The sequence below is a fragment of the Elgaria multicarinata genome, chromosome 6 (assembly GCF_023053635.1).
Source record: "Elgaria multicarinata webbii isolate HBS135686 ecotype San Diego chromosome 6, rElgMul1.1.pri, whole genome shotgun sequence".
Taxonomy (NCBI): domain Eukaryota; kingdom Metazoa; phylum Chordata; class Lepidosauria; order Squamata; family Anguidae; genus Elgaria; species Elgaria multicarinata.
The window spans coordinates 115,181,517-115,758,232 of record NC_086176.1 but is presented as its reverse complement, the minus strand read 5'-3'; positions in this window follow the sequence as shown (position 1 = coordinate 115,758,232).

Here is a 576,716-nt window from a genome sequence, read left to right as displayed (position 1 = left end):
CAAGGCAGTCTCAGAATTTTCCTCTAACACCACAGTTCAAAAGCATCTATCTTCCTTCACTCAGCTTTCCTTATGGTCCAGCTCTCGCAGCCATAGGTTACTATGGGGAATACCATTGCTTTAACTATGCAGACCTTTGTTGTCAGTGTGGTGTCTCTGCTCTTAACTATTTTATCAAGATCAGTAGCCACCCTTTGGCAGAGAAGCCATCTTTAACCCTCGGCACATTACATTCATCAGAGAGATGAAATCTCTCCCTGGGTCTATCACAGTTGACCTGAATAAGATTTAGAATCAAATCGAAAAATCACCTGCAAAGTGTGTAGGGATGTATGAGAAGTATGTTTGAGTTCATTTTTTAAAATAAATAAATAAATCAGGATTTACCCACTGTACACTTTCTGGACCAAACCTAGAATTGGATGCAATCTGCAGTCCAAGTCTGTACATTTCTACACTTGAATTGTGATTCATGTTTGAAGAAGAAGAAAAATCAGCATACATACATTTTGAAAATCTGCATGAAAAATGTGTACTTTTAAAATATGCACATGGATATGTTTTAATCAATGGGGGAAAGCATACATTGCAAAAATGCACACGATTGATGCCAACATTTGAGGAAATGCAAATGGAAATACGCATGAGGTTTCAGAAAAAAATGTAAATGTAAGAAAAGAAAAGAAGAAGCTTGCAATCTGTTATGGGCTTGAGTCGGAACGAGCTCCAAAATGGAATCTGAGAACGTCCCGAGCTCAGCTTCTGTTGATTCACACATACCTAAAAGTGGGGGTTTTTGCCAATGGGCTGTGTCCCTTTCCCATGTAATTTGCATGAGAGTTACAGTATGTGCACATTAGCTGACCTACTTTATAGAGATTTATATGTGCATGACCCAGCTCAGAGTAAAAGGTCAGTCATAGGGTGGACAATATGAGGCCTGGCCCTTACATCTTGCTGATGTGGACTGAGTTTTGTGCTGTACAATGGGCATAACACATTCACTCTCAAGTCCTCTTCACATGTTCTCCTGAATGCATGAGATTAAAAATTGTTGATGGGGACAGGCAGCGTTTTCATGGTTCCCCCTTCTCCGCTTTATCCTCGGAACAACAACCCTGTGAGGTAGGTTGGGCTGAGGGTCTGTGGCTGGCCCAAAGTCACCCAGTGAGCTTCCATGGCTGAGTGGGGACTAGAACCCAGATCGCTCGACTCCCAGTCCAATGCTCTAACCACCACACCACACTGGCTTTCAAGTTTCTGAACAGTTTTCAAAGGCAGCCCCATGTAGAGTGTGATACAGTAGTCCAAACTAAAAAAAATTCAAGCTTCTGCACCACCACTTAGAAGGCCCTGAAGTCGTTGTTCAAGACATCTAATCATACTTTCACCTCCCACTCCACGCCCACCCTCAGCCAACTTCATGTGTGGTGAAAAACACTGATATCAAGACATTCACTCAAGTCTAGGGCTGGCCCTCCCATGAAGCTGGGTGAATCCCTATCCTCAGGCGGCCAAGAAGGAGTGGCAAATTACACCCCATCACAGCAGTTTTATTAGCAAATCAATATGTGATGTTTCACCATAACAGGGGCTGTCTACATCTGCAGAGGTTGGGTTGCCCTCATTTCCCATCCTCTCAAAAAGACAGGAGGAATATTATTTTTTAATCAATTGAGCAAGTTTTGTCAAGTCACCACAAAACAGTGTCCTTCCATTAGTACTTCTTCTGTAGCGGATCTGACTTTTCTCAGTTTATTTTGCAAGCACAGGAGTAGTGAGAATGTGCAGCGTCTACAGAAAATACCATCTGCAATGGAACTTCCATCTATAAAGAGCATCCTACAGATTGCGGTAGACCAGCGTGGTTAGGAAGGACCATATCCTGGAACTTTTAAAGGCTCTTGTTTAAAAATATATATCTGTCTTAAAACCCCTCCAAGTACAGAGGGATAGATTGCTTTTAGCTGAAGAGGAAGCCAACCTCTGTAACCTCCTGCTAATGAATGTGGAGAGCCTCAACAAACCCACAGAACCTGAATAGCTATTCAAGGATGACAAGAATAGCATCCAATAAATTTAATCTTGCAGGGAATAGACATGTTGTGGGGTGAGATGGCAGGCTTAATCTGAGACAAAGTTTAGCCTGGAAACTTTTTCTCCCAATAAGAGCAGCCATTCTGAATAAGACCATGGCTCCATCTGGTCCACCATCTTGTTTCTTTCAGTGGTAAGCCTGGACATTTCCCCCCCCCCCCCGGCTGCTGATTTGTGCCAGAGATGGATGCCTCTAAATATGGTCAAATAAACATAGCATCTCCAATAGCAAACTGGCTGGTGGCAAGCTCAGGTGTGACCATTGTCAAGGGGCTTACTATGACACAGGGATGTTTGAGAAATTTTGTTCAGCTCAGTTTTGATCAGGATTTACTCAGTTCACATCTTCCAGACCAAACACGGAGTATTAGCAGCTGGATTAGCCCGTTAGTTTCATTTTAGCAAGATCGTGATCAGGGAAATCTAGAGCAGACAAGAAGGAAGACAAAGAGCTCAGGGCAGCAACAGTGTCAGGAAATGGAACATGACGGGCAAAGCAAGGAAAAGCCTGTTCTACGCCCAGCAGGAACGGCTTGGGCGGCGGGCGGCTTTTGCGGGCGGGGAGGAGGCAGAAAGAAACGCTGCTCGAGCAGCGCGTGCTGCCTCGTGAGGTGGGGGCGGAGCCGAGGCCTTAAAGGCTCACCCCTACGAGGCACTTAGCCTCTTTCGTTTTTGGCCCCACCCTCCCTCCCAATAAACCAGTGTAGGAATAACCAGTCGTCTTCTTTGCAGAAGGGGCTGAGTAGGAATTTTCCCTGCCATTTAGGATGTGCAAGTTTTCGCCTACTCTATACTGGAGCTTATTATTAGATTTGGAGGTTAACTAGGTGGATTATAATGGCAGGGTTGTGCAGGAATTTGGGTAGACAGGATAGGGACGGTGAGCACTCGGGCACCTTTATTGTGACTGGCAAGGCAGAGGCCTGCTCCTCGTGAACTGTGCAGCTCACGTGTCAGGATATGGTTTCCCTTTGGGGACCTTCCTGTCTCATCTACTCGCCTGTGCAGCCCGAGTGGAGATGATGCAGGTGGGTCTCTCCAAACACACAAGTGTGGTGGGAAAAAGGGGGCTGGATTATCCGACCCCCTGTTTCAGCAGAGTGGCTCGCCCTGGGGGTCAGGCTAGTTGCCTGAAGATTTAAGATTAATTCCCGCACGGTCACGCTCAGATCCATGGAGGGGAGAATCTCCATGCATAAGAGGCCCTATTTAATCCCATACTCTGTTGTCTGTGTGTTTATTTCTGTAACTTCCTTCTCCGTTCACAAACACAGGGCTAAAAAGATAAAGCTTCAGAGTGGCTAAGGATGCATGGATATTTTCCGTTCTGTTCCTTTTCTTGTTCTCTGGATAATTTCTGTTCAGTTTCACTCCTCCTGAATTGTATTTTAACAAGAGTTCTATTTAAGACGAGAACAACAGTCCAGTTGGGGGCTTGTTGTTCAGTAGGTTTTCTCTCGCTCAGCCCCCCGAACCCCAGTCCATGGATCCCCATGCTTGCACGACTCAGCACACACTGAGTTGGACAAGTGCAGGAATCCCGATTACCTGCGAGCCACCACGTTGTGGAAAATTGCAGGTATTTATGTAAATCACCATCTTGTGCAAATGGTGGCCATAACTTGTGGCCTTTATTCAAAATTACAGGTATAAATGGCCTAATTTTGCGCAAAATGGTGCCCGCCACAGCAGCGCAATGCCACGTGCTGTGCGCCAGGCACTATGGAGTGTTTATTGTCTCACCATGCCACAAACAGGGTCAAACGGCTGGTGAGGGTCCATCAAGCGGCACCCGAGGTGGGCAAAAGTGAGTTTGCTTCTGTTAGTTAATGCACTTAGTATATTTCTCTGACATCCTCCCCATGTGGCATTTTTGTATATGTGAAAACACCTGTAAGAGGGAGCCCTATTTACACCGGGCTCCCTTCTATAATTGTCCATGCCATGTGCACAAATACCATGGGGGGATTTGCAATGTGCACCATATCAGGGGACAGAACTTTATGGTGCAGCTCCAGTGAACGGGTAAAAATAATAATATTTGAATGCTCAAATTGGGCTTAGGAGAATTTTCAAAGTTAAATCCAGGAGTTGGAGCCTGCATAGCTTGCCAGTGATACTACTTCCTTCCCTTCACTTGAATTTCCCACAGTGAGGTAAGACATGTGCCAATTCCACACGGATAAAACTCTAAAAAAACACACACCAAACTTGGTATAATCATTGTTCAGGATTCTTTTTGTGTGGTGTTTTGCTGTCATGCTCAGTTGCCATGAGACCATATAAAAGGACTCCTTATATGGCTATGTGGACTGTTTTCCACCACCCTCTAATCATTGGATTAAAGACTTAGGCCTTAGCTAGACCTAAGATTTATCCCGGGATCATCCCTGCCTGCTCCCGGTGTTAGGGACATAAATGTGTCCATTTATCTGTCCCTAACACCGGGATACCCTGTGTGTCATTTACATGAATAGGGATGACCCCGGGATGATCCCGGGATAAACCTTAGGTCTAGCTAAGGCCTTAGAAGCTCAGGGTACCATGAAGGTCATGAAGACCAACGCTCTGTTCAATGCAAGATCTACAAGGTAGGATGCAACTACAACATCCACGTTAGATGGCCATGCACATCAATGAAACACTGCACCAAAGGAATTTTTGATGCACTCATGTCTAGAATCACATCAAGATTTGTGGGAGCAGTGCCTTTTCAATGCAATGTTAATTTGGAAGGGGGAAGATGTGAAGGGACTGAAAAGTGAGGCTAATTGTGAATCTACAGTGCTCTGTACAAAATGTGGAGACTAAAGTGTGGAACAATGGAGGACTTATAGGATGGGATCCAATTAGTTCCTTCTGCTGATGGAACAGCTTCTGTCAGTGAAACAGGGAGGGGGCAATTCTCACTCTACCACACACACACACACACACACACACACACTCAAAATTGCTCTGTTGGTTTGGCAGATGCTCTGGAGCAGATTTTGGGTGGGAGCTGGTGGATGCAGGGATGAAGAGAGTGGAAGAACATTGGAATGCCTGAACAGAAGTCCATACAAGCAATGTTGGCTCCTCTCCACACCTCAATGAGCTGAATCTACTTCAGAAACCAGAGCAGGCAATTCAAAATGGTAGAATCCATGGTAAAATCTGAATGAGGAGAATTCCAGAAGCAGCCCCAAGAAAGGCAGAGCTTGGGATAAGACAGGTTTAGGGCATGTGTGCCTTCTTCAGTTTGGGGTTTGCATAACACGAATGCATAAAAAATGGTACAAAAAGCCTCCACTTCTATTTATTTCTGAATGCATCAATATGAAATTATTGGATTTGCATTGGCCAACTTGATATACATAGACATCTTTATAATAGATTTAAATAACAAGAAAACATATAATATTTGTGGGTACTGATGCCTTTTTCCTTGTTTACACTGCACCATCCTTGCACAAACGTGATTTGCGCTGTGACTTTCATCCTTGTTAGTCTTGACCATAAAACGTTCGCTTTTTGTTTAACGGTACGAAATTCCCTGTTATTTCTGGAATAATGGCTACATAAAAGGTGTATAAATTTTTAATGACCCCAGACGACCAAAGGTGGAAGAAATACATAAGTGGAGACGTGATATGGCCTTCTCCATATTACCGGCCCACACCTCAGTCTTCATTATTTAATGGTGAAAGAATTTGTTACAAAACTCAATCTCCATGGAATTGTGGAGCTGCTGAAGTGATTCTATAGTTAAGTTTATTAAAGAAAGAAAACACTTGCTCTGAGTCACAACTAAAAGACTGGCTGATTTTACTTTAAGAGCCTTGGATTTGTAGGCTAAAGTCCACTCTGATGGATGGTGAAATGAAGTGAACATCAAGCTTATAATCAGGACAGTCCTTTGAATTTTAAATGGAAGTACCTCGGTGGATTCTTTATCATAAAGCTATACACCTCTGTTTCATCTATCATTATTTTGAGAAAAGAATCTGCTGTTCCTGCTGAGTGGGGCTGGTCCTGCCATTAAGAAAAGTGTGGCAGCCACCTCACGCGACAAATGCTGAGGTACAGCACTGAATAACACAACCCTCCTTCCTGCTCCCTCTCCCTCCATGTTCATTGATGCTACTATAGAAATAAACATGATAATGTTGAGAAAGATAGCAAATAATCATGATAATGGAGTGTGAGCACTGCCTCGGTCAAGAACCCCAAATCTGAGTCGAAGCAGGCCGATTCGTCCCACCTTGACCTAAATCTGAGTCAGGACTGGAATGGGCCACCTTTAGTTGGATGTTCTTTTGGCCAATTATCACAATTTTCTAGCTGCCATAGTTTTCAACAGTAGCTCTACAGCAGGCCAGAGTCGCTATCTTCCTGCCGGTGTGAGCGGAGGCTTCAGGTATGCCCCATGGGAGGATGGGCAGGTGGGGGGGGGCAGCAGCTTGTCGAGTTCTGGGGGCAAGCAGGAGGGGCAGGCGGCAGGCTCATCACAGTTCATCATAGAGTAGACAAGCCATCAGGAATGATGTTGAAATCCAGCATTAACTAGATTTTGGGATCAGAACACTGGTCATAGGAAGCTGCATTGGTCCAACTACTGAGTATTGTTGACAGAGTGACTGGCAGCAGACCTCCGAATCTTCAGGAAATGTGGAAATGCAAGAGATTGAACCTGGGACATTTTTCATGCAAACGTGTAGTCTATGACTGAGCTATGACCCTGCTCCTGCCTAAAGCTTTGTGCTTTTTTTCCTTAAAAAAGAAAAGAAAAAGAAAAGAGGCTGTAATCTCATTTCTGGGTAGACATGCATACTATTGCACTGTAAGTAATGAAAAACAAAACCAAAAAGGAGAGCATCCCAGTCAGGTCAGAGAAAAGGAGAAACAAATTCTTAGGCTGCCAACGTTCGTATCCCGAGAATTTCTTTCTCCTTTTTTCTGAACTGTAAGTAATTCCACACATCATTAGGGATACGTCCGAGAAAACCGGAAACAAAAGAGTTTGATTTCTATGAATCCATCTCAGGGATGGATTCCTGTATTGAGCAGGGGGTTGGACTTGATGGCCTTGTAGGCCCCTTCCAACTCTGTATTCTGTGATTCTATGATTTCCCAAGTTGCATGGATTCCATGGACATGTGGACCACTTTTTTAAAAAAACCTTTCCAGAATTTTATGCACATTTATTCACAGAAAAAAATATATATGGAGATTTCTCCCATAGGCTAAAGCATGAAAATGCACATTTTGGGGAAGGGGGATTACACATTGTGGGGGAGGGGGTTGTGCAAAGTTGTGCAAGTGCTAATTTGTGCAAATTCAGGATATGTGAAAAATCAATTCCGTAAATGAGCAGATGGTATAACAAAAGGTACCTAACAATCCTCAAAATGCCAACAGAACAGATTTTGCAAAATCCATAGAACCCTACTAATTAATGGTGGCTTGAGCAAAACGCTGCTGGAAAGGTGGGATGCAAATGACATAAATAAATTTTGAATGAATTACTAGTGTGCAAGGAGAACTAAAAGTAGAATAGGTAGACTGCATCTCTTGACCTTTCCTTTCTCTCTCTCTCTCTCTCTCTCTCTCTCTCTCTTTTTTTTTTGTCTGATATTTATATGATTTATTTGACCTCTCTACCCAATTCTTGTCTGTTCCCAGTAGTTTTTATGCTGGGATGAGGATTACCCCAAACTAGGAAGGATTACCCCAAATAGCAATCCACTCTATGCTTTTGGTCTACATCTCAACTCAACGCCCAGATTCAAGTTGGGCACTCAGAGGCCAAACTCCTCCATCTTTCACTGTCTGAGCAGGTCTGTTCTCTACTAGCCAAGGAAATACTTCCTATATTTTTTGGGAAAGTTTGAGGTTAATTGGACAAGGTGCCTCAGAGATGTGAGAAACTGAAAAAGGAGGTGTTTCTTCTTCTTTCTCTTGTAAAAAAAAAGGGGGGGGGAGATTGCTGTTGGGTAGAACATGGATTCTTGAAAGTGGCTTGGCCTACACATGCCAAATTCATTTCATTCAAGCGCCCTCAAGCAGAACTAGTGGCTTTGGGAACCGGAGATTGCTGGGTCATATTATTCCCTGAAGAATATCTGCCTTTCGAAAAACCCATTAAGCTACCTGCTGAGTCTATAATTACCGACACCAATCCTGGGAGAAGCTAGATTAGAATGTCCCCATGTGCCCATTTAGGCTAGTGCCCATGAGTTTTCATCAAAGGGATCCTAATCAAGTGAGGTTGGATGGTTGGCAACATTTTCAGACTTGGGTGGCTAAGGTTAAAAAGTGATAACCACATTTGGGTTGGAATTTGCAAATGAAAGTGGAATTCCCCATTGCCCAGACCTATCAAGCCTCTTACATTTTGGGCCAAATAAAATGCCAGACACAAATGGTAGCCTGCTGTGCTTTATATAAATCGGAGCTGCAAACAACTGTTGTTATGTGGAGTCTTCTTCTTCTTCTTCTTCTTCTTCTTCTTCTTCTTCTTCTTCTTCTTCTTCTTCTTCTTCTTCTTCTTCTTTTCTTCTTCTTCTTCTCCTCCTCCTCCTCCTCCTCCTCCTCCTCCTCCTCCTCCTCCTCCTCCTCCTTCTTCTTCTTCTTCTTCTTCTTCTTCCTCCTCTTCTTCTGGATTCCAGCCAGCCAGCTGAGCCCTTTCCTGGACACTCAATTCCATTCCCCTTCCCTCTGGTTTTTCATTTTCTTTTCCGAGCAGTCAGGCCATAGCTAGACCTAAGGTTTATCCCAGAATCATCCCGGGTTCGTCCCTGCCTGAGCGCTGGATGCCCTGTGTGGCATTAAGATGAACAGGTTTGACCCCAGGACAATCCTGGGATAAACCTTAGGTCTAGCTACGGCCTCAGTCAATATCTCATAGTCACTTAGCCTGCCCAGTCCTCATTGGGCCGTTTGAGAGTTATTTACCTCTTAAGATTCCTCCATCTTGTGCATGAATGTTGTTTTGGCTGTATAGAATTGAATCACACACACACACAATAGATCTACTTAGATCTATTAAATTGAATAGGACTTAAGTTAGACTAACATTGGATAGGATGTTAGCACAACAGTGTTTAACACTTTCCCTGCCTGGTGTTTTTAAACACCCCTCCCCCTCTTTTCAATGTTACAAATCACTGTGTGCCATTTCCCCAAGTAAAGTGAGGACACTGCAGGCAGGCGAAAGGCTATGCAATGCATGCCTTCTCCCTTCACTTCTGTTGGGGGAGGGTAAAAATGGTAGACAGTTGTGCATAACTTCCCCCAGTGCTTCTCAACTCCCCTGTCTGAAATATAAAATCGGGTTACTGAACCACTGAAAGTTCTTTGTCGATGCTAGAACATGATTTTCTAAAGGCCTAGACACCAAATGTCTGTCAGAAATAAACTGCAAACATTATCCCGGCAGGGGGTAATAAACCCTTGTATACATAAACAAAGAAAATTATCAACTGACCTTGAGGATCAGCAACCATTCAATTCTACCCGGTGAAGGCTTTAATGCAATTCCAATACCTGCATTCACTGTGAATGCTTCTTACCATGGAAGGTGATCCTAAAAGATGTCACCCTGCCTATTTCATCATTCTTATTCTCCAGGGCTGAGCTGAAAATGACTGTCCCTTCCCTAATAAAGACAAAATATAGTATACAACTATGGCCATAAGCTGTCACATTATAGACTGAAATAATAGCTGTTGGAGGGAGGTGTGACTTATAGGGAATAGGGTCTTCTGCTGCCCTTGGTTAGTCAAGTTTGCAGCTCGTCCATACTCCTAAGACCAATTATGGGAGCTGGAGATTGTGGTAATCAATAGAAGCACCTCTCATCAAATCTGGTTGCCATGTAATGAGTGCCATGTTTGTATTCCAAATAGCTGTGACTGGAAAACATGGGGAAATATAATATTATTCTCACAACAACACTGTTCGGTAGCTTAATCTGCTAATGGTTGATCCAAAGTCATCCACGGAGCTTCAGAGGTGACTAGACATGTCCCATGTCCACCTCCAACACTCTAGGAAGAACAACACAATTGTGTGCTACTTGAGTTGGTGGCCAGTGTTAAGCATGTTAGTAGTCATGTTGCTAAATCTTGCAATTCCTGTCTTGTGATATAAAGCCTTATTGGGCTTCCAGCACTCACCTTAATTCTGAACCGGAAATGACTTCTTCTCTCCTTTCACCTCTTGGGGAGGACCTCCCTCTACCCAGCTATAATACTGTGAGGACTCTCTCTTTTCCTTTTGCCCCCCACCCCCCGCCGCTTGATGACTTTTCTCCAGGTGTGTTGAGTGGGAGAGAAGGAGGAACAAAAAGCAGATGCTTCCCCGACCCCACAGGGGTGCTGTGCAGCACGCGAAGTACAAGTACGCACCAAGGTTACAGACATCTGGAGTAGCCCTTGGTAAAACTACATTTCCTAAGGGGTGATTGTGCCTGGCACTGGAGACAGAGAACTCCTGGGGCTGCTATCACCACTGCAGTCAGCAATCACATGGGTAAAAGAAGAGGGGGTTCAGCTTGTGGTGGGATAGAGGGAGGCAGAAGGAGTGTGTGTGGGAGTGGGGCAGGGGAGGAGCTTGTGGGCTCAAGAGGGGTGTGTTAGGGATACTACTACTACTACTACTACTACTACTACTACTATATTTATTTCTTACCCGCCTCTCCCTCTGGATCAAGGTGGGGTACAACACAAATGCAAACACCATAAAATACATATAACTAATACATATAAATTATATACGTATAAATTATATAAATTGTATTTACATTATAAATACATATAACCAGGATCTCTTCTCGATCCTCCCAGAGTGCAGGATACAGAATAATGGGCTCAAGTTAAAGGAAGCCAGATTCCAGCTGGACATCAGGAAAAACTTCCTGACTGTTAGAGCAGTACGACAATGGAATCAGTTACCTAGGGAAGTTGTGGGCTCTCCCACACTAGAGGCCTTTAAGAGGCAGCTGGACAACCACCTGTCAGGGATGCTTTAGGGTGGATTCCTGCACTGAGCAGGGGGTTGGGCTCGATGGCCTTGTAGGCCCCTTCCAACTCTGCTATTCTATGATTCTATGACTCTATGAAACATTTAAAACTAATACATTATTAAAGGCAGCACATTATTTAAAAAAGGCATCTTAAAATTCAACTGGGTAGGCCTGCCGGAAGAGATCAGCCTTTATGGCTTTCTTAAATTCTGGAAGACAGTTAAGTTGACGACTCTCTCCCAGCAAGCCATTCCACAAACTGGGAGTGGCAGAAGGAAAGGTCCTCTGGGTAATGGTTGTCAGCCTTGTTTTTGTTGGCTGGAGTAAATTCTTCCCAGACGACCTGAGTATGCAAGGCGGATTGTTCGGTAAAAGGCGATCCTGCAGGTATCCTGGACCCAAACCATGTAGGGCTTTAAAGATGATAACCAACACTTTATAGTTCACCCGGAAACTAATTGGTCGCCATTGAAGAGGTTTTCAAACTGGATTGAATTGGCTCAGAATAAGCCAAGCAAATTTCTGGAAATGTTGGAGGAAATTATTTGGAATATTCCAAGCCAACTAGATCCTAGGGTAGCCACCTGTATTTATCTGATATGTGTCTGGGGGTGGTGAACAGCCATTATTTATTTAATTTATTATTTATTATTTATTAATTACATTTCTATACCGCCCAATGGCCGGAGCTCTCTGGGCGGTTCACAAAAATTAAAAACATTCAAAGTATAAAACAACAGTATAAAACCATACTATAAAATACAATATAAAAGCTCAACCAGATAAAAACAGCAGCAATGCAAAATTACAAATTTTAAACACCAAGTTAAAATTAATTTATAGACTGTTAAAATGCTGGGAGAATAAAAAGGTCTTCACCTGGCGTCTGAAAGAATATAGTGTGTGTGCCAGGCGAACCTCCTTAGGGAGCTCATTCCACAGCCGGGGTGCCACAGCAGAGAAGGCCCTCCTCCTGGTAGCCACCTGCCTCACTTCCTTTGGCAGGGGCTCGCGGAGAAGGACCCGTGAGGATGACCTTAGGGTCCAGGCAGGTACTTACAGGAGGAGGCGTTCCTTCAGATATATGAATGGCATACTTGCATGCCATTCATATTTATTGATATGTGAGAAACTCATTTCAGTTCATTTTGACCAGAATTTACCCAGTTTGCAGCTCCTGACATCATATGCAGACCCAAACTCATTCAGTCCTCATCGCAAGCACTTTTCAGCTTGCGGTGAGATTTGGGAACAAAAAGTGCATAAAAATGTGTTTATTTGAAAAAAAAATGTGTTTGGAAGAATGAGTACTTAATGTTCACTTCTAGAACAGTTAGTACCTCAGAAACCTGGAGTCAATTACAATATAAATAAAAATGTTTATAAGGGTTTTAGGAAGGGCTATTCTGAAAGTTTACAAACCAAACTGTGTTTGTTTGTTTGTTTGTAATTACAAATAAGTAATTACACAAAGGACAAAAAATATCCCAGAATGCCCTCATGCCATTTGGGGGGAGCAATTTTCATCACCATCATTTCTGTGATTTGCTACTAAATAGGCACAATTTTCTTCCCATTTAATAGTGCTGCTTCTTTCTCTTTGGACTGGGGAGGTCCAGGTTCTAGTCTCCACTCAGCCATGGAAGCTCACTGGGTGACTTTGGGCATTTCACTTACTCTCAGGTCAACCTAACTCACAGGGCTGTTGTTGTGAGGATAAAATAGAGGGAAGGGTGGTTCTGTATGCTGCCTTGGGTTCTTTGAAGGACAAAAGTTGGGATATAAATGCAATTAATATAAATAAAATAATCAGGGACCCCACAGCACAGCTTTGCCAATCCGACAAATTAAACCGATTGCTTTGTCCTCGTTCATAAACCACATTGCGGGGAAGGGGAATATCATGTTGCATTCACAGCCAGTTTTTCTACATGTTTTGCTAAATTACAGCAGCATCAATATAATGTAGAAAACCTTGCGTTCCATAAACATGTTCCTTCTCTTTCAAGTCCCTTTCCCACCCAGAATTTACCCAAAGAGCACAGAAAAGTTCCCTTACTCCAGTTCGGCTCAGATCTAATTATCTGTCTCGTTTTCATTTTTAATTTCAGCAGGGGTAATCTTAATGAGTAAGTAAGTTCATAACACCTTTTGTATGTGTGTGTGTGTGTGTGTGAGTGTGTGTTGAGTTTAATTTAGTGGATAGTCTTTGGCAACTTGGGGGGAAAACGACTTTCCTGGGATTTGAAAGAGATCTCAGGTGAGCTAAATTTGTCTGCTTTTCTTTCCCCCACCTTGAACAAGAGAAATGGAGTCTAAGCTTAATAAGGTTTGACAAGACCTGGCTTGGGAGGCAGGTGCCAAAGAATTCAACTAGTCGAAAGCATTAGAGACACCGTGGGCACCAGAGGATAGAGATGTTGCCATGGGAACAGAGTGAAAGGTGGCTGGTTAGGAGACTGGAGTTCTTGCTGAAGACAGACCCAGGCAGCTGCAGCTGCGCTATCAGCCTGGCACTTTAGCAACAGTAGGTAAATCCACCCTCCCTCCTGTCTTCACCGAGAGCGGAGGAATTTAATCCCCGTCCTTTGTACGGCGAGAACAAGAGGGCTGCCGGCGTACTTCCTGAAAGTATTTGCAAAGATGAGGCCAAGTTGGCTGTGGATGTTGTGGGGCGGGGGGGGGGGGAGAGGGTGCTCAGGGGTGTCGCTGGCATTTTTATAGAGATGACGAGGGGGCTTTTTTTAAAGTTACAAAGCCCTAATAATCCCTTCCCTTACACAATCCTTTCTATTCGCGAGGCCGTAAATGCACACAGTTTGCTCCCGAGGCGCAAAGCCGTCCCAAGCCGAGCTTCTTAGGGGAAAAAAAGAAAGAATGAAAAAGAAATCAAAATTGCTCCGAGAAAGGATTTGTATTAAAAAGGAGCATTGTCCTTTCTCTGGGACAATAACAAGATCCCCCCCACCCATTTCTCCTGATTCAATTATTATAGTAACCAATTTCCATTTTCTTTTTCATTCTGCTCTTGAGCCTTAGAAATGTGGCCGTTAAACTTCATGTGCTGGGCTGAGACAAACCTCACCACTTTAATTTGTATGCAATGGTAAGTGCCTTAACCTGCAGTCGGCATGCCTGACCCTGGTGGTATTGGGATGTCGGGTGTGGAGATGAATGAAGGAATGTGCTGGCACGCCCCAGCATTAGTGGGGCTTTGTCGGCCACTGGCTGTAGGAAGGGCTTACCAGGCAATATACAATCATAGAATCATAGAATAGAAGAGTTGGAAGGGGCCTAGGGGGCCATTGAGTCCAACCCCCTGCTCAATGCAGGAATCCACCTGAAAGCATTCCTGACCGATGGTTGTCCAGATGCCTCTTGAAGGCCTCTAGTGTAGGAAAGCCCACAACCTTCCTAGATCATTGGTTCCATTGTCATACTGCTCTAACAGTCACAAAGTTTTTTTCCCCCTGATGTCCAGACATTATCTGGCTTCATATAACTTGAGCCCATTGTTCTGTGTCCTTCACTCTGGGATGATCGAGAAGAGATCCTGGCCCTCCTCTGTATGACAACCTTTCAAGTATTTGTGGACAGCTATCATGTCTCCCTTCAGTCTTCTCTTCTCCAGACTAAACATGCCCAGTTCTTTTAGTCTCTTCTCATAGGGATTTGTTTCAAGACCCCTTGCCCTCCTCTGAACCCCCTCCAGCTTGTCTGCATCCTTCTTGAAGTGTGGTGCCCAGAACTGGACACAATACTCAGGATGAGGCCTGGAATCATAGAATTATAAAATCATAGAACAGTAGAGTTGGAAGGGGCCTATAAGTCCATTGAGTCCAACCCCCTGCTCAGTGCAGGGATCCACCTGAAATTATCCCTGACAGATGGTTGTCCAGCTGCCTGTTGATGGCCTCTACTGTGGGAGAGCCCATGACCTCCCTAGAACATTGACTAGATAGACCAATATTCTGACTCATAGCATCATAGAAAAGTAGAGTTGGAAGGGGCCTGTAAGGCCATTGAGTCCCAAAATCTTTCAGCCCTTCTTTCACTCCCACCATCTTCACAAGTGCGCTTGGTGGCAACATGGGAGAGGGCGTTTTTGGTGGCTGCTCCAGTGCTCTGGAACTCTCTTCCCGGGGAAGCTAGGCTGGCTCCCTCTTTGATGGGCTTTCGGAGGCAGGCTAAAACTTGTTTGTTCCAGCAGGCGTTTGGAGAATAATCTGGCCCTCCATCTATGTTAATGACTTATAATTTTGTTGTGTATTTTAAACGTTTATGTTTTATTATTGGTGGTTGTTTTGTACATTAATTTTCCTAGGTTTTACAATGTATGTTTTAAACTTTGTAAGGCCACCTTGAGGCCCAGTATTGGGGAAAAGGTGGGATAATAATAATAATAATAATAATAATAATAATTCCAACCCCCTGTTCAATGCAGGAATCCACCTGAAAGCATCCCTGTCAGATGGCTGTCCTGCTGACTCTTGAAGGCCTCTAGGGTGGGAGAGCCCAAGACCTCCCTAGGTCATTGGTTCCATTGCTGTACTGTTCTAACAGTCAGGAAGCTTTTATTATGACCCCATGGAGCCCTCTTCATGGCCTCTTTGAGGCATGGATGTCTCCCTCCCTCCCTGTAGGCAGTGTGAGATTTACTCTTTTGAGGGCCGAGCAAGAATTTTGAGCACACAGCCTGATTGGCTCGCTGTGTGTCTTTCTGCTTGCTTCACACTGTAAGTGGGGTGAGGGACTTTGAGGTGGATTGGTGGATTTTCTTTCAGTTCCGTTGGTCATTTTCTCTTAGTTAGGCTGGTGAGGTTGGGTTGTGTTTCTCTGGGTAGGGGTAGTGATCATTTGAGGCATTGTTGGTGGTGACAGGTGATGCCTGAGGCCTCCCACTAAGGGTTTTGTGGCCCCATTGGGGTGGGTGGGTTAAAGATTGCCTGTGTTGCGATCTCCTGGTATTTTTCAACCTGGGTGAATGTGATGGGATGTCCCCCATTTCTCCAAATGGGGAAATCCTGGGTGTGCTGATTCTATAATGGACATCCAGCAGGCCAGTAATGTTTTGCCTGATTACATTGACCAGCTAGTGGAAAATCTGCCCAGGGATCCCCCTTTGTGGATCAGATTTAATTAATGTGGCCCAATTTTCAATCCATACAGCTGTGTCGTCTCTTTATTGCCTCACCTTCTTCACTCACAACACCATGGGCTTTGCTAGATCTGCCGGCTTACGCCGGCAGGGAGGCAGGGCCAAGGCGCGCTAATGTTAGCGCGCCTCGCCCAGGCTTCCAGACAGTGGAGTCGCAGGGAGGACGCAAGCCCTGTGGCGTCCGCCATTTTTGTTGTTGTTTAAAGGGGCCGCGGGTGGCCCAAAGACTGCGGCAAGGTAAGGGGTGTTTTTTAAAAAACCGGGGGGGGGGGAAGGATGGCAGGGTGGGTGGCAAGGGGGGAGGGCGGGTGACAGAGGGAGTGCCGCGTGCTGCCGCTGCCCGAGCAAGCAGGCGAGCGGCGCTTGCCCGGGCGGCGGCGGCGTGCGGTGCTCCCTCTGTCACCCGCCCTTGCCACCCCCCCTGCCATCCTTCCCCCTCCCCTCTCTTTCCCCCCCACCCCTGGGCCGATGGGTACAGCACTCATACGAGCGTTGTGCCAGGCAGGTCCGCGGCTTTTCACGGCTACTCGCGAGTAAGCGAGCCTCAAAAAGCCGCGGAAGTGGCTAGACGTTCCCCGGCCTGAGGCCGGTGCTGGGGAAAAAGCGCGCCATAAGCAAATTCGCTTATGGCGCGTTGGAGGAGGCCTCATTGCGGCCTGCCGCCGGATTCCCCTGTGCGTCATCTGGATGCACAGCAGGGAAACCGGGTTGGAAGGTGCACTAAGGCCTCGTCTAGCGACGCCCCATGACCCCAGGGTGTGTTTGTTGTGTGCACAAGTGATGGGGGAGCCCCTCCAGCTTTGAACCAAATACACTTGCTAACCCCCATTGATAAAACCCCAGAAAATAGTTCAATTTATTCTGTGCCCCAGAATTGATCTAGAACCCAATGTTTCTCCGATGATCCATGAAGATAAGCTCCAATACCAACTTCCCTTCATTATACATATTTAATGGAGAAGGCTAGCTTGGCCATAGTGGTAAAGTAACCTCAAGACTAGATTACTGCAATGTGCTCCATTTGGGACTGCCCTCAAGGCTGCTCCAGAAGCTGGGGCCAGTGTAGAATGGAGCAGTTCAGTTGTTATCTGGAGCTGCCCCTTTCCAGCATGCAACGCCTTTGGTACAGGAAATGCACTAGCTGTCTATTCACAACCAGGCCAGGTACTAGTGTACAAAGCCCTAAATAACTCAGGACCAGGACATCTGAGAGAATGGCTTCTCTCTTACCAACCTGTCTGGTCACTAAGGTCCTGAGAGGACATACTCCTGGTGGTCCCACATGGACCTGATTGGAGTCCAGCAGGAGAAGAGCCTTCAGTGTGGTGGCCCCTTCTCTTTGGAACTCCCTGCCCTTGGAGGTCAGGCAGGCACCAACACTGTGTTGCTTCTGGCACCTCCTATAAATAACTGTTTTCAAGGAAGCTTTCCTCAAGTGATCAGCCACCATTTTTATTGGTACATTGTTTTAAATTGAACAATTTTAATTTTCAGTTTTGATATTTTTACTATTTTATTCCTGTGTTTTAGATATGGAGGGGTATATAATAATAATAGTAGTAATAGTAATAGTAATAATAATAATAATAATAATAATAATAATAATAATAATAATACCCTCCTTTGTACTCCTGCCACCATCAGAGCAGCAACTGTGGAAGTGGGTGGAAAGGAAAGGAAGGTAATTGGGGTCTAGGAGGAATTGAGGTTAGGGTGGGAGGAAGGCATTGGAATGAGAGTGGGGCAACCCTAATATGGAGCTCCATGAATGGGGGCAGACCAGGATAACTGTACTGTAGTCCAGGCCTGCTGCTTGTGGAACATCAAGGAATTGTCCTTCCACCATGACCTGCCTTCCTCCTATTACTCCATACTCCAGATCTGGGCCTGGGCATTCTTGCTTTGGTCCAGTATAGGAGCTTCATCAGAATTGGATGCAGTCCTGTCATGACACAGGCCTCACACACCAGGCCTTGACGCACACAAACCCTCCTGAAACCAAGCGCCATCACTTGAACAACCTGAGGGTAGGGTAAAACACAATCTTTCCCTCATATGAAAGAGTAAAGGCTAGAATCTGAAAAGGCTTTGCTGTGTATGTAATAAGCTGAAGGTTATATATAAGATGTTCATGGTAGTAACTGTAGAGCAGGTGTTAAATCCAAGCAGACACGTGCTTTGAGGTAACAAAACAAAATAAAATGTTTATTTTTTTAACAGATCTTAGTTACTTCAAATTAAAGTTAACCTGCTTAATCTACTAGTTTTAATAGAAACAGTAATCTTGTCTCTTAATATCGTATCTCCTTTCACTCTCCACACCACTGACAATCCTAACTGACACTCCCCACTCCCAACCCACTAACCAACGAACCCCAAGCTCTAGACTCCCCCCATTTATGCTCCTCCCCCTTTCACTGCATCATCAGCCACACCCACTCAGTCCAACATTCTGCACTCACTAGACATACAAAGCCAGACATACCTAAGCGAACAGAACTGTGGGGTCACGCCACAAGTCCCCTACTGCCTGGGAGGTCTTTCCCCACTGCATGACTATGACATGCCTGCCCATGGGTGTGTGAAAAGGATCTCTCACTTCTTTCCAGACACTACAAAACACAGAAGCAACATGCTTAGAAGGACGATACTTATTGTAGCATCTGGGATGGAGTAGTTCCTGAAAGACAAAGGCAGATAGCTGTCTGTTATGATAGTTGCAAAAAAGAGAGAAGAGGAAAAGGTGCGGAGTCTCTTCATGGCAATCGCTCTTGTACAGAACACTTTCACCTGTTGCCTTTCTGTCCAGGAGAAAGTGGGCAGGTGTTGATTGGCAATTCTGTAGGGCCTGCATGTGGGTTGGGAAGTCCCATCGTGTTGTGGTAGAAGCGAGGACACAATTTGCAGGCAAAGGATCCCCAAGTTCAGTCACCAGCATCTCCAGCCTGAAACCCTCCAAGGGATGTCCAATCACACTCTAAAAGAACTGGGAGCTTTTTGAAATCTCTTCAAGAAATTTGAGAGCATTATCTGATGGCTTGAAAACGTGAAAATGATATGGTGATAAGCCTTGGTGGGTTCCACTCTAAATGTATAGCCACGGCTCCTTTTGTGAACCAGTTGCGTCCTACTGACGAAGAATTCTCGAAACAGGACTTGTACCGGACTACTGTTTATTAGAAGCTTTATGAAATTGTTTATTAGACACATATTTATGAGATTATTGATTCTTGTCATGAATATTTAATGGATGCCAACATATTGTAGGCTTCATTATGAATGTTTGATGAACACCTTGTAAATGTTATCTATATGCTTGTCTTTTGTACATTTGTGGTATCTTTTGAACTATTCGTCTATAAAACTTTCTTAGTACCTTTGTGGTTGAGTGTTCTCACTCATTTTGTACTACAATCACCAGGAAATCCAGCCTTTTTGTGGCTCACTGGATTTCCATGACTTTTTCATGAAATCCAGGAACTATTTTTTAGCTTATTTCATTGCAGTTGAAATTTGTGCAGATTACACAATGACGGCCAAAATACATGCAAATGGCAGGTGCAATTTGTGCAAACGTCTGTTTCTACTGCTACTACTACTAATAATAATAACAGTAAATCAGCAAAGACAGCATGACTTGGCTATCATGTCCACCTAGAAAAACCACCACGAGCAAAAGAAAAGAGATGATGATGATGATGATGATGATGATGATGATGATGATGATGGAAAATCTCCTAGGTGATCTGACTCACTGTGAACTGAGTTGGGCTAATTCTCAGAAGATGAGCTGAAGGCTGGGGTAGGGGTGATGAAAGTTTGTTGAACTTCACCCACAATTGGATTTCTCTGCTATCCTTAAAACCTGCAAAAGGCAAAAGAAAAAGGGAGAGAGACTCTCATGGTAAAACTGATAACAAAAAAAGGACCTAATAAGCGACTGAAGAACACAAATATAATCCCTTTCAGGGGATGCAGTTGTGAGTGCAGAATTTTGAACAAGCAATTGGTTTGATAGAACGCAAATGTAACAGCTTTCAGAGAATGCAGTTACAATTTTAACCAAGGTGGTTGTTGGTTTGAGAATACAATTGCAAGTGTTCCATCTTTGACAAGCAGTTGCTAATTTTTAAAATTGTAATAAAGTTACAATTGTAATCAAGTTTATTCTCCCCGCATTTTAACAGTCTATAATTTTTTTTTAACTTGGTGTTTTAAATTTGTAATTTTTCATTGCTGCTGTTTTTTTATCTGGTTGAGCTTTTATATTGAATTTTAGATTATGGTTTTATACTGTTGTTTTATACTTTGAATGTTTTTAATTTTTGTGAACTGCCCAGAGAGCTCCGGTTATTGGGCGGTATAGAAATGTAATAAATAAATAAATAAATAAATAAATAAATAAAATTTAACATACAATTGCTAGATTTAACAAGCAATAGTGAATCTTTGATAGACAGTTGCTTTCTCTGACATGCAATTGCTGATGTATTTTTGTGAACACAGTTGCTCTTTTTAAACATGCAATTGCTAATAAATTTTAATGCCATCCTTAAAACCCAGTCAGCTGCTTCTAGTCAGTGTAAACTGAGGTAGATGGACCAAGGGTCTGAGTCAGTATGAAGCAGCTTCCTACGTTCTGAAAGGGGAATGGGCAAATTAATTGAAGATAAGTCTATCAGTGGCTAGTAGTCTACAGGATATCTGCTACTGTGTCCTGTCACACACCGACACCCACACCAGTGATTGGCATAGAGCTGATCTTGATAGGCTGGAGCGCTGGGCTGAAAACAACGGAATGAAATTTAATTGGGATAAATGTTCTACACCTAGGAAATAGAAACTAAATGCACAGTTACAAGATGGGGGATACTTGGCTCAGCAACACTACAAACGAGAAGGATCTTGGAATTGTTGTAGATCGCAAGCTGAATATGAGCCAACAGTGCGATATGGCTGCAAGAAAGACAAATGCTATTTTGGGCTGCATTAATAGAAGTATAGCTTCCAAATCACGTGAGGTACTGGTTCCTCTCTATTCGGCCCTGGTTAGGCCTCATCTAGAGTATTGCGTCCAGTTCTGGGCTCCACAATTCAAGAAGGATGCAGACAAGCTGGAGCGTGTTCAGAGGAGGGCAACCAGGATGATCAGGGGTCTGGAAACAAAGCCCTATGAAGAGAGACTGAAAGAACTGGGCATGTTCAGCCTGGAGAAGAGAAGACTGAGGGGAGACATGATAGCACTCTTCAAATACTTAAAAGGTTGTCACACAGAGGAGGGCCAGGATCTCTTCTCGATCCTCCCAGAGTGCAGGACAAGGAATAACGGGCTCAAGTTAAAGGAAGCCAGATTCCAGCTGGACATCAGGAAAAGCTTCCTGACTGTTAGAGCAGTACGACAATGGAACCAGTTACCTAGGGAGGTTGTGATCTCTCCCACACTAGAGGCCTTCTAGAGGCAGCTGGACAACCATCTGTCAGGGATGCTTTAGGGTGGATTTCTGCATTGAGCAGGGCGTTGGACTCGATGGCCTTGTAGGCCCCTTCCAACTCTGCTATTCTATGATTCTATGATTCTATGAATGCTGGGTCTTCTGCTCATGTCCAGATGTGCCACTCCTGCCTCTTACTGCCTATGCCATTTTGTGGCACCTATTTGCAATGATCAAAGGGAGCCCTGGTCTTCTAAAAGTTGTGAAAAATATTTCCGATTGCTCGAATTCAACTCCGCTGCCATCTCTCCCGCCACCTGTCTTAGCCTGCCGGCATCAACTGCTGAATCACAAGATGGAATCTTTTAACATGGGCTTGCTAATTTCATTCATAGCCTTGGCAGTGATGAAAAAGGCTTCTGAGCACTTAACTAGACTAAATTGTACATTTCACATTCAAGACTGAAAATTATTACAATAACATCTTCAATTGAAATTTGGGAGCCAAATCTGTCAGGTAAAGAGAAAGAGAAATTACTTAATGGATCCTCCTTCCCCCCCAAAAAAGGCTTCTCTCCACTCGCTTTTCCAAATTATTATTTTTTTAAAAAAAAAAATGTATTAATTTGTTTATTCCCTACTGTTTCTAAAAGCTTCTTGAGGGAAAATGGTAGAGCTCTCTAATGGTTTATTCTATTATGTGCTTTTATTCCAGGTTGGAAAACAGTATTTTTCCCCATCTTCTGTTCATTATATGACAAGAAAATAAACTTTAAAAGAACAAAAAAGTGTGTTTTATCGGCAAAATTCAAAAGTATAGAAGGACCCAATGGCACACTCCAACTAGCACTATTAACAGTGCACAAGTGCAAACCAACACTTGCACAATGTAACTTGTGCAACAAGACAAAGTGGCAATTTGCCTTTTTTCCTAGCACACTAGTTAAGTTGTGCAAATGTTGGTTTACACTAGTGCAAAATCAATAGCGCTAGCAGTGGCACACTGTTGGAAACTGCTCTATGCTCTTATTTTAATAACTTACACAGTATCTGCACTACAGACCTTTATCAGTATCATACCATCTATCCAACTAGAGCTAAGACATCAGAAAGGAAGGAAAAAAGATTGGTATTAGTTCTCCTCTATTCAGTACTGGATAATAATAATAATAATACGGTAATAAATGTATTTCTTGCCCGCCTCTCCATTTTGATCAAGGCGGGTAACAACAATAAATGATAAAATACATAATACTAGGGTGACCTTATGAAAAGGAGGACAGGGCTCCTGTATCTTTAATAGTTGTATTGAAAAGGGAATTTCAGCAGGTGTCATTTGTATATATGGGGAACCTGGTAAAATTTCCTCTTCATCACAACAGTTAAAGCTGCAGGTGCCCTGCCCTCTTTTAAAGCTGGTCACTCTATAGCTCCTGCAGTTTTAACTGTGGTGATAAAGAGAGAATTTCACCAGGTTCCCCATATATACAAATGACACCTGCTGAAATTCCCTTTTCTGTGCAACTCTTAAAGATACAGGAGCCCTGTCCTCCTTTTCATAGGGTCACCCTACATAATACTCAATTAAAACATAATAGACATTGTTAAAAACATCCTTAAAAACCCTAAAAACATTTTTTAAAACATATTGGTTTTAAACATCAAAGTTATTTAAATTTCTAGGCTGTAAACCAATTTCCTACAGGAACTCATGCAAGCAGAAAATTCTAACTTTCCGTTCTCTTCTAGAAGGTTTCTGTCATAGCGTTTTGAAAGAGAGTCTGAACTTTATAGGCCTCTGATGTGGAAAGAGGAGCCATTGTTGTCTCCAATCTGTTGTCGGGAGCCCCAGGAAAACAACAGAGTGACTCCAGTTGGCTGGCCAGTTGTACAACACCTTCATAGTTCTGGTCTGCACCAAAGCTCCCCACCCCTATCTCCGCAAGTGGGACTTTGGAAGGATTTTTCAACATGTTCTCTCCTGGGACTATGTGTGGTTCTGCACAGCACCTTAAATGATCACACCTGTGGTCTCAGTCTCATGATGATCTACTCTCCCAGCAGCCAACTTGAAAAATCAGGAGACCTTCCCACATCCAATGTCCACCATCTATCTCACCTTGAGTACTGCATCCAGTTCCGGGCACCACACTTCAAGAAGGATGCAGATGAGCTGGAGGGGTTTCAGAGGTGGGCAATGAGGATGATCTGGAATCTGGAAACAAAGCCCTATGAGGAGAGACTGAAAGAACTGGACATGTTTAGCCTTGAAAAGAGCAGTCTGAGGGGAGACATAACAGTGCTGTTCAAGTACTTGAATAGTTGTCACACAGAGGAGGGCCAGAATCTCTTCTCGATCCTCCCAGAGTGCAGGACACGGAATAATGGGCTCAAGTTCAGGAATCCAGATTCTGGCTGGACATCAGGAAAAACTTCCTGACTGTTAAAGCAGTACAGCAATGGAACCAATGACCTAGGGAGGTGGTGGGCTCTCCTACACTAGAGGCATTCTACAGGCAGCTGGACAAACATCTGTCATGGATTATTTAAGGTGGATTCCTGTATTGAGCTGGACTCAGTGGCCTTATAGATCCCGTCCAACCTTACTATTCTATGGAGGAAGGAAGGAAGGAAGGAAGGAAGGAAGGAAGGAAAGGAGTGGATTTTCCCACCCTTGCTAACAAGTTAGGAACTGAACCTTGGATCTGCTGAATCTAAAACACACACAGATGCAAACCCTTTTCATGGGATGGGACAAAAATCCATTTGGTTCACATTTTGACACAAACTTACCTTGCACTTTCAACCCAATCCATGAACCAAAACCCAGTGATGCTTCAAAATTTCTATTGATTTGATTTTTGCAATGGAGTTGTCCAAATTTTTTTCAAAAAAGAATTGTACAAAAATACATACATTAAAGAAAGGGGCCCATACAATATGCATATTATTGAATGTAATATTGTAGCAGAAGAATTGCTTGCACAAAAATTGTTAGAGAAAATGGAGTACCAAATGCAAAATTCAGATGCTGAAATTGGACATCTAATCAAATGCTTAATATGTGTGACCATTCATTCAATTCTAATGAGGACACAGATTTTGGAGGCATGATGGGAAACAATATTACTGAACATAAAGATGAGGAGTTACTTAGGAAGAGACAGAAGAAGGGTTAACAAACAAGAATTGCTTATTGTATCGCCAGTTGAAAGCAATAATTACAGTTTACCCTCCTAATAGAGGAATGACGTAAACTGACACATTGGATGGACAGATAGATTGGGTTCCATCAAGAAGATTGGCAACAATGAAAATGCTCCATGTTATCATGGTGATGATTATTTCCACATGCTGCAAATAGTGTTTGTCTTGAGCGTGTGTGCCGCCGCCGCCGCCCCCCACCCCCTGCACGAATGGAAGCGTCACTGCTACAATCATTGAAGCTCTCCATAATGGAAAAGCCAATTAGATTTCACTCATTTGTTTTCCTAGGGAACAATAATATACTAAATTACATTCCTCCCTCTTCACTAAAGAGATGCTGGGATTTGATATTGATGTGTCAAAAGTTTCTGGGAACAAGGGCTGAAACTTGATTTTCTTTATTCCCACACACTCTCTTGCCTTTCAGAACCCATGAAGCCATGCCTGTGTCGGACTGCAGGCTCAGTAGAAGGGAGGAAGTAAAGAGACGAGACCAGTATGTATGGTTTCAGATTTGGGCCACATTTATTAAGATCTGCAAAGGAAGCACTGGACGGGCCCTAACTACATCTGCAGGCATTTTAATGGGTGAAATATTCTATACTTGTTGAGTGGTGTCTGCTTGATCGCCATTCACAGGCCTACCCCTTTTGGGGAGGGGAGGCCTTCCTGTGTCACTCCCCCCCCCCGGATCCAAGCTATTGGGTGGAGTGAGGTGAGTTGGCCTCACAGGTAACCCTTATCCCCCCGCCAGGGCCCGCAAGCACCCTCAGTGGAAGGCCTCAGGCATCACCTGTCACCACTTAATGGTGCCACAGAATGTTCACCGGCACTGTCCTCTAAATGTGCCCACCCCTAACAGCCTAAGCCGAATGTGACCAATTGGTAAACCCAACTGCTAAGACACTTTCTCCAGACTTACAGTATGAAGTAGGCGAAAAACACATAGCCCATGCCGATCAGGCTATGTGAAAAAATTCCTACTCGGCCCCCAAACAAGTGACCAGATAACCCACACTGCATACTGGGAGGGAGGGAGGGAAGGAGCCGTGTTCCAACAGAGGCTGAGGGCTGGGTGCGGCTGCCATATATAGGTGCTTCTGCCACACCCCCAACCTGTGGCGCCATGGATCCTCCTCAATAGTGAGGAGGCACGTCTCTTTCTGCCCCCTGCCGTCCGCAATAGCCTCCCCGTGGCCACGAGAACGGGACGCGGGGGATGGGCACATGTGCTTGCAATGGGCATGCTAGTTGTCTCTGAAAATGCACTGGACCCCAAACTTTGAACCTGGTCTTCAAATCAGATGAACAGCAATCAGGAGGTGGACAAATTTCTTGATTTTGATTTCTCCCTCCCTATCTTTTTCTTTCCAATTTTTAGTTCAGTTTCAGAACTTTGAATGTATATTTTTCCTAATCTTAAGTTTGGCTTATTCTGAATTTTGAAGGATAATAATAATAATAATAATAATAATAATAATAATAATAATCTTTAAATGAAAATGCATATGTCATATGGTGTGCTTGTCTCCAAATACAATTGATATGCACATTTTTCACATACATTTTTCCTAAGATGATGTATTTTAATGTTATTTTCACTAAGATTTACCCACTCAGCCAGTCCCTCTCTGGCTGCTTTTGGACTCGATGACCTTCTAGGCCCCTTCCAACTCTACTGTTCTATGATTGTATGATTTGCTGTGCTGAATTTTTTGTTGCTTTAATACTAGAAATTAATAGCAGAGTTTACTTTATTATCTTTTATTGGGGGTAGCAATAGTTGTGAATTAGTAGAGCACTTTTTTGTTATTGTTTTTCTTGTGATTTTATATAAGGTAAGAGCTATCTGATGATATTGTGTAAAGGTGTGGTTTGAAGAACCCCCAGACCCTTGGAAGCTTTCTGGGGATTGTGCAATGAAAAGTTCAGTAGGGTAAACAAGTCTTCCTGATTGAAAGAGAAGGGGCTATTTTGTGGGTCACACCACAGGGTATTTCTGCAGGGTAACTGAAGGGGTATATCTTAGGGTGACCAACTGTCAGGATTTCCCTGGATTTGTCCTGGTTTTTGTTCTTTCCATGGTGTCAGGGGGGATTTTCTATAATTTTCAATAATGTCCTGGAATGACACACCTTCCTCTTTAAGGCTGCCATTAGCATGGCAGGAGGGAGTGACATGCTTTTTTGAGGCACATCATTCCCCCACTCCGAGCTCCAATTGAGGTCTTAAAGGGGAAAGTGGGTCATTCGTGGACATTATAGAAAAGGCCCAAATTGGAGTGGATGGTGGTGGTGCAGAATGAAATCCTCTCCCCTCCTCCACTCCAATCGGGTTCTTTAAGGTGGCGGGGGAATAACGTACTTTCTGCAGGACTCAGAAAGCTGCTTCCCCCACACACACACACACACTAGGTGTCCTCTTTTTTGGTTTCCCAAATATGGTCACCCTAGTATATCTTAATGGTAGAACACATGCTTTGCACCTCTATGCAGGGATGGGGAAAATGCATTAGTCAGTATCATCAACACTGGGCCAGGTGGACCAATGATTTGACTCAGAATAAGTTAGCTTCCTATGATACTACCTTCCTGACAATGAAGCCTAACCAAGGTGATCCATTATCACAAAGTTTTTGTTTTTCATTTGTCCCATTCGTATTCCAGGCTTCCTGCAAAGAGCTTGTTTGTAACTTTGGCACACCATATTTTCCAGAACTGACTTACAATGCATAAAGACAAATCAATACAAGCATAACCTTATCAGCATCATAGAATCATAGAGTTGGAAGGGGCCTACAAGGCCATCGAGTCCAATCCCCTGCTCAGTGCAGGAATCAATGTACATGGGGTTCCCAGGTAGTCACTCTTCCAGAAACTGACCAGGCCTAGACCTGCTTAGCTTCATCGAAGTTGCAGCCTCCCATGCCATCACACCAGATAGGCTGGCATAATATAAAAGATAATAGATTAGAATAATACAAAAGACTACATGAAACCAATTTCACCAGGACCAAATGTTGTTACAGGGCATCAGGAAATACAACGTTTTCACCTGGCCCCAAAGGGATACCAGGTGAACCAGGGGAAGGCATTTTGGAAATATAAAAATCCTGCTTTTACTGAGATTTCCTTCCATCCATTGCAACATCTTGCCTGGTGCAGAAATCAAAAGATCTTAAAAAACGCTCACATTTTTAAAGAGACACGCAAACAAGGCCAAAGTCTGGTTGTTGTTCAAGCCTATCTGGAAACACTTGTAGCCAGGGCAATTCAGGATGAAACTGTGGGCTACCTGTGAGATTGATATTAGCTGGAAGGAACAATATTGTCCCATTTCCTCCACTCTTTGTTCTTTTTTGTGGCTACCAAAACCCGGGGTCATCCCATGAAACTGATTGGTGGGAGAACCAGGACAAATAAAAGGAACTACTTCTTCACACAGCACAGAGTTAAATTATGGAACTCACTACCACAAAATGTAGTGATGGCCACCAATCTGGATGGCTTCAAATGGGGGTTGGATAAATTCCTACTAGCCCTGATGGATGTGTGCTATCTCCAGTATTTGAGGCATTAAGCCTGTGTGCACCAGTTGCTGGGGAACATGGGTGGGAGGGTGCCGTTGCACCATGTCCTGCTTGTTTGTCCCTGGCCGACGGCTGGTTGGCCACTGTGTGAACAGAGTGCTGGACTAGATAGACCTTGGTCTGATCCAGCCTCAGGGCAGTTCTTATGTTCTTATGAGAACAGGACACTCCTCGTTGTCAAGGGACTGATGTGGTCATTGGTCGATTTTTAGCACTTCATGTACTCTGGTCCTTTCTGGTGAGGATTGCTTATATTTATTTCTCAACTGGACGGCTATACTGGATGATGTTTGATCCCTTCTAACTTACATTATGTGTGTGAGAGAGAAAGAGAATGAGAGACAACACAAGCTGGTGAAAGCGATGTGGGTATCTCCGATGCACTTAAGTCTAGGCCCACACGACATTCCATGCCCTTGGCTTTAAGATAAAAAACATTGTCATTCACATCTTCTTGAGTCATTAAACTTCTCCCAGTTTTATGACAAAATGGAATTAGCAGCAAGTTCGTGATGCCACGAGTAGCCCGAGGGTGGCTCTAGCCATTGCAGTGACACGACTCTAATAACAAAAGACTGAGAACGGTGTGTCATTAAGACTGTCAATGCTGACTCTGAGTTATGGCAAGTCTTCCATTTTGTGGAAGATATAACACTTGCTGTAAGTTACATCCTCCGGCTATATATTTCTGTCCCTACATATACTAAGAGACAATATGTAACATACTCTTCAATATTGTTTAGGTAGAATCACTATGTGTGTTCTTTGAGGGGGAGGAGGATGTTCGGGATGGACAGAACATATCTGAGGAATTTACCTCATCTGAGCAAAACTTTTTGTTGTTGTTCAGTGGGGTAGTGGTAAATTTTGAAGTGCAGATAGGAGAGAGAGAACACACCTGTGTCCGCCCCATCAGACGCTTGGCCTGTTGCCACCATCCTTCCGGACATGAGTTTCTTCTGAGGCTCAGCTTGGTCTCACAAGCACTCGGAAGCCGTCTGCCCCCTGCTAAAATTGTGCATTTCCCCAATGGAATCAATTGGACCTTTACGGTCACCATTAATGCAATGGGGGACATGCACAATTTCTGGAGCCTCCATTATGCACATAGTTTAATAATAATGCAAATGGTAGAAACTGGGGGAGGAACATATTCCCCCAGAATCCACCCATAAATACCCAATGCAGACTTCCCTCTCTTAGCTGAATGGAAACAATGTGGCATTCCATCAGGCTTAAATGGATTGGATTCTCCAGTGTCAGACATCTGTAATGAGCACAGTCGCCATTCCATACAGTCTATGCGTTTTCAACCCTATTGCCGCTCATTTTTATTGGTAGATTTTAATTGTTTTTTAAGAAATGGTTAAGAATGGTTTTACATTGTATTTCTTTAATTTGTTCCTATTGTAAACCATTTTGGGAACCATTATGATCAAAGAGTGTCTGAGCAGTATAATAATTCCATGAATAAGTAATGTAGAACCCCCTTTAGATGATTTGCTAGCATTACTAATGATATTTTGGCCTTCCCACAGATATTTGACCCGAGAAGAAGCCTCCAAGGTTTTTCCGTCCCACCCCCCGTAGCCAAAATCCCAAAGGCAACTAACTGTATTTGTGTGGGGGGCAAGGAGTAGAAATGAGGAAGATGGGGAAATTTCCATACCAGTAATGTTTCATTCAAGAACAGTTTCTGGAAGTAACTTTACACCATTTTCATTTTGATTGCAGACTTTTGAGGCTGAGGTGCTCTTAACCAATTTCTTCCTGTTCCACCTCATTGCAACAACTTGAACTATATACTTCAAACTAGAAGTACAATGGGGGGGAAAACCAAATACTTAAGGTTCTTCACAAGATGTAGTGAAACAAGTAAACTCCAACATTCTAATTGTCAGAGCATTTACAGATTCCTATTTCTGTTTCCCCTTCAGCTTTCGATAGTCAAGATGAAGGTTGACAAGGCTTCTAATATGACAGCTATTACTTCTAGTAGTTTCTAAACAATATCATTCATTTTCGCCCTTCTGCATTCAATAAAAATTATAGGTTTCTTTATTTTTTTATGAAACAATGGCTCTCGTCTCCGCACGTCGCATTTTCCCCCAGCGACTTTCAGAAACGACCGCTTCGTCTCGCCATTAATGCAATTATCGCTATTGACGTCAAAGGAGGTGTCGGGTGTGCCAACATCTCAATTCGAGCTGGCATCTGCGAACACGGCATGATAAACACTTGCTGGATTGTTTAGCCACTCTTTAATATATATATATATATATATATATATATATATATATATGCGCACACACACATACAGACACACACACACAAATCGGAGAGCGAACAAAATACAATGAAATAAAATAAGCTGCTAATTCCAAATGCATCTCGATAAATAAAAGCAATATTTATTGAAATGCATGGGTGGGAGATCAGCTGCAAATGTGAATGAGGTGCTGATAAATTCTCATTACCTGCTTCGGGCTGACAACTGAAATGGTCAGCTAAGCATCTGCTGGAAATTCAATCAACTACCTGCAAATAGCAGACATTTTATGCAAAAAAAAAAAAAAGGAAAGAAAAGCAGTCAACAACAGGTACCATAAATATAAAGTTTTGCTTAATATTTAAGGGCCTCGCCACTTGCTGCTTTCAAATGGCTTCTCTGGAGAGGTGGGTTGTCAAGAATCACAAGACATATAGTAGCCTGCTGTTCCTCCAAAACTGTTCCTCCCAAGATGTCAAGCCAAATTCAGCGTATTTGCCATTTCCCCTTTCTGGACCATTTCTAGGGATGTCAGAAAATCTGCAGCAGAACCAAATGAGTTTGGATTTTTATGAATCTGACCAAAGGATTCTGCAGGGAATGGGTTTCTCCCCTGCCAGGTGGATTCCACAGACTTGTGAAATGGTGTTTCAACCTTCAGGAATTTTGCACAAATTTTGTCATAGAGAAATACGCCAAACTAATAATATTTTTTTAAAAAAAATATATATATGGCCAAAGATGCACAAAGTGAGAAAATTCACGTTTTGTGGGAATTTGTACAAATTTGCATAAATCCGGATTTGCACAAATTTGGAAACCAAATAAATTGCTTCCAGGAGATGTGCAGACGATGGAGCAAAAGGCTCCTGATAAACTGTGGGCATGTCTAGACCTAGGGAGGGGAGGGGGAGGATCTTGCGATATGGTGATCGAGAGATCCTCCCCCTCAATCGACACATGGTGTGTGACGTCCCAGGAGGAAAAAGACATTGCGCCTGTCATTTTGGTTTTTTAAAAAATCAAAAATGAGTGCATGAGTGCTCCATCAATAACGTAAGTTTTTTATTTTTTAAAAAAGATCCTTCTCCCCCCCCCCCCATCGCCAATGGACATGGAGCTCCTGAAGAGCTCTGTGCCCCACACCCAGTTCCCAGCTCCTTGCATTTACTCGCAAGGAGCCAGGAAGAAACCGGGACAGCTGCCCACACATCCAGAAGTCTCGGGATGATCCTGAGACCATGGGAAAAGTCAGGATTAAAGCCGTCCCTGCTATTCCGGGGACAGGGAGGGATCATCCCTCCCTGCCCCCAGGATCCCCTGTGCGTCATGTGTACACACAGGGATGTTCCCGGGGCAATCCTCGTGATATCGCTCCACCTAGCCATGCCCTATAAACCACAGACAGAATTGATTCCACAGAATCTGTACATTCTTAGCCAGCTATAAGTTCAGGATAGCAAATGCAGGATCAATTGGAGGAAAACTCTGAATTGGGTTACCATGTTTGCAACACTTCACACATGCCTGTACACCAGTACATCACTTTTTTTTATTTCAACTCCTGATTCACAGCTGAATGTGTGAATGGATTGTATGGAACTCATGGTGTTTGAGATGGTAGGGGGTAATATAATCTGTCTGTCTGTCTGTCTGTCTATCTATCTATCTGCTAATGTTCTGCCCAGCATTATTTGCAAACACAAATTATTGCTTGTTGCTGGGGCTATCGAACGACATACCTGGATATATGAAAAATGTTGATTTCCACCATCTCTTTCCCAATGGACAGACTGAAACAGCATTGGCTGCTTAGGCAGTTCACTAAAAGCTATTAGGAGGAGAGCATCAGGAAGTAGGGACAGAGTTATGGGGGTTCCTACATCCGCAACACAGAGCCACATGGCTGCAGAGCGGTTAGTAACATCCAGTGTAGGTCATTGCTGTTGGGAATATTTCAACCTTGCCTGCAAGTTACAGGAAGGAGACAGTTAATGCATGGGAAATTGGGGGCATATCTCCATAAACTAGACTGTAGTTTCCTGCTCCTCCTGTTCCATTCCTTTCTTCTCTCTCTCTCTCTCTTTCATAGAATCATAGAATAGTAGAGATGGAAGGGGCCTATAAAAGGAGCTTCAGCTCTTTGGCATATAAAAATGCAATAAATAAATAAATAAATAAATAAATAAATAAATAAAAAGGCCATCAAGTCCAACCCCCTGCTCCATGCAGGAATACGCCTTAAAGCATGCTTCTCTGACCTTCCATCATTGCTGGGAAGCAATGGTGGGTGGTGTTATGGAACACCTGTCGGTGTTATAGAAGAAAGAAATGGACAGAACACACGACGTTTGAAATTCTACATTGTCCCTGCATTTTTATGCAAGGAACTGTGAGTCAATCATTCTACTTTTCATCTCATTTTTTTTTTAAACTAAGATAGCCTTATGTGGATGTGGGACTGGTAAACACCCATTCTACTCTGCTTTCCCCCCCTTTGCCTTCTAATTTGCCTTTCTAACAGGAGGCATGAGTACTACATAACCCCATCAATTGGTGTCATGATAAAGGGGGGCATTCCTCCTCCCCCCAAGAAGAAGCCTATGCTCCTGTAAAACTAACTTCCCTGCCAGCATTGATTAAGCAGGCAATATGGATGGCAATCATTCAGATGATGTAGTAAAAGCACAGGGTGAGGTGGTCACCTCAGGCAGCAGATGCCAGGAGGTGGCAGAAATGTGTTGGAGGAAAGAGGTGTGGGCTGTACGACCTGAAGTGTGCCCTCCTAAGATAGCCTGCTGCCATCAGGTTTAGTGAAATAATATAATATAATAATAATTTATTTATTAGTTACCCGCCTCTCCCTCTGGATCGGGGGGGGGAACACAAATAAAAACACATACAACTAATTCAAATGTTTTAAACCAGTGCATCATTAAAAGCAGCACACCATTAAAAAAGGCATCTTAAAATTCAGCTGGGTAGGCCTGCCGGAAGAGATCAGTCTTTACGGCTTTCTTAAATTCTGGAAGACTGGTAAGTTGACAAATCTCTCCCAGCAAGCCATTCCACGAACTGGGAGCGGCAGAAGAAAAGGTCCTCTGGGTAACAGTTGTCAGCCTTGTTTTTGTTGGCTGAAGGAAGTTCTTCCCAGAGGACCTGAGTGTGCAGGGCAGATTGTACAGGAGAAGGCGATCCCGCAGGTAGCCTGGACCGAAACCATGTAGGGCTTTAAAGGTGATAACCAACACTTTATACTTCTCCCAGGAACTAATTGGCAGCCAGTGAAGAGATTTTAAGACTGGTGTAATGTGGTCACCCGTAGGTGCAGGGCTGGTGCCAGACTTTGTGCCCTAGGCAAGGTGAACTACTTGCACACACACACACACACACACACAGCCCAAATTGCACAGAAGTCCGAACGTGTGCGCCGAGTGGAGAGCTGGGACTAGCTCACTTCGATTTGGGACTGAGCCGTCTGGAATTCACTGGGACTTACTTCCATGTGAACGTAACCCGCTATGCATCCTGGCGTCCTGATCCCCTCCGCATGTTTACTCAGGGGAATAAGGCTTCCGAGTAAGGAGGCATAGGCGGATCGGGCCGCACTGGTGCCTCCCAGTGCAACGCTTTCTCGGATGCAAGTCCTGTTGATCCACGCACGCAGGATCGGGAAGCAGGAGAGTTTGCCTTGCGAGGAGTCCACAAGTCCCTCGCTTTCCTGCGCGAAGGGAGAGGGAGTCCCGCTTGCCCGCCTGCCTGGGTATCGCAGCCTGTTTGAGGAGAGAGGCGAGGCGACCTGGTGCCCTTTCCTCGAGAGTAAGGCAGAGGCTGGCTTGGGCCAGGGTCGAGCTTGCCACGTGCTTTTTCTTCTTCTGGCGGCAGCAGCCTCCCGGCTCTGGGAGAGTGGCTTCCAGGCAGCTAGAGCGGCTCTGGGAGGGCAGCTTCCAGGTGGAAGTCTGAACGTGGAGCCGCCCCACCCCCCACCCCAGCATCCCTGGGTTCACTTTGGCTGGGCGGGCACAGGGCGCCATCTTGCCCGCCCAGACCCTGCTGAATCCTCAGGCTCAGCTGGGCCGGCTCACAGAGAACAACGCACGTGAGTGCCGTGCGGTGCCCAGCGCCCCTCTTACCTTGGCGCTCTAGGCGGCCGCCTGAGTGGCCTCTATGGTAGCACCGGCCCTGCCTAGGTGTACCAGTGACAAAGATTCAATTGCCCATCCAGCCGCTGTTGTCCACAGAATGGGAGGAGTCACCATCTTTTCTTTCATGTACAGTAGCAAAATGTATTGGGTGAACATGGAGTATCCAGGGCAGCATGTTGGACTTCCACAAACTCTAGCTCTTGAAAGGTTCTCTTAGAGCGAATCCGCCCTCATGGAAAAGCCACCACAAAGTGATGATCCCCTGATAGTTGACGTGACAAAATGATCCAAAATGGTGAATGTGCTTATTAACCTATGAACTCCATGAACTGAATTTCTGCGTGCCAGGAAGTGCTCACATTACACCAGAGCCCTGCCGCCTCCCAAAATGTTAGCAACTCCATTTTACATTTTTTTTTTCAAAAAAGCCAAATGATTAAAGAATGAATGGCAGAGAGGACAGGGAGACAAATCAGCAAAGGGACAATGAAATCACTCAAGGATAAATTGTTCTGAGCTCCTTTCCACAATGTTGGACTCGCCCTTTTCTGACAAGGTCTTGGGGGAAAGATGTAGTTTATGAGGGCACCTCAAGTATAATAAAGAAGCTGCAAGTGCAGAACACAAAGGCTTTTGGGTGCCCTTCAAGAGTGGATGAGCTTGAGTGCTCTGGGAGGATTGATGATATTAATTTGAATGATGATGATGATGATGACGATTAGCCCTTATACATCACAATGGGGAAAGGGGGAGGGGGAGGAACCCTTACCAGGAGCTAAATTAAAATGCAACCTTTATCTCCAAGGAAGCCCTATGAAGAGAGACTGAAAGAACTGGGCACGTTTAGCCTGAAGAAGAGAAGATTGAGGGGAGGCATGAGAGCACTCTTCAAATACTTAAAAGGTTGTCACACAGAGGAGGGCCAGGATCTCTTCTCGATCATCCCATAGTGCAGGACACAGAATAATGGGCTCAAGTTAAAGGAAGCCAGATTCCAGCTGGACAGCAGGAAAAACTTCCTGACTGTTAGAGGAGTACAATAATATAATCAGTTACCTAGGGTGGTTGTGAGCTCTCCCACACTAGAGGCCTTCAAGAGGCAGGTGGACAAGCATCTGTCAGGGATGCTTTAGGGTGGATTCCTGCATTGAGCAGGGGGTTGGACTCGATGGCCTTGTAGGCCCCTTCCAACTCTGCTATTCTATGATTCTACGATTCTATGAAGTACCTAAAAGAAAAAGAAAAGCAACATGAGCAAGAAGTGAGAATTCTCCTCAAAACGATGTCCGGTGTTCTCATAATATCCAAACGTTGTGAAGGACTCCCCCTGCTTTGATATCCTGTGGTATTTAATGCCACTCTTTGACATTTGAAAGCATTCAGGTAATTGTAGGTATGTAGGTATTGAAAACGTTTCTTGGCTGCCTTTCAAGGCAGAAGCCCTCCGAATGCAGCTTATGGCAATAAAATATATAAAAACAGTAAAGGTATTAAACGTGGTAAAAAAAAACAAAAAACATAAATACAATAAAATAGCAGTAAAGCCAACAATAAAACCAGCAACTCCAAGAGTCATATCAAGAGAAGGCCACGATAAAATCATTCTTAAAAGCCTACAACGCTGGGACATGGCAGACATTCAATGGCAGCTTGTTTCAAAGGTGGTAATGCTACTGACAGTTTTTAACAGATGACATGCAATGGTGTTTGTACTTAATAGTGTGTAGTGACTTATCAGCTGTCCGATTTGATGCCTGCTAGGAGAGGCCAACAAGGCTATAATAAGCAAATTTGGAGGTAAACATTCAAATTCAAAATGTGGTCAGGAAATGGGCGGGTGATTCAGTTGAAAAGGGGAGGAACCAGCCTTAAACACACACACCCTGTGGGCCAAATAAGGATGTTGCAGAAATTTTCAGTGGATTAAAATGAGTTCAGATTCCAAGGAATCTGACCTGTGGATTCTGTAAAAGACTGTTCCCCCCCCCCCCACCCAAGTTGCATAGATTTTGCAGCCTTGTGGGCCAAGGTGTTTTGGTTTTTTGTTTTTGTTTTTGTAAAAAAAATGTTTTAGGTGGACTTGCACAATTATGCATTTGTGCAAGAACACAGTTCTACAAATGCACATCAGCGACTGAGAACTTGCATGCTGGAATGAAATTCCCAGTCAGAAATCCAAATCTGTCTATGAGCAAGCAACAGAACAAAAGACACCTGATAATCTGTGCAACACAGATGGAATTAATTTTAAGAATCAGCATGTCCCCATAGGCATGTGCACTACATTTCATTAGGTGTGCACCCAGGGATCATAGAATCATATCATAGAATAGTAGAGTTGGAAGGGGCCTAAAAGGCCATCGAGTCCAACCCCTGCTCAAAGCAGGAATCCACCCTAAAGCATCCCTGACAGATGATTGTCCAGCTGCCTCTTGAAGGCCTTTAGTGTGGGAGAGCCCATGACCTCCCTAGGTAACTGATTCCATTGTCGTACTGCTCTAACAGTCAGGAAGTTGTTCCTGATGTCCAGCTGGAGTCTGGCTTCCTGTCACTTGAGCCCGTTATTCCGTGTCCTGCACTCTGGGAGGATCGAGGAGAGATCCTGGCCCTCCTCTGTGTTGAAGGATCTTTGTTGAAGGCAAAGATTTATTGAATACTCAATCATAAAGGACATTATTTTTATTCATTTATTAAACATTGTAGACATGGATGCCCTACCCCCGGCAGAAAGATTCCTTTTCATTCCTGCAACAAGGAGCACTTGTGCTCTCTCAGAGGTCGTCATTCTCCCACATGGCAGCAGAACATCTGGAAAGCCGTTCCCTCTGCATCTGGATCCCCCTCTGGATCCCTACTCTACGGCCCCCTCAATTTGGTGCATATTGCTTGAGACATTAGGGTGTGCCTGGGCACACCCAGTACACCCCTTTCGCACACCTATGCATATCCCTAGGGCCAAATGACCACTAGTTGCATAGCTGCCAACTATGAAGCAAAATGAATCATGTGCAAAACAGGGGGTTGTGGCGGGATGAGCTCCCACTTGACCCCATGGCTGTGTCTATCCTGCTCCTAAATTGCAGAGGAAGCCAGTTGTAAAGTTAGGGGTGTGCAGAGTGGGTCTGCTCCTCCCTGAAATTTGGGGTGGAGCTCTGATGGGGTGATTAGCCACCCCTAAACCCTGTCTCCCTACACCACTGGATTACTTGTCAGAAAACTGCTCCATTTTCGGAGAACAATGCTATTATTGTCAATGGGAATTAACAAAAATGCACACACCTCTGTCATTTTTAAAACTAAAGATATGAAAATTGGCACCCTGTTAGCTCTTAAGTAGGGCTTTAACCATGCCAAGTTTAAATCACAACCCTTCATGCCTTGATTTTTAGATTTTTTAAAAAAGCCCCCCTCAACACCTCCCCCTCCCCCTCCCCATACACGCACACCCGAAACTGCACAGGACCTTTTATCCTTTACTTTGCTGATACACAGTTGTACATCTTCAGTTTATAAAATAGAGATGTGGCTCCAAACAGATTATCCCGGAGAGAATGCACCCCTTGACATACACATACACAAGCTTCTTCACCCTGGTGTGAAACTAGCCCTTACCTCATGCAACATCTCTGCAAGGATGGAGCCAAACCACAGCCAATCCTTCACCTGGAAGAAGGAGATGGAGTCATTTCCTGGTCTTCACACTCAACCTACTCTGGCCACCAAAAGACCTCCTCCATTGTCAGGTCCTGTTCCTGCCAATAGCAATAGCATGGAGTGATACACATAGGCCTTAGCTAGACCAGGCTATATCCCGAGGCAAACCCCGGGATCATCCCTGTGCATCCAGATGATGCACAGGGGATCCCGGGATCAGGGAGGGATCATCCCTCCCTTGCCCTGGGATACAACCCTATACTTTGGGCCCGGTTTTCCACGGTCTCAGGATGAGCCTGAGACTGCAGAGCATGAGGCCTGTTTCTGCATGTTTACCCGGTTCTGCATGAGCTGGGAGCTGCACACAGGGCACAGCATTCCTCAGGACTGCTGTGCCCATCAGGGGTAGGGGGGAGTGGGGAAAGTAGTTAAAAAAAAAAAAAACCTTAATTTTGCACATGAGCATTCGTGTGCTCCGTCCCCTTTTTTAAAAAAAAATGGGCACGACGCCTCTCTTCCTGAGGTCGTCGCACCTTATGTGTAAACGAGGGTGAGATCTCGCATTAATCGCAATGTGAGGTCTCCCCTCCTCTTCCCCGGACTTTCAAGTAGGTTTAGCTAAGGCCGTAGACACAGCCCATTACAGCCCTGATCACTGTACAAAAGGCTGGTATAGTTCTACATATACAAACTATAAGTGCGTCTTATCAGAATGCACTTGCTTGTTGCACCTTTGTATGAGGTGCATACGTATGCATAAGTACTGGTTCCTCTCTATTTGGCCCTGGTTAGGCCTCATCTAGAGAATTGCGTCCAGTTCTGGGCTCCACAATTCAAGAAGGATGCAGACAAGCTGGAGCGTGTTCAGAGGAGGGCAACCAGGATGATCAGGGGTCTGGAAACAAAGCCCTATGAAGAGAGACTGAAAGAACTGGGCATGTTTAGCCTGGAGAAGAGAAGATTGAGGGGAGACATGATAGCATTCTTCAAATACTTAAAAGGTTGTCACACAGAGGAGGGCCAGGATCTCTTCTTGATCCTCCCAGAGTGCAGGACACGGAATAACAGGCTCAAGTTACAAGAAGCCAGATTCCCACTGGACATCAGGAAAATCTTCCTGACTGTTAGAGCAGTATGGCAATGGAACCAGTTACCTAGGGAGGTTGTGGGCTCTCCCACACTAGAGGCCTTCAAGAGGCAGCTGGACAACCATCTGTCAGGGATGCTTTATGGTGGATTCCTGCATTGCGCAGAGGGTTGGACTCGATGGCCTTGTAGGCCCCTTCCAACTCTGCTATTCTATGATTCTATGATTTTATGATTCTATGAAGATCGTACACATCTGCCTTCAACTGAATTTGACCATTGGCCCATCTAGCCCAGTCTCGTTGACTGCGGCAGTGGCTCTCTGTACCCTCAGGCAGGGCTGGCATCAAGGGTAGCCATGTTTGGGCACCTGTTGAGGGACCACACCCCAGCAGACCCACTGATAAAAGCCCCTTAGATATGTTCATCCCCTTCACCAGTGTGACCTGTCTGTTCACCTGTCTCTTCCTCTGGCTCAGACAATGGTGGTGGTGAGGAGATGGTGGAGAAGGAGACACCACAGCCCCCTTGCTCACTGGCTTTCTGCCTGCCAGGAAGCAAGGGCTAACAATGATGACAAAGAAGATGAGGACCAACAGCAGCTGATGAAGATGGTGATGAGAAGATAGATTCACTGAGGCAGGGGAGCATTTGAGGTGTCTTGCCCAGGGGTCATCTAAAACCTGGAAAGGGCTCTGGCTTGTGGCAGAAAATATTGCTGAGCCCTTAAATCTGAGGTCATCTATCTATCTATATCTTGAGAGAACCTTCTGCATGTAAACCACGTGTTCTACCTTCAAGCTATGGCCTGTTATTAAAGTTGCAACCTTCCTGGCCCACCCACCCTGCTAAAGTTGCAACAGGATGGAAACTCATTTCCTCTGCAGTGCTCCAGCTTCCTCCTCTTCCTGCATTAATTCAAGAGAGGAAAATATCAAATAGCACCTACAGAGAAATTAGGGGAAGGTGTGCAGGATCGTGCTTAGATACAACTGTATAAACTCTTTCAGCAAGAGAAGTAAAAGAGATGAGATCGGGGGGTGTGGGGGGAATGGCTTAGGAGGTTCTGCCAATCCCTAGTAGTAGGGTGACCATATGAAAAGGAGGACTGGGCTCCTGTCTGTTTAGCAGTTGTATAAAAAAGGGGATTTTAACAGGTGTCATTTGTTATACATGCAGCACCTGGAGAAATTCCCTCTTCATCACAACAGTTAAAGCTGCAGGAGCTATACTAGAGTGACCAGATGTAAAAGAGAGCAGGGCTCCTGCAGCTTTAACTGTGGTGATGAAGAGGGAATTTCATCAAGTTCCCCATATATACAAATGTCACCTGCTGAAATTCCCTTTTCTATGCAACTGTTAAAGATACAGGAGCCCTGTCCTCCTTTCCATATGGCCACCCTACCTAGTAGTGATATGGTGGTGGTGGTGGGGAGATTAGTATTATTTCCAATGGGAAATGCACCAGGAAACACTGATGTTAAGCAACAAGCTCTATACATCTCGCATTCCAAGATGGACCCCTATTAGCCTGGTTTTCCACTCTGCATGTGTGGTCACCCGAAAGCCTGAATTTATGCACCCATTTCTATGAAAATCAATGTTTCCCACACGTCTAAACAAGCAGCGATCTGAATCAATCGTTCAAAGCTGAAGAGGGTTAAATATTTAACCAAGCTATGTATTGAAATGCATTTTTAATGTCGTGGAGTCATTCTGATGAAAGACCGCTCAAGAGCCGTCATTATTGAGAGGAAAGAGGGAACGTGGCATTGTCTGAACAGATGGAGCAGCTGTGTTCCTGCTTCCTCCTCCTCCTTTACCCCCTGTAGGGTAAATTCAAGTGACACTCCTCTACAGAAGTCATGTACCATCAGCCAACGGGCTCAAATGGAAGGCTTACTGGCTGTCTCTATCACCCCATTCCCGAAATGGATCCTCCTTAAGGAGTCAAACGCTGTTCGCAATCTCCTCTTTTTAGACGCTTTAATTTTGGGGATAGAGGTTGGGAGGAAAGAAAAAACATTTGGCGCGAATGAGCTTTGATTCCCTGTGACTTAAATTGCGACGATTATGTGGTGTCATTATGCCATCTGCAATTGCCTAGGCTAATTTCAAGGTGGCAATTTCTTTCTTCTTCTTCTATTTTCCCTCGCTCTCCACCTCCTGTACATTATTGGGGCGGGGGGGGGGGATGTTGGGGGTTGGGGAGTGGCGTTGAGGTTGAGGGGAGGGGAATCATCAAGGCATGTTGATGGCTATAAATTAAAACGGACAAAGGGAAAACAAGGACAAGTTAGGGCTGTCAGGCTGCAAGGCAGGAGTGGAGGTTGATGCTTGATGTTTCTGCAGCTGTGGTGTGGAGAAGCCACATGCTGTGTGAAGTCATGGCTTGGCTTGTGTGACTAATTTTTTCTGCATATGCATTGCCGAAATGGAAAGGCAGAGTTGAAAGGAATCTAGCAGGTCGCGAGACCTAACTGAGGAACACATGGTAAACCCCTAGGGATATTTGCTAGGCTTCTTGGAACTCTTTTTGCTTCTTAAGATCTCTCTCCTGATGGGGGGAGCTTCCAAATTCACTTTGAATCTCTCTGTAGACCAACTCCAGTAATGTTCTAGGGATGTGAGGAAACGCCCTGGAGAAAATCCCCCTGGTCATCTTGAAACTCTTTTGACACTCCTCAGATGTTTCGCCTGAGGAACAACCACCAATCAGTTTTGAATTGAAGGAAGGACAGGAAACTCTCGTGTAAGCACTTGAGTCATTGCTGACTCCGAGAGGGACGCCTGCTTTCGCTGATGTTTTCTTGGCAGACTTTGTAGCGAGGTAGTTTGCCATTGCCTTCCCCAGTCGCGGTTACCTTTCCCCCAGCTAGCTGGGTACTTATTTTACTGACCTCGGAAGGATGGAGGGCTGAGTCGACCTGAGCTGGCTGCCTGAGAACCAGCTTCCGCTGGGATCGAACTCAGGCCATGGGGAGAGTTTTGGCTGCAGTAACTGCCGCTTACCACTTTGTGCCACACGAAGCTATTTGAACTTAACCATTATTATGGTGGAAACTCCAGCAAGCCCTTGCTGCTGGAGAGGACGGGTGTGGCCTAAATCACCCCCAACAGATGTTTATCCAATTAGGCCTTAAAGACCTTCAGTAATATATATTGAATCCTGTGCTATTGTTATGTTGATTGGACAGGATGTCCTCAAAATGTTTGAATTGAATCTACATATCTACAGCTTAATCACTGCACTATTCTCAGTTCATATGCCTCTAGGGTGACCATGTGTCCTACTTCGACAGTCTCCGATTTGAAAGGCTGTGAGAGAGAACAGTCCTCTTTTTTTAAAGAGACTTGTATTTGAAGGGCTGTCTGCTTTCTTTAAAGATACAGAAACGTAAGAAGGGAGAGCAGCAGTTGTCATAAGCATTTGGCTACTGGAGAGTTGACCAAGCAGGCACACAGGCCAAATGGTCAGCTGGACCGTATTTCCATTTAAATTATAGCCATTATTTCTAAATGTGCAGCTATACCTAGGGTGACCCTATGAAAAGGAGGACAGGGCTCCTGTATCTTTAACAGTTGTATTGAAAAGGGAATTTCAGCAGGTGGCATTTGTATATATGGGGAACCTGGTGAAATCCCCTCTTCATCACCACAGTTAAAGCTGCAGCTTTAACTAGTGATGAAGAGGGAATTTCACCAGGTTCTCCGTATATACAAATGACTCCTGCTGAAATTCCCTTTTCTATGCAACTGTTAAACATACAGGAGCCCTGTCCTCATTTTCATAGGGTCTCCCTACTGTAAGGCTGGTTGAAGAAGTCAGTTGGGTGTGATGCGGTGTGGGTGGGATGATATGGGATGGGATGGGGCAAATATTTCCACCTCTTAGCAGTGGAAAAGGCCACAGGACTGAACGAGTAAAAAGGAACAGTTCATTGATGGTCTGTAACATAGTCACATAAGAAACCAGACATTATACAGGGGAATAATCAAATTAAGATGTGAGAATGCTGTAAAATAATGAGACATCCTTTTGTTCATTGGTTCTTTGAAGTTCAAATGGAGACACCTCTAAGAACAGTCTTTAATTTGAGCCAAAGGGTTTGCTCAAGGGATCAGGCATATCAAAGTCTAGAGGAAATGGGGGGAACTGACATGTGCTCTCACAATCTGCAAAATTGTCAGCAGCTGAGAACTTTCGCTCCCTATAGTCACCAACAAGCCTTACTTATTGGGAGTCCTTTAAAGAAAAAGAAATGCAAACCGCAAACAAAAGCAGGAACCGTTTCACCTGTTTATTTCCTCCAATCTGGGCTTTGTTTATGGGGGTTTAGTAAACAAAAAAGCTTCTTGTAATTCCTTCCCTGTAGTTTTAATTTTTACAGATTTGTCAGTGCATCATGGGGAAGAGAAGAAACTTGAGGCACTTGGCAAATGTTTAGCCACGGAGGTTCTTCTTGAATTGTTCCTCACTAAGGCCTCAGCTAGACTTACCAGGTCTAGCGCGACGGAGAGGTGATGATCACACAATATTTTTATCGTGAGATTTCCCCCCTCTGTTTACACACGCCGCATGACGACCTCGGAGAGAGAGGACGTGACGCCCGCCATTTTGTGGTGGTTTTTTTTTTGGTTAAAGAAGAGCGCACAAATGCTTGTGAGCAAAAGGTAAGGTTTCTTATTTTAAATCATTTTTCCTGCTCCCCCTACCCCACCCCTGATGGGCGCTGAGCTCCTAAGGAGCTCTGCATCCCGTGCGCGGGTCCCAGCTCCTTGTGAGTAACCGCAAGGAGCCGGGACAAACCATGATGCCAACACACACGTTTCGTGGTCTCGGGATCAGCCCAAGACCGTGGAAAAAGTGGGCTCAAAGGCTAGGGTGAGATCCCGGGGCAAGTGATGGAACATCCCTCCCTGCTCCCGGGATCCCCTGCGCGTCATGTGGACACACAGGGACCATCCCGGGTATCACCCAGGGATATCGCCCTGTCACACCTAAGATTTAATATCCAATGAGAGATTTTTTCCTAAATCAAGCTACCAAGGGGGATGGGAATCAGGGACTATAGTGCTTACTGGACTCTGCCAAATCAGTAATAAAGTTGTTAGAAGATGGAATGGTCCCCAGCCCATTAAAAATATTTGAGAATATGGAAATCTACTCCCAGTTCTGCTGAATATGTGACACCTCAAGCTAAAGGCAGGCTACCAGTGGTTCTATCTTGGGACCTCCATATGGCAAAAAAATTAGGTTTTATTGCACGTTGTTGCTGTTTAAACAATACGTACTGAGTTAACATATATTCCAAGAGAAATGATTTAAGCCACATAAGGCTCACAAGTCATCTCAACTTTTTCATATGTATCTAGGGTGACCATATGGAAAGGACTCAAAGGAGGCCAGGGCACCTGTATCTTTAACAGTTGTTCTGAAAAGCAAAATTCAGCAGGTGTCATTTGTATTCATGCAGCACCTGGGCAAATCCCCTCTTCATCATAACAGCTAAAGCTGAGGAACCCTGCTGTCTTTTGCATCTGGTCAAGAGGGCAGGGCTCCTGCAGCTTTAACTGTTGTAATGAAGAAGGGATTTCACCAGGTGCTGCATGGCTACCAATGGCACCTGCTGAAATTCCCTTTTCTCTACAACTGTTAAAGATACAGGAGCCTTGACCTCCTTTTCATAGGGTCACCCTACATATATATCCCTTTCCTTCTTAGCTTGCTTTCCCTCACATGCTCCCACCTCACTTCTTTTCGAAGTGTCTGACTGGTGCCTGATCCCCAGACAGATTCCCCTTCTTCTTCCAGTTTATATCATTCATCATCATTATCATCTATTGCATTTTGTATACCGCCCCATAGCCGAAGCTCTCTAATATCATTGCACTCTGGACTGACTTGATTTCATTTCCTTGTTCCTTCATTTTGGTTCTCACTCCCCACTTCCGTCTTTCCCCATTAGGACCCACCCAGCCGGATGTCACCGTGCACATCTTGTCCTGTTCCTGTTTAGCGCTGGTTAGAATTTCTCATCCGGACAGTGGCATTCACATCTTTTCTGGGGTTCTCTTCAGTATTTGGTGCTGATGGATCTCCTAGCATTTCACAAAATCTAGCAACATTTATCCAGTCTCTGGCCGTTGCTAAACGAGGACTTAGCCCAGTGTGAGGCCCGGGCTTCCTGCTGTGCATGCAGACGACGCACAGGGGATCCCAGGGTCAGGCTGGGCTAAGTCCTCCTTTGACCCAGGATAACCAGATCCACTTATGGCCCTGATCCACTTATGGTCTAGCTACTTCTGTGGCTTTTCCCGGCTGCTCGCTTACTTGCGAGTAGCTGGGAGAAGCCGCGCATTGGGCACAGCACTCCATAAGAGCGCTGTGCCAATCGGGCTGAGGGGGGAAATCACGGGGGGGGGAGATGGGGGCCTGGTGAAAGAGCAGACCCAGCAGGAGAGATGGGGGGAAGAGCGGAGCCAGGGTGAGGAGATCACGGATGGGGGGCACGGAGGGGGCATTGGACATGGCAGGTGGGTGATCGGGTGGGCATGGCAAGTGGGCTGGCGAGCGGGCAGGGGGGGCATCAGACATGGCAGACAGGGAGGAAGAAGAACAGGGATGGGCGAGTGAGCAGGGGGCGGGCATGGCGAGCGGGGATGGGCGAGCGAGCAGGGGGCGGGCATGGTGAGTGGGGACGGGCGAGCGAGCGGGGGTGGGCATGGTGAGCGGGGGGGCGGGCGGGTAGGGGGGCATCAGACATTGGGGGGGAAATCAAGGGCAGGGGGAGCGACCTACTTTTCCGTTGCTGCGTTCCTGCGCACATGGCCCCTTTAAGATAAAAAAAAATGGAGGACGCGACGGGGCTTTCCCTTACCCCGTCGTGTGTTACGTCTAGCTAGGGGCGACAGCCCGCACTAGCTGTAGTGCGGCCTCGCCCCGACTCCCCACCGGATTATCAGGTAGGTCTATCAAAGCCCTCTGTCTGCAGCACATTTGTAAATGGCCACTTGCCTCCATAATCGGAAATGTGCAACTCTACCAATGAATGAAGTAGGAGGCTCACATTTCAGTGTAATGACTGGGCAAGTTAAAGGTCTATGCTTTGGCCATGAAAAGATATGGAAGGAACAGCATTGGGCAGAAAGAAAGCCCACTCGTTGCTAGATAAAGCATCCGGCACTTTGTTTACATTCGGTATCATCTGAATGCAATTTGAGAGGTTCACTTCTAATCTAGTTTAGGCTGTGATGATAACGGCTTCAATTTATACAATCCAGGCTCAGTGCCGAGAGACATTGCATTCCCCTACATCAAAGGTAATTATTATTTTTATAGTTCAATTAGCAAACATTACATTTCTGTTTTCCTCGCTAAGATGGCACTACCTAATTTAACAATGGCACACTTATCCCCGCTCCCGTACCAGGGACATGATGTTATGATAATGGGCTCCATAAGACCTATTGATTCTTTCAGAACAGCTACGCTTCCAGAGTTCGTTCTGCTCAATCCCATTTTAAAAGCATTTCCCAGCTAGATGATTCGCCACACAAGAGCCCACTACCTAATCATATGGAAATATAGAAATGTACTAGAGACCAGCAGGAAAAGATTTAGATCATTATTTTGAATCAACATGAGCGATAGAGCAAATGTGGACTTGGTGGACTTTAGAATACAAAACCTATTTTGAGCTGGAAGCAAGAACTTCCGAATTAGGAATGGGAGAACCTGTGCTGTTCGATATCACCCAGGTTCTCTGAAAATCATTTTGAAACTTGTTTTCATTCGCTGACATTGTAATTTTTCAATTTTTTTGAACAGGGAAAGTGTGCATTTTAAAAAGTCCATGTTTCTATGCATTCCCCCCCAACCAAAGGGTATGTCTTGCCCCCTTTGACTAAAACATAAAAATGTGTGCCTTTTGAGAAATGTGCATTTCAAAACGTGCATTTTAAAAGCAATAACACATTCTTTGAGTGCAATTGCAAATTCAGGAATTCCCAAATACTTCTCGAAGAAAACGTGAGCCTGCTCATATCTGCATTTGGGATTGTCAGTGGGATATGTTTGTGTGATTGACTAATACACAGCTTGGGACCACAATACCTGACAGAACGCCTCTCCCGACATGAACCTACTAGGGATGTACTCCGCTTCTAATCGGACCGGAGAAGCAGTAGCGAAGCGGGGGGCTTCGCCTGCCCTTAAGGTGGAGGCGAAGAGGATTGGGGGGCCGGCGGAGTGTGGCGAAGAGGATCGAGGTGAAGGCGGATCCTTCGCCTCGATCCGGAGCTCCGCCGGAAAGGTAAGTGGGGTTTACCGGGCCCTGCCTCTGTCGCTGTCGCCCATGCAGCGACAGCAGCAGGGCCCGGTAATGCCCCCCGCCCTCCTCTCCCTTACCTGTCTCCGTCCGCGGTCCGTCAGCATCTCCAATTGAGCCCGTGGTTCCAGCAGGAAGTCTGGGCCGCACTTGCGGCCCAGACTTCCTGGTGGAACCACGGGCTCAATTGAAGACGGCGACTGACCACGGACGGAGGCAGGTAAGGCCCCCGTCCTCCTTACCGGGCTCTGCCTCCGTTGCCGCATGGGCGGCGATGGCGGCAGGGCCCGGTAACCCCCCCTATGGGGGGGGACCGGAGCTCCGATCCGGATCCAGAGCTCCGAGCGGAGCGGAGTGGGCACAGGCGGAGTGGGGGCGGGGCAGAGCGGGCCGATCCGAAAATGGCGGATCTTAAAGTGAAGCGGAGTGGGGGGTCCGTGCATACCCCTAGAACCTACCCGTCCACTGTGCTCAACATCCAAGGTCCTCCTCCGGGTGCTTACTCCGAGGGAAGCTCAGAGGATGGCAACAAGGGAGAGGGCCTTTTCAGTGGTGGCCCCCCAATTGTGGAACAATCTCCCTGACAAGGCCTGCCTGGCGCAGACATTGTTATCTTTTCTGCACCAGGTCAAGACTTTTCTCTTCTCCCAGGCATTTAGCAATATGTAATTAGCCTGCGTTTGGTTTTGTATGTTTTTGTGGTTTTAAATTGTATGTTTTTGTGATTTAAAATTTTTGTATATTGTTTCTAAGTGTTTTTTTTTTATCCTATGTAAACTGCCCAGAGAGCCTCAGCTATGGGGCGGTATACAAATCATCATCATCATCATCATCATCATCATCATCATCATCATCTCAGTCCTCCCTACTCCCAATTTTGTGCACTACTCTTAATGGAGTTCAACCTGCTCCCAGACTATTATTATATTTATTTGTATCCTGCCTTTTGCCGAATGCTGGGCCTCAAGGCGGCCTTACAAAGTTTAAAACATACATTGGGGCGGGGGGAACAAAACCATAAACGTTTAAAATACACAACAAAATTATAAGAGAGGTCCGCCTGGCGCCTACACTGTACAGCTGAAGACCTTTTCATTCACTCAGTATTTTAACACTTAATTTTAACTTAAATTTAAATTTTACTGTTTTAACTCCGTATTTTAATCTTATATCAACTTTGCTGTGTGGTTTTATCCTGGTTGCGCTTTTTATACTGTATTTCGTAATTGTGTTTTAACCTGTTGGGTGTTTTACTGTGGTTTTAATTTTTGTGAACCGCCCAGAGAGCTTCGGCTATTGGGCGGTATAAAAATGTAATAAATAAATAAATAAATAAATAAATAAGACATTAACATAGGTGGAGGGCCAGATTATTCTCTAAAGTTCTGCTGGAACAAAAAAGTTTTTGCCTGCTTCCGAAAGCCCATCAAGGGGGGAGCCAGCCTAGCTTCCCCAGGAAGAGAGTTCCAGAGCACTGGAGCAGTCACCGAGAAGGCCCTCTCCCAGGTTCCCACCAAGCGTGCCTGTGAAGATGGTGGGACTGAAAGAAGGGCTTCCCCAGAAGATCTCAAAGCATGGGCAGGCTCATAAGAGAGAATACATTCTACCCTGACAGTCTGTCCTTACAAACAAATTTACTCTTCTTACGGAGTGGAAGAATTGCTGGCTTTCTAATGGAGCCAAGTGAGGGTTTGCAGGCCTCTTCTCCACCGGGATAGTCACTCTTGCATTGAGCAACCTCAGGAATCTTGTTTCCAGCATTTGGTGTCCATGGAGTTTGTAGTTGTCTATGTGTCCTGATTAAAAGAGCCAGTCTGGTGTGGTGGCTAAAGTGTCAGACTGGGAGTCGGGAGATCCAGGTTCTAGTCCCCACTCGGCCATGGAAACCCACTGGATGACTTTCGGCCAGGCACGGACTCTCAGCCCAACCTACCTCACAGGGTTGTTGTTGTGAGGATAAAATGCAGAGGAGAAGGATTATGTATGCTGCCTTGGGTTCTTTGGAGGAAAAACGGCAGGATATAAATGCAATAATAAATAAATAAAATAGTGCATTGTCCTGCCTAATGAAGGAGGATACTTCTTGCAGGTTCCTGCTCTTACGGGTTCCTGCATCTTTTCACAAGGATAAGATTGTTTACAAGAAGGTAGGGATGGGCAACAGAAGCATGAATAGAAACTGAAGTGCAAGTATTTTTATTTTTTCATTTATTGCATTTTTATTTATTTATTACATTTTTATACCGCCCAATAGCTGAAGTACCCAGTAACATGTAAGAAAAATTAGCAAGGCAGCAGTCTGGGTGTACCTCTCATGGTTTCTGATGTCTATATACCAATGCTCAGTGTATGGGAAATAAATAGGTTGAATTCAAAAGCTGAATACAGGAAGGCAGATATGATTTAACCGGCACTACTGAAATATTTTAAGATGACACACATGATTGGAATGCAGGAATTGAAGGGTATTAGTTATTCAAAAGGAATAGGCAAAACAGGAGGTGGGGGAAGTAGCAATATATGTTACAAATGTATATCCATGCAAGGAAATCCATGAATCTGAACATGGGAAGTCGATTGATAACATCTGGGTAAAAATGAAAGGAGAGAGAAATAATAGCAATGTCATTTAGATAGGAATATTCCGTTTCACTAATGCAGAATGGGTGACTCTTGCTTTGACAGCTGTACCTGTAAAAAGGTCCAAGGTAGGGTGACCATATGGAAAGGAGGTCAAGGCTCTTGTATCTTTAACAGTTGTATAGTAAAGGATTTTCCACCAGGTGTCTTTTGTATGTATGCAGCATCTGGTGAAATTCTTACTTCGTCACAACAGTTAAAACTGCAGGAGCCCTGCCCTCTTGACCAGATTCAAAAGACATTTTTCTCCCTCTCCCAAAATACTAGAATCCAGGGTCATCCCATGAAGTTGATAGGTGGGGGATTCAGGACAGATAGAAGGAAGTACTTCTTTACACAGCACATAGTTAAACTGTGGAATTCACTACTACAGGATGTAGTGACGGCCACCAATTTGGATGGCTTTAAAAGGGGGTTGGATAAATTCCCGGAGGAGAAGGCTATCAATGGCTACTAGCCCTGATGGTTGTGTGCTACCTCCAGTATTCAAGGCAGTAAGCCTGTGTGCTCCAGTTGCTGGGGAACATGGGTGGGAGGGTGCTGTTGTACCATGTCCTGCTTTGTTAGTCCCTGGCTGACGGCTGGTTGGCCCCTGTGTGAACAGACTGCTGGACTAGATGGACCCTTGGTCTGTTCCAGCATGGTGCTTCTTATGTTCTTAGCTTGCAATATTGTGCTGACAATGAAGCTGGCTTCTGCACACCTGTTGCTCACTGGCTCAGGAGCCACAGCATAAACTATGCCAACCAGATGGACCAAACAAGGCTTTCCCAAGCATGCAGGAGGCTGCGCGAACCTCCTGAGGCCTCTGCAAAGTGTGTTTTCCAGGGACTCCAAAAAGCGCATTATTCTCCCAGCCACACCATTAGCTTGTCCGGGGGAATTGTGCACTTTCCGGAGGCACCAGAAAACACATTTTGCCACCCCACCCCCTACACCAATCAGAGCCTTTTTCCCAAGACTGGCAAAATTGTGTATTTCCACCATCCACTCTAATGGCACCACAATGGAAGGAAAAAATACGCAATTTCCCCTGCTGTGTTAATGGCAGCCAACATTAACGCAGCAGGGGAAAATGGTCAAAGAAAGGGCATCAGCACTCAGGCGAGGGTCCCCTCTTGTGCAAGGTGGGTCTGCCTGGGCCTGTGAGGGCCAGATACAGGATCGTCCACTGCCCTCACAGGCCCAGTCTGATTTTCACAACAACGCTATCTGCTAATTCCAGTAGCAGAGGCAGTAAGCCTAAATACATGTTACTGGGGGATATGGGCAGGAGAGTGCCGTTGCACCCATGTCCTGCTTGTGGGTCCATGGTTGACAGCTGGTTGGCCACTGTGCGAAGAGAGTGCTGGACTTGATGGACCCATAGTCTGATCCAGCATGGCTCTGCTTATGTTCTTTCCTTGTTTGAGACTCACCCATTCCACTTACCAGTCCTTGATTCCAAGCCTGCCATCTTCTCTTTGGTACGGACCTTCAATGCACAAAACAGAAGGAATAGTTCATTTACTTTCCCCAACCAAGTATCTGCAGAGGTAATAGCTTTCAAGGCTGGGAACACCTCTCCTGGTTTAACTTTGTAAGTAATATATTGTCCTAACAGCATAATGCAGTTATCTATACTGATCCAATTTGGTACTAGTCTTCAATGTACAGGCAATGTTTAACTTTATAAGTAATGCATTCTTCTAACAGCATAACAGGGTTACCTATACTGATTCAGTTTGATATTAGTCCTCTGTGCACACAACAGAAGCTTGATAAAAGGGTCAGCAATGTATCAAACTACAGGGGAATGTTTGGATTGCTCTCTGTTAAAACAATGTAATATGCAATGCTACCTACTTTCAATGGCCATGGTCCTATCAAAAGTAAGCCATTTTATGTCCCATTGATTTCACTGCAAGAGAGTTAAGCAGACGCTTGGCTTTCAATTTGCAATCAAAGGGACTTAAGAGTATTTACTTCTGTCTGAATTGCACCCAATCTGTCTAGCGGTTTTGATATTTTATTATTATTATTATTATTATTATTATTATTATTATTATTATATATAGAGAGAGAGAGAGAGAGAGAGAGAGAGAGAGAGAGAGAGAGAGATGATCTTATTTAATTTTCATTATATTCTCTCTCTCTCTCTCTCTCTCTCTCTCTCTCTCTCTCTCTTGTGTTTTTGAGTTTCCCTACAAAGAAGTCAAAATGCAGACAGTATTTCTGTGTGACGCATGAGCAAACACAGACGCAAGTGCCACAAACCGGAAACGGTCTGATTCATCCATCCCTGTTCTGAAGGCAAATCTTCAGATAGCGAAAAACCCATTTTCAGTCATCAACATTACATTTAGTAAACAGAACTGAGGTCCAGAATTCATCACAAAATGTCAATACTGCCAGGTCTCAGCTTTGGAGATTCGCAATGCGATAACCATAGCTACAGGCTCCACACTAGCACTGGCATATCCGCGGGTTGCATGTTGTGAGTGACAGAGCAGCCTTGCTGTGAAATGGACCTGTTCTGGAGACCCCAGGCCACCATAAAGTACATCATAGAATAATAGAATAGTAGAGTTGGAAGGGGCCTATAAGGCCATCGAGTCCAACCCCCTGCTCAATGCAATTATCCACCCTAAGGCATCCCTGACAGATGGTTGTCCAGCTGCCTCTTGAAGGCCTCTAGTGTGGGAGAGCCCACAACCTCCCTAGGTCACTGGTTCCATTGTCGTACTGCTCTAACAGTCAGGAAGTTTTTTCCTGATGTCCAGCTGGAATCTGGCTTCCTTTAACTTGAGCCCGTTATTCCATGTCCTGCACTCTGGGAGGATCGAGAAGAGATCCTGGCCCTCCTCTGTGTGACAACCTTTCAAGTATTTGAAGAGTGCTATCATGTCTTCCCTCAATCTTCTCTTCTCAGGACTAAACATGCCCAGTCTCTCTTCATAGGGCTTTGTTTCCAGACCCCTGATAATCCTCGTTGCTCTCCTCTGAAAACCTTCCAGATTGTCTGCATCCTTCTCAAAGTGTGGTGACCAGAACTGGACACAATACTCAAGATCAGGCCTAACCAGTGCCGAATAGAGGGGAATCTGTACCTCGCTCGATTTGGAAGCTATACTTCTATGAATGCAGCCCCAAATAACATTTGCCTTTCTTGCTGCCACATCGCACTGTTGACTCATATTCAGCTTGTGATCTACAACAATTCCAAGATCCTTCTTGTTCGTAGTATTGCTGAGCCAAGTATCCCCCATACTAACAAGATACTAATGGCCTGCACCATCCCTTCTGTAGACATTGTTAGCATTTGGCTAGAGGGATGTATGAGAATTTCATTTCAGTTTGCAAATCATTCGAATGTGCCCTGTTTGAAACCCCAAACCAAAGAGGAGAGCAGTTGAACAGAAACAAAAAAAAAAAAGCAATGCTAAAGAGCCTACAACTGTATGAAACATGTTATAGTACAAGTCAGATTGTTTTATACAATCAGATTACAGGCATCAGGTTTTTGTCCTGTTTCATCATATGTTTTGACTTCGTCAGAAAAACAGTTCCGTTATCTGTAAAGACCGATCAAATCATGTGAGTTGCAAGAGCCAATAGGGTTAAAGAGCAGCATGGGCAAATGAGGGCAGCAGCAGTGATGGCAAAGAAATGACAGCAGCAGGTGTTAGATTATCCCAAGGTACAGAGGTATGGAAAATGTGTTTCAGTTCATTTTTATCACAGTTTATACAGTTTGCTCCTTCAGTATGAAACGCTAACTCTGATGCAATCTGTGCTCGATGTCAGTACATTTCTCAGTTTGTAGTGTGACTTGCATATCCCTCCCCACCAAAAAATAAATAAAAATGTGTTCAGCAGCATGCATACATTTTTTTTGGGGGGGGGGGAATGTGTGCAAATATGCTTTAAGCAATGGGGAAAGGATGCATAATTTCAAAGAGGTGCACAACTGATTTGTACATTTGGGGAAAATATGCATGAAAATACGAACAGATTTTCATGTGAAAAAATCCCCGAACAAAGGGCGTTACTAGATGGGGCTCTAGCGCGCGTTACCTTCCGCAGTCACGTTGAGGCTTCCAGATGACGTTCACCAGGATCCGCCATTATCCTGCGGTGAAGCCTCTTTCTCCCAACTTTAAAAAAGTGAGTTTTAGTGCGCCTTTTCCTGCCGTCCCGCGGTAATTTGGAGTACGTGTGGGAGGATGTGAGGTCACTGCGGTCCGCACTGGGCAGGAAAAGGCGTGCTAAGGGGGAGTGGTCAGCGGCTTCGGTCAAGCTGCCTCCGCCATTTGCGCGCAGTCCGCCAGCTGGGGCAGCGCGGCGGAGCGGCTTTTTTTTTTTATTCCCCCAGTGACAGTTTGCGCAGGAACGGAGGAACGGAAAAGTGGCTGGTGACTCCTTGCGGTGGGCAGCTACCGTGGCCGCATAATGGCGGTGCTGTACGCTGCCTGTTAGTGTGGGTACCAGGCTGGCAGAGGGCAGAGCTGTTTGTGGGCTGCTGCCATGGCTACGGCCAGATGTGGGTTGGCTCCTTGGGATGGGGCACAGGGCACAGAGGCGGTCATCGCCGCCGACACCTCAGAGGCATGATGGGAGATGTAGGCACAGAGTGCCCATGCAGACCATTGACCTCGGGTCATATTACACCCGCCACGACCCCTATCAGGAAGTGAGCGCATCAATGTTGACCCTCAACAGCACCAGCAGCACTTCAGCTGGCACTGGCACTGCCGCCGCCGGCTCCGCCGCCGCCGCAGCCGGAGCCGGCGGCGGCATCGCTGACGGCTGCGCAAGTTTGCGGTCTTTCGGACTTGCGCAAACCGTGCAGCGAGCGAAAAAAAAGGCGCAGCAATCAGGCCGGTGTGGCTGCGCAACTGTGCTTGCGGCGGCAGCAGCACAACTGGCGCAAACTTCCGCCACAAATCGAAGGCAGGTGTGGATGATGAGGCGTCACGGCTGAACGGGAAAATCCGCTTTCACCGCTCCTCAACGACGGAACACCCGGTAGGTCTAGCAAAGCCCAAAGAAACAAAAAGCCAAAGCTGGCAAACTGATCTCAAGTCAAGTTGGAATGAGATTTGAGATGGCGGTTCATAGAATCATAGAATAGTAGAATTCGAAGAGGCCTATAAGGCCATTGAGTCCAACCCCCTGCTTAATGCAGGAATCCACCTTCAGAGAACATCTCCATCTGAGTGGTACTGAACTGTTGCTAAAGAACATGAATATTAGTTTAGTTTAGTAGTGCCCACCATAAGCCCACCTTATTTGCTCAGATCCATTAAATGTGATGGTTTCAAAGTGGATATCAAAATAAAATACGGTCTGTGTGTGTGTGTGTGTGTGTGTGTTTGGATGCAGATCTACTGTATGGACTGAGCATTTTGTGACATTCTTAATTCTCTCTAGTGGGCTCCCAAGATTATACATAGCCATGTGCTTTGAGCAAAGACACACACATACTCATGCACACACAGAGAGCTATCTCAAAGATTCTCATATCTTCTGTGTGCACCTCTGACAGTGATAAACAGGTTGCCACTAGGAACAATCTTATTGGTAATAAATCACCTGGGGGTGGGGACAGTAGTATCACATGACTCAGGGATGTACTTGTGCATAATCAATGCAAAAAAAGAGAGAGCTAGAGGTAGGCTAGAAAGATACTTACTCAGAAAGACTCATATGAAAGCTAACTCAGTCCTTAATCTATCAGAACATGCAATATATTGCAAGTGTCATAGAATCATAGAATCATAGAATAGCAGAGTTGGAAGGGGCCTAGAAGGCCATCGAGTCCAACCCCCTGCTCAATGCAGGAATCCACCCTACAGCATCCCTGACAGATGGTTGTCCAGCTGCCTCTTGGATGCCTCTAGTGTGGGAGAGCCCACCACCTCCCTAGGGAACTGGTTCCATTGTCGTACTGCTCTAACAGTCATAATGGAGAGGCAGAAGGTGTTGGCATACAATGACAAGGCAGCACGTAAAAATAAAATAAATAGATTGTGTAGCCCAAGGAATCTATTGCTATAATTCCATAAACGTTCCACCGTCTTCTGGAACAAATGAGTATACTTAAGTACTATTTACCGGTATCATGAATTATGGTCAATCCCCCAGAAGCAGAATGAGACGTTTCAAAGTAGCCTGGTAATGTGGTGTGCTTTATTTTATTTTTGTCCCGGTCAGCAATGCAAAAGTTACATTAAAATTTAAAGGTTTCATTCTAAAGGTTTCTAGCAAATGCTGAGCCATATGATGAGCCAAATTTTTGCCCTTAAACGTTTTTGAAGCAAAAAGTGTGAAAGGAAGCTTACTCCCTACTTTTTCCCACTCTTATTCTTGTCTTCTTTACCATCGTTGTCTGATGGCCAACAATGCACACGCTGATTTCTGCTTACACAGTTGATCTTGCTTGCCTTACCATCTGTCCTGAAGCTGTTTATGCTGTGGCGTTACCCACATTTCTATTCCCTTAGGTATGTCTGAGGCTGTTGCTAGATGAGGAGTTAGCCTGGTGTGAGGCCCGGTCTCCCTCCTGTGCATCCAGATGATGCACAGAGGGTCCCGGGGTCAGGCTGGGCTAAGTCCTCGCTTGAACCAGGATAAGTGGATGCGCTTATGGCCCGGCTTTTCCGCAGCCCCGGGCTGAGGCCAGGGCTGCCGAAGGTCTAGCAGGGTCCATGGCTTTTCCCGGCTGCTTGCTTACTCGCGAGTAACCGGGAGAAGCCACGGACTGGGCACAGCACTCCATAGGAGTGCTGTGCCCATCAGGCCGGGGGTGTGTGAAATCATGGACGGGGGTGTGCAGAGGGGGCATCGGACACGACGAGCGGGCAGGGGGTGGGCATGGCGAGCGAGGACATGATGAGCAGGCAGGGGGGAAGAAGGACAGGAACAGGGCCTGGCGGACGGGGACAGGGCCTGGTGGATGGGGGGCGGGGAAGAAGGACGGGGACAGGCATGGCGGACAGGCTAGCTGCAGCGCGGCATCGCCCCTACTCCTGACTGGATTATATGGTAGGTCTAGCAAGGCCCTGAGTGTGTTATGTCTACAGAGTGCTGAATGTTGGACTGTGTGGGTGTGGCTGGTGATGCGGTGGAAAGGGGGAGGAGTCTATATATGGGGGGGCTGAGTGGTTCTGTGGTGCTCGGTTGGTGGTTGGGTTTTGGAGGGTAGATGTGTTTAGCTGAGTGATTTCTTTTCAGGAGTTGTATGAGGAGTGAGTGAAAATAAGATCATAGGGACTAAGGATTGTTATTATTAGATTGGTTACTACCAGTATTATTAAGAATAGGCAGGATTGGAATACAATTCGAAGGAACTAAGAACTGTAAACAACAATAAACATTTTCTTTATTTTGCTACCATAAAACCACGTTTCAGTTTGGCTGTGTCTCCCGCTCTATTAGTTCATAATTAAATACATTACATTAAACCTTCAGCCTGCTATATTTACAGAAAAGCCTTTACCAAAACCCCATACCTTTCCCCTCTGCTATCAGGGAAAGGTTATACTTTTCTTTTTACTCTTCCTCAGGTATTTAAGTGGTGGTGCTTAGCCTGAGGGAGGTGTGCGCATCAAAGCCTTGTGGGTGAGGTGTTGGTGTCGCACATGAAATCTGCTCTGGAGGAATACCCAGCTCCCTCCCCCTGAGTGGATTTCAGGACAGGCGGAAGTGTGGGATGTGGTGGTATAGTCCTCTCCACCAGCAGATTCTATCCCTTCAGCACATGAACACACTTCGATTTCAACCACTTCCCCCTGACTTGCAGATGCCTTAGTGCTATTTTAAATCAATCAATCAAACAAACATAAACATTAACAGGTTTTATTTCTTGTCCACTATATGATCACAGGGAATCGGAAATGGCATCATGGAAGTGCATGGCCAATTGGATTTAACTGCATAATTATTTAGGGAAGGCAAATAAAGCATTCCACATGTTGTCCTGTTTCAAGTACCCACATAATCCACCAATAAGGGAAAAATGAAAGTGTTCATAAACTCCCCGCCCCCCAATACAAAGAGAGAATTTCATTTCATTCATACATTAATACAAATGTGGCTAATTACTAGGGATGTGCTCCGCTCCGATTAGGAGCGTAGAAGCAGTAGCGGATTGGCCTGCTCCGCCTTACCCAGAGGCGGAGTAGGAGCGGACCGCGGACCCCCTAGAAGCAAGGCGAAGAGAAGCGGCCATTTTTCGGAGCTCCTAGTTCAGGCGGAGCGCTCCGGTCGCCATCTTGAAAACATTTCGCCATAGGATTGCATTGCGGCAAATAATCGCGCATAACTACGTTGTTTTTGAAGCTATCATTCTGAAAATTCTTGTGCACAGAGAGTCGTGGATGGGGGTCATTTTGAGACCACTCTCACCTCTCTGCGTTGTCTGGGTCGCGTGCTATATTTTTGTGAAAATAGGGTCAACCGCGCGGCTCAAACGGCGTTTTCGGCTTTTCGCCCATAGGATTGCATTGAGGGAAAGAATCGGGGATAACTGGGGGGGGGGGTTTAAGCTATCATTCTGAAAATTCTTGTGCACAGAGAGTCGTGGATGGGGGTCATTTTGAGACCACTCTCACCTCTCTGCGTTGTCTGGGTCGCGGGCTATATTTTTGTGAAAATCGGGTCAACCGCGCGGCTCAAACGGCGTTTCGCCCATAGGATTGCATTGAGGGAAAGAATCGGGGATAACTGGGGGGGGTTAAGCTATCATTCTGAAAATTCTTGTGCACAGAGAGTCGTGGATGGGGGTCATTTTGAGACCACTCTCAACTTTCTGCATCGTACGGGTCGTGGGCTATAAGTTTTTAAAAAATCGGCGGGAAAAATACCTTTTTCAAAGGGCTGAGGGGCAGAGTCAGCTCCCGGTCATGATGATCCCAAAGTTGGAGGAGGGCATAGGCAAAACAGGTAACTTGGGATTCTGGGAAACTTCTCTTTCTTCATCTGAACGGGCTTTTCCCCGTGTTTTTTAACACAGTAGCCCCACCAAATGCACAAACACAACCTGAAATCATATACTAAGCCAAGAATAAGAGATAGAAACACAGCACTGCTCCCCACCCTAACCTTGGTGAACAACTGAATCGATGTGGTGCAAGGGGATGAGCTCCCCTAGGGCATCTCATCGTGGACGTGCCCCCACTCTCTCCTGCACTGGAAGGCCATTAGAGCCTTCCAAAGAGAGTAAAACGGTGGAGCAATGCCTATCATGAGTTGAAGTGAATGGTCACTTTTCAGTGGTGGAGCAATGCCTGTTATGAGTCGAAGTGAGCGTTTTACTTCTTCTCAGAGCTGTTGGTGGCTGTCAGTGTCTTGAACTGGCAGCTACTTCCCCCTCCCCCGGGCACGTCCCCCTATTGCTGGTAAAAGACAGATATAGCCTTTTTTTAAAAATTCTTCTTGCTGTTTATTGAGCAACACTGCTGCTTTTAATTCCACCCCTCCTTTGTTTATTGATTGATTTATTCCATTTTATATGCATTACTGGCTTATCCTTGGCTCACTTCCTTACGCCCCCAGAAATGCCAGCTGCATGCCTGCCTGCCTTCCCTCCCTCCTCCCCTGCCCACCTCGCAGGGATGTTGTGTGTGGGGTGCCCGATTTTCAAAAATTCGCCAAAAATCAGGGGATGATGGGATTGCTTTGAAACTTGGCGTGCGTGTGTATATCCCCATGAGGTGTCATGGTGCCAAACATGAGGTTTCTAACTTGAACAGAAAAAAAGTTGTATAATTTTTTAGCTTTCAATGCAAGCCTATGGGGGGGGAAAACGGAGCTCCGGATCCGGATCCGGAGCTCCGGGCGGAGCGGAGCGGAAGTGGGCGGAGCGGGGGCGGGGCGGAGCGGCCCGATCCGGAAAATGGCGGATCTGCAAGTGAAGCGGAGCGGGGGGTCCGTGCACACCCCTATTAATTACACTCTTTCTAATCAGTACATGGACCAAAAGACATTTAGGGCCTTCCTAGACAAGGGTTTAGCCCGGTGGGAGGCCTGGGCTCCCTGCTGTGCGTGCAGATGATGTACAGGGGATCCTGGTGTCAGGCCGGGCTAAACCCTCTCTTGGCCCGGGATAACTGGATCCACTTTTGTGCCAGTTTTTCCGCAGCCCCGGGCTGAGAATGGGGCTGCGGAAAGTCTAGCAGTTCCATGGCTTTCCCCGGCTGCTCACTTACTCATGAGTAGCCGGGAGAAGCCGCGCACTGGGCACAGCACTCCATAGGAGCACTGTGCCCATTGGGCAGGGGGCGAGGGAATCACGGAGGGGGAGTGATGGGGGCCAGGGAGGGGGAAAGTGGACCCGGCAGGAGAGATGGGGGGGAGAGTGGAGCCAGGATGGGGAGATTGAGGCCAGGGTGGTGGTGGAGGGGGTATCAGACCTGGCGAGTGGGCAAGCGAGCGGGCGAGGCGAGCAGGTGAGGTGAGCGGGCGAGCAAGCGGGTGGGGAAGCGGGCAAGGAGGGCGAGCGGGCGGGCGAGGGGACGAGCGGGGGTGGACTGGTGAGCAGGGGGCGGACTGGCAAGCAGGGGGGCATCAGACATTTTTGGGGGAAAATCAGGGGCAGGGGGGAACGGGGAACCCTTTATTTTTTATAAAAAAAACCCACTTACCTTTTCGGTGGTGTGCTCCTGCGCATATGGCCCCTTTAAGATTTTTTTTAAAATGGGTGACGCAACAGGGCTTTCCTTTCCCTGTCGTGTCTGACATGCTAATTTTAGCACGGGCTCGCCGCGTCTGCAGGCCAGATTCAAAGGTAGGTCTAGCAAGGCCCTTAGTCTCCAAAATTTGTGCTCCTTCAAACTTTGCAGTGAAATTCTCCAGTCAATGAGTGTCCACAAAAATGCATATGTTAGAAAATTAATTGTCAAAATGCATTTTATAAGGAAAATTGCTGGGCAAAATATGTAGTTTAGGAAAAAACGTATACATAAACAAATGCAAAAGTGTGCATTTCATGTTCATGCAAACTGGGGAAGGGAAATCAAAGTTCAAGGTGAACTGAATTTAAGATTGAATTTATTTAAATGCATCTTCTCTGAAAATATACATTTTCTAAATCTGTTTTGATCTGGTTTTATTATTATTATTATTTATTTATTTATTTATTTATTTATTTATATAGCACCATCTATGTACATGGTGCTGAGCTAAGAATAGTGCCACGATACCAGGACACTTGGGCAGTGTGAAACCCAGATGATAAATAAGCTCTGATTTACACAGTAGTTCAGAAGGTGTGGATCAGGTCAGTTCATCTTGGAACTCACCAAGACCAAATTCCTCAAGCATCCCTCCTTCAAAGTGGGACAAAGTGGGATGAATGGGAGGTTTTGCAATTTGTCACATTCTTCTCTCAGCTCTACTTGGATGCCTCTATTCAGCTGCGATTTTAAAAGTTCTCCTTTCCCCTTGTGATGGCTGCTCAATGATCTCCTTGCATCGCCTTGCTGGTCTCAGTCCATTGAACACGGCTCAGATCAGAAAACTGGCACTAATTGGCACCTTCGTTGGCAGCCTCAGCAGAGAGGCTGAAGACCAAATGAGCTTCAAGATTGACTGACCTTGGTACCCTCAGGAACGATTCCTCCGGAGCATCCAGTTTTCGTGCAGGTGGCGTCGGGGAGGGAGATGTGAGCTTTAGCCACTTATCTTCATCATGTCTGTCTAATATGTGGAAAATGTTGAGATGAACTTCAGCCCCACCAGGAGGCTGTAGTATGTTGGACTCCGAATCCTTAACATTCTAGCTAGCTAAGAGATGGGATTGAGGCACTTGGTAGGCTGGCTTTCCCATTCTGCCACTCAGACACCCTGTCAAAGTAATGTCTATCTTATTGGGGAGGAAATTCTGCTGGGAATTCTCCCAGGTCCTGCAGACATCAAATTCACCTGTTATCAGGATATTGCCCCTCGGATCCTGGTATCTGCTTCCAAATACTTGCAGACTGATGTTAAATGCCCCCAACCCAGTCCAACCAATAGTTTGTCCAGTACGGACCACAAGTTAGAACTCTGCTTAAAATATCGCTGTGAGTTAACAGCCTAGGAGGGCCAGTGGACTTGAGCAGGCAATTATGAGATGATGGTTTCTGGATGCAGAGATGTCTAAGGAATGTTTAGAATGGGGAAGTCATCAGAGCTTGGGGCAGGCAAAACTTTCACAGCTAGCTAAAAGAAGGGGGTCTGAGTAATGCGTATGTTTGGTGTAGATAAAGAGAGGCAGAAGCAGAGAAAGTGGATAGAGGGAGGGACAAAGCTGCCAAGTTCAGATTTCCTCAGTTTCTCATTGTTCCAATTTGAAGTTCAGTTTGTTCCAAACTTTCACTTTTTAAAAGTTTGCATGAACATTCGCAAGCATGACCATGCATTTTTCCCCAGTGCTTGCATTTTGTATACATTTTGCTTTATACAGAGCCTTTCTAATTCAATGCTTTTTGCCCTAATATTTCTATTTATTTATTTTTTACAGATTTTGGGGGAGCGGGGGGGGCAGGAACAGGTGAACTCGACAGCAAAATCCAGAAAAGTGTGCATTTGTAATGATAGCTGAGTTCTGGTTCACATAATGGTTCAAAAGTGCAAAACAATAGGGCTGTACACGGACCCCCCCCCAATCCACTTCGTGGCCCAATCTGGAAAATCTGGATTGCGCCCAATCCTCTTCGCACCGCGCTGCCCGTCCCCCATTCCGCGGAGTGAGATCCGGCTTCGCCGTCGTCGCCGCATGGACGGTACTGCCAGGTAAGCCACACACCCCACCCCCTTACCTGTGCCTGTCATTGCGGGCTTCAATTGAGGCCCCAGCTTGAAGCCAGAAGAGGCCTCGGCCTTCACTTCCAGCTTCAACCAGGGCTTCAATTGAAGCCTGCGACGGACCGCAATGGACGCAGGTAAGCCTCCCTCCTCCCTGCCCCCTTACCTGGCTCCACCGCCACCATCACCGCAGGGACTGTGGCACCGCCACCAAAAGATTAGTCCCCCCCCCACTTACCTGCATCCGGAGCTCTGGATTGAGACGATCCTTTTCGCCTCGATCCGCAGCTCCCCCCCCCCCCGGACTCTCTTCGCCTCTGCCTTTTCCGGAGGCGAATCAGGCCGCCTCACTACTGCTTCTCCGAACCGAAGAGAAGCGGAGCACAGCCCTACAAAACAAACAAAGTTCGTATTGAAATGCAAACTGAATTTATGTCTCCCATATCTCAAGGATGGGGGCGGGGGAGAGAGGGAGACAGCACTGATTGCTGAAGGCTGGAAACATCTTGGGGTTGAAGAAGGCCTCTCTCTCTAGAGATCTCATGTAGGGTAGTAGATACGCTGCCTGGTAGGAGCACATGTTGCTTGCTGCTGTGTATGCTCTACCCATGTATTTGTAATTAAAGCACATATTACAAAAGCACTATAAGCCTTCAGTGTTCCTTCCTCTAAAGTAACCCCAATGCCAGTTAACTAATTAATTCACATTGAAATTCAACCTGCTAGAAAGCCACCAAGGCTGTGCACTGCCCCTAGAACTAGTTACGACTTACAGACGAGGGAACTGCATCAGAGATGGGCAAACCCAAATTTACCTCTGCCATGCACTACTCCCGAGATCCCTGCTGGCCTCCCAACCCTGCTTGCTGCATGCCTGTCAACCCCTCCTGCTCTCCTTGTGAGGAAGAAGAGCTTGAGGGCATTCTGGGCCATGGAAAATTGCAAGAGGGTCTGGGGGTCTGAGCTGGTGATTTCTCGCAGGGCTTCGAGACCCAAATGGATGGCTTCAACATCCCTAGGACAATAGTTAACGGTATTGTCAACAGAGCCCCTCCACCACTTCCATAATGTCCTTACTGTGTTATTCCTTAGCATATTGTCACTCCAAGTCTGTGATCTGTACTCAAAAGGCATACAAAGCACTGGTCACCACACCTAAGGAGAAAGGCTAGGGAGTGAACATCTTTATGGAAAATAGCTCAATATGTATCATTGTTTCTAACCACACATTTGTATTGAATTCTTCATTTTAGGTTTATATCCCATTTTCCAGCTAAAAGCTGTCCATTGCATGCATTAACATAAACTTAATTTAGTTTATACATTTAATACTTACACCATAAGCATATACAGTAGGGATGTGCTACGCTTCTAATCGGACCGGCGAATTAGAAGCGGAGCGGGGTGCTTTGCCTCCCCTTAAAGCAGAGGCGAAGAGGATTGGGGGGCCGGCGGAGCGTTGCGAAGAGGATCGAGGTGAAGGCGGATCCTTCACCTAGATCCGAAGCTCCGCAAGAAAGGTAAGTGGGGTTTACCAGGCCCTGCCGCTGTCGCCCATGCGGCAACAGCGGCATGGCCCGGTAAACCCCCCTCCCTCCTCTCCCTTACCTGCGTCTGTCCACGGTCCCTCGGCTTCTTCAATTGAGCCCACAGCTCAACCAGGAAGTCTAGGCCGCACTTGCGGCCTAGATTTCCTGGTTGAGCCACGGGCTCAATTGAAGAAGCCGAGGGACTGCGGATGGACGCAGGTAAGGCCCCCTGCCCCCTTGGTCCCTTACCGGGCTCTGCAGGTAAGGGAGAGGAAGGAGGGGGCCTTACCTGGCGCCACTCCCCTCCACTGCGGAGCTCCGATTCGGAGCCGGAACTCCGCGGCGAAGAGGAGCGGACTATGGGCGGAGCACCATGGGCCTGATCCGAAATTTTTGGATCGGCCCGCGGGGCGGATCGGGGGGTCCATGCACACCCCTAATATACAGCCATTCTATTTATTTGCTTGAGGTGAGAAAGAAAGAAAGAAAGAAAGAAAGAAAGAAAGAAAGAAAGAAAGAAAGAAAGAAAGAAAGAAAAGAGAAAGCTGTGGACAAATGACCTCTTGAAATTTGGACCAAAAAATGGTTTTGGGGCACTTCATGAGGGCATGCCTACACCTTAAGGGTGTAGAGGGAGGGAGAGGAGGATTACAGACTTACCTGCTTCTGCGAACCTCCCACAGCATCCAAATGGCAGTGCGATGTCCTGGAAGGGAAGATGGACATCGCAGCTGCCAGTTTATTTTATTTTTAAACAGGGGAGATGGAGCGCAATAGTGCTCCACCACAAAAGTAAGGTGTTTTTTTTAAAAAAAAAACTGAACCCCCCTCCACCCCCACCCCCCATGGGCACGGAGCCTCCCTGTACAGCTCCATACCTATTTTCAGAGCCCTGCTACTTGCAGGAAGGAAAGGAAGAAGAAGGGGATGTGGTGGCCACACTGCCCCATGGTTCACAGAATGCTCCTGGGACCATGGGAAACATTGGGTTTTCCATGGTTCTCGATACCCCACAGAAAGCCCGCGGCTGTCCCTGCTTGCCCTTGGGATTCCCTGTGTGTCATATGGACCCACACGAGACCAGCCCGGATTTAACGGCTGGTGTAGACGTGCCCTGAGTTTCTCTGATGGGGGGAGTCTTGAATAGCACTGGCAGTAGCACAGCTTTTACTTTCTTTTTTTTACTAATGGTTTTATTGGGTGCCACTGTACAACCCACCCCACACCCTAAATATAATGGTGGAGAATATGTGGAGAAAAGTCTACTGAGTGGCCTTCTTTTCCTAGAGGGTGAGTAAATAAGAAATCTCAGAGATTTTTCTCATGACAATGTCTTCTGAGAAATGTTGGCTGAGCTCTAAAAGAATGTCACTTAGGTAGGGATGTTGGTGTGATCCATCCGGGAAGGAGAAGGCACTGAACTCACCCACCAGGATTTCATCATGTTTCTCTATGAGCTGGCTTGATTCAATGTAGATCAATTTGGGCCAGTTGATGGTTGATCTTTCTTTCTTTCTTTCTTTCTAGTATTTATATACCACTAACCATTCAAAATGTTGGATTGGCGTACAAGATAAATAAATAAATAAATGAAAAGAGAGTAATTTACTCATGAGTTACTCACGAGTTATCGGAATCCATGCAAGTTCTCAAGAAATAGAAATAGGTGACTTAGTCATGAGCTCGCAATGCATCCAGGCATTCAAGATGCAGCTGGACAGCCATCTCTTGGGTATGCTTTAAGGTGGATTCCTGCACTGAGCAGTGGGATTGAACTTGATGGCCTTATAGGACCCTTCCAACTCTACTATTCTATGATTCTATGAAATAAAAGAATGAAACACCTTATAATGGATTTTTAAAAGAAGCAAAACGAAAAGTGAAAATTCTTTCTTTATTTTTAAGTGTAAAAAAGTCATTTCCCCAAATTGCAGCCATTATTTGCATGACTAACACAATTTCCGGTCGTAGTTTGCATAACTTCCACAAACTGCTGCCCCAAAGTTATAAAAATGGCAGCTGCAATTTGCACATTTTTAAGCAAATAAAACATCGAACAAACGGGGGAGGGGAATCCACGATTTCAGGAATAGCCTTGCAACACAGCCCTCAAATGTGATCTGTGTCAGGTGCTCAGTGGGAGTGGGTCCTGCCCCCAATGGGCTGGGTTTACACTGTAATCCTTTTTCTGTACAGCACTCCTCTTTATTTAGACAAGAGATCCATGAATAGTTGAATTAAAAATTCTTTCATGTGTCCTCACAGCTGACAGCTCTGCCAGATTTCCATGTGCACAAGTCATTACGAGTGCTCATATTTCATCAGAGGTTTCTGATGTGTCACACAGTCTTCATATGTCACTCTCATTCTCATTTAATTTTCCTGATGAAGGAAGGAAATGAAGAATCTAACAGTAAGTCTATAGAGAACTCTTCGCCTTCCCCCTTACCTTTTTGCTACAAGTAAGGAGAACTTTAGGTAGACTCGTATGGCGCAGAGCGGTAAAGCAGCAGCTTCTGCAGCTGAAACTCTCCCCACGGCCTGAGTTCGATCCCAGAAGAAGCTGGTTTCAGGCAGCTGGCTCAGGTTGATTCAGCCTTCCATCCTCCGGAGGTTGGTAAAATGAGTACCCAGTTAGCTGGGGGAAAGGTAATAACGGCCGGGGAAGGCAACGGCAAACCACCCCGCTATAAGGCCTGCCAAGAAAATGACAGCAAAAGCTGGCGTCCCTCCAAGAGTCAGTAATGACTCAGTGCTTGCACGAGAGTTCCTTTCCTTTCAAGGAGAACTTTGCATCACAGGATGTGCAGGATATGACACAGCCAGATGGGCTAACTGAAATGAAAATCATTTTGATGAGGATATATTTCTTGGGAACTTTGAAGCAGACAGATTCAGATGCTATCTGAAAGATCCTCAGAGAAGAGTTATGTTGGTATGATGGGTGAGTCCAAAAATATTTCACAAGCACTAGAATTTCCATTGGTAATTCTGGGATATTGGGTTGTATATGCTTATCATTGCTTTTATTAGAGCTGTGAGCAAATGGCCTCTCAAATTTCACCACCCTATTTGTGGATAGAGAAAATGGGGGGACAATTTCACCAAATACCTCCAGGGGGAAGAGAAATTCTCCAACAATTGCTCACAGGTAGGCATCACCATTGGCAAAGGTTGTAGAACAGCTTCTTCATCTCTTTGGCCTTAGCTAGACCTACCTGAAAGTCCGGGGGAGAGGAGGGGAGACCTCGCATTGTGATTAATGCAAGATCTCGCCCTTGTTTACCCATAAGGCGTGACGACCTCAGGAAGAGAGGCGTCGCGCCCGCCATTTTTTATTTTTTAAAAGGACGGAGTGCATGAATGCTTGTGTGCAAAGGTAAGGTTTTTTTAATTTTAACTACTTCCCCTGCTCTCCCCACCCTACTGGACACAGCGCTCTTGAGGAGCGCTGTGCCCTGTGCGCGGTTCTCGCCTTCGCTTGAGTAATCGCACGGAGCCGAGTAAAACCTGTGGAAATGGGCTCCACGGTCTTGGGGTCAGCCCGAAACTGCAGAAAAACCAGGCCCAAAAGGGAGGGCTGTATCCCAGGGCAAGGGAGGGATGATCCCTCCCTGATCCCAGGATCCCCTGTGTGTCACAGGGACGATCCCAAGGTTTGCGCCGGGATATAGCCTGGTCTAGCTAAGGCCTTTCTCTCCCCCCATCCCAAGGTTTTGAGTTTCTTTGAATTGCCACTGAAAGTAGCAACAGCATGGTTGATGTCTGGATTTGATAGTTTGCTGTAGTTAGTTTAACAGGTGTGTCTGCTCTACCTGTTAAAAACAGAAATGTTAGCCTCACCTATACATTCTGCATCTGAGTCTTTATAGTAAGCTATTTTGAACAGACTGGAAAAGCAGTGTATCAATTACTAAATAAAGAAATGTCTCTCAGGTGTCCCTGATTGTCAGGAACATGCCTAATTGGAACCTAAGTTGTCTCTCATTATCGGTGAAATGTCTGTGATTTTGGCCATATGTTTCTCTTCTTTCGGATTTACCTGCAATCACTTCTAATGGCTGTGAGACACCGTTGTGGTATTTGCCGAATTAGTGGAGAAAAACTTTTGATGCAGCTTGTAATGAGAAAGGTAGGCAAGCAAACCAGCTAAGGTAACCCCTCATTGCTTCACACCACTTCCTACCACCATGCCCTCACCAGAACGGATTTGTTTCCCAGTAGGGAGTGCAAACCAGCAAAACCTGGGCTCACTGAAACTCTCGAACAGCTACCTCAAAGCTCGGTCCAACTCAGTCCATATCAGATTGTGAGCTTTGTGTTTGTTCATTTGTTTGTTGCAGGATGTGTGTGTGTGTGTGTGTGTGTGTGTGTGTGTGTGTGTATGAAAAGCTGCATGTATTTTCCAAATGTATGCATTATGTGTGTGCATCTTTGAAATGTATGCATTCTTCAGAATCCAATATAAACTTCTCCTGTTAACCTTCAAAGCTTTTCACGGCCTAGCTCCTTCCTATCTCTCCTCTCTCATCTCACACTATTGCCCCGCTCGTGCTCTTCGCTCCTCTGATGCCATGCTTCTCGCCTGCCCAAGGACCTCTACTTCCCTTCCTCGGCTTCGTCCATTTTCTTCTGCTGCCCCTTACGCCTGGAACGCTCTTCCAGAACATTTGAAAACTACAAGTTCAATCGCAGCTTTTAAAGCTCAACTAAAAACTTTTCTTTTTCCTAAAGCTTTTAAAACTTGATGTTGTGCAGACTTTATACTGTTAGTTTTACCCTACCCTGTGCCTGCTTACCCTACCCTGTGCCTGTTTGCCTTCTCTTCCCCTCCTTATTGTTTTATTATGATTTTATTAGAATGTAAGCCTATGCGGCAGAGTCTTGCTATTTACTGTTTTACTCTGTACAGCACCATGTACATTGATGGTGCTATATAAATAAATAAATAAATAATAATAATAATAATAATAATAATAATAATTCTTCATTACGTAAAGCATATTTGTGCACATTTTTCAACAAAAGTACTCATTTCCCCATGCCCTTGAACTCACATATTGGTCCACACATCACATGGCAAGCTCAGAAATGTATGGGCTTTGACCGCAGATTGCATCTGAGTCCATGTTCAGTCCAGAAGGTGCAAACTGGGTAAAACCTGATCAAAAATGAACTGAAATTATTTTTTATACATCCATATTCCCTGGCTCCCTTTACTAGAAAGCCTCCTCCTCCTCCTCCTCCTCCCTTTACTGTTAAAAAGGCCCCAATCTGGTGACAGTGGTGTGACACTCTTTTCTGACACTTTCTATTGGCTGCAGTTTCTGGATATGTTCAGAGGAGGGCAACCAGGATGATCAGGGGTCTGGAAACAAAGCCCTATGAAGAGAGACTGAAAGAACTGGGCATGTTTAGCCTGGAGAAGAGAAGATGGAGGGGAGACATGATAGCACTCTTCAAATACTGAAAAGGTTGTCACACAGAGGAGGGCCAGGATCTCTTCTCGATCCTCCCAGAGTGCAGGACATGGAATAAAGGGCTCAAGTTAAAGGAAGCCAGATTCCAGCTGGACATCAGGAAAAACTTCCTGAATGCTCGAGCAGTACGGCAATGGAATCAGTTACCTAGGGAGGTGGTGGGCTCTCCCACACTAAAGGCCTTCAAGAGGCAGCTGGACAACCATCTGTCAGGGATGCTTTAAGGTGGATTCCTGCATTGAGCAGGGGGTTGGACTCGATGGCCTTGTAGGCCCCTTCCAACTCTGCTATTCTATGATTCTATGATTCTATGGTTGCCTTCATAGTCACATCACTCTTCAAGCCTACCAGAAAGTGCAGCTGGTGCAGGGTGATGGAGAGACCTTTGCTCCACTGTGAGCAATCTCACAAAACAACAACAACAACAATACTCTTGGCCACCTTGTAAGGTTAAGGTGGCAATTCATTTGCTAGGATTTTCAGAGAAATTTAGTTCCCCTCTCCCGTGATCTCAGTGGAGCACCCAAATGACGGAAAAAGAGTTGAAAAAAGAGCTGACCCCCATCCCCAATTTTTTTTGTCGACATCAGTTATTGGCAGAGTTGGGCCCATACTGGGCCCATACTGCTGTAGCCTCCAACCCTTGTTGGCAAGGGTAGCAACACCAATGCTATTCACACTCTCCCTTGTTTGCCTGGCATTTGGGCCGACCCAACTCCATCTGTGGGATAGTATTGGCAGGTTGGTGGCAGATAGCCATGTACAGCAGGTCCTGATAAAAGGAACCTGACCTACTGGAAGAAAAAGATAGAGGTGTTTCAAGTCCTTCAGCCACGGTAATCACTGTAGGTGTAGGATTGATATTCACCATTATTCCAGAAACTCCACTGAAGCATTTACCTCATTTCAACGTATTTCCCGTCCACCTTTGCCCCAAAATGAGAAAGCTGCTTCTATGGGCTGTAACTCCACATTGCAAGGGAGGGTAAATGAACCAATCACAAGGCCTGAACCATCCACACACAGACAAGTTGGCATCCCCCCAGCTGACAGGACACAGATCAAGTGAAAACATCCTGGTCACTTGGTGACAACCGGATGGCCAATAGATTCCCACATATTGCCCAATGGTGGAAGCACATCCTGTATCTCTGGATGTATTTGTGAAAAAGGCTTGGGCAGTCTTCTCTTTGGATGGATGTTTCTATCCCATTTAGAGAGATGAACACGCTCCATTTAGGAGCGTGTTCAGAGGAGGGCAACCAGGATGATCAGGGGTCTGGAAACAAAGCCCTATGAAGAGAGACTGAAAGAACTGGACATGTTTAGCCTGGAGAAGAGAAGATGGAGGGGAGACATGATAGCACTCTTCAAATCCTTAAAAGGTTGTCACACAGAGGAGGGCCAGGATCTCTTCTCGATCCTCCCAGAGTGCAGGACACAGAATAATGGACTCAAGTTAAAGGAAGCCAGATTCCAGCTGGACATCTGGAAAAATTTCCTGACTGTTAGAGCAGTGCGACAATGGAATCAGTTACCTAGGGAGGTTGTGGGCTCTCCCACACTAGAGGCCTTCAAGAGGCAGCTGGACAAGCATCTGTCGGGGATGCTTTAGGGTGGATTCCTGCATTGAGCAGGGGGTTGGACTCGATGGCCTTGTAGGCCCCTTCCAACTCTGCTATTCTATGATTCTATGATTCTATGACTTTACCCTCTTATTTTAAAGTTTAGAGGCTATTAAAAAAATATTGTTCTTCTGAAATATCCCCTTAAACTTTCGGAAATGGAGTCAAGTTTTCTTTCAACATTTTGCAAAGAATTGCAGAACATTTTGGGGTGTTTTATTATTATTATTATTGGAAGCTTATTGCAATGGAGACGTATCCTCCTCTACACACACACACACACACATCTATTCTCTTTCTTTTGAGCCAACAAGGTTCTTTCATTTCGTCTCTGGTTTTAAAGCTAGGTTATAAATGTGAACTCACTCTTAAATCAGAAGGCTGACAGCTGGTCAGCTGTGTAAGGGCTTCACAAGTTAACTGATTAAATTAGAGTTCTCCAATTTAAAATGTTATTATCTAGGACCAGCACCCAGAGTGAATAAAGCATTGTTGGTACAATGTAGATGTGGTTTTTTATAGCATTGGGGACCATACAGAGGGAGTGATATAAGGTGCCCATTACTTACTCTGGGAAGGACAATCTATTGCCAATAATAGCTGTAACTCAGGAAACTGATATTACTTGCCTCGTATACCTGGAACAGAATCCCCTGAATTCCAAAGCACAGAGACAAAGGAGGAAAAGGAAGATTAAAAGGTGAGTTTTAACATTACCATGGATTTCATGTTTGGTGTAATTAATAGCCATGTTGCAATACCTCAAATGCCTGTACTTCAAAAAAGAGTGATAAGTCCTATGATGAATCATATACCCATTGATGAAGTGATAGAGTTGCCTGCATATTAAAGCTGCAGTAAATATACATCAATTCAAGTGTGTGGACCGACTAAGGAGATGGAAACAAGCAATCCACAAGTATGGATGTTGGAACAATCTGTTTGAGGGGGGACAGCCTGGCAGGTTTTTGCCAGATCAGCCCCCAGACACTCGCTCAAACACACACACCCCAGCTGGCCATCCTACAGTTCCCCACCTCTTTAAATTTGCCCAAATTTGTAAACTTTTGTAAACCATCCAGAGAGCTTCAGCTATGGGGTAGTATATAAATTAGGGCTGTGCACGGACCCCCTGATCCGCTCTGCTCCAGATGAGCAAATTGCGGATCAGGCCCGCTCTGCCCTGCCTCGATCCGCCTAGGGTCCGCTCTGCTGCAGACCTCCAGCTCCGAATCGGAGCTCCGCAGCGGCGGGGGGAGGTGCCAGGTAAAGCCCCCTCCCCCTTACCTGCGTCTCTCCCGGCCCGTCGGAAGCTTCACTAGAGCCCATGGCTCAACCAGGAACTGTAGGCCCCGCTTTCAGCCTACACTTCCGGGTTGAGCCGTGGGCTCTAGTGAAGCTGGCGACAGACCATGATGCAGGTAAGACCCCCCTCCCCCTTGCCTCCTTACCTGGCTCTGCCACCATCGCCACACAGACGGCGGCAGTGGCAGGGCCAGGTAAACCCCCCTCCCTCCTCCCCCTTACCTGCATCTGTCCCAGCCCGTCGCCAGCTTCACTAGAGCCTGCAGCTCAACCAGGAACTGTAGGCCCCCCTTGCAGCCTACACTTACGGGGTGAGCCGCGGACTCTAGTGAAGCTGGCGATGGGCTGCAACAGACCAGGTAAGACTCCCCTCCCCCCTGCCCCCTTACCTGGCTTTGCCGCCATTGCCACACGGGCGGCGGTGGCAGCAGGGCCAAGTAAACCCCCATTACCTTTTTTGTGGAGCTCCGAATGGAGGCAAAGGATCCGCCTTCACCTCGATCCGCTCTGCAACGCTCCGCTGTTCCCCCGATCCTCTTCGCCTCTGCCTTAAGGGGAAGCGAAGCACCTTGATTCGCTTCTGCTTCTCTGGTCTGAGGAGAAGTGGAGCACAGCCCTAATATAAATGTAATAAATAAATAAATAAATAAATAAATAAATAAATAAATTACAATTTGTGCAAAATTATGGGTGCAAATATTACAGAAATTGCAATTTGCACAAAATAGCAGCTGTAAATCACATGATTTGCACAACCTTGTGGCCGTAAATAGTCTACTTGGAGCATTTATGGCCGCAATTTTGCACAAATTGTGCTATTTATGCCTGCAGAGTTGTGTACATTGTGATTTTCACAAATATTTTCACCCACGATTTTGCACAAATTGTGGCTTGTGGATATATATGACAACATCCCCAAGTTTCGGGAACTGGCCCTCTGCTGGGCTTGCAAATTTGGGGGTGCCAGAAGGATCCCTTGAACCAAAAACAAGCAGGATTCCCCAGTGACAGACAACTCTAGTCACAAGATCAGGAATATGCAAGCATTGCCCCACAAAATGGAATTTACATTCACGGGTGTGAAGAAAAAACCTCTGATATTAAATGAATGGAAACACATATTTTTGACAACCCCTGTTTTTTTACAAGATGATTGTGGAGTAGACGGGGGTGATATGGACTGCAGCGAAAACCCAAAGGGTTAGATAACCGGATAACGCCCTTTAGCACTTTATGATCCTGCTTTTTGCTCCTTCTTCCTTTGCTTGCTTAAGAGAAGTTCTTCCATTGGTTTTCTTGCATTTTGTGTCACTTGGGTGTAGAAAATATTGGCAACGCTTTATAATAAGTAGCAAATCATTATTACGTGCTCCGGTGTTCATTGTAATACCATTAATCATCATAAATTCACTGTGGTATATTCACGTGGATGTAATAGCTAATTCTAGAGACAGTTTTATTCACAAACCCACTCCATTTATTATTGTACTCTCACCTTTAAGGGCATGGGAAAATATATTGTACAATAATTATTAGTGAGTCAGCATTACTAGCTATACAGACCAGAGGGGAAATGGTCTTGATGGTGAAGGAATCATAGAATCATAGAATAGCTGAGTTGGAAGGGGCCTACAAGGCCATCGAGTCCAACCCCCTGCTCAATGCAGGAATCCACCCTAAAGCATCCCTGACAGATGGTTGTCCAGGTGCCTCTTGAAGGCCTCTAGTGTGGGACAGCCCACAACCTCCCTAGGTAACTGGTTCCATTGTTGTACTGCTCTAACAGTCAGGAAGTTTTTCCGGATGTCCAGCCGGAATCTGACTTCCTTTTACTTGAGCCCGTTATTCCGTGTCCTGCACTCTGGGAGGATCGAGAAGAGATCCTGGCCCTCCTCTGTGTGACAACCTTTTAAGTATTTGAAGAGTGCTCTCATGTCTGCCCTAAATCTTCTCTTCTCCAGGCTAAGCATGCCCAGTTCTTTCAGTCTCTCTTCATAGGGCTTTGTTTCCAGACCCCTGATCATCCTGGTTGCCCTCCTCTGAACACGCTCCAGCTTGTCTGCGTCCTTCTTGAATTGTGGAGCCCAGAACTGGACACAATACTCTAGATGAGGCCTAACCAGGGCTGAATAGAGAAGAAGCAGTACCTCACGTGATTTGGAAGCTATACTTCTATTAATGCAGCCGAAAATAGCATTTGCCTTTCTTGCAGCCATATCACACTGTTGGCTCATATTCAGCTTGCGATCTACAACAATTCCAAGATCCTTCTCGTTTGTAGTATTGCTGAGCTAAGTATCCCCCATCTTGTAACTGTGCATTTGGTACTCTAAGCCAGGAAAAGTGCCCTGGTTTGGGAGCAGATGCAAAACACTTATGATATTTATAAGCCATTGTTAGGGGAGCCAGAGAGCAAATGAAATAATTGGCTTTATGGAATACCCTCATTACATGTCTGCTTAAAAAATGAGGAAAGATGGGACATTGTGGCCACAATTCAGCATTGCTAAATGTGCTAAAGCCCATTAAAATGAATGGACATTCAAATTATGCTTTCGATATCAGATTCCTCACTGTGTATAATGATTAGTTCTGTGCCACACACTTCTCCCACATTTTTATTTCAACTGTTCTCATCCAATTTGATAGCTGTGTCAAAACATGAAAAATGCGGGGTCAGCAGTGGCAACACGACCCCCACCTCCCCCCTTGAAAAAAAAAAGGGGGGGAAGAGAGAGAATTGAAATTTGGTGAGATGACCCTCTCAGTTTCCCTGTCCACAAATAGGGTGCAGAATTTCAAGATGTCACTGAAATAATCATTGGCCTAGAAAGGAGTCAAACAAGGGACTCAAAGCTTTGGGTGATCCTCCCAGAGTGCAGGACACGGAATAACGGGCTCAAGTTAAAGGAAGCCGGATTCCAGCTGGACATCAGGAAAAACTTCCTGGCTGTTAGAGCAGTATGACAATGGAATCAGTTACCTAGGGAGGTTGTGGGCTCTCCCACCGTTACAGAAATTTCACAACAAAATATTTTTGGGGGTATGTGTGTCTTTCTTCACCTATTTCTCTCAAATAGGGCTAGTATCCAATTTGCCATTATGATGTTGCATTCACATAAACAATTCCATACGCAGTGCCAATACGGGCAAGACAGTTTTCCCCAGAAAACCGGTCATGCCAGCAAACACTAAAAGTTCCTTGAGCAATGTAATTTTCTACATTAGCACAGTGCCAATTTGGATGCTTCCCAAAGTCCAAGATTCACATTTCCCAAAGTATAGATTCACATTTCTAAATATAACCACGATGTCTCTGTTGTTGCATTGAGCTTATTATAATAGCATCATATAATCCGAACAAGCAAGTCACTGAATGACTACATTGTAGGTCTACTCCTGTGTAAATTCTGTAATGAAAAGTGCTGTGGAAAACTGTTATTCACTTCCTGAATGAATATTAGAAGCTCTCCTAAGCCTCAGCTAGACCTACGTGTCTAGCACAATGGAGGGGTGAGGATCTCGTGATATTTTTTACGACGAGATCTCTCTACACATGGTGAGCGACAACCTTGGAGCAAGAGGACGTTGCAGCCGCCATAATTTTTGTTGTTGTTAAAAATGAAGAGCGCACAAACAGTCATGCGCAAAAAGTGAGGTTTTTTTTATTTTAAATTAATTTCCCCGCTCCCCCCCACACCTCCTCGATGGGCACAGAGCTCCTTGCGAGGAACCAGGACAAACCCTGATGCCCACACACATGTTCCACAGTCTTGGGAACATCCCGAGACCATGGAAAAAGTGGGCTCAAAGGGGGAGGGGGGAGATCCTGGGGCAAGGGAGGGGTTATCCTTCCCTGCTCCCAGGATCCCCTGTGCATCATGTGGACACACAGGGATGAATCCGGGGATCATCCCGGGATTTCGCCCTGTCTAGCTATGGCCCTAGTTAAGCTGGAATTCATCAAGAATGGGATACAGGGCAGAGTGAACCAACGTGACAATATATGGGCTGAATGGGAGATAACTTCTAGCATCCCTTATGAGACCCCATTCAAGGGTTTGATTAACCTCTTCTTTTGGCTGCTTTTCTGGGACTGCAGAACATGCATGTTACCAAGCAATGATATGTGACTTATCAGGCACCTTCTGCTTGGTGGCTCACAACTTGTGAAGATCCTCCCAGAGTGCAGGACACGGAATAACAGGCTCAAGTTAAAGGAAGCCAGATTCCAGCTGGACATCAGGAAAAAACTTCCTGACTGTTAGAGCAGTACGACAATGGAACCAGTTCCCTAGGGAGGTTGTGGGCTCTCCCACACTAGAGGCCTTCAAGAGGCAGCTGGACAACCATCTGTCAGGGATGCTTTAGGGTGGATTCCTGCATTGAGCAGGGGGTTGGACTCGATGGCCTTGTAGGCCCCTTCCAACTCTGATATTCTATGATTCTATGATTCTGTGATAAGGTTGTGAAGTTGAGGTCAACTTTGGCTGGGGCGTTTTTGCTTGAAAGTGACCATAGTTTGCAGTTCAGTGATCATCTGCCTCTGAAACTTAGATTCAGCCTCATGAATAACAGGTATGATGCTATCTCTCTCTCTCTCTCTCTCTCACACACACACACACACACACAGCCCTAGAGGGCGTCAATCTTTACCTCTTTTTTGCTTCATTGGGTTTGGTACGTGCATTCCATCCATGTTTACTTTGTTAAACAGAAGAGGGTGCCAGCAAAGGGAATATGTTAAGATTCAAGCAGCTTCCAGTGTGTTATTGATTATCATAAGAAAAGTCATTAGCATTATCGAATCTCCTTTGTTATGACAGTAATCAGTAGCTCCTTCCTGGATTACTTGAAGCGTTTTTGAAAGGTTTATGGCTTATTCCTGATGTAGATAAATGTTTTTAGAATCTGTGCTTTTGCCTTTCATGAATAAAAAGGTGATTGAACAAAGACTGCATTCATCATTCTGTTTATCGCCCCGAAACAACAAGTGTAATTTATAAACCAATAATACATTTTTTGCAGCATGGTACATATGTTCGAAAAGAATGGATCAAATTAATGTAAGGCTGAAAACAACAACAGACTAATACATCCAACCCCCTAAGGAAGTTCAAAGGAGTCCAACCGTCATGAAGACTTTGATACGTCTCTCCCCCTCAATCAAACAAACAATCCCTCTATTGTAGTAATATAGAAACACAGTTAATGTTAGCTAAGAGTAAGCAAAAAAAGCCATCTTACTAACATCCTTTTAAAGCACTATTCTGGTGCAAAACTCATCTGGCTATTTCAAAGGATTGTCCTTCCCGGCCACTGGATGCACAGATTAAAACACCCTCCATATCAGTTCCTTGGGATGGCCTTTGATTTCCTACCATGGTTGTAGGGCACTTTTTATATGCCTATGCCCTATTTGGTCTACCATCACTTTTTCCCTTCCTGTTTGCTGTATTGTTATATCTACCATCTTGTTTTTGTCTTCTGTGAGAAGTGGAGAGAACATCTATGGTGGAATAAAGGGACAACCATGGCCATTGCTAGACGAGGGTTCAGCCCGGTGCAAGGCCCGGGCTCCTCACTGTGCATGCAGATGACGCACAAGGGATCCCGTGGTCAGGCCGGGCTAAACCCTCCCTTGACCCGGGATAAAAGGATCAGCTTGTGGCCCGGGGCTGCAGAATGTCTAGCTAGTTCCGTGGCTTTTCCCGGCTGCTCGCTTACTCGCGAGTAGCTGGAAGAAGCCACACACTGGGCACAGCGCTCTGGGCACAGAGCACAGCCTACTGGGCACAGCCATAGGAGCGCTGTGCCCATCGGGCTGGGGGGGACATCATGGATGGGGGGGCGGAGGGGGCATCGGACATGGTGAGTGGGCAAGGTGGACATGGCGAGCGGGGGGGTGGACATGGCGAGTGGGGGGTGGACATGGCGACCGAGCGAGGGGGGCGGGCAAGCGAGGGGGGCGAGCAAGGGGATGGGCGAGCGAGCAGACGGGGCGAGCGGACGGGCAAGGGGGCGAGCGAGCAAACAGGCAAGCGGGGGGCATCAGGAATTGGGGGGAAATCAGGGGTAGGTGGGAGCAGGGAAGCCTTTTTTTAAAAAAAATACCTACCGTCTTGTTGGTGCGCTCCTGCGCACATGGCCCTTTAATTAAAATATATATAGAGGACGCGGCAGGGCTTTCCTTTACGCCATCCCGTGTTACGTCTAGCTAGGGGCGATGGCCCGTGCTAGCTGCAGTGCGGTGGCGCCCCTACTTCCCACCAGATTATCAGGTAGGTCTAGCAAGGCCCCATATCGCCTTAGAGAATGGAAGTTCCACACAATACTTACCTTTGAGAGCCTATCAATAGCTCAATATCATAGAATCATACAATAGTAGAGTTAGAAGGGGCCTATAAGTCTACTGAGTCCAACCCCCACTTCAATGCAGGAATCCACCCTAAAGCATCCCTGACAGATGGTTGTCCAGCTGCCTCTTGAATGCTTCTAGGGTGGGGGAGCAAAGAACCAACCTAGGTAACTGGCTCCATTGTCATACTGCTCCAACCGTCAGGAAGTAGTAGAGCCCATGGTTTGGATGAAGGCTAAGTTGTACCATATCCGATTTTGAAGAAGGATTTGGTAGGAGGTGATGGAAAAGTTATCTGCTAGAGACTTTGCAGAGCTTCTGCTAGTCAGGTAGATAAAACTGGGTGAAATGCACCAATGGTATGACTCAGGCCCATTTGAGATGTATCCTTCCTGGTCAAGCATATTATGGTTTGTTGGACTGGGAATGAGTAACGAGCTCAAGCAGTCCCTCTGGTTTGGGCAAAAGTATTGCTGGAAATTTATTCCCAACAAACTGTAGGAAAGTTGAGGGATATTTTGGGTGGGTGGGTGGGTCATTTAACATTGGGGTTGGGTAATTAATCAACTACTTATAGTAGTTGGCTCTCCAAGGACATTGTATCAGTTTCTCCATTTTAATAGTTTTCTTAAATATAACTGCTAATGCTATATGTGGGAAAGATGCTACAGGAAAAAAAAGACAGCTGCCCCCAAATTGCCTAATGAGGTCCAAACTGAGAAACTGTGGTTTAAACTCTCCCTACAAACATGGGTAGCAAACTGTGGAATCCTGCTTTGCAGGAAGCACTTAAACCATAATAGAGTAGTATATACATCATTGAGAAACTGTGTTTTAACCAATCAGGGAATCACTCAGTAGCCACGGATTTGGAAAGATGAGAAGAAAACGAAACAGGGAGCATTCAGTTTTGTCACTCCTCCCACACAAAGTATATTTGAGTATATTCCGAATCTAGGAATTCAGAATTGTGATGGAAGTATCTGTCTGTTTAATTTTCTCCTTCATTCTAATTTCCAAAGTCTCAAGTTCTTTCCACTGCAACTATGGAGAAATTTATGAGTTTTGGTAAATCTTTACCACAACTGAAACAAAATTATCTGCATTGATCAAATTCTGTAGGTAGAGCTATTCCCCTTGTGGAAAGAACTACGTTGTACCTGCCCACCCTGTAGCTGTTAAAGATGAGGAATCTTGTCAGAAAAGAATGGGAAGCAACTCTAATTCAGCACTAACATTGGTTAATACAAAGAGTCTGAATGGTAGACTTTTAAGAGCTAAGCACTCAAATTTCAGGGCCTGGCTAGATGAATCTGTCCACTTTGATTTCTCCCACAATCAAACATTTTTAATCTCAGGTCTTTCCATCATGAATATGATGAATTTGCGAATTTTGATAAAGTCTTAGAACACCCCCTCCTCCTCTCTGTCACGCACAAACACAGAAACAATTGAAATTAAATCCTCGCCCAGTCCTACTCAAGAGAACCCTCAAGGGAAGCCCCAAGTGTAAGAAGAAATGGCAGAAGTTCAATTTGTTGGTGCCTTATATGTCAGTGTATGGCAGACGTGGTCTGATCCAGCAAAAGTCTTCTTATAATGAAGTGCAAAATTCCAATGTGTTTTGAGCAAAGTAAAGTAGCTTCTTAGTTTGTGAGAAAAACTGCTGTAGTGTCTCTAGCAAGTCCGGTGTATTATATCAATAACAGCATATTCACACATGCCTGACTTCCACCCAGCTGGCACAGGTTGGGTGGGAGGCATTTTATGTGCGCAGGAAGGACCCAGATGGATGCTGCACATGTGCTCTTCACACATGCGGTGTGAGGCATGGGTGCAGCCGAGCCTATAAAGGATGGCCCTGCATTGTTTTCGGGCTCATTCTGCTTCCGGCTCCCACCCTCACTCCCTCATCGCCAGGATGGGATTAGCTAGTCGCTTCCTTTGGAGGGAAGAATTTTGCTGGGTAGGAATTTTGCCCGCCTCGTATTGACAATTGTGTACAGGGTTTTTGATTTGTTTTTTGCCTACTCCATACCGGAATTCATCATTAGCAGAGGGTGAGTAAATACATCAATTTGATGGATGTCAGGGTTGTGCAGGAATTTTATGAGATCAAAATAGGGATTGGTGAGCACCTCTGCAACCTTTATGGTGATTGGCAAGTTTGGAAGACCTGCTCCTCAGGGGCTGTGCAGCTCTGGTATGCTCTACGGTAGATTCCTGCATTGAGCAGGGGGTTGGACTCGATGGCCTTTCAACTCTGCTATTCTATGATTCTATGGTAAGGTTTGCCTTTGGGGATCTTTCTGTCTCACCTACTCAGAGCTGTGCAGCATTGGCGGAGGGGAGATGCAGAGTGGTCTCCCCATACACTGAAGTGTAACATGAAAAAGGGGCCGGGTTCACCTTCCAGTTGACCGGTTCACCCATAATGGCAGGCTAGTTGCCTGGACAAAGGACTTATTCAGATTCTCACACTTTCATGTGCAGATCTAGGGAGGGATGAATTTCTCTAATTAAATAAAGAGGCCCTAGCTTATCCCAAGCTCTGGTGTCCGTGTCTGCATTTCATGGGTTCATTCTCTGCTCGCAAGCACATCATCATTTTATATTGGAAGGTATTTCATAATGAACATGCATGTCTGAACTAGTGATAATGCAGGCTCGTGATTGTGTCCATAGTTTGCAGCATGTATGCTTTTTGAACAACAGCAAATTGAAAAAGATGATGGTGATGATTGATGATGATGATGATGATGATGTGAGCCTCAGACACTAAAGAGTAATTTACTCAAAACAGAGAAAATGGTCTGACCAAGATCAAAACAGGAGAGCCTTTAAAAATCTGTTTGATCAGCTCAAGAAATGCATAGTTGATTTGGATATCTGTATATCTCGTCCATTGCAGTAACCCGGTTGAAATGTCCTTCACAATTTTATAATTGTAATGATAAAAAAGATAAACATGCCCAAACGATTTGAAATTCAAATGTGCAGAAAGAAGTGGAATTTGTTTGAAATGGTGAAAGTGCCTTATACAAGGTCTGCCAGAGTCAGCGACAAGACTGATTACAGGTGGAACAGAAGAGATAAATGCTGATAAATGAGCAAGAATGAGCACGTGGGGATGGACGTTAAGTCAGTGGAAGTAGATGTGACCCCGTTCCCCCACACCCAGTAGAACAGGCATGAAACACAGCATTGGGGTATGGCCACAATGTAATTAACCTTTTGCAGATGAGACCTGCAGTGGACTCTGTAGAGTGGCCAAACCCTTGGGCAGAGGTAGAAGCTCCTGCCTTCTATCTGTGGGGGAGCTTGACCCAGGCTCAGAGTCTGAGGAGCAGCTCCTTTGGAGCTTCTACCTCTTAGCCGCCATGCTCCGAGTTGCATTGAGAGAGACTTGCCCACATCAGTGGCCCCTGAGTACAAAGCATTATGTGTGTGTGTGTGTGTGTGTGATGCAAATGAACCACTGAGATTTCTGTTCCCCTCTAAAAAGATCTCAAAGCCCTGAGTTACACACCTAAGTAGTCTCATTTCAACTACTCAGTGCCTCCAAGTGTTCTGCAATGAAGATTATCTCCTATCTTTTCTCACTCGATCCTGCCTGTTGTGAGGAGTGACACCTAACTTATATTCTGGGCTCAGATCTGGGTGTTGAGAACTCCTAGAATTATGGTTCTCCATTTCCATGCTAAGGCCATCAGATCTGGGAAGGCTCATGTGGAGCCGCTGCCGGAACGCGACGAACGCAGGTAAGGGGGGAGGAGGGAGGGGGCCTTACCTGGTGCCGCCGCTGCTACCACAGTGTGTGCGGCAACGGTGGCAGAGCCAGGTAAGGGGGCAGGGGGGAAGGGTCTTACCTGCGTCCACACACGGTCTGGCGATGGCTTCAACTGATCCCAAGGACTCAAACAGGAAGACCAGGCCCTGGTCTTCCTGTTTGAGTCCTCGGGCTCACCTGAAGCTGCCACCGGACCATGGATGGACGCAGGTAAGGGGGGAGGAGGGAGGGGGCCTTACCTGCTGCCGCCGCTGCGGAACTCCAATTTGGATCCAGAGTTCCGCAGCGGAGTGGACCGTAGGTGGATCGATGCGGGGTGGAGTAGGCCTGATCCGCAATTTGTGGATCGGGGGGTCCATGCACAGCCCTACTCCCAGATGCAAGCAAATGATTGCCCCAATGGTGGAAGAACTCTCTCACACACCCTGAAAATGCTACGATCTTTATCCAGTCTTACTTAGGACCACATTCATTCTCCGTCCCCAAATGTGGTGACTTGCCAGTCCTTGAAACCCCGATTTTCATATCAAATGAAAACATCGACGACACATGATCCGCCACTGTGGGGCAGAGGGCTGCTTTGGTTTGTGCCTCTGGCTGATTACGGTGACGAGACAAAGGGGAGAATTTCTCAGGAGAGCTGCCAAGTGCCAAGCAGAATGTCTCGGCCTCTGGCAACAGGAGTAGTATTGTACTTATAATCAGAGTGGCATGCTGAGAGAGCCGATTAAGGAGCAGGAAACCCAGCTGTGGCAGTAACATAAGGAGGAACGGCTTTGCACCGGAGCCATCCACAGATGTTCGCAGGTGTTTCGGCTTCTTCTCCCTGCTGCATCTTCCAGGTCCCCATCTCTGTAGAGACAGGCTAACAAAAGGAAGGATCAATACTGCTCGGCCCAGTGTGGTGCATCCCCTTGTATTTCATAAAGCCATTTAGCTCCTGCCTGTCTCTCGTCATTTGAAAACAGTCGTGCCAGAGGTTGGTAGACCCTACAGTAAATTAGGGCTCTCCATTAACGCTGAGCTGGAATAATAAAGTAGAGGGCCAGTTGCAGGGTTAGACGGTATAAAGCTAATGTCAAACTTATGTTGGCATGAAAATATGGGAGGGAGAGGCGTCTCTAGACACGAGGTATAAATATCGGCTGGCAAGATAAACTGGGGAATAGTGACCTCAATGAAGGTGTGCATTAGAAAGACAGATCACGGAGAGGCAGCTGGCTATGGAAACTTTTGTGTACAGATGTCCCTGCTGTCCATCCCCACCTTGATTTGGACTTGTCAATTAAGGAAGTGGAAATACCCCCGAGAAAGCTTGCTATTGGTGCTTAAAGCCTCTTAACTTGCTGAGAAGAAGCCTCCCAAACTTAACAGATGTTTTGACTGAGTGGCACTGAGGTGGCAACTCCAATGAGATCCCCACTTCCTGCACTGTCCCAGGATAGATGGGACCTGGAGTTTTTGTGTTCTCTGTGATGGTACATAAAGGACTTTGAAACGTCCATGCCATAAATATTAAATTATGAGATCGGAAATGGGTGAATCTGTCAGTTTCACTAGCTCCTGCAGTTGTTGTTCTCGTTGTTTAATCTTACATTCCTTTCTCTCCCAAATTTGGACTTCATGAATTTTGGTAAATTTTGGCAAATTATAAAAAACGAACTGAACTGAAATTGCCAATATACAGAAGCCAAATTCTGTTTTATTTATTTATTTATTGCATTTCTATACCACCCAATAGCCGGAGCACTCTGGGCAGTTCACAAAAATTAAAAACATTCAAAGTATAAAACAACAGTATAAAACCATAATATAAAATACAATATAAAAGCTCAACCAGATAAAAACAGCAGCTAAACAGCAGCAGCTTTTTATCAGATAAAAAGTTGCCTTGCTGTACCTCCCACTCATATGGCTCTTAAAGAGGAGGACCCTTTAACAACAACAAATCAGTTGGCGATCCAGATTAAGTATGAACATTGTTGAATACCCAGGGGTTCAAACGAGGGCTGTGGAAGCCTTGGCTTCGGATTTGTATTTCCGAAGCTGAGACAGCCATTTTATGACAAATTGGCCATTCAGTGCACAGCCCTAGTCCAAAGCAGGAAAAGAGATTACAACTCCCAGCATGCATTGCTAGGGTAGGAGTGTTGTATCCGAGTCCAGGAATGGTGGGTAATCATGGCCTCACTGCAATCATCCACCTTACATTTATATCCCACTTTATTCCCTCCAAGGAACCCAAGGCGGCGTACATAATCCTCCTCCTCTTCTCCATTTTATCCTCACAACAACAACCCTGTGAGGTAGGTTGGGCTGAGAGTCTGTGACTGGCCCAAAGTCACCCAGTGGGTTTCCATGGCCGAGTGGGGACTAGGACCTGAATCTCCCAAATCCCAGTCCAACACCTTAGCCACTACACCACACTGGCTCTATTGCTGCCCACCCATGTGACCCAAGTTGTGCAAGTCCCTGGTCTCCACAAGTTCTGTGAGAGCTCTGCATCTGCCTGCTTCCGCAGAGAGATGCCCACTTCTCCTCACTGCTAGTAAAGTTTGGGCTCCCAAAAGCGGGTGGCTGACCACAAGAAAGACACTCGGCAATCTGGAAAACACAGATATTTTACAAACTCCAGACATCTCCTGCCTAGATGATAATCCACCATCCTTATCGGGAGAGAAGGGAGGAGGATTTGACCGGGTAATTCCTTTATCCTTTGTTTTATGTTTCACCTGCCATCCACCTTACTGCTCAAGTTACCTGGACTACATATTTCAATCTTTCTTTCTTTTCATTTGACATTTTAATAGGCATGTGGTAAACCAAATGGTAGGTCTTTGATGCACGGCACCGTAAGGGATATTCTAATGTGAAGGACATCTTGATGGCTTTTAAAGACCCTTTAAAGACTTCAAAGGCAAAGTTGCAGCTTCAAAGGCAGCTGCAACAAGCTTATGGTGTGTGGGGGTGGGCGGGGGAGAAACTGTGCTTTGCAGCAGCAGCTATTTGAGAATATGGGTGAGGATGGTGGCCAGCAGGGGCTGTGATGGGCAGCTGAATGTGGTGCTGAAATTCTGGAGTGTCCTGATCAGAGAAGTTGTGGGAGGATTGCTAAATGGATGTCTGACCAGTAATGGCGTTATCCTAGAGATCATAGAATCATAGAATAGCAGAGTAGGAAGGGGCCTACAAGGCCATTGAGTCCAACCCCCTGCTCAATGCAGGAATCCCTATAGCATCCCTGACAGATGGTTGTCCAGCTGCCTCTTGAAGGCCTCTAGGGTGGGAGAGCCCACAACCTCCCTAGGTCACTGATTCCATTGTCGTACTGCTCTAACAGTCAGGAAGTTTTTCCTGATGTCCAGCTGGAATCTGGCTTCCTTGAACTTGAGCCCGTTATTCCGTGTCCTGCACTCTGGGAGGATCGAGAAGAGATCCTGCCCCTCCTCTGTGTGACAACCTTTTAAGTCTTTGAAGAGTGCTATCATGTCTCCCTTCAATCTTCTCTTCTCCAGGCTAAACATGCCCAGTTCTTTCAGTCTCTCTTCATAGGGCTTTGTTTCCAGACCCCTGATCATCCTGGTTGCCCTCCCCTGAACACACTTTATGATGTTAAGAACAGCTGAGAAAAACTCATGCTCACTTTTAGATTTGTTTTGATCTTCACAACTTACTGAAATGTCCCCCTAGGTGTCAGGGAAAGCAGGAAACGATGTTTGACTCATTAACAGCCCAATTTCTCTTTTCCCGGGCATTTAACATCAATTGACAACGCTAAGTTTGTTTGTTTTTTAACGGACCCCAGAACTGTTGTTTTTTAAATGGATGCCGTTGTTTTTTATACTGTTTATGTTTTTGATGGTTTTCAATTTTGGATACTTTTCAATGTTCCCTGTTTTTAACTTTTGTAAACTGCCCAGAGAGCTTCGGCTATGGGGCGGTATATAAATGTAATAAATCAAATCAAATCAAATTATTTTTTTTTGGGGGGGGGGGGTGTCACTGGATCCAGGTATCGCTGGAGATGTAAATCTATATCTGGGCTGTACCACTTTCAACTGCAGGTCAGAGGGCCCTATGTGTGATGGCTGCTCCATGCAGAAATTGCACATAGGCGACCAGAGGCCATGTGCAATCATATTTCATGGAGGAGCCCTCAGTCATGGAAACCCTTACCTGTTGTGCTGGGAATATGTGTGTTCTGTGAACTTTAGCCATATGCAAACAACCAAAGTGTGAATGGCATGGCATGGAACAGGGATGCATGCTGAAGCCCCATCCAAGGATGCACATGGATTCCTGACCTGTTGCATGGATTCCATGGGTTCTGTGGACTTGCTGGCCTATTTGTTTGGTTTTGTGCAAATGTGCACATGCTCTAATGCACATTAGTGCAAACCCACACTTACATAAGTGGAAGGAGATGCTCGCACATTCCAAAATAAATAAATCAGATTGGACTTGATGGCCTTACAGGCCGCTTCCAACTCTACTATTCTATGAAAGACATCTGACAATCCAGCAGAGAGAGACGGAAAAGGTTTAACAAAGTCCACACATCCATAACAACATAGAGATGTTGTTAGGAGCTAGGTCTGGTGGTCTCCCCTGCGTCTGCCCCCCTGGACCCAGTTCAGCACTCCCAACATGAAGACGGACTCCCGCCTGAGGGCTTCTGAGACCCCGGTGAGCGCTTGGGAGCTGGTCACCCATTCGCCAAAATCATGCACTTCCCCTTGCTGTGTCAATGGCGGCTGTACATTGAGTACTCCCCCCTGCCACGACACAGGCTCTGAACACCAGACCCGGCCGCGGCTACTCCCTGCTCAAGCCAAGCACCACCGCTTGATACGCCTGAGGCGAGGGATGAAAACCACCTTCCTCCAAACTATGTGGAGAAACGGGTTTAAAATGGAGAATGGATTTTAATATATATAATGATGCGCTGTGAGTTATATCTGCTTAGGTGAATGATTGTCAGAGTGGGTGTTATATGTGTAAACTTAAGATGATAAATGCCAAACAGACACGTGGGATTTTTGTGGTAGTTTAAAAACAAAACAAAATTTATTTTTAAAAGTTCATGTTTCAAATAACAACATTTAAAAACCTTTTTGAAACCTTTCATACAATCCTGTCACTCTCACATTCACGCTTTCCTTTTTCTCACACAATCACTCTTGAACTTTCTTTATTATCAGTATTAATATACTTCCACTACGTGCACACCACACTCTAAAGACACCACTCACTACACTGACCCTCATATTTCCCAGAACTTAAGTACCATAAATAGAGAGCACTACAGACTCTAAGAGTCCCTAACAAGTCCCCCTGAAAAGGTTTCCTGAAAAGAACAAGAACAAGAACTCTCAATCCCCTCCGTCCTTCCATTATATATCCCTCCTCCCCCCTCCCAAGACATTCTAACTCCGCCCACTCAGGCCAACATTCTAAAAACCACAGACTTACAAACTGCAGACATACCTTTGGAATTGACTTGTGGGGTGTAACGCCACACACACCCCACTCATCAATGCTGCCTTTAAAGGCCCATTGATGCAAGGGTAAAAGGCAAATGCTCCTTTAAGGCTGCCACTGGTGCTGGATTGAGGGAAGTGCACAATTTACGGAGTCTCCCAAAATCACACAAGTCCCCTCGTTGCATTATTGATATCCGCCATTGATGCAGAAGGGGGGAAGTGGGTGATTTCGGTGCATGGGTGGGTGGGTGGCTGCTGAGGACTTGCTGGGCCAAGCCAAGGATCAGAAGAGGCTCGCATGGCCCAATGAATGGGGTTGGGCAGCGGCACCACTGGGGCATTTGCTAAGATCATAGAATCATAGAATAGCAGAGCTGGAAGGGGCCTATAAGGCCATCAAATCCAACCCCCTGCTCAATGCAGGAATCCACCCTAAAGCATCCCTGACAGATGGTTGTCCAGCTGCCTCTTGAAGGCCTCTAGTGTGGGAGAGCCCACAACCTCACCAGGTAACTGGTTCCATTGTCGTACTGCTCTAACAGTCAGGAAGTTTTTCCTGATGTCCTGCTGGAATCTGGCTTCCTTTAACTTGAGCCCATTATTCTGTGTCCTGCACTCTGGGAGGATCGAGAAGAGATCCTGGCCTTCCTCTGTGTGACCCCTCCTTTTCAGGTACTTCAAGCCTCCAGTTTGCTGCAGTTTGCAACTTGAAGAGGAGAAGCAACTTAGCTCTCTGAGAAGCCATTGAGCAACATTGACTAACTGCGATTGGTCTGTTTGAATTGCAGCTTCTACTCCTCCCCCCTCCTTTTCAGGTACTTCAAGCCTCCAGTTTGCTGCAGTTTGCAGTTTGCAACTTGAAGAGGAGAAGCAATTTAGCTCTCTGAGAAGCCATTGAGCAACATTGACTAACTGCCATTGTTCTGTTTGAATTGCAGCTTCTGCTCCTCCCCCCTCCTTTTCAGGTACTTCAGGCCTCCAGTTTGCTGGAGGCGCGAGCCTTCGGCGCGAGCACAAGGGCTCTCGGCCTGTGGCTCTCAGCCGTGGGGGCGAAGCCGGTCAAGCGGATCCTCTACTCTGGAGGAAAAACCCCAGCCACGGTCCGGTCGCTGCCACTTTCTGATTCAGGTCACGATCTTCTCATTGTCTCCTCTCAGTTCTTTTCTCCTCATATCTGTTCCTTATGGCTCGTTCCAATCTCGTCTCTCCTAACTTAGTTCCTATCCGGTGTCTCCCCTCTTCTCAGCTGCCTTTTTCGTGTTCCTTATGGAACTGTCGCTCTGTTGCTTCTAAGGCCCCTGTCATCCAGGACTTGTTTATCTCTAGGTCTCTCCACCTCCTTGCTCTTACTGAAACCTGGCTTCCTGCCCACGATACCGCCATCTCTGCTGCCCTCTCTCTTGGAGGACTCTCTTTCTCTCACACTAGTCGCCCAGAGGGTCGGGGTGGTGGTGTGGGTCTTTTATTATCTAGTTTGTGCCAGTTCTAGCCTCTTTCCATTCCACCTTCACATTGCTTCTCCTCCTTTGAGGCACATGTGGTGAGGCTCTTCGCTCCACTGCGACTGCGGGTTGCAGTTCTGTACCGCCCCCCAGGCTCGTCCTCAAAATTTATCTCTGATTTTGATTCGTGGCTGTCCTTTTTCCTCTCTGACAACTGTCCTACTCTTATCCTGGGTGATTTCAACATTCATGTGGGTGACCCTCAAGATGCTGCAGCTCTACGATTTCGCTCATTATCTTCCTCTTATGATCTTAAGCTTTGATCTGATGCACCCACACATTCCCTTGGACATTGTCTGGATCTTGTTCTCACTCGGAATTGCTCTGTCTTGGACTTTTCTACTGCTCACTTTCCGCTGTCAGATCATCACCTAGTTTCTTTCAATATTACTCATAATCCTCCTCCTTCACGTCCCGCTTCTCGCTCTTGTCGTGACTTGCAATCTATCAATTATGAGGCTTTTTCCCAGTCTCTAGCCTCCTCCCTTCCTTCTGTCTGTTCGGCTGTCTCCTTGGACTCAGCTGTCTCCTTCTTTAATTCCTCCTTATCTTCAACTCTTGATAATCTTGCTCCATCTACAACTCGGATAGCTCGCCCTTCTCAACCCCAACCGTGGCTCACCTCTTCCCTCCGCTACCTTCGCTCTTGTTCCCGGGCAGCTGAACGCCTTTGGTGTAAGACCAGGGACCGGGCGGACTTTGTCCATTACAAATTTGTACTCTCCTCTTTCTCTTCTGCCATCTCACTGGCCAAACAGCAGTACTACTCAACGCTGATCCAATCAAATGCTAGGCATCCTCAGCGGCTCTTTGCGTCCTTCAATTCTCTTCTGAAGCCTAATCCGCCATCTCTCCCCGCCTCTCTGTCTGCTAATAACTTTGCCTCTTTTTTCAATGCTAAAATCCAAACTATCCGCTCTGATCTGGCCAGCTCCGCTCCTCTTCCAGTTCCTGTTCCTCATCTGTCAGCTCCTCCTGCAAATTTCTCTGCGTTTTCTTCGGTCTCTGCGGATGAACTGTCTACAATACTGCGCTCTTCGAAGCCTTCCACTTGTTCTCGTGATCCGATTCCTTCTCGTGTCTTTATTAATCTTATTCCTGCTATCCTCCCTTCCTTGCTACATATTATTAATCTTTCTCTGTCCTCTGGTTCATTTCCTTCTGCTTTTAAACATGCTACAGTCTCTCCCATTCTCAAGAAACCTACTCTTGATAGGCTATCTCTGTCTAACTACCGACCTGTCTCTTTGTTGCCGTTTGTTTCAAAGATCCTGGAGCGTGCGGTCTACTCTCGCTGTCTTGACTTTCTTTCTAGTAACTCTGCTTTGGATCCATTTCAATCTGGATTCCGTCCTCTGCATTCCACCGAAACAGCCCTTACTAAGATCACCAATGATCTCCTTACTGCCAAGTCTAAAGGCCATTATTCCGTTCTTATTCTCCTTGATCTAACTGCAGCCTTTGACACGGTTGATCATGATCTTCTCTTAGATTCCCTTCATGACCTTGGATTTTGTGGCTCTGTCTATAACTGGTTTGCCTCCTATCTAGCGGGTCGCTCTTTCAGCGTGTTGGCTAATGGCAGCTCGTCTTCCTCCTTTCCCCTTTCAGTAGGGGTTCCGCAAGGCTCGGTGCTTGGCCCGTTGTTGTTTTCCTTATACATGTTGCCCTTGGGCAAGCTTATTCAATCTCATGGCCTCCAATATCATCTGTACGCCGATGATACACAACTATATCTGTCATCTCCGGAACTTTCTCCTGATGTTCACGATCGTATCTCGGCATGTCTTTCAGATATCTCAGCTTGGCTGCTTCATCGTCGCTTGAAGCTTAACATGGCAAAGACTGAATTGCTTGTTTTTCCTCCTAAACCTTCTCCTCATCTCTCATTCTCTCTTACTGTCAATGATGTTACGCTTACTCCGGTCAAGGAAGCTCGTAGCCTTGGCTTTATCTTCGACTCCTCGCTCTCCTTTATTCCTCATATTGAGGCAGTAGCTAAATCTTGTCGATTTTTCCTGTATAATATTGCCAGGATTCGATCATTTTTGTCTGTCTCTTCTGCCAAGACGCTTGTTCATGCACTGGTTATTTCACGGTTGGACTACTGCAACCTTCTTCTCTCTGGCCTTCCTTCTTCTCACATCAGTCCGTTGGTTTCTGTTCACCACTCTGCCGCAAAGATCATCTTCTTGGCTCGCCGCTCCGACCATGTTACTCCACTTCTGAAATCTCTTCATTGGCTTCCAATTCACTTCAGAATCCAATATAAACTTCTCCTGTTAACCTTCAAAGCTTTTCACGGTCTAGCTCCTTCCTATCTCTCCTCTCTCATCTCACACTATTGCCCCGCTCGTGCTCTTCGCTCCTCTGATGCCATGTTTCTCGCCTGCCCAAGGGCCTCTACTTCCCTTGCTCGGCTTCGTCCATTTTCGTCTGCTGCCCCTTACGCCTGGAACGCTCTTCCAGAACATTTGAGAACTACAAGTTCAACCACAGCTTTTAAAGCTCAACTAAAAACTTTTCTTTTTCCTAAAGCTTTTAAAACTTGATGTTGTGCAGACTTCTACTGTTACTTTCTACTGTTAGTTTTTCCCTACCCTGTGCCTGCTTACCCTACCCTGTACCTGTTTGCATTCTCTTCCCCTCCTTATTGTTTTACTATGATTTTATTAGATTGTAAGCCTATGCGGCAGGGTCTTGCTGTTTTACTCTGTACAGCACCATGTACATTGATGGTGCTTTATAAATAAATAATAATAATAATAATAACAACCTTTTAAGTATTTGAAGAGTGCTCTCATGTCTCCCCTCAATCTTCTCTTCTCCAGGCTAAACATGCCTAGTTCTTTCAGTCTCTCTTCATAGGGCTTTGTTTCCAAACCCCTGATCATCCTGGCTGCCCTCCTCTGAACACGCTCCAGCTTGTCTGCATCCTTCTTTGAGTGTGGAGCCTAGATGAGGCCTAACCAGGGCCGAATAGAGAGGAACCAGGACCTCCCGTGATTTGGAAGCTATACTTCTATTAATGCAGCCCAAAATAGCATTTGCCTTTCTTGCAACCATATCGCACTGTTGGCTCATATTCAGCTTGCGATCTACAACAATTCCAAGATCCTTCTCGTTTTTAGTATTGCTGAGCCAAGTATCCCCCATCTTGTAACCAAATGGCATGATGGTTACTGCTCAGAGGGGTACCCAGCAAATCACAAGAAATATCAAACCACTTCACAACACCCCTCAGACTCAAAGACCTGATGACGATGATGATGATGATGATGATTTCACACAGAGTGATAATCCCATCCTTGTCACCAGTGCTGTGTCCACAGACCTGGGACCCTTGGAAATAGGAATCTGGTTCCACACTAGACTTAGGTGGCCGTCATTTATTTCCGGGTTCCTTCTTTGCAGGCAGCCACAGGCAGACTGGCCTTTGCCTTGCCGGTCTGGTACAAAACCTGGGATGGATTATTTGTACTTAATGTAGGCCATTCAGAAATCCTGGCCTGGCTCAAGGGATGGACGTATCACAAACACTACACTATGCTGTTGGAGATAATGGCTGGAATCCTCCTTAATAATGATGCTATTGTCCCAGCAAGGAACTACAGGCAATTGAGCTCTCCCACACTAGAGGCCTTCAAGAGGCAGCTGGACAACCTTCTGTCAGGGATGCTTTAGGGTGGATTCCTGCACTGAGCAGGGGGTTGGACACAATGGCCTTTTAGGCCCCTTCCAACTCTACTATTCTATGATTCTATGAATTTAAGAAGGCTGGTAGGGTCAGGAGCTTTGGAATCCCATGGCTCCTTGAAGAGTGCTATCATGTCTCCCTCAATCATCTCTTCTCTAGGCTAAACATGCCCAGTTGTTTCAGTCTCTTTTCAAAGGGCTTTGTTTCCAGACTCCTGATCATCCTGGTTGCCCTCGCCCTGGTTAGGCCTCATCTTGAGTATTGCTTCCAGTTCTGGGCACCACACTTCAAGAAGGACGCAGACAAGTTGGAGCATGTACGACGCTCCAGCTTGTTTGTGTCCTTCTTGAAGTGTGGTACCCAGAACTGGAAGCAATACCCAAGATGAGGCCTAAACAGGGCGAGTTCACCCACCCCTACTAGCAACGCCACTTCCACTTGTAGCCTACCCATGTTTACTGGGAAGGTCTGGAAAGGAAATATTACCATTTTGGTGAACACAGTTAGAGAGCTCCTTGACATTGTGAACCCTGATAATGAGATTACATTTCCCTCTCAGGCTTTCCTGGTCAGCATAGGCCATGGCTAGACCAGGCCTGTATCCCAGGATTGTCCCAGGATCATCCCTGTGCATCCAAATGACACACAGGGGATCCCAGGAAAAGGCAGGGAAGACTCCTCCATTGGCCTAGGATAATCCTTAGGTCTAGCTAAGGCCATAGTTGGGTCTTCAGTGCAAAGATCAGAACCATACCAAATGTCCGTATTCCCTTCTGGGTTTATAAATTTGGGTCACCTGCATCAGGCTATAGGCTGTACAATTGTCTTCAAGTCTTCCTACACAGGCATAATCCAGTAGCTTGAGCACTCATAAGAGGGTGTGAATTCAGTTTATAGATTAGTGTGGCTTCTGAATAGAAAGAGTGGGCCAGTTGCAATGCAAGCAATGGCATCTTGGCATGCCAAAACACCTACCCGAATAGCTTCATTCCAGGGGAACTAAGAAGTATGTTTATTTATTTATATTTATTTATTTAAACATTTTTATGCTGCCATTCAGCCAAAAAAGGCTCTCACGGCAGCTTACAAAAGCATTTCTTGACAGTCCCTGGCCACAGGCTTACAATCTAAAAGACATGACACAAAAGGAAAGGGGATTGGGAGGGAGGAGGAGGAGGAGGGGAAAAAGGAAAGCAAATTCAGGCACTACAATCTTAGTTGCAATGTTCAGCAGTGACAGTTGGTAGCAGGAGGGAGGGGGCTCTCAGCTGGAGCTGGAGCTGGACCCAGGCACGATGGAGAGGTGCCTGGCTGCTGCTTTCTCCCTCACTGGTGGCCTCTGCAGTGATGGTAGCAGGAGGGAGGGGGATCTCAGCTGGAGCTGGACCCAGGCACGATGGAGAGGTGCCTGGCTGCTGTTTCCTCCCTCCCTGAAGTATGTTCTCGATGGTGTGGGGTTGGCACATGCAGTATTGGAATTTCCTTTGTTACAATAGCTGCCTATAATTTTAATACAGGTTGGAAGATTTGTCATAATCAGTTGCAGAAACCAGGGGTCAGCATAGTTGTTGGCCGGCCGTGATCCCTAGCTGCTGTACACCTCTCCCCTGGGAAATATGAGTTCAACAGAAGTGACCTAGGGTGGCAAATAATTGTGCTCTATCTTAGATTAAGGTAAAAGGGTAAACACATTAGGCAAAAGGGTAAGCAGAATTCTTAAGAGCTCGTTTCCACCATATATCTTAATATTTCTTTCTTAATCCTCATGTTGAACGATGCTTTTTCATCTGCCTGAAACAGCAGGTCTCTCTCCGTCTGCGCCCCTTTTCCTCCGGCTCCGTCATCTTCTTCTTTCTTGAAAAATAATGCTGAAGGGATTGTTTTGTGGTTGAAAATTAATGTAACCCATTATGTCTGGGAAATTTCTTCAATATATTACTTGCCAAGCCCGTGGCCCTCACGAAGAAAATAATTTTAATTTATCTCATTTTTCAAAGCTCAGCCAATGATTGTTTAACCTAGAATGCCATCATGACTAAGTGCTGAAATACGGAGGTCCTTGGCCATTTCAAGTGGTGATCGGCTATTAAATCCACCGACTACTGCAAACTTGAAACCCCAGAAAGCAGATATGTCAAACGGAATGCTTGTGTATTAAAGTGTTTGAGTTATCCGTATTGGCTTTTTATACCTCCAGGATGGTTCAGAAAAGTCTGGGTTGCTTCCAGTTTTACTCTGCCCATTTTCCTTCATAGAGTCTTTGGATATGCATAGGAGGTAGGGAAGAGGAGGTGACACAGTGGATGGCAGGAGGCAGCTGCTCTTCCTTGTAATGTTCACAATAGAGACGGGGAGAAATTTGTTCTGTTCTCATATTAATGCAAACATACCTAATTTCTCTTTCTTTCTTTTTTAACCGCTATGGCAAACCAAACCTCATTTAACCTTCAAATTGTGCATCTTTCTGAATTTTGCAATGGAGTTCTCTAATAAAAATGCATCAATCAGGGGAAATAACATTGAAAAATGTGTGGTATTAGGAAAATTGCTTGCCCAAAATGTGTACTTTCTGCAAAAATGCATTAAAAATGCATGCATTGGGAGAAAGGTGCAGAATAATATGGATGAATTTTCATGCAAACACACACACACACACACGAGTTTGGATGAACTGAACAAAACTGGAGAAATGCTCAAAATCGAACAGAGCAAATTTAAGATTGTGAAAACCCTAAATTGCGAAAACCCTAAATTAACAAATTCATTCATTCTTGTTCACAACAGCAGCATTAGAAACACAAATCAGTCCAGCTTTTTGGATTTGAAAATAAGCTAAAAAGTTTCTTGTAGGAGAATTAGAGATAGAGAAATTAGGCTATTTCAGTTCCATGTTAGTTTCACATGTATTTGGAGTAGGGTGTCAATGAGATCCACAATGGATTCAAATGAGTTCAGGTTTTTTTTGTGACCTGTAGATTCAGTGATGGACCAGCTTTTTCCAAGTCATAAGGATTGTTGTTTTGTTTTAATACTTTCTGGATGTATTTCTTCTAATGCACCTTTGCACAATTGAGACAAATTGTACATCCCCCCAAAACAAACAAACAAAACAAATCAAAGCAAAAAACAAAACATCTGATTCTATGAATAAGTTGATGAAGGAATAAAAGACTCTCGATAATCTGCAAAATGCAGATGGAAGTAAGTTTACAAAATCTGTATATTCCTAATTTGGAAATGAATCCATTCCTTCCAATTTCTGAATCACTCTGTGCTGATGTTAGCAGTGGCTGACCAGGAAAGAGATTTTGGGGTTGTGGTGGACAACTCGATGAACATGTCAATCCAGTGTGTGGCCAATGTAAAGAAGGCAAACTCCATGTTAGGTATGATTAGAAAAGGAATTGTGAATAAAACTGCCAATATCATACTGCCTTTAAACTTGGCTCAGCAATACTACAAACGAGAAGGATCTTGGAATTGTTGTAGATCGCAAGCTGAATATGAGCCAACAGTGCGATATGGCTGCAAGAAAGGCAAATGCTATTTTGGGCTGCATTAATAGAAGTATAGCTTCCAAATCGCGTGAGGTACTGGTTCCTCCCTATTCGGCCCTGGTTAGGCCTCATCTAGAGTACTGCATCCAGTTCTGGGCTCCACAATTCAAGAAGGATGCAGACAAGCTGGAGCGTGTTCAGAGGAGGGCAACCAGGATAATCTGGGGTCTGGAAACAAAGCCCTATGAAGAGAGACTAAAAGAACTGGGCATGTTTAGCCTGGAGAGGAGAAGATTGAGGGGAGACATGATAGCACTCTTCAAATAATTAAAAGGTTGTCACACAGAGGAGGGCCAGGATCTCTTCTCGATCCTCCCAGAGTGCAGGACACGGAATAACAGGCTCAAGTTAAAGGAAGCCAGATTCCAGCTAGACATCAGGAAAAAACTTCCTGACTGTTAGAGCAGTACGACAATGGAATCAGTTACCTAGGGAGGTGGTGGCCTCTCCCACAATAGAGGCATTCATGAAGCAGCTGGACAACCATCTGTCAGGGATGCTTTAGGGTGGATTCCTGCATTGAGCAGGGGGTTGGACTTGATGGCCTTGTAGGTCCCTTCCAACTCTGCTATGCTATGATTCTATGGTGTGACCACACTTAGAATAGTGTGTTCCATTCTCGTCACCACAACTAAAAAGGGCAACTAAAATTATCAGGGACTGGAGCAACAGGGACTTATTACAACATCTGGATTGTTTAGCTTGGAAAAAATGTGTGTAAGGGGGGGACATGGTAGAGGTGTATAAAAGTATGCAAGGTGTGGAGAAAGTAATTAGGGGACATTTTTCTCCCTCTCTGATAAAGCTAGAACCCAATGGAATCATCCCATGATGCCGATTGGTGGGAGATTCAGGACAGATAATAGGAAGTACTTCTTCTCACAGCACACAGTTAAGCTATGGAATTCACTTCCACAATTCATAGTGATGGCGACTAAACGGATGGCTTTCAAGGTGAGTTGGGCAAATTGATGGAAGAGAATACTATCAATGGCTTCTACTCCTGATGGCTACATGCTACCTACACTATTAGAGGCAGTAGTCTATGTATACCAGTTGCTGGGAAACATGGGTGGGAGGGTGCTGTTGCAGTCACATCCTGGTTGTGAGTTTCCCGTGAGCAGTTGGTTGGCCTAGTCAACAGAATGCTGGACAAGGTGGACTCTTGCTCTGATCCAGCATGGCTTTTATGCCTTTCTTATGTCCTCATCTTGTCGTGCTGGTTTTTAAAAGAATTCACGGAAATGCACATATATTTTGAAACACAATTTCTCCTAACATGTGTATCTTATATGCAATTTCCCCATAATATAAACTTTGATTTTTTCGTATTCACTTTCCCAGAACATATGCTTTTGTGTATACAGTTTTTAAGAGAAGAAGGAAGGGAGGAAAGGAACCTCTCATGCAAGCAGTGAGTCATTACTGACTCTTGGAGGGATGCCAGCTTTCGCTGACGTTTTCTTGGCAGGCCTTATAGCAGGGTGGTTTGCCGTTGTCTTCCCCGGCCGTTATTACCTTTCCCCCAGCTAACTGGGTACTAATTTTACCGACCTCAGAAGGATGGAAGGCTGAGTCGACCCGAGCCGGCTGCCTGAAACCAGCTTCCGCTGGGATCGAGCTCAGGCCGTGGGGAGAGTTTCGGCTGCAGAAACTGCTGCTTTACTGCTCTGCGCCACACGAGGCTGTTTAAGAGAAGAACTACATTGCAAATTTGGAGACGTGTGCATTCTGAAGGATAACTGTGTTCCAGCGAATCAACCTGTAAATTAGGTTGATACACTTATAAATGAAACATATATATTCCCATCCTTAAGGAGAACTCATTCTGAATCCAGAGAAGAGGATCTCACTTATGACTAATTTCTGCTTCCTAGTTTTAAAACCCTTGAAAACAGTCTTCTTTTTTTTAACATTCCGAAGAAGAAACTATATCACAAAGCTTGGTTTCTAACTAGGATGAATCTTAATAGGTGCCAGTCTAAAGTATGAAAGAGTCTGGAATTGCAAATGAAGTTGAAGCTTGGGGAAATCTTTGATTAAACAAATGCATTACTCAGATCCTGACTCAGATTATAGCGATCAGTTCTGGTCATCACATTACAACATGAAATGTTGAAACACTTGACAAGGTAAAGAGAGTGTTTGATCTTAAGCTGTGATTATATTGTATTAATGACTTCCTATCATATCACTGACTTTTCCATCTTATTACCAAAAACACAATTTATTAATGTAATATAAGAAAGTGCTTAGAAAGAACAGACCTGTCTTTACTATTTTAAGGGTGGGGTTTTTTTTTAGTAGTAGTTTGTCACTGTTCTAAAATGCACATAAAAGATTGACCCCTATTATCTTTTGGGAGTTTGTTGACCAGTTTGTTTTAGCTGTACATGCAGAGGTGAAAAAATGTTGAAAAGGAAGAGAAAAAGTGACAAAAATATACATAACTGGCTATTGAAGTTAAAGAACTATGGCAACAGGGAAAGGTCACAATTATTCTGTTAGTCACATCAGTCACTGGCATCACATATATAAAAAAAACTATACAGAAAACCTTCAGAAATTGGACCTACCAAAATACATCCACACCATCATCCAGAAAGCAGTCATACTTAAAACATGCACAACTGTCAGGAAATTCTTGAATCAGTAAAAGATAGCATGACCTGGCAAAGCCTGTCATGTTCATCTAGAAAAATACACCACAAGTGAGAAAAGAGATGATGATGATGATGATATGACATCATATCACTTCAATTCTGAGTTTCAATTCTCTCGTAATTACTGCAAATTCTAATTCCCATCCAGTTTTGAACAGCCCGCTCGTAAAAGATTTCACTACAAGATCTGAGCAATGTGAATACTACAATTTCCATCATAATCTGATGCACAAGATTTTGCTGTAAAACCTGAGGTCTAGAATGTTTTAAATATCAATCAAAAACAAAATAAAGAAAAATGTTCACTGTGCCGGGAAATATCAGAAAACAGATTCAGAATTACAAATTATGAGAGAATTTTTGACACAGCTTTCACCAGTATTACCTAAATGATAACAAGAAACCGATATTTTAATTTTGTATACTCTATGCAGATGGCACGGACACATCAGCACAAATGAGGAGTACAAATAATGGATTAGAATTTGTCCTCAAAGCATTAATCAGTGTGATTAATAGGTAAATTCATTAATCTCAGATTAAAAATGCAGATCCTAAATTGGATTTTAATCACGCTGGACTACTAAAAGAGGTTTTTAACAGCAATGCCTCTGTTGTAAACAGGGCTGTGTTTTTCGGTTTGCAAACTTGTGGATGGTGTGCAAGCAGTAAATGATTTGGCTGTGACACCTAGTTGAAGAAGAAAGAGAGGAAGGAAGGAAGGAAAAAAACACAGAAGAATGCATCAGCTCTATTGATAGCAGAAATAGTTTATGAAATCCCGTGCATGCATACTCAGAAGTAAATGCCAGCAAGCTCAATGGGAATTATTCCATGATTATTCCCATGCAAGTGTGTACACACTTGCAGTTATTATGAGTTATTTCTGACAGTCTAATTATTAGGGATGTGCTCCGCTTCTAATTGGACCGGAGAAGCAGGAGCGGAGCGGGGGGCTTCGCCTGCCCTTAAGGCGGAGGCGAAGAGGATTGGGGGGCCGGCGGAGCATGGCGAAGAGGATTGAGGTGAAGGCGGATCCTTCGCATCGATCCGGAGCTCCGCCGGAAAGGTAAGTGGGGTTTACCGGGCCCTGCCGCTGTCGCTGTCACCCATGCGGCAACAGCGGCAGGGCCCGGTAACCCTCCGCCCCTCTCTCCCTTACCTGCCTCCGTCCGTGGTCCGTCAGCGTCTTCAATTGAGCCCGCGGTTCAAACAGGAAGTCTGGGCCGCTGCGGCCCAGACTTCCTGGTTGAACCGCGGGCTCAATTGAAGACTGCGACGGACCACGGACGGAGGCAGGTAAGGCCCCCCTCTTCCTTGGTCCCTTACTGGGCTCTGCCGCCATCGCCACATGGGCGGCGACAGCGGCAGGGCCCGGAAACCCCCCCATCTCTCCCTTACCTGCCTCTGTTCGCGGTCCGTCGGCATCTTCAATTGAGCCCGTGGTTCAACCAGGAAGTCTGGGCCGCTTGCGGCCCAGAATTCCTGGTTGAACCGCGGGCTCAATTGAAGACGGCGACGGACCACGGATGGAGGCAGGTAAGGCCCCTCTCTCCTTTGGTTCCTTACTGGGCTCTGCTGCAGTTGCCGCACGGGCGGCGATGGTGGCAGGGCCCGGTAACCCCCCCGCCCTCCTCTCCCGGCCTTACCTGGCGCCACTCCCCTCCACTGTGGAGCTCCAATTCAGAGCCGGAGCTCTGCGGTGAAGAGGAGCGGAGTATAGGCAGAGCGGGGGGGTTTTCAGATCAGCCCGTGGGGCGGAGCGGGGGGTCCGTGCACACCCCTACTAATTATGTCTCTCTAATTTAGGGTGACCATATTTTGGAAACCAAAAAGGAGGACAACATGGCCACCCCCCAAGGGGGTGAGCCCACCAACATGTTCAGACCCCAAGGGGCCTCTGGAAATGTAGCCTGAAAGCCCCTCCCACTTGGTGATCCAGGACTTTTCTTGGCCAGCAACATTGCACCGGCCAAGAAAAGGCCCCGGATGGCCTTGCAGGAGCTGGGATGGCCTTGCAGGACATGTTTCCAGCAGGGCAGAAATGCAGCCTACAAGCCCCTGCCGCGTGGTGATCCGGGTCTCCTCTTGGCTGGTGTACCGGCCAAGAAAAGCTCTGGACCACCATGCCTTATGGGCAGGGAGGCTGAGATTTTCCAGATGTTTTTTGGGGGGAAATGGGAATTCCCCCCCGGACCATGGTCTCCCCCCATTTTGTGGACCTGTCTGAGGGAAACTGGACCACATAGTCACCCTAATCTAATTTATCTGTTTGAGTCAATCCTGCAATGAAGCTCAAGTTATTTATTGTATTTATTTATTACATTTATATCCCACCTTTCCTCCTAGGAGCCCAAGACTGCATACACTAATTCCTGTTGTCGTTAAAAGGACTTTTAATAACAATAAAGCAAAACAAACAAACAGGCCTCCCTTAGCTTTCAGACACTCAGCAAACAGCAGCACAGGGAAAACCCAAAGGAGAAAGTCTTGGCTAAATCCTCTAGCAGGCTTTCCAAGAAGCTCATGGTACTTTCAAATTGGCTGCAAGGACAGAACAGGGAGAAACGGTAAAAGAAAGAGCCCTCACGTTGGTTTCCTACACACTTGATCTTCCAAGATTCTATATCATTGCGGGATTCCAAACAAGTAGAGAAGAGTCTGTGCAGAAGTTCCCTTCCCAATATATGGAAAGCAACGAAGTCAGCAATGAGCCATTACCACACTGTGTAGTAATCTGTATTGCCCCCTCTGGTAGCCTGGTAGGATGCATCCTTGACTATTCCTCTGTATTATAGGGGGGTAGTGAATTTGCAGGATAGGGACTTAATCAACAATGGTGTAAGATAAAATAGATACAAGACTGGAGTGAGAAAAAAACAGGTATAACTTTGAAGGATATTATTATTATTATTATTATTATTATTATTATTATTTATTTATATAGCACCATCAATGTAATACTCACATGCATTGACTATAATTTGACACAATGAAATACACATAGAACTCCCACACCCTGAACAACAGCTTCTGTGGGTTTAGCAGCGATTTACATATCATGGGCTTGATGCATACACAGGTGTGTAAAACTGGGCTGATGGAAGCAGACTTCACCATAAGAACATAAGAAGTGACATGCTGGATCAGTCAGACCAAGGGTCCATCTAGTCCAGCACTCTGTGTCCACCATCTGCTCCTCCTTACAGTAGCTCCTCTAGCTTCCTGAAAATGCTATTCAGAGGATTGGGAACTCTGCACAATTGGGTGAGTTGTGGTGTATGTGAGAGTGGATCTTTGAAATTCAGGTAGAGGCACCTTCACTTCAGGAAGGCAGATCCTAGATCCAACCTAATGCAACAAAGCCCTATGAGGAGAGACTGAAAGGACGGGGCATGTTTAGCCTGGAGAAGAAAAGATTGAGGGGAGACATGATAGTACTCTTCAAATACTTAAAAGGTTGTCACGCAGAGGAGGGCCAGGATCTCTTCTCAATCCTCCCAGAGTGCAGGACACAGAATAATGGGCTCAAGTTACAGGAAGCCAGATTCCAGCTAGACAGCAGGAAAGACTGCCTGACTATTAGAGCAGTACGACAATGGAACCAGTTACCTAGGGAGGTTGTGGGCTCTCCCACACTACAGGCATTCGAGAGGCAGCTGGCAGGGATGCCTTAAGGTGGATTCCTGCATTGAACAGGGGGTTGGACTCAATGGCCTCATGGACCCCTATAAGAATTCTACTATTCTATGATTCTACAATTCTATGAAATGTGGAGTTCCATTTCGGGCGTCATCTGAGTAAGACTGGGCTGAAGCATTTTGGTGCAAAACAGTGATTATTGAGTGTAAAATGCCCCTGTCTGAACTATCTCCTCCCACTCAAGAAAACAATGACACCTTTTCTACTTTTCTTCTGGGGCTTTTTGCAGCCAACATGATCCATTTGCATGAGGCAGCTTCCTTAGTTTCTGACCCTGTCTTGCAGCCTGCCAGGGATGTACCTCCTCCCTCCTGCCCATGCAATGGGTGGATTTTGAACCCCCTTGAAGGACTAATGAGAGGGGAGGGGGATCTCATAGTCTATGTATGAGGTCTGAGAAGTTTCAAAGGGTGTTTCAACTCAGCCTCCTTGACCTGTTGTCTTTGCATCGTGCTTCCTTTTCCCATTGCTCTTTCCCTCCACCTATTCAGAGAATCATGGATGCTGTGGACTTAAAAAGATCAAGATTTAATTCACATGTAGAGGGACACTGAAATATTCAACTGAACATAATAAAAAGGTGAAATATAATAACGCAAACCAACCCCAGAAGAATTAATATCCCAGAGACCAGCCCCCAAGGTTACCTGCTTTAACCATTTTCTACTTTATTGTCAATCATTTGAATCTTTTAGAGAGAAGGCCGACATTTTTATTGTGCTGCTTTCTGCTTAGCATTGGACATCCAAAGTGGCGCGGCAGAAAGGAATGCACATTTTTTCCCCTGCTATAAATTGTGTTTTGCAAAAGTGGAAGAGCTGAATAGTAATGAATGATAGAAAAAGAAGACGCCCCCCCCCCTTTTCCTATTTTCATTTTTCTTCTTTACCCAAGGAAGGCCCAAATCATTCTGAAAAACACATTAAGAGTCAATGACAAAGTAATAGAAAACAGTGGCATTTGGAAATATCTTTCAGAGAGAGTTTCCTAAGTGTTACTTTTCAAAATCCATTCTCTCGATGTAGATAAAGTTGAAGGCAGATGGACCAAGGCAGCTCATATGTCCTTCTGCTGAATGCCAAATCTAACTTATCTTCCTTATGTCCTAGTCCTACGAGTGGCTTTGTGGATAAATAAAGGCCATTTCGGATGCTTCTTCTCCCTACTTGCATCTTTAAAGGCCTTTCCAGGTAATCAGTTTACAGCACAAGAATTGTACCCTTGGTACTCATTCCTTGCATGCAATCCAGATGTCTTCCCTTAAGGAATGTAAGGACTGAAAATGTGTACAATCTGCCTGGGAAATTCCATACATCTTATGAAACCGCTTTTTGATTCCTTCCAAATTTTTCTTTTCTTTTACTTTCCCAAAGCAGGCACATTTTGATTTGCCTTGAAAGGTTCCTTTAGGAAAGATTTGGTGGTGATTCTAGACCAGGTCCTATAAAAAAAAACTTCTATGCCAGAAAAAAGGCTCCCACCCCATGCTTCAAAGGAGCAAGTGAAAACCATGTTGCAGATAAGACAACATGCATGACTCTAGGTAAAGATGGCCACCCTGAAAAATGTTGTTCATTTTGTCAAATTTCTTTTTCTTTCTTTCTTTATTACATTTATATACCGCCCCATAGCCGAAGCTCTCTGGGCAGTTTACAAAAGTTAAAACAGTGAACATTAAAAAGTATACAAATTTAAAACCATCAAAAATATAAAAACAACAGTATACAGTATCCATTTCAAACAACAACAGTTCTGGGGTACATTAAAAAACAAACAAATTCAGCATATGTTGTTATATACTGTTAAATGCCTGGGAGAAGAGAAAAGTCTTGACCTGGTTCCGAAAAGATAACTATGTTGGTGCCAGGTGAGCCTCATCAGAGAGATCATTCCATAATTGGGGGGCCACCACTGAAAAGGCCCTCTCCCTTGTTGCCATCCTCCAACCTTCCCTCAGAGTAGGCACTCAGTGGAGGACATTAGATGTTGAGCGCAGTGTACGAGTAGGTTCATGTTGGGAGATGTGTTGCATCAGGTATTGTGGTCCCAAGCCGTGTAAGGCTTTATAGGTCAAAACCAGCACCTTGAATTGGGCTCGGAAACATACAGGCAGCCAATGCAAGCGGGCCAGAATTGGTGTTATATGTTCAAACCTTCTGCTTCCAGTTATCAATCTGGCCGCTGCATTTTGCACAAGCTGCAGCTTCCAAACCATCTTCAAAGGCTGCCCCACATAGAGGGCATTGCAGTAGTCTAATTTGGAGGTTACCAGAGCATGGATGACTGAAGCTAGGTTATCCGTGTCCAGATAGGGGAGTAGCTGGGCTACCAAACGGACTTGGTAGAAGGCACTCCATGCCACCGAGGCCACCTGGACCTCAAGTGACAGAGATGGTTGTAGGAGAACCCCCAAGCTATGAACCTGCTCCTTCAGGGGGAGTGCAACCCCATTCAGAACAGGTTGAACACCCACCATCTCTTTTAGCTGCCCTCAAATTAATTTAGATGAACCTCCAGACTTATTTTATTTTACAAATAAAGCCTGCCTTTTAACTCAATAAGAGAACAATCATATGGTCTCTAAGGAGGGTGTCCCAGGGACCATAGGGTATGTCAGATCCCAATCCCTGATCCACCCCACACCATAGACACATCCAAGCACTTGTGAGGTTCCAACCAAGGGATTCCCTCACCCCTTCCCAGTTGTGCAATGTCTCCTCATCCAAAGTATTGGTTTCAATCTCAGAAGAGGGATAAAAAGGAAGAAAATGGGACATGATCATGAGTGGGGTGAGAAGGGAAAAAGAGAGACCTGGATCGCTAACACTAACCCATAAAAAATAAGGAAGTTAGAAGGATTGAGATGCCCATCTAGCTCAAAAAGGGGGATGTAATCAAATTAGTCAAAATGAAAAAATGGGTCAATGATTTCTCAATCATTCATCATACCATGCCTGGCTCTTGTTGGCAGGACTTTGGATGGGTGGAAGTCTCTGACCTCAGAGCCTTCATCTGAAGAGCATCAATCCCATAGGATTGCTCTCAATGTCTGTGTCCTGTTTCAAGACCAGCAACTGTCCTGGTCCAGGATCAGATACTAGTCTCAGGTATAAACAAAGAGAGGAGCCTGTTACAATTATTATTATTATTATTTATTTATTTATTTATTTATTTATATAGCACCATCAATGTACATGGTGCTGTACAGAGTAAAACAGTAAATAGCAGGACCCTGCCGCATAGGCTTACATTCTAATAAAATCATAATAAAACAATAAGGAGGGGAAGAGAATGCAAACAGGCACAGGGTAGGGTAAACAGGCACTGGGTAGGGAAAACTAACAGTATAAAGTCAGAACAAAATCAAGTTTTAAAAGCTTTAGGAAAAAGAAAAGTTTTTAGCTGAGCTTTAAAAGCTGCGGTTGAACTTGTAGTTCTCAAATGTTCTGGAAGAGCGTTCCAGGCGTAAGGGGCAGCAGAAGAAAATGGACGAAACCGAGCAAGGGAAGTAGAGACCCTTGGGCAGGCGAGAAACATGGCATCAGAGGAGCGAAGAGCACGAGCGGGGCAATAGTGTGAGATGAGAGAGGAGAGAGGTAGCTTCTGTGAGCAGCACTGATTCCATTTTGAAACAACCCAAAACCCCACCTACAGACTGAGAGCATTCACAAAAGGCCTAGGTCAAGTAACCATTTCCTGATAGACTTCTTCAAATACATTCTCCAGAGACAAAAGTAGGGGTAAAACTAAGCAGAATATGAATGCTAGATAGCAAAAGTCATACCTGGTCATATACATGCTAATGCAGCCCTGTTGCTGAACTCCAAGCTGCATCAAGTACAGCCATCATCCCAAATCACCCTCTTTTGTTCCCATAGCAAACCCTCAAGTTGGAGGGAAGAAGCAGGCTAGGGGCAGATCCACACACAGGCTTCGGGATGCCCTGAAGGCGCTTTAGGGCGCCCCGAAATCAATGATGTAGACCCTACCTTAATCGTTCCAAGAAGAGGTGGAGGAGGAGGAGGCGGCCCCGCATCGCCCCTCGCGGGGACGGGATGAAGAGTTGCTTCGCCGGGGAATCAGCTGCCGCCCACCTACCCGCCGGCCTCCTTTTGCCGGCGAAAGAGCCACCCGGGCCCACCCGGGTCGGAGAGCTCAGCAGAAGAAGCTTCCGCCCGGGTCATAGAGCTCGGCGGAAGCCGGCGGCGGCTTCTTCCACCAAGCTCTCCGGCCCAGGTGGCTCATTCGCCAGCAAAAGGAGACCGGCAGGTAGGTGGGCGGCAGCTGATTCCCCAGCGAAGCCGCCTGGCGCGGCAACTCTTCATCCCGTCCCCGCGAGGGGCGATGCGGGGCCTGGGCCTCCTCCGCCTCTTCTTGGAACGGTTAAGGTAGGGTGTACATCATCGATTTCGGGGCGCCCTAAAGCGCATTCAGGGCGTCCCGAAGCCTTGTGTGGATCTGGCCTAGCTCTCTCTCTCTCTCTCCCTTTTGAACCAAAAACACAGAGCATACTACACATTCCAGCTTGCGAGAGCAAGCTGCCATGAGTGAGTGCTTTGCCTGGCTGTATTCTTTTCCTCTTCACCTAAGACCAAGAGTTGCAATGCTCCCCAGTTCTGCTCTAGAGGAAAGGGCTGCAGCCCAAGGAAAAGTATATTGCCTTTAAAGATTCCCTCTCCTCTTTCCCCTGCTGTCTCTGTGTGTATGCTCTTAAGTCTAAAAAAAAACCTTTTTTTTTCAGTCTTGAAACTGCTTGTAAGCCTCTACTTGCTCAGCTAATTTCCCCAAAACTAGCTTGTGCCTTTGTATTTGTTTCAACCTCAATAAATGTGCCATTGTGGCGTTATCCCCTGCAGTGCTGTAAGTTTCATAAGTAAGAATTGCCTTACTTAGCCACAGACGCTCTATTGCCAATGTCAAAAGATTCCTTATAAGCGGGTGTAAGTCTCATTGGAACGTGTGCAAGTTTGTACACGGGTCTAATGAGAGCACATCACATAACAAGCCAGTCTAGTCTAAGATCATACACAGGAATCCAAATAGCGTAGTAAGAGAAGGCAGGGGCAAGGACAAAAGAAGTCCAGAGGTCAACAGAAGCCAGTTGTGTCAAGCATCAAAGCTAGTCAAGGTGTGTCCAGGAGGGTGGTCCAGGAATCAGCAAGGCCCAGAGAAGCAAGGCAACACACTGAGATTAACTTGCAGTTGTCTGCAGCAAAGATCTGATCCTGGCTGTGCTGATTTATAGCTGTCGTTAATCAGTAAAGTTGGCCAATGTTGCTTTTAATTCTCCGGTGAAGGAATTCAAAAGCAAAGGCACTACAATATAAAAGGCCCGATTTCTGCGCTCCACTTATCTAACCTCCAAAGGTGGGGCACTGAGATAAATTCAGGAGATGATTTCAAAGTGCAGAAAAGCTCATATTGAAGAAGATGACATTTGACAGTTTGCTTTATTGTCATTTTAAATGTTTATATGTTTTAATACTGGAACCTTTTTTTTTAATTTCAGTATATTTGTATTTATAGGTCTAAAATGTGTATGTTTTAAATCTTGTAATGCCACCTTGAGGCCCAGTACTTGGCAAAAGGCGGGATATAAATAAATACTTTGATAATAATTCCACAATGGAGATTTAAAGAACGACTGAAATCCTATACCACTTATTCTGGATTAAGATAGATTGGACTCAATGGGACTTACTTGACAGTAGACATGTCCACCAGGCCTATAATAGAAATTTTAAAAAAAGTCTGTCTGTCCATCTCTCAGCACTACAGTTCCAAAGCCATAAAGACACTTGAAGCTTGGCATACTTACTCAGAAGCGCTATGGATGTGCACTTCAAATGTTATTTTATTTTTTAAAAGGCATTAGTTAATTTTGATTAATTTAAATTTGTTCATGTGTTTCCAGCCTGCAGTCCCCTCTATAGTCACTAGGTGGCAGATGCCAACCCAGTTTGAAGCCAGAGGGAGTAGCCCTAGGGATGTAATTAAATGCTTCCCTTCCCCTGCTATGGATAATCCCCTTCTCAGGTGAACAGAGTAGACAGACTCCTTGTAATGATCCGAGGCATGGGCAGCCAGACTCTAGGGCTAGGCCGCCAGGACCTGGGAGAACATAACAGAGCCCCATACAAGACAAGTAGTCTGGAAAGGTCTTACTTTAATAATACTAGCAAGGTATGGCAGAGCCAGAGGCAAAAGCAAAGTCCCAGCATGAGCAGGATTCAGAGTCCAGGCATACATAAAGTCCAAGCAGGTGAGAGGCAAAAGCAGAGTCTAGGAATAGCAGGGTTCTGAGGCCAAAGGTACACAAAGTCCAAGCAGGGCCAGAGGCAGAGGCAAAGTCCAGAAAAAAGCAGGTTTCAGAGGCCAAAGGCAAACCTGAGTTCAAGCAGGGGTCTGAGTCCAAGAACAGCAGGGTTCCAGCAGGGCCAGTGGCAAGGGATGTGGTCACAACAAAACAAAGGTTCAGGCAAGGCAGGGTCTGGAGTCACAAGCACAGGCTACAGCAGATCTAAGAGATTGTGTTGCTGCAGCAAAGGTTAGAGCAGAAATGCTGGTCTTCTATAGCCCTTACCCTAGCTGCTCCCAGCTGATCCACATCAGCCCCCATGGAGTACTGCTGGCAAAGGGCCTGAGTCCAGCGAGCACTCTACAGCAGAACCGCTCCTGACAATGGACCTGGGTCCTGCGAATACTCTGCACTAGCACAGATCCTGACACTCCTCACTCAGGGAGCTATAGGGGTGTAACATGGCAGGGCCATGCCTAGGGCTTCACGGCTTCAGCAACAAGGCTTCACTCAGATGAGGTGGGCATAATGTGCCCAACTCTGTTGGTTGTCAATGAAATGAATGAATGAGTTGTGTAACACCGCTTGAAAGCAGGGATGGGGGAAATTTGGTGAGTGCTTGTCCCATTGCTGCTAGGCCGCATTCACCAACTACCCACCCTGGCTTCCCACCCCCTCCCTTGTGTTACTGGCAGCCATCGTTAATGTAGCAGGGGGAAGAGTGTGATTTCTGGAGGTTCCTGGACCCAGTTGGGTGCTCACCATAACCCTACTTGAAGGCCTCACTATAGCAAACTGAGGGCTATTACTCATCCTGCTAGATTTATTGCCTTGCTGATATTCATGGAGAAAGGCATGGAGCTATGTAAGGCACCAACGATCTGGCCACTGAAAATCCCAATAAGCTCAACTGTGGTCCTGGGTCTTTAAACAGACATTAACACTACCACTTTGAAACATATGCAGTCATAAAGTCTAGAAATGTATTTAAACACAAACACACATACACAGATCTCTTCTCGATCCTCCCAGAGTGCAGGACATGGAATAACGGGCTCAAGTTCAAGGAAGCCAGATTCCAGCTGGACATCAAGAAAAACTTCCTGACTGTTAGAGCAGTACGACAATGGAATCAGTTCCCTAGGGAGCTTGTGGGCTCTCCCATACTAGAGGCCTTCAAGAGGCAGCTGGACAACCATCTGTCAGGGATGCTTTAGGGTGGATTCCTGCATTGAGCAGGGGGTTGGACTCGATGGCCTTGTAGGCCCCTTCCAACTCTGCTATTCTATGATTCTATGATTCCTAAGTTGCTGGAAAAGCATTAAACTCTGCCTACACTAAACTCGCTTCTGGGTTTGGAATTTTGATCAGCCATCGCCCACAACTATACATGGCAAACATATTTTCACATCCATAAGGGATGGAAGTGTGGGTGTTCCCCATGCTCAGAATGTTGAATTCTCTCACCCAATATGAAATTCTTCATTTTTTCTTGCAGCCAGGAATATATACAGTCTTAACCACAATGCTGGCCAGTGCAGAGGGTGGGTGGGAGCATATGTTTCTGGATAACCCTTCCAGGAAGCACTTCCTCCTGTTGAGGTGCTTGATATTTGCACCCTAATAAATCTGCAGTATTCAACATACAAATCAGCCCTGCCCACCCCCAGCATCTCGCAACACCCATGCAAGGCTGCAAAAAATAATGTCCACACCTTCTGCTTGATTTTGGCTCAGTCGCATTGTCTCTGCTCTTGAAACAGTGAAACTCCGCTATTCCCCTGAGCTACGCTCTAAGCCCTCTTTGCCCCTATTACTACTTGATCTTGTATGTGGTTATCCTGCTCAGAATTATACTAAGTAATTAAGGAAGGAGACTTTAATCCCTTTCCTTTGTAAGTGTACAATCTATTTATTCAGGGAGCGCCTACAGTATATTGCAATTTTTTGCACAGCATACAGAGCTCAGAATGATTGAACTAATTTCGTTTCGGGATGAAAATAAATCCTTCACCAGCCGAAGCTCTGGAACTTTCATGTCAACTTCAAACTGAATCCCATTATGAACTTCTTCACCTGTTCCATGGGCTTTCATTAACTTCCCAATGATCTCTTTCTCCTAAAGGTAATTTGAACTAGTTTGGACTGCTGATCTTCAACCCTTCCAGATCCAGAATGCACTTTATAGCCACACCCAGCAGTGGAAGAATCACTCTTAATTTCTGTAAGCTTTTATATTTCTTGCCTTTACTGTCTCTAGTTATATAGCTACATTGACTCTTTCCTCTGCCCTTTTGAATCTCTCTGTAGCAATATAGCTAGACGGGCCGACATCCTGGTGTTTGCCCTGGGGTCTTCCCTGTGTATCCAAATGATGCACAGGGCATTCTGGGAGCAGGGAGGAATGATGCCTCCCTTGGCCTGGGATATTGTCCTACAGTTGTTGCCTGCTTTTTCCACGGTCATGGGATGATCCCGAGATGGCGGAATGTGTGGCCCAGCGTCGCGGTTTGTCCCAGCTCCTGGTGAGTAACCGCGAGGAGCCAGGAGCCAGGCATGGGGCACAGGGTTCCTCAGGATGGAGGGAGCGGGGAAAAATATATATTTTTAAAAAATACTTATTATTTGCGCACATGTGCTCGTGCACTCTGTCCCCTTTAATAAACAAACAAACAAAATGGCAGCCATGATGTTGCGCACCACGAGTGAACCAGGGCAACGATCTTGTGATCATGTGACTCTCCAACCCCCCCCCCCCCCTCATCTAGCTGAGTCCTTAGTGTCATGTGTATGTTCAGATACAGTATGTGGCCATTGCTGGTTAGAAGAGAGGTCATCCAAAATGGCAGGTTGTTGTCAGAGATATGCAAATCAGCAAAACTCAAGTTCTTTGAGGTTCTCCCAATTCTACTTGGATGTTCATTTTGACTTATGCTCATATTAGGTCAGGGGCTCTTCACTGTTGTTCTTCACACAAATGTCTGTGCATATATAGTTTTTTTCCAAATGTGCGCAAAAATTGTGTACATCTTGAATTGTATGCATTCTTCTCCCCTTAATTAAAGTATGTTTCTGCATACTCTTCAAAATTACAGATATTTATTTATTTATTAAAAACATTTGTATCCCTCCCTATTATCACTGGAAACTCAAGGCGGTGGACATATTTTTCATGCACTTTTTTGAAAAATGCTGGCTCTGGTTTCTTTCGGATATAATGTTGCATAAATGGAAGCTGTAATGTGAATGCTAGTGTGTGATCCCTGAAAATGGTAGCAAATTGCCAAACTTGTGTTTGCGTTTGCAAAACGTGCACTTAAAAACAGCGCCGCCCCCCCACACCACAGTTTAAATTATGCATGTTCTCATTCTTTAGCTAAAAGGGGGGAGTGTGGAATGCATTCTTTTTTTTTTAATTCACAATTTAAAATGTGCCTCTTTTTAAATGCATACTTTTAAAATGCATACTCCTTTATATATGCCTGCCCAAGACTTGAGATCTGTTGGAGGAGCCCTTCTCTGCATCCCACCAGTGCAACACATATGCTATGATGGGACATGGGAAAGGGCTTTCTCTGTGGTGGCACCCCGACTGCGGAATGCCCTCCCCTTGGAGGCCCGACTGGCACCAACACTGATTTCATTTTGATGCCAAGTAAAAACATGGCTTTTTAACAAAGTCTTTAATGGTTAAATTCACTAAGATGACACATTGTTTTAACTGTTTAATTGTTTTTACTGCTTTTAAATTATATATTGTTTTAACTTGGTTCATGGTTTAATTTGTTTTTAGCTGTGTATATTTATTGTTTTTTACTGTATGCTTTTATCTGTATACCACCCTGAGATCCTAATGATATAGGGAGGGATAGAAATTTAAATAAATAAATAAAATTAACATTTTCACACTTTAGGCAATGGAGAGAAAGTGTGCACTCCAATTCAAAATACACACTTCCCCCATTTGAACAAACCAAATAGTAGTAGTTGTAATAATAATAATAATAATAATAATAATAATAATAATAATAATATACAAAATCCCAAGCGAGAACTGGTATGAGCTGAAATGAGTTTTGAAGAAAAGTTTTGAGAGTTTTGGTAATCTTGAGCATCCCTGGTTCTCCCAACCCTACGTCTTCAGCCTGTACTGCATTCGGCCTGTACATTCATCCTACCCTGAGAAAGAATCTACAGGTTGGAAACTGTAGATGTGCATTCACTGTTTATGCTGAAAACACAGGGATGAGGAGCAAAGCACATGTGCACAATGTCCTGTGCACATGTCCTGCACAGTGACGGTAACACATGTAACATCACACAACGCATTCTCAAAGTGTCCATATGAATTGATTCCCCAACTCCATGAACCAGAGGGCATCTACACGTCATACTGAAGGCACTTGCGTGCGCCTCCAGTACACCCCCAAAACGATTGTGTAGATCCTGCAGAAGAGACGGAGGAAGAGGCGGAGGAGGCGGCGGCAGCAGCCCCGCATTGCCCCTCGCGAGGAGGAACAGCTCCAAGTGATTGACATCGTTGGGGCCTAGAGCGTCCTTGCCGCTGCCGCCCACCTCCTCGCCGGCCTCCTGCTGCCGACGAAAGAGCCACCCGGGGCAGAAGAAGGCAGGGCGGTGGCTTCTTCCGCAGAGCTCTCCGCCCCGGGTGGCTCTTTCGCCGGCAGCAGGAGGCTGGCGGGGAGGTGGGCGGCAGTGCCAAGGATGCTCTAGGCCCCAACGATGTCAATCACTCGGAGCCGTTCCTCCTCACGAGGGGCGAAATGGGGCCACTGCCGCCTCCTCCTCCGCCTCTTCCTCTGTCTCTTCTGTAGGATCTACACAATCGTTTTGGGGGCGCACTGGAGGCGCACGCAAGCGCCTTCAGTACGACGTGTAGATCCACTCATGGTCTTGATGGTTTTGAAGAAGCCAGAACTCCAAGCTCTGGATGACCAATTTCGATTTTTAGATCCCCTTTGGAAGGTTTAGTTTGGTACCTAACACCACTTAAATTAAATCAAATCGAGAAGAAATATTCAATATTATGTTGGAGAGGATGTCAGGAGGTGGGCACTTATGTTTATATGTGGTGGGCATGTAAATGTGTACAAAAATTCTGGCAATCGTTGTATAAAGAGATAAAAGAGATAACTGGAATAAGTTTAGAGTTATCCCCGAGCGTAGCACAGTTGTCAATATACGAAGGGGTGAACTGCATACAACCTATTAAGGATTTGATTACGAACTTATTAACAGCAGCAAGATTAATAATAGCTAGGAAATGGAAGATACAAAGTGAATATCAGATTGAGGAATGGTATAAAGAAGTATGGGATGCAGCTATCAATGATAAATTAACATGTAATATTAAAATAGTAAAAAGGAAGGTGCAATGAATTATAATGAATTTGAGACTATATGGAAAGTTTTTGGAATTTGTTTTGTTAAGAGGGAAAGGATGTACACCTGTACAAGAAATATTACAATTTTGGGGAAAGGGATGAAGGTGTAGTTGGTCCCGGTGATGGGTGCACTGTTTTATTTTAATGTAATGTAACAACAACAACAACAACAACAATAATAATAATAATAATAATAATAATAGAAAAAATGGAAGGTTTAGTCTGTTATGCTGTTTTGGGGTGGGTGGGTGGGGTGCTGGGGGAATGTAGACACACACATGAAAGGACATTCTGGGCCTTCAATGATCAAGTGTACTCGGATCCATCAGGATGAAACATACCATTGAAATGGAAGAGGGTATTCTAATAATTTGTTCCTTCCCGGAGCAGTAAAAAACCTCCACTTTCATCTTCAAGCATAAGAGCAGGGTGCCTTTTCTTTTCTTTCAGTTTCAGTAACAACAAGGCGTGAGTGTGCCACTCAAAACTCAGTGCTGGAGCAGGGGTGAGTTTGGGACAGAATAAACCAAGAAAAAAACTGAGCAAGTTTTTACTCAAAGGCTCTGAAATTGCATTAAAGTTTACTACCGAAGTCAGTTTTCCCTTGAGGCTAAGTTGCCATTTAAGTTAAGTTTCTTACTTCCTCAGTATAATTCTACTAATATGGGATTAAAGGTCAGCAGGCGCCATCGAAAAGAAGACGAAAAAAGAAGCTTCAACCCAGATGTCATTTCCAGTTTTTATCAAGACAAACTCTCCTCCCCCTTTTAAACACTTTCCTCCCCTATTATTAAAGAACACTTGGCTTTAAAACTGGAAATTTGAAATACATACAGGGCTGGGACAGACATTTATTTATTTAGGGCACAAATTCTATGCATGTTGAAACAGAAAAAAAGTCCTGCAACTCCAAGCATTTCCCAGCCTGCTTTGCCAGGCGTGCTTTCCTTCTAAATATGCATAGGATTGTGCCTTCAGGGAATTTTTGTCCTGCTCCTCAGCCCCCCCCCCCAAAAAAAAGGCTTCCAGTGCATCTTACAACTAATTGGTAAAAGAAAACAGTCCCTGATCACACACTGACAATCTAAAAGGACATGACAGTCAAGGAAAAAAGAATAGGCAGGGAAGAGGAAAAGGGGGGGAAAGAGCGGTGGAGAAGAAAACATTGAATGTACTCTTCCTAAATTTCTGGAAAAAAGAAAAAAAAAGAATTCTACCTGATTTAGAAATCTGTTTAAGAGGGGGGGCCAACTGTCAGGATTTCCCCGGATTTGTCCTGGTTTTTGTTCTTTCCATGGTGTCAGGGGGGATTTTCTATAATTTTCAATAATGTCCTGGAATGACACACCTTCCCCTTTAAGGCTGCCATTAGCATGGCAGGAGGGAGTGACATGCTTTCTTGAGGCACATCATTCCCCCACCCCGAGCTCCAATTGGGGTCTTAAAGGGGAAAGTGGGTCATTCGTGGACATTATAGAAAAGGCCCCAATTGGAGTGGATGGTGGTGGTGCAGAATGAAATCCTTTCCCCCCCTCCACTCCAATCGGGTTCTTTAAGGTGGCGGGGGAATAACGTACTTTCTGCAGGACTCAGGAAGCTGCTTCCCCACACACACACTAGGTGTCCTCTTTTTTGGTTTCCCAAATATGGTCACCCTACCCAATGACCTAAGAAGCAGTTAACTGGCAGGGGGAATGGAGTGAGGGGGCAGGAGGAATCTTCCTCACTGGAGTTTTTCAAGCAGAAGTTCAACTGCTAACGGTAGGTGTTTGCTGCAGCTCTAAATGTCCAACATTAAGCATAGGGTTGGACCCCATGTGCCCTTTCCAACTCTGATTCTAAGTAACCCTCCAAAAAACATGTCAATTTTTTTAAGTAGGGTGGCCACTTATGCATCACCTATAAAAGAATAAAAGAGGGTACAAAGTTCACTAAAATCTCCATCTTCTAATTCATAGGCGTAGACGTATATTTGGAAAGAATCGCTGTGATTTAAACAGAAATGCAATATATCTCACCAGAATAGGGAAAACAGTGACCCAACGACCTCTGTGCCTGCTCAGACTGTTGTCCAGTTGCTAACTATTGATGGGCAACTCTGAGCCCCACCACTTTTTCATTCAAACAGAGAACCGTCCATTGTAAATAAGACCCTAATTTCAACTGTTCCTTGTAAAGGCTCCCCAAATCCTTAATACTCATTTTCAAGTGTGCAGATGATTCTGTGGGCTCAACAGCACCAAGCAGGATATTGCAGTATGAAAGTGGTATATAAAAGGCAGGAGCCACACTACTGCTTTATAGTGGGAGAGCCAGTGTGGTGTAGTGGCTAAAGTGTTGGACTTGGAGTCGGGAGATCCGGGTTCTAGTCCCCACTCGGCCATGGAAACCCACTGGGTGACTTTGGGCAATGCACAGACTCTTAGCCCAACCTACCTCACAGGGTTGTTGTGAGGATAAAATGGAGAAGAGGAGGAGAATTATGTACGCTGCCTTGGGTTCCTTGGAGGAAAAAAGGTGGGATATAAATGCAATAAATAAATAAAATTAAATAAATAAATAGCGGTATTGAAGTGCACTGACAACTGTTGGGGCCCATTGACACAGACCATATACCACTTTCATAGTGCTATACTCTGCTTGGTGTAGATGAGGCCTGTGTTGCATCAAGTAAAGCAAAGAAACACTAGGACCATGGGTAGTGCATGTTGGCAAGAGATTTATTTTGATTTCTCCTCATTATTCCACTGGCATGGCACCAGCTCCCATAACGTTTGGCAGACAGGTGTGGACAAAGTTACCTCAAACAGACGCACATCTTCATCAGCAGGCTGATAAGGCAAAACTTGCAATGAACCAGTAGCCTGACCAGGGTCCTTGAGCCGGAGCAGGGCCATTCAAAGAGGGGGCCAAGGTGATGGTTAAGAATCTCCAACCTGGAAACAAACTTTCAATACCTTTCTGTCCTGCACCATATCAAATCACAACGATAAATCATAGAATCATAGAATAGCAGAGTTGGAAGGGGCCTACAAGGCCATCGAGTCCAACCCCCTGCTCAATGCAGGAATCCACCCTAAAGCATCCCTGACAGATGGTTGTCCAGCTGCCTCTTGAAGGCCTCTAGTGTGGGAGAGCCCACCACCTCCCTAGGTAACTGGTTCCATTGTCATACTGCTCTAACAGTCAGGAAGTTTTTCCTAATGTCCAGCTGGAATCTGGCTTCCTGTAAGTTGAGCCCGTTATTCTGTGTCCTGCACTCTGGGAGGATCGAGAAGAGATCCTGGCCCTCCTCTGTGTGACAACCTTTTAAGTATTTGAAGAGTGCTATCGTGTCTCCCCTCCATCTTCTCTTCTCCAGGCTAAACATGCCCAGTTCTTTCAGTCTCTCCTCATAGGGCTTTGTTTCCAGACCCCTGATCATCCTGGTTGCCCTCCTCTGAACACGCTCCAGCTTGTCTGCATCCTTCTTGAATTGTGGAGCCCACACCTGGACACAATACTCTAGATGAGGCCTAACCAGGGCCGAATAGAGAGGAACCAGTACCTCACGTGATTTGGAAGCTATACTTCTATTAATGCAGCCCAAAATAGCATTTGCCTTTCTTGCAGCCATATCGCACTGTTGGCTCATATTCAGCTTACGATCTACAACAATTCCAAGATCCTTCTCGTTTTTAGTATTGCTGAGCCAAGTGTCCCCCATCTTGTAACCAAATGGCATGATGGTTACTGCTCAGAGGGGTACCCAGCAAATCACAAGGAATATCAAACCACTTCACAACACCCCTCAGACTCAAAGACCTGATGACGACGATGATGATGATGATGATTTCACACAGAGTGATAATCCCATCCTTGTTACCAGTGCTGTGTCCACAGACCTGGGACCCTTGGAAATAGGAATCTGGTTCCACACTAGACTTAGGTGGCCGTCATTTATTTCTGGGTTCCTTCTTTGCAGGCAGCCACAGGCAGACTGGCCTTTGCCTTGCCGGTCTGGTACAAAACCTGGGATGGATTATTTGTACTTAATGTAGGCCATTCAGAAATCCTGGCCTGGCTCAAGGGATGGACGTATCACAAACACTACACTATGCTGTTGGAGATAATGGCTGGAATCCTCCTTAATAATGATGCTATTGTCCCAGCAAGGAACTACAGGCAATTGAGCTCTCCCACACTAGAGGCCTTCAAGAGGCAGCTGGACAACCTTCTGTCAGGGATGCTTTAGGGTGGATTCCTGCACTGAGCAGGGGGTTGGACTCAATGGCCTTTTAGGCCCCTTCCAACTCTACTATTCTATGATTCTATGAATTTAAGAAGGCTGGTAGGGTCAGGAGCTTTAGAATCCCATGGCTATTACTGTACCCTCATGCTCCTGCATGGCTGTGGAATAAGGGAAGCTGTGGGGAAGTCATCTTTGGAGCCTGTAGTGCAGAGGAAGTGTGTGTCCTCAGGCTCAGAAGTAGGGCAGTGCAAGATTCGGCCTTGGCTTTGGAATTCCACAGTATTGATGGCCATTCTACAGAGAACCTGCCATGTTGTGCACAGCCCTTGTGTCCAGTGAAGAAAAGGCCTACATGCCTTGTCAGGGAGGGACAGACTTACCAGGGTCTGGGAGTGATGGGTGCTCATGTCCTTGTCGCTGATGATCCTGGTGGATCACCCACCTGGCTGCCCGATCAGAGCCATGGGAGAGCCTGCATGGCTCATTGCAGGGTCCACGAGTGCCCCAAAGCCACCCGTGTCCCCTGAGAGCTACCAACTTCCCTCTGCTCTCACCGACGTTGGGCCCTGAAAGTGCACAGAAACGATCTGGCACACAATGGCCATACACCAAATATCCAGTTTTGCAAGATCAGAGGGACCTTGTGAAACTGGTTGTTTGGTTTACTCAGAAGGTGTATGAGGGAGAATATCAAAGATTTTCCCCAAAGTGGGGTGATTAGTGGCCCAGATTCTGAGTCTTCCTCAGCGTGATGCTGACCCTCTGAACCTGAAAAAGCAGAATTACTTCAGGCATAGCTACCCACCTTTTCCTGCCACAACCCCCCGCCCCACATACAAATATTCTTCAAGCAAAAGAGATAACAGGTGAGGAGAAGTCACAGGTGCTGGTGAGCTCACTTCCCTGAGTAGAGGCTCCATGGACTTTATTTCATGCTGGGGATCATGCTGCCTCCCCAGGGAGAGTAGGGTAGTGACCCAGGTGGGATGAAACCTTAATTTTAGGCAGGACTCACACAAGGGGTTGGATCCCATTTGAAATGGGCCCAGAATTTTTGAGGGACAGACATCTCATTTCAGGCTAGCCACATTCAAAGTCTCGTGCCATCATTACCCAGAAATACAATCTGAAATGTCAACTATTATTTTTTTTAAAAGCTTGCATTTTGCATCAAATTGTGTGAACAGGAAATGGTCAGGGTTTCTGGTCAATATCGTGTGAATGAGTGTGTGTGTTCAGATACAGACTGAGGTAATAGCAAGAGGGAAAAGGTTAAAGCTAGGCATATTCAATTCTATAATGAATTGAAATGAATTCATTATAGATCATAGAATCATACAATAGCAGAGTTGGAAGGGGCCTCTAAGTCCATAGAGTCCAACGCCCTGCTCAGTGCAGGAATCCACATTAAAGCATCCCTGACAGATGGTTGTCCAGCTGCCTCTTGAATGCCTCTAGTGTGGGAGAGCCCACAACCTCCCTAGGTCATTGGTTCCACTACTCTAATAGTTAGGAAGTTTTTCCTGAAGCCAATGGAATCTGGCTTCCTGTAACTTAAGCCCATTATTCTATGTCCTGCACTCTGGGATGACCGAGAAGAGAACCTGGTGTTTCTCTGTGTAACAAACTTTCAAGTACTTGAAGAGTGCTATCATGTCTCCCCTCAATCTTCTCTTCTCCAGGCTAAACATGCCCAGTTCTTTCATTCTCTCCTCATAGGGCTTTGTTTCCAGACCCCTGATCATCCTCACTCCCCTCCTCTGAACCCCCTCCAACTTGTCTTGATCCTTCCTGAAGTGTGCCCAGAACTGAACACAGTACTCAAGATGAGGCCTAACAATTGCCAAAAAGAGGGGAACCTGTACCTCATGTGATTTGGAAGCTATGCTTCTATGAATGCAACCCAAAATTGCATTTGCTTTTTTTGCAGCCATATCACACCGTTGATATGGTTGGTGATCTACAATAATTCCAAGGTCCTTCTCACTTGTGGGATTGCTGAGCCAAGTATCCCCCCATCTTGTAAATCAGGATGCTTTAGGGTGGATTCCTGCATTGAGCAGGGGGTTGGACTCGATGGCCTTATAGGCCCCTTCCAACTCTGCTATTCTATGATTCTATGATTTACCCAGTTTGCACCTTCTGGACTAAAGATTGGACTTGGACAAAATCTTCAGAAGATGCAATCTACATTTGAAGTCTGTAGACTTTCAGGCTTTCAATGTTCTTGATAACATGCATACATTTGAAAAATGTGCATGAAAATATCATACCTTGGGGGGGAGGAATGCTCGTAAACACAGTTTAATTAATGGGAGAAGAATGCATACCTTTCAAAGATACACCAAACTGTTGCATACCTCTGGAAAAATACCTCAAAAATGCACACAAATTTACATGTGAAAAGAAAAGAAAAACTAAGTTCCCAATATGTTATGGACTCGAATCAGAAGAAGCTTCAAGATGGAATTCAGAGACCTTTGGTGAGCTCAGGTTGTGCTGACTTGCACGTTCCCTAACCCCTGCTTGCATCTTGACCTGGATTGGGTCCTCTGAATTTACTCTAGAGTAAAGATGACAAAAGCAACATCATTAAAGCAATATCTGTTTTGGCCCTTTTCTAGCAGTATACGGTCAGAGTTTCTGTTTGTGTGTGTCTCTCTCTGCCTCTGTCTCTCTGTCTGTCATCACTACAGACTCAGAATAGATAGTGTATGAGATGTGGGTTTGTCTGTATTGTGTCATGTTTGTTCATTGTGAGTATCTTTTAGAAAGATATATGGATGCTATTTTTGTAGCTGAGATCTTTTTTCTTTTTCTTTTTGTATAGTTGTTTCAATAAATTCAGTATATCAAAAGTGAGGGTAATTCACAGCTTGCTGCTGTTTCCAGAACATTTGACTCCACTAAGTTTTAGCAAAGTTTAAATGTGTTCAAAGGAGGCAGAGTTGTAAGGAGCTCTGATTTGTTCTAACAGTTCAAAAATCCAGATGACACTTCTAGGCTGAATTATTCAGCAGAGTTTTTGTTTGTTTCTTGAGGGGGTGGGGGTAAGTTGGCCCGAGAGACATACCAAATAATGGTATTATTTTCAGGAATTTGCAGTTTGGGAGTGGGTAAATCTGCACCCAACGGAAAATCTCAAGTTTTTTCCATCCTGAATATGAAGATTTTTTGAGTTTTGGTAAATTCTCATCAAAACCAAACTGAAACAAAGTTCTCAAATGTGAACTACCTGCTATGGCCAAATTCAATAGGGACAACTTTTTCCAACACTGAGGCTGTAGCTATACCTAAGGTTTATCCCAGGATCATTCTGGGTTTGTCCCTGACTGAGCACTGGATGCCCTGTGTGGCACTTAGATGAACAGGTTTGACCCCAGGACAATCCTGGGATAAACCTTAGGTCTAGCTACAGCCTGAGAGCCCCATGTTATACCTGGCTGTCATATAACTATCAAACATGAGGTGCCTGCTAGAAAAAGAGGTGACTGGCAACCCTAATTCAGAACTAAGATGGTTGAATACCCAGGGATACACAACAAGAAGTAAGCACTCAATGCCCAGGTCCTGGGTGGACAAATCTATCAACAAGAACAAGAACAAAACTCCCATTCTTCCTGTCCTGAATATGATGAAATTTGCAAATTCTGGCAGATCCTCATCAAAAATGATCTGAAAAGCAATTCTCTGCCATCCCCAAATGCAGACCCAGCCACTGGTGAAAGAGAGGAATTTGCAGGACACATGAGGTTGGGCAAGAGAAACCAGCATGTTCCTTTACACAACAGCTTCATTGTCACTGTGTCATAAGAACTTTGCATTTCACCAGCAATACCCTTAACGGTCCATTCTTAACTCCCTCCCTCAATGCCAGGTCATAGGAGTTGGTGGGGGCGGAGGAAGACCAGAAATCTGCTCCAGGAGCAGAAATTGGTTGATGCAGATGACACTGACCAGTTCCTCTGCATGAACCCCAAAATAATCTGTGCTGCTCTTTTCAGAAGACTTTGTTTTACACAGGGTTTTTAAAGACCAGCATCCCAGGAGGTCAAAATGCTGACCCTTTGAAATGAAATGATTAACATTTTTATCGATTCGAAGTGAAGACTTAGGCTGTTTCCACCGAAGCATGAGGAATTCTATCTTGTGGAGAGTTGGGTGGTGTTTTTTTTTTTGTTTGTTTCTTGTTGATTTTTTATTTTATTTTTTTTAAAAAAAGATGCCCTATTTTCCCCCTTCACAACAAATAAGGTTTATGGATTGCAAAAAAGGAGTCTGTCCCATTAAACTAAGTCTTTTCCAATCTTTAAGTCGCCTGCAGACCCATCCACAAAAACTCTGAGTCATGGGTTTTTCAATTTAGTTTGTTAATAGCTTGCCTTTCATAAAAGCATCAGGACCAATAACAGAAATACCTAAATCAATACGATGATGCAGCCATGCTTCGCAGAAATGATAGTTTTGAAATAAATATATACTGTTCAGCCAGGTCTGCATGACATCAAATTTATATACTCAATAAGAAAGCATAATTAATGCCCCCAAACCGTGTTTCCCTTCTGCTGTTTCAGATATCAAAGAAACCCAGAATATATTCCATTCTTAAGTGGAGCAATCTGCCCTGCAAAAAGAATAAAAAAATAAAAAAATAAAATAGCTTTCCCATCATCACTATCTCCCAGCCATTTTTTTTCCTAATGGGTTTTATTAAGAAACAACATTGTGTAGTCTGCTGGCTTTGTAATAAGATGAGTAGTCCAGTGATGCAGGGCATTCTGCTCCACTTAGGATGAATGAGAATTCTGTTTCAGTTCACCAATCTTTAAAACTTGCCCCCATTTACAGCCCCAGCTGTGAATTTATTTCCCTGAAAAAGCTCACACATCCCCAAACTTGTTGTGATCCTATTTGAAAAAAGTGTATTTCCCATTCAAAGTGTGCATTTCTCCCATTCAAATAGGGTGACCATATGAAAAGGAGGACAGGGCTTGTTGGGAATCTCAACGTAGCAGAGTTTAGAAAGACTTTGTTCAAAGAAATACTCGCACCGGAGTTTCTCACTTTAGTACAATCTTTAGTGAGGTATAAAACAGCGTTCTACAGTACATTCAGGGCGTTACTAGATGAGGCAGTAGTGCGCGTTACCTTCGGCAGTCGCATCAAGGCTTCCAGATGACGTTCACGACGATCCGTCGTTATCCTGGGGTGAAGCCTCTTTATCCCGACTTTAAAAAAGGGAGTTCAAGTGCGCCTTTTCCTGCCAGCCCGCGGTAATTCGGAGAACGTGTAGGAGGATGTGAGGTCACTGCGGTCCGCACTGGTCAGGAAAACACGTGCTAAGGGGAGTGGCCAGCGGCTTCGGTCAAGCCGCCTCCACCATTTGTGCCCAGGCTGCCAGCTGGGGCAGCGCGGCGGAGCAGCTTTTTAAAAATTATTTCCACAGTGACAGTTAGCGCAGGAACGGAGGACCGGAAAAGTGGCTGGTGCGCTGCTGGGGATGGCTGGGGCATGTGCGCCTGTTTTTTCTACTGCAACCTCTGCGTGGGTCAGTTTTCGGAAAGCCGGGCATCCCACAGTCCGCCTTCATGGGGAGTTGGTGACTCTTCGCGGTGGGCAGCCACCGTGGCTGCATAATGGCAGTGCTGTACGCTGCCTGTTGGTGTGGGTACCAGGCTGGCAGAGGGCAGAGCTGTTTGTGGGCTGCTGCCATGGCTACGGCCAGATGTGGGTTGGCTCCTTGGGATGGGGGAGAGGGCACAGAGGCGGTCATCGGCGGCGACACCTCAGAGGCATGATGGGAGATGAAGGCACAGAGTGCCCATGCAGACGATTGACCTCGGGTCATATTACACCCGCCACGACCCCCATCAGGAAGTGACCGCATCAATGTTGACCCTCAACAGCACCAGTAGCACTTCAGCTGGCACTGGCACTGCCGCCGGCTCCGGCTCCGCCACCGCCGGGGCCGGCGGCGGCATCGCTGACGGCTGCGCAAGTTTGCGGTCTCTTGGACTTGCGCAAACCGTGCGGCGAGTGGAAAAAAAAGCCGCGGCAATCAGGCCGGTGTGGCTGCGCAACCGTGCTCGCAGTGGCAGCAGCACAACCGGCGCAAACTTCTGCCACAAATCGAAGGCAGGTGTGGATGATGAGGCGTCACGGCTGAACGGGAAAAGCCACTTTCACCGCTCCTCAACGACGGAACACCCGGTAGGTCTAGCAAAACCCTCAGTTTCTTCATACACAACACAGCATATCATGACACGTACATCTCCGAGTTCAGACATGATTAAAATTACAACTCTTTATATGCACTTTCATATCTACATGACTCATGCAATTGCCCAATTATTAAATTAGCAGAATCTTCATTTATCTGTGACCTTTCCAGATTCTTCATGAGTCAACAGCACCTGTCATGGCTTTATGCCAAGTCCAAGTCCACCAGGGCTGTAACTAATCTGTGGATAAATTTTGGACCTCAACAGGGCTCCTGTATCTTTAACAGTTGCATAGGAAAGGGAATTTCGGCAGGTATCATTTGTATATATGGAGAACCTGGTGAAATTCCCTCTTCATCGCAACAGTTAAAGCTGCAGGAGCTATACTGGAGTGACCAGATTTAAAAGAGGGCAGGGCACCTGCAGCTTTAACTGTTTATTCATTTATTTTATTTTTATTTATTTAGAATATTTATATACTGCTCCCCATTGAAAAAATTCGGAGCGCTGTTGTACAAGATAAAATGAAAATAAAAACAGAATAAAACACTTAAAACAAATTTTAAAAGAAGCAAATACAGAGAGTCAAGGCTGCATATTAAGGAAAGGCTTCTTGGAATAAAGATATTTTCAGGAGGCACCGAAAGGAGTACAAAGTTGCCACCTGCCTGACATCCAGAGGCATGGAATTCCACAGGAGGGGCGCCACCACGCTGAGGGCTCTTCCCCTGGTGGACTCTAATCAGAAGATGTATCTATGTGGAACCACCAGGAGCAGACCCTCAGATGACCTCAGTGACCGGGCAGGTTGGTAGGGGAGAAGGCACTTTCTCAGGCCATCTAATGGGGGTGTGCACGGACCCACCGCTCCGCTTCACTTGCAGATCTGCGATTTTTGGAGCGGGCCGCTTCGCCCCGCCCTCGCTCCACCCACTTCCGCTCCACTCCGCTCGGAGCTCCGGATCCGGATCGGAGCTCCGTTTTTTCCCCCCATAGGGATGCATTGAAAGCTAAAAAATTATACAACTTTTTTTCTGTTAAAGTTAGAAACCTCACGTTTGGCACCATGACACCTCATGGACGTATACACATGCACGCCAAGTTTCAAGGCAATCCCATCATCCCCTGATTTTTGGTGCAGCTCTAACCTCTAACGCACCACCCATAACCCCCCTTTCGATAACTCCGTCAACTTGCACGTTAGAAACCTCAAACTCAGCACCATGATAGCTTATCCATGTGTCCACATGCACGCCAAGTTTCAAGGCAATCCCATCATCCCCTGATTTTTGGGGAATTTTTGAAAATAAGGCACCCCATTCACACCCCTTGGGATAGCTCCGTCAATTTGCATGTTAGAAACCTCAAACTCAGCACCATGACAGCTTATCCATGTGACCACATGGACGCCCACACTCAAAGCAGTCCCATCATCCCCTGATTTTTTGGGAATTTATGAAAGTCCAACACCCCTTTCCATAGCTCCGTCAATTTTGCACGTTAAAAAAACCCCTCAAACTCACCACCATGAAAGCTTATCCAGGGATACATATGCACGCCGAGACTCAAGGCAGTCCCATCATCCCCTGTTTTTTGGAGGGGCTTAAACCTGCAAGATTTGGAACTTCCAAAACTCCAAGTGAGCGCAGGAAGGACTTCTCCCCTGAGTCAAAGCCACACACACACAGCATCCCTGCGAGGTGGGCAGGGGAGGAGGGAGGGAAGGCAGGCAGGCATGCAGCTGGCATTTCTGGGGGCATAAGGAAGTGAGCCAAGGATAAGCCAGTAATGCATATAAAATGGAATAAATAAATAAATAAATAAATAAACAAAGGAGGGGTGGAATTAAAAGCAGCAGTGTTGCTGAATAAACAACAAGAAGAACTTTTTAAAAAAGGCTATATCTGTCTTTTACCAGTAATAGGGGGACGTGCCCGGGGGAGGAGGAAGCAGCTGCCAATTTGACTGGTCCTAGTGACCAGTCTTTTAAGAAGCATCATTGTCAGTTCAACTCATGAAAGACATTGCTCCACCACTAAGAAGTAAACGCTCACTTCAACTCATGATAGGCATTGCTCCACCGGGTTACTCTCTTTGGAAGGCTCTGATGGCCTTCCAGTACAGGAGAGAGTGGGGGCACATCCACAATGAGATGCCCTAGGGGAGCTCATCCCCTTGCATCACATCTTTTCAGTTGTTCCCCAAAGTTAGGGTGGGTAGCAGTGCTGTGTTTCTATCTCTTATTATTGGCTTAGTATATGATTTCAGGTTGTGTTTGTGCATTTGGTGGGGCTACTGTGTTAAAAAACACTGGGAAAAGTCCGTTCAGATTAAGAAAGAGAAGTTTCCCAGAATCCCAAGTTACCCGTTTTGCCTATCCCCTCCTCCAACTTTGGGATCATCATGACCGGGAGCTGACTCTGCCCCTCAGCCCGCCGATTTTTAAAAAAATTCTAGCGCGCAACCTGCATCATGCAGAGAGGTGAGAGTAGTCTCAAAATGACCCCCATCCATGACTCTCTGTGCACAAGAATTTTCAGAACGATAGCTTAAAAAACAACCCAGTTATCCCCAATTCTTTTCCTCAATGCAATCCTATGGGCGAAAACCGCCGTTTGACCCGCGCTGTCCATTTGTTTACCTGATTTTTAAAAATTCTAGCACGCAACCCACACGACGCAGAGAGGTGAGAGTAGTCTCAAAATGACCCCCATCCACGACTCTCTGAGCACAAGAATTTTCAGAACGATAGCTTCAAAAACAACCCAGTTATCCGCGATTATTTCCCGCAATGCAATCCTATGGGCGAAATGTTTTCAAGATGGCGATTGGAGCGCTCCGCCTGAAATAGGAGCTCCGAAAAATGGTCACTTCTCTTCGCCTTGCTTCTAGGGGTCCGCGGTCCGCTTCTACTCCGCCTCTGGATAAGGCGGAGCAGGCCAATTCGCTACTGCTTCTCCGCTCCTAATCGGAGCGGAGCACATGCCTATCGTCTAATAATGAAGAGGAAATTTCATCAGGTTCTCCATATATACAAATGACACCTGCTGAAATTCCCTTTTCTATGCAACTGTTAAAGATACAGGAGCCCTGTCCTCCTTTTCATTGGGTCACCCTAATTCAAACGAAAAGGAAAACAGGATGTAAATGAAAAGCTTTGAAGTGCCATTCGGAGAATGTCAGAAACCTCAAACATCATCAGAAGAGGAGTTTTAGTATTGCCTCTCCTGTATATAAGCCGGTACTCAGGCTGAAATAGGGATAACAGAGGTGCCTGACTAAATTTGGGACTTCAACAGACATCCCTGCATCCATCCCACCAGACGCAGCATGCTTGCAGACCTTCTCGCCAAGTGCCTGGGAGGCCTGATGAGATCTTGGAATGTGTCCACCCTCATCCAGAGCCCTCATTGTGCACCACAATGGAGTCTCTGGAAACTACATATTTTCCCAATTGTGTAAATAGGAATCATAAAGGCCCCATTTATGCAACTGAGGAATTGTGCAACTTCCAGAGCCCCTGTTACGGCACTCAGCGCTCCGTTTGTGTTATTAATCTTGTATAAATGAAGCCTTCATGGCCGCCATTTATGCAATGGGGGACATGAGTAATTTACGGAGTGAGGGTGGACAGCCACTGACACTCTTCAGAGTTCACCCATCCCTAGGCAGAAGAGCCTTTGCTGAGAATGTCATGGGGCCTTGCTAGACCTACCTTAGAATCCATGTGGGAGGAGGGGCCAAGCCACGCTAGAAGTAGAGGGAAGCCCTGTCGCGTCCGCCATTTTTGCTCTAGTTAAAGTGGCCGCATGCGCAGGAGCACCAACGGCCAAGGTAAGGGTGTGGGTTTTTTTTTGTTTTTTTTAAAGTAGGGACCCCTGCCCCCGATTCCCCCCATGACTTCCCTTGCCCCCGATTCCCCCCCCATGACTTCCCCTGGCCTCCGATCCCCCCCCATCCCTACCTGCTGTGTCCTGCTGCCGCCGATGTCCCCAGCTGCCCTGTCCCGCTGCTGCCGCTGCCGCCACTGTCCCCAGCCGGCTTTTCCTGTTGTTGCCATGTCTGGCCTGTGATGCCTGTGATCACAGCCCAGACATGGCGACAGGGATCGCCATGTCCTGCAGGCCGGACATGGTGACAACAGGAAAAGCTGGCTGGGGACAGTGGCGTCAGCAGCGGCAGCGGGACAAGGCGGCTGGGGACACCGGTGGCAGCAGCGGCAGCAGAGGACACAGCAGGTGGGGACAAGGGGGGGTGGCGAGACATGCACGTGGGGACAGGGAGGGATCAGAGGCCAGGGGAGGTCGTGGGGGGGTAATTGGGGGCAGGAGGGCAGGAGCGCTGCAGCCCGTCCACTGCTTTTCCCAGCTACTCACGCGTAAGTGCAGTAGCCGGAAAAAGCGGCAGAACGGTCCACACGCCCGCGGTCCAGACCTCAGCCCGACCTGAGGCCGGGACCACGGGAAGAACCGCGCTACAAGCGGTTCCTGTTAGCGTGGTGCCAGGGCGGCTCAAGTCCTGGCTGAGGCCAGGATCCCCTGTGCGTCATCTGGATGCACAGTGATGAGCTCAGGCCTCGCACCGCGCTAATCCATGGTCTAGCAACGGCCTTAAAGTCCCAAAATATTTTCTTACTTGGACTTGTCATGAATCTTGGACTCTTGTCTGCCTTGGTCCCTGTACAATTAAGCCTTTGTCTGTCGATGTATTGCCGGACGTTGGACTACGGACTTGGCTCTGTGTGACTTCTAGTCTTGGGACTTCTTTTTTGATCAAAGCAATGTGCTGATAGCCCTTTGCCTATGCTGTCTGTTTTATGGGTGAACTCTGCCACAAACCTGATCTCCTGCAATAAAGGGTTTTGTTGCAATGAACGATATGTGCTGACTTCCCAGAGGGTGGGTCTTTGTCAAAATATGTTCAGAATCATGTATTTATTTATTTATTTATTTTTAATTGCAGATTAAAGAATGGGGCAGATTTAGGAATGAGCATGTATGAAAATGATATGGATTGTAAATGGACTGGAAATGGACTTATCTAGTCATCCCTACTTCTTAGAATTCACAAAATAATTACTCTATAAATAATAATTTAGAGATGGAAGGAGGGAGGCAACCAAGAGGCAGGTGGAGCAGAAGAGCTGAGGGTTACAAGGGACAAATGCAATGATTAGCACTGTTTGCTGCCCTGTATCTGAGGAATAGAAAATCCGAGTTTACTTTAAACTTAGCTCTCTCTTCTCCCCATCGGCTGTGCCCCAGGAGCAGTTTAATTAGAAGGAGAGATTTCTTTATACACAGTCACCTTTAGCACTCACAAATTGCAAAGAGTGTGGGGAAGGGAGTGTGTACTCTGAAGGATATATGCAGCTTCATTTACAAAGAGCGCCTTGCAAATGTATGAGGCAGCTTGGGGATTTTGTTTGTTTGTAAATTTCTGTGCCAAAGTCTCGTCCAAGGAGCTGAATTAAAGTTTTTCATCATCTAATTGTCTGTCTGGTGTGTCTCAGTGACAAATGCAAAAGTCTCCAGGAGCCAGGCAATTTGCAGGATGCAACAGGATGTGAAGGGATAAGGGATTGTTTGCTGCTTTTGGAAGCTAAATAAAATAACCCCGCCACCATTGCTTCACACACACACACACACACACACACACACTGCATCCCCATTCATCCCTTTTGGAACACTCCCTGTCACCAGCCTCCTTTTCAGCGAATCCTAAGATCAAAGCCAACACACACATGGACTCAGTAGATGCTGCCAGACAGGCCAGACCTAATTTACTGCTTAGGTTTCGGGCAGAGTCACTCTCGTGACATGACCGCATTCGGAGGTAAATCACAAAAGGGAAGCAAAAAGGTTTGTTTGGTTTTTTGGAAAAGACTGAAAAAATTCACAAGCGAGCTCCATACAACTCCCCCCCACCAACACACACACTTAGGATGCTGCAAAATACTACTACTAATAATAACAACAACAACAACAATAATAAAGGTTATTCATCAAACTGTGCTGGGGATTTCATTGTTGTCTCATCAGCAGCAGAGTGCACGTTGGGAGCCCAGGGCCGTTGCTAGACGAGACCTTAGCGCGGTGTGAGGCCCAGTCTCCCTCCTGTGCATCCAGATGATGCACAGGGGATTCCGGGGTCAGGCTGGGCTAACGCCTCCCTTAACCCGGGATAAGCAGATTCGCTTATGGCCCGGCTTTTCTAGCAGGGTCTGTGGCTTTTCCCAGCTGCTCGCTTACTCGCGAGTAGCCGGGAGAAGCCACGGACTGGGCACAACGCTCATAGGAGTGCTGTGCCCATCAGGCCGGGAAGGGATCATGGGGGGGAAGATGGGGGCCGAGGGAAAGACCGGATCCGGCAGGAGAGAGGGGGGGAGAAGAGCGGGGACAAGGCATCGGAGACGGGGGGAAGAAGGATGGGGGACAGCATCGGGGATGGGGGGGAAAGAAGGACGGGGGACAGGGCATCGGGGATGGGGGGAAAGAAGGACGGGGGACAGGGCATCGGGGATGGGGGAAAGAAGGATGGGGGACAGAGCATCGGTGATGGGGGGAGGATGGGCAAGCAGGCAGGGGGGCAATATAGGGGGACCCTATATTTATTTTTTATAAAACCTACCTTTTCTGGCGGTGTGCTCCTGTGCACATGGCCCTTTAAGATTTTAAAAAAATGGCGGACGCAATGGGGCTTCCCCTTGCCCCGTCACGTGTTACACCTGGAAAAGACGGCGCACGCTAGCTGTAGCGCGCCATCGCCCCGACTCCCGGCCGGATTATCTGCTAGGTCTAGCAAGGCCCCAGCAGGACTGGTAAAGAAATGCTTTGTGGGAGATGCACTCATTGGTGGTAGAGCACAGGGGATTACTTCCAGATTTAGTCATATTGAAATATGGATTTTATTGGTCATGATAACAAACTTAATTACCATTGGTTTTAATGGGTCTGCTCTAAGCATAACTAAATCTGGATCCAAGCCCAGTTTGGCATGCAAAAGGGCCCAGGTTCAATCCTTGGCATGTCTATTTTATTTATTTATGTATTTATTTACTTACTTTATGCATTTATAGTATTTTTATCCCACTCCTCAGCCAAAGTAAGGTCCCTGGAGTGATTTACAATCAATCAGCAAAGAAGACATCCCCTGCCCTCATGCTACGACCTAAAAAAGACACAAAATGCAAGGAATTCCAGCATTGAGCTGGGGGTTGGACTCAATGGCCTTAGAGGCCCCTTCCAACTCTACTATTCTATGATTCTATGAAAGGGAATGTGTAGGGAAGAGAAAGAAAAGGGGGGAAATAAGGATACTGTCACCAGGGCTGTTGGGATGGCCTTATTCCCCCCCACTGGTCATCTCCTGAAGGAGGGACAGTCCAACTGGAGCAGGACCTCATGTTCCCTTAGCTTGCTCCGGTCTCCTTACTCCTTCTTTTTCCCCACATGGTCGTGAAGTCAGTTAACCCTATGGGTGGGGTGAGTCCAACTGGAGAAGGTCATGATGTCCCTTTATCAGGTCCGGGCCTGATTCAAAGTGCTGGAATTAACATTTAAAGCCCTAAACGGTTTGGGGCCAGGCTATCTGAAGGAACGCCTCCTCCCATATATACCTGCCTGGACCCTAAGATCATCCTCAGGGGTCCTTTTCTGTGAGCCCCTGCCAAAAGAAGTGAGGCAGGTGGCTACCAGGAGGAGGGCCTTCTCTGCTGTGGCACCCCGGCTGTGGAATGAGCTCCCTAAGGAGGTTCGCTTGGCACCTACATTATATGCTTTTAGACGCCAGCTGAAGACCTTTTTATTAGGGATGTGCACGGACCCCCCAATCCGCTTCGTGGCCCAATCCGGAAAATCCAGATCGGGCCCGATCCTCTTCACGCCGCTCCGCCCGTCTCCCGCTCCGCTCCGTGGCTTCGGCGCCGTCACTATATGGACGGCGGCGGCGGCGGCGCAAAATAAGCCACCCACCCACCCCACCTCCTTACCTTCCTCCATCGCGGGCTTCAATTGAGGCCCCGGTTGAAGCCAGAAGAGGCACTTCCAGCTTCAACCGGGGCCTCAATTGAAGCCTGCGATGGAGGAAGGTAAGCGTCCCTCCTCCCTGTTCCCTTACCTGGTGCCGCTGCCGCCGCCGCATGGATGGCAGCGCCGGCAGTGCCAGATTAGTCCCCCTCCCCCCCCACTTACCTGAAGGCGAAGCTCCGGATTGAGGCGATCCTCTTTGCCTCGATCCGCAGCCCCCCTGACTCTCTTCGCCTCCACCTTTTTCGGAGGCGAATTAGGCCGCCTCGCTCCTGCTTCTCTGAACCGAAGAGAAGCGGAGCACATCCCTACTTTTTATTCTCCCAGCATTTTAACAGTATTAATAAATTTTAATTTGGTGTTTTAAATTTGTAATTTTGCATTGCTGCTGTTTTTATCTGGTTGAGCTTTTGTATTGTATTTTATAGTATGGTTTTATACTGTTGTTTTATACTTTGAATGTTTTTAATTTTTGTGAACCGCCCAGAGAGCTCCGGCTACTGGGCGGTATAGAAATGTAATAAATAAATAAATAAAGAGTTGAAAGGATCAGATAGTAGGTGGTGGAAAAGGCCTGAGCCTGAGACTATAATAACCCAATGCAGGAGGCAGCAGTTTAAAATATCAAACAAGAATGATGCATATTGTGGAGCCTCTGCCTCCTCAACCATTGCAACATCTGATCCGTGGCCAACCCCTCAGGGACTGGTGTTCTGGTAGCACCCACCTCCAAAGCTGTCCAACAATATGCAATAGCTAGCCAAGTTTTGTTTTGGATCTGCTTGTTAGTCAGGCAATCTTTACCTGTTTTCTTGGCTTGTTGTATTTCTCAAAAGAATCAAAATGACATCTAGGATCTGGACTCTCCTCATTCTCTGATGATGTTACAGCTAGTGAGGGACATTTGGCAGGGGGGTCAGGAGCCTTACCCTTGTTCATCTTGCCCCTCTTCCTTTGTGAGGTCTATCCCACAACTGTCCCCCATCTTTTCTGACTATGGCCTCAGCTAGACCTACAGGTCTGCCGCAACGGAGGGGTGAGCATCTCATGATATTTTTATTGCGAGATCTCCCCATCTGTTTGCATGTGGCGTGCGATGACCTCAGAGAGAGAGTATGTCATGGCCGCCATTTTTTTTTTAAGAAGAGTGCACAAACGGTTGTGCACAAAAGGTGAGTTTTTTTTAAAAAATAATTAATTTCCCCACTCCCCACCCCACCCTCGATGGGTGCAGAGCTCCCCTGTGTGCGGGTTCTGGCTCCTTGCGAGGAACCGTGACAAACCATGACGTCCACACACACGTTCTGCAATTTTGGGATCATCCCAAGACCATGGAAAAAGTGGGCTCGATGGGGAGGACAAGATCCCGGGGCAAGGGAGGGATCATCCTTCCCTGCTCCCAGGATCCCCTGTGCGTCATTGCCCCAGGATTTTGGCCCATCTAGCTATGGCCTAAGTCTGAAAAGAGAGCACCCCCTTCTGTCCCCCACAGGCAGGCCTTTGGAATAGTACTGTATCCCAGAGGGGCTAGGGTTACTTATCCCCATGGAGACAGAGGGATACACCCCTCTGGGCCATGTGTCCAAAGCGCCAGGCCCAACCAGCTATACACTGCTGGCCATTGCTGTCCACATGGTGCACCACCTATGTGGCAGGAAATGAGAAGATAGAGTGTTAGATGGCATGCTACTGGGTCACATGAATGAGGGGCTACCCATCCTACTTCATGCCTCCTCCAGGAACTATGATCAACAAATGTGAATCTCCAGATGGACACAGGCAACCCCTCCAGACATCAACCAAATTAGGCCTGGATTCTCATTCTCTTCATCCAATCTGCTCTCCACAGCCTCCGGGATTAAGAAAGATCTCAAGGTCCAAGTGGAGTGCACTTGAATACCCCATCTAGTCCCAATCCCCTGAGTGTTGTCAGTACAGGTGTCACTAGTTTGTCCCTTGCTGAAGTCCTCCTACTCAGGTGGGGGAATGACAATGAGGAAGCAGAAATACTGACTTCAAGTCAGTGAAAACCTCTTTTCTTCAGAATATGGTATCGAGACTATATATATATATATATGATGCTGTGCTATAATATGAATCCCTAAGCCCTTCTATAATCACATAACAAGAGTAATTCAACATAACAATCAACCTAATCTGGCATTTAGTAGAATCAACAGAAAGATTAAGGATCCAATTTATACATCTTCCTCCTTGCACATGTACCACCTACCTTCTTGAATGCTTAGAAACTGCTTTGTGCACCAGCAGTGCCCTGAAATCCTTTAAAATCCATGGACCTCCAAATCAATGATGCCCTCCTATACTACAGTGAAAGCTCACGTAGAAGTTTACTTTGCTCCATGGATCGAGAGGCATTAAATAGACCAAAAGGGACAGAAAGAAAATAAAGAGTTTAGAATTCAAGAAGTTATGCACTGGTTTCTGACAATCTTAAGGGTGGGTTTTTTCCCCTTCTTCTCAGAACTTACATGAAGGATCAGACCAAAGGGCCATCTACCCTAGGTCCTTCCACCCAAGTCATCAATTGCCAGACAGACATTACTGGGATGTTTTCAAGTAAGCCAGGATGGAGAAAGCGATCCTCTTCTGTTTGTCTCCCACATCTGGTATTCAAAGGTAGGGATATACAAAATCCATCTATGTCCAGTCCAAGTCAGCTTCACATCAATCCATCATATGCCAGTTCTATTATTATTATTATTATTATTATTATTATTATTATTTATTTATATAGCACCATCAATGGTGCTATCCAATTTCCACTATCCAATTTCCACTTTATTCTGGGTAGAACTGTTGTCCAATGCAACCCTGTCTTGCGCAAGTGCTCGTGTATTCCACTTTTGCAGCCATTGTGCAACAGGCTGCACATAATGGTTATGCAACCCATTGTGGGCATACTGGGTGACCGCTTGTGCAATGGAAAGATTTGGCAGAGCTCTGCTAGGACTAATTGAGTTTGAGGAATTACACTGTTAGGGCATGTCTAGACCAGGGGGGGTGGAGGGGGAGGAGCTTGCAATATGGTGTTAGCGAGATCCTCTCCCTCAGTCTACACGTGGCATGCGACATCCCGGGAGGACAGAGGACGTCACACCTGCCATTTTTTTTAAAAAAAATGAGTGCTTGAGCGCTCCAGTGAAATATATCCCCACCCCACTTCTGATGGCACAGAGCTCCTAAGAAGCTCTGTGCCCCATGCCCAGTTCCCGGCTCCTTCCAGTTACTCTCGAGGACCCGGGATGAAACTGGGATGGTGGCCCACACCTCCTGTGGACTTGGAATCATCTCAAGATTACGGGGGAAAATGGGGTAGAAGTGTAGGGCCATATCCTGGGGAAAGGGAGGGATCCCCTGTGCATCATGTGGACACACAGGGATGATGCCCAGGATATCGCCCCGTCTAGACATGCCATTTGATACTACCCTCAGGGAAGCAGCTGCATAGCTACAAATCTACTTTCCGTTGGTCCCAGGCAGGGAATGATGTGTAGAAAGAAGGGATAGGAAAATTAGGGATGTTTGAGCTCTTTGAAATTCTCCATGTCGGCTTGCCTTTCTCCTCTTTTCATTTTCATCTTACTTTTCTTTTCGTTGAAATGGGGGAAATGTATATTTTGAATAGGAAAAGTGAGATCCTTTTTTAAAAAGTCTGCACTCTTCCCCCATTGACCAAGATGTGAAAAACCGTATTTTGAAACATGTGTATATTACAGTGCTCACATTTTAAAACACGCATTTCTTGAATGTGATCAAAAGTTCAGGAAAGTGCAAGCATTCCACCCTCACCCGCCCCAAAACACTCCTGTTCATGTTCAGGATTGTGAACTGGCACGTTCCGATGATTTGTGAACTGAAATGACATTCTAGAACATCTCTGGCAGAACCTCCAAGAATAATTTCACTTACCGTGTCTGTATCATTTGTGTGTGTGTGTGTGTGTCCCTTGAAATTTACAGGTCACTTTGTTTGGAGGTCTCTGGCTTCACCTGCCAGGGACCTCCAAAGTTGCCTCTGAATTTTTATGCAAGAGAAATTTGAGGGCCAGTCAACTTTCCAGCTTGAATGCAATTTGGGTTTCTCATACATAATCAAAGGGCTCAGTACCTTGATCCCATTACTGCTTGTATTAGAGATAACTCCTCCCTAAACAAAACTATATTTTTACTAGCTGGGACATATTATTTTGTGACATAACACACTGCTACATTTGTTAATTTTAATTGATTTAATATTTTAAAGTTAGAAGTCAGTTGTTGGTGGTTTGTAACATCATTACTTATTTGCCTATTATATCTAGTTTAGTTTTCTTGTAAATTGGCATTTTGTATCTTTCTTGTTTGATGTACATGCAGAAGACAAGTTGGCTATTGCACAATGAACTGAACTGATGTATCAAATCCTTGAGTATTATATGGAATATTGCTTATTCTTTTGGCTAAGATGCCATAGGTTCACCCTTTTCCCATTGCTGGTGTCTTCCATTTCAAGATTGCTACACTTACTTCCACACCGCCCTACACACACACATACACACACTTGAGTGCTTTCCACGAGTAAATATTGGTTTATGAAATGCCCTTGCCAAACCCATTTTGCATAAGTATATGTTGATAAATAAGGTAGTTGGAGTATGCATTACACATAAGGCATCTGTTTTCTTCCTTTTTTAAAAAGAAGGTTTTGGATTTTATAGACTGTAAAATATGGATATTGCTCTATTTATCTTACTCTAGCTTTCCGCAAAGTTGACGGCGAGGAATAGAAAACTATGGTTCACACTGGAATATCTGAATAAGGTTAACTTTCATCCCTTCCCCCACAATATAACTGGTAGGGGGGGGGGGTGGATAACAAAAGCCAGATTAAATCAAAACCAAGGCACAGGTTGATTTGCATCTTAAGAATATATTGATTATTTTGACTTATATTATATACATTTCAGCAGCATAGCCTTGTTCGTCTCTGATAGCAAAACCACCTTTTCATCAAAGTCATCTCCAGCCCAAAAAGGTTTGCCACAATAAATTTCATGTAGCATGATCCTAAGCACGTTTACTCAGAAGTAAGTATCCCAAGTACGTGTGTCTAATTGCTCAAGCCCACAATCTTATTCACATTGACTAGGGTGAAATTTCCATCAAATGAAGTCAAACCAGGGGCATGGCTAGACAAGGGAAGTTGAGCAGGTTGATCTCACAATTTTATGATCGCAAGATCATCCCTCTCATCTACACATGGCACGTGACGTCCCAGGAGGAAGAGGATGTCACACCCGCCATTTTGGTGTTGTTGTGTGTGTTGTTGTCCCTCCCTTAGCCCAGGATATCACCCTAACCTTACATTCAATTTTTTCCCGTGGTCTCGGGGTGATCCCGAGACTGCAGGTCGTGTGGCCCGCCATCATGGTTTTGTCTTGGCTCCTCGCAAGTAAACGCGAGGAGCCAGGAACTGGGCACGGGGCTCTTGAGGAGCTCTGTGCCCATCAGGGGTGGGGTGGGGGAGAGCAAGGGGTTGTTAAAAAAGAAAAACCTACAATTTTGGTCAAGCACTCATGTGCTCATTTCCCTTTAAAAGAAATCCAAAATGGCAGGTGCAACATCCTCTTCCTCCTGGGACATCACATGCCACGTGTAGATGAGGGAGACGATCTCGCAATCATAAAATCGCTAGATCATCCCCCTCACCCCCCTCGTCCAGCCATGCCCTTGGTAATTCCTAATAATAATAATAATAATAATAATAATAATAATAATAATAATAATAATAATAATATAGAAGGTTTGGCCTGTGTTTTTCCCAGTTCCCTCCATTTTGAGTTGAACATTCTCAAAGGGGACCAACTTTGAACATGTGTTTTGCTCATAATAACTCTTTCATATACACACCAATCTTAGCCATTTCTAACTGCAAGAAACTTATATCCACCTCCCTATTTATTTTATTTTTATTTCCTGACCCTCTGCTGAGCACTCCTCATAGCGTTGATGTTATTTGCTTAAATCCCTGTATCCGAGTCTCAGGGTCAGTGGTTTTCTGTGTCTTTTGGCACTTGCCGCTTCTCATAAGATGATTCAAAAGCTTCTTCTGCCCTTGAGTATCTGAGCAGAAAATGCAGTGGTGTGCATGAATATCTCCCATTATTATTCCTCCAAGGATCCCATTGCTTTAATATTTTTGGATTAACTCATGATCAAACATTGATGAATCATACTATTTTACTGAAAAGCACAATCCTTAAGTCAACCACCTAATCTAAGAGTAGAAATTAAACTCTAAACCAACATAAACACATTACAAGTCATTAGTGTAATTAAAAAGGAATGTATAATTAAAACATTTGTGTATTTTAGTTCAAATTCATCGTCGGTCGGAAATTTTTAATGAACTGTACATCAAAGAAACCCCCAGAGTCAGTGGATGAGTTTAGCATAACAAGAAATGCTCTCTCTTTCTCTCTGTCTCTCTGTCTCTCTCTCTCTCTCTGTATGTGTGTGTGTTTGTGTTTCCCGTTCTCTTCGGCACAGGAAATTCCAGTTCCCAGTGGCTTTGAAAGCCAAGCTGTCATTGGCCCAACCAAACTAATAATGATTCTAAATGGTTATGATCGCTTCAATGTTTTAAACCAATGTTATCTTTTTTTTTATCCCCTAAGAATCATGTTTTTCATAATTACTTCTCTTTTGTCCTTTCCTTAAGACAAATGATTTTGTAATTAGTGATGAAGGAACCAGTGATCACTCCAAGACATCTGTCAAATTGTCATGAAATATCGGTCCCTGTAGCTATATTTAAACTTTCTGCTTAATAGCCTCTTGCTTTATTTCACTATTACATCTCTGCGGTATCATAAGCAGGGTACCCTAATGATCAAGTTCCATAAAACACAGAGCAATTAGATTATAAGACATATTGCTCCCATGGAAGGCCTTCCTTCTCATAATGGATTTCCCCCTTCTTGTCCCTCTACTTTCACCTAACCCATATATGTTCTCTTATAAAATAATGTAGTACTTATAGCATATATTAAGTTCAAATTGTATCAACAAATGAAGTCTCTAAGCTGCAACATTCACATTAAGATCAGTCAGAGTTTTTAAAGTGTAAGTTGAAAGTAACTCTCTCAGAACAATGCAATTATCGATGATGATGATGATGATGATGATGATGATGATGATAGGGGTGTATGTCTAAAATGTAAATCAAGTGGGCTGGACTCTCTTTTCTTTCAAGAGCCAAGGGTTAAGGTTAGAGAACAGAGACAGAAGAAAAGAATTCTTTGGACAATGGAAATTCAGCTGGCCTAGGAAATGACACATTAGATACACTAAGAATTGCTCTTCTCTGAATTTTCCTATGGAGTTCTACAATAATAACAGAATCATAAAATCATAGAATAGTAGAGTTGGAAGGGGCCTATAAGGCCATTGTGTCCAACCTTCTGCTCAATGCAGGAATCCACCCTAAAGCATACTTGACAGATGGTTGTCCAGCTGCCTCTTGAAGGCCTCTAGTGTGGGAGAGCCCACAACCTCCCTAGGTAATTGATTCCATTGTCGCACTGCTCTAACAGTCAGGAAGTTTTTCCTGATATCCAGCTGGAATCTGGCTTCCTGTAACTTGAGCCCGTTATTTCGTGTCCTGCACTCTGGGAGGATCAAGAAGAGATCCTGGCCCTCCTCTGGGTGACAACCTTTCTAATATCTGTAGAGTGCTATCATGTCTCCCCTCAATCTTCTCTTCTCCAGGCTAAACATGCCCAGTTCTTTCAGTCTCTCTTCATAGGGCTTTGTTTCCAGACCCCTGATCATCCCAGTTGCCCTCCTCTGAACATGCTCCAGCTTTGTATTATAATCTGTACAAAAATGCATATATTAGGGGAAATAATATACAAAAACACAATCTCTCAAGAGAATTGCTTGCAAAAATGTTTACAGAAATGCATGCATTGGGAGAAATGTGTTCAAAAATGCTATGAATTTACATTCAAACTTTTTTTAAAAAAAACTTAAAATTTGGGAATAACCCAATTTACGGCTAGTTCAATTTGACCTGAAATATGAGTTGTTGTTTTTGAAGTTTGGATGAAGATTTGTATACAGTTTATGGACACATCTCTTAATACGTGGACTAATATTTTGTATGCTGTTTTGCATTATTCATATTTTTCAAGTAATATTCTTGATACACTGCACGTTTGAACATTAATGTAAATATTTTTGTGTGCATGTTTTCTTGATATAGACATTTGTGTACACATTTTTGATTGAAGAACTCCAATGCAAAATTTAGGAAAATGCTAATTTTAAAGGATCGTTGCATTTTAGTTCACGTATTGATTCAACTATGTAAAATTAGGCAGGTTTTCATTAACATATGAACTGAACAACTTTCTTCCCATCCATAAACATCACTACAGCTTGTGCAAATTCCATAAAATCTGTAAATTAATTTCGTGTTCTGTGAAGAACCTTTTTCTTTTTTTGCCTGTCCTATCTGCTGCAATCACTTTCAATGAATAACCACAACTTCTATTATTATGAGAGAAAGAGAAAAGTCTCTCTCTCCCTGTCTTTCTCTCTGTCTCTCTCCCTGTGTGTGTGTGTGTGTTCCCACACCATGGACATGTGGCATGCATATATCCCGAGGTCATCTCTAGGTCATCTCTGTGCGTCCAAATGATGCACAGGGGATCCCAGGGTCATAGAATCATAGAATAGCAGAGTTGGAAGGGGCCTACAGGGCCATTGAGTCCAACCCCCTGCTCAATGCAGGAATCCACCCTAAAGCATCCCTGACAGATGGTTGTCCAGCTGCCTCTTGAAGGCCTCTACTGTGGGACAGCCCACAACCTCACCAGGCAACTGATTCCATTGTCGCACTGCTCTAACAGTCAGGAAGTTTTTCCTGATGTCCAGCTGGAATCTGGCTTCCTTTAACTTGAGCCCGTTATTCCGCATCCTGCACTCTGGGAGGATCAAGAAGAGATCCTGGGAAGTTGCTGGTCAACCGGGTATGACCAGAAACTTCCCCTGGGATATCGGCAACCATGGATTTCTCAGTTTTTCCACTGTCCAGGGACAACCCCAAGGACCATGGCTGGTGTGGCGTGGCCTCCTTGGTCCTCAAACAGGCATGGAGTGGCACAGGGTATCTCCATGCCTGTGTGGGTGGGGGCAGCATATTTGCCATCCCCTGGATGGTGGTGGTGGGGTTAGGCACAGAGTTTGGTAAATGGGTTCCTAACTTTTTCACTGGCTCCTCTTAAAAAAAAATCTAAAATGGCAGGTGCAACATCCCTCTTCCCTTCTGGGATGTTGCACAGCTGTATAGACACTGGGGGAGGATCACAGAAGCAGATAAGTCTGTGATCCTCCCCCCTCTCTCCTGCTACACCCTTAGGTGTTGATGATCCCCATATATAATGTTATAAAACTCTACCACTTTCCCCTTCAACTAAACACACACCTCAACACCTGTAAGTCATAGAGGCCACCCCATCAATGCATATCTGTAGGGTCTGCCAGAAAATCATTCTCTCACATTGAAGCTTATTTTGTTTCAGTAAAAAAAAAAAAAAAGTCTTTTTTTTTCTTTTTACAGCAGACACATCTGTCCTGCGGATGAATTTATTTCCTCAACCTCCTGGTGCAATATTGCATTTGGGTTGTCACTTTTGATTTATCGTTACTTTCGACATTAAATCTTCCTTTGCATTTTTATTGGTTTCATTAAAAACATTCTGCTCATCTTTTTTTTATTATTTTTTTCCCATTTATAACCTATTGCAAGGGGTGGGAAGAATGGTTCCATTCAGGCTGCTCCTTTTTGCCACCTCTTTCCTTCCATCTCTTAGAAGTCTCTTCCAATTCTGTAACTCCCCCGCCTGCCTGCCACTTGCTACATTACTTCATCATCCCAGTGACAAAAGGTGTAACCTGATTCCAAATTTGCCAGGCATGTGCTAATAAAATGAAGGAATGAGTAATTTCGTTCTTTTTGTAACAAAGCAGAGTTGGCAGCAGCGTTTATGAAATCCTATAAGTTGTCTGAATAATGAGGCATCAAACACAGATGAGAACGGCAGTGCCCAAGCGGTCAAGGGGCACTTGCTTGAGCAAATCCGTTGTGAGGTTTGACCTTTCATTTTAGCACAGGGGGAACAGGGGGTTAAATAAAGTGGCCACCCTTATAGCGGCATGAACTTGAAGCCAGCTGGTCAATGAAAAAGAAAATGAGCCGTGCGGACAGGGCATTTTCTTAAAGGGCCTTTGCGGGTTGGAGAGAGCATCACAACAGCCTTCCTTGAACTGGAGTTGAGAGAAAGTTTTTCCACAGATCATGTGACTCTGATTTACATGGAGAAATTGAAGCCAGATTGCTACTGGGGGTGGGGGGGGGGAACTACTTTTAATCCAGGGGAATCAAGTGGTTTTCACCCTTCAGAGATGCAATGTAGGTCATGCATGATAATCTGGATGGTAATTGTACCCAGCTCTAATTGGATGGTCGGATACTGGTACTTATAAAATTGGAACACAACTACCAGAAGGAGAGAATAGGGGTGTGCAAGAAAAAGGGGAGGTATGTCTTTTGTTGCTAGAAGCCTTGTTTGGCTGGTATTTCATTCAACAAAATCCCGGATCATTTCGACATGCATTTGTGTATTTATGGGATTCCGGCACTCAGATTCATCTTGGCCTGCTCCTTTGGGTCTGGAGGAGGGCAATGATGATGCTCAGTGCTGTGGAAAACAAGCCCAATCAGAAAAGAATGAAGGTACTTGTGATGTTTAGCCTTGACATGTCTGAGAAGGGGACTCCAACTACGGTTTGTGAACCGCCCAGAGAGCTCCGGCTATTGGGCGGTATAGAACTGTAATAAATAAATAAATAAATAAAAATAAATAAATAAACTACCCAAAGTGCTGTCAAGTAGAAGGGACCGAAGGGCTCATATCTGCTGCCCCATGGAGCAGACCTACATCTATTGGGCTTACGTTACAGGAGGATAGATTTCAGTTGAACGTTAGGAGAAACATCTTCATGGTAAGAGCAATTTGACAATGGAACCAATTGCGTAGAAGTGTTCTAAAAGAGCCTTATGGAATGCTGTACTTCTGGAATCCTGGCCTCAAGCAAGGAGGTGGACTAGATGGCCTAGAATCCCATGCAACTCTATAGACCATGATGGTCCAGACCAAGGGTCCATCTAGTCTGCTCATGGAGTGGCCAACCAGTTGTCAACCAAGGGGCTCACAAGCAGGACATGATGCAACAGCAACCTCCCACCCATGTTCCCCGGCAACTGGTGTATATAGGTTTACTACCTCTGATGCAGTAAGTTCTATAAAATTTTGTTAGACCGGTCTTCCCCAACCTGGTGTTCTCCAGCTGTTTTGGACAACAAACCCCTAGCATCCCCCAGCTGAGATGCTGGGAGCAATAGTCTAACACATCTGGAGTTCACCAGGTTGGGGAAGGCTACACTAGACTTAACAACCTTCTTTTCATTTCACCTGAGGAGGAACTCTAAAATGTGCTTCCACTCATTCCTAGACTATTTCTCTACTGCTACGAATAACATCAAAAAGACCCAGCCAGACTCTCCAGGTGCCGCTTTCCCTCAAATAAGTGAGATGAAAGAGGAAGGATGAAGGTTGGTTACTAGCATCCCATTTCCGTTTTTTTTGCCACGTGAGCGCACATCCGCTTCCACAGGGGATTTGCTTTCTTGTGACTGTGTGCACTATTTTGTTCTCTCAAATAAGCCTATTATATGAAGATTGAAACATTAGGATTAATTATACCCAAATGCGAACGTAAACCCTAATGAAAAACATACATCTCTCGCATGGGCTGGACTCCCTGGAGATAGCTTGAAAAAATTAACTTTGACAGTGTTCGCTCTGTGCGACTGATTGGATCAGTGATATAAAGTACGTTAATAAGTGGCATTTGGTGTGTGAGTGATTGTGTGTGTGTGTGTGTGTGTGTGTGTGTGTGTGTGTGTGCACTCCCAGATAAGACATGAATGACAAAAGGAGATGATGTGGCTGGCTCAGAGAGCATGAATCAAAAGGCCTTGGCTGTTTCATCATGGCACTTTCTTCTTAGTTATCTCAGGATCCCCCCTCTTCACTCCCTCCCCCCCAGCCTTTTTTTCTTCTTACTGGCAATGAGACCCATGTTTGATCTGTCTGTAAACAAGCTGAACATCAGGAAGACACTAATGGATCCACCCCGGGAGTTGGGATGAGAAAACTGGGGGCGGGGGGGGGGGGGAATGCTTAGATAATCCATTCGCCTAACATGCTCCAGAGCTGAAGGTTATGGTGATTTAATTGGGCCAGAATGAAACTGGGCCAGGCTCTTAGAAGAGAATCTCTAAAAGGTACAAAGAAAAGCATTCTTCCCCTGCATCTCTTTGGTGGTTGATACAAGTTAGGCACCCTAAGAATGTAAGAATTGCCTTGCTAGAGCAGATCTTGAGCGTGGCTGCACCATGCCTTATCCCAGGGATCATCCTGGGATCATCCCTGTGCATCCACATGTTGTGCAGGGGATCCCGGGGGCAGGGAGGGATTTATTTATTTATTTATTATTTATTAATTACATTTCTATACCACCCAATAGCCCAATATACCGCCCAATAATCCCTCCATTTCCCTGGGATAATTGGGACGGCTGTTAGCCCAATTTCCCCCGTGGTCTCGGGATTGTCCCAACTCCACGGGACGTGTGGGTGGCCATCCCAGCTTCATCCCGACTCCTCGTGAGTAAACACAAGGAGGTGGGCATGGGGCACGGAGCTCTTCAGGCACTCTGTGGCCATCAGGGTGCAGGAGCATATATATATATATATATATATATATATATATATATATATATATATTTCCGATGGAGCGCACAAGCGATCATCTTCTGTAAAAAAAAGAAAAGAAAAAATGGTGGGCACGACATCCTTCATTCCTCCTGGGTTGTTGCGCACAACATCTGCACAAAGGGGAGGATCTCATAATCAGAAAATCACGAGATCCTCCTCCCTCCCTCCCTCCTGGAATGCTGGGAGGTGTAGACATTAGGGGTGTGCACGGACCCCCCGCTCCGCTTCACTTGCAGATCCGCCATTTTTCGGAGCGGGTCGCTCCGCCCCGCCCCCGCTCCGCCCACTTCCGCTCCGCTCCGCTCGGAGCTCCGGATCGGATCCGGAGCTCCGTTTTTGCCCCCCCATAGGCTTGCATTGAAAGCTAAAAAAGTAAACAACTTTTTTTCCGTTGAAGTTAGAAACCTCACGTTTGGCACCATGACACCTCATGGGCGTATACACACACACGCCAAGTTTCAAGGCAATCCCATCATCCCCTGATTTTTGGCGAATTTTTGAAAATCGGGCACCCCATTCACACCCCTTGGGATAGCTCCGTCAATTTGCATGTTAGAAACCTCAAACTCGGCACCAGGGCAGCTTATCCATGTGTCCACATGCACGCCAAGTTGCAAGCAAATCCCATCATCCCCTGATTTTTGGCGCGGCTCTACCCTCTAACGCACCTCCCATAACCCTAATTCACACCCCTTTAGATAGCTCCGTCAATTTGCACGTTAGAAACCTCAAACTCAGCACCATGATAGCTTATCCACGTGTCCACATGCACGCCAAGTTTCAAGGCAATCCCATCATCCCCTGATTTTTGGGGAATTTATGAAAATCGGGCACCCCATTCACACCCCTTGGGATAGCTCCGTCAATTTGCATGTTAGAAACCTCAAACTCGGCACCAGGGCAGCTTATCCATGTGTCCACATGCACGCCAAGTTGCAAGCAAATCCCATCATCCCCTGATTTTTGGCATGGCTTAACTCACCCCAAATTGTCCCATTCTACAACTACGTCAATTTGCACGTTAGAAACCTCAAACTCAGCACCATGATAGCTTATCCACGTGTCCACATGCACGCCAAGTTTCAAGGCAATCCCATCATCCCCTGATTTTTGGGGAATTTATGAAAATCGGGCACCCCATTCACACCCCTTGGGATAGCTCCGTCAATTTGCATGTTAGAAACCTCAAACTCGGCACCAGGGCAGCTTATCCATGTGTCCACATGCACGCCAAGTTGCAAGCAAATCCCATCATCCCCTGATTTTTGGCGCGGCTTAAACTTTTTAACTCACCCCAAATCAAGTCCCATTCTACAACTACGTCAATTTGCACGTTAGAAACCTATCCTTTGGTCCCATGACAGCTTACCCATGTGTCCCCATGGACACCAAGTTTCAAGGCAATCCCATCATCCCCTGATGTTAGGGGAACTTTTGAAATTTGAACACTCCAGTATGTCAGGGATTTAAAGTTGCAATTGCAGACAGCTCAATGGGGCCAGTTCCAAGGCAATCCCAACATGCCACGAGATAACCCTAAATCTTCTGGCACATTTGAAAAAGGGATTATTGAATTTGATAAAGTCTAAGTGAGCGCAGGAAGGACTTCTCCCCTTAGTCAAAGCAAGACACATACACCATCGCTGCAAGGCGGGAAGGGGAGAAGGGAGGGAAAGCAGGCAGGCAGCATGCATTGTAGTGCCGCAAGGATGGCTTGAGCACTAACGCATAGCAAACCAACCCATAAGTGGGCGCAAAGTGAGGCAAAGATGGCTGGTTGTTTCTTTCTAAGCCAGCAGTTACGCCTTGAGGGGCACAGAGGAGGACGACTGGGAGCAAGCGTGCCGGAGGGTGCTGGCCACGAACCGCAAAGCCCATCTCCCAGGCACCAGGCGGGCAGAGCAGGCGAGGAGTCAGTCCTGGCAGATGCCCCACCACAGCAGCACCCCGGGGGAGGCGGGCAGACAGGCAGGCAGGCATGGGTTGGCGGGCCCAGAAAAGCTGGTACCTTGCACAAGTAAGCCATAGATCTGTGGGGGAGTCAGTCCCAGCAGATCCAGCTACCTCACAAGGATGGCTCCCAGGCAGGCGGGCAGGCGCCTCCACTGTAGTGGCTGTGCTCAACTCGGCGGGCGCACTACAAGACGAGTTGAAGTGAGAGCTCACTTCTCAGGAAATGTAGTGGCTGTGCTACGGGAGATCGGTGGACTGCTGGAGCTTAGCTTTTTCTCTGAGGGGAAGTCCATGAGTTGAAGTGACAGCTTGCTTCTCAAAGACAGGGTTACAGCGGAAGAGGGGTGGGACGAGACCGGGGAGACAAGCTCGACCAGTGACTACTACTAATCCCCACATCCTGGAGGACCACAGCATCCCACACAAAGTGGCTGTGGTGAAGTCAATGGCTGTCATGAGTCGAAGTGAGTGCTGACTTCTCAGGAGGAAACTTAAACTGTCCCTAGTATGCACTAAGTGGCTGTGCTATGGGAGTTCGGTGGACTGTTGGAGTACCAGCCACAATTGGGGAAGTGAATGAGTTTCAGTGAAAGGTTGCTTCTCAAAATCAGCACACAGATCAAGGACTCCATTTGATCCCCGAGCTATCTAAAGGGTGACCCGTGGACTGCTGGAGTTTTCCTCCGGTTCCCGGTGGCTGGGATGGGTCTCGGCTTCTCAAAGCCATGGCACTGCTGCATATGCAGTGCAGCTTCTCGAAAGAGAGCTGTCCCACGGAAAAACGGTGCATTACTGGAGCTTAGCTTTTTCTCAAAGGGGAAGTCAATGAGTTGAAGTGAAAGGTTGCTTCGGAAGTCTATGGCTTTCATGAGTTTCAGTGACAGCTTGCTTCTCAAAGAGGGCGTTACAGCGGAAGAGGGGTGGGACGAGACCAGGGAGAGGAGCTCGACCAGCTGCTGCGACTAATCCTCACCCACATCCTGGAGGACCACAGCATCCGCAGTAGTGGCTGTGGTGAAGTCAATGGCTGTCATGAGTTGAAGTGAGTGCTCACTTCTCAGGAAAATTAAACTGTCCGTACACACTAAGTGGCTGTTCTATGGGCGATCGGTGGACACCTGGAGTACCACCCGCACATAGGGGAAGTCCATGAGTTGAAGTGACAGCTTGCTTCTCAAAGATAGGGTTACAGCGGAAGAGGGGTGGGACGAGACCGGGGAGAGAAGCTCGACCAGTGGCTACTACTAATCCCCACATCCTGGAGGACCACAGCATCCCACACAAAGTGGCTGTGGTGAAGTCAACGGCTGTCATGAGTCGAAGTGAGTGCTCACTTCTCAGGAGGAAACTTAAACTGTCCCTGTGCAGTCAGTGGTTGGGGAGAGAGGCACGGCCAGCTGTGCCTCCACCGTAGGGGCTGTGCTCAAGTGTCTGAACTTGGAGTCGAAGTGAGAGCTCAAAATTGCTCCATATGAGACCAGGGAGAGGAGCTCGACCAGCTGCTGCGACTAATCCTCACCCACATCCTGGAGGACCACAGCATCCGCAGTAGTGGCTGTGGTGAAGTCAATGGCTGTCATGAGTTGAAGTGAGTGCTCACTTCTCAGGAGGAAACTTAAACTGTCCCTATGCACTAAGTGGCTGTGCTATGGGAGTTCGGTGGACTACTGGAGTACCAGCCGCAATTGGGGAAGTGAATGAGTTTCAGTGAAAGGTTGCTTCTCAAAATCAGCACACTGATCGGGTCACCCAGAGGTCCACAGCCTCTACGTAGTGGCTGTGCTGAAGTCAATGACTTCCATGAGTTTAAGTGAAAGGTTGCTTCTCAAAGGCGAGGACTTGCCTGTTTCATTTTCGCAGCGAGACAGGCAGCTGCAGTAACACTCACAACCACACACACAAGGACAGCTTTTGCACAGAGGCTCATGAGTTCAAGTGACAGCTTACTTCTCAAAACCATACTTCGGGATCAGGGAGTACGTCTTCCACTCCCAGGGCACTCCAAAGGGCGACCCGTGGACTGCTGGACTTTACCTCCCTCAGTTGGGGAAGTGAATGATGAGTTTAAGTGAAAGCTTGCTTCTCAAAGACGGGTTACAGCAGAAGGGGAAGAGGAAGAGGATGAGACTGAGGAGAGAGAGGTTGCATCGGAAGTCTATGGCTTTCATGAGTTTCATGAGTTGAAGTGAGTGCTCACTTCTCAGGAAAATTAAACTGTCCGTACACACTAAGTGGCTGTTCTATGGGCGATCGGTCGACTGCTGGAGTACCTCCCACACATAGGGGAAGTCCATGAGTCGAAGTGAAAGCTCACTTCTCAGATAACTTGAATTGCGAGACTGGGGAGAGACGCTCGGCCAGCTGCTGCAACTAATCCTCCTCACCCACATCCTGGTGGAACAAAGCATCCACCGAGAAGTGGCTGTGGTGAAGTCAATGGCTGTCATGAGTCGAAGTGAAAGCTCACTTCTCAGGAGGAAACTTAAACTGTCCCTATGCACTAAGTGGCTGTGATATGGGCGTTCGGTGGACTGTTGGAGTACCAGCCGCAATTGGGGAAGTCCATGAGTTGAAGTGAGTGCTCACTTCTCAGGAAAATTAAACTGTCCGTACACACAAAGTGGCTGTGGTATGGGCGATCGGTGGACACCTGGAGTACCACCCGCACATAGGGGAAGTCCATGAGTTGAAGTGACAGCTTGCTTCTCAGGAGGAAACTTAAACTGTCCCTACGCACTAAGTGGCTGTGCTATGGGCGATCGGTCGACTACTGGAGTACCACCCGCACATAGGGGAAGTCCATGAGTTGAAGTGACAGCTTGCTTCTCAAAGACAGGGTTACAGCGGAAGAGGGGTGGGACGAGACCGGGGAGAGAAGCTCGACCAGCGACTGCTACTTATCCCCACATCCTGGAGGACCACAGCATCCACAGTAGTGGCTGTGGTGAAGTCAATGGCTGTCATGAGTTGAAGTGAGTGCTCACTTCTCAGGAGGAAACTTAAACTGTCCCTGTGCAGTCAGTGGTTGGGGAGAGAGGCACGGCCAGCTGTGCCTCCACCGTAGGGGCTGTGCTCAAGTGTCTGAACTTGAAGTCGAAGTGAGAGCTCAAAATTGCTCCATATGAGACTGGGGAGAGAAGCTCGACCAGCGACTGCTACTTATCCCCACATCCTGGAGGACCACAGCATCCGCAGTAGTGGCTGTGGTGAAGTCAATGGCTGTCATGAGTTGAAGTGAGTGCTCACTTCTCAGGAGGAAACTTAAACTGTCCCTGTGCAGTCAGTGGTTGGGGAGAGAGGCACGGCCAGCTGTGCCTCCACCGTAGGGGCTGTGCTCAAGTGTCTGAACTTGAAGTCGAAGTGAGAGCTCAAAATTGCTCCATATGAGACTGGGGAGAGAAGCTCGACCAGCGACTGCTACTTATCCCCACATCCTGGAGGACCACAGCATCCGCAGTAGTGGCTGTGGTGAAGTCAATGGCTGTCATGAGTTGAAGTGAGTGCTCACTTCTCAGGAGGAAACTTAAACTGTCCCTATGCACTAAGTGGCTGTGCTATGGGCGTTCGGTGGACTGTTGGAGTACCAGCCGCAATTGGGGAAGTGAATGAGTTTCAGTGAAAGGTTGCTTCTCAAAATCAGCACACAGATCAAGGACTCCATTTGATCCCCGAGCTATCTAAAGGGCGACCCGTGGACTGCTGGAGTGTAACCTCCCTCACCCTCAATTGGGGAAGTGAATGAGTTTCAGTGAAAGGTTGCTTCTCAAAATCAGCACACTGATGGAGTCACCCAGAGGTCCACAGCCTCTATGTAGTGGCTGTGCTGAAGTCAATGACTTCCATGAGTTCAAGTGAAAGGTTGCTTCTCAAAGGCGAGGACTCGCCTGTTTGCTTCTCAAAAAACCATACTTCTGGATCAGGGAGTACGTCTTCCACTCCCAGGGCACTCCAAAGGGCGACCCGTGGACTGCTGGAGAGAGGCAGCCTGGCTAGTGGTGGTGGTGGTGCCAGGCATTGCCTTGCCCCCTGCTTGCACCTCACCTAAACGTGCAGTCAATCATGGACAAACGGTTGTAAACCGCCCAGAGAGCTTTGGCTGTGGGGCGGTATATAAATGTAATTAATTAAATAAATAAATAAATAAATAAATAAATAAATGGAGTCTTTTGGAACTGGGTGGAAAACTATCCGGATGAGTTGACTAAGCTGTACCGGACGCCACAGAAATGAAATGAACTCAAGTGCGGTGCTTTGCCCTCACAGTCAGTCACACACACGCACGGTGACAAACTCTGCCTAGTGCCTACAGAGAAAAAACCAGCCTGCCTGAACTGTAGTGTGCCTGCCAACCCAAGGAGGGGTGGAATTAAAGGGAGCCTGCCTGTCACTCCCACGAGGGCTTGAGGGTGGGGTATCCCAGCAGGGGGAGATTGCCCTTCAGAAAGACCAGCTGCTCCACCAAGTCCGGCTCCAAGCGAGAGCGGTGAGGGGTCACTATGTCGCCCGCCATAGAGAACACCCTCTCGCTTGGAACACTGGTGGGTGGGCAGCTGAGTCGATCCATGGCCACCCGCGCCAGGTCCGGCCAAATCTGAAAACGGGATGACCAGTAGGCCAGGGGGTCCATGGAGGAGTCCTCGATGGGCTCTGACAGGTAACGCTGCACGGTGGTTGCAGCGTCATCCTGGCTGGTGGCTGGGGAGGGTCTCTGCCCAAACACGGTGTGCAGAGCCTCTTCCCAATACCCCTCGCCTGTGCTGCTGCTGGGAGGGATGCAGGTGAGGCTGCTGCTGGTGCTGCTGGTGCTGCTGCGGGGAGGGGTGGCCTGCTCCTCTGCCTCACTCTGCCCCACCCTCTTGGCCCATGCCGCCCGCACTTCGCCCACCAGCGTTTCCACCCAGTGCTGCCTGCTATTTGGCCCACAAAGCCCATCCTTCACACGAGGGTCGCACATGGCTGCCAACATGTGGACCCTGTCGGTTTGGATGGGCTCCAGCCTCCGCGTCACGCCGTCCCTCAGCCTAGTCACCGCTTCGCGGACCTCGGGCTCGAAGCGCCTGCCGGTGACGGGATCCCTGTACTCCAGAAAGTCGCCCATCTGTTTCTGGAGATGCCTGCATACAGGGATCACCTGGCTGAGGAGGGCAGAGCTTTTGCTCAGGGTCTCGGTGGCGTTCAGGAACGGCTTGAGGACCGCCACCAGCTGGGACATGGCGTCCCACTGCTGCTTGCCCAGGTGGTGGACGCCCATGTCCCTGACCCTGAACAAGTCGTGGATGGCACGCTGTTGCTCCACCATCCGCTCCAGCATCAGGTAGGTGGAGTTCCAGCGTGTCACCACATCCTGCACTAGCCTGTGCTGCGGGAGATTCAACTCCTCCTGCTTCTCCCGCAGCAAGCGACTGCCCTTGACGCTGTGGTGGAAATGGCCTGCCACCTTTCTGCAGCTCTCCAGGAGGTTACGGATCCCGGACAGGGGACCGAGGTTGGGCTTGCTGCTGCCCATCCCAAGGCCATCCCTCACCACCAGGTTCAAGACGTGCGCGATGCAGCGGACGCCCTCGAATCCGCCGTCGCGCACCGCCTTCACCATGTTGGCTCCCCCGTCCGTGACCATGTAACCGCGGGTGACCTTCTGCCCAGCTAGCCACCCATCCACCATGCGGTTCATGGCCTCCGTAATCTCCCCTGCCGTGTGGGACTGGTCCATCACTTGCGTGTGGAGGAGGGCCCAGCAGTAGCCCTCCTTGCCAGTCCCTGTAGTGCTGGATCCTTCCTGCCCCACGGCTGCCCACCAGTGTGCCGTCAGGGACAGGTAAGCGTGCACTCCGCCCTCGCTGGACCAAATGTCCGAGGTGAAGTGCACCATCCGTGCCTCTGCCTGGCACAGACGACCCAGCACTAACTCCCTGCAGGAACGGTACAGGGAAGGCACCACCCGCCTGCTCAGGGTGGTGCGACACGGCAGCTTGTAGTATGGCACCACAAGCGCCATCAGCCTCTTGAAGCCTGCGTTGTCGACGAGGCTGAATGGCTGGTCGTCCAACGCCACCATCTCACCGATTGACGTGGTGATCTGGGAGGGCGTTGGAAAACGCCATCTTGTGGTTCCATACTTCCCCCACCCCATTTCCGGCAGGGTTGCCTGCCTAACCCTTGTGGGGATGGGAGATGGAGAGCTGAGACTGGAAGTGCCAGCAGCAGCAGCAGCAGCAGCAGCAGCAGCAGCCGCCGCCTTCGGCTTTCCCCTGGAACCAGTCGCCTTGCCCGCCTCTTTCCCCAGCAAGACCGACTGGTGCTGCCTCTTAAGATGCATCTTCATGCTGCTGGTTCCATAATGCCCTGTCGATGAACCCCTGCTTAGGCTGAGTTTGCAGTGGCGACAGACAGCAAAGCGGGGATCCGCTCCCAACTCAAAGTGGTCCCACACGATGCTTGTCTTTCGTTTCCGTGGTGACACCACCAATTGCCCGCCTGAGCTCTCTGGTGTTGCCACAGAAACAGGGGTGTGGGATGAGACTGGGGAGAGAGCCTCGGCCTGCTGCTGCTCCTCCTCAGCCCCCACATCCTGGAGGCCCACCGCCTCCTCCTCCTCCTCCCCCCCCTCCACTGTGCTGAGGACCTCGTCTAGGTCCATCATCGGGCTCGTGGGCTGAAAGGAGAATGAAGGAGTTGGGGATACTCCTCCTCCTCTAATGGCACTGCTGCCACGTGCCTCTTGCAAACGGGCACTTTTCCCATTCCCACCCTCAAAAAGAGAACGCCGGGCACAAGTTGCAGAAGAGAGTGGCTCTGCCTGCTGCTTGTCCTGCTTCTGTTTTGGAGCAGTCAGCCAAGGAGTTGCCCGTTTGAGTTTCACAGGAGGAGAGGAAGCCTGCTTACTGCTGGCAGACTGAGCCTTGCTGCTTTCAGCACGCCTGCTTCCTCTTTTCATGATGACTAACAAAATATTAATACTACTAATACTATGTATAAGGTACTACTAAGAATATGTATAAGAAGATATAATATGTTTAAATGTAGGGAAATGGGACAAGAACAATAAAATATACTACTACTAATATGTATGAGAATATACTAATATATATATATATATCTACTACTAAGAATATCTACAAGAATATAATAATATGTTTAAGAATATTACTAATAAATGTAGGGAAATGGGACAAGAAATGGGACAACCACTACTATAACAAGAACAAAATATGAATACTACTACTACTAATATGTATGAGAATGTATACTAATAGACTACTAAGACTATGTCAAAGAATATAATATAATATGTTTAAGAATAGGGAAATGGTGTGCGTATGCTTTCCCCAAAATGCTCAATCTGTGGCTGCCTGTTGAACTTGACAAAAGCAGCCCACTCCGTCGAAGTTACACAGAGAAGAAAAAGAGAATCCAATTTTTTTGGTATATTTGGTATATAGAAGATAGAAGGAAACACAATCAGGATTTAAGAGAGGGGAGGGGGGAAAAGAACCAACCACTACTATAAGAAGAACAAAATATGAATACTAATATAATATGTATGAGAATATATACTAATGGACTATGTGAAAGAATATAATAAAATATGTTTAAGAATATAAATGTAGGGAAATGGGACAAAAACTGTGTGTATGCTTTCAAAAGAAAGCTTTCACAAAAGCAGAACAGTCAGGCTTTAATACAGGGAAGGGGGGGGGGGCAACCAACCCAACCAACCCAACCACACACTCCAAAATTCAAAAATAAAGTTTATATTAAATCAAAGTAAGGGGAAAACACAGGGCAAACTAAGCTACAAGTCAGAAAGAAGCAAACAAACACACACACGCGCCAAACTAAACCTATATTAAATTAATCTATCTCCAAAGCAGGAGCACTAGCTAAGTAAGTGTTCCCTCCACGAACGCCAACCCACAAAGAGACACAAAACAGAAAGTTCTCAGGGTGGGTCTGCCTTAGTCCCCCCTCCAACGCTGGGATTGGAGGAGGATGCTTTCTGAGGAGATGAATTCTCATCAGGATTGGGAGTTGAATGTGCCTGTCATCGCTTCCAAAAAAATAAAAATAAAAAAATAAAAAAAACCCAAACCCCGATTTTTAAAAAAATATTGCACGTGAACCACAGCACGCAGAAAGTTGAGAGTGGTCTCAAAATGACCCCCATCCACGACTCTCTGTGCACAAGAATTTTCAGAACGATAGCTTAAACCCCCCCCCAGTTATCCCCGATTCTTTCCCTCAATGCAATCCTATGGGCGAAAAGCCGAAACGGAGCCCCGCGGTTGACCCTATTTTTAAAAAAATATTGCACGTGAACCACAGCACGCAGAAAGTTGAGAGTGGTCTCAAAATGACCCCCATCCACGACTCTCTGTGCACAAGAATTTTCAGAACGATAGCTTAAACCCCCCCCCAGTTATCCCCGATTCTTTCCCTCAATGCAATCCTATGGGCGAAAAGCCGAAACGCAGTTTGAGCCCCGCGGTTGCCCCGATTTTTAAAAAAATATTGCACGTGAACCACAGCACGCAGAGAGGTGAGAGTGGTCTCAAAATGACCCCCATCCACGACTCTCTGTGCACAAGAATTTCCAGAACGATAGCTTCAAAAACAACGTAGTTATGCGCGATTATTTGCCGCAATGCAATCCTATGGCGAAATGTTTTCAAGATGGCGACCGGAGCGCTCCGACTGAACTCGGAGCTCCGAAAAATGGTCGCTTCTCTTCGCCTTGCTTCTAGGGGGTCCGCGGTCCGCTCCTACTCCGCCTCTGGGTAAGGCGGAGCAGGCCAATCCGCTACTGCTTCTACGCTCCTAATCGGAGCGGAGCACATCCCTAGTAGACATGCCCCATGATTCTTCTAATCCACCATCTCTTTGCAACAGTGACTAGCCAGAGGCTTCTGAAAGAACCCAATGGGGGACATCCCATCAACATGATTGCTGGAAATTCAGGGTAGATAAAAGGAAGGACTTCTTCACATAACACACAGTTCAATTGTGGAATTTGCTACCAGAAGATCTAGTGATGGCCACCAATTCGGATGACTTCAAAAGGGGTTAGATAAATTCATGGAAGAGAAGGCTACCAATGGCTACTAGTCCTGATGGCTGTATGCTACTTCCAGTATCAGAGGCAGTATGCCTATGTGTACTAGTTGTAGGGGAACATGAATGGGAGGGTCCTGTTGTAAACATGCCCTATTTCTGTGTTTCCTGAAGGCAGCTGGTTGCCTACTGTGTGAACAGAAGGCTGAAGTAGATAGCCCTTTTCTCAGATCAGCTTGGATCTTTTCTTCTTCGTATGTTCTTAAGTTGGCTTTCAGGAAGGGATGGTCACTTTTAATTTCTTCCCAGCACTTTTCATTTCTTCCCAGCAATCAAGCATAAACAGAAAAATTCCATTTAGTCACCATAGTTAATAGCCTTTAGAGCCCTATCTAGGGATGGATTACTCTGTCATTTCCACTTTTGCCCATATTCAGATAATTATTATTTTTGAATCTCAAGTTGTTTCTCTCCTGAACATGTAAAACTTTGCATGTTTTGGTAAGTTCTTTTTATTCAACAAACTGAACAAAATTCTCACCCAACTCCACTGGCCAAATCCAATAGGTACAGTTATTCCCACCATGGGGAGGACCACCTGCCATGTAGCTATTTAAGATAGTGTCACAAAACAAAAACAAATGAACGAACAAAAAAGACATGGCAACGAGTGTGTGAGAGACAGTGTGGAGTAGCGGTTACAGTGTAGGGCTGGGCGTCGGTCGATCTGGGTTCTAGTTCCCACTCAGCCATGGAGGATGACTGGGTGACTTTGGACCAGCCACAGACTCTCAGTCCAACCCACCTCACATGGTTGTTTTTGTGAGGATAAAAATAGAGAGGAGAATTATTGTGTACACAGCCTTGAGTTCCTTGGAGGAAAAAAGGTGGGATACAATTGCAACGCAGTGCAATGCAATGCAATCAAAACCTAATGCAGCACTACAAACATGACTGAATACACAGAAATTGAAACCCAGTCTTAAGAGTTAAGCATTCAAAGCCAGGGTCTAGGAGGGATGAAAACATTTCAGTTTCTCTCATATTTGCATGTGTGGTGGTGATTTTAATTCCAAGTCCTTTCTGTCCCAAACACAAAGGAATTTGTGGATTTTTGTAAATTCCTGTGAAAATTGAACTGAAATGAAATTGTCACACGTTCCTAGTTCTATCCAACACACGTCCATGTAATCTACTAAAAAAAATCATTAAAATAAGTTGCCTTCTCCAGAGCTTGTGGCAATCAATTCCATAAAATGGATCTTATGAATAAGTCATCTGGGGATCAAGCACATTTGAGCTGGAAGTTTAGGCATTTTCTCTTGACCCTACATCTGCTTTGGTATCTCCACCATAGCCTTGACTGCGTCAAAATCATAATGAAGCCATGTTGATCCCTCGCAACCCAGCCCAGGGCTATCACAAGATATTCAAAAGTTAATTGGATATTTCTTTCCTAAAATATCTGTGTGAGCTCCCCACTGTCAACATAAAATCTCAAGAGGCTTACCTCTCTAATCAGGAAGGTCTATTCTTTCGGGTTGTCAAAAGGAACTGGAGCATCTCCCATTTGAGGGAAGGTTACAACTGGGATTGTTTAGCTTGGAAAAGAGGAGGCTCGGAGGGAGACATGATAGAGGGGTACGAAATTATGCATGGTATGGAGAATGTAGATAGGGAGACATTTTTTCTCCCTCTCTCAAAATACTAGAACCCGGGGTCATCCCATGAAGCTGATTGGTGGGAGATCCTGGATGATTAAGAAGAAGTACTTCTTCACACAGCGCATAGTTAAGTTATGGAACTCCCTACCACAAGATGTAGTGATGGCCACCCATTTGGTTGGCTTTAAATGGGGTTGGATCAATTCCTGGAGGTGAAGGCAATCAACGGCTTCTAGCCCTGATGGTTGTGTGCTATCTCCAGTATTCGAGGAAGTAAGCCTGTGTGCACCAGTTGCTGGGGAACATGGGTGGGAGGGTGCTGTTGCACCATGTCCTGCTTGTTCAATCCTGGCCGATGGCTGGTTGGCCACTGTGTGAACAGAGTGCTGGACTAGATGGACCCTTGGTCTGATCCAGCCTCAGGGCACTTCTTTTGTTCTTAACTGTGACTCCAACAGCACACATGCTATTACAAGGTGTCTGGTGTCAGACCAGTGCATTGGTGAAAGTCAGCCATTGTGTCTGTTGCAGCAGGGCGGTCTTCCTCTAACACCCATGCTCTTCTCTTCTGCCACCCACCCCCCACCAACTCTCTGGTTATCCAATTTGCAGAACATCTTGCTCTTCCGCATTTGCTTCAGCATGAGATCCGGCAAAGGAGCAATGTCCTTTTTTCATCGTATTGCAACATTACAACTAGTGATGCATTGAAAAAGCCTTCTGCAGTTTTTCAACTATTCACATGCAATTTGATAGAAAATAAATGGCTTTTTTAAAAAATAAATAAATAAATAAATAATGGAAAAAATAGAAGAAAATGCTGGTGAAATTTTCATGAGTGAGGTGTGAGGGTTTTGTACTTACATTTGTTAAGAGGTGACAAAGGTGTGTTTGTGTGTGTGAGTGAGAGAGAGAGAGAGAGAGAGAGAGAGAGAGAGAGAGAGAGAGAGAGGTCATAGCTAGAGGGGGAAAAATCCTGGGGCGATCCCCGGGATCGTCCCTGTGTGTTCACATGATGCAGAGGGGATCCTGGGATCAGGGAGGGATCATCCCTCCCTTGCCCTGTGATTTCACCCTACCCTTTAGGCCCAGTTTTTCCGTGGTCTTTTCCTGAGCCTGAGATCGCGGAATGTGTGTGTGGGCGTGGCAGTTTGTCCCAGTTCCTCGCGAGGATCCGGGACCCACGCAAGGGGCACAGAGCTCCTCAGGAGCAGTGCACCCATCGGGGGAGGGGTGGAGTGGGGAAAATAATCATTTTTAAAACAACCACTTACCTTTTGCGCATGAGCGCTCGTGCACATCTCCCCCTTTAAGAAAAAAATTAAAAAACAGAGGGTGCGACACCTTTCCTTCTTTTTTAAATTTTTTTTATTAGACTACTAAATAAAAACAAACACATATAACAATTTAACATACCATACATAGAAAAAAATCAAATACATAACAGATTACTTGACTATATAAATGTTAACATATAATACTTTATCCATAACATAATCCAACATAATCCAACAAGTGCTCCCCCTTCCATTCGGGATCATTCCTGTTTCCAAAATCTTAACGACTCTTCTGCTGGTGGTTTCCCACTTCCCTTAGAGAACACAAATATTAGGAACTGTTTCCAAATTTCATCAAATTCATTCGTTTTTGCTATACCTCTTCTCACTTTAATGTTACATGTCAATTTATCATTGATAGCAATATCCCAAACTTCTTTATACCATTCTTCAATACAATAATCACCTTGAATCTTCCAGTTCCTAGCTAGAATTAACCTTGCTGCAGTCAGCAAATTTGTTATCAATTCCTTAATTTCTTTTTTACACTTTAAATCTTCAAATAGTGAAAGTAATGCTACTCTTGGTGTCTCTTCTATCTTCATTCCAACAATTTCTTCAATCTCAGAGAACACCATCTTCCACAATTTTTGCACAAATTTGCATTCCCACCACATATGTAAACACATTCCTTTTTCCCCACAACCTCTCCAACAATTTGCTGAGTGCTTCTTGTTTCAGTGCCTGTTTGCATTCTCTCCCCCTCCTTATTGCTTTACTATGACTTTATTAGAATGTAAGCCTATGTGGCAGGGTCTTGTTATTTACTGTTTTACTCTGTACAGCACCATGTACACTGATGGTGCTAAATAAATAAATAATAATAATAATAATAATAATAATAATAATAATAATAATAATCATCATCATCTAACCGGGGTTAGGTACCACCTCCATATGATTTTATAATAATTCTCTTTTATTTTCACTGACAGACACCTTTCCTTCTAAGGTTGTCGCACTCTGTGTGTAAACAGAGGTGGGATCTCGCGATAAAACCATCGCGAGATCTTCAACCCTCTGTCGCACACTAACAGGTATGTGTAGCTAAGGCCACAGACAGACAGAGACAGAGAGAGACCTGTCTTTCATTGAACAATCATCTATCCGTCAGTATGCAGTTTCCCTGGGTTTGTTCACTTCAATTAAAGCCCACAGGAAGACAGTATGAGGGGCTTTCTTCAAATGAGGACGCATGGGGAGACAGCAGGCTGCAGAGAGATGGAGAGATGCATAATAGAAAAACAAACAGAACAAAACAAAAACACTCAGCACCATGTGGTGTGTGGATTGACTTTGGGAGGTTTTAAGAGGGGAAAAAAAGATGCCCACAATACTCTTTCTTTCTCTCTCCTCCCTCCCTCCCTCCTTGACTACTTTTCCTTGTGTGTCATGTCTTTATTAGATTGTAAGCCTGAGGGCAGGGACTGTCTTTTTTGCTAAGTGTAAGCCGCTCTGAGAGCCTTTTTTGGCTGAGGAGCGGGGTATAAGTATGATAAATAAATAAATAAATAAATAAATTGCACCATTTTAATGCTCCGTAGCAGGTCATCTTTAGCTTACAAACAATCTGAAGTTGACTTTGTAAACTCTGTAACAGAATGGATGATATTTCGTTGTGTGTGCGTGCGTTTTTCCTTTAAAGTGTTTTTAAAGATGTGTGTGTGAGAGTGTGTGTGATGGTGGCATAGCAGGGATGCCAATGGCTCCACTGGGTGGTGGGAGGAGGCAGGGACTGTGTTGCCCATCCATTAATCTTTTAGAATGGAGTAAAAACTGCAAAATCTGGGAAACCAACCAACTGCCCAGAGAGCTTTGGCTATTGGGCAGTATAAAAATGTAATTGCCCAGTATAAACATGTCTCCTTCTCCTTCTCCTTCTCCTCCTCCTCATCTTCTTCTTCTCCCAGGCATTTAACAGCATTGAACACCAAGTTTGTTTTTTAATGGACCCCAGAATTGTTGTTTTAAACGGATGCTGCTGTTTTTGTACTGTTGTTTTTATGTCTCTGATGGTTTTTAAATTTTGTATACTTTTAATGTTTACTGTTTTTAGCTTTGTGAACCGCCCAGAGAGCTTCGGCTGTGGGGCGGTATATAAATATAATAAAATAAAATAATCAAATAAAATAATAAATAAAATAATAAAAATAAACAAAAAATAAACCATGGCAGTGGTGGGAAAGGGGGTGAGGCTAAGGTAAGGGTGCATATCCATACGGGGAATCTAGGGGAGATGGATCAGGTAGTAACCAAACTTAGTCCTATGTAGAGTAGACTTATTAAAAGAAATGGGAGTGAAGTTAGTCATGACTAACTTACGTCCCATTCATTTCAGTGAGTCTACTCTATATTGGACTAAGTTTGGATACTACCCTTGGTCCCTGGGCCTGAGATTACCAAGAGTCAAAACGTTTTTCCTGATGTCCAGCTGGAATCTGGCTTCCTTTAACTTGAGCCCGTTGTTCCGTGTCCTGCACTCTGGGAGGATTGAGAAGAGATCCTGGCCCTCCTCTGTGTGACAACCTTTTAAGGATTTGAAGAGTGCTATCATGTCTCCCCTCAATGTTCTCTTCTCCAGGCTAAACATGCTCAGTTCTTTCAGTCTCTCTTCATAGGGCTTTGTTTCCAGAACCCTGATCATCCTAGTTGCCCTCCTCTGAACATAACTAAGCTAAGCCCATTAACCCAACACCACCCAAGCGAATTTCACTGAACTTTACTTTGAATCCTCACCCCAAACACAAAGATGGAAAACAATTGGTTCCCCCCCCTGTCAAATTGAATGATGTACATCACCTTGGGTTCCCTGGAGGGAAAAAAGGTGGGATATAAATGCAATAGTAATAGATAAAATATTAGCTATGTTTGCTAAATCCACCCTAAAGCATCCCCAACAGATGCTTATCCAGCTGCCTCTTGAAAGCCTTTAGTGCAGGAGAGTCCACAACCTCCCTGGGTAACTGATTCCATTGTCGTACTGCTCTAGCAGTCAGGAAGTTTTTCCTGATGTCCAGCTGGAATCTGGCTTCCTTTAACTGGAGCCTGTTATTCCGTGTCCTGCACTCTGGGAGGATCGAGAAGAGATCCTGGCCCTCCTCTGTGTGACAACCTTTTAAGGATTTGAAGAGTGCTATCATGTCTCCCCTCAATGTTCTCTTCTCCAGGCTAAACATGCCCAGTTCTTTCAGTCTCTCCTCATAGGGCCCTATGATGTGGGAGACATTGGGAGTCCTCTGAGTGATGAAAAGGACTTCCAAGTGCACCCCGATTCTATGCCAGACCACAAACAGCATGAGAGAGCAATGGGAACCTTCCAACCCAACTGGCTGAAGTGAATGTGCAGAGCCCCCCCCCCTCCTCCCTGTGCTTTTGCTGTCTGTAAGGAGAGAATGAGCAACTTGGGATTCCAGAGCGAAGAGAGGAGAATAAACTACTCTCTATTCTGAATCAGATTCACTCATTTTCTTCAGACGCCTGGACATTCTGAATCTACTCAAGCGTTCTAATTTTTTAATCTTCTTTTCTACACAAGAATAATTAGCACAATATGCTTAGGGTTTGAAAGGATTTCTTTGTCTGTGGGACTAATTCAGAACATTATTTTCCGACGCTTCCCTCCACCCCATCCTTGTATTTAGTTCAGCAACACGTTGACAATGGTGTTGCTGTGAATTTTTAGAAGCGGCGAGACCTGTGCAGCGAGAGCAGTGCTGCCCGGACCTGTGACCCCTTTGCTATTAATGGGATCATGGGGCAAAAATCCACTGTGTGAGGTGCAGGGGCATCTGGCGACCTCGTGGGCCTAGGTGGATTTTCACCCCATCCCTAGGATGGAGACTACAAACACTGAGCTCCCATTACATTACGTCCAAAGATGTCAGGATCTATGCTGTGCTGAGTGCTTGCAGGACCCAGGTCTATGCTGTACCGAGTGCTTGCAGGACCCAGGTCTTCGGTCAGGACCTGTCCTGCTGGGGTGTTTGCAAGCCTCAGGCCCCTGACTAACTACACGCAGTTATTGGAGTCCAGCTGAGCGGGGCCAGGGTAAGAGCTATTTAAGCACTGCACTTCTCTCTCAACCCTCGCTGCAACAACACCGTTCCTGTGGTGCCTGTCTCTGCTTCCTGTGAACCTCTACACCCGTTCCTGATCTTGTTGGTTCCTGACTTCTAGACTGCCTTTGGACTTTGCTTTGCCTCTGCCACACCTTATTGGTTCCTGACTCTTGGACTGCCTCTGAACTCTTGCATGCTATGGGAGGGGGCCTCTGGCTCTGGCACACACTAGTAACAGCCAATAAAGCTGAACCCTTCTTGATCCCGCTGCAGCGTGGTGTTCTTTTCTACCTCACTACCCCGGGTCCTGGCGGCCCAGCCTAGCTCCATGCTGCCCACGCCCCGGATGTAACAAAAGACTTCTGAAGAGCACAGTCATATAAATTGACTTTACTTTGGAAGAGGCAGGAGCAACACAGAAATAATAACATGTTACGTACCACATGCCATAGCTATATGCAATAGATGCTTGACTCTATCAAGTGACCAACAGGGCTACCTCAGTCTCTCATGGCAAAAAGTGTTGCCAAGCTACACCGCCCATCTCTGCTCTACCCCAGTGTGATCTCTGAACTTCACCCTCTCCTTGGAGCACCACCTACTAAGTATACCTGACTTGGCCAACTGATGCCCTCAATATTGCTACACCATTGGAATGCAGTCCTCAAGAGCTTTTCTAACACTGAATAGAGCCCTCAGGTGGAAAGAAGCACTCCACTTCTGACATCGAGTCTGGACCCCTCATTCACATGACATACAGGGGATCCCAGGATCAGGGACGGATGTTCCCTCCCTTGCCCTGGAATCTCGCCCTACACTTTAGGCCTGCTTTTTCCACGGTCTTGGGCTGAGCCCAAGACCGCAGAATGTGTGTGCAGGCATCACAGTTTGTCACGGTTCCTCGCAAGGAGCCAGAACCTGCGCCCATCGAGGGTGGGGTCAGGGCGGAGAGCCGGGAATTTTTCTTAAAAAACAACACCTAACCTTTTGTTCACAAGGGCTCATGCACAAAATTGGGTGGGATAGCTAATACCCTGGAAGACAGAAACAAACTTCAAAGTGATCTTGATAGGCTGGAGTGCTGGGCTGAAAACAACAGAATGGAATTTAATAGTTCTACATTTAGGAAATAGAAACCAAATACACAGTTACAAGATGGGGGATACTTGGCTCAGCAATACTACAAACATGAAGGATCTTGGAATTGTTGTAGATCGCAAGCTGAATATCAGCCAACAGTGCGATATGGCTGCAAGAAAGGGCAATGCTATTTTGGGCTGCATTAATAGAAGTATAGCTTCCAAATCACATGAGGTACTGGTTCCTCTCTATTCGGCCCTGGTTAGGCCTCATCTAGAGTATTACATCCAGTTCTGGGCTCCACAATTCAAGAAGAAGGGTGCAGACAAGCTGTAGTGTGTTCAGAGGAGGGTAACCAGGATGATCAGGGTTCTGGAAACAAAGCCCTATGAAGAGAGACTGAAAGAACTGGGCATGTTTAGCCTGGAGAAGAGAAGATTGAGGGGAGACATGATAGCACTCTTCAAATACTTAAAAGATTGTCACAAAGAGGAGGGCCAGGATCTCTTCTCGATCCTCCTAGAGTGCAGGACATGGAATAACGGGCTCAAGTTAAAGGAAGCCAGATTCCAGATGGACATCAGGAAAAACTTCCTGACTGTTAGAGCAGTACAACAATGGAATCAGTTACCTAGGGAGGTTGTGGGCTCTCCCACACTAGAGGCCTTCAAGAGGCAGCTGGACAACCATCTGTCAGGGATGCTTTAGGATGGATTCCTGCATTGAGCAGGGGGTTGGACTCAATGGCCTTATAGGCCCCTTCCAACTCTGCTATTCTATGATTCTATGATCTTCTGTTGCGTTTTTAAAAACCAAAATGGCAGGTGCAATGTCCTCTCCTTCCAAGGCCGTCACGCGCCACATGTAAACAGAGGGGGGAATCTCATGATAAAAATATTGTGAGATGTTTTACCCCTCCGTTGTGCAGGTCTATACATGTAGGTCTAGCTAACGCCAGTTTCTACAGTGTTTTATAAATAAATGAATAAAATTATTGACATTTATGAATGCATGATCAATAAATGTCCACCTTTAAGAAATAAAGAAATAAAATTTCCTGGGTGCACACTCTAATGAAATGTGCTGCACACACGTATGCGAACAGGAAACACCTAATTTACACAACTAACCCTAGTGCCTCCACCATAAAATGACCCTACCGACATAGATGCCCTGAACCAAACCTTGGGACCTTCTTCATGTAAAGTATGAGTTTTGCCATTGAGCTTCAGGTCCTCTCCCTCCATGAAGTCTTACATAGTTCCACCATCCCACCTTTTATCATTGCAACAACCCTGTGACCCTAGAGCAAAGTTACATTCATTTCTGAGGTGGGTTTTCAACCAGCCTAAGGACCCACTGAACAAATTATAGCTTCAGAAAGAAGTCATTTAAACAAGCAAAACAGCACCAGGGGAACGGGTTAAGAAAAGAGGACCTTATACAAGATCGTGGTTCTGATTTGAATAGCACCTTCCAAAAGTACAGAAGATCATATGAACATAGGAAGCTGCCTTATATCTAGCCCAATATTGCTGACCCTGACTGGCAGCAATGTTTCGCACAGGGTTCTTGCCTAGTGCTACTTGGAGAAGTTGAGGATTCCATCCTATTCACAAAATCCCGTATCACATCTAGTAAGTCCAATCCTCTAGCCACCCACTATGTCATACTGCTCACACCTCTTAGCTTTCCTCCTGCCAATTCTGCCCGGGTTGAATTGCTGAAATTAATCATCGACAACCCTGCTGCCATTGCTGAGACCACCAGGTACCACAAAACCCAAGCCTTCTCTCCCTCACTTTGCATCGGCTGCCTCTCTCACACTGGTGACACGTGGCATGCCATCGTGGCCCTCATCCGTGGTTTTAGTCACCTCCGCAGTTCATCCACTCAGACCTCTCCTTTCAGGGACTCCAAAAAGTTAGCTATGCAACTTTTATTTATTTCTTTGCATCCTGCTGAGAGCTGGCATTTCAGTCTATGGGTTTGTGTAATTGCTAGAATTAAAACTGATTAAATTAAATTAAATAGCTTGCCTTTTCAGGTTCCGCACACCCCTTCCTTCCCACCCCTCTTTCTTGCTTTACTTTTATGGACAGAGGTAACCATGATTCGTGCTTCGTCATGCCTGACAGCATTTCATTTCTTACTCGGCAGGCGGTAAGGAGGCAGGTTGAAAAGCAGAGGCGGCCCCCTCCTTCCTTTGATTCAGGAGGAAACGATTACCTTCTCGAGAGCAACCTGCACATTAAACATTTCTTTCTATTGTCTTCTTTTGAAATCGAATTCTGTGCCAGTGGAATGTGCTGGAGAGAATAAACATACACAGTGTGGTCAAATTTAGCACATGGGTGTGTGTGACAAAGTTCTTAATGCTCCATAATCTTTTTGGATCGTGCTCAGAAACGTTCCAAGATTTCTGAACAGGGAACTATTTTTCCCCAGAGAGAAATGACATGGGAAGTTGGCTTAAACCTAGGGATGGACAGTTCAGCCTATTTCCAATCCATAACCCTTTCACATATGTTCATTCATAGAATCATAGCATAGCAGAGTTGGAAGGGGCCTATAAGGCCATTGAGTCCAACCCCCTGCTCAATGCAGGAATCCACCCTAAAGCATCCCTGACAGATGGTTGTCCAGCTGCCTCTTGAAGGCCTCTAGTGTGGGAGAGCCCACAACCTCACCAGGCAATTGATTCCATTGTCGTACTGCTCTAACAGTCAGGAAGGTTTTCCTGATGTCCAGCTGGAATCTGGCTTCCTTTAACTTGAGCCTGTTATTCCATGTCCTGCACTCTGGGAGGATCAAGAAGAGATCCTGCCCCTCCTCTGTGTGACAATCTTTTAAGTATTTGAAGAATGCTCTCATGTCTCCCCTCAATCTTCTCTTCTCCAGGCTAAACATGCCCCATTCTTTCAGTCTCTCTTCATAGGGCTTTGTTTTCAGACCCCTGATCATCCTGGTTGCCCTCCTCTGAACACGGTCCAGCTTGTCTGCGTCCTTCTTCTTGAATTGTGGAGCCCAGAACTGGACGCAATACTCAATTCCTACTTCTCCATCCGATGAGCATTTTACTGCACACTCAATACTGGGTCCTCACGGATTGCTCACATGATGTCGTCTGCCTCTCGTGTGCCTTCCGCCCCTTCTGGCCTTTCTTGGGCTGCATTTGGTCAGAGGTCGCCAGCACAATATGGACTTAGCCACCTTTAGGGTGTACGAACGATTGATGTTCAAGAATGCCAGGGTTCTCCAAACATTGGTTTGTCACTCATCTCATGCTTGACCCTGTTTGCATTTGCAATTGCGGTTCACGCTGCATGAATGGGAAAACTGTACAAATCAAGCCATGATCGAACGTGAAATTTGCAGTAAAATGCACTACTCTCCCCTGCTTGATTTGTGCAAGTTTCCTAAATTTCCATTAATTTTCTTCATACACTAAAGCAGGGCTAGTTGAATATGAACCTAGTTGAATATGAACAGCAGGACTGGGTAGACCTTGTTGGGATCCAGGAAAAGCAACAACATTGCTCTGTTTTTAGGGTTGCCATACGTCCCGGACAACCGGGAATGTCCCGGTTTCCAAGCATTTCCAAAATGTCCTGGCTGGTCAGTCAAGAATCCCGGATTCCTGGTCCAGCCGCCTGGAGAAATTCCAACCTCCAAAATGGTGCCTTGAGCCTGCTCAGTGGAGTGGCGGCAGCAGAGAAAAAGACACATCAATCTGGTTCCTTTTCCAGAGTGCTGCCGCTCCTCCACAGGCTCAGCTCAGTCACTCACCGCGACTCACCTTACTGCACCTGCCGCTGCGTAGAAGAGGAACAACAGCAAGGAAAGGTGCATGTGCTCTCCTCAGGCTGCCTGAGGCCCATGCAATGCAATAGAGTTTGGTGAACTTGGCTGTTTGTGGTCACAGCTTTAGGGTACACGCCGGGCAAAGCTGCTGGATTATTTGTGTGGTTTTGTGGGGGTGAAGGGGTGAAGGAGAGGAAAGGAGAGAAGGGAGAAAGAAAAGAAAAGTTGTCCCCTCACAAAAAAAAATTGTCCCGTTTTTGTGGATTCAGAATATGGCAACCCTACCTGCTCACCAGTTCAGGATTCATTTGCACATGTGGGTTTGGATCCAAATTTAAACTGGGTCCCACATGCTACACAGAGACCTAGTAAGCCATGGACAAATTTAGGGTTGTGGGTGGTTTGTTCACTCTGCCAACAACCCACGCTTACTGGTTTTGCATGACACACACCCTTCATTTACTTATGCAAAATGGCAACAGGTGTGCATCGGGGAGCCGTTCAGGTGCAATAATCCAGAGTGCCTTCTTGTGATGTACAAACAGTCCCTGTCCTGTCTCAGTACATTTTCAAAATAAACAGGTGACTTGAACTGGGAGCCCTGCCAGCAGAGTAGCTAATTAAGATAGCCTCTTCAAGGCCACTTGTACTCACAGACGCTGATAAGACACAAGACTGAAAGCTGTTTATCAGACAGTCCAAAATCCACACCAGCAGAGTTGTGACAGGATCCAAAAAAGGGTGAAGCAAAGGCGAAGTCAGGTTCAGACTGAAGTCATATACAAAATCTAATCCGAAGGAAGGTGTTCAGGATCAAGGCACATGCACACCCAGGAGCCAGGGGCAAATAGGGACATTGTTCCCAACAAGCTGCTCTGTCTGTCTGGCAGCCTTTTATTCAGCCACAGCTGGGACACACCCCAGTCCCAGCTGCAACTCAATAAGGAACTTTCTGGCAAACCCGATCATATAAGGAAGGCTTCACAGAGCTGTATTTCTTGACTGCAGCCTGACACGACTCCTGAGATGCTGGGACTATTTTTTCTGCTTCATACATCATCACTCACAAGGCCAGGGTGGTCGCAGCATCTCTGACAGAGTCTGAGCCATTCTGGAAAGAAGCAGACAGAGGAGAGAGGGCCCCAGTGGACGTTCCTGAAGGGCCTAACCTCCTCTTCAGCTGTACAACTGACATCCTCCTGAGACATGAGCCTAATCTACACCAAGTAGGATATTGCACTATGAAAGCAGTATGGAAGGTGTATATAAAAGGCAGGAGCCACAGTACTGCTTCAAAGAAGTATTGAAGTGCACTGACAACTGTTGGGGCCCATTGACACATAGAATCATAGAATCATACAATAGCAGAGTTGGAAGGGGCCTACAAGGCCATTGAGTCCAACCCCCTGCTCAGTGCAGGAATCCACCCTAAAGCATCCCTGACAGATGGTTGTCCAGCTGCCTCTTGAATGACTTTAGTGTGGGAGAGCCCACAACCCCCCTAGGTAATTGATTCCATTGTTGTACTGCTCTAACAGTCAGGAAGTTTTTCCTGATGTCCAGCTGGAATCTGGCTTCTTTTAACTTGAGCCCGTTATTCCGTGTCCTGCACTCTGGGAGGACCGAGAAGAGATCCTGGCCCTCCTCTGTGTGACAACCTTTAAAGTATTTGAAGAGTGCTATCATGTCTCCCCTCAATCTTCTCTTCTCCAGGCTAAACATGCCCAGTTCTTTCAGTCTCTCTTCATAGGGCTTTGTTTCCAGATCCCTGATCATCCTGGTTGCCTTCCTCTGAACACACTCCAGCTTGTCTGCATCCTTCTTGAATTGTGGAGCCCAGAACTGGACGCAATACTCTAGATGAGGCCTAACCAGGGCCGAATAAAGAGGAACCAGTACCTCACATGATTTGGAAGCTATACTTCTATTAATGCAGCCCAAAATAGCAATTGCTATTTTATATCCCATATACCATACTATACCATATACTGCTTTCATAGTGCTATATTAGGGTGACCCTATGAAAAAGAGGACAGGGCTCCTGTATCTTTAACAGTTATATTGAAAATGGAATTTCAGCTGGTGTCATTTGTACATATGGAGAACATGGTGAAATTCCCTCTTCATCACAGCAGTTAAAGCTGCAGGAGCCCTGCCCTGTTGACCAGATACAAAAGACACACATAAATCTCACTTTCCGCCTTCTGATCCACCTTCTCCTGGTAAGGAAGGAGTATGTAGTGAATATGCTCAGCTTTAAATATAAATGCTTGCTTCTCAGAGCAAAAGAGAACTGGAGTGAAGGGGGGCAATGATACCCTAAGGGGAAATTTCATCTCAGGAGTACTGACCTTTCCAAGAAAGCAAATTAAATTATCTTCCTCATCTTTTACTAGGGCTGTGACATCATTAAAATTCACGTTACATACCAGCGTACTTTGTTTTGTATTCATAACCTTAAACCAAAATTAATCAGCTGTCACATGGAGTTAACGTAGTTGTTAATGGTGCCAGACCAATATATACATTGTTTCTGGAGAGGAGCATTGGGGTGGGGGTGGGGGTGAGGGTGAGCAGCTATTGTGGATATCCTTTTCACACAGCTATAGAGAAGGGTCAGGGCTTTGCCTGTGCCATGGCCCAGAAGGGCTTTGTCATGGAACCTGATTCCAATGGCACGGCTAAGCCCTGGAACACTGAATGTCAGAGCAGATTTTCTCATGTTCCTAGTCCTGTGTAACAACGCCAGACACCAACCTCGAGTGAGCAAGGGAAATGGGAACTTCCTCAGATGTGGACAGAGAGAAATATCAAACACTGTTTACACTTCCCTGTGCCTGTTTGCATTCTCTTTCCCTCCTTATTGTTTACTACAACTTTATTAGATTGTAAGCCTATGCGGCAGGGTCTTGCTATTTACTGTGTAATCTGTACAGCACCATGTACATTGATGGTGCTATATAAATAAATAATAATAATAATAATAATAATAATCTTGAAATCTGAGCAAAGGGCTCTTCAAACTGGTGCTGATTTATTTCTCAGAAGAGGTCATAGAGTTGGAAGGGGCCTACAAGGCCATCGAGTCCAACCCCCTGCTCAATGCAAGAATCCACCCTAAAGCATCCCTGACAGATGCTTGTCCAGCTGCCTCTTGAAGGCCTCTAGTGTGGGAGAGCCCACGAGCTCCCTAGGTAACTGGTTCCATTGTCGTACTCCTCTAACAGTCAGGATGTTTTTCCTGATGTCCAGCTGGAATCTGGCTTCCTGTAACTTGAGCCCGTTATTCCGTGTCCTGCACTCTGGGAGGATCGAGAAGAGATCCTGGCCCTCCTCTGTGTGACAACCTTTTAAGTCTTTGAAGAGTGCTATCATGTCTCCCCTCAATCTTCTCTTCTCCAGGCTAAACATGCCCAGTTCTTTCAGTCTCTCTTCAGAGGGCTTTGTTTCCAGACCCCTGATCATCCTGGTTGCCCTCCTCTGAACACGCTCCAGCTTGTCTGCATCCTTCTTGAATTGTGGAGCCCAGAACTGGACACAATACTCTAGATGAGGCCTAGCCAGGGCCGAATAGAGAGGAACCAGTACCTCACGCGATTTGGAAGCTATACTTCTATTAATGCAGTCCAAAATAGCATATGCCTTTTTTGCAGCCATATCGCACTGTTGGCTGATATTCAGCTTGCGATCTACAACAATTCCAAGATCCTTCTCGTTTGTCAAATTGCTGAGCCAAGTATTGCTGAGTCACTCCATATCAATGCCCAACACAGATAATTCTTCAACCTGAAAGAAAGAGGTGGGAGATCTCATTATTTAAGAACGTAAGAACAGCCATGGCGGATCAGACCTAGGATCCATATGGTCCAGCATTCCGTTTACACAGTGGTCAACCAGCTGTTGACCAGGAACCCACAAACAGGACCAGAGTGCAACAGCACCCTCCCTTAGGGACTTCAGAACTCACGCGGGGCTTGCCCCATGAGTTCACTGAGCCCTGCTCATCCGACCCTGGTCTGGAGAGCCGGCCTGGACAAACGCTCAACAAAACGCTCTTTCTGGGCCCTCTGGAAAATGCATGATTCCTCCAGCATATCTTTTAAATTTTTAGCTTGGCAAACTTGTGTTATGGACAGAAATATTAAATTTCAGCAGGAAAATCAGATTTAGAAGTAGAGATCTGTGTCTGTCTCTCCCTCCTGCAGATGTTTCCTCCAAATTTGCCTCATATTTTGCTGTATATGTGAAATCAACTATGTGGAATTAATTATTTTTGCCTTTCCTTGAACTATTATCTGTCCTCAAAATGTTTCCTCTGAACTGGAACCTCCAAATCCTCTTCAAATTTTATCTTAGGGGAAATACACTCATGATCCTTTCCTTGACATCCCCCCCTCCCCCATGCCTATCTATCCAAAATCATTTCAGTCCCTCCCTCATTATCAAACATCCCTCCGTCCAGTCTCTTTGAAGTATCTCCAAGTTGTTATGCATCTCCCAACTTCATATTTTGGGTTGAAACTAGGGATTTCTCCCCAAAACCTCTGAGATTATGCTAATAGTCACCTTTTCCGTTGCCAATTGTTGCCAATTGGGCACCATGCAGTGAATGGGACACCAAAAAGTGACATGGCCAATAAGAATCTTGAAAACTCACCCCAAGGTTCAAGGAGAGGTGCATTGCAGCAGGGTTAAAATTGTGACCAATTGTGGTTGCTAAACACACCATTCCTTAGAATCATAGAATAGCAGAGTTGGAAGGGGCCTACAAGGCCATCGAGTCCAACCCCCTGCTCAAGGCAGGAATCCACCCTAAAGTAGGGTGACCATATGAAAAAGAGGACAGGGCTCCTGTATCTTTAACAGTTGTATTGAAAAGGGAATTCCAGCAGGTGTCATTTGTATATATGGAGAACCTGGGGAAATTTCCTCTTCATCACAACAGTTAAAGCTGCAGGTGCCCTGCTCTCTTTTAAATCTGGTCACAGTAGAGCTGCAGTAGAGCTCCTGCAGCTTTAACTTTCGTGATGAAGAGGAAATTTCACCAGATGCAACATGCATACAAATGACACCTGCTGAGATTCCCTTTTCTATACAACTGTTAAAGATACAGTAGCCCTGTCCTCCTTTTCATATGGTCACCCTACCCTAAAGCATCCCTGACAGATGGTTGTCCAGCTGCCTCTTGAAGGCCTCTAGTGTGGGAGAGCCCACAACTGCCCTAGGTAACTGATTCCATTGTCGTACTGCTCTAACAGTCAGGAGGTTTTTCCTGATGTCCAGCTGGAATCTGGCTTCCTTTAACTTGAGCCCGTTATTCCGTGTCCTGCACTCTGGGATGATTGAGAAGAGATCCTGGCCCTCCTCTGTGTGACAACCTTTTAAGTATTTTAAGAGTGCTATTATGTCTCCCCTCAATCTTCTCTTCTCCAGGCTAAACATGTCCAGTTCTTTCAGCCTCTCTTCATAGGGCTTTGTTTCCAGATCCCTGATCATCCTGGTTGCCCTCCTCTGAACACGCTCCAGCTTGTCTGCGTCCTTCTTGAATTGTGGAGCCCAGAACTGGACGCAATACTCTAGATGAGGCCTAACCAGGGCCGAATAGAGGGGAACCAGTACCTCACACAATTTGGAAGCTATACTTCTATTAATGCAACCCAAAATAGCATTTGCCTTTCTTGCAGCCATATCACACTGTTGGCTCATATTCAGCTTGTGATCTACAACAATTCCAAGCTCCTTCTCGTTTGTAGTATTGCTGAGCTCGTTTGTAGTATTACTTCTCGTTTGCAGCATTACTTCTCGTTTGTAGTATTACTTTTTCCTCACCTTCCCCATTGTCATGCCTATGGTCTATCTCACCAGCTTGAACTTAATGAGATTCACCTGGCACTACAGGCATACGCTTCTTCTTTTGAAAGCTCTGCATCTTGGTTTTGCAGGGCTGGGGGGCAGCTGTGGGAGCAGATTACCTGTGATGTTCCTTCCAACCTTTATGAGTGCATATTCAACGATTCTAACTTGCACTATTTAAATTCAGAAGAGGCAGTTTTCTATTATGGAGGAAAGAAAGGAAGCGGGGGGGGGGGAAACAAGAAAAAAAAAAGAACAATCATTGGATGAATTTCTCCACATCTACCCCCCTGTAAACATTTGCTTATTTGAATCAATCCCAGTATTGCTGGAATCAAATTATTTAAATTATTCAAGATCTAAATGTGCTAAAATCCATGCGGGCCCAGTTTGCAGTATGTTTATGCCTATTAGGCATTCTAGCCAGCAGTCAGGAGAGAAAAGGAACTGGGCAGTTGCCAAGCTATGGAGCGTCTTGTGCTGTGTACACACCAGCTGAAGAAAGACAGCTTCTGTTTATGGGCTCGCATTCTCACTCCCTTCCTTTCGCCTGACATTTTATTCTACTGAAGGCCCAAACGATGTGTCACCCAACTACTTAAGTGTGTCCCTCTGGTCATGTTTCATGGTGTGCTGTTGCATCTGTGTTCTGCTTGTAGGTGGACAGCTGTTAGGCCACTGTGTGAACAGAGTGATGGACTAGATGGACCCTCAGTCTCATCCAGCAGGGATCTCTTTATGTTCTTATGACCTTCCCCTAGTCCAAGGCAGCAGAACAGAAGGTTTATGAAGCCCCTGGAAGGGGCTGACACCATGCATGGTTTGTAGATTATGCATATCTCACCATAAGTGTTGTTGGTACTGCAATGTGCTGGTATTAATTTTCAAAGCTGTAAAAGTCATGGGGCCAGGTAGCTTGAAGGATCACCTCCTCTCATAGATACCTGCCTTGGTCCCAAGAACACTTTCAGCAGAATTTCTCCAGGAAAACCAACCAAATCAAGTGAAGTGGATGGCCAATCAGAAGAGGGCCTTTTCTGTTGTGGCACCCTGGTTGTGGAATGAATTCCCAACCGAGCCATATTGGAAGAAGTAAGATTTATTTATTTATTTCTAAACATACATTAGGTTGCACCCTTGAAGTTTTTTAAATGGTTTTGTAAGCTGCCTTTACTGCCTTTTTCTTTTCTTTTTTAGGTAGAATTCTGGGATATAAATCAAATAAATGAATAAACAAACAACATGAAGACAGAACTGGTCATGCAGATGAGAGGTGCTGGGAATGAGGTGGTCAGATCAGGTATCACCCATTAGGTGATAAGTAGGGATGGATGACTATGTTAAGGTCACTTCCTCCCTCATTTTAATTGTTTAAATCTCAAGTTCTTTGTCTTATCAAATATGAGGATGCAGACAAGCTGGAGCATGTTCAGAGGAGGGCAATGAAGATGATCAGGGGTCTGGAAACAAAGCCCTATGAAGAGACACTGAAAGAACTGGGCATGTTTAGCCTGGAGAAGAGAAGATTGAGGGGAGACATGAGAGCACTCTTCAAATCCTTAAAAGGTTGTCACACAGAGGAGGGCCAGGATCTCTTCTCAATCATCCCAGAGTGCAGGACATGGAATAATGGGCTCAAGTTACCAGAAGCCAGATTCTGGCTGGAAATCAGGAAAAACTTCCTGACTCTTAGAGCAGTAAGACAATGGCACCAATGACCTAGGGAGGTCATGGGCTGTCCCACCCTAGAGGCATTCAAGAGGCAGCTGGACAACCATCTGTCAGGGATGCTTTAAGGTGGCTTCCTGCATTGAGCAGGGGGTTGGACTCAATGGCCTAAAAGACCCCTTCCAAGTCTACGATTCCATGACCTTTGCAAATGTTGGTAAATTCATTTAAAAACAAACAATGACATGAAATGAAATTATTATTCATCTGCAGCAGCCAAATTCAATAGGCAGAACTATTCCTAGCATGGAGAGGATCATGATGCTCCTGTTTGCCATGCAGCTATTAGAGTCAAGGAACCTTTCAAGAAAAGGAGAGGTGGAAAACTTAATTCAGCATTAATATGGTTGAATACACAGGGCTTCAACCACCAACTTTTAAGAGCTGAGCACTCAAAGCCCTGGGTTTGGATGGACAGATAGTGATGGTGCGAAAATCCCCTTATGCCCATGAGGGGTCAGATGCCCATGTATCTGGCCTTCCCGGGTCCTGATGGACATGCCCGTTGGACTTTTGTCCCATGGTTCCTGCGGGACAAAGGGGATGCAGGTCTGAGCAGAACTGACTTCCACCTGACTTGCCCTCTGTCAGTTTTGGCTTCTCTCCACAAAGAGAAACACAGAAAAAAGAAACCCATGGGCTGTTTCTTATCCTGAATATTGAGAAATTGGGAATAAATTTATTACTGCTGGGCTGAATCTTACCCCCCCCCCCCTATTTGGGGGAAATTTTTGTCTCCTGGAGAAAGAGGCATTGCTTTTTTTTCTGCAGAGAGGGGGGGGAGATTCGGAGAATTGTCTCCTTGGGGCAGGAGACAGGGTTTCCACATGCTTTTTTTAAGTGTAGCTGGTTGCTGAAGGGGCTTCTTCCAATTTTTTAGTTTTTTAAAAAAACAAAAACAAAAAACACCCTTCCCCTCACCATTTGGAGGAGCCCAGCAGTTCTTAGTGAATGCCTATTGGAGACCATTGCCACAGCTAGACCTAAGGTTTATCCTGGGATCATAGAATCATAGAATAGCAGAGTTGGAAGGGGCGTACAAGTCCATCGAGTCCAGCCCCCTGCTCAATGCAGGAATCCACCCTAAAGCATCCCTGACAGATGGTTGTCCAGCTGCCTCTTGAAGGCCTCTAGTGTGGGAGAGCCCACAACCTCCCTAGGTAACTCGTTCCATTGTCATGCTGCTCTAACAGTCAGGAAGTTTTTCCTGATGTCCAGCTGGAATCTGGCTACCTTTAACTTGAGCCCGTTATTCCGTGTCCTGTACTCTGGGAGGATCGAGAAGAGATCCTGGCCCTCCTCTGTGTGACAATCTTTTAAGTATTTGAAGAGTGCTATCATATCTCCCCTCAATCTTCTCTTCTCCAGGCTAAACATGCCCAGTTCTTTCAGTCTCTCTTCATAGGGCTTTGTTTCCAGACATGTGATCATCCTGGTTGCCCTCCTCTGAAAACGCTTCAGCTTGTCTGCGTCCTTCTTGAAGTGTGGAGCCCAGAACTGGATGCAGTACTCTAGATGAGGCCTAACCAGGGCTAAATAGAGGGGAACCAGTACCTCACATGATTTGGAATAGGGTGACCATATTTTGGAAATCAAAAAGGAGGACAACATGGTCGCCCCCAAGGGGGCGTGTCCAGTACCAAGGGGGTGTGCCCACCTGAACATAGCCTTGGTCACATGTCTGATTTTAAAGCACACATTTAAGACAAATCTGCTCTACATAACATCTTAATGTTAAAACCACTGAAATAAACAACAAGTGAGAGATTCAATGTACCTGAAATTGACTTCACTCACTCCTACTTTTGTAGGTTTTGCTGTACTTTGAAGCTTTTGCTATACTCTGTGTGTTACATTCTCCCCTTCCCTCAAGTATCTTTTCTGACTGTATCTTCACTCATTGCAAGCTGCTGTTGTTGTTAACAGGGTTTGCAACTGGCCCCAGATCTGTTTCAAATTTGGTATGGCTAAAGCTCTACCTAAAAGCTGGTGCCAACTTTCAGCTCTTTATCTTTAAAAATGACAGTTTAAAAAATAAAAATTTTAAAACCTTATTTTTTTAAAAAAAATCCTAAAAAATCAATGGATGAACAGATCTGTTTCAAATTTGGTGTGGCTAAAGCTCTTCCTAAATCCTATCATTGTACAAAGTTTCGTCTCTTTATCTTTAAAAATGATGATTTTAAAAATAATAATTTTAAAACCTCAATTTAAAAAAAAACCCTAAAAATCAATGGATGAATGGATCTGTTTCAAATTTGGTATGACTAAAGGCCTTCCTAAGAGCTACCTTGTGCCAAGTTTCATGTCTTTATCTTAAAAAATTATGGAGTTATAAGAATTTTTGTTAATTCCCATTAGAGCTGCTCTTTGAAAAAAAAAATCCAGATTTCCCCTCCCCCTCCCGGATTTGCAATCAAAAACCCAGACAAATCCGGTCATATGGTCACACTAATTTGGAAGCTATACTTCTATTAATGCAGCCCAAAATAGCATTTGTCTTTCTTGCAGCCATATCGCACTGTTGGCTCCTATTCAGCTTGTGATCTACAACAATTCCAAGATCCTTCTCATTTGTCGTATTGCTGAGCCAAGTGTCCCCCATCTTGTAACTGTGCATTTGGTTTCTATTTCCTAAATACAGAACTTGGCATTTATCCCTATTAAATTTCATCCTGTTGTTTTCAGCCCAGCACTCCAGCCTTTCAACATCATCCAGGGTTCGCCCCTGCCTGAGCACTGGATCCCCTGTGTGTCACCTAGATGAACAGGTTTGACCCCTGGACGATCCAGGGTTAAACCTTAGGTCTAGCTATGGCCCATGCGACCTCTCCCTCTCCAATAAGCATTCAGGATGTACTCCTGGTCTCCTGAAACTGCCGGGGGTGTTTTAAAAAAAAACAAATGAAAGAAAGAAAGAAAGAAGACTCAACAACAATTGGCTATTTAAAAAGGTATGTGGAAACTCTGTTCCTCTCCCCAAAGAGAAAATGCTCTGAAATTCTCACCTCTCCCGGCCTCTTTGGCCAAGTTTTTATTCCTACCCTACGAAATGCTGAAAATGGAATGATCAACATTTTCAGCACAGCACTAGTATTTATCAAAATCCTACTGAAATTAAATTCTCTCTCCTCTATAGTAATGGTTGATGTCCTTTATTTAGCTGCTAGGGAGGCAATGAGGGAAGAGCAGAGCAGATTGGGAGGGGATGAGAGTTGATTATCTTCTCCTGGAGAGCCTGCTGTTCCATCCTTGAAACCCCAAAGCATGATTGAGAGGCCTGGGAGTTCAGAACTGACGTAGCCAGCCTCAGCCTCTATGGACAGATCTATACCAAGCAGGATATAATACTTTGAAAATGATTTCAAAACAGTATATGGAATGTGTCCTGGGGCCAAACCATTGTCAAATCTATTATAAATGGGTATAAAGCAGTAGTGTAGATCCTGCCCAAGACAGAGACTCTGGCCTTAGCTAGACCGGGCTTTATCACGGGGCGAACCCTGGGTTTCTCCCTGTGCATCCACATGCACAAAGGGGATCCCGGGATCAGGGATGGATGATCCCTCCCTTGCCCCGGAATGAAGCCCTCCCCTTTGGGCCCACTTTTTCCATGGTCCCCGGCTGAGCCCAAAACTGCAGAACATGTGGCCCATTGCCACAGTTTGACCCAGCTCCGCGCGATTCCTTGCACAGAGCCAGGAGCTGCACACAGCGTGCAGCACTCACTTATCGAGGTTAGGGTGTGGGGAGTGAGAAAAGTAATTAATTTTTTAAAAAAAAACCTTACCTTTAGTGCCGTCCTCTTTAAGAAAAAAAATGGTGGGCGTTTTGCCTCTCCTCCTGAGGTCATCGCGCCTCACGTGTAAGCAGAGGAGGGATCGCGCGTTAAACACTACGCGAGATCTTCCCTCCTCCATCCCGGATTAAAAGGTAGGTCTAGCTAAGGCCAGAGTGGGGATCATAGAATCATAGAATCATAGAATAGCAGAGTTGGAAGGGGCCTACAAGGCCATCGAGCCCAACCCCCTGCTCAATGCAGGAATCCACCCTAAAGCATCCCTGACAGATGGTTGTCCAGCTGCCTCTTGAAGGCCTCTAGTGTGGGAGAGCCCACCACCTCCCTAGGTAACTGATTCCACTGTCGCACTGCTCTAACAGTCAGGAAGGCTGCATAAGGCAGCCTTGAAGAAGATTAGGACTAGGGATGTGCTCCGCTCCGATTAGGAGCGTAGAAGCAGTAGCGGATTGGCCTGCTCCGCCTTACCCAGAGGCGGAGTAGGAGCGGACCGCGGACCCCCTAGAAGCAAGGCGAAGAGAAGCGACCATTTTTCGGAGCTCCGAGTTCAGGCGGAGCGCTCCGGTCGCCATCTTGAAAACATTTTGCCATAGGATTGCATTGCGGCAAATAATCGTGCATAACTACGTTGTTTTTGAAGCTATCATTCTGGAAATTCTTGTGCACAGAGAGTCGTGGATGGGGGTCATTTTGAGACCACTCTCAACTTTCTGCGTTGTCTGGGTCGCGGGCTATATTTTTGTGAAAATCGGGTCAACCGCGCGGCTCAAACTGCCTTTTCGGCTTTTCGCCCATAGGATTGCATTGAGGGAAAGAATCGGGGATAACTGGGGGGGGGGTTTAAGCTATCGTTCTGGAAATTCTTGTGCACAGAGAGTCTTGGATGGGGGTCATTTTGAGACCACTCTCAACTTTCTGCATCGTACGGGTCGCGGGCTAGACGTTTTTAAAAAATCGGCGGGAAAAATACCTTTTTCAAAGGGCTGAGGGGCAGAGTCAGCTCCCGGTCATGATGATCCCAAAGTTGGAGGAGGGCATAGGCAAAACAGGTAACTTGGGATTCTGGGAAACTTCTCTTTCTTCATCTGAACGGGCTTTTCCTCGTGTTTTTTAACACAGTAGCCCCACCAAATGCACAAACACAACGTGAAATCATATACTAAGCCAAGAATAAGAGATAGAACACAGCACTGCTCCCCACCCTAACCTTGGGGAACAACTGAATCGATGTGGTGCAAGGGGATGAGCTCCCCTAGGGCATCTCATCTTGGACGTGCCCCCACTCTCTCCTGCACTGGAAGGCCATTAGAGCCTTCCAAAGAGAGTAAAACGGTGGAGCAATGCCTCTCATGAGTTGAAGTGAATGGTCACTTTTCAGTGGTGGAGCAATGCCTGTTCTGAGTCGAAGTGAGCGTTTTACTTCTTCTCGGAGCTGTGGCTGTCAGTGTCTTGAACTGGCAGCTACTTCCCCCTCCCCCGGGCACGTCCCCCTATTGCTGGTAAAAGACAGATATAGCCTTTTAAAAAAAGTTCTTCTTGTTGTTTATTGAGCAACACTGCTGCTTTTAATTCCACCCCTCCTTTGTTTATTGATTGATTTATTCCATTTTATATGCATTACTGGCTTATCCTTGGCTCACTTCCTTATGCCCCCAGAAATGCCAGCTGCATGCCTGCCTGCCTTCCCTCCCTCCTCCCCTGCCCACCTCGCAGGGATGTTGTGTGTGGGGTGCCCGATTTTCAAAAATTCGCCAAAAATCAGGGGATGTTGGGATTGCTTTGAAACTTGGCATGCGTGTGTATATCCCCATGAGGTGTCATGGTGCCAAACATGAGGTTTCTAACTTGAACAGAAAAAAAGTTGTATAATTTTTTAGCTTTCAATGCAAGCCTATGGGGGGGGAAACGGAGCTCCGGATCCGGATCCGGAGCTCCGGGCGGAGCGGAGCGGAAGTGGGCGGAGCGGGGGCGGGGCGGAGCGGCCCGATCCGGAAAATGGCGGATCTGCAAGTGAAGCGGAGCGGGGGGTCCGTGCACACCCCTAATTAGGACCCACTGCCAGAGCTCAGAAATATCAAAGTTCATATTTTACCTCTGTTGCTTATTTATTTAAACTATTTCTTGGCCACACAACAATAAAACACATAATAATAAGATCACAATAAGTATAAACAACAACAGCAAAATAACAACAGCAAATGCTACAAAACATTGAGCAGGGGATTGGACTAGATGGCTTTAAAGGCCCCTTCCAACTCTACTGTTCTCTGATTCTATGACAAACAGCAACAGACACCAGTAGAAAATAACAATTCCAACAAACAACTGCAGCTGTGTGTTGAACAACAGGAGGGGAAGGCCAAAGCAAAGTAGTGAGTTTTCAGGGCCTTACTAAAAGCTAACCATGATGGGGTCTGGTGGACCCCGGATGACAATTTATTCCAGAAGTTGGAGTCACAGCAGAAATGGCCCACTCTCATGTACTCTCACAAGAGGTCAAATGAGAAGGGGCTCTCTTGCATGTCTTAAAGCGTGGGCAGGCTGATATGGGTGAAGGTGGTCCCCCAAGCAATTTGGTCCCAAATCACAAAAAAACACCCAACCATTAAATTGGATTTGGAAACACACCAGTCATCAATGCAGCTGGCCCTGGAACGGTGTTATGTGATTGAATCACCTTGTGTTCACCAACACTTGGGAAACCACATTCTGTCTTAGATGGAGTTTCTGGACCATCTTCAAAGGCAATCCCACATACAGCACATTACAGTAGTCCAGTAGTCCAGCCTGGATGTTGCTGGTTCATGTCAAACCTGCAACACACAGTTCCTCATTATCTAGCTCAGAATTTGTGCCCAGTTGATTCCTGTCATGGACATATACCTCCCAACTGGATCAGAACAATACCGTCCAGTGTTCTATAACAATCATCTTGCAGTTCTCATGCTCAGTCAGCTTAGAATATGATTATTGAAACTTTTAGGAAATAGTGCATCCACAAGTTTTAATTATTGGAAAAAGTAACTTTGGCCTCAGCTTGAACAGGGGTTTTTAGAGTGACGATCTCGCAATTTTATGATCACGAGATCGTTGCCCTGATCTACACGCGGTGGGAGACATCATGCCAGCCATTTTGTATATTTTGTTAATGCAGACGGAGCACTTGAGCTCCACACTCCACACTTTCCACACTTCCCCCAGCCCACTCCCAATGGGCACAGAGCTCCTGAGGAGCTCTGCGCCTTATGCACGGTTCCTGGCTCCTTGCTTTTACTCATGAGGAGCTGGAAAAAACGCAATGCCCAGTCACACATTCTGGGGTCTTGGGATCAGCCTGAGATTGCGGAAAAAGCAGGTTAGAAGTGTAGGGCGAGATCCCAGGGAAAGGGAGGGATGATCCCTCCCTGCTCCCAGGATACCCTGTGTGTCATGTGAACGCACAGGGATGATCCCGGGGCATACCAGGGATATCGCCCCATCTAGCTATGGCCTTTGTCAGAATAACCCTGAAACAATGGGCATCATTTGATTGGATTACTATCCTGATGGAAATATGGTTTGGTAACTGGCATGTAGGATTTTATGGAACCCTTCCCACATGTGTTCCGTGGATTGTGCAGTGATGTTTGTTCTGGTGTCCATTCAAAGATGGATTAGATTTCCTTTCCTCATTATGCAGAAAAATACACAAATAATTAAAGAAGGAAATTCACAACAATTTACATAGCTTATGTAAGTATGTAACGTTTAGTTTATTGTTCTCCATTCCATTCGACTTTTCCCCACATATATTTTCCAGTATAGCATATGTTTCAGCGGAAACACACATATTTTCCTGCAAATGAATGTGCATAAATTTCAGGAAAGTTTATAAATAAATTGAGACGTCTGCACACTCTGTGTGGCCTGAGGAGGTCGGCCCACAGCGGATAACGCAAGTTGTACTCTTAGAAATCCGAACTCCTTTTAGTCAGCCTCAAATGTCTCCACCATCTCTCGTGGTGGCAAGATCCAGCCAAAGTTAACCACTTCTGTGAACATGCACTGAAATCAATAGGTCAGAGCATATTTGAATTTGGGTATGTTTGAATCTATCCAACCCATTTTGCCCTCTATTGTCTGTATCAGGGCCAGAAGACCTTTCTTCTTCTTCTTCTTCTTCTTCTTCTTCTTCTTCTTCTTCTTCTTCTTCTTCTTCTTCTTCTGCTGCTGCTGCTGCTGCTGCTGCTTCTGCTCCTCCTCCTCCTCCTCCTCCTCCTCCTCCATCTTCATCTTCATCTCCATCTTTCTATTGAAGTCCACATTCTCTCTGTCGGGTGCTGCATGCCAGCAGTGGGCAGGGCCAGAGCCAAAGTGGGTGGAGCCACCCCAAAGTAGGTGGAGCTACCCTCTTTCTGACATCCCCTTCTTTCTCCTTCCCTCCTCACTCTGTGCACTGCTGGAAGAGCAGAGGCCTGAACTGAACAGGGATGGGTGAACAATAGATGCTGAAGATGTCTAGGATACTTTGGATATCAACTTGTTGCTTGTCTCTTGCCCAGTTCCTGTCCATGCTTGTGATCGCTGCTTGCTTTTCACAGAAAACTTGTGCAAATTGAGCAGCCATCAAACAGGACCTTTGTGCAAATCTCCCCAAATTTGCGCAATTCTGCCCGAATTTGTCCAAATTTCCTCCATGGACTAAAGCAAGGCTGATTCAATCTACTGATGAAATGTGCACATGTCGATCTGAGCATCAGGAATGAGACAAACACTAGCAAGCGTTCAACGATTTATGATGATGATTATTATTTTGTTGGACACATGCACGTGCTCGCATTCAAAGCTTCAAATGGAGCAGGCAGGCATGCTTTGTGAGCCAATATGAAATTCTCATAACCCTTATATTGAACCATGTGTGACCCTAGGACTGCCCTTGCCCTTGCCTGGGTTTATATGTACGAGACAAGTTGTTGTTGGTGAGGTTGTAGGGGGGAGTGTTAATGAAACATTCATAGATTCCCTAAAGTCTGTGAGCTCTACCTTTCTAACCAAATAAAAAACAGGAGTAAGCAAAAGAGAGGGGTGGTGAGCAAGAGAACAATATTGCAAGGTTGCAACTATTCCTGGTGTTGGGGAGTGGGGGGTGGAGAGAGAGAGAGAAGCTGAGAAACAGCACCTTCTCTTTATCACGCGAGCAATTACTGGCAATTTGTTCTGGCCAGTAAAACTTCTGATATTATCATGGTTGCTGAGTAATTTATCATCAAAGTTTAATGTGGAAACAGGTGACTGTGTAATCACCAATCTAGGAACAGAAATAGAATCGTTATTATTTCTGCCTGAAGAGAGATTTCTTTCTCTCTTCCCCCAACCCACCCCCCGCCACACACACTTCCCTTTCTGTCAATTGACTTAACGGCCAAAAGGCTGTTCATCACATCACCATGAATTATAAAACCTCTATTAAATATTCATAAAAGTTTTGAAATGAATGTGCGATAGAGATGAAAGCTGGGCTAATTTAAATACCTACCAGACCTGTCTTAATTACAGAGGTAAAATGAGATATAAAAATTATAGCAGCAAGGAAAGGGGAGAAAATTCACACAGATCAATCCATACATTATATGACTCTTCTTTGGAGGCAGACACAAGTAAAACAATTTATTATCAATGATGTAGGTGTCTAACGAAAAGTTACATTTCTGTGTGCGCATGGGTATGGCTTGTTCTCGGGGAAGGTGAGTAAATTTTAACATTGTTACACTTCTGTGTTGATCTGGCATTGTTTGGTAGTTCAAACATTTGCTTTCTGTATAGCGATGGTGAGATTTTCAATTCAGTTTATTTATTTATTTATTTTTAATACTACTTTTATTGATTTTCAAGTAAGGACAAATACAATAAACACAGAGAGTAAAAGAAAACACTCAATGACAATACAAATGTTCCCACAGCACCACTATAAAAAAGCATGGGTGTTCATACCTTCAATAAGCACTTAGTAAATATAGAAATCTTAAACAAATCTATACTTCCTGGTACAGAAAAAGATGCAGGTTATGTTAGAACCTCTGAGTCATTGGAGGTCCAGGTTCGCCAGGATTCATATTAATAAATGAGAAAAAGTCCAACCAGTTTTCCTAAAATGTGTCTGATAATTCAGTTTATTTTTGATATGAATATACCCAAATTCTTATCAATTTCACACTCTGGAGAGAAAGAATATTGGATGATGATGATGATGATGATTTAAAAGGGGGGAAAGTACTTCTCACTTTATTTATTTATTACATTTATATACCGCCCGATAGCTGAAGCTCTCTGGGCGTTTTACAAAAGTTAAAAACAATGAACATTAAAAACAGATATACAAAAATTTAAAACCATCAAAAGCATAAAAACAGTATCTATTTAAAAACAATGCCGATTTAAAACAACTATTCTGGGGTCTATTTACTTTAAAGTCTAGGTTTGAAACTCTGTGTAATCAACCACATTTGTACTTCGTTAGGGTTACCAATCCATTTTTATGACAGGCTCCTGATCTTTAACGTCTATATGGCAGTTAGATACAGAAAGGTCTTCTCCATACTAGGAATAGCTGTATCTTTTCAATTGGTACAGGTGGTTGAAAATTTCATTTCAGTTAGTGTTTGGTAAGAATTTATGAAAATTCACAAACTTTTTCTTAATTAGGAGAGAAAGAATTTGAACGTTAAAAAAAAATGAAATGTGAATAAACAGAGAACTAATAAAGCCCTTCATGGCTTGGGACCGCAATACCTGAAGGAACGCCTCTCCCAACATGAACCTACCGTACACTGCGCTCAACATCTAAGGTCCTCCTCCGAGTGCCTACTCCAAGGGAAGCTCGGAGGATGGCAACAAGGGAGAGGGCCTTCTCGGTGGTGGCCCCCTGACTGTGGAATGATCTCCCCGATGAGTCTTGCTTGGTGCCAACATTATCTTTTTGGCGCCAGGTCAAGACTTTTCTCTTCTCCCAGGCATTTTAACAGCATTTAACAACGTTAAGTTTGTTTTTAATGGACCACAGAATTGTTGTTTTTAAATGGATACTGTTGTTTTTATACTTTTTTATGTTTTTGATGGTTTTCAAATTTTGTATACTTTTATGTTTACTATTTTTAATTGTTGTAAACCACCCAGAGAGCTTCGGCTGTGGGGCGGTATATAAATGTAATAAAATGAACCGCCCAGAGAGCTTCAGCTATTGGGTGGTATAAAAATGTAATAAATAAATAAATAAATAAATAAATAAAATAAAATAAATAAATATAAATATCCATTCATCCCTACTTCTGAAGACCAGTTCTCTTCACAGAATGGGTACACTGAGACAACAATGAATCATGTGGTTCATACAGTTCACACAATTAGGTTGGAGTGTTTGGAATGCAGATGGAATCAGAAAGATATCAGCATGGGAACCAGGGGAGTCTCTGTGGGGAGAATGTTGCAAAGAGAGTCTTCTCCAATAATCAACCATAGTAGTGTGATTCCAAAAGTAATAGCAGGCAACTGGAAGACAGCTCGGATGCTGACAATATCGCTGTGGAAAAAGAAAATCTCGGACATTTTATTTATTTATTTATTTATTTATTACATTTTCATACCGCCCAATATCCGAAGCTCTCTGGGCGGTTCACAACTCTGGGCGGTTCACATAGCAATAAACGAAAAGTTGACACAGAAGTTAAGAACACAAACAGAGATAAAGAAAACAGAAACCTTCAGGATGGACTGGCAAAAATATGTAGACTATATGGAAAAGGAACCAAACAGAATAACTATGGCAGAAGCCAATAGAAAGCTATGGGAGTCATAAAAAACCAGACAACCAACAATCTCCTTGAAATATTTTGTTGGACTCGTCACAACTAATGAGATAATTCCACTTTGCATGATAAGTGCTGGGATTTGATGTAATTGACCAAGCATGGGGAGGGAATGGGGAGAGAACAGGAAGGGTTACAGCATAAGTATGGACATGGTTTATGTATTATAAAATAAATAAAAAATAAAATAAAAAACTCCCCTTTGAGGAAACGTTACAAAAAAAAAATTAAAAAAAATTGTGATGCCGAGAACCCAGGAAAAGTTCTGTAATGCTGATCTCAAGGAATTCAAATTAAAAGGATCTCAAGCAGCAATTCTGGGGGGGGAAATGGCTTCCTGGTGCCCTGGAGAGTTGCAGCCAGCCAACAGCTAGACCGGTGGCAGACTCATGTGCTCATATAATCAGTTGCCATGTGCTGCAAGTTGAATCATAGATTCATAGAAGAGTAGAGTCGGAAGGGGGCTATAAGGCCATCGAGTCCAAACCCCTGCTCAGTGCATTATTTTTATTTTTTCTGGAAGCAAGGAGAGAAAAAAAGAAACCATCTATTCAACTCACATCCACTTGGTTGAGATAATTGGCCTGTAAGAAGCTGTAGCTTGAGGGAAAATTAAAATAATAGCACCCTGGTCTAGAATGTGACAGTCTGTAAGGTTATATATAAGTGTTGCATATAAATAGATGGAGGAACAGGGAAAGCTCTCTTATACCAAGTCCCAGTGTAGGTTCATCTACCTAAGTGTTATCTCTTCCGGCAAGCCTACCCAGTCGAATTTTAAGAAGTCTGGCTGTTATTTTGTATGGGTTTTATATATGTTTTAACAGTTTTATGTATTTTATTATTTTTTTGTATTCTATGTTGTTCCCCGCCTTGATCGGGAGGGAGAGGTGGGTAAGAAATATATTGTTGTTGTTGTTGTTGTTGTTGTTGTTGTTGTTGTTGTTGTTGTTATTAGTCTAAGAATAGGGGGAAATGTTGAGTTCATAAATGTATATGGACATTTGCAATTTGCAAACCCCAGAACTGAGCACTTTGCAACTGGAATTCCACATATTAACAAACTCATACCAAAACCAAATGTCCACATTTGAAAGTTGCATATAAAATGAGTACACTTGAAAAATACATACATACATGCTTTAGTCAGTGGGAGAAAGATGTGTGCTTTTAAATAATGTGCACCAAAGTGCATACATCTAGAGCAACACACCTAGAAATATGTACATAGTTTTATGTAAGGGAACAAAATAATACACACAATCTGATACAAGCCATTGGAATGAGCCTCAAGATGAAAACCATAGAAGCTTGCTGAGATAGTGTCTTATAGATTCCCACATCCCTAGTATGTCTTCACTGATGACCAGCAATGACTTTCCAAGGGCATGTGTACACCATACGGTGTAGAGGGAGGGAGGTGGGACAATCCCAGACTTACATGATTCCAGGATCATCACAGGGTGTCTAGACGTGGTGTGTGACATTCTGGGAGGAAGAGGACATAGCACCCACCATTTTGTTTTTGTATCGGAAAAGAGCAAAGGAGTGCTCCACGAAAAAAAGTAAGCACAATATATATATATATATATATATATATATATATATATATATATACCCTCTCCTCCCACCCCACCCAGGTCCTGCCTCCTCGTGGTTACTCACAAGGAGCAGGGATGGAAATGAGATGCCTGGCCACACATCCCTCAGACTTGGGATCATCACAGGACCATGGGAAAAGTTGGGATAGAAGAGTAGGGTGATATCCCGGGGAAAGGAAGGGATCATCCCTACCTGCCCCGGGATCCCCTGTGCATCTTCTCGATCCTCCCAGAGTGCAGGATACGGAATAATGGGCACAAGTTAAAGGAAGCCAGATTCCAGCTGGACATCAGGAAAAACTTCCTGACTGTTAGAGCAGTACGACAATGGAATCAGTTGCCTAGGGAGGTTGTGGGCTCTCCCACACTAGAGGCCTTCAAGAGGCAGCTGGACAACCATCTGTCAGGGATGTTTTAGGGTGGATTCCTGCCTTGAGCAAGGGGTTGGACTCGATGGCCTTATAGGCCCCTTCCAACTCTGCTATTCTATGATTCTATGTGGATGTACAGGGATGATCCTGGGACGATCCCTGGTATATATCACCCCATTTAGCTATGCCCCAAAGGCTTCAGATGGAAACTTCCCCATCCTTACCTGGAGATTCAGGGTACCTGGGTTTAAACCAAGGGTTTGAACGTAGGACTTTTTAAATGCAAGGCTTTTGGTCTACCACTGAACGTGGGCCTATTCCCTAATGTGTATGACGATCGTCCAGCTATTGGTTGTATTAGTGTCACACTGGTTTTTGTAAGGACGTTTGCTCTGAGTATATTTGGTTCAAGTTGTTCCTGTTTAAAATACAACATGAAAGACCACTTCCCTTGGAGCTGCGTTGCTTCTCTCATACTCATGAGCCTTATAGCAGCACTTGGCTTGTAAAGAAAAGGCAACAAACAGGAGTGGGGAAAGAGGAATGAACTAAAGGGGCATGAAGAAATGCAATAAAAACTGGAAACATACAGGAAGGCATTCTTTTAAAAAGAGAGAGAAAAATCCATGCCAAACCTCTCCAGTTAAATTCTAACTAAAGCTACTGCAGCAGATATTTCATCTGTCATATCAAAACATTCTCAATACCAGCAACCAATACAACAGTAAATTCCGGTCTGCTATTAATGTCAGCCCATTAATAATTTTGGGCCTGCAAAACCACAAAAGGCAGGTGACAAGGTGCTATTTCACACTGTGGCTGTTGAATTGAATAAAAGAAGGAGAAGACGACTTGGCTCTTCAAATGGAAAGCACTTGGTTGGCGTGGGGGGGAGGGATAGATCACAAAAGTAAAATGTAGCAGTTGGAGGAACTGCCATCCTCACTATGGCACTTGGAATAATGGAGCTCGGCTTGAATACCGAGAATGAAAAGCTATGAGCTTTAGCCATTTTGGAAGGAAATCTATGGAAGACGGAAATGCTGACTCCTAAAACAACATAACAAACAAGATGTCAACCCAATAATATGCATCCTCTGAACCTACTCTATGGTCTTTGATTCCATCCCGTATCAGGGCCATATATAGCTTAGTGGAAGAGACGTTGCTCTGAATGTTGTGAAACAGGTGTAGAGAGAAGGTAGATCTCGATGTATCTGTAGATCTCCTGGGCATTTGGAGTGGATCTGCAAGAGTTTCTGAGTCCCAGTAGTTTAACAATAGCAAGTAAAATGGAAAGTTAGTATATATTAGCACTAGTCCAGCTGTGACATCTATGTCACAACTGGATTAGGGCTAAGCACTCATCTTTGATGTTCCTCACCTGAAAAGTGTAGGCATTGCTTCTGACCAGGGTTTTGTGCAAATCTTCTGGCCTCTCCACTTAAGAGTTTTGTGTTAGGATCCCTGATCTATTGTAACTCAAGGCCTTAGCCAGACCTACCTGTTATTACGCGAGGGAGAGGTGAAGTTCTCACAATGTTTTTATCGTGAGATTCCCCCTCTGCTTACACGGCACACGACGACCTCAGAGGGAGCGGCGTCGCACCTGCCATTTTGTTTTTTTAAGGGAAAGATGCGCATGAGTGCTCGTGCACAAATGGTAAGAGGGATTTTTTTAAAAAAAATCCTTGCTCCCCCCCACCCCACCCCCAATGGGTGCAGTCCTCCTGAGGAGCTCTGTGCCCAATGCACAGTTCCCGGCTCCTCGCGAGGAACCGCAAGGAACCAGGACAAACCATGCCACCCACCCACATACCCGAGACCACAAAAAGAACAGGACTAAAGGGTAGGGCAAGATCCCGGGGCAAGAAACGGATCATCCCTCCCTGATCCCTGGATCCCCTATGCATCATGTGGATCACCCTGGGATTTCGCCCAGTCTAGCTAAGGCCTGAGTTTGACTTCGAAACACATCTTTACTTCCAGGAGGAAGATGCTGAACTGTTCAATGTAACAGATGAAATTATCAGCCATCTGTGAGCTGAGCATCAATGACACAATAAAAAGCCAAACAAAAACACACCCATGCATTCCTTTCAAATAATTTATAACAATACTGCACGCATGCATCTGAAATCTTCCTCACACCTCAGCACCCTTTGGAGTGATCTACTAATTTGCATCCAGCATGCTGGTAACAGCAACAAAAAATACTATTAGTACACCTGGGGAAACAGAGAAAAGGAAAGAGGGTGTTAAAGCATAACATTGGATTAAGGTACTGCTGAAATGTGAAAGCAATTGGAAAGGTAGAAATTCCAGCTCTGCTCTGCATCTTAGTTGTTGCTTCATTGCAAAGCAGCATCAGATCTCTCTAGGAGAATTTGCTATGTAAACAAGACAAGGTGGATCAGTCATGGTGAGTTGGGGAGAGGTACTTTACTCTTGCTAAGAAGTAGCACTGGCACATCAGCTCGCACCCAAACACAGTTGGCTTGCTCTTTATCGACGAGGGAACAGCCAACAATTCACTAGCTACCACGTGCCAATGCAGGGAAATCAAAGATGGTAACAACTAGGGGGGTCGTGGAAGGGGGGGAGAGACAACAAATAAAATGCATAACAATGCTGTTTTCGGCCATGTTGTTGGGTAACTGTGGGTTTATCAAATATTGACAAACACGAAATGATTGTGATCAATCACTGTCGGAGGAGAACAGGTACCCTCCTCTCTTTTACAAATGATCCAATTAAAGGAAACATGTTGGCTATAAAAGTCAAAATCAACAATGCACTGTACACTGACAGCCCATCCAACATATAAAAATCAATAGTGCATTCTTCTTCCAGCCAGCGCAAAGCAACAGTAGCAACTTTCCCACCTCTTTAGTCAAATATGACACAGTATCAATCGATCAAAACTTAGTACTTATTGAACACCGGCTTCTGAAGAATGCAAAACGTATTGTTCTTTGCCTATTTTATTTCAATAAAGTTTAACTTAAAGGCATAATGCTTGCCAGGCACCGAACGCGTTTTGTCGGGATAAAACATCATTACGGCTACAGCAGGTGGCTACATCTAAATATACATGACTTCAGGCTTCTTGAACATCCTATCCCTTTACTCTCCATTCAGATGCATTAGTAATAGCTAGAGCACTGGGAATTGTTAGAGGATGCTTTGAAAATTTGACTATTTTCTTTGGTCGGGTTTGATGTTTCCCATGTTACTCCTCAAGGAGTATGTTTCCTGCATTTTTAATCTCCTGTCCCGTCCACCCAGATATAAAAGATGTTTCTGCCTCTTGGAGTGACATGACGTTCCACCAACAGGGTCTCCACTGATTGGAATATGACCTGGCCTCCACATGCATCAAGAATGAGGTGGTAGGATCCTGACCATACCACCTCAGGATGCAGATGGCATTTTGAATAGCATCCACATTAATGAAGACAAAACCCACCACTTCCCTACAATTAAAAACAAGAAGGCAATTGTAGTACGTCAGGGGAAATAATTATACCCCAAACTCTTCCTTTCTCTCTCTTTTCTGTTCTAGGAAACATTTTGTGGGAGGAAGCATTAGTCTTCTGCCTTCAGTCTGAGCTGGTACAGCCCATTCTACCATTTCAAGAGTCTGCTTCCTACCTTTCCACCTCATTCTGCTGTCTGTTTCGACCAGGGTCTTGTCTTGATGAGGAAAAAGCCCCGGGGTTGATCTGCAGTGGCAGCAGGTCATTTATTTGACACAGGGCATTCCCCCAAAGCCACACTTTTTAAAAAGCCGGGGACTTCTCCCAACTTTTTCCTCTGTCGCCTTGCTCCGGTGTTACAGCAGAGACGTGGCCTGGCCAGTGACAACCCCTGACGGGTTGCCATTGGCCAGGACATGGGGAGGGGGTGGACCAGCGACCATTTATCAGCAACTAGTGTCAACTCTACAAGATATAGTTCATTCACACATCAGACAAAGCAAAGAGATCAACTCAAATTCACAAGAGAGAAAAGACAAGGGGGTACAGGTGCGGTGACCATATAGAAAGGAAGACAGGGCTCCTGTATCTTTACCAGTTGTATTGAAAAGGGAATTTCAGCAGGTGTCATTTGTATGCAGGCAGCACCTGGTGAAATCCCTTCTTCATCACACCAGTTAAAGCTGCAGGAGCAATATTTGAGCGATCCGATAGAAAAGAGGGCAGGGCTCCTGCAGCTTTAACAGCTGCTGCATGCATAAAAATGACACCTGCTGAAATTGCCTTTTCAAAACAACTGTTAAAGATACGGGAGCCCTGTCCTCCTTTCCATATGGTCACCCCAGCTACAGGTCCATCTAGCCCACTGAGAAGAAGCATCTCTGCAAGGCCATAGACAAGGGCCTTTCCGTGACTTGCTACCTGAGATTTTTAAGCTGAAAATGCTGGGTATTAAATGTGAGCCCTTTTACATGCACAGCCTATGACCCCAAACCACTGTCTCATACTGAGAGATACAGCCAACCTATCCCCTGCACCAGGAAGGCTTGTTCCAGACTTATTATTCATCACCATTGTTATTATTAGGGGTGTGCACGGACCCCCCGCTCCGCTTCACTTGCAGATCCGCCATTTTCCGGATCGGGCCACTCCGCCCCGCCCCCGCTCCGCCCACTTCCGCTCCGCTCCGCCTGGAGCTCCGGATCCGGATCCGGAGCTCCGTTTCCCCCCCCCCATAGGCTTGCATTGAAAGCTAAAAAATTATACAACTTTTTTTCTGTTCAAGTTAGAAACCTCATGTTTGGCACCATGACACCTCATGGGGATATACACAAGCACGCCAAGTTTCAAAGCAATCCCATCATCCCCTGATTTTTGGCGAATTTTTGAAAATCGGGCACCCCACACACAACATCCCTGCGAGGTGGGCAGGGGAGGAGGGAGGGAAGGCAGGCAGGCATGCAGCTGGCATTTCTGGGGGCATAAGGAAGTGAGCCAAGGATAAGCCAGTAATGCATATAAAATGGAATAAATCAATCAATAAACAAAGGAGGGGTGGAATTAAAAGCAGCAGTGTTGCTGAATAAACAGCAAGAAGATTTTTTTAAAAAAGGCTATATCTGTCTTTTACCAGCAATAGGGGGACGTGCCCGGGGGAGGGGGAAGCAGCTGCCAGTTCAACTCAAGACAGCCACCAACAGCTCTGAGATTAAGAAGTAAACGCTCACTTCAACTCATAACAGGCATCGCTCCACCACTAAAAAGTGACCATTCACTTCAACTCATGATAGGCATTGCTCCACCGTTTTACTCTCTTTGGAAGGCTCTAATGGCCTTCCAGTGCAGGAGAGAGTGGGGGCACGTCCACAATGAGATGCCCTAGGGGAGCTCATCCCCTTGCACCACATCTTTTCAGTTGTTCCCCAAAGTTAGGGTGGGGAGCAGTGCTGTGTTTCTATCTCTTATTCTTGGCTTAGTATATGATTTCAGGTTGTGTTTGTGCATTTGGTGGGGCTACTATGTTAAAAAACACGGGGAAAAGCCCGTTCAGATGAAGAAAGAGAAGTTTCCCAGAATCCCAAGTTACCTGTTTTGCCTATGCCCTCCTCTAACTTTGGGATCATCATGACCGGGAGCTGACTCTGCCCCTCAGCCCTTTGAAAAAGGTATTTTTCCCGCTGATTTTTAAAAAACTTCTAGCGCGCGACCCGGACAACGCAGAAAGTTGAGAGTAGTCTCAAAATGACCCGCATCCACGACTCTCTGTGCACAAGAATTTTCAGAACGATAGCTTAAAAACCAACCCAGTTATGCCCGAGTCTTTCCCTCAATGCAATCCTATGGGCGAAAAGCCGAAAACGCCGTTTGAGCCGCGCGGTTGACCCGATTTTCACAAAAATATAGCACGCGACCCAGACAACGCAGAGAGGTGAGAGTGGTCTCAAAATGACCCCCATCCACGACTCTCTGTGCACAAGAATTTTCAGAACGATAGCTTAAAAACCAACCCAGTTATGCCCGAGTCTTTCCCTCAATGCAATCCTATGGGCGAAAAGCCGAAAACGCCGTTTGAGCCGCGCGGTTGACCCGATTTTCACAAAAATATAGCACGCGACCCAGACAACGCAGAGAGGTGAGAGTGGTCTCAAAATGACCCCCATCCACGACTCTCTGAGCACAAGAATTTCTAGAACAATAGCTTCAAAAAGAACGTAGTTATGCGCGATTATTTGCCGCAATGCAATCCTATGGTGAAATGTTTTCAAGATGGCGACCGGAGCGCTCCGCCTGAACTAGGAGCTCCGAAAAATGGCCGCTTCTCTTCGCCTTGCTTCTAGGGGGTCCGCGGTCTGCTCCTACTCCGCCTCTGGGTAAGGCGGAGCAGGCCAATCCACTACTGCTTCTACGCTCCTAATCGGAGCGGATCACACCCCTAGTTATTATCATCCTCACCACCATCATGGGGAATTCGCTCACAGTGCTGCCATTACATGGAGGAATTCTTACTTTTTAAAGCATTTCTTATATTGCAGGACCTAAGGAATTCCCTACCACTATAACTCAGAGTTCCACAAAACCATATGAAAAGGAGGCCAGGGCTCCTGTATCTTTAACAGTTGTAGAGAAAAGGGTTTTTCAGCAGGTGTCATTTGTATGCATACAGCGTCTGATGAAATTCCCTCTTCATCGCAATAGTTAAAGCTGCAGGAGCCCTCCTCTCTTTTGTATCTGGTCAAGAGGGTAGGACTCCTGCAGCTTTAACTGTTTATGATGAAGAGGGAATTTCACCAGGTGCTACATGCATTCAAATGAGACTTGCTGAAATTCCCTTTTCTATACAACTTTAAAGATACAGGAGCCCTGTCCTCCTTTTCATATGGTCACCCCAACAAAACAACCTTTTTCCACTACCAGATTTTCTTTCAATACTTTAAAACCTCCTAGTAGCTTGGAGTGAGATGGCTAGCTGTGAGATGGACACCAACACTAGAGAGAAGATGAACTATTAAACAAGTTGTTATTTTAACAGGACATTTTGTACATAAGGGAATAATGTTTATTTTAGATTTTCCTTACTGACACTTTTTAAGTACTCAAGAAACACAGTTGATTATGACTTTTTTCCTCCCTCCCCCTCCCCCTCCCCCTCCCCCCTTCTTCTTCTTCTTCTTCTTCTTCTTCTTCTTCTTCTTCTTCTTCTTCTTCTTCTTCTTCTTCTTCTTCTTCTTCCTATTTCAGGCCAAATTACCTAAACCTCCACCCCAGCCAAATTCACCAACAGCCATGTCAAGCTGTTGTGCACAGTACTTCTCTGACATCAACATTCCTCCTTTCTTTCTTTTTTTCTTTTTTTCTTTGTCTTTTTCTTTTTGTTACTATTGGCTGCTTAATTTATCTGGATTTTAAATCCAGCTTGTGTTACTTTCTTCGGGTAAGATTCAAGATCACCTCCTGACATAACACAGTCACCTGCTTCATACTCCTGATCTTCGCTGCAATGCATGGCTATCTCACAGAGAAGCAATAGCTCAATATTTAGGAGTGCCTACTATCAGCTTCAGCTGATACACCAGCTGCACACCTCCCTAGAGTTGGAAGACCTAAAGACAGTCGTGCATGCACTGGTAACTTCAAGGCTCGACTTCTGCAATGCATTCTACATAGGGCTACCTTTGTGCCTAGTCTAGAAACTTCAACTACTTCAAAATATGGCAGCCAGGTTGGTCACCAGTTCACCTAGGGGTGACCATATTACACCAATTTTAAAACCACTTCACTGGTTGCCAATTAGTTTCCAGGCGAAGTATAATGTGTTGGTTATTTCTTTTAAAGCCCTACGTGGTTTGGATCCAAGTTACCTGCGGGATCGCCTTCTCCCGTACAATCCGCCCTGCATACTGAGGTCCTCTAGGAAGAATCTACTTCAGCCAGTAAAAACTAGATTAACAACTGTTACCCAGAGGACCTTCCCTTCTGCAGCTCCCAGACTGTGGAATGGCCTGCCGGGAGAGATTCACCAACTCAACAGTCTTTCTGAATATAAAAAAAGCTATAAAGACTGATCTCTTCTGGCAAGCCTACCCAGTTGAATTTTAAGAAGTCCGGCTGTTACTTGGCCCCGAATGGTGACCAGAGAACTCACACTGCATACAGGGAGGGAGCCACGCGAACAAGAAGAAAAGTGGGAGGGGTAAGTGCCTCTTTATAGGCCAGCATTATACCCCTCCCTGCTTGGTGGCACCACCTGCTCAGAGACAATAGCAGAAGGACTCATCTCTATTCTTCCCCCACTCACAAATGCTTCCCCACGCCCAGGCTGTGCCGGGCGTGACAGAATGGCCATTCCTTCACAATCATCATCACATATTTGTTGAGTTGGTTTCTGCCTCTATTCACACACACTGTTCCAAAGATTTCCGTACAGAGTAATTTTCTTCCTACCTTCTCCAGAACTTTCTTCATAAAATCTCGCCTTGCTTGAAGGTAACGGAATTCCTTGGACCGTTGCCTACGGTATTCCTGCTCAACCATCATTAAAACCTGCAAAAGCCATTGCAAATTACAGCCAAATATGACTGAAAGTGGTGGGCTGAGCTGACAATTCTCCAGCTTTACATTTGGTCTCAAAAAAACTAATATTTGGAAGGGATGAATTTGCCACCTTTTGTTTCTGTTCACTACTGTTTGGCGTCACGTTTGTCTACCTGTGCTGTTCTTTCACCTCTCATCATTTTTTTATCCCGTTCATTCCTCCCTAAGTGATACCATCAAACAAGGGACCACATTCTCAAGGTGACGATGTTACAATGCTGTTTAGCCAATTACATCTGTGCATTTACTGACAGCGCTTAGGCAATGCAGGGTGAGGAGAAATGCTTCCTATGCCGCCCACACCGGTGAGTGTATGCAGCCGAGGATCACTAAATGAACGCTTTTGCAGTCCTTTCACAACGATCCCTTAAAAACGGTCAAGAGAAGGCGATCTCTCCTTTTGAATCCCTTCTGATTAATATTTTACACGTTTAGGCTCAGCTTGAATATGTACCCTTCTCTCAGACAGAAAGCAAAAAAATAGAGACATCTTTGAGACGCTCCTTTTGTGAGAATGTTCCCTTCATTAAAGTTTCCTCTTTTTAATAAAATCTTCTTCCCCACAAACATGCTCTCCTCGCTTTCACCCCCTTGCAATGTGCTATTAAATGTAGAGAAAGAAACCACTGATGAAAAAGAAAGAGCCGTCCTCCTCGTTCTTCTGCAGCTGTATTCCCATATGTCTATTTTTTACCACTTTGTGTCAAGTGTTGTTCTTAATGACTCCACCGACGGGACTTGCAGCTTTGAGAAACCATAATAGATCATACTGTTATAGAGAGTTTCTTCTGAAATTCAGCAGAAAGTGAGCATTGCTTAGTGGTTTCCCTTAAGGTTCACTGAAAAGCTATCTTGGGCTAGGAGAGTTGTTTTGTTCAAAAGTTCACACTAAGGGTGTGTGAAACTTTTTCCTATTATTTCTTTAGATATTTCCACCTCGCCTAAAAATAATACTGCTGCATGTCTAGGCCACGAATCTTCCAAACCTGAGCTTTTTAGTTTTCACAGGAAGTTCACAACTTTGCTCACATCCTAGAATAAACATCCACCATTTCCATCGAAAAATGCTGATTTCTTATTGTATTGGGTTCAATGAAGAAGAGCGTGCAAGTTCAAATTGGCATTCAGCCATGAAGCCCACTGGGATGGCACACAGAGGAGGGCCAGGATCTCTTCTCGATCCTCCCAGAGTGCAGGACATGGAATCATGGGCTCGTTACAGGAAGCCAGATTCCAGCTGGACATCAGGAAAAACTTCCTGACTGTTAGAGTAGTATGACAATGGAACCAGTTACCTAGGGAGGTTGTGGGCTCTCCCACACTAGAAGCCTTCAAGAGGCAGCTGGACAGCCCTCTGTCAGGGATGCTTTAAGGTGGATTCCTGCATTGAGCAGGGGGTTGGACTCGATGGCCTTATAGGCCCCTTCCAACTCTGCTATTCTATGATTCTAAGATGTAGTGTCTGTATGTTCGTCTGTCCATCAGCATCATAGTGACAAGAGCATGAAACCAAAGTCCTAGGCATCTGAACTGTGGCATGCATACTAAGGGGACCCTAGGGGTGTGTACCACTGGGTTATTAGGGTCTCACAATGCATGCATTAATCTTAATACATTTAAATGTGTCAGTGTGTTTGAAACCTGCTGTAGCAACTTCAGTCACTAGGTGGCAGCATTCTCTAACCAGCACATTGCTTTACAGTTGCCACAGTTCGAAGCCAGGGGTTTTAGTTCTTTAGACAGAGTTATACAGTGCCCTACCCCCTTACTGTGGGGCAACCCCCTTCAGGGAAATGAGAGGGGCTCTCAAGGACATACCAGTGGACATATCTAGGAGTGAGAGCAGTCGTGGCTTCGCTCAGATGGAGCAAGCACACTGTGTCCATCTCTGACAGCTGTGTAACTTCACTTGAAGCTAGGTATTGTCACTAGTTTGTAATAAAATGCTTGAAGAAGTTAAACCAGCACTGATGTTCTTGCTCATCTCAAATTCATTTCAGTTCAGCTTTTCTAAAAGAGCAAACACTCCAGTTTTCCAAAAATATATACAGCTAAACAGTCTTCCTTTGCTTAATCTTTGTACTGCCTTGCTTATTGTTTTGGTGAAAGAAACGTTTTGCATTCTACTTCTGGTAAAAGACCAGTTGACCAAGGTTCTCATTCCAGAGTTCTGTCCATATCCCGTGCCAGAAAATGTGATCCAGTAAGCTCAGACAAAACAGGGTAGCTGTAATAAACCAGGGTAGATGTAATCCTCTGAAATAGACACTGCAATTTTTATCTCTGCGTCCTGCTTTCCTCCTGTTTAAAAGATTTCTTAGGACATTTGGAAAAATGAGATTGCGCTGTATAATAATGCCTCCTTTTTATTTCATTGCATTGTATTTTACGGGAGCAAACATTTAACGGAGACAAATAAAATCAACTAGCCTGCATCTTAAAAACAACAACAAAATAGCACCACCCCAAACACATCAAATATATTAAGTGCTATGCAGAAATGAAATAAAATCCAGACTGAAGCAGATATATCGACATAACCATTGCTTCGTTTTCTAGTCAGTGAAACAATCACAATAATACTAATAATCCTAAACACGTACAAAATGCAGTTATCTCTACTTTTCTCTATTGGGGAAGAATAAGGTCTCTCTCTGTGTGTGTGTGTGTGTGTGTGTGTGTGTGTGTGTGTGTAGTGTGTGTGGTGTGTGTGTGTCTCCAATGGGGTATATTGCAAATCCATTCATCTTGAAGCCATCCATGATTAATGTTATACAATGAGGTACAGACCACCCCACTACACACCCCATTTGCCTCATAAAACATTTGGGCTTTTTGAACATTGCCTTAGAATGCTCAAAAAAGCTAGTCCGTTCTTTCTAGGGATGTCAGAGGATTCAGTTCGGGTGGTGAAGTTGGATGTTTCCCCGTCCCCCCCCCCGCCCCAGTTCAGCCCTGTGAATTCCATTCCATTTCCATCTGTAATGAGTCAAGCCAATATGTGGATATCTGTTGTTTGTTTGTTTGTTTGTTTCAATGACTGCAATGTACACATTTCCCCCCTGAGCCTCACCATTTACACAAATTCTTATGAATGTATTTTATTTTATTTTTGAATCTTTTTTTTTTAAAAAAAATATTAACACAAATTAAAATACATCAACTTCACATTAACACAATCTATCAAAAAGAAAAAAAATATTATATAGATTTGCTCAACTGTTAACATTTGTAATTTATCAATATTCATAATCAAACAATACAATACAATTGCTCCCCTTCACCCTTTGGGATCTATTCCTGCTTCCAAAATCTCATTACTTCTTCTGGTGGTGGTTTTCCACTTCCCTTAGAGAACACATATACCAGGAACTGTTTCCAAATTCCCTCAAATTCATTCGTATTTGTTATGCCTCTTCTTACTTTTATATTACATGTCAATTTATCATTAATGGCAATATCCCAAATTTCCTTATACCATTCTTCAATACGATACTCTCCTTGGACCTTCCAGTTCCTAGATATAATTAATCTCGCTGCTGTCAGCAAATTTGTTATCAATTCTTTAATTTCCGTATTACACTTTAAATCTCCATATAATGATAGTAATGCCACACTAGGGCCATAGCTAGACCTAAGGTTTATCCCTGGATCGTCCAGGGGTCAAACCTGTTCATCTAGGTGACACACAGGGGATCCAGTGCTCAGGCAGGGGCGAACCCTGGATGATCCCAGGATAAACCTTAGGTCTAGCTGTGGCCTAGGTGTCTCTTCAATCTCCATTCCAACAATTTCTTTTATCTCATTAAACACCATTTTCCACAATTTTTGTACATATTCGCATTCCCACCACATATATTTTATTTTTGAATCTTGAAATGTGTGCAAATGTCTTTCTTCTTATTATTTTTTTTTAAAAAAGATAAAAATATTGCTGGTCTTGTTCCACCGTGCACAATCACAGGTCTGTCTCTCTAATAGCACGGCAAAAATCGTTTCTCCCTTTTGTCCATTTCATCCTCTCCTCACATGACTTCATTTAGCCCAGGAGAACCACATTCCATAGATGTCAAACAGCTCATTGATTCCCCCATGCTCTTTCCTTCATTTGGGGAGTTCTGTCCTGGTTACTGCAAATGGAAGCTGGGAAAAGGGGCTGAAGGTGACATTTGTGTTAAAAGCAGTGGTTTGAGACTTGGGAGAGTGTGCAATGTGGCGGTACCCCCAAGTGTCACTTCAATACTTCAAACCCTGAGGATGAGCTTGCATTCTGGGCTGTCTGGTCCCCCTTTCAAAGCATGCACAAATTATTCACTGACAGATTGAGAAATGGGGACCAGGGGCCTTGCTAGACCTACCTGATAATCCGGTGGGGAGTCAGGGCGAGGCCGCACTGCAGCTAGCATGGGCTGTCACCCTTTTCTACATGTAACACGCGATGGGGAAAGGGAAAGCCCCATCGCGTCCTCCATTTTTTTTAAAGTAAAGGGCCAAGTGCGCAGGAGTGCACCAACGTAAAGGTAAGGTTTTTTTACAAAAAAATAAAGGGTTCCCCACCCCCCCTGCCCCTGATTTCCCCCCCCCACAATGTCTGATACCCCCCTGTCCACTCGCTCGCCCGTCCTCCCCCCACTCGCCATGTCCGCCCCCGCCCACTCGCTCGCCCATCCCCTATCTCCTTGCCCTGGCCCCGGTTCTTCTTCCCCCCATCCGCCATGTCTGATGCCCCCCTGCCTGCTCGCCAGCCCACTCGCCATGCCCACCCGATCACCCGCCTGCCATGTCCGAAGCCCCCTCTGTGCCCCCCCGTCCGTGATCTCCCCACCCTGGCTCCGCTCTTCCCCCCATCTCTCCTGCTGGGTCCGCTCTTTCCCCCGGTCCCCATCTCCCCCCACCCGTGATTCCCCCCTGGCCTGATGCGTGGCTTCTCCCAGCTACTCGCGTGTAAGCGAGCAGCCAGGAAAAGCCACGGAAGTAGCTAGACCTTCCGCAGCCCTGGGTTCATCCCAGGGCTGCAGAAAAGCCGAGCCATAAGCGGATCCGGTTATCCCGGGTCAAGGGAGGACTTAGCCCGGCCTGACCCCGGGATTCCCTGTGCATCGTCTGCACGTACAGCAGGGAGCCCGGGCCTCACACCGGGCTAAGTCCTCGTCTAGTAACAGCTTAGATTATCCATTTACCAACTTGATCCTAAGGGTTTGAAGTGTTGGTGACGTTGTTGTTGTTGTTGTTGTTGTTGTTGTTGTTATTATTATTATTATTATTATTATTATTAATAATAATAATAATATTACATTTGTATACCGCCCCATAGCCCAAGCTGTCTGGGCAGTTTGCATAAGTTTAGAACACTTAAAAACAACACACAAAATTTAAAATTAAAGAAACATACAACATGCACAGAAATGTACATTTAAAACAACGATAAACAGCTTAAAAAACAAATCTAGGGCCATAGCTAGATGAGGCTTTATCCCGGGGCGATCTCTGGGACGTCCCTGTGCATCCACATTACGCACAGGGGATCCCGGAATCATCCCTTCCTTGCCCCGGGATATAGCCCTACACTTTGGGCCCAGTTTTTCCACAGTCTTAGGCTGAGCCCGAGACCACGGAACATGTGGCCGGGCACCGCGGTTTGTCCTGGCTCCTCATGGTTCCTCGCGAGGAGCCGGGACCCATGCATGGGGTGCAAAGCTCCTCAGGAGAACTATGCTCACTGGGGGGGGGGATGTGAGGAGTGGGGAAATTAAATTATTTTTTAAAAAAAATCCTTACCTTTTGCGCACAAGCACTCATCCGCATCTTCCCCTTTAAGAAAATTTTAAAAATGGCGGGCGTGACGCCTCTCTCTCTGAGGTCGTCCTGCGCCACGTGTAAACTGAGGGGGGATCTCACAATACAACCATCGCGAGACCTTCTCCCCTCTGTCACAGACTAACAGGTAGGTCTAACTAAGGCCTAGGACCAATAAAGCTGATCGTGTATTGGTAAATGCCTGCGGAAAGAGAAAAGTTTTAACCTGATGCCAAAAAGATATCAATGTTGGTGCCAGGTGGGCTTCAGTGGGGAGTTTATTCATAATTGGGGGACCACCACAGACAAGGCCCTCTCCCTTTTGGGGTATACCCTGCTTCCATTGCATACTTGCTCCTATTGTTCTCCTAAGGCAAACCATTAACACTTTTGATTTACCCCATTCTTAGTATAAACCACAAACAGATAAATAAATAGTCAGGTAATCCTGTGGTCTGTGTAGTTTAGCAAATGTATCAGTATAGCATTTCTTCAGTGAGTGGTGAGCTCTATAACGAAGCTGACCAGGTTAACAACCTAGATAATCCCTCATTCTCATTGAACATCCCTAATTCATTTCACTGCAATCCCTACATTGGCTGTAAAGGTTTAAAATGTAAATTATGTGTCGTTGTATTTTTTTTTTGGGGGGGGGTACACTTATTAAAAATAAATGTTCTTGCAAACTCTTTGGATTCCTCATCTGTATGCAACATTTCCCTGACAGAATCCTGCCACAAAGATGAGGTTTGATTAACGAAAATGTTAAATAAAATTGTGTTTTTGTTTTAAGCTAGCATGGGGCAGGATTTTAAATAATGTCCTCTCCTTTTCTTTTCTTCTTGTTTAAGCTGCTTTGTTTTGTTTGTGAATTACACGATCGTTTTGCAACGCATAGCAGACAAGAGAAATACTAGTCAAAGAGAGGTCCGATTTTGCAAAAACATGTTGCAGCAATAAAAAAGAAAAGAAACACCAACTCTCCCTTTGATTCAGCCACAGGAGATGAGAAAGTGTTCTAATTGAGAGTCTAATTGGTGGTCGAACTGCCTGGAATAGTGGATGTGACCAGTTTAGAAAACACTGAAATTATTTCCTGGCAATCACTTCATGTAGCTAGGGATGTGTGGACTGCTCAAAATCAATCCCGTCTGTGTTTAGCGAATTATCACTTTTCATTCCATCATCCTCCCATCGCTAGAATGGGATTGTGTTTTTCTTATAGTTTTCAAATTTGTGCAAATGCAAATTTGTACAAATTTGCACATGCACAAATTCATGAATTCCTCTTCAATGCATAAATTCCTCCCAAATGTCCATTTTCATGATAGTTTCATGCTGTAAATGCACATTTTATGGCTAGTTGCTTTTGCTTTTGCGTATTTTGCCTCCATGAAATTAGCGCAAAATTCCCAAACACTAGGAAAATGGTCCTCAATCTACAGACTCTGCCCAACAGGGGGGAAGCTGGTCCAATAAGGAACTCATGGATCAGATTCAATAAAAATCCCAATGAACTCATCTGGTTCTGCTGTAGATTTCTTGGACTTCCCTACATGTACACAAATCTTGCTGATTATCTAGTGCTGTGACATCACTCCATTTACTCCTTGATTCCCAGTTCGCTGGAAATCATTTATGTGATTAATCCAGGAAGGAAACATAGTAATTAGAAGACTATAAGTAATGTAGAAGTAACAACACCAGAAAGGCAGTTTGACGTGGACCTTAGATTGATGCCTTGGCTTTGATTCCTGGTTTGACCTCTAGTTCTCACTCCTGGCTTGACTCCTGGCACCTACTTTCCATTGGTCAGTGGCCAATGACACAGGTCTAAAAAGTCTAAATTATTTTGTTTGTTTCTTTCTTTGCTTGTGTGTTTCTTTGTTTATTTATGTTCTACTGCTTTTCTCTAAACCTCAATAAAATAAGGGCCTTGCTAGACCTACCAGTTAATGCGGAGAGGAGAAGGAGCGAGGCCACGCAACAGCTAGCACGGGCCTTCGCCTTTTTCTACACGTAAGACGCGACGGGGAAAGGAAAGCCCCGTCGCGTCCTGCATTTCAAAAAACCCTTAAAGGGCCATGTGCGCAGGAACGCACCAACGAAAAGGTAAGTCCTTATTTTTTTAAAAAAGAGTTCCCCGCTCCCCTCTGCTCCCGATTTCCCCCCCCCCCACAATGTATGATGCCCCCCTCGCCCCCTCGCTCGCCCGTCCATCCGCTCGCCCTCCCACTCACCCCCTTGCTCGTTCGCCCACTCGCCCCTCACCCACTCACTCACTTGCCCATCCATCCCCTGCTCACCATGTCCACCCCCCTGCTCACCATGTCCACCCCCCACTTGCCATGTCCACCCCCACTCGCCATGTCCACCCCCACTTGCCATGTCCACCCCTCCACTCACCCATCCACCCTCCGCTCACCTGTCCACCCCCCCTGCTCGCTCGCCCACTCGCCATGTCTGATGCCCCCTCTGCCCCCCCGTCTGTGATCTCCCCCCTCCCCAGCCCGATGGGCACAGCGCAGCTTCTCCCGGCTACTCGTGAGTAAGCGAGCAGCTGGGAAAAGCCACGGAACTAACTAGACCTTCTACAGCCCAGGGCCATAAGCGGATCCGGTTATCCCGGGTCAAGGGAGGGTTTAGCCCGGCTTGAACCCAGGATCCCCTGTGCGTCGTCTGCACGCACAGCAGGGAGCCCGGGCCTCGCACCGGGCTAAACCCTCATCTAGCAACAGCCTAAATAATAACATGAAAAATTCCACATAAGCTAAAACCATCATTAAACACATTAAAAAAAAAATCTAAAAAAATTAAAAGTCCAAGTTAAATAGTTGTGCCTTGATGCCTTTTCTAAACACACCTGGCTATTTCTCTTACCCTCTGTATGTGCCTAGAAAAGAATACTGCTTCAGAGACAGACTATATTTCATCTTCACAAAAGTAAGTACATAAATAAATATCAAATAATAAAATAAATCATGTTTTCCATGACGCATGATTAACTAAGCACTACAAGACAGTGATATGCCCAAACTCAACTCCCCATTCAGAGTTTCAGGAGCATTTATGAATCCATTTGTGACTATGTAGGCCATGTATGGGCAACCCTTTTGTCCATGAAGCCACATACAACTGGTCAGGAAGGGGAACATCCCACGCTCTCAGATAAACACAGTCATGCTCTCCCCACACGCGCACCCAGATACAGACACACACCCATGCAGGCACACAAATATACACGCTCATTCTTCGCCACATCCACTCTCTCACACACACTTTTAACCTCCCACCCCTGCATAATGGAGTCCGTGAAAGTGGGGAGACACCGTTGTCATCAAACACAATCTTGGCTATCAAAGGCTCTCTCTGCTGGGATGGAGAAGGGCAGGCCCCTCTCCACTCCTGCATGGAGAGATTGCACTGTTCTCCACCAAAGAGACAGCTGTTTGATGTGCTGTGAGGAAGGCATTCTACCTTGGGGGAGGGGAAGGCCTGTGCACCTTCCTCCCCAGCAGTTGCAGTATTGAATTTAGAAGCATTGGCACATGGGTACCTGCATGTGAAGCTTCCACAGGCAGCAGATGTGCCGTTGGTTTTCCCAGCTCTCTCTAGAGTTGCTGGGAATTGAAGCTGGGCCGTTCTGAATGCAAAGTATGTGCTTTGCCCATTGAACATCAGCCTTTCCTGAACCTTTCCAATTGATGGGGCGGGGGGGAAGCCAACACATACAGTAATTAGATCTTTTACAATCATGTCCTACAGCCTTCTTCTAATGAACTCAGTGTAAGATGCATGGGGGTTACCCAATTGTGTCATGATGACAACCCTCTGTGAGAGCTTTGTGACAACTTTCTCTGTTGAGAGAAAGCACGAGGCTCACAACTTGCCCAGGGAATTTGTACGTCTGGTGAATATAACCCAGATCCATCTACTATAACACGCAAACTTGCAACTGGTCAGGAGGCCCAGAAATAAGCCCTGTAAATTGTCTAAGCGTTGGGACCATGTGAACCCAACGAGTTGCTACTCTTCCATCTCTGTTGTCCAGTTACATGGATGTTACTAATACATGCAGATTATGCAAATACCTACATCCCCTTAATCACGCAGACTAAGGCCCTCATTTGCATCCTCTTCATAATTCAATTTAATTTTTTTTGTCAAGAGTTGTGAATGCTCCGTGTTTGCTTTAATCAGAATGTTGACATTTACACTGAAGCCAATTTCTCTTTTTCTATTCCGTGTTTTGTTTAACCACGACAAGTGACAGCAAACTGGAGCGAACAGACTTTTCAAATTGGCTCTTTGCCCGGAAAGCATCATTTCTCTTGTAGCTGTTCGCCACCACCCCACCACCCCCTTTATCCTATGCACTGCAAGAAGAAATGTGAAAACATCGTCAGTGAACACAGGAGTCAGGTGTTAGTGCTCTTAGATAAAGATTTGTGTTGTATTTTAAAACGAGATTGCTGTACAGTTTCAAGCTATTAGCAGGAACCTATTACACCGTCGCTTTGGGTCCTTGGAGAGATATGCTTAGTGTATTTCAGTAATTCAAAGCAAATGGAAAACCTACATGTGAAAATATTTAATAGCAACAGCACCAACTGCTCAAGGCTGCTGTAAGGAGTAAGCAAATCCAGTGTGGGTTAACTCTTTCCTTCCTGCCAGGGCTGTATTCTGTTTTCCCCATTTGGCACCTGATACAGCTTGAAGACTGATATAAGAAATAAGTGGAGAAGGTGAAAGGTAGAAGTCCTATGCTGATTTGTTTGGGTTGGCATTAGTGTGGACTCTACTGAAGACTACTGATTTTCACAGTGTCTTCCAGTAACTCTAGTGATAATGGATAGGTATGGAGAAGTATTTCCCCCTCTCTCATAGTACTAGACCCCAACGTAGTCATCATATGAAGGTGAATAGTGGGAGATTTAGGACACATCAAATGAAGGCGTTCTTTACACAACACATAATTTAACTATGGAATTCACTGCCACGGAATATAATGGTGACCACTTAGACCACAGCTAGGCCTAAGGTTTATCCTGGGATCATCCAGGGTTCACCCCTGCCTGAGCACTGGATCTCCTGTGTGTCACCTAGATGAACAGGTTTGACCCCTGGATGATCCAGGGATAAACCTTAGGTCTAGCTATGGCCTAAGTCAGATGACTTCAAAAGGGGATTAGACAAATCTATAAAGGATGAATGGCTACATATTACTCCCCATATTGGAAGCAGACTCCTTCTCACAGCCAGCTGCTGGGGAAATTGAGCAGGAAAGTGTTATTGCACTCATGGCCTTCCTATGGTCTTCATATAGGAATCCAGTTGGCCACTATAGGGACAGAATGCTGGCCTAGATAGACCTTGTCTGATCCAGCACAGCACTTCTTCTAGTCAGGTGTCTCCTCCTATATCTTCCAAAATCTTCAGTATGGTGTGATGTAATATCATGTGCAGTGCTCAAATTACTGGAGGAAGAAAGGATCAACCCCATCAAGTCCAACCCCCTGCACAATGCATCCCTGATAGACGGTTGTCCAGCTGCCTCTTGAAGGCCTCTAGTGTGGGAGAGCCCACAACCTCCCTAGGTAGCTGGTTCCATTGTTGTACTACTCTAACCGCCAGGAAGTTTTTCCTGATGTCCAGCTGGAATCTGGCTTCCTGTAACGTGAGCCCATTATTCCGTGACCTGCATAAAGTGCCTCATAAAGCCCCTTCCTACTAGTGAGGTTCTCTGCAGCCATATTGCTGCATTTTCTGAGTGCTGGGCTTGAATTATAATTGAAAGAAACATAGCAATATTTACATAGTAATTCTGGCCTATCCCCCAGGAAATGCAGTTGGACACAATGACTCTTGCAGGTTTTCCGGCTGCAAGGAGCCATACCAGTTCGTTTTCGTTTTCTTTTTTAAACTGGCAGGGAGGGGTCGATAAAATTGTATGACTCGCCCACCTCTTATGAATAACCGCTGTCATCCAAAGCTGTCCCCTACCCTGAAAATCACAGAAACTCTCCCACCCCCTGGAAAAGAGCAGAACCCGAATCCCCCTTCCATCACCAAGTTGGACTTCAAGTTATCTTTTAAGAACTGCCCTTGCTCTAATATGGATTTCCTCAACCTATCTGCTGCTACAAAAAGAAAAGGAAGGGAGAAGTTTTCAAAAAAAAAAAAAAAAAGAAGAAGCTGCTGGATAGCCTGGAAGAATCCACCTATTGTTGAAATATGTTTCTAGTATTTCCCATTTTCTCCCATATGCTACCATCTCATTACTGCCCTACAGCAGGAAGGAAGCAGTTGTGTAAACAGAAGGAAGAGGAGGAGGAGGAGGAAGAGGAGGAGGAGGGGGAGGAGGAGGAGGAGAGCAGGAGGAGGGGAAGGAGGAGGCGAGGAGGAGGAGGAGAGGAGGAGGAAGAGGAGGAGGAGGAGGAGGAGAGGAGGAGGAGTAAGAGGAGGAGGAGGAGGAGAGGAGGAGGAGGAGGAGGAGGAGAGGAGGAGGAGTAAGAGGAGGAGGAGGAGGAGAGGAGGAGGAGGAGAGGAGGAGGTGGAGGAGGAAGAGGAGGAGGAGGAGAGGAGGAGGAGGTGGAGGAGGAAGAGGAGGAGGTGGAGGAGGAAGAGGAGGAGGAGGAGAGGAGGAGGAGGTGGAGGAGGAAGAGGAGGAGGAGGAGGAGGAGAGGAGGAGGAGGAAGAGGAAGAGGAGGAAGAAGAGGAGGAGGTGGAGGAGGAGGAGGAGGAGGAGAGGAGGAGGAAAGAGGGAACCTGATTCTTAAATATTTCCCATCTCTTTTTTACAAACAGATCATGCAGAAATAGTTCTCTTTCAATCCCCACTGCCTTAAATATGTGTTTCTTGGAGACAAGGGTAGATGAATTTGTGACCGGAGGTAGCATATGCAGCTGGGGATGGAGAAAAAAATTCTTCAGCAATTAGTTGTTGAATTTCTCGCTTTACCACCATTCCACAAACTGAAACTCTATTGAAATCTTTTGCAATTCATGCTTCTACAAATTTGTAACGGAGTTCTACAATGAAACAAATCATGCAAAAATGTGTACATTTGGGGAATCAATGCTAAACTGTGTTACATTAGAAAAATTGCTTTCTCCAAATGTGTGTATTTTAAAAAGTATTTTAAAAATGCATGTATGTTAAATGCAAGGGCATTGGCTTGGTGCAAATAAAATTTGATTTGGTTTTGCATGTATTTGGAGAAAAATGCACCAAATATTTATGAAATTTCATCAAGACTTTTTTAAAAAATATATATATATCCTTACAATTTGGGGCAAACTGAGCTTAAGAAACAGGAGAAATTTTCCAAGTTGAAAGATTCATCCATCCCTAATGGCAGCATATCACAGTAAGATGCTGCTTGATGCTTAAAGACTGATGTAAGGACAGTAGGAAGTGAAATTAAACAAAAAGCAACAACAACAAAAAAACCAAACTAAAAACAAGTCCTATAACTAATGTCCAGGAACCCTGGCCCAAATTACCTTTTAAGAAGTTTGTAGGATTAGAGTCTATCAGTTTTAACATGAGCCAGAGAAAGCTCAGTCAGAGCCATAATCATAAACAAGAAATACAGCTAACGAGAACAGGCCAGCCAAGACAAAGAAGCCAATGTTCATGTTATAGCTGCCATTTAGGAGACATCACAAAATGCTGCTAAATAACAGTGGATTACAGAAGGGGTGGAAACATTTGAAATGTTCTTGCACCATGGATAGATCCTGATTGCATGAACAACCTTCACCAATCCTGTTGGCTATCATGACTTGTTGCTATTTATAGCCCCCATCTTCCTGACTAATATTCTTACAGTGTAATCCTTTGCATGTTGACTGAGAAGAAGTAAAGCTCTCTGAATGCAATGGAGCATACCCATTGTGGATGGCATTGTAGCCTGACAGCAAAATCTTATATATCAGACTTCGCCAATCTGGCATCCTCCAGCTGAGTTGAACTGGTTAGGCCTCATCTAGAGTATTGCATCCAGTTCTGGGCTCCATAATTCAAGAAGGATGCAGACAAGCTGGAGCGTGTTCAGAGAAGGGCGACCAGGATAATCAGGGGTCTGGAAACAAAGTCCTATGATGAGAGACTGAAAGAACTGGGCATGTTTTGCCTGGAGAAGAGAAGATTGAGGGGAGACATGAGAGCACTCTTCAAATACTTCAAAGGTTGTCACACAGAGGAGGGCCAGGATCTCTTCTCGATCCTCCCAGAGTGCAGGACACAGAATAACGGGCTCAAGTTAAAGGAAGCCAGATTCCAGCTGGACATCAGGAAAAACTTCCTGACTGTTAGAGCAGTACAACAATGGAATCAGTTACCTAGGGGAGGTTGTGGGCTCTCCCACACTAGAGGCCTTCAAGAGGCAGCTGGACAACCATCTGTCAGGGATGCTTTAGGGTGGATTCCTGCATTGAGCAGGGGGTTGGACTCGATGGCCTTGTAGGCCCTTTCCAACTCTGCTATTCTATGATTCTATGATTCTATGATACAATACACAGCATGGCCCAGCCAAGGTTTTTTTTCCTCCTTTCAAAACCATTTTTTTATTGTTTATAGCCAATTGACATCACAATACAAACCCAAAGCACACAAGTATAAAACAGAAACAAACAAACAATTGATCCAATAAAGCAAGAATACAATAAAATGATCAGGTTTTAAAATATTCCTTCTGTTTAATACCCTTAGGATTTGACAGTGGTATGGTTTAGAAAGGCTGCTCTTATCTTTCTTGCAGCCAGCGCAAACAAAGCTATCCTATAGCCGATGAATTTGTCCTCATCAGCCAACAGCCATCTAATTTTAGAATCGTCTGATTGACCTTCTAATGTGGTCTGGAAAGGGAGAATACATTTAGCCCTTGGCGAATTATATAATGGACAGTATAAGATGTAATGTATGAGATCTTCAATATGTCTTGATTTGCATATGCAAAAGCACTGTTTTATAGGTCTAAGTTGGGAGGTCTGCTCTACATGTCTACTCAAAAGTAGGGATCTGCAAACCAGCAAAACCTGAGTTTGCCAAAGTTCTTCAAATTCCATCTTGAAGCTCATTCTGACTTGAGTCTATGTCAAACTGTGAGATCTCTTTTTTATTCCTTGCATTCCAATCCACGTGTATTTTCATGCACATTTTCCCAAATGTGCGCATCAAATGTGCACATCTTTCAAATGTTCATACTTTTTTTCTCCCATTGATTATCATAGAATAGCAGAGTTCGAAGGTGCCTACAAGGCCATCGAGTCAAACCCCCTGCTCAATGCAGGAATCCACCCTAAAGCATCCCTGACAGATGGTTGTCCAGCTGCCTGTTGAAGGCCTCTAGTGTGGGAGAGCCCACAACCTCCCTAGGTAACTGATTCCATTGTCATACTGCTCTAACAGTCAGGAAGTTTTTCCTGATGTCCAGCTGGAATCTGGCTTCCTTTATCTTGAGCTCATTATTCCGTGTCCTGCACTCTGGGAGGATCGAGAAGAGATCCTGGCCCTCCTCTGTGTGATAACCTTTTAAGTATTTGATTAAACCATACTGATGCACACTTTTCAAAAGCACTTATTTTTTCATGAATATTTTTTCAAATGCAGTTGAGTGCATTGGGGGGGGGCATTTTCTGCAAATCACATGACAAGCCAAGAAATTTACAGACTTTCACTGCGGATTGTGTCTGAGTCCAGAAGGTGCAAACATTACAAATACTGATAAAAATGAGCTGAAACAAATTCCTCATACATCTTTACTGAAATGTAAGTCCCATTTAGTGAAATGAGGCTGATTTTCAGGAAATATACTCAGAAGTATGCCCCACTGAACTCCACGGGATTTACTTCTGAGTAGACATTACAGCATTGTGCTGCAAATCATTTTTGTAAGACACTATTGAGGCATAGACTAAATATTAGATTCAGATGAACTATTTTGTAAGCAACTGGCAATCTTCAATTTCACTGGATTATGGCACATCTGAATTTTGAGACAAGTTAGTGCATAAACCTCAAATTGAATTTATGGGTATTTTTCATGCAGGTTAGATATTTCACTAGTCTTACTGAAAAGGTTTTGGCTATCCTCAAAATTCTTCAGATGCTTTGCCTTAGGAGGAACATCCAGAATCTTTTTTTTTTTTTTTTTTTTTGATGGTGGGGGGAGGAATTTTGCCTCCAGTGACAATGAGAAATGTTCAAATGTGCCCTGGGAAATTTTGTTAGCCTTCTCAAAACTTGCTTTTTGCTTCTCTGGAAATCCCTCAGATGTTTTGCCTAAGGAGCAACCTTCCAATTTGCTTCTAATGTTACTTCTGGTGACAAACTGTGGATGTGTGGGATACACCCCCATGGAAATTTTGTTACTTTGCAAAGACAGCTTTTTTTGGAGTCCCCAAAAACATCAGACATTTCTCGTAGGGTGAATTCTGCATCAAATTTTGCATTGGGCAAAACTTCGATGGCAGTGCTACTAACTTCAGCCAGTCTGAACCCGTGTGTAATTCTAACCATGGAATTGTAGCACTTAATACTATCTGAGTTCTCAGACTGCCTTTGGTTAATATGCATGTTCTAGTATGAATTGCACCTTCTTGTGGCAAAGTGATAGGACACACTATTATTATTTATTACCAGCTTAGCACAGTAATAACATTCTCAGAAAGCCGACTAGACAAAATGAGTCAAAGGAATATCTGGAGGAGCCAATGGAAGAGAAGTTATAAATAACTTTTCATTATCCTAATAATAACTTGTGTGCGTGGGTGCATTTCTTCAACCTTGACCTTGGTTTAAATAAAGAGAATTAATAATAAAATAAAAAGAAATCAGTTTTGTTTTACAATGGAGGCTTATAATTCAGTTTCCGTAAGGGCCCTACCGTGCATGAAACTGCATCTGAAAGAGAAGGAAGGCGAAGTTATCACAATGCAGAGATGCTATGCCAATATATAACGGTCTCCTGGAGTGAATGATTGGATGATAGCTAATAGCAGAAAGTTTGCAATGGTACAAGATTATCCTCTGATAATTCTTCAATTCTGACTGCGGATGCCTGATAATCCTGTGAGCCGCTAATCTGTAGCATCTGAATCCATAAAGAATGACAAAAAAAAAAAAAACCCCACAAAAAAACCCTTCACAATCAATTATAGTTACTGCTACGGAACCATTAGCAAGCGGGTGAAACAAATATGACCTTTTAAAACTTCAAAGTCGCAGGGGAAACCATGGAGCGAAGTCATGGGGGGACAGAAAAGAAATCACAGTTTCTTGAAATTCAGTATAAATGCTTGGCTCTTTTAAATCTTTCTTTTCATGCTGAAAAAAAATTGATTTGTACGGTTTTTGTTTTATGGGGGATGTAAAGTCTTCCCTCTTCATAACCCGATTAACCAAAAACTTAGCAGGAGATGTATACATTTCATTGAAGGATGGAGGGGTGGCATGGGGTGAATCTTCTTTCTTCCCCTTAAAACTATTTTTTGTGTCACTGTTCATTGTAAAATGATTTTTCACATGTTTTAGGCTTACGTTTCTTCTTATGCCTTTCCCAGCCTTCATGGCCTTATGCCATCCAAACTAAGGTGCATCTACTCAGACTTATTTATGAGTTTATGTGTAGAAACCACACAAGAGATTACAAAAAAGTTAAAAGAGAGGTAGGTCATGACCTTTGCAGTTGATGGAAATGGAATTTCACAACTTTACTCTAATTTTCTTAGTTGCAATTGCAAACAGGGAGAATGGTTTAGTAACATGGGGATCAGTATATGTTAACAGAACTAAAATTTCCTTCGGTAACATTTTAGGAGACATTGCTCATACCAGCGAAGCAATAAATTTATTTTTTGGAGATTAAAGAACTCACAAAACAACATATAAAGGACAAGGCTCTCTGTTTGTAAGGCTCCAGAAATACATAATCACAGTGTGACTGGCAGCTTAGTATACGTTCCAACTAAAAAGGCCGTGGCCATTGTCTGAAAGTGTAGCCCAGTAAAGGAGAAAGAAGAAAACATTGGGATTTGAAGATAGGAAGATGGGATTCTGGCATCTTTTTTAAAGCCAATATACCACTGAAACTTGAAGTCTGGATAATTCTCGTGTCCTGATTTATTTATTTAATTAATTAATTAATTTAATAAACTGCAGCCTTTGACACGGTTGATCACGATCTTCTCTTAGATTCCCTCCATGACCTTGGACTCTGTGGCTCTGTCTATAACTGGTTCGCCTCCTATCTGGAGAGTCGCTCTTTCAGCGTGTCGGCTAACGGCAGCTCGTCCTCCTCTTTTCCCCTTTCAGTAGGGGTTCCGCAAGGCTCGGTGCTTGGCCCGTTGTTGTTTTCTTTATACATGCTGCCCTTGGGTAATCTTATTCAATCTCATGGCCTCCAATATCACCTGTATGCCGACGATACACAATTATATCTCTCATCTCCGGAACTCTCCCCCGATGTTCACGATCGTATCTCGGCTTGTCTTTCAGATATCTCAGCCTGGCTGCTTCATCGTCGTTTGAAACTTAATATGGCAAAAACTGAACTGCTTGTTTTTCCTCCTAAACCTGCTCCTCACCTCTCATTCTCTCTTACTTTCAACGATGTCACGCTTACTCCGATCAAGGAAGCTCGTAGTCTTGGCTTTATATTTGATTCCTCTCTCTCCTTTATTCCTCATATCGAGGCAGTAGCTAAATCCTGTCGTTTCTTCCTGTATAATATTGCCAGGATTCGACCATTTTTGTCTGTCTCTTCTGCCAAGACTCTCGTTCACGCACTGGTCATCTCTCGGTTGGACTACTGCAACCTTCTTCTCTCTGGCCTTCCTTCGTCTCACATCAGTCCGCTGGTCTCTGTCCACCACTCTGCTGCTAAGATCATCTTCTCGGCTCGCCGCTCTGACCATGTCACTCCACTTCTGAAATCTTTTCTTTGGCTTCCAATTCACTCCAGAATCCAATATAAACTTCTCCTGTTGACCTTCAAAGCTTTTCACGGTCTAGCTCCTGCCTATCTCTCCTCTCTCATCTCACACTATTACCCCGCTCGTGCCCTCCGCTCCTCTGATGCCATGCTTCTCGCCTGCCCAAGGACCTCCACTTCCCTTACTCGGCTTCGTCCTTTTTCTTCTGCTGCCCCTTACGCCTGGAATGCTCTTCCAGAACACTTGAGAACTACAAACTCAATCACAGCTTTTAAAACTCAGCTAAAAACTTTTCTTTTCCCTATAGCTTTTAAATATTGAGTTTGTTCTGACTCTATACTGTTAGCTTCACCCCACCCGGTGCCTGTTTACACTTCCCTGTGCCTGTTTGCATTCTCTTCCCTCCTTATTGTTTACTACAACTTTATTAGATTGTAAGCCTATGCGGCAGGGTCTTGCTTTTTACTGTGTTATCTGTACAGCACCATGTACATTGATGGTGCTATATAAATAAATAAATAATAATAATAATAATAATAATAATAATAATAATAATAATTTATATACCGCCCCATAGCTGAAGCTCTCTGGGTGGTTTACAAAATTTAAAACAGTGAATATAAAAAAAGTATACAAATTTAAAAACCATCAAAAATATAAAAAACAACAGTGTAAAACACTAGTATCCATTTTAAACAACGACAATTTCCATCCATTAGATATATCCAATCCCGGAATTTTGTTTTGAAACCCCACTCTTGAAAGAAGGGTACACTGTCAAGGAGTTTTGGGCTAGTCTTTCATCCATACCATGGGGCCAACCTCCTGTACACTTTGTTCATGTAAACAGAGTATTGCTATGTATTGGTTGGACATAGCCAACAATTTTTAAAGTACAAAAATGGGTTAGATAAACCCACATACTAGAGCAGGTGGAGCATTTGTGGGTAGAGCTAAAATGTATCTTAATAAATTATTTTGAACAACTTCCAATTCTTCAAATCTGCCCATCATCATCATCTTTATTTGCAGTCAATTGACCAGAAAGAGAAAAATACAAATCATTTCAACAGGGAATTAATACATTGAATTAATTACAGAAAACATACCATTACAACATATATGGAAATAATACATAGGGATCAAATGTGGAAGGGAGCAGAATCAAAAGAAGGATACATAAATTAACGTTAGGTCTTGAGCTGAATATATTCAAACAATTATACAATCATGCGTGGTCTGGTAAGGGTTAGGGTTAAGCCAAATCTGCCCATACTAAGTCAAACTATTGGAGGAACAAATTTAAATTGGATTTTGGCTATGGTGACTTTTAAGGGATTCTGAATATTCCTGCTCCACATTCACATATGAAAAATATCAAAGGAAGCTAACATTTCTCCAAGGAATGGATTTGAATAACTGTAATCAAGACCAATTAATGTATAAACATAAATTAACGTTGAAGCATGGGGGTCCACGGACTACTGTCCAGTGGGCTGAGCTGGCGATAATCCACCAAGCTCAAGTCCCCAAATGGACTCAACCACTATCCCTTACTGTCAATGGTCCTCTCAATCAATTCTCCAATTCTCACATTCTTTCTTCGAAGGCTTTAGCTAGACCTAAGGTTTACCCCGGGATAGTCCCGGAGTCATCCCTGTTCATGTAAATGACACATGGTAGCAGGCAGGGACGACCCTGGGACGACCCTGGGATAAACCTTAGCTTTAGCTAAGGCCTAAGACTCTAGCATCTTTCTCTATCGTCCTCCTCTTCTGTATCTTCTCTTGCTGCTGCTGCTTTTCTGCCTTTTATTTCTAAAAATTAGTTCTTTGGAAAGATCTAATAATGCGCTAGTGCACTGACGTTATGCAAGTGTTGCTTTCTTCTAGTGCGATGTTAATGTAGTAGCAGCAGTGCATTCTTTCGCCAACTCCAACCAATAAGGACATGGGCCTACACCAAGTAGAATATTGCAATATGAAAGCAGTATATAAAAGGCAGGAGTCACACTTCTGCTTTATGCTGGTATTGAAGTGTACGGACAACTGTTGGGGCCCATTGACACAGACCATATGCCGCTTTCATACCACTTTTGCAGTGTTATATCCTGTTTGATGTGGCTCCTGCTTTTTATATACCACTTTCAAAGTACAATATCCCGCTTGGTGTAGATTAGGCCATGGTGCTCTGTTCATTTTTGCAAACTAAATTTCTATTTTCTAAGTTTAAAACAAAACAAAACACTCTCTTCCTCTGACCTTCTGTTGAAGTTTAAAATTTCCTGGCTTCCCAAGCAAACTTCCTGACCTTTACATTCTAACTAAACTTTTGGCATCTAAACTCTTGACCTTTTAGTGAAAATTAACTCTCTCTCTCTCTCTCTCTCTCTCTCTCTCTCTCTCTCTCACACACACACACACACACACACACACACACACAAGATTTAACCTCATAATATCTGAAAACCAAACTAAATACAACAATTTTTGGCACTTCAGTTCCTTCACAGGGTCAAATAAGGCATGGTGCTAAATGCTAGGCATGTGCTCCACTCCGATTAGGAGCGGAGAAGCACTAGTGGATTGGCCTGCTCCGCCTTACCCAGAGGCAGAGTAGAAGCGGGCCGCGGACCCCTGGAAGCAAGGCGAAGAGAAGCGACCATTTTTCGGAGCTCCTAGTTCAGGCGGAGCGCTCCGGTCGCCATCTTGAAAACATTTCGCCATAGGATTGCATTGCGGGAAATAATCGCGGATAACTAGGTTGTTTTTGAAGCTATCGTTCTGGAAATTCTTGTGTTCAGAGGGTCGTGGATGGGGGTCATTTTGAGATGAATCTCACCTCTCTGCGTTGTGCGGGTCGCGTGCTAGAATTTTTTAAAAATCGGATAAACAAACGGACAGCGCGGGTCAAACGGCGGTTTTCGCCCATAGGATTGCATTGAGGAAAAGAATTGGGGATAACTGGGTTGATTTTTAAGCTATCGTTCTGAAAATTCTTGTGCACAGAGAGTCATGGATGGGGGTCATTTTGAGACTACTCTCACCTCTCTGCGTGGTGCAGGTCGCGTGCTAGAATTTTTAAAAAAATCGGCGGGAAAAATACCTTTTTCAAAGGGCTGAGGGGCAGAGTCAGCTCCCGGTCATGATCACATGATCCCAAAGTTAGAGGAGGGCATAGGCAAAACGGGTAACTTGGGATTCTGGGAAACTTCTCTTTCTTAATCTGAACGGACTTTTCCCAGTGTCTTTTAACACAGTAGCCCCACCAAATGCACAAACACAACCTGAAATCATATACTAAGCCAAGAATAAGAGATAGAAACACAGCACTGCTACCCACCCTAACTTTGGGGAACAACTGAAAAGATGTGGTGCAAGGGGATGAGCTCCCCTAGGGCATCTCATTGTGGACGTGCCCCCACTCTCTCCTGTACTGGAAGGCCATCAGAGCCTTCCAAAGAGAGTAAAACGGTGGAGCAATGCCTGTCATGAGTCGAAGTGAGCGTTTACTTCTCAGAGCTCTTGGTGAAGCAATGGCTTTCTTGAGCTGAACTGGCAGCTGCTTCCCCTTCCCCCGGGCACGTCCCCCTATTACTGGTAAAAGACAGATATTGCCTTTTTTAAAAAGTTCTTCTTGTTGTTTATTCAGCAACACTGCTGCTTTTAATTCCACCCCTCCTTCGTTTATTTATTTATTTATTTATTTATTCCATTTTATATGCATTACTGGCTTATCCTTGGCTCATTTCCTTGTGCCCCCAGAAATGTCTGCTGCCTGCCTGCCTTCCCTCCCTCCTCCCCTGCCCACCTCGCAGGGATGTTGTGTGTGTCTGGCTTTGACTCAGGGGAGAAGTCCTTCCTGCGCTCACTTGGAGTTTTGGAAGTTCCAAATCCATTTTTCAAGTGTGGAAGAAGATTCATATAGGTTGATCTCTACTCCCCAATTCATGGCATGTTGGGATTTCCTTTGAAATGGCCCCATTGAGAGGTCTGCAGGTTTAAGCCCCGCCAAAAAACAGGGGATGATGGGACTGCCTTGAGTCTCGGCGTGCGGCATATGTATCCCTGGATAAGCTGTCATGGTGGTGAGTTTGAGGGGTTTTTTTAACGTGCAAATTGACGGAGCTATTGGAAAGGGGTGTGAATGGGTGTTGGATTTTCATAAATTCCCCAAAAATCAGGGGATGATGGGACTGCCTTGAGTCTTGGCGTGCGTATGTATCCCTGGATAAGCTTTCATGGTGACGAGTTTGAGGTTTCTAACGTGCAAATTGACGGAGCTATCGAAAGGGGTGTGAATGGGGTGTTGGATTTTCATAAATTCCCCAAAAATCAGGGGATGATGGGATTGCCTTGAGTCTCGGCGTGCATATGTATCCCTGGTTAAGCTTTCATGGTGCCGAGTTTGAGGTTTCTAACGTGCAAATTGACGGAGCTATGGAAAGGGGTGTGAATGGGGTGCCCGATTTTCAAAAATTCCCCCAAAATCAGGGGATGATGGGATTGCCTTGAAACTCGGCGTCCATGTGGACACATGGATAAGCTATCATGGTGCCGAGTTTGAGGTTTCTAACGTGCAAATTGACGGAGCTATGGAAAGGGGTGTGAATGGGGTGCCCGATTTTCAAAAATTCCCCAAAAATCAGGGGATGATGGGATTGCCTTGAAACTTGGCGTGCGTGTGTATACCCCCATGAGGTGTCATGGTGCCAAACATGAGGTTTCTAACTTGAACAGAAAAAAAGTTGTTTACTTTTTTAGCTTTCAATGCAACCCTATGGGGGGGAAAACGGAGCTCCGATCCGGATCCGGAGCTCCGAGCGGAGCGGAGCGGAAATGGGCGGAGCGGGGGCAGGGTGAAGCCACAAGTTAAGCAGAGCGGGGGGTCCGTGCACACCTCTACTAAATGCATCACATCAAAGGTTCTTTTGTTTTGTTTTGTTTGTTCTTTATTGTCAGTAGCCACCATGTAAAAACACAGGAACATAATAAGAAGAGCCATGCTGGATCTGACCAAGGATCTATCTAGACCAGCATTCTGTCCTCCATTCAAATATGGCTCAAGCAGCTGTCAACCAGGAACTAGCACTCTTCAAATACTCGAAAGGTTGTCACACAGAGGAGGGCCAGGATCTCTTCTCGATCCTCCCAGAGTGCAGTACGACAATGGAATCAGTTACTTGCGAGGTGGTGGGCTCTCCCACACTAGAAGTCTTCAAGAGGCAACTGGACAACCATCTGTCAGGGATGCTTTGGGGTAGATTCCTGCATTGAGCAGGGGGTTGGACTCGATGGCCTTGTAGGCCCCTTCCAACTCTGCTATTCTATGATTCTATTATTCTAAGCAGCAGGACATGAGTGCAACATATTCCCCAGCAACTACTGTACAGAAGATGATGTGATGTTCTCAAAAGTGTGTGGACAATCCCTGCCAGAGGTGGGTGTGGGAAAGATTTCCAGTATTTGGGGGTGGGGCTGAAGAATATCAGAAGAGCCAGGCAGGATCATACCAAAGGTCCATCTGGTCCAGTGTTCTCTTTACAACGTGGACATCCAGCTGCCCGTGGGAAACTTGAAAGCAGGACGCGAGTGCAACAGCATCCTCCCACCCATGTGCCCCAGCAACTGGACTTTATGCAGGCTTACTACCTCTGATACAGGAGGTAGTGCAAAGGCATCAGGACTTGTAGCCATTGATAGTTACTAGTAGGGGGCATCATTTTCATTGCAATCCTATTGTACATGGTGGGGGTCAATCTTTTCCTCCTCACCATGGACCCATTGGTTCCTGCCCTCCTTGCAGCTATTAACAAGTAAAAACAAGCCAGCAAATGCAACTTCAAGTGACTTGTTAAGCATGATGTCTAATTTGCCCATAATCTACAGGCCATCATCAAATTTCCTCTTAATGACTTCCATAGGTTAATTATTTTCTCCTCTTTCCCGAACAACGTTTCTAGTAGTAAAAAAAAAAAGTAAGAGAGAGAAAAAAGTGTGATGCGACATTGTAGGTGTCCATGCCATAACTCCACTTAATTGTTTGTTGACTGTAAGGAGGGAGGGGGGACTTCACAATTGTGCTATCATGAATCTTCGCTGGGGAGGGGCAAAGCTAACTTTGGCGGTAGCTAGTGACACAAACTCTGTAACGCCTGTCGTCAACCACTGCTTTGGTAGTTTGGTGTTTTTTAAGAGACAAGTCCATGGGCAATAAGTCAATTAATGGTTATTCACCTTAAGACGTATGTGAAGCATCCATGTTCAGATCAGCATACCTCTGGGTATGGGTTTCAGAGGACAAACAGGAAGTGCTGTAGTCATCTGCTCACCCTTGTTTCCAGATGTTTATTACTCTTTGACAGAATTAGATGAAAGAGATCTGGCATTCTCTTGCCCTTCCACATCTCCTGCTAACTCATCATCATGAATAACGTTGCATGGAACCGGAGCTAGAAATATTATGTGCCAAGAAAATCAGAAGACTGTGACCTCTGAACGTTATGCAGATTGAAGGTCTTTGCATATTTTTGCCCATTTGGCATAATTCTGCTTCTCCTGATTATGAGCAAAAAAGGTGTGCACTGCAGGCACTGAAATCTGGATTCTAGGTTCATTGGAAATGGTATGCAGTCACCCTTTAAGCCTGAGATTTCACTAGGCAGTTCCCATATGATTTGAAGCCATTAGGGCTAGATATACTTGCTTCAACAAATAACTAAAGGGGAGTGTGTGTGTGTGTGTGTGTGTGTGTGTGTGTGTGTGTGTGTCTGTCTGTCTGTCTGTCTGTCTGTTTCATACAATGGCCTTAGCTAGACCTAAGGTTTATCCCGGGATCATCCCGGGGTCGTCGCTGCCTGCTCCCGGGATATCCTGTGTGTCATTTACATGAACAGGGATAAGGGCAGAGGAGGGCAACCAGGATGATCAGGGGTCTGGAAACAAAGCCCTATGAAGAGAGACTGAAAGAACTGGGCATGTTTAGCCTGGAGAAGAGAAGATTGAGGGGAGACATGAGAGCACTCTGCAAATACTTAAAAGGTTGTCACACAGAGGAGGGCCAGGATCTCTTCTTGATCCTCCCAGAGTGCAGGACACGGTATAACGGGCTCAAGTGACAGGAAGCCAGATTCCAGCTGGACATCAGGAAAAACTTCCTGACTGTTAGAGCAGTACGGCAATGGAATCAGTTACCTAGGGAGGTGGTGGGCTCTCCCACACTAGAGGCATTCAAAAGGCAGCTGGACAACCATCGGTCAGGGATGCTTTAAGGTGGATTCCTGCATTGAGCAGGGGGTTGGACTCGATGGCCTTGTAGGCCCCTTCCAACTCTGCTATTCTATGATTCTATGATTCTATGATTCTATGACCCTGGGATGATCCTGGGATAAACCTTAGGTTTAGCTAAGGCCAATGTTTTATTTTGCTGACATTATTTATTTGTTTGGAGGTTATGAGATCCCACATCTAAGATAGCACACAACGGCCCTTTCTACACCATACAGGTGTAGAGGGAGGGAGGGGGAGGAGGAGGAGGATCTCATGATATTCTGTTCGCGTGATCCTCCCCTTAGTCTAAATGCATGCACAACATCCCAGGAGGAAGGAAGGATATCGCACCCGCCATTTTTATTTTTATTTTTAACAGAAGATGAGCGCACGTGCACACCAACTAAAGGATTTTTTTTTTTAAAAAAAATGCCTCTCCTGCTCCCCCCTCTACCCCTGATGGGCACAGAGCACCTGAGGAGCTCCATGCCTGGTGCCTGGGGTGGTTGGGATGGGCACCCACACATCTCCTGCGGTCTCGGGATGATCCTGAGACAATGGAAAGAATTGGATTTTCCCAGGGATTATTTACACCTGGGAAAACCTGTGCTCAACCCTCTTGCCCCCAGGGATCCCTGTGCATCATTTGGAGGCACAGGGACTTTGCCGTGACCAGCCCGGATTTTCGTGCTGGTATAAAAACGGCCAAAGGATTTCCAAGGGAGAAGTGGCATATTCATAGTGAGGCAAGCTCCCTGCAGCCCTTCCATTATTATTATTATTATTATTATTATTATTATTATTATTATTATTATTATATCCCACCTTTTCCCCAGTAGAATCATAGAATAGTAGAGTTGGAAGGGGCCTATAAGGCCATCGAGTCCAACCTGTGGGCCTTGCTGCAATGTGACTTGGCCCCTGTCTTGACGGCGGCAGATCTGTGCCACGAGGCCCCGGGCTCCCAAATTGGTGCCACTTCCTCGCATCTGCATGGGAAGGAGCGCCAATGCGGAGTTGCCACTGCTGCTACCAGCGGACAGAGCACCAAGGAGGGAGGAGGAACAGGGCACCCGGCTCTCCTCCCTCTGACCTCCCTCTGGTTGCCCCATTCCTCTCCCCCCCACACACACATTTTTTTTAAAATCTGTAGATGCAAACCTTCACATCTACATATTAAAAAAAGGGGGGAACAGGGGCAGAGCAAGTTCAGAGGGAGGAGAGCTGGCTGCCCCATTTTTCCCCTCCCCAGGGCTTGGCCCCCATTTCTCCTCCCTCCTTGGTGCTTGGACTGGCGGCAGTAGCAGCCTTCCTGCTGCCCTGTTCCTCTCCTCCCATTTATTTACTTTAAATAAATAAATAAATAAATAACTTATTTAAAGTGTGGAGCTGGAGTTGGAGCTCCCTGCCTGCCCCCTTCCCTGTCCAGCCCAGCCGATGGCAGCCAATCAGGGGGCGCCATCAGCTCCATAACCAAAGAAAAAGTCAGGGCTAATGCCCGACTTTTTTTAAGTGAAGTTTCTGGGGATTGCCTCCAGATGGCTTCACAATGGTGGCTGCATCATGTAGATGACCTGCTGCCACTCCGAATCCACCCTGGGGGCAAACCCTCCATCAAGACAAGACCTTGGACATGTTATTGCCAAAAAATAATAATGGGTGAAATGCAGTTTGGGATAGGGTGACCATATTTTGGAAACCAAAAAGGAGGACAACATGGTCGCCCCCAAGGGGGCGTGTCCAGTACCAAGGGGGTGTGCCCACCAGAACATAGCCTTGGTCACATGTCTGATTTTACAGCACACATTTAAGACAAATCTGTTCTACATTCATCTTAATGTTAAAATCACTGAAATAAAGAACGTGAGAGATTCAATGTATCTGAAATAAACTTCACTCACTCCTACTTTTGCAGGTTTTGCTGTACTTTGAAGCTTTTGCTATACTCTGTGTGTTACATTCTCCCCTTCCCTCAAATATCTTTTCTGACTGTATCTTCACTAATTGCAAGCTGCTGTTGTTGTTAACAGGGTTTGCTACTGGCCCCAGATCTGTTTCAAATTTGGTATGGCTAAAGCTCTACCTAAAAGCTATCATGGTGCCAACTTTCAGCTCTTTATCTTTAAAAATGACAGTTTTAAAAATAATAATTTTAAAACCTTATTTTTTTTAAAAAATCCTAAAAAATCAATGGATGAACAGATCTGTTTCAAATTTGGTGTGGCTAACGCTCTTCCTAAATCCTATCATTGTACAAAGTTTCGTCTCTTTATCTTTAAAAATGACGGAGTTATAAGCATTTTTGTTAATTCCCATTAAAGGTGCTCTTGGGGGGGGGGAATCCAGATTTCCCCTCCCCTCCAGGATGGAAAATCCGGGCAAATCCGGTCATATGGTCACCCTAGTTTGGGAGCATTTTATTAGATCTTGTGGAAAGACCCTAAGTAGACAGGATAGGTAGAATCCTGGATCAACTGCACTGGTGGAAGTGGACTTCCGTCCTCCAAATTGCAACACAGAGTATCATCACATTCAGTAGGAGACTCTACTGAATGTGATGAGCTGTGGTGGATGTGGTGGATCCCCCCAAACCAGGGAGAGGAACCTAACCCATGTCAAGCCCTTTCTTTCACCAGAAGACCCATCTCTCACAGAATGTAGATTCTGGATCCAACCCAGTGTTCTCTGAATGAGACATTTGGTTACTTCATGAAGATCCTTCTTACAGACAAAATATTCAATACTTCTCTATTTTATTTTATTTTTAAAAAAGAAAACCGATGTTTCAAAACCCATCATAGAAATGCCATCATAAAAAACAGGTGCTTACAGACTTAAGTTAATATGAGCATTTGGCTACTGTCTTACTCAAGTTTATGTTCACCACTGCTCAGGACTCTTCTTGATAACTACAGCTCAACAGAGTCACACTAAAGAAGGGAGTCTGTGCCTCTCTGCACAACACAGACCATCTCTTTGATTTGTATTCTGGCAAGGACAGACAAGGCAGCATTGTTGGAGTGGGGGAAAGGACAAAGATAGAAAGAAACTAACCCCAGGCCGGCTCACTGTCAAGACAAGATTATCATGCTGTCCAGAAGCAAGGCCCTTCAAATGAACAATCATTTAAGTGCATCCACTTCTTTGGGTCACCTTGGCAAAGGAAAGTACTTAACATTAAGATGAAGAACAAGACATCAAAGGATACTCATTAGAAAATGTGATTCCTGATGGATAATTTAACTTCCAAGGGAAAGTCAAGGATTTCGAGCAGAAGGGGACTCAGAGTGACCCTCCGTTTGTTACGGATGGGAAGGAAGGCAGGGCTCTTTTGTTTGATAGCTTGAGGCAGAATGGAAACCAACATTTGCAAATATCTATCCATTTTTCCACACTGGACAGTTTCAAATTCAGATGGAACTCATACATGTAAATTTAATATAGAATCATTTAAATCACACACATCTGCCACCATTTGGTATTGATTACCCCCCACCCCTGGAGGTAGAATATTACAGTTCATTGCACAGATGTATGTATCAGACTATTTCTTGTCCAAGGCCCTTTTGCAGGTCTTCAACCATAAGTCCATTCAATTAAAGATCATTCTACAAACGTTTAAAACATTTGCATGGAAATTGGCCCTTAAATGCATATCAAAAAGGCACTTTTCCTATTGAAAGAGCATGCTTTTCCCACTTGAAGGAACCACAAAATAGTCAAAAGTCGAAATGGGAGTGAGCCAAACCGAGCTTCCAAGTGAAGTTTGGAGATTTTTGGTGAACTCAAACATCCCTGCTTCCAATTCCACAACCTTAGGAATGTGACCTATTCAGGCCCCAAATGGATTCCTTTCCCTGCCCTGGGTCCAATGGCTCTACATGGCAAGTCATAGAACTCACCATTCACCTTTTTGGGACCTTCAGGTGTGCACCAGCAGCAATTCACTCTGATGTCCCCTACCTGCCATGCCATATTGTGACCAACTTAACCTAATTAATGGTGTCACCACCTGCTGTGGGCTAAACATTCCCAGCAGGTCAGTACAGAATAGGATTGGGGATGTCCTAGGCCAGGGGTGTCAAATCTCTTTCAGCTCAAGGGCCAAATTCCATTTCAGAGAAGCTTTTGGAACCTCATTCCAGTGGTGGGCAAAGACAAAAGAGATGGGGGGAAACCCCAAACATGCTGGGGGCAGTGGGGACTGAAAGACCACATAAATGTCTGATGGTTGGGGGAAAGGCAGTGAGTCCAAGGGAAGGGATGTGATCATCTCCCATGTTATTCAGAAGGCAGAAAATGTGGCATCTTTCAAACGCCTCCTGAAAACATGCTTGTTCACCCAGGCCTTCCTTGGGCTGTACATCGATTAACTATGTCACACCATTTTACAGCTTCTCAATGTTCTACTGTAGTTGGAAGTGTTTCTAACTCTGTGTTTTAGTGTGGTGTTTCCATATTGTGTTTTTAATATAATATTCTAATAATGTGAACTGATGAGAGATTTCACTATGTTTATTGATACTGTGTCCACCACCACCATCACCATCATAATCTGCAGTTGGCCAAATTGGGCCCTCTGGCAGGACAGATTTGGAACATGGGCCTGAGGCTCAAATCCCCCACCCTAGGCTAGTTCAGAACTTTGGCCAAAAACAACAACATTGCTATTCAACCCAAACTGTGATCTGATATTACCCTGCAATGAATCCAACCCAGTGTGGGACAGCAGGTGCAGAAGAAATGGCAAATTTGCTGGGTGAAAGGCAGGTAGGCTTATAAGAACATAAGAAGATCCATGCTGGATCAGACCAAGGATCCATATAGTCCAGCACTCTGTTCACACAGGGGCCAATCAGCTGTTGACCAGGGACCAACAAAGCAGGATATGGTGAAACAGCACCCTCCCACCCATGTTCCCCAGCAACTGGTGCACACAGGCTTACTGCCTCTGCTACTGAAGGTAGCACATAGCCATCACGACGAGTTGCCATGGATAACCTTCTCCTCCAGGAATGTTTCCAACCATCATTGAAAGCCTTCCAAATAGGTGGTAGTGAATCCCATAGTTTCACTCTGCACTGTTTGAAGAAGTCCTTCCTTTTATATATTGTCTGAGGGCATTACAGGAAGCCAGATTCCGGCTGGACATCAGGAAAAACTTCCTGACTGTTAGAGGAGTATGACAATGGAACCAGTTACCTAGGGAGGTGGTGGGCTCTTCCACACTCAAGGCCTTCAAGATACAGCTCGACAGCTATCTTTCAGGGATGCTTTGAGGTGGATTCCTGTATTGAGCAGGGGGTTGAACTCGATGGCCTTATAGGCCCCTTCCATCTCTACTATTCTCTGATTCTATGTCTACACCAAGCAGTATATTGCACTGTGAAAGTGGTATGAAAGAAGTATATACTGTAAAAGGCAGGAGCCACACCAAGCAGGATATAGTGGTATGAAAGTGGTAGAAAGCAGTATATGTTCTGTGTCAATGGGCTCCAACAGTTGTCAGTGCACTTCAATACCGCTATAAAGCAGTAGTGTGGCTCCACTTTTATATACTGCTTTCATACCACTTTCATAGTGCAATATCCTGCTTGGTGTAGATTAGGCCTAAGACTCCATCGCCAACATCAGGATACAGGATATGTCTGTGTTCCTGTTTACTCCAGTGCCTGACCTGCTCTCAGGATGGCTGTATTGGAATTATTACAGAAAAAGCCAGATTGGCTGAGCTTTATAATTTCTATAATCTCCCTCTGGCCGGCAGGGCAGGGAATGATTCATACCTAGAAAGTCTGGTACGAAGGAGCCTCCAGGGCATATTTCTGCATGCACCTCCGATAGCCAGGTTGAGATCTAGCAGAGGCAAATCAGGCATCCACTCCAGCAGCCTGTCAGCTGAATTAGGAAAGGAAGCAAATTAGCCAGGAAGGAGGAGGGGATGTCCACAGGTCCTGAAAGAGCCCACACGTTTGCCACAGCAAGGCAACCCTCAAATCCAACACTGAGAAATTTCAGCCAACTCTTATTGCTTTGAAGTAAAATGTAATAAATCTTAGACCTTAGTGGGGCGGGAGGGGGGAGAGAATATGCTGCCAGTGTCAATAATATTTACAAACACAAATGAAGGATTTTTCCATCCTGCTGCTGCAATATAGTCACATAAAACTAGTGTCTCAAACAAGGAGAAAGTGCTCCCATTTATCATACTCACTTTGGGAAAGTCACCGTTTTCAGACGCCGCAGTGCCTACCTTGGATAAGGTTATAGCTCTGTAATTCAAGAGCTTAATTGTCACCGGAGGACTCAGCCTTGTATATTGCAATATATCCCCAAGGGTGAGTGAACTGGTTTATCTATCTACTGGCTGGGAACTCAGGTGAGAGAAAACACCTCTGTGTTGAAGCACATGCTTTGCATGTAAGCATAAGTTCGCTTTCGAGCCCCGGCACCTCCAGTTTAGGCTGCCGTACCGTGATCCCTGGGACTGTGGAGAGAGAGAGGGAGAGAGGTCCACCACTGGAGGGGATATATGGTTTTCGGAGCACCCACACAGCACCCGTGGAAACCTCCCTGGCTCTTGGCTTTCCAGTGCCAGAGCTCTGATCGCGGTAGTGGCAAAAGTGGATGGATCAGGGGTATTTTGTGGGTGGAACAGGGGAGGCTTCCTAACTACAGGATGCTAAATCCTCCTGGTTGCTAGACATGCCCCTACCAGGGGGCGGGGGTCAATATGATAGCTCTGAAGATGGCACAGATTTTGGGGGGGGCGGCGGCATTTAGAAAAGAAAGGAGAGCAAATGCTCCTCCTCCTTCTTTTCTGCCCTTCTGGCATGAACACAGCAGGGCTTAGGCATTTTCTAGGATAGTAGTAGGGACCTTTGAGGTTCTCCGAACTTCACTTTGAAGCTCAGTTTGCCTCGCTCCTATTTCCCTTTGTGATCTGTTTTCCTTTTTGATTTGAACGGCAGAAGTGCACATTGCCATGTGCGTGTTTTTTTAAGGTGCACACTTTCCCCCATTGACTAACGCTTGAAAATGCTTATTTTTAGAGAAAATGTGCATATTAAAAAGCATTTTTTGATAAAATACTTTTTTTTTAAAGAAACTAATCAAACAAGTTTGCAAGCTGGGGAATGTGTGAACTTTTTCTGAAAATATGGACTCCCATTCCCATTCGTGTTCAGGGTATTGGACAGGGCAAGGACTCATCATTTCTGAAGCGAAAATAAATCCCTGTGCATCACTACTCCTGACAGACATGGCAGGATATGATTTTCCAAAGTGTGTTGTTTTCCGTACACTGTCCCTTTAATTTCAATCCAGGCCGTTTCTACACCTGCCTTTTATCCCGGGATCATCCCGGGATCATCCCTGTGCATCCAAATGACACACGAGGGATCCCGGGAGCAGGCAGGGACGACCCCTCCATTTGCCTGGGATAATCCTTAGGTGTAGAAAGGGCCCCAGACTCTTTGGCTTCCATTGGCCTGGGAGAAATCCTGCTGCAGGCCTGAATTAAGAACACTGCCAGGGGGAGCCTGTTTTTACCAACACCCGTGTAGAACCTCAGTTCCATAGTTGGAGTTTGTCAGAAAACAAAAAAAAAGGTACATGAAATAAAATATGAAATAATGGATGAACCAATTTGGCTAGCTGAGCTCTCTGCCGAAGGATCCATAGTCTGTGACAAAGCATAGGCCTTCCATGCACAAGTCTCCAAAATAGGGTGACCATATGAAAAGGAGGACAGGGCTCTTGTATCTTTAACAGTTGCATAGAAAAGAGAATTTCAGCAGGTATCATTTTTATATATGGAGAACCTGGTGAAATTCCCTCTTCATCACCACAGTTAAAGCTGCAGGAGCTATACTAGAGTGACCAGATTCAAAAGAGGGCAGGGCACCTGCAGCTTTAACTGTTGTGATGAAGGTTCTCCATATATACAAATTTCACCAGGTTCTCCATATATACAAATGACACCTTCTGAAATTTTGTTTTCAATACAACTGTTTAAAATACAGGTGCCCTGTCCTCCTTTTCATATGGTCACCCTACTCCGAAAGGCCGTGCATGAGCCTCTGAAATGCTGCTGCCTGGTAGAAAAGAAGGGACTTAGAAAGGTAGAGCAGTGACCTGCCTCAGTTTACCCTCGCTTGCCCTTCTTCTTTATATTGCTACAGGCATGGGTGTTAGGCCAATGTGTCTCTTTCCTAGGCCACTGGGAAACCATGAGAAGGCCCAGCTCATGTGAGAAGAGCCATAGCCCAGCAGCAGAAGACATAATTTGAAGGCAAAAGGCCCCAGAGTTGACTGCTGACTGTTGTGAACCGTCAAGGGAGCTTCAGCTATTGGGCAGTATAAAAATGCAATGCAATGAATGAATGAATCTTGGCATCCAGAGTTAGAAGATCTTGGAGAAGCAGGTTAGGAAAGTACAGGTAGGTCTGCGGGCCTAGGGTTTGAATGAAACTACAGATCTACTTAGAGCAGACCCATTGAAATGTATGGTCCTTAAGTAAGTCATGAGTAACTTAACTCCCACTCATTTCAATGGGTCTGCTCTAAGTACGACTTTAGTTAGGGTGACCATATGAAAAGGAGGACAGGGCTCCTGTATCTTTAACAGTAATGTAGAAAAGGGAATTTCAGCAGGTGTCAATTGAAGGGGGTGAAATTCCCTCTTCATCACAACAGTTAAAGCTACACTAGCTATAGTAGAGTGGCCAGATACAAAAGAGGGCAGGGCTTCTGCAGCTTTAATTGTTGTGATGAAGAGGGAATTTCACCCACTTCAATTGACACCTGCTGAAATTCCCTTGTTTACATTGCTGTTAAAGATACAGGAGCTCTGTCCTCCTTTTCATATGGTCACCAGTTGGATTCTCTCCTACGTGCCACCGGTCGGAGCAAGGAGCCCTGGGCTACATAGACTGTCACTGCCATTGTTGTAATACTAGAGTGGCCTCTTAAAAAAGCGGACAAAGGGAGACACACAAATTTGCATAAAATTTGCATATATATATATACTTACAATTTGCATAGAAACAAAGTATATTTCCCCTTAGTGTGACCTGTGTGCTTTGCTCAGGTACTGCTGATGGACAACTTCAAGGCCCCACAGCTCTACTTTCAGATGGTTCTTGCTCTTGAAACCAGACTTGGGCTGGACAGCCCATCAAACCAAGGATGCCTTCCAATAGAAGACTGTCCTCTGTAAAAGAAGACACATGGCCATCCTAAGTATTGCTTCCACTGGGAAGAACCACAATAGAGGTTCTATTATTATTATTATTATTATTATTATTATTATTATTATTATTATTATTATTATTATTACATTTATATCCTGCCTTTTTTTCCTCCAAGGAACCCAAGGCGACATACACAATCCTCCTCCTTTCCATTTTATCCTCACAACAACAACCCTGTGAGGCGGGTCTGTGACTGGCCCAGAGTCACCCAGTGGGTTTCCATGGCCGAGTGAGGACTAGAACCCAGATCTGCCAGCTCCCAGTCCAACACTTTAGCCACTACGCCACACTGACTCTCTATATGTCTCTTGAAGCACTGCAGTGGCTTCCACTCATTACAAGGGAACCCTGATCAAAACCTAGACAGAAGTGTCCGTGTGTACCATCTATGTCTTTATTTCCCCTTTCCATTTTGCTTTTTTTGGGTGTGGCAGGGGTGAATAAGCTTTGTTAGGGTGACCATATGAAAAGGAGGACAGGGCTCCTGTATCTTTAACAGTTGCATAGAAAAGGGACTTTCAGCAGGTATCATTTTTATATATGGAGAACCTGGTGAAATTCCCTCTTCATCACAACAGTTAAAGGTGCAGGAGCTATACTAGAGTGACCAGATTTAAAAGAAGGCAGGGCACCTGCAACTTTAACTGGTGTGATGAAGAGGGAATTTCACCAGGTTCTCCATACATACAAATGACACCTGCTGAAATTCCCTTTTCTATGCAACTGTTATTTATTTATTTATTTATTTATTACATTTCTATACCGCCCAATAGCCGGAGCTATTGTTAAAGATACAGGAGCCCTGTCCTCCTTTTCATAGGGTCACCCTAGGCTTTGTCATATTTTTAATGTTTTGTATTTTACTGGATTAGTATATCCCTGTAGTAGTTTGTTGTTTTTAGCTCCCTTGAACTTTTTTTAGGAAAGTGTGGATCTCAGTATCGTACTCAAACAAATGAACAAGTATAAGGCCACGTGGATGTGCCATGTAATAATGACAGCATTCTATTTTCCATGGTTTCCTTTTCCATCCTTCCCCTAAACAAATTTTATCTACTGCCACCCCACTAACCCCCACCACCCCACCCCATTAGAATGTAATCTCAGCATTTTCCACAAAGATGCATGCCGGCATTGTTAATGACTTCACTCTGGAGAGTGGGGGGGGGGACTAACCGTTCTTTCTCTCTCTCTCTCTCTCTCTCTCTCTCTCTCTCTCTCTCTCTTATTCCACACAGCAAGAACCTGTGTCCTTTTAAGTAAATATTTTTGTAATAACTCCCAAGCAAAAAATTAAAAAAAAATTAAAAATTAATAATAAAAAATAGAATCAGTTCTATTAATTTCTTTGTGGTCTAATGAGCCTAAAGTTTCATTATGCTATCTGTTTTTCTCCTCTCTTCCTTTCACCGAAGGAATGGTTGAATAGAACTATCTGGCTTAGAAGATGAGGCTGAGTGATTATTGTAATTCATAGGGCCTTAATTAGCTGCACAAACCATTAGCTACAATTAGACCATTATAAAACACTTGATATGCTGTGTCAACCAAAGGGCCTCATTTATTCTTGTGGCAGGGATGGTGGGGAGGGAAAGGAAGGGAGGGAAAACTGTACAGCCGAGCATGCTAATAAAGACTGATTTTTGATTTAAGATGTTGCTGATAGAGCCTCTGAATTAATCTCAATAGCTGTCTAATTTGTGTCGGTAGATGGTATATTTATTGTAAAATGACACCAAAGCTAAATGAGTTACCTGAAGCACGAGAGCTAATCTCAGCGCCTGGGGGTTTGCCTCCATATGCCACGACGCTGTGAAGCAGTGGGGCTCCCGGGGTCCCCATGGAGCGATTTGACTCATCTGTCTCGGAGAAATGCAGCAACCCACTTTATGAACCAATAATAATAATAATAATAATGTGAAAAAAATGGACGTGGGAAAGCCACATTCCTGGGGGACGTGGTGGGGTTTTAAAAGGCCATGGTGTAATGTAATTTTGAATTACTTGAATGGAGAGAGAGAGAGAGAGAGAGAGAGAGAATCAAATGTACCACTTCTGATGGCAATAGAGGTACTTAAAATTGCAAAGGTAACCAGAATTGAGCTGTAAACGCTCACTCATTTCGGAAAGCTGCTGTGGCAAAGCCAAAAACCACGTCCTCCTTTTGACTCATTCTGGCAAACCTTGAGAAAAGTTCCCCACCTGTGTTTAAATCCCCCTCACTTCTCCTCAATTGTGCCATCATGCAGCCACGTCGAATCGGTATCTGTTGCTGTGGCGTTTAGTTCAGAACGCCATCCAAGTCAATGCAAGTCATGCGGGGAAAAGGGAGCAAACAGCAGCAGCAGCTGGAGGGGAAAGGAATGAGTAAGACACGGCATATTTTGTGGAGTCCCTAATATAAGTGAAGAGAAAGGGCAGATGAGCCAATGTGGTGTGGTGGATGGGCTAGTGGACTTCTACTGGGGAGTTTTGGATTAATAACCTTGCTCAGCCATGCAACTCGTGAGATGCTATTAGTGCTGTGCTGAAATCTGTCCTCAAATTAGGTACTCTTAGCACTGTGCCAAAATCTGTCTGCCCGTTTCCAAAAGTTTTCTTCTTCTGCAAAAGAGGCTTTAATTTGCAAGATTCTGGCTGGACATCTGAAAAAAAATTCCTGACTGTTAGAGCAGTATGACAATGGAATCAGTTACCTAGGGAGGTTGTGGGCTTTCCCACACTAGAGGTATTCAAGAGGCAGCTGGACAACCATCTTTCATGGATGCTTTAAGGTTGATTCCTGCATTGAGCAGGGCGTTGGACTCGATGGCCTTGTAGGTCCCTTTCAACTCTACTCTTCTATGATTCTGTGATTCTCAGGGTTGCTTTAGCATTACTTTTGAATTTCTTTTGGTTGATTTTCTGAATTTAGCTTATTGTTGCAAAGTGCTGGTACTAACATACAAAGCCCTAAACAGCTGAGGGCCAGGTTATTTGAAGGAACGCCTCCTCCCATATGTACCTGCCTGGACCTTAAGATCATCCACAGGGGTCCTTCTCTGTGAGCCCCTGCCAATTGAAGTGAGGCAGGTGGCTTCTAGGAGGAGGGCTTTCTCTGTTGTGGCACCCCAGCTGTGGAACAAGCTCCCCAGAGAGGCCCACTTGGTGCCTACACTGTATTCTTTTCATCGCCAGCTGAAGACCTTTTTATTTTATCAGTATTTTAACACCTAATTTAACTTAAATTTATTTTTTGCTGTTTTAATTCTGTATTTTAATCCTATATCAATTTCTGCTGTGTGGTTTTATCCTGGTTGTGCTTTTTATATCGTATTTTGTATTTGGGTTTTTAGACTGTTGGTTGTTTAATTATGGTTTTAATTTTTGTGAACTGCCCAGAGAGCTTCAGCTATTGGGCGGTATAAAAATGTAATAAATAAAATAAAATAAATGAAGATGGCCAAGGTTGCTGAGTGTTTTGTCTTTCCTTGTTTCCCTGTTACACAATTCTCTGCAGCCTCCAAAATTCTCATTCTTCCTAATCTGAAAAAGGCCCATGTGTGGAATTACCTCATGGCATCTACCTCAGGGTGTTAATTGAAGGGAAGAAAGCCAGGGGGGTGGAGATTGTACAATGAAAAACAGGACAGTTGTGTACCCTGCTTGGCCATCATAACTGAGTTAAGTGCAAGAACGCCACACCACTACCATGAGAAATGGTATTTTCCCTCCTTTGAAATATTTTAGTTTTTGAAAGCAATGACTTTAAAATCAAACTGAATGAGCATGTTCAAACAAAATGTGGGGGATACCTTTCTTTTGCACAGCACTAATAACTATCCCTCAGCTTAGCCTACATCGCAGGAAACAGTTGTGAAGATAAAATGGGGGGGAACCCTCCCCCACACACGCACATACATCACAAATGCCACAATGGGATCTTTAAAAGATGTAGGGATAAAATGTGATCAATAATATATACATGTGTATGAATCATCCTTTCTTCCTTTCGTACATAAAAGCTAGTTCTCACCACTTTACAAAAGTTTTTTTTTTTTTTTCCCAAAACCAGAAATTATCTTCACACAATCTGGATATAATAAGAGGTGTAAAGTGCTCTCTCTCTCTCTCTCTCTCTTTGGAGGTGGGCGGGGATTTGGGGGGCAAATTTGGGGGTGGGGATGTAAAATAATACTGTACACATTGAAAATAAAATAAAATGTTATAGTGCGATATTTAATATGCCAAACCAGTTAACTCGATGGTTGGACTCAATGGCCTTGTAGGTCCCTTCCAACTCTGCTATTCTATGATTCTATGATAAAACAGGATATATTAAAAACTGAAAGTAACATTGCAATAACACGACCCTGATGTCTTCTCATGAACAAAAATCTCATTGCTGGGAAGGATGGAAAACAGATCATACTGGGCGAAGGAATCGATGGATACTGCCACTTTCAAATGTGCTTTCCCATAAGTCATAGGGACAGCTAGCTCTGCTGTTATAAAATCTGTGTTAGAAGAACTGCACTGGCTGCCTGTTAGCTACCGAGCCACATACAAGGTTATGTTGTCATCCTACAAAGCCCTAAACAACTTGGGACCAGGATACCAAGCAGACCGCCTTCCCTTACATACACCCAGATGACAACTATGATCCTCAGAGGAGCCCCTACTGGCCATTCCGAGATGAACGGAATGCCACCATGAAGAACCTCAATGGTGGGCCTTCTCTGTGGTGGCACCCACCCTCTGGAGGACCCTCCCTCGTGTGGTTCGGGAGGCGGAAAGCATAACATATTTTAAACGCCGCCTGAAGACATACCTGCCACGACACAGGCTCTGAACACCAAGCCTGGCCGCGGCTACTCCCTGCTCAAGCCAAGCACCACCGCTTGATACGCCTGAGGCAAGGGATAAAAACCACCTTCCTCCAAACTATGTGGAGAAAGGGGTTAAATGGAGAAGGATTTCAATATATAAAATAAAACACTGTGAGTTATATGTGCTGAGGAGAATTATTGACAGAGTGGGTGTTAAATGAGTAAACTTCAGATGATAAATGCCAAACAGACACGTGGGATTTTTGTGGTAGTTAAAAACAAAATAATTAAAATTTATTTTCAAAAGTTCACAAGCTTTGTTTCAAATAAAACATTTTGAAACCTTTCATCCAGTCCTTTCACCCATTCACATACACGCTTTCCTTTCTCTCACACAATCACTCTTGAGCTTTCTTTATTCTCAGTATTGATTAATATACATCAACTATGTGCACACCACACTCCAGAGGCACCACTCTCTACCCTGAACCTCAAATTTCCCCGAACTTAAGTACCCTAAACACAGAGAGCACTAAAGACTCTAAGGCCATAGCTAGACCTAAGGTTTATCCCTGGATCGTCCAGGAGTCAAACCTGTTCATCTAGGTGACACACAGGGGATCCAGTGCTCAGGCAGGGGCGAACCCTGGATGATCCCAGGATAAACCTAAGGTCTAGCTGTGGCCTAAGAGTACCTAAAAAGTCCCCCACAATCCCCTCAGTCCTTCCCTTATATAGGACTTCTCCCCCTCCCAAGACATCCTAACTCCGCCCACTCAGGCCAACATTCTAAACTCACCACAGACTTACAAACTGCAGACATACATTTGGGAACTGACTTGTGCGGTGTAACGCCACAATACCTTTTTACACAAGCTTTCCCTGGTCTTTAATGTAGCTGGTTTTACATTGCCTCCTTTTGAACTTTTAATGTTTTGAATTTTTTATTATTATTATTATTATTATTATTATTATTATTATTATTATTTATTTATATAGCACCATCAATGTACATGGTGCTGTACAGAGTAAAACAGTAAATAGCAAGACCCTGCCGCATAGGCTTACATTCTAATAAAATCATAGTAAAACAATAAGGAGGGGAAGAGAATGCAAACAGGCACTGGGTAGGGTAAACAGGCACAGGGTAGGGTAAAACTAACAGTATAAAGTCCGCACAACATCAAGTTTTTAATTGTGCACTGCCCAGAAAGCTTCGTGGTCTAAACTGGGTTGAGGGCTTTTAATGGATTGAGCATGAGGGATAATGGAATTGTCTTAATGTGGGTTGAGGGTTTTTAATAGAATTGTTTTATATTTATTTCTTATTTATTTATTTTATTACATTTATATACCGCCCCACAGCCGAAGCTCTCTGGGCGGTTTACAACAATTAAAAATGGTAAACATTAAAAGTATACAAAATTTAAAAACCATCAAAAACATAAAAAAGTATAAAAACAACAGTATCCATTATATGTGATTGTGAAGCGCCACAATGCCAGAAATGGTGAGGTGGTGCTGTAAAAATGTTTTGAATAATAATTAATAAATAATAATAAATAATAATAATAAAATACCATTAGACAGAGTGAAGCAGGTGTCTCAGGTAGGAGATGCTAAGGAGTGAAGAGTAGCAGCAAGTTGTTCCAAGACAGAGCTGTGTGTGCCATATAGCCTACCCTGTGCCCCTGAGCTACCCTGTTGCCCTCAGGGGTGGTAGAAGTAGGGGATGCCATCCCACTGAAGTAAGATTCAGCTCTCAGTCTGGTTGACTGCTGTATGTGGTATGAAATGGGGTGCCATCTTTCTTTTATTTTGGGCCAGCTCTGACTTTTTCAGGGCTGGCCTAATACATTTTGCAGCCTGAGGCAAAGAACAAGATGGTTCCTGTGCCACGACACAGGCTCTTGACAACAGGCCTGTCCGCGGACCCTCCCTGCTCAAGCTAAGCGCCACCACTTTATGAGCCTGAGGTGAGGGACAAACACCGCCTTTCTACCAACTCTGGAGAAAGGGGTTAAACAGGAATGATTTCAGGAATAAAATAATGCACTGTGAATTATATGTGCTGATGGTGAATTACTGTCAGAACGGGTGTTACATGTATATAACTGCAGATGATAAATGCCAAGGAGACACATGGGATTTTTGTGGTAGTAAAACAAACTGAATAAAATATTATTTCAATGTTCACAAGCTTTGTTTCATAATAAAACTTTTCAGACCCTTGTTAAAACCTCTCATCCAATCCTTTCTCTCTTCTCATATACACTTTCCTTTCTCTCACACCTTCACTCTTGAACTTTCTTTATTATCAGGATTGTTTAATATACACCAACTGACTATCTGCGCCCTACACTCAAAAGACAACCCTCTTTACCCTGATCTTCTCATTCCCCCACGAACCAAAATACTTTAAAAACACTCCCCTATCACCTCAGTCATTCCCTTATATATCCTCCTCCCCACTCCTAAGATATTCAATCCCCACCCACTCAGGTCAACATTCTAAACACAATATACTTACAAATCCTAGATATGCATTAGGAAACTGACTTGTGGAGTGTAACACCACAGTTCCCCTTCACATTCCAGGTACGAAAGCCAACTGGACTGGAAGATGAATCTGTACACTACACAAGATGGTGGGACAGAATTCTCTATGGCACTTGAAGGCATCAGGCTAACTTAGGGGGTACAAACTAGGCCATGGTATGCAGGTCTCTCCCATAACATATTACTGCTGCCTCCCAACATTTGACAACTGAGACAATTGCTTCACACAGTCTAATGCTGGGACCAGTACTTGTCTTTGGTTCCATACCCCAGGGGCCCTTGTTTTTCCAGAATGATACAAGTGCTAGAATAAACTAGGGATGTAAACTGTTTTGGGCCCGAACCCCGGATCTGAGCAAAGGTAGTTCAATTCGGCGTGCTTCAGCCTGAATCTGAATCGGGACCAGACCAGGACAAGGCAGGGCGAAGTGCCTTGGCTTGACTTGAGACAATGGTGAGTTGCTACCTTTGTCCGCCCACACACCTGTGGCTGCCGGATGGTTCAGGTAAGGCCCGTTGGTAGGCAGGGCCAGTGGCTCCAGACTTGGTGGGGTGAGCTGGGGGAGAGGAGTCCAATGCATTCCTGATTGGCCTCACACTTGGGAACTTGCAATGCCCAACCCACTTTGGGCATCCAGATCCTGCATCCAAAGTGGATCGGCCCGGGCCCACAGCACCCCAAGTTGAATTAGGGCCCACCCATTCAGAACCTTTCAAATTGGCCTCTGAAGTGAATTGGGGATGGGTGGTTCGGTGCACAGCTCTAGAATAAACCACTTCCCCCTCATCTGGCACAGATACAGTGCAATATGGCTGCAAGAAAGGCCAATGCTATTTTGGGCTGCATTAATAGAAGCATAGCTTCCAAATCATGTGAGGTACTGGTTCCATTCTATTCGGCCCTGGTTAGGCCTCATCTAGAGTATTGTGTCCAGTTCTGGGCTCCACAATTCAAGAAGGACACAGACAAGCTGGAGCTTGTTCAGAGGAGGGCAACCAGGATGATCAGGGGTCTGGAAACAAAGCCCTATGAAGAGAGACTGAAAGAACTGGGCATGTTTAGCCTGGAGAAGAGAAGATTGAGGGGAGACATGATAGCACTCTTCAAAGACTTAAAAGGTTGTCACACAGAGGAGGGCCAGGATCTCTTCTCGAACCTCCCAGAGTGCAGGACACGGAATAAAGGGCTCAAGTTAAAGGAAGCCAGATTCCGGCTGGACATCAGGAAAAACTTCCTGACTGTTAGAGCAGTACGACAATGGAACCAGTGACCTAGGGAGGTTGTGGGCTCTCCCACACCAGAGGCCTTCAAGAGGCAGCTGGACAACCATCTGTCAGGGAGCTTTAGGGTGGATTCCTGCATTGAGCATGGGGATGGATTTGATGGCCTTGTAGGCCCCTTCCAACTCTGCTATTCTATGATTCATACCAGGAAAAGGGTTTAAGGGGGGAAATTACTAGAATGCTATTTTGGGCTGCATTAATAGAAGTATAGTTTTCAAATCACGTGAGGTACTGGTTCCTCTCTATTTTGGCCCTAGTTAGGCCTCATCTAGAGTATTGCGTCCAGTTTTGGGCTCCACAATTCAAGAAGGACGCAGACAAGCTGGAGCGTGTTCAGAGGAGGGCAACCAGGATGATCAGGGGTCTGGAAACAAAGCCCTATGAAGAGAGACTGAAAGAACTGGGCATGTTTAGCCTGGAGAAGAGAAGGTTGAGGGGAGACATGATAGCACTCCTCAATTATTTATTTATTTATTTATTTATTTATTTATTACATTTCTATACTGCCCAATAGCCGGGGCTCTCTGGGCAGTTCACAAAAATTAACTACTTAAATACTTAAATACTTAAAAGGTTGTCACACAGAGGAGGGCCAACTCTGCTATTCTATGATTCTATGATTCTATGATTCTATGTCCTTTGTGAGAGCAGACCAGGAGGAGGTGGCATTGAGGTCTCTGCTTCTATTTGAACCCATGACACACACGGTCAGATTTAAAGGAACTACTACTTACTGATCAAATTGTGCTTGGCCAGAACTGTCGTGGAAGTAGAAGTAGCCTCCAATCAATGTCAGGGCCTCTTTACGGATACCGACCTCACACTTTTAGAATCGCCTTCCCAAAGATTTCCTATGGTGGCATTACAGCCTGCTGAAGATAAGGCGGCAAGTGGTTCAACTATATTCCCTCAGCAAGCAGACTTTCATATGGCGTTAACCGATGTTTCATAAAGATACTGGCATAAGCAAGAAATGATCAAAACTCCATTGCTCTGGAGTTTAATCTCTAGTTCTTCAAAATAATGGGAAAGGAGGAAGCTGGAAACGGAGAGTTCAAAAAGGAGAGTAGAAAAATGCCACCATTTCTGTTTACCGTGCTCAGATCTGAACCCATAAATCTAATTTAATGCCACGTTAATGACTGCTCATTGTTCTAAAATTAGACAAAGGTCTCTCCCTGGAATCGACATGTATCAAAATCAAAGTTAAAAAGGGGGGGGGGGGGAGTTGTAAAAGGCCTGCATAAAACATTTAGCAGCAAAGATAAATAATGCATGCCATAAAATATTGCATTAATATATTGACAAATATAGACATAAAGTATTAATGTGATTATGGATCACCAAGCACAACTGTCTTTCTCTTCTCCCTTCACCCTTTTTTTTTTACTTTGCTACATATTAATAAACAATTGAAGCAAAAAACCCACAAACCACCCTGTCCCTGCGATGTAAGTGGGCTCAGTTATTTTCTCACATTGTCAGGTATAATGCGCTCCTTCTTAACTCAACAGGAGCGTGTAAGTATGGTAATGTAACCTCTGCCTATCAAGTTCTAAAATACCCAACTCTTTTTACTGGATGAACGTGAGTGGTTCAGTTAACAAAATTACAGCATATTTCCTCCTTGTGGCTCTAAATAACTTGTTGGATACCCTGCATCACAGTTGTAGATGCTCTCCTAGAAATGAGAGGCAATGAAGTTGTTCCTATATAAAGGGCGGAAGCAAATCAAGTATTCAATGCATAAGAAATCTATTACTCACTGAGTAGTATGTGTTTACAGTTTGGGGGGATCTATTTTACTAAACTATTGCACAAGACTAAAAACCTATTGCACAAGATGAGCAAAGATTTGAGACAGGGTCTTCTCAATAGTGGCCAATACCTTATGGAACTTCCTATCATAGAATCATAGAATAGCAGAGTTGGAAGGGACCTACAAGGCCATCGAGTCCAACCCCCTGCTCAATGCAGGAATTCATCCTAAAGCATCCCTGACAGAGGGTTGTCCAGCTGCCTCTTGAAGGCCTCTAGGGTGGGAGAGCCCACAACCTCCCTAGGTAACTGATTCCATTGTCATACTGCTCTAACAGTCAGGAAGTTTTTCAGCTGGAATCTGGCTTCCTTTAACTTGAGCCCGTTATTCCATGTCCTGCACTCTGGGAGGATCGAGAAGAGATCCTGGCCCTCATAACGAATGTACCATGGTAGTACAGTAGAGGTTCCTGTAAGGTGGAGGGTGGCCCATCACTCCAGATACATCCTTCCCAAAGTGCAAACTGAAGAATTCTCCCTTCATCCACCTACTCTGTTCTGATCTTCCAGGCTATCAAGCGCTTTTATGAAGGTCTTGTTTTTAAGGGATGTGATAGGCATGGAGTAATATATTCTTGCTCTCCCATTAGGGTGACCATATGAAAAGAAGTACAGGGCTACTGTATCTTTAACAGTTGTATTGAAAAGGGAATGTCAGCAGGTGTCATTTGTATATATGGAGAACCTGGAGAAATTCCCTCTTCATCACAACAGTTAAAACTGCTGGAGCTATAATAGAGTGAGCATTTTAAAAGTGGGCAGGACACCTGCAGCTTTAACTGCTGTGATGAAGAGGGAATTTCACCAGGTTCTCCATATATACAAATGACACCTGCTGAAATTCCCTTTTCAATACAGCTGTTAAAGATACAGGAGCCCTGTCCTCCTTTTCATATGGTCACCCTAGGGAAAACCCAATTCTTCCCATGGTCTTGGGATCATCCTGAGACTGTGAGAGGTTTGAGCACCCATCCCAGCTTCTTCCCTCCTCCCCACAAGTAATGGGGGTCAGCAGAGGGAGGGAGCTGGGCTGGGGGCAGTCCAGGGACATCAGGGTTGGAGTGGGGAGCAGGGTTGGGCCTTTCTCAAACAAAATCGCAAACCCTTACCTTCTGCTGGAGCATAAGTGCACTCCAGCGCCTATACCTTTTTTTAAAAAAATGGTGGCCAAGACACCCCATCCGGGATGTCGCACTTCCATTTGGACACCTTAGGACGATCCCGGAAGCAGTTAAATCCGGGATCACCCCTCCCTCCCTCTACACTGTCTGGTGTAGAAAGGGCCTTAAACTCAACCAGCTTGGGAGGGATTTTTCCCAGAATGTTGGGATATAAATTTAAAAACTTTAAATAAACTCAAACATAGCCAATGCGATCAGGGTAGAAAACAACTCACTTCGCCTTTTCATCTCCCCCCCCCCCATTTTTTAATTGGGAAAGTGTACATGGTTTCCTCTCCTTTGCAGAGGTAACTGTCACCGATTCCTGGCTTTGCCCAGAACTGAAATAACCAACCGGGGCAATTAATTTACTGCATACTAATTTTTAGTCCACTGTATTTGGTAAATATGTGTAAGTGTAGCTTCGTTAAAAACATTTAATTATTTACTCAGGGGACCAGAACAGCTGTTCAGCCAGGTAAATATATTTGGAGGCAGCTTTTTAAAATGTGTGCTCTGTTAGATCTATTTCCACTTAAATACATTTTATAATGCAAATTTCCAAAAAAAAAAGAAAAAAGAATAAAAAGCATCTATTACCTTCAGAGCTGTTCTCTCCCATCTTGTAAATATAAATGTGGCTCATATGCTTTGCATATTTAAAAAGTGCCTCTAAGATACAAAGGATGAATAAATGCTCTCCCTCTACTGCCCCCCCCCAACCACCAACCCACCTTAGTCCCCAAACGGGAAACGTTCCTTGACACGGTTCAGTTTCCTTCAGCAGTTTTATGGGATTAGATGGACCCAATCCTGTCAAATCCCAAGGCACAACATAAGAATCAGGGGGACGGGTTTCCAAAAGGATGCAGGGAATTCAGAGTTACAGCATCGCTAGCAGATGGCTGCCCTGTCTCTGCCTGAAGACCTCCAGTGAGGGAGAAGGAGAGCCACCACCCTTCTAGGTAATTGCTTCCACTGTCAAACTGCTCTTACTGTCAAGAGTGTTCTCCTAATTTTCAACAGAAATCTATCCCCCTGTAATGTAAGGCTGTAAGATCTAAGCCTCCTGCTTTTTGAAGCAGCAGAGAACAGGTATTTGGTAGGGATGGACAGTTCTGTCAAGACAATTCCTGAGCAGCGTGCTGGATTTGCACACGAAATATCATTCCAACCCACTGCCATGGCAATTCTTCTTTCTTTCTTTTTAAAGCAAATAAGCCTGTGTTTTTCCTCCCCCAAACATGTACATTTTGTGTGCATTTTACAAATATTCTCTCTCTCTCTCTCTCTCTCTCTCTCTCTCTCTCACACACACACACACACACACACACACACACACACACACAGAGCAGGATATAACAATGAAGCACTCTCTAAATAATTGAAAGGTTGTCACACAAAGGAGGGCCAGGATCTCTTCTCAATCCTCCCAGAGTGCAGGTCATGGAATAACGGGCTCAAGTTACAGGAAGCCAGATTCTGGCTGGACATCAGGAAAAACTTCCTGACTGTTAGAGCCTTATGACAATGGAACCAGTGACCTAGGGAGGTGGTGGGCTCTCCTACAATGGAGGCCTTCAAGAGGCAGCTGGACAACCATCTGTCAGGGATGCTTTAGGGTGGATTCCTGCATTGAGCAGGGGGATGGACTCGATGGCCTTTTAGGCCCCTTCCAGCTCTACTATTCTATGACTCAATGTCCCGGGACTGCAAGTAAAATCAGGATAAGTGAGGTTTCAGTTATCCTGGGGAAATGGAGGGATCGTCCCTTCCTGCTCCTAGATGCACAGGGGTGATCCAGGGATGATCCTTGAAAAAATGGATGGTGTAGAAAGGGCCGGGGGGGGGGGGGGGCGTCTCTGTTCCAAGCTAAAGCTTTGTTGGTGTTTGTTACATAATCTGTCATGTGCATACCATGCCTCTGCCCTGGTATTCCAGTATCTGTGTTGAATGGCGAGCTTGTGTGCATGAGTAGTTTTAAAACCAGCAATAAATCACATTTTGGCCCTGCTCACAGTCGGAATGTATCCCCCAAGACTTTCCTAGATTGGAATTCAGCCCTCATTCCCCATCACACACACAGTATGTGTGTGTGTGAGAGAGAGTGTGTGAGAGTGTGTGAGGGAGTTTCACTCCCATGGTGGGGAATCATCCACTTGCCACCGTATTTCCTAAAGTTAAAGTGGACAATATCAGAAGCAACTTGGAAAACTTTTCAACTGTCGTTAACAATGATGACACATAGCTCAGAAGAGAATCGGAGGCAAGAAAAATTGTCCAGCAAAAGGAAGTTGAAGAAAATATATTTTGGGAATAACAGTTTATCCTGCTGCTTCATTCTCAGTATCCTTCCAGCATCATGATCCCACCAAATAAAATCCGCATTATTCCCTGGCGTCAAAATGATGAAGTGGTTGGCCATTAGCTTTTCTGAGTAGTCTAGAAGAAAATGCGGTAAGACAGACAAGGAAAGAGTGAAGGACTTGGCAATGAGTTTCGGGAGCAATGCTGCTGCTGCTGCCTCTCATGAAAGGGTCCCAAAACAAATCTGGTACAGAAATTATAGCAAATAAAATGATAAAAAATAATGATCCTCCAGCAATTTCAGTACTAATGACAGCTTGTACCTTACTTGGGATTAGATTTCTTTGCTCCAGGTACGTCTTTCCCCACCATAGTTTGGATTAACCATCCTTCTCGGTCCCCATAATTCAATCCAAGGGTAAAGCCCTTGAGCGTACCACCAATTTCCCCTCATGTGTGACCATCAACATTCATCCTGTTGATGCTTTGTCATGATCTCGCGTAGGAGCCCAGGGGGTGCTCCAGGTCACCTGACAGCAATGTGGTTTAGCAGGGAAGGCTGAAGTTGCAGGATCTCAAGTGAGTCAGAAGGGACCACAAGGATCATCTAGTTCAACCCTCTGCAATGTGCAGGAAAACCAATTAAACCATCCATCCTCTTCTTAAAACCTCCAGAGATGGAGAACCCACAGACTCCATAGGTAGATAGCTCCATTGTTGTACAGCTCTTACCATCAGGAAGATTTTCCTTACATTTAATTGGGTAAAGAACAATAAGAACTGTTGCTCAACACGTAGGGTGACCATATGTAAAGGAGGACAGGGCTCCTTGGTCTTTAACAGTTGTATTGAAAAGGGAATATCAGCAGCTTTTATTTGTATATATGGAGAACCTGGTGAAATTCCCTCTTCACCACAACAGTTAAAGCTGCAGGTGCCCTGCCCTCTTTTAAATCTAGTCATTCTAGTATAGCTCCTGCAGCTTTAACTGTTGTGATGAAGATGGAATTCACCAGGTTCTCCATATATATAAATGACACCTGATGAAATTCCCTTTTCTATGCAACTGTTAAAGATACAGGAGCCCTGCCCTCCTTTTCTTATGGTCACCCTACTCAACAGTATTTAGCACCTGAACAGCTGGCAGGCAGACAGCTCACCTGGACAGAGGCCTAATCTACACCAAGCAGGATACTGCACTATGAAAGCAGTATGAAAGCGGTTTATGGTCTGTATCAATGGGCCCCATCTGTTGCCAGTCCACTTCAATGCTACTATAAAGCAGTAGTGTGGCTCCTGCCATTTTTAGACCACTTTTATATTGTTGCTTTCACAGTGCTATATCCTGCTTGGTGTAGATTAGGCTTCTTCTACACTATCAGAAGCAGGTAAGTCCGGGATCACCCCCTCTCCCTCCTTCTACACCCGTAGGTGTAGAAAGGGCCTTGGTCTCATGGCAGGGCCTCTCTCTGTCTCTCTCTTTATTGATGGGAGCCGCTTTGGGAGATGATAATTGTCTGAAAATTGGGGTAAAAATGCAGTAAATGAATCAATCAGGGGCCACTGTATTCCTGGAGAGTAATGACAAACTTAAATGGCTAGTCTCCTGGCCTGGTGACTAGCTCCTGGTCTTTTCATTCCCTCCTGAAATTGTATGAGCTACAATGCCTGCTGAGATACCAAGAGCCAGAAAGTTGACAGAAGGAATTGTTGCTGGGTGAAAGCTTCAGTGCCTTGTCTGTTTTGTGCATGTTCCACGTCAAGCTTCTAGGAGTCTCCTGCTGTGTGTGTGTGTGTGTGTGTGTTATTTCAGAACAAATCAAGCAGGCAAGAAAGCATCATGCCTGCCTACGTGAGGCCTGAGTTGAAGCTCAGTCTGTCCAACCGGGCCTCTAGGCCTACTGTAGCCCTATCAGCTTGATCACTCATGCTTACCAGCTCCATCCTTGCCTGCTTCTCAATTAGACAGGCATATTGCTTGCCTGCTTTGTTCTGAATTGCAGGGGAGGTTAACTCCTTTCCAATATTGTGGGGATCATTCATTCCCCAAAAAAGCAGGCAGTGGGATTTTCTGCACCTTTGGGGGCAGAAAAGATTCATTGAAGATTTTTGGTGGGGCAGGTTTTGAATTGTTTCACTTATACTTATTTATTTATTTATTTATTTATTTATGTATTTATTACACTTATATTCTGCTCCCATAGCCATGGTTCTCTGGGCGGTTTACAGAAATTCTAAAATTAAGATAAAAAATGAGTATACAAAATTTAAAATTATAAAACACAGAACATACAAACATTAAACATTAAAAAAAGTTAAAAAAACTAAACATGTGGGTGATTAAGATGTGCCGCCATATGCCTGGGCAAAGAGGAAAGTCTTAACCTGGCGCCGGAAAGATAGCAGCGTTGGTGCCAGGTGAGCCTCGTCAGGGAGATCGTTCCATAGTCTAGGGGCCACCACCGAAAAGGCCCTGTCCCTCAGTGCCACACTCTGAGCCTCTCTCAGAGTAGGCACCTGGAGGAGGACCTTAGATGTTGAACGTAGTGACCGGGTATATTCACGTCAGGAGAGGCGTTCCGTCAGGTATTGTGGTCCCAAGCCGTGTAAGGCTTTATAGGTCAAAACCAGCACCTTGAATTGGGCTCGGAAACATACAGGCAGCCAGTGCAAGCAGATCAGATCAGGTGTTATATGGTCAAAACTTCTGGTTCCCGAAATCAATCTGGCCGCTGCATTCTGCATGAGCTGCAGCTTCCAAACCGTCTTCAAAGGCAGGCCTACATAGAGGGCATTGCAGTAATCTAACTTGGAGGTTACCAGAGCATGTCTGGTAACCATCTGTCGGGGATGCTTTAGGGTGGATTCCTGCATTGAGCAGGGGGTTGGACTCGATGGCCTTGTAGGCCCCTTCCAACTCCGCTTTTCTATGATTCTATGGACAACTGAAGCCAGGCTATCCCTGTCTAGATAGGGGCGTAGCTGGGCCACCAACCGGAGTTCGTAGAAGGCACTCCATGCCACTGAGGTCGCCTGAGCCTCAAGTGACAATGATGGATCTAAAAGAACCCCCAAGCTACAAACCTGCTCCTTCAAGGTGAGTGCAATCCCATCCAGAACCGGTAGAACACCCCCCATTCTGTCAGCGGAATCACCTACTAACAGCATCTCAGGCCATAGCTAGACTTAAGGTTTATCCCTGTATCATCCAGGGGTCAAACCTGTTCATCTAGGTGACACACAGGGGATCCAGTGCTCAGGCAGGGGCGAACCCTGGATGATCCAAGGATAAACCTTAGGTCTAGCTGTGGCCTTAGTCTTGTTTGGATTGAGTTTCAGTTTATTAGCCCTCATCCAGTCCATTGGCGCAGCCAGGCACCGGTTCAACACATCCACAGCCTCTCCTGCTGAAGATGAAAAGGAGAAATAGAGCTGTGTGGGCCCCAGCTGTTGTAACCTTCCCTCACAGGGGAGATGCTCCAGCCCCTGGATCATTTCAGTTGCCCTTTTCTGCCCTTTCTCCAGCTTCTATGGTGTGGTAACCAGAACTGTTCATGGTATTCTCAGTGTGGTCGCACCATTGATTTGTATAAGGGCAGTATGATTCAGTACGAGGCAGCTTAGAGGTTTCTCTCTCCTCTCCACTCCAGTTTTTCATGCCATGGCTTCTCAGTATCAGCATAAGTTTTCCTGCTATCGTACTTGCCCGCCTCTACTGTAAACATGGCCAGATATGAAGTTTCCACTTGGCCTCATAATGGCTCCAAATGGCCATCAAGCTTTGTTCAAAGTTAAAAGGTGTGCATGGTGGTGGTAGGATGGACTCAGCCGCCATATATATATATATATATATATATATATATATATATATAATTAAAAACATTTGTATCCCACCCTATATCCCTCCTGCTACCAACTGTCTCTGGAGAGGCCACCAGTGAGGGAGGAAGCAGCAGCCACGCACCTCTCCACCGTGCCTGGGTCCAACTCCAGCTCAGAGCCCCCTCCCTCCTGCTGTCAACTGTCTCTGGAGAGGCCACCAGTGAGGGAGGAAGCAGCAGCCAGGCACCTCTCCACCATGCCTGGGTCCAGCTCCAGCTGAGAGCCCCCTCCCTCCTGCTACCAACTGTCTCTGCAGAGGCCACCAGTGAGGGAGGAAGCAGCAGCCAGGCACCTCTCCACCGTGCCTGGGTCCAGCTCCAGCTGAGAGCCCCCTCCCTCCTGCTACCAACTCCTGCTGAACTTTGCAACTAAGATTGTAGTGCCTGAATTTGCTTTCCTTTTCCCTCTCCTCCTCCTCCTCCCTCCCAATCCCCTTTCCTTTTGTGTCATGTCTTTTAGATTGTAAGCCTGTGGGCAGGGACTGTCCAGAAATACTTTTGTAAGCCGCCGTGAGAGCCTTTTTTGGCTGAATGGCGGCATAAAAATTCTTAAATATATATATATATATATATATATATATATATATATATATCAATATCACTAGGATCGCAGGGCAGCATACAGATAAAATCAAACAATATATAACAATAAATATACACAGCTAAAAACAAATTAAACCATTAATCGAGTTAAAACCAAATGTGCAATGTGGCTGCAAGAAAGGCAAATGCTATTTTGGGGTGCATTAATAGAAGTATAGCTTCCAAATCTTGTGAGGTCCATTCCTTCCTCTGAGGGAACGGCGCCACTACATAACTGGGGCCAGAAAGGAACCCTCTCTTGACAACTGGACAACTAACAGTGGCAGGGATTGCTCCCTGACATCTCGTGTAGCAGATGGATCACATGTCCTGAAACGCCACATGTAAACCTCATAGAATCATAGAATAGTAGAGTTGGAAGTAGCCTATAAGTCCATCGAGTCCAACCCCCCGCACCGCCTGTTCAGTGCAGGAATCCACCTTAAAGCATCCCTGACAGATGGCTGTCCAACTGCCTCTTGAAGGCCTCCAGTGTGGGAGAGCCCACCACCTCCCTAAGTAACTGGTTCCATTGTCATACTGCTCTACGTACTCCTCCATGTTAGCATCCCCTGGGCATGCCCTTAGTAGAACCACGCGTCCCCACGACACAGTTCTACCCGATGTCTCCAACAACAAGGACAGACTTGCCATCAGCAATTATAGGTAATCATCTGCCGAGGAGTGACCTTGCTCAATGAAATCTACTGTGCAGTTTTCTACAGAAGCTGGTGACACATGCTGCTTTTAACAACAATCAGCAAAAATCAATTTCAGAAACATCATGCTCTGGCAGGTTATTTAAGGCCCATTATTTAAAGCCGCCTTTGCAAAATCTAAACGAAAAACGGTGTGAGTCTTTTTTTTTTTGTCCCATTTAAATGGAATCTTCTAATGAGATTTATTTATTTATTTATTTATTTCACTTTAATTGCATGTTTTCACCCCTCTTTTATACCTAAACTTGGAGTCATTCCATGCGTTGAACTGAAATTGCTTCTTTGTATTCCAACAATGCATACATTTCAGATGGAACAAACACTGGATTTCTTGTGCTGAGTTGTTTCTGCTTTGATTTCCTCCTGCAATTATCATTGTAATAGTGGCATTACCTCACAACTGAGTATCCTAATTAGTACGTCTGGTGAGTATGGAACGTTAGAGCTGAGTGGGCGTGGTTTGTGATGTAATAAATAGGGTGGGGGGGAAGGAGTATAGAAAGAGTGACAGAGGAGAGGAGTGAGTTTTTGTTAGGTTGGTTAGGTTGTTGTTGGGAGTGGAAATTGGAATTGTTTGTGGAGCGAGAGGAGATTAATTGCTAGGGATTTAGGTTTGGTGTGAGGAGAGAGAGAAAGAGAGGTGGTTCGTGTGTGTAGGGAGTTTGGATTGGGCAGGATTGGAAGCATTATATTTTCATTTAAAGCTTTTAACATGACAATAAACTTATTATTATTTTGTTAGCTACCAATTACCACGTGTCAGCTTGGCATTATTTACCTGCCTCAGAGTTATCAAACACCCACACCAGAATATATCCACAGTATATTTAAAAACAGATCCTATATTAAATAGGGTGACCATATGAAAAGGAGGACAGGGCTCCCGTATCTTTAACAGTAATGTAGGAAAGGGAATTTCAGCAGGTGTCAATTGAAGAGGGTGAAATTCCCTCTTCATCACAACAGTTAAAACTACACTAGCTATAGTAGAGTGGCCAGATACAAAAGAGGGCAGGGCTTCTGCAGCTTTAACTGTTGTGATGAAGAGGGAATTTCAACCACTTCAATTGACCCCTGCTGAAATTCCCTTTTCTACATTACTGTTAAAGATACAGGAGCCCTGTCCTCCTTTTCATATGGTCATCCTATAGTAAACCTGTTTCCCTCATAGATAGGGGGAAAGTTTTATTGAACAGTGTGACCATATGAAAAGGAGGACAGGGCTCCTGTATCTTTAAGAGTTGTATTGAAAAGGGAATTTCAGCAGGTGTCATTTGTATATATGGGGAACCTGGTGAAATTTCCTCTTCATTACAACAGTTAAAGCTGCAGGTGCCCTGCCCTCTTTTATATCTGGCCATTCTAGTATAGCTCCTGCAGCTTTAACTGTTGCGATGAAGAGGGAATTTCACCAGGTTCTCCATATATACAAATGATACCTGCCGAAATTCCCTTTCCTATGCAACTGTTAAAGATACAGGAGCCCTGTTGAGGTCCAAAATTTATCCACAGATTAGTTACAGCCCTGGTGGACTTGGACTTGGCATAAAGCCATGACAAGTGCTGGTGACTCATGAAGAATCTGGAAAGGTCACAGATAAATGAAGATTCTGCTAATTTAATAACTGTGGTGATAAAGAGGGGATTTCACCAGGTTCTCCATATATACAAATGACACCTGCTGAAATTCCCTTTGCTATGCAGCTGTTAAGGATACAGGAGCCCTGTCCTCCTTTCCATATTGTCACCCTATATTTAACCCTCTCTCAGGTTTCCAGGTGGTGGTGTTTGGCTTTTTTTTTTAAAAAAAAAAAAATGCACACTTCAAGTTGTTTGAGTCAATGGGGAAAAGTGCACACTGTTGAGAAATGCACACAGAAAGGCACACTTTTCCCTGTTTAAAATTCGAATGAAAAGAAAAACAGGTCATGAAAATGGGAGAACGTCGAGGTGAAGTTCGAAGCATCTTAGCAAGGTTGAGCATCCCTGATTCTCCCATCTCTCATGTAGAGGCAATTGTTTCACCCATGCACCCAGGAGGGGGTGATGCTAGCATGGAAAGGAACCATATTGAGAAGAAGTCCTCTTGCCACTTGCTGGATCCTAGGCCTCATCTTGACGGCAGCGCATTAGCACCATGAATCCCCAGACCCCCACATTTGTGCTCCTTCACATCATCCACATTTGAAGGAGTGCGTGTACAGGGGTTCACAAGCAAGGAGGATCGCCTGTGGATGGGGCACCTGCGTCTCCTCACAACCCTCTTAGTTTCTATTTAAAAACTTTTTGGGGGGGGCTTCTCCTTTTGCCGGAGAAGGGCAGAGGCCATTTGGCCCTCCCCAACCCCCCTGTCTGGGCAGATGGCGACCAGTCAGGTTTCGCCATCTGCTCAGACACACCTCCGAAGCAGCTCAGAAGCAGTGACAGATGGGCAATATGCATCTGAGCCTTGCTGAAAGTAAAAAGTCAGGGTAAGTCACTGACTTTTTAAAAGCGGAGCTTCAGGGATTTGCCCCTGGGTGGCTTCTCAATGGCGACTGTGTCATGTAGATGACCTGCCACCACCCTGAATCCACCCCGGGGCAAATCCTTCGTCAAGACATGCCCCTGGTGAGCAGGTCAGTCAAGCAACCTAATAATCCGTGGAAGTCTGGGGAGGAATAGTCCAGAAACTTCAACTAGTTCAAAACATGACAGCCAGGTTGGTCATCGGTACACCCAGGGGACGACAACGTTACACCTGTTTTAAAATCTCTTCACTGGTTGCCAATTAATTTCCAAGTGAAGCATAAAGTGTTGGTTATCACCTTTAAAGCCCTACATGGTTTGGGTCCAGGCAACCTGTGGGGTCTCCTTCTCCCATACAATCCACCCTGCACACTCAGGTCCTCTGGGAAGAATCTATTTCAGCCAGCCAAAACTAGGCTGACAACCATTACCCAGAGGACCTTTTCTTCTGCTGCCCCCAGACTGTGGAATGGCCTGCCAGAGGAGACTCATCAACTTAACAGTCAATCAGCATTTAAGAAAGCTATTAAGACTGATCTCTTCTGGCAGGCCTATCCAGTGTCATTTTAGGATGCTTTTAGGATGTTTTAACAACGTATATTACGTTTTAATTTAGTTTTATGTATTTTATATTTACTGTTTTTCCCCGCCTCAATCAAAATGGAGAGGCAGATAAGAAATAAGTTATTATTATTATTATTATTATTATTATTATTATTATTATTATTAAAAAATGGTTTCCTGGCCCTGTTTGTTTTGCAGAAATGTTTCCTTGTTCCTAAGAGAGGGAAGGAAACAATTCCACAAAATGTGCAGATTTGGACAATGGAGTGCCAGCTCTTTGGTGCAAATGTCTCCTTCTCCCTGAAAGAGCTTGCCTTGAAAAACACTTCCCACTCATTTCCAGCTATTTATAAATCTATTAAATATTACAGTATACCACCTTAATTATTGCTTTAAACTAAACTAAAGTGGAAGGATTCCAAAGGAATCTGCAATGGATTCAAATGATTTTGGGTTTCTATGAATCTGATCCACAGGTTTTATACCGTATTTCTTCGATTCTAAGACACACTTTTTTCCCTAAAGTAACAGCTCTAAAAATTGGGTGCACCTTAGATTCGATGGTGCCTTAGAATCGAAGAAATACGGTAATTACATTTGTCGAGTCTGCAGCGGGACAGGCGGGGAAAGAGGGTAGGGGGTGAAGAGCGAGCGAGAGAGAAGGGAGTGGAGAGAGAAGCGGGGGGGAGAGGGGCAACGTCTCGGAGCATCTCAAACGTTGCCTCCAGGAGCCGGCTGGGAGGGACCCCAGCTCCGGCAGGCCAGCGAGCTTCCAAAGAGCTCGGCCTCGCCTCTGTTAAGGAGATGGGAAGCGGAAGAATCACCTGAGCAGCGCTGGTTGGGCTCGCCCGCCCACCCCCTCCCGTCCGTGTGAATGGTGCAGACCAGCTTTTGAATGCATGTGTGGCTGTCCGTTCCCAGGCAGGGGACGATTGGTTCCTGCTTCCCATTCATGTAACCGGCCTCTATGCGTGTGAGTGTGGGTGCGCGCGCGTGCGTGTCTGTGTCTCGCTCGCTCCCTGTTCCTCCGCTGTGTGTATGTACCGTAAAATTGCTTTGCTGGCTGATTGGAGAAATTTATTTTTTCTTCGAATCAAAGCTTTTTTTCCCTGTTGGTGGCACTGAAATTAGTGTGCGCCTTAGATTCGATGGCGTCTTACAATTGAAGAAATACGGTAGCAGAAAAGCTTTTTCTGAGTCACACAGATTCCACAGACCCACAGAGCATTTTTAACACTTCAGAATTGTATGCAAATTTAGGACAAAAATACAAAAGTTCCTAAGAAATACACAAATATAGGTATGCCATTTAAAACACACACACACACACCATTTCATACATCTCTGATCTCTCTCTGGCCTCTCTCTGCTTCTGCTGTATAGCAATATTTCTTTGATGTTCATTGATTGTACGCTGAGCTACCAAAAATAAATGCGGAAAATGCTTTGTGCGGGCAAAAGTTCTGTAAATGGTGCTGGAACTTTTGCGTGCATTTTCTTTGGGGGTGTTGAAATCTGAATTCACCGCTGAGCAAATGATGAAGTGGAAGACGCCTGACAATCCACAAAACACAGACGGAATGGATTTAGCAACATCCATATATCTATACTAAAAAGTATGCAAATGCAACCACTTCAGAATCAGACAGGTGTCATATCAAATAAAGCTCTTTATTTGACTAAACATGCTTCAAGCTCTTCACTCTCTGTGCCTCTCTCCTGCTCTGTCTCTGTATGGTTAATACTGTGTAACTTCCTGGTCTGTTTCACTGAGTGATTCTTCCTGTCTGCTACATCTTCTGTGCCCGGCATAGTCTGGGCATGGTGAGGCTGTTGCAGAGGGGTTGGGGTGTGGGTAAATGAGGCATGGAGGCTGGCCATTGGTGGCCTCCGATTGTGCTACAAGGGAGGGGAAGGGGATCTGAAGCTTTACATGGGCTTTCCTCCCCTCCTTCCTCTTGCAAAACAACTTCCTCCCTCCCTCCCCTGTAGACAGTATGGGCTTGCTGGGTGTCCTTTAATGGAGGCCATGTAGGATTTTTTTGCTCATAATCATTCATTGGTCATGAGGGTTTTTTCCCACCTACTTCATATCGTAAGACAGAAAGGGAGTAATAAGTAGGTTGTTTGGTGTTAATCCAATTTGGTCACATTTATGGGCGATTAGGCCCAGGCATCTTCACAAAGCTAAGGTCGGTGAGCATTTTCAGGCACCTGATGGTGATTGGTAATGCCTGAGGCTCAACACCTGCGAGTCCCGTGGCCCAGATGGTGAGATAAAGATTACCCTTGGGGTTAACCCTCCTCACCTACTTGCAGCCAGAGCTGGGATGACACCGGAAGGCCTCCCTACCCCAAAAGGGGGCGCCAGGGGGTGGCATTATGGCATCATAATGCCACTCCCTGGCTGAGAATGTCTCATCCTCCAAATTATTGGCTGGATGCCATGATAGCGAATAAAGGTACCCACTTAGGATAACCTCCTACGAATCTAAAAATAAATGTTGCCACATTTGAAACCCAGTCTTGTGTCTCACCTTGTTATTTCCCATGCTCCGCATTCTCACAAAATGCCTTTACCCTTTTTCCTTGCTCCTACACCTTGGGAGAGTTTAATTGTTCTTTTGAAGAAAGCTCCATACTATAGCCCAGCCTTCCCAGCTTCATGACCCCAAATATTTCAGCCTATGACTTCCAGCATGGCCATTGACCATGCTGGCTTAGGCTGATGGTAGCTGCACTTCAAAACATCTGGGTGGGAGCCAGGTTGGAGAAGGCTGAAATAGTATGGTGCCGAGATACAAAAGAGGGCAGGGCTCCTGCAGCTTGAACTGCTGCGATGAAGAGGGAATTGCACCAGGTTCTGCATATATACAAAAGACACCTGCTGAAATTCCCTTTTCTATGCAACTGTTAAAGATACAGGAGCCCTGTCCTCCTTTCCATAGGGTCACCCAATGCAATAGTCCAAATGTGTCAGGACTGTGAGGCTGAAATCCTATCCCCCAGCCTTCGCCAACTTGGTGGCCTCCATATGCTTTGATCTTCAACTCCCAACAGTTCCAGCCAACACAGTCAATGGTCAGAAATGCTGGATGGGGTGGGGGACCAGTTTGGGAAGTTTATTTTACCTATTCACCTGGGAGTAAGCCTCACTGAAATCAATGGGGCCTACTTATGAGGAGACATGCACAGGAGTGTGCTGTTAATGTGGCTAAAGTTATAACCACTATCAGGAAAAAATAATAATATTTAGCATTCACCATGGATTATACATGATAACGAAATGGAGGCAAATTTACTCAGTCTGCAATTACAGGAAGGGGGGGCTTTCTGATCATGGAATATTCTTGTTCTCATTCTTTGCAAGAGACAAGCAGAAGTTAAAAATAATTAAGGAGGCTGAAAGGCATCTCTGGAAACTCAGAATGAATCACAGCGTTCCAAAGCTCTCTTTGCATTCGTCCTTTGCTTTCAAATGCTCTTATTTACATATAGCCTACTTTTAGAGTGGAGACCTTTTAAAAACATCAATAGGTCAATAAATCTATGCCTTTAATAGGGATGTACTTTTGTCCACTCTTTTACAGGGGAGGTGTTTCATTATACACTGCCCGGGATTTGCTATAAACCGCTGTACACAAAATGTTTACACCACATTGATTGGCTCCCCTGACACGTTTGATGATCAGGACATGCAAAGGGGATGGGTTTTTTTACAAGGTTTGCAAGGTCAATAGCTGGCCTGCTTTGCTTTGCTCGGTGGATATAAAGTACCAGTTCTGCCCCACTCTTCCTTCCTCCTCTAAGCTCACATCACTCAGGCAGATGAAGGCTCAAAACATCTGCCAATATGCAACCCTTCCTGAACCAGCACAGAATAAGCAGTGCCCTGATGCTGGATCAGACCAAGGGTCCATCTAGTCCAGAACTCTGTTCTCACAGTAGCCAACCAGCCATCGGCCAGGGATGAACAAACAGGACATGGTGCAACAGCACCCTCCCACCCATGTTCCCCAGCAACTGGTACACACAGGCTTATTGCCTCAAATACTGGCAGAGGACAAGGACTTTCCATCAGCTGGAGATCCTTTACTTATTCAGTGCAATTGGAGGATCCCCACCTGTTCTCTTGATGACCATATACAACCCCCTTACACTGTTCCTGTTCAGAAGACAATTTAAACCATGGCTTTAACCATGCTTGTGTTGATATTATTTATTTATTTATATAGCACCATCAGTGTACATGGTGCTGTAAGCCAGAAAGCTGGACTGTGTGCACACCTACCTGTTGAGTTAATTCTATCTCCCTGTGATATCTGAACCAGGAGAGGCTGTGCAAGACCTTTATCAGGACCTAGTTGAACTATTGGGCTGGATGAGGGCCAATAAACTGAAACTGAAAGCCCTGTGTGTGAGTGGTTCTCAAGTCTGCAAAATAGGCTCATTGCTAGTTCTGGGTGGGGTTGCACTCCCTCAGAAAGATCAGGTTTGGAGTCTGGGAGTTCTCCTAGATCTATCACTGCCACTGGAGACCCAAGTGGTCATGGTGGCTTGGCATGCCTTTTACCAGCTTCATCTGGTTCACCAATTATTGCCTCTCTTGGACAGGGATAATTGGCCAAATTGGGACAGGTGCCAGTAACTTCAAGACTGAATTACTGCAATGTGCTCTATAAGGCTGCTCTGGAAGCTGGAGCTAGTGCAGAATGCAGCAGCTCAGCTGTTGTCGGGAGCTGCCCGCTTCCAGCATGCAAATCCTTTGCTCAGGTAGGGTGATCCTATGAAAAGGAGGACAGGGCTCCTGTATCTTTAACAGTTGCATTGAAAAGGGAATTTCAGCAGGAGTCATTGGTATATATGGGGAACCTGGTGAAATTTCCTCTTCATCACAACAGTTAAAGCTGCAGGTGCCCTGTCCTCTTTTAAATCTGGTCACTCTAGTATAGCTCCTGCAGCTTTAACTGCTGTGATGAAGAGGGAATTTCACCAGGTTCTCCATATATACAAAAGATACCTGATGAAATTCCCTGCTCTATCCAACTGTTAAAGATACAGGAGCCCTGTCCTCCTTTTCATATGGTCACCCTAGCTCAGGGAACTGCACTATTTGCTACCAGGCCAGGTTTAAGGTTCTACTAGTGTACAAAGCCCTAAACTACTGGAGACCAGGATACCTGAGAAAGCGCCTTCTCCCTTACCAACCTGCCTGGTCACAGGTCATTAGAAGGCATGTTCCTGGTGGTTCCACATGGACCCATGCTCTGATTGGAGTCCACCAGGAGAAGAACCTTTCTGCATGTCAGCCTCCACAGACCTGGCATAGCCCTGTTTTTAGTTTTATGAATTGGAAGGAATAGCTGCTAATACTTAGGCCTTAGCTAGATCTAAGGTTTATCCTGGGATTGTCCCGGGGTCATCCCTGTTCATGCAAATGACACACAGGGGATCCCAGGAGCAAGCAGGGATGACCCCGGGAAGATCCTGGGATAAACCTTAGGTTGGGTGACCATATGAAAAGGAGGACAGGGCTCCTGTATCTAAGGAGGTTCGCTTGGCACCTACATTATATGCTTTTAGACGCCAGGTGAAGACATTTTTATTCTCCCAGCTTTTTAACAGTCTATAAATAAATTTTAACTTGGTGTTTTAAATTTGTAATTTTGCATTGCTGCTGTTTTTATCTGGTTGAGCTTTTATATTGTATTTTATATTATGGTTTTATACTGTTGTTTTATACTTTGAATGTTTTTAATTTTTGTGAACTGCCCAGAGCTCCGGCTATTGGGCGGTATAGAAAAGTAATAAATAAATAAATAAATTTAAAGTTGTATAGAAAAGGTAATTTCAGCAAGTGTCATTTGAGTGCATGTAGCGCCTGTGAATTTCTGTCTTCATCATAACAGTTAAGGCTGCAGGAGTCCTGCCCTCTTGACCAGACACAAAAGAGAGGAGGGCACCTGCAGCTTTAACTGTTGCGATGAAGAGGGAATTTCACCAGATGCTGTATGCATACAAATGACACCTGCTGAAAATCCCTTTCCTCTACAACTGTTAAAGATACAGGAGCCCTGTCCTCCTTTTCATAGGGTCACCCTACCTTAGGTATAGCTAAGGCCCCCGGCTCTGGGCTAGAGTGCTGGAATCATCTGTGCCTTGAAATATGTGGTATGGAAATCCACCTTCAATCACCTTCCACCTCCACCGGCAGCCTGACTCTGCTCTCCATGTGTGGTGAGCCACCAGATGGTCTGTGGATGGCCATCAAGTGCCAAGGACTGCCACCTCCCACGCGAAGCCACCATTTTGCATAAAAATGACAGCTTAGCCTTTCGGCTGCCATTAAGGGACCATCTACGCAAAATTACAGGGCAAGTGTCGAGATCCACGGACTGGTGTCCTGGGGCGGGCATGCCGTTGGGAAATTGCTGTGTTTCAAGCCCCACCTAGATGCCCACCCCATCAAGTTCTTCATTACAAAGTATGTTCCTCACTCTCAAAGAACACACAAAGAGACACAATGCATCGTTGAATATTGCTGCTTGGCAAATCTATTCTCCTTGGTGTATGTTTTTATATCAGATCTTCATTAAGTGGGCTCCGTTGTACAAAGGCTGACTCTCAATAGCAGTTATTATTAATCTCCATATAGCAATAAGCACAATTACTTCTGGATTCTTTTCTCTCCCTCCCTCCCTGCCCCCCTTCTCTCTTTTACAGCTTTACAAAGAAGCACCTCTCAGAAGGAGCCAGGGGTCAGAAAGAGGGTTGTTACGATGTAGGCACATCGATCCATGTCATAGAAACAATAAAAGAGACAAAGGTAGTCATTGGCTGATTTGATGTGGCATGTTTCTCGGAAAGGAATGAGAGATGCAAGTGGTCCGATGCATAAAATCAGTGACAGGAGCCCTCAGTCTGGCATTGCTTTGCAGCAAAATTGCACTGCAGTAGAAATGCCTGGCCAATTGTTGCTCCACCCTCCATGGATAATCCCTCTGGTTCTTTCTCTGCGCTTTGCAGTTTGGAAACTGTAGGTGCTGGGTTACTAAAAGCAGGTATGACTTGGGAAATGTGAGCAGGGAAAGTGAGATTTGCTGCCCAGAAAGTGACACTAGCCCCTTTTCTCTGGTTGCTTTTCAGTGTTTTGTATGCCGCCCTGTGTTCACATCCAAATGTGATTTGTGCAGTAAAATGCAATGCACACTAAACCACAACTGCAGGGCCAGCCATGTGTGGCACCAGATGGGACAGGGGGCAGCACCTCTCCAAGGACCTCCCCCCAGTTGCTCCTCCCCATTGCTGGATTTGGCACACAAGTCTGAGATTTGACACACCGTGATATTTGATATTCCCAACAACGCACAGTATTGTTGGGAATATTGCAAGCTCATCTGCAAGTTGCCGGAAGGGGGCAGTGTTGCTGTTAGTTAATGCATTCTGGACATAGCTAGCCTTAAGAACTCTATAGCCTACAGTGGTTTCCTGTTCCTGTGTCTTTCTCCATTGCTGAGAGCACATGGTTGTGCTCTCTTACTTCTCCCAGTGTTGTAGAACACAAAGCAATGGAATGAACAAGAACAAACCCTTTTGGAACTCTACACAGTGCCTGCATTTATAAGTGCAAGAATACTTGTGAGAAAACTGCATTTCTTTCTTCTCTAAAGGAAACGTATAGCCTCTTTTTTAGCCGTTTCTCTTCATGTGGAACTAGTAAATACTCATTCTGTTCTGACCTTTGTTTTTTTCCTGGTAGCTGACTGCAACAAGGCCGAGGGCCTTTGCTGTGCTCCCCCCACCCCCACTGTGGAACAATCTCCCTGATGAGGCCCGCCTGGCCCCAATGTTGCTATCTTTTCAGCACCAGCACAAGACTTTTCTGTTTTTCCAGGAATTTAGCACCATGTGATGAGTTTTAATCGATCCCGGATCTGGGTGTTTTTTTCCCCCCCAGGAGTGGCTGGGAAAGATGTTTGCAAAAGATGTTTTAATCTTTTGCAAACTGCCCATAGAGCTTCAGCTATGGGATGGTACAGAAATGTAAACAGAAGAAGAAGGAGGAGGAGGAGGAGGAGGAGAATTCTTAATAGCTACACTGGATCAAGTTATAGAAACCAAGTTATAGTAACAGTATTTAACAACATATGCTGAGTTTGTTTCTTCTTAGTGGACTCCAGAATAGCTGTTTTTATAAGGATACTGTGTTTTTATGCTTTTTATGTTTTTAAACTTTGTATATTTGCTTTAATATTTACTGCTTTTAACTTTTGTAAACTGCCCAGAGAGCTTCAGCTATGGGGCAGTATACAAATGCAATCAGTCAATCAATCAATCAATCAATCAAGAACTACCAAAAATACATCATAAAAGATATCAGTGTAACAACTGATTTATGCAGGAAATGTATTCAGTTCCAAGAAACAATAGCACATGTAACAGGAGGATGTAAAATTCTGGCAGGAATGTGCTATATGGACAGACACAATGCAGCTGCAAAAATAATTCACTAACAAATTGCCATTAAATTCAGCTTCATCAAACAACCTACACCATACTATACAATGTTGGAAAATGCAGATCATTCTGGGACAGACCAATTCATAATGGACAAGACAAAACCAGTTATAGGCAAAAAAGAAAAACACACTTACCTCATCAACATAGCAATATCTAATGACAAAAAAGTTGTGGAAAAGGAAGAGGAAAAGAGAGGGAAATATACATCGATGGCCATGGAAGGAGTTAAAGAACTAAGGCAACAGGGAAAGATCACCATTATTCTATTAGTCATATCAGTCTCCACCATCACATCTATTTATTTATTTATTTATTACATAAAATTCTTCAGAAACTGGAGCTACTGAAATACATCCACACCAACATCCAGAAAATAGTCCGCCTGGTGCCTACACTGTACTCTTTTCGTCGCCAGCTGAAGACCTTTTTATTCTCTCAGTATTTTAACACTTAATTTTAACTTAAATTTAAATTTTACTGTTCTAACTCTATTTTAATTTTATATCAATTTTGCTGCGTGGTTTTACCCTGGTTGTTCTTTTTATACTGTATTTTGTATTTATGCTTTTAACATGTTGGTTGTTTTATTATGGTTTTAATTTTTGTGAACTGCCCAGAGAGCTTCGGCTATTGGGCGGTATAAAAATATAATATAATAAATAAATAAATAAATAAAATAAATAGTTAGGAAATTCCTGAATCAGTATCAGTAAAAGACATAATGACTCGGCAAAGCCTGTCATGTCCACCTAGAAAAACCGCCACAACCGAGAAAAGAGAGGAGGAGGAGGAGGAGGAGGAGGAGGAGGAGGAGGAGGAGGAGGAGGAGAAGAAGAAGAAGAAGAAGAAGAAGAAGAAGAAGAAGAAGAAGAAGAAGAAGAAGAAGAAGAAGAAGAAGAAGAAGAAGAAGAAGAAGATTTTTTTTAACAGGAGGCAGCAGTACTAATTTAATCCTACCTGGTTAAAACAATAACTAAAGGTGCTTAAAAAAGATTAAAAATGTCCCCCCTCAAAATGCTTCCATTCCTCAATATCATCATCATCAGTTAAAATTATAAATTAGCAGATCACAACAACAAAAAAAGCCACCTGGAGATGTGTGTGCACATGTGTGTGTACCCATACATTCTTTACAGGCTAAAGAGAGGGAACCCGGGTTCTCGAAAGGGAGAGAACCTGGCAAATCCCCATTGGGAAGAAGTTCTGCAGTTCTGAAGTTCTGCACATTTCTCATATGTGCCCACATGGTGTCACATAGGAGAGAAAAAGACAGAGAGAAAACCTGTGAAATCTTCACCTGCAATGGTAGCAAAGTCCTTCCTCCATACCCTGACTGTTAGAGCAGTACGACAATGGAACCAATGACCTAGGGAGGTTGTGGGCACTCCCACACTAGAGGCCTTCAAGAGGCAGCTGGACAACCATCTGGCAGGGATGCTTTAGGGTAGATTCCTGCATTGAGCAGGGGGTTGGACTCGATGGCCTTGTAGGCCCCATCCAACTCTACTCTTCTATGATACTATGAATGCATAACCCCACCTGATTGCTTGCTGCTGAGCACTCACTGGGGTCAGTGAGCAGGGGCACCCAGCAGCAATGGTGGGTCGAGCACACACCGAGGCAAGCACAGGTGAGTTTGCCCACCACTAGGAAAGCCATTCTGTTAGAGCAGTACGACAATGGAATCAATGACCTAGGGAGATTGTGGGCTCTCCCACACTAGAGGCATTCAAGACGTAGCTGGACAACCATCTGTCAGGGATGCTTTAGGGTAGATTCCTGCATTGAGCAGGGGGTTGGACTCGATGGCCTTATAGGCCCCTTCCAACTCAACTATACTATGATTCTATGAGGTTATAAATAAATAGCAGCCAAGGTTTGATGACCTGCAATAAATAATTCCAACGTGTGAGCTTCTAGTAACTTCAGCCACTTAGATAATCATGTAGTGATGCATTTCCCTTTATTTTCCCGTTTGCCAGCTTAACCCTGGCTCTTGTTATATTTGTATTTCAACACGTGAGTTTTTCTAACAGAGTCAGCAGAACCAAAAGCGCTTCTTGGAGTTTCTGCGGGTCCTTCGCGGCCAGGAGTTGGTGGGTTTTTTTTGGTTTTTTTGTGGGTTTTTTGCTGTTTTCTCTCCTGATGCGAAAAATCACATTTTGGAGAACACTTTCCGTACCCAACATTTTTCATCCTTTCTTCTCTCTATCCGCACCACCTGCTTCAGGAAATATATATTTCCCACACACTGCTCAAATGAACTAATCTATTTTCACTATGTGTCCTTTTTGGGCAAAATATCTACAGTATTTTCTTTCATAAAGACAAATTCTATTCTTCTCTGAGTCTTTCTTCTCCCCCTCCCCCCACGTCTACTCTGTTTTATTAATAATAATAAAAAAAATGATCTCTGGTTTCTGTTTTGAGGAAGAGGGGAGGAAACTAAAACTAAGAAGCGTAGAAAAATAAAACAGGGGAATTACATGGACTCAGATTCATTGAAGGAACCAGAGTTTTAAAGGAATATGAAAGTATAATGAATATGTGGTTCACAATCAAGCAATATACAACCAGAACTTTTTTAAAAATAATTTGGGACACAATCCTTTGGATCAGATATCTGCTAGATGGATGACTCCGATCTCAAAGATTTCTGTCCACCCTAAGCTTTGCCAGGAAGAATGCTGCAGGGTGGGAGGAATGGCAGAAACTTATTCTCCCCACCCCACCCCGCTTCCAGTTCCTCCTTAAATGCATTTAAAGTTAGACAGCTCTCTGAGCCCATCTTATCCATCTTTACCTTGCTGTGGGTGGAGGGGCAGAAGCTTAGGTGCTTGTGGCTCTCGTGGATCAACCTCCTTTCTCTCCCCTGACCTGTTGTCCTGCCCCCAAAATACCCATTTTTCTCTTCTCCTGAATTTGTGGTGCAGATCTCAGAAGAAGACTGTTAGAGCAGTACAACAATGGAACCAGTTACCTAGGGAGGTAGTGGGTTCTCCCACACTAGAGGCCTTCAAGAGGCAGCTGGACAACTATCTGACAGGGATGCTTTAGGGTGGATTCCTGCATTGAGCAGGGAGTTGGACTCGATGGTCTTATAGGCCCCTTCCAACTCTACTATTCTATGATTCTATGAAAGAGCCACTATGGAGGCTTCCATGGCAAATGCTAAATCTCCTCCTCCAAGCTCAGTGATCTGTCAGCACCCTGAAATATCCTATTGTCGCTCAGATGACATCTAAGGGGTATAGGATTGCTCTCTTATTCCTTGATGGAGCAACCATCAAGGAATGGAGCAACCTTGCTGAAATTAAGGAGGCCCATCCCTGAATGAAGGATTACCTGAAAACCATAGAAGACCCATGAAACACAGAATCCAGAACTTTAGAAGGCCCTGCTACTTATGTCCTTGTTTACCTCATCCCTTGCCCCAGTGCTCCTGTTCATACTGCAAAGCTGGCTCTGGGAGCTGCCACATTGATTTCCCTCAGTGCCCAAAAGCAACATTATGTCAGGGCCATTGTGGAAAACTGAAATATGCTGCCTCGTGTAATTACGTTGACTGGATTCTACTTGACACAACCTTCTCTTCCTTGACCTTGCCATACCATCTAGACTGGGCTCCCTTGGCTCAGATTTGGCCCTGGTTTCCCTTAGGAGTCCCAGGTAACTGCAGAATGGGACATATCCTACTGTCAAATTTGCACAAATTGCTCAGGGATTTTTTGAAAATTGTGGAACCTGTGAGGGGGAAAATGTGCAAAAAAACATTCCTGGAGTTCTGGAAAAATGCCCACAGCTGGGCTCGCAAATGCAAATCAAGGCATCCATGCTGCAGAACTTTGTCAAGTAAAAAAAAAAATGGATTTCCCCATGATGGAGATACCTAGTTATGTCAGGTACGTAGAATCTTAATCACCCACATGTTTAGTTTTTAACGGTTTATAATGCTTTATTATTATTATTATTATTATTATTATTATTATTATTATTATTATTTATATAGCACCATCAGTGTACATGGTGCTGTACAGAGTATGTTCTGTGTTTTAGAGTTTTAAATTTTGTATACTTGTTTTTATCTCAATTTTAGAATTTCTGTAAACCGCCCAGAGAGCCCTGGCTATGGGTAACTTATTTATATAAGTGTAATAAATAAATAAATAAATAAATAGAAGCTGATCAGGGTAAGTACAGTAGGCACAACAGGCTAAGGCCTAATCTACTCCAAGCAGGATATTGCAGTATGAAAGCAGTATATAAAAGGCAGGAGCCACACCAAGCAGGATATAGTGGTACGAAAGTGGCATATGGTATGAGTCAATGGGCCCCAACAGTTGTCAGTGCACTTCAATACTGCTATAAAGCAGTAGTGTGGCTCCTGCCTTTTATATACCGCTTCCATAGTGAAATATCCAGCTTGCAGGGCCGGTGCCAGACTATTTTGCGCCCTAAGCAAGGTGAGCTACTTTCACACACACACACACACACACACACCCAAAATGCCAACTTTGATTTATAAGAACATCTGTTTCCTGGAAAAAATAAGAAGCACAAAACTCGAAACTGCTAAATTTATTTTAAAGTGCAAGAAATACATCATGTCAATTAGAGCAAACAAATTGGAAAGGAACGTCTATGGGTCTAAAATGCATTATTTTATAGGAATATCACCTCCAAATCACCCCCCAACTCATACACATGTGCGCGCACACACTCAGCATCACTCACTCCAAACAAACACACGCATGAACACATACACTCACTCAAAGACCCCATGCACCCCATGCACTCATACATTCTCTCTCTCTTCCGGGCGCATTCCGGAAGTCCGAAAGTGGAGCCGCCCCACCCCCAACCCAGCGTCCCTGGCTTTGCTTCAGCTGGGCAGGCGCGGGGCGCCATCTCGCCCGCCCAGGCCCAGCTGAATCCTCGGGCCGGGCTGGCTCACAGCCAATGCGCATGAATGCTGCACTGTGCCTGGCGCCCCTCTTAGCTTGGCGCTCTAGGCAGCTGCCTGAGTGGCCTCTATGGTAGCACCGACCCTGCAAGCTTGGTGTAGATTAAGTCTTAGTAAAAGCAGGATAATCCCTCTTGTGTAAAAGGAAACACAAACTTCCTTAAGGCTAGCTGGCGAATACTGGGTGTTGCAGCCCAACATATCTAGGGGACACCAGGTTGGGGAAGGCTATTCCATGTGATACAAACACCACCACCAAGGGATACTTGATGCTAGCAATATTTGGTCTCAATTCCGTACTTCTTTTCATTGCTCCCTCAGCTGGACAAGACTTCCACTTTTCAAACTGGGGGAGGGGGGAATAGTAATATAAATCAACAATGGACATTGCAACCCCCTTTCTTGAGCAGCTGAGAGAAAAGAAATCTTTTCAAGTTTCTTTTAAAGGGGGGGAGGAAGAACTGAGATGAATACCTGACAAGAGGGACTGCTGAACTGCCACTGGTGTTATTAGAGGCATGGGCCTGCAATTTTGTAAATGTAAGGTAAGAACTTTCTTTGCACAGAAGCAGACAGGCATTAATGTCTGAAGCACATCCAGTTTAATAACTTGTAGACACCTCAGTAGACAGCATCTGTCTTCCTCTGTGGGATGCCAGCGAAACAGGTAGACACAGTCACACTTCAGCGGTGAGAGGAACAACCTTCAAAATTTCCACCGCTGCCTTTGAAATGAAGAGAAACTCAGCTAAAGGAGACGAGGAATGGGGAAAGGCTATGAAGACAAACGGAACAGAAGGTTTGCATTCAGAAGCAGCAGCAAACAGAAAAGCTGTTACATGGTTGAAATGTGCATCAAAAGCCTTCTGCTGACATATATTTGGGACATCTATTGGAGACTATTTTCTCCCACCCCCACCCCAAAAACCACCTGACAGGAAGGATCAGATTGGCAGGAAGGCCTTCTCTACTGTCGATATCTGCACGTTTGCAGAACCTGCGTGATTTGATCCGCTGAGGAATCCGCAGGTCAGATTCATAGAAATCCAAAGTCCCTTGAGTCTGTAGCATCCCATATCACATGACATCATCACACCAGCAGGGCACGTGAAAACAACCAATCAGAAAGGGACCACATAAAGTGGTGACACATGATGTCAGGCTGCACTACATGATTTCAAACTATATCTTCATATTGTGCATGCATAAAAATTTTAAATCATAGAATAGTTGAATGGAATTGACCTATAAGGCCATCGAGTCCATCCCCCTATTCAGTACAGGAATCCACTTTAAATCATCCCTGACAGAGGGCTGTCCAGCTGCATCTTGGAGATCTCAAGTGTGAGAGAGCCCACAACCTCCCTAGGCCATGGGTTCCATTGTCGTACTGCTCTAACAGTCAGGAAGTTTTTCCTGATGTCCAGCTGGAATCTGGCTTCCTGTAACTTGAGCCCCTTATTCCATGTCTGGCACTCTGGGATGATTGAGAAGAGATCCTGGCCCTCCTCTGCGTGACAACCTTTTAAGTATTTCAAGAGTGATATTATGGCCTAATCTGCACCTGGCATTTTTTCCAGGGTCAGCTCAAGATCATCCCTGTGCATCCAAATGACGCACAGGTTATCCCCGGATCAACTGGGGATGACCTTCAGTTGCCCCAGGATAACCCGGACCATGGTTTTCCCAATATTTCCCATGGTCCCGGGACAACCTGAGGACTGCAGGTGGTGTGGCATGGGTTCCAGGGTCCTCCCTCCTCCCTGTGAGTAGTGGGGCTCTTCAAACAGTCATAGAGCTGTGCGGGAGGCTCCATCCCCATCAGTGGTGGGGGGCAGCATTTTTGTCATCACTGGGATGGCTGTCAGTGTTTTCCAGCCCTGAATTTTTCCATTTATTTTTTTTAAATGGAAAATTTAAAAACAAACAACAAACACCATGCTAGGAATGTTCCTCTTCACTTCTGGGACAACGCTTAGCTTAGACTTGAGTTTAGACTTGAGTTTAGACTAAAGCCTTAGCTAGACCCACCTCTTAGTCCGCGATGGAGGCGTGAAGATCTCGCAATGGTTTTATCGCGAGATCCCCCCTCTGTTTACACGCGGCGTGTGACGATCTCCGATGGAGAGGCGTCGTGCTCACCATTTTTTTTTCAGTTAAAGGGCCAGCAACGCACGAATGCTCATGCGCAAAAGGTAAGTTATTTTTTTAAAAAAATAATTACTTCCCCCATTCCCCCCACCCCACCCCCAATGGGTGCAGTGCTCCTGAGGAGCGCTACGCCCCGTGTGTGGGTCCCAGCTCCTTGCGAGGAATCCCAAGCAGCTGGGACAAACCATGGCGCCTGGCTCAGCCCGTGACTGCAGAAAAACCGTGTTTAAAGGGGAGGGCAAGTTCCCGGGGCAAAGGAGGTATCATCCCTCCCTGATCCTGGAATCCCCTGTGCATCATGTGGATACACAGGTACAATCCCGGGGATCGCCCAGGATTTCGCCCCATCTAGCTATGGCCTCAGAGGGATGGTCCTGGAAGCAGGTAAGGCCAGAATCTCTCCTCATCCCTGTCCCGGAAGACCTCTAGGTGTAGATGAGGCCTATGTCTCCCCTCAGCCTTCCCAAGGTTAAGCATGCCCAGTTCTTTCAGCCTCTCTTCATAGGGCTTAGTTTCTACGATGTGTATACACAGAACAAGATTTCATATTAACAGAGAACTCTCGTCTAAGCTCAGATGGAGAAATTCATTATTTTCAGAGTCAATAACGTATTCACTTTGGGTATGTTCGCCCATGACTAAGCATCACCTGGTGCCTACATTCTTATCATCTGGCACCAGGCTACATCCATCATATTCTTCTGATCTTTTAATTAACACAAATGGTTTTATTGGCTTTATCCTGGTGCATGTGTGTTTTGTTTTTAAGCATCATGTGCTCATTTTGTAAAATTGCACAGATTTTTGAAATTCATTTTATTACACTTTGGTTTTGTATTTTGTTTTAATTGTTCTGATTTTAACCTTTGTTTTAAGCTGACTTGGGGATTTTGTTTCCTATATATAGGGCAGAATCCAATGGGGTGCTTATGCCCCCATCAATTTCCTTACACCATTTCCCTTCTGCATTCAGTAGTTCCCACTCATTCTGTTGTTCAAATGGGACCCACCACTTATGCAATGGAGATTTAGTGCCTCCTAGAGAATGCCCTGAAACAAGAAGCAACACTCATTTCTGGAAGGAGGCAGGTCACCGGAGCTCCCTTATGTGACCTGCCTCCTTCCAGAAATTCGCATTTTCCTGCACACAGCAGGAGATCATGACAAATTCCAATTTTAAAAAGTGGGGTTTTTGGGGGATCTGATTTGCGATGGAAAAAAGAGTGTAAGGAGCAGAAGATATGTGGGAGGCAGACGTATCATCTCACACTATTGCCCCACTCGTGCCCTTCGCTCCTCTAATGCCATATTTCTCACCTGCCCAAGGGTCTCTATTTCCCTTGCTCGGCTTCGTCCATTTTCTTCTGCTGCCCCTTACGCCTGGAACGCTCTTCCAGAACATTTGAGAACTACAAGCTCAATCGCAGCTTTTAAAGCTCAGCTAAAAACTTTTCTTTTTTCTAAAGCTTTTAAAACTTGATTTTGTTCTGACTTTTATATTGTTAGTTTTACTCTACCCTGTGCCTGGTTGGTGCATTCTCTTCCCCTCCTTATTGTTTTATTATGATTTTATTAGAATGTAAGCCTATGCGGCAGGGTCTTGCTATTTTATTGTTTTACTCTGTACAGCACCATGTACATTGATAGTGCTATATAAATAAATAATAATAATAAATAACAGACAACATCATAAAAAGGACACGTGCACATCCATAAGTGTGCAGTAGCGTGCGTGCGATAAAACACTTGTCTGATGAACTTCACTGTGCCAGCATCATGAATGGGTGGGGGACATAAGCACCCCATTGGATTCTGCCCATAGCATGGAAAGGCAGTTAAGAATTGTTAAATAAGTAACACAAAATAGTTTTAGAATTGGCAAAAGGATGTGCCTCTTTGCCCAGCTTATGTTTAAGATGGCAATACTTTGCACACTTACCGGGGAGTATAATGCCCCATTGAAGAGAATCAGTCTTACTCCTTTGTAAGCATGTATATGATAGGGCTGCCCCTTGTGGAATCCCAATAACACAAATTATTGTGATGATGATGCAGGCCATGGCTGGTCCTCCAGTTGTTTTGGCCTACCGCTTTCATCATCCTTCACCATTAGCAATGCTGGCTAGGGCTGATATAAGTTCTAGACAAAACCATCTGGAGGGTCAGATGTTTATTGGCTTACTCCATCCCTGAGGTAAGCCAATAAACTCCGAATCCCTGCTGGAAGAGAACTGCAGGTATGTCTGGTGACAAATACATTAATTAAACCATTAAAGGTTGAGTGAACCCAATTGACCCATCCAGAGAAGATGCTGTGTGCTTCAGTGGTGGGGAACCTCTGACTTCCAAGATTTTGTTGACCTACCATAAATCCCATCATCCCTGACAGCTGTCTATGCTTCCTGAGGCTGATTAGAGTTGGTGTTGCATCTCTGACCCAGATGGGCTCTTGTTATTTTTTTTAAGGATCTTTTCATTTCCTCCTTTCTAGAGATTTCCATTTGATTTGGGTGGGGTAATTGTTCTAGATGTTATGTGACTGCAGCAGAGACGAACGTAGAACCTACTGAGCCTGCTGCAGCATCCAGAATTCACCATTTCTCTACAGACCATTTAAACCCCATCTCGCAGGAGTGACAGCAATGGTACCATTGTTTATAATATGATGACGTGTTTTGAGATGGAACAGAAGTAAACTCTGTTTTCCCCAGTATATTGACAGTCTTTCAAATGAGTTGGGGGCTTGTTATGTTGGGATGACACAGACCTGCAAACTACACCACCCTGTTTTCCTCAACTGTTAGAGGGAAGCCAAGATAGTAAAGGGAAGGACGCCCACCATTAGTTCTGCTGAGAAGCCATCATTGTCTTTTCTCCTTCAAATGTCACACAGCACCCATTACATCATAAGAACATAAGAAGTGCCCTGATGCTGGATCAGACCAAGGGTCCATCTAGTCCAGCACTCTGTCCGCACAGTGGCCAACCAGCCATCGGCCAGGATTGAACAAGCAGGACATGGTGCAACAGCACCCTCCCACCCATGTTCCCCAGCAACTGGTGCACACAGGCTTACTGCCTCGAATACTGGAGATAGCACACAACCATCAGGGCTAGTAGCCATTGCTAGCCTTTGCCTCCAGGCATTTATCCAACCCCCTTTTAAAGCCATCCAAATGGGTGGCCATCACTACACCTTGTGGTAGTGAGTTCCATAATTAAAAATCAGGATGCAGCAGAGGGAGTGAAGGAAAGCAGGGACTTCACCAGCTCTCCTAAAGACCCACCACCCTCAGGCTCTGTCCTTTTCGAACAGTCATTTGGTGTCAGCCTTTACATGAGCTGCCAAAGTCCATCAGCTGGCTGCCAAGCAGCTGCAGCAGAGGAGTAGGAGGAATATTTATTTCTGCTAGGGTGACCCTATGAAAAGGAGCACAGGGCTCCTGAATCTTTAACAGTTGTACTGAAAAGGGAATTTCAGCAGGTGTCATTTGTATATATGGAGAACCTGGTGAAATTCACAACAGTTAAAGGTGCAGGAGCCATACTAGAGTGACAGATTTAAAAGAGGGCAGGGCACCTGCAGCTTTAACTGTTGTGAGGAAGAGGAAATTTCACCAGGTTCCCCAAATATATAAATGACACCAGCTGACATTTCCTTTTCAATACAACTGTTAAAGATACAGGAGCCCTGCCCTCCTTTTCATAGGGTCACCCTAATTTCTGCCAACATAACTATTTAGTTTCTCGATAGCTGCCTTGGTGGGGGAAGCAGAACCATCAGCTGGCTACTGTGAAGATCTCCACATGGAGCCTACAGCTCATCAGAGCTTCAGGACATTGGATCTGGAGCCGGTTTGAGAACTTAGAACTTAGAACAACCGCCAGCTGCCAGGAATCACTACAGCACCCTATTTTGTGAACTGCCCAGAGAGCTTCGGCTATTGGGTGGTATAAAAATGTAATAAATCAATCAATCAATAAATATTTTTTTTAGGGAAGCCAGAGGAAGGCTTGGTAGTGCTGCTGACATCAACCCCCTGGGTTTCCTGGGTACTGCTGTGATGAAGGCAGGATCTACACTACAGTAGTGACAACTGTTGGGGCCCAGGACACACTCCATATCCAGTTTTCAAACCATTTTCAAAGTGTCATATCCCGCTTGGGGCATGTCTAGATGGGGCAATATTTATTTATTTATTTATTTATTGCATTTCTATACTGCCCAATAGCCAAAGCTCTCTGGGCGGTTCACAAAAACTTAAACCATTCAAAGTATAAAATAACAGTATAAAACCATAATATAAAATACAATATAAAAACACAACCAGGATAAAATCAGCAGCATCCTGGGTTCGTCCCTGTGCATCCACATGGCGCACAGGGGACCCCGGAGCAGGGAGGGATGATCTCTCCCTTTCCCCGGGATAGCGCCCTACCCTTTAATCCCAACTTTTCCCGTGACCGTGGGACATGTGACTGGCTGTCCTGGTTTCATCTTGGCTCCTTGTGAGTAACCACGAGGAGCCAGGAACCGAACATGGGGCGCAGAGGTTCTTAGGAGCTCCGTGTCCATCGGGGGTGGGGTGTTGGAGTGGGAGGACCACTCATGCACTCTTTTTCAATTTAAAAACAAAATGGCGGCTGCAACGTCTTCTTCCTCCTGGGACATTGTGCACCACATGTAGACTAAGGGGGAGAATCTCATGTTCATCATATCGCAAGATCATCCCCCTCCACCCCCTTCATCTAGTCATGCCCTTGGTGTAGATCTGGCTAGTGGAAGATCAGTTGTTTCCACCAGAAGAACTTTGGGATTCCTGTATCTGTATTTTCCTGTGTTCTATAATCTTGTAAGCTGCCTTGTAAGGGAAGTAAGCTCTAAAAGGTGGGAGGAAAATAATAAATTCATAAAACAACCCCATCCCCCAAAATGCTATCCACCAACTGTAGGTTTTTTAAAAAATATTATTTTATTTTTAAGGAAGGAGGAGAAAAAGGAGAGATAATGTCAATTCAGTAGTAACACAAAGAGACATCAGGTATAAGGGACATTAACTGCCAAAGATATTATGAATCACAAGGTACCTATTTTAAATAAATGTTCATTGGCTCATTTAGCTTGGGAATTTGCAACATACATCAAAACTAGAAACTTTGTTCAGAATGCAAAGGTGCAAAAAATAATAATGGATAGGGACGTATCCTCAGAAGGTGCAAGCTGATCAGTTCCCCCACTGATGCCCCCCTAAGCCAATTGACGCCAATGGAGGTAGCCCATTCAGGATCCCTTCTCCCAAGGGGGAAAGTGAAACCTTAGCTGTGGGAGAGAGAGAGAGAGAGAGAGAGAGAGAGAGAGAGAGAGAGAGAGAGAGAGAATAGAGCCCGCTTAGCTTCCTTTGACTTTGAGAAGGTTACAGACAAGGTTGACAGTGTCAACACATCCAGCATGATTTATCTGGAGTTTCAGAAAGCTCTCAATAAAGTTCCACATGACAGGCATCTGTTTAAGGGGAAAGCTACAGGGATCTGCTGCAGGACATGATGGAAGTGAATAAAGGACTAGGGCGTAAAAAAAAATCAACACAATGGCTACCTGCATGATGGACTATGCTGATTTCCAAACAAGGTTAATCATGCTACTGTTTTTATTTTATGCAAAATGAGTGTGTAGTATTGCTCCAGCAATACTACAAACGAGAAGGATCTTGAAATTGTTGTAGATCACAAGCTGAATATGAGCCAACAGTGTGATAGGGCTGCAAGAAAGGCAAATGCTATTTTGGGCTGCATTAACAGAAGTATAGTTTTCAAATCACGTGAGGTACTGGTCTGGTTCCTCTCTATTCGGCCCTGGTTAGGCCTCATCTAGAGTATTGCATCCAGTTCTGGGCTCCACAGTTCAAGAAGGATGCAGACAAGCTGGAGCGTGTTCAGAGGAGGGCAACCAGGATGATAAGGGGTCTGGAAACAAAGCCCTATGAAGAGAGACTGAAAGAACTGTGCATGTTTAGCCTGGAGAAGAGAAGATTGAGGGGAGACATGATAGCACTCTTCAAATACTTCAAAGGTTGTCACACAGAGGAGGGCCAGGATCTCTTCTCGATCCTCCCAGAGTGCAGGACACGGAATAACGGGCTCAAGTTACAGGAAGCCAGATTCCAGCTGGACATCAGGAAAAACTTCCTGACTTTTAGAGCAATATGACAATGGAATCAGTTGCCTGGTGAGGTTGTGGGCTCTCCCACAGTAGAGGCCTTCAAGAGGCAGCTAGACAACCATCTGTCAGGGATGCTTTAGGGTGGATTCCTGCACTGAGCAGGGGGTTGGACTCGATGGCCTTGTAGGTCCCTTCCAACTCTGCTATTCTATGATTAAGTCTGATAACTCAGGAAGGAGATCAGACACCTTCACCTCGCATAGGGTCTGGGGAAGACCTTTGATGGATTCCCCAAGCCCACCAGTGGTATATGTGTAAAAGAAGGGGCACTAGAGTTCAGACATACTTGAATATATGAAGCTGTCTTAGGCCTTAGCTAGACTGGGCTTTATCGCGGGTGAACCCCGGGATTGTCCCTGTGCATCTACATGACACACAGGGGATCCCGGGATCAGAGAGGGATGATCCCTTCCTTGCCGTGGGATAGAGCCCTCCTCTTTGGGCCTGTTTTTTCCGCGGTCCCTGGCTGAGCCCGGGACCGCAGAATGTGTGGCCCGTTGCCGCAGTTTGACCCGGCTCTGCGCGATTCCTTGCATGGATCCGGGAGTCACGCATGGGGCGCAGCACTCCTCAGGAGCACTGCACCCATCAGGGTTAGGGTGGGGGGAGTGGGAAAAGTTTTTTTTTTTTAAAAAAAAATTACATTTAGTGCACGAGCGTTCATGCGTTCCGTCCTCTTTAAGAAAAAAAATGGTGGGCACGACGCCTATCCTCCTGAGGTCATTGTGCCTTACATGTAAATGGAGGAGGGATCTTGCGTTAAATTCCTGCATTGGGCAGGGGGATGGACTTGATGTCCTTGTAGGCCCCTTCCAACTCTGCTATTCTATGATTCTATGTTTCTATGAAATACAACGTGAGATCTTCCTTCCTCCATCCTGGATTAAAATGTAGGTTTAGGGGGGGATCTAAACTACTGCTTTTAAAACACTTTAAAGCACTTTAAAAACATTTTAAAAACTGTGCAGTGTGTCCTGGGCCCCAACAGTTGTCAAAACTGTTATAAAGTGTTTTAAAGCACTAGTGTAGATCCTGCCTAGCTAAGGCCTTAGAAAGAGCCTGAACTTTGATCCATTTGCCCCCATATTGTTTACTCAGACCTGCAGTTGCTCCGCAGGGACTCAGGCCACAGCTAGACCTAAGGTTTATCCTGGGATCACCCAGGGTTCACCCCTGCCTGAGCACTGGATCCCCTGTGTGTCACCTAGATGAACAGGTTTGACCCCTGGACGATCCAGGGATAAACCTTAGGTCTAGCTATGACCTCAGATGTCTCCTGTTACCTGATTTTCTTAGAAAGAGGTGCTAGGGGTTGACTCAAGACCTTTTGCATGGGAACCATGTGCTCTACCATTGACCCATGGCTCTTTTCCTGAAGCCACTGCGCACTACTTACCACTACCAACCTAACTAACTAACTAACTAACTATATGAATAAAGTCAGCTCTCATAGAATCATATAGAATAGCAGAGTTGGAAGAGGCCTACAAGGCCATCAAGTCCAACCCCCTGCTCAATGCAGGAATCCACCCTAAAGCATAACCAACAGATGGTTGTCCAGCTGCCTCTTGAAGGCCTCTAGTGTGGGAGAGCCCACAACCTCCCTAGGTAACTGATTCCACCGTCGCACTGCTCTAACAGTCAGGAAGTTTTTCCTGATGTCCAGCTGGAATCTGGCTTCCTTTAACTTGAGCCCGTTATTCCGTGTCCTGCACTCTGGGAGGATCGAGAAGAGATCCTGGCCCTCCTCTGTGTGACAACCTTTTAAGTATTTGAAGAGTGCTATCATGTCTCCCCTCAATCTTCTCTTCTCCAGGCTAAACATGCCCAGTTCTTTCAGTCTCTCTTCATAGGGCTTTGTTTCTAGACCTCTGATCATCCTGGTTGCCATCTTCTGAACATGCTCCAGCTTGTCTGCGTCCTTCTTTAATTGTGGAGCCCAAAACTGGACACAATACTCTAGATGAGGCCTAACCAGGGCCGAATAGAGAGGAACCAGTACCTCACGTGATTTGGAAGATGTACTTCTATTAATGCAGCCCAAAATAGCATTTGCCTTTCTTGCAGCCATATCGCACTGTTGGCTCATATTCAGCTTGTGATCTACAACAAGTTTCTATTCCCTAAATATAGAACTTGGCTCGAACACACTGCTTCAGAACTCAGTGCAGAACAGCGGATTGATGGGTAAATTAATGCAACATCCAGCCGATCAGGAAGAGCCTTAAGCAACGTGCAAGGGGGTGGCAGGATTCAGGCAGTGATCCTCAGTGTTACAAGTCCATAAGAACGTCTGCATTTTCATCGGCAAAGAAGTTGGAGGGTGTGATGGAGCGCTGGGTGGTTTCTGGAGCTGAGGGAGACATCTCAAAATGTTTATTGCAAAGGCACTTTCCAGGAAGGAAAATAAAATAAAATCTGCTGGAGATACTTTAGAGCCTGGACAAGATTAATTTGGAGTTAAACTGCCCCTAGACTTGTTATTGTTTTTACAGATTGTTGCAGCACTTGATCAAGGAGGAAAGGAGAAAATAAACTGTTGCAATGAAGCAAGAAAGCTGCTTCGAAAAAACAGCCGGTGGGATGGGGCTGCTTCAATGAAGCTGTGATCTGAAAGCCTTTGATATTAGGGGAACAGACAACAAATCTGAAACAGATGCCACTTTGGTCTTTTTTCTTTTTTTTAAAGGGGGTGGGTGGGAGAAAACCCAACATATTCACACATACATGCAAATAGAACTGGCATTTCATTGAGCTAAATCAATCCAAACAGGCTAAAAAATAAATTCCTGTAAATTAATGTAGTATGCAAAAGGATGGTCCTAGAGGGGTGGAAGAAAGAGAGAGGGGGGGGAGAGAAGATATCATAGCACTTAAACTTGGGGTCATGCAATGAAATTGAATGGTTGTCCAAGAGAGACAAAGGCCATAGCTAGACCTAAGGTTTATCCCTGGATCATTCAGGGGTCAAACCTGTTCATCTAGGTGACACACAGGGGATCCAGTGCTCAGGCGGAGGTGAACCCTGGATGATACCAGGATAAACCTTAGGTCTAGCTCTGGCCATGGGGAACATTCTTTGTTCAACATATAATTAATTTGTGGGATTCACTGTTCCCAAGGTGTGGTGAAGGCCATTTACTGAGAAGACTTTTGAAGTGTTTATGCCAAGTCAATGAAGATATGTTCTACCAAAGCCATAAAAACAACTAAAACAGTTAAAACAATGTGCCGTCTTAGTGGATTTAACCATTAAAGGCTTTGTTAAAAAGCCATGTTTTCACTTGGCGACGGAATAAAATCAGCGTTGGCGTCAGTCGGGCCTCCAAGGGGAGGACATTCCACAGTCGGGGTGCCACAACAGAGAAAGCCCTCTCCCTTGTCCCATCATAGCATATGGATTGTGCTGGTGGGATGCAGAGAAGGGCTCCTCCAACAGAGCTCAAGTCTTAGGCAGGCATATTTAAGGAGAGGCGCTCCCTCAGGTATTGAGGTCTCAAGCCATTTAGGGCTTTAAACGTCATTACCAACACCTTGAATTCTGACCGGAAGTGAATAGGCAGCCAGTGCAATTCCTTTAAGAGCAGTGTTATGTGGTCTTTGTAAGATGTACCCACCAGCAGTCTACTAAGCTCTCTGGGAAGTTCATAGGTATACTTCCTAGTTACCATAGGCTATATACCAACGTGTATCAGATATTGTGGGGAAATAACAGTAGTGTGTTACATTCATGACTTACTGGTACGTTTTCTGGGCATGGCTAGACGCCATTGGAAACAGGCAAGTGGACTAGAAGTTTCCTTGATCTGATCCCTCCATACTCTTCTCGTGTTCTTACAATTGAGCCAGTCCACAAGGGCACTGAGCCAATAATTTTACAAGGGCCAAATACTGTTGGAAGGAATGGAACGTTGGAACTTAGAGAGTGGTGGACTCTCCTTCATTGGAAATGCTTAAGCAGAGGCTTCATGGCCTCTTATCTGGGATGTCGTAGCAGTGGGTATACTGCATGGGTTGTGGATTGGGATAGATGACCCTTGTGGTCACTTCCAACTCTTCTTATGAAATCATAAAGTTCTTCTGGATTAGACTAAGAGTTAATCCCATCCAGCATTCTGTTTTCAACAGGCACTAGGCAGTTGTTTCTGGGAAGGTAACAACCAAGGTCTAAACAGGGGCCAGCCACTTGTTGTCTTCCAGATAGAATCATAGAATAGCAGAGTTGGAAGGGGCCAACCCCCTGCTAAATGCAGGAATCCACCCTAAAGCATCCCTGACAGGTGGTTGTCCAGCTGCCTCTTGAAGGCTTCTAGTGTGGGAGAGCGCACAACCTCCCTAGGTAACTGATTCCATTGTCATACTGCTCTAACAATCAGGAAGTTTTTCCTGATGTCCAGCTGGGCTACACCTCCTGTCAGCCATAGCCAACAATGGGTTATAATTTGGGCTACACCTCCTGTTAGCCATAGCCAACAATGCCAATGGAGAAGGATGATGGGAATTGTAGCCACAAAAATCTGGAGGGCCACATGTGGTACATCCCTGGACTAAAGGCAACTCCCCTCGCTGTTGTTTGACCTTTGTATCTGGTGTACAGTGGTATACAGGTTCTCTATATGGAGGTCCCAATAACTGTTTTGGTTAATAAACATGGGCTGCAAGCCATGGTTTGTTCTCCCTATTCCTGGTTGGTTGGTTTATCTCCCACTCATTTTGCCAACCTTCAGAGATGTTTCTTTGTTTCAGGCCAGACAGCGGCGCAAACCAACCATGGATAAGCCACAGTTCTGGGTTCTGATTCTGAGTCAGACAGTACAACAAACCATGATTTAAACAAGTGACTAAAGTAGTTCAATCCATGGGGGAGGTCTATGAACATCTATCATAGTTAATTGGAAATTCATTGTTTGAAGGCACTGGAGAGAGAGAAAAAACCACAGGGGAATACTTTGATTCACTCTTTGTAAGCTCCCTAGAAAGACACAGGGGCAAACAACCCTGCAATTGGTAGGTAGAATTACATTGGCCAGTCCTACAATAAAAAATAGGAGTCACATCTCATGCCTCTGTCTGGTTAGCAGAGGTGTCCATATTCCCTAACAAACATATTGTTCCAGTTTCTCCAGCACATTCCATTTCCATCCACTTACTTCAGGGTTCCTCAATTAAGTACACCTGGTGTAGATTTTCAGTATAGTTTCCTATAGCACTGGCCTGGATCTGATCTATGCGAGAGCCAATGTAGCCCCCATCCATTCATCCATCTATCCATCTAGTTGTACTAGTGCTATGACCACCATGTCCCTAGAGATCACGTAGCTGGAGGGTGAATGGGAAACACTATACTGAGAAGCATAATTTAATTCCAACCATCTACTGTGAGTTCTTGAACAAGTTCCTCTCAGTCTTAGGCCAATATCAGCAGAATGGGAAGAGTAATGTGACTTGACCTAGCATTGCTTTGGGGGCAAACATAATAGATATTTTCCATAGGGATAGCCATGTAAGGCCACAGCTAGACCTAAGGCTTATCCTGGGATCATCCAGGGTTCGCCTCTGCCTGAGCACTGGATCCCCTGTGTGTCACCTAGATGAACAGGTTTGACCCCTGGATGATCCAGGGATAAACCTCAGGTCTAGCTATGGACTTAGGGCCTTCCTAGACGAGGCCTTAGCACGCCTTCTCACCCGATTTCCCTGCTGTGCGTAGAGATGACGCACAGGGGAATCCAGAGGCAGGCCGCGCTGAGGCCTCCTTCAACGCGCCATAAGCGAATGCGCTTATGGCACGCTTTTTCCTGAGGCCGGAGCTGGGGAACGTCTAGTGACTTCCGCGGCTTTTCGCGGCTCCTCGCTTACTCGCGAGGAGCCGCGAAAAGCCACGGCCCTGCCTGGCACAGCACTCATAGGAGTGCTGTGCCCATCGGCGGGGGGGGGGGAAGAGAGGGGAGGGCGGAGGATGGCAGGGTGGGTGGCACGGTGGAGGGCGGGGGGATCACGCCGCGCGCCGGCCGAGCAAGCAGCCGAGCGGCTCCCCCGCCCTCCCCCGTGCCACCCACCCTGCCATCCTTCGCCCCCCTCCCCCCCGTAAAAATAACCAAAAAAGGACTTACCAGTCCGACGTCTTCGGGCCGCACCCAGCCCCTTTAACAAAAAAAAAAAAAAAAAAAACGGCGGACGCCGCAGGGACGCGACGTCCCTGCGCGTCGTGTGTGTGGAAGGCTGGGGGAGGCGCGCTAATGGTAGCGCGCCTCGGCGCTGCCTCCCTGCCGGCGTAAGCCGGCAGGTCTTGCAAAGCCCTTAGTCTGTTGGAGCAATAACAGCAAAACATCTTACAGTATCTTGAAGACTAAGGGCTCATCTACATCTATGAGCCTTACGGGATGTGGGTGGGGGAGGATCTCAGTTTTTCCAGCTTCCGGGATCCTCCCCCAGTGTCCAAATGCCAGCGCAACAGGGATGTCTGGCACGGCACAGCGTTTGGTTGTTGTTGTTTTGGAAGGAGGAGCCAGACACACAATTGTTGTCCCCGATCCTCCGAAAAGTAAGTGGGAAAAAAATTGAAACAAAAGCACCGGCAGCCATTCTGGGGATGGTGAAATTGCTCCCTAGGCCTGTTCCCCTTAGGTTGGGGGAAGGAGTTTCGGGCGATCAATTGGGATCAGATTCTGAAGCAGAAGAGTAGGCGCCAGAAACATACCAGCCTAAGTGGCGAGTGGGGGAGGTGACTCTCACAGGCTCTTCACCAGCTGAGAATGAACGTTTGCCAGACCTTATCTCCAAAAACGTTAACAACACATAGTCCACGGGAAATCAGTATTCTTCCGAGGGAGGGGGAGAGCACTTCAGGGCTAGCTGATCTTAGAGTATGCGGCTGACTAAAATGGGTGGAGCTAAGGGCATGTGAGAGAAAGTGAGCCCAGCTAGTTTCATGCCAAAGGCTTCTTCAGAATCAGTCTCCCTGAAGTTAAAGCATTCTGGGAAACAGCTTTCCATTGTTCTTGAAAGGACAATTGTCTCGCTTCATTTGCATACTTTTGCCTAGAGGCCTCTTTATTGTCTCCCAATATGGTGGGAGGTTTTGGGAAACATGACACCACCACCCCAAAGGGCACTGAGGCACCCTGTGCAGCTCCGTGCCCTTTTAAAGAGCTCTGCTTCTTGTGGGGAGGAGGGAGGACCCGAAAGCACTGGCCCACGGTCCTCAGGGTTGTCCTGGGACCACGGGGAAAAAAATGGGAAATCTGTGGTTGTAATTATCCCAAGGAAAGACTCTGGTCATCCCTGGTTGACCCCAGGTTCCCCTGTGAATCATTTGGATGCACAGGGATGACCTAGAGATGACCCCAGGATATATGCGTGGTGTAGACATGCCCTAACAGAGCCTTGTGTGGCACAGAACAGTAAAGCAGCAGTTTCTGCAGCTGAAACTCTCCCCATGGCCTGAGTTCGATCCCAGCGGAAGCTGGTTTCAGGCAGCCGGCTTGCGTCGACTCAGCCTTCCATCCTTCCGAGGTCGGTAAAATTAGTACCCAGTTAGCTGGGGAAAAGGTAATAATGGCCGGGGAAGGCAACGGCAAACCACCCCGCTATAAGGCCTGCCAAGAAAACGTCAGCGAAAGCTGGCGTCCCTCCAAGAGTCAGTAATGACTCAGTGCTTGCACGAGAGGTTCCTTTTCCTCCAGACATGCCTTAAGACATTTATTCCGGCATACGTTTTCATGGTCACTGTCCATTTCATCAGATGACTGATATGTTGAGGGTAACTCTTGATGCAGTTGATGAAGTGGACAGAGCGTCCACAATAGCTTTTGCCAGAAGAGATCTGTACACTGCCACAAAACCCTGTGTTGTTTTATAATAAATATAGCAAATCCCTTGCTAATGTAAATTGCTACTCCATTTCTAACTAGTAGTAGACTCACGGATTCAAGATCATGAAGAAAAAAAGAAAAAGAAAAATCATTTCCATGCTGCCCACTCTTGCATCTACTTCGAAATAAATAGAAAGAACTTTGGGGGGGAGAGAGAAAATTGCTTCAAATACGCCGAAAAAAACAAACTGAACATATAAAAGTGAGCGTTTTGCATAATAGTCTTCTGAGAGTTCTTAAATCTGTGTATATACACTGTTTAAAAAGTAAATTAAAATGATTCCTTAATGAAATACAAATCAGGAGTCCCTAGAATACCTAATCATTTTATTACCCATGCAGTGAATTTTTAATGCCTGCTTCCACCTGATTATTTTTGATATGTCTGTGTTGTAAATTAAAAGCCATATAAATCATTAATATGTTGATATAAAGATCAGCGAGCGCCCCACGCTCTGTTTGACTCATTAGGGCATACAATCTCAGAGTCACCTTTCGCCTTCTACTATTACATGGATTCCAGATGTGTTTCAGTTTTGTTCTCTACACTGTACCGTCTTTGAAAAAAATACAGTCAGCGCTCAGTTTCTAGGTAGTACGTCTGAAAGCTCCGTGAAGTCTCATGACTGAAAAACATTCCCTGCTTTCATCCCAGCTGGGTTGCAAGCCACCAGCTGTCCTGAGCAGTGCTTAGGGATGGCAAAGGATTTCATTTCAGCTCCATTTTGATAAGAACTTCTCCAATATTTGCAAAGGTCTTCATATTCGGGAGAGAAAGAATTGGAGACTGGAAAAAATCTGAATGCAGGAGAAATAAATGTACGGATTCACCACTGTCTAAGCAATCTTAATCCACTAACAATGGCCGATTAAAAGCACAATTATTTATTTATTTATTTATTACTTTTATAATAAAAGTATTTATTATACTTGGAGAGGCCACCAGTGAGGGAGGAAGCAGCAGCCAGGCACCTCTCCACCATGCCTGGGTCCAGCTGCAGCTGAGAGCCCCCTCCCTCCTGCTACCAACTGTCTCTGCAGAGGCCACCAGTGAGGGAGGAAGCAGCAGCCAGGCACCTCTCCACCGTGCCTGGGTCCAGCTCCAGCTGAGAGCCCCCTCCCTCCTGCTACCAACTGTCTCTGCAGAGGCCACCAGTGAGGGAGGAAGCAGCAGCCAGGCACCTCTCCACCGTGCCTGGGTCCAGCTCCAGCTGAGAGCCCCCTCCCTCCTGCTACCAACTGTCTCTGCAGAGGCCACCAGTGAGGGAGGAAGCAGCAGCCAGGCACCTCTCCACCGTGCCTGGGTCCAGCTCCAGCTGAGAGCCCCCTCCCTCCTGCTACCAACTGTCTCTGCAGAGGCCACCAGTGAGGGAGGAAGCAGCAGCCAGGCACCTCTCCACCGTGCCTGGGTCCAGCTCCAGCTGAGAGCCCCCTCCCTCCTGCTGTCAACTGTCACTGCTGAACTTTGCAACTAAGATTGTAGTGCCTGAATTTCCTTTCCTTTCCCCCCTCCTCCTCCTCCCTCCCAATCCCCTTTCCTTTTGTGTCATGTCTTTTAGATTGTAAGCCTGTGGGCAGGGACTGTCAAGAAATACTTTTGTAAGCCGCCGTGAGAGCCTTTTTTGGCTGAATGGCAGCATAAAAATCCTTAAATAAATAAAATAAATTAATAAATATAATGCCCATAGCTGAAGCTCTCTGGGCATTTTACAAAAGTTAAAAACAATGAACATTAAAAGCAGATTTACAAAATTTAAAACCTCTAAACGTATTAAAAAAACCTAGCATGCAATTGGAAGGGTCCAACTACATGCTATGTTAATTTAAGGAAGCCATGTGCCCTCTTTTACAGAGGACAGTCCTCCATTTGAAGGGCTTCCAGAGAATCATCCTCTGTTTGAATGTGTCCTTTATTTGAAGGATTGTGCTGGTCTGACTTAAAGGTAAAGAGACATAAGAAAGGAGAGCTCAAGGACTCTTCAAGTTTACTTATTTTAGTATTTAACAAGACATTTGTATCCTGCCCGATATCACTAGGATCTCAGCGCAGCATACAGATAAAATTATCCAACAATATAAAACAATAAATATACACAGCTAAAAGCAAATTAAACCATTAATAAGCTAAAACCAGTACAGAATTTAACAACAGTAAAACCAATCAAAACAATTAAAACTATGTACAGGCTTGGTGAATTTAGCCATCAAAGGTTTTGTTAAAACGTCATGTCTTAACTTTGCACCAAAATAAAACCAGTGCTGGTGCCAGTCGGACCTCCAAGGAGAGGGCGTGCCACAGTCTGGGTGCCACCACAGAAAAAGCCCTCTCCCATGTCCCACCATAGCATATGTGTTGCATTGGTGGGATGCGGAGAAGGGCTCCTCCCACAGAACTGAGGTCTCAGGCAGGCATAGAGAGAGAGAGAGACGCTCCCACAAGTATTGACATCCCAAGCCATTTAGGGCTTTGAATGTCATTCCCAACACCTTGAATTCTGACCCATTAACAATTAGCAGTGCGATCTGGCAGGTACTCTGGACACCTGGTTGTAGTCTCTCCAAATTTGTATTTCTACTTAAATTACAATTATGTCTAAATGCACATTTATACAAGTAAATTAGCATACACAAATCGTCTGTCTCTTCTGCCAAGACTCTCGTTCATGCATTGGTTATTTCTCGGTTGGACTACTGCAACATTCTTCTCACTGGCCTTCCTTCTTCTCACATCAGTCCGTTGGTTTCTGTTCACCACTCTGCTGCTAAGATCATCTTCTTGGCTCGCCTCTCTGACCATGTTACTCCGCTTCTGAAATCTCTTCATTGGCTTCCAATTCACTTCAGAATCCAATATAAACTTCTCCTGTTGACCTACAAAGCTTTTCACTGTCTAGCTCCTTCCTATCTCTCTTCTCTCATCTCACACTATCGCCCCGCTCATGCTCTTCGCTCCTCTGATGCCATGTTTCTCGCCTGCCCAGGGGTCTCTACTTCCCTTGCTCGGCTTCGTCCATTTTCTTCTGCTGCCCCTTATGCCTGGAACGCTCTTCCAGAACACTTGAGAACTAAAAGTCCAACCGCAGCTTTTAAAGCTCAGCTAAAAACTTTTCTTTTTCCTAAAGCTTTTAAAACTTGATTTTGTTCTGCCTTTATACTGTTAGTTTTACCCTACCCAGTGCCTGTTTACCCTACCCTGTGCCTGTTTGCATTCTCTTCCCCTCCTTATTGTTTTATTATGATTTTATTAGAATGTAAGCCTATGCGGCAGGGTCTTGCTATTTACTGTTTTACTCTGTACAGCACCATGTACATTGATGGTGCTATATAAATAATAATAACAATAATAATAACAATAATAATAATAATATGCAAATTGGTGCTGTATTTTGTCATTTTTTGGGGGGGGGTTCTGTGTTTTCTTTTGGGGGGTCACTTATGTTAATTAGACAGTTTGCATATCAGGGACCCAGAGGCTTCCTTCCCCCAACCCACATTTACTTTAGTTATTATTTATTTGTTACATGTCTATCCCACCTTTCCTCCGAGGATCTTCCTTCTCCATTTTATCCTCACAACAACCTTGTGAGGCAGGTTAGACTGAGAACCAGTGAGTGGTCAAAAGTTACCCAGTGAGGTTTATGGCCAAGAAAGGAATAGAAACCAGATTTCCGCAGTCCCAGTCCAACACTACACTGACTCTCCGGGTGGCATTTAAAGGGGGGAGTCTCCATTAACACCAATGGACCCCCCCTCTTTTTAACCCCTTGATGAAGGGGGTAATTTCTGGAAGGAAATGGCTGGATGAAAGGTGGGTGGACACACACCGGATAGGTGCTCCACCCCATTACTTTCAGTTATATGAAAACAACACAGGGAGCTGCACACTAGTTTGACCCTTAGTCCAATGTGTATGTGAATGTCTGAGGCTGCCTTATCTTGAAACCCAAAGCTCATGTGACAACAGCAAATCAATCTCTTCAAAGGTGTGTCTGCCCCATTCATGTGTAACATACTGCCTACAATATCTACAGCCTAAACCCCACATTACTGTGAAAGGGAGGGTAAAAGGAAGAAGTGTGAACATTGTTGGTACACACACACTGTGCTTGTATTCAGAAATGCTCACACATCCCAACTCCTACCTGAGAACCTCTGGAGTTGCAGTCAACAGGGGTAGAAAGCACTAAGCCAGATGCACCAAGGTTAAGACTCAGCATATAAGCCAAAATCCCTAGGAACGCTGGCACCTCTGATGACATTGTTAGGTTCCCTCCCTAAATTTTGTCTCCAGTCCTAAAATTCACCAAAATACACCCCGCCATATTCATCACCTACAAAGAGAGAAGCAAAACGTTGAAGGGGGGGGAGTTTGTTCAGCCTTAATTAGAAGAGTGAAATTGGTGTGAGGGAAAAGTCATTGATCTTCTCCAGGCCTCTGAGGTAGACATGATGTGAGCAGCAAAAAACACAAAGAGCCTTGTGGCGCGCGCACGCACACACACACACACCCCTTTTCTCCAGTCTCCCATTCCATTTTGCATACAGCATGAACTCCTTGGTTGGATCCAGGCCGTAGCTAGACCATCCAGGGGTCAAACCTGTTCATCTAGGTGACACACAGGGGATCCAGTGCTCAGGCAGGTGTGAACCCTGGATCATCCCAGGATAAACCTTAGGTCTAGCTGTGTCCATAGTCTCTTAGGCCATGGCTAGACCAGGCCTATATCCAGGGATCGTCCTGGGATCATCCCTGTACATCCAAATGACACACAGGGGATACCGGGAGCAGGCAGGGACGACCCCTCCATTTGCCTGGGATAATCCTTAGGTCTAGCTAAGGCCTTTGTCATAATTAGAGTAGAGCCAATGAATTCAACAAAATTAACTCCCTCACTTACTTAAGTCCATATGAACTCAATGGTACTACTGCAAGGATGCCTAAGCCCATAGCTAGACCTAAGGTTTATCCCAGGATTGTCCTGGGGTCAAACCTGTTCATCTAAGTGCCACACAGGGCATCCAGAGCTCAGGCAGGGACGAACCTGGGATGATCCTGGGATAAACCTTAGGTCTAGCTACGGCCTAAATCTTGATCAAAAAACCCTGTGTCCTGTCCTTTAAGGGTTCTCCACTTGATCTCCCTATAATTTTTTTGGGGGGGCCATTATCTGGCGTGTGCTGGTCCATGAAGTCACAAAGAGTTGGAAGCGACTGAACGAATAAACAACAAAATGCCCATAACTTCCGCTTTTCTGACTCTAGAGTTTCCTGAGCACTTAAATGGCTCCATCCTTTCTTGCTTGTTTCCCCTTGTGCCTGGAATTGCCTCCCAGAATTCCTGCGTTCCTTTACTTAGGGTGACCATATGGAAAGGAGGACAGCACTCCTGTATCTTTAACAGTTGTACTGAAAGGGGAATTTCATCAGGTGTAATTCGTTAAACCGTTAAAGTTACAAGAGCCCTCCCCTCGTTTGTATCTGCTCAAGAGGGCAGGGTTCCTGCAGCTTTAACTGTTGTGATGAAGCGGGGATTTCCCTTTTCTATGCAACTGTCAAAGATACAGGAGCCCTGTCCTCCTTTTCATGTGCACACCCTACTTTTCTCCTCCAAACTTTTCCTCCAAACTCATTTCTTACTTTGGTTTAAATGAAGTTAAGGGGTGTGTTTGTGTGTATTTCCCCAGTTTACTTTTATCTCCTCTGGTTTCTGTTGCCATCCACCCTGTTTGAAAATTTAATTGTAACTCCCTCAGGATAGGAATCTCTCCCCCCCTCCCTCCTATGTTTTAAGCAACATTACAAAATTATCATCATCATCATCATCATCATCATCATCATCATCCATATTCTCGCCACCCTTGATATTATCAGTGCTTGGTCCATTCCATTTCTCTTTTCTGCTTTTGTGTGGACACCTGTGTCTAAGAGAAATGCTTTATGTTTGTGAAATATTTATGGGGGCGGGGGAATCTTCTCTACCACACACATTTCCTTCCTTCTGCTTTACTTGCCCAGCTGTTTTATAATGTCCCCAATTAAGTTGCACTCCAATTTGTCTCATAATAGTAATAATAATAACAACACTTCCCCTGAAGGAATGAGGTGTCCCCAAGGAGTGATATTTTCCTGTCTCTTCTCTTTGGTACAAAATGTTTGCTCGAATTCAGAACATTTTGCCGTGCGTTCCCGACACAATGCCATTGCAGCTCTGCCTGAGCTATTAAAAGCACCGGCACACAATGTTCTGTCTTTCTCTCACCCTCGAGTGTTACTGAGAAGTTTACAAAAAGGGGGGAGGGAAAGAAGTCCCAAAACCGGAATGGGGTGTTTAAACAAAAGCAACCCTCCCCCCATTGGAAGTACTTGATTTCATTGTGCAACCGGGAACCCTTAAATGCTCGGTGTTAATGCAGCAAACAGTACAAAGTCTCTCGGCAGCCTTTCATGCGCTCTGTTTCAGCTAGTTGCTTTCCTATGAACAAATGCAGTGTGAATTCCATGTGGAATGGAAGTGGCTCCCATCTACTCCTGTATGATAATTTGAAAGAGCACCATAGAATCATAGAATCATAGAATAGCAGAGTTGGAAGGGTCCTACAAGGCCATCGAGTCCAACCCCCTGCTCAATGCAGGAATCCACCCTAAAGCATCCCTGACAGATGGTTGTCCAGCTGCCTCTTGAAGGCCTCTAGTGTGGGAGAGCCCACAACCTCCCTAGGTAACTGATTCCATTGTTGTATTGCTCTAACAGTCAGGAAGTTTTTCCTGATGTCCAGCTGGAATCTGGCTTCCTGTAACTTGAGCCCGTTATTCCGTGTCCTGCACTCTGAGAGGATCGAGAAGAGATCCTGGCCCTCCTCTGTGTGACAACCTTTTAAGTATTTGCAGAGTGCTATCATGTCTCCCCTCCATCTTCTCTTCTCCAGGCTAAACATGACCAGTTCTTTCAGTCTCTCCTCATAGGGCTTTGTTTCCAGACCCCTGATCATCCTGGTTGCCCTCCTCTGAACACGCTCCAGCTTGTCTGCGTCCTTCTTGAATTGTGGAGCCCAGAACTGGACACACTACTCTAGATGAGGCCTAAGTAGGACCAAATAGAGAGGAACCAGTACCTTACGTGATTTGGAAGCTATATTTCTATTAATGCAGCCCAAAATAGCATTTTCCTTTCTTGCAGCCACATCGCACTGTTGGCTCATATTCAGCTTGTGATCTACAACAACTGCAAGATCCTTCTTGTTTGTAGTATTGCTGAGCCAAGTATCCCCCATCTTGTAAGTGTGCCTTTGGTTTCTATTTCCTAAATGTAGAACTTGGCTTTTATACCTATTAAATTTCATTCTGTTGTTTTCAGCCCAGCACTCCAGCCTATCAAGATCACTTTGAAGTTTGTTTCTGTCTTCCAGGGTATTAGCTATCCCACCCAATTTGGTGTCATCTGCAAATTTGATAAGCGTTCCCTGCACCTCCTCGTCCAAATCATTAATAAAAATGTTGAAGAGCACTGGGCCATGATTGCAGAGTGTGCCTAAATGTCTTGTCTCATTTTTGTGAGTTTTGCAAATGGCCTCCCCACTTTCAACCAGTTTTGAAACTCGTTGAAAAAATATTTGTTTTTGATGCTCTTCTTCTTGGTACCATCATCTTCTTTGTACTTTGCCCTCATTGACTTTGGCTTCATGCACATGGTGACATCCTAGGCCAGATCTACAACATGCAGGATACAACACTTTGAAAATGGTATATATCATGTGTCCTGGGCAGGATCTACACTACTGTTTTATAACAGTTTATATGAATGAAAACAATGAAGTTAAGGAAACAGGTAAAAAAAAATGCAATTTTATATAATAAAATAAAATGTTAAAAATAACATACACAGAGCATTTCACAAGTACAATAATACAACAAGACAATCAGAATGCTAGACAGAAAATGTTCAGTAAACTTGATGCATTCGGCCAGATGCGTTTCGACCTTTTGGTCTTCCTCAATGGCCAGTTTGCCAAGCTGATTAGTACCGTGGGCTTTTTTCTCTTGGGGCTGACTTAAAAGTTCCAAAAATTAAATGCAATCAGATGTGACTCTCCACAATATACGGTATGAGTCCAAATATTCAAAGGAAGCCCTTGGAAGGTATTCCAAACAGCCCCTGCTTGCAAGTACGATAATGCTGGTATTTATAACAGTTTATACCAGTATTGACAACTGTTGGGGCCTAGGACACATTCCATATACCGCTTTCAAAGTGTTATATCCTTGGTGTAGATCTGGCCCTGGGCCCAAACAGTTGTCAAACCTGTTATAAACTGTTATAAAGCAGTAGTGTAGATCCTGTCCTAGATGTCCATTAATAAACCAGATTGTGAATACCACTGCAGTTTATACTTGGGGCCTTATTTTTTGGTCTGTTATGGCTTGTTTGTATTTACATTCCAGTTGTTTTAAGTGACAAACTAGCAGAATTTGTCCATTTGAGATAAGGTAAAATTATGGAATAACAGAATCATAGAGTTGGAAGGGGTCCAAGACTAACCCCTTCTCAGTGCAGGAAGGACAACGCAGGATGCAACTACAGATAGCCAATAAAGAGCTCTTTTTGGATCACACCTTTCGTGGCATATATAGAAAAGAGAAATATAATCTGGAGATACATAAGTATACGGTATTCCAAACAAACTGAATATCTTAAAATGTTGGAAATGTTGCTAAGATTATGTCTAGAGGAGAAAGAAAGGGTTGCATCTCCCCCCTTCCCCATTAGTGATGAGAATTAGCATACGTGTGTCATCAGACCAGTGTTTTATGGCACATTCATGACTGGTCACTCACGGATCTTTGCGGGGCATTTTGATGCTGCTGCAATCCTCATGGTCATCTCCCACTCCTTCTGTCATTTTTCCTGCTTCAAAATACCACCTGGGAAATCCATTTTTTTCCCCATTAGTGATGAGAATTAGCATACGTGTGTCATCAGACCAGTGTTTTATGGCACATTCATGACTGGTCACTCACGGATCTTTGCGGGGCATTTTGATGCTGCTGCAATCCTCACGGTCATCTCCCACTCCTTCTGTCATTTTTCCTGCTTCAAAATACCACCTGGGAAATCCATTTTTTTCTGCCTGTAATGCTAATTGGCGCTATTTCCTGCTGTGTGCAGGAGAAGTTGCGCCATAAAAACGCCCATGGAATGGGCCATGTGGTCGTTATTTGCTTCCTCTTTCTTCCCCGTGTGAAGAAAGAGGATGCTGCTTTGTCCCTGTTGTGGAATAGAAGCAAGAGGCAAAGCAGCAGGAGGGAAATGTGATGGTGCCCTCCCGTCTTCTGAGGCGCTACATGCACATTGTATATGACACAGTGAAAAAATGAAGAAAGTGATTGTTTGTGAGTGTGTATGTTTGTGATCGTTTTGATCCAAGTGCAAGAAAATATTTATAAAAATAACTAGACCTGAAATGAAAGCTGCAGCAAAATGTGCTTTTGACAATTCTGATATTCGTGTTAGAAATGTTCCAAGTGAAGTGGAAAGGCAAGTAGAGTGGAATGCAAAGGCAGAGAAAAGTGTGTTAAACATGGAACACCTGTTTTCTATTCTGGATACAATTCTCCAAGGGCCTTCCTAGACGAGGCCTTAGCGCGCCTTCTGTCCCGGCTTCCCTGCTGTGCGTCCAGATGACGCACAGGGGAATCCGGAGACAGGCCGCGCTGAGGCCTTCTCCAACGCGCCATAAGCGAATTCGCTTATGGCGCGCCTTTTCCCCAGCTCCGGCCTGAGGCCGGAGCTGGGGAAGGTCTAGGGACTTCCGTGGCTTTTTGCGGCTAATCGCTTACTCACGAGTAGCCACAAAAAGCCGCGGACTGGCCACAGCGCTGAGCGCTGTGCCCATCGGCAGGGGAGATCCCGGGAGGGAAAAGGAGGGGAGACGACACAGGACACACACACACACACACACACGCACGGAGGGAAAAGGAGGGGAGATGACACAGGACACACGCACGGAGGGAAAAGGAGGGGAGATGACACAGGACACACACACACACGCACGGAGGGAAAAGGAGGGGAGATGACACAGGACACACGCACGGAGGGAAAAGGAGGGGAGATGACACAGGACACACGCACGGAGGGAAAAGGAGGGGAGATGACACAGGACACACACACACACGCACGGAGGGAAAAGGAGGGGAGATGACACAGGACACACGCACGGAGGGAAAAGGAGGGGAGATGACACAGGACACACGCACGGAGGGAAAAGGAGGGGAGATGACACAGGACACACGCACGGAGGGAAAAGGAGGGGAGATGACACAGGACACACGCACGGAGGGAAAAGGAGGGGAGATGACACAGGACACACGCACGGAGGGAAAAGGAGGGGAGATGACACAGGACACACACACACACGCACGGAGGGAAAAGGAGGGGAGACGACACACGGGACATGGAGGGAGAGAAAGATCAGGAAGGGATCAGGAGCGGATGGGGGGGGGTTAACTAATAAAAAACCCTTACCTTCTCCGCAGTCTTCGGGCGCACGTGGCCCCTTTAAACTTTTTAAAAAATGGCCGGCGCTGCAGGGCTTCCGTCGTCCCTGCGCGTTGTGCGTCTAGGAGGCTGGGCGGCGCGCGTTAAAGTTTGCACGCCGTCGCCCCGCCTCCCTGCCGGCTTATCCCGGCAGGTCTAGCAAGGCCCCAAGTGTCATCACTTAAGCATCCAAGATGGCATCAGTTTTGCACAAGAGGGAGGTATTATTTCATTTCATTCCATTCCATTCCATTTCTTACATTTCAATACCACCCAAAAGCCAAAACTCTCTGAGTGGTTTACAAAGATTTTAAAACCTTATTAGGCATAATATGAAAAAAGAATTTAGCTATATATAAACAAAGCACACACACACACACACACATCTGCAAATAACATCCAATCATGTGATTAAAAACCTATCATATGAGATCATCTGCAGGGGCCCTTGTCCGTGAGCCCCTGCCAAAGGAAGTGAGGCAGGTGGCTACTAGGAGGAGGGCTTTCTCCGCTGTGGCACCCCGGTTGTGGAATGAGCTCCCCAGAGAGGTCCGCCTGGCGCCTACACTGTACTCCTTTCATCGCCAGCTGAAGACCTTTTTATTCACTCAGTATTTTAACACTTAATTTTAACTCAAATTTAAATTATACTGTTTTAACTCTGTATTTTAACCTTATATCAATTGTGCTGCATGTTTTTATCCTGGTTGTGCTTTTTATATTGTATTTTGTTTTTGTATTTTTAACTTGTTGGTTGTTTTTATGATGGTTTTAATTTTTGTGAACCGCCCAGAGAGCTTCGGCTATTGGGCGGTATAAAAATGTAATAAATAAATAAATAAATAAATATGATGTCAAATCCCTGGAAGTAGAGGAAAGTCTTAATAAATAATAATAATAATAATAATAATTTTATTTCTTACCCGCCTCTCCATTTCGATTGAGGCAGGAAACAACAATAAGCATAAAATACATAAAACTCAATTGAAAACATAATACATTATTAAAACATCCTAAAAACATCCTAAAATTCCACTGGATAGGCCTGCCGGAAGAGATCAGTCTTTATAGCTTCCTTAAATGCTAAAAGACTGTTAAGTTGATGAGTCTCCTCTAGCAGGCCATTCCACAGCCTGGGAGCAGCAGAAGAGAAGTTCCTCTGGGTAATACCTGTTAGCCTAATTTTGGTTGGCTGAAGGAAATTCTTCCCAGAGGACCTGAGTGTATGGGGCGGATTGTACAGGAGAAGGCGATCCCACAGGTAGCCTGGACCCAAACCATGTAGGGCTTTAAAGGTGATAACCAACACTTTATACTTCGCCCGGAAACTAATTGGCAGCCAGTGAAGAGATTTTAAAACTGGCAATGAAAAAATAACAATGCTGATGCTAGGTGGACCCCAATGAGAGATCATTTCACAATTTGGGGGCTACTACTGAGACTGTGTTCAGAGGAGGGCAACCAGGATGATCAGGGGTCTGGAAACAAAGCCCTATGAAGAGAGACTGAAAGAACTGGGCCCTATGAAGAGAGACTGAAAGAACTCCTGGAGAAGAGGAGATTGAGGGGAGACATGAGAGCACTCTTCAAATACTTAAAAGGTTGTCACACAGAGGAGGGCCAGGATCTCTTCTTGATCCTTCCAGAGTGCAGGACACGGAATAACGGGCTCAAGTTAAAGGAAGCCAGATTCCAGCTGGACATCAGGAAAAACTTCCTGACTGTTAGAGCAGTACGACAATGGAATCAGTTACCTAGAGAGGTTGTGGGCTCTCACACCCTAGAGGCCTTCAAGAGGCAGCTGGACAACCATCTGTCAGGGATGCTTTAGGGTGGATTCCTGCACTGAGCAGGGGGTTGAACTCGATGGCTTTTTAGGTCCCTTCCAATTCTGCTATTCTATTATTCTTTGATTCTAAGGCCTTCTTTCGTGTTACCACCCTCTGAGACTCCCTTTGAGAAGGCATCTTGAGAAAGGCCTTAGATGATGAGTATAGTGTATAAGTTGGCTGATAGGAATGTAGGAATGGGGAGAGGGCAGTCATTCAGTTCAGATTTTAGTGCAAACTTTGTGAACCAAAATTTGGTTACCTTTGTAAATTTGCCCCTTTCCCATTTTTTTACAGTTCTCCCCGATTTTTTTTCTTTTAAATAACTGTATACAAAAATAAATAAATAAATAAATTGGATATATTTTGGGGAAAATGCATTATATTAGGAAACTAGTGTATACTGGGGAAATACATACAAAATGCATGTATTATCACTAGAAGCGAGCATAAAAAGGCTTATGAATTTGAATGTAAACTTCTTCTTTTTTAGTGCTTCTCAAAGTTCAGCATGAACCAAACGTAACACTGAAGAAATTCCCAACGTTTGGGAGGAAAATAACAAGATTTGGGAAAACCGAGAGAAAATGAAATAGGTGGTTTTGCCCACCCTAATGAAGTGGTTAGGATCCTGAACCATAGCTCTCCACAATGCAACATATCTATTATTTTGCAGGTCTCAGTTGTCCTTGTTACAAAGCCTTGGAGTAAAAGCACCTTGAGATATTAGGTGTGAATGTCTAAGTACCATATCCCAGCCGCCCCTGCCTCCAAGGTTCACACTGAATGAATGCACTGACAAGATTAGCAACAAAGAAACCACGAAAAGATATATCAAAACTGCTGAGCAGATTGTAAGAAGTAATAATCAGATCATCAAAGTAGAGATGCAGATGGTGACATTTAAGCAGGAATCTTCACCACTGAAGAGTCTGTACCAGGAGAATTTATATTTTTGTTGGCATCTTTAACTCATCCCAAGACGCAAGCGAAGATGCTGGATTCCATCAAGGATTTTGCCGCCTTAGCGCAATGTACCAGTAAAGCAGAATAAGCTTTCCTCAAAGATATCGAAGGGGTGTGTGAAGGAGCACGTACAGTTGCCAGAGAGTTTAGCTTGGAGCTTGTGGCTTCTCAGGGAGGCGTAGGGATAGGCAGATCCATTAAGTTTACTTTTGATCGATTTATTAGATTTGCACCATCAAGTATGTTTCGTCCCATTCTTTTGTCATTTTTTTTTTTAAAAAAAAATTGTGTTCAAAAGTTCATGGGGAAATGAGCTCACATCTCTCTCTGGGCATTGCTCCCATTATACATATGTTAGTACATGTGTGTGATCTCCCTTAATATGTACATTTTTGCATGATTGTTAACAGATATTTATTTATTTATTTATTTATTACATTTCTATACTGCCCAATAGCTGGAGCTCTCTGGGCAGTTCACAAAAATTAAAACTATTCAAAGTATAAAACAACAGTATAAAACAATAATATAAAATACATATATAAAAGCTCAACCAGATAAAAACAGCAGCAATGCAAAATTACAAATTTTACAGACAGCGCACTTGAGGGTGGTGACCGGACCTGGTATGGGGAAAGGAGAGCTTTAACCCCTAATAAGAACAACAATGTAAATATAAACAATCACAATAAAACAATTAAATTATGTGCAGGTAAAAATCCAAGCATTAAAACTCATAAACAAGCCAATGCATGTCATGTGAGAGAGAGCCTTGTGGTTTTTAGAGATGTTGAACACAAATGCCACTGTTCTGGAGTAGGTTACACTCCTCCTAAAGCATCAGGTTCGTAGTTCGAGGGTGCTCTTGGATCCAGAATTGTCACTTGAGGTACAGGTGGACTCAGTGGCAAAGAGCACCTTTTATCAGCTTACGCTGATATACCAGCTGCGCCCTTATCTGGACAGAGATAGCCTAGCTACAGTTATCCATGCTCTGATAACCTCTCGTTTGGATTACTGCAATGCGTTATACGTGGGGCTGCCTTTGAAAATGGTCCGGAAGCTTCAGCTGGTGCAAAACAGGGCAGCACGCTTACTAACAGGGACTGGCCAACGAGACCACATTACGCCAGTCCTTTTCCAGCTTCATGGGCTGCCAGTCCAGGTCCGGGCCCGATTCAAAGTGCTGGTATTGACATTTAAAGCCTTAAACGGCTTGGGGCCAGGCTATCTGAAGGAACGCCTCCTCCTGTATGTACCTGCCTGGACCCTAAGGTCATTCTCAGGGGTCCTTCTTTGTGAGCCCTGTCAAAGGAAGTGAGGCAGGAGGCTACCAGAAGGAGGGCCTTCTCTGCTGCGGCACCCCGACTGTGGAATGAGCTCCTTAGAGCACTTCACCTGGAACCTACATTATACTCTTTTCGACGCCAGGTGAAGACCTTCTTGTTCTCTCAGTATTTTAACAGTTTATTATTGTAGTTTTTTACCTTGCAGTTTTAAATCTGTATTTTAAATCTGTATACATCTCTCAATCGCTGCTCAGTTTTACCCTGGTTGTGTTGTAATATGTTATTTTTATTGTGTTTTAACTATTGTTTATTTTATATTGTTGTTTGTTTTATACTTTGATTCATATTTTGATGGTCATAACTTTGTGAACCACCCAAAGAGCTTCGGTTATTGGGTGTTATAAAAATGCAATAAATAAATAAACAAATAAAATCTGGTCATAACAAGCTAACTGAAACTAGGGCCTCATCTACACCAAGCAGGATATTGCAGTATGAAAGCGGTATATAAAAGGCAGGAGCCACACTACTGCTTTATAGCAGTATTGCAGTGCACTGACAACTGTTGGGGCCCATTGACACATACCATGTACCGCTTTCATAGTCCTATATCCTGCTTGGTGCGGCTCCTGCCTTTTATATACCGCTTTCATACTGCAATATCCTACTTGGTGTAGGTGAGGCCTAGAGCTCCGCTACTATAGCAATGATAGCATTATCACCCTAACCCCCACCCCCACAAGTATCTCTGAAGGTTCGTCTCTCACCGAATTCTTGATCACAAGTTTCACTTCAGTACTAAGTCGAGAAGTAAGATACTGAAATTCCTGCCATTTTGATTATACAAAACCTTGTCCTGGTTTCCTATCCAACTTTTGTTTAATATTAGATAAAACACACTGCATGGTGAGATCGCTGAGCAGGGTATTATTTTAGGATGCTACGATGAGCAAATGTTATTTCCTATTATCTAGCCAATCTTGAGATAACTGGGACTTTCTGAATAAACTTTGCTTTCTTTTTTTTTTTAAAAAAAAAGCATGGTCCACTTTAAAATCTAATTCCAAAAAAGGTCTGTGTGATTCATCCTTCCAGGCTCCAAGGCAAACAGAGTGATTGGTAGCACATTCATAATTCAACATGGTTAAATGCCAAGGGCCGGACGGAAAGTGCCCTCCGAGCCGGCATGAGCAGAATGACATTCATGGTTGATTCAGCTCCTCGAAGCAAGCTGTGTAATTGGAAAAGCCAAGGGAAGTGACCCCAGTCTCTGTGTCCTGCTGATGTCAAAATGCATTCACATCACTCTGACAAGTGGCCAGTTTCAGAAGGTTCCTTTGAATAGGTCTGGCTGGGAGGAAAGGTAGCAACTTGTACAGAGCCTGAAATAGATACAGTTCAGGTAGTCCATGTTCAACATGGAGGAAACATTTCATAATTGGAGCCATGTAATAAAGGCGGCCTTGCAGACTCAAAGAACCCAAGAGGTGTTCCTTCTAATACCTGTCTTAAGATCCCTATCAATATCACTTTTAGACATTGAGGGTGCAAAAATGAGGACCAAAGGAGAAATTCATGGGGTCTGTATTTTAGTACGGATGTCTAATTTTATATTTCCCAACCAAGACATGAATCAAAACTTGGTCATCCCTCAAAATTTCCACTTCTTGGGATTTTGCAATGGAGTTCTCCAATAAGAAAACACATACAACATGTGTATATTAACTGAATGTGCATTTAAAAAAAAGTAGGTATTGGTGTACATATATAGCCAAAACAGAAGAAGTGCATATCAGTCAAAACTGCATAGAAAATATGTGAGAGTCAGTGTGGTGTAGTGGTTGGAGTATTGGACTGGAACTTGGGAGATCCAGTTTCTAGTCTCCATTTGGCCATGAAGCTCACTGGGGGCCTTGCTAGACCTAACTGATAATCCGGTGGGGAGTCGGGGCGAGGCCGCGCTGCAGCTAGTGTGGGCCGTTGCCCCTAGCTAGACGTAACACACGACGGGGTAAGGGAAAGCCCCGTTGCGTCGGCCATTTTTTTATCTTAAAGGGGCCATGTGCGCAGGAGCGCACCAATGGAAAAGTAAGTATCTTAAAAAAATAAATAAAGGGTTCCTCACTCCCCCTGCCCCCAATTTTCCCCACACACAATGTCTGATGCCCCCCCTGCCTGCTCGCTCACCCGTCCTCCCCCCGCTCACCATGTCTGCCCCCGCTCGCTCACCTGTCCCCAATCTCCTTGCCATGGCCCTGTTCTTCTCCCCTCCGTCTGCCATGTCTGATGCCCCCCTGCCCGCTCGACAGCCCGCTCGTCATGCCCACCCAATCACCCGCCCGCCATGTCCAATGCCCCCTCTGCGCCCCCCTCCATGCTCTCCTCACCCTGGCATCGCTCTTCCCCCCCCCATCTCTCCTGCTGGGTCCACTCTTTCCACCCCAGCCCCCATCTCCCCCCCCCAGTGATTTCACTCCCCCTGGCCCGATGGGCACAGCGCTCCTATGGAGTGCTGTGCCCAGTGCACGGCTTCTCCTGGCTACTTGCGAGTAAGCAAGCAGCTGGGAAAAGCCACGGAAGTAGCTAAACCTTCCCCAGCCCCGGGCTCAGCCCGGGGCTGCAGAAAAACCGGGCCACAAGCAGATCTGGTTATCCCGGGTCAAGGGAAGATTTAGCCCGGCCTGACTCCGGGATCCCCTGTGCGTCGTCTGCATGCACAGCAGGGAGCCTGGGCCTCGCACTGGGCTAAGTCCTCGTCTAGCAACGGCCTGGGTGACTTTAGGCCAATCACTGACTCTCAGGCTAACCTACTTCACATTGTTGTTGTGAGGATAATATAGAGAGGAGGAGCATTATATGAGCCACCTTGGATTCCTTGCAAGAGGAAAAAGGGTGGTATACAAATGTAACACTAAATGTGTTAGGAGAAATCCCTAGCAAAATTACAACCACAATATTTTATTTACATTTTATTGCATTATGTCCATCATTCCTTCCACCTTGGAACTCAAGGTGGCCTAGATGGGATTCCCAACGAGTTGCTCATCCATGTGTAAGCAGACCCCGACCTGCTTAGATTTAATTATGTCATTGCACCATGTGACTTCAGACTGTGATCTCAGTCTATGGATTTCCTTGGGGAAGTCTTGTAAGCTTGATACATGCAGAGGTTTTGGTTATGCCTGTGTTATTGATTAGACAACAAATGTGCTAGTCAGGGGCATGCAACCCTAGAATGTGCATTAGCCACTCATGTAAGTGCATGTGGCATGAACCATACGCCACACACACACACACACACACACACACAAATAGCTATTGCCCCACAATACAATGGAGCATGTGGTACAATCCCCAAAGGGGGTCACTTTTTTAATTATGCTGCCATTTCCACCCACAATGTGCTGGAACAAAGCCACATCCAAAACAAAATGATGTCCAGGCTACCAACACAGGAGCTTTGCTTTTGTCACCTTTGCTGCTCATATTGAGCCCCCTTCCACCCTCAGAAATATTTTTTCTTGAGAATCTTTTGCCCCTTGGAAAAAGTCAGCAACAGTATTTGTGTGAGAATTTCCCTCTTGTGGTTGTTTTTAAAACATTAAGCTGCAATCCTAGGCAGGATCTACACTATTCATTACACCGTTGTTTAAGTGCATTGTTGCGTCCTCCCTTGCTACGTTACAAAATGCAACTTGAGCCCAGTCAATCGAAATACCTTTTCTTCTATCGTTTTACCCGGGCACACTCTTCTTTAGAACGTTCTTCATTAGCTCTGAAGTAAACCTCCTTCTTCTGATGACTCTGAGCTAGACCTTCCGGGATAAGCCGGCAGGGAGGCGGGGCGACGCGTAGGGACAAGGGAAGCCCTGCAGCGTCTTAAAGGGGCCACGTGCACCCCGAAAGATAAGCAATTTTTTTAAAAAAATAAGCCTCTGTCCCCTCTTTCACCGCCCTCCCTCCCTCTCCCCCTCCCCCTTGTCGCATTGTGCCAGCTCTCCCTCCCCTAGAAAAGCCCTCACGTCCTAATCAGGAAGCAAAGACCATGGTCACGAGACATGACTTTGAAAGACGGCATTGAATACAACGAAAGGTTGGGGCACATTGTTAGTTTTAAAACGATTTTAACAGAAAGTGGAACGGTTTTAAAAGTCAGAAGAAATGTAACAACAACAGCATCACGTGACTGCTGACATCATCTCTGCCAACTTGTTACGTTTCATCTAGACAAGTGTAGACGGGCTCCTGGTCAGTCTTACCGGCTTAGAGTTCATTCAACCACAGTGGGACGCATCTAAATAAATATGCATACTATTGTTCTGTAAGATGACTATAGCTTACAGACATATTTTGCAATGCCACAACCCTTATTAGTGACATTTATGTCATGTTAGCTGGGAGCGGTGACATGTTATTTCATCCATCAGTATCCCGTCATCCAGTGCTTAAATTGACACTTCTCTTCACTGTAAATGTCAACCAAATGGTGGGTGCCCATTGCAACTAGCACAGTGTGTGAAGGGGTGACGATTACAACGGGGCTATTCTGTATCACTTTCGGTGCACGGAGTTCTACTTTAAATTGGTGTGATAGATGAGGACCAGGAAGCCTAATTACACTGAAAATTAAATTCGTAACCATTCAGAAGTGGACTTCTCTGAGGCCGTAGCTAGACGGGGTGAAATCCCAGGGTGATCCCCAGGATCATCCCTGTGCATCCACATGACACAGGAGATCCTGGGATCAGGGAGGGATGATCCCTCCCTTGCCCTGGGATCTTGCCCTCCCCTTTAGGCCTAGTTTTCCTGCGGTCTCGGGCTGAGCCCAAGACCGCAGAACGTGTGGCCGGGCGGCACGGTTTGTCCCGGCTCCTTGTGATTCCTCGTGAGGAGCCGGGACCCATGCATGGGGTGCAGAGCTCCTCGGGAGCACTGCTCCCATTGGGGGTGGGGTGGGGGGGAGCGGGGAAAGTAATTATTTTTTAAAAAAAATCACGTACCTTTCGTACATAAGTGTTTGTGCACTGCTGGCCTTTTAAGCCAAAAAAATAATAATGGAGGGCATGACGCCTCTCCAGCTGAGGTCGTGCGCCGTGTGTGAACTGAGGGGGAGATCTCGCAATGAAAACATTGCGAGATCTTCACCCCTCCATCCCACTAGACCGCTAGCTAAGGACTGAGTATATTTTATTTATTTATTTATTTATTACATTTTTATACTGCCCAATAGCCGAAGCTCTCTGGGCGGTTCACAAAAATTAAAACCATAATAAAACAACAGTCTAAAAACACAAATACAAAATACAGTATAAAAAGCACAAACCAGGATAAAACCACGCAGCAAAAAATTTATGTAAGATTAAAATACGGAGTTAGAACAGTAAAATTTAAATTTTACCTGGACCTTAAGATCATCTACAGGGGCCCTTCTCCGTGAGCCCCTGCCAAAGGAAGTGAGGCAGGTGGCTACTAGGAGGAGGGCTTTCTCCGCTGTGGCACCCCGGTTGTGGAACGAGCTCCCCAGAGAGGTCCGCCTGGCACCTACACTGTACTGCTTTCGTCGCCAGCTGAAGACCTTTTTATTCACTCAGTATTTTAACACTTAATTTTAACTTAAATTTAAATTTTACTGTTTTAACTCTGTATTTTAATCTTATATCAACTTTGCTGTGTGGTTTTATCCTGGTTGCACTTTTTATACTGTATTTCGTAATTGTGTTTTAACCTGTTGGGTGTTTTATTGTGGTTTTAATTTTGTGAACCGCCCAGAGAGCTTCGGCTATTGGGCGGTATAAAAATTTAATAAATAAATAAATAAATAAAAGTGCCATGTTCAGTTCCCTGCATCCACATTCAAGGATCAGGAGATGGGGGGGGGGGAAATACTTCTCAAGCTACCCTGGAGAAGCAGAGTCAATTCTACTCAGTAGACCAGGAGCAGGCAACCTCCAGGTGTTTGGGCGTGCAATTTGCAACCTCCCTCACCATTAGCTATGCTGACTACAGGTGATGGGGTTTGCATCTGGAGGGCCAGAGTATGTCCACTCTTGCAGTAGATAATGCTGGACTAGATGGAGAAGACCTGTTGGGAGAAATGTTCATGGGTGAAGGTCAGGTTCCTTGTGCTTACCATACTTGGGAAATGGCCAAGTAGTGTGTATGAGCATCCTGTCATTCATTGTAAAATCATCACTCCGGCAGCCTCTAGCCTCTTCAGCTTCCCACTCTTCAATTAAAGCCCAGGGGAAGACATCATGGGGTAACTACTCTGATAGGCCTTTTTTCAGCTCAAGAAGCACAGGCCAGTTAGGAGGCTACAGAGCAATGGAGCAAGAAGACACACATTCAGTACCTCATCTGCCCTACAGTGTTTAGGTAAACTCAAAACTCAAAAAACAAATTAAAGACCACCCTGAGAAGGAGGTGGAACAATGGAATCCTTCTTTATGGGGTTGAAAAACTTTCAGGAAAATGTAGGACAGAATTTGGCTCAGTGCTAGCTCCACCTCTTCCTTGGAAATAGACGCGACACTGCCCACGAAGCAGCCCACAAACACAGGTGATGCTGTTGCCACTTGCAGCAGCAGCAGCACACACAAAAACAACAATGTCGAGAAGAAGGAGGAGGAGGAGGAGGAGGAAACTATTATTCAAGCCTGCCAATGGTTAGCCTGTGACTAATTGTGGTGAGTTTCTCCTCCCAATTTCTCCTCCCACAAATAGGGTGGAGAATTTGAAGGGGCCATTTGTGCTTAGCTCTCATTAAAATCCTGTTTTGTGTGTGTTTTGTATCTTGGATCATTTATTGTGAGTTCTACAGTATCCAGAGCATGCAAAACACTGTCATTTTAATAGAATAGTTGAAGTATGGGCTTATGCTCCATTTACTTACACTGTTTGTAATCGTGGTAATAAATGTTAAATATTTAATACTTGTTTTAAGTATTTTGAACATCTCATGTAGGCATGTGCAAATCCTATAATCAAAATTCTGGTTTCAGGTTCAGTTTTTTTCTAGCTTTCAAGCAGCAATTTCTGCAGAAAAAAATTGGCCTGCTATTGGAACTGATGTTTCACTCACAGTCATGCTGTATCAAAGTTTGGTAGTCTAAGGGAAAGTTTAGGCCATGGCTAGACCAGGCCTATTTCCCATGATTGTCCAGGGATCATCCCTGTGCATCCAAATGAGATACGGGATCCAGCGCTCAGGCAAGGACGACCCCTCCATTTGCCTGGGATAATCCTTAGGTCTAGCTAAGGCCTTAGCTACTCATTCTGATATGTGAATGAGCCTGTTCAGATGACACGCTAAGCCATGGTGGTTAAGCATTTTGAGCTAAACATTATGGGTTAGTGTGTAGTGTGAACCATGACTTAGCATGCCATTTGACCATTCCTAACTAGGGGTGTGATCCGCTCCGATTAGGAGCGTAGAAGCAGTAGCGGATTGGCCTGCTCCGCCTTACCCAGAGGCGGAGTAGGAGCGGACCGCGGACCCCTAGAAGCAAGGCGAAGAGAAGCGCCCATTTTTCGGAGCTCCTAGTTCAGGCGGAGCGCTCCGGTCGCCATCTTGAAAACATTTCGCCATAGGATTGCATTGCGGCAAATAATCGCGCATAACTAGGTTTATTTATTTATTTATTTTATTTATTTAAGTATTTTTATGCCGCCATTCAGCCAAAAAAGGCTCTCATGGCGGCTTACAAAAGTATTTCTTGACAGTCCCTGCCCACAGGCTTACAATCTAAAAGACATGACACAAAAGGAAAGGGGATTGGGAGGGAGGAGGAGGAGGGGGGAAAGGAAAGCAAATTCAGGCACTACAATCTTAGTTGGAAAGTTCAGCAGTTACAGGGGACAGCAGGAGGGAGGGGGCTCTCAGCTGGAGCTGGACCCAGGCACGGTGGAGAAATGTCTGGCTGCTGCTTCCTCCCTCATGGTGGCCTCTGCAGTGACAGTTGGTAGCAGGAGGGAGGGGGCTCTCAGCTGGAGCTGGACCCAGGCACGGTGGAGAAATGCCTGGCTGCTGCTTCCTCCCTCATGGTGGCCTCTGCAGTGGCAGTTGGTAGCAGGAGGGAGGGGGCTCTCAGCTGGAGCTGGACCCAGGCACGGTGGAGAAATGCCTGGCTGCTGCTTCCTCCCTCATGGTGGCCTTTAGGTTGTTTTTGAAGCTATCGTTCTAGAAATTCTTGTGCTCAGAGAGTCGTGGATGGGGGTCATTTTGAGACCACTCTCACCTCTCTGCGTTGTCTGGGTCGCGTGCTATATTTTTGTGAAAATCGAGTCAACCGCGCGGCTCAAACGGCGTTTTCGGCTTTTCGCCCATAGGATTGCATTGAGGGAAAGAATCGGGGATAACTGGGGGGGGGTTAAGCTATCATTCTGAAAATTCTTGTGCACAGAGAGTCGTGGATGGGGGTCATTTTGAGACCACTCTCACCTCTCTGCGTTGTCTGGGTCGCGTGCTATATTTCTGTGAAAATCGGGTCAACCGCGCGGCTCAAACGGCGTTTTCGGCTTTTCGCCCATAGGATTGCATTGAGGGAAAGAATCGGGGATAACTGGGGGGGTTTAAGCTATCGTTCTGAAAATTCTTGTGCACAGAGAGTCGTGGATGGGGGTCATTTTGAGACCACTCTCAACTTTCTGCATCGTACGGGTCGCGGGCTAGAAGTTTTTAAAAAATCGGCGGGAAAAATACCTTTTTCAAAGGGCTGAGGGGCAGAGTCAGCTCCCGGTCATGATGATCCCAAAGTTGGAGGAGGGCATAGGTAAAACAGGTAACTTGGGATTCTGGGAAACTTCTCTTTCTTCATCTGAACGGGCTTTTCCCCGTGTTTTTTAACACAGTAGCCCCACCAAATGCACAAACACAACCTGAAATCATATACTAAGCCAAGAATAAGAGATAGAAACACAGCACTGCTCCCCACCCTAACCTTGGTGAACAACTGAATAGATGTGGTGCAAGGGGATGAGCTCCCCTAGGGCATCTCATCGTGGACGTGCCCCCACTCTCTCCTGCACTGGAAGGCCATTAGAGCCTTCCAAAGAGAGTAAAACGGTGGAGCAATGCCTATCATGAGTTGAAGTGAATGGTCACTTTTCAGTGGTGGAGCAATGCCTGTTATGAGTTGAAGTGAGCGTTTTACTTCTTCTCAGAGCTGTTGGTGGCTGTCTTGAACTGGCAGCTACTTCCCCCTCCCCCGGGCACGTCCCCCTATTGCTGGTAAAAGACAGATATAGCCTTTTTAAAAAAATTCTTCTTGCTGTTTATTGAGCAACACTGCTGCTTTTAATTCCACCCCTCCTTTGTTTATTTATTGATTTATTCCATTTTATATGCATTACTGGCTTATCCTTGGCTCACTTCCTTATGCCCCCAGAAATGCCAGCTGCATGCCTGCCTGCCTTCCCTCCCTCCTCCCCTGCCCACCTCGCAGGGATGTTGTGTGTGGGGTGCCCGATTTTCAAAAATTCGCCAAAAATCAGGGGATGATGGGATTGCTTTGAAACTTGGCGTGCGTGTGTATATCCCCATGAGGTGTCATGGTGCCAAACATGAGGTTTCTAACTTGAACAGAAAAAAAGTTGTATAATTTTTTAGCTTTCAATGCAAGCCTATGGGGGGGGGGGAAACGGAGCTCCGGATCCGGAGCTCCGAGCGGAGCGGAGCGGAAGTGGGCGGAGCGGGGGCGGGGCGGAGCGGCCCGATCCGGAAAATGGCGGATCTGCAAGTGAAGCGGAGCGGGGGGTCCGTGCACACCCCTATTCCTAACCATGGTGGCTACATAACCACAATTTAAATACACTCATCACTAACCACTTGCTGCAAAAGGGCTTGCAGCCTAACCATGACTTGTCTGAACAGGCCCGATAGATAGACAGGCAGGCAGGCAGGCAGGCAGGCAGGCAGACAGACAGACAGACAGATAGGACAGAATGAAGATGAAAGTACAAGTATTTTAAAATATGTTGTTACAAATGGTTTGAATTGAGGATATTTAAATTAGGGATGTGCTCTGCTTCTAATCGGACCGGAGAAGCAGGAGCGGAGCGGGGGGCTTCGCCTGCCCTTAAGGCGGAGGCGAAGAGGATTGGGGGGCCGGCGGAGCGTGGCGGAGAGGATCGAGGTGAAGGCGGATCCTTCGCCTCAATCCGGAGCTCCGCCGGAAAGGTAAGTGGGGTTTATCGGGCCCTGCCGCTGTCGCTGTCGCCCATGCGGTGACAGCGGCAGGGCCCAGTAACCCCCCTGCCCTCCTCTCCCTTACCTGCCTCTGTCTGCAGTCCGTCGCCGTCTTCAATTGAGCCCGCGGTTCCACCAGGAAGTCTGGGCCGCAGCGGCCCAGACTTCCTGGTGGAACCGCGGGCTCAATTGAAGACGGCGACGGACCGCGGACGGAGGCAAGTAAGGTCCCCCTCTCCCTTGGTCCCTTACCGGGCTCTGCCGCCGTCGCCGCATGGGCGGCGATGGCGGCAGGGCCAGGTAACCCCCCCTATGGGGGGGGAACGGAGCTCCGATCCGGATCCGGAGCTCCGAGCGGAGCGGAGTGGGCACAGGCGGAGTGGGGGCTGGGCGGAGCGGCCCGATCCGAAAATGGCGGATCTGAAAGTGAAGCGGAGTGGGGGGTCCGTGCACAGCCCTAATTTTAATAGTGTTGCAGTGACAATATTGTAATACATGATATCCACCCATGGTTTCATGGTTCATAGGCAGGTCCATTGACAGCATGGTGGATTGACTTTGGAATGCCTGACACTTTTTGAATCATACTTTAGACATAAAGGTACCAAAATATTGAACTTCTGGATTTATATTGCAATTGTATTTGTTTTTAAAAGACCATGTCTACCACTTTCTGTTTAGGAAATATACAAAGAAAACAGCACAGACCATGTGATGCAACTTTTCCTAAGTGATTTCAATAGGAACAAACATAAGAACAGAGACTAAAGATCCTCTATCACAGTGGCCATAAATAAATGTGGTAATAAATGTTAAATATTTAATACTTGTTTTAAGTATTTTGAACATCTCATGTAGGCATGTGCAAATCCTATAATCAAAATTATAGAAATCAACAAGAGATTCAAATGAATTTGGAATACTATGACTCCAGTCCATGGATCCTACAGTGGATTGGCTTTTCTTCACTTGGATTCTATGGTCTTGCAGACTGGCTTGTAACTTTCTGGAATTGTATGCAAATTCAGTTGTATAAAAATATGAAAAATACAGGAAAAGATATAGACATTTCCCCCTTAGGCTAAAGCATGCAAATATAGGTATGGAGGGGATTTGCACTTTCATGCAAGTGCACACTTTCCAACACGAATATGAGTTGAGAAAGTTGAGAAAAATCCAATTCTCTCAATGAGCGGATGATGGAATGAAAGACAGCTGACAATCCCCAAAACACGGATGGAAGGGATTTAACCAAATCTGTACAATCCCTGCACCCAAATCGCTTGTTGCTTTCTATGCAGCCACACATCGCTAGGCATGCTTTTGGCCAAGCTAGGTGGAAAACCAACTGTGACCCTATCTGGAGAAAGCAGCCATGTCCCCAGTTTCACATGCAGACAGGACACCTTAATTGCTCTCTTTGCTCATAGTCTGGAAAGTTCAGTTGCTGAGAAATTCAGTGTGTTCATTGCAGGAATGTGGAGTGTGGGGAATAATCAGGCAAACACAAGGTTGGGATTTAAACAGGACCACATTTATGAACAAACCTGCAGAAAGTGTAAACCTAAGCAGGCACCTTCTATAATCCAGCCTCGTGCTGTTGCTTTATTAGGCGAAACATTCATGGCCTGAGAGTGCTGCCTCAACATTTATTTATTTATTACATTTCTATACCGCCCAATAGCCGAAGCTCTCTGGGCGGTTCACAAAATTTAAAATCATAGTAAAACAATCAACAGGTTAAAAGCACAAATACACAATACAATATAAAAAGCACAACCAGAATAAAAACCACGCAGCAAAATTGATATAAAATTAAAATACAGAGTTAAAACAGTAAAATTTAAATTTAAGTTAAAATTAAGTGTTAAACTACTGAGAGAATAAAAAGGTCTTTAGCTGGCGATGAAAGCAGTACAGTGTAGGCGCCAGGCAGACCTCTCTGGGGAGCTCATTCCACAACCGGGGTGCCACAGTGCAGAAAGCCCTCCTCCTAGTAGCCACCTGCCTCACTTCCTTTGGCAGGGGCTCACGGAGAAGGGCCCCTGTAGATGATCTTAAGGTCCGGGCAGATACATATGGGAGGAGGCGTTCCTTCAAATAACCTGGCCCCAAACCGTTTAGGGCTTTAAATGTCAATACCAGCACTTTGAATCGGGCCCGGACCTGGACTGGCAGCCCATGAAGCTGGAAAAGGACTGGCGTGATGTGGTCTCGTCGGCCAGTCCCTGTTAGTAAACTTGCTGCCCTGTTTTGTACCAGTTGAAGTTTCCGGACCATTTTCAAAGGCAGCCCCACGTATAACGCATTGCAGTAATCCAAACGAGAGGTTGTCAGAGCATGGATAACTGTAGCTAGGCTATCTCTGTCCAGATAAGGGCGTAGTTGGTATATCAACCTAAGCTGATAAAAGATGCTCTTTGCCACTGAGTTCACCTGTGCCTCAAGAGACAGTTCTGGATCCAAGAGCACCCCCAAACTATGGACCCGATACTTTAGGGAGAGTGCAACCCTGTCCAGGACATTTGCCATCTCTCAAGCTTCCCCTTTTGGGGTAGGGAGGCCTTCTGTGTCACCCCCACCTTGTGCCGCGGGGATCCGAGTCAGTGAGGAAGGTTGGCCTCAAAGGTAACCCTTATCACCTCCAGGTGTGCTGCAGGGCTCACAGCAGGGGAGCTTCAGGCATTACCCATCACCACAACGGGGCCTCTGAATGCTCACCAACCCTAACCCGCTCAAGATGCCTGCACAAACCTGGCTATCAGCAAATGTGACAAAATAGTTAACACCAAATCAACCTAATTATTAGGGGTGTGCACGGACCCCCTGCTCCGCTTCACTTGCAGATCCGCCATTTTTTGGATCGGGCCGCTCCGCCCCGCCCCCGCTCCGCCCACTTCCGCTCCGCTCCGCCCGGAGCTCCGGATCCGGATCCGGAGCTCCGTTTCCCCCCCCCATAGGCTTGCATTGAAAGCTAAAAAATTATACAACTTTTTTTCTGTTCAAGTTAGAAACCTCATGTTTGGCACCATGACACCTCATGGGGATATACACACGCATGCCAAGTTTCAAAGCAATCCCATAATCCCCTGATTTTTGGCGAATTTTTGAAAATCGGGCACCAAACACACACAACATCCCTGCGAGGTGGGCAGGGGAGGAGGGAGGGAAGGCAGGCAGGCATGCAGCTGGCATTTCTGGGGGCATAAGGAAGTGAGCCAAGGATAAGCCAGTAATGCATATAAAATGGAATAAATCAATAAATAAACAAAGGAGGGGTGGAATTAAAAGAAGCAGTGTTGCTCAATAAACAGCAAGAAGAATTTTTTTAAAAAGGCTATATCTGTCTTTTACCAGCAATAGGGGGACGTGCCCGGGGGAGGGGGAAGTAGCTGCCAGTTCAAGACACTGACAGCCACCAACAGCTCCGAGAAGAAGTAAAACGCTCACTTCGACTCAGAACAGGCATTGCTCCACCACTGAAAAGTGACCATTCACTTCAACTCATGATAGGCATTGCTCCACCGTTTTACTCTCTTTGGAAGGCTCTATGGCCTTCCAGTGCAGGAGAGAGTGGGGGCACGTCCACGATGAGATGCCCTAGGGGAGCTCATCCCCTTGCACCACATCGATTCAGTTGTTCCCCAAGGTTAGGGTGGGGAGCAGTGCTGTGTTTCTATCTCTTATTCTTGGCTTAGTATATGATTTCAGGTTGTGTTTGTGCATTTGGTGGGGCTACTGTGTTAAAAAACACGGGGAAAAGCCCGTTCAGATGAAGAAAGAGAAGTTTCCCAGAATCCCAAGTTACCTGTTTTGCCTATGCCCTCCTCCAACTTTGGGATCATCATGACCGGGAGCTGACTCTGCCCCTCAGCCCTTTGAAAAAGGTATTTTTCCCGCCGATTTTTTAAAAACTTCTAGCCCGCGACCCGTACGATGCAGAAAGTTGAGAGTGGTCTCAAAATGACCCCCATCCACGACTCTCTGTGCACAAGAATTTTCAGAATGATAGCTTAAACCCCCCCCAGTTATCCCCGATTCTTTCCCTCAATGCAATCCTATGGGCGAAAAGCCGAAAACGCAGTTTGAGCCGTGCGGTTGACCCGATTTTCACAAAAACATTGCATGTGAACCACAGCACGCAGAAAGTTGAGAGTAGTCTCAAAATGACCCCCATCCACGACTCTCTGTGCACAAGAATTTTCAGAACGATAGCTTAACCCCCCCCCAGTTATCCCCGATTCTTTCCCTCAATGCAATCCTATGGGCGAAAAGCCGAAACGCAGTTTGAGCCGCGCGGTTGACCCGATTTTCAAAAAAATATAGCACGCGACACGGACAACGCAGAGAGGTGAGAGTGGTCTCAAAATGACCCCCATCCACGACTCTCTGAGCACAAGAATTTCCAGAGCGATAGCTTCAAAAACAACGTAGTTATGCGCGATTATTTGCCGCAATGCAATCCTATGGCGAAATGTTTTCAAGATGGCGACCGGAGCGCTCCGCCTGAACTCGGAGCTCCGAAAAATGGTCGCTTCTCTTCGCCTTGCTTCTAGGGGGTCCACGGTCTGCTCCTACTCCGCCTCTGGGTAAGGCGGAGCAGGCCAATCCGCTACTGCTTCTACGCTCCTAATCGGAGCGGAGCACATCCCTACTAATTATTTCTCCCTGCCTGTCTTACAGTGTGAAGTAGGAGGGGGGGGGACATAATCAGTGACAGATTATGAGCAAAAAGTTCCTACTTGGCCTTTGAAAGGATGGCCAGCAAGCTCACACTGCATGCAGGGAGGGAGGGACCCATACTTCAAAAAGGAGGGGTGAGAGCCAATATATGGGCTCAGATTCCCCCTCCCCTCTCCAGTAGTGCCACGGAGAGGCCACCTATGGCATGCCTTCCCACCTTGTCTCCCAAGCCCACCTGTGATAGCCTCCCCATGCATTGCCCAGGCTGTGCTGGGCGTAAGACACTTGTTTCTGGGGGCTAAGCAGCATTATCAGATCCCACCAATTGTATATCTGTTTTATAGGTTGCCCATAAATGTCCAGGCTCAATTTCAACTGGTACTAAGTTATCAATCCCCAAATGGTTTGGAGCCAGCTTATTTGAAGGACCACCTACCCGCATAGGAACCTGGCTAGATCCAATTCCGATGCCCTGCTTCTCAGCCTGCCACTACAATCAATCAGGTTGGCAGGATACTTTCAGTAATGGCCTCGGAATTGTGCTTTTCTTCCCAACCAAGAATGCTGCTCAGCCCCCTTTCTTGCAGACATTAAGCAGATCCAAGAGATGTTATGACTCCAACAAGTCATAATGTCCTGACTGTTAGACAATGGAATCAGTTACCTAGGGAGGTTGTGGGCTCTCCCACACTAGAGGCCTTTAAGAGGCAGCTGGACAACCATCTGTTGGGTATGTTTTAGGGTGGATTCCTGCGTTGAGCAGAGGGCTGGTCTCAATGGCCTTGTAGGCCCCTTCCAACTCTGCTATTCTATGGTTCTACGATTCTAAGTTATTTATTGATTTTTGGGGGGTGGGGTGGGGGGATGGTGGGAACTGCCCCAGATATGATCTTATCTGATTCTCCTTTTAATACAGCATTTGCCCATTATTTTTCCATGCACACATTTATTATTATTATTATTATTCAGGCTTGCTGTAAAAGACAAAATAAAAATATGTTACATAAATAACTAAATAAATAAATAACTATTGTCTTTCTCTGCCTTATTGTACTTAATTCGTGACACGCTCTATGTGGGGCTGCCCTTGAAGCTGCTCCGGAAGCTGGAGCTAGTGCAGAATGCTGCAGCTCGGCTGTTGTCTGGAGCTGCCCCTTTCCAGCATGTAACTCCTCTGCTGAGGGAACTGCACTGGCTCCCTATTCGCTACCGGGCCAAGTTGAAGGTTCTGGTACTTGTGTACAAAGGCCTGAACAACTTGGGACCAGGATACCTGAGAGAGCGCCTTCTCCCTTACCAACCTGCCCGGTCACTGAGGTCATCCGAGGGCCTGCTCCTGGTGGTTCCACCTAGATCCATCCTCCGATTGGAGTCCACCAGGGGAAGAGCCTTCAGCGTGGTGGCACCCCTCCTGTGGAACTCCCTGCCTCTGGAGGTCAGGCAGGAGCCAACCTTGTACTCCTTTCGGTGCCTCCTGAAAACATCTTTATTCCAAGAAGCCTTTCTTTAACATGTAGCCTTGGATTTCTCTTTTTGCTTCTTTTTAAATTTTGTTTTATCTGTTTATTCTGCTTTTATTTTCATTTTACCTTGTACACCGCTCCAAAAATTTTTCAATGGGGAGCGGTATATAAATATTCTAAATAATAATAATAATAATAATAATAATAATAATAATAATAATAATAATAATACCACTCCAGGTCATCAGACAGGAAGGGGTAAATTAGAAATCATGATAACTTAAAATATTTGTGTAAGTATTCAGAAAAGAGTGATGATCCTACTGGGTAGGAGGCCAGAATCTAACCTTGATTCCAATTGGCTCCCTACTTCTTAAGTAAAATAATGGGGATTTTATAGCCAAGGCTGTTGCTTCTATTCACTTGATATTTTTTTTTTAAATGCCATTGCCAGGATGTGAGTTCGTTCATAATTTCTCCCCACATCTTCTGGGTTTAATTACTCATTTGCAAGAGAACCTTATGCCAAGTCAACCTTCTGATGAAGCCCACGAAACTACAAAGCACACAGCAAACATCTGGTGATGTTGGAAAGAGGCTTACAGTTCAGGAAAGCATCATGATTTCCTTTTGAATTTTAATTTTGCTCTCCCTCCCCTCCCCGTTTCAAGGTCAGAGAATCAATGCAAAGTATTTTGTTCAAGAGGACACATGCCCAAGCCGACTCTCTCTTGTTTGTTCTGCACTAATGTGTGTTGCATGCATGGTGAGGTTAGAAAATATTAGAATAGCCCGTTTCCTTCAGGGTCATAGTGAGCAAGCCTGGACGAGGCCACGTCAAAAGAGAACGTGGCACTTGAAATGCAGGAATGAAACACCACTTCCCCAATGAAATGTATCCACCATGGCTGTTCGCGATGAGTGTACACAAACAGTTTTGACATACGTGGTGAGTTTTCAGAGCGCTCGAGATGTTCCCCAATGCCACATCCGCCTCTCCAAAGTGCTATTGTTTGTTTGCATCTATGTGCAGTGTAATGTTCGGCCCTTCTATCACTCGGTGAAGCACATTCTCCTGGGCCTCTGGAAAGTGTGCAATTCCCGGAGGCCCCAGAAAGTGTGCTTTGCCTCCCCACATGCAAATTGTGCCCTTAAAGGCCCTCTTAATCCACAATTGGCATGAAGTGTGTGTGTGTGTGTGTGTGTGTGTGATACACATGATTTCCGCAAGACTGGGGAAATCAAATATTTCCCCCCTCCAATCTAATGGCTTCCTCATCAACAGACAGTGAGGATAATTTCATGGTAGTGCTTCAAACCTTATACTTTTTGTAAGGTCCTACAGAAAGTCTGAAATTGGTATTTTTCAATGTTCCACTTCTCCCTACAGCTTGACTATGCTAACATTGTTATCCCATTATGGCAACAGAGCCCAGAAACCAGGAGGGGATCTACACTAGTATATGAAATGTTGTTTTTACAGTCATTGAACGATTTAAAACGTAGCCGTTTTTAAAACGTTTACTTACTTTTCTCTTTCCGTGGGAATGCATTCCTTTTGGCCACACTAAGAAAAGAAATCCGTTTGTAATTTCCCCTCCCACTTCCTCTTCTCTCCGAGACAATCCTCCACCTACAAACAATCCAGCCAGCCCCAAAAGTGAAACTGGAAGTGGCTGCAAAAAAGAGGCTTGAAAGAAAAAAACAGCTCCAAGTTTGGGCGTGGTAATTACATAAACATGCCCCCCTGGAATGTGATTGGCTAATTAAGAACTACAGGAAACACATTTAATACGATGAAATCGGCCACATCATACGAAATAGAACGACTTATTTCAGAGAAAATAAGACAACAATAAAAACAGACAACAATAAAACGTCACAAACTGAACATCATGTGGCAAAATACTACCTAACGCACACTTAAAAACGGTAGGACACGTTCTAACTTGACTAGTGTAGATCCCCTATAGGAAAACATTCTCTGCGGGTCAATTTATCTTTGGCCACATGTGAAAGGTCTTTCCTTATTGTAGGGAGTAAGAATGGACAATTCTATGCATTTCCGTTTCTCTCAATTTCTCATTTTTTTTCTAACTGTAAGTTTAATTACACATGAATGTCGTTTGTTTTTTTTAATTAAAGGTTGCAGGAAAAGTTATGTCCATTTTGTGTGCATTTATCCTAATACCTGACTTTCTGTATGCAATTTTCCCTAATACATGCATTTTTACAAGCATTTCTCCTCTAAGGTAATTCATTTATAACTTGATTGTCACTACTATATACATCATTCTGGTGCACTTTTCTCTAATATACACATTTTTAGACTTTAAAAAAAAAAATTAAAAAAAAATGTTATTTCTAATTTCAGAGGATAACTGAGTTTCAGTTTGCTTATTGGTTCAAAAGAGTTAAATTAGATCACATTTAAATGCAAACTTGGGGCATGTCTACACTAGTCCTTATTCCAGGGATCCTCTCAGCATCATCCCTGTGCATCCATATGACGCACAATGGATCCTGGGGGCAGGGAGTGATGATCCCTCCATTTCCCAGGGATAAATGGGACGGCTTTTAGCCTGATTCTTCCTGCGGTCTCAGGATCATCCTGAGACTGCAGGAGGCGTGGCTACCTGTCCTGGCTTTGTCCCGCCTCCCCATGAGTAAATGCAAGGAGGCAGAAACTGGGCACAGAGCTCTTCAGGCACTCTGTGCCCATTGGTGGGGGAGTGGGTTCTCTCTCTCTCTCTCTCTCTCTCTCTCTCTAACTTTTTATTGGAGCACACATGCACTCATCCATCTGTTTAAAAAAAAAAAAGGAAAAGAAAATGGCGGGTGTGACATCCCTCTTTCCTCCTGAAATGTCATGCATGCATTTGAACAAAGGGGAGGATCTCGCGTTCAGAATATTGTGTGATCCTCCCCCCTCCCTCCCCTGGTCTAGACATGCCCTGAATGAATTTATGCCCCATCCCTACCAAAGCATCCGTTCTGAGAATGTTCAGGTTTCTTCTTGTGATATATACTCAGAACAAGCTACCCTTTCCCCTGATTGAACAGTCTTTCCTTTTGTAAATATCTCAGTAGAGTACAGTTCCCTTTCTGAATATAGATGGAAGAGAAGCAAAACAAAACAAAACAAAACTAGCCAAATTTGAGCTTTACAATGGAAAGGCTGGTAACCTCCGCTATAAAAACTTATTACTTCAGAACATCACAAATAATTCCTGATATTTTCTCTTCCTCTCTCTTATGATTTACTCGTTATGCCCGCCCAGCTGTGCCACAGTATCTACCAATTTAAAGCTTTTGTTTTTATAATCCACCACGACTATCCAAGGATGATTATAGGCAGGGAGCCTGTCTGGAAATAACATGGAATCCCAAAGGCATTTCCATTTCACATGTTCCATTATCAGAATCAGGGAATAGCCTGTAATAGTGCCTTCTTTGAGATGCTAACCAGAATTTCTCTATGTCTGATGGTGAACAGCCTTGCTGATAAAAGCTTAGGAGTACTGATACCACACAATTCCTGGCATGAAGATACAAGGCAACTATTGTGGATTGAATTAGGGCCATGGCATTATTTAGTACAAGGCTGGTCTGCAAATTAGTTTAGTATTTAACTGCTGATCTACCCTCCCCATTGCTCAGTAGGGTTATCCTGTATTATTATTATTATTATTATTATTATTATTATTATTATTATTATATTTCTTACCCACCCCTCCCTCTGGATAGAGGCGGGGAACAATCAAGATACCTTCTCCGCTATATACCTACCTGAACCTTCAGGTCCTTTTCCATGTGGTGCCAAGTGCAGAGAGGTGAGTGTCTAGTATTTATTTATTTATTTATTTATTACATTTCTATACCGCCCAATAGCCGGAGCTCTCTGGGCGGTTCACAAAAATTAAAACCATTCAAAGTATAAAACCATAATATAAAATACTATATAAAAGCCCAACCAGATAAAAACAGCAGCAATGCAAAATTACGAATTTAAAACACCAAATAAATTTATTTATAGACTGTTAAAATGCTGGGAGAATAAAAAGGTCTTCACCTGGCATCTAAAAGCATATAATGTAGGTGCCAAGCCAACCTCCTTAGGGAGCTCATTCCACAGCCGGGGTGCCACAGCAGAGAAGGCCCTTCTCCTCCTGGTAGCCACCTGCCTCACTTCCTTTGGCAGGGGCTCACGGAGAAGGACCCCTGAGGATGACCTTAGGGTCCGGGCAGGTACATATGGGAGGAGGCGTTCCTTCAGATAGCCTGGCCTCAAGCCGTTTAGGGCTTTAAATGTTAATACCAGCACTTTGAATCGGGCCTGGACCTGGACTGGCAGCCAATGAAGCTGGAAAAGGACTGGCGTGATGTGGTCTTTTTATGATGTGGCATGATGTGGTAGTATGAAGAGGGTCCTTTTAGTAATGGCAACCTGGGGGACTACATTGACAGTGCTGGTTTGTCTCTGCTTTAGAAATAAAATTGTTTTTGTTGCTTAGGGATGGTGTCACGTAATTTCAATGCAGGAGGCAGCACAGGCTTTCTGGTGGCCATATAGCTCACCAAGCCTGCTCTCTCCCCCTTTCCTGGCTTCTAGTGACCAACCAGAGGTTGCCTTCCACCTGGGAGCGACCCCCAGCATGGCCCTGGAGCAAGGACAGACAGCGGAAGAGCCATGCTGACCATGTTCTAGGAGGAAATGATGGGGTAAGTCCCCGACTTTCCCAATGCACATCTTTGGGAGTAAATTGACGTCTATGTCGTATAACCTGTGCAGTGCCGATTCACAGCCACCACAGAGCAAAGATGCTGTTCAGACAGCCCCACGGCTACAGAATACTCTTCCCTTTTATGTTCTTTTCTGCACTAGGTGAGGACCATTTGCTCATCCATGTTTTTTTTAAACAAACATTTGTTTGAAATAAACCTTGGGCACTCATGGTTAAGTGTGTGTGTGTGTGTGTGTGTGCATCTGTGTTTCTTTTTAATCTGAGCTATTGTTGTTCTTTTTACTCTATGGCCTTAGCTACACCTAAGGTTTATCCCGGGATCATCCTGGGGTCATCCCTGTCTGCTCCCGGGATAACCTGTGTGTCATTTACATGAACAGGGATGATCCCAGTTCGATCTCGGGATAAACCTTAGGTCTAGCTAAGGCCTATATCTAGTATAAGGAAGGTTTTGTCATTCATCTTTCATTGTTTTCTGTTTTCACTTATTATGTACTGTATTTTTAATATTGTATCTACTTCGCTTTTTACTCTGTAAACTGCCAGAGAATATGTGTTGATTAGTGGCCTTATACTTTTAACAAATAAATAAATAAATAAATAAATAAATAACTGTTTATTATATTGTATTGGTTTTATATGCTCTTTTAATCAGTTTTATGCATTTGATTTATAAAGTATTATAGTATTTAACGTTGTTACCCACCTCAATCTAGATGGAGAGGCAGGTAAGATATTATTATTATTATTATTATTATTATTATTATTATTAATAATAATAATAATAATAACTGGAAGAAGGTGGCTTCTGCTTTCTTGCCATAGAATCATGGTAGAATAGTAGAGTTGGAAGGGGCCTATAAGGCCATCGAGTCCATGGTGAAGCACCTCCATTGAATGGCTCTGCCTTTCCTCATACACCTTGAAGTAGAGGTGTCAGACCTCATTCAACCCAAGAGCCTGCCAGGAAACCACCAAATAATCAGAGGATGGGGAATGGCTCTAGAGGTCATGGCCATAAGGGGAACCACAGGAGCTTGGATTGGGGCCCCGAGTTGGCTGTTTTTGTCCCATGAATCTGAGGTTCAACACCTCTGCCTTAAAGGATGTTGAGGAGTCCTTGCCGGCATCACCCATCAGTCTTTTCTTGTGAAAATTGCATCCATACAATTGCAGAAAATGTAAATTAGGTTTTAGAATATTATTGTTGAATTTACCGAAACAAACAAATGAAAAACACGGCAACGGGATATGCAGATAGTTGTGTATTTCATCCACTTGTGCATTCAATACACAATTGTTATGCTCATTGTATTGCTGCCATGACATTTTGAATGGGGCATATGATGCACAATGAAATCAACTGCAGATAGGATTATGCATGCAACATGCAACAATGATACAGGTGCTTTAGGGTGGATTCCTGCATTGAGCAGGAGGTTGGACTCGATGCCCTTATAGGCCCCTTCCAACTCTACTATTCTATGTTTCTATGATTCTGCATTATCATAGAATTATAGAATAGCAGAGTTGGAAGGGGCCTACAAGGCCATCGAGTCCAGCCCCCTGCTCAATGCAGGAATCCACCCTAAAGCATCCCTGACAGATGGTTGTCCAGCTGCCTCTTGAATGACTCTTGAATGACTCTAGCCCACAACCTCCCTAGGTAACTGATTCCATTGTTGTACTGCTCTAACAGTCAGGAAGTTTTTTCTGATGTCCAGCTGGAATCTGGCTTCCTTTAACTTGAGCCTGTTATTCCGTGTCCTGCACTCTGGGACGATCGAAAAGAGATCCTGGCCCTCCTCTGTGTGACAACCTTTGAAGTATTTGAAGAGTGCTCTCATGTCTCCCCTCAATCTTCTCTTCTCCAGGCTAAACATTCCAGATCTGCAATTTGCGGATCGGGCCACTTCGCTCCGCCCCGCTCCGCCTATAGTCCGCTCCGCTCCACTGCGGCGCTCCGGATCCAGATCGGAGCTCCGGATCCGGATCGGAGCTCCGGATCCGGATCGGAGCTCCGCTTCCCCCCCCCATAGGCTTGTATTGAAATCCAAAAAAGTCTACAACTTTTTTTCTTTTAAAGTTAGAAACCTCAAATTTGGCACCATGACACCTCATGGACGTATACAAACGCATGCCAAGACTCAAGCCAATCCAAGCGTCCCCTGGTTTTTGGGGAATTTATGAAAATCGGACACCCCATTTTCAGACATGGACTGTTCTCTGACAATTTGACAGATAAAAAAATTGGAAGCAAGCACCCTCACAGATGCCATCTAGATCCACAATCATGCCAAGTTTCAAGCAAATCCCATCATCCCCTGATTTTTGGCGGGGCTTAAACCTCTAACGCACCACCCATAACCCCAATTCACACCCCTTTCGATACCTCCGTCAATTTTCATGTTAGAAACCTCAAACGCGGCACCATGATAGATTATCCATGGATACACATGCATGCTGAGACTCAAGCCAATTCCATCAACCCCTGATTTTTGGGGAATTTATGAAAATCGGACATCCTAGTATCTCAGGAATTTAAAGCTGCAGACAGCTTAATGGGGCCATTTCAAAGGAATTCTCAACATGCCATGAATTGGGGAGTAGAGATAAACCTATATGAATCTTCTTCCACACTTGAAAAATTGATTTGGAACTTCCAAAAGTCTAAGTGAGCGCAGGAAGGACTTATCCCCCGAGTCAAAGCAAGACACACACAAACCATCCCTGCGAGGGGGGCAGGGGAGGAGGGAGGGAAGGCAGGCAGGCAGCAGACATTTCTGGGGGCATAAGGAAGTGAGCCAAGGATAGTTTCAAAGCCAGTAATGCAAACCGTCCCTGTGAGGTGGGAGCAGCACAGAGAGATGCCTTTTCTTTTGCATCCCATAACTAGGAGGCTAGGAGGATAAGAGTAAAGCTTTGTGATCCTTGCTTCAGAGTTGATTGACTGCACTGTGATCACAGCCATTACTAAACAACAAAATAATAATGTTAATAGCAGTACTAATTAATATTAATAGCAACAATAACAACAACAACAACAACAACAACAACAACAACAAGGAGTTGAACCACAATGAAAGCCTGCCTGACTTCACTGAAGAGGAAAAGCCAGGAGAGCTTGGGCTATGGGGTGTAAATAATATAAAATGGAATAAATAAATAAATAAATAAATAAATAAAGGAGGGGTGAAATTAAAAGCAGCAGTGCTGCTGAATAAACAACAAGAAGAATTTTTTTAAAAGGCTATATCTGTCTTTTACCAGTAAGAGGGAAGTGGACGTGCCCAGGGGGAGGGGGAATTAATGCCAATTTGACTGTCCCTGTCTACGGACCACTCTTTAAGAAGCAAACTTACACTTCAACTCATGATAGGCATTGCTTCTCCACTGGTTACTCTTTGGAGTAACCCTCCAGGGTGGGAGAGTGTGTACACTGGGCACGTCCACATGCCCTAGGGGAGCTCATCCCCTTGCACCACATCTATTCAGTTGTTCACCAAGGTTAGGGTGGGTAGCAGTGCTGTGTTTCCTATCTGTTATTTATTTGCTTAGTATGATTTCAGGTTGTGTTTGTGCATTTGGAGGGGCTACTGTTTTAAAAAAACACTGGGAAAAGTCCGTTCAGACTAAGAAAGAGAAGTTCCCAGTATCCCAAGTATCCCGTTTTGCCTATCCCCTCCTCCAACTTTGGGATCATGTGATCATGATCGGGAGTTGACTCTGCCCCTCAGCACTTCAAAAAGGTAAATCTCCCGGTTTTTTTACCCGATATTTTTTAAAAATATAGCAAGCGAACCGCACCATGCAGAGATCTGAGAGTAGGCTCAAAATGACCCCCAGCCATGACTCTCTAAGCACAAGAAGTTTCAGAAAGTTATCCCCTATTCTTTTCTGCAATGCAATCCTATGGGTGAAATTTTCCAAAATGGCAATCGGATCGCGCCGCGAAAAGAGAAGCGCTCCGCCTATGGACGCTTCTCTTCGCCGTGCTTCTAAGGGTCCATGGTCCGCTTCTACTCCGCCTCTGGGCAAGGCGGAGCAGGCCAATTCGCTTCTGATTCTCCAATTCTAATCGGAGCGGAGCACACCTCTAAAATGAATGATGTATAATGATCAAATTAAAGCACAGGACACATTTAAGAAAATGCCATTTTATCTATAAACACAGGCTGCTGTCTTTCAAATACTCATAGCTGTTGGCTGTGGAACCTCTAGCTTCAGTAGACTGGAATAAGCCCTTCCTCAGACCTTGGCTCAGTCGCTGAGCTGTTATGGAATCTCACCACGTTCCAATTGAATGGAAGTTGGTAAAACTATGCATAAGGCCTAGAGTCAGATTGAGCTGGGTGGTCTTGGTGGGAAAGCGCCTGGAAGAGGAGGGCGCAGCACAACGGAAGAGTTGGTGATCTGTTAGATCGAGGAGGACAGCTTGTGGCCCTCTAAATATTTTGGCCTATATATATCAGACAATACACTAAGCCACAGTGGTTAAGCATTTTGAACTAAACTTTATGGCTTAGCATGTCATGTGAACCATTCCTTACCATGGTGGCTACATAACCATGGTTGGTCACCAGTACATCTAGGGGTGAGCATATTACCCCAACATTAAAATCACTCCACTGGCTGCCAATTAGTTTCTAGGCAAAGTACAAAGTGTTGGTCAAGTCCTACATGGTTTGGGTCCAGGTTACCTGTGGGATCACCTTCTCCCATACAGTCTGCCCCGCACACTCAGGTCCTCTGGGATGAACTTATTTCAGTCAGTCAAGACTAGGCTGACATCAGTTTTCCAGAGGAGCTTTTCTTCTGTCGCCCCTGGATTATGGAACGGCCTGCCAGAGGAGATTCATAATATTAACTCCCTCTGTGATTTTAAGGCAGCTTTGAAGACTAGCCTTTTCTGGCAGGCCTACCCAGATTAATGTAAAATCAAGAATTTTTTAAAAATGTGTTGATTCCTGCACTAATGTTGTTCCCCGCCTCGATCCAACGGGAGAGGCGGGTAAGAACTAAATAAATAAATAAAATTATTATTATTATTATTATTATTATTATTATTATTATTATTATTATTATTATTTCCATCAGCTCTAGCCAGCATAGTCTATGATGAGGGATGGTGGGATCCATTGGCAAAACATCTGGAGGACTACACACAGGTTGTCACTCCTCTGTTGGATGGAATATGTGAATGGAAGGCACGACAAGCATAATCATACATATAAGTCTAAGAGTAGCATTATTTTATCATAATTCGATGTGTGCCCACTGAGATTTTTTTTGTTTCATTGTGTTTAAGGGTATTTATGCCTAGGTAAATGTGTATAAATCTGCACCCGTATTCATTTCTTTTGCAACAGAATGGATTTAAAAGCAAAGAGTGTGGGTGTTTTTTTGGGGGGGGGAGGGGCATTAAAGACGGAAACATAATCACACTATAATCTGAACTGAACGGAGAATTGGCAGACTACGGCCATGGTTAGACAAGGGGGTTGGAGGGCGCCGATCTCATGATTTTATGATCAAGAGATCGTCGCCCTCGTCTACACGTAGTGCACGACATCGTGGCCACCATTTTGGATTTTTTTTTTAAAAAAAGGAAAATTAGCTCACGAGGGCTCGAACAAAAGGTCTGCCCTCCCTCCACCCCACCCCCAATGGGCACAGAGCTCCTGAGGGGCTCCATGCCCCATGCTTGGTTCCCAGCTCTTTGAGGTTACTTGCGAGGAGCCGAGACAACCCGCAACGCCCGGCTACACGTTCCACAGTCTCGGGGAAAAAAGGTAGGGTGATATCCCGGGCCAAAGGAGGGATCATCCCTCCCTGCTCCCGGGATGCCCTGTGCATCATGTGGACACAACAGGGATGATCCCGGGGTGATCACCAGGATATCGCCTGGTCTAGCCATGGCCTATGTATTGCATGGAGTCATAATGCTCAAGCACACACATTTGCATGCACATGTGCTCGATTCTCAAGATCTGGCCACCACTAAGAAAGAGTACATGACTTGCCTCAAGAAGGTCCCAGCTTCAAAACTTAGCATCTCCAGGAAGGGCAGGAACAATCCCTGTCTGAAAGCCTGGGGAGCTGCTGCCAGCCAGTGTCTGTAATACTGGGCTAGATGATTTGGTATAAGGCAGCTAGGGTTGTATGAGATATTTGTTTTAGTTAATTTTTAAATCACAAATCACCTGATTTTCACCTTCCAGGCTGAACCTTCCAGATTTTCATCTCATGTCTCCTTTATTCAAACACAATGCTGAGTCCATGCTTTCCCGAGTTTGCATTGTGATTTGAAGATACCCTCAAAATGGATCCATCAGCATTCATAAACATGGAAAACATACATGAAGAAATATGTATGCTTTTGAAAAATGCATTCTCTCTCTCTCTCTCTCACTCACACACACACACACACACACACACATCTTTTTAATTAATGGGAGAAGAATGAGTACATTTCAAAGATGCACACAAATGATGAGTACATTTGGGGAAATATGCATGCAACTGTGCACAGAACTTAGGCTAAGGCCTAAGAGAACAAACATCACGATCTGATAGAATCATGCAAGATAGATCAAGCTTTGAGGTGGAATTTGGCGAATTTTGACAAATTCAAGTTTTGCACATACTTAAAGTCAGTGGCTTAAATTCACCTGCAGAGTCATAGGGAAGATGAAAAAAAACTGCAACTCCAGAAATTTACACAAGCATTTCTTTCCTCCTCCTCCTCCCCGTCCTCCTCTTCCTCCTCCTTTTTAAGTGGCATCTCCTGAATTTACTCAATTGGTAAAATGAAAGTGATTTTGGGGGGAAAGGTTAACAGAAAGTCAGGACTGTTCTGGGTTAAGTAAGGATAATTGGATCCCATGCATTGGTTCTCTGTCCACACATATCCTGTCCAGGATAATCATGAGCATTTTGCTAGCCAAGTCAGAAATGGAAGGATTGTAGCAAGTTGCTGTATAAGCATTTCATCATATCCAAACCCTAGGAAGATAGGCCCGATCGGGCCTCTAACAGTGACAGAGATAGAGAGGCTAAAGTTTAAAAGCGCCGAAGTTTTACTGCCAGAGTTTATTTATAGCTTCGTACATACAAAGGCGCTGCTATTTCAGGGGTGGCAACGCTATTTTTTATGTGTGTCAGTTTTGAATAGTCCAGACACAGTAAAAGTAAAATAAAGTGAACCGCATGTCTTGAGAAACAAATTTAAATAGCAATGGCTTTGAGAATAAAGTATACATTAAAAAAGGGAAGGGGCTATAGCTCATTTAATTTGCAGAATAAATCTCTCTGACGAAAATCCCCGTCTTGGGGCCGGGAATGATATTAGGCTAGGAGAAGAAGATATACGCCCTAGACTAATACACATATATAAATATAAATAAAAGAAACGTATACATTTACGTGCATTGCTATATGAAGATAGTCATCTATCTTGGATACCTATCTATCAATATTAAAGTTATCGGGACATTGAGTTTTCTCCCTGGCTTCTGGCATGCAAACGAAGATGAGCAGCAAACTTTGGTTTTGACGTATCGGTTGTTTGCACAGTTTTTTTCATTACTATTTGAAGCAAAATGATTGTCGGTGGAAGGAAAACATTCATTCTCATACACACCAATTTGCAACTTGGTTAAAAGCTGACTGATGAGGAAGTAAACTGATGACCAGACAAGCCTTAAAGAGCAGCTAATGTGTCTGCCACTGTAGATCTGCTAGCAGGAGAAGGTTCAAATGTGGATATTCATGTAACATCAAGGAATGATATGTGGGGTTTTGTGTATATGTGCGTGAATGGGCCATATTAGGTAGAATTTTCATCTCATGTCTCCTCTACTGCGATAATCAGTGATGTCAGTCCACACATCAATTTCCCTATCATAAAGTGTACAGGAATAATGAAATGTAGGGAAATCAAGTGATGTACATGCACATGAGAACATGTGATGCACATATGAACCACGTCTTGATAGTAAGCAGCTTAATGGGTGGACTGATGCTGATGAAAATACAGATGTATGAGAAATTTGCTTCAGTTGACCTTGACTACGTTTTATCCAATTCACACCTCCTGGAATTGAACGTGGACTCACTCAAACACAATGTGCAATCCGTCAATACATTTTTGAGCTTGTGATACGATTCATGCCACCCGAAACATGTGTTCAAAAAATCTGTACGCTTGCAGGGTGGGGGTGGACATGGAAAAACTGTGGGCATTTGCATATACATCCTTTAACCCATGGGAGAAAAAATGTGTACATTTCAAAGACTTGCGCAATTGATGCATCTATTTGGGGAAATGTGCACAAAAATACACATGAATTTTTATGTAAAAAGTGGGGGAAGGAAAGCTCACATTCTGATACGGACATGAGTCTGAATAAGTTTGGAGGTGGAAATTGCAGAACCACGATGAGGTTGGGTTTTATTGATTTGCTCATCTGTTATTGAAAATTGTTTCATTTGCAGCGTTCTGGGCTGTTACCCCAAACTGACATGTCTATCCAAACACACAAATAATCTCATGATATTTTTTGCAGTCATCAAGTAAAAAATAATAATAATGCAGGTGTGAACCAGCTCATGATAATCTCTGAAGGGATCTCATTTATTTGTTTATTTATTTATTACATTTCTATACCACCCAGTAGCTGGAGCTCTCTGGGCAGTTCACAAAAATTAAAAACATTCAAAGTATAAAACAACAGTATAAAACCATAATATAAAATACAATATAAAAGCTCAACGAGATAAAAACAGCAGCAATGCAAAATTACAAATTTATAGAATTCTCTTTAAAGCAACCATTGGTGGACGTTCGCTACTCCCCCATTTATTTATTTCATCCTTTCCTCTGCTTATCACTGAAATGTTCGCTACAACAATGAGGACTGCAGAGCTGTGTACAAATGGTCCCTCAAAATTCTCTACCATTTTTGTGGGCATAGGGGAGAATAAATTCTCCAGCAGTTTCTCAGGGGTTGGACTAACCATTAGCAATGGCTGTAGCTAGGGATGGGTCAAAAATCAATCGGAGGCCATGTGCTCACAGGATGCCCCACATCTGGCCCACTCCAGCCCTGGTGAACATGCCTGGCGAATTTCCACCCCATAGTCCTGATCCTGACAAAGGGGACTCAGGTCCGGTCAGGCTTCTGCCCCGACCTGCACATGCCCTTCATCCTTTTTTCCACACTGCAGTAATGGTGGCCCCATTACCACAGCATGGGAACATATGCAATTTCCCCAGTCTTGGGGAAATTGCATTAGTTTCCCCCCAAGGATGGGGGTCTTAAAGGCCCTATGAACAGGACCTTTAAACCCTTCCATCAGCAGTGGGGGGAAGGAGGAGAAGTTTTCCTCCCCCCTTCTGTTCTAATGCTGGCCGTCATTAGAATGGAGGAATTATTCCTTTCTACTCTAATGGCGGTCACCATTAAGGTAGAAGGGAAAAACACTTCTCCTATTCCCTGCCTGTGCCCATTGGGGCCTGAAAGGGCCTCTTAACACCAAATATTAAGAGGCCCTTTCAGGTATCGAAAGGGGAATCTGTGCACTTTCCCATGCTTCTCACCTCCTGGGGCCAAAAGGGCCACTTAACGAAAGCATTAAGTTGTCCTTTCAGGTCCTGATAGGAAACCACATATCCATGGCCTCTGGAAAGTGCGCAATTCCCCTGGCACACTAATGGTGTGCCATGGAAATTGGCCACCATTGGAAGTCTAGGGCACATGTGGTGCCAAGCACTCAGCCAAGCTGGCTTGGCAGGAAGAGAGCCAGCCAGGTTGCGCTCAGTGAGATCACAAGTTGGGCTCGCCATTCTCTAGCTGTAGCACAACACAGCATTTTTCTTTTTTCTCCTAAGGAGTTTGTTCGTTTGATTGGTTTCGCTGCTGCTTCAAATGGAAGAAGCAACAATTGTGTTGGCAATCAGTGGCTAATAGTCACGACTGCTATACGTTGCCTCCAATATCAGAGACCATATGCCGGAAAACAAGAGCAGGAGAGGACTTATTGCATTCAAGTCCTGCCTATGGGCTTCTTTTAAGCAGCTGGTTGGCCGCTATTGGCACAGAATCCTGGACTGATCCAGCATGGCTGTTCTTAGATTCTTAACCTGTCCACCATTTTGCTTCTTGCACAATGCCCCAAACTTAGCATCATTCCTAGGCATTCTGGGAAGGAGATGTTGGCTGCCACATAATATTCAGAGAAAATATACAGAGATAATTGTGCAAAGTGCTTTTTTTTTCTAGGGCAGCGAAAAAAAGAGGAAAAAATGTCAGAAATGTTCTGTGCCAAGAAATTTTATCTTGGTTCTAATGAGGACAGCAGGCAATTCTCTCATGACCTCAAGGCTCTTGCCACAGAATCATGGCTGAGGTGTCTACAAAATCCAAAATGAGTTTTCCTATGACATAGTTGATTCACGTCAATCACCATCTTTCCACCCAAGCACTGAAGACTCAATAGTGGGCAGATTGATGGGAAGTTCATCTAGTCCTTGTCCACCAACTTCCATTTGGACGGGAAAAGGGGTTGTTAGAACACACCACATCACTCCCTGTGACACCGTGTCACTGGTAAAAAAAAGAAAGAAAGGGGGGAAAAGTCAGAGTGTTCTCTTTAGTCACAAGCATGCACACAAACACTTTTAATGGATTACTGCAATGTAATGAGACATCGATGCCGAACCAGAGGTGAAGAAACATTCTCAGACCCGGGGAGGGCCACATCTCACTCTGTCACTTGTGGGAAGGGCTTCCAACCTGCCTCTAACACATGGGAAGAGATATGTCCTGAAGCATTTGAAATGCACATCTCTTCAAATGAAGAACAGGCAGGAAGAACATTTTAAAAACTCTTTAATATGGGAGGGAGGGAGGGAGAGAGAGAGAGAGAGAGAGAGAGAGAGAGAGAGAGAGAAGATCCTGCCACTCTCCTGTGATTTGTCACAGCCAAACTGCGAGGTCAGATATAAGAAGAAATATTTCATAGGGTTCTGTCTTGAATATGTGACAGCAATTCTCAAATGTATGCTGAGCATATTATCTTTCTGGATTTGTAGAAAGCTGCCTGGGATAACTGACAAAGCATCAAACCCCCTTCGCCCACCCCCACATCAATTTGAAGGAGCCGCTAATTCATAAACGATATCGTAAGCACATTTAAACCGTCTTCGCATTTTTCTCATGCTTCGTGAAAACAGAGATAATAACTGGTAAACCAGCTGTAAAATTAAAAGAACGAGATGTTGCCAATAAAGGCCATCATTTCGGGGAAATAAATTTGTTTCTTGGAAGCTGTGTGCTGGAACGTATGCTTTAGGTGCCCACAAGAAAAAGCAATTCAAGCGGAGAGTAAATTGATCTTGCTCCACTGGTTTATGTGAAGAGAGCAAAAAAAAAAGGGGGGGGAGTGAGAGACACCAACAGGTTATCACTTAATAACTCTCTAGTTTTCCTGAATATTGAATCAATATGGCAGGATCATTCAGAGTCATCAAATCCTGAAGCACAATGTGGAAGAAAATGTAATTCAAGAACACACACACGGCAAAAAACAATAAATACTTCCAAAGTAGGGGGTGTACTGAGGAGAACGGGCACACCTTATTTGTAGAGTTCATGCCCTGCATGCAGAAGGACTGAGATTTAGTCTCTGACATCTCCAGTTGAAAGATATCGTGGATTGACAATGCCAGTCAGGGTAGGAAGTCCTGGGTTACACAGGACAGTGGTCTGACTCATATTGACAGGTTTTAGGAGACATTGGTCTTAGCTAGACCTAGCAGTCTAGCAGGATGGAGGGGTGAAGATCTCACAATCTTTACATAGCGAGATCTCTCCCTCAGTTCATACGTGGCGTGTGACAACCACAGATGGAGAGGTGTTGCGCCTGCTTTTTTTTTTTTTTGGTTAAAGGGCCAGCAGCGCACAAATGCTCATGCATAAAAGGTGAGTGATTTCATTAAAAAATAATTACTTTCCCCACTCCCCCCACCCCACCCCCGATGGGCGCAGAGCTCCTGAGGAGCGCTGTGCCCCATGCGTGGGTCCTGGCTTCTCGTGAAGAATTGCAAGGAGCTGGGACAAACTGAGGCTCCTGGCCACACATTCCATGGTCTTAGGCTCAGCCCGAGACTGCAGAAAAACTGGGCCTAAAGGGTAGGGTGAGATCCCAGTGCAAGGGAGGGATCATCCCTCCCTGATCCTGGGATCCCCTGGGTATTATGTGGATGCACAGGGACGATCCCAGGGATCACCCAGGGATTTCACCCCATTGACTCTGTTCAGATGACACACTAAGCCATGGTTAGGTCATTAACCCTTTTTGCAGCAGATGGTTAGTGACCGTGATTAAACCATGATTATGTAGCCATCTTGGTTAGGAATGATCGACATAACATACTAAGTCATGGTTCACATGACACGCTAAGCCATAATGTGTAGCTCAAAATGCTTAACCACAGGGAGAGTTTCTCACAAGCTTGGGACCACCACAGAAAGGGGTCTGTCTCATATACCTGCCCGGATGATTTCATGCAAGGGTAGGAGGAAGAGTAGGCCCTCTGAGGGTAGTTTTGGATAGAGCTGTATGCAAGGGACCTCTTGAAATTCACCACCCTATTTTTGGGTAGAGAAATGGAGGGGGGAGGAATTCCACCAATTTTTTCCATGGGGAAGAGAAATTCTCCGACAGTTTCTCAGAGGAACACACCGCCATTGGAAAGTGTTGTTTCTTTTTTTCTCAAGGTTTTTTTTTTCTATACTGCAAGTGGCAATAACATCAACTATGTTGGCAGCCTGCCCCCCCATTTTGCATCCTCTGCAATGCCCCATCTACCTAGCATCACTCCAGGGCATGGAGGGGAGGGAATGCAGCCACCACAATAAATAAATAAATAAATAACAGTGAAGAAAACGTGGAGAAAATTCTGAAAAGTATCCTTTTATTTCTAGGAGGTAAGAAAAGACAACTCACAGGAATTTTCTGAGAAAAAAAATGCCTTCTGAGGAATTCTGGAGTGAGAGCAGGTGTTGCCTAAGGTAACTGGGCCTAAGACATTTAGAGTTTGAAAAGCTAAAACCTGCACTTGAAGTTAGGGCCAGAGATGACTTCAGGCATCACAATAGTTGGGCTATTGGACTAGCTGAAATTTCTGGACTGTCTGTAACCCAGCCTAGATAGCTAGCATTGCAATAGTACTGCCTGGAAGCATTTACCCAACTTAGTGCCCTGCTGATATTTTTGCCTACAACCCCCCTTTGCTTTGTGGTCTAGGGCTGAAAGAGGTTATAGGACAAAGGACACACAGATTGCCCACCCCTGAACTAGGATGTGGAACTGAGGCCAAGCCTGTCTCCTCCAGAAAAGGCTGCACTTGGTGAACCAGATGAAACTGATAAGAGGTGCTTCTCGCCACTGCCACCACCATACCTCATGGGTCAAGGAGCACATCCAAATTGGAAACCATCTCCCTAGAAGAATGCAACCCCATCTAGAACAGGTTATATGAACTCTCCCATATCTCCAGAATCCCTAAATGGCTGCTCCTCTGACTTATATGGACTAACTTTCATTTTGTTCTGGAACATCCACCCTAAGGGCATGTCTACACCTAGGGACTGGAGGGGGAGGATCTTGGTGATTGTGAGAACCTCCCCCTCAGTCTACACGTGGCACATGATGTAATGGGAGGAAGAGGACGTTGCACCTGCCATTTTTTTTAATTGAAAATGAGCACAGGAGTGCTCCACCGATAAAGGTACATTTTATTTAATTTTTTAAAAAAACCAACCTCCTGCTCCCCCACCACACCCCTGATGGGCACAGAGCTCTTCAAGAGCTCCGTGGTCCATGCCTGGTTCCCGGCTCTTCACGGTTACTTGCGATGAGCCGTGACAAACCTGGACAGCCGCCCACACATCACGTGGTCTAAAGTGTAAGGCAATATCCCGGGAAAATGCAGGGATCTTCCCTGCCTGCTCCAGGGATCCCCTGTGCATCACATGGACACACAGTAGTGATCCCAGGACGATCCCCTGGGATATTGCCACATCTAGACATGGCCTAGATCTGCTCCTGGAGAAAAATCAAACCAATCTGTTTCTACTCTATGTCATTTTCACATGTGTTCAAGAGCCTCGTGTGGTGCAGAGTGGTAAAGCAGCAGTTTCTGCAGCTGAAACTCTCCCCAAGGCCTGAGTTCAATCCCAGTGGAAGCTGGTTTCAGGCAGCCGGCTCACGTCGACTCAGCCTTCCATCCTTCTGAGGTCGGGAAAATGAGTACCCAGCTAGCTGGGGGAAAGGTAACTGTGACTGGGGAAGGCAATGGCAAACCACCCCGCTACAAAAGTCTGCCAAGAAAACGTCAGCGAAGGCAGGCGTCCCTCGAGGAGTCAGCAATGACTCAAGTGCTTGCACAAGAGGTTCTTTTCCTTCTTTCCTTCACCGCTAAGTCTATTACAGTCAAAGCCACTGCCTGGATGGATGAATCATCTATCAAGTTTTACCTTCTCCCACATGCTTTCTTTAAAAAAATAAAAATAAAAAATCGCAAGTTCCTTTTCATCCCTTCATGCAGATGGTGGGAGGGGGAGGAATGAAATGTTGGTGATTTGACTGAATGAAATTCTCACCAATCCCTCGTTGGGTGTGAAGGGAGCCAGGAACTACTACTGGTTTGCAGTCTGTCCAACGTAAATCACATCCATGTTTAAATGTTTGTTAACAATTAAGAAGTGCAAATTGGGGTCCTGATTCTGGAAATATTCTGGAACAAGGAGACTGGATCATTGTTTTGGTAAACCATAACAATTCCAAAAAGTTAGCAAAGCGTTTGTGGGTACAGTATTGCTTCTAGTAAATGGAAATAAGAGTGGGGATAGAATACTGGGAGACTGAGAGAGATATTTCACAGCCGTGATTTAATTGGAAAACTATATTTCCTCTACACTTCATATTAAACCTCTACACTGACACCACAGCTGTGAAATATAGCTGACTCAAGGGGTATATGAAAATGGAGGAATATATATATACTTCCTTCCTGACAACTGACACATGGAGTGATACTTCCTTAAATGTCTGGGAGCCACTAAGTTCCATTTGTAAAGTTCCTGGGGGCCATCTTGATTGGAGCCAATGATGGGTAAAAAACTCCCCCAAAAAAGTTTCCGAGCAAGAAAAGAAACTTTCATCTGTGTGGAAATGGGGCTAGAAAGAGTGATTGCTTCCCCTTACTTTCTATTAGTCCTTGATCTCAGGCAGGCTGGAAAAAAAGCTGAGATATCTACACATTTATCACTATCTCCATGGCAACTTATGAAAGTTAACTGCTGCTTAGGCTCTTCTTGTTAACCACTCTTTCTCTACAACTCTACTGCCTACTCAATTTAAGCTGCGGTGCAATCCCATTGCTTTGTCCCTCTTCCAGTGGTCATCAGGACAGTATTGTGAAAAGGTGGGGACACATCAATGGATGAAAAAAATCACTTGCCGCTTCAAATTATGGGAAGAGACCCTATCTTGAATAAGAACATAAGAAGAGCCCTGCTGGATCAGACCAAGGGTCCATCTAGTCCAGCACTCTGCTCACACAGTGGCCAACGAGCCATCAGCCAGGGATGAACAAGCAGGACATGGTGCAACAGCACCCTCCCACCCATGTTCCCCAGCAACTGGTGCACACAGGCTTATTGCCTCGAAAACTGGAGATAGTACACAACCATCAGTGTTAGTAGCCATTGATAGCCTTTGCCTCCAGGAACTTATCCAACCCCCCAGATTGGTGGTCATCACCTCATCCTGTGGTAGTGAGTTCCACGACTATGTGCTGTGTGAAGAAGTACTTCCTTTTATTTGTCATGGATCTCCCACCAATCAGTTCCATGGGATGACCCCGGGTTCTAGTATGTCTCCCTATCCACATTCTCCACTCCATGCATAATGTTGTACACCTCTATCATGTCTCCCCTTAGCCTCCTTTTCTCCAAGCTAAACAATCCCACTTGATGTAACCTTCCCTTGTAGGGGAAATGCTCCAGCCCCTTAATCATTTCAGTTGCCCTTTTCTGCAATTTTTCCAGCAATATGATATCTTTCTTTTAGGTGTGGTGACCAGAACCAAACACAGTATTCTAAGTGTGGTCACACCATAGATTTGTATAAGGGCAGTACGATACTGGCTGTTTTACTCTCAATTCCTTTTCTTATATTGCCTAACATGGACTTTGCTTTGCATTTATTTATTTATTTATTACATTTCTATACCACCCAATAGCCAGAGCTCTCTGGGCAGTTCACAAAAATTCTGGGCAGTTCACAAAAGAATGTAAAACGTCCTAGGTCTAACATCTGGCATCTTCAGTTTGAAGGAACTCAGGGATAGAAGCGTTCAGCATAAGAGTAGCTACTACTAGAAGCAGCATGCCCATGTACACCAGCTCCTGTGGAACACAACCAGGAGGTGCAATTGCACATTGTTCTATTGGGAGATTTCCACAGGCAGTTGGTTGGCCATTGTGTGAAAACAACGCAGGATGAAATGGACCCTTGGGCCACAGCTAGACCTAAGGTTTATCCTGGGATCACCCAGTTTTCGCCCCTGCCTGAGCACTAGATCCCCTGTGTATCACCTAGATGAACAGGTTTGACCCCTGGACGATCCAGGGATAAACCTTAGGTCTAGCTATGGCCTTGGTCTCATCCAGCCTGGCTCTTCTTATGTTCTTATGACTGAAAAGACATGTCGGGCAGGACTCAGATGGTTCAATCATTTGATAAAATCATTGAGTTGGGAGGGGACATTTAGGCCTTGATATCTCTGCAAACCAATTGTTTCCCCTTCTCTAAACAAACCACATGACCAAGATGCAGATTCTCTATCCGGTTTTGCCAGAGGTGGTTTTGCTCAAGAGGTGGAATGAAATTTCACACAAGTTCAATGTTCGGCAACATTTCAACATTCTTCTTTTAATTCAATGACATATTTCCACTTTTTATAAAACTAAATTGTGAGGAATGCTGATGAGTTGTTGATGAATTGCTGATGGCTTTTTCTGAGCAGTTTTCTGTCTAAAAATAAGATGAAAACACACTGACGTATACTCCATTAGATACTTAAAGGTGATTATGTATTTATGAAATCCAACATTCAGAATGAGTTATATCCACTGTTAGTCTAACTTAAGCCTGATTGATTTCAATGGCCCTACTCTAAGTCGGAAAAACACTGGATACAACTCATTGTATTTTAAAACTCAAGGAAGTTCTTCCAGGGAAACGTTGCTCAGTATAAGAAAAATCTACTAATATCCCTTGAGGATAGTAAAAGTGTCACCAAAGTCATGTTAAAACAACTGAGAAGCTCTGTGGTGTAAGGGGTCAGAGTGTTGGACTGGGACTCAGGAGGTCTGGGTTCAAGTCCCCACTCAGCCATAAAGATCACATGGTGACTTTAGCCCAATCTACTCCAAGCAGGATATTGCACTATGAAAGCAGCATGAAGGTGGTATATAAAAGGCAGGACCCACACTACTGCTTTATAGTGATGTCGAAGAGCACTGACAGATCCCAGAGTCCACCTCAGAGTCAAGTGGGTGGAGTTAAGAGGGGGTCAGAGGGGGTCCCTTAGAGTAGCCACTCACCAGAACCTTCTCCAAGAAGACCCTCCCTGGGATAAAGTGGCTGTTGGACTTTGGGGAAACTGTCCATTTTAGTTGAGAGGCAATTGCCTAGCTTTGCTAGTCTAATTGAGTTTAGAGGATGGTGCCTAGCATTCACATTCCCTTCAGGTGTAAAGAGATGTTTATTTCCTGAATAAAGCTTTGTGTATTATACAGCAGAATTTTTAAAAGATAAAGGGGGAAAAAGAAGTGCACTGACAACTGTTGGGGCCCATTGACTCATACCGTATTCTGCTTTCATACCACTATATCTTGCTTCGTGTGGCTCCTTCCTTTTATATACCACTTTCATAGTGCAATATCCTGCTTGATGTAAATTAAATCATTGAGCCATTCCCTGACACTCAACCTAACCTATCTCCCAGGGTTGTTGTTAGGATAAAATGGAGAAGAGAAGTACCATGTAAGCTGCCTTGAGTTCTTTGCAAGGGGATAAATAAGGTGGGGTATAAATGAAATAGATAAACAAACAAACTTGGCTTCAATCCCATGAATGGTTTCTTGTGCATAGGCCCCAGTGAAGCTTTCCCACATTCTCTTACCATCCGGCTACTTTCAATGGGCGGAACACCCTCTGCATGGTCTCATCCATCCACCGAAGGATAGATTGTGCAAACCCAGCAACAGTCTACAACCTAATGGACATGTCTAACCCCCCCCCCCCCCCCAGCACAATGGTATTACATTTCCAACAGAATATAAAAGAGTGGAATCTATTCAACAGCATGTCCTGGGATTGCATTCACGAGACATCCTCTAATCAGCTAAAGTAAGAAGTGTGTTTTCTCCTTTCTCAGTTGCTTTGTGAGTTAGTGTTATGCTATAAAGCTGGCTGGTGTCCAGGTACTGGCAGATGTGCTGAGCATAGAACATCTTCCTAGTGGGTCAGTTTCTGAAATTTGATTTTTTTCCCCCTTTTACAACATGATCACACCCTCTACTTCATAGGGTTGTTTTGGTTTTTTTTAAAAAACCTCCCACCTTGATTGTGGCTTTCTGTGGCTGGTGTTATATAGGCCTGCTTCCAAAAGCACTGAATTCCTAATTTATTGAGTTGTTTCTTTATAACTCCCTTCAAATTGCAGCTAGTGTCTTATCGTAGTGCTGTAAATGTCCATGATCTCTCTCTCTCTCTCTCTCTCTCTCTCTCTCTCTCTCTCTCTCTCTCTCTCTCTCTCTCTCCTGCTGTCTCCCATGCAAAAATTACACAGTTGTTGCAGTTATGCGTCCTAAACAGCAGGTCTGATCATTGCATCTGTGTGGCCAAGCTGTTGCACACTTAAGCCAATTGTGCATGTGATATGCCACAGTGTTTCAAATCTGCATTATACTGCTTAGAGGGTTGTCTATTTTGGAATGGAGAATGTGATGAACAGTGGAACAATGTGAGGATACTGATATGTCTGTGGTGGGCAGCAATTATGTCTATCTGTAATGTGAGTGCATATTTACCCTTGCAGGAAGTGTTCTGAACATGTGGTTCCTGTGTGAAGGAAGGTGGAAATATCCACAGAAATAAGGATGTGGATGTTCCTAATTTCAACAACTGCAAACCTGGTACTTTTTTTTTTTTTAAGGAACAGTTTCACTCACCAGTATATTTTGTAATAATGTGTTGGACTATTTGGTGTGCAGGGTCTCCAGTTCTGGTTGCCACAGTTGAAGAATAATGTAAACAAATTGGGACAGATTCAATGTAGAGATGAGTCAGAAATCTGCTCCCTCATGTCCCCCCGCTCAATTTTTCCAATTTTTACCTCCCGGAAATGAACACAAACTGAAAAATAATTTATGGTTGGAAATATTTATTTATTTATTTATTTATTTATTACCTTTCTAATAAATAAGCCAATAGCCGGAGCTCTCTGGGCGGTTCACAAAAAATAAAAAACATTCAAAGTATAAAACAACAGTATAAAACCATAATATAAAATACAATATAAAAGCTCAACCAGATAAAAACAGCAGCAATGCAAAATCACAAATTTAAAACACCAAGTTAAAAATTATTTATAGACTGTTAAAATGCTGGGAGAATAAAAAGGTCTTCACCTGGTGTCTAAAAGCATATAATGTAGGTGCCAAGCGAACCTCCTTAGGGAGCTCATTCCACAGCCGGGGTGCCACAGCAGAGAAGGCCCTCCTCCTGGTAGCCACCTGCCTCACTTCCTTTGGCAGGGGCTCACGGAGAAGGACCCCTGAGGATGACCTTAGGGTCCGGGCAGGTACATATGGGAGGAGGTGTTCCTTCAGATAGCCTGGCCCCAAGCCGTTTCGGGCTTTAAATGTTAATACCAGCATTTTTAATTGGGCCTGGACCTGGACTGGCAGCCAATGAAGCTGGAATACCATTCTTTTTTTTCTTTTTTTTAATTTTTATTAACACAAATTAAAATTAATCAACATAAACAATCAATCAAAACAAACTTAGAAAAAACAAAAAATAAAACAAAGCTTATCTGTTAACATTTGTATTTTTTCTATTCATAATAAACAATACAATGCAATACAGTTGCTCCCCTTCACCCTTTGGGATCTATCCCTGCTTCCAAAATCTCATTACTTCTTCTGATGGTGGTTTTCCACTTCCCTTAGAGAACACATATACCAGGAACTGTTTCCAAATTCTCTCAAATTCATTCGTGTTTGTTATGCCTCTTCTTACTTTAATATTACATGTCAATTTATCATTAATGGCAATATCCCAAATTTCCTTGTACCATTCTTCAATACGATAATCTCCCTGAACTTTCCAGTTCCTAGATATAATTAATCTCGCTGCTGTCAGCAGGTTTGTTATCAATTCTTTAGTTTCTTTGTTACACTTTAAATCTCCATATAGTGATAGTAATGCCACACTGGGTGTCTCATCAATCTTCATTCCAACAATTTCTTTTATCTCATTAAACACCATTTTCCACAGTTTTTGTACATATTCGCATTCCCACCACATATGTAAATACGTTCCTTTTGCCCCGCAACCTCTCCAACAATTTGCTGAATACAGCTTATTTATTTTATTTAATCTCACTGGGGTTAGATACCAACTCCATATAATTTTATAATAATTTTCTTTAATTCTCACCGACATGTTACTCAACACTTTGTCTCCATATGGAATACCATTCTGAGCTTGCAGCACACTGCATCAAAAGAAATTCCCCTCAACAACATGCACACCAACTGTGCAAAGAAAACTGTACATTTTTAAGAGGCATATGGGCATGCTTTAGTCAATGAGTGCCTGCACCACAAAATGTGCATATAAATAAAATGTGCACCAAAAATCAGTATGTTTGTAAAATGTGCACAAAAATCCATACCTATTTCTTTACACCAGTGTGTGTGTGTGTGTGTGTGTGTGTATGGGGTAATATGTCATAGGTACTTAATTTCAACATATTTTAAGCAGAGTTTAAAATACTGTCATCATGGCCTCATGTGGTCTTATCCAAATACCTCCTGTTTTGGCTGTGGCAGTTGTGCTCCAGAAGAAAATCAAAGTTCCATAGGCAGCTGTCCAAGGTGCACCAGAAGCAAATCAAAGCTAAGGAACAAGTGAGGAGACAGAGACAATGAACCACGCAGGAAGGACAAGAAGAAATCAGTATCAGAGAGCAATCTAGGAGCTGCAGCAGGACAGTGCTGGAAATTAGAACTGAAGAGCAAAGCCAGAGGTCAGAGTCAAAGAACAAATAACGAGTCAGGACTGAAGGACAAAGCCAGGACCAGCTGAAGAGAGATTTGAACCCAGAATTCCTTCAACTACCAGTACCCCTGACTGTTGGCCATGCTGGCAAGGCCTTCTGGGAGGTGAAATTCACAATATCTTTGTACAAAACCCTAAACAACTTGGGACCAGGATACCTGAGAGACCATCTTCACCCCTATCAACCTGCCCAGTCACTGAGGTCATCCAGGGGCATGCTCCTGGTGGTTCCACATAGACCCATCCTCCAATTGGAGTCCACCAGGGGAAGGTCCTTCAGTGTGGTGGCCCTCCTATGGAATTCCCTGCCTCTGGAGGTCAGGCAGGCACCATCTTTGTATTCCTTTCGGCACCTCCTGAAAATGTCATTATTCCAGGTAGCCTTTCCTTAATGACCAGCAACAGTTCACTGTACATTTGTTTTTTAAAAAATCTATTTTAAAGTGTTTCATTCTGTTTTTATTTTATTTTATCTTGTACACTGCTCCAAAATCTCCAATTGGGAGCGGTATATAAATATTGCAAATAAACACATAATATCTGCAGATCAAATTCTGCTCATCCCTGCTGTAACATATTTCCCTTACTCGAAACATTAGTACTACCATGTGACGTGCCAGCATGGGCAGTGCTTATTGATAACCTACACAGTGGGGGCATCACCTCCCCAAAATAAATTAATATCACCAGATCAAGTGCTTTTTCTCTTATTCATTGTTTTTGGAAGTTTTGCTGAGACGTATCACAGCAGGGCCTGTTCTGTGGTAGTGTCTTCTCTCTTGGAATGGCTTTCTATGAGAGGCCTACCAGTCTAGCTCTACTGAAGGAATACTAACTGCATACACATTTTCATATCTGATGCATTAATGTTATCCTGTTCTGCTGTCTGCTCATATATTATGAACATTTATTTGTAGATTCAAACATTTGGATCTTACTGTCTGGTTTTTAAACTGGGTTTCAAAGGTATTTTAATATATTTGTTATCGGCATTCATCCTTATGGTGTTAGGAACTGTAACCGTCCAAATTCAGGCTGAAGGGTGGGGTATAGTGGTAAAATAATCTTCTCCAATTTGGTGTCCCCCAAATATCTCCGGGCTTCAACTTAGCCACTCAATGGCTAGGAATGTCCACATCTGGAATAATTTCTAAAGGAAAGTGGAGCCTGGAATGATGGTCAGATGAAGCCAATCTCCATTGAACAGGTTCATGCAATCGCCAGGCAGCTAAGAAGCCAGAATTAGCCTAAGAAGAGCAGCTTGCTGTGATGTGTGAGTTGTTGCCATGGGTAACAAGCAACTCAGAACCTTACAACAGCTTATGGCAGAACTCACAACACAGGCAGTACAATTAACAAGCTATTGTGGCTTGTTAAGGACCTGCTGATTGTGTGAACTGGGCCATTATCTATATGATTGGCAGGTACCACAGGTGCAGGTCTTTTCTTGGTGGTGGCTCTACAACTGTGGAACTCCTTCTTTGGAAAGATCCAATAGACCCCCATCTCCTCCCATCTTTAGGTAGGTTGCAAAGACCTTTTCATTGAAACAAGTATTCATTCATTCTTTCTTGCCCTTAAGTTCTGTTATTGCCGAATAGTTTTATTTAATTTCTTTTAATGATGTTTGTTTGGATTAAATGCATGCCATTTTCAGCACATGTAGAAAAGTGGTCTATAAATTATAGGAAATGTAAATAATATATAAAAGTGTAATATACTGAAGCGTTTCCAAAATGTGATCAGGGTAGGACTCAGCAAAACTCCCAGATACTTAATAAAATCTCCTTCTCTTTCTCCTTCTTCTGTCTGATTCATACCTCCCCATACTGAAAGTAGACCAGAAAAACCATATTTTTTCCAAGCTTACTATTTATTTATTTATTTATTTATTTATTTATTTTTGCACTTATATACCACTCCCATAGCCAGGGCTCTCTGGGCAGTTTACAGAAATTCTAAAATTAAGATAAAAACAAGTATACAAAATTTAAAATTCTAAAACACAGAACATACACACATAAAGCGTTAAAAATCGTTAAAAAAACTAAACATGTGGGTGATTAAGATGTGCTTCCATATGCCTGGGCAAAGAGGAAAGTCTTAACCTGGCGCCGGAAAGATAGCAGCGTTTTGTTTGACACAATCCATTATGTCAAACAAAACAAATAACAAAAACAAAATAAAAAATGTCCATAAATGCACACATTTGGGGGGGGGGGAAAGGGCAAAAAATGGTGTGCATTTCTAAAACATGCGCAAACATGGCTTAGTCAATGGGTACATGCATAGAAAAATGTGCCCAGTTGAAAAACGTGCACCAAAATATTTGAAAATTTCTGTGTGGTAATAGAAAATATACAAAATGAGCTTTGGTGGTGGAAAAACAAGGATCTCAATGAGCTTCATTTTGACAAATCTGCTCACCCTTAATTCTATCTCATCAACAGTTTACCTAATACTGGAACATCCAGCACTATTGATCCTAGTTTGTGATTTGTTCTGCCATGCGGATGGCAGCAGGAAGTGATTATATTATCTCTGTTCCCCAGGACAAAGAGCCGGGGGCCCACTGTGTCCTTCCTTTTTCTTAGTGCAGCAGAGGATTATGGGATGTCTATTAAGCCCCTATAAAAATGTGGCACACACATTACTTACAGCTGGTCAGTTGGGTAAGAGTAAAGGTAAGAAATCATTAAAGTTTATTTCCCAGTCTGCAGTCAGCTCTGGCCTGCTTATTTTTCTCTCACTAGTAGTGTCACTACTTCCTGTTTAACATATCGACCTGCCTATTTGGCATTTGACAGCACTATTGAATTCTTGCTGAATTTTATGCTTCGGGAAGGACATAAAGTAACAGGTTTTCCCCTGGGCTCCCCCATCCATGGACTAAAATTTACTGTGGACTTCAGAAACACTTTGGAATCCCACGTTAAAGTTATTGTGCGCTCTTAATGTGTGGCAAGGGTGGCCATTTTGAAAAGGAAAAGGTTCTGCCTTAAACGCATGTAGTTGGCAGGGTAAGAAGGCACCACCGTGCAGGCGCGGATTGAAAGACTACCTCCGGGGCCGATAAAAGTGATTAAAATCTTTAATAATTCTTGTCTGTGTCCAAAATGAGTGACCAGTCAAGAAAACAAAACAAAAAGTGTTGTTAGTTTTTTTAGTCTTTATTGTTCAATTCAAGTAAATGGTTATTACTCATTTCTCATTTTTCAGCGATAGTCATGTTGCCCCCTTTTATACTGATAGCAGATTACAGAGCAGCTCCTCATATGTTCAAAGAAGGAATCATAGAATAGCAGAGTTGGAAGGGGCCTACAAGGCCATCGAGTCCAACCCCCTGCTCAATGCAGGAATCCACCCTAAAGCATCCCTGACAGATGGTTGTCCAGCTGCCTCTTGAAGGCCTCTAGTGTGGGAGAGCCCACCATCTCACCAGGCAACTGATTCCATTGTCGTACTGCTCTAACAGTCAGGAAGTTTTTCCTGATGTCCAGCTGGAATCTGGCTTCCTTTAACTTGAGCCCGTTATTCCGTGTCCTGCACTCTGGGAGGATCAAGAAGAGATCCTGGCCTCCTCTGTGTGACAGTCTTTCAAGTATTTAAAGATCCTGCCATCCCACATTGGGACCTGTAGGCCACTGCCAAGTTACTGGTTCCCTTGGCAGTCAATCTACATCAGGCAGAGACCCTCCCACAACACATATTCCACAACCTGCTAATTTCCCTCAGAACTCAGGTAGGTACGAAGATATTCAGCAGAAGCAGGAGCTAAGTTTACACAGGATGAAAAAAGAGAAGCAGACTACCAGTTCATCCTGTGTAAAGTGTAGAGGAGGTACGTTGAACATAGGCATGTACAAGGGGTGTGCCAGGTGTGCCCAGGCACACCCTAATATCTCAAGCAATTTGAGGGGGCCATTGAGTAGGGATCCAAAGGGGGATTTAGATGCACCAGGAACAGTCCTCCAGCTGCCCTCTGGCTGCTCTGCTCCAGGCAACAGGAGCTAAATCCTGTCGTTTTTTCCTGTATAATATTGCCAGGATTCGATCGTTTTTGTCTGTCTCTTCTGCCAAGACTCTTTTCATGCATTGGTTATTTCTCGGTTGGACTACTGCAACCTTCTTCTCACTGGCCTTCCTTCTTCTCACATCAGTCCGTTGGTTTCTGTTCACCACTCTGCTGCTAAGATCATCTTCTTGGCTCACCGCTCTGACCATGTTACTCCACTTCTGAAATCTCTTCATTGGCTTCCAATTCACTTCAGAATCCAATATAAACTTCTCCTGTTGACCTACAAAGCTTTTCACTGTCTAGCTCCTTCCTATCTCTCCTCTCTCATCTCACACTATTGCCCCGCTCGTGCTCTTCGCTCCTCTGATGCCATGTTTCTCGCCTGCCCAAGGGACTCTACTTCCCTTGCTCAGCTTCGTCCATTTTCTTCTGCTGCCCCTTATGCCTGGAACGCTCTTCCAGAACATTTGAGAACTACAAGTTCAACCGCAGCTTTTAAAGCTCAGCTAAAAACTTTTCTTTTTCCTAAAGCTTTTAAAACCTGATGTTGTGCAGACTTTATACTGTTAGTTTTACCCTACCCAGTGCCTGTTTGCATTCTCTTCCCCTCCTTATTGTTTTATTATGATTTTATTAGAATGTAAGCCTATGCGGCAGGGTCTTGCTATTTACTGTTTTACTCTGTACAGCATCATGTACATTGATGGTGCTATATAAAATAATAATAATAATAATAATAATAATAATAATAATAATAATAATAATAATAAGGAATCGCTCTTTCAGGAGCCTCTCTGCTGCAAGCCGCACTTCAAAGAGGCCAGGAGGAGGTGCCCTGAAGGTTAATATCACTTTGTAAGCCCCGTCTCTGGCCGGTATGACTACAAAGCCCCACCAATGCTGGGGCTTGTGGAACATCTCCTCATCCCCCCTCCAGCTGCAACCACCCTCCCATGGTCAGGCAAGCTGAATGTGGAGTGGGGCATCAGAGTCTACAGGGTCTAATGAATTAAACTTTATGGTAGGCAGACTTAAGAAAATCCCGCAGAAATCAGCGCCTACGCATCTGTGGCAGCCAATGGGTAGAGGACACCATACTCTATATGCTACACTGTAAACTGTATGAAACATGAAGGGGAAATATTTAGAGAAGCTCTTAAGGGTGATTCCTATGGATAAGGTCATCGAATCACAGAATAGTAGAGTTGGAAGGGGCCTATAAAGCCATCGAGACCAACCCCCTGCTCAATGCAGTAATCCACCCTACAGCATCCCTGACAGATGGTTGTCCAGCTGCCTCTTGAATGCCTCTAGAGTGGGAGAGCCCACAACCCCCCTAGGTAACTGGTTCCATTGTCGTACTGCTCTAACAGTCAGGAAGTTTTTCCTGATGTCAAATATCTACTGTCTAGTACAGACAGGTTTGTAATGTTGAACACAGGCAAATTTGCTGTGAAGGCTTCTCAGCTTAGACAAAGTCATGTGGACTACCATGAGATGTAAGTTTTTAGTTGTATGTGCATGTATGTTTTAACATTTTATAACATTTTATCTATTCTTTTGTATATGACACACTTTTATACTCTCTGTATAACTTGTGTATGTAATTGGCCAAAACCTGTATTTGGTTGCCTTCAATATATTGATGGCTTGAATAAATTTAGCCTGGAGAAGAGAAGATTGAAGGGAGACATGATAGCACTCTTCAAATACTTAAAAGGTTGTCACACAGAGGAGAGCCAGGATCTCTTCTCGATCATCCCACAGTGCAGGACACAGAATAACGGGCTGAAGTTACAGGAAGCCTGATTCCGGCTGGACATCAGGAAAAACTTCCTGACTGTTAGAGCAGTATGACAATGGAATCAGTTACCTAGGGAGGTTGTGGGCTCTCCCACCCTAGAGGCCTTCAAGAGGCAGCTGGACAAGCATCTGTCAGGGATGCTTTAGGGTGGATTCCTGCATTGAGCAGGGGGTTGGTCTCGATGGCCTTGTAGGCCCCTTCCAACTCTACTATTCTATGATTCTATGAAATAAATGAATACAAATAATGTCCTTTATTCAATAAATGTTGAGCTTAAAAATAAATAAATACCTGGGTGCAAGCCTTAATGTGCTGCGCATGCCTATGATGTTGAACCTCTTTCAGCTCAAGGGCCAAATTCCATTTCCAGGAAGCTCTGAGGGGCACATTCCAGTAGTGGGTGTCGCCAAAGGGAAAAGAGGCAGGGCTAAAATGCAAACAGAACTAAACAAATCGTCGCCATATTTTAGCTTAAAACTCTTACTGTCAGTACCTAAACTCTAGAAGAGGCATTTCAATCTTTCAGAATGAGGGAAAAAAACAGCTCCAAAATGGCTAGTAAACCATCCAAATGATCTGTGGCTGTGGGAAAGGGGAGGGGGCCAGCAGAAGAGTGTGTGAACTTTTGGGGGTTTGACTGGGATCTCTGGAGCTTCTGCAGTCCTGGCCTATAGCATTGTCCGTCAGCGTCATTAGTGGCCCATTCCTAGCCTCTAATCCACCATTTCAGAACTCAGGAGCTGAGACAATGACTTGTGCAAAGGGTGAGTTCCGAGGAGAGATTTGAAGGGTGTGCAAAGTCCTTCTACCTTCTTCTCTACTAGAACAAAACCTTGAGTATGAAAATTCCATTATGTTCTATGCAGACTGAAGTGTGAGAACTTGCAACTTTTAAAATGGACAAAATGGCAGAAATGGTGGTGAGTCACCAAATAATCTGTCCTGGGAGGAAATGGACTGTGGTCATCTGGGAAAACCTGAAGGGCTGGAGAGAGCAAGCAGGCCAGATTTGCCACACACACACACACACACACACGCCTGATGATCTGTGACCCTGGTATACAGAATGTTATCCCTCCTGCCTGATGTAGATTGCTTTAAGCCTTCTGGGTAGAGTCATCATTGAATGTTATTTAAGAAGAAAAAAAGGAAGGTTAATTGAATGCTTCTAATTGAGCAAAACACCTGAGGAACTTAGGAAAGCTAAACAAATGTAGTAAATCTGGAGCAATTTCTTGTAGGTTTTTAACACTTAGGGCTCATCTACACCAGGCAGGATATTCCACTATGGAAGCTCTATGAAAGTGGTATAGAAAAGGCAGGAGCCACACTACTGCTTCATAGAATCATAGAATAGCAGAGTTGGAAGGGGCCTACAAGGCCATCGAGTCCAACCCCCGGCTCAATGCAGGAATCCACCCTAAAGCATTCCTGACAGATGGTTGTCCAGCTGCCTCTTGAAGGCCTCTAGTGTGGGAGAGGCCACAACCTCACCAGGCAACTGATTCCATTGTCGTACTGCTCTAGCAGTCAGGAAGTTTTTCCTGATGTCCAGCTGGAATCTGGCTTCCTTTAACTTGAGCCCGTTGTTCCGTGTCCTGCACTCTGGGAGGATCGAGAAGAGATCCTGGCCGTCCTCTGTGTGACAACCTTTGAAGTATTTGAAGAGTGCTCTCATGTCTCCCCTCAATCTTCTCTTCTCCAGGCTAAACATGCCCAGTTCTTTCAGTCTCTCTTCATAGGGCTTTGTTTCCAGACCCCTGATCATCCTGGTTGCCCTCTTCTGAACACGCTCCAGCTTGTCTGCATCCGCTCCATAATTCAAGAAGGATGCAGCGGTACTGCATCCTTCTTGAATTCATAGCGGTATTGAAGTGCACTGACACCTGTTGGGCCCCATTGACACATACCATATACTGCTTTCATATCACTTTCATAGTGTTATATCCTGCTTGGTGTAGATGCGTCATGGGCCCCAACAGTTGTCAGTGCACTTCAGTACCACTTTAAAGTAGTAGTGTACATCCTGCAATACACTTCAATTCTGCTATAAAGCAGTAGTGTGGCTCCTGCCTTTTATATACCGCTTTCACACCGGTTTCATAGTGGAATATCCTGCTTAATGTAGATGAGCCCTTAGTTTGCACTGTGTTTTGTCCGAAGCAGAGTTTTGGGGAGATTTTGCAGGTTCCTGCCCACTCAAAATATCTGGAGAACTTAGATGGAAATTAAAACTTGAATCCATCCAATGTTTGCCCTCAAAAATGTTTTTAGGTGAGAAATGTACTTTCTGGGGGTGTGGGTAACTCTACACTTGACTTGTTCTTTTCTCTCTCACACGTTAATATGGTGGAAACCATTGTGGCTTCCGCTCTGTTGCTGCTTCAGCACCATCTTTAAACTTCAACAATGCTTCTTCTTTCTCCTTCCCTCCATCATCCCAACCAATCAGGGATGATGTCATGGAGCCAATCAGATTTGGCTGTGACATTTGGCTTGTGAACAAGTGAAGCTGCATTATCCTAACTCTCAAGCTCCAGTCCTGCTAGTTGCATCACATTTGCATGTGCAACGTGATGTTTCCTTGAAGTTATGAATTATTTATTTTTTAACAGATGGCATGTACACTCAATGTGCATCCAATCTGTGCGTCCAGCCTGTGCATTCCAGTGTGCATGCTCCCTGTTTTGTCATGCTGAATGGCAGCAGGTTCATTGCCTCAGCATAGTGCAGCAAAACAGGATGTACTGACTCAATTGCCTATTATTTAATGGGTACCTATTCACTCTGCCCTGTGATTATATGTGCCCTATTAAATGCTCTCCATATGCAAATAACCAGAGATGGAAGCACTATTTGAGGGCCACAAAAATGCTCATAGCGCTTCAGAGCTCCACCAAATCTTTCCATTTTGCAACCCCTTGTGCAACCTCTTGCACAACCATGCATGTGCAAATGTAACTTCAATTAGATTCTCCTATTGTGCATAAATCAAACCCTAGTTTCTGTTACCTAGAATTGTTGTGAAATTTTGCTAGGGCCCACAAGGGCAGTGGATGCCCCCAAGTCTGGCCCTTGCAGGCCCAGACGGATGTTCCCAGTGCTAGGATGGACCCATGGCCTTCTGCTCGTCAGCCTTCAAGAGTGGTCCAGTATGAGTCCACCATGACTTTCGGGTCATGCCCTTTGCCCCCCCACTGCATTAATGGCAGCCATGCTCTTGAAGCTGTTAGCACAACTGAATTGCACCACTGGATATGGCAATCAAAGAGATCACAAACAAAAATAAGAAATTAAACAAAATGGGAAAGATAGAGATAATGAAAGAAGATAAGGGGAAATAGACACCCCTTCTGTTCAAAATAGTCTCCCTGAATAACAGAAGTTCTCAAGGGGGCTACCACAATAGAGATCAAAAGCAATTAAGACTCGTGGAATTTCTGGGGTGGGGATAGTTGCATGTTATTATCTATGGGCAAGGAATGTGTTATTCTTTGGCATGAAGCATGTTAAATATTAGTTCATTGGAGATATCAAGAACTAACATCCAACTCTCTCTCTCTCTCACACACACACACACACACACACACACACACACACACACACACACACACCATGGTCCAGCTTGATGTGAATATGGGTTATCAACTGGAAAACAAAGAGAAAACACACAGACTCAGGTGCACACAAATGTATTTCAACATTTCAGATGTTGATTACAAAGGAAAGGCATTTGTACTAGTAGACTGAAGGATTCTTGCTTTCCTTTCTTTTTTCATTCCCTTTTCTTTTAGCTCCAAGATATAGTAATTCTAGGTTCCACTTCAGAGGAGACAATTAGATTTACCAATATTTAATTTTAAAGTTCAGTGTTTATAAGTGCAATAACTCCAGCGAAGGGAGAGGAGAGACCTGTACAGCTAATAATTCAACTCAAACTTAACATTCGGAAACGTCCCTTCCTGCCGAGACCATTGCATCGCTCCAGCTTCATTTTTTTCCCTTTGTCACTTTCTTCTGCCGGCATTTCGGCAGTTGCTATTTTTTTCAATTACTCTTAGATTTTCATCCATCATATTACAAATGCCTTTAAACTTTGCCTTCCTCCCCTCCGCGTCCTCCCCCTTCTCAGCTCATCTTGCCTAATAGATCATGAGTTCTGGAACGATAATGGGTCTTCCCCCAAACTTTTCTCCCTTTTTTTCATGTGCCAGTCTGTCAGTAGAAAAGGTCATTGAATTCTCTATTAAGAATGGATGGAACATGGCTAGATAATGGCCCAGCAAGCAGCTGGGAGCTGTGGCTGTATATTTGTAGCAGTCCTATGTATTTTTAAGCAGCGGGCGTCAGGGTCCACAGCCACGTTCTTCCAGAGGCTATACTCACATCTGCTATGGTCACACTGAAATCCCCATAAATAACACAGGGGAGAGGAAATTGAAAAATGATGGCTGCACAAGTGGAATTTATGATACATTCCCCCCCCCCCTTGATGCTCCTACTGGTTTAACCTCAATTCTTCCCCCAAGGACTTCAACGGGTTTCTCCAGACTTAACCCAGTGCAAAGGAAGAATGGAAACAAAGCTGATGAATAGAAACGGAGTTAAGGTGGCCACTTGGGTATCAGGTTTGCGTGAGATCACATTACGCCAGTCCTTTTACAACTTCATTGATTGCCAGTCCAGGTCCGGGCCCAAGTCAAAATGCTGGTATTGACATTTAAAGCCCTAAACGGTTTGGGGCCAGGTTATTTGAAGGAACGCCTCCTCCCATATGTACCTTCCCGGACCTTAAGATCATCTACAGGGGCCCTTCTCCGTGAGCCCCTGCCAAAGGAAGTGAGGCAGGTGGCTACTAGGAGGAGGGCTTTCTGCGCTGTGGCACCCCGGTTGTGGAATGAGCTCCCCAGAGAGGTCCGCCTGGCGCCTACACTGTACTCCTTTCGTCGCCAGCTGAAGACCTTTTTATTCACTCAGTATTTTAACACTTAATTTTAAATTTTACTGTTTTAACTCTATTTTAATCTTATATCAATTTTGCTTGTGTGGTTTTATCCTGGGGGGGGGGAGCTACACTACTGCTTTAAAGCTCTTTATAACAGTTTTGACAACTGTTGGGGCCCAGGACACACTGCATATACAGGTTTCAAAACATTTTCAAAGCGCCTTAAAGCGCTTTAAAAGCAGTAGTTTAGAGCCCTGCCCCCTGGTTGTGCTTTTTATACTGTATTTTGTATTTGTGCTTTTAACCTGTTGGGTGTTTTATTATGGTTTTAATTTTTGTGAACTGCCCAGAGAGCTTCGGCTATTGGGCGGTATAAAAATGTAATAAATAAATAAATAAATGGGCATATATTAATTTATGTGTACAGATACAAATTTAGAAATAACGTTGAAGGGTTGCATCCAACGTTAGTGTAGCTTTAGGATCACTCATTCCAATGGGTCTGGTTTAAATAGGGTTAACCTAGGATACGATCCTATAATTCACAAAAGAAATACTATACATTTCACCATAGTATGGGGACGGACTCTGAACAGGTGATCTGTGGGTAGGGATGTCCATCGCCAGGAAATCCGGCTTGCCTGTCTCTATAGCACCCCTGACTCAGCATGCATCTGTGAACCAGAAATCCAGAACCTTTTCCCACTTTTTTTTAAAAAATGAATTGTGCAAATAGAAATTTGCACAAATTTCTATTTACGCAAATTTTAAAAGAAAGGAATGGAAGATCTTAAAACTGGTCTGACTCAATGCAGGCCGAGGTGGGGCAGATCACAAAAAATGAGCCGCAGTCCTGGTGGGAAAAGCTGATGAAAGCTCAGCAAGGTCCACCAACAGCGGACAGATTCTTCTGACATCCGTACCTGTGGACCTACTCAGTCTGCTATGCAAGTGCTAACTGTCACTAGGTGACTTCAAGGCCTCTTCCTGCTCTCCCGTCTTATAGCTCTCTAGACTTGGACTAGACAGCTCTTCCAACAGAGGACTCTTGTCTGCAAAGTAGGACACATGACCAGGTTGAATTGAATATACAGTGTAGACCACAATGCAGAGATGCTACATTGCTTGGATTTCCTTTCATTCGGTTCCATTGAAAACAATGAGATGTGCAAAATGCAGCAGCTAGACTGCTGGCAGGTACATCTTACAGAGACCCCATAACACCGGTCTTAAAGGAATTGCACTGGCTGTCTATATGCTTCCAGACGTAATTCAAGGTGTTGGTAATGACATTTAAAGCCCTAAATGGCTTAGGACCTTGATACTTGAGGGAGCGCCTCTCCCTATATGTGCCTGCTCGAGATTTGAGATCTGCTGGAGGAGCCCTCCTCCGCTTCCCACCAAAGCAAGACATACAATCTGTGCCTACTTTCTCTACATCAGGGATAAATCTATTTGTAAACATCTATTTTGATCCATCCAAGTAATAGTTTTCTTGATGATAGTATTGTGTAATAGAGCATTTATACTTGTAATGTTGCATAAATGGCTTCTTTACAGCCATTGACACAACATTACTTTTACAAAAATCCCTGAGCTCCCATTTCTACACAAATAGAGGCTCTCTACGGGGACAGATGGCTGCTGGACCCACTCATTGGACATGCTGCTACTCGGTGAGTGGGTCCAGGAGGGTGGAAGCAGCTCAGTCTGTGGGGTACAGGGGGGCTGGGTACAGGGGAGTCCACCACACCCCCAGATCCAGTCAGGTACTCACAACATCCCTACTCAGGAGGTGGTGTGTTCTTCTCACAGGAGATATTTAAGCACAGGCTAGATGGTCATTTCTCAGAGGTAATGTAGCTGCACCCCGCAGCGCAGAGCCCTCATTGAACAGGCAGGGTGGACTAGATGAGGGTGGACTAGAACATGGGTGGGAGGGTGCTGTTGCACCATGTCCTGCTTGTTCATCTCTTGCCAATTTATTTATTTATTTGTTTGTTTATTACATTTCTATACCGCCCAATAGCCGGAGCTCTCTGGGAGGTTCACAAAAATTAAAAACATTCAAAGTATAAAACAACAATATAAAACCATAATATAAAATACAATATAAAAGCTCAACCAGATAAAAACAGCAATGCAAAATTACGAATTTAAAACACCATTTTAAAATTTATTTATAGACTGCTAAAATGCTGGGAGAATAAAAACGTCTTCACCTGGCATCTAAAAGAATATAATGTAGGTGCCAAGCGAACCTCCTTAGGGAGCTCATTCTACGGCTGGGGTGCCACAGCAGAGAAGGCCCTCCTCCTGGTAGCCACCTGCCTCACTTCCTTTGGCAGGGGCTCACGGAGATGGACCCCTGAGGATGACCTTAGGGTCCAGGCAGGTACATACGGGAGGAGGCGTTCCTTCAGATAGCCTGGCCCCAAGCCGTTTAGGGCTTTAAATGTTAATACCAGCACTTTGAATCAGACCCGGACCTGGACTGGCAGCCCATGAAGCTGGAAAAGGACTGGTGTGATGTGGTCTCGTCGGCCAGTCCCTGTTAGTAACCGTGCTGCCTGATGGCTGGTTGGCCACTGTATGAACGGAATGCTGGACTAGATGGACCCTTGGTCTGATCCAGAATCAGGGCACTTCTTATGTTCTTATGATTCTGTTAGCTTCTCTCCATGAAGAAGGTGCTCCTACCTCCGAATAATTTCAGCTAGTCTTTTCTGCACATCCAATTGCTCTACACAACGTTGCCCATGCAGCTACCACCTAGGACCAAACTAGAAATGACATTTCTTCCTATTTTGAATCGCTGGTGTAGAAGAAGTTGATTCCAATCCAGACTGTGGTGGGTCAAATGGTAAGAGCCTGAAATTGACAGATCCATCCAACCAGACCCAGGGCTTTGAATGCTTCATTCTTAAAAGTCTGGGTTTTATACTCAGTGCATTCATCCTTGCTTGGCTTCCTGAATAAGGGGTACCACCTGCCACAACACAGGCTGTTTACAACAGGCCTGTTGACAGACACTCCCTGCTCAAGCTAAGCGCCACCACTTTATGAGCCTGAGGTGAGGGACAAACATCACCTTTCTACAAACTATGTGGAGAAAGGGGTTAAACAGGAATGATTTCAGGAATAAAATAATGTGCTGTGAATTATAGGTGCTGATGGAGGATTAATGTCAGAACGGGAGTTATATGTATATAACTGCAGATGATAAATGCCAAGGAGACACATAGGATTTTTTGGTAGTAAAACAAACTGAAGAAAAAAATATTTCAATGTTCACAAGCTTTGTTTCATAATAAAACTTTTCAGACCCTTGTTAAAACCTCTCATCCAATCCTTTCTCTCTTCTCATACACGCTTTCCTTTCTCTCACACCTTCACTCTTGAACTTTCTTTATTATCAGGATTGTTTAATATACACCAACTGACTATCTGCACCCTACGCTCAAAAGATAACCCTCTTTACCCTGATCCTCTAATTCTCCCTCGAACCAAAGTAATTTAAAAACACCCTCCATCACCTCAGTCATTCCCTTATATATCCTCCTCCCCCCTCCTAAGATATTCAATCCCCACCCACTCAGATCAACATTTTAAACACAATAGACTTACAAATTCTAGACATATATTAGGGAACTGACTTGTGGGATGTAATGCTACACCACCTTTTATTTTTATTTGACAAGCTTCTCATCTTCATATTATTTATTTATTAAAACATTTGTATCCTGCCCTATATCACAAGGATCTCAGGGTGGCATACAGGTAAAATCATACAAACAATATAAAACAATAAATATGCACAGCTAAAAACAAATTATACAATTAATAAGTTAAAGCCAGTATAGAACTTTTAAAAAGCGGTAAAACCAATTACTGTTCGGCAAGTACATCATAGTCCTCGCCATGCTGGGAATAGCTGTATCTATTGGATTTGGTGAATGCAAATGGATTAGAATTTAGTTCTGATTCATTTCTGATATAAATAAACACTACCAATATTCACACATTTCTTCACATATGGAATGGGAAGTATGACGGAACAGACCCTTACACTAGGCCTGCCACATAAACCCTTCTCAGGCCAAGCATGCACCACCACATGAAAACCTGATGGAGGGTTAAATAAAACCTTTCCCCTAGCTATGAGGGAAACCGGTTTAATATAGAATCTCTCAAAATATACTTTGGGAATACTCTGGTGTGGGTGTTTAAGAACTGTAAAGCAGGTAAATTATGCCAAGCTGACACATGGTATTTGGTAGCTAACAAAATAATAATAAGTTTATTGTTGTTTAAAAGCTTTAAATCAAAATATAATATTTTCAATCCTGCCAGATCTAAACTCTCCACACACCAACCACCTCACTCTTTTCACACCAATCCTAAGTCCCTAGAATTGAAACTCTTCTTACTCTACAACTAAACAACTCTCCTCACATGCACTCAAACTCACACACCTTACAAACTCCCAACACTCTCCTTATATACTCCTTTCTCCCTCACCTATGACATCATAAACCATGCCCACTCAGTTCTAACATTCCATTCTTACCAGGCATACTAATCTAGACATATACAAGATACTCAATTGTGGGGTAAGGCCACAGGAAGAACTGGAGAAAATGAAACTGACAGATTTGTCCATCCCTGTTAAGGCTGCAGAACATGCATGGGCACTTTAAGTTAGCTCATCGATCTGCCCTATACAATTGGTGCCCCACCAAGCTGAATACAGCCTGTTGCCCCACACACTTGGAAGAATTTACTCCAGCCAACAAAAACAAGGCTGACAACTATTACCCAGAGGACCTTTTCTTCTGCTGTTCCCAGTTTCTGGAATGGCCTGCTGGGAGAGATTCGTCAACTTAACAGTCTTCTGGAATTTAAGAAAGCCATAAAGACTGATCTCTTCCGGCAGGCCTATTCAGTTGAATTTTATGATGCCTTTTTAATAATGTGCTGCTTTTAATAATGTATTAGTTTTAAATGTTTTAATTAGTTATATGATGTTTGCATTCTTGTTGTACCCTGCCTCGATCCAGAGGGAGAGGTGGGTAACAAAGAAATTTATATGATGATGATGATGATGATGATGATGATGTTACGCCATCCTTCTCCAACATGGGTCCCTCCAGATATTTTTGGACAGCTTCCATTTTAACACTTAATTTTAACTTAAATTTAAATTTTACCGTTCTAACTCAGTATTTTCATCTTATATCAATTTTGCTGCGTGGTTTTATCCTGGTTGTGCTTTTTGTATTGTATTTTATATTTGTGTTTTTAACCTGTGGGTTGTTTTATTATGGTTTTAATTTTTGTGAACCACCCAGAGAGCTTTGGCTATTGGGCGGTATAAAAATGTAATAAATAAATAAATAAATAAATTATCTTTGTCCATTGGGTACACTGGCTTGGGCTGATTAGGGTTGTAGGCCAAACTCTTGTGCAGATGTAGGAGGTTGGCATTGGCAAAGGATGTGTTAGGTTCCTGAGAATCACATATGAATCTCTTAGCTTTGCAGACCCACTCCCAGCCAGCTTAAAAACTGTTTATCAACCCCCTGTTGGGGCACCATACATGACTAGTGGCTAATATTTGGCTTGAGGAGGCACTGGTTGCTTGGGGTTATCAATAGTCTTCATCGACTCACCATTATGTCAAGTTGGCTTTCTCTGAAATGCCTTTGTATCAGCTTCAGCGCCAGGATTTCTGCTTAACTTGGTTCAATTGGAAAGAGTTTTAAAGGGGTCCCTAATTCAATTCCTTTCAACACAGAGATCCTTGAAAAGAGGCCAGATTTCTGAAAAAGAAGAAAAGTTGAGTTTTTAGTCTTGCTCTTTAACAAGGTTCCTTGTGACACACACACACACACACACACACACACACTTTTTCTTCCCCTATCTTGGCACCGAACCTCATGCAATTAAGAGTTTCCACTAGCTGGGTTGTTCCTGCTTGCAAAAGATGAATAATTTTTTTGTACGTGGTTTTTTGGGGGCGGTGGAGAGAATCTTATTCAGTCACTGCAATATACAATAAAAATGTCACTGCTATCTTTGCTTTAATTATGGAGCTCACATTGTGATTATATTCTATACCGGTTTGTCAGAAAATGAGAGTGTAACCATTATTGCTACGCTCTGTAACATCTCTTCGCTGCGTTTGTGTGCCCTCATTTTCATTCAGTCATATTCAAGCCACAGCCTTTTTGCACAGGTTCGCAATAGCTAGGATAGGTTTTATTTTTCTTCTTTCCTCTGCCTGTTAGAGAAACTGAATAGCCTGGATTTCTCTCCCCTTTTCATTTCCACATTGAAAGGAACTGATCAAGGGCAAAACATTCCCCAGCACCATTCACACCATAAGGTCAGGCATTGTCCTGGGACATCCTAAGGGTATATTCTTCTTCAGCTGGCCATGCGGGATTTGGGTGAAGCTAGTTCAAGCCATCCGCATGGAAGAATGCATTGCAGCAACGTGAAACCTCTATGGGACATGAATAGAAGCTCTACACAAGGCAGCACATATGACAGTTTACCTCTAAGTAACAATTCCCAGTGAATGTTCTGAAAGGCACACGGCACAGCCACCTCTTTGAAGTAAAACGGGTGTGGGTCTGGTCAGTGCATGGATGGCAGAGCACCTGTGAGGCCTACGTGTATTGTCTTGAGTTCCATGAAGGAGGGTGGGATGGAACATATACTCATTATTTGTGAACCGCCCAGAGAGCTTCAGCTATTGGGCGGTATAAAAATGTAATACATACATACATACATACACAGCCTAAGGCAGGGCTAGGCTGTGTAATGTCCTCCAGATGTTTTGTTTTAAAGTGGATTCCTGCATTGAGCAGGGGGTTGGACTCAATGGCCTTGCAGGCCCCTTCCAACTCTACTCTTCTATGATTCTATGACTGTAACTCACCCATCACTATTGGCTATGCTGACTAGGGCTGATTAGAGTTGTGGTCCAAAACACCTGACGGGCACCACATTGCCTCTTCCTGGCCTAAGGAATGAGTGGAACAGGCAAATCTTCAGCCAGTTGGAGTAATTCAAAGCTCACAGTCTAAATACCTCCATCGAGGCAACATTAATACATACAGGTCCTGTTCAGAGGTCATCTTAAACCACTGTGGTTAAGGCTTTTTGTAAACAAAAAGGTGTCTTCTGAACAGAGCCATAGTCATTTCTTCTGATTTCATTAGAGGAAATCAGCAGTGGGCAACTTATAGCCATCTAGATGTTCTGGACTCTAGCCTTCATTGCCAATGGGAGTTTTGGGCCAAAACATCTGGAGAGCCTCAAGTTGCCCACCCCTGGGGTGAAGTGCAGGGGATTCAAACCAAGGATTCTGGTGCATGCATGCCTCAAGTCAGAAATGTTAGGTAGGGTGACCATATGAAAAGGAGGACAGGGCTCTGTATCTTTAAAGTTGTATAGAAAAGGGAATTTCAGCAAGTGTCATTTGAATACATGTAGCACCTGGTGAAATTTTGACTTCGTCATAACAGGTAAAGCTGCAGGAGTCCTGCCCTCTTGACAAGATACAAAAGAGAGGAGGGCACCTGCAGCTTAAACACCAATTCTGGCCCGCTTGCATTGGCTGCCTATATGTTTCCGAGCCTAATTCAAGGTGCTGGTTTTAACCTATAAAGTTCTACATGGCTTGGGACCACAATACCTGATGGAATGCCTCTCCTGACATGAACCTACCCATACACTGCACTCAACATCTAAGGTCCTCCTCCGAGTGCCTACTCCAAGGGATGGCAACAAGGGAGAGGGCCTTTTCGGTGGTGGCCCCCCGACTGTGGAATGATCTCCCCGATGAGGCTCACACTGTTATCTTTTCAGCGCCAAGTCAAGACTTTTCTCTTCTCCCAGGCATTTAATACCATTTAACAATGCTAAGTTTGTTTTTTAACGGACCCCCAGAACTGTTGTTTTTAAATGGATACTGCTGTTTTTATACTGTTGTTTTTATGGTTTTAAAGTGGACCTAAAAGTAGGCAAGAAAGATTTCTTGAAAGAAATCTTCCTTGAAGGGAAAGAGATTCAGGGAAAGGACCTTCCTTTTTTGTGAAAAACAATGGTCTTGTTTAGTTTCGCCAAGTGTTAGCCTTGAGCAAAGTTCTTAGGGTTCAGATTCCCTTGTGGTTCAAAGAGATGTTTATTTACTGAATAAAGTTTTGTGGGTTACTTGACAGACCTCCTTATTGTCTCGCACTTCAGTGGGAGGGCCTGGAAACACAACACACCATGAGGGCAGGATTAAACCTCCCCTCTTTCTTTGGCTCCAGAAATCCTCCCCCCTCCACATGTGAGCATTCAAAGGAGAGCACAAAACCCACCTTTGATGCTAATTGAGACTATTTTTTTCCCTTTTTTAAAAAAAAACCTGCATGGGGGGCGGTGGAGGTCAGGGAAACAACCATGAGGGAGAGGATTTTCTCGCCCCAGTGGGGCTGCACACATGTTCTCTAGAGCGAAATAAAGAAATAAATGAATAAATAAGAGAAGCCTCAGCTACGCAAATAATGGGATATGTAGTTTGGCCTTGCTGCAGCATTCCCCCCCCCCATTGTGACACTCAGAGCAGAATGTGTCACCCACAGCTTCTTTTCCACTGTTGGTACCCTGGACTTCTATCTGTCTATGGAGTTTGGAGAGCACGTGGCTCAGGCGATTTTGTCAATGATGTCAGGATACTGCCTCTGAACCAATGATGGCAGCAGTGGCGTCCTTAATGAAACCCCCTGAGTTGCTGTGGGCAATCAGATTAAATGGCAGCTTAGGCAACTGAGGCCAAGGAGGGTGAGAAACATGGATTCCTGCATTGAGCAGAGGATGCGATGCAATGGCCTTATAGTCCCCTTCCAACTCTATTATTCCATGGTTCTGTGAAAGAAGAAGGAAAACAGTGCTGAGAAGGAATAGCATCCAAGGGTATGTCTAGACCTAGGGAGGGGAGGGGGAGGAACTCACAATTTGGTGATCATGAGATCCTCCCCCTCAGTCCACATGCAGTGTGCAAAGTCCTGGGAGGAAGAAGAAGTCACGCCCGCCATGGAGCTCGATGCCCCATGCCTGGTTCTTGGCTCCTCACGTTTAGTTGCGAGGAGCCGGGACAAAACCGGTATGGCTGCCCACAGGTTTTGGGATGATCCTGAGACCACAGGAAAAGTTGGGATTAAAGCCATCATCCCTCCTTGCACGAGGGATCCCCTGTGCATCATGTGCACAGGGGAGGAAGCCAGATTCCAGCTGGACATCAGGAAAAACTTCCTGAGTGTTAGAGCAGTACGACAATGGAATCAGTTACCTAGGGAGGTTGTGGGCTCTCCCACACTAGAGACCTTCAAGAGGCAGCTGGACAACCATCTGTCAGGGATGCTTTAGGGTGGATTCCTGCATTGAGCAGGGGGTTGGACTCGATGGCCTTGTAGGCTCCTTCCAACTCTGCTTTTCTATGATTCTATGATTCTATGTGGAAGCACGAGGATGATCCCGGGGTGATCCCCGGGATAAACCCTCATCTAGACATGCCCTAAGGCAGGGATGAGCAATATTTTTGCCATACAGCCAGCCGTGGTCAGTTGGGGGTGAGTTGGGGCAGAGACCATCCTGCTACTGACTTTTTGGGGCAGTAGCAAAAACCTGCTATTTCCCAGCAAAATGAGGTGTATGAAAAAAGCTCTCAGAATCCCCGGGAGTGCAATTTTGCCTATAAGCAAGGCATGTGCTTTTTTTAAAAAAAGAAAAAAAAAAGTTTGTTGAACCAGGGAAAGGGAGTTGCAGAAAAATTCAGCAGCATGGGCTGCAGTCCCTGGTGGGTTCTGGGGAGGCAATGTGTCCCCCTGTACCCTTGGAAGTTGTGCACTCCTAAGCTAAGTGAATAAAAACAATGTATTAAAACAACTCAAGCATCTGGCCATGGGACTAGCTTTGGTTGGTTGGTTTCCCCCCAGTAATGTGTTTGGCTGTGTCAAATATGCTACCATTTGACCCTAGTAATAGAATTAGTAGGTATTTGGTGTAGCAAATACGTACATATTTTCCTATTTGGTCCAAATCTACTTCTGTTCATCCTCTAAACGACACTTGGAATAAGAGTCTCATCCAAGCCATTGGTCCAAATGGTAAACAAGTTTTTTTTTTAATATCGTGCATAAATGTTGGATATACTCTCTTAAATGAGAAAATATGTATTCTTTAATGAATACTTAATTAGGACTGCATTCAGTATAGAACGAACGGAGCCCCTACTGCTGCAGATACAAACGAGAGAGAAATGAATTACCGTCATGCAGGGAGTGATATTAATCGTGTCCAGCTTTATAAATGAATCCAATTTTAAGCCACTTTAGTCGCTATCATACTGGGCGAGAGAGCAGGATGTCTAACATATCATTTCCGTCCTGGCAAATGGCTGGATTTAAGCAGAAAACAATTTTAAACTAGCAGATGGTTTTTCTCCCCCTTGCACTAAATATTTCTAATTATTTTGCTCTTATAGTCAAACATCAGTTTAAAAAATTAAAGACCGCCTTTTCTTTCTTTCTTTCTTTCTCTCTTTCTTTCTTACAAAGCTGAATGCAAAGTTATATTTATAGTTTATGCAAAACAACAACTATGGGCTCTTGAATACATAGGGCTACATTTGTGCCTAGTCTGGAAACTTCAACTAGTTCAAAATATGGCAGCCAGGTTGGTCACCGGTACACCAAGGGGTGACCATATTACACCAGCTTTAAAATCACTTCACTGGCTGCCAATTAGTTTCTAGGTGACATATAAAGTGTTGGTAATTACCTTTATAGCCCTACATGGTTTGGGTCCAAGTTACCTGCAGGATCGTCTTCTCCCGATGCAAACTCAGGTCCTCTGGGAAGAATTTACTCCAGTCAGCCAAAAGTAGGCTGACAACCATTACCCAGAGGACCTTCTCTTCTCCCGCTCCCAGACTGTGGAATGGCCTGCCAGAGGAGATTTGCCAACATAACAGTCTTCCGGAATTTAAGAAAGCCATAAAGACTGATCTCTTCCGGCAGGCCTACCCAGTCGAATTGTAAGATAACTTTTAATAATGTATGAGTTTTGTATGTTTTTAATCAGTTATGTGTATTCTATGGTGTTTTGTATTTGGTGTTGTAGCCCACCTCAATCCAGAGGGACAGCTGGGTAAGAATTATTATTATTATTATTATTATTATTATTATTATTATTATTATTATTATTATTATTATTATTGGGAAGTAGACAATTGGAGAGATCTTTGGCCAGAATCTAGAGAACATCCAACATGTCGTAGCTCAAAATAGGGACACTTCTGTGTACTTATGGAACTCCTAATGTCACATCAAGTATCACCATTTGAGTAACCTCCTTTGCTGCTACAAATTACTGACGGCTCAAAAGTACATAGGAACATCCCAGCTGGATCAGACCAAAACCCTCTTCGACATCATGTTTTCCACACAGGCCAATCAGATTCCTCTGGGATGACCACACCTACGGCAAGAGTGCAGTAAGTTTTGCCTACCGCTGTTTCCTAGCCACTGATGTTCGGAGCTACACTTCCTCTTAATGTAGAGATTCCATAGATCGATCATAACATTTTTAGACATAGGAGGGGCCCTGGAGGTCATCCAGTGAAAAAAATTGGGAACTACTGCATCCCTGCTAGTTCGCTCTCCAGACTTTGCTTAAATAGGAATTTAACAGGGATGTTAACAGGGATGCTTTAGGGTGGATTCCTGCATTGAGCAGGGGGTTGGACTCGATGGCCTTGTAGGCCCCTTCCAACTCTGCTATTCTATGATTCTATGAAATACCTCCCACAAAGAACAGCCTCCCAACCCCCAAGGCAGTCTGATCCAATGCCGAACATTTCTTACCATTCCATTGGAAGTTTTCTCTAATGTTCAAAGTCTGCTTCCCTGGAATTCCCACTCACTCACTGTAAGGCGTGGTGGAGAATTTCATTTCAGTTTAGTTTTGATAAGGGTTTACCTAAATTTACAAAGTTTTCCATATTGGGCCTGTTCAGACAACACATTAAGCCAAGGTTAGGCTGCTAACCCTTTTGCAGCAAATGGTTAGTGGGTGAGTTTAAACGATGGTTACGTAGCCATTAGGAATGGTTTAAACGACACACTAAGTCATGGTTCACAAGACATGCTAAGCCATAAAATTTAGCTCAAACTGCTTAACTGCCCTGGTTTAGTGTGTTGTCTGAACAGGGTCACTGAGGACAAAAGGAATGTCAGATGTTAGAAACAACAACAACAACAACAACAACAACAACAACAACAACAACACATTGAATATGGGAGAAACCTAAAGTGACAAATTAGCTCTTAAAAACAAGTGTAAATAACTATGCAGCCTTAGTACTTAATAAGGGTTCTTACCTAGGGTGACCATATGAAAAGGAGGACAGGGCTCCTGTATCATTAACAGTAATGTAGAAAAAGGAATTTCAGTAGGTGTCAATTGAAGAGGGTGAAATTCTCTCTTCATCACAACAGTTAAAGCTACACTAGCTATAGTAGAGTGGCCAGATACAAGAGAAGGCAGGGCTTCTGCAGCTTTAACTGTTGTGATGAAGAGGGAATTTCACCCTCTTCAATTGACACCTGCTGAAATCCCCTTTTCTACATTACTGTTAAACATACAGGAGCCCTGTCCTCCTTTTCATATGGTCACCATATCTTACCTCTGCTTTTTCCCCCCTGATAAATATCTCATCTTTGACAGCTACCTGGCAGGCAGGCATATCGTTGTCCTCTCTTTGCTGGGAATAGCTGTACCTATTTAGTTTGGCTTATATGAGTGAGAGTTTTGTACCAGTTCCTTTTCACTAAGAGTTTAATTTATCAAAATTCATAAAGTTCCCTACATTCAGGAGAAAAAGAACTTTCAGTTAGGGTGACCATATGAAAAGGAGGACAGGGCTCCTGTATTTTTAACAGTTGCATAGAAAAGGAAATTTCAGCAGGTGTCCTTTGTATATATGGGGAACGTGGTGAATTCCCTCTTCATCACAACAGTTAAAGCTGCAGGAGCTATACTGGAGTGACCAGATTTAAAAGAGGGCAGGGCACCTGCAGCTTTAACTGTTGTGATGAAGAGGAAATTTCACGAGGTTCCCCTGCTGAAATTTCCTATTCAATACAACTGTTAAAGATACAGAAGCCCTGTCCTCCTTTTCATATGGTCACCCTATTTCAGTTAAAAATTTGAATGTGGAATAAAGTGAATAGTGACACTGCCAAAGGAAGTGAGGCAGGTGGCTACTAGGAGGAGGGCCTTCTCCGCTGTGGCACCCCAGTTATGGAATGAGCTCCCCAGAGAGGTCCGCCTGGCGCCTACACTGTACTCCTTTCATCGCCAACTGAAGACCTTTTTATTCTCTCAGTATTTTAACACTTAATTTTAACTTAAATTTAAATTTTACTGTTTTAACTCTGTATTTTAATCTTATATCAATTTTGCTGCATGGTTTTATCCTGGTTGTGCTTTTTATACTGTATTTTGTATTTGTGCTTTTAACCTGTTGGTTGTTTTATTATGTTTTAAATTTCTGTGAACCGCCCAGAGAGCTTCGGCTATTGGGAAGTATAAAAATGTAATAAATAAATAAATAAATAAATAAGTAAATAAAATAATTTTTACCATCCCTAGTCAATGTCCTTTTTAAAATAGGATGTCCACAACCGGGCACCACATTTTAAGATTCCAAGGATCCTAAAAATGTGTTTCCAGGAAGCCATTTTGAAAACATTCACCAAAGCCAAAGCTCACACCAGTCCACAATATGGGGTAGTAGGTGTGTTGTCAGGCATCCACGGGCCATATGTTTTATCCAGACTGGTGTTTCCATCATCAACCCCTCCCTCTCCCCCAGGGATACTCCTGAAAAAAAACTAAATCTGACACACAAATTGATTTTCTTCACAGGAAGGTTTTGCTTTTAAGATGTCTCTGTTATGAGGAAATTAATTTTTCAAGCTACTTAACACTGTTCTGGTGAGCTCCTGCCATCCCATGGAGTGCTGTGAGAACATGAAGTGTGGATGAAACATGGTTTTTCTTTTCTTTTCTTTTCTTTTTTATACTGACCATTCTTTGGCCATACTATTTTCTTGCAGCCAACACAAGATCTGGTGGCTCCCCGTTCAATGGCTTCTAGTCCAGGTAGTTACATGCTATCTCTAGTGTCAGAGGTAGTATGCCTCTGTACACCAGTTGCTGAGGAACACAAGTGGAAAGGTACTATTGTATTCACGTCCTACTTTTGGCTTTGCCATGGGCAGCTGGCTGCCAATTGTGTGAAAAAAAATGGACCTTTGGTCTGATCCAACATGGCTGTATGCCGATGATACACAGTTATATCTTTCATCTCCGGAACTTTCTCCAGATGTTCACGATCGTATCTCGGCATGTCTTTCAGATATCTCAGCCTGGCTGCTTCATCGTCGTTTGAAACTTAACATGGCAAAGACGGAATTGCTTGTTTTTCCTCCTAAACCTTCTCCTCACCTCTCATTCTCTCTTACTGTCAACGATGTCACACTTACTCCGGTCAAGGAAGCTCGTAGTCTTGGCTTTATATTTGACTCCTCGCTCTCCTTTACTCCTCACATCGAGGCAGTAGCTAAATCCTGTCGTTTCTTCCTATATAATATTGCCAGGATTCGACCATTTTTGTCTGTCTCTTCTGCCAAGACTCTTGTTCACGCACTGGTTATCTCTCGGCTGGACTACTGCAACCTTCTTCTCTCTGGCCTTCCTTCGTCTCACATCAGTCCGCTGGTCTCTGTCCACCACTCTGCCGCTAAGATCATCTTCCTGGCCCGCCGCTCTGACCATGTCACTCCACTTCTGAAATCTCTTCATTGGCTTCCAATTCACTCCAGAATCCAATATAAACTTCTCCTGCTGACCTTCAAAGCTCTTCACGGTCTAGCTCCTGCCTATCTCTCCTCTCTCATCTCACACTATCGCCCCGCTCGGGCTCTCCGCTCCTCTGATGCCATGCTTCTCGCCTGCCCAAGGACCTCCACTTCCCTTACTCGGCTTCATCCTTTTTCTTCTGCTGCCCCTTACGCCTGGAACGCTCTTCCAGAACACTTGAGAACTACAAACTCAATCACTGCTTTTAAAACTCAGCTAAAAACTTTTCTTTTCCCTATAGCCTTCAAATATTGAGTTTGTTCTGACTCTATACTGTTAGCTTCACCCTACCCGGTGCCTGTTTACACTTCCCTGTGCCTGTTTGCATTCTCCTTCCCTCTTTATTGTTTACTACAACTTATTAGATTGTAAGCCTATGCGGCAGGGTCTTGCTATTTACTGTGTTATCTGTACAGCACCATATACATTGATGGTGCTATATAAATAAATAATAATAATAATAATAATAATAATAATAATAATAATAATTCTCTTATGTTCTTAATGTTTAGCATAATGGGGAATGTGCTATGATCTGGCAGGCTGTGAGTTCAAATCTTGTTTCAGCCATGTATTTATTTATTTATTGCATTTATATACCACACCATAGCTGAAGCTCTCTGGGCGGTTTACAAAAGTTAAAAACTTAAGAAGACTTAAGAAGTAGACTTAGCCAAATTCTTTCATTTCAACCTCACCTCCATTGTGGGGATAACACTACTAGCATACTTTACAAGGTTGTTGGAAAAGTTATTGGTATAAAGTATGTCAAGGATAGGCAATCTTTGTGGGTGCATGGACACATTTGGAATTTCGGAATTTTTTGATGAAGGGGAGCTCCACTCATCCCTCCCCTCGCTTACACACAGAGACACACACAACAGACCAGAAAAACACAACCACTGACTAACCCGTAACCCATTCCTCCACTCTCTCACACACACAAAGACACACACTCACTCTTAAGGCAGCCACTAAGGTAGGGCCAGCAGTAAACACTGGTGATGGGCAAACTTAACCCTGTTGAATTCCTTATTTGCATGCAAAGACACCTATTTTCCCATGTGACCTTAGAGAGTTCTCCTTTAATACGAAATTCCATTCTGTGTGTACAAGTTTTTGTTCATGCACAATATCAAGAGCTGTAGTTTGGGATTGCCCAATGTGGCATAATGTCATGTCTCACCACGTTATGTGCTTCCTTTCTGATAGGTTGTTTTCTGTCTGTGAGATGTTTACTCAATGGGCCTGTTCAGACAACACGGTAAGCCATGGTTAGGCTGTTAACCCTTTTGCAGCAAATGGTTAGTGATTGTGTTTAAACCGTATTTATGTAGCCATCATGGTTAGGAATGGTTCACATAACTCGGTAAGTCATGGTTCACGTGACACGCTAAGCTCAAAATGCTTCACCACCATGTCTTAGTGTGTCATGTGAACAGGGTCAATGTCATTGATGGCCATTATGAAAACAGACTTGCTGAGTGCTCCTCCTTCTCCTCCTCCAAGTAAAAGTAGCAGTGGTGATGGCAACAATATCGAGGGAAACACTGCTTTAAGTAAGGTTTGGGGAGGTCTAGGGGGGATTCCACACGTCGTACTGAGGGCGCTTCCACTCACCTACCTCCTTGCTGGCCGGCCGAGCTCTCCGACCCGGCCGGCGAGGAGGTAGGTGAGTGGTGGCGGCAAGGACGCCTCTTCCTCGTCTCTTTGAACAGGCAAGCTACACTATCACTTTGGGTGCGCACTGGGGGTGCATGGAAGCGGCCTCAGCATGACGTGTGGAATCCCCCTAGGTGATAGGATGACTGAATGTTTGAGGGGGTATCTGTACTACTTTACAGTATATGCTTCGAAGCTCACAGTCAATTCTGAACTTAATAGGGATAATTAAAGGAAAACTTAATAGTCAAGGCCAGGGATGATCAGAGGTTCAGAGTTAGTGCTACCACCACCTTCTGCCCAAAGTCCATGGCTACCAGTGCCATTCTCAGGAAACACTACCTTCTGCCACCCCATAAATAAATGTGTGAGGCCCTGATGAGGAGAGAGGCTGTGGGCCCATTTCTAGAGACGGTTCTGTGCTCAACTTGATATTCAGGTTGAAAGGCACTATGCTCCTAATTATGGGACCCAGGTTCTGATGATACACAATTGTCTCTTAATTCTGTGTGTCTTATTCTCTCTCTCTCTCTCTCTCTCTCTCTCTCTGTCTATCACCCTGTCTCACGCTGTCACACACCACATAATGAGCAAAGCAGGAATATCTTCACTTTGAAATCTCCCTTTATTTCATTTTCCCCTGCTCTATAGTGCCATAAGCTCTATTGATAGAGAAGCCTTAGGTATCTATACTCAACAAGAGCAATAAAGAAAAGGTGAAATCTATTTTGCAGCCTTAGAACTTCTGTCTTTGGAAGAGTGTCCAGTTTCTTTTAAAAAGCAGAATTAGGGGTGATGGAGAAATCAGTCTATTGTGGTCTGTGACAATTTCACATGTGTTCTCTCATTACCCTTTTCTACATTAATCTGTGATTGTTTAAAACAAACAAACAAGCAAACAAAAACTGCATGGTCATTTACATTTAGATACATTTGTAAACATGTTTTTTTTTAATGTATCTGCTCACAAAATATGCTTTCCTGACCTTTAGAGTTTATTTTTTGAAATTGTTTTTAGGACATTTTTAAGCGTAAAAGTGGATTCACAGCCCCACTGACATAGGAGCCACCAGCCTGCACTGCTTCAGCCCATTTCAATCACATTCTGGTGAAAGCCCTCCAGAATCATGCAAAGCAAAGATCCCACACACACCCTTCTCAGAATGGGAATGTGCACAGCATCCCTAACAAATTCCATTACACTTATCACAAGCAGTTGGTCTTGAGTATAAATCTCTTAGAACCATAGAATCAGAGAATAGTAGAACTGGAAGGGACCTATAAGGCCATCGAGTTCAACCCCCTGCTCAACGCAGGAATCTGCCCTGACAGATGGTTGTCCAGGTGCCTCTTGAATGCCTCTAGTGTGGGAGAGCCCACGATCTCCCTAGGTAACTGGTTCCATTGTCATACTGCTCTAACAGTCAGGAAGTTTTTCCTGATGTCCAGCCAGAATCTGGCTTCCTGGAACTTGAACCTGTTATTCCGTATCCTGCGCTCTGGGATGATCGAGAAGAGACCCTGGCCCTCCTCTGTGTGACAACCTTTTAAGTATTTGAAGAGTGCTGTCATGTCTCCCCTCAGTCTTCTCTTCTCCTGACTAAACATGCCCAATTCTTTCAGTCTCTCTTCATAGGGCTTTGTTTCCAGACCCCTGATCATCCTCACTGCCCTGCTTTGAATGCACTTGGCTGCATCCTTCTTGAAGTGTGGTGCCCAGAACTGGTTCTTGAGGCAAATAAATAAATAAATAAATAAATAAATAAATAGATCATAAACCCCCCCCCCTCTATTTTCACTACAACCTTTGCAGGTGAGGAAGTTACAGCTGGGCATGATTGTATTTGGGTTTTGGATTTTAAATATATACTTCTTGTATAAGTATTTCATTATACTTTAAGCAGATTTGTCAGCCAACTTTTTAGGCACTGAAACATGGGGCATATCCTACAGTGGAGGCAGGTGGCTCCAATTCCGGTGGGGCAGTACAGCCATTCTCTAAAAGGACTCTAAAATGAGCTATCTGAGATGCTGAACAGTACACCCAAAATAGGTTCAGAACCTTGGATAGCTCCTTTAGAGTTTTGGCTGGTTCTGAGTGAAACCCAGAATGGATTCAAAGCTCCAGCTATGTATTTATTTATTCATTTATTTATTGCATTTCTATACCACCCAATAACTGAAGCCCTCTCTTGGTTCACAAAAATTGAAGCCACCCCCCACTGATAAAATAAGTAAATGAATAAATATTAGCTGTAGGTGGGGGCGGATGAATTTTTTCAACCGGAATATGCAAAGTTTAGTTCCATGTCTTTCTGAGGGAAAACAGCAACGATAAAATTACAGAATGCTAATAATATTATGCAAGAAGCTAAAGGAAAAGAAAGTCAGTTTTGTGATTCTCCTAAGAAGGAAAATATTTTATAAGTATATTGTTTTCAACTTCTTAACATTTCTATATAAATTTCCTTCACTGTCTCACTGTAAGAACATTATTATTATTATTATTATTATTATTATTATTTATTTATATAGCACCATCAATTTACATGGTGCTGTACAGAATAAAACAGTAAATAGAGTTATGCTGGATCACAGCAAGGGTCCATCTAGTCCAGCACTCTGTTCATACAATGGTCAACCAGCTGCCCACAGGAAACTCACAAGCAAGACATGATGACAACAGCACCCTCCTGCCCATGTTCCCCAGCAACTGGTGTACATACGGATATTGTTTCTCATACTGGATGTAGCATATATCCATCGAGACTAGAAGCCATTCATAACCTTCTCTTCCAGGAATTTGTTGTCAGGTTTCTGGGTGAGTGAGCCAAAAAGTGATTAGAGGTTGTTCTGCCATTATGACACATAAGGAGAAATCCAGAGTGATTATTGCACCTACAGTCAGGTGACTAATTAAGAGAAGTTGGAATGGTTTGCTGACTCACAAAGTCTTGAGGTTTATATATAGTATTTATAAACCCTTTATTCACTATACCAGTGAATTAGCAGAATAGCAGCGGTTCTTAACTATGAAAGTCAGCAAAGACCAAATTAACTTCAAGACAGAGTCTATTTAGTTTGGTACAAAAATAAAGTATTTTACTGATAGAAAATAACACAGTTTATGGCAATACAAATTTACACCAACATACTCACACACTTGGTCATACAGATTACAGCAGGGCTCACAGCAGTAGAGAGGGAATATTTTAATCTGGTTACAAAGCTCCAAAACTCTCTTTATATACACTTCCCTGAACAAATGATGAAACCACTAATTGGCAATGGCAAGACAATTAGACTTTTGCATCATCCCAATAATTCAATAAAGTCCACCTGCAAACTTGACCTTTAAGCTGATTGACTGATGCTGAGTCTTCAGTTTCTTCCAGGTTTTGCAGGCTTGTACAAAGATATGGAAATCACAAAAAACCAGTCCTAATTCAGGACTCCCAACACCCCTTCTTTTTTGGGTTTTCCACTATTTCACCACGTTACAACATTTGTACAGTTAATCACATTTTTAGCCCTCCCTGAAACCTAACGTTTCACAAATCTCCCAATGTTTGATGGCTCCTAACGGTTTTGTAAAGACGTCTGCCAAATTATTCTGGGACTCACAGTAGACTATGTGTTTTAAACTTTAACAGTCACTGGCTTCACCACTGGGACCTTAAAGTCCTTTATTGCTGGATCAGTCAAGTAACTTTACCACTCACCAGCACCATACTTAGCCTTTTTGTAATTCGCCACACAACTCTTGCTTCTTGGAACTTCCATGATTTTGGCTTACTTCCAAATATCAACATTCCAACGTTGCTTTTCTATCATTTGCACAGCCAATGCCAATTTGAATCACAATAGCACAAAAATTCTCATCTGACCTCTGCAGAAAAATTTCTCCAGTGCTCCAAGGTTCGAGATACCTTAAGATTCCCTTAGACACTCCAGGCTGAATTTGTTTTACTACATAGAATAAGCACAAAGAGTAAAGCATATGATTTCACAGTAGAGAAAATGACGTTAAAGTCCCTCCCTATCCTGACTAAATTCCTTGGCGACTAGTTTCTAAGAAACTCTGTTTACAAGCGGCTTGCTGTTAAAAACTTCTCCTCAGTGGCAAGTTAAATACTTCTGTCCCGGAGGCAAAAAACTTCTTCTCCAAAAACCTCGTTCTCTTGAAGACTCTGTAATTCGCTTTCCATGGCACACTCCCATTGTTTTCGTTCAAAAGAACTTAATTGCTTTACTTCCGCATAAGAATTAGGTTCACAGCTCATGTTACAAGCGTGTATTCCAAGCCTATGGGGAGGCACGCCTTTGTTTTGTCTTTGAGACCTGCGGGGGATCTGCACTTCCTCCTCCTGTTGCTCTCTGTCTTCTGGCTCGGTCTGAGTTGCTACAGGTCTACTAAAAAAATCTAAATCTAGTAAAACTGACGGATTATCACTTGAAGAAATAGCTTTCTCTCCACCTTGGCTCCTGTCCAGGAAAAACAAACCGTTTTTTAAACTGGCAGTCCCCTTCAGTTCTCCATGCCTGGAAATAAAACATTTCCCCTCCTCAAAGGAGACAGAGAACTTTTTCTCCATTAGATTTGACACACCTAAAAGAGAATGACTTAAGTTGGGAACAAAAATAGCATTAGCAAAGCTTTCGTTAAGGACAGGAATATGGCAAATGCCTTCTCCTTTCACTTCCTGCTTTGAGCCGTCAGCAAGGAAAATAAATCTGTTAGACGTGACTCTGAAGTCCAGGAAGCTTTCCATTCTAGTAGAAATAACGGAATTACAAGCTGAGTCTATCAGCCAGATAGCTGAGCTTCCGTTTCCTTCCTCCTTCGACATCTTGCTCACTCCGGCTGTAACGAGCTGTGCTGACTTCTTTGAACAAGAAGCATTTTTCCAGCGATGCTCAGAAACTTTCTCAGGTTGTAATCTCACTCTACAGTCAATCTTCTTATGTCCAATTTTGCCACATTGCCAGCAAACAATTGTTTTTTGTGGCTTGTGCTTTTTAGAAACTGAATAAGCAGATTCAGTCTCCTCCTTTTTCACAGTCCCGGTCTTAACCCCTTCAGAACCAGACCATTGTTGAAATGAGTCTGCCTTGCCGTTTGAGCTCACGGCTTCTCTCTTGGAATGTCTTTTCTGTTGTTCTTCCAATAATTTTCCGCACACATAATTCAGGGTTAAATTACGGACAGTCACTCCCTCTAGGGTAGTCACCAACACGTCCCAAGACGTTGGTAAGCTAGACAAAATAATATAAGACTTCATTTCTTCTGAAAGAGTCAAGCCAGCCGATGCTAAACTTTGGAATATTTCTCTCAGCTCCTGCAAATGTTTGCCAATATCTCCAGATTCTTTTAGCATCGTCCTATACATTCTGCGTGTTAAATTTATTCGATAACCTGCTGTATCTCTTACATATACTTCACACAATTTTGTCCAGATCACATGAACAGCATCCTCTCTATTAACATAGAATAGCTGATCATTCCTCATACAGAGGATTATGTGGGTTTTTGCTTTCTCTGCATTTCGATTCCACTCTCTCAAATCAGCTGCACTTAAATCTTCACCGGGTGGGTCTGTAACTACTTCCCACAGCCCTTGGTTTCTTAAACTCATTTCAATCTTAAATGACCAAGTAATATAATTTGTGTCTGTGAGTTGTTCCATTTGTGTATTCATTCCTATTTGAAGTGCCATAACTGCTAATTGGTTGTTTTTTCAACCCTTTTGTTATTTGAATTTCTTTTTTGGGAACTGACCGGCTTAACAACCTCAGAATCCCTTTTCAAATTCAAAAATAGCCTTCTATCAGACAGCGTGTGACTTTGCAAGACAAAAAGCTTTACAAAAAAGCCTCTTCCTTTGTCTAAATCCCAACGTCCTTTAGAAAAAGCAACGCTCCAGGGCAATTAGTCAACGCACGGCTTCTCTGTCTTATCAGGTCCTACTGTTTCTCTGTTAAGAACTAGAATTATGTCCAGACTGTTACTGGGCCCATAACCTCTTGAGGTTTATATATAGTATTTATAAACCCTTTATTCACTATACCAGTGAATTAGCAGAATAGCAGCGGTTCTTAACTATGAAAGTCAGCAAAGACCAAATTAACTTCAAGACAGAGTCTATTTAGTTTGGTACAAAAATAAAGTATTTTACTGATAGAAAATAACACAGTTTATGGCAATACAAATTTACACCAACATACTCACACACTTGGTCATACAGATTACAGCAGGGCTCACAGCAGTAGAGAGGGAATATTTTAATCTGGTTACAAAGCTCCAAAACTCTCTTTATATACACTTCCCTGAACAAATGATGAAACCACTAATTGGCAATGGCAAGACAATTAGACTTTTGCATCATCCCAATAATTCAATAAAGTCCACCTGCAAACTTGACCTTTAAGCTGATTGACTGATGCTGAGTCTTCAGTTTCTTCCAGGTTTTGCAGGCTTGTACAAAGATATGGAAATCACAAAAAACCAGTCCTAATTCAGGACTCCCAACACAAAGAGTGTGGTAAAGCTGATGTAATAATACCACATGGTAAGAATGCCACTAACTGATTGGCTCAAAGGACTATAAAGAAGAATATGGACTATGGATAGTGTGGAGAAGAAGGGTTAGGTTTAGAGTAAAAGTCATTGTGTATATTGATGTAAATATCTACTGCTGCACTGCCATGCTGTAATGATACTGCACAGTAAAGGACTTAGTTGAGCACCACTGATCTTCGTCTGTGTGGTCTTTCACCTTGAGATCAGCTTCTTTGTCTTGACGCTGGACTTCCTGAAAAACTCTGCTTGTGTGAGTTGCATTCTGCACTAGCTTTAAAAAGTGCATTACTATACTTACCACATCATTTGTCTAATCCTTTTTAAATAGGGTGACCATATGAAAAGGAGGAAAGGGCTCCTGTATCTTTAACAGTTGCATAGAAAAGGGAATTTCAGCAGGTGTCATTTGTATATATGGGGAACCTGGTGAAATTCCCTCTTCATCACAACAGTTCAAGCTGCAGGAGCTATACTAGAATGACCAGATTTAAAAGAGGGCAGGGCTCCTGCAGCTTTAACTGCTGTGATGAAGAGGGAATTTCACCAGGTGTTGCATCCATGCAAATGACCCCTGCTGAAATTCCCTTTTCTGTACAACTGTTAAAGATACAGGAGCCCTGTCCTCCTTTCCATATGGTCACCCTACTCTTGCACGCCTTCCGCCCCTTCTGGCCTTCTTTGCACTTCAAGAAAAACCAGGAAAAGTCCAGTTTCTGCTCTCTCCTGCTGCGTGTGGAAGAAGCAGCAGGATTACAACTCCCAACTGAATGGGCCTCGTGCTCCTTGTTTACTTCCTGTTTTCAAACATGAAGCAACTGAGAGACGACGGAGAAGTGACGGTACCCAGTATTTCTTCCTAGGTGTGATGGAGCTTAGTCAGCATTAAGGTGATTACTCACACAAATTCAAACCCAGACTTTTACAGCTAAACATTTAAAGCCTTGGACAGGATGGAAAAAAATCTCCATTTCTATCGCTTACAACTCATTTTTCCCCCTTTAAATTTCATGTTCAAAATGTGTGAACTTCGATATATATATATATAGAGAGAGAGAGAGAATTGAAATGAAATTTAACCCATCCCTAATTGTAGACCATGTAAACTATTAATAGCATATATTAATCATGTAAAATAAACAAACAAACTACATATTCAGAATCTGATTTCCAGAAAGCTGGAGCTGCTGAGTCAGAAAACTTTAAGGTACTTGCCACCTTTAGCAGTTATTATTATTATTATTATTATTATTTATTTATTTATATAGCACCATCAATGTACATGGTGCTGTACAGAGTAAAACAGTAAATAGCAAGACCCTGCCGCATAGGCTTCAAGTTTCTTTATTGTTCTCTGGTCTGAGATCATGAGGAGATCTGACTTGTCTCTTTCATCTATCTTCTTGCCTACCTGTTGGTCTTCCTATCAACCTTTCCTGCTTTTTCATTGCTTCTCTTACTGGTTTTGTTCTTTCAAGGGACTTTGCTTGACCTGAACTCCTGGCAGTATCCAAATGTTGGAGTGACACCTCAAAGCACGTGAGATAACCAGCTGATTTTTTCCCATCTAAATGAAGTAATACTCCAAAAGGCAAAAAAAGAAAAGAAAAGAAAAAGTTAGATGGAAATATCAACAACAGCCAAAAGATGCACTGAATTGAAGAATAGGTATACCTTGGGCCTTGACCTCAAGGCCAATATTGCTTAGAAAACAAAAGTTATCTTTGAGAAAAAGGTGGGGGAGGAAGGATTTCCTCAAAGGGACTGAAATAAGTCAAAACTAGTTGACAATTGAAGACAAACATCTTGGTCAGTGGAGAGGGGACATATTTCTGGAGAGGTACAGGATAAAGACTAAACTATATGAAGACAGATAAATCCAAAAGTTATGCACGGTTATTACATATTCAATAGAGTTAATAGGAAATTAGAAGAGAGAATATTTTTGTATTGTTTTGTTTTTTAAAAAAACAACACTTCAGGTGATTGCCTTTGGAGAATATATTTCAGACATATCCAAATTAATTATTTTAAAAAATCAAATGTTAATATCCATTCTCTCTCTCACAGCTTATCTGTCTTGTGAAAGGAAAGAGTTTTCTACTTTTCCCAACGGGTGGTTAAAAATGTAGTTGTAGGCGAAACCATGGATGAGATGACAGGTTATTGGAAAGGAAGGTCCATTGGGCCTAGGGCTGGCTGGATCAATCTGAATTCTGGTTTGTTTCACTTTTACTTATGCTCATATTTAAGTCCATTCCAACCTGTTTCCACATTAATGTGACGACGATGATGATGATTTTAAAAATCCACTCTAACATTATTTTTTAAAGTAGATACTTAAGAGGTGGCCCAGATGTTGCCTTTTACAAACTTTTGCCTTTGTGCTTTACAGATATCAGCTGGCAAACCTGATTGGTCAATTTGGCAATACTTGGTCCTTCTTTAGAGCCTCATGTGGCGCAGAGCGGTAAAGCAGCAGTTTCTGCAGCTGAAACTCTCCCCACAGCCTGAGTTCGATCCCAGAGGAACCTGGTTTCAGGCAGCCGGCTCAGGTCGACACAGCCTTCCATCCTCCCGAGGTCGGTAAAATGAGTACCCAGCTAGCTGGGGGAAGGCAACAGCAAACCACCCCGCTATAAGGCCTGCCAAGAAAATGTCAGTGAAAGCTGGCGTCCTTCCAAGAGTCAGTAAAGACTCCGTGCTTGCACGAGAAGTTCCTTTCCTTTCCTTGGTCCTTCTTTGTAATGCTTTCATTCATCACCTGCATTCCTACTCAAGTGATCATTAGCGGGGAATGGGGGACATAGTTCTGTGATAGAGCTCATGCTTTGCATGCAGATGGTCCAGGTTTAAATCCTGTATAATATCTCGGTAGTGTTGGGAAAGGTTCCTGCCTGGAGCGCCATTGAACTGCTGCCAGTCAGTGTAGACATTACTAAGCTAGGTAAGCTAGGTAGGATTTGGTATGAGGCAGTGGCCTGAAATTTCCCACGTAGTCTAAATAATTTACAAAGAATTTATTTATTTATTTATTTATTTATAACACTTATATACCGCTCCCATAGCCAGGGCTCTCTGGGCGGTTTACAGAAATTCTAAAATTGAGATAAAAATGAGTATACAAAATTTAAAATTTTAAAACACAGAACGTACACACATAAAGCATTAAAAACCATTAAAAAACTAAACATTTAAAAACTTTTAGATTGTAAGCCTGTGGGCAGGGACTGTCAAGAAATACTTTTGTAAGCCGCCGTGAGAGCCTTTTTTGGCTGAATGGCGGCATAAAAATCCTTAAATAAATAAATAAATAAATAAACATGTGGGTGATTAAGATGTGCCGCCATATGCCTGGGCAAAGAGGAAATTCTTAACCTGGCGCTGGAAAGATAGCAGCGTTGGTGCCAGGCGAGCCTCGTCAGGGAGATCATTCCATAGTTTGGGGGCCACCACTGAAAAGGCCCTGTCCCTCATTGCCACACTCCGAGCCTCTCTCAGAGTAGGCACCCGGAGGAGGACCTTTGATGTTGAACGTAGTGACCGAGTATATTCACGTCAGGAGAGGCGTTACATCAGGTATTGTGGTCCCAAGCCATCTAAGGCTTTATAGGTCAAAACCAGTACTTTGAATTGGGCTCGGAAACATACAGGCAGCCAGTGCAAGCAGACCAGAGCAGGTGTTATAAGTCAAACCTTCTGGTGGACATGGCAGCAAAAGAAGGGCCATCTGGACCTCTCTGGGGAGACAGTTTAAAAGATGAGGAGCCACCACTGAAAAAGCCCTATCCTTGGTACCTGCTAACCAAACACTCCTTGCCAATGAAGACAAGAGGAAGGCCTAGGTTGCCACTCAGAGCCTGGGCAAGCTGATCCAGGTGCAGGCTTGGTCACAAGCCATATTCGGATTTAAAGATCAAAATCAGTATCTTAATCACCCCGGGATCATAACTGTGCATCCCACAGGGGATCCTGGGAGCAGGGAGAGATGATCCCTCCCTTTCCCCGGGGTATCTCCCTACCCATTTTTCCTGATTTTTCCATTGTATCAGGAAGATCCCGAGACTGCGGAATGTGTGGCCCGCCATCGCAGGTATGTCCTGGCTCCTAACGAGGAACCGCGAGGAACTGGGAGCAGGGCATGGGGCACGGAGCTCCTCAGGTGCTCTATGCCCATCAGGGGTTGCATGGGGAGAGTGCGAAGTTGTTGTTGTTTTGGTTTTCTTTTATAAAACACTTACATTTTTCTCAGGAGCGCTTCTGCACTCTGCTCGGATTCGAAAACAAAAAACAAAATGGCGACCACTATGTCCTCTTCCTTCCTGGATGTCACATGCCACCTGTAGATGAGGGCGACAATCTCATGATCATAAAACCGTGAGGTCATCACCCTCCACCCCCCTTGTGTAGCCATGCCCTAAGTGTTCTATGCTGTACCAATTGCTGTCTCCAAACCATCTTCAAGGCCCCATGTACATCACTTTACAGTAATCTAGCTTGGATTTAATTGAAGCACTGATGCTAGGTATGCCTTCTCCAGATAGGGATGCAGCCTTCGAGCCCATTCAAACTGGTTAAAAGCATACCAGGTGCCTCTACTTCCATAGCAGTCCAGAGTAGGGATGTACGAGAATTGTGTTTTTGCCCGCAAAACATGGGAGATCCAAATGTGAGGGTGAGCTCCAGCACACGTCTCTGGCGAATCTATTCACAAATCGTTGAACACATGCTGGTGTCCGTCTCATTCCCAATTCCCAGTTCAATTTGCGCAGATTTCCTAATTTGCACAAATTTCTCCAATAGGCCAAATCAGCCCTGCCTTTAGTGGATGGAGGGAAATCGGAGGAGGCTTTGAAATGGCCCAGCAATGGCAGTGGGATAGCAGAATGAGCAAAGCTGTTCACAGGTCATCTGCTTACAGTCTTCCACACAGACTATGAGGGAAGGTTACATCAGCTTGTTTAGCTTGGAGAAGAGGAGGCTGAGGGGAGACATGATAGAGATGTACAAAATTATGCATGGTGTGGAGAATGTGGAAAGGGAGACATTTTTCTCCCTCTCTCAAAATACTAGAACCCAATGAGGTCATCCCATGAAGCTGATTGGTGGGAGATCTAGGACAAATAAGAGGAAGTCTTTCTTCACACAGCGCAGAGTTAAATTACGAAACTCACTACCACAAGATGTAGTGATGGCCACCAATTTGGATGGCTTTAAAAGGGGGTTGGATTTATTCCTGGAGGTGAAGGCTATCAATGGCTACTAGCCCTGATGGTTGGTTGCTATCTCCAGTATTCGAGGCAGTAAGCCTGTCTGCACCAGTTGCTGGGGAACATGGGTGGGAGGGTGCTGTTGCACCATGTCCTGCTTGTTCATCCCTGGCCGATGGCTGGTTGGCCACTGTGTGAACAAAGTGCTGGACTAGATGGACCCTTGGTCTGATCCAGCATGGCACTACTTAAGTTCTTAATGATGAGTTGTACTGCATTTCCACATAAATCATAAGGATTCATTTTATTTTATTTTTTAAATGTGCACATTTTATGCAAATTCATGTCCTCTTTTGCTCTCTTTTATGGTGATGCACTCCTCTTTTGGGGTGATTCACAAGGTGCCACCCTATTTTTTTGGATAAGCCCTAATGGCCACCTCCCATGTTTCCTGGTGAATCATTCCTTTCCCAGTTGACAAGCTGAGGACTGGCTCAAAACTGACCCTTTCAGGCTGCCCACCTACCCACATGAATGAGCAAACCCCATCGAACTCTGTGATATTTACTTCTGAATAAACATGGGTAGGACCAAGCTGCATGTGTGAACTCAACATGCTGAATGAAATTCCTCTTGATGCTCTTTGATTTTCATTGAGGAAATCCGTGGCACTTTCTGCACACAATGAATAATCAGTTCCTCCATATATCTGCCATGCTGTTCAAACATGGAGGTACTGAGGACAGCAGAAACGCACCGATTTCTCTGCCTGCCCTCTAGGTATGTTGGCTGAGAGCGAGAAAGGGACTGCATTGTGTGGGGGGGGGGGCATTGGATGTGTGCAGAATCCAGAGGGTTAACCTGAAAGACTCCCGACAAAAAGGGGGAGCATTGGATGGTGGGGAAATTAGTCAGTGGAGAAATGACAGAGAGCTTCCTACACATGCTGTTCTGTCAGGCTGCACAGCGTCTTCTGCTTCAGAGGTAATTACATAGATTTTCTGTCTTGTACTTGCAAAAACACAGCCCAGCACTCCAACACCGCTGTTTCCTCAGTGCTCCAGGGCTCCAGCTGCATGGGGCTTGGAAATGTTTACACAATTTCTTTTTTAAGATTTCCACTTTCAAAAGAGAAAACCAGTAAAGGATCCAACAGCAAGGGGAGGCCCCCCTTGGGAGGGCAATCAAACTTCCAGGGAGACCCACCACTAGGAATAAGGCTGTATCTCCCTTCGTTCTTTGAAGGCTCACCGCTTTGAAGGGGTTCTTTTCTAACCGAGGCATCGCTAAGCTTTTCTATATTATTGTTTGAGAGGGGCTTTTAAAGGAGAGAGGATGAGCACTGCAATTTCATTTTTTCCCCAGATACACACAAATGGAAAATGACAATGATCTTAGCATTTTCCCTGAATCAGTATATATTTTTTTCCTAATACAATCAGTGAAAACATTCCTTATATTTCTTAGGGATGGAAGTCCATTGAAATACAAGAAATGTTTTCTCTGATAGTATGGTGTGCGGTGTGTGTGAAAGGTTCAGGGGGGAAATGCTTGGTCTCCTGGTCTTTTGGGGGCTTTTTCTATATATTGTGTAACACTCTCCACTTTCCTACGTAGTGAGATGCCCAAGAGAAGCACCAGAGGGTGGGTTTTCCATTGGATGAGAGAACCTCAGAGACTGAAAGAACTGGGCCTGTTTAGCCTGGAGAAGAGAAGATTGAGGGGAGACATGATAGCACTCTTCAAATCCTTAAAAGGTTGTCACACAGAGGAGGGCCAGGATCTCTTCTCGATCCTCCCAGAGTGCAGGACACGGAATAACGGGCTCAAGTCACAGGAAGCCAGATTCCGGTTGGACTTTAGGAAAAACTTCCTGGCTGTTAGAGCAGTGCGACAATGGAACCAGTTACTTAGGGAGGTTGTGGGCTCTCCCACACTAGAGGCCTTCAAGAGGTAGCTGGACAAACATCTTTCAGGGATACTTTAAGGTGGATTCCTGCACTGAACAGGGGGTTGGACTTGATGGCCTTATAGGCCCCTTCCAACCCTACTATTCTATGATTCTATGACTCTATGACTTGTGCTGACTTTACATTATATGTTTTATTTCTCATTATAGAAGCACACTCAACATAATGGAAGGAAATTGTTTCCTATAGCAGGTAGCAAAACCCCTGATCTTGCATAGGTGTGCACAGCACTTTTCATTAGGGAACTTTATTTATTTATTATTATTATTTCTAAACATAAACATTTATTGAATATTCAGTCATAAAAGACTTTATTTTCATTCATCCAACAAACTAAAGAACTGGGCTCCACTTCAGGTAGGTAGCAAAATATATCCATGCGTCTTATGGAGAAGAGTGTCAGCAGCTGGTATAGATGGATGGATGGATGAATGAGTGCCTGCCTGTATAATTACTGTATAAAGCAACCTTCCCCAACTCGGTGCCCACCACCCTTGCAATGAATAAAGTGAGCCTGTTCCTTTCTTCTGTTGTGACTATTTATTCCTTCCTACCGGGGAGCAAAACTGGTGGTACAAGAGAAGTCCCACTCACTGTTTTCATTCAGAGGCAGAGGCAGTGAAACAAAGTATGGCACCTGATTTAAGCAGCTGGGTTTCTTGGACACGTGTGAAGGAGAGGATCATGGGAAGGGGCAGAGAGGCACTGGGAGGACTGTTTCTGGAGGAAACGGCCCTCCCTGATATCATCTGTCAGGGATGCTTTAGGGTGGATTCCTGCATTGAGCAGGGGGTTGGATTCAATGGCCTTGTAGGCCCCTTCCAACTCTGCTATTCTATGATTCTTTATTTGGGGAGGGCTTCGCTTCCCCCCCCCAGTGCTACCATCATGTTCAGAAGCAGTGCACAGTGCTTTCCAAAAATAAACCAGGAACAGCGGCAGCACCGCCAGCAATCCCATCCCTGCTGGTCTGCCGGCTGGACTCCTCCAGGTCTTAAATACAGGCATCTCACTGCAGTGCCCATGTCCCCATCAGGCCCCCAGGAAAGTCAGCCAGCAGGCAGAGGGCCGGCAGGGATGGGACTGGGAGCCGGAGGCACGCTGCAATTGTGCCCATGCTTTATTTTTTGGAAACTGTAGCCAATTATGGAAATGGGGAGGGGGAGAAGTGGAGGGTGGGAGCTAGAGCCTGGAGGTGCAGTGGTGCTGCACCTGTTTTATTTTTTAGAAAGATTCACTGATCATGAGAGTGGCAGTGGGGGTGGGAAAGTGGAGGTGGACGGAGAGGTGGAGAAGGTGTGCTGCCACTACACCTGTTTATCTTTTGGAAAGCACCACATGGTGCATGCCGTCACTGATCATGGGAGCAGGGTGGGGGAAGCAGAGACTGCCTCCCCAAAAATATTAGGGTGTGCCTGGGCACACCAGGCACAACCAGTGTGCATGCCTATGAAATCTTGCATACAATTCTGAAAACATAAGAAGTGCCATGCTGGGTCAGACTGAGGGTCCATCTAGTCCAGCACTCTGTTCAAGCAACGGCTTGGACCCTCACAGCCTATCCGCATCCCCAACATTTACAGTCCAGTGAAAAATCTCTCCGCTCTCCCAGTTTGTGTCCAACATCAAACGTGCTTCAAACTGTTTCCCTGATTCTTCCACTTATCTAGGAACTTAGGAAGGTGCATTATACTGAGTTAGACCTTTGGTGCACCTAGCCCAGAATTGTCAACACTGACTGGTAGTAATGCCTCTCCGGAGATTGAACCTGGGATCTTCTGCATCAAAAGCACATGCTCCGTCACTGAGCTACGCCCCCTCAAAGTGTGTTAACATCCGAAGATTCCAGGTCTTTAAAGGAAATCTCCCTCAAATATTTTTTTTTCCTTCTGAGAAAATGTCAACCAATCACATCTAGCCATTAGCAAGCAATTGGTTTAAGAAAGGGGGGCTGCCCAGGGGCCGTAATACCATTTCAAACTTTGCAACGTACAGAAAACCTTTTTAAAATGGAGGGAATATAATAAAAGAAGAGGAAAACAAAGAAATAGAAGTAAAATGAAGCCAAAAAAAAAAAACCTTGCAAAAGTTAAATGAGAGAGAGAGAGAGAGAGAGAGAGAGAGAGATCTGTCCTCAATGTTTTGATGGTATCAGAAACTTAGGCCTTTGCTGGATCAGACCAGAGTTTAGCCTGTTGCGAGCCCCAGGCCGGCCCCTGTGCATCCAGATGATGCACAGGGGATCCTGGGCTCAGGCAGGGGTCAACCCTCCCATGGCCTGGGGTAACCGGAACTGCTTGTGGCCCGGTATTTCCCACGGTCTCGGGCTGAGCCCCAGCAGGCATGTAGACCGGTCTGCCGCTTTCCCCAGCTACTGCAATTACTCACGAGTAGCTGGGAAAAGCGGCGGACGGGGCGCAGGGGGAGAGATCGGGGTGGGGAGATCACAGGGGGGGAAGCGGAGATCAGGGGAAAGCGGAGATCGCGTGGCGGAAAAGCAGAGATGGAGGGAATTGCGGCCAGGGTGGGGAAATCGTGGGCAGGGGGGAAGACCCACTTACTTGTGTCGCTGGTGCGCTCCTGCGCACCCAGCCCTTTAAGTAAAAAAAAACTGCGGACACGATGGGGCTTTCCTGTAGCCCGTCGTGTCTGACGTGTAGACTGGGGTGACAGCCTGTGCTACTTGTAGCGTGGGCTCGCCCCTCCTCCCACACAGATCACCAGGTAGTCTAGCAATGGCCTTAGGTATCAGGTAAAGAATATATTCTACAAGTACCATGAAAATACCTGTCCTCGACTTCCACTTAGTTCAGAGACTCCCTGCTTATTATTTATTTTGTATATCTCTAATCTGCCCAATAACTAATGTTCTCAATATCTAAAGTTGCACATCACTCATCATCCAGACTTTCCATTATTGGTTCCCCGTCTCACTAATTCTCAAATCCTATTCACAGTGCTTTTGGAATCTCTGAAGTTAGTAGGCAGGCTGAAAAATGTAAATATATATCCTAACGTTCCTGATGTTAATGATGATGATGATGGATGATGTTGATGTTGATCATGACTTGCAATAAACCTATCAACTTGGTTTTTTAAAACGATCTGACCTGAACGAGCCCTATCCTGTTCCTATTTGTTATTTGCCTGATCTCAGTTGAGCTGCACCACCAGAACCACCACTGCACAACCACTGCACCTCCCACCCTAGAGGCCTTCAAGAGGCAGCTGGACAACCATCTGTCAGGGATGCTTTAGGGTGGATTCCTGCATTGAACAGGGGGTTGGACTCGATGGCCTTGTAGGCCCCTTCCAACTCTGCTATTCTATGATTCTATGATTCTATATCAGGGAGTGATATTACAGCTTCCAGGCAAGCAGGGATCAGGTAGCATAAATCTGGCCCAACACAGCTGATGAGTCTGCCTGGTAATTTAGTTGGAGCGATTTATTGCTCAGACATACCTCAAGCTTCTTCTGTTTGCCCACCCATCTACTCATCCACCTCAAGTGACTGTGGCACCAGTCACTTGCCTCCAAGGCAAGAGCCCTGACACACCATCCTGGAGAAAAGTGGAGCAGAGTTAGATCTTAGCCGCTAGCTGTAGAATAATTGGGGAAAGCACAAAATACTACCATCGTCTTCATTTTAAGAAGTCTCTCAAGTCAACTATTTTAAGGCAGCCCTGAGTCTCTTGTTCCCATGTAATATATTCGTAGCAAATGAATATGACCCTATTCAGCTGCACTTTTACATTATATACGTTAAATTATGTCTCCCTACTGAATTCAGAATGAAAAAGGTTAGTTTAAGGGTAGCCTTGGTAACTTCCTGGTGGACAATTAACATTGCCCAACCCATCAACACAATTGTCATTAATTGGCTCACAAGCTGTAGTTCAATAACATAAGTGTCATTATGCTCTCTGGTACCATGAAACCTTCATCAGCTGAGACAGAAAGGCTTTCAAGACTCCAAATAAATTTATGTTATTTTATTAATAAGGGGCTATCAACTCTGAGAATCCAGCATTAATGATAGATAGATAGATAGATAGATAGATAGATAGATAGTAAACCACCCAGACAGCTTCAGGTATGGGATGTTATAGAAATAATGTTGTTGTTGTTGTTATGAGAATTATTGAAGAGGAGGAAGAGGAAAGGAAGAGGAAGAAGAAGAAGAAGAAGAAGAAGAAGAAGAAGAAGAAGAAGAAGAAGAAGAAGAAGAAGATCATCTAATCAAAAGTGAGCCATATCATGTAAATTTCTAGCTGCCCCATCTGAAAAAGAGATGGTGTACCGGTATTGTACAGGTGCAGAAGGGGTGTAAAACAGAAGTTTGAAGAACAGAGGATTGTAGCACCTTCTTTATGAAGAAATCCTTAAAAGATAGAATTTATTTGAGAAAAGAAAATGATAGGTGTGTGAGGATGCATGACAGGGATTTATAAAATACATTACGGAGAAACTAAATTATTAGAAGTGTTTGTTCCATATATCATCTTCTGAAAATAGACAAACAGATGGAGACAGCAGGGACCAAGGAGGTAGGTCTCTAGTGGAAACATATTTACCATGGCAGTAGAATGGATGAGCAAATCAGTCCATTTGCCCTCTGTGTCACGTGTGTGTTGTTGTTGTTATTTTAGCACAAACAGCTTCATAGAATCATAGAATAACAGAGTTGGAAGGGGCCTACAAGGCCATCGAGTCCAACCCCCTGCTCAATGCAGGAATCCACTTTCAGAACATATGAGTACCAAAAAAGCTTGTGGATAACTATGTTCCAGGAGGTCAGTTTGTAAGGGATCCAATCAACTATGAGCTCCATCTCCTGCTCCACCCTGTCACAATTATAACCTATTGGCTTTTCTTCCTCGCTCAAAGCACTCGAACCCGATGTCATCCAATGAGACAAAATGGTGGGAGAGTCAGGGCCTAAAAAAGGTAGCATATTTTTTTTATGCAGCACATACTTAAACAATGGAATTTACTACCACAAGACGTAGTGATGGCCACCACATGGAAGGCTTTGAAAGGGGTTTAGCCAAATTCGTAGAGGATACAGCTGTCAATGGCGCCTTTTCATGATGGCTATATATTACCTGTGGTAAGAGAGGCCATATCCTTCTGTATGCCAGTTGCTCTGGACCGCGACCAGGAGGATGCTATTGTGCTCACATCCTGCACGTGGGCTTCATGTAGATACCTGGTTGTCCACTGTGTGAAATGAAAACTGGACCAGATAAGTCTTTGTCCTGATCCAATACCACTCATCTTATGTTCTCATGATTAGACAATGCATGCAATTTACGTAGAAATGTTAAGAAGCTCAGAAGGATATAATTATGAAATATTTTCTTTCTTAGGAGGATATCATTGGCTTTCTTTTCCTCTGGCTTTTTGCATAAAATTACAGAATTGTACGTTATTATAAGTTGTTGTTTTCCCCAGAAAGGGATGGAACTAAACTCATGAGAAGATTGATTCCAGTGTACTTTGAACTGAAATAAACAGCATTCACAGCACAATGACATCCATAAAATATACAGAAATGGAAGAGATTCGTTTTTCTTTTCCCCCAACCGTGCCTCCAAGATTTCCCCCTCCCCTTTATACCTTCATAATCAGATGAGCTGTAATGCTATCTAAACAAGCATGCACATAAAGAAACAAACCCGGATCAATAGCAATAATTTGACAGACACACACCATTCTCTGGGAAAACATCAATAGTAGAAAGGCAGGGTAAGGCTAGCTGGGGGAAAATAGACTCTCTAGAATGTGCTGGCAGAAGATTAAATAACCACATGTCAGATGGAAGAAGTGGGGATTCAATGAAAAGTGAATGCATATTGGTGATGTACTGGTAGTGGAGCAAAATCATTCAAAATCGGTTAAAAAACAAAACCTTCAAATCTTCCTTTTCCAGTAACTCAATTATATTTTGGATTGGACGTCGGCTTTACAAATGCATACTATCTTCACTGTCTTCAAAATTAAGGCAATTGAAAATCAAGGAAACAGGAAACGATGTACAATACACATTGATGTATAAGAAATTTGTTTCCATTCATTTTTTAAAATCAGGGTTTGCCCAGTTCACGCCTTCTGGATCGAACATGGACTCACACTCAATCTGCAGTCCAAGCCTGTACGTTTCTGAGGTTGTGGTATGATTCGCAGACACCCACACCCACACAAAAATTCTTCACCAGTGCATGAAAAATGGGATACCAAATAAAGCATCACTTTTATTATTATTATTATTATTATTATTATTATTATTATTATTTATTTATTTATTTATATAGCACCATCAATGTACATGGTGCTGTACAGAGTAAAACAGTAAATAGCAAGACTCTGCCGCATAGGCTTACAATCTAATAAAATCATAGTAAAACAATAAGGAGGGGAAGAGAATGCAAACAGGCACAGGGTAGGGTAAGCAGGCACAGGGTAGGGTAAAACTAACAGTATAAAGTCTGCACAACCTCAAGTTTTAAAGCTTTAGGAAAAAGAAAAGTTTTTAGTTGAGCTTTAAAAGCTGCGATTGAACTTGTAGGTCTCAAATGTTCTGGAAGAGCGTTCCAGGCGTAAGGGGCAGCAGAAGAAAATGGACGGAGTCGAGCAAGGGAAGTAGAGGCCCTTGGGCAGGCGAGAAACATGGCATCAGAGGAGCGAAGAGCACGAGCGGGGCAATAGTGTGAGATGAGAGAGGAGAGATAGGAAGGAGCTAGACCGTGAAAAGCTTTGAAGGTTAACAGGAGAAGTTTATATTGGATTCTGAAGTGAATTGGAAGCCAATGAAGAGATTTCAGAAGCGGAGTAACATGGTCAGAGCGGCGAGCCAAGAAGATGATCTTAGCAGCAGAGTGGTGAACAGAAACCAACGGACTGATGTGAGAAGAAGGAGGCCAGAGAGAAGAAGGTTGCAGTAGTCCAACCGTGAAAGTCCAACTGTGACTTTAGTCCAGTGGCAGTGGTTGCAATCCATAAATCATTTACTCAAGAGTGGACCCAACCAAAACAATGACACAGTGTAAGAGGACTATGGATGGTGGCCACAGCCATTTCAGAAAAGTCATCTGTCTGTCAATTGGGGAGGGGGCTGAGCTGAGAGGTAAAGGACATGCTTGCATGCAGACCACCCAAGGTTCAATTCCTGTAATTAAAGACTGGGAAAAGCCCCTACCTGGAAACTTGCTGCCATTCAGGATTGACAATCTTGCCTTCCTGTGGTATAGTGTCCTATGTTCCTACTTTGGTGTAAGAAGGGTGGGGTTGCAGGCTCAGCAGGTGCCATCTGTATGCATGCAGCACCTGTGGAATTCTCTCTTCATCACAACGGTTAAAGCTGTAGGAGCCCTGCCCTCTTTTGTACCTGGTCACTCTAGCTAAAGAAGGCAGGGAATTTCACCAGGTGCTGCATGCATACAAATGACACCTGAAGAAATTCCCTTTTCTATGCAATGTTAAAGATATAGGAGCCCTGTCCTCCTTTTCCTATGGTCACCCCACCAAACCAGCTCCGCTAGTACTGTTGCACTTGCTGGATCCATCACTTGTGCAAGGGGGTTGTGGTGGGTCTAAAAATAAACTCAGAAATGAATTTGACTGCTCATTTGCAGATGACGATGATTTACTACATTTATATCTCATTTTTTTGCCTCCAAGGAACTCAAGGCAACATATTTTTATTAGGGATGTGCTCCGCTTCTCTTCGGTTCAGAGAAGCAGGAGCGAGGCGGCCTAATTCGCCTCCAGAAAAGGCAGAGGCGAAGAGAGTCAGGGGGGCTGCGGATCGAGGCGAAGAGGATCGCCTCAATCCGGAGCTTCGCCTGCAGGTAAGTGGGGGGGAGGGGGACTCATCTGGCGCTGCCGGCGCCGCCATCCATGCGGCGGCGGCGGCACCAGGTAAGGGAGCAGGGAGGAGGGACGCTTACCTTCCTCTGTTGCGGGCTTCAATTGAGGCCCCCGTTGAAGGCGGAAGTGAAGGCTGAGGCCTCTTCCGGCTTCAACCGGAGCCTCAATTGAAGCCTGCAACGGAGGAAGGTAAGGGGACGGGGTGGGTGGGTGGCTTATCTTGCGCCGCCGCTGCTGCCGCCGTCCATGTAGTGACAGCAGCGAAGCCGGATCTCGCTCTGTGGAGCGGAGCGGGAGACGGGCGGAGTGGCGCGAAGAGGATCGGACCTGATCTGGATTTTCCGGATCGGGCCATGAAGCGGATTGTGGGGTCCGTGCTCACCCCTAATTTTTATTTATTTATTTATTTATTTATTTCATTTCATTTCTATACTGCCCAATAGCCGAAGCTGTCTGGGTGGTTCACAAAAATAAAAACCATGAAGAGCATAATAAAACAACCAACAATTAAAAAACACAAAAGCCTTCTCCTCCTCCCCATTTTATCCTCACAGCAACAGCCCTGTGACGTGGTTTGGGCAGAAAGTCAGTGACTGGCCCAAAGTCACTCAATGGGTTTCCATGGCTGAGTGAGGACTAGAACCTTGATCTCTCGAGGGGCCCAACACTAGGGTGACCATACGAAAAGGAGGACAGGGCTCCTGTATCTTTAATAGTTGTGTTGAAAGGGGAATTTCAGTAGGTGTCATTTGTATATATGGCGAACCTGGTGAAATGTCCTCTTCATCACAACAGTTAAAGCTGCAGGAGCTATACTATAGTGACCAGATCCAAAAGCACCTGCACCTGCAGGGCAGGGCACCTGCAGTTTTAACTGTTGTAAGGAAGAGGAAATTTCAGCAGGTTCCCCATATATACCAATGACACCTGCTGAAATTCCCTTTCCAATACAACTGTTAAAGATACGGGAGCCCTGTCCTCCTTTTCATATGGTCACCCTACCCAACACTCTAACTGCTACACCATACTGAACTGATCAGGACAGTTCAGTGGAATTCCCTTTTTGAAGGGTGACCATATGAAAAGGAGGACAGGGCTCCTGTATCTTTAATAGTTGTTTTGAAAAGGGAATTTCAGCAGGTGTCATTTGTATATATGGAGAACCTGGTGAAATTTCCTCTTCACCGCACCAGTTAAAGCTGCAGGTGCCCTGCCCTCTTTGAAATCTGGTCACTCTAGTTTAGCTCCTGCAGCTTTAACTGTTGTGATGGAGATTGAATTTCACCAGGTTCCCCATAAATAAAAATGACACCTGCTGAAATTCCCTTTTCAATACAACTGTTAAAGATACAGGAGCCCTGTCCTCCTTTTCATATGGTCACCCTGCTTTTTGTGAGCTCCACTGACCTGGCACATTCCAGAAATTAGCATTTCAGTTCCTCTCAAGTTATTCTTAGAAGCGCCCATCTATATATGTAAAATCATTTCCAGGGCAAATTGAAGGGTGGAATCCTCTCAAGATACACCCCCGAAAGCCCCATGACGTGTGCAGTGGGTCCCTGCAAGCTCACAGGTACAACAGGATATGACGCCAAGTGTCCAGCATGAAACAATATGTATTGAGAGTATATCTACGGTGGGGTGACCATATGTAAAGGAGGACAGGGCTCCTGTATCTTTAACAGTTGCATTTAAAAGGAAATTTCAGCAGGTGTCATTTGTATATATGGAGAATCTGGAGAAAATTCCTCTTCATCACAGCAGTTAAAGCTGCAATTGCCCTGCCCTCTTTTAAATCTGGTCACTCTAGTATAGCTCCTGCAGCTTTAACTGTGGTGATGAAGAGAGATACAAATGACACCTGCTGAAATTCCTTTTTTTAAATGTATTTATTTATGACATTTCTATACCGCCCAATAGCCGGAGCTCTCTGGGCGGTTCACAAAAATTAAAACCATTCAAAGTGTAAAACAACAGTATAAAACCATAATACAAAATACCATATAAAAGCTCAACCAGATAGAAACAGCAGCAATGCAACTGTTCTATGCAACTGTTAAAGATACAGGAGCCCTGTCCTCCTTTTCATAGGGTCAAACTAATCAACAGATTCAAAAGTGATGCTGCCGACGTGAAGAAAATCAAATTTAAAGGAACACTCAGAGCTTTCCTTTCCTTGATATGAAAATATAGTTGCATTTATCATAACCCAGAGAGCTTAGGGTTGCAACCAAATACATTATTGTGCCCTCCATAACGCAGTTCTCCAAATGGTGAGAACTATGGGGGTGTGAGTGTTTTATTCATGGTCTGTTTCATTGGAATGAAGTAACGAGAGACTTATGGTGTGTTTTTGCTATATAGGGTTTATTTATACATATTTACAAGTTGAACATAAGGGGAGGCTCACAGCATAAAGGCTTCGACAGATGCCCCAAAGTGCCTCGCTTCAATGTCAGAGCTCCAGGGAGACAAGGCAGCACCCAGAAACGCCATTGCATTGCTCAGACACAGCCGGCAGACTCTGACTATGTGCATCCCACCAGCCCAGTCCGCAGGTGTCAATCGCGGTCACCACAGCACACAATGGGAATTACAGAGCGGGAAATGTGCAGAAAATGTGTGAATCAACCAAGGCCATAGCTAGACCTAAGGTTTATCCCAGGATTCTCCTGGCGTCAAACCTGTTCATCTAAGAGCCACACAGGGCATCCAGCGCTCAGGCAGGGACGAACCCGGGACGATCCTGGGATAAACCTTAGGTCTAGCTACGGCCCAAATTTATAAAGTACCAGAGCAAATCCTGCATGAGGGATGGAAACAAATGTTCGAGGATTTTTTAAGCTGAGGATAAAGGTGAGTGATCGGAGGACATGATAAAGGTGTATAAAATTCCCCATAAGGTGGAGAAAGTGGATAGAAAGACGTTTTCTCCCTCTTTCATAATACTAGAACCCAGAGGCATCCCATGAAGCTGAATGGTGGGAGATTCGAGGCAGATAAACGGAAGGACTTCTTCACGCAGTGCATAGTTAAAGGATGGAATTCACTACCACAGGGTGCAGTGATGCCACCCACATGGAAGGCTTTAAAAGGGGATTAGACGAATTCATAGAGGATAATGCTGTCTATGGCTCCTACTCATGATGGCTATTTATTACCTGTGGTAGGAGAGGCCGTATCGCTTTGTATGCCAGTTGCTCTGGAACACGAACAGGAGGATGCTATTGTGCTCACATCCTGCATGTGGGCTTCACGTAGATATCTGGTTGCCCACTGTGTGAACAAAATGCTAGACTAGATAAGTCTTCGGTCTGATCCAGCATGGCTCTACTTATGTTCGTATGTTTAGACAGCACATACAATTTATATAGAAATGTTAAGACGTTCAAAAGACTGTAATTACAAAATATTTTCTTCCTTAGGAGAATAACAAAGGCCCTTTCTACACCTAAGGATTACCCCAGGAAAATTGAGGGATTGTCCCTGCCTGCTCCCGGGATCCCGTGTGTCATTTGCATGCACAGGGATGATCCCGGGGCAATGGCCTTATAGGCCCCTTCCAACTCTCTTATTCTATGACTGATCCCTGATGATGGCTGGTGTAGACATACCCTAAGTTGCCTTTCTTTTCCTCTATCTTTTTGCATAATATTACAGAATTCTGAAATATTATAGATGTATCCCTACCTCCTCCGAAAGACACATAACTCAACCCATGAATTGAAAAGATTGATTCTAGTGTACTTTTAACTGAAATAAACAGCATTCACAGCATAATGGCATACTCAATCCAGACAAGATGGAGGTACTGTTAGTGGGTGGTTCATCTGTCCGGTGAGGTGATGTTTGCCCTGTCCTGGACGGGGTTGCACTCTCCCTAAAGGATCGGGTACGTAGTTTGGGGGTGCTCTTGGATCCAGAACTCTCACTTGGGGCACAGGTGAACTTAGTGGCAAAGAGCACCTTTTATCAGCTTAGACTGATATACCAACTGCGCCCTTATCTGGACAAATATAGCCTAGCTACAGTTATCCATGCTCTGATAACCTCTCGTTTGGATTACTGCAATGCGTTATACGTGGGGCTGCCTCTGAAAATGGTCCGGAAACTACAACTGGTACTAAACAGGGCAGCACGGTTACATCATGCCAACAAGATCATGCCGACAAGATCACATCATGCCAGTCCTTTTCCAGCTTCATTGGCTGCCAGTCCAGGTCCGGGCCCGATTCAAAGTGCTGGTATTACCAGATAGCCTGGCCCCTAAACGGCTTGGGGCCAGGCTATCTGAAGGAATGCCTCCTCCCGTATGTACCTGTCCGGACCCTAAGGTCATCCTCAGGGGTCCTTCTCCGCGAGCCCCTGCCAAAGGAAGTGAGGCAGGTGGCTACCAGGAGGAGGGCCTTCTCTGCTGTGGCACCCCGGCTGTGGAATGAGCTCCCTAAGGAGGTTTGCTTGGCACCTACATTATATGCTTTTAGACGCCAGGTGAAGACCTTTTTATTCTCCCAGCATTTTAATAGTCTATAAATAAATTTTAATTTGGTGTTTTAAATTTGTAATTTTGCATTGCTGCTGTTTCTATCTGGTTGAGCTTTTATATTGTATTTCATATTATGGTTTTATACTGTTGTTTTATACTTTGAATGCTTTTAATTTTTGTGAACAGCCCAGACAGCTCCGGCTATTGGGCGGTATAGAAATGTAATAAATAAATAAATAAATAAATAGGTCTTTAGGTTGACCCAGGATGGTTCTTCTTATGTTCTTATATCCACACATTGAGTGGAATGTCTGCAAAGGAATACCTAAGTGCATGCAGATGTATGTGGATTGTGGCTCAACAAGAATGCTGTCCCTGAGCAATTAGGAATCCCAGGAACATGGAACACCTACACATATGAAGCTGTACACACGTAGGCAAGCACCTCTCTGAAGATGTTCAGATCAATGTGTTGACATCTGATGGTGGGGCAGATAGGGTACATGATGTCCAAAACAGCAGGCGTGCAGACACCATCCTGCTCCTCTTCACATGTTTAGTCTAAACCTGGAGGTTAACCTGTGAAGATGTCTTCAATAACAGTAACCAGGATAGACCATGGTCAAGTAAGTGATACAGCCTATTCTTGCTGAGGCTAACTGAAGCTAAGCAGGTCTAAATCTGTTTATTACTTGGGTGAGAGTAATTATTACTCTGTTTATTACTCTGGAAACCCTACATGTGCTGTCTGAAACTCCCCAGGGAATAGATGGCTTGTAAACATATTACCGAAATAACTTCGCAAAGGTGCTTAGTTTAGCTTTATTTATGCAGCCAGTTTACAGACTTCAGCTTTTCCTGGAGCAAAAATAAAATAAAAAATAAAAAAAAATGTTCTTGATTATTTAGCACAAAGTATACACAGCCCACTATATGTTCTCCCTCTTACACCCGATCCCAAAGCTTTGCCTTTTTTGTGTGTGAATGTGCTCATAAGCATATTTATGCGCCTCCAGAGAATTTATAGGCATAATGTAAATATTAATCCAGAGAAGGGAATTTCTCGCATTGGCCACAGTTTGCTGAAATAATCTACATATTCATGCCTATTTTGATGTTTGGGAAGTCTCTGAGGCACATGGTAAACAGACCTCAGGTTGCTGATGTTGAATTTACCATGTTTATGCCCGATACATTGGAGATGTCTCTTTCAGGTTTATCCTTGTTAAAATAACTCACAAGTCACAACACTGCCAAGGTCAGGGGAAAATGTGGTCGATTGTCGACAAAGGTCTTGGAAAGACAAGCTAAAAAAAACCACCAGAGTTTGTTTTAATTTGTTTGCCCAGGTTTCAAAAATCCAACACATTCCCGCCCCCCCCCCCCCCGCACTTAAGTCAGCAGGTTCTGGAAGTTCACTTTCAGCATCTGAGCCAAATGGAGCACCGCCCTCTGCGTTCTTATGCTTCTAGCGAGCTATGGATTAGAAGTGTGGTGTAGTGGCTAGAGTGTCGGACTGGGAGTCAGGAGATCCAGGTTCTAGTCCCCACTGGGTGACTTTGGGCCAGTCACAGACTCTTAGCTTAACCTACCTCACAGGGTTGTTGTTGTGAGGACTCGTGAAATCCAGGTTCTAGTTCCCACTTGGCCATGGAAACTCACTGGCCAGTCACAGTCTCTCAGCCCAACTTTCCTCACAGGGTTGTTGCTGTGAGGATAAAGTGGGGAGGCGGAGGATTATGTACGCTGCCTTGGGTTCCTTGCAGGAAAAAAGGCAGGATATAAATGAAATAATAAATAATAAAAAGTGTGAGTGTGTGTGTGTCTGTCTGTCTGTCTCTCTCTCTCTCTGTCATAGGGTGACCATATGAAAAGGAGGACAGGGCTCCTGTATCTTTAACAGTTGTATAGAGAAGGGAATTTCAGCAGGTGTCATTTGTATATATGGAGAACCTGGTGAAATTTCCTCTTCATCACAGCAGTTAAAGCTGCAGGTGTCCTGCCCTCTTTTAAATCTGGTCACTCTAGTATTGCTCCTGCAGCTTTAACTGTGGTGATGAAGAGGAAATTTCACCAGGTGCGACATGCATACAAATGACACCTGCTGAAATTCCCCTTTCAACACAACTATTAAAGATACAGGAGCCCTGTCCTCCTTTTCGTATGGTCACCCTACTCTCTGTCTGTCTATCTACTATCTATATTAGGGTGACCATCTGAAAAGGAGGACAGGGCTCCTGTATCTTTAACAGTTGCATAGAAAAGGAAATTTCAGCAGGTGTCATTTGTATATATGGAGAACCTGGAGAAATTTCCTCTTCATCACAACAGTTAAGGGTGCAGGAGCTATACTAGAGTGACCAGATTTAAAAGAGGGCAGGACACCTGCAGTTTTAACTGTTGCGAGGAAGAGGGAATTTCACCAGGTTCGCCATATATACAAAGGACACCTGCTGAAATTCCCTTTTCAATACCACTGTTAAAGATACAGGAGCCCTGTCCTCCTTTTCATATGGTCACCCTAATCTGTATGAATTATCTAGGCCTTACTGAGATCTTACTAGTAGTGATGCTGGCAAAGTTTGAATGTATGTGGAAGGAGTTGAAATAAGAAGTTGCTTTTCTCAAAAAGGGGTACCGTATTTCAAATTGACCCAGACACTTTTAAGCACAACATTCACGGGAAGTGGAATTTGCCCACTGCTCTTTCACTTTTAGGGTGTTATTGAACTCACGTCCTGCTTGTGGGTTAGCCACATGCAGCTGGTTGGCCACTGAGTGAACAGAATGCTGGGAGAATGTCCAATTGTGTCATTCCACTGGTACAAATGATGTACTAATGGAAACTAGGTTCTGAACCATCTGCAACAGGAGCATCTAACTAAACTTATGTTTGCACAAGCAGAGTTGCACAAGTGGTTAATCAAGCAGTTGTGCAGACAGTTGTGCAAGTGGTTATGTAACACAATGAAAATGTCCAACCAGTTGTACAACATCAAGATTTGGCAGAGCTCCGCTATCACTATTTGAGTTTGTGGAATGACGGTATTGGATACTTCCACTGGACCCTCAACTCATATTACAGGAATCACTGTAGTGATTCCTGTTGTTAAGGCCGATGAGTAAGTTGAGCATTCCACCATTATATTTATTTAGCGGGGGGGGGGAGGGGAACCTAGGACCCTAAAATGAAAAATATTTCAGGAATCTTTCTGAAACGCGGGTACTGCCAGAAAGAAATGCTGGCTTTACATTCCCTGCGCGTTTCAGGGAGATTCCTGAAATATTGAGGTCTGGGTGGGAGTTTAAAGGAGAAAAAGGGAGAGAAACTCTGTCCGTCACAATCTGCTTTGTTTTTCTCGGGGGGTGGCGACTTTTTTTTTGCGCACTCGTAGCGCAAAAGGGGAAGCCTCCCGGTGGAATCCAAAAACAGGATTAAATTCCCCTATCCATCCGATTGATGGAATGGCCTTTCTTTTTTCAAAAGACCGTTCCATCAATTTTTAATTAATTTTTAAAATCCCCATGTTTCTCAATGGGGAATCTGATAAGCTCACGCATGCGCGTGAGCATCAGAATCCCCAGAGGGAAACGGAGAGCAGGGAGAGCGCGACGGGCCAGGTAAGTGGGGTTAGGGGAGCTTGCCTGGAGCCGCTGCTGCATTCGTGCAGCGGCGGGCCCAGGCGTAGCGGGGGGGGGGAAATCGGGGGGGGAGAAGTCGCCCCCCACCCCCCGGTTTCACCTTGTCCGTCGGCTGCAGCCCGGGGTTTCAATTGAGCGCCCGGCTGCACCCGAAAGCAAGCCGGGCGCTCACTTGAAACCCCGGGCTGCAGTCGACTTGGGCAGAGGGGGGGGAGGAGAGGGGCCCCCGCGTCGCTGGGGTGGGGGTGCGGGGGGACCTTCCCTAGCCTCGCCGCAGCTCGAACTGCGGCGGCGAGGGCAGGGAAGAGCCGCGCCGCTGGTGTGTGTGTGTGTGTGTGTGTGTGAGAGAGAGAGAGAGAGAGATTGATTCCCTGGTCTCCGCTGCTGCCAACCGCGGCAGCGGCCGGAGGCTAGGGAGTCAATCACTCACTCACTCACTCACACACACACGCAGCCGACTTGGGCGGGGGGAGAGGGGGAAGAAGAGGAAGGACTTCCCTTACCTTCCTCTTGCTGCTCTGGTGGGGAAATGGGCTTCCCCGACGGAAACGGAAGTGACGGCACTTCTGTTTCCGGCAGGGAAGCCCATTTCCCCACCAGAGCAGCAAGAGGAAGGTAAGGGAAGTCCTTCCTCTCCCACGGCGCGCGCGCGCGCGCGCGCGTGTGTGTGTGTGTGGGGGTGTGGGTGTGGGGGAGTGTTGGGGGTGTTGTGTGTGTGTGGGTGGGTGTGTGGGGTGTGTGGGGGGGGTGGAGTGTGTGTGTGGGGTGTGTGTGGGGTGTGTGTGGGGGTGGGGAGGTGTGTGGGGGTGTGTGTGTGGGTGGAGGTGTGTGTGGGGTGGGGTGGGGTGTGGGGGGGTGGATGTGTGGGTGTGTGGGGGGGATGTGGGGGGGTGGTGTGTGTGGTGTGTGTGGGTGGAGGTGTGTGTGTGGGTGGGTGGTGCGTGTGTGTGTGGGTGTGGGGTGTGTGGGGGTGGTGTGTGTGGGTGGGGTGTGGGGGTGTGGGGGTGGGGTGTGTGGGTGGGTGTGGGTGGGGTGGGTGTGGGTGTGTGGGGTGTGGGTGTGTGTGTGGGGTGGGGTGGGGTGTGGGGGGGTGGATGTGTGGGTGTGGGTGGGGGATGTGGGGGGGTGGTGTGTGTGGTGTGTGTGGGTGGAGGTGTGTGGGTGGGTGGGTGAGGTGTGTGTGTGTGTGGAGTGTGTGTGTGGGTGGGGGGTGTGGGTGGGTGGTGTGTGTGGGGTGTGTGTGTGGGTGGGGTGTGTGGGTGGGGGTGGGGGTGGGGTGTGGGTGTGGGGTGTGTGGGTGTGTGGGGTGTGGGTGTGTGTGGGTGTGTGGGATGTGGGGGGTGTGTGTGTGTGGGGTGTGTGTGGGGTGGGGTGGGGTGTGGGGGGGTGGATGTGTGGGTGTGGGTGGGGGATGTGGGGGGTGTGTGTGTGGTGTGTGTGGGTGGAGGTGTGTGTGTGGGTGTGTGGGGTGTGGGTGGGTGTGGAGTGTGTGTGTGGGTGGGGGGTGTGGAGAACCTGGTGAAATCCCCTCTTCGTCACAACAGTTAAAGCTGCAGGAACCCTGCCATCTTGACCAGATACAAAAGAGGCAAGGCTCCTGCGACTTTAAATGTTGTGTTGAAGAGAGAATTTCACCAGGTGCTACATGCATACAAATGACACCTGCTGAAATTCCCTTTTCTATGCAACTATTAAGCAAACAGGAGCCCTGTACTCTTTTGCATATGGCCTCCCTAGCCACATGAAAAGGAAGAAAGGGCTCCTGCATTTTTAACAGTTGCCTAGAAAAGGGGATTTCAGCAGGTGTCATTTGTATATATGGAGAACCTGGTGAAATTCCCTCTTCGTCACAACAGTTAAAGCTGCAGGAACCCTGCCATCTTGACCAGATACAAAAGAGGCAAGGCTCCTGTGACTTTAAACATTGTGATGAAGAGAGAATTTCACCAGGTGCTACATGCATACAAATGACACCTGCTGAAATTCCCTTTTCTAGGCAATGCACTCTGCCCATGTTCATAGAATCGTAGAATAGCAGAGTTGAAAAGGGGGCCTATGAGGGCATCTAGTCCATCCCACTTCTTAATGCAGGAATTTAGCTGGCAGTTAGGGAGAACTTCCTCCCTCCAGTTATCGTTGCATGTTTGGCTCACATCAGCCACAGGCAATGCACTCTGCCCATGTTCATAGAATCGTAGAATAGCAGAGTTGAAAAGGGGGCCTATGAGGGCATCTAGTCCATCCCACTTCTTAATGCAGGAATTTAGCTGGCAGTTAGGGAGAACTTCCTCCCTCCAGTTATCGTTGCATGTTTGGCTCACATCAGCCACAGGCAATGCACTCTGCCCATGTTCATAGAATCGTAGAATAGCAGAGTTGAAAAGGGGGCCTATGAGGGCATCTAGTCCATCCCACTTCTTAATGCAGGAATTTAGCTGGCAGTTAGGGAGAACTTCCTCCCTCCAGTTATCGTTGCATGTTTGGCTCACATCAGCCACAGGCAATGCACTCTGCCCATGTTCATAGAATCGTAGAATAGCAGAGTTGAAAAGGGGGCCTATGAGGGCATCTAGTCCATCCCACTTCTTAATGCAGGAATTTAGCTGGCAGTTAGGGAGAACTTCCTCCCTCCAGTTATCGTTGCATGTTTGGCTCACATCAGCCACAGGCAATGCACTCTGCCCATGTTCATAGAATCGTAGAATAGCAGAGTTGAAAAGGGGGCCTATGAGGGCATCTAGTCCATCCCACTTCTTAATGCAGGAATTTAGCTGGCAGTTAGGGAGAACTTCCTCCCTCCAGTTATCGTTGCATGTTTGGCTCACATCAGCCACAGGCAATGCACTCTGCCCATGTTCATAGAATCGTAGAATAGCAGAGTTGAAAAGGGGGCCTATGAGGGCATCTAGTCCATCCCACTTCTTAATGCAGGAATTTAGCTGGCAGTTAGGGAGAACTTCCTCCCTCCAGTTATCGTTGCATGTTTGGCTCACATCAGCCACAGGCAATGCACTCTGCTCATGTTCATAGAATCGTAGAATAGCAGAGTTGAAAAGGGGGCCTATGAGGGCATCTAGTCCAACCCCCTTCTTAATGCAGGAATTTAGCTGGCAGTTAGGGAGAACTTCCTCCCTCCAGTTATCGTTGCATGTTTGGCTCACATCAGCCACAGGCAATGCACTCTGCCCATGTTCATAGAATCGTAGAATAGCAGAGTTGAAAAGGGGGCCTATGAGGGCATCTAGTCCATCCCACTTCTTAATGCAGGAATTTAGCTGGCAGTTAGGGAGAACTTCCTCCCTCCAGTTATCGTTGCATGTTTGGCTCACATCAGCCACAGGCAATGCACTCTGCTCATGTTCATAGAATCATAGAATAGCAGAGTTGAAAAGGGGGCCTATGAGGGCATCTAGTCCAACCCCCTTCTTAATGCAGGAATTTAGCTGGCAGTTAGGGAGAACTTCCTCCCTCCAGTTATCGTTGCATGTTTGGCTCACATCAGCCACAGGCAATGCACTCTGCCCATGTTCATAGAATCGTAGAATAGCAGAGTTGAAAAGGGGGCCTATGAGGGCATCTAGTCCATCCCACTTCTTAATGCAGGAATTTAGCTGGCAGTTAGGGAGAACTTCCTCCCTCCAGTTATCGTTGCATGTTTGGCTCATATCAGCCACAGGCAATGCACTCTGCCCATGTTCATAGAATCGTAGAATAGCAGAGTTGAAAAGGGGGCCTATGAGGGCATCTAGTCCATCCCACTTCTTAATGCAGGAATTTAGCTGGCAGTTTGGTAGAACTTCCTCCCTCCAGTTATCGTTGCATGTTTGGCTCACATCAGCCACAGGCAATGCACTCTGCCCATGTTCATAGAATCGTAGAATAGCAGAGTTGAAAAGGGGGCCTATGAGGGCATCTAGTCCATCCCACTTCTTAATGCAGGAATTTAGCTGGCAGTTAGGGAGAACTTCCTCCCTCCAGTTATCGTTGCATGTTTGGCTCACATCAGCCACAGGCAATGCACTCTGCCCATGTTCATAGAATCGTAGAATAGCAGAGTTGAAAAGGGGGCCTATGAGGGCATCTAGTCCATCCCACTTCTTAATGCAGGAATTTAGCTGGCAGTTAGGGAGAACTTCCTCCCTCCAGTTATCGTTGCATGTTTGGCTCATATCAGCCACAGGCAATGCACTCTGCCCATGTTCATAGAATCGTAGAATAGCAGAGTTGAAAAGGGGGCCTATGAGGGCATCTAGTCCATCCCACTTCTTAATGCAGGAATTTAGCTGGCAGTTAGGGAGAACTTCCTCCCTCCAGTTATCGTTGCATGTTTGGCTCACATCAGCCACAGGCAATGCACTCTGCCCATGTTCATAGAATCGTAGAATAGCAGAGTTGAAAAGGGGGCCTATGAGGGCATCTAGTCCATCCCACTTCTTAATGCAGGAATTTAGCTGGCAGTTAGGGAGAACTTCCTCCCTCCAGTTATCGTTGCATGTTTGGCTCACATCAGCCACAGGCAATGCACTCTGCCCATGTTCATAGAATCGTAGAATAGCAGAGTTGAAAAGGGGGCCTATGAGGGCATCTAGTCCATCCCACTTCTTAATGCAGGAATTTAGCTGGCAGTTAGGGAGAACTTCCTCCCTCCAGTTATCGTTGCATGTTTGGCTCACATCAGCCACAGGCAATGCACTCTGCCCATGTTCATAGAATCGTAGAATAGCAGAGTTGAAAAGGGGGCCTATGAGGGCATCTAGTCCATCCCACTTCTTAATGCAGGAATTTAGCTGGCAGTTAGGGAGAACTTCCTCCCTCCAGTTATCGTTGCATGTTTGGCTCACATCAGCCACAGGCAATGCACTCTGCCCATGTTCATAGAATCGTAGAATAGCAGAGTTGAAAAGGGGGCCTATGAGGGCATCTAGTCCATCCCACTTCTTAATGCAGGAATTTAGCTGGCAGTTAGGGAGAACTTCCTCCCTCCAGTTATCGTTGCATGTTTGGCTCACATCAGCCACAGGCAATGCACTCTGCCCATGTTCATAGAATCGTAGAATAGCAGAGTTGAAAAGGGGGCCTATGAGGGCATCTAGTCCATCCCACTTCTTAATGCAGGAATTTAGCTGGCAGTTAGGGAGAACTTCCTCCCTCCAGTTATCGTTGCATGTTTGGCTCACATCAGCCACAGGCAATGCACTCTGCTCATGTTCATAGAATCGTAGAATAGCAGAGTTGAAAAGGGGGCCTATGAGGGCATCTAGTCCAACCCCCTTCTTAATGCAGGAATTTAGCTGGCAGTTAGGGAGAACTTCCTCCCTCCAGTTATCGTTGCATGTTTGGCTCACATCAGCCACAGGCAATGCACTCTGCCCATGTTCATAGAATCGTAGAATAGCAGAGTTGAAAAGGGGGCCTATGAGGGCATCTAGTCCATCCCACTTCTTAATGCAGGAATTTAGCTGGCAGTTAGGGAGAACTTCCTCCCTCCAGTTATCGTTGCATGTTTGGCTCACATCAGCCACAGGCAATGCACTCTGCTCATGTTCATAGAATCGTAGAATAGCAGAGTTGAAAAGGGCGCCTATGAGGGCATCTAGTCCAACCCCCTTCTTAATGCAGGAATTTAGCTGGCAGTTAGGGAGAACTTCCTCCCTCCAGTTATCGTTGCATGTTTGGCTCACATCAGCCACAGGCAATGCACTCTGCCCATGTTCATAGAATCGTAGAATAGCAGAGTTGAAAAGGGGGCCTATGAGGGCATCTAGTCCATCCCACTTCTTAATGCAGGAATTTAGCTGGCAGTTAGGGAGAACTTCCTCCCTCCAGTTATCGTTGCATGTTTGGCTCATATCAGCCACAGGCAATGCACTCTGCCCATGTTCATAGAATCGTAGAATAGCAGAGTTGAAAAGGGGGCCTATGAGGGCATCTAGTCCATCCCACTTCTTAATGCAGGAATTTAGCTGGCAGTTTGGTAGAACTTCCTCCCTCCAGTTATCGTTGCATGTTTGGCTCACATCAGCCACAGGCAATGCACTCTGCCCATGTTCATAGAATCGTAGAATAGCAGAGTTGAAAAGGGGGCCTATGAGGGCATCTAGTCCATCCCACTTCTTAATGCAGGAATTTAGCTGGCAGTTAGGGAGAACTTCCTCCCTCCAGTTATCGTTGCATGTTTGGCTCACATCAGCCACAGGCAATGCACTCTGCCCATGTTCATAGAATCGTAGAATAGCAGAGTTGAAAAGGGGGCCTATGAGGGCATCTAGTCCATCCCACTTCTTAATGCAGGAATTTAGCTGGCAGTTAGGGAGAACTTCCTCCCTCCAGTTATCGTTGCATGTTTGGCTCACATCAGCCACAGGCAATGCACTCTGCCCATGTTCATAGAATCGTAGAATAGCAGAGTTGAAAAGGGGGCCTATGAGGGCATCTAGTCCATCCCACTTCTTAATGCAGGAATTTAGCTGGCAGTTAGGGAGAACTTCCTCCCTCCAGTTATCGTTGCATGTTTGGCTCACATCAGCCACAGGCAATGCACTCTGCCCATGTTCATAGAATCGTAGAATAGCAGAGTTGAAAAGGGGGCCTATGAGGGCATCTAGTCCATCCCACTTCTTAATGCAGGAATTTAGCTGGCAGTTAGGGAGAACTTCCTCCCTCCAGTTATCGTTGCATGTTTGGCTCACATCAGCCACAGGCAATGCACTCTGCCCATGTTCATAGAATCGTAGAATAGCAGAGTTGAAAAGGGGGCCTATGAGGGCATCTAGTCCATCCCACTTCTTAATGCAGGAATTTAGCTGGCAGTTAGGGAGAACTTCCTCCCTCCAGTTATCGTTGCATGTTTGGCTCACATCAGCCACAGGCAATGCACTCTGCCCATGTTCATAGAATCGTAGAATAGCAGAGTTGAAAAGGGGGCCTATGAGGGCATCTAGTCCATCCCACTTCTTAATGCAGGAATTTAGCTGGCAGTTAGGGAGAACTTCCTCCCTCCAGTTATCGTTGCATGTTTGGCTCACATCAGCCACAGGCAATGCACTCTGCCCATGTTCATAGAATCGTAGAATAGCAGAGTTGAAAAGGGGGCCTATGAGGGCATCTAGTCCATCCCACTTCTTAATGCAGGAATTTAGCTGGCAGTTAGGGAGAACTTCCTCCCTCCAGTTATCGTTGCATGTTTGGCTCACATCAGCCACAGGCAATGCACTCTGCTCATGTTCATAGAATCGTAGAATAGCAGAGTTGAAAAGGGGGCCTATGAGGGCATCTAGTCCAACCCCCTTCTTAATGCAGGAATTTAGCTGGCAGTTAGGGAGAACTTCCTCCCTCCAGTTATCGTTGCATGTTTGGCTCACATCAGCCACAGGCAATGCACTCTGCCCATGTTCATAGAATCGTAGAATAGCAGAGTTGAAAAGGGGGCCTATGAGGGCATCTAGTCCATCCCACTTCTTAATGCAGGAATTTAGCTGGCAGTTAGGGAGAACTTCCTCCCTCCAGTTATCGTTGCATGTTTGGCTCACATCAGCCACAGGCAATGCACTCTGCTCATGTTCATAGAATCGTAGAATAGCAGAGTTGAAAAGGGGGCCTATGAGGGCATCTAGTCCAACCCCCTTCTTAATGCAGGAATTTAGCTGGCAGTTAGGGAGAACTTCCTCCCTCCAGTTATCGTTGCATGTTTGGCTCACATCAGCCACAGGCAATGCACTCTGCCCATGTTCATAGAATCGTAGAATAGCAGAGTTGAAAAGGGGGCCTATGAGGGCATCTAGTCCATCCCACTTCTTAATGCAGGAATTTAGCTGGCAGTTAGGGAGAACTTCCTCCCTCCAGTTATCGTTGCATGTTTGGCTCATATCAGCCACAGGCAATGCACTCTGCCCATGTTCATAGAATCGTAGAATAGCAGAGTTGAAAAGGGGGCCTATGAGGGCATCTAGTCCATCCCACTTCTTAATGCAGGAATTTAGCTGGCAGTTTGGTAGAACTTCCTCCCTCCAGTTATCGTTGCATGTTTGGCTCACATCAGCCACAGGCAATGCACTCTGCCCATGTTCATAGAATCGTAGAATAGCAGAGTTGAAAAGGGGGCCTATGAGGGCATCTAGTCCATCCCACTTCTTAATGCAGGAATTTAGCTGGCAGTTAGGGAGAACTTCCTCCCTCCAGTTATCGTTGCATGTTTGGCTCACATCAGCCACAGGCAATGCACTCTGCCCATGTTCATAGAATCGTAGAATAGCAGAGTTGAAAAGGGGGCCTATGAGGGCATCTAGTCCATCCCACTTCTTAATGCAGGAATTTAGCTGGCAGTTAGGGAGAACTTCCTCCCTCCAGTTATCGTTGCATGTTTGGCTCACATCAGCCACAGGCAATGCACTCTGCCCATGTTCATAGAATCGTAGAATAGCAGAGTTGAAAAGGGGGCCTATGAGGGCATCTAGTCCATCCCACTTCTTAATGCAGGAATTTAGCTGGCAGTTAGGGAGAACTTCCTCCCTCCAGTTATCGTTGCATGTTTGGCTCACATCAGCCACAGGCAATGCACTCTGCCCATGTTCATAGAATCGTAGAATAGCAGAGTTGAAAAGGGGGCCTATGAGGGCATCTAGTCCATCCCACTTCTTAATGCAGGAATTTAGCTGGCAGTTAGGGAGAACTTCCTCCCTCCAGTTATCGTTGCATGTTTGGCTCACATCAGCCACAGGCAATGCACTCTGCCCATGTTCATAGAATCGTAGAATAGCAGAGTTGAAAAGGGGGCCTATGAGGGCATCTAGTCCATCCCACTTCTTAATGCAGGAATTTAGCTGGCAGTTAGGGAGAACTTCCTCCCTCCAGTTATCGTTGCATGTTTGGCTCACATCAGCCACAGGCAATGCACTCTGCTCATGTTCATAGAATCGTAGAATAGCAGAGTTGAAAAGGGGGCCTATGAGGGCATCTAGTCCAACCCCCTTCTTAATGCAGGAATTTAGCTGGCAGTTAGGGAGAACTTCCTCCCTCCAGTTATCGTTGCATGTTTGGCTCACATCAGCCACAGGCAATGCACTCTGCCCATGTTCATAGAATCGTAGAATAGCAGAGTTGAAAAGGGGGCCTATGAGGGCATCTAGTCCATCCCACTTCTTAATGCAGGAATCCACCTGGGATTCATCACAACATTTAAAGTCACAGGAGCCTTGCCTCTTTTGTGTCTGGTCAAGAGGGCAGGGCTCCTGCAGCTTTAAATGTTGTGATGAAGAGAGAATTTCACCAGGAGGTGCATGCATACAAATGACACCTGCTGAAATTCCCTTTTCTATGCAACTGTAAAAGAGGCAGGAGCCTTGTACTCCTTTGCATATGGTCACAAGGTGGGGCTGGTGACTCCGATGTCAGTGGGTCTATGAATCCGTGGTATATGCATAGGATTGTAGGATTTTATGTCTAACCTTGCATAGGATTGTAGGATTTATGTACCCACAGATTCATAGCCCCACCGACATTGGAGTCACCAGCCCCCTGCCCCTGTGACCATATGAAAAGGAGCACAGGGCTCCTGTATCTTTAACAGTTGCATAGAAAAGGGAATTTCAGCAGAGGGGAACCTGGTGAAGTTCCCTCTTCATCACACCAGTTAAAGGTGCAGGAGAAAAATATATTTTTTACTTAATTAACATTAAAGAATGCACAATGGTTGTGCATTCTTTAATGTTAATTAAGTAAAAAATATAAATTTTTTACAGTTATATTTATAAATATAAATTTCAGCAGATATCATTTGTATATATGGAGAACCTGGTGAAATTTCCTCTTCATCACAACAGTGAAAGCTGCAGGAGCCTTGCCCTCTTTTAAATGGAGTCACTCTAGTACAGCTCCTGCAGATTTCACTGCTGTGATGAAGAGGGAATTTCACCAGGTGCTGCATGAATACAAGTGACACCTGCTGAAATTCCCTTTTCTATGCAACTGTAAAAGATACAGGAGCCCTGTACTCCTTTGCATATGGTCACAAGGTGGGGCTGGTGACTCCGATGTCAGTGGCTCTATGAATCCGTAGGTATATGCATAGAATTGTAGGATTTTATGTCTAACCTTGCATAGGATTGTAGGATTTATGTACCCATGGATTCACTGACATCGGAGTCACCAGCCCCCTGCCCGTGACCATATGAAAAGGAGCACAGGGCTCCTGTATCTTTAACAGTTGCATAGAAAAGAGAATTTCAGCAGTTGTCATTTGTATATATGGAGAACCTGGTGAAATCCCCTCTTCATCACAACAGTGCAAGCTGCAGAAGCCGTGACCTCTTTTGTATCTGATTACTCTAGTATAGCTCTTGCAGCGTGCACTGTTCTGATGAAAAGGGAATTTCACCAGGTGTCATTTGTATATATGGAGAACCTGGTGAAATCTCCTTTTCATCACAACAGTGAAAGCTGCAGGAGCTATACTAAAGTAACCGCATTTAAAAGAGGGAAGGGCTCATTATCCTTTACAAAAAGCCATGAAATTCAATGAACAAAAAACCTACGGTTTATAAAACAATGTTAAGGCCCTACACTTTTCCACCAAGCACCAAAAAGCGGGGAAATTGGGAGTTAAGGCTCGCCAGCCTTAACGCCACATCCTCCCTAAGGAGGCAGAAAGTACCAGTGAAATTCTCATTCTGCCAAAGCAGATAAACCATGAGGACAGGATGGAGAATAGGATATGCAGAGGTGACTGTGGGGTTGTGGAAAACTGATGACGAACAACTTAGAGCCACCTACTTCTTTTTTTGTTTAGAGCAGCCCTTCCCCAACCTGGTGCCCTCCAAAGATGTTGGACTGCGACGACGGAGCAGGTAAGAAACCCCACCCCCTCCTGCCTGGCTCTGCTGCCAGGTAAGCCCCAACCCACTTACGTGTTCCATCGTCACTGGGCCTGGACTTGAACTGAGCACCCTGGTCCATCCAGAACCTCAATTCAAGCCTGGGCCTGGGGACGATGGAGCAGGTAAGCAACCCCCTCCTGCCTTGCCCCTTACCTAGACCCACTGCCACTGCTGTGCAAACTGCAGCAACGGCTCCAGGCAAGCCCCCACCCCAGCCCACCCCACTTACCTGCTCCGTTGTCGCTGGGCGCCGGCTTGAATCGAGTGCCCTGGTCCACCCGGAAGCAAGTCTGCACCTGCAGCCTTGCTTCTGGGTGGACTCAGGGGCTCAATTCAAGCATGGGTCAGGCCATGACGGAGAAGGCAAGTTGTGGGGTGCGACAGTTTGTGCAGTGGCAGCTCCAGGTAAGGGGCCAGGCAGAAGGGGGGTTGGCTGGAGCTGCTGCACTTAGTGCAGCGGTGGCAGCAGGTCCAGGTAAGGGGCCAGGTGTGTGTGTGGGGTTCTTACCTGCTCCGTCGTCACCTGGCCCAGGCTTGAATTGAGCCCCTGGGTCCACCCAGAAGCAAGGCTGCAAGTGTGGCCTTGCTTCTGGGTGCACCAGGGCACTCTGTTCAAGGCCGGGCCCAACGACGACAGAGCAGGTAAGCAGGGTGAGGTGGGGGGGGGGGCTTGCCTGGAGGCGCCGCCCTACGTTCCCCATCCTGCTGTCCCAGCATTCCTGACCATGGGACATACTGACTTGCAATGATCAATCGTTGCAGTCCAACACCTTTGGAGGGCACCAGGTTGGGGAAGGGCTGCTCTAAACAAAAAAAGAAGTAGGTGGCTCTAAGTTGTTCGTCATCAGTTTTCCACAACCCCACAGTCACCTCTGCATATCCTATTCTCCATCCTGTCCTCATGGTTTATCTGCTTTGGCAGAATGAGAATTTCACTGGTACTTTCTGCCTCCTTAGGGAGGATGTGGCGTTAAGGCTGGCGAGCCTTAACTCCCAATTTCCCCGCTTTTTGGTGCTTGGTGGAAAAGTGTAGGGCCTTAACATTGTTTTATAAACCGTAGGTTTTTTGTTCATTGAATTAAATTTTAATGTGGGTTGAGGTTTTTTAATGGAAATACAAATACAAATTGTATTTATTTTGAGTAGCAAAAGCCATTACAAAAAACAAAACAAAACCCAGGACACATAAAAACAAAAGTAAAATACACAACAGTTTAAAATAATCTGAAAACCCAACTGTAATTGCTTACTCATCAAAACAGATCAGCTTATCGCAAATTTCTCTCCTTAAATTTGCTGCTCTGAAGGCAAAATGGGCCAACTTTTCAGAAACCTGGTGCAATCTATCTCCCAATATGAGTTATTGTAAAGTGGCACAATGCCAGAAATGGTGAGGTGGTGCTATAAAAATGTTTTTAAATAAAATAAATAAATAAAATAAATAAATAAATAAATAAATAAATAAATTGTCCTTTGGTCTGATTCAGCACAGTTCTTCTTATGTTATTATTAGTCCTCTCTTGCCATTGTCTAGGGATGAACGGATCTGTCAATCTGGGTTTTACCAAGATATTCAATTTGTTTTAGGTCAAGCTCATTCCCTCCCATTTCTGCACAAGTGTGAAAATATGTGAGTATTTTTGTAATTCACATATTTTTAAATGTACACATTTTGGATGCATGCATCCATTGACGAAAGTGTCTTTATTTGCATTGTGGAAATGGAGATATATTTTTTTAAAAATGAGTGCATTTTGTTGAACATGTTTTCTTTATTTCCATTAAATTTTTGAGGGAATGCATCAGGAGGGTGGAAATAAATGGATTTCTTTCTTGTCCATGTTGGGGTCTCAGAGGATCAAACAGGGGAAATAAAACATTGTTTTCACATGTCCCAACCATTCCCCCTTCAACACACACAGAGAGCAAAACCCACAATATCTTACCTCACCTTTGTGAAAGTAGGCAGCAGCGATTAAGAATTTTGGACTTTATGGTTCTCCTGAACATTCTACTCATTTTTAAGAGCATTATCTTCAGGTTAGACTCAGATAATAAGTTGGGAGTCATATTTACTCAAAGAAAACATTTGCAGTAAGTAGAAAGTTAACACAACAGAGAGACGGATAGCTAAACCCTTTCACTCTGGACCTGGGAACTGCCTACACAGTGGTGGATTGCCACTGTGATGATCAGAACACCATGTTTTTGCTACTTTGGAGTGGTGGTGGCTAATCCCAACAAAGCAGCAGAAATGTGGGGCTTCTGGAACCAAGACTGCCCCATGCCCTTTGCCCTGGCAGACGGTGACCAATCAGGGGTCGCCATCCACCTGGCCATGCCTCTGCTGTGACTCCAGAGCAAGGATATATAGTGTAACTGCTGTACTTGCCTCACTCTATAGAAAAAAGTTGGGCTAAGTCCTTGACTTTTCTTCTTCACAGCTTTGTGGGAAAGCCGCAGGGTGTGTGGGGGATGGGTGCTGCATTGTATAATCAATGCAACACCACTGTGCACCCACCCTAGGACTTCCTTTGCATATAGACAGTCCTCTGATATCAAATTATAAGTAGCTTCCTCCCCACCCCCCCTACGATGGAGTCACCAGCCTGCAGTCTGACAGGATGCAATAATCCTCACTGAATGTTGGATAAAAAATGATTGAATATGGATAAATGTGGAATGAGCACATTGTAAAAAGGGGACTTGATGAAGACTTGGCAAGTGGGGAATAAGAAAGCCCATTTGAGCAATGGTGTTAGTCTTATCAAAGCTCTTTCAGTATTCTTTGAAATTTCTCAGCTATTAAAAGCAGGTAAACCATAGAAACATAGAATAGTAGAGTTGGAAGGGGCCTATAAGGCCATCAAGTCCAATGGAATCCACCCTAAAGCATCCCTGACAGATGGTTGTCCAGCTGCCTCTTGAAGGCCTCTAGTGTGGGAGAGCCCACGACCTCCCTAGGTAACTGGTTCCATTGTATTATTATTATTATTATTATTATTATTATTATTATTATTATTTGAATTTTTATACCACCCAATAGCCGAAGCTCCCTGGGTGGTTCACAAAAACTAAAATTTATTTTATTTATTTATTATTTATTAATTACATTTCTATACTGCCCAATAGCCAGAGCTCTCTGGGCGGTTCACAAAAAACCATTTAAAGTATAAAACAAGCAGTATAAAAACATGATATAAAATGCTCTAACTGTACTGCTCTACTGCTCTAACAGTCAGGAAGTTTTTCCAGATGTCCAGCTGGACTCGGTCTTCCTGTAACTTGAGCCCATTATTCCATGTCCTGCAGTCTGGGAGAAAATGGTAACAACATTTGTCCTTCTTCTTATCACCAAAGTGTTATTTACAGATGTTTTATACAACGCCCAGCTTTTGAGAGATGTAGTCCAAGAATACTTTTCTTTCTTGGCCTTCAGTGGTCTCATTGGAATAGAAATAATCTATGCCAGATCCATGGGTGTGTTGGAGCCTTCAATCAGCCCCAGAACACTCTCTGGATGTCTTATTTTTGCCCTCTTCACCATTGGTATTCCAACAATGGAGGAGGATCAATGGCAGACCTTCCTGGCACCCTTTGGAGGAGCCTTCTGTGGGTGGACCTCCTCTGCACTCTGCCCTCCCTCTCCATGAGTGGAAAGAGAGAACTGCGAAACCCTATAGCCCCAGGACACCTTCCCATGAAAAATATGATTGTGATCTTAAATGAATACCCCCTTTACCCTTGTTATGTCTTGTGTGTATATCTGCTTTCTTTTAAGTGTTGGTTATATTTCATGCTATTTGTCACATTATTAGACAATGTTATTAGACACGTTATTAGGCAATGGTTGTTAGTAGTACTTGTACTTTCATTCTTAACCTGCTTGGCTTTGTGATTGGCTTTGTGCTTGGCCTGTTGCCTTGTAGGCCCCTTCCAACTCTGCTATTCTATGATTCTACTCTGGCTACTTCTGGCTTTAAGCCATGGTTTAGGATGTCTTCTGAACAGCACCTGGCTTTCTGGCTTAACCACCATGGTTAAAGCCATGGTTTAAGGTGTCTTCCCAACGGAGTCATAGAGTAGACCTATTTAAATTAATGAGACTTAAGTTAGCCATGACTAATTTACATCCCATTCATTTCAATCGTTCCACTCTATGTAGGACATACATTGGATAGTCCACACAGTGCCACCTTCCTAGGGCCACATATGCAGGCTACATGACTAGAAATCCCTGCACCTAGAAAGTTAGCATGAGAGGCAGAAGCCAAGCTAAGATGGTGAAGCTCAGATGGCCCACTGAGCATAACCCTTTGTCCTATGATTTTAGGCCATTTGATCTTGAGGCCAAAAGAGCCCATCTTTGCGTCTATTCATGCAGCTATTTTTTTTTGCCAGTGAGACAGAAGGAGCACAGACCAAGAATGTGATTTGCTTTGCCTTAAGGTCATTGCCATTGGATCAAGGACAGACTAGTTGTGGGGGGACGTAGCTTTGCCTCCCCGATGCACAAGTGGGCAGCTGCCCACTGACAGCATGTAAGAGCGCATCAGATTTTTGCAGAGCTGTCCCACCATGACATTTCCAAAACCTACAGGCAACTGGTGCTTCTGCCTGTCTCGGATTGTGTTAGGAGGGCTGACTTGTTGCAGTGTTGGTGACGGCAGAATGTCATTCACATCCCAATACGGGGAGGCGAGTTTATCCTCCCTGTCTATCTCGCAGCTGTCTGCTAAATCATGCCCGGTTTTGACATTCCTGGAGCCTCTTGCTGTGTGCAGCAAAGAGACTGTAAAGAAACCGATGAGGCCTGCCTGCCTCGGAGGATATTTTAGGAAATTCCAAGCGCTCCAGATTGTGGTTGAGTTACGAAGGCAGGGCTGAGCGGTTGCGGATTTTGCATGCGTCAAACATTTCCATGACATCCCAAGCCTGCATTTCGTACTCTTGATGGGTACCAAAACCAATCTACTTAATCACCTTAGAGCCTGTGTAGAAAGAGCTGCACAGTGAGTTTTGAATGAGTGTACATAATCTATAACTACAGATGTGTGTACACACATGCATACTCAAGATGGGTTTTTAGCCGTCCAAATTATTTTTGCACATTTAATTAATGTAAAATTAACACAATCATCCACCCGCACACACCTTTGTCACAATTTTCACATCCAAAAAAGTATCATTGGAGCAATTATGGAAAGGCACAAGACGAGAAACTGAAATGGTTGGCAAACTTACCATCAGAGGTGACGGTACTCCAAAGAGTCCCAGGCCGTTGCTAGACGAGGCGTTAGCCCAGTGTGAGGCCCGGTCTCCCTCCTGTGCATCCAGATGACGCACAGGGGATTCCGGGGTCAGGCCAGGCTAAGTTCTCCCTTGAACCGGGATAAGCAGATTCGCTTATGGCCCGGCTTTTCCGCAGCCCCAGCCTGAGGCCCAGGCTGTGGAAAGTCTAGCAGGGTCCGTGGCTTTTCCTGGCTGCTCGCTTACTCACAAGTAGCCGGGAGAAGCCACGGACTGGGCACAGCATTCCATAGGAGCGCTGTGCCCATCGGGCCGGTGGGGGGGGGAAATCACAGGGGGTGGAGATGGGGGCCGGGGGAAAGAACGGACCTGGCAGGAGAGATGGGGGGGGGGAAGAAGAACAGGGACAGGCATGGCAGATGGGGACAGGGGAAGAAGAATGGGGACGGGGACAGGCATGGCGGACGGGGGAGGACGGGCGGGCAAGCAGGCAGGGGGGCATCAGACATCGGGGGGGGAATCAGGGGGAGCAGGGAACCCTTTATTTTTTAAAAAAATCACTTACCTTTTCCGTTGGTGCGCTCCTGTGCACATGGCCCTTTAAATCTTAAAAAAACTGGAGGATGTGATGGGGCTTTCCCTTACCCTGTCGCGTGTTACGCCCTAGAAAAGGGCGACGGCGCGCACTAGTTGCAGCGCGCCGTCGCTCCTACTCCCCACCGGATTATCTGGTAGGTCTAGCAAGGCCCCCACTGGCTGGCAGGCACCATTACATTTTCTCGACCATGCCCAAGAGGAAACATTGGCCTCACTCTGGTTTTCTTCATGATTGTCATGATCCTAAGCTCTCAGATTGCTTGCTTAGTGTTTAAGTCTACATTCTGGTCCAGGAGATGCATGTTCGATAAATTCTGGACAAAACTGAACTGAACTGAGTTGCTGATACATCCCTATGTGCCATACAATGGAGTGTGAAACTGCAAGCACAGCACAGCAGAGCAGAGCAAGTCAGGAAGCCTGGGTAATGAGATTGTGTTGCCTTCATCCCCAAGCGGCAGGAGCAGCAGATTGGAGGAAAACAAGCAAAAACATCTGCAAAAGATTGGATGTTTGGGCGGGAAAGTTGCAAAGTGTTCATGTGTCCTGAAAGTTCAACTTATGGAACAAAACCAAAAACTCCCACCAAGGAAGGTGGGTGTACAGGCCACATAGCACGGTTACAGATCAGTTTATTTATTTATTTATTTATTTATTACATTTTTATGCCACCCAATAGCCGAAGCTCTCTGGGCGGTTCACAAAAATTAAAACCATCATAAAACAACCAACAAGTTAAAAAACACAAATACAAAATACAATATAAAAAGCACAACCAGGATAAGTTTGTGAAGTTTCACATACTGTCAAGTTGTCAAGTTTCACATACTGAACTCATAGCTCATTGAAGGTCAAATTTATTTATTTACTTTATTTGCATCTCGCCCTATATCACAACGATCTCAGGGCAGCGTACAGGTAAAATACAATTCCTATCTCAATTCTTTGGTGAGTATTTGGTAAATAGCAGCATCTTCAAAAAATTAATAGCTGACATCAACGTCTTCAGAGGAGAGAAGGGAAATCATTTGGAGGGGGGGATTTCATTTCACTCTAATGCCCACAGCAAAACACTTCTTCGCACAGTGCATAATTGTGAACTGCCCAGAGAGCTTCAGCTATGGGGCGGTATACAAATGCAATAAATAAATAAAATAAATAAAATAATTAAAAGATGGAATTCATTACCGCAAGATGTAGCGATGGACACCAATTTGGATGGCTTTAAAAGGGGGCAAAAATGAGTCTCTCAGAAGGGCTTAGTCTCCTTCAATCTCACCTGCTGGAGTGGTTGCTGGAGATGACAGTTGAGGGAGGAGAAACCTTCATGGAAGTGGTCTCCAGGGCTGGTGGAATGGTCCTGCATGGGAGTCTCATCGCCCTCAGCACAGCCAGCTGGAACGGCTGCTGATGGTGACAGAAGAGGGAGGAGGAGAAAGGGGGAAGTAACAGTGGGAATGCTGGAAGGGAGAGTGAAAATGTGCCTGTAGGCCTGAGGAAAAGAATGTCCACATGGGCCCATGGGCCCGGAAGGGCTGCTTGCCCTTGATGTAGAAGGAGTGTTCAGTGTGCAACCTCGGACTAGCCTCATCTCTTAGAGGGCTTCCTACCCCCTCCCTTCCACCCTGTTCATCTTCTGCCAATATTATATTTTCTCTACGGCTCTGCAAAGTAAGAGCGTGCATGCCGTTCGGAAGCATTAGCTTGCCTCACATCTAATAATAGGCGACTCTTGTCAGCATTTGGGGGTGTGAAAGGAAGCACCGAGGCCTGTTGGCCTGCTTCTCCCATCAGCTGCAGAGCTGGAGGGAGGTGGAAAGAGTTTCCCAGCTCCCTTTTCTGTCACTTTTAAAGCTCCGTTTAATTGTTAGTCACGATGCACTGTGGACAGAACAATTAGTTGTATCTATATTAGATCTAAACTGTAATTATTTGTTACATTAATCATGACTGGAGTGAGAATTTAATTAGTCACGAACATTAAGTGATTTCTATGTCTCTCTCTCTCTCTCTTTCTCTCTTTCTCTCTCTCTCTCTCTGAGTGTGTGTGTGCCAGAGAGAGAGAGGGAGGGGGAGAGGCAGGGAGGGAGAAAAGAAAGAAAATAAAAGAACTAGAGAGGGAGGGGGAGAGAGAGAAGAGGGAGAGAGAAAAGAGAAAAATAAGAAAGGGTGAGAGAAAGGAAAAAGGGAGAAAAGAAAGAAATTAAGAGACAACTAGAGAGAGAGAGAGAAGAAATGGGGGAAGGGAGGGGGGAGAGGGAGGGACCAGGGGTGAAAAGAGAAAAATAAGAAAGGGGGAGAGAGAGAGAAGAGAACGAGACAATGAAAGAGAGAGAGGGGGGGAGAGAGAAAGAGAGAGGGAAAAGAGAGAAAAATAAGACAGAAATGAGAGAGGGAGGGAGGGAGAGAAAGAGAATTTCAGTAGTATTATTCACGGGATTGGGCAGCTTCTCCCCAAAAGGAAAACCATCCGTTACTTAGTCCACATAAATGTGAAGACATCTGGATGTGTTGAAATATGCAAATGTGGAAAGCGTCTTTACTCTGTCACTGGTACAAATCTGAAAATATAATTCATTTGAAAGAAGGAAATGAGATTTTCCTACCCACTGAAGTGTGGGGGGGGGATGTGGGAGGGGCTAGCTCTCTGTCCAGGGCACATGCAGCTCACCTGGATGGGGTCAGGTTTGGCTGTACCTCTTTAAGCATCCATTCCTTCTCCCCACTTCTTAGCTTAATGTGTTCGGAGCTCTGGCACGTTAAGTCTACAGCAGCTGTGGATTTTGGAATCAAATGAATTTGAAGCCTAAAGCTCAAAATAAAGGGGGGGCAGGCATGTTATTTCAAATTAGGGATGTGTCAGTTTATTCCTGTGAAGGTTTCCCATTTCCCTGCCTCTGGAAAGCATGCAGAGGGTATGTTGGATATCCTTGCTTCCTTTCCCAAACACCTTCTGCACATGCGGTGCTCTTAGCCCTCTGTTCCAGAAGTTGTGCCACCTTATGCTCATTATAGCACCGGACTGGCGCTTGACTCAAATGACTAGTCGCCTTCCACAAGCCGATGCTGACACAAGTTTATTCGTCGCGCCACAATTCCCCTTCAGTTTTGCTGCTCTTCTTCGAAATGCAAGCACATGCAAAATCCCAGATGGGGAGAAGGTCCTAGTTGGATGGGCAAGCATCTCCATATAGCTCGTCCCGGAAAATGTCAGCAACGACAACCTCAAATCGCAAATATCCACCAATCCTTCAACTCTGACCATTTAATGGCCACAGCATAGGATTCAGTATCATTGTCCCATCTTGCAATTGGAAGGCAAATGATAGCAAACGTATTGAGCTGGTGTCCAACATCCATAAATGTGGTGAACTCTGATAGCCAGGGTGACAACGTTGTGATAGTACAGCACTTTTAATGAGTCATTCTCATATATATATATATGCTTGTTATCACCCAAACCAGCAAGAAGAAGGGGGAGAAAAAACTTCTCTTTTTTAACTGTCTCAGCATTCTTGAGCTCATTACACTGACCTGTCAAAAATGACAACTTGGCCGGTCTTGGTTATTCCATTTTTTGACAAGGTGTTGTCTATGGTTCCCTGCAATAATGTCAGCTTTTAAAGGTGCGATCTACTTAGGGAAGCTCATTTCTTTGAATTCACTCCCTCCCCACCCCCCACAACTCACTCTGTCAATGTGGCAAGCATGGCTTAGTTTTATTAAGGAACAGTGGGTATAATCTCAATCTCTCTCTCTCTCTCTCTGGGCGTTACTAGACGAGGCTGTAGCGCGCGTTACCTTCCGCAGTTGTGTCGAGGCTTCCAGATGACGTTCACCAGGATCTGTCGTTATCCTGCGGTGAAGCCTCTTTCTCCCGACTTTAAAAAAGTGAGTTCTAGTGCGCCTTTTCCTGGCGGCCCGCGGTAATTCGGAGTACGTGTGGGAGGATGTGAGGTCACTGCGGTCCGCACTGGGCAGGAAAAGGCGTGCTAAGGGGGGTGGCCAGCGGCTTCGGTGGAGCGGCTTTTTTTTTTATTTCCACAGTGACAATTTGCGCAGGACCGGAGGACCGGAAAAGTGGCTGGTGCGCTGCTGGGGATGGCTGGGGCATGTGCGCCTGTTTTTTCTACTGCAACCTCTGCGTGGGTCAGTTTTCGGAAAGCCGGGCATCCCACAGTCCGCCTTCATGGGGAGTTGGTGACTCCTCGCGGTTGGCAGCCACTGTGGCCGCATAATGGCGGTGCTGTACGCTGCCTGTTGGTGTGGGTACCAGGCTGGCAGAGGGCAGAGCTGTTTGTGGGCTGCTGCCATGGCTACGGCCAGATGTGGGTTGGCTCCTTGGGATGGGGGAGAGGGCACAGAGGCGGTCATCGGTGGCGACACCTCAGAGGCATGATGGGAGATGTAGGCACAGAGTGCCCATGCAGACGATTGACCTCGGGTCATATTACACCCGCCACGACCCCCATCAGGAAGTGAGCGCATCAATGTTGACCCTCAACAGCACCAGCAGCACTTCAGCTGGCACTGGCACTGCCGCCGCCGCCGGCTCCGCCACCGCCGGGGCCGGCGGCGGCATCGCTGACGGCTGCGCAAGTTTGTGGTCTTTCGGACTTGCGCAAACCGTGCGGAGAGCGGAAAAAAAAGCCGCAGCAATCAGGCCGGTGTGGCTGCGCAACCGTGCTCCTGGCGGCAGCAGCACAACCGGCGCAAACTTCCGCCACAAATCGAAGGCAGGTGTGGATGATGAGGCGTCACGGCTGAACGGGAAAAGCCTCTTTCACCGCTCCTCAACGGCGGAACACCCGGTAGGTCTAGCAAAGCCATCTTTCTTTCTCACCTGAATCTGGCAATGATCTCACTAAATCTGTGACTCGGAATGCAAGCAGCAGACTGTAATAGATGTAGGGCTTCCAGATCGCAGGATTTGACCCCAAATATGAGAGATTTAGGGCTCATCTACACCAAGCAGGATATATTCTACTGTGAAAGTGGTATGAAAGCGGTATATAAAAGGCAGGAGCCACACGACTGCTTCGTAGCGGTATTGAAGTGCACTGACAACTATTGGGGCCCTTGACACATCTACACCAAGCAGGATATAACACTATGAAAGCAGTATGAAAGCAGTATATGGTCTGTGTCAATGGGCCCCAACAGTTGTCCATGCACTTCAGTACCACTATAAAGCTGTAGTGTGGCTCCTGCATTTTATATACCATTTTCATACCACTTTCTTAGTGGAATATCTGCTTGGTGTAGATGAGCCCTTACCCCCAAAGAGCAGTGCTGTGTCTCTCTTCCTCCTACAGCATGAAGGGATGAAAGGGATGAACTTACTTCGGTTTAACCTTTCCCCTCATTTATGCACTTTTGTATACACATTTATCTACTCAGAGCAGTGGTCTCCAGTATTTTTCAAATGGGAGTTGCTTTGCCCGCCCCACTCCCAAGAAAAACCAGTGTGAGAGCCACATTAACTTACTACTATAATTAATGTTGAATTATCAAATGCAAAACATACTTTAACTGAATGTGTGAAAGTGTGGGGTAAAGTTGATGTAGGGCCTGTTCAGCCAACACACTAAACCATGGTTAGGCCACTAACGCCTTTGCAGCAAGTGGTTCGTGAGTGTGTTTGAATTGTGGTTATGTAACCACCATGGTTAGGAATGGTTCACACAACACGCTAAGCCATAATGTTTAGATCAAAACACTTAACCATCAGGGTTTAGCATTTTGTCTGAACAGAACCACAATGTATCTCCCCACCCCAACTCACGTACACATACAAACACCTTCAGAGCGCTCCCATTGTTCCTAACGGCCATTATTGTCATTTATTTTAATGTCCCATTGTTAAAATGCGTCTCAAGAAGAAGCAGCATGCAAAGAACATGAGAAGGCCCAAGCTGGATCAGGCCAAACGGCACTCTAGTTTAGCATTCCGTTGCCAAAGGGACTAAAATGTGTGCTACCTCCAGTATTTGAGGCAATAAGCCTGTGTGCACCAGTTGCTGGGGAACATGGGTGGGAGGGTGCTGTTGCACCATGTCCTGCTTGTTCATCCTTGGCCGACGGCTGATTGGCCACTGTGTGAACAGAGTGCTGGACTAGATGGGCCTTTGGTCTGATCCAGCATCAGGGCAATTCTTATGTTCTTATGTTCATGGCAAAAGCTCAACTGCTGGCATAAAAATGCAGATAAGCTCCTGTATGCTAGTCCCTGCCTAGGAAGAGTTGTATCAATGGCTACTAGTTCTGGTGGCTATGTGCCACCTCCAGTAGCAGAGGCTATACGCCTATATACACCAGTTGCTGGGGAACATGGGTGGGACCTACTTTGTTGGTCCTTGGCCGATAGCTGGTTGGCCACTGTGTGAACAGAGTGCTGGACTAGATGGACCCTTGGTCTGATCCAGCAGGGCTCTTCTGACATTCTTATGTTCTTAAAATATCTGCCTCCACACAAGCTAGTGCAAAATGCAGCTGCTTGGCTGTTGTCAAGAGCTGCCCCTTTGCAGCATGCAACTCCTTTGCTGAGAGATGCACTGGATGCCTATTGGCTACCAGGCCAGGTGTAAGGGTCTTGTGTTAGTATATAAAGGCCTAAACAACTTGGGACCAGGAGCGCCTTCTGCCCGATCAACCTGCCCAGTCACTGAGGTAGGGTGACCCTATGAAAAGGAGGACAAGTCTCCTGTATCTTTAACAATTGCATAGAAACGGGAATTTCAGCAGGTGTCATTTGTACATATGGAGAACCTCGTGAAATTCCCTCTTCATCACACCAGTTAAAGCTGCAGGAGCTATACTAGAGTGACCAGATTTAAAAGAGGGCAGGACACCTGCAGCTTTAACTGTGGTGATGAAGAGGAAATTTCATCAGGTTCCCTATATTTACAAATGACCCCTGCTGAAATTCCCTTTTCAATACAACTGTTAAAGATACAGGAGCCCTGTCCTCCTTTTCATATGGTCACCCTAACTCAGGTCATCTGAGGGCATGTTCCTGGTGGTTTCACATAGACCCACCGGGAAAGAGCCTTCAGTGTGGCGGCCCCCCTCCTGTGGAATTCTGTACCTTTGGAGGTCAGGCAGGCACCGACATTGTATTGTTTTTGGCACTTCCTGAAGACATTATTGTTCCAATTTTATTTATTTATTTATTTATTTATTTATTTATTTATTTTATTACATTTATATACCGCCCCACAGCTGAAGCTCTCTGGGCAGTTTACAAAAGTTAAAAACAGTAAACATTAAAAGTATACAAAATTTAAAAACCATCAAAAACATAAAAGACAGTATAAAAACAGTATCCATTTAAAAACAATTCTGGGGTCCATGAAATAAGTTTTTTCCAGAATGACCAGCCATAGTTTTATCTGAACCTTGTTTTCTAACATGTAAATTTTAATGATGTTTTTATTTTCTCTTTATTCCTTTATCTTATTTGTTCACCACTCTGAAATCTTCAGATAGGGAGTGGAATATTGTAAATTAATAAGTAAATCCAGGCAGCCTTCAATAAAACACCAAAAGAAATAAATATCTGTTTTTATCAGCTGATCATTATTCATACAAATTGATTTATAAAACTAGCTTTCTCTAGAAACTTACACTGATCTAGAGTTTGCTATACCAACAGAGGCATTTTTAAAAAACCTAAAACCAAAACAAAACACTGTAGCTTTTTTTTTTTTTTTTTACAGGGCTGAAATGTAAGATACATTTTATTTTAAAACATGAGAAAGATTGAAACTGCTGTCGTTGTACTCTGAAGTCCCTTAAGGCAAGCCCCAGCTACCTCCCTCAAAACCAAAAAGGGGAAAGTAAAAACATAACAGCAGAGTCTTTGAAGGCAAAATGTCCCCACCACCACCATAAACAGGCACATTTTTTGTGCCTCTTCCCCCAAATGAGCATCCATTTTCTGACCTCCATTATTATTATTATTATTATTATTATTATTATTATTATTTATTTATTTATTTATTTATTTATATAGCACCATCAATGTACATGATGCTGTACAGAGTAAAACAGTAAATAGCAAGACCCTGCCGCATTAGGGTGACCATATGAAAAGGAGGACAGGGCTCCTGTATCTTTAACAGTTGCACAGAGAAGGGAATTTGAGCAGGAATAATTTGTATGCATGCAGCACCTGGTGAAATTTCCTCCTCATCACAGCATTTAAAGCTGCAGGAGCCCTGACTTCTTTTGTATCTGGTCAAAAGGGCAGGGATCCTGTAACTTTAACTGTGGTGATGAAGAGAGAATGTCACCAGGTTCCCCATATATACAAATGACAACTGCTGAAATTCCCTTTTCAATACAACTATTAAAGATACAGGAGCCCTGTCCTCCTTTTCATATGATCACCCTATGCCGCATAAGCTTACATTCTAATAAAGTCATAGTAAAGCAATAAGGAGGGGGAGAGAATGCAAACAGGCACAGGGTAGGGAAAAACTAACAGTATAACAGTCTAAAGTCCGAGTAACATCAAGTTTTAAAAGCTTTAGGGAAAAGAAAAGTTTTTAGCTGAGCTTTAAAAGCTGAGATTGAACTTGTAGATCTCAGATGTTCTGGGATCTGCGTTAATCACAAGTTAGCCACTAGGGCTCTGCACACTTACTACTAATTTATTTATTTCATTTCTATACCACCCAATAGCCAAAGCTCCTTGGGAGGGTCACAAAAATTAAAACTATAAGGTACAGCATAAAATATAAACATTATGGAAGCTTAAACCCACAATATAAAAGTACAACCAGAATCAAACTGAGCAGCAATGCAGTGTTTTAAAATACAGATTAAAATGTCAGGGATGAAAGACTTGTAGCTTCATCCCACGTACCCGTTTCTCTTAAATTATCCCCAGAGTGTAAAGCTGTCATTGCTGTTGTGGTTGTTGTTAGCTAAATCACACCCCAGGGTGGCGGTGCTCCTAAGATCCTTTGCATACCAGGAAAGGGTTTAAGGGGGAGAAATGTAAAAAAAATCATAAAAAATGAACAGATGACCCAATCCAATTCAAATTTGCTATGCTTAAAGCCCTCCTTAATATCTATTACTGTGCCAATGTTGATGTCCTTATCTTTAAAACTTACACAGATATAAACATTTGTTTAATTTGTACTTTAAACATATCAAATTGTCCTCCTGCGCCCCCAGTGGCCACTCGGAGAACAACAAAAGATTCACTCCTATATAAATGGGAAGTAAAATACATCAGTTCTTTTGGCTAAGAAGCGCAATTAAAGCAGGATGCCTGGGAGTACTTCACAGTCAGAGCAGATTATAAGCTGGAAAACTTCGGAGTCCTTTGCACGCAATTCGCAGTGATTGCACAGTATAACGCTGGTGTGATGAAGCTATAGGATGCTAAAATATTAGGAAAATAATAAAAAAAGGTCTTCACATAGCATGGAAAACAGGATAACATTGGCGCCAGGAGAACCCGTCTAGGGAGCTCATTCCACAGCTGGAGTGCAATAGCAGAAGAGGAGGCGAAGGCTACTAGCCCTGATGGTTGTGTGCTACCTACAGTATTCAAGGAGGTGAAGAAGATCAGGGGGCAGCAGAGCATCGTGGAGTGGATTGAGATGAAGGCGGATCTTTCGCCTCGATCTAGACCATCAAAAAAAAGGTAAGGGGCTTTACCTGGCACTGCCACCATCCCTGTGGTGACGGTGGCAGAGCCAGGTAAGGGGGGAGGGTGGGTCTTACCTGGTCCGTTGCAGCCTGTCACCGGCTTCACTTGAGCTCGTGGCTCAACCGGGAAGTGTAGGCCCCAAGCAGGGCCTACAGTTCCGGGTTGATCTATGGGCTCAAGTGAAGCTGGCGATGAGCCGCAACGGACCAGGTAAGTGGTGTGGGCAAGGGGGGGGCTTACCTGGCCCTGCCACCACTGCTGCAGTTCATGTGGCGATGGTGACGCAGCCAGGTAAGTCTATGGGTGGAGGGAAAGGGAGCTCCGATTCGGATCCGGAGCTCTGTAACAAAGCAGACTGGGACACAGGCGGATCGTGGTGGGGTGGATCAGCCCAATCCGGAAGTTACGGATTGGGCTGCGAAGAGGATCGGAGGGTCCGTGCACCAGCCCTAGCATGTGCATATTTGAAAAATACACATGAATAAAGACATACCTTTGAAAAATGCATACAAATAAATACACCCTAATCTATGGGAGAAGAATGTGTGCATTCCAAACATGTGCACAATGGATGCATCCATTTGGAAAACACACACAGGTTTTCATGGGGGGGGGGGAAGCCCACAAAACTCGCAATCTGATAAGGACTTGAATTGGAATGAGTTTTGAGATAAAATTTGGAGAGACAAGCTCATGTTTTGCTGATTCACACATCCCTAGAAAAATGTGGGGGAAACAATTGTGACATAGATATTCACTCAGTGCAGAGACATATGAAGCTTCAGTTTTCCAAAGTGAGATTTTGGGAATGTCTACTCCAGCCCTTTTTTCCCCCAGGGTCATTTCCAGATCGTCCCTGTATGTCCAAATGATGCATAGGGGATCCCAGTGGCAAGCAGGGATGACCCCTCCATTTCCCTGGGATAACTGAGACCTAAGTTATCCTGATTTTGCCAGCAATCCCAGGACCATCCCGAGGACCGCGGGCAGTGTAGTGCCTGCTTCCAGCTTCTCCCTTCCTCCCTGCAAATAGTGGGACTCTTAAAATGGACACAGAGCTGTGCGGGGCAGTCCCTCCCCATTGGGAGTGGGCAGGGGGCAACAGTTCAAAGGGTTGTTGTTTTTTAAAACAAACGAACAAACAAAAACACCTTACAAGCGCAAGAGCACAATTGCACGACTGTCTCCTCTTCACTTTTAAAGAAAAATAATGGTGGCCATGAGGTCCCTCTTCCATTCCAAGGTGGTGCCTGGCCATATAGACGCTGGGGGAGGATTGCAGAAGCAGGTAGGTGTGTGATCCTCCCCCCTTACCTGGAAAGCCCATAGGTATAGACATGCTCCACGATTCAGAACTGAATCTCCATGGCTGGCTTCCAGATTAGTCCAGGATGCAACAGGACCCTTTCCAATGTGCCAAAGAGCATTCCAGTTGCTTTCAGTGTGCTCTCCTAGTACTGAATTAGCACATGTGATGAGTTTTAATTGATCCCAGATCGGCTTTTCAGGTTTGGCTGATTGCTCATATTTTAAGATAATATGTGGTCTTTGTGTATATTGTCTGTTGTCTGTTTTTATGTTTTTTTTAAATTTTGTATGTTACTTTTAATGTTTTAATCTTTGCAAACTGCCCAGAGAGTTTCAGCTATGTGGCAGTATAGAAATAATAATAATAATAATAATAATAATAATAATAATAATAATAATAATGTGGAGGCAGCATCTCCGCAGAAGTATGATATCTCCAGTGATTGTAGTACATGCAGGCCATGTACTACATATGGGCCATAGCTAGACCTGAGGTTTATCCCTGGATCGTCCAGGGGTCACAGCTGTTCACCTAGGTGACACACAGGGGATCCAGTGCTCAGGCAGGGGCAAACCCTGGATGATCCCAGGATAAACCTTAGGTCTAGCTGTGGCCATGGTCAGGACCAACCAGGTTTTCTCCATTGGACTCTTGTCTCACCAGGAAGGAAGGAACTGATAGGATTTCAAAACATACATGAAATTATCTCTATCTGCAATGTTCAGTATGACACAACTTCCCTCATCCTGGTGTCCTGCTGATATTGTTGTGCTAAATGTTTGAATTCTTCCATTTGTGGTAATTCATGCGACTGGGGCAAAATGAAAACTCTGATCTAAGCAGCTGGAGGGGGTAAGTATTTTGAATACTTTTCAGGGAGGGAGAGGACTCACAAAAATAGGGGGATGGTTCAACACAGCACTGCCTCTAAATGTGTTGGAGAGAGCACCAAAGTAGGTGTGTGTGTGTGTGTACATGTGTAGGAGATCTATTTATTTTATTATTTATTTGTTATATTTATTGCAAGGAATCCAAGGCGGCTTATATGTTCATCCATGGTTAGGTTGAGAATCAAGGACTGACCTAAAGTCACCCAGTGACCTTCATGGCTGAGAGGGGACTAGAATCAAGTTCTCCCAAGTCCCAGTCCAACACTCTAACCACTACACCACACTGGCTCTGAAGGTCCTGCAGGTTAGCTGTTGCATCAGTTGAGTGTTCTAAGGCCATAGCTAGACCTAAGGTTTATCCTTGGATGGTCCAGGGGTCAAACCTGTTCATCTAGGTGACACACAGGAGATCCAGTGCTCAGGCAGGGGTGAACCCTGGATGATCCCAGGATAAACCCTAAGATGATGTGATAGTAGAGTATGGCCAGCTTCTCTCTGTCAGACACACACACTCCAAACTACTTTTATCACAAGCCCAATGACTGAAATCCAAAAAAAGAAACCAAACCAAAACGTAGGAGGATAACAAACTATGGATGAATAAACTCTTAGAAATACATGCTAAGGTAAAATAAGAAAACAACACTCTTGTCATGAAGTTATCAATGGCATCAGTCCCACAAACAACAACAACAACAACAACAACAACAAACCCATTGCCGTGTCATTCGAATTGCGTAAGGAAATTTGAAACAGAGCAGGAAATGGAAACTATTCATGTGCAGGGAATGATCAGATAAGGAAATTAAACTATATGTTGAATTCTGCTGCACAACACTTTCCCTTTAGGCTACAAAAATAATGATTTGATTATCAAAGCGGTACAACAAGCAGCTCATCCCCTCACTCCCTCTCTTACAAGGAAACTTCCCGTTAAATTTCCTAAGCCGCACCTCTGGGAGACCGTCGTTTTGGATACCCATTGAGATGAACCTGGACATTATTTATAGCCCACCATTTCTCAAAGGCTCGAGGGGGGTAATGATAGGCAAATCCCTCCCGCAAAGCAACCCAACCAGTTTCAATCCATGTAGAAGTAAAACAGTTTTACTAAAAGCTGCAAACTTCCACCGTAGCACTCTCAAAGCCCTCCAGAAATATCTTGCAACACTTCCAGATAGGGCAGCTGAGCCTTCGTTGAAAGACTATAGAAAGGGAGGTGGAGTCACACTATAAGTTAAAAATATTTATCCCTGCACAGAAATACAGGCGGATCAGACTGGGAGCCCCATCAAGAGGAATAAAAAGAACATGATAATCGGAGTCTACTATTGACCACCCAATCAAGGGCCATGTCTACACCATGCAGTTATCCTGGGATCAGCTCAGGAGCAACCCTGTGTGACCATATGATGAACTGGTGCTTGGCTGCGACAATGGACTGGATGAGGGCTAATAAACTGAAGCTCAATCCAGACAAGACTGAGATGCTGCTGGTGGGTGGTTCCTCTGATCGGATGGGGGGTGTTCAACCGGTTCTGGATGGGGTTGCACTCCCACTGAAGGAGCAGGTTCGTAGCTTGGGGTTCTCCTAGAACCATCTTTGTCACTTGAGGCACAGGTGGCCTCGGTGGCACGGAGTGCCTTCTACCAACTTCGGTTGGTGGCCCAGCTACGCCCCTATCTGGACAGGGATAACCTAGCTTCAGTTGTCCATACTTTGGTAACTTCCAAATTAGATTACTGCAATGCCCTCTACATGGGGCAGCCTTTGAAGACGGTCCGGAAACTGCAGCTTGTGCAAAATGCGGCGGCCAGATTGATAGCTGGAACAGGAAGATTTGAGCATATAACACCGATTCTGGCCCGCTTGCATTGGCTGCCTATATGTTTCCGAGCCCAATTCAAGGTGCTGGTTTTAACCTATAAAGCCCTACATGGCTTGGGACCACAATACCTGATGGAACGCCTCTCCCAACATGAACCTACCCGTACACTGCGCTCAACATCTAAGGTCCTCCTCTGAGTGCCTACTCCGAGGGAAGCTCGGAGGATGGCAACAAGGGAGAGAGCCTTCTCAGTGGTTGCCCCCCGACTGTGGAATGATCTTCCCGATGAGGCTCGCCTGGTGCCAACGTTGTTATCTTTTCGGCGCCAGGTCAAGACCTTTCTCTTCTCCCAGGCATTTTAACAGCATTTTAACAGCATTTAATAACGTTAAGTTTGTTTTAATGGACCCCAGAATTGTTGTTTTAAATGAATACTGTTGTTGTTTTTATACTGTTTTTATGTTTTTTTAAAAAAAAATTGTATACTTTTAATGTCTACTATTTTTAATTGTTGTAAACCGCCCAGAGAGCTTCGGCTGGGGGGGCGGTATATAAATGTAATAAAATAAAAATAAATAAATAAATAAATATGATGCACAGGGGATCCCGGGGGCAACCAGGGATAGGCAGAGACTCTCCCAAGAACAACCAAGACTTCAGTTATCCCAATTTTCCCCACAGTCTTGGGGAAATCCCAAGTTCTGTGAGGGTGTAAATGCCCATCCCAGCTTCTTTCTGCCTCCTTCGACTTTCAAAACAGGCACAGAGCTATTCAGAGGGGCTCAGGGCCCTTCTGGGGTGGGGTGGGGTGGGGGCAGCAATTTCAACTGCCCTGGGAAGGGGGGCTTGGCCATGGAGGGTTTTTTAAAAAAAGAAACTTAGCTTTTTTCCCAGATCAGGGCCACACAACCAGGCTCCTCTTCTAAAAACAAAAGAAAAAAATGGTGCCCTCGAGGTCCCTCTTCCCTTCCAGGATGCCACATGGCTGTATAGAATCTGGGGAAAGGATTGCGGAAGCAGGTAAGTCTGTGACCCTCCTCCCTTCATCTATACCCTTAGGTGTAGATGAGCCCAAGGAGAAGATGAGGATGAAACTCTGGGAAAGCAAATCACCCCAGCATCTGTTGGGAGACAAATTCTGCCAAAAGTAGCCCCTCCAAGAAATTCCTGACAGGTGTGGCTGACAATTTTCTCCTACAGAAAGTGGAGGAAGGAACTAGGGGATCAGCTATCCTTGAGTTGATACTAACCAATAGGGATAACTTAGTGGATAAGGTGACAGTTACAGGAATTCTGGGGGGAAGTGACCACATCATACTTAACTTCTTGATTTAACTTCCTCACTGTTAGAGCAGTATGACAATGACACCAATGACCTACGGAGGTTGTGGGCTCTCCCAAACTAGAAGCCTTCAAGATGCAGCTGGACAGCCATCTGTCAGGTATGCTTTAAGGTGGATTCCTGCATTTAGCAGGGGGTTGGACTCGATGGCCTTATAAGTCCCTTCCAGCTTTTCTCGATCATCCCAAAGTCCAGGATACGGAATAATAGGCTCAAGTTCCAGGAAGCCAGATTCCGGCTGGACATCAGGAAAAACTTCCTGACTGTTAGAGCAGTATGACAATGGAACCAGTTACCTAGGGAGATCGTGGGCTCTCCCACACTAGAGGCATTCAAGAGGCACCTGGACAACCATCTGTCAGGGCGGATTCCTGCGTTGAGCAGGGGGTTGAACTCGATGGCCTTATAGGTCCCTTCCAGTTCTACTATTCTCTGATTCTATGGTTCTAAGAGATTTATACTCAAGACCAACTGCTTGTGATAAGTGTAATGGAATTTGTTAGGGATGCTGTGCACATTCCCATTCTGAGAAGGGTGTGTGTGGGATCTTTGCTTTGCATGATTCTGGAGGGCTTTCACCAGAATGTGATTGAAATGGGCTGAAGCAGTGCAGGCTGGTGGCTCCTATGTCAGTGGGGCTGTATATCCACTTTTACGCTTAAAAATGTCCTAAAAACAATTTCAAGAAATAAACACTAAATTATAGAAAAGCATATTTTATGAGTAGATACATTTTTCAAACATATTTACACATGTATCTAAATGCAAATGACCATGCAGTTTTTGTTTGCTTGTTGGTTTGTTTTAAACAATCACAGATTAATGTAGAAAAGGGTAATGAGAGAACACATGTGACAATGTCCCAGACCACAATAGACTGATTTCTCCATCACCCCTACTTCTGGCTTTTGAAAAGAAATTGGACACTCTTCCAAAGACAGAAGTTTGAAGACTTCAAAACAGATTGCATCTTTTCTTTATTGCTCTTGTTGAGTATAGATACCTAAGCTATATAGATACCTAAACTATAGAGCAGGGGGAAATGAAATCAAGAGAGATTTTCAGATGGCCTTACAGGCCCCTTCCAACTCAACTATTCTATGATTCTATTGTTCTTCAGACGTGTATAGTTGTGACCTACAAAGGTCAATGAAATCCACTAAGTATGTGTGGCAGCTCGCTGGGATATGGTCAGTGCCTCTCTTTTCCTTGTATGTTTATTTCTTTGTTGTTGTTTTGAAGTCCTGGCCTAACCCTGTGCACATTGAAGTTGTTAAGCATCTTGGAGTCCCATAGAACTGGTCAGTCGTCTATGTTCATAGCAGATTGGAGCTAAAACGTCCTGACTGTTAGAGCAGTACGACAATGGAATCAATTACCTAGGGAGGTTGTGGGCTCTTCTACACTAGAGGCCTTCAAGAGGCAGCTGGACAACCATCTGTCAGGGATGCTTTCGGGTGGATTCCTGCATTGAGCAGGGGGTTGGACTCGATGGCCTTGTAGGCCCCTTCCAACTCTGCTATTCTATGATTCTATGATTCTATGATTCTATGACCCTTCTACCTTTGTCACGTTATTCGCAAAATCTGAAGTTCGGGATGTGCTGTGGTAAATGGGTAGTGGGGGAGAGGTTGATCCTGGCCTATTTTAGACTGAACTCAGCAACCTTTGAGAGTGCATGACCTTGCCGTTGCTGTGGCCCATGAGTGGGGCCCACCATGTATCGCTCACTGAACAAGTGATCAAAGTGAATGAAAAAAATGAAGAGCGAGACTAGAAACAAAGGTAGATGTGCCTCAAATGAACACAGAAAGATTTAGGAGAAGCAAAGAAAGACAAGTCAGCATTATATGGAGACGAATTAATACCTTGGGATTAAACTGTGTGTGAAGGATAGGGGCGCCTCGTGCTAAAAATAGGCACAGGGTAATTTAGAAGCTAATCAGCCCTCTGTCACAGGCAAAATTAATAAGTTTTTTAAAAAGGTTTTAACAAGACATTAGCCCTCCAAAGAGCCTAGAAGTCCTGAGGAAGAAGGGGGATTCAGTATCAGGAAGTGTGATTGAACTTCTATTATTAGATTGGGGATGATGATTCACAAGACTCAGTCAGGAAAGAACATGAAGAGGCTCAAAAGGACACAGAAAAGCCTATCACCTAACAGTTGCTTTATAAGGTGGGGACGGGGGTCAGAAAAGAAAGAAAGAAGGATAGTGCTGTGCCAAAAAAGTCAATTCTTCCATTTTTGATATTTGGGGTGGGGAGGGGTAAGAACTCTGGTGAAAGAGGCTGGGGAGGTGAGAATTCAAAATGACTTTCTCCTTGGGGAGGAGGACAGCATGGTTAAGTGTAAGCAGTGGCTGAGGAGTCTTCTTTTTATTTTTGTATTTTACTTTATTTCATTTTCACCTTAAATACACCACCCCTGCACTTGAAGCAGCCCAGGACTCTATAGAGACGCTTCTCCAGCTGGGCAGTTCTTTCTGAACTCCCACAAGACCATGTGACATCACCCTCTCCTGTAGGCCTTCAAGAAGCTCTCCCAGGCTTGAGAAACATCTAAGTAAAGCAAGAGTAACCAGGGCTTCTAATATGTTCTTCCTTTCAACAATACCGAACAAGCATGATAAGAGGTTTTCTAAAGCTCCAAAGGTCTCATTTGTTTGTTTTTTGCCTTGGATTCTTTGTAAAGAAGCTTCTGCAAGCTGGGAGTTCTTTCCAAATGACTATTGGAGAGAACATGGTCACATGCTCTAACAGGAGTTCCAGAAGTGCTGCCAGGCTAAAGAAGTCATATGCTTTACTGCCGTATTTCTTCAATTGTAAGACGCCATCGATTGTAAGACGCACACTAATTTCAGTACCACCAACAGAAAAAAAAGCTTTGATTCTAAGAATAATAATCGCACCCGTGATTCTAAGACGCACCCCGTTTTTAGAGATGTTTATATGGGGGGAAAAGTGTGTCTTAGAATCAAAGAAATATGGTAACAGCCTGTTGCTAAGCTTTCATCCTTGTTCATTTTTGTTCCTTCTCTAGTTCTCTAGTTCCTTCTGTTCACCACTCTGCCGCAAAGATCATCTTCTTAGCACGCCGCTCCGACCATGTTACTCCGCTTCTGAAATCTCTTCATTGGCTTCCAATTCACTTCAGAATCCAATATAAACTTCTCCTGTTAACCTTCAAAGCTTTTCACGGTCTAGCTCCTTCCTATCTCTCCTCTCTCATCTCACACTATTGCCCCGCTCGTGCTCTTTGCTCCTCTGATGCCATGTTTCTCGCCTGCCCAAGGGCCTCTACTTCCCTTGCTCGGCTTCGTCCATTTTCGTCTGCTGCCCCTTACGCCTGGAACGCTCTTCCAGAACATTTGAGAACTACAAGTTCAACCACAGCTTTTAAAGCTCAACTAAAAACTTTTCTTTTTCCTAAAGCTTTTAAAACTTGATGTTGTGCAGACTTCTACTGTTACTTTCTACTGTTAGTTTTTCCCTACCCTGTGCCTGCTTACCCTTCCCTGTACCTGTTGGCATTCTCTTCCCCTCCTTATTGTTTTACTATGATTTTATTAGATTGTAAGCCTATGCGGCAGAGTCTTGCTATTTACTGTTTTACTCTGTACAGCACCATGTACATTGATGGTGCTATATAAATAAATAATAATAACAATAATAATAATAATAATAGTTCCAGCTACTCTGACCAAAACCTAACTGGGAAACCTTGCAGTGTTTCTTTGTGTGGGGCCTGTAGGGAAAGTAGGTGCCATTCTGTATGTTGGTATATTGCTGCAGAAATGTGAGCGACAGCATGTCTGAAATTGTCTGCTTGCAGGGGTTGGGAAGACTGTTCTTTCTTCAGCGAGTGATAGAAAGGCAAATGTGTTACTAACCCAATTCACATGCTCCAGGGCTTAGCTGTGCAACTGAAAGAAAAGAAAAAATAAAACAAACGAAACGAAAACGAATCAAGTTCCAGGGCTTGGCTTCATTGAGGCCTTGCTCAAATTAAACTACACTAAGCCTTATATGGCATTACCCTCTCTGTCATCACTGGGAAAATGCTGGAGCACCTGTGGAGTGCCAATATGTATGATATGCATGGCTGCTGTTTTACACTTGTAACATCTTGTAGGCACTGGAATGTACAGCTGTTTACACTTGTAACGGTGTCAGGTAAACAAATGCTGTTTTTGTTTTTGGGTGGGTTTTTTTTCCCTGTGAGAGAGGGAGAGCTGGCACAGATTCGTGGTTTGCTTACGCTCAGACTTTGAAACTCCATGCAGGGAGAGAGAAAAATATAGTCTTGATGTCTGTAATTTGTAGATGGAACATCAGTGGTGATCCACACCCATAGCTCAGTGGTTGAGCACACACTTTGCGTGCAGAAGATTCCAGATACTGTCCTTGACATCTCCAAGTAAAGGATCACAGGAATGTAGGAAGCTGCCTTGTACTGAGATAGACCATTGGTCCATCCAGCCCAGTAGCTGCTCTACCACTGAGCTGCGGACCCTCAGGTGATAGGTCTGGAAAGAATCTCTGCTTGAGTCACTGAATAGCCTTTTGCAGTCCACACATATCAGAGGGCTGGATGGATCATGGTATGAATTTGGCTGAGTGTAAAGCAGCTTTCTATCCTACATACTGTTGTTTTTTATGTTTAACTTTACAAAGTTTAACTTTGTATATTTGTTTTTAATGTTGACTGTTTAAATCTTTTGTAAACCGCCCAGAGAGATTCAGCTATGGAGCGGTATATAATGCAATAAATCTATATAAATAAAAATGTAAATGTTCATTTGAAACAGACATTATATCTCCGAAAGTTCTTCACCGATTGCTTTGAAATTTTGACACAATGTTGCATTCGAATACGCGAGCGTTGTTATGTAACTATGTTCTATATGGGGACAAAAGTTTGTCTTAAAATCGAAGAAATAGGCCTCCTCAAAACCAGTCCTGCTGATCATTGTGACATCGCCAACCAGTAGGCCAATCCACTGCCTATGCCTCCTCTCCTATTTGCATGTTCTCTCACAATTGGCTGAGTGAATATAGATGTCACACCTGTGACAGTTACACGTTCTGAAGAAAGGTAACTGCCAGGAATTTCCACTAACCTCCTCAACGTAAAAACATCCTTTTTTAAAAACCAAACAATCTGCTTTACTTCATCCAAATAATGCCTCGCAGAAGATCACACTTAGGTCGTCGTACTTGCAGAGTGGAAGCACTGCGACGAGAAATTGCAAATCGTACTGAGGAAGAATGGGCTTCAGCAAACGACAAAAAAATAAAAAGAATGCCTCAAATACGTGCCAAGGAACCAGCCAAGCAACGTTCAGCCAGACTTGAGGATGCACGGTTGCGAGCACGGCAATCGCGTTCTACAGCTTCAGATCTGCTTTGTTCTCAACAGAATGAACGCGACAGGCTGCAAGTGGCTGAAAGACGTCAACAAGAAACAGCACATCAGTGTCAAACACGACTTCGTGGTAAACAATCACACGATTACAATCGCCTTGCATTCTGGTACAACCCAGCTGATGATTATAGTTTGAGGCGGCATGTTCTCATCGGCACTATGACTGAAGTGTGTCCTTATTGCAAGGCTCTTAAATTTAATGGAGAAACATAAGGAATGTGTTGCGCTGCTGGAAAAATTAAACTGCCTCAACTTGGAGAACCACCAGAGCCATTACAAACTTTGCTTGCCGGATATACTGCAGAATCAAAGCATTTCCTATCTAACATGAGGAAATACAACTCATGCTTCCAAATGACGTCGTTCAGCGCAGAAATCATCACAGCTCCATTTATGCCAACTTTCAAAGTCAAAGGACAAATTTATCATAAAGCTGGCTCCTTCCTTCCGTTTCAAGATAGTCAACATAAATTCCTACAAATGTATTTCATTGGTGATGGCAATGATGAATTGAATGCACGCTGCGGAATTTATACTGGCATAAAAAGGTCCATCGTTTCAAAACTGCAACAGCTACTTCACGAAAAAAACAATTTAGTACATTTGTTCAAAACAGCAATTGACATAATGCCATCTGATACACACAAGATTGTTATTCATGCTGACAAAACGCCTGCTGGAGAACATGTGCGAAGATTCAATGCTCCAACTATAGATGAAGTGGCAATTGTTATAGTCGGAGATCAATCTTGACAGGACCTTTCAAAGGTGAAGATGTCCTCATTCCTCGGATTCCTATGATTCCAACAGATATGCCATTTCAATTTAAGAGATTGCAATTCCCAATTTGATTGGTGTTTGCAATCACCATCAACAAAGCTCAGGGCCAATCTTTAGAATTGTGCGGTTTAGATCTAGACACAGATTGCTTCTCACATGAACAATTATATGTTGCGTGTTCTAGAGTCGGCAAACCAGACAATCTCTATATCTACACAGACAATGGAACAACTAAAAATATTGTATATCCACAAGCATTGTGAAATTAAACATATTAGAAACATCCGCTTTGTCTTTTCTTTCTTTTCCATTTAACCAGACTGAGCCACAGCAACGCGTGGCAGGGTACAGCTAGTAAATAAATAAATATATTAGCAAACTTCAGGCTGTTTGAGGTTCTCCAGTTTCCACCTTAAAGCTCATTCTGACTTGTGTCCATAGCCGATTGGAAGCTATGTTGTTGTTGTTTTTTACAAAAAAGGTGTGTATTTTCACGCTTATTTCCCCCCCAAATGTACACATCACTTCCACGTGTAGACATGAGAGAGAGAGAGAGAGAGTATGTTTTGGAATGTATTCATTTCTCCAATTGATGAAAATGTGTTTGTGTGCATTTTTCAAAAGTAAGGATTTTCCATGTTTCTATTCTGAACACATTTCTCTCCCCCCACTGCAAATTGTATCACAAGCTCAGAAATATATGGACTTTGACTGCAAATTGTGGATGGGTCTGCATTCAACACTGGGACGTGCAAACTTTATTTAATTTTGTAAACCGCCCAGAGAGCTTCGGCTATCGGGCGGTATAGAAATGCAATAAATAAATAAATAATAAACTGGGTAAATGCATGAGAGCTTTGTTTCAGCTGGGTTTTGATAAGAATTGCCACAAATTTCTCCATAGTCAAGACAAAAAGAACTTGAGATTAATTCAAATGTAGGAGAAACAGAAAGTGACAGATTTGTCCATCCTAGTCTAGGTCTCTGAATGTTTAGCTCTTAAAAGTCTGTGTTTGAGTCCTTGTATGTTTGATCATGTTAGTGCTCAGTTAAGGTTGCCACTTAAGGTTTACCCGAAAAGCTCCTCACCTTTAACAGCTGTATGACAGGGAGGTACAATATGGTCCCCTTCGTGGTGGGAATAGCTGGACCTATTGAATTTGGTTGGTGTAGATGGGTGAGAATTTCATTCAAGTTGGGTTTTGGAAAGAATTTACCCAAATTCCCAAGTCCTCCATGATTTTGCTAAAACTGGGGTGCCTGCATGTTGAATAGGGATTCCATACCCCCTAATTTCCCCTCTAATTATTAGCAACGTTTTTCCCTCCATGTTCAATCTCACCAAAATGTTATTCCTTTCCCTGTCCATGACTTTTTACTTAGGAACAAGGCGTGATTTAATATTTCCCATCCGAGAATCATCATCATCATCATCATCATCATCATCATCATCATCATCATCTGATGCAAAGATCATTTGTTTCCCAAGCTCTATTTCCCAAGCAATTTCTCCAGATGTATGCTGTGGCATGACACCACAGTTCTCTTCCCTTAAGTATGTCTGAATTTGTAAGTCTAGTGAGTGCACAATGTTGGACTAAGTGGGTGTGGCTGATGATGCTGCAAAAGGAGGAGGAGTATAATCAGGGAGAGTCTAGAGCAGCCTTCCTCAACCTGGGGCGCTCCAGATGTGTTGGACTACAACTCCCAGAATGCCCCAGTCTGGGGCATTCTGGGAGATGCAGTCCAACACATCTGGAGTACCCCAAGTTGAGGAAGGCTGCTCTAGAGCTTGGAGGTTGGTTGGTTAGTGGGTTGGGAGTGGGGAGGGTCTGGTCCCTCCCCAAGATTCAGCTTCCTGCACCTATCACCACTTGGGCCACCCCGGGGCTGGGACCCCCAGGTACCTAGTCATGCTTTTGCGCTTGTGGGTGGGGGACTCAGGCCATTTTTGTTGTTGTGAGTTGCCTCCCCTACCCAGACAAGAAGCAAAGCAGGATATCTACCCCTCCACCTTCCAAACAGGCCTGTGCTATGTATGGGTGATCTCCCCCCTGTTGACACTCAACCAGGGGTTAAAGGCTCACTACCCTGGTGCTTTAGTAGCCAATCAAACACACGAGGCTGGAGAATGTTCTTAATCTATTTACTTCCGATACTGCAATATGTGGGTGCTCTTTGGTTCTACAAAATGGAGGAACACCAAACAAAGGAAATCTCACAGTATATATAGACCCTGACTACAAGAGGGTGTTGAGGCCTTTGCTAGACCTACCTTTAAATTCGTGCGGGAGGAGGGGCGAGTCCGCGACTCAAGTAACGCAGGCTGTCGCCCCAGTCTAAATGTCAGACGCAATGGGCTAAAGAGAAGAAGAAGAAGAAGAAGAAGAAGAAGAAGAAGAAGAAGAAGAAGAAGAAGAAGAAGAAGAAGAAGAAGAAGAAGACCAGCCAAGACAGGAAGCAGGGAGGAGTTTTTCCAAGACTCTCCAGGAGTCCAGGAGAAATCTTCCCAGGAGCTTATCAGACAGGGTTCCCATCTGGCCTTCCTGGGATCACAATCCAGCCCTCTGGCATTCCTCATATGGCCAAGCCCCTTCCACAGGTCCTACCGCCTTTCTCCCAACCACCAATCCTTTGCTAGTTCCCCAGCTTTTGTGCAGTTTTCTCCCCCCACCGATTCTAAAATATTGAAATGCTTATCCTAAGACTTTAGTTACTGATAATAAAGGCTTTAAACTACAATATGGCACTTTTGGGTATTTTGGTCATGCCTCATTTGTCCTTTTTGCCTCTGGACCCACCCACCACTGGAATGTAAGCTCTGGAAGCTTCTCTAAAATGGAATTTGGCCTTCAGGATGAAAGAAGCAGTGCAGCTCTGCTCTAGAAAGTCCTGTTGAGCTAGCAGTGGGTCCCGTTAATTCAATATGAACTTCCACTTAGGGTATAGTGGCAACAGCTAGACCCTACACACACACACACACACACACACACACACACACACACACACACACCACACTGAAGTTGAGTGGTGAGAGGTGCTTTGAGAAATGGATACTCCTATCAATTAAGCTACCTTTCTGTCTCTTCGCCCACCACTTCAATTCCAACTTTTCCTCATGTAAATGACTCACTGTAAGCTGCAATTTTGCACTTTGCAGTTCCTGGGCATTTGCTGGCTCCCATGACCTTAATTATACCCAGGTAGTCAGTGCTGTGTTGCAGAAATACCAATGGAGAGAAAAATTATAGCAATTTTGTGCACAGTACACAAATCTAATATCCCCATCACCTCCTACTTCTCCGGAAGGTTGGAGGTTTTCTTCGGAATTGTTACTTTGGGTGAATAAGCACCAAGTCCATCTTTCCTCATGCCGTCTCACCCCCCACCTCTCCCTGACATTAGGAGATGTATTCAGAAGCACATTCTATCTTTAGATTATGAGATTCTGAATAAATTGAAGTTTAACAAACATGTTAAAAAGAAATGTCCTACCCACACACACCATCCTAAAATAAAAGTCTTCCTCTGCTACCATTCCTTACACCACCCTAGGACCCAATAATATCAGGATCCAATGTTCCCTAAAAGCACAGTTTTCTTTGGACAGATCTATACATGCAGTAGAAAGAGGTGGGGATGGATGTTTCACTCCAGCCTGTAGTGTGGCATCCTATTTTTGATCCAAAGAACATAAGAACATAAGAAGAGCCCTGCTGCATCAGACCAAGGGTCCATCTAGTCCAGCATTCTGTTCACACAGTGGCCAACCAGAAAATGTAGAAGTTAAAAATGGCCAGTTTAGGGGAATGGTTTTATTCTAGCCTTTCCCCTGTTATGCTGGTTTTCTATATGCACGATTTTTTTAAAAAATGTGGGGCAGGTTTCATAGATCAAACCTTCATCTGAAGCACTTTCTACCACCTCTGGACTTGACCAGTGCATCCGTACATTCTGCATTTCCCAACGTGTGTGCCTCTGTGTGTATTCTGTGATGGTTTTGACCTATAAAGCCTTACACGGCTTGGGACTACAATACCTGACGGAATGCCTCTCCCGACATGAATCTACCCGGTCACTACATTCAACATCTAAGGTCCTCCTCCGGGTGCCTACTCCGAGAGAGGCTCGGAGTGTGGCAACAAGGGATAGGGCCTTTTCGGTGGTGGCCCCCAGACTATGGAATGATCTCCCTGATGAGGCTCGCCTGGTGCCAAAGCTGCTATCCTTCCGGCGCCAGGTTAAGGCTTTCCTCTTTGCCCAGGCATATGGCGGCACATCCTAATTACCCACATGTTTAGTTTTTAATCGGTTTTTAATGCTTTATGTGTGTATGTTCTGTGTTTTAGAGTTTTAAATTTTGTATACTTGTTTTTACCTCAATTTTAGAATTTATGTAAACCGCCCAGAGAGCCCTGGCTATGGGAGAGGTAAATAAGTGTAAAAATAAATAAATAAATAAATAAATAAATAAATAAATAAATAAATAAATAAATATTCCCATAACTAAAGTTGTATAAGCCTGGAATTGTTGCAGTGAGGTGGATTTTACTGAGTCTTCCATGGCTCAGGACCAGGCTACCTGAAAGACCGCCTTCTCCCCTATGAGTCTGCCTGGTTCTTAAGACCATCTGTGAAGACCTTTCCTTCAAGTCCACCACCTTCAGAAACGCAGCAGATGGTGACACAAGAGAGGGCCTTCTCGGGGGCTGCTCATGGACTGTGGAACTCCCTGCCGAGGGAGAATGGATTCACTCCTGCTGTATCCTTCTGGTGGCAGGCAAAGTGCACTTTATTCAAGCAGGCTTTGGGTGTATACATGGGCCTGTTGTGCTGGAGGCTGTTTTTTACTGTTGTGTTTTTCATTAATATTGTTTTCATGGTGTTTATTAGTGATTGTAAGACATCTTGAGTACTTTTTTTCTTTTTCTTTTTTTCTTTTAGAAAGGCCGGATACAAATCAAGTAAATAAATGAGATATTGGTGTAGGGTAGGTCCCTCTAGGCTGGAGTTGCCACCACCTGGGAGAGAGGGAGGGTTGTGCAGTCCTGGCGATGGTGGCAGCAGCAAGAAGAGAGGTCAACATCATGACACACTCCTCCCTCACTATCCCCATCGCTGCTGCCGTTCAAAGGCAGGCAATCCACCAACTGACCTGACTTGCTCCAGACCAAGGCAGGATCTACACTACTGCTTTAAAACAATTTATAACAGTAGTGACAACCGTTGAGGTCCAGTACACCCTCCAGATACAGTTTTAAACTTTTTTCAAAGTGTCATATTGGTCTCGATGTGGCCTCAGTTGGGCCAGCTGGCGGATGTCACACTAGAGTATGGGGGACCGTGCAGATGAAGGTTCAATGACCTCCACACCCAACCAGATTCCACCAGCATCCCTAGTGTGAAATCATCCTTAGAAGAAAGGGTTTATTGCGGATTTTGTTCAGCTTACGTGTGGAAGCGAACTGAATTGTGTTGCACCTCCAAAACTAGTTATCCCTCTGTGTGTCTCCGAATTTTAAAATGCATGTGAATCTGCACATTGCAAGATAAGTGTGTATACATTGTGTGCATTTTTCTTTAACGTGGGCACTTGGACTGATAAATGAACACCTGCAAAACAGACAGAGACCAAAACTAGTCTTAGGGCCTTGCTAGACCTACCGGGTGTTCCGTCGTTGAGGAGCGGTGAAAGCGGATTTTCCCGTTCAGCCGTGACGCCTCATGATCCACACCTGCCTTCGATTTGTGGCGGAAGTTTGCGCCGGTTGTGCTGCTGCCGCCGCGAGCACGGTTGCGCAGCCACACCGGCCTGATTGCCGCGGCTTTTTTTTTCGCTCGCTGCACGTTTGCGCACGTCCGAAAGACCGCAAACTTGCGCAGCTGTCAGCGATGCCGCCGCCGGCCCTGGCGGCGGCAGCGGCGGCAGTGCCAGTGCCAGCTGAAGTGCTGCTGGTGCTGTTGAGGGTCAACATTGATGCGCTCACTTCCTGATGGGGGTCGTGGCGGGTGTCATATGACCCGAGGTCAATCGTCTGCATGGCCACTCTGTGCCTACATCTCCCATCATGCCTCTGAGGTGTCGGCGGCGATGACCGCCTCTATGCCCTGTGCCCCATCCCAAGGAGCCAACCCACATCTGGCCGTAGCCATGGCAGCAGCCCACAAACAGCTCTGCCCTCTGCCAGCCTGGTACCCACACTAACAGGCAGCGTACAGCACCGCCATTATGCGGCCACAGTAGCTGCCCACCGCAAGGAGTCACCAGCCACTTTTCCGGTCCTCCGGTCCTGCGCAAACTGTCACTGGGGAAATAAAAAAAAAACCACTAGAACAGGCGCACATCCCCCACCCATCCCCCACACACCCCAGCAGCACACTAGCCACTTTTCTGTTCCTCCGTTCCTGCGCAAACTGTCACTGGGGGAGTAAAAAAAAAAGCCGCTCCGCCGCGCTGCCCTAGCTGGCGGACTGCGCGCAAATGGCGGAGGCGGCTTGACCGAAGCCGCTGACCACTCCCCCTTAGCACGCCTTTTCCTGCCCAGTGCGGACCGCAGTGACCTCACATCCTCCCACACATACTCCGAATTACCGCGGGACGGCAGGAAAAGGCGCCCTAAAACTCACTTTTAGGGCTTCACCGCAGGATAACGATGGATCCTGGTGAACGTCATCTGGAAGCCTCGACACGACTGCGGAAGGTAACGCGCGCTACAGCCTCGTCTAGTAACGCCCCTAGGGCTTATCTACACCAAGCAGATAATCCACTATGAAAGTGGTATGAAAGCGGTATATAAAATGCAGGAGCCACACTACTGCTTTATAGTGGTATTGAAGTGCACTGACAACGGTTGGGGCCCATTGACACATGCCATACACTGCTTTCATACCACTTTCATAGTGTTATATCCTGCTTGGGGTAGATGTGTCAATGGGCCCCAATAGTTGTCAGTGCACTTCAATACCACTACGAAGCAGTCGTGCGGCTCCTGCCTTTTATATACCGCTTTCATACCACTTTCATAGTGGAATATATCCTGCTTGGTGTAGATGAGCCCTAAATCTCTCATATTTGGGGTCAAATCCTGCGATCTGGAAGCCCTACATCTATTACACTGCTTTCATACCACTTTCATAGTGTTATATCCTGCTTGGGGTAGATGTGTCAATGGGCCCCAGCAGTTGTCAGTGCACTTCAATACTGCTATAAAGCAGTAGTGTGGCTCCTACCTTTTATATACTGCTTTCATACCACTTTCATAGTGGAATATCCTGCTTGGTGTAGACAAGCCCTTAGCCATACCCCTAATTCCCTTAGCCTCTCTTTTATTAGCATTTATTAGTTAAGAATTTGAAAGGATGCATTTGTTATTAAAGTGATTGTGACTAATCTTATCGCCTTTGTTCAGTTCTTGCTTCTGCTGTTGCTCTTGTTTTAAAACTTCCTGAACTGTGAATATCACTGCTACTTTTTGTTGCCGTGGAATGACTTGTCTACCTCTTGCTCTGACAGTGCAAGCGAATGCACATCTACTCAAAAGTATGTGCCATTGATTTAAATGGGGCCTACTTCTAGGTAAATGGGCATAAGATTGCAGCCTGAGAGTCAACCAAATCAATCTAACATCCGGGTGGGGTGGATATGATAGGCCAATTAGGAAACAAGGCAACTTTATATAGAGTGTTGGAAATGCTATAAATATTACCCAAATACTGTGAAACATTTGCCGGGTACGGGAGAAGCAGAAAATTGCAGGCATTTAAGTAAAAAGCATCTTACTTGCAATTCACTTGCATATACCACAGTAATGTGTCTGGCTAGAAAAAGCTGTTGGGGAGCAGGAATGGGGGGGGAGGGAGAAAGCACCACCTGAGTTCAATAGCTACCCACTGATTGTAAGTGCGAGAAGGAAATCTCTAAACACCACATTGAAATATAGGGTAATTTCCCTTTTATTAGAGTCCATGAACTCTGTTACGGTAATGGCAAGGCTATGTTTACAGTGCAGATGACAGAATTTTCCATATATATATATTCCTGCTCTACTCTGCTTGCTTCTTGGTAAGTGCATCTTTGGAAATAATAATATCAATAAGTATTTATTGTTGTTCTTAGTATTATTACTTCCAAAGATGCACGCGCCTTCAGAGAATCATGCCCCCTCCCCTCCCCAACACACACACACACACACACACACACACACAACGCTATTGCATTTTCTCCCATTTTTTGGTAACATCACCAATCCCTCATCACAACAAGGTGTTTTGCGAAACCCAGCAGTAAACACACTTTAAAACCTGCTCCACGCTTTACCGCATGGAAATGACATATGAAGGGTATGAAACACGGCAAGTGAACAAAAGAAATCACTGCTCAGATGGAGCCCAATTATTCAAGTTCTGACCTGGAAACCCAGCAGTAGGTGTTAAAACAGGAGTTCAGAAAATGGGGGCTCAGAGTCAAGTCCAGACCACCTGCAATTCCAATTTGGCCCTACAGGGCCCTCTGGATGATCATGGCACCTTCCTCTGTCCCCACCCCTTCCTGCAACCCAAGCACTGATCATTTGGTGGTTCCCCAGCTGTTGTGAAGTCCACCACCACCACCATCAATTGAGTTGCTAAAGTTGAATTGCAAAGGCTTAGGGCTCATCTACACCAAGCAGGATATTCCACTATGAAAGCGGTATATAAAAGGCAGGAGCCACACGACTGCTTTATAGCAGTATTGAAGGGCACTGACAAATGTTGGGTCCCATGACACATCTACACCCAGCAGCATATAACACTATGAAAGTGGTATGAAAGCGGTATATGGTATATGTCATTGGGCCCCAACAGTTGGCTGGTTGGCCACTGTGTGAACAGAGTGCTGGACTAGGTGGACAATTGGTCTGGTCCAGCATCAGGACACTTCTTATGTTCTTCTATTGGAAACTCATTGAAATCAATGGGACTTAAGTTAGTCATTCAACTTGAGTCCCATGATTTCAATGGGTCTGCCCTAAGTACTAAAAGCTCCATAACACCCAGGAAGAAACGCTGGCTACTGTCGCTTCTCCGTCATCGCTCAGTTACTTCCTGTTTGAAAGCAGGAAGTAAACCAGGAACACGAGGCCCATTCAGTCCGGCATTGTAATCACATTGCTTCTCCCACACACAGCAGGAGAAAGCAGCAACTGGACTTTTTCTGGTATTTCTTGCGGCGCAAGTAGGGCCAGAAGGGGCGGAAGGAGCGAGAGAGGCAGACGGCATCATGGGAAGAAATCTGTGAGTGCCCGCTAATAAGTATGCAATAAAGCGCTTGTCAGATGGGGCTCGTCTAAAACTGGATCCTGACCTTTGTCTTTGTGTCCTGTCGCAAGGTTCTTAGGCCTTAAATAAGCACCCCAGATGCTACATGCTCAGAGAACCATGGCCCTAGATTTCTGAACTTCTCAATTTGAATTTAAAATCAAACAACAAGCATATATCTCAAGTTATTACTGTTTTACATCATGTGCAATTGATTATTTTATTTCAGTTTATTCCATTTCAAAACACTTTTTACACTTATTCCACTTCAGTTTTGGTCACAAAGGAGTAAACACGAAAGCCGGCATCTGGTGATACTAGAGTAAAGATAGATTGCTATCATTGTGGCTGCTTTCGAACAAAACAGGTGTAGCTTTGCTCCTTTGGGATGCACCGTCCTTGGGGGATGATGGAATTGTCAACATTCTTGCAGAGGCCAGAGAGAAGAGAATTGCACAAAAATGAGAAACAAACCACGGGGGAAATTTCCAGCAAACTTTTATGAACTTTCTCTGATTAGCATTGCATGATACACCATGCTAAGTTGTATACACTTGATGGAACTCCGTTTCTTATTTATATTTCGATTCAATCCACTACCTACTGACTCTTCGAGTGGTCCAAATGGAGCACCCCAGAATAAACTGCTTTTAATCCATAGGGCGTGGTGTGCATTCACAACAGGAACATGGTGGATTTATCACAAGAGAAACTCCTGCACAAGGTTCAGCCTGGCTTTTAGCTGGCAGTGGATAGGTGCAGAAAAACAGTGCATCTTCCGTTCCGTTTGCCCAGATTGCATTTGCGAAAGCAGGAAGCCGCCTCTGCCTCCTTGCATCTGGTGTCAATTGAAATAAAGCAAAAGACACACTCATTTGAGCTGCATAATTTAAGGAAGTAAGACAGTGCGCTAGCATTTAGAACAAGCCTTGTGGTACACCAGCCAGCCATTATCCTTCAGAAACAGGTGGCAGATGGCATGAAATCATCCACGGTCGGATCTCAGCGGCTCCGCTTCCACATTCTGGAGGGTAGTTCTCATAATGACTATTTGCATATTCATACAGTGCAATGGGCACTTCTCGGTTTTCCTGCACCTCGTTTGGGGAAGAAGCCAAGCTGGCTACACGCAAACTCATCCACTTTTGGCATGGTTAAGGATGGAAGGCTTCTTTTCCTTCCTGCCCCCTACCCAGACATGGGACCAGAAGAAGAACCCTGCTGAATCAGATCAAACATCCATCAGAACATCCTGTTTCCCACAGTGGTCATTGTGACAGAGAGCTAGCCCAGCAGGGCTAGCTCTCTGTCACAATGGCACCTGCCCAAGTGTTATTCAGTGGCATACTGCCTCTGGACATAGCAGTCCATGTCTATTAGCAGTTGATAATCCTCCCCTCTGTGAACTCATCTGATCCTGTTTAGAACCCTTCTAAGCTATTGGCCATCATCTCACCTTGTGGCAATAAAGCCCACATGGAGTGATGAAGTAGTTTCTTCTATCGCTCCCGAATGAATCATCAGCTTCCCTGGGTGGCATCAAGTTCTAGCACACCCTTCCTCAGCCTGGTGCCCTCTGGCTGTTTTGGACTAGAACACTCAGAATTCCTAGTCATTGGCCTGCTGACTGAGGCTGATGGGGGAGGACGTCCAAAAGTTCTGGACTGCACCAGTTTGGGGAAGGCTGCCCTAATATTATGGGAGAGGGGTTGGGAAAAAATCCCTTTCTCCCTCTTGTAATGCCATGGATGCTTGCCACTATCTGACAAGGGCTTCTGTGGTCTAACAATGGAACTATCCAAGCTTTGGAGGTCATAGAATCATAGAATACTAGTGTTGGAAGGGGCCTATAAGGCCATCGAGTCCAACCCCTGCTCAGTGCAGGTCTAACCATGCTTTCCTCCAAAGCTAGGGAAGTCAGGGAGTGTTGACTCGAACTTGGAGTTAAACAACAACAACAAATCACAACTCAATGGCTCAGATGTCTGTTTATTTTTAAGCCTGCTGGCATCGACCTAGACTTTATTAAGGCTCAGAAACGCCTTCACTCAATGACCTAGGCCTTTTCTACACCTGCCTTCTTTCCAGGGCTCGTCCCGGGATCATCCCTGTGCAAGCAAATGACACACAGGCCCTTCCTACGCCTAAGGATTATCCCAGGAAAATGGAGGGATCGTCCGTGCCTGCTCCTGGGATCCCCTGTGTGTCATTTGCATGCACAGGGATGATCCCGGGATGATCCTGGGGGAAAAGGCAGGTGTAGAAATGGCCACAGGGGATCCCGGGAGCAGGCAGGGACAATCCCTCCATTTTCCTGGGATAACACTTAGGTGTAGAAAGGGCCCTAGATTACATAGTAGGGATGTCAGAGGAATCTAGTTGAGGCATGGCCCTCAATGAGTTTTTGTCAGCTTGGCACCTCAGACTCTGTTCTGTCTCTCACCAGCTGGCCATCATTTGTTCAAATCTCTATTTGCACAAATCATAGCTGAGACAAAAAAAAAATGTGTAAAATGTCCCAAGAATATGGGGAAACTGTGCAGCTTGGCTTGCAAAACAGATATCCTGTGATCCCAAAGAGGTCTTGCATCTAGGGCAGAGCTTTCCAAACTTTTCATGTTGGTGACACACTTTTTAGACATGCATCATTTCGCGACACAGTAATTCAGTTTTACTAGCAACCCGGAGGTTAAACTAACCCCTTATAAGAGATACGGACACATACATAAATTGTGATAACGAAATGTATGGGGACACAACATATCTCAAGAAAACATTTCATTTAATTTTTTACAAATACATGATTTGCAAGATAATAACATACATTTCCAAGACTTTTCACATTGAACCAATTTTGTTGAGCTGTGATAGAGCGGCGGTTGAAACGGTGTTCTATCAAAAAACTGGACCTATGGAATTTCTTGAATGCGTCACTTCAGGTGCAGCCGCGTCACTGGAAGTGATGCGGAATCAGCTGTTTCAACCCGGTGATGCATACTGCGCATGCGCAGTACCAGTATGATCCCTCAACCGTGGTGTGCATACACAGATATGACGTGTATATAGTAGGGATGTGCACGGACCCCCCGATCCTCTTCATGCCCGATCCGCAAATTGCGGATTGGGCCCACTCCGCCCTGCCTTGATCCACCTAGGGGCCGCTCCGCTGTGCTGCAGAGCTCTGGCTCCGAATCGGAGTTCCGCAGTGGCAGGGAATGGCGCCAGGTAAGGCCCCCCTCCCTCCTCCCCTTTACCTGTGTCCATCGCGGCCCATCCCAGCTTCACTAAAGCCCACGGCCTACACTTCCTGGTTGAGCCACGGGCTCTAGTGAAGCTGGGATGGGCTGCGACAGACGCAGGTAAGACCCCCTCACCCTTACCTGGCTCTGCCACCGTCGCCGCATGGGCGGCGGCAGAGGCAGGGCCAGGTAACCCCCCTACCTCCTCTCCCTTACCTTCATCCATCCACAGTCCCACGGCTGCTTCAACGGAGCCTCGGGCTCAATTGAAGAAGCCGCGTGACTGCAGACGGATGCAGGTAAGACCCCCCTCCCCCTTGCCCCCTTACCTGGCTCTGCTGCCATCGCCGCACGGGCGGCAGCGACAGCGGCAGGGACAAGTAAACCCCCTTACCTTTTTTGCAGCACTCCGGATCGAGGTGAAGGATCCGCCTTCACCTCGATCTGCTCTGCAACACTCCACGGCACCCCCGATCCGCTTCGCCTCCGCCTTAAGCAGAGGCGAAGCCGCCCGACCTGCTTCTGCTTCTCCAGTCCGAGGAGAAGTGGAGCACATCCCTAGAATATACTTGTACACCATACTAATCGGTAGGCATGTGCTCCGCTCCGATTAGAAGCGTAGAAGCAGGAGCTAATTGGCCTGCTCCACCTTGCCCAGAGGCGGAGTAGAAGCGGACCACGGACCCCTAGAAGCAAGGCGAAGAGAAGCGCCCATTTTGGAAGTGCTTCTCTTTCCGCGGACCGATCCGATCGCCATTTTGAAACATTTCACCCATAGGATTGCATTGCGTAAAAGAAAAGGGGATAACTGTGTTGTTTTTGAAGCTATCTTTCTGAAACTTCTTGTGCTTAGAGAGTCATGGCTGGGGGTCATTTTGAGCCTACTCTCAGCTCTCTGCATGCTGCGGTTCGCTTGCTAGATTTTTAAAAAAAACCGGCGGGAAAAATACCTTTTCCGAAGGGCTGAGGGGCAGAGTCAACTCCCGGTCATGATCACATGATCCCAAAGTTGGAGGAAGGGATAGGCAAAATGGGTAACTTGGGATTCTGGGAACTTCTCTTTCTTATTCTGAGCGGACTTTTCCCAGTGTTTTTTAAAACAGTAGCCCCACCAAATGCACAAACACAACCTGAAATCATATACTAAGCCAAGAATAAGAGAGCACTGCTACCCACCCTAACTTTGGGGAACAACTGAAAAGATGTGGTGCAAGGGGATGAGCTCCCCTAGGGCATGCCATGTGGACGTGCCCTCACTCTCTCCTGTACTTGGAGGGCCATCAGAGCCCTCCAAAGAGAGTAACCCGGTGGAGCAATGCCTTTCATGAGTTGAAGTGAGAGTGTTGCTTCTTAAAAGACTGGTCAGAGCCCTCAAAAGAGAGTAGCCTGGTGGAGCAATGCCTTTCATGAGTTGAACTGGGAGCGTTGCTTCTTAAAAGACTGGTCGCTAGGACCAGTCAAATTGGCAGATGCTTCCCCCTCCCCTGGGCACATCCCCCTCTTACTGGTAAAAGACAGATATAGCCTTTTAAAAAAAGTTCTTCTTGTTGTTTATTCAGCAACACTGCTGCTTTTAATTCCACCCCTCCTTCGTTTATTTATTTATTCCATTTTATATGCATTACTGGCTTATCCTTGGCTCACTTCCTTATGCCCCCAGAAATGTCTGCTGCATGCCTGCCTGCCTTCCCTCCCTCCTCCCCTGCCCGCCTCGCAGGGATGGTTTGTGTCTGGCTTTGACTCAGGGGAGAAGTCCTTCCTGCGCTCACTTGGAGTTTTGGAAGTTCCAAATCCATTTTTCAAGTGTGGAAGAAGATTCATATTAGGTTGATGATCTCTACTCCCCAATTCATGGCATGTTGGGATTTCCTTTGAAATGCTCCCATTGAGCTGTCTGCAGGTTTAAGCCCCGCCAAAAATCAGGGGATGATGGGATTGCCTTGTACCTTGGCATGATTGTGGGTCTAGATGGCATTTGTGGGTGTGCCCACTTCCCTTTTTTTTATCTGTCCAAATGTCAGAGAACAGTACACGTCTGCAAATGGGGTGCCCGATTTTCATAAATTCCCCCAAAATCAGGGGACGATGGGACTGCCTTGAGTCTTGGCATGCGTGTGTATCCCTGGATAAGCTGTCATGGTGGCAAGTTTGAGGTTTCTAACATGCAAATTGACGGAGCTATGGAAAGGGGTGTGAATGGGGTGCCCGATTTTCATAAATTCCCCAAAAATCAGGGGATGATGGGATTGCCTTGAGTCTTGGCGTGCATGTGTATACGTCCATGAGGTGTCATGGTGCCAAACTTGAGGTTTCTAACTTTCACAGAAAAAAAGTTGTATACTTTTTTAGCTTTCAATGCAAGCCTATGGGGGGAAACGGAGCTCCGATCCGGATCTGGAGCTCCGCAGCGGAGCGGAGCGGACATAGGCGGAGTGGGGGTGGAGCGAAGCGGCCCGATCCGCAAATCGCTGATCTGGAAGAGAAGCGGAGCGGGGGGTCCGTGCACATCCCTAGTAATCGGCACCTTTGCGGCATAAAAGTGCATGCAAGTTGGTATTGCTTATTTCACATAGACTCAGAGGTTTCTCGTTACATTCGCGTGACACACCTACACACTGCAGCTGACACACTAACGTGTTGCGACACACAGTTTGGAGAGCTCTGATCTTGCACCTAAGCCCTAGTGATTTTCAGCCTTTCAACCGGGGGGTCTCTTTCCCATCAGGTTATCCGTCAAGGAACCCTGTGCACTGCAGAAGATACTTGTCCATGATGATGATGATAATGATGATGATCCATTTTATGATGTTCTTTCTTTTTACAGATATGCATGATAGAAGCATTAAAAAGAAAACGACGGGAGATGTTTGCATTAAAGTACATCAACAAACGTCTGCCAAACAAAAGTGTACATTTCAGGATTGTTTGTCCCACTGTAAGTAGCAGAAATGTTATGGAATCAACCTCCCCGCTCAGTTAATAAAGAAAACAAAATGTGTTTACATCATTAGAGAGCAGAGCACGGCCATTCTGAAGTTTGTTTCTGGCTATTTCTGGTGATAGTAAAGGGGGTGGAAGTGGAGAAAAGTGTTCAAGGTGTTTTAAGGTGTGTTCTAGTCAGACTCAATCCAGGGGGATCTTTAGACCAGGGGGAGAAATGGGGCTGGATTGCCCCCCAAGCCTGAGGCTCAAGACCCTTGGTTTAGATTCAAGGTTGAGTTCTATAGGATCACAGGCAAAGGTCGTCCACTGCTCTGGTACCTGAAACTCTGGGCTCACCTACACCAAACAGGAGATTCCACTATGAAAGGGATATGAAAGTGGTATATAAAAGGCAGGAGCCACACTTACTGCTTTATAGCGGTATTGAAGTGCACGGACAACTGTTGGGGCCCATTGACACATACTATATACCACTTTCATAGTGTTATATCCTGCTTGGTGTAGATGTGTCATGGGCTCCTACAGTTGTCAGTGCACTTCAGTACCACTATAAATCAGTAGTGTAGATCATAGAATCATAGAATAGCAGATTTGGAAGGGGCCTACAAGGCCATCGAGTCCAACCCCCTGCTCAGTGCAGGAATCCACCCTAAAGCATCCCTGACAGATGGTTGTCCAGCTGCCTCTTGAAGGCCTCTAGTGTGGGAGAGCCCACCACCTCCCTAGGTAACTGGTTCCATTGTCGTACTGCTCTAACAGTCTAACATTGTCATACTGCTTTCTCCGCTGTGGCACCCCGGTTGTGGAACGAGCTCCCCAGAGAGGTCCGCCTGGCGCCTACACTGTACTCCTTTCGTCACCAGCTGAAGACCTTTTTATTCTCCCAGTATTTTAACACTTAATTTTTTACTTAAATTTAAATTTTATTGTTTTAACTCTGTATTTTAGTTTTATATCAATTTTGCTTGCGTGGTTTTTATTCTGGTTGTGCTTTTTGTATTTGTGCTTTTAACCTGTTGATTGTTTTACTATGATTTTAATTTTTGTGAACCACCCAGAGAGCTTCGGCTATTGGGTGGTATAGAAATGTAATAAATAAATAAAATAAATAAATAAATAACAGTCAGGAAGTTTTTCCTGATGTCCACTTCCTGCAGTGCACTTCAATACTGCTATAAAGCAGTAGTGCGGCTCCTGCCTTTTATATACCGCTTTCATACCACTTTCATAGTGGAACATCCTGCTTGGTGTAGATGAGCCCTCTTTACACTTCTTTGTTGGCTTGTAACATTTATATACTGTCTTATCTGTGGCAAAACCATCCGGGCAGTTTGAAATGGAGGTGCTGAAAACTGAAAGTGAGCCCTTATGCTCTGCCACTCAACAATGCTCCCCACATCCCTTCTCAAACAAAATAACTAGGGGTGTGCACGGACCCCCCGCTCTGCTACACTTCCAGATCGGCGATTTGCGGATCAGGCCGCTCCGCCCCGCCCCCGCTCCGCCTATGTCCACTCCGCAACGCTCGGAGCTCCGGATCCGGATCGGAGCTCCGTTTCCCCCCCCCCCATAGACTTGCATTAAGCTAAAAAAGTATACAACTTTTTTTTTGTTAAAGTTAGAAACCTCAAGTTTGGCACCATGACACCTCATGGAGGTATACACATGCACGCCAAGACTCAAGGCAATCTCATCATCCCCTAATTTTTGGGGAATTTATGAAAACCGGGCACCCCATTCACACCCCTTTTGATAGCTCCGTCAATTTGCAAGTTAAAAATCTCAAACTCACAACCATGAAAGCTTATCCAGGGGTGCACACGCACGCCAAGACTCAAGGCAGTCCCATCATCCCCTGATTTTTGGGGAATTTATGAAAATTGGGCACCCCATTCACACCCCTTTCGATAGCTCCGTCAATTTGCACATTAAAAATCTCAAACTCGCCACCATGATAGCTTGTCCAGGGATACATACGCATGCTGAGACTCAAGGCAGTCCCATCATTCCCTGATTTTTGGGGGATTTATGAAAATCGGGCACCCCATTCACACCCCTTTCCATAGGTCCGTCAATTTGCACTTTAGAAACCTCAAACTCGCCACCATGATAGCTTGTCCAGGGATACATATGCACGCCAAGACTCAAGGCAGTCCCAGCGGCAGAGCCCGGTAAAGGACCAAGGGAGGGGGGGGGGCCTTACCTGCCTCCGTCCGTGGTCCGTCGCCGTCTTCAATTGAGCCCGCGGTTCCACCAGGAAGTCTGGGCCGCAGGCTTCCTGGTGGAACCGCGGGCTCAATTGAAGACGCCGACGGACCGCAGATGGAGGCAGGTAAGGGAGAGGAGGGCGGGGAGGGGGTTACCGGGCCCTGCCGCCGTCACCGCATGGGCGACAGCGACAGCGGCAGGGCCTGGTAAACCCCACTTACCTTTCCGGCGGAGCTCCGGATCAAGGTGAAGGATCCGCCTTCACCTCGATCCTCTTCACCACGCTCCGCCGGCCCCCCAATCCTCTTTGCCTCCGCTTTAAGGGCAGGCAAAGCCCCCCGCTCCGCTCCTGCTTCTCCAGTCCGATTAGAAGCAGAGCACATCCCTAAAAATAACCATACATGTTCTGCCATTGGAGTGCTTTCTGCTTGCCCAACAGTGACGTTTTGTTCAATTTTTGCACTACATTGGCCAATATTTATCTACCAGAGATGCTCTGAGAGTTCTGCCCAGCCAGAAGATATGATTGAATTCCGTAACAAAATGCAGATCCATGACATTGACATCTGGATGGAAATGGCCCTGCAGTCACATTACACACACACACACACACACAGAGCCATTGTGACACAGAGGCAGAACACAGCCATGCAAACATCTTTAATTGCAGCCTTAGTTCGCTTCACTAGCTTGAGGGGTTCAAATCTGGTGCACTGTAGAAACTTCTGGGGGGTGTTTTGCTGACAGATGGAGAGTCGTGGGGGCCCAAATTGTAACAGCAGAGATGGAAGCCCCCCAAACAGATCCATTATGGCAGAGCATGTTTAGACTTCAAAGCTATCCAAACAATATTATTAGAATCTGTCAACTTCGTTCACATGCTGGAGGTGGATTAATTTCTTTTAATGCTTATGCTTAGGGAAATATCCTTAGAAAACAAAACAAAACTCCAGATCTAATGTTAGTAGGGATGAAAGAGCCAGCTATTATTGGACTCGCCAAAAAAAATCTCCAAAAACTCAGGCTCCTTTTGCCTCACTTCAATTTCTGTTTTTGATCTATTATTAGGCTTGTTCCAGCAGCAAAAATATGCAATTCGAACAGGAAAATGCACATTTTTGTGTGCATTTTTTTTTAAAAAGTGTGCACTCTTCCTCCATTGACTAAAGTGTAAAAAATGTCTATTATTTTTTTTTTAGGAATGCCAACATTATTCCCAAAGCCTTGGTCACCCACATGCAGGTTGCAGCCAGGTGGGAAATTGCTCACTTCTGGAAAAGCGACAGACCTTTTAACCATCAACGCTGGTTTGATAAGATTTGGAAACTAGCTTTTAATGATAAGTTGACTCAACATAGGTTAGCAAGAGAGGAAATAACATCAGACACATTTTTGGAAAACTGGTTGGGCTTTTTCTCATTTATTAATATGAATCCTGGCGAACCTAGACCTTCAATGACTCAGAAATCCTTTTAGTCAGAGGTTCTAGCTTAGCCTTCATCTTTTTCTATACCAGAAAGTATAGATTTGTTTAAGATTTCTATTTTTACTAAGTGCGTATTGAAGGTATGAACACCCATGCTTTTTTATAGTGGTGCTGTGGGAACATTTCTATTGTTGTTGAGTGTTTTCTTTTACTCTGTGTGTTTATTGTATTTGTCCTTACTTGAAAATCAATAAAAAATAGTATTTAAAACAAAAATGAATTTTTTGAACGCAGTCACATTTTTTGTGAATTTGCAAACATTTCTCAAAATACATTGTAATATTTGTGGTCACATTCAGGATTGGGAACAAGACTTTGAGCACCATCAGATGAGCATTTTATAGCAAGCTCATTACTGGCCACTCACGGAGTTTTGCAGGTCCTTTTCATGACGCCGTCCACCTCCTGCACTTCTCCCTCTTCTTCTGCTTCTTTTTCCATCACAAAAAAGACCTGGAAAATCCTCTTTTTTTGGCTGTAGAAAAACTTACCGCCATTTCCTGCTGTGTGGAGGAGAAGCAGTGTGATAAAAACACGCACTGAATGGGCTACATGGTCGTTGCTTGTTTCCTCTTTCTTCCCCGTGTGAAGGAAGAGGAAACTGTTCATTGCTATTGTGGGACAGAAGCAGGAGGCAAAGTCACGGTAGGGAAATGTGATTCCCCCACACACATCTCATGATGCTCATTACCAGATGAGTTGCATACATACATGCAATTCCGACACATCCCTAAATTAAATCCTTGTACAACTTTAAATGTTAATGCCATTGGTCTAATAATGCAGGGCTGACATTTTCAGCTCAGCTATTTTCTGCCATTTGTGGGTGTGTTGTGAAATGAAGAAATCCCTGAAAATGGGGGTAGGTGGGAGAAGTTTACCCATAATTTTTGGACTGTGGGGAGGGGTTGGCCACATTTAGCTTGCTTAACTATACAAGAATGGTAGGGGTCTTTAACTCTTTATTACAGAAACCTAGAGAACATTTGCAGCCATATGAGGTGAGTCCACGTTTCTAGAGCTGGGCCATTCCTAAAGCACCAGAGAGAGTACTTTGAAAGTGCAGGTTGGACCTAATGACAATAGGCTGCATCCATACTTTCAAAACACGTTCTTGGTCAGGGAGGGAGGGAGGTGTCCATTGCCCAGTTGAACCAGAATGCTTTGAAAGTTCAAATCTAGCTCTTAAGGGTTGTTCCAAGTTGAAGAGGGAGGGGGGTGCTCTCCATTTTTAAGCAGGGATGCCTTTTGAAATTGTGGAGCCAGCTAACTGTTAACTGGCCTGCCCCACATTTCCAAAGTGTTCTCCCTGCTGTTTCCAATGTGGTTCTGCTTTTAAAAATGACATTCAGAATGGCCCAGGGTCTCTGCAGGCACTCTTGCTGGAATGCCTATTGGAGAGTGTCATGGCATAACTCCAGGAGCATTCCAGGAAGTATGGCTTCTGGGAGAACACTGGAGGAAACATTAAGAGAAGAGAGTGAAAGAACTGGGCATGTTTAGACTGGAGAAGAGAAAATTGAGGGGAGACATGAGAGCACTCTTCAAATACTTGAAAGGTTGTCACACAGAGGAGGGCCAGGATCTCTTCTCGATCCTCCCAGAGTGCAGGACCCAGAATACTGGGCTCAAGTTAAAGGAAGCCAGATTCCGGCTGGACATCAGGAAAAACGTCCTGACTGTTAGAGCAGTACGACAATGGAATCAGTTCCCTAGGGAGGTGGTGGGCTCTCCCACACTAGAGGCCTCCAAGAGGCAGCTGGACAACCATCTGTCAGGGATGTTTTAAGGTGGATTCCTGCACTGAGCAGGGGTTGGACTCGATGACCTTATAGGCCCCTTCCAACTCAACTATTCTATGATTCTATGAGGATTGAGGGGGGGGGGGAGAAAGTTACTGTGAAGAACAGCCCTCAGCCTCCTAATGGTACTGATTAAAGTAAGTGCTAACTCACAAACCCTCAAAAATGTAACTGAAATTCCCATCCCCTACCCAAAAGTGGCAACAAAATGGGGGAAGGGGGAAATAGTTCTGCAATACTGGTGAGCAAGATTCAGAACAGCTCTTAAACTGAACATGTAATGCTGCCTTAGACAGAAGGCATTCAGTCCACTTATTTATGTATTATTGCACAGCTTTCTATACCAGCCAATACTACTACTACTACTACTAATAATAATAATAATAATAATAATAATAATAATAATACCACACCTCAGGGTGGTTTACATAAAAGGAAGATACAAAAAGAATTCAAATGGAAACAAACATTTTGCCTTTGTCCCCAAAATGAAGAAGTGAGAGTCAGGAAATGCTGCATTTCGAATGGGCAATAGATTTAATACTTTTAAATCAGAAATCGTGGGGGGGGGGGCAAGTCTATCCCTCCTGGAGGTAAAATCCAGCCCTCTATGGTTCCACAGGTGGCTTCCTCAGCCTCACCCCGAGAGCTCCTCTGAAATGGAATTCATCGCTCAGGCTGAAAGAGGATCTGCAACAGTGAAACTGAACATAACAAGAAACTGCCTCCACTATGAGTAACCCAGCAGACTAAGGCCACAGCTAGACCTAAGGTTTATCCTGGGATCATCCCGGGTTTGCCCCTGCCTGAGCACTGGATCCCCTGTGTGTCACCTAGATGAACAGGTTTGACCCCTGGACGATCCAGGGATAAACCTTAGGTCTAGCTATGGCATGAGTTCTTAGCATTTTCTGGGTGAGGTCCCCTGGCTCAGGGCCTTATGCTAGCCTTCCTCTAAACGATGGTCCCTCGTGGCCCTCTGCCTGCCTTATGTTCCTCTGGCCTTCAGTGTTTTGTGTGACTGATTTGGGCAGGTCTTGCAGGAGTCGGATTGAGGAAGCTGTCCTCCACCTCTTCCCTTCCCTTAAAGCTTGAAAGGAGCCTGCCTACAACAGCTGCCCTTTAAATCAGCCCCAGCTCCATGTCAGTGTGGCATCGGCACCGGTGGGCCCAGCTGGGGCACTGGGACCCAAGCAACTGTCCAAGGATGCCAGGTGCTGATTCCGGACCTGCTGATGGTGGCTCTCCAGGGTCAGGAATCCTTCTTAGCACCTGCTGGAGATTGTACCTAGTATGTTAGATAGGGTGACCATATGAAAAGGAGGACAGGGCTCTTGTATCTTTAACAGTAATGTAGAAAAGGGAATTGCAACAGGTGTCAATTGAAGTGGGTGAAATTCCCTCTTCATCACAACAGTTAAAGCTGCAGAAGTCCTGCCCTTTTTTATATCTGGCCACTCTACTACAGCTAGTGTAGCTTTAATTGTGATGAAAAGAGAATTTCACCCTCTTCAATTGACACCTGCTGAAATTCCCTTTTCTACATTACTGTTAAAGTTACAGGAGCCCTGTCCTCCTTTTCATATGGTCACCCTATGTTAGACAAGCCGCCCATGAGTGCTGCATGTGAGCTGCTGCAATGCCCATCCCTGGGAACAGGCCTCAGAATAAGGCCGGCCGTTAGCATGCCGGGAGAGCTGCACACTGTCAGCTTGGAATTATTTACCTGCCTTACAAACACCCTCACCAGAATATACCCACAGTACATTTAAAAACAGATCCTTTATTTAACCGGTTTCCCTCATAGCTGGGAGAAAGTTTTTGTTTAACCTTCCCTCAGGTTTTCAAGTGGTGGTGCTTGCTCGGCCTGAGAAGGCTTTATGTGTATAGGTGTAATGTTGCAGTGGGGAAGCAGTTAGGGCCTTTAAGGCCAGATCTACACCAAGTAGAATATAGCACTATGAAAGCGGTATGAAAGCGGTATATAACAGGCAGGAACCACCCTAGTACGATATAGCACTATGAAAGCACTATATGGTCTGTGTCAATGGGCCCCAACAGTTGTCAGTGCACTTCAATTAGGGTGACCCTATGAAAAAGAGGACAGGGCTCCAGTATCTTTAACAGTTGCATAGACAAGAGAATTTCAGCAGGTGTCATTTGTATATATGGAAAACATGGAGAAATTCCTTCTTCAGCACAACAGTTAAGGGTGCAGGAGCTATACTAGAGTGACCAGATTTAAAAGAGGGCAGGGCTTCTGCAGCTTTAACTGTTGTGATGAAGAGGAAATTTCACCAGGTTTCCCATATATACAAATGACCCCTGCTGAAATTCCCTTTTCAATACAACTGTTGAAGATACAGGAGCCCTGTCCTCCTTTTCATATGCTCATCCTTACTTCAATACCGCTATAAAGCAGTAGTGTGGCTCTTGCCTCTTATATACTGCTTTCACTCCATGGGGGCAGACACTTTACAGACCCTATTAACTGCGAGGGGGGGGGATGCTTGAAAATGTTGCACTATTTGTCCATTATGTAATGACCTATCAAAGACCGGGAGCTACGCCCAGAGGCATGGTGGAATAGTCAGCAGGGAGATTAGCACTGCCTACTATACTAGCTGGCTGAATTGCACAATGTACGAGTACTAGGCCACAGCTAGACCTAAGGTTTATTTTATTTTTTATTTATTTTTATTTATCATACTTATACCCCGCTCCTCAGCCAAAAAAGGCTCTCGGAGCGGCTTACACTTAGCAAAAAAGACAGTCCCTGCCCTCAGGTTTACAATCTAATAAAGACATGACACACAAGGAAAAGGAGTCAAGGAGGGAGGGAGGGAGGAGAGAGAAAGAGAGAGAGAGAGAGAGAGAGAGAGAGAGAGTCCAGCAGGAGCAGGCCCCGATGTTACTTCTGCCTGCTCCTGTCCCCTCGGTCCTTCTTCTTCCCCACAGGGCCAAGATGGCAGTTTGCCCTGTGGGGGGGGGGGGAAGAGTCCAGCAGGAGCAGGCCCCGATGTTACTTCTGCCTGCTCCTGTCCCCTCGGTCCCCTCGGTTTATCCTGGGATCATCCAGGGTTCGCCCCTGCTTGAGCACTGGATCCCCTGTGTGTCACCTAGATGAACAGGTTTGACCCCTGGACGATCCAGGGATAAACCTTAGGTCTAGCTATGGCCCCAGTTTGTCTAGAGGATGTCATGATGTTTTTGTATGGTTTGTGGTTGTTTCATGCCAATAAAGGTACATTGAATTGAATTGAATACTGCTTTCATACCGCTTTCATAGTGCAATATCCTGCTTGGTGTAGATCTGGCCTAAGACACCCGTCGACAGGGGGGTGGACTAACACAATTTCCCCAAGTCTGGGGAAATTGTGGATTCCCCCTGCCCCCTGTGTCTGACCAAATATGCATCCCCATTGTCTCCAAAGGAACCATGGGGCGAAACTCTGCCAGGTGCATTCTTCGGAGCCTGAAAGTGCAGGGCATTTGGCAAGCTCGCAGGCCCTGGGGGATTTTCAACCCATCCCTAATTGAGGCTGATGTTGCAAGAAACAGAAAGTGATACAGTATTTAACAGAGTCAGAAGCCCAGGCTGCTAGTGCTGATATAAGGCCTGGACAATGGAGATGCATCACACTGTCAGCCTGAATAGGTCGTTGAGATCTGAGTACACCACAGTCCAATGTAGCTCATTAGACCAGATCAGAAAAGCCGATCCTACATTTTCTGGGTCAAGCCTTAGAGCCCGTGATTGTAGTAGCCACACCAGTGACCTACTGGATGTTATTTTGTTGGTGTTATAGGGAAGTAAGCTGTTCTAAACACATATGTATGGGGACCAGGGGATCCAAATTTATATATGCATGCAAATTCCTTTGACCCAGTAATGTACTTTGCTCTTAACAACTGTTCCAGGAGACTACTCTTGAATGCAGGAGCCCTAGAACTTCAATTCCTTCTTTTACTTTCCAATCTAAATGTGTTAATGGCCAATTTGTAGTCACCCACATTTGTTTCTTTGACCTAAGCAGCACTCATCCCTCAACTCTGATGTTGTGGACTCTCAAACTTATGCTTACTGCTGAAATCCTTGCTGAGCTTCATTTAAACCACATGCTGACCCTCCCATCCTTTGCTGAGCTTCCTTCGGAAATGAAGGCACCTCCAAGGAGGAAGAAAGAGCCTTATTAAAAGCTGTCCATCAATGCTAGCCATTACTTCAGCATGAAAGGTTGAGAGGAATGTCACCATCTTTTGCTGAAATGGCGAAAAAGACGACTGAAAGGCAGGTCTGGGAGACACTCGAGGTCAAAAATCTGCGAATTAACTAATACTTTCAGTGCTATGGAAAAGAGGACATTGGATTTGAAGTTCTCCAATTATTGTAGACACTGGATCAAATTCTGCTTCCTATGGTAGTTTAATTATCAACTTCAATAAAGCCCTTACATGACTTCTTACTCACCATACTACCACCTCTCTTTCTCTCTAATACATATATACACATGGGGGAGAGAGAGAATTAAATTCATATCACCCATGGGGAAGACAATTTGCCCATCGGCGTCGCTGTCTCATCTACTTAGATGGTACATGTGTCAAGTGTCAGTGATTTTTTGGCATAGTCTTCTGCGATAGGTCCCTGACCCCATTTTGATCCCTTGAGGATTACTGTAATACAAATAATTCATAACTGGAGTATACTTCCAAACAGTTTTTTGGTTTTTTTTTTTTTTTTTAGCATTCACATTATAAAGACTCGCAAATGTTGAGCCTACAGACTTTTACGAGATCATCATCTTCTCAACATCAAGTCTTTAAGAACACCTGGGGGCTTTTACATCAAGTTGGTGGGACCAAGGAATAATAATAATAATAATAATAATAATAATAATAATAATAACAACAACAATAATAATAATAATAATAATGGATTATTCTATCATGAGTAAAATCTAGAACACATTTAATCCAATTCTGATGGGAAAGCATCAAAAAGAGACCTGGTGGATTAGTCAAAAAGTCCATTTAGTCTAGCATCTTTCTTCCCATATAACCAACATGAAAGCAATAACCCCCTTTTGTTGTGGCTTCCAAGCAACTAGCATTCAATAATGTACTACCGTCCTGCTTCATCTAACTTCAGTTCTTTGTGATGCAAACACAAAGCTAATTGCAATAGAGAAGGCAAAGCAAGACAAAAGTCAAGCACATGGATTTCCCAGAGAGTAGTCAGACATAGGCAAGGTCAAACACACAGCATATCAGTCAAGTATAATCGGAGTTACAAAGGCAGCCTCAGCCAGAAGTCCAAAGGTTAATAACACAGAGGTCCAAATAAGAATCATGGTTAGGGATGGATGGACTCATCTCCATCCAGTTCCAGGAGGCCCTCACTAGGGATGCTGTGAGCAACCAACTGGGTCTCATGGACAATTCCCCACACACACACCGGTGTCCACCCCCCAGGACCCAGTCAGGCACTCCCAACCAAACGGGGACCCCTGCCCAAGCCCTTGAGAGGCCTCGGCAAGTGCCTGGCTGCCACCCACACGCTGAAATGACACACTTTTCCATCCCACATCAATGGCGACCACCAAGGGGAGCCTCATACATTGTGCACTCCCCCCCCAGCACCAAAGGAAGCTTTAAAGGCCACATGGATGCAAGGGTAAAGGTACAATTTTGGAGCATGGGTGTAGTGTCCCTCAGGCATAGGGACCATACGGGTGAGCTTACCTGCTCAGCCTGCCACTTGCCTTTAGACTACCAGGCAATAACTTCAGAGTCTTTTCATTGCTGGATTCTTTTATTACTAAAACTTCTTAGAACAGTGACACCAAACTCCCTGCAGTAAGGCCCACAACACCAAGTGGATGAAACAGAGGCCCCGCCCAGGCCTTCGATGAGGACCTGGAGACTAGCAGCTACAGGCCTCTTAAAGGTACATACATCCACATATCACATCCCCCCTTCTCCATAAAAACAATATCTTTTGTTCAATTAAATCTTAACTTGTCAATCTCAGCTCTTCACCACTATCCCATAACATAGTCCTTAAACTTTGCTGGTAGTCTCACTTCTCGCCCACTCCGTGTCCGTTCGATTCCATCTGCTGTTCCATCTGACGAAAGCTCCAGGTCACCTTCTGGCAAGACCACTGCCTCAGGGGATGCCAGCTCCTCTGCAACCCCTAGATCCACATTGGTTGCACCCACAGGGGAGAAGCAATCCCTCCTGAGGTGCCCCCTGTTCCTTCTATAAGTTTGACCTTGGGGAGTCTCAACTACACATGAGCGTGGCTCTCTTCTTTTCTGAGCTACTGATGCTGGCATCCAACCTAAAGTTGTTTTCAACCTGACCCTGTCTCCTACTTGCAAAGGTCTGCCTTGGGGCCTTTTTACTTTCTTGGTGGCTTATGGTCCTTCCGCTTTTATGTTGGATGGCTAAGATGTTTGTTTCTGAGGTCATTGCTGTTGCCTGAGCCCTGATAAGAGCCTTTGCTCTACAGATGGTAACAGCTTGCTCTAGAGTCAACTTAGGGTCTTCTAGAAGCTTTTCTTTAAGCTTGCTGTCTGAGATGCTGAAAACAATTTTGTCTCTAAGCATCAGGTCTGTGGAGGCCCCAAATTCACAATGCTGAGATTTTTCTCTAAGGGCTGTAACAAAACAGTCTATGCCTGCGTCCTCATTATAAGGAAGCTGCCAGAACTGGTACCGTTCAAAAACAGGGTTTCTCCTGGGCTCACAATAAGTTTTGAATGCAGCAAGGGCTTCTTCTAGTGTCTGACTTTCAGGATCTGCATAGATATTAGGAATGGTGTTGTAAATTTCTAAAGCCCTTTCTCCTATGCAGTGCAGCATTACAGCAATTTTGTAGTCTTCTGACTCTTTCTCCGCTTTTGTAACTGTAAGGTCTACTTGTAGTCTCTGTTCCCATTTCCTCCAATTTTCTCCTAAGTTCCCAATAAAGCTTAGCTCAGAAGGAGGTTTAAAATGCTCCATGTTTTATTCCAATATGGCGGCGGGCACTAAAACCCCTCTTCAAGTGGATTTCTGAAGGGGAGAGTCCCACTTCCGACACCATGTAGTATCCCTCAGGCATAGGGACCATACAGGTGAGCTTACCTGCTCAGCCTGCCACTTGCCCCTAGACTACCAGGCAATAACTTCAGAGTCTTTTCCTTGCTGGATTCCTTTATTACTGAAACCTCCTAGAACAGTGACACTCCAAACTCCCTCAGCAAGGCCCACGACTCCAACTGGAAGCAACAGAGGCCCCGTCCAGGCCTTCCATGAGGACCTGGAGACTAGCAGCTACAGGCCTCTTAAAGGTACATACATCCACATATCACAATGGGCAGGCAGCTGAGGTTCTTGCAGCCTGCTGAGTGGTGGCAGCAGCAGTGGCAGCAGGGTGAGCATCCACCGAGGTGAGTGCAGGTGAGTTCACACATCCCTAGTGCTCCCCAAGCAGCCACTGCCGCTCCTCACATGGATGGCTCAGTGGGGCCACCCATTCCCTAACCAAGTCCACATTTTGCATAACAGCTCGGGATTTCTGGAAATCTAATGTTACATAAATGGTGGCGGTAAGGGCCATTTACACAAATTACAGGCGTAAATCATCCAATCACACCTCTAATGTTGAATAAATGGCGCCTTTATGGCCACTGTTTAGGCAACATTGGATTCTCAGAAATCTGGAGCTGCCATTTTTAAACAAAATGGGAACTTGCTATAGGGACGGGTGGCTGGCAGGCACTTAGCGCCCAGTGAAGGGGCTGTGGCTGAGTGAGCAGGTTCTGGGAGGCCACATGGGGTGGGGGGAAAGGTCTGCTTGACTCCACCCCCTCTCAAACTCCTGCAACATCCCTACATATTTGCCATAGTGAGGAAAAGGGAGTTGGTGGAAAGACCCACATTCTTCCTTTGTAGAACCAGGCTCAGCTGTTCCTCTGATGCCTCCCTTTCCTGGTATCCCTGAATCTTAGTTTGGTGATGCACACCACACCCAATACAGCATCCGTTTTCCAGGGGTGGGTATCAGTTGACTGAGAGGTGTCATCTGGTTGGCTTCTACAGCAGGTGTCCAGTAGTTATGATGCATGTCCCCTTATCCCCTCTTCCCCTCTACTCTTACTTACCATTTTGTCTCTCAAGCATAGGCGTGTGCAAGGGGTGTGCCAGGTGTGCCCAGGCACACCCTAATATCTCAAGCAATAAGCACCAAATTGAGGGGGCCATTGAGTAGGAATCCAGACACAGCGTTAATGGTCCTTCAGCTGCTCCACAGCCACTGCTCCTGACAGCAGGAGCGAAAAGGAATCACTCTGCTGGAACCCTTTTTGCTGGGGGCCACACTTGAAAGAGGCCCTGCTGGGGCTTGAGGAAGGAGTGTCTCCTCATTTTCCCCATCCCTCACCTGCAACGGCCCTCCCGTGGTCAGGCAAGCTGAATGTGGAGTAGGGCATCAATGTCTATGGTATTTAATAAATAAATGATTTAAACTGTCCTTTATGATTGAGTAAATGAATGCCTTTTTAAAAAATAAAATAAAATACAATTCTCTGGGTGCACACCCCAATGAAATGTGCTGTGCACACCTATGCTCTCAAGCCCAGTCTTACTCTGGCCAGCTGCCCTTCCCTCTCCTTTCTGGTTCTCTTCCTTCACTTGAGCCAGTATCCTTCCATATCCCCACATTCTTCTGCTGATCGCTCCTCCCTCTCAATCTCCTCTGAGCTTCAGAAATCCCTTCCTCAACTCCTTTGCCCTCCCTGTGTCCTTCTCCTCTTGCCCGTCTTCCTCGTCAAATTCCTCTATCTTCATTCTGCATTAATCTGCTCTACTTCATACTCCTTACTGTTTGGCTCCACCTCTACCCCTCTGCTGAGCCCAGGGACATTTAAATGGCCAACTTTCTTTGGTCCACCTTTCCTTTGTCACTCCAATCAGCCACAGCTATGGTTTTTGCCTGTAATTTATTTATTTATTTATTTATTTAAGCATTTTTATTAGGGGTGTGCACGGACCCCCCCCCCCCCGATCCACCCCACGGGCTGATCCGAAAATTTCGAATCAGGCCCGCTCCGCTCCGCGCCGCTCCACCCATAGTCCGCTCCTCTTCGCCGCAGAGCTCCGGCTCCGAATCGGAGCTCCGCAGTGGAGGGGAGTGGCACCAGGTAAGCCCCCCCTCCTCTCCCTTACCTGCAGAGCCCGGTAAGGGACCAAGGGGGAGGGGGGCCTTACCTGCATCCATCCGCGGTCCCTCGGCTTCTTCAATTGAGCCCGCGACTCAACCAGGAAGTCTGGGCCGAGCCGCGGGCTCAATTGAAGAAGTCGAGGGACCGTGGACGGAGGCAGGTAAGGGAGAGGAGGAGAGGGTTACCACGGCCCTGCGCTGTCACTGCATGGGCGACAGCGACAGCGGCAGGGCCCGGTCAACCCCACTTACCTTTCTTGCGGAGCTCCAGATCAAGGCGAAGGATCCACCTTCACCTCTATACTCTTCGCAACGCTCCGCCGGCCCCCCAATCCTCTTCGCCTCCGCTTTAAGGGGAGGCGAAGCACCTTGCTCCACTTCTAATTCGCTGGTCCGATTAGAAGCGGAGCACATCCCTAATTTTTATCCCCCCATTCAGCCAAAAATGGCTCTCTCGGCAGCTTACAAAAGTGTTTCTTGACGATCCCTGCCCACAGGCTTACAATCTAAAAAACATGACACAAAAGGAAAGGGGATTGGGAAGGAGGAGGGGGGGGGAAGAAAAGCAAATTCAGGCACTACATTCTTAGTTACAAGTTCAGCAGTGACAGTTGGCAGCAGGAGGGAGGGGGCTCTCAGCTGGAGCTGGACCCAGGCACGATGGAGACGTGCCTGGCTGCTGCTTCCTCCCTCACTGGTGGCCTCTGCAGAGACAGTTGGAAGCAGGAGGGAGGGGGCTCTCAGCTGGAGCTGGACCCAGGCACGATGGAGAGGTGCCTGGATGCTGCTTCCTCCCTCACTGGTGGCCTCTGCAGAGACAGTTGATAGCAGAAGGGAGGGGGCTCTGAGCTCGAGCTGGACCCAGGCACGATGGAGAGGTGCCTGGCTGCTGCTTCCTCCCCCACTGGTGGCCATTGCAGAGACAGTTGGTAGCAGGAGGGAGGGGGCTCTCAGCTGGAGCTGGACCCAGGCACGGTGGAGAGGTGCCTGGCTGCTGCTTCCTCCCTCACTGGTGGCCTCTGCACAGACAGTTGGTAGCAGGAGGGAGGGGGCTCTCAGCTGGAGCTGGACCCAGGCACGATAGAGAGGTAATTGCGTGATAAGAGACTTTAGAGCCTGCTGAACACTTCAGTTCCAGACACTAGCACCTTCAGCCACTTTGGTTAGGGTAGTGGGAAATAGTGTCTTGACCCCTGGTGGGTCTCCAAACCTTTACAACCTGCTTGTAGACTTCCCCAGGTCACATAGCTGCCCACCACTGGGAACCCAATGCTGAACAAGATGGAACCTTGCTTTGATTATATAGAGATGATCTGGTTATAAATGTCTTTATCATTTCTGATGTTCACTTCCTTCGTCCAGAGGGCATGCAACCCTTCCCTTCAGGTCAATGTGAACATTTGCGGGGCTTCTCCATGGTCAAAAATTTACCCAGCAGTCTCAGATTTCTTTTTTCTTGCATACATCCTGGAATAGAGAGTCAACAGTTCCAATTTGCTCAGTGTTGATATTTTCCATTCCTTGTCGCTGAAATTGCCCTTCCTGCGAAATCTTGGAATGCAAAGTGACATCGTCTATGAGCCAGGAATTAAAGCGACTGAATCATCAGACAAACTCGAAGTTATGGGAATTAGTTTCATAGGAATGCAGTTATTGCCTGTTAGCAGTTCAAATGCACACACCGGCACAGCTTAAGTAACGTCTTCAGCTGTCCAAAAGGTAATTTGACTCCTGCCAAGTCAAACAAGAATATGCTCTCAAATTCAGCAGCAAGAGCTGTACAATTTGCTCAGCATCAATTCCATCAATTCATTTGCTTTGGGCTCCCTCCCGCCCCCAGAAATAGCCATCACCATCAATTAAGCGAGGGACTCTTTGATTCATATTACTTCTTGACACATAGCGAATGGGACAGACTCGCACAACTCAAATCATGTTCATTGTTCCCCAGGTAGTCGTAGCGTAAGCATAAACAGGTCACACTCTGAAACATTGCTGCTACCGGTGGCACGGCAGAATCAGACATTTCTATCACCTCGCTCGCTGAGTAAGGAGCAGGATCAATACATATGTATATTAATGCTCTCCCAGACGTCTCCTCATGTATAGTTCTGGGGATGGAGGGGTCATTGTGGGGATAAAAGGTCATCCCTCGGGCAAGTGAAGAGCCATTGTTTCCTGGCACTGATCTTGAATGGTGCCAGAAGCTCTGATTGGCTGGGTGTGGCAGGAGTTGGCCTTGGAGGCAACTTTTAACGCATTACCTAACGCTCCTCCTCACCTATCACATTTTTTTTCCCTTTAGTGGGGCATTTTGTTGCTCCAGCCAATAGGGTGACCAACTGTCAGGATTTCCCCGGATTTGTCCTGGTTTTTGTTCTTTCCATGGTGTCAGGGGGAATTTTCTATAATTTTCAATAATGTCCTGGAATGACACACTTTCCCCTTTAAGGCTGCCATTAGCATGGCAGGAGGGAGTGACATGCTTTCTTGAGGCACATCATTCCCCCACCCCGAGCTCCAATTGAGGTCTTAAAGGGGAAAGTGGGTCATTCGTGAACATTATAGAAAAGGCCCCCATTGGAGTGGATGGTGGTGGTGCAGAATGAAATCCTTTCCCCTCCTCCACGCCAATTGGGTTCTTTAAGGTGGCGGGGGAATAACGTACTTTCTGCAGGACTCAGAAAGCTGCTTCCCCACACACACACACTAGGTGTCCTCTTTTTTGGTTTCCCAAATATGGTCACCCTACCAGCCAATGCATTCTTGTGGCTCCTCCTCCCTCAGCTGTCACCCTTCCACCACCAGCCATTCCAGCCGGCTGTAATGAGGCAAAGCAGATGAGACGAGAAGGACAGCCATTTCACAAGGTCTGCTAAAAGATGAGTTCATTTCCACCACCCGTTGCCTTCCCTACCCATCCCTTTTCCTTATGTGTGTGTTGTTGTTGTTTTAGATTGTAAGCCTGCAGACGGGGGACATCTGGTTTAACTGATCATTTGGAAACCAGGGATAGCTTGGCCATGGTGGTACAGGCATTGGTATCCTTAAGATTGGATTACTGCAATGCACTTTATATGAGGCTGCCCTTAAAGCTGCTCCGGAAGTTGGAGCTAGTGCAGAATGCTGCAGCTCGGCTGTTGTCTGGATCTGCCCCTTTCCAGCACGTAACCCCTCTGCTGAGGGAACAGCACCGGCTTCCTATTTGCTACCAGGCCAGGTTTAAGATTCTTGTAATTGCATACAAAGCCCTAAACAACTTGGCACCAGGAGACCTGAGAGAGTGCCTTCTCCCCTACCAACCTGCCCGGTCACTGAGGTCATCCGAATGTATGTTCCTGATGGTTCCACATAGACCCATCCTCCAATTGGAGTCCACCAGGGGAAGGTCCTTCAAAGTGGTGGCCCCCCTCCTGTGGAATTCCTTGCCTCTGGAAGGCAGGCAGGCAACAACTTTGTATTCCTTTCAGCACCTCCTGAAAACGTCATTATTCCATGAAGCCTTAACCAGCTATGGTTCACTGTACATTTTGCTTCTTTTACAATCTATTTTAAAGATTGTAAAAGAAGATTGTATTTTGTAATTGTGCTTTTAACCTGTTGGTTGTTTTATTGTGGTTTTAGTTTTTGTTGAACCGCCCAGAGAGCTTCGGCTATTGGGCGGTATAAAAATGTAATAAATAAAATAAAATAAAATAAAAATAAAGTGTTTATTCTGTTTTTATTTTATCTTATCTTGTATACCGCTCTGAATTTTTGAATGTGGAGCAATATATAGAGAGAGAGAATTTGGGAGACTTGACGGCTGAGTGAAATGCCAATGAAGAGCTTTCGGGGCGCTTCTGGTTTTGTTGGGGGTTGTTACAGCAGCCTCCTTCTATGTTCTCAGCAGTGGTGGCACTGGAAGGGCCAAAGTAAATGTTCTTCAAGTCACATATAACTAGGCTGCCTGATTTACTTCATGTCAGTGTGTGAGGCCCTGATGTGTAGGAAATTCACAGGCACCCAACTGGATCCAGGAGTCCAACGGACTCCCCCGTATCTGACCCCCTGGACAGGTCGCCAGGTGGCAGTGTGTTTGCGGGCCTGCTTGTTGAGTGTCCAGTGGCCTGATATTTATTTATTTATTTATTTATTTATTTATTACACTTATATATCGCTCCCATAGCCGGGGCTCTCTGGGCGGTTTACAGAAATTCTAAAATTGAGATAAAAACAAGTATACAAAATTTAAAACTCTAAAACACAGAACATACACACATAAGGCATTAACCATGTGGGTGATTAAGTGCCGCCATATGCCTGGGCAAAGAGGAAAGTCTTAACGTGGCGCCGGAAAGATAGCAGCATTGGTGCCAGGCGAGCCTCGTCAGGGAGATCATTCCATAGTCTGGGGGCCACCAACGAAAAGGCCCTGTCCCTCGTTGCCACACTCCGAGCCTCTCTTGGAGTAGGCACCCAGAGGAGGACCTTAGATGTTGAACGTAGTGACCGGGTATAATAACGTCGGGAGAGGCGTTCCGTCAGGTATTGTGGTCCCAAGCCATGTAAGGCTTTATAGGTCAAAACCAGCACCTTGAATTGGGCTCAGAAACATACAGGCAGCCAGTGCAGGCGGATCAGAGCAGGTGTTATATGGTCAAACTTTCTGGTTCCTGAAATCAATCTGGCCGCTGCATTTTGCACGAGCTGCAACTTCCGAACCGTCTTCAAAGGCAGCCCTACATAGAGCGCATTGCAGTAATCTAACTTGGAGGTTACCAGAGCATGGACAACTGAAGCCAGGTTATCCCTGTCCAGATAGGGGCGTAGCTGGGCCACAAACCGGAGTTTGTAGAAGGCACTCTGTGCCACTGAGGTCACCTGAGCCTCAAGTGACAATGATGGATCTAAAAGAACCCCCAAGCTATGCAACCCACAGCCTGACAAACGCCCCATAGCCCAACAAGTACGTGGCAGCCATCTGCCCAGATCTGGAGCCTCCATTGTTGTTCACAATGGAGGCTTCAGACATTGTGTATCTCCTACCTTTCATAAATGGGGCCTTTATTACATTTATTTAAATGTAATAAATAAATAAATTATACAAGGTAGGAAATAAGCAATCTCCAGAACCTCCATTGTGCACTGCAATGGAGACTCTGGACCAGGGCAGACAGGCTCACAGCCTTTTTGGGTCCTCATTGGGCCACGAGGAAGCTTGTGCAGTGCCATGTGTGTTCAACGGAGTTGGATGCAGGTCAGTCCCTCCCTCCCTCCTTATTTGGATCAGAAATTGCACTCCGGCTCTAATTTAAATTAGTTTGTCTAGCTTGAAAGAGAACTTTTATAAGATGATGTATAGATGGTATATGTCTCTTTCTAAATTGGCTAAACTGTATAAAGGTGTATCAGGAGCTCGTTGGAAATGTGGAGAACAAGAGGGAACAGTTTAAAATATATGGTGGACTTGTAAAAAAGCTAAAACTTTTTGGATACAAATTCATTATTTAAAACAGAAGACATTGAAAACCAATATACAATTGAAACCGGAACATTTCCTTTTGGGCTTAATGGATGATCAGATGAAAAGGAATTATGGGACTTTATTCTTATATATGATAACGGCAGAGAGACTACTATATGCACAAAAATGGAAAGATGAAATAGTACCTACGATGGATGAATGGCTATTGAAGGTGTTGGAGTTGTCAGAGATTGCAAAACTAATGTCAATAATTAGGGGAAAGTCAACATCTAGGTTCAGAACTGAATGGAAACCTTTTATAGACTTAGGCCACAGCTAGACCTTAGGTTTATCCTGGGATCATCCAGGGTTCGCCCCTGCTTGAGCACTGGATCCCCTGTGTGTCACCTAGATGAACAGGTTTGACTCCTGGACGATCCAGGGATAAACCTTAGGTCTAGCTATGGCCTTAGAATCATAGAATAGCAGAGTTGGAAGGGGCCTATAAGGCCATTAAGTCCAACCCCCCCCCCCCCCCGCTCAATGCAGGAATCCACCCTAAAGCATCCCTGACAGATGGTTGTCCAGCTGCCTCTTGAAGGCCTCCAGTGTGGGAGAGACCACAACCTCCCTAGGTAACCGGTCCCATTGTCATACTGCTCTAACAGTCAGGAAGTTTTTCCTGATGTCCAGCTGAAATCTGGCTTCCTGTAAATTGAGTCCATTATTCCATGTCCTGCACTCTGGGACTTTATGCAGGATCAAGAAAGTAATGATTTGTTTATCTGTGAATTCAATGAATAAGAACAAAACTTTAAGACAAAAGAAAGAGGGGAATTTTGACTTTTGTAATTATAGATCAAGAGAAAATATTCTTACATATTTTTGCAGTGGAGAAAATTGGAAGCCCATCTTGATTTTATGATTTTTAAAAATGTTTTTTTTTTCTTTTTCTTTCCCCCCCTTTTTAAATCTGTCTTACTTTGTGTATTTTGTATTCGTTAGTTTGTTATGTTTTGAAATAATAATAAAATATTACAAAAAGAAAAGAAATTGAACTCTGGGAGGGGGGATTTAAGCTTTCCTTCATTTTCATCCTGGATGAAAACACACATGTTAGACAAGACACACACACACAGATCTGTTTCTGGCATTCTCTTTCCAACAGAGACCAGACAGAAGCTCTGGGAATTCTACGAATATGGCCAGGGGCCAAACATAGGAGGAATAATACATCTTACTGGGCCCAAAGATGCAAAGGACCTTCTCCATTATGGCATCCACCATGTGGAATGATCATCCCATGGTCTTTCTATTGAGAGCAGGTGGTTACCTGGCATGGTGTGTTTCTGCTGATAACATGGCCTTAGCTATACCTAAGGTTTATCCTGGGATTGTCCTGCGGTCATCCCTGCCTGCTCCCGGAATCCCCTGTGTGTCATTTACATGAACAGGGATGACCCCAGGACGATCCCAGGATAAACCTTAGGTAGGGTGACCATATTTTGGAAACCAAAAAGGAGGACAACATGGTCGGCCCCCAAGGGGGCGTGTCCAGCACCAAGGGGGCATGCCCACCCGAACATAGCCTTGGTCACATGTCTGATTTTACAGCACACATTTAAGACAAATCTGTTCTACATAGCATCTTAATGTTAAAATCACTGAAATAAAGAAGTGAGAGATTCAATGTATCTGAAATTAACTTCACTCACTCCTACTTTTGTAGGTTTTGCTGTACTCTGAAGCTTCTGCTATATTCTGTGTGTTACATTCTCCCCTTCCCTCAAATATCTTTTCTGACTGTATCTTCACTCATTGCAAGCTGCTGTTGTTGTTAACAGGGTTTGCTACTGGCCGGCCAAATGGCTGGCTTTTTTTAATTTCAATTTTTTAAAAAAGCTTGTGTATAATTGTCACATGTTTCTCTACTCTAACATTAGGGTGGGCGTTGTGGCAGTTAACCTAAAGACTGGAGATCCCCTTAATGTCAAGGGCTGAAACTGCTCAATATGCAAAACCCAAAAGAGGAGGTTTGACAACCTGAGTTTGAAGGATATGGCTCCAGCAGTTTTAAATCACAATAATTTTAAAACTTTGAACTTTTAAAAAAATCCTAAAAAAAATGGATTAACTGATCTGATTCAAACCTGGCATGGCTAAATCTTTCCTTAAGAGCTATCATGGTGCCAACTTTCAGCCCTTTATCTTTTAAAAATGTCATATTTAAAAAATATTTTTAAAACCTCAAACTTAAATAAAAATCCTAAAACTCAATGGATGGACAGATCTGTTTCAAACTTGGCATAGCTAAAGTCCTTGTTAAGTGCAATCATGGTGCCAAGTTTCATCTCTTTATCTTTTAAAATAATATTTTTTTTAAAAAAAATTAAATCCTCAAATTTAAAAAAAAATCCTAAAAATCAATGAATGAACAGATCTGTTTCAAATTTGGTATGGCTAAAGCTCTACCTAAAAGCTATCATGGTGCCAAATTTCAGCTCTTTATCTTTAAAAATGACAGTTTAAAAATAATAATTTTAAACCCTCAATTTTAAAAAAATTCCTAAAAAATCAATGGATGAACAGATCTCTTTCAAATTTGGTGTGGTTAAAGCTCTATCTAAATCCTATCATGGTGCGAAGTTTCATCTCTTTATCTTTAAAAATTATGATTTGAAAAATAATAATTTTAAAACCCCAATTTTAAAAAAAAATCCTAAAATATCAATGGATGAACGGATCTGTTTCCAATTTGGTATGACTAAAGCCCTTCCTAAGACCTACCATTGTGCCAAGTTTCATGTCTTTATCTTTAAAAATGACAGAGTTATAAGCATTTTTGTTAATTCCCTTTAGAGCTGCTCTTTGGAAAAATCCGGATTTCCCCTCCCCCTCCCAGATTTGTCATCAAAACCCGGAGAAATCTGGGCAAATCTGGTCATATGGTCACCCTACCTTAGGTCCAGCTAAGGCCCATATCTGTTTGGCTAGGAATATGCCTGCCTGACATCATCCCTTGGTTATTTTAATGCAATGCTTCAGTGCTGTACTCTTCTAATGATAACTTTTACTGTATTTTATCATGATTTTTTTTTTGTGAACTGCTTTGGGATACTTATTTACTTTGTTTATTTTAGAAAAATGCAAAGGGGTATAGAAATTTTCTAAAATAAATAAATAAAACTTGCCCCAAGGAATTTGATCATGACTAGATGTGCTGCTGTAAGAAGCACAAGCCAATACATTGAGTGATACTCTTCTTTAATCCAGTGCTTGGTGTATTCAGCAACTACTCAAGAGCTAACTTCAACAAATGAGCCCAAGTTATGACATGTACTACAGAAATACCGAAGTGCTAACGGTTGGCTTCTGAATGTAATATATTCAGATATGAAAATATTCCTCAGGGTAGATGTGAAAATAGAATCTCCAAAAAGTTAATGCAACTTTTCTTAAAGAGATTGATTTGGGGAGCCTAATATATGGAATAATTTGTAAGAAGTAAAATGATAACAACAGCAGTGCAGAAAATCTACTATTAGAGAGAAGAAGAAGAAATAATAGGAAGTTCTGTATCTAATTGGCAGATGAGTGCAGACAGCATTCATTCCAGCAAAATCTCCGTCGCATTAAAAAGAGAGAGGAAGAATAGAGAAGACAATGCTATGGTTAAGCAAAAGATAATAAGGATCAGCAGAAGACATTCAGAAAGTTCAAAGGATATGTTAAGTGGGAGGACTGAGCAGATTAGAAAAGCAGATAAAGCAAGTAAGAAATAATTGCAGTGAAGATGCATGTTGAACTTGAAATAGGCCAAGATATTTCATGCCTACAGGGTAGTCAGATATTTACATAGTAGACTTTTGGAAGGAAGTACATCAATGGTAGGCCTGTGCAACTCTAGGTTTGATTTCCAGATTGGGGGGGGGAACACACACCACAATTTAAGTGTGGTGACCCCTCCATTACGCAATTGTGCAAATGTTGACCTTATCATCATTATTAGCATTGGCATTTGTTACCTGGCTTCTGTTGCTCTTTTCTTCCTAGGTTAGTCCCAACCAGGCAGGGATCACATATTGAAGAGGATGATGCCTAGGGATGGGCGAACTCCCCATAATTTGGATTGTGCACTACCTGACGGAGCCATTCTGCTCACCCAGCCCTGCTCACTGCTCGGTCTGCAAGCACCCCATGAACAGACACTTTGGCCATAGCTAGACCTAAGGTTTATCCCTGGATTGTCCAGGGGTCAAACCTGTTCATCTAGGTGACACACAGGGGATCCAGTGCTCAGGCAGGGGCGAACCCTGGATGATCCCAGGATAAACCTTAGGTATAGCTGTGGCCTTCATCTCTCACAGAGCTGCCATTTTGCATAAAAATGGTGGCTCATCCTTTTTCATAAATGCCTATTTAAGCGAATGGCAGCTGTAAAGGAGTTATCTACACAAAACACACACACAGAGAGAGAGAGAGAGAGAGAGAGAGAGAGAGAGAGAGAGAGAGCAACCAATCTATATGAAGATCCATGCAGCAGGGAATGCCGTGGTATTCTAGGGATAAAATAAACCTGGTGTTGGGGGGGGCAGTGAAGGCCTTGGGGAAAGGTTCCATATTGCCCCCAGTTGCAGGTTGTGCACCTGTGATAAAGAGGCATTGAAGATAGTTCAGGACACAGAATAACGGGCTCAAGTTACAAGAAACCAGATTCAGGCTGGACATCAGGAAAAACTTCCTGACTGTTAGAGCAGTATAACAATGGAACCAATGACCTAGGGAGGTTGTGGGCTCTCCCACACTGGGGGCATTCAAGAGGCCTCTGGGCAGCCATCTGTCAAGGATACTTAATGGTGGATTCTTGCATTGAGCAGGGGATTGGACTCAATGGCCTTATATAGGCCCCTATTTGAACTCTATGATTCTATGATTCTATATGGCAGACAGCTGCGCCATTGACTGCACCTCTGCTTCTGCAAGTAGCAGCAGATCTCTTAGTGAAAAGAAAAACGGGCACTGCTGTGTATTTGGCTTATATGGAATTATTGTGTCTTTTTAGAAAGGCAGTTAGCAGAGTAAAAACAAAAAGGCAAAATGGAATTAACGATTTACCAGTCTCACACACACGCAAAGGGATAAATCCAAGATCACACATTTCTTTTAGTGAAGTAAAGGTAAAGACGTTACTTGTGATATTATCATGCATAAAATGCAGGTACAGTGTAAGAGATCTAAGATGAGTTTGTTCAGTCCATTTCTTTGTGTTCTATAATGCCAGAAGGCGAGAAACCAAGCATATGCTCCCATCAATGGAGGAAGATGGCAGGGGGGGTGTTAAGGAGAAGAGCAGGAAGCCATATGGCAGGCTATAGGGATCTTATGTACCAAACCCCATGCATTAACTAGCTAACTGTCAAACTTCCCCCTTCCTGTAACTTGCAGATGAGGTTGCAACATTCCCAGCACTGTGACTGCTACCTCTTCAGCTTTCCCCTAACCTGGATCAATTTTTATTTTAAGACATTCTTTCAGCCCCCTGGGAGTATTACCAAAAACGCTGCCCCACTTTTGCAGCCAGGGAGGGGGTTAAAGTGGTAGGCCAACGTTTCTGGCTGGGCTGAAGCTCAACCAGTCTCTTCCGAAATCAGACCCGAGAGTCACCTTGTCCATTCAGCCTAATGGAATTCTCTAAGATGATTTTTACAAACAATGCCAAGAGCATTTTTTTTTTTTGGTCTCTAGCATGCTTTTCAAACATTTGAAAATATGGTTGATGTAGCATGTAATGAGAAAAACAGCCATTTTAAATTCAAATTAATAGTCCCAGTAAATGTGGCGTTTTAACTGAAACGGTCTGGTGGATGTGCATTACTTTGTATTTATATGTGTGTGAACAGCCTTTTTCCCCCCTTTAAAATGAACATTTTTAGGCAACAATTACTTTCTTTACCATATAGAAAAATGTGGCACTCTATACTGTTTGATTCATGCTCCCCATTCACCATGCACATAAGGTAACTCATAACTAAGGAAGTGCATCTGTAGAGAACACACCATTGCTTTTGGCCTTTCATTGCCTATAGATTTGGTGAGAGCCACTCACTTAGGGCTCATCTACACCAACCATTTTTAAAATCTCTTCACTGGCTGCTGATTAGTTTCCAGGTGAAGTACAAAGTGTTGGGCCACAGCTAGACCTAAGGTTTATCCTGAGATCATCCAGGGTTCGCCCCTGCCTGAGCACTGGATCCCCTGTGTGTCATCTAGGGCCTTGCTAGACCTACCAGATAATCCGGTGGGGAGTAGGAGCGATGGCGTACTACAGCTAGCGCGCGCCTTCGCCCTTTTCTAGATGTCAACACGTGACGGGGCAAGGGAAAGCCCTGTCACATGCTCCGGTTTCCCCCCCCTTATAGGGCCATGTGCGCAGGAGCACACCGCCGAAGAAGGTAGGTTTGTTTTTTAAAAATAAAGGGTTCCCTGCTCCCCTGCCTGTCGCCCGTCCTCGCTTGCCAGGCCCTGTCCCCCCCATCCGCCAGGTCCCCCTGTCCCCCATGCCCGTCCCTGTTCTTCTCCCCACACTCTCCTGCTGGGTCCGGTCTTTCCCCCGGCCCCCATCTCCCCCCCCACGTGATCCCCCCGGCCCGATGGGCACAGTGCTCCCATGAGCGCTGTGCCCAGTCTGTGGCTTCTCCCAGCTACTCGTGAGTAAGCGAGCAGCCGGGAAAAGCCATGGACCCTGCTAGACTTTCCACAGCCCTGGCCTCAGGCCAGGGCTGCGGAAAAGCCGGGCCATAAGTGGATCTGGTTATCCCGGGTTAAGGGAGGTCTTAGCCCGGCCTGACCCCGGGATCCCCTGTGCATCATCTGGATGCACAGGAGGGAGACCGGGCCTCACACCGGCCTAAGACCTCGTCTAGCAACGGCCCTAGATGAACAGGTTTGACCCCTGGACAATCCAGGGATAAACCTTAAGTCTAGCTATGGCCTTGGTTATTACCTTTAAAGCCCTACATGGTTTGGGTCCTGGCTACCTGCGGGATCGCCTTCTCCCATACAATCTGCCCTGCACACTCAAGTCCTCTGGGAAGAATCTACTTCAGTCAACCAAAACCAGGCTGATGGGTATTACCCAGAGGACCTTCTCTTCTGCTGCTCCCAGACTGTGGAATGCCCTGCCTTGACAGTCTTTTAGAATTTAAAAAAGCAATAAAGACTGATCTATTCCAGCAGGCCTATCCAGTGAAATTTTAGAATGTTTTTAGGATGTTTTAAGGATGTTTTAATCATGTATGATATGATATGATGATGATGATGATGATGATGATGATGATGATTCTTTATTAAACTCTATTTAACAAAGCGGTTAAAAAAGATAAATATATATATAAAAACATACAAGTCAGGCAGCATTTCTAATAAATACACAAACAAGATATCTGTAGATGCTGAACCGAGCTTGTTTGCTTCAATTTACTGTGGTCAGAGGAAGATTTGTTAAACCAGAGTTGGATGCCACATCTGTACCATTGATGTCATCGAGAAAAGGAGACCATATTTCATTGGATGGGTCATAGCTAAGTTGGCCCAACGAAACTCTGCGGTGGTAGGTTAATTTTTCAGAGCAGGCTATATGATATGTTTTTAATCAGTTTTTGATGTGTTTTATATTCATTGTTATTCCCCAACTCGATCCAAGTGGAGAGGCGGGTAAGAAATACGTTGTTGTTGTTGTTGTTGTTGTTGTTGTTGTTGTTGTTATTGTTGTTATTCCACTATGAATGTAGTATGAAAGCAGTGTATAAAAGGCAGGAGCCACACTACTGCTTTATAGTGGTACTGAGTGCACTGACAACTGTTGGGGCCCATTGACACAGACCACATACCGTTTTCATAGCGCTTTCATAGAGGAATATCCTGCTTGGTGTAGATGAGCCCTTAGATGGGTTTAAAAGGGGATTTGACAAATTGGCAGTGCCAGCTGCAGGTTTTTGAGAGCAAGAGACCCTCAATGGCTCCCTTCCTTCTACCTTCTCACTGTCATTGTCACAAGATGCACTTGCTCTTCATCCTCTTTTTCATCTTTTCTACGACTTGCTTACTTGACAGGCAGAAAGCCAGAGAGCAAGTAGGCAGTGGTATCACGGGTGAAGGGGGCATGCCCCACCTGACCCATCATGCTGGCTGCCAATTAGTTTCCGGGCAAAGTACAAAGTGTTGGTCATAACCTTTAAAGCCCTACATAGTTTGGGTCCAGGTTACCTGCAGGATCGCCTTCTCCCGTACAGACTGCCCAGCACACTCAGGTCCTCTGGGGTGAACTTACTTCAGTTAGCTAAAACTAGGCTGACATCAGTTTCCCAGAGGACCTTTTCTTCTGTCGCCCCCAGACTGTGGAATGGCCTGCCGGTGGAGATTCGTAAAATTAACTCTCTGTGTGATTTTAAAGCAGCTTTAAAGACTAGCCTTTTCCAGCAGGCCTATCCAGATCAATGTAAAATCAAGAATTTTTAAGATGTATTGATTCTGTACTGATGTTGTTCCCGGCCTCGATCCAAAGGGAGAGGCAGGTAAGAAATAAATTATTATTATTATTATTTATTTATTTATTTATTTATTTATTTATTTATTCATTTCATTTCTATACGCCCAATAGCCGGAGCTCTCTGGGCGGTTCACAAAAATTAAAACCATTCAAAGTATAAAACAACAGTATAAAACCATAATATAAAATACAATATAAAAGCTCAACCAGATGAAAACAGCAGCAATGCAAAGTTACAAATTTAAAACACCAAATTAAAATTTATTTATAGACTGTTAAAATGCTGGGAGAATAAAAAGCTGGCTAAAAGCATATAATGTAGGTGCCAAGTGAACCTCCTTAGGGAGCTCATTCCACGGCCGGGGTGCCACAGCAGAGAAGGCCCTCCTCCTGGTAGCCACCTGCCTCACTTCCTTTGGCAGGGGCTCATGGAGAAGGACCGCTGAGGATGACCTTAGGGTCCGGGCAGGTACATACGGGAGGAGGCGTTCCATCAGATAGCCTGGCCCCAAGCCATTTAGGGCTTTAAATGTTAATAACAGCACTTTGAATCGGGCCCGAACCTGGACTGGCAGCCAATGAAGCTGGAAAAGGACTGGCGTGATGTGGTCTCGTCGGCCAGTCCCTGTTAGTAACTGTGCTGCCCTGTTTTGTACCAGTTAATGTTTCCGGACCGCCATCATCATGGGAAGGAGATTGATGGCAGGGAAAGGTTATAGTTCAGTGGTAGAGCACATGCATTGCAGACAGTAGGTCCCATGTTCAATCTCCAGCTTCTCCAGGTAGGGCTAGGAAGGACACCTGCCTGATATTCTGGAGAGCCGCCACCAGTCAGTGTTGACAATATTGGGCTAGACAATATTGGCCAGCTGAAGACCTTTTTTATTCTCTCAGTATTTTAACACTTAATTTTAACTTAAATTTAATCTTTACTCTTCTAACTCTGCATTTTAATCTTATATCCAGTTTGCTGCGTGGTTTTATCCTGGTAGTGCTTTTGATACTGCAATTTTGTATTTGTGTTTTTAACCTGTTGGTTGTTTTATGATGGTTTTAATTTTTGTGAACCGCCCAGAGAGCTTCGGCTATTGGGTGGTATAAAAATGTAATAAATAAATAAACGGACTAATTGTCGGTATCAGATGAGGCAGCTTCCGACGTGAGCTGCCCCCCTTCATCACAGATGCCTTCTCCTCACAGCGGCCGCTTGCTGTAATCATGTTCTTCATTAGCAATGTGTCCTGACTGGGCAAGTCAGGGAATATATATATATAATCTGTAAATATAGCTTATTAAATGCCCAGGTCATGCAATCTGCCTGTCAGCAAAAGAAGGAAGCGTGCTTTTGTTGCGTAGTTGCTGAGTGCGCGTTCCCTTCTATCCCAGTGCGCACCTCAGCTGTACTGAGCATTTAATAAGCTCCGTAGCTAGTGCCCTTTTGGAAATGATTGAATTATGCCTGTTTTTTATGGTTCCATAAAAGCCTTTTTATTAATTTGGGGGAAGCTGGAGCGCATCTCCTCATCTCTGGTCAATCCCCACCGAGCGATTAAATTATTCACGCTGCTTCCAATTGGCTTTGTTTATTGTGTCCACTTCATGATGCCTTTAAAAAAACAAAACAAAAACAAACAAAAAAAACCAAAAATGTTATTCAGACGAGGGAGCGGAGAAAAATGGGAAGACGCTTCTCCTGCGCAGAAGTACCAGATGGTGCCATGCAGTCCGGAACACCTGACCACCCGGTCAAGAAGAGCCATGGATGCCTTCACATGTGGAGAGGAACAAACCACAGGGCGTTCTCCTCCAGCCATGAATTTTTGAATTGTCTGAATCCCACTTCCTGTGTGGCAGGTAGAATTGCTTCAAATAACTTATGTTTTGGAAGCCTTTGCCACTGGGGAAGATGAGCGTGTCTTTTTTTTTTTTAAGTATGTGAGTGTGTCTTTTTTTTTTTTAAGTATGTGAGTGTGTCTTTTTTTTTTTAAGTATGTGAGTGTGTCTTTTTTTTTTAAGTATGTGAGCGTGTCTTTTTTTTTTTAAGTATGTGAGTGTGTCTTTTTTTTAAAAAAAGTATGTTATTGTTTATATATTTTTAACTATTGGGAAATTGGCATCTGCTTCACAAGTTAATATAAAAATGAGGGATTATCACTTCCCCCTGAGAAATTTTGTCTTATCAAAAACCATTTCGTTGCTCTTGAAGTTTCTGGAAATGCCCCTTTGAAAGTTCTTTCCTGAGAAGGAATTCAGAGTTATCAGCAATCTCAGTAGCTACCTGAGACACAGATGGGTTTTGAAAGAACTGGGTTTTGTAACTAAGAATGGGCAAGTTCCACATTGTACGTTAAAGGGTACAACATTTATCCCATTTTCATAGAATCATAGAATCATAGAATAACAGAGTTGGAAGGGGCCTACAAGGCCATCGAGTCCAATCCCTTGCTCAATGCAGGAATCCACCCTACGGCATATTTGATAGATGGTTGTCCAGCTGCGTCTTGAATGACTGTAGTGTGGGAGAGCCCACAACCTCCCTAGGTAACTGATTCCACTGTAGGACTGCTCTAACAGTCAGGAAGTTTTTCCTGATGTCCAGCTGGAATCTGGCTTCCTTTAACTTGAGTGCATTATTCCGTGTCCTGCACTCTGGGAAGATTGAGAAGAGATCCTGGCCCTCCTCTGTGTGATAACCTTTTAAGTATTTGAAGAATGCTATCATGTCTCCCCTCAATCTTCTTTTCTCCGGGCTAAACATGCCCAGTTCTTTCAGTCTCTCTTCATAGGGCTTTGTTTCCAGACCCCTGATCATCCTGGTTGCCCTCCTTTGAACACGCTCCAGCTTGTCTGCGTCCTTCTTGAATTGTGGAGCCCAGAACTGGACGCAATACTCTAGATGAGGCCTAACCAGGGCCAAATAGAGAGGAACCAGTACCTCACGTGATTTGGAAGCTATACTTCTATTAATGCAGCCCAAAATAGCATTTGCCTTTCTTGCAGCCATATCACACTGTTGGCTCATATTCAGCTTGCGATCTACAACAATTCCAAGATCCTTCTCATTTGTAGTATTGCTGAGACAAGTATCCCCTATCTTGTAACTGTGCATCTAGTTTCTATTTCCTAAATGTAGAACTTGGCATTTATCCCCATTAAATTTCATTCTGTTGTTTTCAGCCCATCCTAGCAGCCTCCCCAGTTCCTTGTGGTTTTTTTTTGAAGGCACCCTAAAGGACTTAACCAGGCCTTCCTTCCTTGGGGCTTTTCAATAAGCTAAGTAAGGGGTTCTTTTAAGGACTCCCTCAGCTTTCAGCCTCCATCTTAGGACAAGGCTAGACAGGGCAATATCCCAGGGATTGCCCCGGGATTATCCCTGTGCTCCCACATGATGCACAGGGGATCCGGGGGGCAGGGAGGGATGATCCCTCCCTTTCCCTGGGATAACGGGCACCACTTTTATCCTGACTTTTCCTGCAGTCTTGGGATGATCCTGAGCCTGTGGTACATGTGGGCACCCATCCCAGTTTCATCCCTGCTCATTGCGAGTAACTGCAAGGAGCTGGGTACAAGGCACGGAGCTCCTCAGTAGCTCCGTACCCATTGGGGGTGGGGTGGGGATGATCTCACAACATCTCAGCATGTCGCAAGATCTTCCCCCTCCACCCCCCTGGTCTAGACATGCCCCCAGTATCAGGGAGAAAGAGGCAGGAGATAGATCTGGGCAGTGGCCGAGGAATGGAAGGAGGCTGGTGGCTGAGCTTATGAGCAAAGACAGCCAGATAGCAAGCTACTTTTCTCCCTGGAGCCAAACAAGCCTGGGGAAGAGATAGAAAAAAGGGGCAGAGGAAAGTTGACTGGGTTCTCCAGAAAAGTGGGCATCATGAAGGAAGAGAAGGGAAGAGGGTCTGGCAAGCTAATGGTCTTCCAGGGAAGAAGTTAGGGAACAAAGAGGCATTACCAGTCCATAGCTGCCCAGTCTGGAGTGCAATGGAGTTGGAGGCAATGGAGTGCCTCTTTCAGCAAGGAAGAGGGAGTGGGGGGTTCACAAGATTCTTCTTGTGGGAGAGAGAGTCTTCTTTGGGGCAAAGAGTCCTACTTATTGAGTCATCCAGGTCCTGTTTATATGCCCCCCCCAGATTTGACCTTACCGTTTTTCTTCGATTGTAAGACGCCATCAATTGTAAGACACACACTAATTTCAGTACCACCAACAGAAAAAAACACCCATAAGACACACCCATGATTCTAAGACGCACCCCATTTTTAGAGATGTCTATATGGGAAAAAAAGTGTGTCTTAGAATCGAAGAAATAGGGTAATTATTAAACTCAAACCATGACAAAATGTCTGTCCCTGCTGGCTCTTTGAAACTACCTTGTGTGCTAGTCTGGGGATAAACTGACCGACGATCCTTCCTGAAGTCATCCAGGCAGATAAAAAATTACAAGCCGCTGAGTAGATTTTCCATTCACTTTTCCTAGGCTGCCATTTTGAACCTTGATGTAGACTGAAAACAGGTTTAGCTGAGTGGCTCACCCATAATGCAGGCCAGTTGCCTGGAGAAAGGATTCATTAGATTCCCACACTCTCACACACAGATCCAGGGAGGGGCGAATTACCCAATGCAATAAAGAGCCCCTAGTTATCCTAAGCTCTGTCGTCTGTGTCGTTATATCTGAACTTCCGTCTTTGTTTTCAAAATATTATCTTATTCTTGCTTCTAGCAGACAGCAGTTGGGGATCAGTTGGTAGTGGAAGGGACCTTAGTTGTGGAACCTGGCTCCTCTCCTAGCTAAGGAAGTGGGTTGATAAGAAGTCTCTCTTGGAGACTGGCTGAAGAAGTCAGATATACAGAAGTCAGATATATGCAAGCAGGATATATAGAACAGAGCAACGGCATTGTTGTGGTTGTTGTTGTTAATACTTTTTGACCCTCTGTCTTTTTTTGTATGTTGTATTACTATTTTATTTATTTATTTATTTATTTATTGCACTTATATTATGCCCCCATAGCCAAGGCTCTCTGGGTGGTTTACAGAAATTCTAAAATTAAGATTAAAATGAATATACAAAATTTAAAAACCTAAAACACAGAACATACACACATAAAGCATTAAAAAACGGTTAAAAAACCCTAAACATGTGGGTGATTAAGATGTGCTGCCATATGCCTGGGCAAAGAGGAAAGCCTTAACCTGGTGCCGGAAAGATAGCAGCGTTGGTGCCAGGCGAGCCTCGTCAGGGAGATCGTTCCACAGTTTGGGGGCCACCACCGAAAAGGCCCTGTCCCTTGTTGCCACACTCCGAGCCTCTCTCGGAGTAGGCACCCGGAGGAGGACCTTAGATGTTGAACATAGTGACCGGGAAGATTCACGTCGGGAGAGGCGTTCCGTCAGGTATTGTGGTCTCAAGCTGTATATAAAATAAAGGACAATGTTTTCTAATTTGGTGGGGCTGAGCCTGATTTCTCCAACCAGTACTCCAGAGAGAAAAATTTCGACCACCACCACCACCCATGTGCCTATTTCTACTGTTACCTGATACCAACCTGATACCACTAAATGTAAGGTGGCTTCCCAGAGCAGGGAAGAACAAGACACAACATCACATGGAGGCAGCATAATAATAGTAACAAAAACATCCCATGTCACAGGAGGCAAATTATTTGGCTACTTAGCAATGGCAAGCAAGTTTTCTTCTTCTGTATAATCCCAAAATTGTGTACTAGGGCCATGACAAAAGCTTACACTGGATTCCCAGCTGTAGTGGTTCCTGTCTGGTGGCTACCAGTTTCCTGTCATGTGCTGAGATTTCTTTTTTCCCTGAGTAAGGGTCAGTCCAATAAACAGCAATTCTTTTTGAGGGCATAACCACCATCTCCTGATTCGGGTGTCCCAATTTATTTATTTATTTATTTATTACATTTCTATACCGCCCAATAGCCGGAGCTCTCTGGGCGGTTCACAAAAATTAAAAACATTCAAAGTATAAAACAACAGTATAAAACCATACTATAAAATACAATATAAAAGCTCAACCAGATAAAAACAGCAGCAATGCAAAATTACAAATTTAAAACACCAAGTTAAAATTTATTTATAGACTGTTCAAATGCTGGGAGAATAAAAAGGTCTTCACCTCGGGTCTAAAAGCATATAATGTAGTGCCAAGTGAACCTCCTTAGGGAGCTCATTCCACAGCCGGGATGCCACAGCAGAGAAGTCCCTCCTCCTGGTAGCCACCTGCTTCACTTCCTTTGGCAGGGGCTCATGGAGAAGGACCCCTGAGGATGAGGGGTACATATGGGAGGAGGCGTTCCTTCAGATAGCCTAGCCCCAAGCTGTTTAGGGCTTTAAATGTTAATACCAGCACTTTGAATAGGGCTTGGACCTGGACTGGCAGCCCATGAAGCTGGAAAAGGACTGGCGTGATGTGGTTTGGTTGGCCAGTCCCTGTTAGTAACCGTGCTGCCCTGTTTTGTACCAGTTGAAGTTTCTGGACCGTTTTCAAAGGCAGCCCCACTTATAACGCATTGCAACAAGAGGTTATCAGAGCATGGATAACTGTAGCTAGGCTATCTCTGTCCAGATAAGGGCGCAGCTGGTATATCAGCCTAAGCTGATAAAAGGTGCTCTTTGCCACTGAGTTCACCTGTGCCTCAAGTGACAGTTCTGGATCCAAGAGCACCCCCAAACTACGGACCTGATCCTTTAGGGGGAGTGCAACCCCGTCCAGGACAGAACAAACATCACCTCGCCGGACAGATGAACCACCCGCTAACAGTACCTCCGTCTTGTCTGGATCAAACAAACAACGGGAAAATCTAGTGTGGTACACAATGCCAGAGATTATTTGGAGGACAATAGTGTTGTTTACTAAAATGGGCCCAGGTGACATCAGTAAATTAACTGTGCCTCATGATCCATGCAGGAAAAGTCACGATCCTCTCAAAGGCAGTGGACAATGTGGCCTGGGGGAACATTTTGAACCACCCCCAAATATGTCAATGAGTTGTCCTTTGAATGTGAAACCAACCTTCTCTCAGTATTCACAAAAGTATGTCTTATCCCATAGATACAAAGCTGATCTGAAACTAAGAGATAGACACAGAGAACAGAAGAGAAGATAAAGTTGCTCCTGCTTTTATTGGTATGGTTAATACTTTGACTAAGGAAAACATGTGCACATATTCGAATTTCTAAACCACATCCTAGGTGTGTTTCTAAGTTCAAATCAAAGTTAAATTCTAAAATGGAACTTAGTTGAACTACTTTACCATCAGGTGCAACTCTCATTCTGTTTGGAGTTCAAAAGAGTTCTTGCAATGGGAGATCTCCAAGGTTTCTCATCAAGCTAGAAAGACCCACTGGGATAAGAAGTAATTTAAGGACTTCACCCAATGCAGAAACTTCTTTAAATTAATGAAGTTGTTTTCCTTTAGGACCATAATCTGTCTTATGTCTTCATTGCAGGGGTATGAGGACAAAATCCCTGATCCTGCTAAGTAGACCCCCCCCCCCACTGACACTTTTTCTTACAACTATTTTCAAGGTGAACAAATCACCACAAGGATATCATATCTCCTTCCACTAAAGAGCACTTGTGAAAGCGTTTTTGTGTAATAAGACAAGTAGGGAATGTCAGAGAAATCTGCAATAGAATCAAATGAGTTCAGATTTCTATGAATTCAACCCACAGATTCCACAGCTGACAAATTTTTCCCAAGTTGAACCAATTCTACAGAATTGTGGACTTCTTTCTTTCTTTCTTTCTTTCTTTCTTTCTTTCTTTCTTTCTTTCTTTCTCTCTGGAATTTTACATATGTAAAATAATGTAACATAAAATATATAAAACACCAGCTGAAAATACACATTTCCCTCATTGGCTAAAATTTGAAAATTAACATTTTTTTGGGGGGTGGGATGGATTTGTGTATTTAGGCATTTTCAGAAGTACAAATTTGTTGAAATGTGAATTTGCACAAATTCAGGAAATTGTGGGGGGGGGAATCTGATTCTGTAAATGAGCAAATAATGGAAAAAGGCATCTGACAATCCACGAAATGGAATGGATTTTACAAAATCTGTACTTCCCTAAAGACAAGTTACACTTTCTGGAGTCTTTCAGATAAGCACAAACAGATTTCCAATGAGAAAGTTTGCCTCATCAAAACTCTTCTGACTTCTATTGAAATCCCTCAGATATTTTGCCTGAGGGAAGCCACCAAATTCACTTCGAATCTCACATTAGGCAAAATCTAGTGACAACCTGGGGATGTGTAAAGCTCCCTTGAGAAATTTCACTGGCGATATTGAAACTTATTTGGCTTTCCTCAAAACATCTTTGATGTTTTGCCTGAGGAGAAAAGGCAGAAATAAGTCCAAGAGGATTCCAGCTCTGTCAACAACAGTAGTCAAGGAAGCTATGAAAGGCAAGGAAGCTTCCTTTGAAAGTGGAGATCTTGCCCAAACCAAGAAAATAAAGCATATTAGTTGATAAAAAATAGCAATACATATTGTGGAACGTAATGCTGAAGACATGTAAACAAACAAATATGACTTATTTAAGTAGGAAAACGGCCTTAGAGGCAATAAGGTCTTTAGACAATGAAGTAATAGAAGAAGTTCTGAAGAACAATTCAGGGTTTAGGGAAAAGAGGTGAATACGTTATCTGCATCTATCTTCACTTTTGGAACATATTGAGTAAATCCCTCATACCTGAAGCACATTATGAGGAAGACATTTGAAAAACTGAGTCAAATAGATATGACAAGGAATGACGTTCAGGGGGTTCCTGATGAACTCTAGTCACAAGTTCTCTAGTCCTGGGCGTCATCTACACTATTCATTACACCGTTGTTTAAGTGCATTGTTGCGTCCTTCCTTGCTACGTTAGGAAATGCAACTTGAGCCCAGTCAACCGAAATACCTTTTCTTCTAACGTTTTACCCCGGCACACTCTTCTTTAGAACGTTCTTCATTATGCTCATACCGTCTCTGAAGTAAACCTCCTTCTTCCTGTGACTCTGAGCTTTGCTAGACCTGCCGGGATGGCAGGGAGGCGGGGCGACGCGTAGGGACGAGGGAAGCCCTGCAGCGTTTTAAAGGGGCCACGTGCGCCCCGAAAGATAAGCAGTTTTTTTAAAAAATTAAGCCTCTGTCCCCTCTTTCACCGCCCTCCCTCCCCCTCCCCCTCATCGCATTGTGCCAGCTCTCCCTCCCCTCATCTAGCAAAGCCCTCACTTGTGCGCCTCTGCCTTTGGCCGTTTGCATAGCCATTCACACGTATTCCCCCCCCCTCTCTCTCTCACACACACACACAGGATCACTGGGGAGAGGCTTTAACCTCCCCACTCCAGTGATCTCAACACAGCCAAAATCACTGTTCCCAGACTGCTTGGGATCGCTGGGGGAGCAAGATTAAAGCCCTCCCCAACACACAACACTCCCACTTCAGCCAAAATTGCTGTTCACAGGAAGCAAAGACCATGGTCACGAGACATGGCTTTGAAACACGGCGTTGAAAACAACGAAAGGTTGGGGCACATTGTTAGTATTAAAACGATTTTAATGGAAAGTGGAACGGTTTTAAAAGTCAGAAGAAACGTAACAACAACAGCATCACGTGACTGCTGACGTCATCTCTGCCAACTTGTTACGTTTCATCTAGACAAGTGTAGATTGTCTCCTGGTGTCAAGGATTACAGCCACAAAAAACAATGCTAGGCCTGCTATTAACTAAATTAACTCATAGCATAAGGCGCTTTTATAAACTGATAGTTAAAGAACAGGAAGCAGAATGAAAAGAATAAATAAATTGCTAGTTTTCTAAATGGAACGGAGCAAGTCTTGGGGACCCCTTAAGATCAGTACTGGGACCAGTGCTATTTCAGATTCCTAAACGAACTACGAGTAGGGATGAGCTATAGGAAAGTCTTTTTTCTTTTCTTTTGTGTGTGTTTGAGGGGGAACTACTAAACCAAACTATTATTGTGAAAATCCAAGCAGATTGTGAAACTCCAAAAGGGCATTTCAAATGATGTGCAATAAAATGACAAATGAGATTGAATGTGCATTAAATGCCAAGTGATGCACATTGAAACTGTAGTTACATATATATCCCAACTTCACACATGCACATGGATGTGTTCTGAATCAAGTATCCAGGAAAGGTCTTGGGGTTTTGATGACAATCTTGACTATGTGCAGTGGCAGCAAAACATGACAATTTCCATATTAGGAATCATTATGAAATCGATTGAAAATGTAAGGATCACTGCCGTAAAACCTTTGTATTAATCTCTGGTGCAGCTGTATATGGAATACTGAATGAAGTACTGGTTGCCCCATGTGGAAAATAGAGAAGATGAGAGAGAGAGAGAGAGAGAGAGAGAGAGAGAGAGAGAGAGAGAGAGAGAGAGATGGAAAACGTGTAGAAAAAGGCAGCCAAAAATAATCCAATGAGCATATTCCCAAAAAAGAAAGGCTAGATCATTATGGGGCATTTACATTTAGTTTTGTTTTGTTTTTAGACAGGATGATGGGGTGGGGGAGATATGATCGAGGTCTATTAAAATACATGGTATAGGAAGTGTGAATGAGAGACATCTTTTTCTCATTTCCTCATAATACTACAAGTAGAAGTTGGGTTCATCCATTGAAACTTCCAGGAGATCCAGGACAGACCCAAAATAAGGTCCTTTTTACGTAATACATGAAGCTGATTAGTGGGAGATTCAGGTCAGTTAAAAGGACGTACTTCTTCACACAACTATGGGAATTCACTACTATATGATGTAACTGCAATCTGAAGTAGAGTCTATGAGTAACAAGTATTTCTTCACACAGCACATAGTCAAACTATGGAATTTGCTTCCACAAGATGACCACCATTTGGATGGCTCTAAAAGCCTTATGACGAAGGTAAAAGAAGAAAGTGCAAAAGCTGGGTTGCAGTTAAACCTCAAAAAAACCAAGATTATGGCAACCAGCTTGATTGATAACTGGCAAATAGAGGGAGAAAATGTGGAGGCAGTGACAGACTTTGTATTTCTGGGCGCAAAGATTACTGCAGACGCTGACTGCAGCCAGGAAATCAGAATACTTCTTGGGAGGAGAGCAATGGTAAATCTTGATAAAATAGTTAAGAGCAGAGACACCACACTGACAACAAAGGTCCGCATAGTTAAAGCAATGGTATTCCCCGTAGTAACCTATGGCTGTGAGAGTTGGACCATAAGGAAGGCTGAGCGAAGGAAGATAGATGCTTTTGAACTGTGGTGTTGGAGGAAAATCCTGAGAGTGCCGTGGACTGCAAGAAGATCAAACCAGTCCATACTCCAGGAAATAAAGCCAGACTGCTCACTTGAGGGAATGGTATTAAAGGCAAAACTGAAGTACTTTGACCACATAATGAGAAGACAGGATACCCCGGAGAAGATGCTGATGCTAGGGAAAGTGGAAGGCAAAAGGAAGAGGGGCCGACCAAGGGCAAGATGGAGGGATGATATTCTGGAGGTGACAGACTTGACCTTGGGGGAGCTGGGGGTGGCAACGGCCGACAGAAAGCTCTGGCGTGGGCTGGTCCATGAAGTCACGAAGAGTCGGAAGCGACTGAACGAATAAACAACAACAACAAAAAGGGGTTAGATAAATTCCCAGAGAAGGCTGCTAGTCCTGATGACTATGTGCTACTGCTAGTATCAGAGGCAGTAAACCTATATACACCAGTTGCTGGGGAACATGGCTTGAAGGGTGCAGTTGCCCTTGCATCCTGTTTGTGGGTTCTTGTCCGACAGCTGGTTGGCCACTTTGTGAACAGAATGCTGGACTAGATGGACCCTTGTCCTGATCCAGCATGGCTCGTCTTATGTTCTGAACACATAGTTAATTTTGGGAATTTGCTGTCAAAGATGTGGTGAGGACCACTACTAATGAGTACTAGCCATGATGGCTATACGGAAGCTTCATTTTTGGAGTCACTAAGCTATTTAATACCACTTCAAGGGGGACAAGAGTGAGAGAGGGCTATTGCCTTGTAGACTTCCTGAAAGCACAAGAATTGTGATTCTGGGATGCAGGATAGTGGCCTAGATGGACCTTTGGTTTGCCCCAAAAGGGGTCTGGGTACGCTTTCAACTGTCAAGAGCAGTTCAAAGACAGCGGTTCTCACTGCTCACTCCAAGAACATCAGCAGCAAATGCCACTGAAAGGCACATTGAGGGAGAGCAAAGAACGCAACCTGTTTCAAATCTACGCATGGCAAATCAATTTAATGTCTTCCATTATGGCTTGAAAAGAGAAACTTACATGCGAACAATAAACTTTCATCTGGTTGACAACAGTTTTTAAAAAATGCACCGAAAGCAGGTTTCGCCTGCGTGACATAGTTTATGACACTTATTAAAAAGACATACTTGTAAGTCAATTAACCTGCCCGATGGTACTTTTTTAACTTGTTTTCTAATAAGGAAGGCAGCAAAAGGGCAAAGTGTTTCATTTTGGGTGTTCTCCGTCGATTCTTTTGTCCCTTTAAACTGAAGGGCATTGTTCATGTCTCCGGCCCTCGCTAATCATTTCGATATGAAATATCGGCCGCCAGTTCCCCCACCAGAGCAAACGGCTGCGTAGCGTCACAAACTTTATAGATGCTGCCGTTTGCTATGGTAATTCATTAATTATAGTAATGATGACACCACAAGATGAGGCCGTTAACATGATACATCTAGCTGGCTGTTCGAAAGTGTTTCTCTCTCATCCATTGGAGTTAAGGTCACATGAGTTCCTCTTCCCCCTCCCGGCCTGGCAGAATCACAGCATTGTAAAAGGACAAAGAGGCCATCAGGTCTCACCTTTTTGACAGTTCATCCCACCCTGGAGCTGTCTCTCTCCCCACATCAATGCATGTAAAACAAGGACCCTATAAACCAGAGTGGGAAGGAGGGGGTTGCTTATGAAGGTGAGGGAGAAAGTGTTGAGGAAGGTTACAATGGCTGGGATTGTTTAGCTTGGGAAAAAAGGAGGATAAGGGGAGACATGGTAGACATATATACAAGATTATGCGTGGTGTGGAGAATGTGGATAGGGAGACATAATACTAGAACTTGGTGGTCATCCCATTAACCTGATTGGTGGGAGATTCAGGACAGATTAAAGGAAGTACGTCTTCACAGCATGAAGTTAAACTACAGAATGTACTACCACACATTAAACCACAATGCCCTAGTGTTTTGAGCTAAATATTATGGCTTAGTGTGTTGTGGGAAGCATTCCTACCCACGGCGGCTATGAAATCACAGTTTTAAACATGCTCACTAACTACTTGCTGCAAAAAGTTAGTAGCCTAACCATGACTTAGTGTATTGCCTAAACAGGCCTGATGCACTGATGACCACCAATCTGGATAACTTTAAAAGAGGGTTGGATAAATTCCTGGAGGAGAAGGCTATCAATGGCTACTAGTCTTGATGGCTGTGTGTTACTACCAGTATCAGAGGCAATAAGTCTATATACACCAGTTGCTGGGGGACATGGATGGGTGGGTGATGTTTCCCTCATGTCCTGGTTGTGGGTTCCTGGTTGAAAGCTGGTAGGCCATTGTGCAAACAGAGTGCTGGACTAGCTGAACGCTTGGTCTGATCCAGCATGGCTCTTCTCATGTTCTTATCATTTCTATTAATGGCCTGTATTAATTCCTCACAGTACACAGTTCTTCACACAGCACATATTTAAACTATGGAATTCACTTCCACAAGACAATGTAGTGATAGCCATCACTTTGGATGGCTTCAAAAGGTGATTAGGCAGTTTCATGAAGGATAAGATAACGAGGATGATCAGGGGTCTGGACACAAAGCCGTATGAGGAAAGACTGAAAGAACTCGGCATGTTTAGCCTGGAGAAGAGAAGACCGAAGGGAGACATGATAGCACTCTTTAAATACTTAAAAGGTTGCCACACAAAGGAGGGCCAGGATCTCTTCTCGATCCTCCCAGAGTGCAGGACACGGAATAACGGGCTCAAGTTAAAGGAAGACAGATTCCAGATGGACATCAGAAAAAATGCCCTGATAAATGCCCTCTCCAGTATCATAGAATCATAGAATCATAGAATAGCAGAGTTGGAAGGGGCCTACAAGGCCATCAAGTCCAACCCCCTGTTCAATGCAGGAATCCACCCTAAAGCATCCCTGACAGATGGTTGTCCAGCTGCCTCTTGAAGGCCTCTAGTGTGGGAGAGCCCACAACCTCCCGAGGTAACTGGTTCCATTGTCATACTGCTCTAACAGTCAGGAAGTTTTTCCTGATGTCCAGCTGGAATCTGGCTTCCTTTAACTTGAGCCCGTTATTCCGTGTCCTGCACTCTGGGAGGATCGAGAAGAGATCCTGGCCCTCCTCTGTGTGACAACCTTTTAAGTATTTGAAGAGTGCTATCATGTCTCCCCTCAACCTTCTCTTCTTCAGGCTAAACATGCCCAGTTCTTTCAGTATCTTCACCTTCTCTAAAGAAAAGCTTCCGCTAAAGGGAATCTGAATAATTCTTGATTTCTTCGAGGCAAGTAATAAAAGAAGAGAAGGCTATAAAGGACGTGAGAGCTACAGAAAGACGTTAATAGGAGAAAAATGATCTCAAAAGAACGCCTGCCAAAAAGACAATGAACTTAAGTATAACTGTGAAATAAGATGGATGTCAGTGCTAGGGAAAATTCAAATCACAGTCAAGGAACATGTATAGGATGCAGAGAGTGAACAAAGACTGTGACTAGCCTTCCCCCCCTGCCCGCCCCCCCCCCCCCGGGGTTATAGCAGACTCAAGCAAAGATCTCATTTTAGTAAAAGAAATTGCTTTCAAAAAGAAATTCAAAGGAGAAGAAAATTTCAGAGCAATTCTCATAGGCTGGGATTTGGGTTCTTGTGCTTACCTGGCTTTGGAAATGGCCAAGGAGAGAGAGAGAGAGAGAGAGAGAGAGAGAGAGAGAGAGAGAGAGAGAGAGAGAGAGAGAGAGAGAGATGCCTTTCATTGTACAATCATCTCTCAGGTGGCCTGTAGCCTCCTCATCTTCCCACACTTTGATAGGGGAAGACATCATGAGGTAATTCCTCCAAGGGACTTTTTTTTTACAGATCAGGAGGTTGAAGAGCAATGGGGAGATGTGTAATAGAAAGAAGAAACATACCCTCACACACACACACACCCTCTCTCTCACACACACAGCACCCTAGGCCACCTCATAGTGATTAAGTGCAAAAACACCACTATAATGAATTCAAAGTAATCTATAAAACACCCTGAGGCCATTTCTACACCAACCCGGTGTAGAGGGAGGGAGGGAGAGGGGAGGATCTCGCAATATCCTGATCACAAGATCCTCCCCTTAGTCCATATGCGGGCCCGACATCCCGGGAGGAAGGAGGGTGTTGTGACCGCCATTTTTTAAATTTTATTTTTTAAAGGAGGTGAGCGCATGTGCGCTTCAACTAAATGTAAGTTGCTGTTGTGACGGTCCCCCTTGGCCCTAGAACTTTTCTTAATCCATCTGCTGCCACGGGAGAGACGTCCACCCTCCACTGGGTATCCTCCTGTATCACTTCACTACTTTTGCGACTCCAAAGGACCCAGCTCAGGTGCACAAGTTAGGGCTATAGATGCCAAGTCTGTCTCTGCGGTGCACCTGCTTCAGCTTAGGCCCCACAGCAGCCCAGACCAACATCTTTCCCCAAACAATCTCCCTTCCGCTGCCACCATCGACTTCACCCGTACCCTTTCCCAGGTACTTCACTGTCCACACCAGGATTAATTAAATGATATTTATTTAACTTGAAGATTGTTCAGGTTCAAAGCGTATTGGTTTCCTTGGTTCATTCACTTAAACGTTTCACTATATAACTTTCAGTAGTCCTCCTGCCTACTCTACCCACTTTATCTACACTATCCTCTTCCCACACTCTGATCTCCAAAAACACGCAGACCCTTCTTAACTCTAACTCAAAGCTTTCTCTCTCCACCCTTTATTTATTTATTTATTTATTTATTTATTTATTTATTTATTACATTTCTATACCTCCCAATAGCCAGAGCTCTCTGGGCGGTTCACAAAAATTAAAACCATTCATAATATAAAACAACAGTATAAAACCATAATATAAAATACAATAAAAAAGCTCAACCAGATAAAAACAGCAGCAATGCAAATTTACAAATTTAAAACACCATGTTAAAATGTATTTATAGATTGTTAAAATGTTGGGAGAATAAAAAGGTCTTCACCTGGTGTCTAAAAGCATATAATGTAGGTGCCAAGCGAACCTCCTTAGGGAGCTCATTCCACAGCTGGGGTGCCACAGCAGAGAAGGCCCTCCTCCTGGTAGCCACCTGCCTCACTTCCTTTGGCAGGGGCTTGTGGAGAAGGACCCCTGAAGATGACCTTAGGGTCCGGGCAAGTACATATGGGAGGAGGCGTTCCTTCAGATAACCTGGCCCCAAGCCGTTTAGGGCTTTAAATGTTAATACCAGCACTTTGAATCGGGCCCGGACCTGGACTGGCCCGATTCACCCTTTACCACAGAAGCAGTTTTCTTTTCTTCAGCTCAGGCCATAGCTAGACCTAAGGTTTATCCCTGGATCGTCCAGGGGTCAAACCTGTTCTTCTAGGTGACACACAGGGGATCCAGTGCTCAGGCAGGGGCGAACCCTGGATGATCCCAGGATAAACCTTAGGTCTAGCTGTGGCCTCAGTCTTCCGACTCCTCCTCTCTCACAGACAGCCAATCCAGGCACTCCCCACCAACATCCAATCATGACTCACCTTCTTCCAGCACTCATTAAATCTTTCATGACTCATACTTACCAACCTGCAACATGCACACTGTAAATACTACCTTTTAAACTCTAAACAGTAAAACATCACAGTTGGTGTTTTTTTTTAAAAAGCCCCGACCCCTCTCCCCCCGCACCCCCAATTTCTCCTGATCCAGCTCCTTCCCTCTACAACTCCCTGCTACTCACGGGGAGGAGGGAAAAAGCCGGGATGGACAGCCACACCTCCCGTGGTCTCGAGACATTCCTGAGACCATGGAAAGAATTGGATTTTTGGAGGGATTATTTTTCCCTGGGAAAACCCGCACTCGTCCCACACGTCCCCCCCGGGAGTCCCTGTGCATCGTTTGGATGCACAGGGACTCAGTCGTGACCTGCCCGCATTTTTGGGCTGGTGTAGAAACGGCCTGAGAATAAGGCATAAAAATAGAAGTCTCTTTAATGAGGAAAGAAAACTTTCACAAAATAGGAGGAAAGTTTTCGTCACAGCACTATCTCCACCTCTTTCCCAGAGCTGGACACAATACTGCCTCCACTTCACCTCTGCAATGGGAGGTGGGGGGGGGGGGCAGCCTGCCAGCACCAATACTGCTGTTACCATAACAACATAAGGGCATAAGAAGAGCCCGCTAGATTAGACCAAGGGTCCACCTAGTCTAGCACTCTGTTCACACAGTGGCCAACCAGCTGTTGACCAGGGACTCACAAGCAGGACCTGGTGCAACAGCATCCTTCCACCCATGTTCCCCATCAGCTGGTGTATATAGGCTTACTGCCTCTGATACTGGAGGTAGGACACAGCCACTAGGACAAGTAGCCATTGATAGCCTTCTTCTCCAGGCTAAGCTGGAGTGTGTTCAGAGGAGGGCAACCAGGATGATCAGCGGTCTGGAAACAAAGCCCTATGAAGAGAGACTGAAAGAACTGAGCATGTTTAGCCTGGAGAAGAGAAGATTGAGGGGAGACACGATAGCACTCTTCAAATACTTAAAAGATTGTCACACAGAGGAGGGCCAGGATCTCTTCTCAATCCTCCCAGAGTGCAGGACACGGAATAACGGGCTCAAGTTAAAGGAAGCCAGATTCCAGCTGGACATCAGGAAAAACTTCTTGACTGTTAGAGCAGTACGACAATGGAACCAGTTACCTAGGGAGGTTGTGGGCTCTCCCACACTAGAGGCCTTCAAGAGGCAGCTGGACAACCATCTGTCAGGGATGCTTTAGGGTGGATTCCTGCATTGAGCAGGGGGTTGGACTCGATGGCCTTGTAGGCCCCTTCCAACTCTGCTATTCTATGATTCTATTCTTGCAGTGGCAATGCAACCCCCGCACACACACACACACACACACCAAAAAAATCCTTGCGGGGAGAAGAAAGAAAGTTGTGCTCATGGCTGTGCTCACCTGCAAACGTTGAGCCTTTTCTATGAGAAAATGTTGGAAATCTTCTCCCCCTGGAGAAATTAAGTTAAATTGTTTCTCCAATTTATCGGCCCCCAAATATGTGGTGAGGTTTGAGAGGCCATTCGTGCACAGCTTTAATCCCGGAACACGCAGGCATCTGAATTTCCTAAGACTTTTTGCTGATCTACCAATAATTAACCCTGTTGGCATGCCTGAAATGTCCTCCCCCAATATCCCAAGAAGGGAGTTCCAGGATTCATTTTGGGTGGAACTTTGGTGACAATTCTCATTTGCATCCATGCTCTCCCTGGCGTTAGCTGAGGCAACTGTAGGGAGAGAGAGAGACAGAGAGAGAGAGAGAGAGAGAGAGAATGTAGACAGTGGACAACAGCATATCTGAGAGGTGACAGGTAACCTTAGTGGACAACTGTTGGAAAACGATTTCTCTGGAGAGTACCACTCTTCAGAGTTTGGCCTACAGCTTCCTGAGTGTCTATGCAAAAGTAATGATGCTTGAAAGGTCTGCTACTACATACAGGAGGCAGGCCCCAGAGTGTTCGGCTGTTGGGCCCTTTCAAGTGATAAGACGACACCGCTGAGTAAGGCAGGACGTGATGCCTGAATCGGTAGACTCGGGTAAAGAAAAGGAACACTGGTGGGAAGAGAAAAGGGCCTTTTAGAATGCATACAAAGCAACCCCTTTAAAAGGCCTTCGAGCTCAAATGCTCCCCGGAGAGCCAAGGAGAGAAAAGCAGTTTTCAATAACTGTTTTTATCTTAAGGTTTTTCACTTTTATCTCACTTTCTCCAGGGGTAGGAGTTGACCCCAAGAGGGGAATGGAATGTGATTTATTGCACTATATTTAAAGAAACAAAGTCTGTTTTTCAAAGCTATGTTGTCAGGCTGCGGGAACGTTACCTAGTTTTCCTCCTCCTCCTCCTCCTCCTCCTCCTTCTCCACAGTAGGTTGTTTTGCATGACAGAACTGCGAAAGCAGAAGGTGCAATGGAATCAACGGGAAACATCCTAATTCAGAGAAGCAAAGGTGCTGTGTGACATTTGATTGAGCGGTACGGAAGGGGAGGACACATTTGTTGAATTTCTGGTTGTTCTTTTTTAATGAAAATGTATAGAGTTTTGCATTTTGGGGACAATATGCAAACCCAAATGGCTGAGATTTAGCAGCCATCAGCTCATTTTTGGTTTCCTTCAACCCCAGATCCAGTTTATAGCCATTTTGTTGGCTCTAAGAATATTATTTAAACACAACAACATATTTTTTTTTAAAAAAAATATCATGATGAGAGGAAATAGTGCATTAGTCTTCATCCTACCTCCAGTACTATGATGCTTCCACAAATTCCCAGTTATAACATGGAATAAATTGAAGACTGGGACCTTGTTTTTGATCTCAAAGTGGTTATTATTGAATATTTTGTTTCAGAGAGAGAATGCTTTGCTGCCACTGAATACCAGCTGATAGAGTGGGAGAAACAGCAGGATGAAACAACCTTTGGTCTGATTCAACAGTCCCCTTATATTTATAAGGAACCCCCTTAGCTCAGTATCTCAATTAAGATACTCAATTAAGCCCCTTATCTCAATTAATGTGATAAGAATATAAAGGCCATCCGGTTTTGCTTTCCAACTCCAGAAGGGGTTTCTTCCATATTTTGGCCAGATCTTAGTGTTGGGGGGGGGGGGGGCAGAGGAAGAATTCCCTGCACCACCAATAGCCCTGACATTTTGAGTTCCGGCCCTGCCATTTTCAGTCTTGACTTATGGGTGATACTGATTCAATGCGGAAGGTCCTTTCCTGGGCACGGTAATGGACTGGATAAGGGCTAACAAACTGAGACTCAATCCAGACAAGATGGAGGTACTGTTAGCGGGTGGTTCATCTGTCCGGCGAGGTGATGTTTGCCCTGTCCTGGACAGGGTTGCACTCTCCCTAAAGGATCGGGTCCGTAGTTTGGGGGTGCTCTTGGATCCAGAACTGTCACTTGAGGCACAGGTGAACTCAGTGGCAAAGAGCACCTTTTATCAGCTTAGGTTGATATACCAACTACGCCCTTATCTTGACAGAGATAGCCTAGCTACAGTTATCCATGCTCTGATAACCTCTCGCTTGGATTACTGCAATGCGTTATACGTGGGGCTGCCTTTGAAAACGGTCCGGAAGCTTCAGCTGGTACAAAATAGGGCAGCAAGGTTATTAACAGGGACTGGCTGGCGAGATCACATCACGCCAGTCCTTTTCCAGCTACATTGGCTTCCAGTCCAGGTCCGGGCCCAATTCAAAGTGCTGGTATTGACATTTAAAGCCCTAAACGGTTTGGGGCCAGGTTATCTGAAGGAACGCCTCCTCCCATATGTACCTACCCGGACCTTAAGATCATCTACAGGGGCCCTTCTCCATGAGCCCCTGCCAAAGGAAGTGAGGCAGGTGGCTACTAGGAGGAGGGCTTTCTCCGCTGTGGCACCCCGGTTGTGGAACGAGCTCCCCAGAGAGGTCCGCCTGGCGCCTACACTGTACTGCTTTCGTCGCCAGCTGAAGACCTTTTTATTCACTCAGTATTTTAACACTTAATTTTAACTTAAATTTAAATTTTACTGTTTTAACTCTGTATTTTAATCTTATATCAACTTTGCTGTGTGGTTTTATCCTGGTTGCGCTTTTTATACTGTATTTCGTAATTGTGTTTTAACCTGTTGGGTGTTTTACTGTGGTTTTAATTTTTGTGAACCGCCCAGAGAGCTTCGGCTATTGGGCGGTATAAAAATGTAATAAATAAATAAAATAAATAAATAAATAAAAATTCTTGCAGCACTGCCTCAAGTGTGTGTGTTGGGGGTGGGGAGGAGCCATGCTATTTCCACATGGAAACAACTGTCTCAAATAAGAAGCCATGACTTTAGGGAGCCATTACATGGACACAACTTCATTTCTCTCCACCTCCTCCACCCTCAATAAAATGCTTGAGAGTAAGGACTGATGAATCCATCTGTTTTGCTTTATCTGTTATTCTTTCCTCCTCCTCCTCCTCCTCCTCCTCCTCCTCCTCCTCCTCCTCCTCCTCCTCCTCCTCCTCCTCTTCTTCTTCTTCTTCTTCTTCTTCTTCTTCTTCTTCTTCTTCAAAACCTCTCATACTTTCTAGTCCATATATGAAGAAATTTGTGTGAAGGCTATTCCCAACATGGACAACACCATGTTGTAACTGTCCACCATGTAAACCTTAAAGCTGAATAGCATATTATGGGGGTGTTGCTGGCAACCCTAATATCAGTAACACAAACATGGTTGAGTACCCAGGGATTCAGTTTGAAACGGCCCTCTGCTTGCAAGGATAAATCTGTCAGTTTCACTTTCTCCCTCTTTCTTTTCTTTTCAATAATAATTCACGTTCCTTCTGTCCTACTTATGGAGAAATCTGAAAAGATGAATAAGTTCTTATTAAAAAAACAAACTGAACAGAATTCTTCCCCATTCTCAGGGCTGGGCAAAGCTGGTAATCGGCCCAAGCCAGATGGGAAATGTAGGCCCCATTTCAAACTACTCAATAAGTATTTTTTAATCAGTTCTAAATACATATGAACTAGAACGATTTATGAACAAGGTAACGTGGCAAGCACTTTTATTCAAGATATTTATAAGACATCACTTCTTCACATTCAGAAATGCTTTACGTGCCTTTATTTGGGCAAATTAATCATCAACAACAGAAAAATCAAGCAACTTTGCCTTGTCAATGTTAATAAATTAACAAATCATTACCAAAGGGTCCCCCTTTGCCTCTACCATGGGGACTCAGAGTAGCCCCCCTCAAAATTGTAGGCCCATGCCAACTAGCCCCCCTGCGCCCCCCCTGCCCAGCCCTGCCCATTCCTATGTGGGAGCATTTCTTAATATACCATTGTTTTAGTCAAGCAGTTTGGTCTTGACAACACACCACTCAGAGCTAAATGTAAGATGCTCCAAGCTTTTACAAAGAAAGATTGGTATATAAGCATAATAAAGAAACAATAAATAAGTAAAGCCCACTAATCGAGGCTCTACTCATAAACCTGTTAGCTTTCCCCTGCTAGCCCTTTGTACTTCCATCTGAAAGTGGATGTTTCAAGGTAACAGTTATCTCTGTTCTCGTATAATGAGAAGTCTCTGCTCTTCTTTGTATTCAATCCACAACAAGGTGGAGGGGCACAGCAACTGGAGTTTCAACTAAAACCGAAATGATAAATTTGTTAATTTTCCAGACATCATTTCTGACTAGATCAATTCATATGCCCTGAGATTATGATTGCCTTCATATAAGTTGAACTCGGGCGTTGACAACTTCCATAAACTCTCTGTCAATGAGAAATACCCGTTATGTGTAAAATTTAATGCTTAATACGGTTTTTATTTTACTGCCAAAGGGATCGGCGTAGCTGAGATGATTTAAGCACTCAATGAGATTCAAGGGAAGCTTTATAGTAAAATGAAGAACAATTCCTGAATCTTCTTTGCAAATCCCATGTTTGCTAAGTAGACATATTTCTCCCTGCTGATGGTTCCCCTCAGAGGATTGGGAGCATTCAGAAGCAAAGGGTGGTGTACATTGAGCTCAGGCTGATATACCAACTCTGCCCTTATCTGGACAGTGATAGCCTAGCTACAGTTATCCATGCTCTGATAACCTCTCGTTTGGATTACTGCAATGCATTATACGTGGGGCTGCCTTTGAAAGCGGTCCGGAAACTTCAACTGGTACAAAACAGGGCAGCCCGTTTACTAACAGGGACTGGCTGACGAGACCACATCACGCCAGTCCTTTTCCAGCTTCATTGGCTGCCAGTCCAGGTCCAGGCCTGATTCAAAGTGCTGGTATTAACATTTAAAGCCCTAAACGGCTTGGGGCCAGGCTATCTGAAGGAACGCCTCCTCCCGTATGTACCTGCCCAGACGCTAAGGTCATCCTCGGGGTCCTTCTCCGCGAGTCCCTGCCAAAGGAAGTGAGGCAGGTGGCTACCAGGAAGGGACACCATTTGATGCAATGGGCAGTGAGGTGGGTCTGGTAGATTAGGGTATAATTTCTATCTCGGCAAGGGACATCACATCATTTTGACCATGGCCACAGCTAGACCTAAGGTTTATCCTAGGATCATCCAGGGTTCGCCCCTGCCTGAGCACTGGATCCCCTGTGTGTCACCTAGGTGAACAGGTTTGACCCCTGGACGATCCAGGGATAAACCTTAGGTCTAGCTATGGCCCATGTCATCCTTTCCCTCTCAGCCTTGAACCTTCTATCTGTACAATGGGAACGGTAGTGGCATATCTTGTGATATGAAATGCAATCAAGACTTTAAAGCACTATTGAAAGTGATATGCAAGTGGACAAGATCTGGGGTGGTTCACACATGTGTGTTCATCTTTGATGTCTGCAAAGCAAAGTGACAACTGAAAAGTCAAGTGATGTCTGTCAGAGGTAGAACTTTCACTTCACCCTAAACTGCAGGCCCTCCTTTTCACTCCTCAGTGGTCTGCTGCACGGCCTTAGCCACTGCTTCTGTCTTCTTACCCACACACCAGTTGCCTCCAATTTGGCAACTGAGAGTGGAATTTCATGTTAAATGCAGCATATGGATATCACAGAAACTGCAATATGGCACTGATCTCCCCATTGCCACCAAGATGTCTAGTACAGCTTACTTCGTATCCTGACATCATGCCAGGGGGTTCATGTTTTTTGGCAGTCAACTATCTGGAGCAAGGGCAGGGACATGCAGGATGGCAGATTTCACACTAGGACTGTCAGTTGCTGATTCTTATAATACGACAACAAAATCTAAAACTACATTATACACAATGGACATGTCTACACCATGCATATATCCCCGGGATCATCTCTAGGTCTTCCCTGTGCATCCAAATGATACACAGGGGATTCCGGGGTCAACCAGGGACAACCAGAAACTTTCCCAGGTTAACTGGGACCATGGATTTCCTGGTTTTTCTATGGTCCCGGGACAACCCTGTGGACAGGGGCTGGTCTGGCATGGACTCCCGTGTCCTCAACTGGGCATGGAGCTCCATGGGGTTGCTCAGTGCCCATAGGGGTCGGGGGGCAGAAATTTTGCCATCTCTGGGACTGCAGAAGGGGTTAGGTGTGTGTGTGTGGGGGGTTTCCCTTACATTTTTGCCACATGACCGGTTGCTCTTCAAAAAAAATGGCACCTGCGATATCCCTCTCCCCTTCTGGGATGCTGCACAGCCGTATAGACGCTGGGGGAGGATTGCAGAAGCAGGTAAGTCCACAAATAGCCCCCTCCCTCCCACTACACCCTTAGGTATAGATGAGCCCTGTGTGAAGAATGGATGTAAAATTGCCCAGAAGGGTCTACCCTGCATGAGGTCCAGAACTGTTAAACCTTGGACCAGCTCCCACAAAAGGGGAAGGTATTTGCCACCAGCCTTCAAGTTTATTTGCTTGCTTGCCTTATATATCCTGCAGTTTCTCATCTTCCTTCACTCCCCGATCATTAAGCATCATCCCCCTCACTTCCTCCTTTCCTCCGTATTGATTTTTCATCACATAATAGGCACAAAGAGCAAGAAGGAAGGCTTAATAACAAACTTTAACATGAATAAATAATTGCGGTCACAAATCTTCCACCGCCAACCCACTGAATATATTTTTCAGTGACAATATTACAAGAAATTGGCTTTGCATCATTTAGTAGGGTTGTAGCACAAGAGTGGCATTCCTGGGGATGGCTTATATCAGGGATGGCCATGTCATAGCCCACAGGTAGGCTACGGTCCATGAAGTAAGTTTATCTGGCACTTGGTGATGCCACCAAGGGCTTTGCTAGACCTGCCGGCTTACGCCGGCAGGGAGGCGGGGCGAAGGCACGCTAACATTAGCACGCCTCGCCCAGGCTTCCAGACGGCGGAGCCGGAGGGAGGACGCAAGCCCTGAGGCGTCTGCCATTTTTTGTTTGTTTGTTTGTTTAAAGGGGCCCCGGGTGGCCCGAAGATTCTGGGAAGGTAAGTGGCTTTTTTATTTTATTTTTTAAAACAGGGGGGGGCACGAAGGATGGGAGGGTGGGTGGCACGGGGGAAGGGCAGGTGCGATCGCGCCGCCGCCGCCCGAGGAAGCAGCCAAGCGGCGCTTGCCCGGGCAATGCTATATCGGGCGGCGAGCGGCGAGATCGCACCCGCCCTCCCCCCGTGCCACCCACCCTCCCATCCTTCGCCCTCCCCTCTCTTCCCCCCCACCGATGGGCACAGCGCTCCTATGAGCGCTGTGCCAGGTCCGCGGCTTTTCACGGCTCCTCGCGAGTAAGCGAGGAGTCACGAAAAGCCGCGGAAGTCTCCACACTTCCCCTAGCCCCGGCCTGAGGCCGGAGCTGGGGAAAAAGCATGCCATAAGCGACTTAGCTTATGGCGCGCTTGACCAGGCCTCACTGCGGCCTGCCGCCGGATTCCCCTGTGTGTCATCTGGACACACAGCAGGGAAACCGGGTCGGAAGGCGCGCTAAGGCCTGGTCTAGCAAGGCCCCAAGTGTGACTTGCCTAGAGTTCCACTTATAAGGAGAATAAGATATTTGTGTATCCGTTGCCAGATCTACACCAAGCAGGATATAACACCACAAAAGCAGTTTGAAAGCAGTATATGGAATGCGACAACGGGCCCCAACAGTTGTCTGTGCACTTCAATACCATTATAAATCAGTAGTATAGATCCTACCAATGAGAGCTATTCCATACTATAAAGTTAAATCTCAGGATGAATTGTTCAGACAGTGGATTGACTGCTCCCAGTACATATGGTCTTTAACTGCTAGGTGGTGGCAGATTTTCTGTGGGTTTTTTTTTTTTTTAAGGATAGCCAAAGGCAAGTAGAGATGTTTGAGAAATTTGTTTTAGTTTGTTTTTCAAAGGAACTTAATTAGTTTGCACCTCCCTGAACTGAACGCAGGGCTGAATGCAAACTGTGTTTCCAAGTCCATACATTTCCGTATTTGCAATGCGTTTTGCAGATAGGTTTGGACGAAATTGCTGAGCACTCGCCCAACTGCTCCTGCAGCCTGCCCCCATGAACCAGGCTATGCGAGCCTCCACCATCATTACTGTGAAAAGGGGAAATGCATGATTTCTCCAGACTTAAAATAGGGTGACCATATGAAAAGGAGGAAAGGGCTCCTGTATCTTTAACAGTTGTAATGAAAAGGGAATTTCAGCTGGTGTCATTTGTATGCATGCAGCGCCTGTTGAAATTCCCTCTTTATCACAGCAGTTAAAGCTGCAGGAGCCCTGCCCCCTTGTCCAGATACAAAAGAGGGCAGGGCTCCTGCAGCTTTACCTGCTGTGATAAAGAGGGGATTTCACCAGGTGCTACATGTATACAAATGACACCTGCTGAAATTCCCTTTTCTATGCAACTGTTAAAGATACAGGAGCCTTGTTCTCCTTTCCATATGGTCACCCTACTTAAAGGCCCTATTAAAGCAAGGGTATAGAGCCTTAAATGTTACTACTGGATAATGGAGAAAGCCAAGGAGTTCCAGAAAAACATCTATTTCTGTTTTATTGACTATTCTAAAGCCTTTGAATGTGTGGATCATAACAAACTGTGGCAAGTTCTTGGTGGTATGGGGATACCAAGTCATCTTGTCTGCCTCCTGAGGAATCTGTATAACAAACAAGTAGCAACGGTCAGAACAGACCATGGAACAACGGACTGGTTTAAGATTGGGAAAGGAGTACGGCAGGGTTGTATACTCTCACCTTACCTATTCAGCTTGTATGCAGAACACATCATGCGACGTGCTGGGCTTGACGAATCCAAGGCTGGAGTTAAAATTGCAGGAAGAAACATTAACAATCTCAGATATGCAGATGACACCACTTTGATGGCTGAAAGCGAGGAGGAGCTGAGGAGCCTTATGACAAATGTGAAAGAAGAAAGTGCAAAAGCCGGGTTGCAGTTAAACCTCAAAAAAACCAAGATTATGGCAACCAGCTTGATTGATAACTGGCAAATAGAGGGAGAAAACGTGGAGGCAGTGACAGACTTTGTATTTCTGGGCGCAAAGATTACTGCAGACGCTGACTGCAGCCAGGAAATCAGAAGACGTTTACTTCTTGGGAGGAGAGCAATGACAAATCTTGATAAAATAGTTAAGAGCAGAGACACCACACTGACAACAAAGGTCCGCATAGTTAAAGTAATGGTATTCCCCGTAGTAACTTATGGCTGCAAGAGCTGGACCATAAGGAAAGCTGAGCGAAGGAAGATAGATGCTTTTGAACTGTGGTGTTGGAGGAAAATTCTGAGAGTGCCTTGGACTGCAAGAAGATCCAACCAGTCCATACTCCAGGAAATAAAGCCAGACTGCTCACTTGAGGGAATGGTATTAAAGGCAAAACTGAAGTACTTTGGCCACATCATGAGAAGACAGGATACCCTGGAGAAGAGGCTGATGCTAGGGAAAGTGGAAGGCAAAAGGAAAAGGGCCGACCAAGGGCAAGATGGATGGATGGATGATATTCTGGAGGTGACAGACTTGACCTTGGGGGAGCTGGGGGTGGCAACGGCCGACAGAAAGCTCTGGCGTGGGCTGGTCCATGAAGTCACGAAGAGTCGGAAATGACTGAACGAATAAACAGCAGCAGCAGGGGGGTGGGGAATGTATGATTTTCAGAACTTCCAGAAAGTGTGCATTTCACCCCACTGCTTTAATGGTGGTCACCATTAACACAGCGAGGGGAATGGCCCAATGTCAGAAGCTAATTCAAACCTGCACCCAAGCAGTCATATGGGGCTCACAAGTGCTCGGGCATGGGTCCGTCTTTGGGCTGAGCACGTCCAATTGATTCCATGAGGGCCGGGCACGGTGGAGGTGGGTCCTCTGCCCTTGCAGACCCAGTCGGAAGGTTGCAGCATCCCTATTTGCAGAACTAAAAAAAACCCATGGGCTAAAATGATGTACATTTTGAAAATTGTACATGAAAAGGCCTATACTTTGGAAGAACATGTGCAGTTAATGGCTAAATCTACACCAAGCAAGACATAGCACTACGAAAGCGGTCTGAAAACGGTATATGGCATGGGTCAAGGGCCCCCAACTGTTATCAGTGCACTTCAACACTGTTATAAAGCAGTTGTATAGCTCCTGCCATGGTTTAATAAATGGGAGGGGAGAAGGTACAATTCAAATATATGTACTATGGATGTGAACATATAGAAAACTATGAACAAAAATACACATACACATACCATTGCTTTTATACTGTTGTTTTTTATGTTTTTGATGGTTTTAAATTTTGTATACTTTTTAATACATACTGTTTTTAACTGTTGTAAACTGCCCAGAGAGCTTTGGCTATGGGGCAGTATATAAATGTAATATAAATGTAATAAATGAAATGAAATGAATGAAATTTTCTTGCAAAAGGAAAAACACATACCACAGCTTGCAATTTGATATAGCCATGAGTCTGAATGAAATCCAAGGTGGAATTTGAAGAACCTTGATGAGCTCATATTTTACTGATGTGCACATCCCTAGGAGCAAGGGGATTAAATTGTATGCCAAAATGCTCTTATCCTGGCTACTTTCTAGACTGGGTGTTGTTAAACTTCAGGACTGCAACATCCATTTTGAGTTTGACTAGAAACCTGAGACCCACCAACCAGACCCAGGTGCAAAGTAATGGCTCAGGTGAGTTTTCAGTACTCATAATACTGGTTCTTGTTATGAATTTGGGACCTTTCTCTAGACACACTCATACACTCCCAAAGGAATTATGAGACAACTTTTGGGCTGCTGTCTTTTAATTTCTCCATGCAGTCAACAATTATCAGACTAGGTTGGAGGCCAGCTGATCAGAAACTGGTTACTTCAACCCTTTCCTGAGTGGGGAGCTTTCCTTCTTTCCTGAGCTCTGCATTTTAGTCTAGTATTGTATCCCTATTGCTAGGAGACTGGCTTCCCAATTTGAACCCACTGTCCACTCCTGTGTCTTCCATTTCTACTGGTAACCCATGCTTTCACTTCCTAGTATCAGGCTCCATTTCCACATTGAGAAGAGCACAGGGTAGGGGAGATGGAGAATTGCATTGCAGAATTCTCCATTCTAAGCTGCTGAGAGCCTTGCTAGACCTACCAGGTAATCCGGTGGGGAGTAGGGGAGAGGCCGTGCTGCAGCTAGCATGGTCCGTCGCCCCTAGCTAGACATTATTATTATTATTATTATTATTATTATTATTATTATTATTATTTATTTATTTATATAGCACCATCAATGTACATGGTGCTGTACAGATAACACAGTAAATAGCAGGACCCTGCCGCGTAGGCTTACAATCTAATAAGTTGTAGTAAACAATAAAGAGGGAAGGAGAATGCGAACAGGCACAGGGAAGTGTAAACAGGCACCGGGTGGGGTGAAGCTAAACAGTATAGAGTCAGAACAAACTCAATATTTGAAGGCTATAGGGAAAAGAAAAGTTTTTAGCTGAGTTTTAAAAGCAGTGATTGAGTTTGTAGTTCTCAAGTGTTCTGGAAGAGCGTTCCAGGCGTAAGGGGCAGCAGAAGAAAAAGGACGAAGCCGAGTAAGGGAAGTGGAGGTCCTTGGGCAGCCGAGAAGCATGGCATCAGAGGAGCGGAGAGCACGAGCGGGGCGATAGTGTGAGATGCGAGAGGAGAGATAGGCAGGAGCTAGACCGTGAAGAGCTTTGACGGGGTAAGGGAAAGCCCTGTTGCATCGGCCATTTTTTAAAAAAATTAAAGGGCCATGTGCGCAGAAGCGCACCAATGAGAAGGTAAGGCTTTTTAAAAAATAATAATAAAGGTTTCCCCACTCCCCCCTGCCCCCAATGTCCCCCAATGTCTGATGCCCCCCTGCTCGCCAGTCCGCTCACCCCCCGCTTGCCCCTCCGCTCGCCCCCCTGGCCCCCATCTCCCCCTCTGTGATTCCCTCGCCCCCGGCCCGCGGCTTCTCCCAGCTATTCACGAGTAAGCTGCGTAGCCGGGAAAAGCCACGGAACCTGCTAGATTTTCCACAGCCCCGGGCTCATCCCGGGGCTGCGGAAAAACTGGGCCAGAAGTGGATCCGGTTATCCCAGGACAAGGGAGGGTTTAGCCGGACCTGACCCTGGGATCCCATGTGCGTCATCTGCACACACAGGGGTGAGCCCGGGTTTCAGCCCGGGCTAAACCCTCATCTAGCAATGGCCTGAGTCTCCTCTTCCTCTCCCATATTATAGCAATAACCAATTATGGGCAGGACATCAGGACTTGAGGAATGCCTACAGGTACATATTTATATAACCTGGTGGTGGTGGCAGTGGCGAACTCTTTCTGACCAATTGCTGCTTTCCCTTGGACTTGAAGACATTCATTTTTTCCCCTTCACCATTTTAAACCCCACATTTGCTCTGAATTTTGCTTCCAGTGACATGTCAATAATAGCAGCGAGGAATCCTCCCAGCAACTTTTTCCTGTTGGAAAGGACCCTCCTAGGTTTTTTGAGGACCCTCCTAGGTTTCAAAGTTGCCAGAGAGTCTTTGCAGCACATCCCGGCTTACCAAACTGAAGGAAAGACTGATTTTGAGCCAAAAGTCCAGAGGGGAAAGGCCAAAGGTGCAGGATTCATTACCATATCTTTCCTACCAAAAGAGAGAGAGAGAGCCATTATTATTATTATTAGACACTCACATGTCGAACAAGTAATGACCTGCAAATGGCATGACTTTACAGTATGATGCACTGGCAGAAACTTTTCCCTAACACCTCCCAGTTGTGCACTTGCTGTAAACCCACTCTACATAAACATAAAGGTCTGCAACCTGTCAGTTAATATTAATGCGGTCATTTGCTGGGTAACTTGAAATAACATGATGCACCCGGGACTTGCTTCGCTGACCTTTTTTGGGGAGAGTGATTCATTAAACGGTCACTCATTTAGACAGCACTACCTATTTGTGAAGCAATTAACATTTTAAGGACTTAACTCTGTATTTATTGCTCTCAGATAGAAATATGCACCAAGGTGAGCTCAAGACCATTCTACCCCCGCATGATTCAATGCAAGTAAGAATAGAAAATGAAGTTGGGGAGGGTTCATTTTGGCTCTAATTAGATATATGTAGAACTCCCTGAGAAAGGTTGACCATCTGATCTGAGTCCCCCTTTTTTTTTTTTTTTTTTTTTTGTTTCTTTGAAATTGGTTTGGATAAACCTGTCAATTTCATTTTCTCTATGAAATTGGTTCCTCTCTATTCAGCCCTGGTTAGGCCTCATCTACAGTATTGCGTCCAGTTCTGGGCTCCGCAATTAAAGGAGGACGCAGACAAGCTGGAGCGTGTTCAGAGGAGGGCAACCAGGATGATCAGGGGTCTGGAAACAAAGCCCTATGAAGAGGGACTGAAAGAACTGGGCAGGTTTAGCCAGGAGAAGAGAAGATTGAGGGGAGACATGAGAGCACTCTTCAAATACTTAAAAGGTTGTCGCACAGAGGAGGGCCAGGATCTCTTCTCGATCCTCCCAGAGTGCAGGACACGGAATAATGGGCTCAAGTTAAAGGAAGCCAGATTCCAGCTGGACATCAGGAAAAACTTCCTGACTGTTAGAGAAGTACGACAATGGAATCAGTTACCTAGGGAGGTTGTGGGCTCTTCCACACTAGAGGCCTTCAAGAGGCAGCTGGACAACCCTCTGTCAGGGATGCTTTAGGGTGGATTCCTGCATTGAGCAGGGGTTTGGACTCAATGGCCTTTTAGGCCCCTTCCAACTCTGCTATTCTGTGATTCTATTATTCTATGATTCTCTCCGTTTCCCATTTTTTGAGTCTTAAGTTCAGTTCATCTCAAACTATGAGACCTTCTCCAGTCTTAAATATGGCTAGTCAAAAGCTCTAAGGTTTTTTTAATTAAATTTATTTATTTAATTTATATACCGCCCCATAGCCGAAGCTCTCTGGGCGGTTTGCAAAAAATGTTTTAATGTTTGCATCAAAATTAATAACCTTTTTAATTTACATATCTCTTGATACATACATTTTTGTAAACATTTTTGCCTAATATACACAGTTCTGCAAACATTTCCCCTTAAAAATACACATTTGAAGATTATTTTCCTTAACTAATGCATTTGTGCACACATTTTATTTATTTATTTATTTGGATTGGAGAACTCAATTGCAAAATACTGTGAAGTCCTAATTTCAAAAGATAATTGAGTGTGAAATTAGGTAAATTCATATTAAAATGTAAACCAAACAAATTTCTCCCTCAAGATAAATTTGCATTAAAATGTGAACTGCAAGAATTTCTACTCCATCCTGTCTTTGATATGCCTTTGAGGTTGGGAGTAGGAACTGTGAGAAATCCAATGTTTTCTTTGCATTTTTTTTTTTAATCTGCACATAACTGTTGTGGAATTCAATAGCAGAATGGAGAATTCTGTGGGAACGGAACTGGCAGAACTCCCTGGCCACAGCTAGACCTAAGGTTTATCCTGGGATCATCCAGGGTTCATCCCTGCCTGAGCACTGGATCCCCTGTGTGTCACCTAGGTGAACAGGTTTGACCCCTGGAAGATCCAGGGATAAATCTTAGGTCTAACTATGCCCCCTATCTCTAGTTGAGTTTGACAACAGGATATCCAGTCCCACTGCGGAGTAGATAATACCCACAGAACTTCTTGAGAAATAATTTAAATTAATTTACTTTGTCTTTTCCAGTTAACGTTCCTCAGTATCTGCTGTCCTCAACAGAGGGAGAGACAGAGAGGCCTTAGCTAGACCTAAGGATTATCCCAGGCAAATGGAGGGGTTGTCCCTGCCTGCTCCTGGGATCACCTGTGTGTCATTTGGATGTACAGGGATGATCCCGGGACAATCCTGGGATAGAGGCCTGGTCTAGCCATGGCCACAGAGAGAGAGAGTACAACCAAGAAATGTCTACTCTTACATGAAGTGGAGGTGAGGAAACTGTGTGTGAGTGTTGATGTTCGTGTTGAAACTGGTATAGTCAATAAAGGGAGAAAAATTCATTGACCAGGTCTTAAGCAGGACCCTTCAAATGGGCCTCAACATTTTGGCCATAGCTAGACCTAAAGTTTATCCCTGGATTGTCCAAGGGTCAAACCTGTTCACCTAGGTGACACACAGGGGATCCAGTGCTCAGGCAGGGGCAAACCCTGGATGATCCCAGGATAAACCTGAGGTCTAGCTGTGGCCTTTGTCTGAGATAAGAACTATTTCCCAAGGCTGATAGTTTGGAAAAAGGCTGAAGGGAAATTTAAGAATGTTCTTACCTGACAGAAGTTCTCAGATAAACTTGTGGGAGGGGTGTGCTCAAAGACAGAGCACTTGCCAGCACCACCATGGCTTCTAAACATTGATCTAAGGTGCTGATACTTATAGATGTTCATGAATTTTACATGGGATGCCTAAAAAAAGGACAATCAAATCTTAGAACACAGTTGTGGACAACAAACGTAGAATTGGTTTATGTGTTGATGGTGGTTTGAGGGGGAACCGCTTGGAAAGGGGGGATCCCTTGGAAAATCATAGAGGCTCCAAAAAGATCCACTTCAGTCTATGGTTAAATAGTTGTTTTCAGAGGAATCCTGTGTAAAAGAAAAAATACAAATTCAAGAGGAACAATTTTAATTCTAACAGATCTTACTTTTGTCTATGGCCTAATCCATACCAAGCAGGATATAGTACTATGAAAGTGGTATGAAAACAGTATATGTTATGTGTCATGGGCCCCAACAGTTGTCAGTGCACTTCAATACCGCTACAAAGCAGTCGTGTGGATCCTGCCTTTTATATACTGCTTTCATAGTGGAATATCCTGCTTGGTGTAGATTAGGCCAATACATGTATTTTTGATATGATTAAATTTTTCATGAAAGGTTCCATATACAGTGCATTTTTTTTTTAAAGTAAAACAGTGAAGTCAACTTTATTCAATTCATTTGACAACTGGCAGAAGAAAATGAAAAGAAGGGCCAAGGGCTTGTCAGTCATCCTAATGCTTTGAAATCGTTGATGGAAAGACATAGCAAAGCCCTGGGGGGAATCCGCATGTCATACCGAGATCGCTTCTAAGCGACCCCAGTATGGCATGAAAGCGATCGTGTAACTGGCCTTTGGAAGAGCCGACGAAGAGACGTCTTTGCCGCTGCCGCCGCCACCTACAGACCTCCTCGCCGACCAGCAAGGAGAGCTTGGCTGAAGAAGGCGGGGTTGAGAGCGGAAGAAGCTCTCCACCCTGCCTTCTTCCCCCGAGCTCTCCGTCCCAGCCGGCGAGGAGGTCTGCGGGTGGCGGCGTCGGCAGCAGCGGGAAGGACGTCTCTTCGTCGGCTCTTCCAAAGGCCAATTACACGATCGCTTTCACGCCGCACTGGGGTCGCTTAGAAGCGATCTCGGTACGACGTGCAGATTCCCCCCTGGTTTACTTGCTGCAGACACACTGGACAGGCTCTTGTATCTCCATAGTAAAAGGATTGTAGTATTCATTTTTAGAAGAGAAATGAAAGCTCACAAGCCACCACCCTTAGGAAGATGGCGGATGAATTTGTTTTTGTTGACTGCTTAGGAATACAACACAGGGTGTGGGTGTATCAAGAAACCATCTGGCAAGTCATAATGGATGACTAGTGATCTGTACTTAACTTGCTGGCAGAAACACCTTATCATTAGGCAGACTGAAGCTGTGTGACAACACATGTGGGGTACCATTAAATGGCAGTCAAAATGGCAGTGGTTTAGTTGGTTTTTACATTGTTGACACCATGGAGGTATCTATCCTGTTGCTCATTGTGATCAGATCTACACCAAGAAGGATACAACACTCTGAAAGGAGTTTGAAAATGCTTTGTGGAATGTGTCCTGGGCCCCAACAGTTGTTGATACCATTATAAACCATTAGAAAGCAGTAGTGTAGATCCTGCCCTGGTCTCTTTATGGCTTGAGTCCTCAGAGTCTGAGAATGGACACAGGGACCTATGACTCCTCTGGACAATTGGTTTGTGGAGAGCTGGAAGTCTTATGATGCTTTTTCTTGGTTAGTCTTCTCCTACTGAATCCAACACCTCTTTTTGGACAAGGGGGTGAAATCCTCTGAGGATGATGGTTTGGAGTGCTGTGCCATGATACCCACTTCTTAAAAATAAAAACAAAAATCCTTTCCTTTCCATCTTCATAGCCCATTCAAACTTTGCTCTCCTTGACTTTCTTCTGTTATTTATGTGAATTTAAGACTCTGTAGTTTACTAAAATGTTGCATTTAGGGGAAATATATGTTTCTGTAGTTCTCACTCAACTCCAGGCAGATGCTAGTTCTAACGGTGTCATGCTGGACAGCAAGAGCCATCAAATATTAAAAGCAAACGGCAGGAATGACAAGATTGCCTACCTGGCCAAGTCACTCACTGTCAGCAGGTCAGCAGGGGGTCCCTTCTCAGCTTGTTGGTGAACAGCAAAAATGGGCTTACGTGGCTGTAAAAAACTGATGGTGTCTGTGCTGTTTTCTGAAAGTCACTTGAGCAAGAGGGAATTGAGGAAAGCAGATCTCCACAGGAGAAGCCCGTGCAAAATGGTAATCCAAAGAGTTGACAACTTAGCTACTGCTTTTGAAGCATGGGGGAATTATTCCCTCTCTCCTTCAGACCCCTATCTCAAAGTTGGCTCACACTTTGGAGACAACTATGCCAGTCTGGTTGGGAGGATTTCACTCTAAAGGGCATAGCACCATTCTGTTTGTGGCCCACTCCAATATCATTATGGAGATTCACTTAGAATCATAGAATCATAGAATAGCAGAGTTGGAAGGGGCCTACAAGGCCATCAAGTCCAACCCCCTGCTCAATGCAGGAATCCACCCTAAAGCATCCCTGACAGAGGGTTGTCCAGCTGCCTCTTGAAGGCCTCTAGTGTGGGAGAGCCCACAACCTCCCTAGGTAACTGGTTCCTTTGTCGTACTGCTCTAACAGTCAGGAAGTTTTTCCTGATGTCCAGCTGGAATCTGGCTTCCTTTAACTTGAGCCCGTTATTCCGTGTCCTGCACTCTGGGAGGATCGAGAAGAGATCCTGGCCCTCCTCTGTGTGACAACCTTTTAAGTATTTGAAGAGTGCTATCATGTCTCTCCTCAATCTTCTCTTCTCCAGGCTAAACATGCCCAGTTCTTTCAGTCTCTCTTCATAGGGCTTTGTTTCCAGACCCCTGATCATCCTGGTTGCCCTCCTCTGAACACGCTCCAGCTTGTCTGCGTCCTCCTTGAATTGTGGAGCCCAGAACTGGACGCAATACTGTAGATGAGGCCTAACCAGGGCTGAATAGAGAGGAACCAATTTCATAGAGAAAATGAAATTGACAGGTTTATCCAAACCAATTTCAAAGAAACAAAAAAAAAAGGGGGGGGGGACTCAGATCAGATGGTCAACCTTTCTCAGGGAGTTCTACATATATCTAATTAGAGCCAAAATGAACCCTCCCCAACTTCATTTTCTATTCTTACTTGCATTGACTGGATCGGTGGGGGTGGGGCAGGTACAGGGGACTCCCAGATCAATTCAGGTGCTGCAACATCCCTATTCAGAAGTCACCACAGCTCTCAAGCAGAACATGAATGCAACAGTCCTGCCCCACAGTTGTTTCCTGGTGAATCGTACTTAGGGATGTATGGATTTTGTTAAATCCATTCCATCTGTGTTCCACAGATTACCAGCCATCTTTCATTCCATCATCCACTCAGAATTTTTATTTATTTATTTATTGCATTTGTATACCGCCCCATAGCCGAAGCTCAAACGTATTGCATTTGTATACCACCCCATAGAGATTATCAGGAATTTTGTTGCTGTTTGCAAATCCACTTTAGCATAATGCACCTTTGCACTAATGTGCATTTTTTGTTTGTTCTGACTGTTAGCCTCACCCTACCCGGTGCCTGTTTACACTTCCCTGTGCCTGTTTGCATTCTCTTTCCCTCCTTATTGTTTACTACAACTTTATTAGATTGTAAGCCTATGCGGCAGGGTCTTGCTATTTACTGTGTAATCTGTACAGCACCATGTACATTGATGGTGCTATATAAATAATAATAATAATAATAATAATAATAATAATAATAATAATAATAATAATAATTTGTGCAAATTCCCCATCCCAAAAAAGTTAAAAGCAAATTGTTTGCAAGCCCATGGAATCCGCATGACTTGGGAAAAGCCAGTCTGCTGCAGAATCTACAGGTGGGATTCATAGAACTCATTTGAATCCATTGCAGATTTGTCCAACATCCCTCATGGCATTCAGGGCCATTCTAACTCTGGACATGGAGACTGCATATAGTCATCATGATCAGTAGCCATTGATAGACGTTTCCACCATGAATGTGTCTGATTCCCCATTATAGCCGTCTAAACCGCTGCCATCACCACAGCTTGTGGCAGGAAATTCCACCAATTAATTCTGCACTGTGCGAGAAGTGCTTCATCTGTTCCGAATCGCCTGCCAATCGGTTTCATTGGATGACCTCCTGTTTTAGTATTATGGAAGAGGGAGAAAAACAAAACAAAAACCTTCTCTTAGGGCCTTGCTAGACCCGGTCGAAAATCCAGGGGAGAGGAAGGGAGAACTCGTGTTATGACTAACGCGAGATCTCGCCTTTATGCACATGTGAGCCATGACGAGCTCTGGAGGACAGCCGTGCGGCCACCATTTTTTATTTTTAAAGTGGCAGCAGCAGTGCAGGAGCCAGGAAAGGTAAATGGTGTTTTTTTTAAAAAAATCTTCTTCACCCCCCTCCCCGTCCCCGATCTTGTCACCCTGTCCCTGTTCTTCTCTCCTCCCCCCCCCCCGGTCCCCGATCTCGTCATCCTGGCCCCATTCTTCTTCCCCCTGTCCCCGATCTTGTCACCCTGGCCCCGTTCTCCTTCCCCCCATCTGCCATGTCTGATGCCCCCCCGTCCGATCGCCCACCCGCTTGCCATGTCCACCCGATCATCCACCCGCCACATCCAATGCCCCCTCCACCCCCCTGTCCATGATCTCCCCACCCTGGCTCCACTCTTCCCCCCATCTCTCCCGCCGGGTCCGCTCTTCCCCCCCCAGCCCCCATCTCACCCCCCGGCCCGATGGGCGCAGCGCTTCTATGGAGCGCTGAGGCCCATCCGTCGCTTTTCCCGACTACTCATGCGTGAGTGCGGTAGACGGGAAAAGCGGCAGACCGGTCCACATGCCCGCGGTCCTGGCCTGAGGCCGGGACCATGGGAAGAACCACGCTACAAGCGGTTCTGGTTAACGTGGTGCCAGGGCAGCTTGAGCCCTGGCTGAAGCTGGGATCCCCTGTGTGTCATCTGGACGCACAGGGACAAGCACGGGCCTCGCACCGCGCTAACCCATGATCTAGCAATGGCCTTTGACTCTCCCCACTCAGAAGGACTAAGCAAGCACCAAGAAGGGAGCTTGTTGAATGTGGTGTGGAAGTTAAGTCGGGCGATGTAGATTATGAGAACAAGGCATTTTGGTTCGTGGGTGAATTCCTGAGCTCTCAAATCACAGGTGGGCAACCTACAACCTCCATGTGGCCCAGAGAGGCTTTAAATTCAGCCAGCTGCCCAAGCATTCCCTCCACAAGACTTCTGGACAGCTGTTTGGTGGAATGGGAGTAGCAGGATTGAGATGGAGAAGAAGGTACATGAGAATGACCCTTCCTCCCCATCCCAATTCTGCTCTAACCAGGTTGCCAAATAGGCTGCCTCGAGATGTTGCACTCCAATTCCCATTGCCAGGGATGATGGGTGTTGTAATTACAACATCTGGAGGGTACCAGGGTGGTATAGGCTATTAAAAAGGTGTTATTTTTGTGGTGTTGAAGCCCCTGGTTTGGATTGCTTGAGTTGATATAATGGCACATTCCAACTGGCCATGGAGCAAACATTGCTACCAATGGCGCGATCTTTATGGTCTTTCCAGCATCAGGTGAAGCCCTTTCTATTAACCAGACTTTTTGAATCATTCTGAAGCTTCTGGGCTTCATAATTTATGAGTCATGTTTTTATTGTTATCTGCATTATAAATTGTTTTATTTCTCCCTCTACCAGAAATAACAATTTTTATGCTGCATTTTAGTGCTTTAATTGTGTATTTTAATGTTGCAATTTATTCTTTTAACATTCTGTAAGCTACCCAGAGAACATACATCATTAGATACCTGTGCCAATACCAATAAATCAGGAAACACATGGAGAATTCCTGTGCCCATGTCAAAGGTCACTACCTGAGTCTTCTTCCTCAATTTCTTCATCATTACACAAAGCTGAAGGTTCTTCTCTGCCTCTTGTATCCTCCAGAACTTTAGAGTTCTGACTGTTTCTGGCTGGAACCCAGGGCAAATTCAAGCCGCCAGCCTATATGACCTAGTATGGAGAACATTGCAGATTTTTCTCAAATTCTTATCAAAACCAAACGGAACCGTTTCTTTTTTTACTCAACTCTAGATGGAGTCCATGACCTACAGACACACGCGTGCAGAGGGTTCTCTGAGGCCTAGAGTTAAGACTGTGAGAAGGGTACTCTTCCTTCAAGAGTTGCAAAAAAGCAGAATGTTGCCATTTTATTGTGATTATAGCAGCATGACCTGAAAAAGCAGAGGTGGAAGGGGATGAGGAATGCCATGCCCTGATTTTAACTAGACACTTCCTAGGTTACAAATTTCTACCAACTCCATGTTTAGGCATTTTATTTGAAGAGTTCTCCAGCAGGCATGCCATGAAGGAGTCAAAGAACACCCAAGTCAAACCTTTGTCCACTGATTAGACCCGGAGTTCAGGTTCTACATGCATATTCCCCCCCCCCCCCCAAAAAACAGAGGGTGTCCACCTCCTTTTGATTTATGGAACTAATTGCTGTGATCTGTGGATCTCTGTGATCATTATTTCTAGAAGAAAACTTGATCTTACATCTGGGTCTTAAAACATTTTTTTTTAAAAAAAAAATCTTATGTAACACAAAGCACATTATTTTAAACTCCCCCTGCCCCCCTCATTGGAGTATTTAGCAACATTATTCCTCATGTACTTTATATCATGTTCTGTATTAATGGCATAATTAGCTGGGGAAAATATTTAGTTGTCGCCTCATATTTATTTATGTTCTCAGGATCATGTAAAGTTCTGCAACATTAAAATTTAATTTGAAAGAAAAGGGGTTTTATTCATTTTTCAGCGTAATGACCATTTCAGCTTGGCTTCTAGGAATAATAAAATATTGTTTGAACATGCTTTTCTATTTATTTATTTTTTCTGGGGCATTTTCCATGGACTCCTAAAGAAAACACTGCATTGTTTCGTTGGCAGAGTATTTGGTAAAGAATTGTAGAGACATCTTTTATTCCGGGCGCCCAGTCAGCTGGCATTCATGAGCCCATTAATTAATTAGCAGTTAATTTGTTAATCGATTGATCGATTGGTTTGGGGGATATTTTACTTTGGGATTTACAGACGTTTACCATCTCCAAAAAACAACAATAACTAAAACACAAATATGTCTGTACAATAGATTAGGGGAAATTGTATCAGATGCTAAAAGAAGGGCTTGTATTTACAGGTCTAGGTTGAATCGCGACACAGACTATGTTGGGAGTTCCATTGAGAACAGAAACTAAAGTTGCCACTTGATTTCAGCTAAAGGGAAATTACTAGAGCCAAGCTGAAATGGTTATTTTAGATATGTAAAAGGAAGTACTTCTTCACACAGCGCATAGTTAAATTATGGAATTCACCACCACAAGATGTGGTGATGGCCACCAATTTGGAAAGGTTTAAAAGGGAGTTGGATAAATTCCTGGAGGAGAAGGCTCTCAATGGCTACTAGCCCTGATGGTTGTGTGCTATCTCCAGTATCTGAGGCCGTAAGCCTGTGTGCACCAGTTGCTGGGGAACATGGGTGGGAGAGTGCTGTTGCACCATGTCCTGCTTTGTTGGTCTCTGGTCGACAGCTGTTTGGCCACTGTGTGAACACAGAGTGCTAGATAAGGTGGACCCTCAGTCTGATCCAGCATGGCAGTTCTTATGTTCTTACTCACTTTTGCTATGGTGAAAGAGCACCTCCATTTCCCAGTGTACTTTTGACTGCCCTTTTGAAATTCCAACTGTTTTTGGTCTTTCAGCAAAGATTTAAGAACACAAGCAGAGACATGCAGGATCAGACCCAGTGTCCATCTCATCCAACATTTTGTTCACACAGTGGCCAACAACCTATCAATGTGATACCCACAAGTATGTGGACATGAGTGAAACTTCACCCCCAGGTGTTCTAGGGGGATACTCAAGTAGGGGTGGGTGAGAATTATGTTTCTGTTCATATCAGTTTTGATCAGAATTTACCAAAATGATCAAAGCCACCCATCTTCTGGACCCAAGAGAATGCCTTCTCCATTACCAACCAGCCTGGTCATTGTGGTCATTAAAAGCCATGCTCCTGGTGGTTCCAAATGGACCTATGGCTAGTTATCTGTTTGTTTTTACCTTTGCTGGGTTATCTGTAGTCCATTTATTTTAAAAGTGTAAAGTTGCTCCATTCACAAGGGAAGCGGGCAAACTTAGTTTTATCCAGTCATTCTCAGGGCCTTGCTAGACCAGGAGTTAGTACGGTGCAAGGCCTGTGCTCGTCCCTGTGTGTCCAGATGACGCACAGGGGATCCCAGCCTCAGCCAGGCCTCGAGCCGCCCTGGCACCGCGCTAACAGAAACCGCTTGTAGCGCAGTTCTTCCCACAGTCCTGGCCTCAGGTCGGGCTGAGGCCGGGACCGCAGGTGTGTAGCCAGGTCCACCACTTTTCCCAGCTACCGGATTTACTCCCAAGTAGCTGGGAAAAGCAGCGGACGGGCTGCAGCACTCCACAGGAGCGCTGCGGCCCTCAGGGCTACGGTGAGGACATGGGAGGGCGAGAAATGGAGGCCGGGGATATTGGGGGAAATTGCAGCCCAGGGGACATTGAGGGGGAGTTGTGGGTGGGGTGGGAGGGCGGGGGATCAGGCATCATGGGCGGGGGGTGGGGGAAGGAGACCAGGGCAGGGGGGCGGGTGGGGGGGTTGGACATCGCGGGCGGGGGGGGAAGGAGAACGGGGCCAGGGCAGGGGGGCGGGGAATCAGGCATCGTGGGCAGGGGGGCGGGGCGGGGGGGAGGAGAATGAAAAAACAAACAAACAAACCCATACCTACCTTTCCTGCCTCCTGCCGCTTTAAAAATAATTTAAAAAATGGTGGCCGTGACAGCTCTCCTCCAGAGCTCGTCGTGGCTCGCGTCTGAATAAGGGCAAGATCTCTCATTATTCATAACGCAAGGTCTCCCCTCCTCTCCCCCGGATTCTCACCTAGGTCTAGCAAGGCCCCAAGATTACTAACTACTGTAGCAACACAGGATTTGGACTAGTTTTATTCAAGAATTGATCAAAATTTGCAGTTTGTATTCAGGAGAAAGAGAACTTGAGATCAACAACAACAACCTCTACACTCATGGATGCCCCCCCCCCCGATTTTAGGGGATCCTGCACACAGTACAGCTTATCCCATTCCGCAAGTGCTGCTGGTTCTCTGGGTAGCATTTATATGGGTTGGAGGAGCTGCCGTGGGAAGGACCAGATGGAGAAGTGTACTTCTAACACCACAGTTGACCCAACGTCAAAGTGGTTCCAACCCATCAGCTACTATTTAGCTTTGACAGATAAAACGAAACCTTCAGAGCTTTGTTCACAGAAGCCCCCCCCCCCGTGCTAGGGTGACCATATGAAAAAGAGGACAGGGCTCCTGTATCTTTAACAGTTGCATAGAAAAGGGGATTTCAGCAGGTGTCCTTTGTATATATGGAGAACCTGGTGAAATTGCCTCTTCATCACCACAGTGAAAGCTGCAGGAGCTATATTAGAGTGACCAGATTTAAAAGAGGGCAGGGCACCTGCAGCTTTAACTGTTGTGATGAAGAGGGAATTTCACCGGGTTCTCCATATATACAAATGACCCCTGCTGAAATTCCCTTTTCAATACAACTGTTAAAGATACAGGAGCCCTGTCCTCCTCTTCATAGGGTCACCCTACCCTGTGCATCCAGGGAATGCTGGCCCAGCCCAAAATGTGATTGCCCCCCCTCCCATAGACCTCTGAATGTTCAGTGAAAGTCTGAAGGGAGAACCCATGTGCCCATAGGCCCCTCCATGTCATTTGATGCTCTGTGCTACTGGTAATCTTGCTCACCTGGAGGAACATACTCATTTGCAGCTGTGTGAGGGTAGGTTCTGCTTTAAGATCTTTGCTGAACATGCAGAAGGTCTGTGGGGCAGAGCTGGCAGGGATTTCCTTATGGGGGCAGGTATCCCCAATCACCTTGCACATGTTCTTTGAAAATGTGTAGGGCATTTGTGCAGGGGGCTTGTATTAAGAGGCAATTTTACGTTCTAGGTCTGAGTATCCAAGAGTGGTCTGATCCATCCATAAAGAACTCTCATTTTATTACTCAGTGCATTTTGCTTCTCCCCCCTCCATTTTTTGTTTTGTTTTTTGTTTTTGGTCAATGAACAGCACACTTCTGGAGGCTAAATCCAATACCATTTGGTTGGCAAAAGGAAATGAAAGACCTGGAAGTTCTGGATGGCAATACTTCTGTTTGGATCCATAATTTATCAAATTTGTTACCAAGCTTCCAAATGTCCTCAATAGGACATCTGCTTGTAGGCTTCCAAAAACTAAATGAAACTCTTGGACTGGGATTTCCCCCCCCCCCCTGCCATGCAGGTTGCGTTTTGAGTCCAAAATTGGAGATGACGCACAGCTCAAGAAGGTTGCCATGGTTCTCATGGATTGAATTATATCTCACACCTTGTCAATTCTGGATGCTGAAGACTTTTTCTGTGGATGTTTGAAGCTGGTCCATGTTTCTCCTGGAGCAAATCGTTCTGATGGAAGGACCCATTCACCTTGCTTATGGCACCAAAGCATGGATGACTTCCACCAAAATTCAAGCAAAGCAAAGAGAGAAAGGTAAGGAGGAAGCAGGGAGTGGGACAGAAAGTGAGAACTTGTTTATCAGATTCAGGATGAACCATCTGTTGTTGATGATTAGATCTTCAGCTTCCAATTTTCATTTGAATGTTATTGCTCATTTCTAGCCGGGTACTGAAACGTCACTTACCATTGCACTCAAGAGTTTAAATTAACGAGAAAAAAAAAAGAGAGAGAACAACTTGGATTAGAAATCTGTTGAAGGAGAAAATTATGTTCCCAACAAACCCAGCACAAATACCTTTATTACTCTGAGGACTGCTGTGGTTAGGTTATGTCCACCAAACAACTTCTGCTTGCTTCCCATCTCGAGTGACCTGCACAGTCCTCTCTTCACACTGCTGCATTCTTACTATCCACATGTGGGTCATTTCTGACCCACTTTTGAAGTTCCTTGACCCCTCCTCTGTGTTTTGTCAGAACGTTACAATCTGATTGGCATCTATTTAACACACATCCTGGGAAATTCAGGCACGCTTTGCATCAGAAGCCTGTGCTTCACCGAGAGTGGAATGCCTGTTCATGTTTCCAAGTTAGTGATGGGTGAGCTCTACCCTGGCTCAATTTGTAATTATCTCAGCCTTTCCATGGTTTCGATTTTGGGGGATAGGTTCAGAGAAAGCTATGCGTCTCCCCCACCCAACAATTCCTCCCAATTACATAATGTCAGGACATACTCTCTAATGACGCCTTGCCCATGCACATTATGTATTCATACAGCACAGTATCCTTTTGCAGACTACATATCCACTGCAAGCCATTTGTGTGAGTGTCACAGCGATCAATGAGCTACACTGGGAGAAAGCTGTTAACAAAAACAACTTTCATGTATGTGCCTAGACAGCAGCTCAAGTCGTTAGAACACCAATCATGAATATACAGATGTTCGTTTGCCATTTTGAGCCACGGAAAAGGATGCTCAATTCAAGTGGCCATGTAGGCTCGTATCCAGTGCTTGCCCTACTTAGAGTTGGCCCATTGAAACGAATGGGACAAGTCAGACTAACATTGAGTGCAACCCATTTGATACGACTGTCTGAGCTGGCCACAGTTATATCATGAGTCAGACAAATGAATGTTGGCACTATCACTGCTTGAAGCTGAAGTCTGTTGGAATATCCTTCCCTCCCGGTGCCCAGGAATTCTGCCTCCCTGTCCTGCTTGAACCATCTGATCTGCTTCTGTATAGGGACATCAGAGAAATCCACAACAGATTCTAAAAAGTTTGGATTTCTATGAATCCAACCTTTGGATTCTGCAGCAGACCGGCTTTTTCCGTGTTGCACGGATTCCTCGGCCGTGCAGACCAGTTTTGTGCAAATTAGCACTCCTGCTAATGCACTTACGCTAATGCACTTTAAAACTAATGTGCACCTGTGCTAATTTAAGGATGGGCAAACTCACCCATGTCCAATTCGTCGGACGCTCGCCCTGCCACCACTCTCTTCCATTCATGCCTCTACACTTGCATAAAGCCACCATTTATGCAGCAGGGGAATTTCCATAGCCTCCATTGTTGCACACAATCAAGTCTTCATATGAGGACGGGTAGCTGATGGGCGCTCATTGGGCTGTGCAGGAGCTTGACCCACGGGCCTGTGAACATGCTCATGGTGCCTCACTGGGTCCCACATGGTGGAGTCCATCAGACTCCCAGATCCAGTTGGGTGCCCATAACATCGCTAGTGCTAATGCACACTTATAAGCTATCATAGAATAGTTGGGTTAGAAAGGGGGCTATAAGACCATTGAGTCCAAGCCCCTGCTAAAGGCAAGAATCCACCTCAAAGCATCTAGCTGCATCTTGAATGCCTCTACTGTGGGAGAGTCCACTACCACCCTAGGTAAATGGTTCCATTGTCGTACTGCTCTAACAGTGAGGAAGTTTTTTCCTGATGTCCAGCCAGAACCTGGCTTTCTGACACTTGAGCCCATTATTCTGTGCCTTGCACTCTGGGGTGATCAAGAAGAGATCCTGGCCCTCCTCTGTGTGACAACCTTTCAAGTGTTTAAAGAGTGCTATCATGTCTCCACACAGTCTTCTTTTCTCAGGCCAAACATGCCCAGTTCTTTCAGTCTCTCCCCAGAGGGCATTGTTTCCAGACCCCTGATCACCCTTATTGTCCTCCTCTGAACCCCCTCCAGCTTGCTTCCTTCTTGAAGTGTGGTATTCTCATACATCGTCCCCCCCTTACCGTATTCTGCCACTGAACAGATCTTGGAATGAAAGTTGTCTGATAATCTGAGAAATAGACAGGGAATGGAATTAACAAAAGCCGTACATCCCTCCTTGCAAGTTTTCCATTCCTCTGTTTAACATTAACCTCTATTTTTTTCACTCCCAGATTCCATTTAAAATAAAATTTGTGGCCAGTCTTTGGAGGGCACTGTGACAAAATGATTTTTTTAATGTTATTGTTTATATGTATATGTTTAAGTGTTTGGTTCAGGTTTGGATTTGCTGTGGCCAATTCGTTTAGTTTCAGGAAATGGTAAGTAAGTAGGAGGGGAGAGTTAGAATGGTGAGCAGGGTAAATGGTGTAATCTGATTTGTTGGTTGATTTGAATGAAGAGAGGAAGGGAGGGAGAGAGAGAGTTTGGCAGTTAGAGGGAGATAGTTCATGAGAGTAGATTATTAGTCAAGGTTAGGGAGGTAGTGAAGGTAGGAGTGAGTGGGGTTTAGTAGACGCTTGTTTCAGAATAGGATGTGAGGAAAGCTCAGAAGACAGTATGAAGATTCTGCCTGGAGCTTCCTCAGACTGTTAGAACAAGCTTACGGACTGTACGTATCCTTTACCTCTAAGGCCACAGCTAGACCTAAGGTTTATCCTGGGATCATCCAGGGTTTGCCCTTGCCTGAGCACCGGATCCCCTGTGGGTCACCTAGATCAGTGGTTCCCAAACTTGTTCAGGTAACCGCCCCCTTGGTTCACAAACTCATGCCCAGTGCCCCCTACCCTACTCTATAAAAATAATTATTCAGAATAGCGATTTTCAATGACCCACTTGGAAAGATGATAACAATAAAATTCAATACAGTAATAATTAATTGAATATTTATTCAAAATCTAATTACATTGTTTTAGTTTATTCAATTAAACATAATTGATTAACTTGATCCAGTGATATCATCTTTTCAAAATCCGTTAGTCATTTAGCAAGAATATTAGATATCACATTTAGTAACTAGGGTAGAGTACCTCACTATTCTGTAAATTCTTAATGTGATGGATGGGCTAGATGAAGTGATACCAGTTTCCCAATGTCTGGTTTAAAGTCACTTAACATGAGTCTTAAATCACCATGTTTAGTAATCTGGAGTCGACTTCTTTGCTTGGAGAGAAGTAGGCAGACCACGCTAAAACCACATTCCACCAAATATGATGTTGGAAATGCAACCAGGAGCTTCTGAACCACTCTCCATAGTGCAGGATAGCGATCAGAAATTTCCTTCCGTAACCAAAACTCCTGGTGCGGAAAAGACCACCTCAAGTGCCCCCACTGCCACCCCTCTGCCTCTTAGCGCCCCCCTGCCGCCCCCTTGCCTCTTAACGCCCCCCTATGCAATCCCACCACACACTTTGGGAACCACTGACCTAGATGAACAGGTTTGACCCCTGGACGATCCAGGGATAAACCTTAGGTCTAGCTATGGCCTAAGGCTCATGTGTTTCCCTGATCTCTGGTGCGGTGTGGTGCAGTGGCTAAAGTGTTGGACTGGAAGTCAGAAGATCCAGTTTCTAGACCCCACTCAGCCATGGAAACCCATTGGGCAGCTTTGGGCCAGTCACAGACTCTCAGCCCAGCCTTCCTCACAGGGTTGTTGTTGTGAGGATAAAACTGGAGAGGAGGAGGATTATGTATGCCGCCTTGGGTTCCTTGGAGGGGAAAAGGTGGGATGTAAATGTAATAATTAATAAATAAAATAAATGCATCATGATTGCAGTGTATGTCCAGGTGCACTTCTGCATCAGCAATGGCCACAGAAGGCTTCTTATACCCATAGGTAAAAGCAGGGATGGGGAGATGGATTTTTTCCTGGATTGTAAGCTGTCTGACAAGTCTCAGTAGAGTGAATGGGTGGGACTTTCATTCTCCAATAAATAAATACATGCAGACATACCCTTGGAAGGGTTTTGACAGTTCTCTGCCTGGAATTACACTCTCTGAGGCAAAGAATTACCTTCTATAAATGAAATGCCGAGGTTCTGGGCCTGTAGGTAGGTTTAATTACCTGCTTATCTCACTAAAGCTACACCAATGGGCAGCCATTTCCTTTGGAGTTGCGCTTATCTCCAGTATCAAATTAACTTCGGCAAAAGCCAATTAACTACTGTAAATTATTCCCCTTCAATTAAACATTAGTCCCAAACAGAAGCCGCGAAAGGCTGTAACACACTAATTTGTCATCTGTATACTTATGAGAAGTCAAGAAGAAAAGTTTAATCCTATTTTTTCTACCTTTTTTTTTCATGAAGAAATGAGAAATTATCTGGAAAGAACTGCAATAAAAAATAGGAACTGGGCTGACATAATTTTAACTTAATTTGTCAACATAGTAATACATCTCGCCATATTACTCCATTGACAAATCAATTACAGTTATAATGAAACTTTATACAATTTTACTCTTATTTAATTAGTTGCATCAATATGTTTCTTCTTCCCCCCCTTCTTTGCATCTGCATCATTAATACTTCAAAGTGTAAATTATTGAGCGAGGTTAATTATTAGCAATAGTAACATACACAGTTTAAAGCCCCCAAAGAGAAGTGCACAATGCACAATATTATAATGAATTCATCTTCCAGCCTTGTGTTGTTCTCACTGGTGAGTCATTATTCTCTTAAATAATAAAAGTGGTAAGGATAATAATCTATTGCATTGCTTCAAATGTTATGCATTCCACTGACATATCACTGATAATTAATGGAGATCCTATACACACACACACGTACAAACACACACACACATACAAACACACACACACGTACAATCACACACAGATATATGCACCCATGTCTTATTCCATTTCTCTCATAGGTAATAAAGGAATATAATATAACCCCAGTATGAAGAATAGTGAGCTGTATATTTGTATGAAAGTGTTTCAGAGTATGCCATTGCTAAATATATTTGACACGTTAAGCAATAAGAGACAGATAAAATTGGCAATTCAAATAAAATAAGTAGAATTTAAGTAAAATAATCTTGTGGAGTATAGCTGGGTTAAGACATCTTCTAAAGACACTGCCAGTCAGAGCAGACAGCTCTAGGCTAGAAGGACTGAAAAGTAGCAAAGGAAAAAGCAGTTTCATTTGTTCAAATTCTCTTGGAACAAACACCACTCATATCCAGCATGGCAGTTGTGGCAATTCCAAATATCAAGAAGGAGCAAGATTGGAGGAAATGATGATATATAAGAAGCACCAGAATAACTATTTCAGAACCGTATCTCCAAATATTTTATTTATTTATTGCATTTCTATACTGCCCACTTACCAAAGCTCTCTGGGTGGTTCACAAAAATTTAAACCATTCAAAATATAAAAGAACAGTATAAAAACATAATATAAAATACATTATAAAAGCACAACCTGGATAAAAACAGCAGCAGTGCCGAAATACACATTTAAAATACAAATTTAAAACAGCAACATTGAAGTTAATTTATAGACTGTTAAAATACTGAGAGAATAAAAAAAGAATATAGTGTCTAAAAGAATATAGTGTAGGTGCCAGGCGAACCTCCTTAGGGAGCTCATTCCATTGCTGGGGTGCCACAACAGAGAAGGCCCTCCTCCTGGTAGCCACTTGCCTCACTTCCTTTGGAAGGCCTCATTTAAGAACTACAAATATATGTACAACTTGAAAGTATGTGGTCTGGATATACATATTTCAACCTATTAAGCCAAGATATGCATTAGCCTTGTGACCACACATTCAGCCATCATGTTACCTTTTCCCTTTTGTCTTCTTGGTATTCCAAGACAAACCAGGAAGACTTCAGTTAACATAGTTACTTCTTACATCTTAACTTGGAAATTATGGTTACCAGGTTTGGAACAAACCATGATTTGAAGTCGGTTTAAGATCTTGGCTTGTTCCAAGCTACTTCAGGGACGTGTCCAGGCAGGGTGTGACCAAGTGGAGAAGAAGCACCCATCTCTAGGCCTTTAAAAGCCTCCCTTATCAGAGGAAGAGGTAGAGTTTGTGAAGGGTAGGCAGGAGCCCTCTGTCCAACTTTGGCCCTTGCTGGGGTACATGGTCACCTGGAGCTATCCAAGGTAATGTAACCATTGGCCTGCCTTGCTGCCTTGTCTTGTGGGTATGTGATATGGATGGTGCAGAACTTCTGACTTACTGTAGCAGTGTGAAGATAGAGTTTGTGGGCACAGAGCTCATGCATACCTTGGGTTAGTAACCTCAGATATTAATGGGTTCACTCAGTCCTGCTGCTGAAAGCATGTAGCCATTCGGATGTGGTCAAGGGAAAGACCATAATTGATATGCCATCCTTGTGGACTCCCAACCATCTGGTTGACAACTGTTGATAGAAACTGAATGCTTTACTAGATAGATCTTGGTCTGATCCAGTGAGGCAATTCTTAGGTTCTCATGGCAAGCCAGGACCAAAGAAGGTGTTTCTTATGATTCATCTGACAGACTCCACAGTTTCTATTGCTCACTGTAGTCATTTTACTTGGTCTGGAAGTCTTTAGAGACTTTCCTGGCATTTAGCAGACAATGAAAAATCGTTCTCTTCTTCAAACTCTGCAGTTTTAATATCTTGCCATTTAACTAAATCTGCCTGCTTTGGAATGGGAAAAAAACAGAAGAAGAATTAAAAAGAAGTGGGTGGTAATTTGTCCAAAGTTTCCAGCCATTTCCAGAAAATACCAATTATGATGGGTGCTCTCCAGCTCAGGCCACTGGAAGATACAGGGGGGGAAACATAGAGCTTTTGAAACTGTAAAATTCTTATTAATTGGACACTTGCTTCTGTAACAGTGCACAAACTGTTTTAAAAACTCTGATGTCAGAGAGAGAGAGAGAGAGAGTAAATTTAAGATATTTATAACTCACCTACCAGCCGCAGCTCCTGAGGTAGCTTACAGAATCAATACTAAACTAAAAAGTACAACCAACAGCAAATTAAAAATGACACTGGGAAACAATTGGTCCATCACTTAAATATTTCAAGAAGTTAAAGAATGTTTTTTTTGCCTCGTTTCTAAAAAATGAAATAAAATTTGTCAAAGTAGGAAACAAATGGTTTGGAGGGCCAGGATCTCTTCTCGATCCTCCCAGAGTGCAGGACACAGAATAATGGACTCAAGTTAAAGGAAGCCAGATTCCAGCTGGACATCAGGAAAAACTTCTTGACTGTTAGAGCAGTATGACAATGGAATCAGTTACCTAGGGAGGTTGTGGGCTCTCCCACACAAGAGGCCTTCAAGAGGCAGCTGGACAACCATCTGTCAGGGATGCTTTAGGGTGGATTCCTGCATTGAGCAGGGGGTTGGACTCGATGGCCTTGTAGGCCCCTTCCAACTCTGCTATTCTATGATTCTATGGTTGTGGGGAGAGACTTCCAAAAACAAAGTGAAATTATTGAAGATAAACAAACAAACTGGCAGCTATCCATCTCACTTCAGGTATTCCCCATGGTTAACACAAGATCTGGTGTCTCATCTCCATATCCAAGCAGTGCTGACTCCAGGTTGTTGAGGACCTATAGGCCGGAGACCTTCAATGACCCCCTCTCTTAGTGAGTCTATCTTCTCTCTGCCAATGTCACAGCTGCTAATGCTCCTCATCTTCTCCCTCATCATTGCTACCCCTTGCTTGTTTGACAAGCAGAAAGCCAGTCAGATAGTAGATGATAGCTCTACTGCATTTACTTCTTCTCCTCACCACCACTACCACCATTGTCCAGGGCAGACCAAGGCCTCAGCTAGACCTAGCGGTCTAGCGGGACAGAGAGGTGAACATCCTGTGATATTTTTATCATGAGATCTCCCCCTCTGCTTGCACGCGGCACGCAATGACCTCAGTGGGAGAGGCGTCACGCCCACCATTTTGTTTTTTGTTTTAAAGGGACAGGAGCACATGAGTGCTCATGCGCAAAAGGTAAGTCATATTTACCGCTCCCCCACCCACCCCCAATGGGAGCAGAGCTTCTCGTGCCGGTTTACCTTTGCCTGTTCTTGTGTCTACTCTTGTTATTGCCTGACCCTCTTGACTGATTGACTGCATGTGCACTGATCTTGGCCTGGATTGATCATCCCTCTGTATATTCCTGATCTGCACGTGGAACATCCTAAAGCCTAAGCAAGACAGGAGCTGGGACAAACTGTGACACCTGGCCACACGTTCTGTGATCCCTCCTTTGCCCTGGGATCTTGCTCTCCACTTTAGTAGGGTGACCATATGAAAAGGAAGACAGGGCTCCTGTATCTTTAACAGTTGTATTGAAAAGGAAATTTCAGCAGGTGTCATTTGGATATATGGAGAACCTGGAGAAATTTCCTCTTCATCACAGCAGTTAAAGCTGCAGGTGCCCTGCCCTCTTTTAAATCTGGTCACTCTAGTATAGCTCCTGCAGCGTTAACTGTTGCGATGAAGAGGGAGTTTCACCAGCTTCTTCATATATACAAATGACACCTGCTGAATTTCCCTTTTCTATGCAACTGTTAAAGATACAGAAGCCTTGTCCTCCTTTTCTTATGGTCACCCTAACGTAAGGCCTGGAGAAACCAGGCCTAAAGTGGAGGGTGAGATCCTAGGGCAAAGGAGGGACCATCCCTCCCTGATACTGGGATCCCTTGTGCGTCATGTGGATTTATCTCGGGGATGACCCCGGGATAAAGCCCTGTCTAGCTAAGGCCCAAGAGGCAGGTGAACAAGCAGTTGCAATTTTGAAAATGAGGAGCAACTCCAAGGAGCTTTTGTCAGTGACCCCCTGCTTGGGTATGGCCCCTTGGCAAGCGTCAAACCATGCCTACCCTCAATGCCAGGGCCTAGGCATAAAAGTCACTGCTCCTTGTAGAATGACAACTGGAAATCCGCAAAAGGTAGAATTTAGAGCAAAACCTTATTGGTTGCAACAGGATTTCATTTGCCATCTGGCAAATAGGAGGTGGGTTACACTTGAGATTGAACACCAATGTTATGTTCCTGTGGTATTATAACTTGCAGCATAAATGAAATTACTAAGGTCTTATCTACGCAATAAACTTCTATTAAGCTTTTACCAGTTTAACTGCCATAGATTCACAGAGAGAATCATGGGGATTGAAGTTTGGTGGAGAGACTGAAAATAGTCTGTTAAAGTTCCCTAGATGCATAATAGAGATATGAAGTTCCCAGGGTCTTCTCATGTGGAGTGGAAATGGCTGCTGGACAAGCTGAATTCCATGGCACAAGCACATGGACAGGAAAACGTTTAAAAGACTTGCCCTTTCCAGAGAGAGAGATTGGCAATCGTTTGAAGGATATATGTGGAAAATGAGTCTTTTATTGGAATAAAATAGTGGAAAGTAATAGACTTTCTATGTCTCTCTTAGTTATAGGCTAGGCAATACTTCAATCACCACTCTGTGGCACAGCCATTTGTCCAAGACCTTCAATTTTCATTCAGGGCTTCTGTTCTCCAAACTCCAGTCTACTGTATATTCACTTGCATATGAGTGCACTCTCTGTCTCACATATACTTCAAAAACAACAAAAAACAACAACCCCAAAACTAAGTTAAATTATTGAGGAAGCTGAGCATGATATTTGGGTAACCCATTGGTCAAACCAAACTCTACTTTTCAGTTTCAGTTAGGGAAGGTTCACAACTCTATATCTATCACTTGCTGTCTTCAACATGATGTTATTTTTGTTATTTTTATTTATTTATTTATTTATTGCATTTCTATACCGTCCAATAGCGGAGGCTCCGTGGGCAGTTCACAGAAATTAAAACCATATAAAACAACAGTATAAAAACATAATATAAAATACAATATAAATGCCCAACTAGGATAAAATCAGCAGCAGTGCACAAATACACATTTAAAATACAAATTTAAAACAGCAAAGTTAAAATTTATTTTTGTTCTTGTTTATTCGTTCAGTCGCTTCCGACTCTTCGTGACTTCATGGACCAGCCCACACCAGAGCTTTCTGTCAGCTGTCGCCACCCCTAGCTCCCCCAAGGTCAAGTCTGTCACCTCCAGAATATCATCCCTCCATCTTGCCCTTGGTCAGCCCCTCTTCCTTTTGCCTTCCACTTTCCCCAGCATCAGCCTCTTCTCCAGGGTATCCTGTCTTCTCATTATGTGGCCAAAGTACTTCAGTTTTGCCTTTAATGCCATTCCCTCAAGTGAGCAGTCTGGCTTTATTTCCTGGGAGAATAAAAAGGTCTTCACCTGGCATCTACAAGAATATAGTGTAGGTGCCAGGTTAGGGTGACCATATGAAAAGGAGGACAGGGCTCCTGTATCTTTAACAGTAATGTAGAACAGCGAATTACAGCGGGTGTCAATTGAAGTGGGTGAAATTCCCTCTTCATCACAACAGTTAAAGCTACACTAGCTATAGTAGAGTGGCCAGATACAAAAGAGGGCAGGGCACCTGCAGCTTTAACTGCATTGATGAAGAGAGAATTCCATCCTCTTGAATTGACACCTGCTGAAATTCCCTTTTCTACATTACAGTTAAAGATACAGGAGCCTTGTCCTCCTTTTCATATGGTCACCCTATGCCAGGTGAACCTCCTTAGGGAGCTCATTCCACAGCTGGGGTGCCACAGCAGAGAAGGCCCTCCTCCTGATATCCACCTGCCTCACTTCCTTTGGCAGGGGCTCACAGAGAAGGACCCCTGAGGATGACCTTAGGGTCCGGGCAGGTACATATGGGAGGAGGCGTTCCTTCAGATAGCCGGGCCCCAAGCTGTTTAGGGCTTTAAATGTTAATACCAGCACTTTGAATCGGGCCCAGACCTGGACTGGCAGCCAATGAAGCTGGAAAAGGACTGGCGTGATGTGGTCTCGTTGGCCAGTCCCTGTTAGTATACATAAATGTTATAGGTTGTGTATGTGAGCTATCCCAGATCTAACACCAGAGACAGAACACTAAGATTGCGAGATGTCACTTGAAACACCATGCTTTTCCATGGGCTCAATTCATCCATTGATCTGCAAAGGCAAGTGAGATACATTGGTGTGAACCAGACATTAGGATGCCATGTAAGGGAACCACTGGCTGGCTGTACCGGCAGGCTATCTCAAAAGAATATCTCTCTCCCCCCCCCCCCCATTTTGCCATTTCAGCCAGTTCCTTTTGCCACACGCAATGGCTGCTCCAATTGCTTCCTTGAAAAGTCAGCTTGTCAGCATCCTTAATTCTTTGACATTTTAGGAAAACTCTGACAATCAGTTGGCTTGGTGAACTATGGCTCTTCAATTTCCATTAGAATGTCAAAAAAAATGACAATAGCTGAAAGGTTAGGGCAAAACCTATTAGAAAAGAAAAGTTGAGGCAAATCGGGTGATCTCATTGAAGGAAATAAGGAAAGATTGTCTTCCTTTTGGGATTAAGTCTAATTAAGGTGAGCAAGCAGCTGTGCCTGTTTGGAATAACAATTGTGCTAGCATGTCACTTTTTTTCTGCTTAGTTGAAATTTATATAGTTTGGGAATGGTGGATGTAAGAAAATTAGAGCTCATTTAGAATCTGTTGAAAGGACAGTGTGCCTTCATTATTAGTTTTGCATCTGAATTTTCCTGGGGCTGTCCTCTCACCGCTATAGGTAATGGATTTTTCCCCAGATGTAATTGGATGAGTTTAATTTTTTCTTTCATTACCTGTCTAGGAACCCTCTGCCCCTTTTTCCCTTTGTGTTTTATTAGGACTGTAACCCCTATTTAAATAAAGGCTTTGACTGTGCTGATATGTGTTCAATCAGCACTTTCTGATTGAATAGTTGTGGCCGTGCAATGGTATCTCCTAACTTTTTTTTTTTTTTTAATCCACTAATTACATTTTCGCTATGGTTGTGTACTAGAGAACCGAAGAGAAATGGTGCTTGTTTTTATACCTTGAACTCTGACTAGTAGTTTGTAACTCTCGTGGGCAGCGTTTCTTAGAGAAATATCTCGGCGTTTTCTGCTGCTCAGGTATGCCGGATGACCTACAGGTCATCCCATTCCACCCAGCAGTATTCACTGGCTGCCAGTGAGACTGAACAGAGATTATCTTTGGACATGCCTTTCACGTAGTGTTCAATTTAGAAAAGGATGGGGTGAATACAGAGATGTGTGAAACAGCAACTACCATTCCAGAGTAATTTCACTATGGCCTTGGCTAGACCAGGTTATATCCCGGGACGAACCCCAGGATTGTCCCTGTGTGTCCACATGATGCACAGGGGATCCTGGGATCAGGGAGGGATGATCCCAAGACTGAGGAACATGTGGCCCATTTCCGCAGCTTGACCATGCTCTGCGCAATTACTCATGTGGAGCCAGGAGCTGTGCCCATTGGGGTTAGGGTGGGGGGAGAGGGGAAACCAAATTAAATTAAAAAAACCCTTACCTTCAGTGTACGAGCGTTGGTGCGCTGCCGGTCCTTTAAGAATTTTTTTAAAATGGCGGGCGCGACGCCTCTCTTCCTGAGGTCGTCACGCCTTATGTGTAAACAGAGGAGGGATCTCGCGTTAATCACAATGCAAGATCTTCACTCCTCCGTCCCAGACTTTCAGGTAGGTCTAGCTAAGGCCTAACAGTACTGAAAAATGTTTACCTCTCTTTGGAATCACTGCAGCCATGTTTTGCGGAAGTAGAACCCTGCAGTTTTGCTTCTGGGAAAACTTTGGGATGATTCAGAAATGTGTGTGATCCCTGAGAGATTTCCCCCCCCCCCGATGCATTTAGGACATAATCCTATGGTCAGGACACCCAAATGAGGGAGGGCTCTGGTCTTGCAGCCTTCCATTCATCCTAAGCCCTGCCAGGTTGTTGCCAGCAGGGCAGGAGGAGTGACAGAGGGTATTTTTGCTTAGCTTCTGAGCCCATCTGACATTCTCTCTCTCTCTCTCTCTCTCTCTCTCTGTCTCTCCAGGTATGGGAACATGGTCTCTCAGCACCTGTCTTAACCCATGGAAGAGAAGCACTTGGATCCAGAATAATACGACCTCACCACACTTTCTGTCTCCCCAACACACACCCTTTCCTACTTTCCCAAAGTTGAAGTCCAAAACTCAGGAGAAAGAGGCCATGGCTAGACCAGGCCTATATCCCGGGATTGTCCCGGGATCATCCCTGTGTATCCAAATGACACACAGGGGATCCCGGGAGCAGGCAGGGATGACCCCTCCATTTGCCTGGGGTAATCCTTAGGTCTAGCTAAGGCCCAAGTCTTCCATGGAATCTTCCACAGCATGTAGGTCTGTGGACATAATGAGTATCATCCTTCTTTTCAAAATCACCGGAGATCAAATGCATTGAACAAAGCATATGAAAAACTATGAGAGAGAGAGAGAGAGAGAGAGAGAGAGAGAGAGAGAGAGAGAGAGAGAGAGAGATTAGTAGTCCATTTATACATCCCCCCTTTAAGACAACATATGCCAGAACTAGGAGCCATTTTTCCAAGAAAATGTCCTTGGGGTAAGGGTGCCAGGTGGCCCTAATTTGTGTGTATATGTTGTCCATTATAAGCAATTCTGATTCTTTGTCAAACTTGCTCACAACAGGTGGTACCTTGGTTTAAAGGTTCTCTGGATAATATCAATTTCATCATTGTGAGAAAGCCACCAAAGACCACAATGTGGCACCAGTATGAAGTATAAGCCATTTAGGAATGAGAACATGCTTCCCACAACGTTGACACACAATCCAACTGGCTGTTGTTGATATGAGCTCACAGACTGCACCACTGGGATCACTGTGTGCATCTTTCAGTCTTGGGGATCTGCTGTTCCCCTGGATGCCACTCGTTTGAAATGGTAATTGGAGTTCAGTGCAGTGTGTGAAAAATAGGACAACAGTCAGTAGAATGAGAACATGGCCATTTCATTCTCCAGGTATGCCTAGCCTGATTTTGCTACCGACTGATGTAATTTGAGCAGATCTATTTGGCATTTCAGCTCCGATACGTTTCCATCCATCACATTATTACAAAATGACTAAACAGTGGGTGGTTATGAGAGATCACTATTGGAACAAGCTTACAGATAGGTTTTATTACCATCCCATTGTGCAAACAAACAGCTTATATCCCTCCATACATATTTATAGACCGTCAGTACTTTTATCCTGAGTAATTCTAATGTGACAGGCAGCTTCAAACTAACAACCAGCGTCAGTGCGGGAGCATCACAGCTAGAGAAGGAGGCAGCTTCAAGGATAATGATAAACTAAAGGAAGTTCTTGACTTCATCAAAGCCAAAAGCAATCAAGTTGCCCGAAACACACTGTTGATTTGCAGTCATCACTTGTGCAAACAATGATATTGGAGTGGTCACATCTTGCCCTGGTAGTCAAAGAGATGTAAAGTTCTTTGCTGTCCACAATCCAGTAGAATTATGATCTCTGCTTGATAGTTGATACCAGCTTGACATTTTGGTTACGTTTTTCAAGGGTTCATATTTCACAGGCACCTATCCAAATCTCTCTTTCTTTTTTTCAAGAGAAAGAGCGACAAAGAGTAATCTGACACCTTCAAGTCTAACAGTTTTATTTTGGCATAAACTTTTGTAGACTACAATCCACTATTTTAGATGCATAAAATATTATCCTTGGTTACAAGTATGTATACACATCGTGGTGGTGATTCTGAACTGTGTGCTCAGACAGAAATCAAATGCAGCAAGAACGGACAATGAGAATTGTCTTCACAGAAAAGTTGGTAGTGAGGTGTCCTGGCATTGGTGGGTTAATTATATATCTGTAGGATTATAATTATAAGAAACCTTCATCCCTCATTCAAGCCACAGCAGTTGAGAAAACTGAAAGTCTTGGTGTATTGTAATTAAGCAATTTCCAATTACAGTCTTCCTTCAAAAATCCTTTGTCTGGAATGCCAGTGAGGGTGCTTGAAATGACCCCCCACTGTTTTTTGAATATTGCCATTTCTGATTGCAGATTTGCATTTGATCATCTATGGTTTTGCAAAGAAACTCGCCTGCTTGTCCTATGTAGAATGCAGAAGGGTCTTGCTGGTAGATGATGACAGATATCAATGGAAGATTATGAAACAACTGGGCATGTTTAGCCTGGAGAAGAGAAGATTAAGGGGAGACATGATAGCACTAAGGTTGTCACAAAGAGGAGGGCCAGGATCTCTTCTCGATCCTCCCAAAGTGCAGGACGCAGAATAATGGGCTGAAGTTAAAGGAAGCCAGATTTCGGCTAGTCATCAGGAAAAACTTCCTGACTGTTAGAGCAGTATGACAATGGAACCAGTGCCCTAGGGAGGTGGTGGGCTCTCCCACACTAGAGGCCTTCAAGAGGCAGCTGGACAATCATCTGTCAGGGATGCTTTAGGGTGGATTCCTGCATTGAGCAGGGGGTTGGACTCGATGGCCTTAGAGGCCCCTTCCAACTCGACTATTCTATGATTCTATGAGCTGGGAAATCAGCTCCTAATGTTGTGAAAAACATTATGAAGTTCTGAACTCATATTGTCAGAGTAGACCTGGTGACAGAGTTGGCATCTGGGTCTGCTGCAGGATCTAGTCTATGTTTCTGTAACTTATTATCTGAATGTTGTTGCTAGCCAGTAGCTGCTTCAGGCAGAGGAAGCTGCCTCATAACAAGTCCAGGCCTACCACCCAGGGCCTGCATCAGGGAAGTGTCATTGGTCAGGAAGGTTTGTAAATCACTCATTGTGCATATTAATGGTTTTAGCATGACCTATAGATTATTACTGCTTACCAGTCAGTCCTTCCTCCCTCTCCCTCTCCTCCTTCTTTCTGTTGCTATTGCAATCAGAGAAATATCTGATTTAAATACTTATGTTGCAAGTCTCTGACTGGACTGAAAATACGTGGTTGTTGTATTATTGGGTTGACTGTAGACAATGGATTTAGTGCTGTGGAAACTGGAAGCATGCTAGTAGCTGTAGTGGTTTGTAAGTTTCTGATATAAGGTGGCACTTATTTGTCTATCATGTAGTTGCACAGTAGTGTCCAGAAAGGGAACTTGTTGTGTGGAGTCAACTAAGCTCAAGTTGAAAGTGTTGTGAAAGTTACTGAAGTCTTGGTAGAACTCCTTTAGTGCCTCCTGCCATTTGACTTGCCACTATATTTTGCAAAACTATTTAATGAAAAAGGGAATCTTTAAATTGTTCAAAGAGGTCTGTTCTGTCCATATGCAAGATGCAGAGGCAGGACCTTGTTGAGGGTGTCACAACATGGACCGCTCTTTCTGGAGAGATTCACTAGGCTCCCTATTGTGAACTGCTTGACAGGTGATAAGGAGGAGAAAGGGAAGGGGAAGGAGAAGGAGGAGAAGGAAGGAAGGAGAAGGAGGAGAAGGAAGGAAGGAGAAGAAGGAGAAGGAAGGAAGGGAGAAGGAGGAGAAGGAAGGAAGGGAGAAGGAGGAGAAGGAAGGAAGGAGAAGGAGGAGAAGGAAGGAAGGAGAAGAAGGAGAGGGAAGGAAGGGAGAAGGAGGAGAAGGAAGGAAGGAGAAGGAGGAGAAGGAAGGAAGGGAGAAGGAGGAGAAGGAAGGAAGGGAGAAGGAGGAGAAGGAAGGAAGGAGAAGGAGGAGAAGGAAGGAAGGAAGGAGAAGGAGGAGAAGGAAGGAAGGAGAAGAAGAAGGAAGGAAGGGAGAAGGAGGAGAAGGAAGGAAGGGAGAAGGAGGAGAAGGAAGGAAGGAGAAGGAGGAGAAGAAAGGAAGAAGAAGAGAAAAGAAGAAGAAGATTCCTTTTAATCAGTAAGCTGCTGCTTTATGATGAGGTTTTAGCATGGCTACCTTTTTATGTTTCATTGCTGTAGCCTTCCTACTATAGTTCTCCTTTAATGAACTATTATTGAATTGCTCTTGTTTATGATGGAGTGTTCTCTTTTGATTGCAAGCTGCTTTCATTTTTGTAACAATTTAGATCTACCCCAGCTTTAGGTGAATACCACAAATCAATGCTGGCCTTCTCACGTTTATTTATTTATTTAAGCATTTTTATGCCGCCATTCAGCCAAAAAAGGCTCTCACGGCGGTTTACAAAAGTATTTCTTGACAGTCCCTGCCCACAGGCTCACAATCTAAAAAACATGACACAAAAGGAAAGGGGATTGAGAGGGAGGAGGAGGGGGGAAGAAAAGCAAATTCAGGTACTACATTCTTAGTTGCTAAGTTCACCAGTGACAGTTGTCAGCTGGCAGCAGGAGGGGGGATGATCATAGGGCTTTTGCATTTCTGGGTCTGTCCCTCAGGGGCCACACTCAAGCGAGGTCTACCGGAAGCCAAGAGGGACATTCCAGGGCCCCATTTTTTTTCTTTTTTTAACAAGCAGAGACATTTGCACAACAGCACAAGTGTGATCCTGCACAAAGGTATGATTTTTTTAAAAAAACGAAAAAAACACCACGCACAACTAACTCGGTGGTGGAAGGCAGCAGGAGCCATCGTAAACATAGCAAAAATGCTCTCACCCTTACCCCGATGCCCACAGACTCTTCCCGCACAGTTCCTTGCCTGTTTCCTGAGCCCCACTACTCTCAGAAAAGAGGGAGGACCCCGGGAGAGATAGCCACACCACCTGCAGAACTCGGGATTGTCCCGAGAGCAGAGAAAAAAACTGGGACAAAAGCAGTCCTAGATATCCCAGAAGAACTGAGTGGTCATCTCCAGTTCACCGAAGGATCAGCTGTGTGTCATTTCGACCTGCAGAGATGACCTTGAGTCCACCCAGGATAAATGGCAGGTGTAGATTAGGCCTGAGTTCGGTCCTAAGACTTTCTAGGATACTTTCTCCATTTATATTGGGGGGGGGGGGACAAATTGGGTAGGATAAACTTCTAGCCTTTCATGAGCTCCATTTCATGGCTGTTGGCATCTGCTTGGTGGGTCGTATGCTTTTCAGGCCTGACCCCCCAAAAACGCAAATAAACAAACAAACAAACTTCTGCATTAAGTAAGCTTCATTTGTTCGTTTTCTTTTCTTTTTCTATTTGGCAAGATAAGGAATATGTTCCCCTCTCCCCCCCCCCCTCTGTTTCAGGCAGCTTTTCTTCAGATTCAGAGAAAACATGACTTCTCAGCATTTTTTTTCTCAGCTTGTAGTTTTAGTTAGTAGTTCTAAATTAGCAAATATAAAGAAATGATGACTGCAGAGGTTTATTTTTTATCCTTTTTTCATATCTTCATGTATTTTTATCTTTCGCTGCATTTTAATTTGTATATACAGAGATTGCATTGTTATTGTTAGTCTCTGAAGACTTTTGCGCTGCAGGAACTGCAGCAAACTTCACAGGAGTGCAAGTCCTATTTGGGTGGCTACGTGGCAGGAGTTTTCTTAACACCTTACTTCAGGAGATGAGGTAAGAGGTAACGACGGCATTCACAGAGGTAGAAAACATCTGTCTGGGCCCCAGGGAGGGGGGGGAAACCTCTTTCAGCCCATGGGCCAGAGAAACTGTGGGGGACTGCATTTTTAGGGAAGCCATACATGAATCAGCAGAAAAGAAGGAATGCATCACTAATAAAGAGGACCAAATAAGACCGTGGTTTCTTTATATATAAGAGCCTCGTGTGGCACAGAGCGGTAAAGCAGCAGTTTCTGCAGCTGAAACTCTCCCCACGGCCTGAGTTTGATCCCAGCGGAAGGTGGTTTCAGGCAGCCGGCTCGGGTCGACTCAGCCTTCCATCCTCCCGAGGTCGGTAAAATGAGTACCCAGTTAGCTGGGGGGAAAGTAATAATGGCCGGGGAAGGCAACAGCGAACCACCCCGCTATAAGGCCTGCCAAGAAAACGTCAGTGAAAGCTGGCGTCCCTCCAAGAGTCAGTAATGACTCAGTGCTTGCATGAGTGGTTCCTTTTTTCCCCTTCTTTATATATCCATGGAAACTATTCACTCTGATTTCAAGGGGGCTGTGATTCCATTCCGGGTTTTAGTCAGGACCAGCAAGAACTCAAAAATAACTATTGTGGTGCTGTGCTCATTTTGAGGGACACCGTTCAGCATCTTTAAGAGTCTCTTTAGAGCGCTGGCTGGTTCTGACAGAAACCCCGGAACAGATTCACAGCTCCATTGAAATTGAAGCCACTGGTATAGATGCAAATTTGGAAATAGTTATTATAATTTAAGAAGAAATACAATAGATCTGACCAAGGGCCTTGCTAGACCTACTGGATAATCTGTCTGGGAGGAGGGGCGACGGCGCACTACAGCTAGCACGCGCCGTTGCTTTTTTCCAGACGTCAACACGCGACGGGGCAAGGGAACGCCCGGTCACGTGCTCTGCGTTTTCCCCCCTTAAAGGGCCATGTGCGCAGGAGCTCACCGCCGAAACAGGAAAGTCTTTTTTAAAAATAATAAAGGGTTCGCCACTCCTCCTGCCCCTGATTCCCCCCCACAATGTCTGATGCCCCCCTGCCCGCTCACTCGCTGGCCCATCCTCCCCCATCCGCCATGCCTCGTCCCCCATCCCCCTTCTTCTCCCCCATCCCCGCTCGCCCGTGCCCGCTCGCCATGCCCTGGCTCTGCTCTCCCCCCCTCTCTCCTGCCAGGTCAGCTCTTTCCTCCAGCCCCCATCTCCCCCCCCCCCCATGATTCCCCCCCCCCCGGCCCAATGGGCACAGCGCTCCTATGGAATGCTGTGCCCAGTCCGTGGCTTCTCCCGGCTACTCGTGCGTAAGCGAGCAGCCGGGAAAAGCCACAGACCCTGCTAGACCTTCCGCAGCCCCTGCCTCAGGCCGGGGTTGCAGAAAAGCCAGGCCATAAGCGAATCTGCTTATCCCGGGATAAGGGAGGTCTTAGCCTGGCCTGACCCCGGAATCCCCTGTGTGTCATCTGGATGCACAGGAGGGAGACCAGGCCTCACACCGCACTAACGCCTCATCTAGCAATGGCCCATGTGTGGAAGACTGTGACCAGTGTGCCCGGCTCTTCAGCCTGCTGCCCTGGTGCTAACTGTACATGGCAACAATTCGTAGGGTTCTTCAAAGAGAGGACTGTCCCCTGTAAAAGATGGCACATGCAACAGATCTACACTACTGCTTTAAAGCACTTTATAATAGTTTTGACAACTGCATTTGGAATGTGTCCTGGGCCCCAACAGTTGTCAAAACTGTTATAAAGCACTTTAAAGCAGTAGTGTAGACCCTGCCATGGTCACCTAGGAATAGTCTGGGTTGAGATACTTTAAAAGGTGTTGTTTGGACTTCACATCCTCATGGAGCAAGTTACTTCAAACTCCTGCAACTTTAGCCTTAACTTGCTAAACTTCAAGGGTGATGTGGGTAGGTAGAAAGGCAAAGTGGGTGGGTCAAAATACACACACACACACGTACGTATATATCTCAACATATTTTAGTGTAAAGTTTTCTAGGGGTGTTCGAACTCACGCATACTAGGCTTGGGGGGGGGCGGGGGGAACTCGCTCGCTTGTTCTATTGCCACTGTTTTTCCCTCCTTCTCCCAGGCTGCGTGAGGCTTGGCTTGGTCTGGGAATGCCCAGCAACCACCTGTCCATGCACTGAAGTCACACACTTACCCCTTTCTGTGTCAGTGGTAGCCACCATTGGCACAGGCCACCATTGGCAAAGGAGTGTAAATGAGCAATTTATGGAGGCTCCCCAAAATGCACACTTCCTGCCATTATGTCAATGGCGGCCACAAAAGTCTTAGGACCAAACTAGGTATGACACGGGGAAGTGTGACTAGATGTGAGAAGGGGAGGTGTGCAAATTTTGGAACCTGGGTAGTGGCCGCTCGTGACAACCCTAGCTCTAACTGTCATTAAGTAAGCTTTAGGGGATCCATTTCAAGCTTTTAGAATGGTGAAAAACCTGCACAAAAGTTGGGAGTGTAAAGGAAGCACGCACCAGCAAAAGCTGGCCCTTGGACTGGATTTAGCACAGATCCCCAGAACAAACGCTCACAGCTCACAAATTGGAGGTTTAAGACCATTTATTTGGAAATGGGTAGGTTACATGGGATTAGCATACTAAAAACTATTAAAACATGCATATATAGAAGAACCCAGAAAAAGCAAGCCAGAAAACTAAAACTACAGTCCATACATCACCCAGCCTTGGAGTCAGCCAGCCGCGCTGAACTCCCCCCACAAAGTATATTTTATAGTTTCTCTTCTCCAACTCCTTCCCCCCTCCCCTTGGCTTTTCATACGTAGATCTTTCACACCTCCGCCTGAGATGTTAATGTCTCTCAAGGCTGGGCGGACATGCCCCAAGCGGTTCCTGGCTTCACCAGTCTCCCCCATGCAGCTGGGCCGCTTATCTCCCTTTTCCTATGAACCATAACAATAAAATTAACACGTTAAAAGACAGGCCATTCCCAGTTCATTCACCCATCCCTTATAGGGAGAACATCAAACAATTACAGGGCAGTGGCAAAATTGGGCAGCCTCTGATGACATGAGGATGTGGGTGTGATCATCTGATGATCTGGTGACCACATTGGGTCAGATGGGGATCCCAGCTGTGCCAAATTTGGGGCCCGGGCCTGAGGTTCAACAAAAAAGACCCGCCATATAGAAAACTAGACATCAGGATAAAAGGCTTGATCCTAACGTCTCCCTGACATACTCAACATTATACAAAACAGCACAATGAGCATCTTCAGAGATGTTCAAAGTCAAAGCAATGGTAGACCAGTTGCTCATGGAAGATGGCAAAGGGCTGACAAGTGACAAAGGGCAGACGAGCTCAACATCTATTTTGGATTAGTGTTTTCCCAAAAGAGGATCTGTGTCCCATCTGGCTTAGGTGACAAACAGGCTGAAGGAGTAGGAATGTACTTGTGGCTGACAGAGAGGTGATCAGGGATATCTAAGAACCTTGAATGAGTTCAAGTCCCCAGGTCCAGATGGATTTCAGCCTTGTGTGTTGAAGGAGCTAGCAGCTGCAGTCTCAGAAACTCTGCCTATCATAATTGAGAAAACCTGGAGAACAAGTGAAGTACCAGTTTTGGATCAGGTAACTTCATTCGTAGATCATTTTATTTATTTCTGTATTTATTTCATTTCTATACTGCCCAATAGCTGAACAATTAATAAAATAATAAAATACAATATAAAAATACATCTTTAAAAATCACATATACAAAATTTAAAACAATTCAGACAGCTAAAAACAGTTTCAGTAGAATACTAGACCTGTTTAGATGACTTTCATAAATGTCCCATCACCTGCCACTAAATGCCATCAAAAGCCTGGGTGTAGAGGGCAGTCTTAACCCGATGCTAAAAAGATGACAGTGTTGGCATCTGGTGGGCCTGAGCAGGGAGCTCATCTCATTCCATAGTGAAGGAGCCACCACTGGGAAAGACCTAACTCTTGTCACCAGCCTCCAAGACTCCCTGTAGAATAATATATCTTGACTTTAAAAAGATATTTGGTAAAGTGCCCCATGTTATAATGGTTAGGAAGCTAGTCCAATTGAGAATGTACCAATGGGAATATTGTACTAAACCTCATAGCCCTTGTGGTGTGTGATTTAGTCGCAAGGGATGGCTGGCGTGGATAAGCCTCCCCACCACAGTCCTAAGAACAATTCTACTCATGCCTGTCATTATTTAAAGAAGTAAGGAATACATGGAGATCTTGGTGCACCCACTAAGTGTGACATGTATGTATTTATTTATTACATTTATATAGCTGAAGCTCTCTGGGCAGTTTACAAAAGTTTAAAACAGGGAACATTAAAAACAAATATACTAAAATTTTAAACCATCAAAAGTATAAAAACAGCAATATCCATTTAAAACTACTATTCTGGGGTCAGTTAAAAAATTCAGCAGATGTTGTTAACTGCCTGGGAGAAGAGAAAGTCTTGACCTGGCACCGAAAAGATAAAAACGTTGGTGCCAGGTGAGCTTCGTCGGGGAGATCATTCCATAATTGAGGGGCCACCACTGAAAAGGCCCTCTCCCTTGTTGCCATCCTCCGAGCTTCCTTCCGAGTAGGCACTCGGAGGAGGACCTTAGATGTTGAGCACAGTGTGCAGGTAGGTTCATGTCGGGAGAGGCGTTCCATCAGGTATTGCGGTCCCAAGCCATGTAAAACTTTATAGGTTAAAAGCAGTGTCTTCAATTGGGCTCGGAAACATATAGGCAGCCAATATACGTATAGGAAGCCAGAATTGGCCTTATATGTTCGAACCTTCTGGTTCCGGTTATCAATCTGGCCACTCCATTTTGCACAAGCTGCAGCTTCTGAACTGTCTTCAAAGGCTGCCCCACATAGAGTGCATTGCAGTAATCTAATTTGGAGGTTACTACAGCATGGGCAACTAATGCTACGTTATCCCTGTCCAGATAGGAGCGTAACTGGGCCACCAACCAAAGTTGGTAGAAGTCACTTCTTCCCACCGAGGCCCCCTGAGCCTCAAGGGACAGAGATGGTTCTAGGAGAACCCCCAAGCTAACTAACTAATATGTTAGTTTTACTCTACCCTGTGCCTGTTTGGTGCATTCTCTTCCCCTTCCTATTGTTTTATTATGATTTTATTAGAATGTAAGCCTATGCGGCAGGGTTTTGCTATTTTATTGTTTTACTCTGTACAGCACCATGTACATTGATGGCGCTATATAAATAAATAATAATAAAAATAATAATAATAAGCTACAAACCTGCTCCTTCAGAGGGAGTGCAACCCCATGTAGTTTAACCACCCCTCATTCTCCTTCTGCTGTTGTTTGCAGGACTGCCATTACCACCTTCCTTACCATTTGGCTCTATGATTGGAAGGAAACAGGCCACAGGAAGGCAATAGAGGGGAAGGGAAAACTTACCAGATAACAGCCTGGGTCATAAATAATGCTAAGCCATGATGGGATTAGTTGAAACCTGGCTGAGTTGTGTCTGAACCGATCCCTGCAAACAAGCCGTGGGTTATTAACCAGCTATAAACTACAAACATGGTTTGTTGTAGAGGTGTGCTCCGCTCCGATTAGAATCGGAGAATCAGAAGCGAATTGGCCTGCTCCGCCTTGCCCAGAGGCGGAGTAGAAGCGGACCGCGGACCCTTAGAAGCACGGCGAAGAGAAGCGGCTGTAGGTGGAGCACTTCTCTTTTCGCAGCGCGATCCGATCGCCATTTTGAAAAATTTCGCCCCTAGGATTGCATTGCGGAAAAGAATAGGGGATAACTGTGTTGTTTTTGAAGCTATCTTTCTGAAACTTCTTGTGCTTAGAGAGTCATGGCTGGGGGTCATTTTGAGCATACTCTCAGCTCTCTGCGTGGTGCAGTTCGCTTGCTATAATTTTTGGAAAAACCAGGTAAAAAAACCGGGAGAGGTACCTTTTTGAAGTGCTGAGAGTCAGAGTCATGATCACATGATCCCAAAGTTGGAGGAGGGGATAGGCAAAACGGGATACTTAGTAACTTGGGATACTGGGAAACTTCTCTTTCTTAGTCTGAACGGACTTTTCCCAGTGTTTTTTAAAACAGTAGCCCCACCAAATGCACAAACACAACCTGAAATCATATACTAAGCAAATAAATAACAGATAGAAAACACAGCACTGCTACCCACCCTAACCTTGGTGAACAACTGAATAGATGTGGTGCAAGGGGATGAGGTCCCCTAGGGCATGTGGACGTGCCCAGTGCACACACACTGTGTCCTGCCCTGGAGGGTCATCAGAGCCCTACAAAGAGTAACCAGTGGAGAAGCAAGCTTGTGCCTATCATGAGTTGAAGTGTTAGTTTGCTTCTTAAAGAATGGTCCCTAGACAGGGCCAGTTAAATCGGCACAGTTCCCCCTCCCCCTGGGCACGTCCACTTCCCTCTTACTGGTAAAAGACAGATATAGCCTTTTTTTTAAAAAAATCTTCCTGTTGTTTATTCAGCAACACTGCTACTCCTCCTTTGTTTATTTATTTATTTATTTATTTATTCCATTTTATATTTACACCCCATAGCCCAAGCTCTCCTGGCTTTTCCTCTTCAGTGAAGTCAGGCAGGCTTTCATTGTGGTTCAACTCCTTGTTGTTGTTGTTGTTGTTGTTATTATTGCTATTAATACTAATTAGTACTGCTATTATTAACGTTACTATTGTTGTTGTTGTTGTTGTTTAATAATGGCTGTGATCAGAGTGCAGTCAATCAACTCAGAAGCAAGGATCACAAAGCTTTACTCTTATCCTCCTAGCCTCCTAGTTATGGGATGCAAAAGAAAAGGCATCTCTCTGTGCTGCTCCCACCTCACAGGGATGGTTTGCATTACTGGCTTTGAAACTATCCTTGGCTCACTTCCTTATGCCCCCAGAAATGTCTGCTGCCTGCCTGCCTTCCCTCCCTCCTCCCCTGCCCGCCTCGCAGGGATGGTTTGTGTGTGTCTTGCTTTGACTCAGGGGATAAGTCCTTCCTGCGCTCACTTAGACTTTTTGAAGTTCCAAATCAATTTTTCAAGTGTGGAAGAAGATTCATATAGGTTTATCTCTACTCCCCAATTCATGGCATGTTGGGATTTCCTTTGAAATGGCCCCATTTAGCTGTCTGCAGCTTTAAATCCCTGAGATACTGGGGTGTCCGATTTTCAAAAATTCCCCAAAAATCAGGGGATGCTTGGATTGGCTTGAGTCTTGGCATGTGTATCTATACATCCATGAGGTGTCATGGTGCCGAACTTGAGGTTTCTAACATGAAAATTGACGTAGTTCTAGCATGGGACTTGATTTGGGGTGAGTTAGAAGGTTAAAGCCCCGCCAAAAATCAGGGGATGATGGGATTTGCTTGAAACTTGCCATGATTGTGGATCTAGATGGCATCTGTGAGGGTGCCCACTTCAAAAAAAATTATTTGTCAAAATGTCGGGAACAGTCCATGTCTGAAAATGGGGTGTCCGATTTTCATAAATTCCCCCAAAATCAGGGGATGCTTTGATTAGCTTGAGTCTTGGCATGCATGTGTATATGTCCATGTGGTGTCATGGTGCTAAACTTGAGGTTTCTAACTTTCACAGAAAAAAAGTTGTAGACTTTTTTGGATTTCAATGCAAGCCTATGGGGGGGGGGAAGCGGAGCTCCGATCCAGATCCGGAGCTCCGCAGCGGAGCGGAGCGGACTATAGGCGGAGCGGGGCGGAGCGAATCGGCCCAATCTGCAAATTGCAGATCTGGAAGAGAAGTGGATCGGGGGGTCCGTGCACACCCCTAGTTTGTTGTTGACATATGAAGTCTGGCTTGTTTAAAACATGACTTGTTCTGATGTCTAAACTAGTGATGGGCTTAATCTTCCCCCCTATTTTTGGGAACTGTCTGTCTTCCTGAGAAACAGGCATTGTTTTTTTCTGCCTCTTTTGCAAGCGTGTGGGGGAATTCAGAGAATTTTCTCCTTGGGGAGGGGAACCCGGTTTCCATATACCCTTTTTAAGTGTAGCCGAGGGGCCTTCTTCCTATTTTTTAGTGTGTATTTTTTTAAAAAACAACAGTTCTTAGTGAATTATTGGGGACCATGTGACCTTGACCTTTCCAATAAGCATTCAGGAAGAGCTCCAGGGCACCTGAAAATTCTGGGTGTGTGTTTTTTGGAAGGAAGGAAGGAAGGAAGGAAGACAGACCCTTCAATAACTGGCTACATTAAAAAAGGTATGTGGAAAACCTGTCCCCCTCTCTAAGGAGAAAATTCTCTGAAATTCTTACCTCTCTCAGCCTCTTTCATTCGAGTTTTCATTTCCCCCCTATCCCTCACAAAATGCCGAAAATGGAACAGTCAAAATCTTTGGTGCTATGCTAGTCTCAACCCAGAACTGTGGCTTATCCCTGATTAGTTTGCACTGCTGTCTGCCCTGAAACAGAGGCCCCAAGCAAGAAGAACCTGAACAGGGGGAAAAAATCCCTCTTTGAAAGTTGGCAGAATGGGCAGGAGAGAAACCAACTAGAAATCAGGTAAACATTCTATGATTTGTTTTCCCATCTGCGAGACAATTAATGGCAACAAACTATGGTTAACCCAAATCATGGCATAGAATTATGTTGCTAGCTCCCTTACTGCACAACAGTTCTCAAGAGGTTGTGTGAAAACAAACATGCATCTTAGGCCACAGCTAGACTGAAGGTTTATCCTGGGATCATCCAGGGTTCACCCCTGCCTGAGCGCTGGATCCCCTGTGTGTCACCTAGATGAACAGGTTTGACCCCCTCGACGATCCAGGGATAAACCTTAGGTCTAGCTATGGCCTTAATCAGATTACAACACACAACAATCTCCCAGTTAAGAAAAGAAAGGGAAAAAAGAAGAATGTTTGGACATATTCTCCAAAAATCCCCCTTAACTGGAGATTAAACAACAACAACACTGATCTGACCTGGAGCAGGTTAACCTGTTTCTTAGTTACAGACATATTTCCATGAATGTGTCTGATCTTTCAAAAGAAAAGAAGGGAAAACTCTTTCTGGCAGCTTTGCCCAAACTGGTATGCTCCAGAGGCGTTGAACCACAATGCCTATGGTGGGAATTGCCCAGAGAGCTTAGGCTGTTGAGCAGTATAAATATGATGATGATGATGATGATGATGATGATGATGATGATAACAACAACACAGCTGGGAAGGCTTATCTAAGGAAATGGCCATCCCTACCTGTTATGTCAATGAATCCCGTAAGTTAATTGTGTATTGTGTGAAGAAGATGGACGCTTTGTCTGTCTTGAATCTACTGCCAAACACCTTCATTGAATATTTACGTTTCAGGATGTTGTGCTTGGCATTCAGAGACATAGTCTAATTTGTCTTTCCAAATGGTATTTCAATCTTCTGCCAGAAGCCTGAACTTCACCACATGTTTGGCCCTGGATATTATTGGACGGCAGTTGTGCAGGATGTGGACAGTCAACTAGATCATGAAATTTAACCTTGTATTAAGTATTAACTAGCTAATGCATAATTACGTGTGACCGATCATTCACCCGTCTCCAATCTCCCTTATCATGTTAGCTGGTCCCCGTTGTTACTTAGGCTAAATGCTCTGTCACTGAAAGCTTATTGTGTGTCTACAGGACCTAGAAAGGGATAAATAAAACCCAATGTGTCAAGGCTGGATCAAAAGGCCATCTGGCAATATTCCTTGCAACTGAGGTTAATGTTGCATTGGGAAAGTTCAGGGAAGAGATATTAATATGTTTTTCCCCCCAGTGTAGTCTCCATATCTCATTAGCAATATCTTATCCTGTTAACACATTAGCACGATTCCTTTGTTATTGTATTAGCATTCATATCGTATCAGGACATATTGTTCCCTAATACAACGTTATAGTCGTATCATATTAGCGACTCTCATATCAAATTAGGAGAAGCAGAGATTAAGAAGGCATTCTGATTCAATTAGCAAGGTGGCAGAATTCCTCTCTTTCCAAGTCACTTCCCTGAGTGGTCCTAAATGGGAACTTGATGAGATGCCAGAGCGTAGAGCTTTCAGTCATCACCATTATTTGTAGCCCACACATGAAGGTGCTTTACACGGAGTTATTTGGAGGCAGAATTGCCGTAGCATCCTGGGAGAGGCATGAGCTTTCTTTCCAAGGGAGGCAGCGAATGCTACCTTTTTGCCACAACCACACTGCCTAAGTTCACAGGCAAAGTCAGTGGTGTGGCAGGAGGGGGCAGGTGTGTTGTCCCGGAGGAGTCTGGGCAGAGGTTGTCCATCTCTGCTATAAGGAAGTGCTCTTCTACACAGCCTCATCTACACCAAGCAGGATATTGCAGTATGAAAGTGGTATATAAAAGGCAGGAGCCGCACTACTGCTTTATCGAAGGAATTAAAGTGTTGGGGCTCATTGGCACATACCATATACTACTTTCATAGTGCTATATCCTGCTTGGTGTGGCTCCTGCCTTTCATATACCACTTTCATAGTGCAATATCCTGCTTGGTGTAGATAAGGTCTACATGTATGACTCTGACTTGTGACTCGGCTCTAGCCGTAGAAATAGGAGGGTTTCCTGGAAAACAGTTTGAAAACCATGACTTTACAAAGAGGATGGAAAGAGATTTGTCCATTCTGCCAGGCACTTAAAAAGTGTTGAACCCTGGCATGGTATCTGCTTCTAGGACCTGCTGCTGCTTTTATCCCGGTTGTGGTTTTATATGGTATTTTATATCATGTTTTTTATACTGTTTGTTTTATATTTTGAATGGTTTTAAGTTGAGTGAACCGCCCAGAGAGCTTTGGCTATTGGGTGGTATAAAAATGCAATAAATAAATAAATAAATTTACTCTAGGACTATTTAGAAAGATACTTCTATCAAGTGTAGAACTGTGGTTAAATTTCTACGTTGTTTCAGGGCGTTACTAGACGAGGCTCTAGCGCACGTTACCTTCTGCAGTCACGTCGAGGCTTCCAGATGACGTTCACGAGGATCCGCCGTTTCCTGCGGTGAAGCCTCTTTCTCCCGACTTTAAAAAAGTGAGTTCTAGTGCGCCTTTTCCTGCCGTCCCGTGGTAATTCGGAGTACATGTGGGAGGATGTGAGGTCACTGCGGTCCGCACTGGGCAGGAAAAGGCGTGCTAAGGGGAAGTGGTCAGCGGCTTCGGTCAAGCCGCCTCTGCCATTTGCGCGCAGTCTGCCAGCTTGGGCAGCGCAGCGGAGCGCCTTTTTTTTTTACTCCCCCAGTGACAGTTTGCGCAGGAACGGAGGAACGGAAAAGTGGCTGGTGACTCCTTGCAGTGGGCAGCTACCGTGGCCGCATAATGGCGGTGCTGTACGCTGCCTGTTAGTGTGGGTACCAGGCTGGCAGAGGGCAGAGCTGTTTGTGGGCTGCTGCCATGGCTACGGCCAGATGTGGGTTGGCTCCTTGGGATGGGGCAGAGGGCACAGAGGCGGTCATCGCCGCCGACACCTCAGAGGCATGATGGGAGATGTAGGCACAGAGTGCCCATGCAGACGATTGACCTCGGGTCATATGACACCCGCCACGACCCCCATCAGGAAGTGAGCGCATCAATGTTGACCCTCAACAGCACCAGCAGCACTTCAGCTGGCACTGCCACTGCCACCGCTGCCGCCGCCGCTGCTGCCGCCGGGGCCGGCATCGCTGACGGCTGTGCAAGTTTGCGATCTTTCGGACGTGCGCAAACCGTGCAGCGAGCGAAAAAAAAAGCCGCGGCAATCAGGCCGGTGTGGCTGCGCAACCGTGCTCGCGGCGGCAGCAGCACAACCGGCGCAAACTTCCGCCACAAATCGAAGGCAGGTGTGGAGCATGAGGCGTCACGGCTGAATGGGAAAATCCGCTTTCACCGTTCTTCAACGACGGAACACCTGGTAGGTCTAGCAAAGCCCTCAGTGAACATGGGATGGGTGTATTCCTTGATCAAGGGCATGCTAACCACTTGAGAGTATTTGCTGATCATTGTTCCCTTTTTGTTCTCCTGACTCATGGGTTTCAAATAAAGATTTCACCTTATTCCAGACACATGGGAAATGGGCACTGTCCTCCTCTGTAATGGAAACCTCTGGCAGAAGGAAAAAGAAAGAAAAAGAAAAAGAAAAAGCTGACCCGACATCAGTTGTACCATCTGTTGGGAGGGAGGGTGAGTCTGTCAGCTTCACTTTCTCCCACATTTGAGTTTTTAAAATCTCAAGTTCCACACCAGCCAAATTCAAAAGGTTTAGGTGGTCCAACCTAGCATGGAGAGGAATTGTGATATATCTGCCTGCCATACAGCTGTTAAAGATGAGAAGACCACAAGGGGAAAAATAAATAAAAACAAGCAAATATGAAGAAGGCAAGCTTAACTTAGCATTAACTTGGCTAAATTCACATGGATTCAGAAACAGACTTTTAAGAGATCAGCAATTATGGGGCTCATCTAGACTAAGCAGGATATTGCATGATGAAAGCGGTATGAAAGCGGTATATAAAAGGCAGGAGCCACACTACTGCTTTATAGTGGTACTGAAGTGCACTGGCAACTGTTGGGCCGATGTCAAATCTACACCAAGCAGGATACAACACTATGAAAGCGGTATGAAAGTGGTATATGGTATGAGTCAATGGGCCCCAACAGTTGTCAGTGCACTTCAATTCCACTATAAAGCGGTAGTGTGGCTCCTGACTTTTATATACCACTTTATACCGCTTTCATAGTGCAATATCCTGCTTGGTGTACATGAGCCTAAAGTCCCTGGTCCGAATGGATAAATCTTTCAGTCTTGTTTTCTTCCTTTAGGAATAAATTCACAATTTTTGGTATGTTCTTATCAAATGGCTGAACCAAATAAAATCCTCACCCAACTTGATCTGAATCTTTTCTATGCTTGCCTGGGCGGCTGCCTTTCATAAGGGCACAACTCTAAGGCCACAGCTAGACCTAAGGTTTATCCTGGGATCATCCAGGGTTCGCCCCTGCCTGTGCACTGGATCCCCTGTGTGTCACCTAGATGAACAGGTTTGACCCCTGGATGATCCAGGGATAAACCTTAGATCTAGCTATGGCCTAAGATGAAGGTGTCAGACAGCCCATAGAAACTTAACGTGCAAGAGGGCATATCCCTATCTTTTCCCGACAAAATTCCCAAGGGTTTAGCAGTAAATAGGGTCCCATTTCCAATGTGTCCCATATGGAAGCTACACAATGGAAAATCAGAGTATTACTATGAGTAATGACCTATAAATATTCCACTTGTTAACCATGTAATCAATTCTCTAGTCTCTCCGGACGGCTTGCTCATTTATACCTTCCCCTTGGTATATTTCTGGTGTATAATTTAAATGCATGCATTATAATCAACCCCCTCTCATCCCCCCCCCCACCCTCTTGCTTGCTCGCTGCTAGGCTTAACGTTCAGCAGTTGCTCATTTAGCACTGAGATATTTATTCATTTACATTGGACTGGAATTGCAAAGTCCGTACTTAACAGGTTTTGTGCGCTAAGTAGTTATTCCATAGGGTGGAAAGGTGAAAGTGTTACAGTGCTGGGCTTTGATAAAGAAGCTAGGAAGCACCTGGTGCTCAGCTTTGGGTACTGCTAGCTGAAATGGCAGATCTAAGGGATGCCTTCCTTTTTAAAATAACAACAACAACAACAACAACAACAACAACAACAACCATTAGGTTGTGGACACACACTTCTGCATACCTTGCAGAACGTCACACCCATCTTCTGTCCCTGAAAGGCTCTTGTGGATAGCATCTGGCTGTTCTGCTTACTGCAGGGGTGGGCAATGTTTGGGGCCCAGAGGTGCATTCACTCCTCCCCCCAAATAGCCACAATTTTTGGCCACCCACATTAAATATGGCAGCAGCAGCAGCAGCAGGCCAAATTGTTGCTCCTGACTGTGCGTTGCTCAGCCCCGGATTTCTGTCCCAGGGTCTCCACTTCCTACATATGAAGAACCTGAGATCTTCTCTGCTGGATCAGGGCAAGACCCGTCTAGTCCAATGTAGGGCAACCTGGCCCTCTTGGGACTTATTGGATCTCTCCCAAGCCCCCTTCTTGGCTTGAGTTTGCAAGCCACAGGTTTCTTTTATGAAACACAGGAACTTTCTCGGTTTCTTTTTGTTAAATCATGATTTATGCAAATTGCAGCACATGGGATCCCAACAGGGGGAGGGGGAACAACTACCCAAATGACTAGCCATGGGCAATTCCATCATTGGTCACTGAGCAGAAAAGTTTCCCTTCTCCTTGTCAGTTCCCCTGAAGAAAGACAGTGACACACGATGATGGGTGGTTGGAATTGCCTCTGGTTGTTGCGTCCCTTCTCCATGCTGAGTCCCTGGCAGGGAGGAGTTGCAAACTCTTGGGGAAACCTGTTGAGCAGCAATAGGGCCTGATTTCCCTGAGGCAGACATCTTAAGTACATCAGAAGAGCCCTGCTGGATCAGACCAAGGGTCTGTCTAGCCCAGCAGTCTCTTTACACAGTGGCCAACTAACTGTTGACCAGGAATCCACAAGTAGGCGATGAGCTGGCCCTGTCCTGGGCAGCCAGCGTGGCCAAGCACTTGGCAATACGCAAGTCCAGGACCTCTGGAAAGGGGGGTATTTCACACTTTCCAGAGACTCCGGGGACTGTGCTTTCCCTCCCTCCCCCCTGCACGAATCGGGGCCTGAAAGGCCCGAATTTGTGCAGGGGGGAGGAGAAGAAGGGGCTTTTTTTGGTGCAGGGGGAGAAGGGGGGAAGGAGGAGAAAGTGCAGGGAGGAGAAGGCCCCGATTGCCACAGGGAGAAGAGGAGAAGGAAGGAGGAGAAGGCCCCCAACTGGTGCATACGGGCTTACTGCCTTGGATACTGGAGGTAGTACATAACCATCAGGGCTAGTAGCCATTGATAGCCTTCTCCTCCAGGTAAATACTGATTTGGCTAATTGGTGGAGAAAACATTTTCTCTCCACAACTGGCAGGTCTTGTGGGCAAGGAGGGAGGCAAGAGAGGCCACCCTGGAGACTATCCTGGGGAACCTGGCTGAAGGGTCGCTGTCTCCACATAGCTCTCATTCCCAACTAGAGGCTCTTCTGGAACTCAAGTGGAGGGTCTTCCCAATCACTTGCTACCTAATGCCCTTTCTAGTTGGAAATAGTAGGGCAGCCTTCCCCAAACTGGTGCCCTCCAGATGTGCTGGACTTCAACTCGCATCACCTCAATGGCCATACAAGCTGGGGATAATGGGAGTTTATTTATTTATTAAAGTGATATACCGCCCCATAGCTGAAGCTCTCTGGGCGATTTTCAAAAGTTGAAGTTGGAAAGCTGCACTAGGGATTGACGCAGGGACCCTTTGGAGGCAAAGCAGAAGCGCTACAATGGAGCTCCGGTCCCTCCTCAATCTAAGAAAGTGGCCGTTCCCCAAGTCATATAGCTGTGAATCCTAACAAAGCACCTACTGCTACTGCAGCCACATCAACTTTGTTGGGCATCTCTGAGTTCTAGCAATAGGAGAGAAGGAGAAAATAATCATCTCTGGGTGTTATTCTTGACCAGTCCCTAACTATGTCATCACAGGTGGGGGCCGTGGTTCGGAGTTGCTTTTATCAACTCCATGTGCTCCGCCAAGTTCGCCCCTTTCTGTCAGAGGCTGATCTTACCACCGCAGCCCAGGCCCTGGTTCTTTCCAGACTGGACTATTGCAACCTGTTGTATGCAGGGCTTCCCTTGAAGCAAATCCAACGCCTACAGGCTGTACAAAATGCAGCAGCCAGGTTGGTCAAGGGGCTCCCGAAGTGTTCTTCTATCACTTTGGTGCTTCAAGAGCTCCATTGGCTGCCGGTGGCTGCTAGGGTGCGCTACAAGGTTTTATTGACCATGTATAAAGCCCTGCATTGCTTGGGTCCTGGATACCTGAGCACTCGCCTTTCTCCTGTGTCTCACCATTGGCAGACTCGCTCTCAGGAGCAGGGCGCCCTGATGGTCCCCCGCTACAAATTGGAATGTGCTGGGGCCAGGGCTTTTTCAGTGGCTGGCCCCCGGTTATGGAACAATGTGCCCCTGGAGATTCGACAGGCTCTCACTCTCAATTGCTTCAAACGCCTTTGTAAGGCGTTTTTATTTTCACAAGAGTTTGGGGAGGGGGTGGTTTAAATTGGGGTTGAGGGCTTTTAATGGTTTGAGGCTGAGGGTTTTAATGGAATTGTTGTAATGTGGGTTGAGGGTTTTAATGGAATTGTTTTATGTGTTATTGTAAAGCGCCTCGATGCCAGAAATGGTGAGGCGGCGCTATAAAAATGCTTTAAATAAATAAATAAATAAATAAATCTCTATATGGACCATAATCAAAAGTTTAGAGGGGGTATGCAGCTATATGCCCTCTCCCCATATAGCTGGATTTGCCCCCTGTAAACTAATAATAATAATAATAATAATAATAATAATAATAATATATTTATCTGTTACCCGCCTCTCCCTCTGGATTGAGGTGGGATACAACACAAATAAAAATACTGTAAAGTACATACAACTAATTCAAACATTTAAAACCAGTGCATCATTAAAAGCAGCACACCATTAAAAAAAAGGCATCTTAAAATTCAGCTGGGTAGGCCTGCCGGAAGAGATCAGTCTTTATGGCTTTCTTAAATTCTGGAAGACTGTTAAGTTGACGAATCTTTCCCGGAAAGCCATTCCACAATCTGGGAGCGGCAGAAGGAAAGGTCCTCTGGATAACAGTTGTCAGCCTTGTTTTTGTTGGCTGGAGTAAATTCTTCCCAGAGGACCTGAGTGTGTGGGGCGGATTGTACGGGAGAAGGCGATCCCGCAGGTAGCCTGGACAGAAACCACGTAGGGCTTTAAAGGTGATAACCATCACTTTTTAACCAGAAGCCTCCAACAGCTTCTGAAGGCAATCCTTTGACCATGGTTTTTGCCTCTTCCTGTGCTGTTTCCCAGTTCTATACTAATCTTTTTGAAATGAGGCGACCAGAATGGTACGCGGTGTTCCGAATGTGCCCACACCCTAGATTGATGCTATAATAACAGTGTTATGATTCTTGGTGCTTTATTTTCGATCCTTCCTCCACCCCCTGATAATTCCTAGTACCGCAATTTGCCTTTCCACATTGCTGCCACACACAAAAGGCAAGAAATAGCATGTTGGCAGGGCCCGATAAGCCATTTTAATCGGTGATCAGATTAAGAGCAGGCAGACTTCCATGTTTGACCAGAACAATAGACCTTCTAGATCAGCATTCTTTCTTCTGAATGTCAGCCAATCAGATATCATAGGGAGGATTACAAAAGAGGGCATGATTGGGGGTATTGTGGAAGCTGATCTACGCATTTAGTATGATTAAACGGCACAGCTGTGCGGCAGCTCTTCCATTTTAGATAGCAGGTGAGAGGACCACGTACCTTAATGCTAATAAGAGTGATAGGAAAGGAAAGGAACGTCTCATGCAAGTACTGAGTCATTACTTTACTCTTTGAGGGACGCCAGCTGTCGCTGATGTTTTCTTGGCAGGCCTTATAGCGGGGTGGTTTGCCGTTGCCTTCCCCGGCTGTTCTTACTTTCCCCCCAGCTAACTGGGTACTCATTTTACCGACCTCAGGAGGATGGAAGGCTGAGTCGACCCGAGCCGGCAGCCTGAGAACCAGCTTCCGCTGGGATCGAACTCAGGCCGTGGGGAGAGTTTCAGCTGCAGAAATTGCTGCTTTACTGCTCTGCGCCACGCGAGGCTCCAATAAGAGTAATAACAATAACAACAACAACAAAACCCTGGGCCTACCAAAATACATCCATACGAACATCCAGAAAGCAGTCATACTTAAAACAAGTTCAATAGTCAGGAAATTTCTGAATCAGTAAAAGACAGCATGACTTGGCAAAGCCCGTCATGTCCGTTTAGAAAAAAAACTGCCATTAGTGAGAAAAGAGAGATGATGATGATGATGATGATAATTGCCTGTAGTTAGAAAACAAGTACACCAGCAATAGCCAGTGTGGTGTAGAAGTTGGAGTGTTGGACTGGGGCCACAGCTAGACCTAAGGTTTATCCTGGGATCATCCAGGGTTCGCCCCTGCCTGAGCACTGGATCCCCTGTGTGTCACCTAGATGAACAGGTTTGACCCCTAGATGATCCAGGGATAAACCTTAGGTCTAGCTACGGCCTTAGACTCGTGAAATCCAGGTTCTAGTTCACACTTGGCCATGGAAACTCACTGGGTGTCTTCTGACCAGTCACAGGGTGGAATCTACACTACTGCTTTCAAAGCACTTTAAAGCACTTTGAAAACGTTTTGAAAACTGTATATGCAGTGTGTCCTGGGCCCCAACAGTTGTCAAAACTGTTATAAGGCTGTTTAAAGTGCTTTAAAACAGTAGTGTAGATCCTGCCACAGTCTCTCAGCCCAACCTTCCTCACAGGGTTGTTGTTGGGAGGATAAAAATGGAGAGGAGGAGGATTATGTATGCCGCCTTGGGTTTCTTGAACGAGAAAAGGTGGGATATAAATAAATAAATTTAACCAGGGCAAGGATCACCTTGCTGCTTTTTGCAGCTGTTTCAAATGGGATGTTTTGATTCATTGCCGCCTTCCCCCCCACAACAAACTGTCAGAATGAATAAGAACATCTCACAACCGAACAAAGAGGTTTCGTTCAAAAGCAGACCCAAAAGTTTAAAAGCCAATGCCTTTGAAAGGGTATACACAATCAAAGTAACGTTGGAACTGTCCTTCAGTGACTTCATAGAGGAGGCATTAAAGACTGGTAGCTGTGAATCCATTCTGGGTTTCAACCAACCAGAACTCTTAAAGCACTGTCCAAGGTGCTGAACCCTGCTCGCTTGCCCCAAAATTGTTCAGCACCTTGGATAGCTCTGTTAATGGTCTGGCTGGTTCTGAATGAAACCCAGAATGGATTCATAGCCCCACCAAAATCAGAGCCACCAGCCTCCACTACTGCTTTATAGTGATATTGAAGTTCACCGATAACTGTTGAGGCATAATCTATAACCTATGTACCACTTTCATGGTGTTATTTCCTGCTATTTATTTCACATTTGTAATAAGTGGACACAAGATATTGATATGGCCTGTGATAGTTTTGCTTACTCTTGGGTTAGTGTTTGTGGCCCCAATTCAGATTGTAACTTAGGGCATAGCTAGACCTAAGGTTTATCCCAGGATCATCCCGGATTCGTCCCTGCCTGAGCGCTGGATGCCCTGTTTGGCACTTAGACGAACAGGTTTGACCCCAGGACAATACTGGGATAAACCTTAGGTCTAGCTACAGCCCATGATGCTCTGGGAGGCTTAAACCTTCTCCAACACCCATGTTCTCCCCCCCCAAATTTTTTTTACCCCTCTGTGTCTGTCTCTGTGTTGGAGGGGAGTTAAGGGGAGGGAGAGAGAGAGAGAGAGAGAGAGAGAGAGAGAGAGAGAGAGAGAGAGAGAGAGAGAGAGTCAGAGTCTCCATTCTTTTTTTAACCCCCTCCCCATGTGGGGGGTTGAATTTTGGGGAAAATGGATGGGTTTTAGCACCACTCCCAATGAGGTTTGCCATGGTCCCAATCTGAATTGGGGCCACATATTCTTACACAACCCAAATTATCACGCATGGCTACAATGCAGAATGTTTAGTTTGGACCTAACCCTTTCAGAATGGGGTGTGTGTGTGTGTGAAGAAATGCCAAGAAACCACATCATCGGTGGTCAAAGAAGCAGCTATGTGGACCCTTGGGGACCTCAGGCAGGCCAAATTTGGTTCCGAAGCCTGAGGTTCTGCACCCGTTATAGATGTTTGGTGGAAATGGTAGAGCCTTTCTAAGGAAGCAGGAGACTTTTGAACAGCTGAGGTTGATGGATCTGGGTGGACAGATCACCTAGGCAGTGGCCTTATACCTTGTCAGATAATACTGGCCCATGTTGTCCAGAATTGTCTACTCTGTTTTCTTGGCAGCAGCTCTTCAGGGCCTTATGCAGAACTTAAGAACGTAAAACGAGATCTGCTGGATCAGATTAAGGGATCATCTAACCCAGCACTCTGATCATACAGTGGCCAGCCAGCTCCTACGTGGCTGGTCGGCTCCAGAAGGTGGTGCTTGGGGAACATTGCTCAGCCTCATAGATTCTCCAGTATGGGGTTCCACAGGGGTCAGTCCTGTCCCTCGTACTGTTCAACATGTACATGAAACCGTTGGGTGCGGTCATCCAGAGTTTTGGAGTGTGTTGTCATCAGTATGCTGATGACACGCAGCTCGACTTCTCCTCTTCATCTTCATCAGGTGAGGCTGTGGATGTGCTGAACTGGTGCCTGGCTGCGACAATGGACTGGATGAAGGCTAATAAACTGAAACTCAATCCAGACAAGACTGAGATGCTGCCGGTGGGTCGTTCTTCTGACCAGATGGTGGGTGCTCAACCTGTTCTGGATGGGGTTGCACTCCCCCTGAAGGAGCAGGTTCATAGCTTGGGGGTTCTCCTAGAACCATCTCTGTCACTTGAGGCCCAGGTGGCCTCGGTGGCACGGAGTGCTTTCTACCAACTCCGGTTGGTGGCCCAGCTAAATTGGTGGCTATCACTACATCTTGTGGTAGTAAATTCATTGTTTAACTATGCACTGCATGAAGAAGTCCTTCCTTTGATCTGTCCTGAATTTACCACAGATCATCTTCACGGGATGACACTGGGTTTTACTATTATGGGAGAGGTCTTTCCAATCCAGTGAAGGCTGGTGACTTCTGTTTCTGGAGCTGTGAACCTGTTCTGGGTTTCAGCCAGGACTCTAAAGGAGCTATCTAAGGTGCTTAACGCCATCCCCAAAATGGGTTCAGAACCTTGGATAGCTCCTTTAGAGTTCTGGCTGGTTCTGACGGAAACCCATAATGCAAACACAGCCCCACTGAAATCAGAACCACCCCCCTCCCCTGTTCCATTCTCCTGGTATTTCATCCTGCCCCCTTTTAACTGGAGATGCCAAGGATTAACCATGGGACCTTAGTGAAGCTAACCAGGCCCTCTCTCATCCTCCTGTAGACCAGAGTCCCTTCTAGGGCCTTGCAGGGAGGCAAGACCCTAGAAGAACAACAACAGAATGAAATTTAATAGGGATAAACGCCAAGTTCTACATCTAGGAAATAGAAACCAAAGGCACAGTTACAAGATGGGGGATACTTGGCTCAGCAATACTACAAGCGAGAAGGATCTTGGAATTGTTGTAGATCACAAGCTGAATATGAGCCAACAGTGCGATATGGCTGCAAGAAAGGCAAATGCTATTTTGGGCTGCATTAATAGACGTATAGCTTCCAAATCACATGAGGTACTGGTTCCTCTCTATTCGGCCCTGGTTAGGCCTCATCTAGAGTTTTGCGTCCAGTTCTGGGCTCCACACGTCAAGAAGGTCGCAAACAAGCTGGAGCGTGTTCAGAGGAGGACAACCAGGATGATCAGGGGTCTGGAAACAAAGCCCTATGAAGAGAGACTGAAAGAACTGGGCATGTTTAGCCTGGAGAAGAGAAGATTGAGGGGAGACATGAGAGCACTCTTCAAATCCTTAAAAGGTTGTCACACAGAGGAGGGCCAGGATCTCTTCTCGATCCTCCCAGAGTGCAGGACATGAATAATGGCCTCAAGATAAAGGAAGCCAGATTCCAGCTGGACAGCAGGAAAAACTTCCTGACTGTTAGAGCAGTATGACAATGGAATTAGTTACCTAGGGACGTTGTGGGCTCTCCCACACTAGAGGCCTTCAAGAGGCAGCTGGACAAGCATCTGTTGGGGATGCTTTAGGGTGGATTCCTGCATTGAGCAGGGGGTTGGACTCGATGGCCTTGTAGGCCCCTTCCAACTCTGCTATTCTATGATTCTAAGAATTTGAATGAAAGTTTGAAGAAGAACTTTCCCGACTAACTTATCATCCCGTCACCTATATCGTGTGCCTCCCCATGGTGAACTGGACAATGAACCAGAAGCAGCCATCCCTCTCCCCTCCCATTTCTCCTCTGCAAGAAGTTGGAATACCAGACACGTTTTCTTCCACTGCTTCAGTCGCTGGATATTTCAGCCTGCGAAACAGAGAAAGAAAGATGTTTTGGCCTGGGAATGGGGCTTAATCATTTCACCTGTAACACACTGCCCAGTTTTCTTATAGATTTCCATTACCAGGTTGCTTTAATAATCTTTCTCCCGCACTCCCTCTTTCTCACACTTTCTGGGCTTTGGTTCCAGTTATGCCTTTGCCTTTTTGATAGACTATAGATCTGTTTATCCTAGGTCATAAATCCTTACTAGCATGATCCACAATAGGTATTTCAGGACTTTGTCTTCTGGGCCCATCAAAGACTTTGGTGCTTCTCTTGATAATATTATCTCCTGCTCTTTTTTAAAAAAATCTTTAGCAGAAACATTTTTTTTCTGTAAAACTGAAATCCTTTCTCTTAAAGCCATAGATCTTCCCTTTGACCTTGCGGTCTTCAAATATGAATAAAGACCACAGGTGTATAGGGTCTGTCCTCTTTTTCCTCTTACTCTTCTTCTTGAGTTGCCTGATCAGCTTTTATTATCGTGTAGCGCTTAGTAAGTAGATTTTCAGTAGTCATTTGCTGTAGCTAATTTTTGTTTGCATTTCATTTAATTGCAATGTTAAAGCATCAAGATAGGAGGACAACATAAATCCTTCATATGTACGAATTATAACTGTATCCCTTTACATAACAGCTAGTAATATAGTCTGGATTTTCCTGTGTAATATGAGGTAGTAATGGTCCATTACTCCTAAAGCTGGTTAACCCCTGGGAAATCCATTCCCTAATTCCATCCCTGGGAAATCCATTCCTTAATTTCATTCTGTTCCTTTCACATATGAAATGGATTTGCACAGGAAGAATTAGGCCTTGGATGTCATGTATTGGAAGCCACATATATTCCCTGTGGTTATGTCACTATTGGAAGACATAATGGTGCTTCTGAGTCTGGAGATTACACTTAACTATACTGGATTATACTTAGGGACAGGCAAATCTGTCAATTTTGGTTTTCCTCAGTTTCTATTTTCTTCAAAACTTAAATTCCATTCATTCCAAATGTTGAATTTTGTGGAATTTCACATGAAGATCTATATGGATTATTGAACAATTTTACCTAATACACGTATACATCTTTTGCAAGCAGATTGTTGTTATTATTATTGTTTATTGTGGATATCCAGAGGGGATGGCATCCAAAGGAAATCCACCTGCTCAACCCCCCACCCCTGATTGGAATCCATGGACCTCTGTTCAGTGTAGGGCATGAGCCACTGGCTGGTCCACACGTGTCCAGTGAGTGGTGTGCAGCTCCCCATTCCCTCAATGAGATGCCATTTTGTATAAAATGGTGGCTCGTTCTTTGACACAAAGGGCCTTTTATACAAATGGCAGCCATGAAGAGGCCATTTAAACAAGATTCCAAGCGTAAATGGGTTGATTCTGTCCATATATATATATATATATATATATATATATAATAGAATCATAGAATAGTAGAGTTGTAAGGGGCCTATAAGGCCATCGAGTCCAACCCCTTGCTCAACACAGAAATCCACCCTAAAGCATCCCTGACAAATGGTTGTCCAGCTGCCTCTTCAATGCCTCTAGTGTGGAAGAGCCCACAACCTTCCTAGGTAACTGGTTCCATTGTTGTACTGTTCTAACAGTCAGGAAGTTTTAACTGATGTCCAACCGGTATCTGGCTTACTTACTTACTTATTTATTTATTTATTTTATTGCATTTCTATACCACCCAATAGCTGAAGCTGTCTGGGTGGTTTACTGTAACTTGAGCCCGTTATTCCGTGTCCTGCACTCTGGGATGATCGAGAAGAGATCCTGGCCCTCTTCTGTGTGATAACCTTTTAAGTATTTGAAGAGTCCTATCATGTCTCCCCTCAATCTTCTCTTCTCCAGGCTAAACATGCCCAGTTCTTTCAGTCTCTCCTCATAGGGCTTTGTTTCCAGACCCCGGATCATCCTAGTTGCTCTCCTCTGAACACGCTCCAGCTTGTCTGCATCCTTCCTGAATTGTGGTGCCCAGAACTGGTCACAATATTCTAGATGAGGCCTAACCACGGCCGAATGGAAAGGAACCAGTACTTCACGCGAGGTACTGCTTACCATATTTAATGATGGAGTTTGAATGTGTGAAATTGTGAACCAATTGTGAACGTGTGAACCAAACAAAAATCCGCAACATCCCTAGCTATAGACTTTGAGAGACCTGTCCTTCATGGATTTATCTAATCCACTTTTAAAGTCACCTAAGCAACTTATTTATTTATTTATTTATTTATTTATTTATTTATTTATTTATTTATTATACTTATATACCACTCCCATAGCCAGGGCTCTCTGGGCGGTTTACAGAAACTTACCCTTACTACAGCTCATGGCTGTGAATTTCAGTGTGTGCGTGTGTGTGTGTGTGTGTGTGTGTGCGTGTGTGTTTTTAACTTGTTGGTTGTTTTATGATGGTTTTAATTTTTGTGAACCGCCCAGAGAACTTCGGCTATTGGGCGGTATAAAAATGTAATAAATAAATAAATAAATAAATAAATAAATAAATTTACTTGGATATGTCAGTTGAATCTGTTGCCCATTTATTTAGATGAACTAAGTTCTAATCCCCTGAGAGATGGAGCAAGAGGGGGGGGAAATGTCTGCATTTTCTCCCCACCATGTTTAATTCTATAAACCTCTATCGTGGCTTTTGTATAAGGTATTTAATTCCCACTTGGGGTCAAGACGGTTGTGTGCAGAGATGTTTGTCTCCTTCCATGCAGGAGCCAGATTACCCCACCGGTCCTTTAAAAACCCTGCTACAATTGAACCAGTTTGTGACAGTCTGTTTCCAAATAGGGTAAGGAAAACACCAGAAAACCATAGGGGAAAGCAATGGTGGTTTATTTTGTTCAACAAAGATTGGAAATATCCAATTTTCTTTTGTGCAAAATGTCTGTAAACATTGAGAGACAGCCAAAAATGCCTGCCATCCTGGGCCTTCTGACGGTAGCTGGCTCCCTCCCGCATGGCTTCTTAAATGTCCATTTGCTTTCTATGGTAATTTATGTCACTCTCCATTGTATTCTACACCTAATGCACAGCTGGCTTTCTAATGTAGATTTCTTCGCTCCTGCAGCCCCATTATCCTCTTTGGAAATGATGACAAGCACATTCTTATTTTATTTTATTTTTGCAATTATTTCCCATAGTCTCTGAGTCTCTAGTCATGTCTGAAACAGTTTCTTTTGCCAAAAAAAAAAAAAAGAAAGAAAAAGGAAAAAAAATGTCCAACAGCCATGTTACAGCCCAATTCAAATAGTTAGTAATTCCATTTCTGACATTGGGACACGGATTGCACTGCGTCGTGATGTGGTGTTGGCCGGAAGGGATCTAGATCCAAAGGCCATACTCTGTGAGAAAGCTGATTGGTCCGAGGCTAGTCATTGGGTTGGACCCAGAGTTAGTCATGCTTAGAGTAACCCCATTGAAATCAAGGGTTAAGTTGACTAACTTAAGGCCCAGTGATTCCAATGGTTTACTCTAATTATGCTGGAGACCAGAGCCATTATCTTTTAACCTTCCTGGCACGGTTGCTGTGTGCTTAAAATAGGGAGCTAGTACAATTTAGAGCCTAAAAATCAAACCATGTGTTGAGATGACACACACACACACACACACACACACACACACACACACATGGTTTTTTTTCACCTCAGTGCTCTCTCTGCTATGTAGTAATGCAAGTTGCCTACCTTGTAGGGCTGTCATTGAGATGTTTTCTGCTGTACAATGGTGGAGGCTGTGAAACCTGAATCCAGACAAAACAAATATAGTAATTGATTCCAGGCTCTCTGAGCTAGAGAGCTCCATCACACCGGCGATTTATTGCACACTCGCCACTCCCGGTATGTGGTTTTGAAGCACGGTACTCACATACCATCGTCCCTGTCCTGCATTCATCTCACCTCTTCCCCTCCCTTTTCTCATCTTATTTTGGAGCGGGGAAAGTCTGGATTTTTCCTCCATGTGCAATAAAACTGCTCCTCTGTCCCCACGTAAAGCTGTCCTCACACTATCAGCACAACCCTTTTTTGTTGTTGTTGGGGGGCGTATGTGTTGAAGGGCAGCCTCACTGATGTACTGGTTCCTCTCTATTCGGCCCTGGTTAGGCCTCATCTAGAGTATTGCAACCAGTTCTGGGCTCCACAATTCAAGAAGGACACAGACAAGCTGTAGCGTGTTCAGAGGAGGGCAACCAGGATGATCAGGGGTCTGGAATCAAAGCCCTATGGAGAGAGACTGAAAGAACTGGGCCTGTTTAGCCTGGAGAAGAGGAGATTGAGGGGAGACATGAGAGTACTCTTCAAATACTTAAAAGGTTGTCACACAGAGGAGGGCCAGGATCTCTTCTCGATCCTCCCAGAGTGGAGGACATGGAATAGGGCTCAAGTTAAAAGAAGCCAGATTCCAGCTAGACATCAGGAAAATCTTCCTGACTGTTAGAGCAGTACGACAATGGAATCAGTTGCCTGGTGAGGTTGTGGGCTCTCCCACACTAGAGGCCTTCAAGAGGCAGCTGGACAACCACCTGTCAGGGGTGCTTTAGGGTGGATTCCTGCACTGAGCAGGGGGTTGGACTCGATGGCCTTGATTCTATGATTCTATGAGAGGAGAAGACAGGGCTGTTCTCCTCCAGTGTACCATTTGAATGCCTTTCCTCATTCTGCTTGGGGATGCATGCTGAATGGGTAGAACAAATGAATGGTCAACCATATTTTCATTGCTCCAACTCCTGCTCTTTCAGATTCTCCCTTTTTTCTGCCCACTGTACAGGTGCTCAGGAGGAATTGTGCAACTACACCCTGACCCCTATCCAATTGCTCAACCGGGAAGGGTGAGGGAGCATGGATGCACGAATGTCCTGCGCAGCTCAAATGGCAGAAACAGGCACGACCAATAAAGACCCAAATCATCCATGCAGATCACAGTCCGTTTTCCATCCTTTATCTAGAAAAAAAAATGCTTGCATGTTCGATACAAATTGTTTATTTCTCCCTTCCTATTTGCCTCAAAACGTAAGCCAAGAGGTTAATGGACTCAACTGCCATCCTAATAACAACAAGTAGCCCATTTTCTTTCATAACTGACACAGACAATAAGTAGAATAGACCATATCTGTGCTGCTCCATTTAAGTGGCTGAGGCGAGATTTTTTGGTCCTGAAAGTTGCCAGTCAGACAACAATAAATACAAAGAAAGAAAGATATTCTTGAAAGGTTTGTCTGCTCATTCCACAGTTGTTGGTTGTAGGTGTGTGTGTGTGTGTGTGTGTGTGTGTGTGTGTGTGTTTGGGGGGCGGGACATCCATACTTTAATGGGCACAAGGAGACACTTGACCTGAAAGTATGACCCATGATAACAAGGACATCAGGGTCAAAGGAAACAATGCAGTCTAGGAAACATCACTTATGTTCAATGCCCACTCTCTGCATGCATAAGTATAAGTATGAAGTTGTAGAATCTTAAGCTTTTTGTGTTTCTGGTGCATCAGAGTGAAGGAAAGGAATGGCATTTTTTTTATTATTCTTCACCCATGTGAAAGAAAGAAAGAAAGAAAGAAAGAAAGAAGAGAGAGAGAGAGAAGCAAACACCCATCCATGTTGCAATAGTTTTCTACGCATTCATTACTTCGTCATTGTTTATTTGTTTTTACATAGTAGTAGAACATTTACAAAACGTTCTTTCTATCTGCAGTCTGAAGTGGTATTGGCCTGGACATCACCCTGTTCTGCTATGTGTGTAGACAACGAGCAAGGTACGCAGTACAGCACCCTTTCCCAACATGGTGCCTTCCAGATGTTTGGGACTGCAAAACCCATCACCCTAAATATTGGCCATGGGAGTCTGAGGATACTTGGAGAGGAATAAGGGAGTTTTCCAGCGCTCAGACCCAATTTGCACCTGTCTCATGACATGCGTCCCTTTCAACTGGTTCTATTACAGATGAGTCCCCTTTCCCAGCATAGAGTTATTCCCGCTGAGCCTGATTCTTAGCAAACTCTCTTAGAAGTAGGGCTGTGCACCAGCCCCGCAAACCACTTCAAGGCCCGATCTGGAACTTTCGGATCAGGCCCGAACCGGTTTGCGGCAATCCGACCCTCCCCACCCACTCTGGATCGGATCCCGGAGCGAGATCCAAAGGGTCAGATCGTGATTCGCCCACCATTTTGCCCCCCTTCCCCACTTACTTGCCTCCACAGCAGACGGCAGGTAAGTGGGGAAGGGGGGAGAAAATGGGGGGTGAATAAGTCCCCCTCCCCCTTACCTGGCTCCACCTTCTGCTACCACACAGACCGCAGCAGTGGTGGGCAGTGGAGCCAGGTAAGGCTCCCGTCCCACACCACCACATACCTGCCTCCGTTGAGAGGCCTGCTCTTCCAGTTTGAGGCCTGGGCCTCAGTTGTAGCTGATGCCCAACCGCAATGGAGACAGGTAAGCCTCCTGCCCCCTTACCTGGCTCCACCACCATCGCCGCATGGACTGCACCGGTGCCTGCACTAGCTAAGGCCCCCCTCACCACTACCACTTACCTGCCTCCATCGCGGTCCGGTGGCAGCTTCAACTGAGGGCCAGGCTTCAAACTGGAAGAGCAGGCCATCACCAGACTGCAACAAAGGCAGGTAAGACCCCCTCCCCCCTGCCCCCTTACCTGGCTCTGCCACCGCACGGACTGCAGTGGCACCATGTAAGCCCCCCTCCCGCCACACTTACCTTTCTTCAGAGCTCCGGATCGAGGCGAAGGATCCACTTTGTCTTCATCTGCTTCATCTCAATCTGCAGCTCCCCCGACCCGATCCGTCTCTGCCTTTGGCAGATGCGAATCAGGCTGCTCCACTATCACTTCTACGAACTGAAGTGAAGCGGCGCACAGCCCTACTTAGAAGGCTGGCGCACCTCTGGGTGTGTCTGGCTCAAAGTTTCTTTCTGTTGGGATTCTTTGAGTATCCCACCAAAGCGGAGAATGCCAGAATTCCAGGACTCAGTATTGGTGCCCTGCAACTCCCAGCATCCCTCACAATCAACTATAATGGCTTGCCATACTCAGCAGCGCCCATACTGAGCCCCAGAGTTTTGGCATGCCCCACTTTAGCCAGACATCCCTACTGAATTTTTGTGTGCATTTTCCCATTGTCTGTGTGTGCTCTGCCTATTTATATGTTATTATGTAAATGGATGAGCATTTTGTATAATATAGCTTTAATGGTTTTTCATCTTAGAGTTTCTGCTATGGGGCAGTATAGAAATATAATAATAAAATGAAATGGACTCTTTCCTTTCCTTTCCTTTTGAAACACTCACATTTTCTTCCATGGATCAAAATGTTTTGGTGCACATTTTTCAAATATACATCGATCTTCATGTTTCTTTTTCAAATGTATGCATTTTGAACACATTTAGGGGGTGAGGAGTACACATCACAAGCTCTGTGATGCACAGACCTTCTACTGCTGATTATTTTGTTTTCATGTCTGGATCCAGTTGGTGCACACTGATACTGGATCAAAAATGAATTAAAACAATTTTTTTAGACATTCCTATCAGGCACTGGGGGAGGGAGAATCAAAACATGATGGGGTGAGACCCAAGGTAGATATGAGTAGTGGACCATGTTGAAGGATGCCCTATGACGAAATTGGGCCTCTCTCCACCTGGCAACTCCAGTAGAGACTTCAACATTATAAATGCCTATTGTGGGTCAGCTTCTAGGACTAAATCCTATGAACAGGTGTTCACCTGTTCTGAATGGGGTTGCACTCCTTCTGAAGGAGCAGTTGCATAGTTTGGGGATGCTCCTGGATCCATCTTTGTCACTGGAGGCCCCTTGCTGGCCCGGAGCACCCATTATCAACTTTTGTTGTTATGTTCCTGGATGAGGATAGCTTAGCCACAGCTATTCATGCACTGGTAACCTCACGACTAGACTACTGTAATGCACTCTGTGAGGGGCTACCCATGTGTGGGGTTCAGAAGCTGCAGCTTGTGCAGAACACAGCAGCTAGGGTACTCACAGGGACACCTAGCTTTGCTCATAGAAAACTTGTGTTAAAAGAACTTCACTGGCTGCCTGTTAGCTACCGAGCCACATACAAGGTTATGTTGTCATCCTACAAAGCCCTAAACAACTTGGGACCAGCATACCTAGTGGACTGCCTTCCCTTCTGTGCATCTGGATGATAGCTACAACCTTCAGAGGAGGCCCTACTGGCCATTCCAAAAAGAACGGAATGTCGCCATGAAGAACCTCAGTGGTGGGCCTTCTCTGTAGTGGCACCCACCTTCTGGAAAACGTTCCCTCGTGCAGTTCTGGAGGCAGAAAAGGTAACATCTTTTAAATGC